The 524,815-nt window shown below is 38.1% G+C and overlaps 2 protein-coding genes, 2 long non-coding RNA genes, 1 other non-coding gene and 1 pseudogene across 11 annotated transcripts; 4 read left to right on the top strand and 2 right to left on the bottom strand.

The window, feature by feature from the left end:
- Positions 1-58,104: 58,104 nt before the first annotated feature.
- Positions 58,105-186,601, top strand: PHIP (pleckstrin homology domain interacting protein). 5 transcript variants are annotated; one of them, XM_070795765.1, is made up of 40 exons: positions 58,105-58,431; positions 58,566-58,624; positions 58,762-58,791; positions 58,987-59,046; positions 74,228-74,378; positions 74,477-74,575; positions 95,480-95,640; positions 111,340-111,561; positions 111,835-111,935; positions 113,946-114,016; positions 115,422-115,522; positions 115,620-115,660; positions 116,419-116,517; positions 117,303-117,456; positions 117,842-117,976; positions 130,500-130,628; positions 131,664-131,889; positions 133,038-133,175; positions 133,924-134,107; positions 137,198-137,312; positions 142,946-143,086; positions 145,665-145,741; positions 148,572-148,803; positions 152,399-152,518; positions 153,736-153,843; positions 154,352-154,476; positions 154,605-154,687; positions 159,708-159,819; positions 160,000-160,061; positions 162,166-162,321; positions 164,685-164,805; positions 167,504-167,629; positions 170,576-170,645; positions 170,981-171,034; positions 171,292-171,441; positions 174,595-174,747; positions 175,330-175,493; positions 175,951-176,210; positions 176,781-176,978; positions 181,107-186,601. In XM_070795765.1, the coding sequence occupies exons 1-40, from the start codon at positions 58,392-58,394 to the stop codon at positions 181,742-181,744; spliced, it is 5,466 nt and encodes a 1,821-aa protein (XP_070651866.1). In that variant the 5' UTR covers positions 58,105-58,391; the 3' UTR covers positions 181,745-186,601. The 5 variants fall into 5 exon arrangements, with proteins under 5 accessions (XP_070651866.1, XP_070651865.1, XP_070651864.1 ...); XM_070795764.1 differs by having other exon boundaries at positions 58,106-58,431; positions 137,195-137,312; positions 181,110-186,601; XM_070795763.1 differs by having other exon boundaries at positions 58,106-58,431; positions 137,195-137,312.
- On the top strand, positions 92,993-93,099 carry LOC139185039 (U6 spliceosomal RNA). The gene has a single exon (XR_011568624.1). It is a non-coding gene; the product is annotated as a U6 spliceosomal RNA (small nuclear RNA).
- A 35,520-nt stretch (positions 186,602-222,121) lies between the features above and the next one.
- On the bottom strand, positions 222,122-236,981 carry IRAK1BP1 (interleukin 1 receptor associated kinase 1 binding protein 1). Its single transcript, XM_019967060.2, has 4 exons — positions 236,591-236,981; positions 229,993-230,058; positions 224,536-224,666; positions 222,122-224,429 (listed from the first exon to the last, which is right to left on the bottom strand). The coding sequence occupies exons 1-4, from the start codon at positions 236,903-236,905 to the stop codon at positions 224,159-224,161; spliced, it is 783 nt and encodes a 260-aa protein (XP_019822619.2). The 5' UTR covers positions 236,906-236,981; the 3' UTR covers positions 222,122-224,158.
- A 28-nt stretch (positions 236,982-237,009) lies between these two features.
- LOC109563719 (uncharacterized) lies at positions 237,010-510,808 on the top strand. Of its 3 annotated transcripts, XR_011568371.1 has the most exons (10): positions 237,010-237,226; positions 242,728-242,973; positions 260,849-261,084; positions 362,874-362,903; positions 363,005-365,494; positions 386,942-387,097; positions 426,431-426,510; positions 432,275-432,360; positions 465,120-465,213; positions 509,665-510,808. It is a non-coding gene; the product is annotated as an uncharacterized lncRNA (long non-coding RNA). The 3 variants fall into 3 exon arrangements; XR_011568372.1 differs by lacking the exon at positions 509,665-510,808 and adding an exon at positions 501,930-503,123 and having other exon boundaries at positions 362,874-365,494; XR_011568370.1 differs by lacking the exons at positions 426,431-426,510; positions 432,275-432,360 and having other exon boundaries at positions 362,874-365,494.
- Positions 365,506-375,242, top strand: LOC139184881 (uncharacterized). Its single transcript, XR_011568373.1, has 3 exons — positions 365,506-370,997; positions 373,719-373,812; positions 375,088-375,242. It is a non-coding gene; the product is annotated as an uncharacterized lncRNA (long non-coding RNA).
- On the bottom strand, positions 451,760-453,355 carry LOC109563718 (cytochrome b-c1 complex subunit 2, mitochondrial pseudogene; annotated as a pseudogene).
- Positions 510,809-524,815: the final 14,007 nt, after the last annotated feature.

The following is a 524,815-nucleotide window of genomic DNA, read 5'->3' as shown; positions in this document are numbered from 1 at the left end:
ATTTAGCCAATGTGGACCTTGCTTCTGTTAGAAAAAACTTTAAAAAATTCTTAATCTAATTGGAGGATAATTACTTTACAATGTTGTGTTGGCTTCTGAGGCACAACAATGTATATCAGCCGTAAGTATAAATATATGCCATCCTTCTAGAGCCTCTCTCCCACCCACCCACCCCAGAAAATGCTTTTTAAAATTAAGGTTTTTTCATAAACTGAGCTCATCACAGTCCCCCAAATGGAGACTATTGATTATTAAGCTTGCCATCCTCCTTTTTGTTGACATATCCTGGAACTGGTTGGAGTTAGCTGGGGAAGAGCCAGGAAGCCATCAGGACAGGTAGCTAGGTATGCAAATATTCATCAAAGGCTTGCCGTGAAATGGGAGTCAGGAACCAAAAAGAATCAAGAGGAGATGCCAAGGATCAAAATCAAGCCCTAGGAGACAGAAAAAATTGAAAAGCTAAAAGAAAAAAAGACCAAGCAAGGAGTCTAGCAAAAACACAGTACAAGAATCAAGAAGGGACAGAGCAGTTAGCTTGGAATGAAGTAGTGCCAGAAGGATAGCTCAAAGAGCAAGGGCCCTTGTTTAGAATTCTGCTGGACATCTCACTCTGCTTCTGCTTTTGTTTATTCTTAATCCTCCCATCCTGGGGCTTTTGATCTCAGGTCTTGAGGGCAAGAAGAACGGCTTCTGACATTTCAACTTTCACAAGCATTTTCTTTCTCTCTAAGAGAAAGTGTAAAGGTCTTAACATTTCAAACTCCAAAGGTAAAAGCATATAACTGAGACCTTTTTTTCTTTTTTTAACACTGAGAAATTGTTTAAAAATTCATACAAGTCTTTTTAGTCCTATATGTTGTTTCAAATTCCATCCTAAAAAAGGAATATATCTATATCTATACATACAAGATATATATCTACACATACATATATATCTATACAGACAAGAGGAATATATTTATATCTATACATCTATACATGCTTCCATGGTGGCTCAGCTGGTAAAGAATCCACTTGCAATGCAGGAGACCCGGGTTTGATCCCTGGGTTGGGAAGATGCCCTGGAGAAGGGAAAGGCTACCCACTCCAGTATTCTGGCCTGGAGAATTCCATGGACTGTATAGTCCATGGGATCGCAAAGAGTCAGACTTGACTGAGTGACTTTCACTTCACTTGATACATACAAGAGGAATATATCTATATGTACACACACACACACACACACACACACACACATATACATGCTTTTTCTCCCTAGAAGACAGTAATCAAATACTTGTCCATCATTCTATATGTTCTCTTCCTTCTCACTGATTCATTCATCTTCTACTAAGTAGGAATGAGTGGAAAGTATTCAAGTCAACACTTCACCATTTTGTTTATTTTATAAAAGATTTGATGGTGTGTTAAGAATGTGTAATCTACACAACTCATGGTCATATCTTTCAGTTACTATCCTGTGGCAAAATGAAATTTTGGATTCATTTCCAGGAGGAAACTTGGGCCAAGAATTCTTGCATGGTGGAGGCTTCATGGAATTGTCCTCCTTAGATAACAAAGAAAACCTATCCCAGATAGTGTCTGTGAATGCTTAGAGACAAGTGGGCATCCATTTTTCTCTTGTGTGAAGCTGGCAAATCAAAATCATAATGATTACTACGCTATAGCAGGCGCTGACATAGGTTCTTATTTAAATCTTCACAATAGGATCCTGACAATTAGGATCCTATTAAGTAGGTATTCTTATATGAATTTAATTCTGCAAAGTGAATCTGAAAGAGCTGGCTTAAAACTGGATATTAAAAAAACCTAAGATCATGGCATCTGGCCCCATTATTTCATATCAAATAGAAGGGAGAAAGGTGGAGGTGGTGACAGATTTCCTCTTCTTGGGCTCTAAAATCACTGTGGGTGGTGACTGCAGCCATGAAATCAGAAGACATTTGCTTCCTGGCAGGAAAGCTATGACAAACCCAGACAGTGTGTTGAAAAGCAGAGACATTAGTCTGCCAACAAATGTCCATATAGTCAAGGCTATGGTTTTCCCAGTGGTCACGTACAGTTGTAAGAACTGGACCATAAAGAAGGTGGAGCACCAAAGAACTGATGCCTTCAAACTGTGGTGCTGGGGAAGAGTCTTGAGAGCTCCTTGGACAACAAAGAGATCAAACCAGGCAATCCTACAGGAAATCAACCTTGAATATTCATTGCAAGGACTGATGCTGAAGCTGAAACTCTAGTTTTTTGGTCATCTGTTGCAAACACCTGACTCATTGGAAAAGTTTGTGATGCTGGGAAAGATTAAGGGCAGAAGAAGGAGAGGGCATCAGAGGATGAGATGGCTGGATGGCATCACCCATGTAATGGACATGAACTTGGGCAAACTTTGGGAGATGATCAGGGACAGTCAGAGACCTGGTGTGCTGCAGTCCATGGAGTTGCAGAGTTGGACAAGACTGGGTGGCTGAACAACAAATAGGCGTAACTATCAACATGATTTAAATGCAAGCAGAGGTTCAGAGAGGTTTAAAAGTTTAGTAAAGGTAACAAGGTTAGTGAATGGTGGAATCATAGCCAGTCATAGCCGAACATAGCTCTGGCTCCACTGTTAGGATTCTCACCATAGGCAAGATAGACCTTTACTCTCAGCTTCAGTTTTTTCAACTGTCAAATAGAAATACCCTGCTACTAATTTAAGACAGATCCTGGCACACAGTCCAAGGTTGTCTCAGATGAGATCTTTGAACTTGTGTGAACATGACAAAGATACTGGCCTGTCTCTTCCAAGAGTGGGGAGAGTAGTATATTCCAACCAATTTCCTCTCTAAGGAAGCACATACGTAAGAGGCTTTAAGAAGTCATGATTAAGAAAACAAAGCTTCCACTTCTTCGTCAGTAAAGTGGAGATGATAATATCTGGTTCATAGGGTCGTTGTGAGGAGTAAATAAGATGATATTTAAAAGTGTCCAGTTCAGAGTTTGCATGTAGTAATTGGTTAAAACATGTTAAAAAGTAGTAATCCTATGGTGATGATAATGACTGATGGTGATGAAAAAACTACATCTCAATCTTGGATTAGAATTATCAGAGGCAATAATGCTATTAACAGATTCTAAAAATATAAAAATGCTTAAGTACGTAGTAGCCCACCAGGCTCCTCTGTACATGGGATTCTCCAGGCAAGAATACTGAAGTGGGTTGCCATTTCCTTCTCCAAGGGATCTACTGGACCAAGGGATAGAACCTGGGTCTCCTGCACTGCAGGCAGATTCTTTACTGTCTGAGCCACCAGGGAATCCCTAGTAACTGTAAGTTATTTTCTAAATACAACAGTTTTCATTTACCTAACTTCCTGGAGAATTTTGCTTTGTAGGATCTTTTTAAGTAGAGACCACTCCAGATGGATGAAAATTCTTCCTGACTTGTACTCAAGGTGCTTGATTCTGAATGTATGATTAGCCAGCTTTTGGGCCATCTGTGCACATTTGTCTGAAGGAGTGGAGTCTGGAATTCAAGGATGTCAAGGAACTCAAGGATTCCCACTCTAAGCCATTATCAAATCGGACATATTCACAGAGAACCCCAAAACCCACATCTTTGACCTGGGCATAATTTTGGCCACAAGAGCCACTTAATCTTAATGAAGGCCTTTTAAAATTATTAAATCAAGTTTAATAGAAATAATAGGCAAGTGATTTGGTTGTAATGTATGAAGAACCAAACTAGGCTTTGTTTTTATCATTTAGACTAGGTGAGCATACCCACAGTGGACATGTGAAATACAGATGAAGTGTATTTTTGATCTTTCCAGGACTGTGGACCTCCATATGTAAACCAAATAATGTTGGATCAAATGGCCCATTATTTACAACTCGGTTATCACAGAATTAAAGTCTACCTCATATTGTATATCCACAGTTAATAGTGAAATTTCATGGCTTTAATGAATAAGCAAAAGTGAAATATCTTACTATTTCCATAAAAATTCAAATATTATACTCCTACTCAAATTATTTATTATTATAATGATGCTTTTTATAGAGATCAAGTATGAGTAACCTGAAAAAAAAAACTTAAGCTGTTTCTAAGGGCATAACATTTAGAAACAACATATGGTTCTTGTAGTCAAGAATAGGTTCCTTAAATTAGCCAAAGACATTCACAGAGAGATGAGTTGGAGGAAATAGGATCGTGGGCAAAAGGAAAAAAATCGTCATCACTCTTCTCTCTGCTCTTCATCATCTTTGCCTGGCTGAATGTGGTTTTCATTTTCTACCCCATTCGAAACGTAAAAATAAAACAAGAGTAAGTCTCATAGTGCAAGTTCTTTGAATGCACTTACCTTCTGTTTAGTTACTATTTTAAGTGTTATTAAAATAGAAGAGTACACCATATCAGAAAATGTAATATTCCATTCATTCATTCAGTCAGCAGGCATGGATGCCTTCTCTGTGCCCAGGGCTGCTCCCTAAAGAGCAGCACCTGTTATCTGTTGGCTGTTACAATCCAGATCAAGGGAGAAGGCAGACCTAAACTGGATCCTTTTACTCTCATGTTCTCGACTCTTTTCATATTACTTATCTGCTGAAAATGTTTCAGAGGCTTCCCATGTCAGTAGAATAAAACCCACACGGCTTGCTTTGTTTTATACAGTCCTGTGTGATCATGCCTCTGCTTCTCCAGTGTCAGCTCTTGCTGGAATCACCCACTGGCCTTCCTTCAGCCTCTCACCTTATTTGCCATGCTTTTTCCCATTGCAGGGCTTTACACATATCTCTCCTCTGGAGCATTCACACACACACACACACACACACACACACACACACCCCATAGCTAGCTCCTTTTCATTCTTCAGACTTCAACTTAAATATCACCCCCTGAAGAGACTTTCCTGAGGCCCACATGTAAAATAAGTTACTTCACACGCTTTTTCTTACTCCCTATTATTTCTATTACTACAATGTATAATCACACCGCTTACTTACACATTTTTATGTGTGCTTCACATAGAAATCACTCACATTACCACCTGAACCATCCTCCCCATCCATCCCCCGCCATGGAAAATTTGTCTTCCATGAAACTGATCCCTGCTGCCAAAAAAGGCTGAAGACACTGGGCTTACTATAACTGGCTTTGTCTGTTTCTCCTTTCAGCTCGATCACTTTTTGTTCTGTGCATTTTGAAACTGTTATTAGGTACATACACATTATGTTATGTCTCTTTAGTAAACTGGCTTTATTACTATTATGTAATGTCTATTTTTCTTATTACGAAGTCTTTGTCTGATAATGTAGTAAATTCAGCTTTCTCTTGACTATGAAAATGAAAGTGTTAGTTGCTCAGTCATGTCTGACTCTTTGTGACCCCATGGACTGTAGCCTGCCAGGTTCCTCTGTCCGTGGGATTCTCCAGACAAGGATACTGGAATGGGTTGCCATTTCCTTCTCCAAGGGATCTTCCTATTTTTCCATTCTTTTAGTTTTTGTCATTTTAACTTACCTATGTATTTGTATTTAAAGAGGGTTTCTTATAAATAGCATTTAGTTAGGGCTTGCTTTCTAATTTAATCAGAAAATCTCTTTCAACTTACGTGGTTAACTGGAACTACAGTGTCAGTAAGATAGCTCCCAGCCACATGAGGCTTTGCAGAACTTGATATATCACTGGTCTGAATCGAGATGTAAGTGTAAGATACACATGAAATTTTATAGAATAAAATTAAAAATATCTCATTAACAATTTTATATTGATTATATGTTGAAATAATACTATATTGCATAGATGCTGTTTATATGATTAAAATTAACCGCATATGTTTCTTTTACTTTTTTAACATGAGTACCAGAAAATTTTACATATTCTATTCACATTATAGTTCTAATGGACTACACAGGGTTTAGACCACTTTTATTTAATTGTTAGTATGATTTTATTAAAATCTACCATCTTGCTGTTTGGTTTTTATTTTGTACTCTTTCCCTTTTTCTTCTCTTTCTCTGCCAGCTTTTGAATTAATTTACTATTTCATTTTTATACATTACTGGCTTATTATTTATAATTTTTTAAAAGTTTTAGTGGCTTCCCTAGGGTTACATTGTAATATATTTAATGTACATTAGGTACATTGCAGTAAGTTATTTACCATGTGTGTGCTCAGTTGCTTCAGTCATGTTCGACTCTTTGTGACCCCATGGATCATAGCCCACCATGCTCCTCTGCCCATGGCATTTTCCCAGCAAGAATACTGGAGTGGGTTGCCAGGCCCTCCTCCTCCAAGGGATCTTTCTGACCCTGGGATCGAACCCGAGTCTCCTGCGTCTCCTACATTTTCAGGAGGATTCTTCACCACTGAGCCACTGGGGAAGCCTCTTATTTACCACAGGCTCCTTTAAATTATGTTACATTTCTATTATACAGTATAAAAACCCTATAAAAAGATACTTCCAATTCCTCCCTTCTTTTATGTTATTTTGGTCATATATTATACCTTTACATCTGCTATAAACTTGCAAGACATTGCTTCTATTTTTGCTTTAACAGTCAATAATTTCTTAAAGCAATAAAATAGGGAAATGTCTTTTATATTAACTTCATTTTAACTATTTCTGGAGCCCCCATTTCTTTGCACAGATTTAGGTTTTTGCATGGTATCATTTTCCTTCTACATGAAAATTTTCCCGTAACATGTCTTATAGCACAAGTCTGTTGACAATAATTTCATTCAGCTTTCATTTTTATGAAAAAAACCTTTATTTTCTTTATTTTGCTTTATTTTTGAAAAAAATTTTTTCTAAGTAAATATTCTGGGTTGACAGTTTTTTCCTTTATTACTTTAAAAATGTCAACCCATTGTCTTCTGGCTTGCATAATTTCTGATGCAATGTCTGCTTTAATTATCACCTCTATCCCCCTGTATGCCATGTGTGTTTTATCACTGGATACTCTCAAAGTTGTTTCTTTATTTTCAGTTTTACACATTTTGAATATGATGGGTATAGGGTTTTTTTTTTTTAAGTTGGGATTTTTTGGTATTTTCTGAGATTCTTAGCTCTGTGTTTGTCTTCTTTAACTAAGTGTGGCTGTTTTCTTTTCCAAGATGTATTTTATACCATTATCTCATTCTCTTCCTTCTGCAATTCCAGTTACACATATGTTAAACCTCTTGTATATTGCCCTGCAGCTCTTGGATACTATGATTTAATTTTTCCACTCTTTTTTTCTTCTCTTTGTGTTTTAGTCTGGATAATTTTTATTTAACCATTTTCAGATATTACATCAGAAATTATGCAAGCTAAGACAGTGGATTGATATCTTTAAAGTAATAAAGGAAAAAATTGTCAACCCAGAATATTTACAACCCAGATTATTTCCTGTGTTAAGTGAGGAGCACATTGAAGTCATTCTCTATCTCTGTTGCCTTTAAAAAAATCTTCCAGCATTTTATTAGACTGTTTTGTGATTTTAATCTCTGTGCTAAAATTCCCCTTTTGCTCATGTTTGTTGCCCACATTTCATAGTTCAGTTCAGTCGCTCAGTCCTGTCTGACTCTTGGCGATTCCATGGACTGCAGCACACTAGGCTTCCCTGTCCATCACCAACTCCTGGAGCTTGCTCAAACTCGTGTCCATTGAGTCAGTGATGTCATCTAACCATCTCATCCTCTGTTGTCCCATTCTCCTGCCTTCAATCTTTCCCAGCATCAGGTAGTTATTTCATATTTCATAGTAGTTATTTTAAATTCCTTGCATGACTTTCAACCTTTACATCCTATCTGAGTCTAATTCTGTTAATTGCTTTGGCTGTTGAAAATAAGTTGCATTCTCTTCATTTTTTGTGTCTGATAATTTTTACTGAATACTAGACAGTGTATGTGGGGCTTCCCTGGTAGCTTAGCTGGTAAAGAATCCGCTTGTGATGCAGGAGACCTCGGTTCTTCTATTCCTGGGTCAGGAAGATCCCTGGAGAAGAGATAGGCTACTCACTCCAATATTCATGGACTTCCCTGGTGGCTCAGATGGTAAAGAATCTACCTGCAATGTGGGAGACCTGGGTTCGATCCCTGATTTGGGAAGATCCCCTGGAGGAGGGCATGGCAGCCACTCCAGTATTCTTGTCTGGAGAATCCCCATGGACAGAGAAATGTGTTGGGCTAGAGTCCATGGGGTTGCAAAGAGTTGGACATGACTGAGCAACTAAGAACAGCACACAGACTGGGTGTGCAGAACAGTAGAAACTGAGGTAGATTATTATTTAAACAGTTGACCTGTGAAAAACAAGGGAATAATGGGTGTCAGTCCTCCATACAGTTGAAAATCTAGTTGGTCCTCCATATCTGCATTCATGATTTAACCAATTGCATGCAGATGGTGTAATACTGTAGGATTTGCTATTAAAAATATTCCACGTGTAAGTGGACCTGTACAGTTCAAACCCCTGTTGTCCAAGGGCCAACTGTACATGGAAATAGGCACAGAAGCCTTCTTCTAGAGGCTTCCCAGATGGCACAGAATCTAATGGTGGTAAAGAATCTGCCTGCTAATGCAGGAGATGTAGGAGATGCAGTTTTCAATCCCTGGATCAGAACATCCCCTGGAGGAGGAAATGGCAACTCACTTCAGTATTCTTGCCTGAGAATCCCATGGGCAGAGGAGCCTGGTGGGTTATAGTCCATAGGGCCACAAAGAGTCGGACATGACAGCACACACTCATGCACTTATTCTATAGGATCATGAATTTTGGATGTTGAGCCAATCTAGTCAGAAGTTGAATAGGGTTTTTGGTTTTGCTGTTTCTGTGATAACAATTTTCTTCCCACTGGTTTCAGTTTCCTCTAGCCTTACCTTGTGATTAGAGCTGGAGACTCTGGGCTGAATGGTTTGAATTTTTGTTCCAATGTCCCTGAAATATTCTCAGCTTTTGATCTTTCCTGTGCAACTATGCCACACTGGAGATCTTTCTCCACAATATTGCCTACTCCCCAGTGGTAATCAACCAGTCCATCCTAAAGGAAATCAGTCCTGAGTATTCATCGGAAAGACTGATGCTGAAACTCCAATACTTTGGCCACCTGATGTGAAGAACTGACTTATTGGAAAAGACCCTGATGCTGGGAAAGATTGAAGGTGAGAGGAGAAGGGGACGACAGAGGATGAGATGGTTGGATGGCATCACCGACTCAATGGACCTGAGTTTGAGTAAACTCTGGGAGATGGCGATGGACAGGCAGGTCTGGCATGCAGCAGTCCATGGGGTCGCAGAGTCAGACACGACTGAGCGACTAAACTGAACTGAATCTACTATTCAGTGTTTGCTATCTGCAGAGAGGGCAGGCATTGTCGCTGTTGTCCTGGTCAGCTCAGTCCTAGCTATGCTCCGTGAGCCTGGGTCTTTGTGGTGGGACCTTCTCATGTTCCTGTCCCTCTTCCTTATGACAGCCAAACTCTGCCTTGTATCCTTAGGGGTCTTTTCAGGAGTTTCCAGATTCTCCTGCCCACTCCTCTACCCTCCAGCAATATGATCCTCTAATGGTATCCACCGATCTAGTATCTGTGTCTAAGACTATTTCCTGCCTTTCTCTTGGAAGTAGAGAATATTTTTCGTTTACCCATTCACCAGCCACCATGGCACTTCACATGTGTCTTGGAAGTATCTGAGTTTGCTGCTTCTACCTCCATGACTTAGGCTCTTATTTCCAGGGGTAAAAGTCTCAGGAGGTGCTTTATACCTCTTTCACAGCAGCTCCAAAACCCCTTCAGTGATCCTGTACCCCTGAAGGAAGCCCTTTCTGGTCTGCTGTCCTGCCCACAATCTTTCTTGTGAGCACCCAGTGCAAACCCATGGAAAAAGGTTTGTGAGTTGGTACAGACTCCTCTTGTGTCTGTGGCTCCCAGGTATCTGTACTGTCATACTAGCCCACAGTCAGCCTTTTTATCAATTTCTTACATTTTTAGCTGCATTCGTCTTACATGGTTCTATGATCCACATCATCTCTTTTTCCTATGCTATGACATTGATAAACCAGTTCTCACGTTCTCTCTCTCCTTGCACAGCATATCTGGTTTTGGATTTCAGACCTCATGGTTGTCCTGTAATCTTAGCTGTCTGATGGATTCAAGAAAACAAATGAATTTGTAACTCATTGTTAAAATGTTTTCTCATTATAATGATAGAAACAGCACTCTTTCCAACTTTTCACAAATGTACCAAGAGAAAGCAGAAGTTTTCTTCATTATTAAAAGTTTTGTTTTTTTTTTCTGGGTATAGAAATACAGGTTAAAATTTTTTATTTATTTTGGTTTCATTTATTTAATGAAGTTCCTCCATTATCTTCTGAACCATATGGTTTCTGATTAGAAGTCTTTTGTCATTTTTAACTTTGTTCCTTTTTTCTAAATTTGAAAAGCAACCATTTATTAAAACCAATACAAAAGAATAAAAAGAGGGAAAAGAGGAGGGTGGAAGAGGTGGAGAGAATGAAGTCTACATCAGATGTCAATTGTGGAAACACATAAATTACCTACTTTTAAACATCTGCAGTTAAAAGGCAAATACACACACAAATATATGTGTGTATCACTTATCAAAATAAATCAAAAGCAGACATGTTTGCCGAAATAAAACAAAGAAACACAACAGAAACACTCTCGCAAACCAAAAAGTTTATAATGTGTCCTGTATCTCCACATGCTTTTGGTATTTGTCTTATCAGTGATTCCTAGTAATTTGATTGTAACATGTCTTGATGTGCTTTTCTTCATGTTTATACTTGAGGCTCATTGAGATTCCTGGATCTCTGGATGTACAATTTTCATCAGAGCTGAAGAAATTTTGGCCATTGTTTTCTAAAATATTTTCTGTTTTGCCCTTTCTTCCTGGCATTCCAGTTATACATATCTTATTAGATTGTTTGATATTGTCACACAGCTCATTAATCTTATGATTATTTAATTTTTTCTATTACATTTTGGGTAGTTTCTCTTGCTGAGTCATCAAGTTCACTAATTTTTTTCTGCAGTGTGTAAATACTATTAATCTCATTCAGTTACTTTTCATTTCAGATCATGTGTTTTTTTACACCTGGAAGTTCAACTTGTTTTTCTCGAATGCCTTCTATTTCTCTTGTCTTCATGTTCTTGTTTTTTACCTTCTTGAACATGTAGCATATATTCATGACTATGTTAATATCCTTGTTAGCTAATTCTACTATCTTCTCATCTCTGGGTCTGTATCTATTGACTGATTTTTCTCCTGGTTATGGGTTTCACTTTCTGCTCCTTTGCATATCTGGAAATATTTGATCAGATGCTGACAATATTAATGTCTACATTGCTAGATGCTGAATTTTGTAGTACTCAAATATTGCAGGGCTTAGTTGCTGGAAATCAGTTTTAAAGATTTGCTTTTAAGCTTTGTGAAGCAGTCTGAGCTAATGTGTTCCCATTACTGAGCCAACATCCTTCTGCAGACTCTATTTAATATCCATAAATTAGGAGGTTGTTTCATTCTGGTTAGTTGGAATACAAACTATTGCTTGCCTGTGTGATCTTAAGGATTGTTTAGCCTAGTCCTTCCTAAAGTACTCTTCTTCAGTCTCAGACAGCTCCTTTCATTTATTCACACATCAGTATTCAGCCTCAAGACTCGTGGGGAACCCTTGAAAGACCTCTGTAGCTACCACCACCACCACCAAAAAAATTCTCCAGTATCTTCAGCATTTTGCTTCACAAATTCTAGCCACCTACATCTCTCTGAACTCTAAACTTTGTCTCTTCAACTGAGCAAGGCTGCCAGCCTGCCTCTCACTCTTCCCAGTCACTTACCTGGGGCAATCAAAGGACTCACATTATTAGTCTGCCTTCTCTTAGGGATCAACAGCCTGCACTGCCTACTGTCTAAATGTCTAAAAATTGTTTGTCAGTTTCTAATTGTTTAGTGGAAATTAAGATACTTTCTTGCTCTATCATGGCTAGCAGTGGATGTAACCAATTTAAAGCTTTGAAGGTGTAGAGAACATGGGAAAATGTATAGTTAAGTCACTCTAGTGGGCACATAAGGTATTAATAAGAAGAAAATAAGACTAGGGACCAAATCACGTTAAGATGCTAGTAGTCCAAACAGGACAGCAAGAGTGTGAATTCTTGGCAGAAGATGTTGATAGGGAGTAAGAAGTGATGGATATAGTAATAATAAATATTTAGAGCAATGGAGTGTAGTGACAGGATAAATTTGAGAAAATCAAATGAGATAATGAATACAAAATCATTTTCAGATACCCATATAAACATTTATTGAAAAATTAGTTTGCCCAGCACTATGGGTAGGTTAAAGACCACATATATAAACCCGGTCTAAGACAGGTAACAGAATTGTAACTATGAAAACAGCATGTGCATGCTTCATGTCATGTCCCACACTTTGTGACCTTAAGGACCGTAGCCCACCAGGTTCCTCTGTCCTTGGGATTCTCCAGGTAAGAATATTATAGTGGGTTGCTGTGCCCTTTTCCAGGGGATCTTTCTGACCCAGGGATCAAACTCAAGGCTCCTGCATTGGCAGACTGGTTCTTGACCACAAGAACCAACACAGGAACTGCCATACTGAAAGCACAGACAAGGTGCTCTAGTACATAAATAACAGAGCAAAACCAGCTGAGGGAGACAAGGACACCCTTAAAGAAGATGTCATGTTTGAGATAGTTCTTACAAGGTAGGTAGAAGTTTTCCAGGCAGGTAAGGAAGGAATGGACATTGTAGGAAAAGAATGATAAAAGCAAAGTGATTTCTGGGAACAACAACAGTTTCACTGTGAATGAAGTGCAGAATATGTTAGATAATCAAGGTATGTAAATATCAAAATGTATCATTATTATATCCCTAAAGGATTGATTCCCTAGATATAGACACCATGTGAAATGTATAAATAAGTTTTGGTGATGCTTTGGTACTCAAAGTAGGCTCTGTGTCATTATTTACATACAACAGAAGAAGTCAATATTTATGCCAACTTGCAATCCAGGATACAACAAATGCAATTACTTAAAATGTCTGCATTCATGTACCAAATAATATTCAGATGGTCCATGCACTGTAAAAGAAATAGAAGTTAATATGTGAAATGGCTCTAAGAAGTAAAGAAAATTTTATGTAGCATTCATTTCTTAAAGTTCCCTTTATGTGGGCGAATGTCGCTGGCAATCACACATCAAAATAATTTTCTTTTTGTTATTTGCCTCCGTATCCCTAAGCAACATATAGAGCACCTTCTTGATAATTCAGTTTCAAGCATTTTAATGTTCATTTTGACTGAATCTACCTGTTTTGTAGTGGCGGTTCTCATCTTCTTGTGTGCCTCTTGTTCTTCAGTCAAGACCCTCTCTTTAATCCTTTCCAGAAAATAAACCTCCAGTTTGTTGCTGTGTAGGAGAAGGTTAATCACTTGCAATGCAGAACAGAAAAGGTGCTGTGGGTGTAACTGCTTCTCAAACAGACTTTCATCCAAGTCTGTTGTTGCCCAGCACTTATCTCCTCTATCAGAGGTGAAAGTGAAGTAAAAGTCGCTCAGTTGTGTCCGACTCTTTGTGACCCCATGGACTATACAGTCCATGGAATTCTCCAGGCTAGAATACTGGAGTAGGCAGCCTTTACCTTCTCCAGGGGATCTTCCTGACCCAGGGATTGAACCCTGGTCTCCCTCATTGTGGGAGGATTCTTTACCAGCTGAGCCACAAGGGAAATCCTTATCATACACCAAATCCTGTGCCTTGGGGTTGGCGGAGGAGATGAGGGACAGGATTTCCTGAGTAAATCAGGCTGCCTCTTGGCTTCTCCCCATGGGAGCCTGGGCTCTCCTGCAACTGATAAGTTAGTTGCCATTCATCTGTCTTCTTCTAGCTTTCCATATTCTGATCCTATTGTTTTACTCTTGTTTTCTTTGTCCTTGTGGGTTTATACCTTCTTTTTAAAAATCCATTTACTATTACTGTAGTGGTCTCCAGGAAGGAGCTAAAAAATGTATGTATTCAATACTTCCTCTTTAACTGGAAGTCCTTCGGTTCGTGTTTTATTTTAAAAAATGTTATGTCTTGTGTTTTTTATAATACATGTAATATATTTGTATAATAATATGTATATCATTTATAAATAAAAATCTACTATGCCCCTGCACAATTTCAATTATTATTTTTTCTTCTTAAAGATAATGATATGAGATGATAAAGATTTGAAGACCACTACTTTGCTTGACCTCTAAATGGTGGAGTCTTCCAGGGCTCAGAGCTTGGCATTTTTCTCTTTCTGTGTTCCTACTTCCCCCGATGACCATACCTAATCCAAATGTCAGTGAAGCCAACATTTATATGTTTAGCCTTGTTCTCTGGGACTTCCCTGGTGGCTCAGACGGTAAAGCATCTGCCTACAATGCAGGAGACCTGCGTTCAATCTCTGGGTCAGGAAGATCTCCTGGAGAAGGAAATGGGAACCCACTCCAGTATTCTTGCCTGGAAAATCCCATCGACAGAGGAGCCTGGTAGGCTACAGTCCATGGGGTCACAAAGAGTCAGACACAACTGAGCTACTTCACTTTCTTTTTTTCTTGTTCTTTGCATTCAGCTCCAGAAATACAGATTCCCATTTTATATCCTCACCTGTATGTTTAATAGGCACCTCAAATTTAACATCCAAATCAAAGATCTTGATTGTCATAACCTCACACCCTCCACAGACTGCACCTTTCCCAGGACACCAGTTATTCAGTAAAAAATATGTATTAAATATCTATAGATTCCAAAGCCTGAGAATACAACATTAAACCAAACTGAAAAGAATGCTGTCACACAGCTTACATCCTCCACATTGTAGGGGTGAAGGAAGGAGGAGGAGACAAAGAAACTTTTAAATAGGTACCTTATTTGATGGTTGGATGGCATTACCGACTCGACGGACGTGATTTGAGTAAGCTCCGGGAGTTGGTGATATACAGGGAAGCCTGGCATGCTGCAGTCCATGGGGTCGCAAAGAGTCGAACACAACCGAGCGACTGAACTGAACTGATGTACCTTATGTTTGTATTTATCCACTTTTATCCAGGTTAAGTGCTATTGAGAAAAATAAAGCTAAGCAAGTGGAGTGGATAGTCTTGAGTGTGTGTTTTCTGTTATCTCTTTTTTCCAGCTTCCAAAATGCGGTCATTAGTGTCTCCTCTTTTGCTCTCTTTATCTTTTTGAGTCCATGGGCTTAAAATACAGTCATTAACTGCTGTTTAGTGGAGTTTTGAAGTGAGTGCTAAGGAACATGCATGTGTTCAATCCCCCATCTTCACTTAGAAGATGAAGTGTAAAGGGAATGTCTTTAGGAGAAAATGATATTCAGGCAGAAACCTGCAAGCAGTGAGGAAGTAGTGAGGAAGTAAGCCATGCAGATATCTAAAAAAAGAGCATCCCAGATGGAGGCAGTTGCAAGTGAGAAAGGTCCTAATGTGGGTGTATGCTTAATGTGCTCAAGGAACAGCAAGGAGCCTAGGGATGCCAGAGTGAAGCTGATGATGGAGAGGGAAGGCGATTTAGCAAGGAGTGGTAGAGAGGTGGCAATAGGCCGGGTCATTTATTGGAGGCCATGGTAAGGATTTTGAATTTTATTCAGAATGAAACGAGAAGGCTTTTGATGATTTTAAGCAGACACCATTAAATTATGTTTTAAAGATATCACTCTGACTGCTGTACAAATCTTGTAAGGAGATAAAGGCAGAAACTGAGACATCAGTTAGGAGTGTATTGGCAAGAGATGACGATGACTTGAGCTAGAATGGTGGCCACAGATGTGGCGATGTTGCTGGTTAATTTGAGGTTCTTGCTTCATCATGAAAGAATCTGGAGACAAAGTGATAGGTAAGCAGGCAGAGTGTGGGCCATCACATAAGGCGAGAGAGAGAGAGAGAGCGAGCTTTGAAATATGGCATGGTTAGTTTTTATGGACTGGGTAATTTCATAGACTAATGAGTGGGGGGATTATTCCAATTATTTTGGGGAAGGGGTAGAGATTTCCAGAGATTGAACCAATGCCCATTTTTGGCCTTTTATGGTTAGCGTCAGAACTGTCATGGAAATGATGGGTGTGTCATTTAGCATGCTTATGTATTACAATGAGCATATAATGAAGTCAAATCTTCCACCATCTTGGACCTATTTGGTTGTAACCAGTCTCTGTCATGTCCTGTGGCTATATCATTCTTTTAATGATTGTGCCCTGCCCCTTCCCTCCGGTTTCAGTGAGAAATGGTATGACTCTGGATATAATTTGAAGTTAGAGCAAACAGAATTTTACTTCTGGATGCAGCAACAGAAGAGTCAAGCATATTTCCAAGTTTTTGACTTGAACAAATGGAATTGATAGTTACTGAAATGATAATGGCTATAAGTGGAGCAAGTATTTGGGGGTGGAGATCAGGGGGATAGGAGCTCAGCTAGACATGCTAAATTTGAGATAACTGTAAGACAACCAAATGGTGATGCCAAGTGGTAGTCTGGGGTTTGAGGGACTGTGTAGGTGGAAGATACTAATTAAGGCTCATCAGTGTATGAACAGGAGTTAAAGCCACAGGGCTGAATTAGATAAACAAGAGAAGGAGACTGGATAGAAGAAGTATAGAGCTCCAACCACTGAGATCTGAGAGGTTCACATTTACTGATGTCAAGATGATGAACTCACTGGGGAGAAGAAATAGAGTGGCCAGCGAGATAGAAAGGGAAGAGACCATGGTGCCTGGAGGGAAAATGAGGGTGTTTCAAGAAGAGAGTGATGGCCTGTGTTAAATCTGCTAAGAAGTTAAATTCTGCTAAGAAGTATGAAGTCTGGAAAAATGATCATTAGATTAATAGTTTGGAGGTCACTGATGACCTTCACAAGGAAAACTTCAGTGGAACAAAGGGAGTGCAAGCTTAACTGGAGTGCTACAGATGCTAACCGATGACACAGGAAAGACAGGCATTACTTGTTGAGGCAATGTTCACAATTAGGCAAGAAAGATGGGATCCAGAGTTCAAATGGAGATAGTGGGTTTAGCTGGAAAACCAGACATACTGGAGAAAGGGCAGAAGGGGCTATTTTAAGTAGGTTGGCAGATATAGCCGGAGACACAGAAGCTCACTTTTCCCTGAAATAGAAAGCAAGGTCATGATCAGCTGAGGAGAATGGAGAGGTAATGGAGGTTAAGGGAAAGAGAAGAACATACAAAATAGTTACTGAGAAGAGCGGGATGATGAATTACCTAGATAGTAGAGAAGGATTGCATGGCAGGACAAAGGCCCATTTGAAGTCTGAGGTCCTGAAGTGAGATCAGTCAGCTTGCACACGTGCTTTTTCTCCATTCATGTTGCGTTGTTCGGGTGCAGGTGAAGAGTCAGTGGAGATATATTCAACCAGGTTTGTGGTTTTTCCAGGTAAGTTTGATGGAGAGGTGCAAGGGACTGGCATCTCAGCAAATGCCCTCTTAATCACTTGGTTGCTCCTCTGTAAGTATGAATCAACTTTCATTCTTTCCTTTTTTCATTTACCACAACCATTTCATCAGTAGATCCTACTGTTACATCCACTATATGTCTGTCTTTATCACTTTTTCTCAAACCCCATGGCTACCACCTTGGCTTAGTCACTCATCTCCTTTTGGTGCCAGGGTCTTGGCTGTCTAACTGGTCTGCCTGCTTCAATTCTTGCTATCCAGCTATCTACCTTTCACACAGCAGCCAGAGTCACCTTCTAACATCTTCATTAAATTATATAGTCCCTTATTTCAGCCTTTACTGACTTCCCACTGAACTTCTGTTTTAATCTAAATGATGGCCACCAGGGTCTTTGCTCCTCTGCCCGGCTCACCAACCTCCTCTAGCACTGCTTTCTCTGATGACCACTGTACTCCAGCCACACTGGCCTCATCTCTGATTTTCAGACATGCATGCTCTTTTGGTCTCAGATTGATGAAATTATTTCTCCTTTTACCTGAAATGCTCTTCCTCTGGCTCTTTTAATTGGTCACTTTTACTCGTTCTTCAAGTCTCAGATCAAATGGTAACTTTCTCAGAGATTTCCCTGAGCTCAGTATTGAAAGCATTTTTACCAATAATCACACCACCCCATTTGTTTTAGAGCCTTACACATCTGAAATCATGTTTATACATTTGTTTACCTGTATATCCCCATTGCGACAAGCTCCAAGACTCCACTCTCTTTCATTTTCCTGTTTAGTCTTAGAGCGTCTGTTCTCAAACTTATTCGTCTCAGAGACTTTACACTCTTTTTTTATTTTGTCCCCACACGAAGCATGTGAGATCTTAGTGCTCTGACCAGAGACTGAACCTGTGCCCTCAGCAGTGAAAGCACAGAGTCCTAATCACTGGACTGCCAGGGAATTCCTAGGGTCTCTTCACTCTTAAAAACCACTTAGGAACCCGAGGAGCTTTAGTATAAGTGAGTTATATCTACTATTATCTACTATACATCAGAAATTTAAACTGATAAATTTAGAAAATTATTTACGTGTTCCTTTATTTAAAAACAACAATAACAAATCTACTGCATGTTAACACATAATATTTTTATGAAAAATAATTCTATCTTCTAAAACAGAAAAAAATCATGAGGCGAATAGTATTCTTCATTTCTGCAGATACCTTTAGTGTCTGGTTTAATAGAAGACATGTGGATTTTCATATCTGCTTCTGTATTCAATATGTTGTCATATGTTTTCTTGGTTGAAATATATGAAGAAAATCTGTCTTTATACTGACATATAGTTGGAAAGAGAAGAATATTTTATAGGCTTTTCAGATACTTGTGTACAGATTTCATCAACTTACAAAATGCAAAAAATTCATTATATTGAATTTATATCATTGAAAATATCATAAATAGAAAATGCATTTACTACATCTAACCTCTTGAATATCATAGCTTAGCATAGCCCACCTTAGATATGTGCAGAACACTTACAGTAGCCTACAGTTGAGTAGAATCATCTAAAACAAACCCTGTTTTATAATAAAGTTTATAATGAAGTTAAATGAATATCTCATTTAATTCATTGAATACTGTATGAAAGTACAAATGGAATGGTTGTCTGGTTAGAGAATGGTTTTAAGTGTATCAGTTGTTTGCTCTCGTGATTGTGTGGCTAACTCAGAGCTGCAGCTCCCTGATTCTGCCCAGCATCTCTAGAGAGTATCATAGGTCAGGTATATCACTGGCTCAGGAAAAGAGAAAAACTCAAAATTCAAAGTATAGTTTCTACTGAATGTGTATAACTCCCCATTATCATAATGTCTAGAGATTGTAAGTTGAACCATCAAAAGACAGGGACCAACTATATATGTTTAAAGTAGTTCCTTAAAGGATAGTTGCAACATGCAATTTGAAATCATATCAATTAAACTTTTCATTGTGCATTAAAATTCATTGGTCTGTTTTGAAATTTGAATGGATCAGTTGCCACTGAATGATTTTGTAACTTCATGCATTGGTTATTTACTAACTAATTTGTGAAGATTTTTCAAATGTGACACATCTTATTAGGCAATATCAAAATATCACATTTCTTCTAATCTCATCAGAAAGTCTTTAAATATCGGGAAGTCATCAAGCTCATGGTGATGGATAAAAATTCTCAAAAATTCTAATTTTCACTTGGAAGTTTAGCTTTTATTGGCATCATCTAATGGCAACCCACTCCAGTACTCTTGCCTGGAAAATCCCATGGATGGAGGAGCCTGGAAGGCTACAGTCCATGGGGTCGCTGAGGGTTGGACACGACTGAGCGACTTCACTTTCACTTTTCACTTTCATGCATTGGAGAAGGAAATGGCAACCCACTCCAGTGTTCTTGCCTGGAGAATCCCAGGGACGGGGGAGCCTGGTGGGCTGTCATCTATGGGGTCGCACAGAGTTGGACACGACTGAAATGACCTAGCAGCAGCAGCAGCAGCAATGCTTCTTTTGAAATGAAATAGTCACTTTTCTCATTTTTTGAGAAAATATTTGCCAAATGTCAAGTCTGATAATCATAGTTTGTCAACCAGTCATTTTTTCAATTATTAAAAAAAACCTTTATTATAGTATAGTTGCTTTATAATTTTGTATTAGTTTCTACTTACAACAAAGTGAATCAGCTAAACATATACATATGTGCTGTGCTGTGCTTAGTCGCTCAGTCCTGTCCAACTCTGTGACCCCGTGGACTGTAGCCTGCCAGTCTCCTCTGTCCATGGGATTCTCCAGGCAAGAATACTGGAGTCAGTAGCCGTTCCCTTCTCCAGGGGATCTTCCCAAAACCAGGGATCGAATCCAGGTCTCCTGCATTGCAGGCGGATTCTTTACCGTGTGAGCCAAACATATACATACATATCTTCCTTTTTAAATTTCAATCCCATTTAGGTCACCATAGAGCAATGAGTAAAGTTCCCTCACTGTACAGTATGTTCTCATTAGATATCTATTTTATACAGAGTATCAGTGGGATGAATTAGGAGTTTGGGATTGACATATACACATTATTTTTTCAATTTTTAATGACGTTCTATGAAAAAACTAATTCATCTTTTAAATGATAGCAAAAGTCCTTTTCCTCAAGATGACCATTGTACTTCAATAGGTATACTTTATATTTTGTCACAAAATATGAAAAAAATACTCAAGGGTCAGATTTGATAAAATTAATAATCTTATTGTCTTAGGTGCTATGGTCTAGATTCAGGCTAAGACTCTAGTAGTTTTACTCACTGTTGCTTTTGTACCATCCATGTAAATATAAACAGTGGGAAAAGCAAATAAATCTTAGAATTGTTATGAATACAATTTTATTTCACAGACCTCTTGAAAGGGTCTCAGGGATCCACAGACCATACCAGAACACATAATAGCCTGCCAAATTTCAAAAGTAGAAAGTTTTCATAAAAATTTTGTAACATAATATTCCAGTTCAAGATGGTGGAATAGAGGGATGTGCACTCATCTCCTCTTGTGAGAGCACCAAAATTTCAACTAGCTGTTGAACAGCCATCAACAGAAGGATGCTGAAACAAACTAAAAAAAAGATACTCCATGTCCAAAGACAAAGAAGAAGCTACAGCGAGATGGCAGGAGGGGGGTGCAAGCACGATAAAATCAAATCCCATACCCACCAAGTGGGGGACCCAAAGACTGGAAAGCAATAATACAAAACAAGTTCTCTCACAATTCTGAAGGTTCTGAACCCCATGTGAGGCTTCCTAGCCTGGAGATCTGACAAAGGAACTGGGAATCCCCAGGGAATCTGGTCTTGAGGGCCGGAGGGATTTGATTATAGGACTTCCAGAGGACTGGGGGAAATTGAGACTCCAGTCTTGGAGGGCACAAACAAAATTTTGTGTCCCCAGAGGAGGGGAGCAGTGACCCCACAGGAGATTGAACCAAAATAAACTGCTAGTGTTGAAGGGCCTTCTGTGAAGGTGTGGGTCGGCAGGGGCTCACCAGAGGGATGGGGCACTGGAAGGTCCCCTTGGCATGAACCCTCTTGGAATTCACCATTAACCCTACCATAGAGCCTGTAGATTCTAGGGCCAAACAACTACAAGGGAGGGAGTGCAGCCCCACCCATCAAACAGATAATTAGATTAAATCTTTACTGAGCAAGGCCCTACCCATCAGAGCACGACCCAGTTTTTCACATCTCCAGTCCCTTGCATCAAGAAGTTTGCATAAACCTTTTAGCCTCATCCATCAGAGGGCAGACAGAAGAAGCAAGAACCACAGTCTCACAGCAGCTAAAACAAAAATCATATTACAGAAAGTTAATCATGATGAAAAAGCAGAAAGTTATGTCCCAGATGAAGGGACAAGATAAAACCCCAGAAAAACAACCAAATGAATTGGAGATAGGCAATCTTCCAGAGAAAAGAATCTCAGCATAATGATAGTGAAGATGATCCAGGATCTTGGGAAAAGAATGGAGGCAAAGATTGAGAAGAGGCAAGAAATGTTTACCAAATACCTACAAGAAATAAGAAAAAACAAACAAATGAAATGAATAATACACTAGAAGGAAGCAATAGCAGAATAACTAAGGCAGAAGAATGGATAAATGACCTGGAGGACAGAATGGTGGAAATCACTGCCATAGAACAGAATATAGAAAAAATGATGAAAAGAAATAAAGACAGCCTAAGAGATCTCTGGAGCAACATTAAATACACCAATATTCACATTATAGGGGTCCCAGAAGGAGAAGAGACTAGAGAAAAGTCCTGAGAAAATATTTGAAGAGATGATAGTTGAAAACTTCCCTAACATGGGAAAAGAAATAGTCAACCAAGTCCAGGAAGCACAAAGAGTCCCAGGTAGGATAAACCCGAGGAGGAACACACTGAGACACATAGTAATCAAACTGACAAGACAAAGATAAAATAAATATTGAAAGAAACAAGGGAAAAATGAAAATAACATACAAGGGAAATCCCATCAGGCTATCAGCTGATATCCCAACAGAAACTCTACAAGCCAGAAGGGAGTGGCATGAAGCGGTGAAAGGGAAGAACCTGCAACCAAGAATACTCTACCCAGCAAGACTTTCATTCGGATTTGATGGAGAAATCAAAAGCTTTCCAGACCAGCAAAAGTTAAGAGAATTCAGTACCACCAAACCAGCTTTACAACAAATGCTAAAGGAACTTCTCTAGGCAGGAAACACAAGAGAAGGAAAAGGCCTACAGAAAATAAACTAAAAAAATTTTAAAAATGGTAATAGGATCATACATATCAATAATTACCTTAAGTGTAAATGGATTCAATGCACCAACCAAAAGACATAGACTGGCTGGGTGAATGAAAACATGTACAGGTGCACAGTTCCACTTACCACATCACTCTGCTTGACCCCCTCCTCAAATTGTATGTAATTATTTTATATTGTATTTTATATTATATAATATACACTATATTTATATTTAAATTATTTTATATAAGTTAGTCATGTTCCCATTATGGCTTGCAATTGTAATTACCTTTTATTTTTTGTCTGGCTATTGACTGTGAAAACTGATAAACATCTTTTACTATTGTGATTATGTAACTATTACTCACTTAATACCATTGTATCATGATTGGTAAACAGAAAAATAACAGAACTCTATATTACCAAAATTAGGATCCAATAAAAAAACCTGTAATCACTTTTTAAATCCAGATGCATATCAGAATTATCTTGAAATTTTTTGAAAATTACAAATGCTCAGATACTGCTTTTTTTTCACCAGACCTTCAGATACGTTTCTAATGAGCAGTCATGTTTAAAACCAACTGGCTATATGATGATCTTTTACTTTTATCTAGTCTGTTTCACTTTTTCTATTTCATATTCAGTGCTCCCATTTCACTTAGTTTATATTCTCCAATTTCTCCATCTCTTCATTTTTTTGGATGTTCTTTCTCAAGCCTTTATCAAATGTAGTAGTAAAACTTTCGTATACATATATACGTATGTATAATATATATATATTTTAGACAACTTATGAATTTTTGCCTAACTAAAAAAATTATGACATGTTGATTCCACTTGTTTGACTTAGTATGAATAGAATGCTAGATTTCTAATTAAAAAATAGATATGCAACAAGCAACAAAGCTTTACTGTATAGCACAGGGAACTATAGTCAATATCTTATAATAACCTGTGATGGAAAATAATTTCAAAAATGTTATATGTATATTCGTATAACTGAATCACCTTGCTATGCACCTGAAACACTGTAAGTCAACTATACTTCAATAAACTATACCTATATTTTTACATTTTGTAATATAAAGGTGGGACTCGATAATTCAAATACTTGAGTGCATTATTATTGGTTCAGCAACTCTTTATTCTAAAAATACTTAGGCCTTAGAATTTATCACTTTTGAAGCATTTTATGAGAAAAAATAAATCATTTAATCAAAAGTACATATCAATATCTATCTTTACTTGGATCTGTGTAGACACTGCACAGATAAACAGATCTTGTCTTGAGTTTACAAACACTCCAGACATAAAGGGCATGGACAGGACTAGTATTGAATATGTACATTAAATTAGCTTAATAATGCCAAATTGTAAAGAGATAACTACATGTTAGGGGTGTGTGTGTGTGTGTGTGTGTGTATACTCAGTCACTCAGTCGTGTCTGACTCTTTGCAACCCCATGGACTGAAGTCTGCCAGGCTCCTCTGTCCATGAAATTTTCCAGGCAAGATTACTGGGATTGAACCCAGATCTCTTATGTCTCCTGCACTTGCAGGTGGATTCTTTACCTCTAGCGCCACCTGGGAAGCCCTCATATTAGACGAGATATCATTAATGACTTAGCCCTCTAATACCAAATAGCGTCAAAAGAGATCTGACTAAATGGAGATCTAGCTCATGCATATAGATGTAGTGACTTGACAGAGTAAAGATGTCAACTATTTCTGAATTACTCTGCAACCCCAAACCAAATGTCAGTTGAAACAGACAAAAGATGAATAGAATAGATGTAAGAATAGATAAAGGAATAACAGCTATAGCAATACCATAAAGAGAACTCCTGTAATCAATAAGACTGAAAGCCCTAGAGAGATGGAAATATATATGAATAAATAACAAGTATATTGTATCAGTTAGTAAAGAAGAAAATCAAGAATGAGATACTATTTTACATCCACAAGATAGGGGAAGATCACCCACTTCTGTAATGCTAAGTGTTGATGGGGAAACAAGAACTGTTTCACACTTGAACACTGCCATCCTGGAGGACAATCTGGCACAGTAACTGCACTTGTACCAATTATCTATGATGATCCAACCACACCCCTAAAGGAAAAAGGAAAGAGAGAAACGGAGAAACACATAAGGGACTATATTTTTCACAACATTGTGGAACCAGGAAATTGGAAACGACCTTGTTGTCTACCACTAGAGGAAAAAAGCTGTGGATGCACCCTCCTGAACAGGACACAGCAGAGAGAAACACCACAGCTCTTAAGAGAATAATGTTTGGTGAAAATGGAAGGAAAAGAATGAAATCTATGTATGTAAATTTAAAATATACAGAAAAAACTATAATTGAAAAAGACACATGTACCCCAATGTTCATTGCAGCACTATTTATAATAGCTAGGACATAAAAGCAACCTAGATGTCCATCGACAGATGAATGAATAAAGAAGCTGTGGTACACATATACAATGGAATATTACTTGGCCATAAAAGGAACATATTTGAGTCCGTGCTAATGAGAGGAATGAACCTACAGCCTATTATACAGATGAAGTAAGTCAGAAAGAGATATACTCACACATATATATGGAATCAAGAAGGAAGGTACTGATGAACCTATTTGCAGGGCAGCAATGGAGATGAAGACATAGAGGACAGACTTATGGACATGGGGGTGGGGGAGGGAGAGGGTGGGATGAATGGAGAGAGTGTATGGAAACACGTACACTACCATATGTAAAATAGACAGTGGGAATTTGCTATGACAACCTAGAGGGGTACGATGGGTGGGGGATGGGAGAGAGGTTCAAGAGGGAGGGGATATATGTATAATTATGGCTGATTTATGTAGATGTATGGCAGAAACCAATGCAATATTGTAAAGCAATTATCCTTCAGTTAAAAATAAATAAAATATATATATACATACACACAAACAAAATGACACCACATATTTTCAAAGATGTATTTAAACTTAGGAATATGCATTAAACACATTAGAGCCGTTACCTGTTGGGGAGCGGAATATGTGAGTAAGCAATTTGATAAAGGGAGGAAATCCATTTAAAATTGCTTTTTTGCCTTTCCCAGATCAATGATGATACTGTGCCATGAAAAAAAGTTAGATTAACTCAACCTCTGCATCTACCCCACCCTCCTCTAAAAAAGATAAGAAAAGACAAAAAAAGAAAAGAGAACTCTGTACATTATAGGATGGTTAACAAATTCACATGGTATGCATAAATAAGAATAACTACAAAAACTTGCTACCTACCAACTTTATGATCAATCAGGAAAATTAGCCAGAGAACTGTAGAATTCTTGAGAACTAAAACATCTCAGTAAAAGCTTTTCTAGTTTCCTGATTGCAAGTATATCTGTTCCCTGACCATACCAAAGTGATTTGTGTCTATTCATCTTTGGAAAAGTCATCAACAAAATAGCCTCCACATCTTTTAACAGCCTGTTTTAATATTTAACAAATAACCTTATCAGTAAATTCTTTCTTATTCCGTACTGTATTCCCAGTTTCTTTCTAGTCATTTCTTAGAGAATATGGGTAAAAATGGTCTACATTTTTGTTATGATAATGTCTCATGTATTAGGAGGCTATTATTCTCCCCAGACTAATTAATTCCAACTCCTTCCACCTGTTCTCTTGGGTCTTATTTATTCACCATTTTAATCATATTATTAAAATACTCTGAACTTCTCCACTTCGCAGCATCCTCAAGGTGAGGTGACATAAACTGAATGAAATACTAACTCCACAATGGCCGAATGTGTGACTAATTGAGAGAGAAATGATTTCCAATCATTGCTATTACCATGAGTCCTTAAAGAAAATAACTAGTGGCTGGGAAATCTCATCAACCTTTTCTTTATGCATTTCAATTATAACAACCCCTTTACACGTATAAATGTTACTGTTCAAGGCACTGTCTTATTTGATCTTCCAACAACTCAATAATGACTAGAAAGGTGTCCTGATTTCTCATTGCATAGATGAATAATGCAAAGTGTGAAGAGGTTAAAGTAACTTGCCTGAGGTCACTGAGCTCTTAGGCATTGGAGGTAGGACTTCTGATTCTAAGCATGTAGGAAGCAAGCTTGATTTCAAGCCTGTGAAGAGCTTGAATGGGAGGCAGTGTAGAGCAAGAGAAAGAACACTAACTTGCTGCCCGAGGCCTTGGATTGACACTCGAGCTCTGCCACTGGTAGCTGTGTGACCAAACAGGGATAATAATAGGGTTGATGTGAACATTGTGGTTAAGGTGTAATGAACTCTATAAAATTTTGATTTTCACATTTTCTTTGTTCTGATGATTTGAATCCCTCTGACTTTAAGAAGTTACTTCAAAAGAATCTTCCTTTTCTTCTCTGTTCCCACATCACCAGTTTAATAAATATTTCTTTTAATTTATTTTTAATTGGAGGGTAACTGCTTTACAATATAGTGTAGGTCTCTGCGTGGGTTTGATCACTGGGTCAGGAAGATCCATTGGAGAAGGGCATTGCTACCCACTCCGTATTCTTGCCTTGAGAACTCCATGGACAGAGGAGCCTGGCAGGCTGCAGTCCATGGGGTCACAAAGAGTGGGACATGACTGAGCGACTGACACTTTCACTTTCTGCCATATATCAACATGAACCAGCCATCGGCATACATATGTCCCCTGCTTCTTAAAACTCCTTCCCATCTCCCACCCCATCCCATCTCTCTAGGTTGTCCAAGAGCACTGAGTTGAGCTCCCTACATCATACAGCCTCACTAGTTATTTTACATATGGTAATGTACATGTTTCCATGCTACTTTCTCAATTGGTTCCACCCTCTCCATAAGGAAGAAAGCACTTAAGTCAATCCTAATGAGGTGGCTGAACCGAGAGCCTAATATAGAGTGAAGTAAGTCAGAAAGAGAAAAATTAATATTGTTTCTTAACGCATATATAGAGAATCCAGAAAGATGCACTGATAAACCTATTTGCAGGGCAGCAATGGAGACAAAGGCATAGAGAACTCACTGCCTGGAAAATCCCATGGGCGGAGGAGCCTGGTGGGCTGCAGTCCATGGGGTCGCTATGAGTCGGACACGACTGAGCGACTTCACTTTCACTTTTCACTTTCAGGCATTGGAGAAGGAAATGGCAAGCCACTCCAGTGTTCTTGCCTGGAGAATCCCAGGGATGGGGGAGCCTGGTGAGCTGCCGTCTATGGGGTCATACAGAGTCAGACAGGACTGAAGCAACTTAGTGGCAGCAGCAATGGAGACAAAGGCATAGAGAACTCACTGTGGATACAGTGGGGGAAGAAAATATGTTTCTTTTGATGTTATCAGTTGTTTAGTTTTTCTTCCCCTTCCACCTGGAACAACATTCTCTTGCTCCTCTTGTGTTTTAGCTATTCATTAACAAAATTGGGATGCTAGGAAACACATTTGCTTTGACATTTTTGTCGTTCCTTAGATTATGTAATCAGTCTCAAAATACTAATCAACTATGGACAGAAAATGAAAATCATTCGATATTTGTGCTCCCTGATATTCGTGGGTTTTGAAGCAGTAAAAGAGAGGATTAAATGGCCACAGGCATTGAGAGAAAAATAACTAGTATCACTGTAAGTTATGCAGGACAGGGAAGCCTGGCATGTTGCAATCCCTGGGGTTGCAAAGAGTCAGACATGATTTACCAACTAAAAAACAATGACTTTTTAAAACTTTAAAAGTTAGTCGTTGGAGAGCAGAATTTCAGAATGTGTCAGTGATCAACTACTACAATGCTTTCTTTATTTCATTGAACATAACTGCAATACTTCACAGAATATAACTGTAGTGGAGGTGATAGACTTCCAGCTAAGCTAGTTCAAATCCTAAAAGATGATGCTGTTTAAGTGCTGCACTCAATATCCCAGCAGATTTGGAAAACTCAGAGTGGCCACAGGACTGGAAAAGGTCAGTTTTCATTCCAATCCCAAAGAAAGGCAATGCCAAAGAATGTTCAAACTACTGCACAATTGCACTCATCTCACAGGCTAGCAAAGTAATGCTCAAAATTCTCCAAGCCAGGCTTCAACAGTATGTGAACTGAGAACTTCCAGAACTTCAAGCTGGATTTAGAAAAGGCAGTGGACAAGAGATCAAATTGCCAACATCTGATGGATCATAGAAACAGCAAGAGAATCCCAGAAAAACATCTACTTCTGCTTCATAGACTACACTAAAGCCTTTGACAATGTGGATCGTAACAAACTGTGGAAAACTCATTAAGAGATGGGAATATCAGACCACCTTAGCTGCCTCCTGAGAAATCTGTAAGCAAGTCAAGAAGCAACAGTTAGAACCGGACATGGAACAACAGACTGGTTCTAAGTCAGGAAAAGAGTATAGCAAGGCTGCATAATGTCACCTTGGTTATTTAATATCCATGCAGAATACATCATGAGAAATGCTGGACTGGATGAAGTACAAGCTGGAATCAAGATTGCCAGGAGAAATATCAATAACCTCAGATATGCAGATGACACCACCCTTATGGCAGAAAGTGAAGAACTAAAGGGCCTCTTGATGAAAGTGAAAGAGGAGAGTGAAAAAGCTGGTATAAAACTCAGCATTCAAGAAACCAAGATCATGGCATCTGGTCACATCACTTCATGGCATACAGATGAGGAAACAATGGAAACAGTGACAGACTTTATTTTCTTGGGCTCCAAAATCACTGCAGATGATGACTGCAGCCATGAAATTAAAAGATGCTTACTCCTTGGAAGAAAAGCTATGACAAACCTAGACAGCATATTAAAAAGCAGAGATATTACTTTACTGACAAAGGTCCGTTTAGTCAAACCTATGGTTTTTCCAGTAGTCAAGTATGGATGTGAGAGTTGGACCATAAAGAAGGCTGAGCACCAAAGCACTGATGCTTTTGAACTGTGGCGTTGGAGAAGACTCTTGAGAGTCCCTTGGACAGCAAGGAGATCCAACCAGTTAATCCTAAAGGAAATCAGTCCTGACTATTCATTGGAAGGACTGATGTTGAAACTGAAGCTCCAATACTTTGGCCACCTGATGGGAAGAACTGACTCACTGGAAAAGACCCTGATGCTGGAAAAGATTGAAGGCAGCAGGAGAAGGGGACGACAGAAGATGAGATGGTTGGACGGCATCACCAACTCAATGGACATGAGTTTGAGCAAGCTCCAGGAGTTGGTGATGGTCAGGGAGGCCTGGTGTGCTACAGTTCATGGGGTTGCAAAGAGTCAGACATGAGTGAGTGACTGAACTGGGCTTCCCAGGTGGCACTACTGGTAAAGAACACACTGGCCGATTCAGGAGATGTATGAGACTTAGATTTGATCCCTGAGTCAGGATGATGTTACCCACTCCAGTATTCTTGCCTGGATAATCCCATGGACAGAGGAGCCTGGCAGGCTACAGTCCATAGGGTTGGCTTTCCGACTCTAATCGAACACGACTGAAGCAACTTAACACGCACGCACATAGTACTTATACACCAGATTTTTCACCTAGAGTGTCACAAAGCCTTCACAAATTATAAACCATGTGTAAACGTTATCTTTTGCTACGTAGGGAATGTCTGGAAGTGTCTAACACTCCTCTTCTTGAATCTATGATAATATATGTTTCCATGCTGCTCTCTCAGTTCATCCCACCTCCCCTTCCCCAATGTCCATAAGTTTGTACTGTATCATTCCCTTCTTCCAGAAAATCGTCTTTTTATTCCCATAATTAACGTTAGCCCAGGGCCTCTGTCTATGTTTCCAGAGTGTTCTGAGGCTCAGTGATTCCTGACTTATGGATGATTTGGTTGTTTAATACTTCCTTGGATTACATGAGCCAGTTTATTTTTTCTTTTGCCTTAATGTGGTAAAAAGTGAGACCTCTCTCACCATCCAACTAATATCTGCTACAACTAAGGTTCACATGGTTGAGGTGATATCTCTCAGATGGGATGCGGAGCTGAGTTGGTCATGTGGAAAAGTGCAGAATAGAAAGCATCATTAGGTTAGCAACAAAGATAAAAATCATGGAGCATGGGAAGATGCAAAAACTTTATCTAGTGAGTATTAAAGAGTAAATAGTCAGGGCACCAGCAATCTAGTATTGAAAGAACCATTAAGCAAACTGTCTGAAAACTGTCTCTGCTTTTATAGACACTACAAGGTATTATTATAAAGTTGCCATTGATTGTGTTGTAATTATTCCTCATATTAACTTTGCTTCAAGTCTTTAACTGTTTCGATGTGCTGCCATAGCTAATATGCAAAAGTGTGACAGGAACATGAAGCCTTGGGGACTCAGACTGACACACAAAATAGAAAAGAAAGAAGCAGAAACGTTACCTTATTTTCTCAATTCTAGCCTTCTCTCTTCCCATTTAATGTGTCTAGAGTTGGAATGTATTTTATAGAGATGTTTTCTTAAAACCCTGCCAGTATTAGGAGGCAAAAAAAAAAGGTATGTTGTCACTGTCTGTGTTAGTTGCTCAGTCACATCTGACTCTTTGCAACCCCATGGACTGTAGCCCGCCAGTCTCCCCTCTCCATAGAATTTTCCAGGCAAGAATACCGGAGTGGGGTGCCATTCCCTTCTCCAGGAGATCTTCCCTACCTCAGGATCAAAACCAGGTCTCCCGCATTGCAGGCAGACACTCTGCCATCTGAACCACCAGGGAAGCCCTGGTGTCATTGTCTGCGCATGTGCAAACTTGTGTTTCAAGAGAATCTGTTCAACTTGTTATTTACTGTTGAATTTTAAGTTAAATGAGGACCTTGTTTATGTGAAGTGAAAGTCTTTCACCGAAGCATTGGACATTTATCTGTCAAAAGCTCCAGCTGGCTTTTAAGAGAGGTAATTTTTAATTTACAAAACACACACACACACACACACAAAACCAAACCCTTATGATTTTACCCAAATAGAAAGCACAGGGAAAACACTGGTATTCCTTAATATGCCCAAAGAGTCTTCTGACAGGTTTTAAGATGTTAAAGAGATAAAGGTCTGAACAGGAACTATGAAATGTAGTGGGTCACTAAAGCCAACTTCTTAGATGTCAAACCTGATGCAAAGAGCAGAATCATTGGAAAAGACCCTGATGCTGGGAAAGACTGAAGGCAGGAGGAGAAGGGGACAACACAGGATGATATGGTTGGATGGCATCACTGACTCAGTGGCCATGAGTTTGAGTAGGCTCTGGGAGATGGTGCAGGACAGGGAAGCCTGGCAGGCTGTAGTCCATCGGGTTGCAAAGAGTCAGACATGACTGAGTGATTGAACAACAACAACAACAAATGCAGGAGATTTACTCTTAAATTTCTATTTGCTGCTGAAAGAAAGAAATATGTAAATATATGGATAAAAAATATTACTGGCAAGTTAAAAGAAATTATTTTAATATACTTTTTACCCTTGAAAGCCACTATAAAATGGATGAGGTGGCAACTTATAATTGAGGGATTCATGTATTTTTTTCCTGTGCTTCTAACATATTGCTAGTTGTGACTCTAGTACCTGTTTTTCAAATACATGGGTCTAAAAAACATTGTTGGAATAAATATATCCAGGTCCAGTTGAAGTCTCTATAAATAATTTTATTCTCTTCATCCTCTAAAACTTCCAGGATATGATTAGTTAGTAACACATCAAAGCTTAAAGGTTTTGTAAGTTTCTGCTACCATATTTAAAAAATTATCTTTTTTAGAAACAGTTGGAAAACTTTTTATGAGAGGTTTTCACCAGGAAGTCTTTGAAAACAATTGGTGATGACTAAATGAGTTTCATTGTCACTTTGGGAATCCTTTTTAAACTCTCATGAAGATTTGAATTAACTGTGGTTGAAACAAAAAGAAATCACCAACTTTAAAGCATTTGAATGACCTGGCTCTAAAAAAATAGAAACCTGTAGGCTTTGAGGTTAGTGGCTAGATCCCTAACTGAGACGAAGGGATCATTAGTAAGGCAAATAGTAGCTATAGCTGACCATGCAGTGGGTCTTGCATACCATTGGTTTTCTTCCATTATCAATTGAACTGACTGAGAACATTTAAGTGATCTTTAGCTCAGAGTTGTAACAGTGTCGAGACTTTTTATTTTAGAATTTCTCATTTAATTGAATTCTATAGCCTATCTAGAATTTGTGGCCCATGTCAAGAATGCATAGCTTTCTTAAAACCCAGAGATAAACCCATGTACCTATGGTCACCTAATCTATGACAAAAGAGGTAAGAATAAACAATGCAGAAAAGAAAGTCTCTTCAATAAGTGGTGCTGGGAAACCTGGACAGCTACATGTAAAAGAATGAGATTAGAACATTTCCTAACACCATATACAAAAATTAACTCAAAGTGGGTTAAAGACCTAAATGTAAGCCTGGACACTATAAGATTCTTAGAGGAAAACAGGCAGAACACTCTTTGACATAAATTGCAGCAAGATCTTTTTGACCCACCTCCTAGAGTAATGAAAATAAAAATAAACAAATGGGACCTAATTAAACATAATAGCTTTTGCAGAACAAAGAAAACCATAAACAAAATGAAAAGGCAACTCTTGGAATGACAGAAAATATTTGCAAATAAAGCAACCAACAAGGGATTAATCTCCAAATATGCAAACAGCTCATGAACTCAATATGAAAAAAACAAGAAACTCAATCAAAAAATGGCCAGAAGACTTAACTAGACATGTCTCCAAAGAAGACATACAGATGGTCAAGAGGCACATAAACGTATGCTCAACATTACTAATTATTAGAGAAATGCAAATCAGAACTACCATGATGTATCACCTCACAACAGTCAGAATGTCCACCATCAAAAAAAAAAAATCTACAAACAGTAAATGCTGGAGACGGTATCAAGAAAAGGAAACACTCTTACACTCTTGGTAGGAATGCAAATTGATACAGCCATGATGGAGAACACAGTATGGAGTTCCTTAAAAAACTAAAAATAGAGCTACCAAATTATCCAGCAATCCCACTTCTGGGCATATACCCAGAGAAAACTAAAATTCAAAAAGATATATGCACCCAAGTGTTCACTGCAGTACTATTTACAATAGCCAGGACATAGAAGCAACCTAAATTTCCATCAACAGATGAATGGATAAAGATGTGGTACATATATACAACGGAATATTACACAGCAATAAAAAGGAACAAAATTGTGCAATTTGTAGAGATGTGGATGGACCTATAGACTGTCATACAGAGTGAAGTAAGTCAGAAAGAGAAAAACAAATATATAATATTGCTTATTTGTGGAGTTTAGAAAAATGATATATATGAACTTATTTTCAAAGCAGAAATAGAAACACAGACACAGAGGATGGATGTATGGATACTTGGGGCAGGGGAGGGAGGTGGCAGGACTTTGGAGGCTGGCATGAATATATATATACTACTATGTATGGGGCCTCCCTTGTAGCTCAGTTGGTAAAGAATCTGCCTGCAATGCAGGAGGCTTGTGTTCAATTCCTGGATCAGGAAAATCCCCTGGAGAAGGAAATGACAACCCACTCCAGTATTCTAGCCTGGAGAATCCCATGGACAGAGGAACCTGGCAGGCTGCAGTCTGTTGGGTCACAAGAGTCGGAAATGACTTAGTGACTAAACCACTACCTCTACTGTGTATAAAATAGATAATTAATGAGAACCTACTCTATGGCACAAAGAACTCTACTCAATGGTCTGTGGTGACCTAAATGGGAAGGAAATCCAAAAGAGAGGGAATATATGTATACGTATAGCCGATTCAATTTGCTCCACAGAATAAACTAAGACAATATTGTTAAGTAACTAGACTCCAACAAAAAGAAATTTTTTTTAAAGAATATATAGGTTTCTTAGATCTTTCATATTTTTGTTTTCTGAGTAATTGTCATGATATGTTAATGTTAATATGCCCTTTGTAAAGCAAATTTCATTACGTAAATATTAAAAAAAAAAAACTAATTGAATACCTTTGTTTATCAGGATCCTAGTAAAAAGAAGTGTGGATTATTGTAGCTTGATGTAACAGATCAGATTCAATGCCTTTGATCTGCTTAAGTTTCCACAGGGATGGATCTTAAAATAGTCTCCATATCATGCTAAGATATTGTAGCTTGTCACTTTTGCCACCTGTGCCACCAACTGCCTACCATTGTTCAAGGGAAGCCACATAAAAGTATGGCCAGACTTTATTATCTTTATCACTGCTGCTGCTGCTGCTGCTGCTGCTAAGTCGCTTCAGTCGTGTCTGACTCTGTGCAACCCCATAGAGGGCAGCCACTAGGCTCCCCAGTCCCTGGGATTCTCCAGGCAAGAACACTGGAGTGGGTTGCCATTTCCTTCTCCAATGCATGAAAGTGAAAAGTGAAAGTGAAGTCGCTCAGTCGTGTCCGAATCTTGGCGACCCCATGGACTCCAGCCTACCAGGCCCCTCCATCCATGGGATTTTCCAGGCAAGAGTACTGGAGTGGGGTGCCATTGCCTTCTCCGTTATCACTGTTACTATAGTCCATAAGTTAAACGAACATATTGAAAGCATTTCCTACAATCATTTACTACTTTTGAGATTACAATTGCTGGTATTAGATTTACCTTTTTTTGAACCCTGGTTTTTATATCATTATTACATAGGTAAGTGATAATTTCCTTTTAAGGAGAAAAATACTTTACCCAATACAATGGTTACAGTGGGAATAATTAAATAATGATCTAAATTAGTAACTTTAGAAAGAACATATATGAGAGATGGATTTTCATTTTCAAAAAAGACTTGGTATTTTTTAACCAATATTTACTCATTATACTTATAAAGATTTTAAAAATGTAATTCTTACCAAAAGAGAGAGAGAAAGACTTAGTAGAAAAACTCAGAATATCTAGCTCTATTTATTATATTGGATATTTAGCAAGTAAGATATATCCTCAAATAATAATGCACTAAAACGCTTCAGTGATCAAAGAAAGCACTTCTCTCTTGAAATATATTTGATATTGGTATTTTACAGACTTTGTTGTTACAGTGTGAACTGCTTTTTTGATATACACTGCTTTAATTCATGAATTGAAGAAACCAAAATGAAAAACTGCCAAAGGGAGAGCTGAGTGTAACCTGAGTCTGAGACATGACATGGAAAGTAAAACTATGAATGGATGATGCAAAAAATTTTTTAAATATGACTTCATTATTACCATTCTTTTCACCAGAGAAATATTCCTATGTATCAAAAATTAAACTAAATGGAGTGTTAGGTCAAAATACGGTGCTTAATAAGCATAATTCAAAAATAAGGAAACAGACTTTCTCATGAACATAAGCTGTTTTGGAGGGTCCAGTTTGTTAGTGTTCTTGCCTGGAGAATCCCAAGGACAGGGGAGCCTGGTAGGCTGCTGTCTATGGGGTCGCACAGAGTCTGACACGACTGAAGTGACTTAGCAGCAGCAGCAGCAGTTTGTTAGAAGGCAATGGCACCCCACTCCAGTACTCTTGCCTGGGAAATCCCATGGATGGAGGAACCTGATGGGCTGCAGTCCATGGGGTCGCTGAGAGTCGGACACGACTGAGCGACTTCACTTTCACTTTTCACTTTCATGCATTGGAGAGGGAAATGGCAACCCACTCCAGTGTTCTTGCTTGGAGAATCCCAGGGACGGGGGAGCCTGGTGGGCTGCCGACTACGGGGTTGCACAGAGTCGGACACGACTGAAGTGACTTAGCAGCAGCAGCAGTTTGTTAGAAATGTCATAGAAATAACAGTGCTTCCCCTATATAAATAGTGAAGTCAAGATAAAGTGAATTATTCTAGGATGATTAAAATGACTAGTTTACAGCCTGAGACCTAGTATTGCCTGACTGGAAAAAGGACAGTAGGCAAGCAATGGCTTGCTGTGAGAAAGAATGATGTGATTTTAAAAATATTTCAAGTCTTGATAGATAATGTAATTAATCTTTTCAAACTGGCTTCATAATTTACTATGGCATGGATAAACTAACACTTCATTGCTTTCACCTGAAAAGTTGATTCAGCAGATGGACAACTTTTTCTTTTTTAATGTGAGGTTCCTAGAAATATTGTATAGTCTTAAACATAAGCTTTGCCTGATTATATATTTATTTATATTTTATATTATATATTTATTTTAACATGACAGAAAAAAAACCAAATACAAGACAGTCATATTTTTAAGGCACCAAAAGATCTGATTAATCTGCTATTAAATTGCCAGCTATAATTTGGTATATGGCAGGAGATCATCAGACCAAAATTGTCTACTCTGAGGCCAGGGTGATCTAGATTCCTAGTTTATCCTCAGAGGATAATTTGATGGGGGTGTCATCCTACAGTACTTTTACAACAGATTTCATTATTCTGTTGTTCTACTCTACATGGAGGACTCATTTAAAAACTCTCTGTGGGTGGATGAAACTGGAGCCTATTATACAGAGTGAAGTTAAGCCAGAAAGAAAAACACCAATACAGTATACTAACACATATATATGGAATTTAGAAAGATGGTAACAATAACCCTGTATGTGAGATGGCAAAAGAGACACAGATGTATAGAACAGTCTTTTGGACTCTGTGGGAGAGGGTGAGGGTGGGATGGTTTGGGAGAATGGCATTGAAACATGTATATTATCATATGTGAAATGAATTGTCAGTCCAGGTTCAATGTATGATACAGGATGCTCGGGGCTGGTGCACTGGGATGACTCAGAGGGATGGGATGGGGAGGGAGGTGGGAGGGGGGTTCAGGATGGGGAACACGCGTACATCCATGGTGGATGCATGTCAATGTATGGCAAAACCAATACAATGTTGTAAAGTAAAGTAAATAAATAAATAAATAAAACTGAAAAAATAAAAACTCTCTGTGTATCAAATAAAAGTTACAGATTCCATGTATGCACACAACTACAAACATCTGCATACACTCACAAGATGTTCACAGATCACAAAGCTCTGTGTACTTGATTCCAGGTTAAGAAATTATTTTGTAATGTCACATATGCTCTGAACTCAATGTGAGCACAGTCTTTCCTCTACCACTGAAGTCTATATAACTTCCATAATATGACAGTCTCGCTTGCTAGTAGGTATAATGCTTGCAGGAGGATAGAACAGCAAAGAAGAGGAGCTTTGTCTGGCAGTAGTAAACTTCAGAAGGGTGCACACCAGCACACACACACACAAAATGAACAAGCCTTTGACAGTCTGTCATCACTGACAGCCCCAAAGAAGTCAAACCTCAATTTTGTCTAATGCTCAAAGTTTAGTTCTTGATTTCATGGTCGATTTGATATACAAATGTATGCTATACATAAGTAACTATAGAATAATTTATATTTTTCTTCTTTTAAATGGTTAAAAAATGTCTTTATGACATTCCAACTAACTAACCCTAGTGGAAAAAAAAAAATACACAAAAAAGAGTATGGCTGGTTTCCAAGCTTTTCTGCAAAGAATAGTGCAGTGATGAAGAAGAATTAGGCACAGCAGTTAAATCTCTTGCTTAGACTTTTTTTTCCCCCACAATTAGAGAACGCATTCATCATACAAAGTCTTACTGTCAAATTGATCCCAATAGCTTATACTGAAGACCTTTTATGAAGCTGATGGGTGAAAATTATATGAGTCAAGTATTGAGATGAATACAAAAGTGAAAAGCTTTTATCCTCCTTGGGGAAAAGTCACATTTTTTACAGTGTCAAAGTTTTAAAATATTACTAAAAAGATAAGCATAAAGTAAGAGACATAAGTTAGTCAAATTTGGGTGAGATAAATATTTTAAAAGTTGAAGAATGGACTTTTGCTTTTAGTTAAGATGGAATAATAGAGGCTAGATTTACTTTCCTGCTGAAACAAATTGAAGACTTAATAAAATGTATGATTCATTGATTTTTAAGAAATTGGACATTAAGAAATGAGTTGATTGTGATTCTAAAAAGCAGGAAACAAATCACATGAGCACCAAGACATTCTCAGTTTATTGCCTAGAAACAGTTTCTAGATTGTGGCACAGGTTGGAGGAATTCAGGTGGAGACAGGGCAGTCTCTTTCAGTTCAGAGAGCATAGTTGGAGTCCAGAGAGGCCAAGGATGCTACAGCTTTCAAGGCACAAGTGGGAGAACTTTATAAACAGAGATATCCTACAGATACTAACAAAGCTCACTTTAGAAGAAATAGATCATTTTAATGGTCATTTATCTGCTCAAGAAATTGAATTTTTACAGAAAAAACTCTAAGTCCAGATGACTCTATTGGTGAATTCTACCCAAAGATTTCAAAAAGATAAAAATCTTGCAAATGCTTTATCAGAAAAGTAAAAAGAAAAAAAAATACTTCCCAATTCATTCTATGAGGCCAGCTTTAGTCAGATATGAAAACCAGACAAATACTTTACAGGAAGAAAACTACAGACATTTTTCGTAAACATAGATGTAAAAATTCTTAACAAAATTTTAGTAATTGAAATTTAAAAAGTGGGTTCCAAATGGGTTTTTCTCAGGAATGCAAGGTTGGTTTAACATGTGAAACTCTATCAATGCAATTCATCATATTAACAACTAAAAAGATAAATCACATACTTAGCTGGTGCAGAAAAGCACTGAACAAAATCCACATCCATTCTTAATTAAAAAAATAAATCTGTCCACAAACTAGGAAAAAGAGGAAACTTAATCTGACATTTGATAAAGGACATTTTTGAAAACCCCACAGCTAACATCAGACTTCTTGGTGGAAGACTGACTGCTTGTACCCTGATGTCAGCAACAATGCAAGTATGTCTGCTCTCACCATCTCTAGTCAACATTTCACTGGAGGATAGAGCAAGGAAAAGAAATAAAATGTATAGAGATTAGAAAGTAAAATTGACTTTATTCATAGGCAACATGATTTTCCTATCAGAAATATTTTGTGCAATCACGTAAAATGTTTAGAACTACTGGAGCTTAGTGAGTTTGAAGCATACAAGTTCATTATATAAAATTCAACTGTTTTTCTATATACTAGCAATGAAAAATTAAAACCTGAAAGAAACTGACAAAGAAACAGAGGCAATTGACTGGAGAAAGGATTATCTTTTCAACAAATGATACTAGAAAATTTGGATATGCATGTACAAAAAAAATTTGATCAACATCTCACATCATACACAAAAATTAATTCAAAATGGATCATAGTACTTAATAAAATCTAAAATTATAAAACTTCTAGAAGAAACATTCAAGAAAATCTTGGCTTAGGCAAAGATTTTACACGTATGATTCCAAAAGCAGACTGCATGAAAGAAAAAATTGACAAACTGGGCTTCATCAAAATTACCCTTCAGATGACACTGTTAAGAGAATGAAGAGACCAAGCCATGGGTTGGGAGAAGATAAATGCAAGTAATCATTACATATATCTCATAAAAATTTATATCCAGATATGAAAAAAAAACACCTCTCAGGCCTCATTAATAAGAAAACAAATAACACAATTTTTTAAAATGATTTAAAATCTTTAAAAAGATTTCAATAGACACTCCACCAAGAAAGATATAAGGATAGAAAATAAGTACTACATGAAATGATGCTCAACATCATTAATCTTTATAGAAATGCAAGTTAAAACTATAAGACACCATCCCATCTCTATTCAAAAGGCTATGGCTGATTCTTGTTTCTGTATGACAGAAAACCACAAATTCTGTAAAGCAATTATCCTTCAATTAAAAATAAATAAAGTGGCAAAAAAATTCTAAGTAAAAAAAAATAATAATGATTATACCAAGTGTCGGTGAGCATGTGGAGGAACTGAAACAAAAAACTCCATAGCTAGGCATATTATTTAGAAACTATAGAAAATCAAAGATAAAGAAAAGATGCTGCAAGAAGTCAGAGGGGAAAAAATACCTTACCTATAGAAGAGAAAGAATTGTAATTACATCTGACTTCTCAGAAACCAAGCAAGTGAGAGGAGAGTACAGTGAAATATTTAAAGCGCTAAGATTAAAAAAAACCCATTAACGTAGAATTCTGTATTCTGTGAAATATCCTTCAAAAGTGAAAAAGAAATAAAGACTTTTTCAGACAAACTGATACTGAGGATATTTGTTGCCAGTTTTTTATGCTAATATATAAGTGAAATGAATGACAGTAATGATACGAGGAACTAAAGCAAGGAATTAGGATTATTTTGTTATTATAAAGTATTCAGCTGACTTATGAAGTGGTATAGTGTTATGTATATTGCAAACTCTAGGGCAACCACTAAAAAAGTTTAAAAGATGTATGATTATATCTTATAATTACATAAGGAGGGGGAAATGGAATCATATAAATGTTCATATAGAACCACAAAAGGAAGAAAAAGAGCAGAAGATAAAAACAGGAACAAAGAACAAGGACAACAAAAAGAAGATAGCAACAAATATAGCAGATATTAATCCAACTATATCAATAATCACTTCGAATATCAATGGCCTAAATGCACCAATTCAAAGTCAGATAAAGTAAATTCAACTATACGTTTTACACAAGACATCCACTTTCAATATAAAGATACACATAGACTAAGAGTAACTGGATGGAGAAAAACATACCATGCACTAATTAGAACAAAACAGAAGTAGCTGCATTAATTTAAGACAGAGTAGACTTCAAAGCACAGAAGGTTATCAGAGATAAAGATGGGTATCACATAATGATAAACCCATAATCCTTAATGTGTATTTACCTAACAATATCATGTCAAAGTACATGAGGCAAAATTGACAGAAATTCAAGGAGAAATAGATAAATCTGCTATCATAGTTGAAGATTTCAATATCCCTCAACCAGAAATGGACATATCAGCAAGCAGAAAACCAAAAGGATATAGTTGAACTCAACACCAACAATCAGCTGGGTATAACTGACATCTATAGACTACTTTATCCAACAACAGCAGAATACTCATTCTTCTCGAGCTCACATGGAACATTCAACAAAACAGTTTACATTCTGAGCCATAAAACATACCCTGATTTAAAACAATGGAAATCAGACAATATCTGCTCTCAGGTGATAATGGGATTAACCTAGAAATCAATAACTGAAATATAACTGAAAATTCCCAAAGTATGTGAAACTAGACAATATACTTCCAAATAATATATGAATCAAAGAATTCTCAAGAGAAATCTAAAAATATTTTCAACTAAGGGAAATGAAAACACATAGCTTAAAACTTGTGAGATACAGTAAAAGTAGTGCTTAGGAAGAAATTAAAAACATTGAATGCATGTACTAGAAAATAAAAAAGAGCAAATTAAATCCAAAGTAAGCAGAAGAAATAAGAAGAATTAGAGCAGAAATGAGAGAAACAGAAAATAGGAATTCAATAGAGAAAAATCAACAAAATCAGAAGCTGGTCCTTGAAAACATCAGTAAAACTGATAAACTTTTAATCAGACTAACAAAGAAAAAAAAAAGATAGGACATAAAACACTAATAATAGAAATGAAAGAGGAGACATCACTATAGATCCTATAGACATTAAGAGAATAATAGAGGAATTCTATAAGCAACTCTATGCCCACAAATTTGACAAACTAGATGAAATGGACCATTCCTTGAAAGACAGTTTGCAAAATTCATACAAGAAATAGACCAAACCCACGTATCCTGTGTCTCCTGCATTGGCAGGCAGGTTCTTTATCACTGGCGCCACCTGGGAAGCCCAATATTAGTACACAAATGGAATTGACAATAACTTTCTGAAATAGAAAACACCAGGCTCAGATGGCTTCACTGGTGAAGACTACCAAACATCTAAGAAAGAAATTATACCAACGCTCTACAATCCCTTTCCAAGAATAGAAGCAGAGAGAATACTTCTTTTAAAATATGAGACCGACATTACCCTAATAGGAAAACCAAAGACATTGAAAGAAATGACAGACCAATATCTTTAGTGAATAGATGAAGAGGTTTTTAACAAAATATTATTTCTTATATACCAATAATTAAGAAGTGGAATTTGAGACTGAAAACACAATGCCATTTCTACAACACCCAAAATCACACAATATGTAGGTATAAATTAACAAAATATGTGCATGGTGGAATGAGGAAAACTACAAAACTCCAATGGAAAAAAATCAAAGATGAATGAAGAACATAGATATTCCATGTTTATGGATAGAAAGACTCAGTATTGTCAAGTTATCATTCCTTTCAAATTTGATCTATAGATGCAATGCAATCACGATGGAAATTCCAGCAGTTTTTTGTGAATACTGACCAACTGATTCTAAAGTTTATACAAGGAAGCAAAAGACCCAGAATGTTGTTCAGTCATTAAGTCTAGACTGACTCTTTGCAACCCCATGAACTACAGCACGTCAGGCTTCCCTGTCCTTCACTATCTCCCAGAGTTTGCTCAAACTAATGCCCGGTGAGTCAATGACGCCATACAACCATCTCATCCTCTGTCATCACCTTCTCTTCCTGCCCTCAATCTTTCCCAACATCAGGGTTTTTCCAAAGAGTCTGCTCTTCACATCAGGTGGTCAAAGTATTGGAGCTTCAGCTTCAGTCCTTCCAGTGAATATTCAGGGTTGATTTCCTTTAGGATTGATTGGTTTGATCTTCTTGCTGTCCAAGAGACTCTCAAGAGCCTTCTCAAGCACCACAATTCAAAAGCATCAATTCTTCGGCTGTCAACCTTCTTTATGGTCCAACACTCACATCTGTACCTAACTACTGGAAAAACCATAGCTGTGACTTTACGGACCTTTCCATACAGTCAAAGTGATGTCTCAGCTTTTTAATATGCTGTCTAGGTTGATCACAGTTTTTCTTCCGAGGAGAGAGTGTTTTTTAATTTCATGGCTGCTGTCACTCTCTACAGTCATTTTGGAGTCCAAGAAAATAAAATCTGTCACTATTTCCACTTATTTCCTGTGTCTTTAACTTATATGCAGAGTAGATAATGAGAAACGCTGGGATAGATGAATCAAACTGGAATCAAGATTTCCAGGAGTAATATCAATAACCTCAGATATGCAGTTGACACCACCCTTATGGCAGAAAGTGAAGAAGAACTAAAGACCTCTTGATGAAAGTGAAAGAGGAGAGTGAAAAAGTTGGCTTAAAGCTCAACATTCAGAAAACGAAGATCATGGCATCTGGTCTCATAACTTCATGGCAAATAGATGGGGAAACAGTGACAGACTTTATTTTTGGGGGCTCCAAAATCACTGCAGATGGTGACTGCAGCCATGAAATTAAAAGACACTTACTCCTTGGAAGGAAAGTTATGACCAACCTAGACAGCAAATTGAAAAGCAGAGACATTACTTTATCAACAAAGGTCCATCTAGTCAAGGCTATGGTTTTTCCTGTGGTCATGTATGGATGTGAGAGTTGGGCTGTGAAGAAGGCTGAGTGCTGAAGAATTGATGCTTTTGAACTGTGGTGTTGGAGAAGACTCTTGAGAGTCCCTTGGACTGCAAGGAGATCCAACCAGTCCATCCTAAAGGAAATCAGTCCTGAATATTCATTGGAAGGACTGATGCTGAAGCTGAAACTCCAATACTTTGGCCACCTGATGCGAAGACCTGACTCATTTGAAAAGACCCAGATGCTGGGAAAGATTGAAGGCGGGAGGAGAAGGGGACGAGAGAGGATGAGCTGGTTGGATGACATCACTGACTCAAAGGACATGAGTTTGAGTAAACTCTGGGAGTTGGTGATGGACAGGGAGGCCTGGCATACTGCAGTTCATGGGGTCGCAAAGAGTCAGACATGACTGAGCGAATGAACTGAACTGATTTCCACTTTACCCCCATCTCTTTGCTGTGAAGTGATGCAACCAGATGCCATGGTCTTCATTTTTGAATGTTAAGTTTTAAGCTGGCTATTTCACTCTCCTCCTTCACCCTCATCAAGAGGCTCTTTAGTTTTTCTGTCATTAGAGTGGTATCATCTGCATATCTAAATTTGTTGATATTTTCCCAGAAATCTTGATTCTAGCTTGTGAGTCATCCAGCCCGGCATTTTGCAGGATGTACTCTGCACAGAAGTTAAACAAGCAGGGTGACAATATATAGCTTTGACGTACTCCTTTCCCAATTTGGAATCAGTCTGTTGTTCCTTGTCCAGTTCTAACTGTTGCTTTTGGTCTTGTATACAGGTTTTGCATGAGAGAAGTGAGGTGGTCTGGTGTTCCCTTCTCTTTAAGAATTTTCCAAAGTTTTCTGAGATCCACACAGTCAAAGGCTTTCAAATAGTCAACGAAGCAGTAGTAGACATTTTTCTGGAATTCCTTTATTTTTCTGTGATCCAATGGATGTTGGCAATTTGATCTCTGCTGAGTTTTCCAAATTTGCTCGAATAAAGTCCAACTCTTTAACAGCATCATCTTTTGTGGTTTGAAACAGCTTAGCTGGAATTCCATTGAATCCACTAGCTTTGTTCATAGCAATGCTTCATAAGGCCCATTTGACTTCACCTTCCAGGATGTTTGGCTCTAGGTGAGTGATCACACCATCATCATTATCTGAGTAATTAAGACCTTTTTTGTATGGTTCTTCTGTGTATTCTTGCCACCTCTTCTTAATCTCTTCTGCTTCTTTTAGGTCCTTGCCATTTTTATCCTTTTTTGTGCCCATCTTTGCATGAAATGTTCCCCTGGTATCTCTAATTTTCTTTAAGAGATCTCTGATTTCTCCCATCTTATTGGTTTCCTTTATTTCTTTGCATTGTTCACTTAAGAAGGCTTTCTTATCTCTCCTTGCTATTCTCTGGAACTCTGCATTCAGATGGGTATATCTTCTTTTCTCCTTTGCCTCTCTTCTTTTCTCAGCTATTTTTAAGTCCTCCTCAGACAACCACTTTGCCCTCTTGCTTTTCTTTTTCTTGGGGATGGTTTTGGTGATCACCTCCTGCTCAATGTTATGAACCTGCATCCATAGTTCTTCCGGCATTCTAACAGATCTAAACCCTTGAATCTATTTGTCATGATGAATAGGTTCAAGGGATTTGATTTAGGTCATACCTGAATGGTCTAGTGGTTTTCCCTACTTTCTTCATATTAAGCCTCAATTTTGCAATATGGAGCTCATGATCTGAGTCACAGTCAGGTTCAGGTGTTGTTTTTACTCACTGTATAGAGCTCCATTTTTGGCTGCAAAGAATATAATTAATCTGATTTTGGTACTGACCATCTGGTGATGTCCATGTGGTGATGTCTGACAAAATGTGGTCCACTGGAGAAGGGCATGGCAAACCATTTCTGTATTATTGCCTTGAGAATCCCATGAACAGTATGAAAAGGCAAAAAGATATTTTACAGGAAAATGAGCCCCCTAGGTCGGTAGGTGTCTGATATGCTACTGGGGAAGAGTGGAGCGGTAGCTCCAGAAATAATGAAGAGGCTGAGCCAAAACAAAAATAATGCTCAATTGTGGATGTTTCTGGTGGTGAAAGTCAAGTCTGTTGCTGAAAAGAACAATATTGCATAGGAAGCTGGAATCAATCAAGGTAAACTGATGTGGTCAGGCAGAAGATGGCAAGAGTGAACATTGATATCTTAGGATGTGAACTAAAATGGACAGGAATGGGCATATTTAATTCAGACAACCATCACATCTAGTACTTTGGGCAAGAATCCCTTAGAAAAAATGGAGTAGCTGTCATAGTCAAGAAAAGAGTTCAAAATGCAGTACTTGGGTTAAATCTCAAAAAGGACAGTATGATCTTGGTTCATTTGCAAGGCAAATCATTCAGTATCGCAATAATCCAAGTCTATGCCCTAACCACTAATGCTAAAAAAGCTGAATTGAATGGTTCTATGAAGACCTACAAGACCTTCTAGAACTAACACCAAAAAAAAAATGTCTTTTCATCATAGAGGATTGGAATGCAAATGTAGGAAGTCAAGAGATCCCTAGAGTAACAGGCAAGTTTGGCCTTGGAGTACAAAATGAAGCAGGGCAAAAGCTAACAGAGTTTTGACAAGAGAAGGCATTGGTCATAGCAAACATCCTCTTCTGACAACACAAGAGACAACTCTACACATGGACATCATGAGATGGTCAATAATGAAATCAGATTGATTATATGTTATATTATAGTACTAGTGTTGAATTTCCTAGTGGGATTAATACATGTGATCCTTGTAAAGTAGATACCCTTTCTCTTGGGAGATATATTCTGAAGAATTCAGGTATTAAGAAAAGCAACAAAGTATTTGCTGGTTCTGGAATTCTAGATTTTGTTGAGTAAGTTTGCAGTCACCCTACTCATTTTCATCCTGACTTTATTATATTTTATTGTATCACCTTTTGGGCTTACCTGGTGACTCAGATGGTAATGCGTCTGCCTGCAATGCTGGAGACCCAGGTTCAATCTCTGGGTCAGGAAGAGCCCCTGGAGAAGGAAATGGCAACCCACTCCAGTACTCTTGCCTGGGAATTCCCATGGACAGAGGAGCCTGGTAGGCTACAGTCCATGGGGTTGCAAAGAGTCAGACACGACTGAGTGATTACTTTACTTTACTTTATTGTATCACCTTCTGGTTTTCAAAGGTATTAATAGTTTTAGTCAATTTCTGGCAGTCAACTTTCTATATCTTTGTCATTTTAATTATCTTTCTCTAGATACTTTCTAACTTTATGGCCTTGTCTTCCTTGAGGTGTAGTGACTGGAACCACAAAATATTTCTAATCCTGATGTACAGTATAATGGGATAATGCTTTCTATTTCTGATATTCTTCCTTGTGGCCCTTTGCATTAGTTTTTGGTACAAAAGCTTTTTTGGACAATGTTTTATAGGGAATAACCTAAAATGACAATAGATCCCTTGTCTAGCAGTTCATTGGAGGAGGAAATGGCAGCCCACTGCAGCCCACTGGAGAATCTCACGGACAGAGGAGCCTGGTGGGCTACAGTCCATGGTGTCACAAGACTCAGATATGACTTAACGACTAAACCACCACCACCACCACCTAGCAGTTCATCTTAGGATTCCACCATTTGATATCATTGGCTTGGCCCTTTTCTCCATATAAGAGCTTACTATCAACTGGAAATTGATCAATTTTTATGTATTAGTATTTCTGCATGCCATCACTCTCTAAATAGGAAACTTGACTGGCTCCAGTGTTGACTCTGGGGACAGCAACCATCGGGTTCTGCTCTTCAGAAACTTACTAAATTCTTTCTTTTCTATTATTTGCTCTCTGCTAAAATATGCTTACCTATAGGCCAAATAAAACATTGCTTTTATGTATATCTATGCCTCACATCTTAGGTACATACCTATTCATATGCTCAAGTATATTTATGGTACAAGAGGAATAACAAAAGAGAACAGACTGGAACATAATAAAAAGAAGATAGGCTTTGGAACAAGACCAATGTCCCCCTGAATTCTAGGTCTGACTGGGTTGAACCAAGGAATCTCTATAGGCATCTATGGCCTTCCAGGCTGGTTGTAAAGAGAATGCATTATGCTTAAAGTAGGTCTTCAGTCAATATTAGGCCTTCTTTTATTTTTTCCTTCTGAAAAAGTATGAACATATTAATAACTAAACTTATTAAGCCCTTATTACATACCTGATCTATGCATGAAAAGGGGTTTGTGCATATTAATAACACAGAAGTAAGGTGACTGGCTAAGAGGAATTCTGGAACCAGCCTTCCTGGGTTCAGTTCCTGACTTTACCAGTAATTAGCTTCAGGACTCCCAACAAGTTCCTTATCCATCTTTACAGTGGTAAGTAATAACAGTATTTTCTTTGGAAGGGCTAAGTGAGATAATATTTGTTATTACTTAACAAGCTGTTAGCTTTTATTATGAACAGTATTATTATCTCACTCAATCCTCATAGTATCTCAGTGAGTTAAGCAAAATTACTTTTCTCATATATTATTTCTGGTAAAATGATAAGTGAGGCAAAATAATTTTTTCAACAACACTCAGTAAAAACCAGAAATAGGACCTTATTCTTCATCTACAATATGAACTACTCGAATTTCTCCTTATTTCTCTCCAAGCCAATTTCTTGTGAGGATTTTTTAAATAGTCTGATATAGGAACTTGTCAAAAGGCTTTTTGAAAGTGTAAATATAAATGTTTTCTTTAAATACCCTCAGTCATACTTATTTATCCCCTCAAACAACTCTAGTGAAACCAACAAATATCATTTCTTGTACAGAAATCTTGTTGATTTCTCCAAGCTATGTTATTTTCTCTTGGTTATTCAGCTATATCCTACCCTATAACCAATAACCTCAGAAAGGTTGCAAGGCTGAGACTTTTGAAAAGGAGACTGTAAGGTTGGCTACATCATTTGCTCTCTTTGAAAGGGAATTTGGACTAGATAATCTCTACGGTTCTTTCAGCTCTAAAATTCTGTGATCCTTCGTGTAGCATCCCCATAATTATGGATATAGTAACACAGACCCTCTCATTTATTTGCTATAGGAGCCTTGCTGATGCACTATTCCACTAATTTGATATCATATTTACTTGTATATGTGTTTTCCCCTTGGTTATTTAGGGCACAAGATATAAGGTGGAGATAAAAGATATGTAAGAAAAGTGTACTAAAAAAAGACAAGTTAAAGTTAAGTGGCAAGGGGGAGAATGACCTGAAGTCATTCACTTTAGGTTAGGCTTCCTTTTTTTGTCATTATTTTGGTATTCTGTGACCTTCTTCTAGTGACCAGTTCATCCCTTCATTTTGTATTCAAATAATACTGGAATAAACACTCCGAAAGGGCAGAGCTGATATCCAAATGTCACATGATATTTGGGTGTTTCTTTAAGTATTACATTTACTTTGTTGCTTCCTTTCAATGGGAAAACTATCACTGGTTCATGAGCCTCGGCTAGCCCTGTGAAATCATGGAAACGGGTCAAATTTTGTTTATCTGATAAACATATTCCAAGAAAAAAAAAAGCACTGAAAGTATTAATTGCCTGTTGTTTATTCTGATTGTTGCATATAACGGGGATACAGAAATCCAAAATTCAGAGATTATCCTAAAAAAAATCTTGGTTAATGAGTCAAGACAACAAAAAACTATGATATATCTGAAAGCTGTGCTATAGTAGAGACACACAAGAGGTGTTCTGGGGATACAGAGGATGAACACCAAGCCATTTGTTTTCTTGGAGGAAAGAAGTGATGATCGGTGGTGTCTTGAAAACTGCATAAGAATTGGTTGGATTTTGAGATCAACATTCTGGAGAGGGACCACCATGTTCAAAACCAGAAAGGACACTATTTGGGGAGCTATTTTCATACAGGAATTGAGAGTGCTCCTGGTCCTGTGCGTAAAGGTGAGTGTGGACAGATTGAGAAGGTTAGGTTATGAGGGATCTCACACATTATACTCAACAACTGTCCAGGAGTTCATGAAGCATCATTGGATGGGGTTTAAGCAGTTCAGTGGTATGATATTATTTCTTAACAGTTTACATTTTCAATCCGAACTTCTTAGAAAGAGTTCCAAATGACCATATCCAGCCAATCAACTTTCAGGGCTTAATACAGCATCTAGAATAAGGTAGATGCTCGGCTGCTGCTGCGGTAGATGCTCTACAAATGCTTAATTTATGAGGTGGTAAATAAATTAAAGAACCAATCAATGAAGGAATTAAACTCATTAGAATTTGTTTCTGGATTACATACCAAATTATTTAGATGGGCAATAATGACATTTACTTTAAACAAGAAAGGGGGTGGTTGGAGTATATATACTATTCAGTTCAGTTCAGTTCAGTCGCTCAGTCCTGTCTGACTCTTTGCAACCCCATGAGCTGCAGCACGCCAGGCCTCCCTGTCCATCACCAACTCTTGGAGTTCACCCAGACTCACGTCCATCGAGTCGGTGATGCCATCCAGCCATCTCATCCTCTGTAGTCCCCTTCTCCTCCTGCCCCCAATCCCTCCCAGCATCAGAATCTTTTCCAATGAGTCAACTCTTCACATGAGGTGGCCAAAGTATTGGAGTTTCAGCTTTAACATCAGGCCTTCCAAAGAACACCCAGGATAGGGTTGTCCAAATGTGGACAATTATGAATGCTGGGAATCTGGTATCAGGGGATCATCCTGCTATTTTCTTGACTTTTGGGGGATGTTTGATATTCTTACACAATAAAAAGGTTTTAAAAACTTCTGAGTTAAAGAGATGATGTCTAGACTTCAAATATTAATGTTTTGAAACATAAGTAACTTAGTTAAAAAGAACTAAATTTTAAAAGAATGATACATATATGTGTAACTTTAAGAAACTAAAAAGAAAAGAAAAACCTTGAACATTATAAAAATTTTCGGAGTCAATGCAATTCTTGACTCTAGGTTTGTAAATTTTCAACCTGGCTAGAAATCTTCTTGACTCAAACCTCTTAATAGTTTATACTGTAGAACTAAAACTAATCTGTTAGAAGGTAGTTATTACATTTTTTAAAAATATGGAAATCATATACTCATTTGAAAACATGTTTCCAAAAAATGCTTTCACATTAATCTATATCACACTCAATTGATTATTTCACACCACTTTATGTTATTTTGTAGTTAATAAAAATAACAGTGGAATTTAATCATGCTAGTATTAATATTTATCAAATATGAACATTTTATACTAAAAGCAATTAGGTTAAAACACAAAAACAGTCTATAAGTAGTTTGTTTCTGTTTCAGGAACATGAATTCTTTGTAGTTAAAATTTGATTGGTATGTACAGCCATTGATTCATATCTCTTGTAGTCCATTCAATAAATTGTTACTGCTGCTAAATAAAGTCAGGTTTTAATAAATGATCATTATCTGGAGATTGGCCAAACTACCACCGAAACCTTTGCTTTTCAGGTGTAGCTATCAAAGCAAGTCTCAGTGACTTCAGGTTAACTCTCATCTCTATTATCAGCCTCTAGTGAACAAGGCATCTCCCTGCACTGGACTACAGTACACAGTGAAGGTCAAAGAGCAAACCACCGTTTAAATGATGGTTCTTCAGCTGATGTACAGAATGCTGCGATGAGGATGCTACGGCAGGAGGAACGGCACATCAAGACCATGGAGAGACTCTAAAGGTGAACTTTGGATCCTTAGATCGACTCAAACAATTCTGCCTGGGAGAAAGAAAGATGGCTTCACAGAAGTAGTACAGGTTGCTGGAACTTGTGACAGTTTTTATTCCCTTTTCTTTTTCATACTGAAAACCAAATGTATATTAAAATATTCTTAACAATAAAAAGGAAAAAGAAGAGGCCACAGGAGAAACTGGTTGATTGAAAGGGGAAATGACCTTTGTAATTATTATCCTAATTAAAAAAAAACAAAAAAAACGTGATGTAAACAGACATTAGGAAAAAATATCTTACTGTTTTGCCATGGAAATTTGCCATTGTGTGTTCATAACGGATTTCTTTTTCAAACATTTGTTAGGCATGATGAGATCTGGCCTGAAATGAAGTGAATTTCCATCCTAAATATTTTAAGGAGGTGAAGTTAAGCAGTATTGACCAGAGAGTGGTTTGAGTCAATGTAAATCCTCTTCAGCCACTATTAGATTGGAAACTTTACAAACTAGCGTCTGAAAGATGCATAAATTACTCCAAAAATAATTTTTTAAAAAATCAGTAATTCCTCTCAGAAAATCTAATGTCTTGAGGCCACATTTACCTCAAGTTTGGCAAAAACTTTAAATACGAAAAATTTAGTAACACAAAATTGTATATGTATACTTCATACACAAACAATGTTTACCGCTTGGCACTTCATTTCTTTACTTATGGAGAAGAAAGGAAAGAAGACTTTTTTTACACCAGTTATGTAAATTGTTTCTCTAGTCTTTTGTAAAACACCTGGGGGGATAAACAGTAGTAGGGGTGTGGAACATTTTAATGTGTGAGTTTCAATTATAAGAAATAAATAATAAACTCATCTTCATACTCTTAGAGCTCTTAGGACATATTCAAATTAATTACGTATCTTAATTCCCTTACTTGGTTTACCATTAAAGTTTCAGCGATGAAAGAGAAGGGAAATTTTATAGAGACACCAAAAAAAAACTGAAAAGCTGGGGACTGGGGAAATGTAGAACTCTTACACACACACTTACCAAAAACTCCAAAACACTGAATGACAAAACAATCTAAAGTATAACATGTGCAAACCAGAGAGGTGAGGATGGCAAGACAAAAAGGCAACATATTTCCTCCTCATATGATACCACTTACTCAGTATTCTTAAGAAAGATGTTCCTTAATGATATTCAGTTACACCACTTCTGATAACTGTTGAGAGGAAATAACACATATGTTCTTACCAGGAGATTCCAATTAGAGGCTATATTAGTCTTTCTATAAATCGCTGTCGGTTGGTAAGTTTGGATAAGCACTAAAAATTCCACTATAACCACTTAATGTGCCCCTTTGTGTGTGTTCATATGTAAGCAGGAAAACTCTGAATGCAATAGGATTTGTAGCTATCATCTCAAAATCAAAGTCTAAGGTTTTCTTCTTTTCTTAAATTTTGAACACACACACCAAATCTGAAAGATCTACTTGGTACTGATATTATTTTAAATTTCGTAATTGTATCACAGAACTCATTCTTTGGGCTAGTTAGCTAATCACCATTTCAACAAATAGGTATGATTATACCCATTGAAGAAATTAAGCAACAGAGGCATAAGTCAAGGCGATCTTTGCCAAATATATACATAGTATATATATATATATATATATATGAAGAAAAATAAGGATAATTTACAAACAAGGTGGTATAATGAGACGTGACTTTACAAATTCAGAAACTGGGAATACCATTTTTGATTACAAAGTCAGTTTACATCTAAATTGGCTTCATTCTCAGTTTTTAGTTGGATCTCACTTTTATGTCTTATTCTTATACTTGAGTCTCAAGGCAGTCTTATGGGCACTCTGGTGGTCAGATCTTACTCTTTTAAACAGCCATTCTTCTTTATCAACAGTGTCTACTTTGGTGTCCTTGATTCTGATTATCTAGGAGTCCCTCACTCACTTGTCAGGCAAACCTGTCCCTTTCCATGAATAAAATAATTTTTCTTCTTGAGAGTTCTCAAAGTTTATGAATTCAGGTACATATGAAGGCAAGTGACCGCATTAACTTTTGTTCTCAAATTCCATCTTAAAATCACGTTGATAACATCATGCTTTGTTTAATACACTACCACTAGTAACTTCTCAAGTCTTGCATCCGTTCTCCTGCATCTTCCTTCTCTTCTTTCACGTTTGCCTGTTCAGTCCAGCCCACTCTCAATCCATCACACACCATCATATAATAGAACATGCCTACAGACTTCTTTAAGTTTCCTGCCATCTGGAACAGCTTTTTCTACTTCATCCACTGTGTTGCTCCAAATCTTAGGGGAATATGTTCTAAAATTGCTTTTCTCCTTTAATCTTTGTAGTTGTACTGTTAACTCATGAGATACATATATATATATATATATATATATAGACACATGTTTTTTTCAATTAAGATACGTATTTCTCCTTTTCATGCAAACTAAGACTTATATTTAAAACAATCTAAGCTACTAGAATAATTTAATTTGGAGGAAAAGAATTTAGTGGTAAAATACTAATAACATTTAAATAAGTAAGGGATTATATAGTTATTGACAACCAGCTAATCTTTGTTACAGATGAAAAGGAATTGTGTTCTAATTTAAGTAAAAGTGTTTCTCAGTGAGATATGAGAGACAATGCAAAGTGTTAAAATAATGAATTAGCTTATTAAAGTTGGTTATCTCTGTTCTTCCTGTAGCAGCCATAGTATACATGCTTATATGGTTCAAATCTGATATGTATTCAACGTTCGTGATGGAAAAAGAGCATGTATGTTGAGAGGGATAAAGTCAGACTGACATGGACAGAAACTCTACTGGGGAGCAATCCAAAAGCAGGAGTGTGGTGTGTAAAACTACACTCCTTTGACAATTGTTATTTTGTTGTTAGGGAAGATGTGGATTAAAAAAGAAGGTGGTTTTTGAAGAGGAGTGTTTTCAACTTTTCCATTTCTATACTTTATAGGAAAATTTTTTGCTATTAAAAAAAGCATAATATCACACACACAAAAGATTTAATAAATAATCTTAAAAGTTGTAATTGTGTTTTTGAGCTACATATTAATTCACCATACTAGTGAAGGCAAACTAAATTTCATGAATGTGGTTGAATCTTTTTATTTATAAATTATCCAATCTTGTTTCAGAAAGAACTTGAATGGCAGCGTTTATTTCATTAGAATAGTCTTCTAGAGACTATATCATATAAAAACAGCAGTTGTTGGCTTTCCAAACTTTTACTGTTTTTGTTAGCCTGCTTACATAAAAAAAAAAAAGGTCATGAAAATCTTTTTAAATTGGCATTTTATTTCTGAAGTTCATGAAAAAGTTAAAATAAACAAATAGAAAGGGATATAGATGGAATTTGAACTTATAGAAGTGCAAAAAAGTTAGCTGAGAATGCCGCTGCCCTGGGAACTAAAATACAGGACTTCAAAGTAAGATTTTCTTCCTATTTGATATGTGCAGACTTTTTTGTGTACACATGCACAACAAATGACATAATAAACTCTATAGTTAACTGATGATGTCAGATTCCAGAAATGTTTTATGTTTAAAGAAATATTAAAATGTTATAAAGGAGTATTTGTTACATTTTAATAACTTAGTAAGATTCAATTTAACATCTATTGTTAAAAACAAATAGTTTTATTTGGCTGAAAAGTTTTCATTTTTAGCAATTTAACCTACATTTTCTCATAACAGATTGATAGTTATAAATTAGTTCAAAGGCAGGCTAAAACTATTCTTTAAATTAGGTCTTCGAAAAAAAACTATAAACATTGTCAAAGGTTAGTCAAAATGATAGGAACATCATATTCAGAAAATTTACAAGGAAGATTTTCCTTAAAATTGTTTTAGGAGCTAAGTACTAGTAGCATACTTAAGAAAAGCTTATAAATGAAAAGCATACATGAGATAGTCATACTAGCTCTCCATGTTTACATAATACTAACGATATATATAGAAAACTTTACCCAGAGTAATTTTATATTCCATGTCATAATTTGGTTTATTTTCCTTAGCAAGGATAAAACATCTATTAGTAAGAATCAGGGTAATACATGCATTTTAAAACTTCAAAATTCTAACTGTAATTTTTAGTTTCTAAAAATCTGTTTATTTGAAGATCATAATGCAAAAAAAACCACCCCACAGTTACTGAAGAAAGATACTTCTAAAAAGTTAAGATAAAATAGGGAGCATTTGTCATAGAAATAAACAGAATTTCAAAAAGGCATATTAAATGTCCATCTTTTCAAACCTAACCAGCTAGAAGCAAGCTACTTTACCTATAATACATAAAATGGATTAATGTCTTTAAAAATGCAAATATTTTCAGGACTTGAAGGATAGCCATTTCAAGAAATAACAGTGACTCTGATAACTCGGCTGCCATAGCACAAGTCATGGTAACTTCTCTTTTTAAAAACATTTGGTTAAGATTGTTATAAAAGGCAATTTTTTACATCCCATTATTCCAAAGAGGTTTAGGTGTTTTTTCCCCCTCTCACATGTATGGTGATTTCTGGCTGTTTCAGTACAAGGCATCACACCGGTGCAGTCTTGCAATGCAGCCCACGGCAGTTGCAGCAAGTATTTCCCATTAGGAATGTAAGGAGCTTGGAGGGTACAAGGGTTGAGGAAGCAATCTAGAAAAGCACAATGCAGCTTGTGGGTCATTTCCCCACAAATAACCTTTTTAGACCGGGTCCATAAAATGCAGTTTATTATCTAAATTTTTTTAGGGAGCCTCTTTTGTTAAATGTTAACAAAAGAACCACTATGCTAATTCCCTTTAAAATGCAATCCTTAAAAACAAAAATCAACTCTCAAGTCTTTTTGAAAAGTGCTTAAATCATCTGGAGATAAATATCACTTGGTGTCCTTGTTGCCTAACAAATGGCTTTTTCCATTGTTTCCATTAATTTCACCCATATTCGTTTTTTAAAAAACAAGGCCCTTATCCTCATCAGCAAAGGACAGACGTATGATTTAGCATATAAACCCGGTAATTACACACTAATTTACGAAAGATTAATTTTCTTTCTCTTTTCATCAGTTTTCAAGAAGTCTTCCCCTTGAAACTGTAAACAGGAATGGTTTACACCTCAAATTAGAAGCCATTAATTAGCGTGACGAAGTCAACTGCAAGATACACAGATAATTTAAATTATTTAATCACCAATCACCTCGACTAAAGTGTTCTATACTCTTTCATTATCCTTCGGTTAGATTATTGATTTGTCACCACATTACCTCCAGATAAGTTAAGAGATAAATATTAGCGTTCTTGCCTTTCTCTCAGGTTTACATTACTCCTTCTTGTAAACACTTAAAAAAGCTTTAAGGTTCTTCAATCCCAAATCCCTAATTAGCCATTACTAGCCTTTTTGTAAGAGGAAAAAGAGTCTCTGAAGTACAGATCAGGAGTTCGCTGTGCCCAGATAACAATAAAAAAAAAATTTTTTTTTAATGTACGCTTAAGGCAATGGCAGTAATAAAAGATATGCAGAGGTGGCTACAGCAAATAACGGGCTCGCAAACGCAAGCGCTTCTAACAAAAAGCGCCTGAAACCTCTATGGCAATATACAGCACTCCAATAAATTACACAACACTTTGCATAGGCTGCAGAAATAACGCAGGACAAGACTTACACAGATGCCCATCCGCAGCATTTATACACATGCACATGGCAAAGAGACAGAAACCAAACACTATCATTCAACTCGGGCAGGGTAGCGCGATCCCGAGTTTGCCCAGCGTGAGAGTGCTCTCTGCGTGTAGTGTCTGTGCGCGCGCGTGAGAGCGAGACCCGTCCTCGGGGCATTTCCCCTCTTTGGGCAGTTTTGCTTCATTTGTTTCCTATTTCTGCTACAGAGAAACTAACTTCCATCTCAGCCCCAGCCAGCGGCCGCTGAATAGAGCCTGTGCTGCGGCTCCGTGTGCGTCAGATTCCTCCGCGGAGCCGTGCCCGGCCCCCCTCGCTCGCTCGCTCGCTCGCTCCCTCCCTCCCGCGATCGGCCTCCACAGAGAAAGCGCCTTCCAGCCAACCGGCGGCTCCGGCTCCGACATCTTCGACTGGAAATAAATAAATAAATCGCACCTTCGGCCCGGGGAGCCGCGGGCTGGGGGTCTCGCCGCGCCGGGTTGCTGGGGGCGCCGGGGCCGCGGGCGGGCGGGGGCGGGGGGTCGGAGGCACTCCCTTTTTTTTGCCTCTGTGCCGGTGGGTGGTGGGGGCGCGGGCCGCGGGCCGGCCGATCCCGGGGCCGCGAAGGGCTGCGGACTCCTTTCTGCGGCGGAGGGATCCGCGGCGGAGGAGGCGGGCGGGAGGGCGGCTGGAGCCGCTTGCCTGAGAGTTGTTGTTTCCTCCTCCTCCTCCTCCGCCTCCGCCGCCGTCGCTTGAATGGTGGAGCCGAGGTTCGGGCTCGTGAACACACACTGACAGCTATAGGGCAGGCGGCGGCCCCGTCCCCGCTTCCCCTCGGCGGCGGGGCGTCCCGCCGGCGGCCCCGAAGTGACCCATAAACATGTCTCGTGAGAGGAAAGGCCTCTCGGAGCTGCGATCGGGTAAGTCGGGGGGCTAGCCGGGGCCGCCGGCGGCGGGGGGCGATCCCGCCCGCGGCCCCCCGCCCCCCGCCGCCGCCGCCCGGCCGCTCAGCCTGTGTGTGTCTCCCCCCCGTGTCCCTCTCTCTCCCGCGCAGAGCTCTACTTCCTCATCGCCCGGTTCCTGGAAGATGGACCCTGTCAGCAGGCGGCTCAGGTAGACGGCGGCGCGCGGCGCGGGCCGGGCCGGCGCTCGGCGCCCGCGGCGTGGGGGAGGGCGGCGGCGGCGGCGGGAGCGGCGGGGCCGCGGCCCGGGGCGCGGGGGGCTCAGCTCTCCCCGCTTTGTTGTTGCAGGTGCTGATCCGTGAGGTGGCCGAGAAGGAGGTAAGGGCGGCGGCGGCGTGGCGCCGCGCGACCGCCCTTGGGCCGCCGCCGCCGCCGGGGCGCCCGGGGCGCGCGGGGCTCGGGGGTGGGGGGGTCCCCGGCGGGGGCGCGGGGAGGGCGGGGGAGGGGCGCGGGCGGGCCGGGGCGCGGGGGGCCGGGCTCACGGGGCGTCCTCTCCCCCCCTGCACCCCACAGCTGCTGCCCCGGCGCACCGACTGGACCGGCAAGGAGCATCCCAGGACCTACCAGAATCTGGTGAGACATTCACGTCGCGGAGCAAAGAAACTTTTCCCCGAGTCGAATAAAAATTGAATTTCCCGCAATTTTTTTTTTTTTTAACCGAGACAAAAACTTGGCCGCAGAACCCGAAAGCTCCCGAGGCCCCCGGGGAGGGTTGGGGAGGGACGGCGCGGGGGGCTTGCAGGGGGCTAGTGGTGCGGGGGGGGACCCGCACCCCGGGGCCGCAGGGGCTGCCGGCGATTTATTTGCGATATTTTGTTAACGTGCTAGAAATAAAGATACGTCATGAGTGTTGTGCAGTGCAAGGCCGGAGGAGGAGGGGCCGGCGCGCGCGTCCGTGCGGCCGCGGGGGCGCGCGCGAGGCGGCGGCGGCGGGAGCGGGAGCGGCGCGAGGGAGGCGGGCGCGCTCGCTCTGCACGCGCGCTCGGCACGGCTTTCTCCTGCCGCACACAATAGCTGGTGACTAACTGCTCCGAAGTGGCATTAGCATTTCACAAGCGGGCTATTCAGCCGCGGCGGAACCGCTGCAAGACGTGTGTGCCTCTTTTTTTCTTTTAATTTTCTCTTTTTTGGGGGAGGGGGATCTCTCTTTACCTTCAGACTTAGGGTTTTTTTTTGATCGGAAGGGTTCGGATGTGCGATGATCGTGGGCCATCGGCACCTCTTGCATCTATCTGCCCAAGGTTTTTTTTTTTTTTTTCCACGGAAGTGGAAAGCCTGTAAACCCTAAAGCCAGGCGTTGAACCATGCTTTTTTTCTCCTTTTGCTAATTCTCGCGTTAGGCCCCTCGTTCAATTAAAAGCTAGTGTTGGAGGCCACTGAAGAGTTCCGATTTTTTTTTTTTTTTTAAATTTTATCCGTATACTTACTGTGGAGTGGAGATGGGCAAGTAAAACTTTTCCAGTTTCTAGCGACACGTCTTTTGTATTTAAGGTTCAGAAATAGCTCTGTCTTAATTTTGTAGGTTTTCGAAGTGAGTGTTTTAGTCATTTCTAAAAAAATTGAAAATGGACCTATCACTTTTAAGTATTGTGAAGGGCGTGGTAGGATATTTTTATTGGCGAGTTTTGTATTCCGTGCTAATTTCTCCTTTTGGACTCAAGGAGGTGGTCTGTCTCTGTGTGTGATGGGCAGTTCATGCAGTCACGGGGGCAGAGCAAAGAGCAAGCCTTTGAAATCTCTGCAGTGCCTTGGTTTTTCTGAGATGTTTGCAGCTGATGTTTTGAGACAGTTACAAGGTTACCTCAAGAGGGCTTCTGAAAGGATTAGGAAGTTGAACTAGCTTTGAATGTCTTCCGCGAGATTGAAGGCATGACAAGATTTTTGATGGCTCTTTCATTTGCGTATAGACGAACATCTAACTTTCATATGTAAATGTGTTAGGATTTAATATAGGTTGTTGGTAAGTGTTCCCAGGTATTGGAATGAACGTACTCAGGTTTAGTTAATTTAATGAAGACTTAATAGCGCATTCATTTCCATACAACAGTTTTCAAGTATGTAGTGATTTCATCTAGTGTTACTCAATACTAGGCTAAAGTGAAAGGAATTTGAAGCAAACTTCAAGGTTCAGTAACAGCAATATTTAATTTTTAGGTTTGTAAATACTTGACAAAACCTTACGTGGGTGTCCATGTTTTACTTATTACTTAAAAGAATTACTAAGATTGTAATACTCCATTTTTAAGAATTGGACAGACAACTCATCTTGGCCTGTTTTAACCAAACTCATCTTTGCATTTCATAAAACCCCACAAACCCCGAGTCACTGAAGGTGGCCGTGTTTTTTTTAATGTGGAGATTATTGGTTAATGTTATGTTTATATTTTCTAAATGAAGCGGCCAATGATATCTGGCCAGATTGTGAGACTGTCTAATCCTTGTAGGAATATCATTTAATTTTCCAATAAAAACAAGGTTACCAATGTTTTTCAACTTTTTTTGAGCGAATTTGTCATCTCTCAAATATTGATGAGTTTATATTCTTCATCTCTTCATCAGATTTGGGATACCATAAATTGTGTTTATCTTATCAAAATTCACCTATTTTGGATGGAATTGGTGTTTCTTGATTAGTGTTGCCAAATGTTTATACCAGAGCAGTCATGTTGGCATGCTCATGAAATAGTTAAGGATTCCCATTAGACTTTAGAGTTCTCTGGCACATTTTTTCCTTTCATTTGCTCAGTCTGTATAATTCGAGGCACCATTTGAGGTGCTTTCCTACCTGTCAAACTGTGTATCTAGGTATGTGGTATTTGGTTTAATTTTGTTTGACTTTTGATTGAGATTTAGTTAGCTCTAAAAACATTTTGGAACCCTAGGTATTTGAGCACGTTTTTGTTTAACAGTAGGATTTTGAAATTATGTGGTGAGCTAGGTGAGCACATGCAATGTCTCTTGTACAGCATTCTCTATTTCTTAATTTATTTTTAAGACTGAAAGTTTTATTTCCTATCAAATTGAATTTATTTAACATTGATTTGAAAATTATTCTGGTGTTTGAAGCCAAAATAACAACTATCGTTTGTGGTTTCAGTAGCATTTGCCTCTACTTGGGAGTTCTTTGCTTGTGTTAATTGATAAATTGGGTAATATTTTAAATGTAAGGATTTGTATGTCAAATTGAAATTTCTGGAGAACCTCAAATTACAGCTATTTAGGATGAGGTATAATATTTGTACTTGGGAACTTAAAAGACATAGATCAGCATCTGAAGTCAGGTTACAGATAAAATTCACAGTAGTTGAGTTTTGACTAAGCAGAAAGTGGAGTTTTAAGAGAAGTTTAAAAGTTTCCAGGGTGAAAAAAGAAAATTTAATACTTTTATTTCAAGTGTCATTGATAAAGGTATTGTAAAGGAAGATTGTGATTATTATCCTCTACTCAAGACAAAACATTTTTAATAGTGGATGGAATTTGATAGGAAGTTAAAGCATTTTTATTTTATTTTTAGCCCAGTAGTATATATATTAAATCAGATTTTCTTTTTTTTTTTTTAAAGGATGGGGTTGCTTTTAAATCAAACAGGCATTTTTTAAAACTTTAATTGGAATCCTTATTTTTCGAATAGAGTCATGCAGGAGGCAAACTTTACAGAATAAGAAAACAACTAATTTTTGGGCTAAGAGACATCTTTGTCATTTATTTTTGTTTGGACAGTGAAATTGGTTTATTAAATTTCACTCTCCAGTCACCTTTAAGTAGTGATGACATATTTAAGTTGCATACTTACGAGATCTTAAGGCAGAATTTTTAAGTGCCCTTGGCAGGTTTGGGACTCTGATTACATTTCTTGCTTGCAAGGTATTTCCCAAACTGTTGTTGTTTTGCTAATCTGTTAGATACAATTATTATAATTTTTTTTGTAGTAGTATTTGCTTTTAAAAAATGATTCCACTCTATTAGAAATCTAAATCTTTGTGTTCAAGGGAAAGCATTGCAAATAGATTGTGTATTGTGATGTTAGCCCTGCCAGCAGTTAGCGTGCAGGTTAACCTCTGGCAAGTCAAAAATTTCTCTGGGCCCGTCTTTTCTCATTCTTATAAATGGATTGAAATCTGATTTTTAACTAGAAGTAGCAGTGCATTGTTTTGAAGAGCTCAACTTTTTAAATTTTGAAATTATTTTGTAAAACACAGAAAAGTAGACCTCGACAAATCATTCATATTAGGAAATTGTATAAACACTTTTTGTAGCACCATTCTTAAGTTGTTGTATCATTTTTCCTTGAAAAGATGAAGATTTTTGAGACATGACCACTTTGTAGACTACTTTTTTTTAATAATTGGTATGATTTCACCATGGTTTAAGTACTAGTTTCACAAATCATTGGTGGTAAATTCAGAGATCAATAGAAGTCTTGAATAGGATTTACTTAGGTACTTAGAGTATGCTGATTAATGTGAAAGTGTAGGTATAAAACCTAGGAGACCAGTTTTAAGTTAAAAAAAATAGATAACATGTTAAAAATGATTTTGAATTAGGGATTCATATTATCCATTTTTATATTCATATTATCTGGAATGGGAATTCCTAATTTGGAATCATTTTTAACATGTTATGTAGTACTGTCAAAATTTAACCAGTTTCAGTTTTGGAGGGTGGTGGCATATAATGAAGTAAATGTCTTGTAGACTTATTTTTCTGTTTTTAATAGAGTGTTAGTGAAATTGTAAGTTTTGCTTGGTAGTCTTCGTAACATGGTTTTAGTGTCTCAATCATTATAATGAAGAAATAATGTTAGATGTAAAGGGAATAGTACATTTCCTTGAAGGACTGAAGTGTAAATCGTCATCTTTTTTTGTACATGCAGTTATTGATATTTGTGCCATTATTTTAAAGAGTTGGAGGCATTTACAAAAATTTTAAAATAAGTACTTGTTAAATTCTTAGCACTCTTGAATAATTGTAAAGTGGCATGAATATGAAGGAGGAGTTGGGTCATCCCGTTCCCAACTGCATAGTGGTGTTTTATGATTGCTGTGAAGCAGAAAAACACTGTTGGAGTATGTTTCCCAGTCTGTACATGGGGTTAATAACAGCTCCTACTTTGTAAGATTATTACGTGAGTGATAACTGACTGGTACAAATCAAGTATTATGTAAGGGCCTGGAAAATCCCATGGACAGAGGAGCCTGGTAGGCTTCAGTCCATGGGGTCGCAAAGAGTCGGACATGACTGACTGACTTCACGTTCACGTTTGTGTTCGCTATGATCAGAACTTTAGTAGTAGAAGTTGTCCCAACTATAGCTTTATAATGTACAGAATTTTAAGAAAAAGTGTTATTTCAGAAACAATATGCATAACGTTCTGAATATAGTATTTACCATGTAAGATTGGCTGCTTAAAACTTTAAAAGACACTATTAGCATAGTTACTTTGTAGATTCAAGGATGAAATAATTAAACCTAAGATAAAAAGAAAAAAGTATAGTAAATGTAAAAAATCATTTTTAAAGCATTGTGGATAGATTTCTAGAAACTGTGAACTGTATTTGTGGAACAGTTAACATTAAGAAATGTTTGGGTGGTTGGTATATGCAGAATTGATTAGAGGATATATGAAGCTCTTTCTTTTGGTAATGATCAGATAGCACTTAGAAATATGTGAAGGGAGCTTGGCTATTGCAGATGGTTCCCTCTGTACAGAGATTTTCATAATTGAAAATCATCACAACAGTTTGTATTCTTTTAGAAATTTTCAGGAGGAGTTGTTTTGTAATCTGGCTAAAAGATTCTGTTTTAAGCCAAGTTTTAAAAAGAGTTTGTTGAATTTATTCTTGAGTATTAGGTTAAATAAATCCTATGAATGTCAATTTTTTAGTCTATAAAGAATTTCTTTGTCAGACCACAAGTTTCTGTTTCTTTTACCTAGAAACTTTTCTCACCTTCTGCATTCTTCTTTCTTAAATTTTGTGGTTATCTATCTTGTCACTACAGAATTAATAGCAAATAAATTTGTACTCTGCACAGTTTATTTTGGATAAGTGATACCAGGTAGGTGAATTTCATTGTGACTAGTAGTTTTCACATACAAATTTTAGAATTCATAGAAAAATATCCATAATACTAAGCAAAGTGGCCATTAGTTAGGAGGGCTAAGCATAAACGTTTAGAATAATTTCCTATTTTTAATGTACTTTTCATTCACTTTAGGAAAGTAAAAAATTAAAAATGAGTGTATTAGAGAAAAAGGATATTTAAGTTGCTTTTGTAATTATATCTAAAAGTGATAAAGGCTGATATATAATAGGAACCAAATTGAAAATTCAGGAAGTTTTAAATGTGTAAAGTTTCTGTTTTGCTTGTGAGAAGCTATGTTGGTGACATGTGAGTGATTTGTGAAAATAAATTATTTTGGAATTAATATGTTATTAAGCATATTGAATATAGAGGACTGTAAGTATTTTCTAACAGGCTATGGAAAATAATCATTTTTTTCATTATGGCATTTGAGAATTCGGGGTATTAAAAAATTGTGTGACATTGAGTGGTGAAATACAAAATTGTGAGAACCTTTGGTCACTACAGAGAATGCAGTCATCAGATGTTAAGATGGTCTACCTTTAGTTACTTGTCTTACACACACATATGTGCACACACAAAAGCAGCATTATTTGAGCTCAGGGATCACAGATAAGGATGGCTGGATGAGAAGTTTTTGGTATTAAGAAAGTTGGGATCGCAACGTGGTTTCTGATGAAGCTTCTGCCTTAGTTAAAACAAATTTAAATAGTAAGAGGAGTAAGATTTGTAGTGTAAGACGTAAGTTGTTCATTGCACCGTGGATGATGGCAGCCTGCTGCAAAGGAAGCACATAAAGAATCCATGTGCTCTGGCCTCCAGATGGCCATGGTCACGGTAGCATGACCCAGTTGGTCTCCATCCGGATAAAGAACAGACATGTAGCCTGTCTTGGCAGAGCTTATAATATAAAACCCCAAAATACTCACCTTTACTTGTGTCACTGGATTCTGGTTTAGTTTTGGGGTGTGGAAGGACTAAGTCCAGGCAACTTGGAGAAACACGCATTTCCTGAAACAGCTTTACACTGCCATTGTATGTGTGATGCTAGTTACTTTGAGTGTAGTGTTTAAAACTGAAACATTACTAAAAATGAAACTGATTTTTCTCTGAAGATTATTTACATGGGTACTTTAAGAATACGTGTTTTAAGTATTCTTAATCTTTAAGTTAGTGGACAGTAACTTTTTTAGCAGAATCATAGATTTTAAATTATGCTTCACTAAGTAACTTATGTTTTAAAGAAGATTTCTTATTTCACAGATTTGTTTTAGCAAGTGACTTGATTTAAAAACAAAACTTCAAAATGTTATTTTAAAAAGTTAAACTTTGTCATTTTGTTGTGTTTTAAATTATTTTTATAGCGCATCCTTTGTGGTTTGTGGAAACCTTAAATCTGGATAGAGTTTTTTTTTAAACAAATACAGTCAGATTGTATAATAATAAAATTTTGAAAATCAGTATTGCATTTTATTTAAATGACAAATATGTATTGATAATACTAACTGAATTATCTAAATGATTTCTTAGGTGATTGATTAAACTGTGAATGTAAGACACAGTCTTTCAAACATGTTTATTCATAGTTATTTAAGAGTAAATAGACCCCCACGATTAATTTTGACTTGTAAGATTATGTATTATTTTTACTATACCCTGAGTACAAGTAAATCATAAGCTTGTGAGAGTCCTTCTGAGACTAGTTACCCAGCTTAGAGCATTTAACTTGAAAAGTGGTTATATAGGTTCTATTAAGTTTGTAATCATAAAGCCTGTTTGGCGATGAGGGAGAAACTCAAGTTTTGAAAAGGAAACTATAACGTAATAGAAATAACACTAAACCTGAAATCAGGAGACCTGGGGTTGAATACTGTTTCTCCCACTTTCTACTGTTTCTCCTATTCATTCTGTGAAATGAGGACAATACTTAACCTTATTTGCTTGTGAAGATAAATAAATGCTGAGAATATAAGTATTCTATATTTTTGTTCTTGGGCTTCCCTGGTGGCTTAGTGGTAAAGAACCTTCCTGCCAGTGCAGGAGATGCAGGTTTGATTCCTCGTGGGGGATATCCCCTGAAGAAGGAAATGGCAATCGATTCCAGTATTCTTGCCTGTGAAATCCCATGGACAGAGGAGCCTGGTGGGCTATAGTCCATGGGGTCACAAAAGATTCCAACACAATTTAGCAGCTAAAAAGAATTTTTTTCTATGTGGAAAAGCTATTAGAGTTTTTATTTATTTATTTTTTATTAGAGTTTTTAAAAGCTCAAAAAATGTAAACTTGTTTTAGAGAGTATAAATATAATTTAATCTGTGCTTTGTAATAATGATGTAACATTTATCAATTAAAAGTTTAGATAGTTTTGAGATTTTTAGGGACTGGGTTTTAGTAATAGGCCTTAGTAAACAATAAAAATTTTTTTAATTTCTGGTTTTGTTTATATGCTAGAATAGGACTAAAAATAAGAACTGTATTATGTTAAGCTGACCTTTTTATAACTTAGAACTATAGTAGAAAGCATAAGAAACTATCCTTTCAAGTCTGAAAAAATTGTGAGGAAAAAATACATGAGAAAATCTGAAAAACTGTTTTAGAACCAATCAGGTGTTCAGTACATTGGAATAAAGTGAAGAGCCTGGTCAGATCATATTGGTGCCAAAGATTAGGTGGATCTTGTTTCCATTAGGACTTCTTAATTACGTCCTGAGGAAGGGCTGACATTTCTAGGTCTCACAGGTATATCAAGTAGTTGGAATGAATATATTGACCTAACCTCATTTTTAAAAGGTCATTAAAAAGATTCAAGTTTTTTTCCTCTGTTTGGGTCTAGAAGGATTTAGTGTTTTAATAGCCCACTCTAGTATCAGGCACTGTGACCAACTCCCGAGTGGTGGCTGTTGCAATCGCAGTCCTAGGGATTAGGACCCCCACTAGATGTTTTCCTCCCACTCAGCAAATTTAAACTGAGGCTCTGGATTTCAGAGTTCTTAATTCAAACTGCTGACCTTTTCTTTACAAACTGAGAAAAGAAATTTTTAATGACAGTATGGCAGGTGGCTTCCAGGTTCTTTACATTTTCTTCCTACCAATAACACCATTTACTATACTTCCCACTGATAACGGCAAAATTTTCTTGGCTGAAAAGGGTGGGCATATATAAAGCAGCATATCAAGCAGAAGCAGATCGGCTTAGCCAGAAATACAGGAAAATAAACACACTCAAAGAGCTCAGTTTCTTCCTTGTACCTTTCTTGCTACAAGTCACAATTTCAGAAGGTTTTGTTGTAATTGATAATCCTAGAAAACGCATGTGCGATCTGAGAAACGAGTGACCCGAGTTTATGATTTGGGCCAAGATGGGCAAGGGAAGAGCAGACTTGCCTTTGTGTCACAAAATTCTGTTCCCCTTCTGTGGCGGATGCCAGGGATCGTTCTTTAGGAATGGGTAAATTCGGGCTGGTGGAGGTCAGTTGTACAGAAGACCTGTTTTTGCAAGGCCCCTGAGCTGGAGTAATTAAATTTTTAAAGAGTTGTTTATGTGTATATATATATGAGATAGTAGACTTCAAAGCCTAAAATACTTGCTGTCTGACCCTTCACAGGAAATGTTTGCTCACCTGTGCTCTAGATAATGCAACATGTTTACAGAAAGGATGCATTTATTTAATGCATGTTTTAACTATTAATTATGGACAATTAACCAAAGATTGTTGATTTTTCTAATTGGGATTGGAGGTGGCGGGATGAAGATAGGAGAAATTTGAAAAAGCTCTGTTTTGCCCCCTGAATTTCAGTGGGTGGCATAAGGGTTTACATCCATAGAGCGGGCTCATACATTTTCGTGGGGAAAGAGAAATGTCTGTTGAAGGGAGGAGCATAGATTTTAAAAAGAGAAGCAGTGCTGATAAGTGTTCACTTTAAAAATTTTAAAATAGTGGTCATAAATTTTATGGTAACCTTTTTAATTGTTTAATCTGTTTATACCTTATTTCTAACTTTAAGATTTAAAAATTTTAATCTTAAAAGTATTGAGAAAGGTAGGGTTGGTCACTTTGATTTCCTTAAACCATTTTAGGAGAGAGTAGGGTTGTCATTATATCATTTATCTTGTATCCTTCAAGTTTTAAGTGTTCCCCTTAATCTATAGGAATTTATGCCTTTGTGCAAGTTTGCTTAGAGTGAAAGTCAACTTCTAAAACATTTATTTCCGGCTCACTTTAATGTGTGTGTTGAAAACTATTCAGGATGTCTAGTTTATAGTTTGCACATATATTTGAGGAAATAAGTACTTTGTGGGGTGTAGGTGGTGGGCAGTATGATTGTGGCTCTGGACTCAGACTGCCTTGGTTTGTCTCATCTCCACCGTGCACTAAGTGTGTATGACCTTGGGAGGGTTGTTCTTATCTTTTGTACCATCATTTCTTTATTAATGGGAATAATAATAGAACATACATCTTATGGTTATCAAAATCATTGACTTGGCTTTTTCATGGAAAACAGCAATTACCATAAGGGCCTAGCACTTAGTGTGCAGCCGATATGTGTCCAGTAGCTTCCCAGGTGGCTCAGTGGGTCAAGAGTCTGCCTGCATTGCCGGAGACCCAGGTTTGATCCCTGGGTTGGGAAGATGCTCTGGAGGAGGGCATGGCAGCCCACTCCAGTGTTCTTGCCTGGAGAGTTCCATGGACAGAGGAGCCCGGTGGGTTACAGTCCGTGGGGTCGCAAAGAGTTGGAGATGACTGAGCAACTAAACCTACCTATGTTAGTATTTTTAATATTTGTCACACTTTACCATTTGGTCATACTTTTTATGTGTTGAATATCTTTGGGAGCTTGAAAGCAGTTTTGGTTGTGAAAAGTATGGGCATATTAAAATTGAGAACGTCAAGTTCTGTTTTTCCTGAATAACAGTATTAGAACAATTACCGAGAATCCAGTAATTGGATGTCTAAATCCAGATATAGACATTTTAGATTAGGGATTTTATTACAGTATCATTTCAGCTTAACCTTTTAATTATTTACTAGTAAATGAAAGTTCATTCAGATGAAAAAGCTTAAGAATATTAAAGATACAGGTTAATATTTAAGTTAAAATTAAAGATACAGGGGTTTTAATAATTTGAAAATTAAAAGTCATGTATATGGAGCCATAAATGAGCTATTTTAATTATTTTTACATTTTAAATATTGACCATAATTACATGAATTAATGTTCTTAAAGAATAATGAGAAAAAGACAGTAGCAAAAATAAGTTTTATTCATTTTTAAAAAAATATGTTTTAGGGGTGTGTGTGTATATATGATGCATTTGGGAATGCGAGGAGATGGTCCCTGTTCTCATATAGTTTATGGTGAAGTTAAGAATAGAAACATTAAACCCATGACATTGTTGAAGGTACAGTCGTGAACTGGTACATGAGTTAAGAACAAGTCACCAAGAGTGTTCAATCAAGATGATAATACCTAGACTAAATAAAGTGAAGGAAAACAAAGTTACAAAGGGAAGATCTGAAGCAAATAGAGTTGTCTGGGCAAGGGGAGGTGGAGAAATGCAAAGCACACCACATGGGAAAAGCCTGACAGGAGACAGTGCGGGTAAAGAACCTGAAAGAAAGCCCGTGTGTCTAAACGTGGAAAGGGGGGGCTGGAGAGTGTAGGACTAGGAGTGTGCCAGAGAAGGCAGAGAAACAGTAATGGACTCCACATGTAATTCAGGGCTAGTAGACCACGTGAAGGATTTGGATCTCCAAAGAGCATGACAAGCCTCTGAAGTGCTTTAGGTAGAGGTGACTACCAGATCTGTGTTTTGGAAAGAGCATTCTAATTGCAATATGGAGAATAGATTTGAATGAGGTGAAAAGGGTTCATAGATAGGGTCCCAAAGAGTTGCACACGACTGAAGCAACTGAGCAGGCAGGTGGGTGGAAGGCACAAGTGGATGTGGGAAAGATGGATGATTTGAAATTGGATTGTTATGGAGATAGAGACAGGTATATGGGTTTGAGGCTAGGAAGGAAACATTCGTTTGGATGTGGTGGGATATTTGGGATGAGGCGAGAGAGAGAAATGGGCAGTGTGAAAAAGGTGACTTCTTGATTTTAGATTGGAGAGACGGTGATAATGTTGCCAGTCACCAAGGTAGAGAACTTGAAGGGGGCTGTTGGCATGAGCATCATGAGTGTAGTTTTGGATGTGTTGAGTTGAGGAGGCCTTGGGACTCTAAGGAGAGGACTCTTAAGAAAGTTCAGTGAGCAAGGCTAGGCTGTAGATACAAATTTGGAAAGCTTTGGCATAAAGATTGTCCAGGGAGTATAGAGAAAGGGTATGAGAGTGTCTGGAACTGAGCTGTGGGATATCAGACCTTAAGGAACCTCTCCATTTAATGGCCAGCGAAGTCAGTTTTTTTCCCCTGTGTATTTTCATGTATTTGTTTATCTTAATAGTTAAACACTTAGCTTAAGTACTCTGTTAGGTTCTGGGCAGACAAGTGAACAAGATCTAATCCCGTCTGTTCTTAGGTAGGACATGGACCAAGTAAATTGGCAGTTTTAGTATAATGTAGAGTCTTATGAACCTCTGAAAAGGGCAAGATAGTGGTAGGGACTATATATGTATTTTTGGGGGGAAGAGGATCATAGCTGTCACTAGATTCCTACATCTTAAGAACAATTAGTATGGTGTGGTAAGTACTGCAGAGTTCTGAAGAGTGGGGTAAAGGACTGGGAAGGAGTTTAATAAGTGTGCTGTGGAAACACAGAATGTCCACAAAAGAAGGGGCAGAGGCAGGTCATGGAAGGCAGTGAAGCCCAGACTGACACGGAGGAGGATTCAGGTGTGGAGGTGCATGGGTAAAGATTTCTTTCAGAGGGGTCAGCTTGCATAAGATCTCGAAGCCAGAAAGCATGAGGAGTTGAAGAATTGGAAGTATCTCTTCTAACTTAAAAATGAAATTTGGCTTTGAAAAATTGAAATATATTAAATAATCAAGGAGCGATGTCATTGGTAAAAGTGGATTCATATTTTATTAAAAAGATACAGTTCTTCAGTCAAGATTTTCAAGTTTACTACTTGAAATGTATTTTGTAAAAAGACCCTAAAACAGGATCATCACAAAACTAAAGTTAACAAGCAATTAACTTCCTTGTCAAACTAAGAATTGTAAAAAGAATTTTGATCAATTTTAAAAAGTCACATTAGAATAATTATCATGTACAAGTTTTAAACTAGAAGGGACTCTATAAATATTGTAGACTTTGCTTTCAATTTTTAAGTAAATTATTTTAGGAAGGATTAGAGTATAAATACCACTTAAAATTTTTGTATTTTGGTGTACTTTCTTCTGAATGCTTTTTCTGTTTATATCGTACTAGTGCTTGGAAAAGTATGTTTTGAGTCAAGATAATATTAGGGGAAAAAAGGATTCTGTAACTAGGGTTTGTGTATTTGTGCATTAAATAAAATAAATAGATTTATCAGGATTTTTCAGAGGCTTTAACATCATCGTGCTTTTGTGAATCTCGAAAGCTGAGAGGTAGTATGTATTATTTGATTTAGAACTTCTTTTCTAGAAGTGTTCGTTCTACCAGTAATGATAAACTAGACTCTGTATTCTTTTAAATTGTCTAATCAAAGTGAGACAATATGGCTCCATATTGTCTCTATGACAGTATATTAAGATAAAAAGTAAGATAGGTTCCCCTTAATTGGCTTCAATCTAGAGAATGAATATCAGCTAATTTAAAAAAATAGCATTTACGTTCTTTTGCAGTTAGAGTATAACGGATACTACAAGATAGATTGAGATCACTTAATCCCTCACTTCCTCAAAATCTATTTTATAAGAATTCATACTAAAATTGCCATTAATAAGTGGACCTTTTAAAAAATGTGGTCTTGTCTTTTTAGGCTCTTTGACATTTTCTCAGACTTTACTTTTCCTGTTTTTTTTTTTTTTAAATTGAGGTGAAATTAACATATAGCATTATTTTAGTTTCAGGTGCAAACATAATGATTCAAAATTTGTATATATTGTGAAAGATCAAAAGAAGTCCTGTCACTATACATACTTAAAGCATTTTTTTTTTTCTTGTCATGAGAAAGTTTAAGATCTGTTAAAGCTTTCAGTTGTACAGTACAGTATTATTAACTATAGTCACCATGCTCTTCATCATACCCTTATGGCTTGTATATTTTATAACTGTAAATCTTAAACCTTTTGACTCTTCCTACTTGGGTGCGAAATGGGTAAAGAGTCAGAGGGTGCAAGCTTCCAGTTACTATTTTTTTTTTTAGTCTAAATGAACTTGAGTGGCAGTTCTCAAACTTTACATCGGCACCTCTTTACATTAATGAAAATTATTGCAGTTCCTTTGTGTGTATTATCTATTCATATTTACCACTTAAAAATTAAAACAAGTTTTAAAATATTTTTATTCATTTAAATATAATAAACTCATTTCATGTTAATATAAGTAAAAAAATTTTTATAACATCATTATTTCCCAAAACAAATTTATGAAGTGAGTGGTATTGTTTTATCCTTTTGAGGATGTTTAATCTCTGGCTTAATAGAAGGCAGATTTCTTATATCCCCTTAGACATGCAGTCTGTTGGGACATTGCTGGAAAACTTAGGCAAATAACATCTTCATATTATTCATTTTTAAAAAAAATTTTTGGCTGTGCTGTGCAGCATGCAGGATCTTAGTTCCCCTGACAAGGGATTGAACCTGTGTCCCCTGCAGTGGAAGCATGAAGACTCACAATTTTTACTTGAGAAATCCCTAGGAGTCCCCAGAACACACTTTGAAAACAGCTAAACTAGAATATTTAGGTACTGCCGTGAGAATTTTTTTGTAACTTGGTAATCTAAACATAAAGTGAAAACATAGTGTACTTTTTCCCCCTAATTTAATATCTTTACATTATTATGCAAATATTATCTATTTAATAAAAGACTTTTCAGGATGGATAATAAACATAAAGCATTTTACATCTTGGTTTTGAATGCTAATCTAAATTAAGCAATATTTTGAAGTTGTTCCAAAAACAGCCCAAACTTTGTAGTTGGTAGATTTATTTTATAGTCAAACTTGTTTCATTTAACAGTTGGAATTCGGCCTTTCTCTCTGTGAAGTTTTTGGTAAATTATAAATTTCAGCATAGAAATTATATAGATGTCTTTAGATTTTGTAATGAGAACATAAACTGTGTAGTTTTCTTTAATCCTGAACTATTCTGGAGATTTTTAAAAATATCATTGGTGATAAAAAGTGTTTATAGTTAGATGATTTTTTGTTTATTTTGAAAATTAAAATATTAGACTGGAACATACCATTTTAGGTTATAATATATATTTTTTCATTGTTCAGCATTTGCATTGACTAGCATCTGTTAGTTTATAACTTGCTGTATTTAGGTTCCATCAATTCTTTTAGCATTTTTCCTCTTCAGTGGATTAAATCATGGTTGGGTAGTTGTTTTATACTGTGAATCAAGGGATTTCACTGAATGAATGTGAATTTTTCCCCCCAAGTAAAATGAAATGTGACTAGCAAGAACAAATTACTATGTTTTTAAAAGTACATTTTATTTACTGTAAATAATTGTATCCTGTATCCCCACTGTATTTAGCAAACATTTTATCTGTGTCTTTCACATAATAGGTGAAGTATTACAGACATTTAGCACCTGATCACTTGCTGCAGATCTGTCATCGACTGGGACCTCTTCTTGAGCAAGAGATTCCACAAAGTGTTCCTGGAGTACAAACTTTGTTAGGAGCTGGAAGACAGTCCTTGCTACGCACAAACAAAAGTATGAAAAATTTCTAACAGCATTTAGATGGTCTTTTTCTCACTTTTTGTCTTTGTGTCCTATCTTTATATCCAATAAAAAATGTTTGTGTTTAATAGGCTGCAAGCATGTTGTGTGGAAAGGATCTGCTCTGGCTGCATTGCATTGTGGAAGACCACCAGAGTCACCAATTAACTATGGTAGCCCACCCAGCATTGGTGAGTTGTTTGAGTTCATTACCAAGTTGATAGCCTCTTAGTAAAGAGCTTTTGAAAATAAAAATGTTTTTTACTTGCTGTGAAGTCAGAGAATTTTCATTTTTTGTGTATTAGCCTTCAAAGAGGAAAAAGCCCTCAAATTTTTTTCTTATGTTAGTAATCTATAATGAAAAAGTCATAAGAATGTGTAATTATGGATTATAAATATTGTACCTATCTAATGAGCTCATTGGTATTTTTATAGAATATTGTTTTTTAAAGATATATGTCATTCTGTTGATTCAGTAGGCAATTGTATCATAATACAGATTAGTTGTAATAGTGTGGTTATTTTTATGAATAATTGTGTACTTTTTGGCCTTTAAAATTTCAAGAAGGAAAACTGATGTAGATAGATCTTCTTGAAATGCCCTCTAAATTCATCCTTTTTAACTCCACTACTACAGGGTGCTTATCTTACCTGAATTACTATAGCCTCCTTCACATCTTGCTTCCGGGATCTTCTCCCTCTCTCCCTTTCAGGTTATACTATATGTAACCCTGTAATATTACTCTTATTTAATTCTACTTCTGCTATGTCTCTCTTCTGCTCAAGGTAGTATGAGAGGTAGCTTATGGTATTTTAATGGAGTTGCAGTTCCTCTACCACCAAGTCTTACTTCTGACTTTCATAGAGCTTCGTATTTTAATCATAGCCTCTTCTGTCCCTACCCTCCTGCTTAGTTAGAAGTGTCTTCTCCCTCTTTCTTCTACCTGTCCAGATTATACTTATTTCTCTTCCTTTTCTGGGTAATTACAGTCAGTATTACCATATTATAATTTGTCAGTATTATGGTTTTGTATAACTTGTTTAATGTTTATATAAAATATGCTTTTCTATTGTTTTACTTACAGAAGTACTTTCTAAGGTTTTGTGTTTTATCTGGGGCATTTTGTATTTCATAGACAATTTTGATGTATTTGGGTATAAATCTAACTGTTAGTACTGGAAAGATGATCTCTTTTACTTTAGATTTTTCTCATTGGTTTCATGAAGTTTGACTGTGATATTCCTTGGTGTCATTTTTTTCTGTTTATCAAGCTTGAGATTTATTAGGCTTCTTGAATCTGTAATGTCTTTTATTGGCATTGGAAAATTGTCAGCCATTATCTTTTAAAATATCATGTCTGCTCCATTCTCTCTCCTCTCCTGGAACTCCAGTTAAACAGATGCTAGGCTTTCTCACTGTCTTCTCTCTTCCCCTCTCTTGTATGATTTACATCTTTTTTAGTTTTCTCTGAGCTGTTTTCCAAAGTTATCTTGTGGTTTACCCATGGTGGGTAATCATGGGTGATCTTTTTTTTTTTTAATATGATTGTCCTGGTTAAATAATGATTCCTATGTGTTCTCAGTATAATGAACAACTATAAAACAACAAAGGATTTGAGACACGAGTATATTTTCACCTAGAAAATTATACTAGGAAGTAGAACAGTTTTCTTAAAAGAAGGGGAAGGTAAATTTATTAGAAGTGTCCCCTCTAGGGAAAAGTCTATCCTTTTTTTGAAAAAATGCAGATCCATTTAATAAGGGGAATATGTTGTTCTTTCAACGCATTGTCAGGCAACACTGTGGAAGGCAGTGAAAGTGCAAAAATGATTGATAGTAACTTTCCTCTTAACATTTGCTATGTGAGTAATTACTCTGTTCAGGCACTATTCTAACCATTTTCCATTTATTTTTATCTTTTAAAACCTTAAGTGATCTTTAGGTAGGAAATACTTTTACTTTACAGAGAAGGAAATTGAGGCATGAAAAGGTTTGGTGACTTGACCAGGGTTACATGTTTAGTGAGTCGTGAAAGTACAGTGACTCCCATTATGCTGTTCCTTATTCTTAATAAACTAATAGTTAACAGTTGGTTAACACTTGGCTACTCAAGAAAGTTGGTATTAGTCATATTTTGGAAAAGGATACCAGATTATATTTATAAAGTCAGATAAAGTATTTTAGGCCATGTCATTAATCATCAGATCAGTAAATATTGCTGACGTGGTTATAGGGGATTTAAATATGGCAAAAATAACTTGAGCTTTGTGTCACATCAAGAGAAATGCCGCTGGTATATTCAGGTAATAGAATTAATTACCATGCAGGTAATTGTTGTACCTTTCTGAAAGAGTTTTATTTCATTTTTAAGGTTTATGATAACATTTTTCCATTCAGATTTTCAGGAAGTTGCTCTTCATATTTAAAAAACAAAAAAACGCCTGTACTGGAACGCTGATTTTACCTGATGTTTTTGTATTCGCATATAATTTTTGACATCTCTAAAGAGAAGCTGGACTAATCAAAATGACTCTACTTACTAATAGTCGTAGTTTAGTGCCGTGTCTCTTCAGTTCACCTTGGTGACAGTCTTAAATGTCTTGTCATTATTATGAAAGTGTGATTGGGTGGTAATGGGAAGAAAAAGTCATTAGGTTTTTTGGCAGAATAATTTGCCTGCATAGTGATACAATATTCATTTCAGGTTATCACAGACTATGAGTCAGAAGATTTTTATTTTTAAATATGAGTGTTAGTATCTTATTTTGTTGATTCCTCTGCCATTTCTGTCTGGCTGCCTCTAAAAATTTTCCTTGTTCTTTTCCTGGATCAATGTAGTATTACCAAAGACCCATGTAATAAAAAGATCTTAGCATTATAGCTTTTCTTAAAATACAAATGGGAATGTTTAGTGTAGATTCAAATATTTAAGGTTTGATACATTTGGGAAATAGGCTTTTTAAAAAAATTTTTGAAATAAATTACTTACTGGAAAGTTGCTCAAAAAGCTATTATAACCCGTTGCGCAGTTTTTCCTCATGTTACAGTCCTATATTATCTAGAATTCCTTAAAACTGCTCCGCCAATGTTATTATTAACTAAACACCAGACCATATTCATATCTCACCACATTTTCCAACTTAATTACTTTTTCTTGTTTCAAGATCTGGTACAGAATACAATACTGCATTTAAGGCTTGCACAGTTTTTTTAATTAAACTTTTTACTATAACTCAGAAAATCATTTAAGATTGGGGTGATGGTAAATTGGATTTTCCTTTCTTAGATTTTTTTTTCAGTAAGGCCTGTATATTCTGTTCAGTCCTTTGCATCTGTTTTCCATTGCCACAGCCACATGTGGGCCTTGTGCTCTTTGCCTGGAGCTCTGCATCATTCATTCACTTCCCAGGTAAATATTAGTGTTAGTCACTCAGTCGTGTCTGACTCTTTGAAACCCCTTGGACTGTGGCCCGCCAGGCTCCTCTGTCCATGGAGTTCTCTGGGTCGGAATGCTGGAGTGGGTGGTCATTCGTGGGTGGTCATTCCCTTCTCCAGGGGATCTTCCCGACCCAGGAATTGAACCCAGGTCTCCTGCATTTCAGGCAGATTCTTCACCATCTGAGCCACCAGGGAAGCGTGAGTAAAGACTGCATCCCTGCATCATGTCCCACACTGGCTTAGAGCTGGAGAGTAGGATAATGAGGAGCATGGCCTCTGCTCTCCTAGAATTACAGATTAAATGATCTCCTGCCTCCAGTCTTATTCCTCTACCCTAGAACTTAGCTCTAAACCAGGGTTTCTTAACTTCAGCACTGTTCTCATTTTGAGCCACATAATTCCTTTTCATAATTGACTGTCCTATGCATTGTAGGGTGTTTATCAGCATCCTTGTCTGTAGCAACTCCAGTGGTAACTACGGAAATGTCTCCAGAACATTCCCAGATACCCCTGGGGTAAAATTGCCTCCTGTTGAGAACTGCGGCTCTGAACTTTCTAAAATGCAGATGTGATCACGTCATGCCTCCTTTTCCCCAGTGACTTTGAATAGTCTCAGCCCTGTAATGTGGCTCACAAAATGGACCTTCTCCCGCCTTTTCCTCACTTGTACCTTGTGCTGCAGCTTTGTACAACTATTTGGCAGTTCTTAAAATCAGCCAAAGTCTTTTCATCCCTTTCTCTCTGCAGTGTCCCTCATTCTATGAACATTTATCTATTCATGCTTTAAAACCTAAATGTAACCAAGCAGAATTAAGTACTTATACTTACTCTGCTATAGCTTTTGTCACATAATCATGGCTATTTATTTACCTTTGTTTTTTCTGCTGTACTGTTAGGTTCTGGAAGTTGGAAAGTATGTGTTTGTGCTCTGTATACACCCAACTCCTCAGCATTAGTATATATTTAATAAAGAGGCAGTAGGTAATTGATATAATTGGTGACCTCCAGTAGAACAGGAAAAGTTCAGAAATGGGTTGGGGGTAAAAAACAGAGTAGATGGTTGGAAGAAGAGAGAGACTCAGTCTTCAAGGATAGCTGTGAGGTAAACAAAAACCCCAAAACTGACTTTTAGGAAATAAAGTTTATTAGTGAACTGGGTTATTGGTTCATTGTACCTGGAATATTAAAACTCATACCTGTATAATTTCGAAACCAACTCTGGAGTTTATCTCAGTGCTTTCTTACCCTATTTTATTGTATTATCTGCTTTTAAATCTTGACTACTTTGTACCTCCTATTATTTGATACAAATTGTGAAAACTGCTTGAATTTCAGTCTCAGGGCAGAATAACCAATGTGAGTTGGCTCCTTTCCAGCCCTTTACAACCTCCTGTAATAAATGTTTTTGAGAGGCAGAAAAATAAAAAAATACCATTAATCTGTTATCACTAACTTCTGACAATTTTCTGTGGAAGAGTTGTGAATGTGTACTTGTCATGGCAACGTTTACTTTCAGAGGTGCTAACAAATCTCTGATATTTGTCCTTTCTCACCTCCTTACCCATGTTATGCCTCTTTTTGAATACAGTTTATTCTGTATTTACCTATGATAAACAACCCTACTTCAATAGTAAGTGACATGGTTGGGGAAGAAAGTAGGAGAGGAGATAAATACATTAAGGCTGTTTTTAAAGTTAAATTTGGAGACTGTGAAGCATGTTTATCTTGTGAAAAAGATTGTATTAAATTAAAGCAGTCATTTGCTAATTGCCTTGTTTGCCTTTTTCTTAGATTTAACATGTCAGCAAAGTAAACTCCTAATCTCTAGGTTTCCCAAGTTTTCATCTCTTTTGTTTGCCAGATGCTACCATCTCTTTGTTATTTTACTTGTTGCTTCTGCAGCAAAGTTGCAGTCTTGGTGAGTGGAAATAAGGAGTATTGGAGAACCTGATTCTTCAAAATGTTTGTGTGTAAGGAGTCAGCTTTGCCTTTAAAAGCAGCTTTACTCCACAAATATCCAGTTAAGGTTAAAAAGCCTATACAGTAGTTCCTCTCTTTTGATGGTGGATATGTTCTAAGCTCTCCTGTGGATATTTGAAACGGCAGATTGTACCAAACCCTATATATATTGCTTTTAAAGAAGTATCTGATAAAGTTTAATTTATAAATTAGGCACAGTAAGAGATTAACAATAACTAATAAATAGAACAGTTATAACTATATACAGTTGACTGTTGAACAGTCCAGGGATTAGGGGCACTGATTTCTCTGTCCCTTGCAATTATGTAGTACTGTAGTATTTATTGAAAAAATCCTAATATAAGTGAATCCATGTTGTTCAGTGGTCAGCTATACTGTAATGAAAGTTTTGTGAATGTGATCTCTCATTTTCTCTCTCAAAATACCCCATTGTACAAATTTAATGCCTTTTTTTTTAGCCTCAACTACGCACTTATCAGAGTGTTGCTGTAGTTTTTGTGATTTGAAGTGCAACAGCAAAACTAGCACACATTCTTTTTCCTTCATCACAGTTTCACAGATAAAATATTCATTCTTTTATTTATTTATTTTTTGGCCTCACCTTGCGGTTTGTAGAATCTTAGTTCCCTGACCAGCGATTGAACTTCAGGCCCTGGTAGTGAGAGCACCAAGTCCTAATCATTGGGCTGCCAGGGAATTCCTAGGAATTTTTTTTTCCCTTTGTTTACTTAGCTGAAAACTTTCACCTTTTCACTGAAAGGATACATTTTACAGCTTCTCTTTGGCTTATTTGAATTGCCCACATCACTACTCTTACACTTTAAGCCATTATTAAGTAAATAAAGGTTACTTGAACACAAGCACTGCAATACCAGGGACAGTCAATCTGATGACCGACATGGTCTGATAACTCAAATGACTGCTAAATGATTGAACCAGATATGCTGGACTATGGAGAAGGCAATGGCAACCCAATCCAGTATTCTTGGCTGGAGAATCCCATGAACAGAGGAGCCCAGCTGGATACAGTCCATGGGGTTGCACAGAGTCAGACACAACTGAGTGACTAACACAACATGCTGGACTAAAGGATCCTGGGTAGCATGGATCATCGATCACACTACTCAGAATGGTGTGCAGTTTAAAACTCAGAGGAGTTGTTCATTGCAGGAATTTTCCATTTAATATTTTCAGACTGATTGACCACAGGTAACTACAACTGCGGAAAGAGAAACCGTGAATTAGGGAGGGACTACTGTATGTTAAAAGGAGTCTTAAATCTTGTCCACATTTCTAGTTTTCTCAGAGGAAATAGTTTGAACAAAGGCACCAAATATTCACTTAAAATTAGTTATGAATCTTGACTGCTCAAGATGTGTGGCCTTAGGCAAGTTGTTTATTTTTTCAACCTCTCAATTTCCTCATCTGTAAAGTGGAGATAATATCTACCATATCTAGTTATTTGGAGGCACCATGAAATTAAAAGACGCTTACTCCTTGGAAGGAAAGTTATGACCAACCTAGATAGCATATTGAAAAGCAGAGACATTACTTTGCCAACAAAGGTCTGTCTAGTCAAGGCTATGGTTTTTCCAGTGGTCATGTATGGATGTGAGAGTTGGACTGTGAAGAAGGCTGAGCACCGAAGAATTGATGCTTTTGAACTGTGGTGTTGGAGAAGACTCTTGAGAGTCCCTTGGACTGCAAGGAAATCCAACCAGTCCATTCTGAAGGAGATCAGCCCTGGGATTTCTTTGGAAGGAATGATGCTAAAGCTGAAACTCCAGTACTTTGGCCACCTCATGCGAAGAGTTGACTCATTGGAAAAGACTCTGATGCTGGGAGGGATTGGGGGCAGGAGGAGAAGGGGACAACAGAGGATGAGATGGCTGGGCATCACTGGCTCGATGGACGTGAGTCTGAGTGAACTCCGGGAGTTGGTGATGGACAAGGGGGCCTGGCATACTGCGATTCATGGGGTCGCAAAGAGTCGGACACAACTGAGCGACTGAACTGAACTGAAATGAGTAGTAAAGTGAGGCACAAAGTAGGTGACAGAAGATGTTATATTCTAACTTTGTAACATTCAGTTAATTATTTTGCAAAAACATCTAGGGTACATTTTTAAAGAGGAGATTCTAGGAGATTCTTTTCCCTTCTCATTTTCACTGTTATATTTTGCCATATTTTCAATACTGTATTTGACTTATTCTGAAATGGCTCTTAGCATATCTGGCACTGGGCTAGGGTCTGCAATTGTAGGGTTAAATTTTTTTCTTTTATGACTATATTTCTTTAATAGTTCTTAGAAAAAGCTTTTATATTATTATAAATCTTGGAGCTTTAGCATATAATGTCTAATTTAACAATTGGCGTATAATTCAGTAAATTTTAAGATTCTATTCATTCTTTCCCTAATACTCTACTCAGTCTTGTACCTTTTCCTGCCTTTTATACAATCCATATTTTAATCCTTAGTTAGGTGTCTACTCATCACTTATTTGCATACATTTATTTTGATCTGCTGTTTTCTCAGTAACCATTTTTCCTTCCAGAATTTATTTTCTTTTGCCATTTTAATCTTCTAGCTAGGAAATAGTTATATGGTTTTATAATTTGTGTTGTTCTTTAACCATTTACATATTTGGGGGGCAGTCCTTGGTTTTGTTTTTTAATCTGTCCCCTGGATGATATTTACTGCTTTTAGGGCTTGAGGATAGAGGTTATTATTGTATTATTCCTTATAGATCCAGCCCCTCAGCATCAGTAAGTATTAAATGAAGAGATAATATATAATTGCTGTAATTGATGAACTGGGGTAGAATAGGAAAAGTTCAGAATAATATTCATATTTTCACTTGTCACAGATTTTTGTTTTTTTATCTCCCTTCTCCTTCACCCCTCCCCTGCTCACCTCTTCCTTCTTTCCTTCCTAAAAACAGGTAGTTAATGAGAGACTACTAAAATGTATTGCATTTTTGTTTTTTAAGGGAAATAAAACTAATGTTCAGTATGCCAAAGTACCACATATATAAAATAGACATTCATATTTTTCTTTTGTTTAAATTTCTTTTCAAATTGTGATTGACCAAAAAAGGGGAGGCACTTTGAAGAATGACAGTTTCCTTGGGTGAGTTTAAATGGTTGCTCTTGTGGCTGTGTTTATTTTCTTTTGTAAATCGTACAGTAAAATTTGTTTTTAGGTTATGGATGTGATAAGAGGTGCCCCCCTGCCCACCATATGATGTGTCTGACATATAATTTCAGAACTAATTAGGAAGCACTAGCCATTTCCTTTTTTAGTTTGCATCATATCTTTTTCCAGATTGATTATTGGGTTTGATGTTAAATCTCATAGCTCTCTAAGTGAAGCAAATTATCATATTTTCTTCGTAAAGTCTCTGACTTTTTATTTCAAATTTCTTCAGGGAAACTTTGAAGTTCAGGATTGAACATCTAACTAGACATCTTAAAAACTGGGAAGTCCATGATTAAGCTGAGTAGATATTTACATAAACAGCAGCAATTTGTTCAAGCATCTTTAGGGAGATGCAAGGGGAAAATGATCTCACATAAAAGTCTCTTAAAAAAAAGTAAAGGAAAAAAGTAAGATCCACTTTTATAATATGAAGATTTGACTGTTTAAGGACTGTCAGTATAGATGTTAGTACATAATGCTGTCAAGTTTATAAAAGGTTTTTATTTGCTTTTTATAATAACTGCAAACTACCCCACCTTTATTAATGAGAAAACTGAAACTTAAGAGAGGTGGTGAGTAACTCAGTTATATCTTTGGATATTTTATTTCTCATCTTATGCATTTAGCTTTGATCATATTTATATAGCACCTTTTTACCTTTCCTGTGAAATTCTATATTCATTAGTCTTGTACTACCCGTGTCCATTTTATTGATTTGGGTATAGGAACTTTTTGAATCATGCCCCAGTATATGAATTCTAGAAACAGTAAAACATGGTGTGTTCTCTCAAGTTTGTATCTTGACTGATAAATACTTAAATTTGAGAGAAAATATTCAGTTCCTTGAGAAGGCCTTCATAATCTTGTTGGCCCACTGATTAAGTTTTTCTAAAATGAAATTTTGTGTTTTGAACCCTCTGATTTCTTTTGTAAAATCACCTTTTGCTTTTAGTTACATACCTTCAGATCTGTTCTCATTGTTCTCAAGAGATAAAACTGCAGTTATCCCAAAGCAAATCTTTTACCATATTATTCCCACTTTTTTCTCCCTAGAAAGCTTCAATTTATTGTCTTTGGAAAATAGCCCAAAATGCCTGGCATAGCCTAGAAAGCACTCTGCAGTCAGCCTCTTCCTCCTTAGTCGTTTTCTCTGATGCTGCCTCGTTTGTGCTCCAAGGGCTGGTCACACCTGACTTCCTTCTGTTGCTTAAATGTTGCGCTCCTTCCAGCCTCCGACCATTGCACACGCCCTTCCCTCCACCTAGATAGATTATCACCTCCCTGCCTTCCCTGGCTGTTCATTTTCCAGGTATTTAAATATCAGTTTTTAGGGAAGTGTACTCTGACTCCCTGATATCCTCCTGCCCTATATGTTTAGGATCCTTTGGTGTATATTTCAAGATTTCTCTGTACCTTCTATTTGATGGAACTTAACATTGTTGTAAGTCCTTGTTCATGTCTTTCTTCCCTGCTAAACTGCAGTCTCCATGATGGTAAGTTCTGTCTTTTGTTTTTCTTTGTTATATCCTTTAGTTCATACTTGGCCGATATAGGTGCTCTATAAATGTTTGTTGACTCAAAATTGAATGGTTAAAATGTTTGGGGGGAAAAAAAAACCCTAACTTTTTAAAAAATGAATTTTTATTGAAATAGCTATTAAAATATTTAAAACTGAAAATATTATACCATTGTATTTTCTGTATCATCACATGAGTTTCCAGGAAAGAAATGAGAAGGAAGAATCATACAAATCAGGGATTGTACAGCTCTAATAAATTACAACTTGTAATGTCTGGTTTTTTGTTTGGTTTGGTTTTTTAGTGCTTATTTTTGTATTTGGTTGGTGAATTTTTTTTTTTTTGCTTAACTCTTGAAATCATTTTTTTCATCTTCTGTGTTTTATTTCCGTTAGTATTTGAGTTCTTTTCAGGCATTATTCATATTTGTGACATCTGCTAAATCTTAAAAACATGGTGTCTTTCAAATGGGAATTACAACTAAACTTGAAATTAAATAGGTAGAGATTTGGAGGGCAGCTGCTGTTCATACTAATTATTTTAGATACGTTATAAAAGAGGGAGGGAGGATCTCTTGGGTTTTGTGTCACCCATGTAATTATTTCGCTTTGCTTTTCTGTTTTCTCTTGCCTCACTCCCCATCCTTTTTTTTTTGTGGACAGATAAGCTAATTACAGGATTATTCTTCAAATGTTGCAACCCTTTGCACTTTAAAGTTGGCATTTTTGTTCATTATGATTATTGTTATAGAATTTTATTTGTCTTGTTCTTATGTCGAGTCGTTACTAGTTACTTGTGTATTGTGATAGAGACCAGATGATGCTGTGGAAATAAACCAACCTGTGTTGAATTATTTCCTAGATTATCTCTGGCCCTCAGATTACGAATATTTGGTTGTAATTTTCTACTAATAGCTATTTGTATCTAATATCTGTTAGAATTACTGTGGTGAGCTTTTCACTCCTGGCTCTATAGAGAATTAAATGTTACAGGTTCCTTCGTATATACGTCCTTAACAAATAAAATTGAATCTAAACTATCTTTACCATCTTTTACTTTAAAAATTTAATGGGAAAGATTTAGAAACAAACATAAACAAAGTTGATGACCCATTGTATTTTATGGCTTCTGAATCAAACTAGACGTGAATACTTTGTAGTATATCCATTGTCAAATAGGCAATGGTTATTCTCTGTAGTGTATACATTCATGTACTTTAATATGCTTAGTCTTTAGGGTTTCTTTTTTTTTTAATGATTAAATAAATTTAAATTCCTTGAATCTTTATCCCTGGATCTGTTTTTATCAGTCTTTGAATTTAAGCTTAATCTCTTTAGACAGTTCATATCTTTCATATTACTCTTGAGCTCCTCAAGGTAGGCTGAGCTATACTTTATTTAATAAAATATTAATCAGGATGTACATATGCTCAATGCAGAAAACTTGGAAAACAGAGCAGCTGAAAAATTAACCAGTCTCACTGGTTATCTGTTACTAATACGTCAGCATGTTTCCTCTCAGTCTTTTTTCCTAATGTTTGTCTACTTAAGCAGTATGGTAAGAGTGCACTCTTTGGAATAAGCTTGAATTCAAACCTGGGCTTCATCTCTGGGATTGAATGGGAAAATTACATTCTGCCTTTCAGTTCTGTTATTGGTAAGGAGTGTCCGCAGTACGCGGATAATTGTCATACCCATTTTAAAGATCCATGAGGATTAAATCAGAATGTATATGAAGTTCCTTGAACAGTGTCAGGTACATAGTAAAAGCACTCAGTAAATATTAGCTATTATTTTCCAAATCTGCTACACATCATAATAGTTTTCTGTTGCTTTTTTCCCCTCCACAAGAATAGCAGATAAGACTTTTTTGTAGTAGATTCTTGAAGCCGCCCCCATAAGAACCTCTCTCTAGCTTCAATCACTGTTGACTTTCATCTTCCTTAATAGGTACTTTCTCAAGATACTTGATTCTTGGTTTTAGCGTAAGTTTTCTTTTAGGGAATTAGATAGCTGTTTTTTGTGACCTGCACAATTGCATCATCTTTCCATTCAAACATTTTTGTGATCCTTTAAAAAAATTTTTTTATGTAATTTTATGCATTAGCAAATACTTTATTACCACACAATACTTTATTTAGTGGAAATCACCAATGCCGTGTAGAGAAAACTTTTTGGACTTGTTGTGAATTTGGAAGATTATTGCTATAGAAATTGGCCTCTGATCGTGGATGTAGCATTATTTTGTTGGGCAAGCTAATTATTGTCTAAAGAGGTAGATCATTTTACAGTTGATTTTCATGTAGTTTTGCTTACATGATTATCATTATTTTTGTACAGGCAGACTTCAGAGGTATGATGGGGTTCTAGACCACTGCAATGAAGTTGATATCATAGTAAAGCGAGTCACACCAATTTTTTGGTTTCCCAGTGCATGTAAAGGTTATTCACACTGTACTGTAGTTTATTAATTGTGCAATAGCATTATGTCTAAAAGGAACTGTAGATGCCTTCGAAAATAATACCGTTGGAAAACCGTGCCAGTAGACTTGCTCAATGCAGAGTTGTTACAAACCTTCAGTTTGTAAAAGCAAATAAAGCACTCCAGTATCTGCAAAGTGCACTAAAGCAAAGCATAGTAAAATGAGGTATGTTTGTAATTTACTCAAGTTTAATTCTGTAGGTTTCCAAACTCTGACAGAGCCTTTATTTAACAGAGATTGTGGAGATTAAAATGAAATCTAGATACTGATTCTGCAGAATCTACTCTTTTGTACTTTAATTTAGGAACTGTTTATATGGTTATTAATTACAAGTTATAACTAATTCTGCATTTTATGTATAGAAACTCTGGAAGCTTTCTAAGTGTTTTTTTAAAACCAGAATCACAGAATAAAGTTGGTCAAAATATAGTACAAAAATAAAGCTGATAAAAAATTAAAGTCTTTTGGTAAAATATTCTGATGTTTCTTATCTGAGTACCCTTTTTTTGTTACCAGAAAAGGGTCTAGTTGCACCTTCTGAAGTACATGTTCTTTCTTCTTTTTGCATCCTCCTTTAATTCTTCTACTGGCACAAACCTTAATTCTCCAGGTTTTGGAATCTACTGCCACCTGCCTCTCTTTTGCATTCATTATGCTGCCAGCATGGCTGTGCTTTCACATGTTGGCAAAAGTGGTAGACACTAGTCCTGGCCCTCTAGTTGCAGTAGCTAACCCACATTGGACTAGATACTGTATTGTTTTATGTTTTTCATAAGAGTTGAAACTTCAACAGCAGCAAAAGCCCAGCTTCTTTCTGCATTTTTGTTAATTGATAGTAAGTTTAATTTTTTTCTTCAATTCATCTTTCTTAACATGACTTATTTTGACCTTGGGTAATTCATTGCAGTTACACCGTGTGCCCTTGTCCATTTTTTTTTTTATTGGCTACACTGTGTGGCTTGTGAGCTTTTAATTCCTCCACTAGGGACTGAACCTGGGCCCTCAGCAATGAGTGCGCAGAGTCCTAACTAGTAGACTGCCAGGGAATTCCTCCATTTTTTAAAGTACTTAGCCAGTTGATCTTGTAGGGTATTTTGCTAAGTGAAATAAGTCAGACAGAAAGACAGATACTGGATTATGTCACTTACATGTAGAATTAAAAAATTCAACAAACTGGTGAATATAACAAAAAGAAGCAGACTCATAGATATGGAGAACAAACTAGTGATTACCAAGGGAGAGCAAAGGAGGGGGCCCAATGTTGGAGTAGGGAATTAAGAGGAATAGGGTTATAAAGTAAGCTATAGGGTATATTAGACAACACAAGGACTATAGCCAATATTTTATAATAAGTGTAATTGGCGTATAGACTTTAAAAATTGTGAATCACTGTTTTGTAAACCTGTAACTTACATAATACTGTATAACAAATACGCTTCACCTTCAAAAAATTGGGACAAAAAGTACCTATTAGAAGGGGGGGCCTTTTGGAGGGAGGTGATGATATTTCTGCCTTAGTTCTTTATTATCTGCAGAGATTTTATCATATGTTTTTCTAATATTCTCAAAAATATAGTCACTAAGGTTATTGCAGATGCTCTTTTTTGGCAGCTATCCATTTTTTCCTCATAAACTTGGTTCATGTGATAGAGATTTGTCTACAGATTTCCCATGAACTTGATTCACATGGTACAGATTTGTATAGTGAGGAAAACTGAGGTAAATCTGCTTATGTCTATCTTTTTCTAAAATATCTGCATTGGAAACTTGGCCCATTTGTGGGATGAAAGTACCATGTTCCTGGATAGACAGATGGCAACTGTTTATAGGTAAATGAAATTAAGCTTATATTTCCAACAGGTGAATTTTTAAAAAACTTCTCAGTAGTCTTCAAACTATATAATTATAAATCAGGAGTAAGATATTTTTTAAAGGACATGAAGAATAGCCACATTCATACTAAAGTGTCACTAGTAAATTTAAAGTTTTGCTGCTGCTGCTGGTGATTTAGTCGCTACCTTATGTGCAACTCTTGCGACTGCGTGGACTGTAGCCCACCGGGCACCTCTGTCCATGGAACTCTCCAGGCAAGAGTACTGGAGTGGGGTGCCATTTCCTTCTCCAGGGGATCTTCCCAACTCAGGAATCTAACCCTGGTCTCCTGCACTAACCTGCAGGCAGATTCTTTACCAACAGAGCTATGAAGGAAGCCCAAAGTTTTGCTGCTAAGTCACTTCAGTCGTGTCCGACTCTGTGCAGCCCCATAGATGGCAGCCCACCAGGCTCTCCGGTCCCTGGGATTCTCCAGGCAGGAACACTGGAGTGGGTTGCCATGTCCTTCTCCAATGCATGAAAGTGAAAAGTGAAAGTGAAGTAGCCCAGTCGTGTCCGACTCTTCACGACCCCATGGACTGCAGCCTACCAGGCTCCTCCGTCCATGGGATTTTCCAGGCAAGAGCACTGGAGTGGGTTGTCATTGCTAGTATATAAATAAACATGCCTTCAGTAGGTTAGTACAGAAATATATATACGATAATTAAATCACAGTTTATTAGAATAGAGAAGGGTTAGTTAGTGGAAAGATTGGAACAAATAGTTGATTATTTAGGGGAGAAACAATATCTTTAGAGACTCACCTAGTAACATCTACCAAAACTCTGAATATGTTAAGGAGTTAAGTGAGAAATTTAAACCACAAAAACATAGAAGAAAATTTAAGTAGATATTTATTATACTGTTGGCTGGTAGAAGAACCATTCTAAAGCACTATACCAAGTTACAAAAGAAAAGAAAAATATTGATAAAATTGGCTGTGTAAATGTGTGAAATTATGAGATGTCAAAGAATAGCCAGGTATGAAAAGCAAGTATATTGTGGAAAATGTTTCTGGATGAATGACTTGAGAAGTTGAAGTTGAGAGTACCTTGCTTAAAATCTCCACAGTATCATGTTTAAATACAAGTCCATCAAACTTAAAGCCTAGTTTTTATTTCATTAAGGAATATGGATGGCATAGCTATTAAAATTCTGTTTATGAGGGAAATCTCTGCAAAATTTTGTGTAATTGCTTTAGGTGGTAGAATTATGTAAAGACAGTATTCTTATTTTCTACGTTAAGTATGCATTCGTATTATGATTAAAGAAATAAATTAATTCTTAAAAGATACCTTGGTGTGAACTACAAAGAAATGACTTGTGGGGAAATTTTATTTACCAAGGATGTATGCACAGAAGTAATAGTTAAGACCCTACTGGCTAGATATATACAGAGTTATACCTGTTAATAACTTTAAGAAATTGTGGGTCTTTTGTTTATTTTGTTTAGTAACTAGTTCTAAATTGTGCACAAAGACTTTGTTTCAAAGGCTGTTATGAATGATTTGCTGCTACAAATGACACTTACAACTTTTTGCTCCTTTTCTTTCTCCATAGATCATACAAATGAATAGCAGTGATTTCTGGAAATTTTATTTCACTTTACTTGTCCATTCACTCAGAATGGTTGAATAAATATGTTTACCTATCCCTTTGCTTCCAAATTAAGTAAATTTAGCAGGGCAGTTGAAAGGAAGAATGGTATGGAATCTTTGAATCTGTAATCTGTCCAATAAGGAAATGCATTTTTGTTTTATTCCTAAACCTAATTGTTTTTTGTTGTGTAGTTAATTTATTAAGTCCACCAAATGCATAGCTTCTACTAAGTGCCAGCCACCACGGTCAGCGTTTAGACTAATCAAAGAACAAAACAGACAAAAAAAATTGTGCCTGTGTGGAGTTTATTATATTGTAGTAGGGGGAGATAGAAAATAAACAGTAAACATAAATAGCAAATAAAAGGTGATGATGGAAAAAGAGCAGATACTAAGCTCCATAGGGGCATCAGGAGTTAGCAGTGGTGGTAGGGGATGGGTTGTAATTTTCACTAGGCTGATCAAGTTAGGCTTCATTGAGAAGGTGACAGACTTTTGAGGAAAGATATGAAGAAGGAAGCCTGGGAATTAGCCACGTGGGGCGAGAGTGTTCTGGCCAGAGGGAATAGCGGGTGTAAAGACCCCAAGTTAGGAGCTTTACCTGATGTGTTGGAAGAATGGGGGTGATTAGAATGGTTGGAATAGACCAGTCAAGGGCTCAGATAATGGACACAAGATTGTGCAGTCTTGGTAGGCTGATGTATGATGAACTTGGTGTTTATTGTGAATCAAATGAACACTGCAGTTTTGAACACAGGAGTGGTACTATAGGGCAACTGGTTAGGTTGCTTTTAAAATTAAAAAATTTTACTTTAAAAGTAAAATTCACTTTTTACTAGAGGAGGTGGCATTTAAACTGGCCCTGAAGGATAAGAAAGAATTTGCCAAGTGAAGAAGATAGAAATTTGCTTTGGCAGGCTTAATTTAAGAACATTTCCCATCACCATACTTGGGAACATAAATGTACTTTTAAACAAAAGTCATATATGTTACTTGATATAAGGTTAAAACTATAATAATGTCATATAAAGAACTTATTCCTTTGTGACCTCTTATATCTGCTTAACCATGCTCATTTTAAAAATTGATGTTCTGGTTTAATAAAATTTAAGGAGTTCCTATAATCCAAGAGACATTTCCTTTTTCCTCAAAAATCCAATTACTGTTAACAATTTCTTGAGAAAGTGAATGATTGCCATTTGCTTTTCTGCCATAAAACTGTAAATTTAATTGAACCATCTTGTGTTTCTTCTTATTAACTAAGATTCACTTATATACTTTTTTATTTAAAAGGCACTACACTCAGTTGCAGGAAATATGAATAAGGCAAAATTTCTGTCCTTAAGATACTTAAGATCTGGTAGGAGAGACAAGATGTTACGCAAATTGTGTAGTAAAAGAATATGTGAGTTCATTCAACGGGAATCCTACCACATCTTCTCTGCCTAATTGACCTAATTGACCTGGTCAGACCTTCTTCAAATCCAACCTCCTCAGTTGAACTTCAACTACTGAAGCATACCTGTATTTTTTCTCTAACCCCCCGTGTCAAGTTTGAACCACCAGCTTATTACCTAGGAACTCTACATCCTGTTTTCCCTGTATGTCATATCTTTTAGTTCTGTTGTACAAGTGTGTAAATTGGTTGACAGCAAGGACTCTGTTTGGTACCCTTTCCCTTAGGATGCTGATGTAGTATCATTAAAAATACTCAGTAGTTAATTGGCAGCCAAGCATAACATAGGGTGGTATGGAGTACAGTATTTGACTTAATGTTTCTAAAAAGGTTTTCTTGAAATGTTGACTGTAAGGTAGCTTTTTGAAAGGGATGTTCTTTTTCTCAGTTGACGCTTAAAGTGAAAATAAAGGTTTAATCCCAGTTTAGGTAGAGATTCAGTAAAAACTGTTTAAGAGAGTAGTAACATTTTCTCTTAAGGGAATTAGTTTTTGCTTTATCAACTCTGAAGTATAGTCTTCATTAAAAATCCATCTTAAAACATTCTGACCTATATAAAAGTGCCTTATCATAATTAAAATACTAGTTTTGGTATCGTAGTTACCTCCAAAGACCATATTTTTGTACCTGAACAGTGATAGAGATTTTAAGAAAATTTGACATTTTGAGTTTGTAAATTTGGGGTGGAGAGAATTAAACTGTATTGGTAACACAGTACGGTCAACATCTGTGCTCTATGTCATCACTTAATTTTCTATAAAACAGACAATAAGTGAGATGTTATTGATCCTTAGTGTTTGGATAAGATCATTTGAGTTCTCATTTGGCAGGATAGATGATGCCTGTGGTTTTGTGTGATCTTGACTCCAAATCAGTTGGAGCTAAAGTGCAGGTGGTCGTCTTTCACCAGGCCATTTCTGTGCATAAGGCAAAGTATATCAGGGTTTATTAGAAACTTACCAAATCCCTGTTACTGTATAACTAGTTTCAGCCTAAATATACTAATTAACAACTTTCAACAGTTTGTCTTAGGTAGCAGAGATGTTGAAATAGATTGTATCCTAGAGTGCTTGCTTCGGCAGCACATATACTAAAATTGGAACGATACAGAGAAGATTAGCATGGCCCCTGCGCAAGGATGACACGCAAATTCGTGAAGCATTCCATATTTTTACCTAGATGCCCATCAGCAAATGAATGGATAAGAAAGCTGTGGTACATATACACAATGGAGTATTACTCAGCCATTAAGAAGAATACATTTGAATCAGTTCTAATGAGGTGGATGAAACTGGAACCTATTATACAGAGTGAAGTAAGCCAAAAAGAAAAACACCAGTACAGTATACTAATGCATATATATGGAATTTAGAAAGATGGTAACAATAACCCTGTGTACGAGACAGCAAAAGAGACACTGATGTGTAGATCAGTCTTATGGACTCTGTGGGAGAGGGAGAGGGTGGGGAGATTTGGGAGAATGGCATTGAAACATGTATAATATCATGTGTGAAACGAGTCACCAGTCCAAGTTCGATGCAGGATACTGGATGCTTGGGGCTGGTGCACTGGGACGACCCAGAGGGAGGATATGGGGAGGGAGGAGGGGGGAGGGTTCAGGATGGGGAACACATGTATACCTGTGGTGGATTCATTTCGATATTTGGCAAAACTAATACAATATTGTAAAGTTTAAAAATAAAATTTAAAAAAAAAGATAGAAAAAAAATAAAAATAACTCATAAAAAATTGTCAAAGGAACAACAACAACAAAAAGATTGTATCCTAGAACTTGTCCTCTAACAGCAGGAGATGCACTCTTATCAGAATATAAAATAATTGATGTAGGAAAAGATCATGTAAGCACAATGGAATTATTCCTTAAATTATATTTTATTGCTTTAGAAACTGCAAAGTATTCTACCTTGTCGCCAGTCCCCAATGTTTTCTTTTTTTGCTTGTAAATGTAGTGTAAGCCAAACATTTATTGTATGTGAATAAGATAATATTCTGAGATTCTTTATGATGCACCTGAGAGATTTATATTTCATAAACTTTAGGGCATAATCGTAGGCTCTAAACCGGAGTTAAATATTGTTAATATCAATACTTTGTATATATTTAAATTGGGGGTTGGCGGCGGGGGCGGGGGACTAAATTTAAATGTGAGAAACTGCAGTGCTTATTATCCAAAGTAGATGGCAGTCACAGTCAGAAAAAAGAAAGCCTTGTATTAAAAGATAATCTACAGGTGAAAATGTGCCTGCAGACCAGTCAGCATGTATTTATTGAGCACCTTCTTTGTTTATAATTCTAATTCCATCGTAATTATTGGTATAGAAAACAAAGAACAGTAGTAAGTAAGATGGAAAGGAACATCTTCGGCCAAATTCAGCATATCAGGCTTTGGAGCAGGAGGTAAATTTCGTTCATATCTTGAAATGGGCGTTAAATGGGGGTTAAAATGGGCGAGGTGAAGAAAGAGGGCTAATAGGTTCTAGAAAAGGAATCATTGTACAGGTCTTCGGCAGGATTCCCAGCTTTTTTTTTAAATTTATTTATTTTTGGCTGTGCCGGGTCTTCATTACTACCCTCGGGCTTTCTCCAATTGCAGAGAACGGGGGGTTTCTCTGTTGGTGGTGCGTGGGCTTTTCATTGCTGTGGCTTCTCTGGCTGGGCTCTAGGCTCTGACTTCAGTAGTTGTGGCGCGAGGGCTTAGTTGCCTTGCTGCATGTGGAATCGTCCCAGGCCAGGGATCAAATCTGTGTCCCCTGCATTGGCAGGCGGATTCTTAACCACCAGACAACCAGGGAAGCCCTTAATTGTTATTATTATTAATGCAACAAGTTATTCCTCTGTCTTCATTTGTTGCAAAGTTTTTAGAAGTGTCATTCAGCGTGTCATATTTAGAGTGTTTAAGAATTGCTGTTTGTGGAAAAGAAAAAAGCACCGGATCCAGTTTCAACTGCTTTTATGAGAAAATCTATCTCATAGGAGACTTTTAAAGAAATAATGTCATACAGTCATTCTGGGTTTTAAAGAGCCTCTTTAGGTGGCTCAGAGGTTAAAGCGTCCGCCTGCAATGCGGGAGACCTGGGTTCGATCTCTGGGTGGGAAGATCCTCTGGAGAAGGAAATGGCAACCCACTCCAGTGTTCTTGCCCGGAGAATCCCATGGAGGAGCCTGGTGGGCTACAGTCCACGGGGTCGCAAAGAGTCAGACACGACTGAGCGACTTCACTTCACTTCACTTCACTTCAGACAGAGTAGAGAGTAAAGAAGCCTGAGTTTTAATTCTAGCATCATGCCTTACTTTGTGACTTTAGGCAGGTTATTTAACTAGATTTTCTTGTTTGTAAAGTGAAGATAATAGTGCTTTTGACTTATTTCAGGTAAAATAACGGGCTTTACTATTTTGAAGACTTTTAACTAGGAGTCATATGCATTAGAAAGCATCTTTATTTTTACCAATATATGAGAAATTGAAATACATGAATTCTTAAAAGAGGAAAATTAATTTCTGAATTATACTTATTTCCCCCTTTTCTTGGTAGCGGATACTTTGTTTTCAAGGAAGCTGAATGGAAAATACAGACTTGAGCGACTGGTTCCAACTGCAGTGTATCAGCACATGAAAATGCATAAAAGAATTCTTGGACACCTGTCGTCTGTGTACTGTGTAACTTTTGATCGAACTGGCAGACGGATATTTACTGTAAGTTTTTAAAGCATTATGTTAATTCATATATGAGATTACAAAAATGTTGCTTATAGTTGAACTTTGAAACAAAACCTTTGTTTTTCCTTTTAATTTGAAGAACTAGAAATTCACATAATACACCTGTCTGTAACAAAAGGTTGCTTAAAATTGGACTTCAAGTTTGAAATGTTTTTGAAAGACATGTTGTAACACAGTTACATTATTGTCCTCATGGATGAGTGTAATTCCCAGCATTATATCAGATAATGCAGTTGACATTTTGTAAAATGTCATACAATAGTTTTAATTCTAAACTTAAAGACATTTTATCCAAAGTGTATTAAGCACATTAGAGTCTGAGAAATGGCCCTTAAAGTGGTGATAGGGAAAAGTCTGAGCATATGTAAGCTTATTACCTTTTATCTTTAGAACCTCATCCTTCAGTATATCTGGCGTTCAAAGAATCTCTTTGGGTTTGTTACTGTTTTCTTTTAACTTGTTGAATGGAGAAAAGCAGAGCTTTTCAGGTTTTAAGTGAGAAAATTGCTTTTGGAAGTATTTCAATTTCTTTTTAGGTGCCTTAACTATTATATCCACTAAGGGTAATACTACACTACAGTGGTTGTACTTATAATTAAATATTACTTACGTGAAATACTGGGCTGAAGGTATGCACTTATTCACGGGGTTCCTATGGGAAATTGAAGTTAACATGGAAATTCCTATGTCTGTCTTTGAAGAGAGCAGCTGCGAATTTTATACAGTCACAACAATTATAGATTCCTCTTTTAAGTAGATATGCTTGTAAACTGAGATTTATTTATATCTACTTTCTCTCCTTTACCCATACACTCAGTCATCTGTAAAACAGCTAAATGGCAGGATGTGGGAAAGGATTTCCATACTTATTTTTTTCCTGGTTCTAGAATCCTCTTCAGGCATTTGCAGATCATTTCGTATATGTTAGTATTCTCCCTTTCATTTCCTCTTTTATGTCTGCTATTCTTTATGAAGCAGAATAAAAGTGAAATTTTCAAAATTTTCTGACAGGTTATTATCTTCAGAGTGAGGAACAGTTATCCCTATATTTGCTGAAGTCCTTGATATACTTGCAACAGTAACTTGCTCTCAAATGGTAATGGAAAATTATCTTTAGAGTTAGTTCAACATATTATTATTTAAATTTAGCTCTCAAAACATATAGTAAATTAGGCATTTCTAATGTTAGAAGGATTCTTTCAAAAATAATAATAAATAGAATGAATGAGAAAGAAGCATTACATTGTGTTTATATTTCATTTTGGCATTAAGTTATGCCATATACTGAAATTATAAAAAATATCTATAACTTCTTAATTTTTTGATGTCTTTGAAAGGAATTCTTTGAAAATGAGAGAGATGGTAGGCATTAATTTGTCATACTTTATGAAGCATTGTGTGTATATTGATTTGAATTAGACACATAATTTCTTATACTTTTTTGAGGGAAAAATCCAGTGAGTAATAATGCTGTTGCTATCTTACAGTAGTAGATTAGTAGGCATAGAGCTGGGAGAGTGTTCTGAACCTGGCTTTAGTGAACTACTACCCATGAGTCAAATCTAGCCCACTGCCTGGTTTTGTATATAAAGTTTTATTCAAACACAGATGCACTCAGTTTTTCACATTGTCTGGGTTGCTTTTGTACCACAACGTGGAGTTGGGTAGTTATGACAGACTGTATTGCCTACAAAGCCTAAGATAATTGTTATCTGGCCCTGTACAGGGGGGGGTGGAGAAAAACTGCAGCCCTTATTCTAAAAACTTAATTCCTAGTTTTAAGAGCATTTGATTTTGGGGGAACAAGAATGATACGTTAAGAAGAAACTGTTTTCTGATTGTTTTCCTTTAATTGAAGATACATAAATAAAGGGAAGAAAATTATCACTGTACTGTTTTATGTGGTCTTATCAAGAATCTAAAAATGCTGATGTTTTGTGTATGTGATATAATTTTCAAATTGTGCCAAACTTACAGTCTCGTTTGTAATTTTTTACTGGTGATTTGCAGTGACAAATTCCAAAATGTTACCTTGTGATAAATGCCAAAATATGAGATCATTGTTATTTAAAATTTCTTTGTATTTTTATCTTGTTATCACTTCAGGTGGAGTTAGAGAATATATGTGTTCACATTCTTTTATTCCCCTGGAAACACACTAGCCACTAACTAATGCTTTGAAATCCAGTCTTAAAAGCAAATAGGATAAGACTTCAGGATCGTAGGTTTTGACTGAACGATGAAAGATGCCTGTGAGGGGCCGCACACTCTTGTTACTTCCTAGAAGAACAATTCAGTAGTGGATGACTCAGTATTTTCTTCTTATGTATTTGGTATCTTAGACTTTGTACACTTGTCATTAACTTCTAGTGTTAGATGTATTTGAAAACTTTTTCCAAGGGACTAATTCCAATGGACTTTTGAGTGCTTTTGGGCAAGCACAACTAGAGGTGGTATAGTCCTGTGGTTCAGAGCATCAGCTTCAGCATCAGGGGACTCTCAGTTCAGCTCGCAGTGTTGCCATGCACTAGCAGTGCAGTTTACAAAGGCTGCCTCACCCTTTCACCTACAATGTTCTCAGCTCTTTAAAAAAGGCAGGGAAATAGATAATACTAGTAAAGTAGATAATAGTAGTATCAGTCCCACAGGGTTTTTTTGTGGGATTACATGAAATGGTGTATGTAATTAGTATAGAACAGGATACAAAGGGAGAAGCTGCTTTTAATTCTATAGATAGATTTAAATAAATTGTATCCATTTTATTTTCTTACCTAAAATCTTTCTTTTTAATAAATGCTATACAAGATTGAAACTGAAATCATTGTGATTGATAAGTGAAATTCTGTGTTAGGAAAATTATCCAGTATTTTGTACTAGAATATTTTAATAATGGACGTTTCCCAGTAGAATAATGAGAAGAGCCCAGGGAGGGAGACCGTGTAATCGCCAAGTCTGACTGTTCCCTAATTCTCTTAGTTTTCTAAATCTGTTTACTTGGTTTCAGAATCATTGTGTCAAATAATATTTACTAAAGAAAAACAGAGTTAATTCTCTCAAGAGTAAGCCATTCACTCCTAAATGTATGTTGAGGACCACGTAAAAAGATTTCGTTTCTCAAAAACATAAAGTATATCTCTCCAAATTAAGGCAAAAGAGCATAAAATAATTTCCATACTCAATAATTTGTAATAAATACTATGAGTTTATTCACTCCCTTAATGAACTTTGGTCTTTTAGGTGGTGTACACTTTTCTAAACACTTAGAATATTGAAATGGCAGCTACAGTTACTGATGAGAGTTCATAGATGATCAACAACACAGTGTTGATGTGATGTGATGAGAGGCTTGATAGAGGCAGCACAAAATGCTGAGGTATCCTAGGAGAGAGGTACCTAATTCAGGGGGTGGTAGGAGATGGTAAGGGGAACTTCCTTGAGAAGTGACACTTTGAACTGAGCCAAGCTGGATATTCCACAGTTTAAGGAAAGGCATTTACAATCATTGGAAGAATATAACATACAATTGTGTATTACTTGACATGGCGAAAAATACATATAGACCACTGTTAAGCAAGAGTTAGAGATATTATTGGAGGACAAAGTCAAGATTCTTTTGTGACATTTGAAGGGGGTTCTTCCCTGAAGGCATGGAACAAAAATGATGGCTTTAGAGGAGTGAGTAGAATTTCTCTTTTTAATGTTCTGTTGAGCATTTTGTAGCTGCTACTGCTGCTGCTAAGTCGCTTCAGTCGTGTCCGACTCTGTGCGACCCCATAGACAGCAGCCCACCAGGCTCCGCCATCCCTGGGATTTTCCAGGCAAGAACACTGGAGTGGGTTGCCATTTCCTTCTCCAATGCATGAAAGTGGAAAGTGAAAGTGAAGTTGCTCAGTCGTGTCTGACTCTTAGTGACCCCATGGACTGAAGCCTACCAGGCTCCTCTGTCCATGGGATTTTCCAGGCAAGAGTAGTGTGGGGTGCCATTGCCTTCTCTGGCATTTTGTAGAGGATGAATTAAAGCTAAGTCGATATCCAGAGGTATTGGTAAAAAGGTTTTAGGAGTGATCCATGAGAGTCACAGTGGGAGTAGGGATGGAATTAATAGGTTAAAAATAGAACTAGGGTTTAAGAGGTTTATTTGCATGTGGGGAGGAATTGAGAGGCAATATGAAGTGACATGTGTTTTAACTTGTGCAGCTGGTTAGAAAGCCATGTTATTTACTGTGGTAGGGATTTAAGTGGAGAAGTTCGTGAAGATTGGGACGTGTTGAATTTGAGATCCACACATAGATTGCCAAGTAGAAATGCTCAGCAGGCAGTGGGAGTGCAGGAGAGATCTAGGCTAGAAGATTCAAGTTGGGAATCATTGAATATGGAAGTTGATCATTTTACCTCATGTATGTAATGTAAGAAGTCTGAGTCTTCAACTTTAAAGCAAACTAAACAAGAAGAGGAGTCAGTAATTAAAACTGAGAAAGAGTTGCCTTAGAGGCCACAGGAGAAAAAAAGATGTGGTGTCTTAAAAGCCAGAGGATTTGTATTTTACTAAAGATAGAAACCTAAAGTAAAATTAGAACTGAAAGGCATCTTTTGGATTTGGCAAGGCTATTAGTGACCTTAAGGAAAAAATCTTTATTTTAAGTTTTAGGGAAAGGAGTGAGATTGTAGTGCATTAAGGAAAGATTGGGAATTGAAAATTTAAAGAGACAGTATAGAGTAGTCTTTCAAAAAGCTTGACAGTAACAGGCTGTTTTCTGAATGTGGGGTACTCCCCTGGACATACTGTATGGTCCTCTGTTGCAGTGAATTTGTTTAGGGGTCGGTCTCTATTAAGCTGTGAACTTCCTGACAACAAATCCTTTTTCTCAAACCTTTTTAGATCTGTAGTGCATTGTATCTGGTGTATACAGTAGGCATATGACAAAAAAGAAAGATGAATGAATGAGCCAGGCAGTTAGAGATCCAGAAGTGAATAATGTCCTTTCTTGTAAGAAACTTTTGTTAAGGAAGATACATGTATAAAAATGTCCATAAGATGAATTCTGTCCTCCTACGGTGCTTCATTTACAATAGTCTTTCCTGTGTTTCAAACTTGCAAAGCCCATTTATGGCTTAAAGACTTTGTACTATCTATTCCCTTTGCCTGGAATCATCTTCTCCGAAATATTGTTGTGGCTTATTCCTTTTTTTAGCAGCTCTGGTCAAACACTGCATAGACTTCGCTGTCTGCCTTCCCTCCCCATACTGTATCATTGTCTGTCACGTTACCTTACTGTGTTTTTCTTATAATATCTATCACTGTCTGAAATTCTTAATTTTTAAAATTAGCTTTAATTGTATTTTCTTATTAAAGAAGTTCCATGAGGACGGGTAGGACCTTGACTGAATTATTTATGACCACTGACTAAAGTAGGCATCCTTGAGTCTATACTGATGTAAATTTGTAAATAAGTGAGAAAAAGGGAAACTGCTTATTTACGGTAGAATGCCAACTGATAGTTACAGAAAGCATGCTGGTTTGGCAGCTATCATAGTGGTCATCGATGGAGGGTAGATTGGTTGATACTGGTTTGAAGATCTTGGCGTAATCTAGCGTATGTTCCCACAAGATACTAATTTAATAGAAAGGGGGAAATTGGAACTTTCTAGGGGGGAAATACGGGAAACATTTCACATGACAAAGTTACTAACTTCAGTAGTGGTGGGATGGGGGTTGACATTGCATATCCTCTGAAGTGGTACATGGAGGAAAACACAGCATCTTGTCTGTGGGGTTCCTACCAAGACAGTATGATCTGACAGAATATAAAGTCTGTGTTTTTAATAAACTTCTGAGGACATGAAACATAGAGAAAGCCTCAGGAAATACTCCAGATTGAAGAGATTGAAGTGACGATATAACACGTATTGCTATATGGGCTGCTGCTGCTGCTGCTAAGTCACGTCAGTTGTGTCCGACTCTATGCGACCCCATAGACGGCAGCCCACCAGGCTCCCCCATCCCTGGGATTCTCCAGGCAAGAACACTAGAGTGGGTTGCCATTTCCTTCTTCGATGCATGATAGTGAAAAGTCAAAGTGAAGTCGCTCAGTCGTGTCTGACTCTTAGCAACCTCATGGACTGCAGCCCACCAGGCTCCCTGGGTTTTTCCAGGCAAGAGTACTGGAGTGGGGTGCCATTGCCTTCTCTGCTATATGGGACCCTAGGCCAAAAAAGAAAAGGGAACAATGTCAGGATAGTTGACAAAATTTGAATGGGGCCTGTGGATTGGATGGCATTTTTATCAGTATTAATTTCCCCAGTGTATGGAGATGTATGTCCTTGTTTTAGAGGAATGCACACTGGGATATTTAGAAGTGATTGGGCATCAAGTCTGTAGGTGTATTATATGGAGAGAAAGAAAAGAAAGGCAGTGATGGAGCAAATGCAGTGAATTGTTAATAGTTGATGTGTCTGGGTGATAGAAGACATTGGTACTGATCTTGAAACTCCCATAAGTTTGAAATGCAAAATTGCTTTTTCAAAGTACATGGGAGGTAGTGTAAGGATGATACTATATATTTAGTAAGTTTGGTAATAATGGAAAGGAGAGCTAGAATATGGTAATTTATAAGAAGATAAATTTTTGAAAACTGGGTCGGGGTAAGGAACTAGAAGAGCAGATACAAGAGGAGATAACTGATGTGCAGTGGTCTTTCTGGAGGATAGATAAGTGAATAAATAGATTAAGAGCAGTTTATGTGGACGGTTTAGAAAGATAATTAGGTTTACAATGAACAGATTCTGTTTTTCAAAGTGAAGTATTTTACATGGTGAAGAGTGTTGGTTGGGGAATGGGACTGAGTTCCCTGGAGATGAATGATAAAACCTGGTAATAGGGAAAGTGTGATGAATAGGGGCCAAAAAGGGTTGCTGATTAGCCTTAGCCATCCAAATAAACAGGAGCTGTGAATTTGCAGTGCTGCAGAATTAGTGTGCTTGTCTTCTTTTCCATAATGGTACTTGGCATCTGGGAGCAGGATGAGAGCAAATGATGATTATGTTGATAAAAGGTTAGTCAGTGGTGGTTTAGATAGACAAGGATAGACAAGGAGTAAGACAATTCAGCCTGTGTTGAGATGATTGACTCCAACGTTTAGGGTAATTTGTAAGGGAAATGAAATATAGGTCTGATAGATTGGTAAGAAAATCAGTGGCCTCTTCTAGAAAATACATTGAACTAAATTTAAAGTATAAGCAGTTTTTAGCTGCCCAAATAAATGAATTGTTATTCAGATAAATAAAGACTACTAAGGGCTTCCCTGGTGGTTCAGATGGTAAAGAATCCACCTGCAATGTGGGCGATCTGGGTTTGATCCCTGGGTTGGGAAGATATCCTGAAGGAGGGCATGGCAACCCATTCCAGTGTCTTTGCCTGGAGAATCCCTATGAACGGAGGAACCTCGTGGGCTACAGTGTGTGGGGTTGCAAAGAGTTGGATACAACTGAGCGACTAAGCAGACAAATAAGGCTACTTTTTCTCTTGAAAACAAAATGACATTATAGTATGCATAACCATATACATGATGTTTTTAACATTTAATTCTGTTTGTTCTGATGACATCAGGAGGTGAAATCTGACTCATAAGCCATGTAGCAGTAGCAAGAGAAATTAGAATTCTCTTTGTTGATTCTGCCAAGGACTCCCAGATTCTCCAAGATACTCTAAGTTTAATAATCACCTGATTTCTTTTATCTTCATGCCAGAGCAGTAATCGTTGGTTGGTATGTTCAATTGATGCTTCTCTTTTAGCAGGGAAAAATTTACAGGTCTGCTTTTTAACTCTAAGGTGGTATGACCACAATTAACCTTTTTCTGTACTGTTGCCCAAGTGTGTGTGGTTTTCTCCTTGCAGAAGTCAACAATTCTTTGTCATTTACTGTTCCATGTTGTAAAGTACTTTTCTTCATCATTAAATAGTTCATATAGTAGTTAACAGCTAATCTTACAGGTTTCAGTTTAAATAAATGTTTACATATATACTTAAATAGTTTAATTAAGCCCTTTAAAACTTGTCTTCCAGAAACTTGAAAGTTGACTTCAGATTCTGCTTTAGTTTTTACATAGAATATAGATGATTGAAGACCCTGTATCTGAGTTGTTTCGTAAAGCTTTCATGTCAGTAGGTGGGACATTTTTTTGTAGATTTTAAGATGAATTTTAATACCCAAGTGCTCAACAAAGTAGAAAGCCATGTCACAGATCTGTGGAATTTTTCTTGATGAGAATACAAAAGCAAATGTATATACATATTGCTTTTGTATATACATATTTAATTCCTGGGCTTTAAATATGGAGAATGTCAGCGTTCATTTTTATTTGCGGAGAATGTCAGTGTTCATTTTTACTTATCTGAAATTTGCCTCTCACACTTTTTATTTTGATGAAACTTTGTAGTTTCTAAAAGGGATTCACAAAATAGGGACTTCTTTGGGATAGACTAAGAAGGAAAGGGCGGGTAGGTGATTACCTGCTGTGTAAGAGATCCAGTTAAATTCTAGAAGGAAAGGTCATTGGTGCCATTTCCATAGTCCGCTTAAAAATATTAAAGAAATAACAGTGATTCCAGAGTAAATGTCTGATTCAGTTTCCTTCCTTTGCCCTAAGCTACAGAGCATGTTGATCGTTTTTAAAGGCACTTGGCTTTATTACTGTGGCTATGGAAAAAGAAAATTTATAGGGTACTTTAAATTCATAAGTTTAAGTTCCACCCTTTATCAAGTCTTTTTACAAGTGATAATCTGCACTGTTGTTTTTTCAGGATAGAGAAAAGTTACTTTTTCAGCTTTCTTGGCATTATCTTTTCATTGACAGGATATCTTGACATGTAAGAGAAAACTGTAAATTTGATATAGCTCATTTGGGGATTTATGTAAGCTAAAGCTACATGTTCTTTTTGATATCTTTATACTCAGTACACAGATAATTGATAAACATGTCATTTATCTATATATCTATATATCATGGTAATTATGACAATTTTACATTATTGAAAAGTGAAACTAATGATCCAGTGCTACCTTTTATATTTGTTTGGCATTAACCACTAGCATAATAATTTGATTTAAAAATGAATTCCAAAAAAAGCATCTTCAGTTTTCACCCGCTTATATATTTCTTAACACTTGCGGTTAAAATATTAGAGTAACCATGTCTTGGCAAAACTCTATTAGCCATTGCCCTGCTTCATTCTGTACTCCAAGGCCAAATTTGCCTGTTACTCCAGGTATTTCCTGACTTCGTACTTTTCCATTCCAGTCCTCGATAAAGAAAAGGACATCTTTTTTGGATGTTAGTTCTAGAAGGTCTTGTAGGTCTTCATAGAACCATTCAACTTCAGTTTCTTCAGCATTACTGGTAGGGTCATAGACTTGGATTACTGCAATATTGAATGGTTTGCCTTGGAAATGAACAGAGATCATTCTGTCGTTTTTGAATGTTGGTACTTTTGATATTGTCCCAGAGGTCTCTGAGACTATCCTCAGTTCTTTTCATTCTTTTTTATTCTGCTCTTCAGAAGTTTATATTTCCACCATTTTATCTTCCAGCTCACTGGTGTGTTCTTCTGCTTCAGATATTCTGCTATTGATTCCTTCTAGAGTATTTCTAATTTTAGTAATTGTGTTGTTTGTGTGTGTATGTTTATTCTTTAATTCTCCTAGGTCTTTGTTAATTGATTCTTGCATTTTCTTCATTATGTTTTCAAGGTTTTTGATCATTTTTACTATCATTCTGAATTCTTTTTTATTTATTTATTTATTTATTTTTTTCTGAATTCTTTTTTAGGTAGTTCCTATATCCTCTTCATTTATTTGGACTTCTGTGTTTCTAATTTGTTCCTTCATTTGTGTAGTCTTTCTCTGCCTTTTCATTATTAATTTTTTTTAACTTATTGTGTTTGAGATTTCCTTTTCCCAGGCTTTAAATTGTTTCTTCCTTTTGGTTTCTGCCCTCCTAAGGTTGGTCCTGTGGTTTGTGTAAGCTTGTAGAGGGTGAGATTTGTGCTGAGTTTGTTTTTTGTTTGTTTGCTTGTGTGTTTGTTTTTCCTGTAATGGGCAAGGCTGAGAGAGGTGGTTATCCTGTCTGCTGATGATTAGGTTTGTATTTTTGTTTTGTTTGTTGTTTAGGCGAGTCGTCAGGCACAGGGTGCTACTGGCGATTGAGTGATTCCAGGTGTTGTAACCAGGTGGTTTCCTTTGTGTGAGTTCTAACTAGTTGATAGTCCCTATGGTTAGTTCTCTGGTAGTCTAGGGTCTTGGAATTCAGTGCTCCCACTCCAAAAGCTCAGGGCTTGATCTCAAACCAGATTTTTAGTCCCAACACCGGCAACTTCCCATAAATCTGCTCTGAAATTATATCCTATTCGCTGAGCCTCTGCTGGCTGAAGGCCAGTGCAACATTCCTGTTTTTTTAGGAGTACAGATAACCTTTGCTGTGGCAGAGCACCTAGGAATGGCATGGGAAGGAGTGTCACGTGGACCAAGACCTGACCTTTGCCGGGGCTTTCACAGCAGGCCCTGGGGCCTGGACTCTGCTGGTTCAGAAGTGGCTCATTTTAATACGCTCTGACCTAAAGTTACATCTGGTTTCTGGAAAGGGAACAAAAATACTGCATTTGAAAATAGCAGCTAAGCCCTCCCTTAATCTCGGCCCAATCCTAACTTTTTTAAAAAGAATATAGTTAACTTAGTTTTATTTGTGTTTGGCCTTTCCATTTCTTCACTGGGTACATTTTGCATCAGGTTCCTATTTTCCATCTTTGTTCTCACATATCAGTTCTTTAAAAAAATATTTTCATTTATTTGGCTCTGCCAGGTCTTAATTGTAGCATGCAGGATCTTATAGTTGTGTCATGTGAACTCTTAGTTGTGGTCTGTGGGATCTAGTTCCCTGCTGCTGCTAAGTCACTTCAGTCGTGTTCGACTCTGTGCGACCCCATAGACGGCAGCCCACCAGGCTCTCCCATCCCTGGGATTCTCCAGGCAAGAACACTGGAGTGGGTTGCCATTTCCTTCTCCAATGCATGAAAGGAAAAGTGAAAGTGAAGTCACTCAGTTGTGTCCGACTCTTCACGACCCCATGGACTGCAGCCCACCAGGCTCCTCCATCCATGTTATTTTTCAGGAGAGGGTACTGGAGTGGGGTGCAATTGCCTTCTTCTCCTGCAATGGGAGTGCAGAGTCTTAGCCACTGGCTACCAGGAAAGTCCCTCTCATATACCAATTCTTAAAGGAGCATTTCCTATGCTATAATACTTAGTACGGTGGTCACCCTTATATGGTATTAGTTTAAAATTAAATATGAGAAATTTCCCATTTGCTAAAGAAGAAAGATAAAATGTGTCTATGTACCAATTTAGACGTGTTTAAAGTTTTTTTTAGTCTTGAAATAATTATAGACTCACACGAAGTTGCAAACATAGTACAGAATCCCATGTAGCCTTTCATGTACCTTCCTTCAGCTGTCCCCACTGGTGACATATTACATAGCTGGAGTACAGTATCAAACTAGGAAATAGACATTGTTGCAGCATTGTTAACAAGGCTACAGATCATCCGTTCTCAACATTTGTACACGTGTGTGTGTGTGCATGCATAGTTCTATTCAAATTTATTCCATGTGTAGGTTCATGTAACTGCCATCACAACCAAGATGCAGAACCGTTCCATCCCCACCAAGTAACTCCCTTGTGCTACTTTTTATATTTGCATGCCCGGCAACTGCCAATCTGCTCTGCATCTCTCTAGTTTTATCATGTTGAGAATATTATGTAAATGAAAGCACATAGTATGTAACTTTTTAAGAGTGGCTTTTTTCATTAAGCATAATACCCTTTAAATACATTTAAGGTATTGCATTTCTAGTTGGTACCTTTTTTATTGTGGAGGAGTATTCCATTGTATGGATGGACCAGAGTTTATTTAATCATTATTATTCCATTCTCTCCATTTTGAACTTACATTTGTTAGGTTTTGAAGTGCTGATTTTCTATTGTATCTTCTACACCTAAAGAAACTGATACAATTCAGTGCATTGAAATGAAATTCCAACAGATCAGATTTTACATGTGAGAATTTACATTTCAGAATATTCTCAGCTGTGGATAGTAATCTTTGTAGTATGATTTGGGTTTGCTTTACGTATCTTTGAATCACAGAATGGATGGTATTTTCAATTATGACCCATTATTCTAAAATCTCTACTTGCCATCATAGATTCATCACTTTCCATCTGCTTTTTTCCTATGTACTCATAAACCTATCCTGTATTTGTGGGATGATAGCAATTTTTTAACATCAGGTTCTTTGTCCAACCATCATTATTATAATAATATTTTAAATAACTTAAATTTCCATTATTACTATATGGAAATCATACTCCTTATAGAAGTTTTCAGTGGACAAAGAGAAGAAAATTGAAAAACCACCTGAAACCCTGCCACACAGGAATATTTAATATTTTAATATTAAATATTGGGATTCCCTGGTGGCTCAGATGGTAAAGCGTCTGCCTGCAATGCAGGAGACCCGGGTTTGATCCCTAGGTCAGGAAGATCCCCTGGAGAAGGAAATGGCAATCCACTCCAGTACTCTTGCCTGGAAAATTCCATGGACGGAGCCTGGTGGGCTACAGTCCATAGGATCGCAAAGAGTCAGACACTACTCAGTGACTTTACTCACTTTTATGTCTTGTCTGCTTAAAATTCTTCATTAACTTCCCTTGCCAGGTTAAATTCATACTCCTTAACAGGCATTTAAAATTCTACCCTCTATGACCTTCCTCAGATAAAACCTTTGCAGCTTAATTTTTGTTTTTAATTTCCCACTTATACTTCATAGTCCCAGCTTTTCCCACTACCTTGCCAATCCTCAGTCCTAGCAGCAGTATCTATGTATTACTGAAAATAAGTGAATACTTCTCTTTCCCCTGGGCATTAGAACTTTGTTTAAAAACCTTGTCAGTTCAGGTTTTTTTATGAAATCATGTTGTCTAATTTTAGCTGAAAGTTCACTGTTGCTTCCAGGATTTTTCCCTTATTGCTTATAAGATTCTACCACATTTTAAAACTTTTCTCACTTTTTTTGGTTCCTTCTTTTGTTTCCCTCTTCTCCACTTTTGGGAAATAACCCTCAGATGTTTGGCTTGGTGCTGAGGTTAGAATCATCAAATTTCTTTGCTGCTTGCTTTACAGTTGCCACGTCCGCCATAACTCTTCCTCCTCCATGAGGCCTCAGAGCCCATGTGTCCTTCCTGCCGAGGCCGACGCCTGCGCCTGTGTTTTCCAACTCTTTCTTTTCTTTCTCCATTTAAGTGACGTTACTTTTGCTTTCATGTCTGTAACTCTTTTAACGTTTTGATTGAAAGACTGTAATGTTCTATTCTTTGGTTTATTATAGACTTTACTAACATTTGACATATGCTTCTGTAAAGAATGATCATCTGTTCAAGTTCTTCTTTACAGTTTGGTCTTTTTGGTCTTTTATAAGGAATAGTTTTATCAGTCCTCACGTGCAACTTAAACACATTTATGGTGCTTTTAAGAATATTTTCCTGGTAAATTTGATTTTTCTCCTTGTCTACACTGCTTTTCAAGCAATTATGTGTACTTGTGTTTCTGATGGTCTTCCCTTGTGGCTCAGCTGGTAAAGAATCCACCTGCAACGTGGGAGACCTGGGTTCAATCCCTGTGTTTCTGATAGTCATTTTAAAAGAACTTAGTTGAATTTGTCAGATCATATTTAGTTTCATATTCACATAAAAATAGATGATCACAAATAATGATTCATGAGATAGAAATTGCCTGAGGATGCTTTCAGATTTTGTTTGAAATTCTGCCAGGAGTTCTGGGGATCGGGGATGAGGGTTGGGGACAGTGTACTGCTTTATACCATAGAAGAGGACGGTGAAGAGAGATTTCCCTGAAAGTAAGATGAAAACTTTCTCTCCTGTAATTTAATGGAAGAAAAGAAAGGTTAATTGGGATAGTACACACTAAAGCAAATTGTGTACAGTGTTTTTTTGAGGGGGGGCAATATTGTGGGGGATTTTTTTTTTTTGTATGTGTCAAAATAAAGCAGAATTATAAAATAAGGTTCAGTTCAGTCACTCAGTCGTGTCCGACTCTTTGCGACCTCGTGAATCACAGCACGCCAGGCCTCCCTGTCCATCACCAACTCCCGGAGTTCACTCAGACTCATGTCCATCGAGTCAGTGATGCCATCCAGCCATCTCATCCTCTGTCGTTCCCTTCTCCTCCTGCCCCCAGTCCCTCCCAGCATCAGAGTCTTTTCCAATAGTGAACTTAATACATTCATAATATAGTGGGACTTTCTGTTCAGTTTTATTTGGTGAAAAGTCACTGGAAACTGACTTTCAGATAACAGGTTGCCCCCTGTCTTTTTCATAAAAGCTCGCATTTTGGTCAAAAAGATGTGTGCATTTTTTTGTTTGTTTTCTGTTTGTTAACATGGAAGATAGAATATAAAGCAGACTTATTCAGATACATAAGAAATAAGGGGATGACATGATTTTATTCTTCGTGTGCATTCTACCTGTGTTGGTATACCTAAAATTTTTTTTTTTGTTGGGAATGTAGGTCAGAGCCAAATGGTGCCTTAGTTTTTAGAAGCAGATACTTCTCTGTGCCCTTGCTGTTTTAGATTCTCTAAGTACTTTCTAATGTCAGATAAAATTATGTGTGTGTGGATTTTGTAACAAATTAGATTGGAATATTTGTAGAGTTCTAACCTACAGCCTTTGAAATGTTCTAATAAATTTCGAATCTGGGGACTGGATATATGAGGTTAATGGTAATATATTGTACTCTTTGTATATTTAAAACTTTGTAATAGTAAAAACTATGGGGGAAGTAGGGGGAGGTTGGTAAAAGAGTGAACTTTGACCTATAAGATGAATAAGAAAAATTAGAGAAGGAAAAAAGTCTAGAAGTTCTTACTGCTGCTTTGGCTAAGTAAAAGTGAAATGTTTATTTGTAAATATAGATATTCATAGGAAACTGTATTCTTTACATTTCTCTTTGAGCTTATGCTTCTGCAAAGGGTAAACAGGTAGTATATGTATTTTTAATGACATCATGCAGCTAAAATTAACTTTTTTCTTATAACTGATGTTGAGTGACTTTGTAATGTATTTAGCTGAAGATAAATGGTGGGAAACTCATGTGTTACAGATTTTGGCTTTGTAGGAGGAAAAAGCATCAATAAGCTTCCTTTCATTTTTATAGTAATGTAGATAGGATTAGTCACTATTGCATGTTATGTTTGTTTTGCAGTTATAATTTTGTTATTTTAGAAGTTCAGCTTCTTTGACAAGATTCCATATAGAGGCTACCTTGGGTAGTGGATAGGGGCCATAGGTAAATGTTAGTTATTGCTAACATCCTACTTTTCCTGTTAAATGGTGGGCATATACAAGTATTCTTTATAAGTGAATAATTTATAAAATAAAGCACCTTGTGTAGAGGAAAGTTTCTAACACAAGTATATAAAACATTTTAGTACTTAAAGTTATGAATATTGGGAAGTGGCTATAACAGATAGGATTTTTTAAAAATCTGTTAAGTATTTGAACTAAAATTTATAGTTAATTCAATAAATATCCATTTTTATTTTAAGGGTTCTGATGACTGTCTTGTGAAAATCTGGGCAACAGATGATGGGAGATTATTAGCTACTTTGAGAGGGCATGCTGCTGAAATATCAGACATGGCTGTCAACTATGAGAATACCATGATAGCAGCTGGCAGTTGTGATAAAATGATCCGAGTCTGGTGTCTTCGAACCTGTGCGCCTTTGGCTGTTCTTCAGGGCCACAGTGCATCTATAACATCACTACAGGTAATCATTTTAATCCTTGAAAAATCCTCTGTGGTTACAGTTTAAAGTAAATTTTAAGAAGTCACCTTAATAATCCATTGTATAAAGCCATCTAAAATAAAGAAAGGAATATTTCTCTTTTCTCTATAAATACATGGACTTTAAATATGAAGGAGAAAAATGTCAAATTGGAGCATTTACCATTATTGTTACTTGCTATTTGTATGTAAAAATAGGTTTATTATTTGGACTATGTTACTCTTCTTATAAAATTGCTTCTTCTTTCTTTTTCAGTTCTCACCATTGTGCAGTGGCTCAAAGAGATATCTGTCTTCTACTGGGGCAGATGGCACTATTTGTTTTTGGCTCTGGGATGCTGGAACCCTTAAAATAAAGTCAGTTGCTCTTTTATTTCTTAGAATAAATATGTTTAACTTAATGGTTGAAATTGCAAAAGTGTAAAGTAATCAACAATAGGAATAATTTTATTTTTCTCCTTGAGTAACATTAATCTTGGCTCTTCAGTGACACCTCACTCTTATCCTTTCCTTTTTGTTTTCATGCTTTAAAGAAAGTTATATGTTAACATGTTTATTTCTTTTTTCTCTTATTGTTTTCCCTAGCTCTTGCTTTTTCAGAATATGCCTGTTTTATTACTACTTCTTTTTGTATGCTGCAGTAACTCCTTTTGGTACTTAGAATGTAATCTTCAGAGTTCCTAGTTCTTTAAAAGAATTGCAGTTATTTTTGTTATCGTATCTACAGAATAGATTTTATTGTGGATCTAGGGAAATTTAGGAAAATGGAATCATTAAATTTTCACTAAACTATACCAAGGTAGATAGGTGCACCCTTCCTTCTGCCCCATAATAGCATTTTGCACTTATGCTTTTACCTATAATGATATTTTGGTTTATCAAAATAAGTTGTCTGGACAATACTATGTTTGGGTTCAGGACACTGAGGCAAAGAAAGGTTAAATGACTTTCCCACAGTTAAAACAGTATTTAAAAATGGCAAGGCCAGGACTGTAACATTTCCTTGCCCTCTGGTTTTGTGCTATTTCATGCTGCCTCTCAAGTGGATCTAGTGGGATAAGTGCTATATTTACCCCATGGACAAATCTGTGAATGGAGAGGTGATGTTCACCTCCATTTTACAGATGAGGAGACTCAGGTACAGAAATGTTAACTTGCCTGATAATGTCACACTGATAAGTGGCAGAACTGGGAACTGAGCTCAGAGGGTCTGAATCCTAGGCATTATCTTAAAATATTTCCTCAGATGTACATTTAAAAATAAATTATGTGTACCTGCTTATCTGTTTTTTTCCCTTTAAAAATACTAGCATTTGTTTAAAATGACAGTCTATATAATTGCTTACATATTCTGGTTATGGGTTCTAACTAACATGTGCCAAAAATTAATAAAAATGTACCACAGTCTATAAGATATTAATGAAAGCAGTTCTTTTTATTGCCTATGTGATTTCAGATAAATTTACTTAGAGTTAAATTTTTTCTCTAAATAGGTTTCAAGAATGTTTTAGTAACTTTCTCTAAGCTGTATCAGTTACGCTTAGCTATATCAGAGCTAATGAATATTAATAAAACTTGTTAAAATGTCGGTTAACAAAATATTCTGTACATTTTTCCCCTAAATGATCACAAGACTGAAACCATTCTGTGTTCAGTAGCTGTGGATAGTGAGAGTTATGCAGTGCACTCTGATTGAAGGCTCTAATTATTTTTTATATTTTTCTCTCCTAATATTCTGAGAAAAACTAGGTTGAAATATATGTTAAGGGCTTTAAATGTAATCACTGTATTGGAATATTACATATATATTGTATATGTATTGGAACTGGTATGGGTAAAATCCATAATTTAATTTTTCTTCAATCTGGTTGATTGTAACCATAAGCATATAATGTCAGTACTATTAATATAAACATATAGTCTGTAATATAATTATGTAATTAATGTGAACATAGTTAAGTGTGGCCTGTTGTCTATAGATCACTATTTTAAATGAGTGATATAGTTGCTTGTATATTTGTGACTTTTATTTCATTATATATTTGTGCATTGCTGTTCTACTGTATGAAACTGAGAACCTGTTACATTTGATTAGAAGTGAGTGTAACAACTATGTGTCAGGTAGGACAGTGACTTTGTTTCATGTATAGATTGTTATATAATCAGGAACTCCTATAAAAATCTATATGTAAAGTTTCCACATGATCCTGCTGATCATGACACACAATGATTTTGAACTTGTTTTTAGAAAGGGTGCCATCTGTTGCTTCTTATTTTGTCCTTCTGTAGTTATTTTTTGAGGCAGCTGAGTTCTGGTGGTGGTGATCTCTTTGGGATATTTTTAATTAGTTATTTTTTGTATTACAGTCCGAGACCTGCAAAATTTACAGAGCGCCCTCGACCTGGAGTTCAAATGATCTGTTCATCTTTTAGTGCTGGTAAGATTTTTTTCCTTCCTGACTCTCCACTTAAAAGTTGTATATTTGAAGGCTTCTAGTGGAACACATAAAATTTTGGAATATACCTACTGTTGTAATGGAAATCATATTCTCTTGCACGTACCAGGGGGTGCTCATAAATTAGTTTATAAATATTTGAACTATGCTAGAGTTTAGCTTACATACTCATTTGGTTGAGTGTTTTACTAATTAAGTTTTTCTTTAAGAAGACAATAAATCTTTTGTAGGAGGAAATAGTTTCAAATTTTACTGTTAAAGAATAATAAGTCTTTGAATAATTATCTCATTGAAAGAAAAGTATTTTAAATCTTTTGTATTTTCAATGATTTTGGGGGTACTTATAGCCATAAGTAAATAATAGATTGATAAAAAAAGTAAAATAGATTGATAGACATTCGTACATCATTATTACTTATTTTGCTCAGATTGTTCTTATTTGCTCTTAAAAAAACAGCTGTATAGCAGTGATGAAATTCCAGTTACATTTTGAGTTTATGTAGCAGCATTTTGAATGGATATTAGAATCTTGATAAACAAATTTGATCTGGAGATTTTAAGTGAATTGATGAGAAAATGAAACATGAATTAATGTTCCTGATACTAGTTCTTTCCACAGTTTACCTTTTCTTTTCCTTCATAATTGTGGTTAGCAGTAGTACCAGAGACAAGTGATTGCAAACTGATGACATGAGTCTTATTTTTGCTGTACCAATATCTAAACATCTTTAATTTCTAGCTTCTTGATTTCCACTGCTACTGCCATGTAGACGGTTTTACTTCTAGTATTAATATAAATATAGGCTCTGCATATGCTTCAGGGTACTCTAGATGCAATTTTATATAGCATTGTTTTCAACACTGTGGGAGGGTATTGAGTCTGAGAGAGTAAAACTGCATGTACAAATAGCTGTAATGCCTAGTAAAATGTATGTGCCCCACAACAAAGTCATAATGAGAGTTCAGAGGAGAGGAGGCTTATTGGATTGCAAACCTGGAAGGCCTGTAGTGAAGGAGTTGGGCTTTAAATACTTGGTAGGATTTTAGCAGATGGGAAATAGGGCAGGAGAGGGATTTTAGCAGAATTAAGACATGTTTTCTGATAATATTAACATGATTATGTAATTATTAGTAAAATCATTTGTAGAAGATAGCTTCTATAAATACTGAAAAATTCCAGTCAAAGCTTATGTTAGCAGACTCTTAATTTCAGGTTAGATGTATTATGTTCATTAGGATAAATATGAATAGTTGTAGAATGAAATATTAGTCATTCAGTATATATTATGATAATGTTTATTATGATAATGTTGCTTACATTTCTTATTTAATTTTCAGAGATTTTGAGCTTGTATTTTACTCATAAATGTTTGCTGTTATTCCTCAGGTGGAATGTTTCTGGCCACAGGAAGCACAGATCACATTATTAGGGTTTATTTTTTTGGATCAGGTCAGCCAGAGAAAATATCAGAATTGGAGTTTCATACTGTAAGTATTGTTGAAATGACTTAGATGAGTATGATGTAAATGAGTCTTAACAGTTTATATTCAGGATCCTCTTTTCTGTTCATTTATTTGTATATAGGACAAAGTTGACAGTATCCAGTTTTCCAACACTAGTAACAGGTAAAATAATTTTTTTTGTCAAATTGAATCTAGTTTTCAAATATGAAATAAAGACAGTTCCTATGGTCAGGTTATAATTAGCTTTGTATATTAATTAGCCACCTAGAATAAAGATCTTGACCAGTTATGATGAAAGGTCAATTTTCATCACATTCCTGTTAATGTGTATTTATGGTTTATCTGTAATAATTTATTTGGCCACTTTTTTTTTTTTTTTTTTTAAATAATAGGGACTTTCATCCACCCTCATATTTTCTACATATCAAGGTGTAAGGAAACTTTAGTAAAGACTGGAAATACATTATAATGTAATATTTGAAGGAGAAGTGTTTATTGATAATAAATGTAGATGATATTGTGTGTGTTTTCTCATATTCTTGTTTTAAATTTAAAATTATATTTACATCTTGAGTAAAACGTTGAGAGGAAAATCAGCATTTTTCTCTTGGAAAGTATCAATTCTCTTTCTAAGGTAGTAAATAGTGGCCTTGAATCACTTTTGAACGTTAGGAGACCTAGCTACATACATTAGAATGTGTGTATGTATATAACATTTTAAAAGCCTCTGGCGTTTCAGAAATTCTTAGATTTGCAGAAAATATCAGGTAGAATAATCTATTATATTAGAAGGCTGTGTAAGGAAAAGTGAAAGGTTTTTTTTAGCGTTTTTAAAAATATAACTATTGGAAAGTGCATTTTGGTGAAGCACATGTGATTTTTTTTTTTTTTCTTTCTTTGTGGGGTGGGTTCCTTTGCAGGTTTGTAAGTGGCAGTCGGGATGGGACAGCACGTATTTGGCAGTTTAAACGAAGAGAATGGAAGAGTATTTTGCTGGATATGGCTACTCGGCCAGCAGGGTAAGAGATCACATTTGAAATATTACATAGATATATCTAGATCTTTTAAAGTTTTAAAGCTGTTTTACAGGTTAGTGTGAGACTCTATAAAAGCATGTATCATAATCCTATGTTAAACTGATTATTTTTCTGTGATAATTGAAGGCACTTTTGGAGATGAAAATGTTGACTTTTATAAAATGAGTTTTTGCCCTGTATGAATTAATGATACTCTGCAGTTCAGTTTTGTTGACAGTATGATAGTACTATAAGAATAGCTGTACCTTTTACTACTTTTTAAAGAAAACTAGAACATACAGTGTTCCATCTGACGCAGGGGTGATGTAGTATATCCACTGGTCATCTCTAGCCAAGAGAAATTATACTACATGTTGAAATTATCATTTTAGTTTTAATATTTTAACCTTTTTTTTCTATTTGTATTTATGAATAGTAGTCTTGGATGGGGAGCAAAGTATCAGGGCATGACGGCAACAATAAAAGATGGAGAGTGAGCAGCATGGCACAGAGGTCTTAGACCCAGAAAGATATTAAAGTCAGTCATACTTACTCAAGCTCATCTGTTACTAAGTATCATAGCAACACTGCAATCCTGATTTTGCTGACTCCATACAGTGATTTTTTGCCATTGTTTTTTGTTGGTTCAAATTATTCTTAAATACTGTGTTAGGTAATAGTTATCCATATTAACGAATGTAAACTAAGAAAATACATTAAGGTTTTGTCATGCTGATATTTTAATAAATAATATCATTGTAAACAAATACTGCTTCCATCACTTTCAGCCAAAACCTTCAAGGAATAGAAGATAAAATCACAAAAATGAAAGTAACTATGGTAGCATGGGATCGACATGACAATACAGTTATAACTGCAGTTAATAACATGACTTTGAAAGTTTGGAATTCTTACACCGGTCAACTAATTCATGTCCTGATGGTGAGAAAAAAGACTTAATTTTTATTTGGTATAAACTGAAGCTGGTTGTAAAATAGAATACTTTTGTTAAATCTCTTACTTGCTGGCTAACAGGTCTTTTTGGGAGAATGGAAATAATTTTAAAATGCAGGTAAACACGTTTAGCTTGGAAATGTAGATCTAGCTATTTTTTTTTAATATTCAGGGCTGGATCAGTAAATAGTATTCTCAGGTTTCACTCGATGATAGCAAATCCCTGGACAGTGATTTTAGCTCAGCTTTTTTATTATACATTTGATAAATTTGAAGATTTTTACCATTTACAGAAATGTCATATTGGTGTTTGTTTGAATTTTTTTTTATCTTTTAATATTTATAATTCTTTGACATTTATAAAATATTTCAGGGTCATGAAGATGAGGTATTTGTTCTTGAGCCACACCCATTTGATCCAAGAGTTCTGTTTTCTGCTGGTCATGATGGAAATGTGATAGTGTGGGATCTGGCAAGAGGAGTCAAAATTCGATCTTATTTTAATATGGTAATTATCAGTCTCTTCATTTGATAGCTGTTAAAGATTTTGGGAGTTGTTAATACAGGTCCCCTGCATATCACAAAGGAAATCCATTTAAGAATTGGGGCAGACATTTTCACCTTAAGTTTCAAAAAAGTTATTTATTCCATACTTTTATTAAATGCTAAATTTAAAATAAAATTGCTTATATTACAATACCTGTTTATTGTGATATAACTAGTTTAGTTTTTGAAATAGTTTTAATAGTGAAACTTGGAAAAACTAACAAGTATGAAATGACAATATAGATAAGAAAAATGTTTCAAAAACCATGTGAAGAAATTATAAATAAATACTGTGTCATTGTATTTTATCAGCAGTCCTCCAGTACAACAGAATTTGATTCAGATATATCAATTTTAAATTAAAGCCAAAGAAACAGGTCTTCTTGCCTTTTATCAATATGGTATGAAGGCAATGGCACCCCACTCCAGTACTCTTGCCTGGAAAATCCCATGGACGGAGGAGCCTGGTAGGCTGCAATCCATGATGTCGCTAAGGGTCGGATACGACTGAGCGACTTCACTTTCACTTTTCACTTTCATGCATTGGAGAAGGAAATGGCAGCCCACTCCAGTGTTCTTGCCTAGAGAATCCCAGGGACGGGGGAGCCTGGTGGGCTGCCATCTATGGGGTCGCACAGAGTAGGACACGACTGAAGCGACTTAGCAGCAGCAGCAGCAGCAACAGCAGATATTTCTTTGGGTTAAGCCCTTTTACCCTCTACATTTTGTTTCTTTCTTTTTTTTTTTAAATTGTTTCTTGTTTTATTTTATAAAATAGCTTTAACTTTTTTTTTCCTGTTATTCTTTTTATTTTATTTTATTTTATTTTTAAACTTTACATAATTGTATTAGTTTTGCCAAATATCATTAAAAAGAATACATTTGAATCAGTTCTAATGAGGTGGATGAAACTGGAGCCTATTATACAGAGTGAAGTAAGCCAGAAGGAAAAACACCAATACAGTATACTAATACATTTTGTTTCTTAAATGGATATTTGACGTTTTCTGCTGAGTATTTAAGTTGCAGTGGTTTAAAAATATAAAACGTAATGTGCAGTATTTCACACCTCTAACTACTCTCTAAAGGCAGAAATGCCCCTCAGATGCTGACTTTGTGTACCTAGACATTTTTTTTTTGTCCCTTACCATATATTAGGGATGCCTTTGAGCAAAGCAAACAAAAAGGCAGGCATATGCCTACTATTTTAATATGATTAAATTAAAAAATCAATCATAAAACCCTCTAGTAATAAATCATAAAGCAATAGCATTAATATGTGTATAACCAGAATTATTTTGCAAAAAAACTATTTGACAAAACCAGTCATTTGTAAAATATAATGGCTTGTGAAATTTTTCATAAAAGTGACACTCTACTTGATTGATAATCATTGTAAAGTTACTTCTGTGTAATAAGCAGAATAGGAAAGAAATTTTTATCAGTGAAGAAATTAATTGTAGCTGTTGTCAATATGCCTTAGTCTTCATAAGGTAAGATATAAGATTGGTCAGATTCTTTCCTAAAAGTGTTAATTATTTAGATTACAAATGTTAGTGATAGATGGATTTCCTTTGTGATTATGTATATAGAGGAGAATTTTTTAAAAAGTAAATCCTTAATTATGCGCGTGAAGAATTTTTTCTTCTCTCCTTCTCTGTCCTTCTGTTTCTGATTTGCTCCTTTTTGGAACATCTCTGTCAAATAAGGAAGTCCTGTCTCAGTTTGCCTTTATATCTTCAAATGAACACAAATTGTGGGCTACACATGTTAGTTTCATATTTTCAAAGATCTCTGATGTATTAGTAGAGTGTGGAGGGAAAGGTTTCTCTCATACTTGAATATTACTCTCACCTTTCAGTTATGAAGGTGAATTTTTCCTCATCAGGTAAGTTGATCACAATAATACTCCACCTTGTCCATAGATCAAGAATTACAGCTTCTTAAGTTTGAAGTGACTTGCTCTTAGACCATTAGAAGTTAGTGATATAACCAGGAGTAGAAGTCAGCCATATTATGTTATATACTCTGAAATTAGGCAAGGGGTTAGTTTCATTACTGCCTTAAAACGTATTATTTATTTAATAAGAGTTTTAGATAAAGCTATTTTCCTTTTCTTTCTATGAATAAGATAGAAAAAAGCCTATAAAGGATGGAAGAAACAGATTTTTATAATAGAATTGGATGATATCTATAGAATCTTCAAACTATGAGAAAAGAAATAGGCTTTTTAAAAAGGGTTAAAATACCTTGCATTTAAAAAACTGGAACTTGAGCTACCCTTCATTTTGTTAAAATACAGATATTCCTTTTAACTTTTTGCATGATGTTTACAGCTTCTAAAGTATTTCTACTTCCAAAATGCGTAATACCTCATTTGGGTCTCATGAAACCTCTCAATATAATTGGGGTAGGTTTTATTGTTATTGGTTTTATGAATGGAGAAACTGTACAGAGATGAAGTGATTTGCCCACGTTTACCCAGATCACTAAGCTATCATATGGGCACTTGGAGTTTAAACCCATGTTTTTTGTCCCCTGCTAATGTGTTCTTAATGCTATGCTGTCTCTAGTTACGGTTGGTTGTTTATATATAGCTAACTTCCAGCTATGTCCAGTTAGTAATATTTCCAGAAGGAAAATATTTTCATAATGATAGGTTTGAGGTAGATCTTTTGAGATCTTATTATTTAGCTTGATGGTTTTTTCTTGTCTCTTAATTTATAAGGTATCTAAGTGCCCTACTTTTTGCTCTTCACTCCTTTGTTTATTTCATTTTTTTTTTTAATCTATAGGCAGATAGAAGATAAAGCATCCAGCATTGCTATTAAGAAAATAAAAACCATTTGAGGGAGAAGTAGAAGCTTGTGTTCACTATCTGCTATCATGAATGTTGAGTTTTGGCTATAGTTATAATCTTTGGCTGTGTGTAGCTAATCAGTAAGTTTTTGAGTTACTAAAATAACATAAAAGTTGACAAGTACAAATTCAATCCATGGTATTAAATTGTATGTATTTAATTGTATTAGCTCATAAGTTCAATTTACTAAACACTTTTTGAACACCATGTAGAGGGACTCATTATAGGGCCTTGGATGATTTAAAGGATGAATAATTCTAGTGGAGTATACCCCATTTTTAGACTAGAAATGGTAAAAGTTAACACAAAGTGTTGACATTAAGTACTGTTTCATGTGAGTTTCAAAATTGAAGCTTAGAATTTTCCATCAAGCCAGAAAATAAGGGATGTAAGTTGTACCTTTAAAAGAACAAAATTTCTGTATACAAATTCTTAAAAATATCAAGTATATTTTGAGACTACTGCTTTGAATTTTGTACTTGAAATTTATACCTTTACAAAATGTAATGAAATCATGTGACAAATAATTATTTTGTATTAATCAGCATTTTACTGCCCTTTTCTCGCCTGTTAAGAAAAATTTAAAAAAATTTTTTTAAGTAAAAAATCTTATATCTTCAAACTATCTTTAAAAATCCACATTTCACATAATTATAATTTAACAAATTTATTAATAAAGGTAATAGATTTTAAAATAAGAAAACATTTTAGTATGGCACATGCTATCCTTCAGATAAATATTCTAATTCTTTTTTTTTTTCTGTATCAAGCAGTTTTTAAAATCTTTTTAAGACCACCTAAATCTGTAAACAGATTAAAAGATTTAAGATTGAGAATTGAGATAAAAATGTTTTAATTCCTTGTCTGCTTACATAATTCCCTAACTTATTTCAAAATCTTATAAATAGATTCTCAACTTGCTGGTGGTATTGTCTAGAAAAACTGATGGGGTTATTTTCCTTACTTTTATTGCTAGCTTTCCTCTTAATAGAGGATCTGCATGATAAAAGCACTTGAAGGGGTGTGTGTTGGGTTTGTTTTTGTTACTTCTAAGAAGCGTATGATGAGTGAGATGGTTTAACTCAGGACAAAATGGAATAGACAATACATGCTCCGCTCTCTCCTGCCCCTCTGTTTCCTCTTTTAACTAAAAATAAAATAATCTTAACATAAACTTTTAAAAGTATTTGTTGAAAAAGCATACTGTGTAAGGCGGAAAGTTTGAGCCCTTTTGTGTTTTTAAAGAACCAGAGAAAGAAGCTGAAGAGAAGATTAACATGAGATAACTTTATTTTTCAAAGAAAAACAACAAAAAAATACTAATTCTAGGCCTTAAGCTTTACTTATTTATGTTCATCTAAAAACTTAGTCAGTTATTCATATTTCAGCTGAACAGATCCTATGTAACTTAAGTATTCTGGGCAAAGCTTGAGTATTGTGGGATATTTTATTGAAGGTTGATAGTAAGACTATTTCAAACTAATTGCACAGAGTTGAGCAAGCCCACATTTTGTCTTTGGCAGTGGCAGGAGATAAACTTTATCTTGTTTTGATAAGGGTTGTTCTGAATTCTAGTTAAGAGGCTCTAAAGTTCTATTAAATGTGAAGAGGCAGATAAATTAATCCTCCAAATAACTTGAAAATGTGTACAAACTCTTAACTAAAGTTGAGGGCTTTTGTAATATTCCCCATTCTCTGAAAGAGATAGGCAAGTTTAGAAGTTTTAATATGACCATAAATGTTCCTAAAAACAGTTGTTTTTATACCCCTTTTTCCCTTTAAGTTATTGCAGTACAGCTAAGTTTTAAGTACAACTTTAACTAAATGAATATTACGTTGATATGTAAAGATAGGAAAAGAGACTTTGAAATTTCTTAGTACTAGGACATTTGGAATTTGTAGATCCCATTTTAGTAGCTTACGTTGTATGTCTGGCACTTCTGCTGTATCTTTTCTGCACTCTTCTCTCTATTTCTGTTGTTCTAGCTTTGTCTGTCTGTCTTTTCATATCTTTCTATTTCTATAATGTTTTTCAAAGCTCTAATTTTTGCTCTTTGTCTGGTTTTGATATTGAAGAGTACAATGTCTCTGGCTAGAAAGCAATTTTACTGAATTTGAGTTTTGCTTTGCTTTTGTTGTTTACTGGGTAAATTCCAAATAACAGTTTTCATTTATGTAATCAAATTTTCCTTATTTATATAATTGTTAACCTTTCTTTTACTTAAGAGATTTTTTAAAAAAATGTTCCAGTGTCCACTAATCCAGAACAATATATTTCTCCTTGCAACGTTCCAAACAAGCAGAGGCTGCCAATCCACCACTCAGAATTTTTGCACATGCATACTTCTGACATTAACATGTTCTCAGTGTGACTTCTGTTTTAGTTTTGGATAATTGTAGCTACATGTATCTAGGAAAGGGAGAAATAAGCTTGAAATAGGTGTATCTCATATTGTGTTCTCTTGTGAATCAAGATTTTAAGACCTTTCTCTTCCTCTCTCTTCCTTCATCTTTTTCCTTTTTTTCTCCGTCCTTTGCTCTTACCTCACTACCTGTCATCTAACAAGATATCATATACTTGTACTCTGTTTGTTAAAAGAACTTTTTATGCTTCCAGTCTTTGTTTCAGCCTCTCTGCATAAGAAATTACCTTCAATCTTCTGATTATAAACTTTAGTTATTGTCATTTTCTTTCAGATTTCTGGGATTTTTTTGATTCTGTCTTTCTCTTTCTCATCTATATCTTGGTATGAAAAACATATCTTAAAATTTGTCGCCATGAATGTGAACTTGTCTCTAGCTTGTCATACTCTATTTGGTGAATTACTTCTACATAGTAATTTTTTGATGTGTTTCATGATTTGCTATCACAGGGATATTTGAGATTTGATAGTTATAAGGGAAAGTATATGAAATCATAGAATGTGAATATGCAGGTATAACCACTTTGATTAGCAGATATTTGAGTGCTTATTTTGTACATAAGCACAAAATGTAGACTTCGTCCCTCTTTTTGTCTTTTTACTCCACCTTGCTGCAGTTTTTGGAGAGAGAAAATATACCTGAAAAGGTAAAGGTAGCTAAATAGTTAGAAATGATAGATAGCTTATGAGGAAAGATAATTGGTACATCTAAGGATACGAGGATCACTTCAGGGTGAATGGTCAGAGGAGGAAGAAGTAAGAGAAATACATCAGTAACCAAATAAAAAATGTTAAAGACATGTTCATAGAGTAATTTAGAAAGTTTTTCTGGAATAGATTTTGAAAAATGGGTAATAAAACGAAAAACATAAAGTGAAGTGGCTTGTTGGTACCCTCATATTACTTGTAAACATAATATTTAACCTAGTGGGAGTTAATTGGTAAATTAATTTATAAATTACTTTATATTCCAAAAACTTAAGAGAAAAATAGGTTGGTTGCCAGTGGTAGTATTTCAGGTATGAAATTGGATAGGTGGAAATCTGCTTTCATCAGTGAAATCATAATGAAATATTGTAGGAATGGGTAGTAAATTTGTGAAAGAAAATTATGTAAGACTTGGTGTTTTGTGATGATAAAAAGGTTAGAGCTAGAGAGTAACAAAACTTAATGTGTGGAGAGTGTTGAGCTTATGTAATCTTGACAACAATAATACTATTAATGGAAATAGGAAAGATGTAGAAGAAAACTGATATTTTCATATGTTGTGACATAGTGTTGGGCTATCTTTGTGTTAATGGACAGCCAGCACTGGAGATAGACTACTTGGAAAGGCTAGTTATAGAGAGAAAGAACTATGCTCTTCCATGTAGAACACTGTCTAACTCATAGAGACAGAGAGGACAGTGTAGCAGGTTTAAACGTTTAGAAGTACAGTTGATGCTTGAACAACATTGGCTTGAGCTGTGCAGGTCCACTTATGTGCAGATTTTTTCATTCATAAATACTACGGTGTACTACCCTAGAATCTGTGGTTAGTTGAATCCATACAGTGCAGACTGTTGGGATAGAGAAACTGCATATATGCAGGGCTGCTATAAGTTATATGTGGATTTTTTGTGCAGAGGTTTGGCAGCCCTCATCTCCTTCATTGTTTAAGGGTCAACCCTTGAACATGTTTAGCAGAATGGGGAAGACATTAGTCTCTAGAAAGTGTGTTGTAAAGACAGTATGCTATTATTGTGTCAGAGAGGCCAGAGGAAGAGAATAAATTTCAAGAAGGACTTGATTAAGAATTTTACTTCCTCAGAGAAATCAGAATATGGGTAAACAAAATAGTGTTAAATTTGAAAATGAGTTATTTATTTTGGTAATATATTTTTCTTTTGGTGAATGTTAGAATTCCTCAAAATCTCTTTTATATATTTTCTGGTTTTATCAAGCCAGTTACAACAGTTTTCTTTTTTATATTAACTTATTTATCTTGGAGCCATTTATTCTAAATAGCTATTTTTAATTCATATGTAATAATGTTGCCATTAATTAAAGAATTTTCAGTGTTAAAGTAAATATTTAGAAGTAATCTTTTAAAGTAATTTGATACCTGGATCATTGGAGTGTGATAGTTTCCCTTAAGATATATTATTTATTTACACTTAACTATAGTTGTAGTTAGAAGGTGACCAAAGCATATTTTAATCATAGGTATGACAGCGTCTGTCTCCAGTATCTCATGCACATTCTTAATTAAGTTTATTCTTTTCTGGGTTGATAAGCTTTAAAGGTTCTTTAAACATAAGGAAGGGCTTTCTACAGGTGAAAGTGAAAGTGAAATTGCTCAGTCATGTCTGACTCTTTGTGACCCCATAGACTATAGCCTACCATAGATTATAGCCTACAGGCTTCTCCATCCATGGGATTTTCCAGGCAAGAGTACCGGAGTGGGTTGCCATTTCCTTCTCCATTTCTACAGGTAATTCTTAGCATAAATTTAGTTTCTCAGCTGTTTGATTCTTGGGCTATGAGTCTATCTCATAAAAGTATTAGGGTATTTTTAAAAATTCATAATTTTAAATTGTGGAGTATTTTCTAAGTGAGATACTTGTTCTCTTCTAATCAATAGTATATTTTTTAAAAATGATATATTTTAAAGTGAAAATGTTAGTTGCTCAGTTGTGTCTGACTCTTTGGGACCCCGTGGACTGGAGCCTGCCAGGCTCCTCTGTCCATGGGATTTTCCGGGCAGGAATACAGGAGTGGATTGCCATTTCCTTCTCCAGGGGATCTTCCCGACCCAGGAATCGAACCCAGGTCTCTTGCATTGCAAGCATATTCTTTTCCAACTGAGCTATGAGGGAAATACTAGAGTGAGTAGCCAGTCACTTCTCCAGGGGATCTTCCCAACCTGGGGATCGAACCTGGGTCTCGAACCTGGGTCTCCTGCGTTGCAGGTGGATTCTTTACCATCTGAGCCACCCAAAAATAGACCCTGGTCATAGACTTGGGGTAATTCCATTAAGATGATTCTGCCTAAGAAAGCCCATATTTTAACCATCCTGATTGAGTTCCTTTAGGAATTCATACTTCTTGTACATCTCTGTATGTGTTCCTCACAGTTGATGTAACCTAGACCCTGTAATTTTAGTCTGCATCCTGGTGCTTTTAGGGTACCTCATTTCCAGATTATCCAATTCTTCCACTTCTTGAAAATTAGGTGTAAAGGATTTTAGAATTGGGTAGGACTCTAGTGATCATTTAAATGATCCCTGTCATTTCCCAGAGATACTAAGTGATGAATCCATTACTAGAGGAGAGGTCTTCTCATTCTTGGGCCTCACTCTTCTGTGTCCTTTAAATTTCATCTTTCTACTTCACAAGAATTATGTTAGAAGTTCTGGATTGTATTCTGCCTTGAAAAGGGTATTAGTATTCTTCATTAAGGGCTTCCTGTTAACTCAGTGGTAAGAATCCACCTTTCCATGCAGGAGACTTGGGTTTGATCCCTGGGACAGGATGATCCTCTGGAGAAGGAAATGGCAACCCACCCATTCCAGTATTCTTGCCTGGGAAATCCCATGGACAGAGGAGCATGGACGGCTACCGTCCAGGGGTTGCAAAAGAGTCGGACACAACTTAGCAACTAAAACAACAACATTCTTCATCAAATATGACAGTTCTGTCATCATCAAAGCTCTTAATTTATAAGTTTTTATATCGATTTAATTTTTTCCAAGTTTAATATAAGCCTCTAACAAGATTGTGCTGCTCCTTTCTTGAAAATATTTCCAGAATCCTTCAGTCAGTATGAGAATTTTCCTACAAAGGAGTCATTTTAACTTCTGATCTTTTCATCTTTTACTTTAAAAAAAAAACAGAACAAAATATCCTTCGCATAGTTCAACTCCTGTTCTTTAAGTTTTTGCTTTAATAAGTAAACATTGTCGCATTGATTTTCTCAGCTAGTATGAGTTTTATTGTGTGGTCTTTGTTTACGTATGTCCCATAGTGTGTAGCAAGCATGCTTGATATTATTAGGGGAATAGTTCATCTAAACTTTACTTATTTTGAAAATTTGGTGGTTTTCTTTTTCTTTTCTGTTTTTAAACTTATTAGAGCATGATTATAAGTACTAAAATAAGTATATGTAATATTAAATTTTATGTTGACTTACTCTGTTGAGCATTAATATTTCTTAAATATATTTTTTAATTGAAGTATAGTTGATGCATAATATAGCTTCATTTAACTTTATAGCTTTAATATGAATAGAAAGGAAACTTATTTTCTCCCATTTGATTTTTGAATGTAGGTCTCATTGATTTCTAGTTAAACATGCATATTCCAACACTGCCTTTATTATTAAATTTTTTAAGTATTCTTAATCATACATATTCTGACCCTAGTTTAAGAAGAATCTGAAAAAGATTTCTTTTCAGAGAGAAGTATTGAACTCTTTTTTGTGGTTGGCATAGTTAATCATAGCATAAATCATAAAAATAGCTAGAGTATATTTAGTTATATATGTGTGTGTGTGCACTCCATCATGTCCAACTCTTTTGCGAGCCCATGGACTGTAGCCTGCCAGGCCCCTTTATCAGTGGAATTTCCCAGGCAAGAATACTGGAGTGGTTCGCCATTTCCTCCTCAGAGATTCTTCCAGACCCAGGGATCAAACCCACATCTCTTTTGTCTCCTGCGTTGTTAGGTGGATTTCTTAACCACTGCACCACCTGGGAAAGCCCTATTTAATTATTTAGGAAAATATTTTCCTACTTTGTTTCAACTAGAAAGCCTAGACGGCATTTTGTAGTTAGAATTGTTTATTATCTGAGGACCTTTTCCTAAAGATAAATTTGGCATTTTAAATAAGATGGTGATGGGCACCTTTTCTAATTGGTTTGTAAATAGAGCAGATCTATTTTCTTTAATGAATAGTTAATCCAAATAATGTACTTTTGAAATACAATTTCATATTCTCCATAACTCTGGAGTTATACAGATGGCTTATCCCAAGAAAATCAGTACCATTGTGCCATATTCATAATGGCATGTGTTACTGTATAAGAAAACAGTGATCTTCAATAGGACTGCTATTTTTTTCTTTCCTTTTTTGAAAGTTCACCTCTCCCAAGTATTCTTTTAGAGATCTTCTCCTAACTGTAAACATTGGTAGATAGCACGGATATAGGGTTGATTAATCCTTGTGACAACTTCCCTCCAAGCACCCCAAAAGAAAAATGTAGAGCAGGATTGCCTAAATGTTATATGAAGGATGCTATACGTAGGAGTGTCTGTCAGATATCCTTTAGCATTGCTGAGTCAGACTTGCAGATCTTTTTCTTCCTCTGTTCTACTGCATACTTAGAATTGGAAGCATTTATTATGTAAGATTTATAGAGTAGTTGGGGTTTTTGGTTTGTTTTCTTTTTGTCGTCTATGAAATTTTGAAGGAATTGAGGCAAATAAAATATCACAACACATGATGAAGACATTTTTAATTCTTTGGTCTTGATCCTCTTAGTAAAATTCTATTTGGAGGTAAACTTTGTTCGTGTGATTAGTTATGCATTTATAACAGTTCCTGTAACATTTTATTTCCCTAGACAGCACTGAAAAATAGAGATGTGAATCCAGTCATTTCTACTTGTAGCCTTTCATGTTGTAGAAAATACAAAGCTGTCTGGCTACTAACACACTTAGGCTGATTTGGAGAAGTAGTTCTTCTCTTTCTCAGTTTTGAATAGTTTTAAAGGAGAGTTAGAATCAGTTCTTTCCCTCTGTTATCTTATCCTCCAGGATTCTTCACAACCAGGAAATGATCCTGTTTCACTCATTCATTTTCTTGCTTTCATGTATATCTTTTCGTGTATTAGACATAGATTGTTTCACCAAGTTTCTTTCATGTGATTAAATTTTAAGGAAAGTTATTGCTTTTCCATTATTATCACCATTTAAAACAGCATTAGTAAGCACCAGTGTCCTCATTCCTTCTTTTCAACAAGCCAGAGGAAAAACCAGTTTTCTTTATGAAGTAAATAAACCTGTTTGTTGTACTGTGGAAACTTCTTAGGCAGAGCCCTTCCTTTTAGAACATTTTCTCTTTTGACCAGAATGCAAACTTGCCTCGAGAAGTCAACTGTTCTTCTGTGAGAAGTCAACTATTCTTCTGAGATTTAATTTCATTCTGTACTTGGTGAACTATACATTCATCCCTATGCCATATTTTTAACACTACAGAAAATTACCACTTCTCTCTTTTCCAAGCATTTACTGGGATTTGGGGATATTACTAATGAAACTCAATTTGTTCTAGATCAGTGGATACCGGAACAGAGAGGAGGTATTTCTTACCTGATAATGTGTGTGTGTTCCGATTCTGCTAATCCAGAAATCCAGTCACATTTGTTGAAAATCATCCTTAGTTGTTATTTGTTAGGGAGTCAACTCCCTATTTTAGTTGTTTTCTGAAATTCAGTCCCTAGATGTGCTTTAGATAGGGTAGAATTTTTACTCTTTCAGAACACTGCTAAAGAAGTTTTCAACTGGAACATAGTCTGAAGAAGCACTGAGAGCAAAAAATTCAGAGTGGTGATTGGCCACCTCTGTTTGATTGACAGGTTGCAGGGAGAAACCCATTCGTTCTGGATTAATGGAACTGGAAAACAGAAAACAATTATCAGGTAAAAAAAACCTTTTCTTTAACCTTTGAAATTCACCATTTAAAAAATGAGTCAGACCATCAAGGGAATTTATTACCAAAAATAAAAATTTAGTGTCTTGTGAGCAGTGATCTCTGGCTATTACTTCAAGAGTTACAAAAATCACTACAGTTACTCCACATTGTCAGCCTTTGCTGAAACGGCTTGATTAAATACAGATAAGATGGACTGTAAGGTGCAATTACGTTTTAAATCTGGGTTAAAGACATGAAGCAGAATTCTATGGGTGGGGGAGAATGGTGGTGTTCTGTTTCCTGACTTGTGTCTGGTCTATGGATAAAGCTAATACATTGGTTTTCGAGGCTTTTAATCTGGCACTTTTCATGAATATTCACAAATTTTGTACTATACTGTGTTTTATCTTTACTTCAATAGGATATATACTTAAATATCTTTTACCATAGAATTTTAGTAATAATAGTCACCAATCACTTCTTTATATTTTAATGGCAGTTTTCTGATTGTTGGTTAAATACATTTCAGATTGAAGGCCAAGGACATGGTGCAGTATTTGACTGCAAATGCTCTCCTGATGGTCAGCATTTTGCATGCACAGACTCTCATGGACATCTTTTAATTTTTGGCTTTGGCTCCAGTAGCAAATATGACAAGGTAGAGTATGATGATGCCTCTATATATCTATTCCTTATAATTGTTTGTTTGCTTGCTTTTAAATCCATAGATGTATAGGGATTATATTTCATGGAGGGAAGTTATAATTTTTATATTTCAGAAAAAATAACTTTTACTTAGCCAGCTAGAACAATCTAGATAGCAGTTCTTAGGTTGGGGTATATAAGATATATCATATATATATATATGGGAGATGTTCATAGAGGGATTTGTTGAAATTATGTAAAATGTTTTACTTACGTGGATAATATACATTTATCTGGGTACAATTTTGTGGCTTTTATGTGGTTCTCAAAAAATGTATGGCCTACTTTGATGGTAGCTAATTTTTAAAAAATAAAGATCCTATCTGAGATTAGTGACTAAAAGATTTAAATTGTTTATTTGTGGTAGAGTGGTTTAAAATGTTATAATAAAAATGGAAGTTCAGGTTTAAGAAGTTCTAAATTAAATGATAAAATTTTGAAGTTAGATGTGTTAGGTATGAATTTTTATTTCAGAAATTTTAGAGATGTTAGTTTTTAATATTATTATATAAACCATGCTTACTATATACTTATGGATTTTCTTAAATTGTATTAGTTTGGTTTCATTGAAGAGTTTAATTCAAAGAATAAATTGATTTTTCATTGTAAAATACTAAATCAAATGACCATGCATAGTCATTTTAAAAAAAAAGATAAATCATGGTAGCTCTGGGAAAGTAAAGGTACTGTTGAAAGATTTATGCCTGCATTTAATTTTACTATCTAATTTCAAATTACGTTACTTTTAATGTTTTTTATGAATATAATCTCTTCCTGCTCAAGGGAAAATTCATAGTATCTACTTTTCTAATCATAAAATTTAATGCAGAAAGTACAGATAAAGATTTATTTAAAATTAACTCTAGAAAATATTATTCTTTTATATTGTTTAATACCATGATTTATATTTAAATGTTTGCCTTCCATTAAAAATCTATAATGATAAATTTTTCTTTGTCCAATCTTTTATGGGTCTTTCTTTTTATAGATTGCAGATCAGATGTTCTTTCATAGTGATTATCGGCCCCTTATCCGTGATGCCAACAATTTTGTGTTAGATGAACAGACTCAGCAAGCACCTCATCTCATGCCACCCCCTTTTTTGGTTGATGTTGATGGTAATCCTCATCCATCAAGATACCAGAGATTAGTTCCTGGTCGTGAAAATTGCAGGGAGGAGCAGCTCATCCCTCAAATGGGGGTAACTTCCTCAGGTAAATGATCATTTGAATAGACATGCAAATTTTCCTTTTGAAATCTTTTAAAATGGATAATTGGGTAGAACTTTGTTTTTAATTGTTTTGAACAAATGAGTAAAATGATTTTTTATATTCTTTTAAAAGTTCTTTGAATAATACTTAAGTATTGTAAGACAGTTAAGCAACACTGGAGGTTTAATTAATTTGGGGCTGTATCTATTTATAACCTTCTGGGGACTAATAGGGTACTAATAGGGTAAATCTGTATTTGGTATGGGATGAGTCAATTCATTTATTCATTTCGCAACATACATTGTAAATCTCTGTCCCTGACACTTGCTAAGCTGTGGTATTCAGTAGTGAATTAAATGCATTCTTTGTTCTTATGGAGTGAGATAGGTTTGTAAACAGTTAATAAACAAATATATAGTTAATCATGATGAATGTTATTAAGGTGGATAATATAGTGTGGTGTGAGAGAGCAAATAAGACTAGATAGCCTATTCACATTGAAGATTGTTTTAAGAAGTGATCAACTTTTCAAAGTTTAAAAGCAAGGTAGGAATGAAAAGTGTTGCTGTTTTGGAGAGTGAAAGTTAACATTAGTTCAAGATTCGAATGGGAGTTGATTTTCTCATCACTTTCCTCATGTTGACAATAAGAAATTTGTTGAATGAAGCAGTAAAGGTTTTTGAGAAAGTGAGTAATCAGGTTTGCCTTTTTTTAAAAGAAGATCTAAGATTAAATCCTTGTTTAAATCCTTAACTGGATATATGACTTTGAACAGTTATTTTGGTTTTCACTTACAATACCACTAATTCTACTTTATAGATTACCACTTTATAGGTATTATTAGTTCTACTTTATAGACAAAGTGGAATTAATAATACCTATGGACCTGTGATATTGTAAGGATTTTGAGTACCTGAATCATGGTAAACACTTAGTTAAAGTTACGTTGTCATTGTTATTTTTAATAAATTAAATTTGAAGGGGGTATGTTTCTTTTTTTTTTTCTTTTTTTCCTCTCTCTCCCCTATCATTTACAGTTGCTCGTTTTAGGTCTTTTATTCAAGCAAAATTTGTGTTTAATTCTGGACTCAAAGTGAGGTTGATGAATGACATGGTTTGAAGTATCCTTAGCATTTTTGTGATTTACATAGGACTGAATCAAGTTTTAAGTCAGCAAGCAAACCAGGATATCAGCCCACTGGACAGTATGATTCAAAGACTACAGCAGGAGCAAGACCTGAGACGTTCTGGTGAAGCAGCTATCAGTAATACCAGCCGTTTAAGTAGAGGTAAGCAGGGACTATTTTAAGTGCAATATTTAAAAAATTAAAACAGTCTAAACCTACAACACTAGAGAAACAGTTTAACAAATATAGTAAATCCATGATATGAACTATTTGACTGCCAAAATAAGCATAATCATGATTTTGAAGAATATTTAATGACCTAAGAAAGTGTTTATAATACAAGGTTTCAAACTATGGACAATGAGTTTTTTAGTAGGTATATCCTTACAAATTTCTTGTAATGAACATGTTTAACTTAGAAAAATGTTTAAGTTAAATAAAGTTCTTGAATACATTTCTTTGATAGTGGAATACATTCAAAACCACATTCTTGAACATCTCACCACTCTTATTGTTGTATATTACTAAATTTTAGAGAAATTTTAAAGCAGACTTATGAACTATGAATGTCCTTGGGTTTGTCTGTTTTTGCTTCTTACATGGTTTTCCCCAAAACATACAGTGGGCATTTTTTAAAAACAGTGATTTTACATCTTTGGAGATAGTCAGTAGTTATGATTCATTAACTTACCTGATCAACTAAATAACCTTATTTTGTTTTCATTAAGCTTTGCTTGTGGTTTAGTTCCTGATTTGGTAATTTGATTATTTGCCATAGTATGAAGTTTCATGTGAAAGATAGTATGGATTTTTTTTCTCCTGGTATTTTTTTTGGTTTGTTTGTTTCCTGTTACAAGCTAATGGAGAAATATCTCTAAATAGAGCTTTCTATATTAATTTTTGCTCTTAGGCTCTACAAGTTCTACCTCAGAGGTTCATTCACCACCTAATGTAGGACTAAGGCGTAGTGGTCAAATCGAAGGTGTACGGCAGATGCACAGTAATGCACCAAGAAGTGAAATAGCCACAGAGCGGGATCTTGTAGCTTGGAGTCGAAGGGTGGTAGTACCTGAGCTATCATCTGGTGTAGCCAGGTAAGGGGAGTTACGAATTTGTTTGTATTCATTTTGAGTTGGTCTTCAGAGTACCTTTCCAGCTCTAATTTGTCTTAAATTTATCTGAAAAGAGCTAATGTTTTAAACTATTCATGACTCTGGAGAAAAGTTAAATTTCAGTAAATGTCCCTTCCTAGGATGATTCAAGTAAATGACACTTATGGGGGTAGGAGTTTTTAAGGTGAGTGGGAGGAATTACAAATTTGGCTTGAACAAATACATGAGATTTTACCGAGTAGCATATTTGAACTTTAGTTTGTCTTGCTTAATTGTATCTTAAAACACATTTCATAAAGTTTGTTACAACTGAATTTTTTATGGATTTTACTAATCATTCACACCAAGTCATTCACAGGCATAGTGAAAATACATTATTTATTGATAGGTTATTACTGATTTTTTTTTTACTATTGAAAAATATATGTGTGTGTGCTCAGTGGCTTCAGTGATATCTGACTCTTGCAACGCCATGGGCCGTAGCCCACCAGGCTCCTCTTGTCTATATTTTCAAGGCAACAATACTGGAGTGAGTTGCCATGCCCTCCTCCAGGAGATCTTCTCAACCCAGGAATCAAACCCATGTCTACAGCATCTCCTGCATTGGCAAGCGAGTTCTTTACCAGCTGAACCACTGGGGAAGCCCATTTAAAAGTATACCTGTAAAATTAAAAAGTCTTGATTTAATGTAATCCTATTCTCAAGGTCATTGCTGTGAGAGAAGTTTATATCCAATTCCTTTTGATTCTTTAGTAATGAAATACTCATGAAGTAGGTCCATTTGAACCCCAACTAATACTTACTGTATATTTTAATACTGTACTATAATAAAAAAGATTAAATTTGATTTTAGGATTATCTAGTTCTTAAGAGAGTAATTATATAGTTAAAATATTTTAAATCTGATTATGCTTTTTTGATTGGATGATACTTCAAATTTGTTTTAAGTTTTAGGATTATACACCTGAAGTTTAAATTTGAACCATAATTTTATCTGATGACAAATACACTCAGATGTTCTTATTAAAAATTAACTCAGTGTATTTTTAGTTATATTGATGTCTACTTGTTAATTACAATGTTAAGGTTTGAAGAGGGTACAGTAAGTAACACCCATCATTTTAAAAACAGATCTGACTACTTGAAAAATGACTCAGAAGAATAAAATAGGAAATCAGAATATTACTTCTGTTATTGATATAGCTGTGAAGAACATAACTATCTGCATGAACGTTTGCTTCCTTATACTGAACTTCAGTACAGGTAGCACTGGGCCACGGTATTTCTCTCCATGTGAGGCAGTGGTTTCCCTTTTTAAAATGCAGAGCAGAATGTATACATTACAGGCAGGCGTAGAACTGGGCCATTCTAAAATGGATTTTCCTTCTGGAGCATCCTAGTGAAATTGGTTCACTCTTCCTACCACCAGCAACGCATGCAAAACGGTGCAGCCCCTCTGGAACAGTTTGGCGTTTTCATAGAAACCTAGACTATCACAAGATCCATTGATTGCACTCTTGGGAACTTAACCCAAAGAAATTAAACTTATTTTAACCCAAAAACCTCTACACAAATGTATAGCAGCTTTATTCATAATAGCCAAAACCTAGGAATACCCTAGATGTCCTTCACTGAGTGTATAATCAAACAAACTACAGTATATCCACACCATAGAATACGACGTCATTAAACAGAAACGGCCTGTTGGTACACATCTTGATTGAGTCGTGAGGGCTTTATGCTGAGAATCCCCGTTTAGGGACTACTCTTGACATGTCAAAAGTATAGAGATAGAGAACAGACTAGTGGTTGCTAGACACTGTGGGGAGCAGGGGCTGAGGAGAGGAGAAAGGTGGATATGATCATTAGCAGGGCACTCAAGGGAGCTTTGTGGTAATGAAAATGTTCTGTATCTTGACTGGGGCAATGGATACAGAAACCTGCACGTGTGATAAACTTGGATAGAACTAAACACACACACACACATATGAGTAGCATAAAACTGGGTGATTCTGAATATCAGTGGGTTGTATTCAATATCCAGATCCAAGTTATGATGTTGTACCATAATTTTAGAAGATACCACCTTTGGAGGGCACTGGGTAGAGGATACAAGGAACCTCTCTGTATTATTTCTTAGAACTGTGTGTAAATCTACAATTATCTCAATAAAAAGTTTAATTAAAAAAAAAGAAACAAAATTAAATCCAAGGCTGTTCTTTTCACAAGATTTAAGTTCATTCATTTCCACTCAGAATTCCAGCTAGCTGCATTAGAGGTTCTGCAGTTAAGTATAAAATGACAGCATTAATTCACCCCAGTAATAAAATATCAACATTATAGGGCACTTCCAAATTTGAATATTAACTTCTTTCCAACTGTGTTAACTCCAGGGAAAAATTAAAGTTCAGAGAATAAATACCCTTACAGTTCAGAAACTTTGAAGTTTTAAGGAATTAAAATTCTAAAAAAATTCTCTTGTCCTTGTGAGTTCAGGTTCTATGAAATTAAACTTCACAGTTAATGTTCCTAAAAACTTCTGTACCTCAAATTCAGCTTGATACCTGGATAGAGTTGAAGTTTTTTCAGTGACTGAGGCCTGACCTTCCTTTCATCAGAGAGAATGCAGTTCTTTCAGGGCTTCAGGAGTTAATCGTAGATCTCCCTCAAAGATCTGTTGTGCCTCTGTTTGTTTGTTTGTTTGTTTGAAGATTCCAACTGTCTCTGTGACACATTAAGATTATCACAGCATAAGCCCAACACTGTCATAATTAAATTCTGTTTTTAATGTTTGACAGTGTTCTGAGATCCTAAAACTTTATTTGCCAAAGACCATAGCAGAAAATGGTAGTATCAAGTTCAGGTGGACAGATTCTTTCTTTCCTACTGGAAAGACATCCAGTCATTTAATACTAAATGTCCAGAACTCACAGTCTCTGAATTGAAGCTCAGAAATCTTTATCACATGCCTAATCTGAAAAGAAAACATTGATGCCTGACGTTTCCTTTGGGGAGAAATCGGTTACAGAAATTATAGATTAGGATATGTGGCTTTGAATTCTCTTTCAGTAGGCAAGAAGAATGGAGAACTGCAAAGGGAGAAGAAGAAATAAAGACTTACAGATCAGAAGAGAAAAGAAAACACTTGACAGTTCCGAAAGAGAATAAAATGCCCACTGTCTCAAAGGTAAATAGTGATTACTTGGATGTTTAATATTTGCCTCATTAATATAATGACCATTTAAAGGTGGTTTTGTAATTAAAGATGTGAACATTATAGACAGGCTATTTACCTAATGAAATAAAGTTAACATAGTTAATTCTCAGTTACCTTTAGATTATCTTTGAATCTTTATACATGTCATACTTTCTAGTGTACATTTGTCTCAAATTCCAATTGTAATATGCCTGTTAAATCCAATACATTTATACCTTAATCCTAAGCAAGATCCTTTTTTAGTTTTGCCTTTGGTGGCACACTCTAAAACAGTGTTTTGGTTTAATTTTTTGCCTTTTTTTTTTTTTTTTTTTTTTACTGTTTTGCACCAATGTGTTATTGCAGATAATCAAGTCAGCTATGCTGCTATAAATAATAGTTCTAATTTTCTCCATTAAGAGAGGTAAATTGTCCCTCTTAGTTTGCCCTATTAGTTTTTCTGTCATCCTACCGTGGAAAAAATTTTCAGTCCAGTGGATTTCAGTCGGTTATGCCCTAATCTGGAGGAGAGACGGACTTAACTGCTGGAGTATCAAAGGATGACTGGTCTCTTGACCCAGCTTTGTACTTGGTCCTCTTATTTGAGCTCCTCAGATGTTCTGAAGTAGTCTCCTTTATTATAACTCTCTCTTCTGTTTTGTAACCCTTCACAGAACTCAAGTAGTCCTTTGCCACTTTATGTTTTCCTGTAGGTAAGAGTATCCTATAAGAGTATCCTACCTTGGCAACAGTAGGACCCCGCCCTGCTAGAATTTCTGTTAGTATAGTTTGAAATAATTTTTTCTTTTTTAAGTTTTTTGTTGGTTGCGGTGGTGGTTGTTTTCATGGTGGCCTGAAATCATACCTATTTTTAGTTTCCTTTCTTCTGACTCCAAAGATGTGGGGACATGAATTCGTATAATGATTGTGAGCTAGTGCTACCACTTTTATGGATAGGATATGGTAATATCTATAAAATTAAAAGGATGTGCTTATCTTTTAATAGTGCTTCTTCAGAGACTTTTTTAGAAAGGAAAGGATTGATGTGAATGTATGTATGTTTGTGTGCATGCAGATATTTATTGTCTCTGGTGGCAAACACTGAAACAACTTTAGTGTCTCTTGGTAGAAGAAAGGTAGGATGTCATGACATATATACATGGAATATTATACAGTTTTTTTTTTTTTTTAAGAAGTTAGAGTTCACTCCATTGCTGTGGAAAAATACTCATGATGTATTTGTTTAGTGAAAAAAAGCAAGTGTAACAGTAATATTTATAACATGACCTCATTTTTGTTTTTCACATTTTATGAGAATGGAGAAAGGTTTGAAAGCACTTACCATGTGACTAATAACATTGATAATCACAGATGTACAAATTGTGAGATGCTACCTTACACCTCAGAGTTGCATTAATTTTTTCCCTCTAATAATAGAGGGTACTGACTGTGTAGGGGAGTTGTATAAGTTAATGCAGAAAAACTGTTTAGAAAGCAGTTAGAAAGTTGATTTTGACAATAAGTATGGATGTGAGAGTTGGACTATAAAAAATTGATTCTTTTGAACTATGGTGTTGGAGAAGACTTGAGAGTCCCTTGGACTGCAAGGAGATCCAACTAGTCCATCCTAAATGATATCAGTCCTGGGTGTTCATCAGTCCTGGACTGATGCTGAAGCTGAAACTCCAATACTTTGGCCACCTGATGCGAAGAGCTGACTGATTTGAAAAGACCCTGATTCTGCGAAAGATTGAGGGCAGGTGGAGAAGGGGATGACAGAGGATGAGATGGTTGGATAGCATCACTGACTCAATGGACATGAGTTTGGGTGGACTCTGGAAGTTGGTGATGGACAGGGAGGCCTGGCGTGCTGCGGTTCATGGGGTTGCAAAGAGTCAGACAAGACTGAGCGACTGAACTGAACGTGGTCCCCAAATGAGTGTCTTAAAAATATTTTTCTTAAATATTTATTTCCCTTTAGGGAAATGTATTTCTCTGATATAAAAGCCTTGGTAGGTGGTCAAGGTCTGGTTTGATGGCCTCTGTGTTAGGAACTGAAGCTCTTCAAATTTTTCTGATTTTCTTGTGTGTGAATTTGACCTCTGGCCTCAAGATAGCAGCATTTTCATATAAGGCTGCAGGAGGGAAGGCAATTTCATTAAGGAAGGTGCAGAAGGTACACGTGCTCTCCTGATGAAAGTTTTTTGAACTTTTTCTGCAGCACTGTACCAGATAGCCTGTTGCCCAGAATTTAGTCACTTGAAAGTCTGACAGTGAAAATTTCATTTTCTGTGCAAGAGGAGGGGAACAGATGTTGGTTGACAGCCGGCTTTTTCTTCTGCATTAGATATAAGTCATGTTCTTTGACTTGGAATTTATCCTAAAGAAATAAGAACTGTGGATAAAGCTTTACAAAATGAAACAAAAAGCATTTTTAATGAAATAGTTTTGAGTAGGTAAATAATATTTATGTTAAATGAAAGAAGCAAGATCTATTACATTTTTAACATACTCAAAGCATATGAGATACAGTTGAGCATCATTTCCTTTTTTATAGCTTTTACATATTTTCGCAGAACTACAGAACCCTTCAGTAATTCTTTTAGAGAATATACGTGGAGTAAATTTTGAATGTTAGCATGAGAAGATTCACTTGGCTTTTACAAGTAATAGCCCCAACACAAGTAGAGCTACAGTGCTGGAAAGACATGACAAGACTGGTTGTGGGGAGAGCTGCAAAGTGGAAGGGATGGAGGGGCAGGGATGCTTGGACTTGGGTTTGCAGTATCACAAGTCTTGAGGTACACACCCATCCCCCCATGCATATATACAGATGCTTTGTTTAGAAGACAGAGCAAGACGTAGATTATTTTTTCTTTTTCCTTCCCTTCGAAAGTGCCATCCAGCACACTTGTGAAACCAGAGTCAATCATATTCAGATACTCAAAATAGCATATTATTCTGAGAGAGAGAAGAGACGATATTGGAAGCATGATATAGCAACAAGCTGTTTTGGGGAGTGTTCTGTTGGAGAAATTAGGATGAAACCTGTTGTCCTTGAAATGGAGAATTCAGTGGAAGAGTTGAATAGAAGAGTATCAAACACTGAAAAATGAGTTAGTAAGCTGGAATATGAAGTTGAAGAACTCTTCCAGAATGTATCAACAAGGGATAAAATAATGGAGAGAATGAGGGAAATGTGAGAACCATATACATATATGTGTTTTTGTAAATGTGTGTGTTGTATACACACATACATACACACTAGAGGTATGTAGTAAAAAAGCTTTATTTAGTAAGAATCTTCGAAGAAGAGAAAGACATACAGAGGGAGCAAAGAGTTGAAAAAAATAATGAACCAAAATTTTCTAGAAATAATCTCCAAGCAAATGCATAGTATGCCAACTAAAATAAAGAAAAAATAATGTAAAATATAAAAATATAAAACCTCAGGTGAGCATATTATAGTGAGATTTGAAAACATCTAAAAGGAAATATCCTGGAAATTTCTGGAGAGAATAAGAGAATTACCTTAAAATAACCCTGAACTTGACTGATTTAGTTTTTGTTTGGTGTTAACAGAGTGGGTTACACTGAGCACCCTACAGCAAGAAGAGTTAAGAAGGCCTTAAGGAATTGATTCACATTAAGAAAACTATCTGCAGCCCCAACACAGTAGTGTTTGTGCCAGTTTCTTATTGGAATGGTGACAATATGCTGGAGCCACGTGCTAATAACATGTCTTGGTTCGAGGGTTGGAAAGTCACCTGTAATGATGGTAATAGCAGTGGAACAGTGAAGCTTAAAGCTCTGAATGGCATCCTGCCACCAACTTGTCTGACTGACAAGCCCTTGGTGCCTGCCCCTCCAGGTAGAACCAGACCTGTCCCTGTGGGCCAGTCTCAGACTGGGGTTCTCAAATCTGGCATGTGGTCACCTTTGCTCCAGTTGTCATTACAACTAAAGTGAAAAAAAAAGGTCTGTTGTGCAGTTAAAGCCTTGAGTGAAGCTTTTCGGAGGACAGTGTAGACATCAGTGTCAAGAACATGTCTGTCAGAGATGCTTGCCATGGCATTGTTGCTCCTGAGAGCAAAAATAACCCATCGATGGAAGCAACTAACTTCACAGCTGAAGTGATTATCCTGAGCCAGCCAAACCAAGTCAGCTGTTCACCTGTTCTGGATTGTCCACAACTAACATAGCTTGCAGGATTGTTGAACTGAAGATGACGATGGTCACTGTTCTGGGAAGAATCTTGTGAAAGATAGCCCCAAATTCTTGAAAGGTGTTGATGCTGCCTGCCACTGTTGATAGGGTTCCGGGCAAGCCACCTGTGTGTTGAAAACTCCTCTGACTATCCTCTGGGTCGTTTTGGTATTTGTGAATGAGACAGAGATTTACTATGGTGTCGTCAAAGCAGTAGACAAGAAGGCAGCTAGAGCTGGCAAGGTCACGGTGTGTGCCCAGAAAGCTCAGAAGGCTAACTGAGATCATCGCCAATACCTGGCACTCCAGCCTTCATCAGTGGTGGAAGAACTGTCTCAGGGCTGTTTTGTCTTGATCAGTCATTTAGCAAAGAACAATTAATGATAGCAATGATAACAAAACCTTGAAGGAAAGGAGAATGTTTTGTGGACCATCTGTTTTTCTCTGTGTGGTAATTTTAAATTAACTGCTTTTTAAAGCAGTACTTTTTAATGGAAACAACTTGACCAGAAATCTGTCACAGAATTTTGAGATCCTTGTAAAACAATGAGGGGGGTGGGGGGGAGGGGGGAAAGTGAAGATATAATTATAGGTTCAAAGGAGTTAGGATATAAATAAGAGGTTCAAAACTATTTTCTGTTAGCACTTTGAAGATAATGTTCCTTTTTTATTGTATGATTTATTGCATGGTGTATGTATAAGTCTGACGTCAATCTTTTTTTGGAGGTAATTTTTAGTATTTTCCATTTATTTTTTATGTTCTTTAGTTGGATTTCTTTTTCAGGTGTAAATTCTTGAGTTTGTTGAGTTTTTTGATGTCTGTAACTGTGTTGGACTTTCATTTATTTTGATTATTCTTAGTTGTTTTCTCTGCTGCAGAAGACTTTCCCCACATTTGCTTCCCACATTTGCCTGCAGCAGGAGAGAGAGAGCCAGTTACCTTGGTATCCAAGCCTCGTAGCGACCAGTTAGCTTTGTGATCACTGTTTTGTTTCCTAGTTTGCTTCTGCCTGTCACTTATGCCTCACATTCTGAGGTCCTCTTTCCTTTATCTGTTTTACAGCTTTGATGTGGATATAAGAGATTTCAATGTTAGACTTAGTCTGTTTTTATGAATCCTCAATCAAAAAAGGTTTTTATAACCTATCAATCAGCAAGTGAATTTCAACCTATCACTAACCTGTGTTTTAGCTTAATGTTAAAATACTTGAGCTGGTATTACAGTCTGTTGCTGCTGCTGCTAAGTCGCTTCAGTCGTGTCCGACTGGGCGACCCCATGGACAGCAGCCCACCAGGTTCCTCTGTCCATGGGATTCTACTTATGTGATAATCTTAAACATGAAAGAGAAAAAAATGTAACTTTTAAAAAGCATTTTCTTTAAGCATACTGTAAATAAATTGAATTTACTTTTTTCCAGAATCATGCTCATGAACATTTCGTGGATCTTGGAGAATCCAAAAAGCAGCAGGCAAATCAACACAATTACCGCACAAGATCTGCATTAGAAGAGACTCCTAGACCTTCAGAAGAGATAGAAAATGGCACAAGTTCTTCAGATGTGAGAGCTCAGCACATTCATAAATTTCTGTTTTCATTTTGATTTGTTTTTTAAAATATAACCTGTATTCTTTGCATCCATTGATATATTTGTAGATGTAGCTCAAACATGGTATGTCTAGGTCTTAAAATGACAGTGATAGCTGAAGACCATAGTGTGTGTTCAAGGCATGGCATAGTTATTCATAACCTCAGGTCCACAAAACAAGTGCATCTGAATTAATTACTCCCATTATGAGGACTCTGAAGTGCAAAGATGTTTAGCTTACACATTTACCTAACTATTAAATGGTAGAGTAAGGAATTAAACCCGGGTTCCTTTTACTCCAAAACCAAGCTTTTTAATACCATAAAGCTCTAGTCTGTATAATACAACTGATGAATAGACAGTCAGCAGTTTTAGTTACTTTATAATCTCTGTACCAATTTATAGCTTTCTCAATGTAGATTTTAAAATACTCCTTATGTATAAGTATTTTCATAAATACCATTGTCCCCACACAATTGTATATTCTTTCAGCAAAGACAGTCCATTTGCCTTTATAAATCAAGCTTGCTTAGATGTACAACTGTCTTTCTTCTGCCCCACTCTCCTTATTACCCTTCACTCACAGTTAAGTCAAAGACTGATCTGAAGTGTTGACAGCTATATGCTTTCGAAGTCATGTTTTGCAGTGGCAGGCATGCGTGGGGATTCTCCACATATATTCTCTATGGACAGGGTTATATTAGCTCAAACTGAGAGTTTCTAACCATAATTTAAAAGTCTCCGCTGGCTTTAGGTCCTAGTATAGCCAGAACAAAATGATATTTTTAATCTGGCAAAAAGAGAAAACATACTCTTTATATAAACTTGACATTTAACAACTTAGATATACCACAAAACATAAAATATGTGTGTGCTAGTTGTTTGCATTATAAAGTGTTTTATTTTTGAAAGATTTATAGTATCCTCTTAAATAAAAGTTTCTATAAAATTTTAAAAATACGAATCAAGTAAAACTGGATTTCCAGGTACAACTGTTACATAAGAAAATTACAAATTCTTTCATTTGTCTTCAAAACTAATTTGTTTTTACCTTAAGTTTGTAGAGGAGAACAGTGAGAACAGAATATCACCTTTGGCACAATATATCATTTAAAAATGAAACCGTCTTGGATTTCTTGGTTCAAATATTTTGTAATTCTATATAGTACCTTTTTGTATTTAGAATATAGAAGTATGTTTCTGTTCTTCCTCTTTAAAGAAGTAATATACTAAAGGTGGGAAAAATTAGATAATTTGTTTAGTTTCTTTTCAGTCCGTGAGCAGAGATTGTTTGCTAAATATAATTTGCTTTTAGATTTTGATCTTTACATATTTGCTTGATTTTCAAAGCTCTGTGAAAGTTGAGGAATTACATTCTTCATTTTTAAGACATGATAATGGGAAAATTTTTCTCCCCAAAATGTTATATTTGATTAGTAGAAGAATATGTTTCATTATCCTCATGAAATCTGAATACGCCCAGTAATTTAAACATGAACCATTCTTGTTAGAGTGGGTTTAATTAAGCTTTGAAGTAAAATGACCTGAGTTCAAAATAGGCTTTGTTGCTTATTAATTGTGCTGCCTTGGATAAATTTCTTAGCCTGTTGAAGTTTTAGTTTCTTTTATTTAAAAACCTATTTCCCTAGAATTAGTATTACGCTGCTAAGTTGCTTCAGTCATATCCGACTCTGTGCGACCTCATAGACAGCAGCCCACCAGGCTCCCCGTCCCTGGGATTCTCCAGGCAAGAACACTGGAGTGGGTTGCCACTTCCTTCTCCAATGCATGAAAGTGAAAAGAATTAGTATTATACTTGCTGGTTAATAGAGAACCAAAGATTTCAATATGTTAAAATAATGAGATAATTTTTTAAATGGTAGGATAGTGTAAATAGAATAAAACAATGAAACATATTTCAGAAATCACTTATAACTGGGGAAAAAAGATCTGTTTCCTCTCACCAGTCACTGTTTTGTCTAGATCAAATGGGATGATATATACAGAGTGCTTAGAACAGTTTCTGACCTATTAGTAAAATCTTAATTAATATAAATTGCTATTTTTATTGAAGCAAGATTTTGTGACCACAAAACAATTTTTATAAAGAAAATGGCTTCACAGGTAGTAGCGTGTGTTGACCAATGAATATTTGCTAAAGAGAAACAGAGTGTTTGGGTAGTTTTTATCTTCCTTATGTGTATAAAATAATACCTGAATTGGAATATTCTTTTTTACATGATAAAGCTATTTTAATAATAATTATAATAAAACCTAAAAGTTCCTAAATTTAAGTTCGGTATCACCCAATCTAGAAGTTGTGTTTGGAGGCTTTAAAAAGTTAATCCATCCAAGAGATTGCTCTGAATCCATTATTAATAAGTATTTATCTTTGAGACTTGTATTTTACAACTAATTTAAATCAGATTTTCATAAGATATCCTAATATGATTCATACTACTGGATATCACTGATATTTTCTATTAATATAATCATATAGAATGTTATTCTGTAAAACTACACAGTAAAATATGTATTCACTATCTCTTAGGAAGGTGAAGTTGTTGCTGTCAGTGGTGGAACGTCTGAAGAAGAAGAGAGAGCTTGGCACAGTGATGGCAGTTCTAGGTAATTTAATGAATTTTTTTTTTCCCCACAAGTACTATAAATTCTTTAGAAAGGTAAAGATTCTTTTCTACCAGAAACATAGTTCAGAGTCCCTTTGGGTTTAAAATTGTAACTAGATCTACAAAATGATGCTTTCAACTTTTTTCCTCAGTTGATATTTTATCTTCTGAATGCTGTTATTATTTGTAATACTGAACCACAAACTAGTTTCATTACTGGTTTTGAGAAATACTTATGCATTAAGTTATGAAAGTAACGAGATTTTGTAGAATTAACTATCTTTTATAGTGAAATTTGTTAAATGCTAGTAGTATTTTCTTCTGGCAATGAGAATAAGCTTTCCCTTTTTCCTGTTTTTCCCACCCCATTTGATCGTTTAAGCAAGGATTCCTTCAGCCCATTAACTGGTGATTCATATTGTTACAGAGCTTAATGGCTTTGCCTGACATTGTGAGGTCTTAGTAACAAGGAGGAGTAGAGCCTTTGGGAATGCTAATTATGTTTAGCCCTTGATACTTATTCCTTGACAGCATTAGTTCTTAAAATTCCAAAGAAACCAGGAGGCTATGTGTAAAAATTCTTCACCTCTTATTATCACGGACATTGTCACAGGACATACTATCCTGTTTCCACAGTAGTTGCTCCTAGTAATGATATGCAAGTGTTCATCATTATGTCTGGTAGTTTCCTATATTTAAAACAAGACAGCAGAAGAAAAACCTGCTTTCTTTTGGTTTAGCAGTGGAAATAGAGTATATTTATATTTTGGAACACCTCAGGTTTTACTCCAGACCACCAAAATGTATATTGCAGTAAAGCAAGTCACATGAATTTTTATTTTCCTAGTGCATATAAAAATTGCATTTTCACTGTACAGTGAGGTGTGCAGTAGTGTTATCTCTAAAAAAAATTCAACATTTAAAAACATCGTTAATTTAAAAATAATGCTATAGGGAAAGTGGCACTGATAGACTTGCTTGATGCCAGCTTGCCACAAACCTTGAATTTGTAAAGAAGAAACGAAAGAAGAAAAACCACAGTATCTGCAAAGCACAATAAAACAAGTTATGCTTGTATCTCAGACCATGCAACAGCATAAAAGTTCTTGTTTTGAAAAAACAGTGTTCACTTCAGCTGTTGGAGAAACTATTGTAAAGAACATAGGCCTCTGGCATTTGTAGTTCTGTGCTGGCAGCAGCAGATTTTCTGTAAGAGCTGAGTGTTCCATAGCATAGCAACAGTGAGCAGTTTGGCAAGTGCCATTTACAGTGATCATGGCTGAAGTGAAGTGACTCAGTCGTGTCCGACTCTTTGCCACCCCATGGACTGTAACCTACCGGGCTCCTCTGTCCATGGGATTTTCCAGGCAAGAGTACTGGAGTGGGTTGCCATTGCCATCATGGCTGAGGTCAGTGTAAATAAATGCTGGTAAGTTCAGTATAGCCAATTGGATGGCTGTTTGCCCTGCAGATATATTCCCAAATATCCAGAATAGTTTCTGCACATGTTTTTTATGTAACTTTAAAATTTTAAGTTTTAAGATGAAGTCATGAAAATCATACTAGAAAACACCTTAATTATTTGACTTTTATCTGCAATGATTATTCTTAGGGAGATAACAGGTAAATTGCCCATAAAAAAAGACACTTGGGCCAGAAGGATGAGGTAGTAGAATAAAACTCCAGAAAAATATGACTTAAGCCTTGTCAGTGATATTTTTAGAGAAGTGAGGATATACATTAGTAAGTCTAGGCAACCTGATAATTGATTTTAACATAGTACAATTTAGATTCCATTAAGGCAATTATATTTATAAAACTAAAAAGTCAAGTACTAAATATTCTCATGTTCTAAAATTAAAACAGAAGACAACTTAATTGGATTCTTTATTTTGCAGCATCAGTTTAGTAAAGCTTAGATCTGTTAGAGTTTCCAGTGAGATACAACCAATGGCAAACATGATTGATAGTGATACATAAGATACTAAGGCCTGCATTTTTCTGAATCTTACTATGCTTTGAAGCATAATCTATACCTCGAGTGTGTGTAGATGCTTAGTAAGTTTGCAGGCAGGGTCTTCCCACTGGATAGAATACTTCTGACCCTTGCAGGTCGATATCTAGCTACGGTGATGTCACCAGTGCTCTACCATGGGAGATCAAGAGTGTCCACCTACCCTCAACAAGGGAATTCTTAGGCTTCTTCCTCAACGTTGATGCCTCCTATGCTATCTAGAGCTCTCTTTCTGTTACTAGAATTGAGGAAACTGACCGTCTCTCTGCTCCTTACCTTTGTGACCCCACAATATTTTGAACACATGTGACACTCAAATCTATATTTTTGTTAAAATTAAAAATGGTATTTAAATTCATTGTTTAATTAGAACTACTTTAATTAGGCCTCATTTATCCTAAAAAATTTTGGAGATATTTAAGGAAGTTAAGCCTGCAGACTTGTAAGAACCTAGAAGATGAGTTGAAAGTTAGGAAGTATTTTTAGTTCATTTAGTATGTACTATTCTGTCATTGTCTGTTAGTCACTCAGTCGTGTCCCACTCTTTGTGACCCCATGGACTGTAGCTCGCCAGGCTCCTCTGTCCAGGAATTCTCCAGGCAAGAATACTGGAGTGGGTTGCCATTTCCACCTCCAGGGGATCTTCCCAACCCAGGGATTGAACCCGGGTCCTCCTGCATTGCAGGCAGATTCTTTACCGTCTGAGCCACCAGGGATGCCCATTACTTTTTATTATGATCTTTCTTTACATGTGCATACAGCAAGTCTTAATGCGTATCTTGTTCTGTATATTTTTTAAATCCCTCTTTCCTTTTAGTGACTACTCCAGTGATTATTCTGACTGGACAGCAGATGCTGGAATTAATCTGCAACCACCAAAGAAAATTCCTAAGCATAAAACCAAGAAAGCAGAAAGCAGTTCAGATGAAGAAGAAGAATCTGAAAAACAGAAGCAAAAACAGATTAAAAAGGATAGGAAAAAAATAAATGAAGAAAAGGATGGACCAGTATCACCAAAGAAAAAGAAGCCCAAAGAAAGAAAACAAAAGGTTGAGCTATATACTTATATATATATATTATCTATATTTTTCTATATATATAATTACATAAATAGATATTATACATATTATATATATATATGTTTTTTGTGAAAACAGACTACACATTTTAAAAGTGCAGCAGATAAACATAAACATTGTTCAGGTATACCAGCTAAGTATTAATAGAAAAAACATGGAGTTACACAGTAGTAAAATAAAGCATATAGAGATCTATTTAGTTTTCCTCAATTTTTAAAATGTTTAATGTGTGAGAGTATTTACTTGTAGAATTATCATATTGTTATATATTGAGCATTTGATCTTATGAGCAGAGTTTTCTTGAGACTCCAGTAGAATTTGTTTATTTATGTAAAAAAATAATGCTACAAAACATATTTTATTAGCCTTTAATTGCCTTTGTCTTTCAACCATCCTTACAAACTATCACTGCTGAAAATACTACTGTGGTAACAAGCCTTCATTAATTTACAGAGCTTGTGAGCCATCACTAGTCCTTAGGGCAGTAGTATTGGTTTGATAACTACATCTTTAGTCTGTGGATAATTTGAGACGGATCAAAGACAAGGGATAAATGTTATGGGAATAAGATCTGTTAGTTCTTACGGAGTCGGAATATTTTTTTTTTAAAAAACAGGAACTGTTTAACTTTTGCTCTAAAGGAAATGAAATACAAGGGACATATTGTCTATTCCCCAAAAGACTGTAAGTTCGAAGCACATTTGGTGAAACAAACGCAAGGTTTTTTTAAAAACGATGCCATTTTTAGAATTAAATGGAAGATGTTATCTGTAGAATTAAATACTAGGGAGACTATAGGATGTTTATCTTTAGAGAGCTTTGAAAAATTTCAAGACTGCATCTGTCTTAAGTGTTTATTTTATCTGCGTCAATTGAGCTTTTGTTTTGTTTCAGCTATATAATTATGGATTACTTTAATTTGGATTCTGCAGCCTCCTTTGTCACCTCCTTTGCCTTTGTCTGGAGAATATTTACCAAAGAGAATGCCACACATTAGCCACAGTATTCCTCCTCTTCCTTGCCTGTGATGGTAAATGTAGGCTGACCCCATTATTTTACATGATAGACATATAAAGCTGATTAAGCCATGTATCTGGCAAATGAGGTAAACATTTTTTTTTTTTCCATCTCAAGACGGTTTTGGAAACTTTGGAGGTTTGCAGTGTTAAGTCCCATAATTCTTTTGTCCTAAGAATGCAGTTTACTTCACCTGGTCCCCTTTTATTTGATAATTATCCATAAACTAATACCTCAGGCTTCTTCTTACATGCCACATTTGGATCCATTGTTACTATTTGGCATGTTTTAATTTCACTTTTTTGCTTAAAGTATTATCCCAGGGTCTGTTTGCCACTAATTTGTTTGGTACATGTTTCAAATAGTTCAAGGTTCGGATATTATAGGTTACTCCCTGTAATTTGGATTTTGTTTACATGGTTTTTTTTCAGCCTATCAGTGTATCTGACAGTAGATAGAATTGCTCTTATTCTTTAGTCATCTTATCTCAGGTAAACACAGTAACATTTCCTTTCTTCTGCATAGAGTTGTAAAGCTGAAAAATAACTGAGACATCATTAGTTGATGTTTATTGCATCTGTGAAAAAGTAAAATATCTTCCATATGGTTAATTGTTTGAATCAATAGAAGAAAAAAAAACCTTGTTCGGCACATGCTTATTAGAATTCTCCTGAGATGCAGTACAGTTATCCCAGATAGTATCTGACATGTATCCCTTATGTTGTTTAGGAGCTCTGGAAATCAGAGCAATGAATTTTCATCTAGTGCCTGCAATACAGTCAATAAAAAGAAGTGTAAGACAAAGTACTTACTCCAAAAACAATGTGTGACCAACAAGTTGTTTGAATCCCCTCTCCCCAAAACAGGAGAAATACCACATGATACATTTAATTGGCAAACCAAAGGGAGACATCGTAGAGTTTCAGATAAGCCTTCCAGAAGAGGTCAGATTTTAGGTGGGCCTAGAAGAATTGCCATGGATAGAAAGAAAATAGATTAATTACCTTTATCTCCAAAATTAAGTCTCAGTGCATGAGGCTGGAAATTTAGAGAACTATCGATATGTTTTAATTATTTATTATTATTTAATTATTGTTTAAATAACCATAAATGATTATTAGTACTGACAGAAATCTAACCAAAACTTCAAGGATCCCCAGGATCTGAGTAAGGTTTATTATCATAATGATTCTTGGTTATGCCATAGTCCTACAGTTATAAATATGATTACTTCTATTTAATATCCAATTTACCTGACTTCATGTAAGAGCTGTTAGCTGTCCCACTCTGGGAAGAAATACTTGAGTAGTGTAACTAGTAGTTTATATTGAGGCTGGAGTTAGTAATTTTTAGCCTTTTCCTGCCTTTTTTCGTTTTACCTAGGTCAAAGGAAGCCTTTTTCAAATACTTTAACTGAGCACCTCATTATATGTAAGACTGATACAATCTGTGGATCTCAGTACATGGGATGGATTCATCTCATGTATAGTAAATGCCAGAGTCCTTTATCCCTCCGTTCTTCTCCACAGAGTTCTTCTAATGTATTTTAACAGAAATATAAAGGTGGTTAATAGGAAGAAGAGTTCGTAGGAAGATGAATACCGAGTAACAGCTAAAGGAACCTGCTGCAAGTAGTATTCTCTCATATCCCATTATGACTGTGTTTCTTTTTATGAACTTTCATTAACTCACGGTGATAGCTGCCTTATAACTTCCCTTTTCTTAAGCAAACACAAGAGAATAAAATTTAGAAGTCTTAGTTTACAAACACTGAACCAAAACATTTCTAATCAGCAACATGGTGTTTCTCTACTTATATATGTTAGGTTTCAGCTTTTAGAAAATTGGTTTTTCCAAAGTCTAAGGTAAGAGTTTCCAGCCTATCATGGCCACTTGTAGGTGACCAGAAATTTTAAACTTTTCTTAAAGGCCTATTCAGAAAGTTACAACGTAAGAGACCTGGCTTGAGAGCATTCTGATTGAAAAAAAAAATTTTTTTAGAAGCTTACATATGAAATGGCTACTTTAACAGGACTAGGGAATATTCTTGGGCTATATGCAAGTATAATGTCCAGCCCATAAAAGTTAGCCTTCTGTATCCTGGCACTGCTCAGCCCATATAAGAATGTCTTTCTTACTTCTTAGCAACATGCTATGCCTAGGGTTTTTTAAAGAAAAACCTCAAATATGTATTGGTTTGTTACATGGACAAACCAATGTTTGTGAAACTGAGAGAATGTTTAGAGGAAAGGCAACTACACAGAGCTTCTGTTTTGTTGTTTATGGGAATATCTCATCACCTACTTTTGTTTTGAATATTGTCTTTGGAGCTTTGGTTGATGTAGTACTTTTTTATGGAGTGAGTTGGTGAGATTGAACGTAACTATTTTGCCACTACTACCATCTTCCCAGAATAAGGTTTTTTAATACTTAAAGAACATACATTTTTATACAAAGATCCCTTTCCCCTTTTGTGTTATTAACTACCTGGGCAGACTGATAGATGAGTGCTTTCATGATAATATTTGATATTGTTTTACACTCTTAGAGATTGGCTGTGGGAGAACTAACGGAAAACGGTTTGACGTTGGAAGAATGGTTACCTTCAACATGGATTACAGACACTTTACCCCGAAGATGCCCATTTGTGCCACAGATGGGTGATGAGGTATTTTTTAACTTCTAAAAAATATCCTTTGTTTCATTCAAATAACTTTAAACACTTTTTACAGCTCTTGAAACAGAATTCTAGAGAATTGTAGCAGTTTTATGAAGTATCTCATATCTCAGTTTACGTTTTGTAGCTCTGTATGGAAAAAAGGAAAATTAAGAGGAAAGCTTTAATAATGTTTTTTTTATGGCTGCTATAAAAATTGCGATAGAAAATTAAATATTGTAAGAGAATAGAGGTTTATTAGCGTTTAAAAAACCAGTATGTATTTTTTAGTAAGAGGATGTTGTGGCCAATTTTCTTTTTCCTAAAATATATGGTAAAGGAAAAGCAAAATTTAACATTTGTTTATTTTTAATTGAAGGGTAATTATGTGGGTTTTTTTTATTTCATAAAAGTATTTTATCAATGTTTAAATAACTATAATGTTCATAATGTTTCTTAGATCTTAAAAAAAAATGTTATCTTCCAATTACCATTTAATTTTTTAAGAAAATGTGATTAGTCCTGATCAGTCATCATTTTGGACTATGTTTTTGTGAATTTAAAATGAAAATATACTAGACCAAAGTTTTCCACTCAGGAGTACATGTCTCCTTGTTTTTTGTGTAAATGTTAAGAGACAGGGTTATCTGGTATTCAGTAGGTTTACAGTGAAAAGTTAGGATAAATTTGGATAGCATTTTTCAACAAGCTCAGCTGTTTTAGTTGTGGGAAGAACACTTTGTATCAGAGTGCTGTATTCACGTACCAGTTCTAGCGGTAGTCAGGAGTCACTTAAATTTGACCTCCATAAATGAGAATAAATACATGTCTTGCTCTCTTCATAAGGATAAAATATATTTGAAAATAGATTATTCATTTTAAAGTTCCCTGCCTTTGTATAAACTCCTTGCTACAAAATAGGTAAACAGTAAACTAAACATGACCCCAAGTTACAACATACTTTATTATACAACCTAAAATAAAGTGGTGAGACCAAAAAGCCAAAAAGTTACTGCTTATCCTTAACCTTTTAATGTTATTTAGAACACTGGGTATTATTAAGTGATAGTAGGACAGCTGAAGGAAAAGGAGGAAGGATAAAATCAAAATATTAGAATTTCTTTTCATTTACAGGACATTAAATCTCCTACAGTTTTAGCTGATACTGTGCATTTTGGTTAAAGGAAACACATGCAAGTTTTAAAATTGTGACACTATTTACTTTTTAGGTTTATTATTTCCGACAAGGACATGAAGCATATGTTGAGATGGCCCGGAAAAATAAAATTTATAGTATAAATCCCAAAAAACAACCATGGCATAAAATGGAACTGCGGGTATGGTGTTTATGATTTAAAGCCCCAAAAGATGTGATTATAGAGAAAGTTGTATTTAATGTTATTATTTTCACTGTAAGAAACTGTTTCATGAAGATAGCTTTTTCTTTTAATTGAAATAATTCATAGGCATAGATTTTTAAAGAAACTTAAGATTGAGTTATATATATTCTAATAGTTTATAAGTTGGGACTAAAATGTAATTATGTTGAGAATTGGACAACATTAACATATTAAGGCAAACTTCATCTTTGTAAATTTGAAAGTATTTCTAGATTTATCAGTAATAGTTCAAAATTATTTCTCAGTCTCTGGAACTGTATTAGAAAATTCTTATTTCAATAAGGTTTTCTTTTTTTTTAATTGATATATAGTTTGCATACCATCAAAGTGCACCAATCTTAAGTACACAGCTCAGTGGGTTTTTATACATACATACAAAATAGTCACCTAGTGTTTAACAGATTATTTTGTGAATATGGTTTCTTATTTTCTATATCTTCTTCAGGAACAAGAACTGATGAAAATAGTTGGCATAAAGTATGAAGTGGGATTGCCTACCCTTTGCTGCCTTAAACTTGCTTTTCTAGATCCTGATACTGGTAAACTGACCGGTGGATCATTTACAATGAAGTAAGGACTGTTGAAAGAGGCAGTAGTTTCTTAGTATTGTAGATTGTTTTTCAAGATTTGGGTACATTTGAATGTATTTTAGATATCTGTAGTTATGTGACCTGATCAATTTGTTTCTGTTTTAATAGGTACCATGATATGCCTGATGTTATAGATTTCCTTGTCTTGAGACAACAATTTGAAGATGCAAAATATAGGCGGTGGAATATAGGTGCGTTATTTATTTGGAAGTTGTAATGATCGTTTTATCTAATAAATGATTTATGTTTTTCATTATTTAGATAATCAGATAAATATTGCCATTTGTGGCAATGTCAATAGGAAAGTAAGATATTGTATCAGGAATTTGGGGTATTTTTTTGTTTGCTTGTCTGTTTTAAAGAATAATAATACTTTTAAAGTAGATGATGTTGAAATCTGAATGTTTTTTCTCATATTTCGTAACTGTGTATAAGATTGTTTATAACTATTCCTTTTGTTAGTATATGTACTGAAATAAATTTTTATCCAAAAGAAGTAATGACAGAATTCAAACTTGAAACAAAAGATGTGTTCCATTGAAAATGTTTAATTGTACTGGGACCTAAACTAAACTGACTTTTTTCTTTTATTGGGTACCTCTGTTAAAACTAATATTGTAACCAAGACTCAAAAAAACTTTAGAAAACCTTAAAAGTCTCCAGGCATTTAAGGTACTTTATATACAGATGGTTATGCTATTTACTAGAGTATTTAAGAATTTCTAAAAGGACCACTCTGAAGTAGAGTATCATGCCTATATGCTATATTTTGCTTTGAGAAAGCACCTCACTTGATACAGCATTTCATTCCTCCTCTAGTACCATTGGAAGGGATTAGTGTGGTGATTTGTTTGTTGTTTGGTCTTGGTAAATACAGAGATTTACATGTGTGCTATAGTGAAAGTCACTCAGTTGTGTCTGACTCTGTACGACCCTATGGACTGTACAGTCCTTGGAATTCTCCAGTCCAGAATACTGGAGTGGGTAACCTTGCCCTTCTCCAGAGGATCTTCCCAACCCAGTGATCGACCCAGGTTTCCTGCATTGCAGTCGGATTCTTCAGCAGCTGAGCCACAAGGGAAGCCCAAGAATATTGGAGTGGGTATACCTGTGTGCTATAAAAAGAAAAATTATGGAAGTGTAGTCATTAAAAATAGGGACATGCAAGCTGTAGAAAAAAATTTGCATCCCATGTCCCATTTCTCTGAAAGCTTTGAAAGATGTGTTCCATCAAATTTTGTTATTCAGTCGCTCAGTTGTGTCTGACTCTTTATGACCCCATGGACTGCAGCATGCCAGGTTTCTCTGTCCTCCACCATCTCCTGAAGCTTGCTTAAAGTCATGTCCATTGAGTCGGTGATGCCTTATCCAACCATCTCATCCTCTGTCATCCCCTTCTCCTTCTGCCCTCAGTCTTTCCCAGCATCAGGGTCAACTCTTTGCATCAGGTGGCCAAAGTATTGGAGTTTCAGCTTCAACATCAGTCCTTCCAGTGAACACCCAGGACTGATTTCCTTTAGGATGGACTGGTTGGACCTCCTTGCAGTCCAAGGGACTCTCAAGAGTCTTCTCCAACGTCACAGTTCAAAAGCATACATATTTTGGCACTCAGCCTTCTTTATGGTCCAGCTCTCACATCCATACATGACTACTCGAAGAACCATATCTTTGACTAGACAAACCTTTGTTGGTAAAGTAATGTCTCTGCTTTTTAATACACTATCTAGGTTTGTCATAGCTTTTCTTCCAAGGAGCAGGCATCTTTTAAATTTCATTGCTGTAGTCACTATCTGCAGAGATTTTGTTTGGATCCCAAGAAAATAAAGTCTCACCGTTTCCATTGTTTCTGTGTCTATTTGCCACGAAGTGATAGCACCTGTTGACATGACCTTACTTTTTGAATGTTGAGTTTTAAGCCAGCTTTTTCACTTTCCTCTTTTCACCTTCATCAAGAGGCTCTTTAGTTCCTCTTTGCTTTCGGTCTTAAGAGTGGTGTCATCTGCATATCTGAGGTTATCGATGTTTCTCCAGGCAGTCTTGATTACAGCTTTGTGCTTCATCTAGCCTGGCATTTCACATGATGTACTCTGCTTATAAGTTAAATAAGCAGGGTGACAATATACATCCTTGACCTACTCCTTTTCCAATTTTGAACCAGTCCATTGCCGTGTTCGTTTTTTCTATCAAATAAGGAAATAATAAAGACTAGGAATCTCAGTAAGAGACAGGAAATTCGGGACAGGAAATCGCCAAAAGAAATTCCCAAGTAATAGTCAGCAGAAGTCTCAGAATACTATCTGTCTGGCAAGTCTGTAAAACAGTCCAGAAGACACTGTCCTCTTAGAGAGAAATCTTCAGGAGAAAAAGTAAAACTGATAAATTGTCTAACATGTTTGACTTTGACTTTATTGTCATTATTGTGGGAAATTATCTATTGAAGACTGTTTTATAGTTTGAGTTGTTAGAGAATGTGGGGAAATTATTCATAAAATTCAGAGAAAATGAAGTGATTATACAGATTTTTGCAAGAAAGGAATTGTGTGCTATTGGACTCATTAGTGAACAATATTTATACAGTATAGCCTGACAGAGGACAACTGAAAATGGATTAAACAAAATGCACATACCCTTTATATACAGTTATATGGAGACAGGCCAATACTTAATGTCTGAACTTGATGAGTAAAGGAATAGCTATATACTCACGTAGAAAACTGTAAGTAAATTCAAGAAGAAAGAGTTAAAAGTTCTTGGTTTTGGATATAAGCCTTTGGTACATGTGATTTTTAAAATTATTTCCATGTGTTGATAATATTAATTTAATCTCTTTTAAAAATTTTATTTATTTTTGGCTGTGGTGCATCTTTGTTGCTACATGGGCTTTTCTCCAGCTGTGGAGAGCCGGCTTACTCTCTGGTTGCGATACACAGGTTTCTTGTTGCAGCAGCTTCTCTCACTGCAGAGCACAGGCTCTGTGTCACGTGGGCTCAGTAGTTGCCGCTCCCGGGCTCAGGAGCACATGCTGAATAGCTGTGGCTCTCAGGCAGGCTTAGTTGCTTTGCGCCATATGGATTAGGAATCAAACCCCTGTCTCCTGCATTGGCAGGTGGATTCTTTACCACTGATCCACCAGGGAAGTTTTCTCATCTCTGATTTTTAAGGACATGCATCTGCCAATAAGTTGGCAGAACAAATATTACCAGTTAGAACCCAGGAATATTCCAGAAATGCACTGACAACGTAAGTAAGGAAATAATGGCAAGCATTGTTCATATTGAAGAGATAGTCCAAATGGATGTACATCAGAATGTTCTCATTTGGATCTTATAATTTTAAATGTATAAATTACTGTTAATGTTTCTTCTAAAGTTGGTAACTAGTTAATCTTCTATTTCTGAAGATGTTTTTACCAACTGCCATTTAAAATTACATCAGTAATAATTACTTCGGCCAGTCCTTAAGGCTTACTCTGGTAGACTCTGCTGCTGCTAAGTCACTTCAGTTGTGTCCGACTCTGTGTGACCCCATAGACAGCAGCCCACCAGGCTCCCCCGTCCCTGGGATTCTCCAGGCAAGAACGTTGGAGTGGGTTGTCATTTCCTTCTCCAGTGGATGAAAGTGAAAAGTGAAAGGGAAGTCGCTCAGTCATGCCTGACTCTTAGCGACCCCATGGACTGCAGCCAACCAGGCTCCTCTGCTGGTAGACCTTATTCTAATTTTATTGTCATTATCGTACAGTATCATTCATTGTGGTACGGCACATGTTATCCAGTTCTTCTTCTTTAGCATAATGTCATCAGTCTAAGTAGGATCACAAGAAATAGCTTTATGAAACTCAGTACTGTGTTTACTCTTCAGGTGTTGGTGATGTCAGTAATGCTGCTTCTTAAATTATGTAATGTCTTCTCACTAAGTATAGTGTCACTAATATGTATCTCAGGAGCAGTTAGAGACTCTCTAGTAATAGCTCATATTTCCCTGTTAATATTTGCTGTTTGAATGCTTGAATTTGAACCTAAATTTGATCTCAGTGCATGCTCACCCAGAATATGTATATACATACATATATATAACTCAGCAACATGCAGTTGTGTTCTATTAACAGCCTGGTTCCAACTTTGCTTTTTTGTCATTATATTTATTTTTTTCAAAGCATTTTATGCTCCTACAGTTGGCCCTCCATAGCTACAGATTCAGCCAACCTTGCAGCAAAAATATTCTGGAGAAAAAAAATTTCCAGAAAGTTCCAGAAAGCGAATTTGAATTTGCCTTATGCTGGCCAACTATTTACATAGTATTTACAGCTATTTTGATAGCACTTACATTGTATTAACTATATTATAAATAATCTAGAGATGATTTAAAGTATGTGGGAAGGTATACGTAGGTTACATGCACGTACACGTGATTTTATATATGGAAGTTGAGTATCCACAGATTTTGGTATCTGAAGTGTCCTGCAGCCAGTCAATCTGCCACAGATATTGAAGGACGACTACATGTCTTTGTACATTGTTAAATCCTTTTTGGTAAAAAAATGTGAATATAAACACTTTTTAAAGTGGGTTTGAAAATGAAACTGATTCAGATAAGATTAATTTGTTTAAAGTGACATGGATAAGTTATTTGAACTCAAATCTTTCAGAATTAACCAGGAGAAAAATCACTTAAGTACTGTGAGAGCTTAGAAAGGGGAAAGCATGGTAAAAAGGCAGGGAGTAGTTAACAGTTTTCATATGACATGGAGGGAAGGTGAGGAGATAGCTTATCAGAGTCTTTGAGGAAAGCAGTTTTCAGTAATATGACAGCTGAATGCAGTTGGTTAAGGAAAAGATTATAGAGTGCTGTCTGTTTTACAAAGGTTAGTTTTTGTTTTGTTTTTTCTTTCTGTAGGAAGGAAAAGTGAGTGTAAAGTGGTAGATTGGTAAAAATGTTTAAAATAAGAGTGAATTTCTCCTTACCATAATAAATGGTAAAAAATGGTCTGAAAGGTGATAAGTCACACTTCAGGTGTGCTTGTTATATAACTTTTCCTCTCAGTATTGCTGATTTTATTTATTTACTAATTTATTTTGGAGTGTGTAGGTCATTTTTTATAGGTCTTTTAATAATAATACAGGCTTTTTAGCATCTTAAAGGGATACTTTGGGAAAGAGGAGCAGCAGCAGCGTTTCATTTAAGAGTAATGAAATGGCTTTTATTCTTGGCCAGGTGACCGTTTCAGATCAGTCATAGATGATGCCTGGTGGTTTGGAACAATTGAGAGCCAGGAACCACTTCAGCCTGAGTACCCTGATAGTTTGTTCCAGTGCTACAATGTTTGGTAAGGAAGTATTGTGTTTTGGTTCAGCCTGACTTGCTTTGAATGTTTTCCCCATCTGTTAAAATGCTAAAGATACTCCTTTTAAACACTGAAGTAGTTACTTTATTTTTCAGTGTGATTTTATTGAAATTGCAATGCAGTGTTTAGATTTTTTAATATAAAGGTTTTCCTTTCTTTAAGCTGGGACAATGGAGATACAGAAAAGATGAGTCCTTGGGATATGGAGCTTATACCTAACAATGGTAAGTGTAAAGTTTTTTGTGTCTGTTACGGAATTCATTTCTTAAATAAAAATCTGATTTGATAACTTGTAGGTACAAAGAGTTCTTGATGAAGAGCAAGTAGAAAATATTCATTCCACATGCATTTTTATTGACCCTGGAGGTAGGGGAGGCATAATAGTGACTAGACTAAACATAATCCTTGTCCACTTGGAATTTGTAGTTTAAGAGGGAAGGTTGAAGATAATTACAGCAAAATATACTGATTTGCTTGTTGTTATTCACTGTAGAAGATGAGCACTTGGGAGCAAAGATATTTTTACAACTCCAGCAAAATACATAGAATACAGCATAATACTGAGAGGTCAGGCTTTTTTGAATGAAGTATAGATTCATATCCTAGCTCTGCCATCTTTTCTCTGTGTCATCTTGACAAGTTCCTTTACGCCTTGAAACTCGAGATGCTTAGTATTCAGTCTTTGGAACTATAAACTAATACTTTTCTTACAGGACTGCTATGAGAATTAAATGATATCATATGTGTAAAGTGCTTATTATAGAGCCTGACACATGTAAGGTCTCAATGAGTAGGTAATTATAATAACTGTCATTTTGCATATGGCCTGACACATTGCCTTAGAATTTGGGAGTTAGCCGTTGGCAGTAAGAATGACATCTTCCTGGAACTGAGAAAAGACCAGTGTGTCTAAGCCTGGATATTGCATTTTCTATGTCATTGCCCATATTTGTTTCAGTTTAAGAAAATAAAACACATACAACTGTATATGTCTAAAAAGTTTTAAAGGATGGGGATATGAGGACTTCCACAAATTATCTTTTACATTACTGTTTGTTTTTTTTAATAGTATGTTACTTTTACTATCAGATAAGAATTTTTTAAAAAAGAAAAACAACCTGACTTGTAACATAGTAGAACTGATCATTTACAAATGGAATTCCTCACTAATTATTATATTAAAAAAATTCAGAAAAAAGATAATGTGAAAAAAGTAAACCCAATCTGGTAAATCTTAGAAATGAGAAAATGGTCATGCGGATTTTGATTAAGACTAGTTCTTTCTAGAAATTGTCACTTTGAGAGACCAGTACCAATAATGTCTTTTTCATCTCATTGCTAAATTAGAGTTGTTTAATACTGTACAATGTGTTAATCGGCTTGTAAATGTGTTACATGACTTACCTTCCAGTTTTATTTCTCTCCTTTGTTAAGGTTTGAATTTGAACTCATATCAGACTATTGTGAATGTGAGAGAAATGAAGCTAATAGATATAATCCCTGGGGTACTTCTTGAAATGAATGAGTAACAGTAATACACTGTTGTTTCTGACCTCAGTATATTGCTGTGTGGAGGGGGTGATTTTTGTTGTTTCTGTTCTATTCCGTTATACGTATATAGGCACTCAAGAGTTTAATTACATTTCTAGAGGAGGAGGAGTTTCGTGACCAGATAGTAGCATATTTCCAAATGTTTCTCTCCTGAAGTCTTGTTCAAAGAAAAATTGCCTTGGCAGATTTGTAGTTTTTATGTCACCACCACCCCCTAATTATTTTATTAAAGATTCAGACGTGCAGAAAGCATACCTTCATCATTTAAGAGCAAAAAGCCTAAGCATCATCTGTCATTATTCATAATTCTGACTGTCCCTACACTTTTAGAAAAACAGTGAGGCTTTGATTAAAACATTTCTGAAAAAAAAAAAAAATACCACTTTTGTTCAAATTCACATGGCATGTTTTATCAGAGTAAATTAGAGATTATATATTACGAAATTACTCAGAAATTTTTTTAATTTTCATGATTTTATACGAATACTTTATCCTTCACATGTAACTGATAATAAAGCAAGTTGTGAGGTATAATTTTGGAGAAGTAATTACATGCTCATCTAGAAAATTAATCATGAAATTAATGTTGTAAAGAATAAATTTTATTGACTCTTGAAACATAACTTTCCTTTAATGAAAATAAAGACTAATACTTACCAAATCTTTACAAAGGTATAGTTTAATTTTATAAAAATATCAACTCTGATTCTAAAGGTAACTTAAATATTACTGATATTACCACATATTTTCATTAAATCTCATTTCTTTCTATTTCAGCTGTATTTCCTGAAGAACTAGGTACCAGTGTTCCTTTAACCGATGTTGAAACCAGATCATTGATCTATAAGCCTCTTGATGGTGAATGGGGTTCCAATCCCAGGGATGAAGAATGTGAAAGAATTGTTACAGGAATAAACCAGTTGATGACACTAGGTAAATAATAACAACATATGAAAAAATATATATGTATATACTCTCTCTATGTGTGTGTGTGTGTGTGTGTGTGTGTGTATCTATCTATTTACATATATATGCATGAAGATAGCTAGAAAATGTTGCCAGTAAGCAAAGGGAAAAAAAAAATTTATTCAAGCAAAATTATTTTTTGTTATAAGTCAGTGTTTTCAAATATTTTTAAGTGATTTTTTTAAATGCAGTTTTACACAAGACTCAAATATCTGAAACAATTATAAATGCTTTAGTTGAATTTCAGTGCCTGCCCAAGACTGTTTAGACTACTGCACAGTTACACTCATTTCACATGCTAGCAAGGTATATGCTCAAATCCTTCAAGCGAGGCATCAGCCAGTATGTGAATCAAGAACTTCCAGATGTGTAAGCTAGATTTAGAAAAGGCAGAGGAACCAGAGATCAAATTGCCAGCATCCATTGGATCATAGAGAAAGCAAGGGAGTACCAAAAAAAGTCTGCTTCTGCTTCATTGACTATGCTAAAGCCTTTGACTGTGTGGATCACAGCAAACTGTGGAAAATTTCTTAAGAGATGAGAATACTAGACCACCTTACCTGCCTCCTGTGAAATCTGTATGCAGGTCAAAAAGCAACAGTTAGAACCAGACATGGAACAGACTGGTTCCAAATTGGGAAGAGAGTATGTCAAGGATGTATATTGTCACCCTGCTTATTTAACTTCTATGCAGAGTACATTATGAAAAATGCTGGGCTGGATGAATCACAAGCTGGAATCAAGATTCCTGGAAGAAATATCAACAACCTCAGATATACAGATGATTCCACTGTTGTGGCAGAAAGCAAAGAAAGAGGAGCTAAAGAGCCTCTTGATGAGGGTGAAGGAGGAGAGTGAAAAAGCTGGCTTAAAACTCAACATTCAAAAAACTTGAGATCATAGACTACAGTCCCATCACTTCATGGCGAAGAGATGGAGAAAAAGTGAAAATAGTGACAGACTTTATTTTCTTAGGCTCCAAAATCACTACAGATGGTGACTGCAGCAATGAAATTAAAAGATTCTTGGTTCTTGGAAGAAAAGCTATGACAAACCTAGACAGCATATTAAAAAGCAGAGGCATCACTTTGCTGACAAAGGTCCCTGTAGTCAAAGCTATGGTTTTTCCAGTAGTCATGTTATGGATGTGAGAGTTGCACCTTAAAGAAGGCTGGATGCCAAAGAATTGACTCTTTCAAATATGGTACTGGAGAATGCTCTTGAGAGCCCCTTGTACTGCAAGGAGATCAAGCCAGTCAGTCCTAAAAGAAATCAACCCTGAACGTTCATTGGAAGGACTGATGCTGAAGCTCCAATACTTTGGCTTTGGGGATCAGCTGACTCATTGGAAAAGACCCTGATGTTGGGAAAGATTGAGGGCAAGAGGAGAAGGGGGTGACAGAGGATGGGATATATTTATAGTATCAATAGTGAGGGACAGGGAAGCCTGGTGTGCTGCAGTCCTTCGGACACAAAGAGTCACACACAAATTATCAGTTGAACAACAGCAAACTGAATTTCAGAGTGAGAGCTCTAGAAATGCCAAGGGTACCAGTGAAAAATGTAAATCCTCCAGAACCTAACTTTAAAACCCTTGACATACTTAGGCTGGAATGATGTAAATTAGAGGAGGAGGGTTGAAAGCTGAGTTAGATGGGTAGGTATACCATTTTCCCTCTTAACTTGATATACATATACACAATAGAATATTGTAAAGGGAGAGATGAGGGTATATGAACTGCTTTGCTTTGTTTGAAGAAAGAACAGTGACCATAGAACATAATTATCTGAACTCTGGGTAGACTAAATACATACTGAGTAGGTATACATTTGAGTAGGGAATCTGCTTCAAAGAATCTAAGGCAGAAATTACTGTGAATAAGAGCTGAAGACATTGGAGACACATATTGGATGATATTTTCATCTGATGTCTTTTATAAAATGGCAGCTCTTAATGAATTACTGTCTCACATACTATCTTAAGTAATTTTAGTAATTATGTCAAAACAATTACTACCAAACACATAGATTCAGGAATGACCTGGTTTTAATTATGGAAATACATGTGGATGTTCTTTAATAGGTCAGATTTATATATTGTCTATCATCTTTTCTAAAGAATCTTTGAATAACATTCCTAGAATTTTGCAGTACAAATGCAGACATAATAAAAAGTGAGTCTGTGTTAGCTAAACTGTATGTTTTTTCTGTCAAAAGATAGTGGTAGACTTTATGTGGATTTGAACTTAAGGCTTATATCAAGAAGAATTGTGAAGTACTTTAAGCAATAAAAAGATGAATTTATAAACTTACTTGTTCATTTATTTTAGATATTGCTTCAGCATTTGTGGCCCCTGTGGATCTGCAAGCGTATCCTATGTATTGCACTGTAGTGGCATATCCAACGGATTTAAGTACGATTAAACAGAGACTGGAAAACAGGTTTTACAGGTTAGAATCATTTGCTTGCTGTAGCTACTGCCAAAGGAAAGCTAAATGATTCTTTCAGCCATTTACTGATCCTCCTAGCAGTGTTTCTCAAATTTTAACACACATCCCATTTAACAGTGGGATCTTGTTAAAAATGCAGAATCTGGTAGTAGGTTTAGAGTAAACCTGAGATACTGCCTTTCTAACAAGTTCCCAGTGATGCTGGTGCTGCTGGTTTGTGGACCACACTTAGAAATAAATATGAACAATGGTCACTCTCTTCATACTGTATTTTATGAATTTATCCAACATGTTTTATTTTCTCTTAGATACCACATTGAGATATTTGTTCACGGATTTTTTATAGAATAATATTAAATATTGTTCTCTTATTAATTTAGCTTATGAATACTTCTTAAAAGTGAAATTAGGAAAATTTGGGCTACTTTATTATAGTTGTAGCTTAGTTTGAAATATAACTAGAGTTTTTAAAAGATGTAATTTCATTTAATTTGCATCTGCTGGTTAGCAGTTTTGATAAACATTGAGTTCTAATCTTGGGCAGACTTTGTAGGTTTATTGGCTAACATGTCTTAAATTTTTTTTGACATAAATGAAATCATTCTTTTAGCTTTTCATCTTTCTTAATGACTTTTGCTTAGCAGGCCAATAGCATTTTAACTTAACTAATACTGCATTAAAACTTAATTTTGGTGACCTGTTTTATGTTACTGCAATTATTTATACTGCTATTTACTTAAGTTACTATTTAACTTAAGGAAATTTTTCATCATATTTTGTATTCATATTTTTTATGTAAATTGTTTTCTACACTCTAATAGTTGGACTATATCTAGAAAGATAAATTTCTGCCATCTCCAACCATTGTTAAAAATGTACTTTCTCATAGAAATTCTGCTCAGCATAAGAACTGCTAAGGTGTACTCTTTACATTGCAACTTAATTAGGCTTTTTGGCTTTAACCTAGCTTAGTAATCAATTGAGGAAAAGAACTTTTGAAACAGAGTCCTTACTTAAATTAGAAATGACCTGATTTTTAACCAGATAATGTAGTTATAGACCTGCTGCTGCTGCTAAGTCACTTCAGTCGTGTCCGACTCTGTGCGACCCCATAGACGGCAGCCCAGTAGGCTCCCCCGTCCCTGGGATTCTCCAGGCAAGAACACTGGAGTGGGTTGCCATTTCCTTCTCCAATGCATGAAAGTGAAAAGTGAAAGTGAAGTTGCTCAGTCGTGTCCGACTCTTAGCAACCCCAAGGACTGCAGCCTATCAGGCTCCTCCGTCCATGGGATTTTCCAGGCGAGAGTACTGGAGTGGGGTGCCATTGCCTTCTCCGGTTATAGACCTGAGTTATGTTCTTATTTCATAATAATGAAGCCATCATGAGCTATTTCACTGTTTCAGGCTCTTTTGCTTCTTCTCTGTTCATTGGCTTCAGACTTCCTACAGTTTATAGTGCCTCTTTGGCACTTCTGGTTCAGTCTTAAACCACTATCAGTTTGCTCTACTGATATTAAATCCTCATGCCTTACTTTACACACAGTTTCTATAGGGTACTTTGAAAATAGCCTGTGATTCTTTCATTAGAATGAGCCATGGAGATGCTATTGGAAACTTACAGAAGCTTTTCTGTATGCTTCTATATGCACAATTACATTTTATATATATGTAGTTTTTAAAATTCCATATAATTGTTTTCTGTTTACACATCAGTAAAGTTTTTTGAGTATTTTCTTCCATGTCATTTTAAGCTGGTTGATATTCTAAAAGTAACTTTTGGATTTTTCTTTAGTTAAAACTGAAATAAAATAAAACTTCAAAATTTTAGTACAGTTGACTCACGAACAGCATGGGTTTGAATTGCATAGGTCCATTTACACATGGATTTTTTCCCAATAATATGTGTACTGTGCTAAGCTTAGTCACTCAGTTGTGTCTTGACTCTTTGTGACCACATAGACTGTAGCCTGCCAGGCTCTTCTGTCCATGAAATTCTCTAGGCAAGAATACTGGAGTGGGTTGCCACACCCTTCTCAATAATACCTGTAGTACTACATAATGCATGTATGCAGAACCTTGGATAGGGATAGCCAATTCTAACATTGTACTCAGATTTTAGACTTGGAGGAGGGTCAGTGCTGCATTGTTCAAGGATCAACTGTATCATTAATTTTGTGTAAAAAAAATTTTTTTTTAGATAGATTTCTTAGTATACTTTTTGTCCCTTAAGCAGGCTATTAGTTAGCTTTTCACTTTTAAATGTTACTTGATTACTAGCAATAAAATTAGATTGAAATTGGTTGTTTCCCTTTTTATGAAAAAGTTAGATATGTTTATTATTAAAATTGACACCATACATGAAAAGGATATATAAAGGAAAAACTAAAACTCCACTGTTTCTCTCCTCCTCATGCTCTCCTTTCAGTCTCTCTCCCTAAATGAAGGCCCTGTTGATAGTCTAATGTGTCTAATCCGGATATTTTCTATGCCAATATATAATATTGCTACTCTTTTTTTACCCTGTGACACAACTGAGATTCAGTTTTTTTTTTTGAACAGTTTTTTAAGGTGTGAGTTTTATAATTGATTTAAGACTGCAATTAAAAAGTCAGAATGTCTTGGTTTTAAAATGTGTTTATGTATTTCTAAGTTTATTCTAAAGAGGCTAATAAGACTTCTGCATTTTGTTTGTTTAAAGGCGAGTTTCTTCCCTAATGTGGGAAGTTCGATATATAGAGCATAATACACGAACATTTAATGAGCCTGGAAGCCCTATTGTGAAATCTGCTAAATTTGTGACTGATCTTCTTCTACATTTTATAAAGTGAGTTATTTTTCCACACTTAATTATATTACTGTAATAATTAATGGTGGTATTTTAAAATGTAAAATGTCAAAACATAGAATGCAATCATTTTTTATTAGACGCCTTGTCATACTACACAAATATGTGCTGTGATACAACCACAGGTCCTCTCCAAATAGGAAGCATATGTAAGTTCATTGGCTAATAATAATTATGAAATCATAGAGATTGTATTACAGTTGTGTTCTGATTTACATAAGAAAACATGGATGTTTCTCTAAATCTAATGTTGGATAATAATAGCAAGCTTTTATTGAACATGCAATGTTTTAGCTAAATAAGCTCTTCTAAGTCAAATAAAAATCTAACAGGTGGGAGAGGTCATTATCTGTAATTTACAGTTAAGAAAATTAAATCTTTTAGAGGTTAACTTGTTTGATTTTCACAGTACATGATTGTCTGCCATTTTATTTGAGAACCTTTCACCTTAATATTGTATTATCCCTGTCAGGTTGATGAAAAAGTATTCAAATAGGTCAGCAGGAAACTGAACTTGAACATTCAAGGCTTTTTTCTTCAAAGTGAAGTTTATTTCCCCATTAATTAATCCCGTACCAAGAGTGATAGCTATATTTCAGACAGTAGGGTTTTTATTTCCTTGTCTTATGGATTTTATGTATTCATAGAATGAGTTGAGTCTTCTAAACTGAAGCTAGAGGAGTGGATCATATGTTTTGTATAAAATACAGCTCTGAATTTGTATTAAGGTTATTTATATTTGATAATTTTTTTCTCATTAATCGAATAGGATATTTTATAATTTAAGTTTCAATACTCTCCTGCTATCAGCTTTCATTTTTATATAAAGGGATTATTGAGGCTTTTTATTTAAACATATTCAGCTTCATTCTCATGACTCAGCATAATCATAGGGTCCCTTTTCTTGGTGTTAGGTGGGTTTGTTTTTGTTTGTTTTGCTAAGGAATGTAGGTAATTCCTATATGAAAAACCACCAAAGAAAATTAGTACAGTAAGCTTAATGCCCTTCCTCTACTTTATTCTCTAAGGAAATGCTTTGCATTTCAAGTAGTGAGTAGTTCCAGGGCTGCTGTTGCTAGGCTTTTGCTGATTTTCAATAAAATTGATAATCAAGATAATAAAAATTTAGTTATCCTCAGGAAACTGTTTATATAACTTGGTTATAAAATTTATAATATCTTAACTAAAATTTTTAATTTTGTGTTTTATCATGTATGTTATGAACATCTACTTTTCCAAAGAAATAGGGATCAGTAGAATCACATGATCCATTGATATTTTAGCAAATTAATTTAGATGAAGTCACTATTTTTATGTTTGGAATAGGCTTTGAAATTGTATTTCTTTCAAATAGTTATTTTGAAATGCCTTATGAAAATAGATTAAAATAATAGTGCATTATGTTGTATATATCTAAAAGTGGTTTTAGATATATACAGTTTTTTAATGGTATATAATTTGTTGAAAACCACTTTCGGCTGGTAGTACTTTTCAGGATGTTTTGTATGTCTTGAAATTTTGGTAACTACTTTTTAATTGAGTTATTTGGCCAAATTTCAAGTAATAGATACATACAAAATGTTGTAATAGATACTTGGAGATAGAAATGCATAATTACCCTGTTAATACAGCTTTATAGGGTAGATAAATCTGTGACTGATTGTAATACAGGGAAAAGGTAAAAAGAGTTTGTGTGAATGTTTAGATGAAGGATAGGGTCACTTCTGGCTATGAGAGTGGGATTTCAGGCACAGGGAGATACGTGTTAAGATGTATGGACAAGGTAGATAGTGATTCAAAAGTTAGATGGGAACAAAGAACTTCCAGGGATGGGGAATGGCATGAGGGAGAGAAGTAAAGATTTGTTAAGGGAATTGAGTACATTGAAATCAGGTGAAGTAGAGAGTACATGAGCAGAAGTAATAGTGGTAGAAGTGCTAAACTTGAGTTTGGACCATATCACAGAGGACCTCAAATGCTGATCTAACAAATTATACTTAAAATAGGAGCATAGGAAGCAAGAGGCTATTGAAAATATTTGTGCATGAGAATAGCATGAGGCATGCTGTGCCTGAAAAATACTAATTTGAATGCAGTGTCTAGTGTTAACTGATGGGGAAGAGACAGAAAGCGAAGGACTATTGAAATTATTTTAACATGAGAATAACATGATGCAAATTGCTTTAAAAAATACTAATTTGACTGCAGATTGACTTCGATAGCTGACCAAGTAAGAAGTGAGGGAAACTTAATTTATGAAAGTGAGAAGCAGGCAGATGTCAAGAGATTTTGAAGGTGGAATCACAGAACTTGACCGGTGATTGGGTATATGAGGAGGAGGCAAAGGAAGAGATACAAAAAACCATTCCTTACTGTGTGAATGAAAAAAAGTTGAAAAGGGAGAGTGGGAAATGACAATTGGATGTAGACATGGGAATTTTAGATGATGGTAGCAATCACCTGAAGAGTCAAACCAAGTTATAGGAATTTGGAGTTCATTAACACAGAAAAACTGCAGATATATAAGATGACCTGGGCAAAAGGTATGGACGATAGCTAAGGACAAAATTTTAGGGAATGCCTATGCTTAAGAATAAAAGGAAGAAGGAACAGAAGACAGGAGGTAAACTAGCTATCTCTTGTAGACCGAAGAAGGAGGGAAAGTATTCTAGGCACAGCAGTGACCTGAGCAAATCCTGAGATGGGAATTGGGCTTGGTGTGATGAAATGGGCCAGGGTAGAGGCTTCATGTGGAGGGGAGGGGAGGGGCAGGGGCAGATGTGTGTGCATAGGGTTTTGGAGTTAACTGATGAAGAAAGTCTTCAGCTCAAAAGTTTTATCTTAAAATCTGGTTTTAGTAACAGGTTTAAAGGACAAAAATCTCGTGACTCCAGTCTTGTATACTAACATTTCCTTGTTATTTAGGGATCAGACTTGTTATAACATAATTCCACTCTACAATTCAATGAAGAAGAAAGTTTTGTCTGACTCTGAGGTATTTAATATTTCATTACGATTACTACATTGGTTGTGTCCTATATATAAAAAGAAATTTACACATAGTAGTTTTCAGACAACTGCTATTATGAAATTTTTTTTTGCCTAATGCTCTCAGTTAACTTAAAAAAAAAAAGAGTCAGAATTGTTTCAGTTAAAATTGTTTTAAACAGTGGGTGGAGGGAGACTTTTTAAAATGAGTCAGTTAAGTGTTACAGTATCATATATACTATGGGTTTTCCAGAATATAAAGGAGATAATTGCTATTAAAAGACTGTAGAATATAGTGGAACCTTGAATATTTTATTAATCTGATAAATTCTTGCTTCAAAGGAAGAAGAGAAAGAAGATGCTGATGTGCCAGGAACTTCTACCCGGAAAAGGAAGGTAATAAATTTTTGTTTTAGCAAAGTACTTTATATGAATTAAAATGTATTGAGCAGTTTTTTACTTTTAGTAGTTTCAAAGATAGATTAAGTATTACTTCCAAATCAACTTCCATCACAAAAATGCATGGTTTTCAGAACTAGATGAGTGATGCTTTCTTTTATCTGAATTACTCTATTATTACCTAGTTATCCAAGATTAAAAATGAAAATTGTATTATATGTTATTTTATTGATATATTTGAACATTTAATTTAGGACCATCAGCCTAGAAGAAGATTACGTAACAGAGCACAGTCTTACGATATTCAAGCATGGAAGAAACAGTGTCAAGAATTGTTAAATCTCATATTTCAATGTGAAGATTCTGAGCCTTTCCGCCAGCCAGTAGATCTTCTTGAATATCCAGTAAGTATTTCTGAGAATACTTGCCACTTTGATTTTTGTGTATATATATATGTATCTTATACATGACAGTTTACTATTTATTTTTATGATTATAGTTTATTTACTTTTTATTTGAAACATGTTCCCATTATCCATCTGATTATGTAGAGCATCTAAATTGAACAATGTGGTAAAAAAGAAGTAGCCCTGGACTAAGACTCCAAAGAATTGAGTTATTGTCCCAGCTCTGCCTCTTACCAGTTCTACAGTTTTGAGCAAGTCACTTAGTTTTTATATCTGGTATATTTTTACCATATCCTTTTCCATTCTCTTTTTATGGATTTATTATGGAAATTATCTAAGAAACAATAATACTTATTAATAATAATTATAATCTCTAAGATTAATAAAAATCTCTAAATCATTATTACAGAGTTATAGAAATGGAATGAGACTATTACTACTTATTATTAAACATTAAAATAGATTTTAAATTGAAACTATGTAAATGTAAAGTGGTGTTATTGTATATGTAGGTTATGCCAATTTATGATTTTTATGGAATTCATGGTAGAAAGTTTGAGTAAACATGTTATAAGTATTTATTTTTTGATTGCAATCTTAGCAATCTAAATTTAATTTTGAATAATTTTTGTATTCTTTGTTTTAGTTATTAAAGATTGCATGGTTTCAAATGATAATTAAATTTTTTATAAGAGATCATGACCTGGTTGTGGTATCTGTTGTGGCTTTTATAATAAGTTTTGTTATGTATGTATTCTAATTTGCAGTGGTGAAATAGAGAAATTTCATTGATAGATACCATAAAATGACTCTTTTCTTATCATTTAAAAATCAAGAAACATGTAATCTTAAATGTAGAAGATAAATCTTTAATTCTGACAGTGTGATAAATTAGACTAATTCAAACCCTACCATCTGAAAACCTCTAAGAAGAAATAAGCTAATGCTGTAGTGCTCTGATTTTCATTTCTCTTTGTTTTTGGAACCTGTGGATTTCCCTTTGTTTCTTGAAAGCCCAAGTATGTATTTCATAATTTCTAAGCCCAGGTGTCCTCACTGAAAAATTCTGCCAGATGTTTAAAGAATTAACACAAATTCTGCACTCTTCCTCAAGATAAGGAATGCTTCTGTACTCATTCTATGAAACCAGTTATTATCCTGGTGTCAAAAACAGTACTAAAGAAGAAAATGCAAAAATTCCTAATAAAATATCAGCAAATAGAATTCACCAGTATATAAAAATGGTTTTGTACCCTAAGTGGGTTTTTTTTTTCTCAGGGATATAAGGCTGGTTCAGTATTTAAAAATCAATCATTGTAATTAATTACTAAGGGAAAAATGACATCATATCAATGCAGAAAAGGGATTTGACAAAATTCAGAGCACATTTGTTTTAAGAATGTACACATTGGGTATGGTACACTGTAATCGTTGTGGCCATGGGAGGAAATGAGAATGAGTCTTGGAAGGAAGAAATTTATTATACTTGCATGTCCCAGAGAGGGGTTCACCAGATGCCACTTAAGGCTCAGGGCGAGCATAAGGTTTTAGTCAGGTTGCAGAAAATAGGAGGAAAGGAAAACCTTAGGCCAGAGATTTCCGTGAGAGGCAAGGCTGGGCCTAGTCACCAGCTTAAGATGGGCTAGTTTGAATTACTCCAGTGGACTTCAGGGAAGGAGGGTGGTCTCTAGTTGTCTTAATACTAATTCCTGACCCAGGATGATTCAGGGCAGAGGAAATACTGGTTGGTGTGTGAGGATTGCTTAAGGACATGGTCAGTTTGCATATGAAAGATATATTCCTAGCACAACCCTTTGCTATTTCTAAGAATTGCCTAGCCCTCGGAAAGAGGCAGTCTCTCCTTAGGCCTGTATGGCCCCCCAAGTGTCAAAAGAGTATCAAGAATACAGAAAGATAATTAGTATAGCTGGCCCTATGATGAATGAATATCAACTAGATCTACATAATGTAAGAAAACAACAACATTAATGATAAAAACAAACTCTTAAAAAAACTAGGAATAAAAGGGAACTTCCATAACTTGATAAAGAACATCTGTTAAAAAACCTACAGCAAACCTCATGCTTAAACATGAAAAACTGAATGCTTTCCCCCTAAGATTGTGAGTGATGCAAAAATATCCGCTGTTATTCTCACCACCGCTATTTAACATAGTACAGCAAATGGTAGCCAGTGCAGTTAAGACAAGAAATGAAAATAAAAGGCATTGCAGATTGTAAAAAAAGAAAGAAAACTGTCCCTGTTGGTAAAAGGCAGTTTTACTGTTTGCTTTATGGTCAAACATACTTGATCATAATTTAAACTTAATGGGGTAGAGTCAAGTTACTATATTTTAAAAAATACAATTATATATTCTGGGGCTGTGGAGAAGGTGTAGTATTATTTATTCCTCTTAAAAGATAACCATATTCAGATCATTTTATACTAGTTTGTTGCTTTTTACTCATTTCGTTTGTCTGTTTCTATTACTTCTAATTTGTTGCTTTATTTTATACACAGTTGAGTACGGGAGATTGAGTGATTGTACTTTCCTCCATAAAATGAAGTGTAAAGACTTTGTGACAGATGTTTACATTCATAATTCTTGATTTGTGCAAAGTTCCCAAATGTACTAATTGTATTACTGAAGTTGAAATTAGCAGAACTAAGCCCTTCACGTTAATGTGATGTTATATTTCCGTTGTTTTTATTGTTTGTATGTCAGTTTTAAAGATACAATTATGTTTCAGTGAATAAGCAGCCTTAAGAGTTTATGTGTAGCATAAACTTTTGGGTTTTTTTTTACATCAAACTTGTAGTTTTAGAACTGAGTTTTTCAATATTGTTTTAATCTCCTTTTCCCAACACAACTCGATGCTTTACCTCTTTCTGAAGGCCAAAAAAAAAGCAGAATTTATAAGTTCTTGAATGAGAGAAATCTTGTGTTGATTGCAATAGAAAGTTAGGGACATGAAAAAATAAAAATAAAAAATGACTTGGGAAAAAAGATACCTTGAAGAGGGAAATAAGAAATGATTATTAATAGTTCTAGTAGTTGCAGTCATCACAGAAATTGTATATGAATCTCTTTTATGAGAAATAATGCATCATCATTACTATTAATAATATGACCTGTTTTCCTTCTCTTAGGACTACAGAGACATCATTGACACTCCAATGGATTTTGCTACCGTTAGAGAGACTTTAGAGGCTGGGAATTATGAGTCACCAATGGAGTTATGTAAAGATGTCAGACTTATTTTTAGTAATTCCAAAGCATATACACCAAGCAAAAGATCAAGGGTATATAATTTAATTGCTTTTTTTCTGTCTGAATTAAATGAAATTAATAGAAATGTATGTTAAGTAACTAAATCCTATGTTTAATTAAAATTTAGAGCTAAGTTGACAAACTTTCTATTAGGTTCTTAACCTAGGGGAAAGAAGAATTCACATCTTTCTGTTTTATTTCTTCTGTGAAAATTCCTGATGTCATTTAATGTTTAGGAATGTTACTTTTCTTGAAGATCGTGTAGTTGAATAGATACTGTCCTGATACATGTTAGAGGTACATGTGCTTAACTTTTTCAGCGATGTTCTACTTTCTGGAAAGGAGCATTTTTTTCCGTATAATGCTCATATAATTTAAAAAAAAATGAGTAAAACTTTCTTTGGCCAAATACAGAAATAATTTGTCATAATGCTAAATAAAAAAATAATTTTAATAATGCTTCAGTTTTAGTGTTTGTCAAAAGAGATTGAGAAAAAGCAACATTTTAAATTCTAAAAAAGTTTTGCTAGAAAAATATTTAAATTTATATGTTAGTATTTTCTGAACAGCCATTTTCTTTGCAAAATGTTTGAACGGTTTTTTTTTCTTTACAGATTTACAGCATGAGTTTGCGCCTATCTGCTTTTTTTGAAGAACACATTAGTTCAGTTTTATCAGATTATAAATCTGCCCTTCGTTTTCATAAAAGAAATACAATAACAAAAAGGAGGAGGAAAAGAAATAGAAGCAGCTCTGTTTCCAGTAGTGCCGCATCAAGGTATTTGATTTCTTTTAAATATCATCAACTGATCTATATAACTTTGTCATCTAAGTGGTAGAACTTGGTGTTTTTTAATACTTCCTTTACTATTCCCTATATTGCAGAATGATATATTTGACATGCAAGTTCCTATGATGTGGAGGATTTTTAATCTTTTAACTAAAGCTATACTAGTGTAAGTGCTTAAATTCAAACTGCTAAATCTGTACAGTTAAATAGCATTTTTAGGATAGTGATGGCATCATGCTTTCTGTCATATAACTATAGCATTTACAGCAATCCTTCACTAAATATTCACTTTTCAAAGGCTCACAACCATATGAAATCCACTACAAATCTCATATTTTAACATATTTCATAACAGTACAAATATTGAATCCAGCAGTATTATAAAACTATTTTATTCATTCCCATAGAATTATAAGAATGACTAATGATACTATTTTATTTACAGCCCTGAAAGGAAAAAGAGGATCTTAAAACCCCAGCTGAAGTCAGATATTACTACCTCTCCATTCTCTGCACCTACACGGTCAATACCACCAAGGCACAACACTGCTCAGATAAATGGTAAAACGGAATCCAGTTCTGTGGTTCGAACCAGAAGCAATCGAGTGGTGGTAGATCCAGTTACCACTGAGCAACCATCTACTTCTTCAGCAGCAAAGACTTTTATTTCAAAAGCTAACACATCTGCAATGCCGGGGAAAACAGGTAAGAATCAGCTACAGTTTCTAAACGGATGTGTGTGTGTGTGTGTGTGTGTGTGTATATATAATGCATTTTTTAAGTAACTTACTTTGCCAAATGGGATATATTAGATTAAGTAAATTCCAGCAGACACCAGAATTTTACTCTTCTTTATTGTTAGTTTTCCTTTTCTTTATCATTTTTGCATTTCTTAAAAAATTTTGTTTTATTGACAAAAGATACTGAGGTTTAGGAGTGTCAGTATAAGATAATGCTTAAAATGGTGGGAAAAATGGCAAATCTGATCCAGACTGCCTGAGTTTAAATCCTGGAAGCCAGACTTGATAGCAGTTTGCTAGCACTTGCCTTGATAATCTTTTGGTGACTGGATAGCTTCTGAAAGGACTGAAATTATTATGTAAGCCTTTTCCCTTTTTGAAAGTAGATTTCTTACAGAAGGTTTAAGCATCCTCCAGGTTTTGTCTTATTGGCTAATTCACACAATTCACATTAAAAGTAATCGTAACCTTCTTGCTTGTTTGAAGGTTAAATAATTTAACTCTTAGCTTGTAATCTCCTGTATGTGTGTTTTAGTTCTAGAGAATTCTGTGAAACATTCCAAAACCTTGAATACTCTTTCAAGTCCTGGTCAGTCCAATTTTAGTCATGGCACTAGGAATAATTCTACAAAAGAAAATATGGAAAAGGAAAAGCCAGCCAAACGTAAAATGAAATCATCTGTGCTCTCAAAGACACCCCCTCTCTCAAAGTCATCACCTGTCATTGAGCAAGGTACCGTAGACTTACAAATGATGATTCTATTGGAGATAACACATTCATTTTTTTAGGTTGCTCATTTAAAAGTCACATATTCTGTATCAGTTGATAAATTTACTGAGACATCTTTTGATTCATACCAAAAGCAAACGGTATTATTATTAAATTTTAAAAGCCAAGAAAAACTTGCTGTATGAAAAATAAAATCATATTCTAAAATCAAAGGCTTTTTAATGATAACAGATTTAATAGTTTTAAACTTAATTATTACAGAACCCAAAAAAGTATCTCCAATAAGTTTAAATAAGTTGAATTTAGCTAACCCAGTATAGCATTAAAAAAAAATTTTTTTTTCAAGTTTTTTACATCACAAAATTCAACATATTGATCTTTAAATAATCCATATTCTTAAATATTAAATTATTCCAGATTCTTTTGTCTACACATTTTCATTGTAAAGCCTTTATGTTTGAAGGATGGAGAAAGTAACTGATAAAATACAACATATGACATGTTAAAACAATTAGGTCTTCTTGGTAGCAGACAGCTCAAGGATATGCATTTTTTGTCATGACTTCCAGAGTATGTCTAGACCATTTCCTTTTCAGTATTCCCCCAAGAAACCTCTCACAATTTAATTTTTGTACTGAAACGACCCCATTTTGATTAATGATTTTGGGATCTACCCACCTAAATAAGCTTAAAATCAGTGAGTCATCCTAGCCTTCTCTTCAGCAACCAAATCTGCTTGTTTCTTTCTGCCTCCTTAACATCTCCTGAATCCATTTCCTCTGTTCCATTTTCATTTCCACAAACTGTCATGCTCTTGTAACTGCTATCCCTGCCTCAGTTCTCAACTCTTCCTTACTCAGTCCATCTTCCACCGTTCAGTGACCTTTCTCATCATGTGCACAAGACACACACACACGCAGAATTAAGATCCTTCCCTTCCTTCAAATCATACGTGGAATCAGAATGTAATGTTGTTTATGTCAAGCAGTGAAGAGTCTTGTATAACAACGTTGCCTAACATTGCAGCTGTCCTTAATTTTCTTTCTCCCTTTTCTGTCCCCGCCATCCTAAAACACTTGAAAGTCCCTAAATATTCTTGTCATTTCTTCCTTTTTTTGAATTTTTTTTTCCCTTACTGGTTGTTTCCTATTCATTGCCTTTGTGGCCCTTATAATGTTGATAGAGTTATTCTTTTTTACATTGTCTATCTCCAGTAGAATCCAAACTCGTGTTTGCTCATATTTTAATTACCTGTACTTAGTATATAGTAGACAATGTTTAAATAAATCAGCAAGTGACTTTATATGTGAGTGTTTTACATTTTTATACTAGCTTCCTTTCTGAACTGAATTCAGAGTTTTGAATGTTTTATATTGGCCTTGCTTCTGTTAGTCCTGAATTCTGGAGAAATCAAACGTATGTAGAGAATTGGTTCTAGCATTATGATAGGGGAGGTTCAGTAGCCAGTTTGATTGATAGGTTTTGGGTATTACATATGCCAGTACAGTAAAGAAATATGATAAGCTATTACATAACTCATTAATGATGACTTTGTTGGTACTTGAACACTATTAGAAACAAGAGCTGCTGCTGCTGCTGCTGCTTAGTCGCTTCAGTCGTGTCCAACTCTGTGCGACCCCAGAGACGGCAGCCCACCAGGCTCCCCCTTCTCTAGGATTCTCCAGGCAAGAACACTGGAGTGGGCCACCATTTCCTTCTCCAGTGCGTGAAAGTGAAAGGTGAAAGTGAAGTCGCTCAGTCATGTCCAACTCTTAGCGATCCCATGGACTGCAGCCTTCCAGGCTCCTCCGCCCATGGGATTTTACAATTGAAATACAATACAAGCCACATGTGTTCTTGTAACCACATATAGCAACAGCAAACAGGTGAAATTACCAGTTTTAACAGTGTATTTTATTTACTCCATTATATCCAAAATATCATTTCAGTGTGTAATCAGTATTTCAAAATGTATACTGCCTCAATATTCAAATTTAATTAAAAATTCAGTTGCTCAATTGCAGTTACATTTCAAGTGCTCAGTTGCCACATGGTTAGTGGTAATACTATCACAGGATAATACAGGTCCAAATGAATGATTTCAAAAGCTATTTAGCTCTTGAATTCCTTTTTTAAAGAACTGCATTGATTCTTAACCTTTTTAGGTAATGTATTTTGTCAAGTTTGAAGACCTTGTAGTTTTTTTCCCCCAAAAATGCACATAGGCATATCCACACAAAATTTGGGCCAATTCAAGGGCTTCCCTGATAGCTCAGATGGTAAAGAATCTACCTGCAAGGCAGGAGACCTGGGTTCGATTTGTGGGTCGGGAAGATCCCCTGAAGAAGGGAATGGCAACCCACTCCAATATTCTTGCCTGGAGAATCTTACAGACAGAGGAGCCTGGTGGGCTACAGTCTGTAGAGTTACAAAGAGTCAGACACGAATGAGCGACTAACATACACACACACCTACCTACTACACCCCATCCCACCCCCTTACCTCCTAGAGTCCTTGAAGCTAGTCTGTAGAACCTTTGTAGGATATATTCACTGGATATTTATTTACCAGTAGTCTTATGTAAAACAAATGGAAAGATAGCACAGAATCTTAAAGAGTCCTCAGGCCAACTAAGGGTTGTTGTTGGAAAATACCTGATTACTTCATGCACACACACATTCACCACTCCCCTGTTATGCAAAACCACTAATATGAAGAAAAGTTATTAGTACTTTGGGGTCAGGGTTTGAGGGCTTTGCCTTCTTCCCCTGCTCTTGGCTCAGATACTCCACCTCTGAGACAGTTACTTCTTGAAATTTACAAAGCACTCTATGATTGAAGCTCAGGACAAAAAATGAAGAAGCATTCTCTTTAATGGCACAAAGTATAGAATTTTGGAAGAAAAAAGTAGTAGTGCATGTTTGTCATCTTTTTCTTCATCTGAAAGGGTAATAAGCATTTTCTTTTTTTTTTTTTTTTTTACCATAGAAAGGCAGTTCATGATTTGCAGTTCCTACAAATCTAGAATTTGATCTTCAGATTTTTTTTAATAAAGCATAATAGCCTTTATTACAGAGTTTGTTATAATGGGATTTTAACACACATAGTGGATTTGATTGATACATGCAGCTAGTATTGCTTATGATGATAAATCAATCATTTGCCGTTCAGTAACATAGGAGATAGGACTGTTCCCAAAAAAAGAGCTTGTGAAGAAAACTGCCATTTAGCTATTTTTCTTAACCCTCTTTTAAAAATTCTGTGAGCAAGAGTAATTTATTTCTACTTTTGTAAAAAGGATAGATGTATCAGAGCCATAGTAGTGTCTATGGAGAACAACGGGTATAAATTATTCCAGTAGATGTATTCTCAAACCTTTTGCATAGGAGTTAGTAGAAGAGGAAATCCTTTTTTACTTCTGAGGAATGTAACGAAATATTTAGAGTATAAATTCTTCCCTGACATCAGAGAGTCATGGTCATCACATCCAGTAGAGGGTTAAATAAGCATTAGACTCATTCCAGTTTTGATAGTCCCTTTTTCCACTTCCATCTGTAGTAACAAAAATGATTAGAGGAAAGTAGAGGGGATGATAACGCTTATTTATTCAGATTACAAAGCTTAAAGGCCATAGGTTTTATGCTAAGATTATTTTCCATAATTGAACTACTTGATAGTAGGAATATAGGAAAATCCTGTTAATGGAGTAAACCCTAAAATGTTTTGTTATGGTGAAGTTCCATATGAGTAAACAGGGTTACTTTGTATAATGAAAACAATGCTTATACATTAGAATGTGTAGTAAAGGTAGTAGGAGTAAGAAACTTGGCTAATTTCTAGCTTTATCATAATTTGCACTATTAGGTCATTTATTTGCTGATTTTGATTTCTCTCTTGTCAAGTCGTCAGTGACTTCATTAAGGATGTTTCTCCTCTGTGAGTTTTAAATAGAAGATCAATAATATCTTTAAGCTATTAACTTTTTGTCAGTTCTTTTTCTCAAAGTAGTAAAAAAAAAAAAATTAGGATTATATCATGATGTGTAAGTATAGCAGTGAGGCTTACTGACTAGTTCAAGGGTCAGATAAGAGAGCAATTTCATATATTAAGTGTACTGTTGTTGCCTTTCAGCAGACTGTAGAAACAATGCTCTTGTACCTGGAAGCATTCAAGTAAACGGCCATGGAGGGCAGCCGTCTAAGCTTGTGAAGAGGGGACCTGGGAGGAAGCCTAAGGTGGAAGTTAATAACAGCAGTGGTGAAGTTACACACAAGAAGAGGGGTCGGAAGCCCAAAAAGCTCCAGTACACAAAGCCTGAAGTTTCGGAGCAAAATAGCGTGCATCCCATCAGGGATGAAGTAGTTCCTTCCTCAACCTGCAGTTTTCTTTCTGAAACTAATATCATAAAGGAGGATTTGTTACAGAAAAAGAGTCGTGGAGGCAGAAAACCCAAAAGGAAGATGAAGACACAAAAACTAGACTCAGATCTCATAGTTCCTACAAGTGTTAAAATGCTAAGGAGAAGTAACCGAAAAAAGACAGATGATCCCATGGATGAGGAGGAGGAGTTTGAGGAACTTAAAGGCTCTGAACCTCACATGAGAACTAGAAATCAAGGTCGAAGGACAGCCTTCTATAATGAGGATGACTCTGAAGAGGAGCAAAGGCAGCTGTTGTTTGAAGACACTTCTTTGACTTTTGGAACCTCTAGTAGAGGACGAGTCCGAAAGTTGACTGAAAAAGCAAAAGCTAATTTAATTGGGTGGTAACTTGCACCAAAATATTTTACTTCAAAATCTATAAAGCAGGTACAGTTAAGGAGTATGTAGAACTAAGGCTTCTGCTTCCTTGCTGCTATGACGGATATGGGAATGTTATGATTTGATTTGCAAAAAAACAAACTTACAAGACGCTTCACTTCTTTAAATGAATATATATATATAAATATATACATATATATTTTAAATGTTTGCTATTTATTGCCCTTAGATAGGTTATGCATTTCAACATTCATTTCATTTACTGTTCAAAGCAAAAGAAATTGAGGCTCTATAATGAACTCCCAATTTATTTCTGGAAAAGACAGTTCTGCTACACTCTTAAGGAGCGTATAATATTCCTTAGTGATAGAGCATTTTATGTTAAAATGAATTATTTTTGACCAAGCCAGGTACATTTCTGTTTATACAGAAGTCTTGCCCCTAGGAGGACAGGTGTTAACCAGAGTAGCAGTGAATTAAGAATTGTGTTTCCTCTAAAGATAAATTTAAAATTCCCACCATTTGATACCCTGAAAAGTTTAATTTTAATTATAGAATGTTCATCTACAGAGAATCTAGAGGAGGCTTTTGCTGTATTCCATTTCTGCCAAACTTAAGAGAAAAATGTACTGATAAAAAGGAAACATATCCACATTGGAAAACATTTGACTGTCTAATTTTTCAGACCTTGATTCTTATGTCAATCACTCAATCTCTGTTTATTGTGCCAAAGACTGAGAATCAGTGCAGTGGAAAGCCTGTTTTTGACTGTCAGGACAGCATACACTTTTTCAATATTGGAAAGGCTATATATTATTCTAAAGAGCAAGTTATTAAAGAGTTATGCTGAGATGTATCTTTTTTTGGTACTAATAGTAGAAAATAATGCACTGGTGGGTCCTTTGACAGAGATGTTTTAGAGAAAATGTTTAAGTGGTTAAAGGATTCAAGGAAAATAACAGGAAAAAGGTATGGGATTTGATGTTTACTTGTTAATCTGGATTAATGTCATTTCTAAACTTTAGACATATCTAATAGGCTAAAATGACTTACAAAGAAATGTGTCTGTGTGTGTATGTGTATATATTGACAAATGGGTATAATTGAATATATATACAAACACATACTTATATGCTATTACCCAGGTATAAATTCTTTTATCAGGATTTTTTAGATAGTGGTAGAATAAAAATAATTTTAAAAGGTCATACTTTATAGTTTAATTTTAAGGGGAAGATTGGTTATTTTCAATTATTAAAGGTTTAAAAATAGGCCAAATCACTTTTTATGCAATCATGTTTTATACAGTGGTCTCATTGCACATTGTGTTTTTTCTGCACTTTTTATGGTATCCTTCACGCTGGTATGTCAGTATACACCCAAGAAAAATTCCATTTAATGATTGTGCCTTGTATTCTATTATTTTTTGCATCATTAGTAAAATTAAGTTGTCTATTGTAAATGATAACTATATGACTTAGGAGAATGTATTGCTATATGTACTGCTATGGAAAAGGAAAGCAGTTATTTATTTGTTTATGGTACAGTTAGTTATTTTATACCTTAAAAACCGACATAAATACCATTTCTATTGTTTAAAGATTATTGTCCATTTTTTTAAAAGTTTAAAGAATGTAGTATTTTCTGAGGACTGGTATGGTACAAAAATGTAACCAAAATTTTCAGATACTACATTTTTAAAAAGCGAGGATGGGGAAAATATGTATCAGCATGGCCCTGGTGTAGAAGAATAATGTCTTTAATTGAACCTTGGCAAAATACATTACATAATTACTTGTGTAATATTTCTGGTAGGGATAAATGTTAGCTGTCAGTTGATTATGTCTTGAAAAAGAATGGAAAGTCACACATTTGGGCTTTTTAGATTGTTTGTAACTAAATTTGTACAGAAATTCTCCTGTGAAATTAAGTAAACCATTTTCCAGATCTTAACTGGATTGCTGTGATTTTGCAGTTGAAAATAATTTCAAATTTTTCAGGTTTTTTGTATATTTATTTTTTTCTAACAAATATATTTAACTATATAATTAAAGTTCAGTAGTTAAACTCTTCATAATGCAGAAATGGATGGCTTGGTTGTATAGTGAAACGAGTCTCTCAGTTACACCATTACTGGATATAATAGTGTGTATGTTTGAAATTTAAGTCATTAATTTGTTGCTTTTGAAGGCAATCTATTTGAAACATGTAATTTCCTGATGGTATCTGCATTGTATTAGAAAATAAGGCTATAAAATCCATTTTTGTAAAAAATATGTGTATAGTTTTAAGGTGTGTACAGAGAAGGGAAGAGCGTACACAGTCTTAGGAGTGAAATTCACTGCTAGTAGGGTGTATTAGTTCTAACACTTGAGCAAAAGAAACGAGTATTTACCATCTTACCTGCAAGAAGTAAATATTATTCCAGTGCATTCTAAAGGCACCATATACTTATGACCTTATTTGCATATTATTAGACACTGGTTTCCTAGGCAAAAATGACTTGGATCAGCTTCTTTGTAATTGAAACACTTAAAATGTATTAGTAATAACCAGATATATCTAGATTTTATATTTTTATAATTTAACTTCTATACACTGCAAAGTTGAATTGAGAAATTTAAGTTATCACCATAGTCTTGTTCTGTGTTGACCATTAGAAAAATCTCTTCTTGGAGTCATTTAACACCAGGTATATACTGTTTATAGGTCAAAGGAAATGTTGGCGGTTGTCTTAGGTGAGCAATAAAAGAATACTAAGTTTATTCAAAGTTTCAGAATACAACTTTTGGTTACATTCTTAGAAAAATTGTATTTTTAAGTACCTAACCCTAATACTATTCTCTCCTTTGACCCCAACATTCTCAAGTTCCAGTGAAATGTTATAAAATTAGAGAATGTTGTAGATGAGCAGATAAACAGTCTGATTACAGTCCGATAACTCTGGGCAGTAGAAATATACTTTTAAAAAAAAGTGTATTCTTTTCAGTCTACTATTATGGCATTGGACCATTTTATGCATATATTCATGAACTAAAGATTTGGCCTTGTTTTCATTGTTTTTATTATTGCACATCACAAATTTGAAGACTGATAGTATTGTCACAAAATGATCTTCCTCTTTAAATTTATTTAGAATAAATGTGCAGAGTATTTGTGAGCTTGCTTAGGTCACATCTGAGACATGAAGTTTGGCTGAATCTAGTATCACTTGGACATGAATATGTAATACACACTGATCAACAAAAGATCCTTGTAGCATGTATGTTAACATTTTAAACTCTTCCTTATCTGCAATGCAGTAGGTTAATCAGACATTTTAACAAAAGTATTCAAGTAACATTTTTAGTTTATAATGCTAGTAGCATTATTTACATGTTTTGATATATGATTTGTAATATAAATTAGCTTCTCCAGTTTATAGTGTTTAATTCTAGCATTCCATTTTATACATGCATATATACCTCTCTCTCAGATGTCAACTGGAAGCAATTTTGACTGTTTTCTACCTAATGAAGTCAAACTGTTATTCTGAATGTTTTTGTTCACCTGAAACTTATTTTTGAGTAGGTTGAAAGGACCAAGATACTTGAGTGTTAAAAGGGCTACAAGTGTCCTCTTTATATGCGGGAAATACATGATTGTAAAAGTCACAAAAGGGGAAGTACTTTTATGCTCTGTGGATTATCCAATATTTAGTTTTTTTAGATTGTTTTAAAACAGGTTGAGAAGTGGTTTAGTTAAATTTAGGTGACAATTTATTTTCCAACTAAAATTGAAAAATACACCTTTTCCTCACTTCCCTCCTTGCAGTTCCTCTCAGGTCCCAAGTTTCCAAGTGATTTGAACTAAATATTACATTTATTGAGAAGCTGTTTTTGTTCTTAATTATACTGAGCTAAGCACTCCAGATGGAAAGTCATTTTGTACTATGTACAATACCCAAGAAGAGGTCACATTGAGTCAGAAGACTGTAAGTACCACTTTTGACGCTCCAGATATTAACCTTGTACACACTGTAATAAAACAATTAGAAAATATTATGAGCTATAAATATATATATATTATTTTTAGTTTTGATAGCTCTGTGTTTAAATACTTTTTTAATGCAGATAAAATCATCAGGAAATTAACCTTATATGGCACAAACCAAATACATAATAGTGGGTGGCTCTGAGTTTCTACGTTTAAGGAGCTAAGAAAATAGGTTTGAGATGATAAATAGTACACACACCTATGATGCAGATGTACACATGCTCGTTACTTTTAAGATTGTGCTGTGTTGATTGATCACAATGAAATGTTATAAATTGAGACAAAATACAAAGTTACATTTTTGGACCATATTAAAACTGCAAGAAGATGGGGTCTTACTTAAAGATCTTTTAGACAACTGTTAAATCCTGTCACATGATATTTAGACGTGTAGAATGTAGCTCAATTTTTGAAAAGTAACTGACCTAGAGGGTTAATGTTGAAACTGACACATTTTCAAATTAAAATGCTTATTTTGTACAGAAAACAACGTTAAACACAAGCAAATCTGTTGTATGTAATAAGTAACAGAGTTTTAAAAAGAAATTAATTATTTAGCTTTATTGAGGTTTTTGGTTTTTCTTTCTGGAAACCTGAAGTATCATGTTATAAACGGCAGTCTCACACCAGAATAGCAGTGCCCTTTCTTTTTGTACATATTGATTGGACCTTTCTTTACTGTTAGGTGGACACTTTCTATGTTAGTTTTGAAGCATAATTCTTTGAATCCTTTTATACAAACTAGAATGTATGTGTAAGAATTCCTGTCCCTGCAATGTAGTAACTACAAACTTATTTTTAAATAAATAGAAAACTTGTTTTTCTAAGCTATTTTGTAGAGCCTGCTTTCTTTATTTTTATTTTGTAACACGAAAAACACTCAGTACATAGTTTCAAGAGGTATTACATAAATGCTGTTACATTAGTGTTCCCAATGCCTTGTCTCCTTAGCAAAATGTTAAAATACATTAGCTAATTAAAGGATTGTGGGTCCCCTACTGCTGCTGCTAAGTCACTTCAGTCGTGTCCGACTCTGTGTGACCCCATAGACGGCAGCCCACCAGGCTCCCCCGTCCCTGGGATTCTCCAGGCAAGAACACTGGAGTGGGTTGCCATTTCCTTCTCCAATGCATGAAAGTGAAAAGTGAAAGTGAAGTCGCTCGGTCGTGTCTGAATCTTCGCGACCTTGCCATTTCCTTCTCCAATGGGTCCCCTAATGTAATTAATTCCCCAAAAACCCAAAGGTTAGAAATGTATTTGCTTTTCATTGTGACAACTACATTGATTTGCTACTATGAATAAGTTACCATACAAGGTATAAATCTTTAAAACTTTCCTGTGAGAGATATTTCAAAGGAATAGTTCACTTAAGTATTTTCTCAAAAATATGAAGTGAAATTTCTGGGAAAATTAAATGGAGGCATGATGAAAACATTTCATTTGTTAAGCAGTTATACAAAATGAGATTTGTAAAGCTTTGGCTGTTTTTCTAGACAGATCAGTATACATTTTTATTGACATCCTGAGAATCCCAATTTTAGTACAAAGAGTACAAGACTATAATAAATGCAACTCCAGTTAAGCACGAGATAGTTTGTTTTTAGTGATCATTTCTCCTTAAGTAATTTTGTTTAAATGACTTGGTATAAAACAAATTTTTAAGTTGAGGAAAGCAGATAAATGTTTCCAGGTACCTTTTCCTGAAGCATGCTGATACTAATACTTAGTTTATACTTAGGAGAACCAGCCAAGAAAAAGTTTATTTTTAGCAATCACATTTTACTAGTTTCTCTTTTGTAGTAGTACCAACTGTATGTTCCAGGCTAAGCTTGTCCATTATTTCAGAACAAGAAGATGAAAAGCCAAAGCTCAAAATTTCTGTTCTTTGCAATAGAAAACCTTGTATTTGTAATCTCTTTGCTTTTAACATATTTACCATATATTGATTGCTCTTTTGGGGTTTTGTTGGGTGGGAAAAATAGTGGAAAGGTTTCAATTCCGTACCTTTTTGCCTAATATATTAGGCATGTTGATAATAGAGTATTGTTGGTAACACAATTGTCATGGGAAGAACTGGGTTTGGAGTTGAATCATTTTACCTCTTGAATTTCACTCTTCTCATCTGTAAAGTTAAGAAAAACACTGATTAGACTATGTGCAAGGTACAATTCAAGTCAAAGAGTTCACGGTTCTTCCTCACGTGTATGTTGTCTGGTGTGCTCTCAGCTCAATCGTGGCTTTTCTATTTGGTCCCTGAATATGCGATTTAATGTGTAACTTGCAGGCAAATGTCTTGTGGCCATGACACGATTGTAGTAAGTATGAGATCTTTTTACCCTTAGTTTCAATGATACTGTTGTAACACACCATAAATTGTGAATTGAGTTCAAATATTTGTGTACTAGTAATAAGTACAAAAGTTTATGATTTTCCAAAGGGCTCTGAGGAATCTCAAAGACAGTGTAGAATGCATCCTGAAATGTCTATTTAAGATCCAATCTTTGGAAAGCAAAAACAAAAGATTTTGAGGAAATTTAATTGCTTGTGTCTGAGAATAGTTGGTTTCCCATTTAATTAAAAATGAAATAAAATATTTAAATACAGAAGGCAGAACTATTTTAAGGAAACTTACATCTTTGACAAATGGAAACGTTTGTTTTATTTTTGGTCTTCCTTTTAGTAAAAAGGACATTGTAAAGTCAAAGCAAAGCAAATTACTCTGATGAGATATGGAAAATCCAAGCAGATTATGTAGAAGTTAAAGAGCAACTCAGTCTCTTTTCAAGCTCTTTAAGAACATGATTATTGTAACAGAAAACCAAATTCTAGTTTGGTTTTGAGAAGTTTTACAAGCTCTTCCTTCCCTTCTTGTGAGTAAGTACATCAAAGCTAGGGAAATTGTCAAATTTTTAACACACTGTAGTTTATTTTCTGGTTCTTGTTCTCTCTTCTTAAATGTACTTCTTTTTCACATTTTGGAGCATATAGACGCTTCAGGACAAAACTCTTTGTCCTAGAAAAACTCATTCCATTATCCTGATTCTCAGTTTTATTTTTCTGTCACTATTTTTTCTTGGTCAGCTACCAATATTAATTATAACTTTTAACCAAAATAACTTTGATTTCAGAGAAGATTGAAAGTAACTTGAAAACTATCATATGTAAGCATTTTTTTTAGAGTGCAAAGCTCACGAATACACATAATTTTGAAATCTTAAAATTGGAAAAATAAACATGTCCGTTACATGTATGACCCAAAGATAGCCCCTCCGTAGTACATAAATACAAGCAGATATATATGAACTTAAAATTATGCATGGCAATATTTCAGTATTGAATCTTACAATTAGGTGCTCAGTGATTACAAATCATTGCAAATAGGTACTCAATGATTATCCATTGATTTAGTTTAATATTAGTCCAAAGTTTTAGGTTACCTGAAGATCTTGAAGATTATGTTCAAGCTGACATACTGCAGGACACAACTGATGTTATAAAAACATCTGTCGGAATTATGATTCCGCTTGCCGCAAAGTCACTTCAGTCGTGTCCGACTCTGTGCGATCCCATAGACGGCAGCCCACCAGGCTCTTCTGTCCCTGGGATTCTCCAAGCAAGAACACTGGAGTGGGTTGCCAGTTCCTTCTTCAATGCATGAAAGTGAAAAGTGAAAGTGAAGTCACTCAGTCGTGTCCGACCCTCAAGCGACCACATGGACTGCAGCCTACCAGGCTCCTCCATCCATGGGATTTTCCAGGCAAGAGTACTGGAGTGGGGTGCCATTGCCTTCTGATTCAGTTTACTTGAACACATATTTTATGTTTCTAGCTCTTCCAAATATTATGTAAGAGTGATGTTAACTTACCTAGTCAGACCAGCATAAGAAATTTAGGGGCTTCAGATTAACATGTCTCTTCATGAGACAGCAGACTGAGTTCTCACTTAGAAAAAATACCCTTGCATTATACTCCATATAAGTTTAATTGGTCCAAGATTTGCCTTGTTTTTAACTCTTACTTATTTATTCATGGCTGTCCTGGGTCTTCATTGCTGTGTGTGCTTTTCTTTCGTGCCGAGCAGGGGCTGCTCTTTAGGTGCGGTGTGCAGGCTTCTCACTGTGGTGCTTCTCTCCTGGCAGAGCATGGGCTCTCGGACGCCCAGACTTCCGTAGCTGGGGCTCCCACGCTTCAGAGCACAGGCTCACTACTCATCGCGGCACATGGGCTTAGTAGCTCCACGACATGTGGGATCTTCCTGGATCAGGGATCGAACCTGTGTCTCCTGCATTGGCAGGTGGATTCTTTACCACTGAGCCACCAGTGAAGCCCAAGATTTGTCTTAATTATATGAATTGAAATTCTTAAAATACTTGTGTTTGTTGCTTCTGTAAGATTGTTTTTAATGTCTTACTTAAAAGTAATAGAAATTTAGTTTCTCTTATTTTCTGTTAATTTGGGAAATAGTTTATAAATGAGTGAAATTGTATGGTAGTTTGAGCATTCTTTGGCATTGCCTTTCTTTGGGATTGGAATGAAAACTAACCTTTTCCAGTCCTGTGGCCACTGCTGAGTTTTCCAAATTTGCTGGCATATTGAGTGCAGCACTTCCACACCATCATCTTTTGGGATTTTAACAGCATCATCTTTTAGGATTTAAATAACTCAGCTGGAATTCCATCATCACTAGCTAGGAATGCTTCCTAAGGCCCACTTGACTTCACACTCCAGGATGTCTGGCTCTAGGTGAGTGACTACACCTTCATGGTTATCCCAGTCATCAAGACCTTTTTTTGTGCCTGTGTATTCTTCTGTGTATTCTTGCCACCTTTTTTCAATCTCTTCTTTTCTATTAGGTCCTTGCCACCTTTTTTCAATCTCTTCTACTTCTATTAGGTCCTTGCCACTTCTGTCCTTTATTGTGCCCGTCTTTGCATAAAATGTTCCCTTGGTATCTCCAATTTGTTTTGAAGAGATTCTAGTTTTTCCCATTCTATTGTTTTCTTCTGTTTCTTTGCATGGTTCACTTAAGGCTTTCTTATCTCTCCTTGCTATTCTCTGGAACTCTGCATTCAGATGGGTAAATCTTGCCTTTTTCCTTTGCCTTTGGCTTCTCTTGTTTTCTCACTATTCGTAAGGCCTTCTCAGACAACCACTTTGCCTTCTTGAATTTCTTTTCTTCGGGATGGTTTTGGTTACCACCTCCTGTACAGTGCTACAAACCTCCATCCACAGTTGTTCAGGCACTCGGTCTACCGATCTAATCCCTTGAATCTATTGTCAACTGCACTGTATAATTATAAGGGATTTGATTTAGGTCATACCTGAATGGTCCACTAGTTTTCCCTACTTTCTTCAATTTAAGCCTGAGTTTTGCAATAAGGAGCTCGTACTGAGCCACAGTCAGCTCCGGGTCTTGTTTTTGCAGACTGTATAGAACTTCATCTTCAGCTGCAAAGAAAAGAACCAGTCTGATTTCGGTGTTGACCGTCTGGTGATGTCCACGTGAAGATTCATCTCTTGCACTGTTGGAAGAAGGTGCTTGCTATGACCAGCGTGTTCTCTTGGCAAAACTTTGTTAACCTCTGCCCTGCAAAGCCAAACTTGCCTGTTATTCCAGGTATCTCTTGACTTCCGACTTTTGCATTCCAGTTCCCTGTGATGAAAAGGCCATCTTTTTTGGTGTTAATTCTAGAAGTTCTTGTAGGTCTTCATAGAACTGTTCAACTTCAGCTTCTTCAGTATTAGTGGCTGGGACATAGACTGAAAAGGGCAGGAGGAGAAGGGGGCGACAGAGAATGAGATGGCTGTATGGCAGCATCACTGACTCAATGGACATGAGTTTGAGCAAATCCGGGAGATAGTTGTGGGGAAAAAGTCTAGACAACGTGACATCAGTCAGGCTCTCCCTACTCCCTCACCCCCTCTTACCTTGTGTTCAGTAAACAACAATATTGCTGACCTTGCATGGTTATGCAACAGCTATAGCACTGCGCCTGTGTGCCCGCTTGGCCATGGGCTACTTTTGCTCTGTCTTAGTGTATCTGTAATACCTGAGGACTCCCAGCAGCTGCTGCCTGGAGAGAATAAACACGTCTGCAGTCCCCAGGGCTCTTCGAGTCTTCTTCCAGCTTCCCTGGTCGTGCCTTATCTACCCCAGGTTCAGTGAACCATGCGAGCAACAAGACAATAGTGAAGGACAAGGAAGCAGAAGCAGCCAGGTGGGGTCTTCATCCCTTTTCCACAGGACTGTGGATGGATCACTGACAGTGGGGAATTGTAATACGGAAGAACCTGTGTATTCTATCACTTAGCATTTACTATACAAAAGAGGTCTTGGCCAGAAAGAGTAGTTGGACATTTTGGCATGTATGAGAAACTATATTTCAGAGTGAGGTCTATCAGCTCATTCCCGACTGTCAGTTGTACCCAGGGCTCCTATGGGGAAATTAGAATTGGGTACCTCAAATCCAAGGGGGCCCCTGGGCCTGTTCATTCATCAGTCTTCCTCTCGTTCTTCCCTGTGAGAGGCTCTTGGCTTTCTCCTTTTGTTTCTTCTTAAGTTTTAGCCTAGAGCAATCTTTTTTCTGATGACTTTCCTCCCCTCCCCAATGGTGACTAACTTGTCTTTTGGGTTACTTGCTTCTGAGAAGTCAATGATGCTTCCAGAAAAGTGTCTTTTGGTTTAGCATCTTTATTCTGTTGCTGTTCCCTCTTGAAAGCAACATCTTAAAAGCAACATCTACCAACTGATAAAGTGTTCATTCCAAATGCACCATCTAATTGTTGCAACTTTCTACTGATAATCTGAGATTATCAAATTTACCATTCTAGTATGTTCAGGAGCCTTGGGATCTGCACTCATATGTCTGTAGGCCTGATAAATCCAGAGGGGACTTCATTTTTTTTTTTTTTTTTAATTTTCTGTGTTGCTTGGATTTTTTTCAAACACTTTCTTTGGTTCCCCTTTTCAAAGCTCTGCCAAGATGTTCTAACAAGTAGAACTCTAATAAGGGACTTCTTCCCTCCTTGGGGCCCCAGTTTGGTTCAGCTATGGGTACTTCCAAGTGGGCTTCAGATGTAGAACATCCTCTCTATAAGGAGGTTGCAACTTTTCCAATTTAAAAAGCCTAAGAAACCCAGCCCACTGGCTGTTTACATTTAGGACCCCTACAAGGTAACAGTGTAACGGAAACTGTCCACCTTGGGAGTGGCTCTGACCCAAATTGGGCGCCCTGTCGGGTTGGGTCTCAGATGGCAATGCCAGATCAGGTCCCTGTGCCCCAGAAACTAACAGGCTTTTCTTCTTGCTTCCTAGAAGAAGGTGGAGTTCCGAGCCCCAGTGTCAGGAATAGGGCTTGGATAGGAAGGGGAAGTGGTGGAAGGGGTGTATATAGTGGCATGGTGGCCAGGGAAGCTGAGGCATCCAGATCTCTGGAGGAGTTAAGGTCTGAAACAACGTATCCTCACTGTCTTATTTCTCTTGAAGTAATAGCACAAATGCTTGTATGTAAAGGATTTCATCATTCTTTCCCGCCTCTTTGCAGAATAGCTACAGAGCCATTCAAAAGCCACCATAAAACTGTAAGTAGCCATTGACAATCTCAAGCAGAGTACATCATGAGAAACGCTGGGCTGGAAGAAACACAAGCTGGAATCAAGATTGCCGGGAGAAATACCAATAACCTCAGATATGCAGATGACACCACCTTTATGGCAGAAAGTGAAAAACTAAAAAGCCTCTTGATGAAAGTGAAAGTGGAGAGTGAAAAAGTTGGCTTAAAGCTCAACATTCAGAAAACGAAGATCATGGCATCTGGTCCCATCACTTGATGGGAAGTAGATGGGGAAACAGTGGAAACGGTGTCAGACTTTATTTTTTTGGGCTCCAAAATCACTGCAGATGGTGATTGCAGCCATGAAATCAAAAGATGCTTACTCCTTGGAAGGAAAGTTATGACCAACCTAGATAGCCTATTGAAAAGCAGAGACATTACTTTGCCAACAAAGGTCTGTCTAGTCAAGGCTATGGTTTTTCCGGTGGTCATGTATGGATATGAGAGTTGGACTGTGAAGAAAACTGAGCGCCGAAGAATTGATGCTTTTGAACTGTGGTGTTGGAGAATGCCGGGGCCAGCCGGCAAAGTCGATCAGGTCCCAAGAACGTGCACGGCAGGGCTAAGAAAGAAACTAAAGCAAGAGACTACAACAAAGATGGGGTCGAGAGGTTCAGACACGTCTCCGCGAAGGGACGCAGTCTGACACCAACTTTATTCAGCATCTCATATTTACACAGAAGAGCGTGAGAAAGACAAGACAGTTGACTTTTTTCTTGGTTGGCCTATACATCTTACAAACAGTCATAAGAAATCTTGAGAGCATGGGAATGGCTCCCTGTTATTATTTCTTAAACCAGATAACTTTTCCCTGTGCGTGAGAAGTTTGCACAAAACTCCAGGTGCCTGCAGTAAATAAGCGCCTAATCTCTGGGGTGGCGGGACAGAGAGCTATGTTTGCAAGCAAACCCTCAAGGACTGAGGCAGCTCCCAGAGCTGTGTCCTTCGGACAAAGGACCCCATTCTCACGGGCAGCTCCCCACAGGAGAATACTCTTGAGAGTCCCTTGGACTGCAAGGAGATCCAACCAGTCCATCCTAAAGGAGATCAGCCCTGGGATTTCTTTGGAAGGACTGATGCTGAGGCTGAAACTCCAATACTTCGGCCACCTCATGCGAAGTGTTGACTTATTGGAAAAAACCCTGATGCTGGGAGGGATTAGGGGCAGGAGGAGAATGGGGATGACAGAGGGTGAGACGGCTGGATGGCATCACTGAATCAATGCGCATGAGTTTGAGTGAACTCCGGGAGTTGGCGATGGACAGGGAGGCCTGGCGTGCTGTGATTCATGGGGTCACAGAGAGTCGGACACGAATGAGCAACTGAACTGAACTGAACTGCACTGAACCATTAAAAGCGTGCCTCTTTGCCCTGGAATCAACCCACCAGGCTGAATTCTGGGATGGGGCTTTTGGTAATTTTAGGAGTCAAGGGGGATCTTTCCTTTCTCCCTTGGGAAAAGAAACAGACAAGGACAGTTGTTTTTTTTTTTTTTTCCATGTTTCTTTCCTCCATTTGACGTCAGTAGAAGTTTTTAACATCATCAAATTGACTTGGCTGTAAATGGAGAAAGGGCACAAAACAAAATGAAACAAAATCCCCAAAGGAGAAACTGAAAACCCTAAATAAACCCTCAAGTTGTTTCTTGGGAGTTTTATATATGCCAATGACGCAGGAGACCACAAACAACATAATTCACACAGCAAGACTGACAGTATATGGTGCAGGGGCTCCCAAGATAACCCAACCTAAACCCTTATCACTCATGAGTTCATAGCTGTAATCAGATCACTTATCCAAAATGGGCCTAGAGGACTTTCTTCAGGGATTGTGAAACATTCTGCATTTTTTAAAGACAGAAATATAAGATGAACAAAACAAAAATGGCACACACAAATGCTAGCATCCAAAGAAATAAACAAACTGGTATATAAATTGGGTAAAAGTCCAGCAACTGTTTCCTCTCTGTAACAGTTTACCTTGCTGAAATCAGGGGGAAATAAGTGGCTTATTCTGGACAGAAAAACCCCAAACAGAGAGGAAACAAAATTTTGGCCTTATTCATGGGAGCAACTTACCCTACTGTGTGGAACTCATCAGCTCCCAGACTGCCAAGTGCTGGAACAGGGGAATTTTGAAGGGAAGATCCATAGGACAAGTGGTCCTGGCAGTTGCTGGGGCCTTACTCAAAAATTCCCCAACCGGGGCCAGCTGGCCCTGAACACCAAGGCTTCTGGCTGGCTTCACCAACATTTGTTACCAAGTTCAGGCCAGTACTGCTTGCTGCAGGACAGGCCCATATCAAGAGATGAATTGTCGGGGCAAGGAATGGCAACTTTATTCTGAAAGCCAGCAGACTCAAGATGGTGGACTCATGTCCCTAAGAATCTTCTTGTGTAAATTAAAATTCATGCTTCTTTTACACTAAAAGGGGAGGGCATAAATTCAAACATTTCCTGTTTCTAGTCAGCCTCTGGATATGATGTATTTACTTCTTCTTTCCTGTAGTCATTCACAGATAGGCCTGGTCAGGATGTTTCCTGTGAGCTAAACAAAGCTTAATGCTGATTAGTGTTAGTTCTAGAAGGTCTTGTAGATCTTCATAGAATTGTTCAACCTCAGCTTCTTTGTCATTAGTAGTTGGGGCATAGACTTGGATTACTGTGATGTTGAATGGTTTGTCTTGGAAACAAACCGAGATCATTCTGTTGTTTTTGAGGCTGTACCCAAGTACTGCATTTCAAACTCTTTTGTTGACTATGAAGGCTGCTCCATTTCTTCTAAGGGATTCTTGCCCACAGTAGTAGATATAATGGTTGTTTGAATTAAATTCTCCTATTCTGGTCTATTTTAGTTCACTGATTCCTAAAATGTCAATGTTTACTCTTGTCTGACCCCGTCAATTTACCTTGATTCATAGACCTAACATTCCAGGTTCCTATACAATATTGTTCTGTACAGCATCAGACTTTCACCACCAGACACATCCACAACTGAGTGAATTTTCTGCTTTAGCCCCACCTCATCATTCTTTATGGAGCTGTTTCTCTGCTCTTCCTCAGTAACATATTGGAACACCTACTGACCTGGGGGCTCATCTTCCAGTGTCACATCTTTTTGCCTTTTCATTTTGTTTGTGGGGTTCTCAAGGCAAGAATACTGAACTGGTTTGCCATTTCCTTCTCCAGTGGACCGCGTTTTTCAGGCCCTAATCAGCAGGGACATACCCTATCTTCCACATAGATAGGAGACATGCCCAGTGCCTTGGTTGTTCCACTGCTGGTCCTCACTGAGCCTGTAAACCTTCACCTGTCAAAGTGCCACCCAGGCCCTGAGCAAAGGCCCTGCTGGAGTCCCCAGGAAAGGGGTCTGGGGAAGACTGGAGCCAAGGTTGGAAGACCCCCTGGAGCGGAGGGCTCCCTGGCCTCACTGCTGCTACTGGCCACCCTGGGGCTGATCTGCCACCCCCATGGCCCACCTTTCCTCTCCTTTGGCTCCTAGGCATTATTGTCCAGGCCCAGCAAGCCCTGCCACCCTGAGGTGGACATGCAGTGCTTCTCGGCCTCCTGCCCCATGGCACTAGCAACTTGGGGTGCCGGTCATTATCCTGCTCCCACCTCTGCCTCTACCATGATACTAGCAAAGCCTCTTTTCTTGCCACTGCTGCCTCTGTGTGGATCACAACAAACTATGGAAAATTCTTAAAGAAATGGGAAAACCACATTATCTTACCTGTCTCCTGAGAAACCTGTATGCAGGTCAGGAAGCAACAGTTAGAACAGAACATGGAACAACAGACTGGTTCCAGATTGGGAGTACATCAAGGCTGTATAGTGTCACCCTGTTTCTTTAACTTCAATGCAGAATACATCATGCCAAATGCCAGGCTGGATGAATCACAAACTGGAATCAAGATTGCCGGGAGAAGTATCGACAACCTCAGATATGCAGATGACACCACCCTTATGGTAGAGAGCGAAGAGGACCTAAAGAGACTCTTGATGAAAGTGAAAAAGGAGAGCGAAAAAGTTGGCTTAAAACTCAACATTCAAAAAATGGAAGATCGTGGCATTTGGTCCCATCACTTCATGGCAAATAGATGGGGAAAAAGTAGAAACAGTGTCAGATTTTATTTTCTTGGTCTCCAAAATCACTGAGAATAGTGACTGCAGCCACAAAACTAAAAGACACTTGCTCCTTGGAAGAAAAGCTATGATAAACATACACAGCACATTAAGAAGCTGAGATATAACTTCGCTGACAAAGGTCCATCTAGTCAAAGCTATGGTTTTTCCAGTAGTCATGTATGGATGTGAGAGTTGGACAATAAAGAAAGCTGAGCAACAAAGAATTGATGCTTTTGAACTGTGGTGCTGGAGAAGACTATTGAGAGTCCTTTGGAGAGCAAGGAGATCAAACCTGTCAATCCTAAAGGAGATCAGCCCTGGGATTTCTTTGGAAGGAGTGATATTGAAGCTGAAGGTCCAATACTTTGACCACCTGATGTAAAGAGCCTGATGAAAAACCCCTGATGATGGGGAAGATTGAGGGCAGGAGAAGAAGAGGGCAACAGAAGATGAGTTGGTTGGATGGCATCGCCGACTCAATGGACATGAGTTTGAGCAAACTCAGGGAGATAGTTAAGGACAGGGAAGCCTGGCGTGCTGCAGTTCACGGTGTCACAAAGAGTCAGACATGACTGAGCGACTGAACGACAACATCAAATGCTGACCTGGGAGCAGGGTTCCCAGAGATGGGCCATTATGTGTAATTTTAGCATACAGGCAACATACCTTTAGTGATTAACTTGTAATAGAATACAAAGGTTCTTCTTTATAACACTTTTTATTGAATACCCAACAGATATTTCTAGACATATGTATTAATCCAGATCATCCAAGAAGTAGGTGAGAATATGGGATTAAACATAAAATGATTTGAATAAAGGAAGTGCTATTAAAGAGTCAACTCATTGCCAAAGACCCACTGGGAACGATTAAAGGCAAAAGCAATAGGGGGCAGTGGAGGATGAGATGGTTAGATACCATCACTGACTCAATGGACATGAATTTGAGCAAACTCTGTGAGATAGTGGAGGACAGAGGAGCCTAGAGTGTTGTAGTCTGTGAGGTCACACGAGTCAGATGCAACTTAGCAACTGAACAATGAAAGAAATTGGGAAGGAGTCAGGAAAGGCTGGGAGATTCATCAGACTGCAGTGTAAGTCTGACCCCAGTGAAGGAGAAAGTGAAGTAAAGTTGGGTGATAGCATCCCAATTGCCATGTAGTCTAAAAAAGGTCAGCAGGACAAGTGGGGAGTCCTTGAGTCAAAGCTGACTAGAGAGGTGTGAATTCATAGCACAGATGCAGTGATGGAATTCCGAGTGCAGTTACTGGGGCCCCTAGTCTAGGCTCCCTGTAGATGCAATTCTTCCAGCCCCATTCTCTATGGCCGCTATGACATGCTTAAGAGTTTGGGGCTTTATTTTAGACTTGAGGTCAGTGTAACATTTCTGCTTATATGATTGCCATTGCTTCAAACTTCTTGATGGATTACATTGTTAGGAATGCTGACTCACAGTCCTTGAATAATTTTCTCTACCTAATCTCAGTTATTTATAATTTAGTGCGTGATATGAAATCTGGTCCACCAGGATCCATAAGATGTGGTCAGAAGCATACACGTGAATCATAATAACAATTCTGCCAGTAATACCTAAGCTATAAAAGCTTTAACTAAATTGTTAATGTTAATTGGTACCAATAAAATATATTCATCTTATTAAACCAACTAGCATAATTACCTGACAAGGGAGTCTTCCATGGTCACATAGGTTATGAATGATTCATTGAAAATCTTGAAAGCAGTTCTATATATGTCAGAAAATATATATATATATTATATATAATATATATATTATATATATTACTCTTTACATCAGGCTCTTTACATACATACATACTCTTTACATCTTTACATACATACATACTCTTTACATCAGGCTCTTTACATACATACATATATATATATATATATATATATATATATATATAATTTTAAATATTTATATATAATATATATATTTTACAGAAAACTTTGAAATTGTGTAGAAGTGTTGCTTTGAATTAATTTTTTACATGAAAGAAGGTCAGAAGACTACAAAGAGGCAATTTAGGCAAAATGGCTCCATGAACATAATACAGAAATGTCAGATTCCAACTTCATAAATAGAACTTTTTAGCCTGAGAAACATTTTTTTTTTTCCCTCACAATTTGGATACCTGTCCACCAATAGTCCTGGTGTGCAAAAGCCAGATGTTTTATTTTGGAAACACAAAGTGTTAAATGACTTTAATGCACTGAATATTGTGATACCAGTTCTCAGATGACAGCTTATCTATAAAATGAACATTCATTTCAGGCAAGACTTTAAAAGAAGCTACCCTCTGGGTTACCATATTCATAATTCTTGGTACTTGAGAGGAAAGTTAAGAAAGATACAATTTTCCTTGAATTTTGAGAAGAAAATGTTATTTTCTTATTCCATGTTATTCAAATTACCTAGGAGTTAGTCAACAAATATATTCATTAGTTGAAAGTGAAAGTGAAGTCACTCAGTTGTGTCCAACTCTTTGTGACCCCGTGGACTGTAGCCCACCAGGCTTCTCCATCCATGGGATTCTCTAGGCAAGAATACTGGAGTGGGTTACCATTTCCTTCTCCAACAAATATATTCATTAGAGACCTCTAATTAAGTAAAGTTTCTTTTCATTTAGAAGAAAGGTTAAGATGGCTTATATTACAAATGAAATTTTATTTGGGAACATTTAGTATGACTCAGGCTTTTGGCATAGTAAAGTAATGCTCAAAATTCTCCAAGCCAGGCTTCAGCAATATGTGAACCGTGAACTTCCAGATGTTCAAGCTGGTTTTAGAAAAGGCAGAGGAGCCAGAGACCAAATTGCCAACATCTGCTAGATCATTGAAAAAGCAAGAGAGTTCCAGAAAAACATCTATTTCAGCTTTATTGACTATGCCAAAGCCTTTGAATGTGTGGATCACAATAAACTGTGGAAAATTCTGAAAGAGATGGGAATACCAGACCACCTGACCTGCCCCTTGAGAAATTCGTATGCAGTTCAGGAAGCAACAGTTAGAACAGGACATGGAACAACAGACTGGTTCCAAATAGGAAAAGGAGTACGTCAAGGCTGTATATTGTCACCCTGCTTATTTAACTTATATGCAGAGTACATCATGAGAAACGCTGGGCTAGAAGAAACACAAGCTGGAATCAAGATTGCCGGGAGAAATATCAGTCACCTCAGATATGCAGATGACACCACCCTTATGGCAGAAAGTCATGAGGAACTAAAAAGCCTCTTGATGAAGGTGAAAGAGGAGAGTGAAAAAGTTGGCTTAAAGCTCAATATTCAGAAAATGAAGATCATGGCATCTGGTCCCATCACTTCATGGGAAATAGATGGGGAAACAGTGGAAACAGTGTCAGACTTTATTTTGGGGGGCTCCAAAATCACTGCAGATGGTGATTGCAGCCATGAAATTAAAAGACACTTACTCCCTGGAAAGAAAGTTATGACCAACTTAGATAGCATATTGAAAAGCAGAGACATTACTTTGCCAACAAAGGTCCGTCTAGCCAAGGCTATGGTTTTTCCAGTGGTCATGTATGGATGTGAGAGTTGGACTGTGAAGAAAGCTGAGCGCCGAAGAATTGATGCTTTTGAACTGTGGTATTGGAGAAGACTCTTTAGAGTCCCTTGGACTGCAAGGAGATCCAACCAGTCCATTTTGAAGGAGATCAGCCCTGGGATTTCTTTGGAAGGAATGATGCTAAAGCTGAAACTCCAGTACTTTGGCCACCTCATGCAAAGAGATGACTCATTGGAAAAGAGTCTGATGCTGGGAGGGATTGGGGGCAGGAGGAGAAGGGGACGACAGAGGATGAGATGGCTGGATGGCATCACTGACTCGATGGACATGAGTCTGAGTGAACTCCGGGAGCTGGTGATGGACAGGGAGGCCTGGCGTGCTGCGATTCATGGGGTAGCAAAGAGTCGGACTTGACTGAGCGACTGAACTGAACTGAATACTATTGTAATTACAAATATAGATTTAAAATTTTGTCACTGCATGGTTACTAAGGAGCATCTGCTGCTGCTGCTAACTAAGTTGCTTCAGTCGTGTCCGACTCTGTGCAACCCCATAGACAGCAGCCCAGCAGGCTCCCCGGTCCCTGGGATTCTCCAGGGAAGAACACTGGAGTGGGTTGCCATTTCCTTCTCCAATGCGTGAAAGTGAAAAGTGAAAGTGAAGTCGCTGAGTCTTGTCCGACTCTTATCGACCTCATGGACTGCGGCCCACCCAGCTCCTCTGTCCATGGGATTTTCCAGGCAAGAGTGCTGGAGTGGGGTGCCATTGCCTTCTAGACGATGTCAAAAGATATAAGGTTATTTCATCTGCTCATTTCCTATTTATTTCTCCCTTTTTGTCTTACTGTTTTACCTAATGTCTGTATTTCTTTCAAAAATCTAAGAAATGCCATTTTTTTACTCATTTGATAGAAATTGTTGAAATATTGCTTAAAGAAGTAGAAATCTCATTTTAAATGTATGTTAGTCATTCTCCTCACTTTTTGATCTTTATAAAATAAAGATCAAAATTTTTATCTTTAAACTCTATTTATTTTTAACTCTATTTTACGTTTTCTGAGACTTATTGGAGCTTCCCTGGTAGCTCAGCAGTCAAGAATCTGCCTGCCAATACAGGAGACACAGGAGATACAAATTTGATCCCTGGGTTGGTAAGATCCCTTGGAGAAGGAAATGGCTACCCTCTCTGGTATTCTTGCCTGAGAAATTCCATGGACAGAGGAGCCTGGTGGGCTATAGTTCATGGAGTCACAAAAGAGTCAGACACAATAGAGTAACTAACACACACACATAATGAGGGAGATCATACAGTATTTTTTTTTTTTTCTGGTTTATTTCATTTAGCATAATGTCCTCCAGGTTCATCCATGTTGTCAAAAATAGCAGGACTTCCTTCTTTTGGGTGGCTGATTAATACCCTCTTGCATATATGTACCATATTAACTTTATCCATTCATTTGTTGATGGGCAGTTAGGTGGCTTCCATGTCTTGGCTATTGTGAATAATACTTCAGTTTTAAGCCCCTGGAGTAGGAAGTGTCAACCCACTCCACTATTCTTGCCTGGGAAATCCCATGGACAGAGGAACCTGGTGGGCTATATAGTCCATGGGGTCACAAAGAGTTGGACACAACTGAGCAACTGAGCACTGCAATTAACATGGAGGTGCAGATGTCTCTTTGGGGTAATAATTTAATTTCCTTTGTATATATACCCCAAAGAGGGATTTCTGGATCATATCGTGGTTCTGTCTTTAATTTTTTGAGGAAGCTCCATACTGCTAAATTCTATTTTAAAGATGCAGTCATCTCCTCAATAATAACATTTGTGCCATCAACATGCTTTCACAGTCCATTGTATACCAGTTGTATAATGTGTTTATATAACATGCATATATATGTGTGAGTAGAGGCCTTGTGAGTTATAAACATCCAAATGTTTGTGAAATAAACTCCATATATTGTATACAAGTGTATACATGGATATCACATTTTTCTTTAACAAATAAGGAGCCTGAGTGCTGTCTAGTATCTTTTTTTCCTACAGTACTACATGTTTTCCCTACATAAAATGATAATTTTGTAATATTTCTAAAATTTATTCATGTTTTATACAAGGTATAATTCATTCATTTTCACTGCTATATAGTATTTCTTGTGTGAACATCACAACTGAACCATTCTGTTTATCAGTAGACGTAGTGGATATTTCCAGCCTTTTGCTATTATTCAGTTCAGTTCAGTTCAGTCGCTCAGTCAAGTCCAACTCTTTGCAACCCCATGAATCGCAGCATGCCAGGCCTCCCTGTCCATCACCAACTCCCAGAGTTCACTCAAACTCATGTGCATTGAGTCGGTGATGCCATCCAGCCATCTCATCCTTTGTCGACCCCTTCTCCTCCTGCCCCCAGTCCCTCCCAGCATCAGGGTCTTTTCCAATGAGTCAACTCTTCGCATGAGGTGGCCAAAGTATTGGAGTTTCAGCTTTAGCATCAGTTCTTCCAATGAACACCCAGGACTGATCTCCTTCAGAATGGACTGGTTGGATCTCCTTGCAGTCCAAGGGACTCAAGAGTCTTCTCCCAACACCACAGTTCAAAAGTATCAGTTCTTTGGTGCTCAGCTTTCTTCACAGTCCAACTCTCACATCCATACATGACCACTGGAAAAACCATAGCCTTGGCTAGACGGACCTTTGTTGGCAAAGTAATGTCTCTGCTTTTCAATATGCTGTCTAGGTTGGTCATAACTTTCCTTCCAAGGAGTAAGCATCTTTTGATTTCATGGCTGCAATCACCATCTGCAGTGATTTTGGAGCCCCAAAAAATAAAGTCTGACACTGTTTCCACTGTTTCCCCATCTATTTCCCATGAAGTGATGGGACTAGATGCCATGATCTTCATTTTCTGAATGTTGAGCTTTAAGCCAACTTTTTCACTCTCCACTTTCACTTTCATCAAGAGGCTTTTTAGTTCCTCTTCACTTTCTGCCATAAGGGTGGTGTCATCTGCATATCTGAGGTGATTGATATTTCTCCCAGCAATCTTGATTCCAGCTTGTGCTTCTTCCAGCCCAGCGTTTCTCATGATGTACTCTGCATACAAGTCAAATAAGCAGGGTGACAATATACAGCCTTGATGTACTCCTTTTCCTATTTGGAGCCAGTCTGTTGTGCCATGTCCTGTTCTAACTGTTGCTTCCTGACTAGCATATAGGTTTCTCAAGAGGCAGGTCAGGTGGTCTGGTATTCCCATCTCTTTCAGAATTTTCCAGTTTATTGTGATCCACACAGTCAAAGGCTTTGCTATTATTAACAACCTGCTATAATGGACATCGTTTCCTGCGTTTGCTTTTGTCCCTTGACAATCCATCCCCCTCACTATTGCCGGTGATGAGCGTGTGAATCTATATGTTCAATAAACTCAATTCTGATGATGTCACTCTTGCTTGAAAACATTTCAACTAGGTAGCTTAGCAGAACCTCCTAGGATAACATTCCATATGACCTGGAATGATCTTGAGATAACCCCAGTAACTGAAGCAATTCATTTTAAGGATACATACCCAAAGGGCAGTGTTGCTCAGGAGGATGGATACTCCTGTTTCATTTTGATATCAGAACCTGCCCTGCCTTTTCCTTCTCTATATCTGCACTAGGGCTTCCCACATGGTGCTAGTGGTAAAGAATTCACCTGAAAATGCAGGAGACATAAAAGACATGGTTTCGATTTCTGGGTTGGGAAGATCTCCTGGCGGAGGGCATGGCAACCCACTCCAGTGTTCTTGCCTGGATAATCCCATGAAGAGAGGAGCCAGGTGGGCTACAGTCCATGGGGTCTCAAAGGGTCTGCTGCAACTGAAGCAACTTAGCATGGAAGCATGCACTCTGGCATTACAGATGCCCTCAGTCTGATCAGAGGTGAAAATGAATCTCTCAACAAACTTTTCCAGGAAGAATCAGAAGGAAATCTTTTTGGAGGCTGTGCCAGAAAAAAAGCTACGATGGTGAAAAGAGCCCAGGGGAGTCAGCTGTTCCTGGTTTTCAGCATGCACTGCCATTTCTGAACCACAAAGTCACTCAACTTTCTGGATCCCTTTGCACATCTGAAAACAAGGTAGCTGTGATGTCTGAATGGCCTGCCTTCCAGACTGATGTAGAGGATCAAATAAAACCTCCACAAACACTCACTGTGTCTCGGTTACTGGGTCAGCTCCAGAAGCACAGGTGGCCCCTTGTCCTAAGAGATCTCACAGGTTAAACAGAGGTTCTCAACCAAAGCTGCACAGGGACTCACCCAGAGTGCAAGTTCAAAAAGTATGGATGTCTGAGTGCCCTGCATTCTTGCCATGCCAGACTAGACACGTTTCTTAAACTCTTAGTCTATGCCGCATGTGTAAGATGGCCATAACAGAAGCTACTTCGCAGGGCGGTTGTTAAGTATTAAGTAATTCACAACACTTGCTTAGCCCTGTGCGGGGTACAAAGGTCCCGGTGATAAACTGTTGGGAGTGAAGTGGAGAAAATCCATTAACTGCGTAGCTGGAGTTAGTGACGTTTGCTACAACCCAGAGAAGCACGCAGGGGCCCTGGGGGTCACCCCACTCCAGGGATGGCCGTCCTGGAGGGTGTGATGTCAGAGGCGACTTTTTAACTCACGGATGAGTAAATAAGCCAGACAAGCCCTGGCAGGCCGTGGGAGGGAGTCCGTGGAATTCTCTTGGAGCCTGCGAGGAGAGGGGGGAATGAGATTAGGGGAAGCACCGGGGTCAGAATTTGAGGGGCTTTGAAACCACGCAAGGGGGTGGCCCCTCTGCCGGCCATCAGGAGCCACCCAAAGATTCTACCCTGGGAAGAAGGCGATCAGAGTCGCGTGGACCTAGGGTCGCTGCATCCCGGCGTGGATTTGCGGTGCTCCGATTCTGAGACCGGGAGGATCGGGGACCACGGCCTGGTCTCAGTTCAGTTCAGTTCAGTCGTTCAATCGTGTCCGACTCTTTGCGACCCCATGAATCTCAGCACCCCAGGCCTCCCTGTCCATCACCAGCTCCTGGAGTTCACTCAGACTCACGTCCATCGAGTCAGTGATGCCGTCTAGCCATCTCATCCTATGTCGTCCCCTTCTCCTCCTGCCCCCAATCCCTCCCAGCATCAGAGTCTTTTCCAATGAGTCAACTCTTCGCATGAAGTGGCCAAAGTACTGGAGTTTCAGCTTAAGCCAGGCAGATGCAAAAAGGAACGGAGTAAAAGGCCTGAGAAAAATGTCGAAAAAGAGATTAAAATCTTCAGCCTTTGTCAGCATGAGGAGGGTGAAGGATGCGGACGGGGGACACGAAGGCCATCCTGACCTTTGCACCCACAAAGCAGGGCCTAGGGATGGGGGTCGCAGCTCGCGAGAAGCCCGCCCGGTGCGCCAGCCTGGACCCCGGCGTCCCCGGGAGAAGCCCGCCCAGTGCGCCGGCCTGGACCCCGGCGTCCCCGGGAGAAAAGCCCGCCCGGTGCGCCAGCCCGGGTCCCGGCATTCCCGGGGGATCGCCCGCGCCGCCGCGCGTGGATGGAGAGCCCGGGACGCGGCCTCCGCTCCTGGACGGCTCGCGGGTAACACGATTGATGGGGAATCCGGGCGAGGGCGGCTGCCTTCGCCTTCGCCTTCGCCTTGCGTCAGTTTAGTTATTCTGGGGCAAGGCAGGGGCTTTGCGTCTATTAGCCTGGGAGAGGGCAAGTGTTTGTTAAGATTGGTTTTGGTTTGTTTTGTCGTCTGCACTTTTCTCTCTTTTGGTTGCTGTCGTTTCCTCCTTTGCTCTATTTTTCACTTTATTTAGGGATCTGAGAGCTGTTGCACAACCCCAGTTTATATTTGTGTATTTATGATTCTTCACACGGTAACTATTGACCAGAAGTGGGTTTTGTTTTTTTTTTTTTCCCGGACAAGTGTTATTACCACGCTCACTCCGTGAATAGCTGACTCAGGCGATTATATTCTGATGCTGATTCCTGAGCTAAATTCCGGGGGTTGTGTTTTTTTCTAGAATATCCCATAATCCCCGGGAAGTGTGGTAGGTGCGTGGCGGACTTTCAGTGTATTCCTGATAATCGGTCACGTTTTTATGCAGAGAGAAAGCGGTCTTCTCCTCTCACTTCTCCTCTTGTGACCTGGCCTGAGCAGACAAAACCTGCCTCGCCCCGCGTCCTCCCCACACACTCCCCACCCGCTCCGCCCGCCCCCCAGCATGCCCTCATCCCTTCTTACAGACCCTGCCCTGCCTCCTAACTAGCAGCTCTGTCTCATGACTCTCTAGCAACCCCTTCTTTGGAAAAACTCCTCAGGCTCGTCCTTAGTATCTATGGATAACTGTCAAAGTTTGGGCACCTGGCTTTTCAGCCTGCATTTCAGACTCTGCATGTCCATCCTTTGTGACTCACCCAAGTCTTTCCATTCTTTTCCTTCCCTTTTCTTGTGTTCTTATTGGAAACAGCATGCAGTAATGGGAAGATGTCATTTTAAATAACCCTATTAAGAAAAAGAGCAAACAGAAATAACATCAAGCATCTGGTCAGTATTTAAATTTCCAAATGTCTCCTGCTATATTTTTGTATAGTTCATTTGAATCAGGATCCAAATAAGCTCCAAATAGTTGATTACTGTATCTTAATTAAGTAATGGTAAGTTCCCCCCTTCCATCTGGACTTCATCTCAGCCCCTGGACCACTTTCTGTTGTTACTGGAGTAAATTGTTAATTTTTAAGGACCTTTTCCTAGATAGCGAAATAGACTCACTATTAATGTTCAGATTTAGAGTTGTGGAATTTCTTTCCTTTTTTTTTTTAATGCCTTTAAAGCCCAGCATTTTAGTTTGGAATTAGAAAGTGAAAAAGAGGTAAGTCTCATTCAAGGGCATCCTTGATGTACTTTATAAACATATACATGTACACACAGTGGATTTGCTGAGAGAAGCTAGTTTAAACTCTACATTGCTGGCTGACATGTGCAGCTCTTCAGGCCAGTGTGTTATTTGACTAATTTCACTTTTTCAGTCAGTAATTTTCCTTCTCTTCAATGTACACTTTTCCCTCTTATCATTTCATATTTTCTTTCTCATCCCCAAACTGGCCTTCATTCTATCATTCTTTGTAATTTTCCTCCAATGCTCTAATGCCAAAGACTGGCTGACCACTCATCAAAGATACTGTAGAAGGAGTTTGGGTGTAGGTAGAAAGCAGGCTCCGGAGAAGGCAATGGCACCCCACTCCAGTGTCTTGCCTGGAAAATCCCATGGATGGAGGAGCCTGGTAGGCTGCAGTCCATGGGGTCGCTAAGAGTCGGACATGACTGAGAGACTTCACTTTCACTTTTCACTTTCTTGCATTGGAGAAGGAGATGGCAACCCACTCCAGTGTTCTTGCCTGGAGAATCCCAGGGATGGGGGAGCCTGGTGGGCTGCCGTCTATGGGGTTGCACAGAGTTGGATACGACTGAAGTGACTTAGCAGCAGCAGCAGCAGAAAGCAGGCTCAGTGTTGACTTCTATGGTCCTTGGGCTCTACAGTGCATGTAAATCAAGAAACAAAACTGATACTGCAAAAGAAGTTGAAAGGAAGAGGAGAGACCAGTCAGACCACTGTTGATGTAGAGTCAGCAGATGATGGCTTAAAAAATTAGTGCACGTGGATTCTGTCCCACTCCGTGTCTAAATCCAGAGTTCTTTTGGTAGATGTACACACTGCAGCTGGGGGCTTCCCTGGTGGTTGCTAATGGTAAAGAATCTGCCTGACATTGAAGGAAATGCAAGAGGCACAGGTTTGATCCCTGGTTGGGAAGATCCCTTGGAAGAGGAAGTGGCAACCTCATCTGGAAAATTCCAGTCAGACACAGATGAGCACACACACACACACACACACTGCAGTGGTTACGTAGGCACCTACGTTACACTAACCAACGACAAGTGCTGTGCCAGACTGTTTAGCCCAGTTCAATCGCTCAGTCGTGTCTGACTCTTTGCGACCCCATGAATCGCAGCACGCCAGGCTTCCCTATCCATCACCAACTCCCGGAGCTCACTCAAACTCATGCCCATTGAGTCAGTGATGCCATCCAACCATCTCATCCTCTGTCGTCCCCTTCTCCTTCCGCCTACAATCTTTCCCAGCATCAGTGTCTTTTCAAATGAGTCCGCTCTTCGCATCAGGTGGCTGAAGTATTGGTTTCAGCTTCAGTATCAGTCCTTCCAATGAATATTCACGACTGATCTCCTTTAGGATGGACTGGTTGGCTCTCCTTGCAGTCCAAGGAACTCTCAAGAGTCTTCTCCAACACCACAGTTCAAAAGCATCAATTCTTCGGCGCTCAGCTTTCTTTATACCCGAAAGATCCCCTTTATACCAGCCCGAGAATATCCCAATTCAGCAATTTAATTAGGTCCAATTTAAGATCCAATTTAATTAGGCTGTCTCAGTATTTTATTAATATGTGTGTTGGACACCCACACAAAATAAACATTCTCAGTGCCAACTTCGAACCTGTTATCGTTTTATCCCAGAAGAGAAAGTGAAAGTCTCTCAGTCCTGTTGGACTCTTTGAGACCCCATGGACTGTAGCTCGCCTAGCTCCTCTGTCCATGAGATTCTCCAGGCAAGAATACGGAATGGGTTGCCTGCCCTCCTCCAAGGAATCGTCCCAACCCAGGGATCGAACCCAGGTCTCCAGCACTGCAGGCAGATTCTTTACTATTCGAACTACCCAGGAAGTCCCACAGAAACACAGAAACTCTGGATTAAATGGGCCTTAGGAATTTCAATTAACCTTTAAGAAAGGCTTTTCTCTTCCTCTTGAAGGAAGCTTTTCTTGCATTCTAAGATTTCTCTTTAAGCTATTTTTATCATCAAGTGAGATTTTATCAGGGCTTGCAAAATGTAAGAAATTTGTTAAGTGAACTTGAGTTTTGTGGAAGGTTGGGTTCTTGAATTAGAGGAAATTAATTATGTTATTTATCATTTCTTTTAAGAACAATAGTTGTAGCTGGAAAGAAATTTAATGACCTGGTAGTGCTTCTAGTTAGCTTTCAATCCAATCCAATACCAAAAAATAACAAGTAGTAAGTTATTGAGTTCTGTCACAGTAATTAGAAAACATCTGCTGTTTCATATATGTATGTGAGTGCTAAGTATCTTCAGTTGTGTCCAACTCTTTGTGACCCTATATACTGTAGCCTGCCAGGCTTTTTTGTCCATGAGATTCTCTAGGCAAGAATACTGAAGTGGGTTACCATGCCCTCCTCCAGGAAATCTTCTTCATCCAGGGATCAAACCCGGGTCTCCTGCATTGCAGGCGGATTCTTTACCCACTGAGCCACCTGGGAGTCCCTGTTCCGTATATAAATCTTGCTAAAGGAGTTTGCACATTGAAGATGAATGAACATATCACCTGATATACTGCATAGAGAAGCAGCTTGGAAGACTTCTCACTTTGCAGATTCCTGAAGATGGTGTACTGTAGGCTGACCTCTTCTACAAACTACTGACTCAGGTATGGCAGTGGTTCTGCTTAGAATCTTCAAGGAATCAAAGGGTTGTACTGTATTGTAATTCTTTTATTTTTTTTCATCCCTAAAAAAAATAGTTACCATCCTTTAGAGGAGAACTTTACACGTTATTTAAAATAATTATTTTGGGATTGTGGGGGCAGAAGATGGTTAGCCCAATCAATTTAGAAGCTTTTGACAAATAAAAGCTATTAAACAGCATGTGTGCATTTTACCATTTATATTAAAAAGTGAACTCCAGGAATAGAAATCCCCTAATACAGTGATATAGGCTTCGTTGGTGGCTCAGTGGTAAAGAATCCACCTGCCAATGCAGGAGACACAGGTTTGATCCCTGGGTCCAAAAGATACCCTGGAGAAGGAAATGGCAGCCCACTCTAGTATTCTTGCCTGGGAAATCCCATGAACAGAGGAGCTTGGTAGGCTACAGCCCATGGGGTTGCAAAAGAGTAGGACACAACTTAATGACTAAACAACAGCACAATGAGATAGTCATCCTTCTATAAGTATTTGAAAAAAACTAATACAAGATCAGTATTCACCTCCTTTTGTAGTGGAAGTTCTGAAATAAAATCTCCCCTTATCTTTTTCTTGGGGGGACAAAGGAGGGTGGCTTAATAAATTACAATACTATATCTACTTAATGAGATTAGTACAATATTTTTCAATAATATTTTGTAGATTCAGATACTTTAAAATTGTAATTAACTTTAAGATTAAGCGAGCACTCCTCTTAAAATCTTTTTTAAAACTAGCTAGAGCAATGATGGGCAAATGGGGGCTCAAAACAATTTTAGAAAAAAATAAAGTCACTTGAAAGTAAAAGTGTTAGTCACTTAGTTGTGTCCGACTCTGCGATCCCATGGACTGTAGCCCCCTAGGCTCTTCTGTCCATGGAATTCCTCAGGTAAGAGAACTGGAGTGGGTAGCCATTCTCTTTTCCAGGGGATCTTCCTGACTCAGGGATCGAACCAAGACACCCTGAATTACAGGCAGTCTTTACTGTCTGAGCTACCAGGGAAGCCCAAGACAGAAACTGATTAGGATCAGACTGAAGAAGCAAATGTGTATGCTCAGGCGCTTCAGTTCAGTTCAGTCACTCAGTCATGTCTGACTCTTTGTGACCCCATGAATCGCAGCACGCCAGGCCTCCCTGTCCATCACCAACTCCCAGAGTTCACTCAGACTCACGTCCATTGAGTCGGTGATGCCATCCAGCCATCTCATCCTCTGTCGTCCCCTTCTCCTCCTGCCCCCAATCCCTTCCAGCATCAGGGTCTTTTCCAATGAGTCAACTTTTCACATGAGGTGGCCAAAGTATTGGAGTTTAAGCTTCAGCATCAGTCCTTCCAATGAAGCCTCAGTTGCTTCAGTCATGTCCAACTCTTTGCAACCCCATGGACTGTGGTCTGCCAGGTTCCTCTGTCCATGGAATTCTCCAGGCAAAAATACTGGAGTGGGTTGCGATTTTCTCCTCCAGGGGATCTTCCCAACCCAGGGAATGAACTGGCATCACCTGCATCTCCTGTATTGGAGGCAGATTCTTTACCTGATGAGCCATCAGAGGAATCTTAGATGACAAAATGTAATTTCTGAAAAATACTTACTTTTCAGTTTTATCTCAAGGAAAATGAAGCAAGACAATGAGGGTAGTGGAAACATGATCTTAGTCTGTTTTTTGTTCACTTTCTTTCATGTATCATTTCCATATATATATGGAAAAGAAACCAGGTTATTCAGGAAAAAAAAGAATATTCAGCATTCCATATACTCCAGGGTTAAACTACCCTGGTTTAACTCTTTTTAAAACCCTGGTTTAACTACCCTGGGTTAAACTTTCACCTTTTTATTGGTGTATACTCTCCTTATCCTTTGGGGAAAGGACATTACTGAGTTACTCTTTTAGACAGACCCGGTATATCAGTTTTTTGGTCTTGCTCAATCTGGATTTTTATCCTGAAGCTTTTTTTTTTTTGCAGTTTTGTGAACTCTTGGGACATCAGAGAACTATAGTAAAATATTATTATAAAATCACATATCGATGCTGAATATTGGTATATGAGACTTCAGAATTCTTTTTTACTATTAGGTCAATTTTGAACCTACAGGGTGAAAAACTCCATAGTATTCTACCAGTGATTAATTGCCTCATAAGGTATATGTCACTTTTTAAAAATAGTGTGCTCATAAAAGTTTTTCTTAACCGATATATTTTACCTGACGTGTATTCCTTTTAAACATGTAAAAAAGTGAGAAAAAGATCCTTTGTGGAAAAGAGAAATTGGCTCTAATGAATAATAAAACTGTAATAAAAATGCAGAAAAATAGTATGTAGCTAGATTATACTTTTCTGATTAAAAAATTACATTCTTAAGATAAAATAATGTGAAGTTCTGACCCTTCTCATACAACAGAAAATTTACTGGTCATCATTTGGAGTGTGTGTGTGTGTGTGAGTGTTTATGTATTTTAATACTCTTGTTTCATGGAAGAGGTCTATTTTCTCTAACTTTTATACTGATAAACTCAACATGGTTGGATAAAAGTCAAATTCCTCTCTCAGAGATGATAGCTAGACACAGGTAACAAGCAGCAGCATCTGCTGCATATTAATGTGCATAATGCCATTTGTTGTTTTAAAACCATTTTATTTCTTTTTAAGGCTTTCTGACTGTCAGAATAGTTTTGTTTTTATTTCATTTTATGTTTTGGTTGCGCAGGGTCTTCATTGCTGCATGTAGGCTTCACTAGTTGCGGCGAGCGGGGCTTCTCTTGTTTAGGAGCACGGGCTTTAGGCACACAGGCTTCGGAAGTTACAGCACGCAGACGCAGTAGTTGTGGCTTAGCTGCTCTGTGGCATGTGGGGTCTTCCAGGACCAGGGATTAAACCTGTTTCCCCTGCAATGTCAGGTTGATTCCTATCTACTTTGCCCCCGGGGAAGTCCTGGAATGGTCTTTTAGATGGTAATCCCAGAGAGTGAAAAATGGATGGCTCACATGAAGCACTGCCTATTGAAGACAAGGTAGGGGCATTTATAAATCTGCTTTCAATTTTGCTTAATCTGATTCTTGGTTTGTACACACATTTTCTGAAATATATTTTGAACTAAGATACTGTGTAGAAAATAAAGGAAGATAGGAATGGTCTTTTCTGACCATCTAGAAGATTCTCCCGGAGAAGGAAATGGCACCCCACTCCAGTACCCTTGCCTGGAAAATCCCATGGACGGAGGAGCCTGGTAGGCTGCAGTCCATGGGGTCGCTAAGAGTCGGACCCGGCTGAGCGACTTCACTTTCACTTTTCACTTTCATGCATTGGAGAAGGAAAAGGCAACCCACTAGTGTTCTTGCCTGGAGAATCCCAGGGACCGGGGAGCCTGGTGGGCTGCCGTCTATGGGGTCGCACAGAGTCGTACACGACTGAAGCGACTTAGCAACAGCAGCTGCAGAAGATTCTCCAGCTTCTAGTAATCAGCTAATTCACTTCAGTCGTGTCCGACTCTGTGTGACCCCACAGACGGCAGCCCACCAGGCTCCCCCGTCCCTGGGATTCTCCAGGCAAGAACACTGGAGTGGGTTGCCATTTCCTTCCCCAATGCATGAAAGTGAAAAGTGAAAGTCGCTCAGTCATATCCGACTCTTAGCGACCCCATGGACTGCAGCCTACCAGGCTCCTCCGTCCATGGGATATTCCAGGCAAGAGTACTGGGGTGGGGTGCCATTGCCTTCTCTGTCTAGTAATCTACTTAAAACTTATTAATTTCACGTCAAAAAAGTAAAGTGAAAGTGTTAGTTGCTTAGTCTTGTCGGACTCTTTGTGACCCTACAGACTGTAGCCTACCAGGCTCCTCTGTCCATGGAATTCTCCAGGCAAAAATTCTGGAGTGAGTAGCCATTTCCTTCTCGAGAGGATCTTCCTTACCCAGGGATTGAACCTGGGTCTCCTGCATCGCAGGCAGATTGTTTACCGTCTGCTATTGTTCCTGCATAAATATTTTCAAGGCCAGGGAGCTAAGAATAGGGATAATTACTTCCTGTTTAAAAAGAAGAGGCAGATTCATTTTCTTTAAACTATAGTGTTAGTCATAGTGGGAAAGTGGCAAAGGAGTCATCCCTTTTATTTTGATAATTTATGTGTCTATGTATCTAGATCTATATATACAAATGTTTATATGGCTTCCCCAGTGGCTCAGTCAGTAAATAATCTGCCTGCAATGCAGGGGACCTGAGTTTAATCCCTGGGTCAGGAAGATCCCCTGTAGAAAGAAATGGCAACACACTCCAGTATTCTTGCCTGAAGAATCCAATGGACAGAGGAGCCTGGTGGGCTACAGTCCATGGGGTCACAAGAGTTGAACATGACTTAGTGACTAAACCTCTATATGGTTTTTCAGATAATAGTGTACTTCCAGAAGTTTAAAAGCATCAAGACCTCTTAAGGATCAAAAGTGTTCTAAAAATAATTATTGGCTTAGGGATATAACTGACAATAGACATCTAGTAAACAGATGGCTTAAGGGATTCTACAAATGTAAGAAGATTATCCAATATTCATTTAAAACCTTGAAAATAAAAATAGTTTATTTTTGACATTTTCATGCTGACTTTTTTTTTTTAATGAAAAAGAATTTTAAAAATCTGTAAAAGATAATTAAGCAACTTGACATTTATTTCAACATTTGCCCCAGGTTAGTTTAGGCCTGGTTGAAAAGGAGGATATATTTAGGACAGAGTATGAAAAAAGAATTACGATGCAAGTAGCAAAAAAATACCCTAATATAACTGTTATTAAGACTTGATAACAAACAGTTTTTATAACAATTATCCACTTTTTTCCCAAAACAACCATGATAATTCATCTTCTCAGTGGCAGAAATTAAAAGATGCCTTGGCGTTATTTGCAATATCGTGAACTTAGTCAAAGGCACTTATGTGCACAATTTTGGGCTGTTTGTTTTGATCATATATGACTAGAGAGAGAGAGCATTCATGGGAAATAGCAATTTGTATGTGAGACAAGGTAGGAAGTGGAGTATTCAGAATTCTTTTTTTTTTTAAAGAAAAAAATCTAAGCAAAATTTTGATGATGAGACTGCCCCTTGGTGGCTCAGATGGTAAAGGATCTGCCTGCAGTGCAGGAGACCTGGGTTTAATCCCTGTGTATTGAAGATCTCCTGGAGAAGGAAATAGCAACCCTCTCCAGTATTCTTGCCTGGAGAATTCCATGGACAGAGGGGCCTGACGGGATACAGTTCATGGGGTTGCAAAGAGTTGGATGCAACTTACACTTCCACTTTCACCTGGGAAGCCCCAAATATTGCCTGAACTTGATTTCTTATATGTTGTATTAATGCCAAGCCTTTTAATTTTAGCTTTTATCCCTTCTTCTTAAATGATATTGCTTGCAAGTGTAGCATTACAACTACGTACTTTCCTGATCATGACCTGAAAAAATTCCTTATATTCAGACTTTACCTTTTTCTTTTGAAGCTCGGGCAGGTAGCCAACAGCAAACTGCAAAGTAAGCACTGAAAGAACTGCTTCCACACATACTTCTGGGAGTGATGTCACAGCCCTGGCCATGCCTGTTGCTTTCCAAGAATAACAAAGGAACAAGGGAACTCCCATGTTCCCTTAACGAACACGTGAAGCAGTAGTTGGGGGGCCTACGGATGCTGCTATGACTTCTCCTTTTCCTGCCATCAGGGCTGTTGTAGGAGGCCTAAGAGCTAGACTCTCTCTTAAATCTCAGAGCTGTAGGTATTCTCATAGTTATTCAGTCGTGTGGTTATTGCAGGGTTATTTTTCCAGGATTGTCACCAAATAATATGAAAAATCATTAGTTCATATTGGACAATTAAATTTTAATCCTTTACATGAAACATTTCTAAAGTGTGGGGTTTAATGTTAGTGATATCATCAATTTTCTATTTCTTACTCTAACGAAGTACTAAACAATTGAACATTTTAAATGAATTAATGTTTAACAGTAGTAATATTTGGGGATACTATGAATTCTCAACATTCCTACAGAATGAAACAAATATAGTTCTTTCTCAAATATATGTTGACCTCTGTGGTTTGCAAATAAAAATTTCAAAGGTTTCAGCTATATATTCATAATTATATTCTCTGTAGAACACATCAATCTGTATTACTGCATTTTTATCATTTTAGGAACAGATACAATGAAGAAAAAAATCTGTGCTTTCCTTGCAGGTATTGAGCTAGGGAAATATTTGCTGTATTAAAATAATTTTATATTTTATTGACTTTCAACTTTAAGTTAATTATACCTCATCTCCTACTCTAACACAAAATGTAATACTTTAGACCTTTTATAATTAGTGTAGCATAAACTAAGAAAAATCTTCTTTTGATGCTGTTTTCTTACTTGGGGCTAAACTTGATTTATCTGGATCATTACCATAATGTTAAGTGGAATTGTAATAAATATGACTGATTCAGTAAAAGAAAAAAGCATAAAATTGTTTTTGTATGAGGTACAAATTCATTATTGCTATCAAGTACAAATACAATCTTCTGGAAGAAGTTTTGAAAGTAAAATTAATGATAAGGAAACATTCAAGATAAATCTGTTTATCAGAAGTTGTAAATTAATTGAATTTCTTAGATGCAGTTTTAGATTGGGTGCCGTCAGAATTTCAAAGCAACTTTCCCTGAGAGTTTGTCATGGCTGGTGTGTGAGCAATGTGTGGCCAAGTATTGCTATCGTTACTCTCAGTGGTGACAGGCAGGGAGGGCCAAGGTCCCCACTCAGAGCTGACCCAGTAAGCTTATGATGAATATAGTTTCCGAAACAATTTAGGAGACCAGTTTAATGACAAAATGTATGTTGTGACAGAGCCACAGACCTCTTTCCCGAGAAAGCTAAACTTTGGAGAAATAAAAGCATGACTATTAGAAAATGTGCAAACACAAAATGAACTCCATCTGTTAACTGGTCACTGAGAAGACCCTCCGCAGAAGAAAATTGAACAGGATGGTCACCATCAGGCATCTTTGCTTTATGCTCTGCTAGGGGGTGGTTATGTAAATAAAAAGTGAACTAAAGCCAAAAAAAAAAAAAAGCCCACAAAAAACAACAGAAACCTCCGCCCACCGCCCCCCCCCCCCCCCACCACAAAACAGGCCATAAGACAATGCCAGGTGAAGGGGAAGTTGCTTTTGAAATTCTGACTGCAGCCACTGTAAAACTTACAACTTTTAATAAACATGTTTAAATCGAATTTGTTCCCATTACTGTTAATTTAACTTTCAAAGCCTATTACAGAAGATCATATTTGTATTTGATTCTGGAATCAGTGCCCTGCATTTCCCGTCCCCACTTCCACATGTACCAACATTCAGGTACTCTGCTATAAACACTATCTTTCTCATTTGGGGATAAAACAGAATAACTGACACAGCTTTTCCTCCTCTCAGCCTTTTATTAGCCAGGTACTAGGAAAAGAGATGTTTAAGACATAACCCTACTTCTGAGGAGTTCATAGTCTTGAGTAGAGATAGATGCAAAATTAGGATGTAATTAATTGGGCTTCCCTGGTGGCTCAGATGGTGAAGTGCCTGTCTGCAATGCAGGAGACCTGGGTTCGATCCCTGGGTTGGGAAGATACCCTGGAGAAGGAAATGGCAACTCTCTCCAGTACTCTTAGCTGGAAAATCCCATGGACAGAGAGGCTTGGTAGGCTACAGTCCATGGGGTCGCAAAGAGTCGGACATGACTGAGAGACTTCACTTTCACTTTCAATGTGATCAGTGTAAATTTTTATGTTGTGAAGTATTGGAACTATTTACTTGTTTTTGACTATTTGGTTCAAAATCATTTGTAGAAGGGAAGGAGCAGAGAATCTCTATAGTTAAAAAAATGGGGACACACATATATGCATACCCCTGCCCCACCACCAGATCATAATATGATATTTGGAGGATTTATTTTTAATTCGGGGATCACTTCCTTGTTTCAGGTAGATTTGTACTTTCTTCTGCCACCTAGGCTTTTAATATTTTAGTGTGGAAACTAATGTTAGCTTTTGGTTCACTAATTTGTCTTATTAATTGTACCAAGCATTATGAAGCCCCGATGATAGGTCTTAAACTCTGTGTAGCAAATATGTTTTTGATTCGTCTTTTCTGCATTTTCACTGTTATAACAGAACCACCTTACATCTGAAGTCCAGAACCAGCATTTGTTCATGTTGAGGTGGGACTGGTGATCATCCACAAATAACATAGCTATCTGGGACTACTTGTTGGTTGGGACGTTGAAGCCAGAGCTCCAGAGAGTGACTCAAACATAATGCCCCCCTGCCTAGTAGGTTATGTGCTCTGCTGTGCTCAGTCCTGTCTGACTCTTCCTGACTTCATGGACTGCAGTCTACCAGGCTCCTCTGTCCATGGGAAATCTCCAGGGCAGAATACTGGAGTGGGTCGCCATGCCCTCCTCCAGGGGATCTTCCCAACTCAGGGATCGAACCCAGGTCTCCCAGGTGGATTCTTTACTGTCTGAGCCACCAGAGAAGCCAGAATATACTGGAGTGGGTAGCCTATTCCTTCTCCAGGGATCTTCCTGACACAGGAATCGAACCGGCGTCTTCCTGCATTGCAGGCAGATTCTTTACCAGCTGAGCTACCAGGGAATTCCCAGTTCAGTTCAGTTCAGTCGCTCAGTCGTGTCCGACTCTTTGCAATCCCATGAATTGGGAGTTCACTCAGACTCACGTCCATTGAGTCGGTGATGCCATCCAGCCATCTCATCCTCTGTCGTCCCCTTCTCCTCTTGCCCCCAATCTCTCCCAGCATCAGAGTCTTTTCCAATGAGTCAGCTCTTCCCATGAGGTGGCCAAAGTACTGGAGTTTCAGCTTTAGCATCTTTACTTCCAAAGAACACCCAGGGCTGATCTCCTTTAGAATAGACTAGTTGGATCTCCTTGTAGTCCAAGGGACTCTCAAGAGTCTTCTCCAACACCACAGTTCAAAAGCATCAATTCTTCGGCGCTCAGCTTTCTTCACAGTCCAACTCTCACATCCATACATGACCACTGGAAAAACCATAGCCTTGACTAGACGGACCTTTGTTGGCAAAGTAATGTCTCTGCTTTTCAATGTGCTATCTAGGTTGGTCATGATTTTCCTTCCAAGGAGTAAGCATCTTTTAATTGCATGGTTGCAATCACCATCTGCAGTGATTTTGGACCCTTAAAAAATAAAGTAAGCTACTGTTTCCCCATCTGTTTCCCATGAAGTGATGGGACCAGATGCCATAATCTTCGTTTTCTGAATGTTGAGCTTTAAGCCTACTTTTTCACTCATCTCTTTCACTTTTATCAAGAGGCTTTTTAGTTCCTCTTCACTTTCTGCCATAAGGGTGGTGTCATCTGTATATCTGAGGTTATTGATATTTCTCCCAGCAATCTTGATTCCAGCTTGTGCTTCTTCCAGCCCAGCATTTCTCATGATGTACTCTGCATATGTTAAATAAGCAGGGTGACAGTATACAGTCTTGACGTACTCCTTTTCCTGTTTGGAACCAGTCTGTTGTTCCATGTCCAGTTCTAACTGTTACTTCCTGACCTGCATACAGGTTTCTCAAGAGGCAGGTCGGGTGGTCTGTTATTCCCATCTCTTTCAGAATTTTCCACAGTTTATTGTGATCCACATAGTCAAAGGCTTTGGCATAGTCAATAAAGCAGAAACTCCTTAACAGGTTATAAAAGAATATTCTTCTTATAATAAAATACTACAAATAATCCCTCTTGAAAAGTGTCTATTATCTCACCCTGAGAAAAATGTTTGACTTGCATTAGCCACTGTGAATTCTAGTCTTTTAACATAACCAAATATGATTAAGAGATTTAGGCCACAACAGATTACAGCTATCAGAAACTATTTGGCTGCAAATATAATATTAATAAAATAATAAATGCTTGTTATTTTAATTAAACTAATTTATGTAGTTTTTTATGGAATGAATAATGAAGCATTTGTCTCCCAAATAATTCTGTACTGTAGATAATGTGTTAACTCCCACTTTTGACCTAATAATTCATTTTTTTTTTTCTTTAGGCTAGTGAGAAAAATTCCTCACTATCAAATTCTTATCAAGTCTGACAGAATTGGGATATCCTAAACCTACATTTCCAAAGAGGACATAATATTACTTATGGAATATGAGGTACAGAATCTTGGGTTAAAAAATATTTTTGTAGGTCTTATTTATTTTCATTGAACTCAAGTTAACTGTCAAATAAGAATACTGATAAAAGTAAGGTAAATTGCTACCACCAAAAAATGTAATCTTAGTCACTGGGAATTTGCTGTATGACTCGGGGAGCTACAACCGGGGCTCTGTAACAACTTTGAGGGGTAGGGTGGGGAGGGAGGTAGGAGGGAGAGTCAGGAGAGAGGGGACATATGTATACCTATGGCTGGTTCATGTTGATGTGTGGCAGAAACCAACACAATACTGTAAAGCAATTATCCTTCAATTAAATTTTTAAAAATGTAAGTTTTAGTATGTAGCTGAATGGAATCCTATTTTATCAGTAATATTCAGAAACCTTATTTTAATAGTATTTCCTTCTAAAAAGGAGCTTGGAACATAGTGGGTGGGTCTGTTTCAGTTCAGTTCAGTCGCTCAGTCATGTCCGACTCTTTGCAACCCCATGAATCGCAGCACGCCAGGCCTCCCTGTCCATCACCAACTTCCGGGGTTTACTCAGACTTATGTGCATCGAGTCAGTGATGCCATCCAGCCATCTCATCCTCTGTCGTCCCCTTCTGCTCCTGCCCTCAATCTTCCCCAGCATCAGGGTCTTTTCAAATGAGTCAGTTCTTCGCATGAGGTGGCCAAAGTATTGGAGTTTCAGCTTCAGCATCAGGTCTGTTTCAAATATTCTAATTAGAAAGAAATTTTCTTTCAGAAAGTAGCAATTATAATTTTTTGATTTCTCGAAAGATTTTCTTTAAAAGGAAGTAAAGAATTAAGTTCAGTATAGGTTATTCTAGCAGACTTTGTGGCATAGATCCCCTAAGTAATTCATTGTGAGACTCCGGTATCTGCCATATTAATAAAATTGCTATTAACTGACAACTAAACTTGATACTCTTAAAGTGTACAGGTCATACATAAACCAGTCCAATCATTGAAGGATTTCTGTTCTTACATACTCTATACAGTTGTAGGACTGCCCATTTTGTAGGATTGTTTTTTGAAGCAATGTCTGTAAAAATGCCTGTGAATCCTAAAAAGTGCATGCTAACTTAAAATTTGTTTTTAGGTATTGATATTTCTTGCTAAGTTGAAAACCTTCTTTACCAAATATGATGGAATCAAAAATATAATGCAGCCATGGCTAAGAAAAATCACTCCCTGTGACTAAATTTTATTGAGTATGAACAAATTTTTTCTTGATATAGACTCAATTGTACTTTTTTACTCAAGTGGATAAATGAATGCTACGATATAATCTAACTTTTTTTGGAAATAAAAATTCAACATACGTTTAACTGATTTTCTGATATGTTTATTTTTAATATGACTATTTAAAAATTCATCTTAATGGAAGACTTGGAAAAGGCAGATTTTACTTGGGTTGACAATAATCAAAGAATGCAGTTGACAGAGTGGTTCCTGCTGCTGCTGCTGCTAAGTCGCTTCAGTCATGTCCGACTCTGTGCGACCCAGGCAAGAACACTGGAGTGGGTTGCCTACCATTTACCAAATGACTGTTATGTACTAGGCATTATTTTTTATTGTCTTACATTTATCAACTTTAATCCTTATAGTAACACTGCAAGATAGATATTAGCCTCATTTCACTGGTGAAGAAAGAGAAGCTTAATTAAAGTGACTTGCCAAGTTTTTATAACCGGTTTATATGCTCAGCAGATATTTGAGAACCTACTCTGTGCTGGCCCTGTCACTATGCAGAGACCGAGAATGCAGTTGTGAATGAGAAAGACAAGATCTCCATTCTAAGAAGCTTACACTCAAGTGGTATAATCAGGATTTTAAAATAGCGGCATCAGATTCTAAAGTTCTTCTTCTCAGCTTCCATATTCCCTCCCACTAAGGATAGTACAGAAGAGATGGAGAAGTGGTTTTTAGTGCCACTTAAGAAAGTGGGTGGGGATGGAAACTGCATACTGGATTATGTTATAGGAGAGAAATATTGGCATATGAGTGTCAAGAATTATCAGGAAAAAAAAAAACCCAAGGGCCTAGCTGTGTGGTGGGGAATGGTAAGCCTGTGCAACACGACAGACTTGTTTTCTGTAGATACACTTTAGACAGTGTATATTGCAATAGCAGTGACGTACTTGCTGATGGCCTTAAGGATCATCTCAGTGTATGGCTCTGCGCTGTCCAACATGGTAGCCACTACCTACTTATGGCTTTCAAGTCCCTGAAATGTGGCTAGTGAAACTAAGGAACTGAAGGTTAAAAAAAGTTTTTTTTTTTTTTAATTTTAAAAACTGACACTTGATTCAGTTACTAGATCTTTAAGTGTGTCTGGAACAACACAGGTATGTGAACCTATTTTTTTCTGCCTATATTTTAAGAAAATTATATACAGATCAAGTATTTGTGATGAAAATTTAGCATATGAATTGAGATGTGCTGTAATATAAAATACACACTGGATTTTGAAAACACGATAAAAAAGAATATAAAATACCCATTATTTAGAAAATAGTTACATGCTAAAATGATATTTTGGATATGCTAGGTTATTTAAAGTATTAAAATTAGTTTCAACTGTTTTTTACTTTTTAAAAAATATGCCTACTAAGAAATTTTAAATTACATACATGGATTGCATTATATTTGTACTGCAGAAAGCTGGTATAATCAAAGGAGTCCTGGTGAAGACAGTCTGGTCCATATATTACCTTTTATTTCTGGCATCAGAATATTTTCTTAGTATACATCATTATCCTTTTATCAAAAGTTATATATTGCTCATTGTTCTAAGAATGAATGTTGTGCAAGTGTGAAAGTGAAAGTGTTAGTCACTCAGTTGTGTCTGACTCTGCAACCCCATGGACTGTAGCCCAGCAGGCTCCTCTGTCCATGGGATTCTCCAGGCAAGAATACTGGAGCAGGTTGCCATACCCTTCTCCAGGGGAACTTCCCAACCCAGAAATCGAACCCAGGTCTCCTGCATTGTAGGTGGATTCTTTACTGAGCTACCAGAGAAGCCCATTGTTCTAAGAATGAATGTTAAGAATCATGTTAATAACTGTGTCAACATTTCTTTCCAGAGTAGAAATATAAAATTATTTACACATGCACTTATATGACTGTCCGTATACAAGTGTATCTAACACATTTGTTTCCAGAATATTTCCCGTAATAAGTTTTTGAAAACAGAAAGTAAATGTTAAGTATTCTGTGGAACTATATTCAAGGATTGACAGGCTTGGGGGTAAAACACTTTATTATATACTATACAATATATATATTTAGGACAAAAGCAAACATTATAAAAAGTATAAAAATAGACAAAAAAAGATACAAACACAATATATTTTGGTCAGAATTTCAGATGTGTTTTTTTTTCTTCTCTCTCCCCTTTACTTCAAAAGTTATAAATACTTTGGCAGCAGCGTGTGTTGTTGCACTTTTGATTTTTTGTTGTACGGTTAATGAACTTGAAAGTCTAGATGATTGGGGATCATCTATTTGGCCTTCCCATTCTTTTGTTTCTTCTTCTTTGATTATTAAAGGTTTTCCTAGAGTTTGGCCAACAAGGTTACAGACTTCTTGAGCTTTGCGCCGTGCGTTTTCTACAGCAGCAAGACAGGCTTGTCGTCTTAGGAATTAAATGCAGAGATGATTAGTAAGACATTCAAAAACTGTAGGATGGAACAGTTTTGTTTAATTAGTTGATAAGTCATTGAAAGATGTGCTTAACTTACCGAAGGTTATCAATAGAACCTGGCATATGATAGAACTGGGGTTGGCTGATGACAACAGAGCTATCTAGCTTTTCAACAAGAAAGTTACAGATATTTTGCATTTTTCCAAATTCAGTAAATGTAATGCAGACCTGTAAATGAAATAACAGTTGAAATTATTTTCATTTCTGATTTCAGTTTTTTTTTCTACATGTGAGTTAAAAAAAAATAAAGACATTACAGTGAGGTCATTTTATAGTATGTAACAGATAAGAAAGGCCTACTTGGTACTTATAACCAAATTTTGTTATTGAATTTATTTTTGCTTATGAATTTTTTAATTTGTTTAATGTTGACTTGAACATTTTAAAATTCATTTTAAATCAGTCAGGGACTTTTTTATGAAACAGAGTTGGGGGGCTTCCCCTTCAATTTTATTATTTGGCTAAATTCTCTTAGCCTGATAAATGTTTCATGACTCTTTAGACATTAGCTAGCTTCCTGATTAGCGGTAATTACTTCATGCTCCACTGCTGTCAGTGAGGTATGCTTCTTCATCCAATAGTTATTTTCAGATCTATATGCAGAAGCTCATCTATTTCATTATGCCATCTGCCTTTAACTATGTAGAAGCAGTTCTTATATATTCAGCAATACTTGAAAACTGTAGTCTTTAAACATTCTATGGAAGAAAACTAAACCTTTTCCTAAGGAAACTTTATACAAGCTCAGTATGTAAAACAATAAAGTACAGGTACTGAAGTACTTTATGTAAAATATATAATACTTTATGTAAAATATGTAAAACAATAATGTACAGATACTTAAGTACAGGCTGGAGTAGCAAAGAGTCATCTTATACAATACAGAACAGTTGCCTTTCATCATAAATGTTAACCATGGAAGACTGATGTTCTGACTGGTTTCAATACTTACTTTGGATTAATTTGCTCTTTTTTCTAGTTTCTTAAGGCAGAAGCTTAGATTATTTATTTCAGATTTTTCTTCTTTTTACTATATGCATTCAATGCTAAAATTTCTAAGCCCTGCTTTCGCTGCATCTCATAGTTTTTGATAGATTTTATTTTCATTTTAATTTAGTTCTAAACATTTAAAAATTTCTCTTGGGATTTCTTCATTGATCCACATGTCATTTAGAAGTATGTTGTTTAATCTCCACATACTTGGGGATTTTCCAATTATGTTTCTGTTACTGATTTCTAGTTTAATTCCATTGTGATCAGAGAGCAGACATTATGTTATCTATCCTTTTAAATTTGTTAAGGTATAAGTTTTGGCCTAGAATGTATTTTAGGGGTGAGGGGAGCAGAGAAAGGTTTACTGCAGAGCCAAGTATTGAGAACGGGTGGCTTATTCTTGAAAGACCCAAATTCCAAATGTGTGCTATCTTGGTGAATGTTCCATGAGAGCTTGAGAAGAATTCTGTTTTGGGGGAAGTAATTTATAGATTTCCATTTTGTTGTTGTTTTTTAGTCATTAAGTTGTGTCTGACTCTTTGTGAACCCATGGCTCCTCTGTCCATGGGATTTTCTAGACAAGAACACTGGAGTGGGTTGCCATTTTCTTCTCCAGGAGATCTTCTTGATCCCGGGGGCCGATGGAACCCATGTTTCCTGCTTGGCAGGTGGATCTTTACCACTGAACCACCTGAGAAGCCCCGTAGATGTCCATTATATCCAGTCAATTGATGGTATTGTTAAATTTAACTAGGTCCTTACTGATTTTATGCCTGCGGAATCTGCCCCTTCTTTTTAAAGTGACTTTCCTTTTTTAAAAAATTATTTATTTGGCTGCATCAGGTCTTAGTTGCTGTACACAGGTCTTCACTGCATCATGTGGAATTTTTTGTGTGGTGTATAGTCTGTCTAGTTGAGGCCCACAGGCTTAGTTGCTCCATGGCATATGGGATCTTAGTTCCCTGACCAGGGACTGAACCCATGTCCCCTGCACTGCCAGGTAGACTCTTAACCACTGGACCACCAGGGAAGTCCCTGAATCTGTCCCTTTTTGATAAAGGAAGTTGGAGACTCCAACTATGATGGTGGGCTCATCTATTTCTCCTAGAGGTTCTATTAGTTTTTGCCTGATGTAGTCTGACACTCAGGAGAATGCATATTAAAGACTGTTATTATTTTTTGGCTGTGCCACTGTGTGGCATGTGGGATCTTAGTTCCCTGACCAGGGATTGAACCCTGCACTGGAAGCACAGAGTCTTAACCACTGGACCACCAGGGAAGTCCCCATGGATTATTATGTTTCTTGGAAAACTGCCCTGTATCATTACATAATACCCTTCTGTATCCTTGATAACTCCCTATTATGAAGCCTGCTCTGTCTAAAATTACAATAGTGACTCTTGCTTTCTTTTGCTTAGTGTTAGCATGATTAATTTTTTTCCATGGCTATCTATATATGTCTTTATATTTAAAACAGATTTCTCATAGATAACATATAGTTTGGTGGTGTTTTTTGATCCACTGTGACAATCTGTCTTTTAATTGCTGCATTTAGACCACTGATGTTCAAAGCATTACTGATACAGCTGGATTAATATCTACCATATTCTTTACTGTTTTCTATTTGTTTCCTTTGTTCTTTTTTCTAAGTTCTGTCTTCTGCCTTTTGTGATTTTAATTGAGCATTTCATGGTTTCTTTTTTTTTCTCCTTTCTTAGCATATCAGCTATATTTTTTAAGCTTTTATTAGTGATTTCTCTAAAGTACATAATACATATTTACAACAAATCCAAGTCTACTTTAAATAACACTTGGACACAACTGAAGTGACTTAGCAGCAGCAGCAGCAGCAGAATACCACTTTATGGGTTGTATAACTATGACAACAAAATAATCCTAAGTATTCCACCCCATCTCTTATATCATTACTGTCATTCATCTCACTTATACATCAGCATGCGTGCGTGCTAAGTTGCTTCAGTTGCGTCCGACTCTTTGCGACGCTATGGACTGTAGCCTGCCAGACTCCTCTGTCCATACTCCAGGCAAGAATACTGCAGTGGCCTGCATGCTCTCCTCCAGGGGATCTTCTTGACCCAGGGCTCGAACCTGTGTCTCTTATGTCTCCTGCATTGGCAGGCAGGTTCTTTACTGAGCCATGGGGAAAGCCCCTTAAATTATTTAATGTGATTATTGATATGGTTATATTTAAACTTCTGATCTTGCTATTGATTTTCTATTTGTCTCATATTTTCTTTGTTCCCCTCTCCCCATTTTCTGCCTTTCTGGGAAGAGATAGAGTATATTTTTTATTCTATTTGATATCCTTCATTGGTTTCTTTACTGTAACCTGTAGTTACTTTAGTGTCTGCCTTAGAGTTTACAGTATATACATGTTTAATTTATCTCAATCTACCTTCAGGAGATACACCATTTCACACATAAGAAACTTTAAATATTATACTTCTCTTTCTCCCTTCATGCTATTGCTGTTGTATGTTTTACATATGTTATAATCCCTAAAGTTCACCATTATCATTTTTATTTAAACAATTATTTTTATATAGGTGTAGAGTTATAGAGATATAAGAAAAATATCAAATCTACCTATGTAGTTACCATTTTCAGTGTTCTTCATTTCTCTCTGTAGAGTCCTATTCCTTTCTGGTACCATTTTCTTCCACCTACCCAAATCTGTTTAACATTCCTTGGATTGAAGGTCTATGGTAATGAATTTTTTCAGCTTTCTGAAAAAGTCTATAATTGGCCTTTGATTTTGAACAATATTTTTGCTGAATATAGGGGAAATATAAGATAGGAAAAATATGATTTAAATGCACAAATCAAATATAAGTATGATTTATACATTGGACAAGGAAATGGCAACCCACTCCAGTATTCTTGCCTGGAAAATCCCATGGACAGGAGCCTAGCAGGCCACAGTCCATGGGGTCACAAGAGTTGGACACGACTTAGCAACTAAAACCACTAAAACCACAAACCACGTATAAAGTATTTCACAACAAAAATGAAGAGTTGAGAAAAGATTAGATGAGAAATATTATGGAAAATACCTGAAACATGGAAACGTGCAAGGAAAAGGAGAGGGAAAACTGTTTATACTACTTTTCCTATAGACTTTTTAATAGACTTTTATTGAATGCTTATCGTGTCCCAGGTTTTTAAAATCTCTCCAACACTGAAACTGTAACAAGAAAACAACATAAGAAGTGGAAAGACAGATAAAGGAATTGCAAAGCCAAGGTTTTACTTCAACATTTCCCAGGTGGATCCCTAAAATCATCATCACTGTTGTTGTTTAGTCACTAAGTCATGTGCGGACTCTCTGTGACCCCGTGGACTGCAGCCATTGGATTTCCCAGGCAAGAATGCTGGAGTGGGTCACCATTTCCTTCTCCAGGGCATCTTCCAGAGCCAGGAATTGAACCTGAGGTGGCTACGACGTCTCCTGCATTGCAGGTGGATTCTTTATTGCTGAGCCAACAGGGAAGCCCAAAATCATTATAAGTATTTTTAAAATTCCTTCAGATAGTTAATATTTAAGTGAAAAAATTACAAATTTATTCAAGTAAATATAGGGACAACAGTGTATTATGATAATTACTAACTTAAGAGGTAAGAAGCCAGGATTCTAATTTCCATTCTAATTCTTGTAATATGATCTTTAAAAAGTCTGAGCCTAAGGTATCTTAGCCTAAAGCCACACCCTTAAATTTAGGAAAAATAATATATTATCTGCCTGAAGGTAGGACCAGGTGATTTCTTGAGGTATTTTCCACCTCTAAAGGCAAAGGTTCTCTGATTGGACTAACAACAGTCCATTTTAATCTACTCTTGTTTGTTTCCTGTGGCAAGGAGGCGGTATGACTAAGCACACACTCTAAGAAGTTTGGAATCAAAGAGACAGCGGTATTTTAAGCTGGTTGTAACTACTTATAACATACTCTGATTTCATAAAGTCCTGATCATAAAATCTTTGAAGATAAGTAAAAAGCTCAACAGTTGTAGGAACTCAATGTTTTCATTAATTGTGTGTAAAAAAATACACAATTTTTTCAATTTGTGCAAAGGTTGAGTAGTTTTTATTTTTAAATAAATCTTAACACAAAATAGTCTTGTGAAATAAAAGAATGTTGAAGTCTTTCAATCCTTTATGCTATGACTATTAATTTGCTATTTATCTGAGGAGAAGAAATTTTTCCTCTGTAGTGTTTCTTCCTGTTGACTACATGATAACATTATGAAAATTTTGTTCAGATTAAATGCTACTTCCCTCTTGCTATTTTTATTCCATTTCAAAACAATTTCCCTTAAATCTCACCCAGATATGTTAACACCAAAAATGATTTTGAGAAAAACGATCTTTTATCAACACCATGAGAAGTATTTCTCCTGTACTTGACTTTCAAGAATAAAATTAAATGCAAATTGTCCCCACAAAGTCATGCTGTTTCCAAGTATTTGTGAAGATAACACATACCTCTGCTTCCATGTGATAAGCATTTTCTAGCCTTTTAAAATCCTTTGTCACAGTTACATTTTCTGACTGAAACAGAAAGTACAAGAATATGATTACTAAATGTTTGGCTACTAAATGCAATTACTCTAAAACATAAAGTATAAACCTGTACTTATTAAAATCAGAATAACAAAATATGTGAAAAGAACTGGCTTGCCTAATGCTTTAAAACTTTCCTAAAAAAAAAACAAATTCAGAAACCTAAAAATATTTGCTGATATTTCATAATTGTCATTCCACTTGTAATTTTTACATTAGCTAGTTCAAAAAGTATGAACTTAGGGTAATATATATCTGAAGCATTATTTGTACATAAAACATTCTGAATGTTGTAGGGATGTTAGAGTTTATAAAATGTTTAACTTACAAACAATACTAATTTACTGAACACATATAGTATATAACTTTGGGCAAGTTACTCAACTTTTTGAGACACAGTTTCCACACTTATAAAATTGTGTTACACTGTGAGGTAGCAGGTAGAGGGGCCACAGGCTGAGCCACTGGAGTTTGTCGGGCTGAGCAATTGGAGCTTGTCTCTCCCTCCCCCAACATTTCCGGGAAAAAGATAGTGGCAAGAGCAGAGAGGAACTAAGCCCTGCTGGAGGAAAAAGATGACCACGTCTTTCATCTTCAGGAAAAGGAGACCTCCCTGACTGTACATGTGCAGAAAAGTTCCTAGGAGGTCAACAAAGAAGGGGGTACTTCTTTGTTTTGCCAACCCCTCAGAGACCCTTGTGCTGGAATCCATGTTGGCCAAAAGATTCATGCCCACATTGGACAGGGCCGAGTCAGATCAGATATGGGAAATAAGCAAGATAATTGGCTAGAGGAAAACAAAGACCTGGAAGAAGGCCCCTATTTAAGCAATTCAAACCACACCTTTAGCGCGCCTCCTTAGCAAAGATGCCCTGACTCTTCTCTGAGTGTGTAGCTCTCTTTACTTCTGTCCTAAATAAACTGCTTTTCTTTGTGCTCTTTCACACGTATGGTGCTTCTAATAATCTCTGCTTGTTTTACAACCTTGGTCTCTTAGTAACATTCTTTTTTCAAAGAGGTCAAGGGCCAGGGCTCTGCTTCTCGTCAGTAGCCCCTAGTGGTCTAGCGGTCAGGATTCCTGATTTTCACCCAGCCAGCACAGGTTTGATTCCCAGGCAGGAAACTAAGATCTTGCTTCAAGCTGCCACTGACTGCTGCTCGCTCTGAGATCACATTGAACTGATCTGAGGATTTAATGAAAAGTTGTGAATAAAATGCTTGACACAGAAGGCACTCAGCAAACAGAGATGCAATACCATTATGATATAAACATTTCCTGAAATATTGGACCTAAGCCAGCCTATTCTTAGAAAAGTAACATTAATGCTTTTTGATTCTCTGGGTAAGTACAGGGTATATAATTCTGATAAAAAATTGAACTTATTTATGTTTCAAAAGGGTTTTAAAATTTAGTGAAATGAATTCTTGACTTACTCCCACTCTTGGGGACAGGCAGAACCTATATTTTATAAATGTTTGTATCTTTAAAATATATGCTAAATAAAGATGATGATTCTCAATCATTTAATTATGTTATTTGGTAAAGGATTTAGATGCACATTAATTTTAAGATATACACTAATTTCAAGCCATTTATAGACCTAGAAAATTCTAAAAAGCTTTAACCTGAAAATCTGAACTTAAGTTCCAATTATAGCTCTGATGTCAGTTTCAATGAAAATATTAATTCATTTTTGTGATAATATTTATCATGGTAATAATTATTCACTGTAGAAAATTACAGTATTGATACATATAAACTAAACCAATGCTGTATACATTGCTTAAAGTTGAAAACATGAAACTTGATACATGAAACGTGTCAGTTAGTATTCTTTTATGACATGTAAACATATCTTCTATTTTCTTAGATGTCTTTTTTCAGTTTTTCCTCACTTCACTTGATAAATGTACATAAGACTTCTGACAGAAAAATTATTAGAGAAATAATTTTAGGAAAGGTAGCAGAAAAGAAAGTATCTTTTATTGTTTCACTTAACATTATAGTTTTTATAAAAATAATATACACTAATTAATGAATATCTAATACTAGAGAAAGAATAGTCTCCAAGCCCCTTATGTTAATATTTCAGTAAACATTTAATTAAGTCATCTATCCATGCACATAAAAATTTGTAATCTATGTATAGAATTTTTTATAAATGAAATTATACTCTACATGCTGTTCTGTAAACTGTTAATAACTTCTACTTTAGAAAAATTTAAAGTCTACAGAAAAGTTGCCAAGATAGTATAGAGTTCCATATACCTCAGTTTCAGGTTTTTCTGATGTAATCATTTTTTTATTACTATGGTACATATCACTGCAGTTCAGTCGCTCAGTCTTGTCCAACTCTTTGTGACATATACACATATATCCACAACTGTTTCTGCATCTATCCATCTGATATATACTAAGCTAAACATGAGTTCATACTGATGTTTCTAACTCTAATTAAGAACCAGAGAGTTCATTCTAACCTTCCTTTCTTATCTGTAATTTCCTCTCCAGTAGTTAGAAACCTCATTTCCCTCAGCCACCAACCACCTGTTTTTCAAGCCTACTATACATATAAAGCAGTTTCAGAACTGTAAACCTTGGAAAAAACATTTACTAACTAGAGTACAGAGTTTATATATCTTTCATCTTTATCATTAGTTTCTAATAAAATATAATTTTCCAAACTGACTTAGGATACTCTGCTCACCTTCTGTCCCCACATTCAGTGCAATTATGTCATTCATTTGTAACAGAGTTAGGTTCATTTGTCACAGTCTGGGTTCTGTCCTGGAATTGATCTGTTTTTTTTTTTTAATTTGCATAATTAGCGTTCCCTTTTTGTGATTTAGTTTTATGGGTTTTGACAAATGTATTCACCACTCCAGTACCACACAGAGTAATTTTTTCCCCTTGAGAAGTTCCTCTGTGGACCTCCTTTATAGTTAACCACTTTGCCATCAAACAACCTGTCCACCGATTTATGTCCCTATAGTTTTCCCTTTTCCAGAATGTCACATGAATGGATCATAGAATGTAAACCTTTTGAATCTGTTTTTTTCACTTATAATATTTAAGATTTGCCCATGTTGTTCTGTGAATAGCACCTCTTATTGCTGAGTAATTTTCCAATGCATGGATGTAACAGTTATCCATTCTGCTGTTGAAAACATCTTGGCTGTTCCAAGTTCTAAAGTTTTAGTGAGTTATGAATAAACCTGCTATAAATATTCTCGTGCAAATTTATATGTGAACGTAAGTCTTTGATTCTCATGTGGGTTAATGGTTCCTATAGTAAGGCTAACTTTGTAAGAAGCTGTAAGACTGTCTTTCAAAGTGGCCATACCACTTTCTTTGCAGTCTCACCAGCAATGAATGAAAATTTCTGTTGTTCCACATCTTTGCCAGCATATGCTATCATCAATGATACTGGATTTTAGTAAATCCAATACATGCATAATGGTATCAAATTGTGGTTTAATTTGCATTTCTTTAATCACAAATAATGTGGAGGATCTTTTCATGTGTTTCCTTGCCATTTGTATATATTCTTTGGTGAAGTATATGTTCAGGTATTTTGTGCTTTTTAATTGAGCTATTTGTTTTCTTATTGTTGAATCAACCATAAGATCAAATAAAGCAGTACTTTTTATTTTTAAGGGGACTTTTATTTTTAAGGGCTTTAAGTACAGTAACGTACCCATTTAGGAGAAAACAAAACCCTTTTCCTTATACCAAAATAAATTCCAAATGTAGTAAATATTTAATGTACTATAAAGGGTCCCTAAAAAGTCCAGGAAATATTAGTTAATAGTTATGTAGCTTCAGGCTTGCGAAGGACCCAATAAGCATTACACCAAAGTCAGAAAACTTTTTTTTTGCAGGAGAAATGTTTATTTGAAATGAAAAACAATAAAAACAGTAGTACTTTAACCAACATATGAAGCAGAACAAGAAAACAATAAAAACAGATTATATTAGTTCTTATAAATTTGGGGATTTAAAAAACTCTTATCATTTAGCTTTAATTTCATGAGAAGCTTTTCTTATGAAGAAAATAAAACTTCGAAGAGTTTAAGTGATTTACTAGAAGACTCAAAAATATCGTGAAAAATTGTACTAGTAAGAGAATTTAAATAAATCTTTAAAATTTTTAATGTTTAATACTGCAAACAAGGTTACATGGCAAATACTAAATTGGGAAAATTTTTGCAATATATGAGAGACAGTTACTGATAATTTTTAAAGTTCTCATAAATTTCAAAAGGGAAGATAACAGAAAAACAGGAAATTATTTAAAATGCAGTGATCAGGAATGTTTAATAAGTATTTTATGGTTGAATGAGTAAATATTGCTTGGAACTTTAAAACATTTTTCCATAAAAACACTCAAAATGAGGTCATGCCTTCACAGGTGAAACTATATATAACCATAAAATTATATATGATCTATATGATAGCTGAATAGTTTATTAAAAACCATTTTCTAAGTAGACATTATGTGAAGAGTATGAAACATAACCCATCAATACAAAGCAAGCAAGAGACAAAATGATCTCCACTCTGGAGAGGTTTAGAATATGGAGGAGAGACAAGGAGAGCAGTAATTATAAAGTGATACATTTTATTAAGGGTGGTGAATGGGGTATGGTACACAGGGAGTAGTGTAGGAAAAAAGTGCTCAAGAAGTGAACTTGGGCTGGTTTTTAAAGGAAAAAAGAGGGAAGTCAGTCTATGAGGCCAGGAGATGACAGGAAATGACAAGAGTTAAGCTCCATCTATTAAGCGAAAAAGTTTGGAATATGAGGGGCCTTTTAATCAGGGGAGTGATGTTTATAAACACAGATTTTAAAGTTTAAAATGAATAAAGATTTTGTGAAGACTCATTAAATTCACCCTGAAATGTAATATAAATGATTTTATTTGCATTTTCTACTGAACAAATTATTTACCACTGCTTTCCTCCATCAGCAGAGATAATCTGGAGATTACTGACCTCTGCATGTCTTGAACACTAAGTCTTTAATGTAATTACTTTAAGTTGGATGTAGTGATTGATCCTGTTTTACATATTTGAAGTTGCAGCCATGTGAGCTCCATATACATTTTAAGCAAAAAACTTAAGAATTAGTTATATTATTCAAATACGTCTGCAGCACTGGCAGCAGTTTTGGGGAGAAAATATATTTCTATATATTAAATTCATTTTATTCACATAATTTATAATTAGCAGCAGATCCTTCTAAATTGTAAAATCATTTAGAGACATCTTTTCAATATGACTTTTAAAATAAATCTATGTTTATAAATGCAATCTATGTTTATAAGTACAAATAAAACTTCTTAAAATAAAGACTTGCTTTTTCAGGGTGTGTCATTTCTAACAAGAGCACTTTTAAGAACTCAGTGTTTCGGGGACCACAAATCACAGCTCTGGCCTTCAGGCTACTCTGTAATAGGAGGGATCTGAGATAGCCTATGAAGTCTGTGCTTTCTAATTCTCTTTCATTCTAATTACCTGGAGCCTAGGCTAGTTGAAAGAAATCTAGATTTCGGTTTTCAGAATACAGGAGTTCAAATATAACCCGGGGTGTTCAAAGCATTATTTAACCTCCTTAAATCTGGAAAGTGGGGATGCTAAAACCTGCTTAACAGGGGTGTTGTACGAATTAAATAAGACTCATTCTTTTTTTTTTTTAAAAAGTGGGCTTAGGGCAAGATTTATTTAAGGATTTGTTTCAGGAACATCTCTGGTAAGAAGAGGTATTTCATATATGTGGCATGTACAATATACTGGCTTAATTTTCTTTTTTAAGCTAAAACTAAACAATTCGGAGAAAATTTTGAGTCTTTATAAAACGAAAATGGGTACAATATTCCCCCTATCCCGCCCCAGCCCCATATTACTTTTTGCGAAAAATACCAAAGAATCACTTCATGTAAAGCTTTCCCAGGCTGGGAGGAGGGGTGCAGAATAAAAACAAAAAAGTGATTCAGTATCTAGCACACTACTTATGCAAGCATTTACATCTTACTGTTTGAAGCTTAACAGTTCGTCATTTCAAGGTTAAAACAAATTACTGCAACAAGTGATACCAAATAAAACCCCACTCAATTTTAATTATTTTGTTTTGCAAGTCACTGCGGCTGATAATTACTTTCCCCTAGAAGGACGGGCTGGGAAAGATTGAAGGCGAGGGGAGAAGGGGACGACAGAGGATGAGATGGTTGGATGGCATCACCGACTCGATGGATACGAGTTTGAGTAAACTCCGGGAGTTGGTGATGGACAGGGAGGCCTGGCGTGCCGCAGTCCATGGGGTCGCAAAGACTCGGACACGACTGAACGACTGAACTGAACTGAGGAGGATGGGCCAGAGATACACTCTGGCAGGTCCTCGCGGCCCCTCACACCGCCGAAGACACAAAGGTGTCTAGACGCTCAAAACCTTCCCCGCCCCTACCCTCCGCCGCCGGCTTTTCGCGGTCGGGCTGGAAGCTCCTGGCCGGTGGAGCTCTCACCTGCACGCCCTGCTGCCGGAGGCTCTGCGTGATGTAGTCCAGGCGGCGGCAAACGCTCTTCTTGGCCTCGGCCGCCGCCTCCTTGGTGCTGCTCACCCGCACGACCACCTGCGCCCGGTCGGGGCTCGCAGACACCTCCGCGGTGCCGCTGACATGCACCTCGCGGGTGGGAGTTTGGGCTGGCGCTGAGGAGAGAGGGCGGCGGAGGCCGGGCAGCGTCTCTCCACCCGAGAGCAGATAGTTCTCCCGGCCCCTGTCAGCCCAGGGAAGCAATTCCACGAACACCCGCGACTGGGGGGTCTGTTGCAACGACATAGCGATGGCTGCTTGGTTGCCCGTCGCAACTCAGAGCCGACGGCGGCCGAAGGGGTCCAAGAGCCTCAAGGCTGGTGCGGCGCGGCGCAAAGGATGTCGGGATGGGCTTGGTGGTCCAGGAGCCGCTGTGGAGGAGGAGAGAGACGCTTTGCGGAGGATTTTGCCGCGTTTCCTTTACTAGTTGTTGACTGAGCGCGGCGCTGTGGTTTTTAACTTGCTTACCTTGTGGCCTTGGAAAACCTGAGGGAGGTTTCTATGCGGCCACCCTCTCAGTGAGCTCCCCTTTCCACGCCGTCCGTCTGCCTCGGCCGGCGACGCGCCGTGAGTACCTCGGAAGTCTCCTCAGAGGCCGGGATGGCTCTTTTTATTCTTAATCTGCTGCGGGTCTCCGATTGTCCCAACTTTGTTTTTACTTTTGTCTGACTTTACTATTCCACTTGCGCAGTGGACCCCACGGCACCATAGAGCGCCAGAAATTTGTGTTGGATTGAACTTTACCAGTTTGATCTTTGAAGTTTATGATTCCTAGAATCTCAGTTTCATTGCCTCTAAAGCCGTGTTGATAATACATTCCACATTTGCAGTGGGATCATAAAGTAATTGCCATATGGAAAGCAGAAAATAATGGATAATGATAATAGCTAAAGCTTTGGCATGCTTTTCAAATCTCTCGAATTTTGTCTAAAATTCCTGGAATGGTTCTGGCCTTGAATAAGGACAAGAGAAACTCAAGTGGTATCAAAGCACATTCAACATCGACATGGCAAAGCCTTACACTACTTAGTTCTTATCTTTACCCTTTGCTTGAAAAATATCACAATCTTTAACCCAGTGACCCACATTAAGTAGATTTTCTTCCTACCAATAAGTAATGATGTATAAAAGTAGCCCTCCTGTCCCAGAGGAAAAAGATTTTTTTTTTGTAACTTTTTTTTAAAAGACAACTATTCTCTTGAAAGGAGCCTGAAAAAGCCAACCGACAATCCTTAGGTAGTTTCTTCTCTATCATTATTCTTTTATTTTTGATGAGTAAGATGATTCAACTAAATCAGACAGTACCCGCAGCCCCTTTATTGGTTCATGGATAGTTTTGTATATATTTATTTTGATGTTTATTGTTAGATAAAAGCAATTATATATTAATATTTTAATTTTAAAAAACTTTCCACTATGTTTTTTAAATAATTTGTCACCAAAAATAATGTTTCTGAATCTTGTGGAGAATTCTTTTTGTTTAATGATAAATGTGGGAAAATATAATCTTCAAGGTGAACCATTGAATGAATGAACATCATAGGTAAAAAGCAATAGGAGTTTTAAGTGCATATAAATATTTAGGGCATGATAAAAGTAAGTTTCAAATAACTGGGAAAATGGTACAGGGATAATTGGTTGGCTATGTGAAAAAAGTATTGATCTGTATCTTCAGTTCAGTTCAGTTCAGTCGCTCAGTCATGTCCGACTCTTTGCGATCCCATGAATCGCAGCACGCCAGGCCTCCCTGTCCATCACCAACTCCCGGAGTTCACTCAGACTCACATCCATCAAGTCACTGATGCCATCCAGCCATCTCATCCTCTGTCGTCCCCTTCTCCTCCTGCCCCGAATCCCTCCCAGCATCAGGGTTTTTTCCAATGAGTCAACTCTTCGCGTGAGGTGGCCAAAGTACTGGAGTTTCAGCTTTAGCATCATTCCCTCCAAAGAAATCCCAGGGCTGATCTCCTTCAGAATGGACTGGTTGGATGTCCTTGCAGTCCAAGGGACTCTCAAGAGTCTTCTCCAACACCACAGTTCAAAAGCATCAATTCTTTGGCACTCAGCCTTCTTCACAGTCCAACTCTCACATCCATACATGACCACAGGAAAAACCATAGCCTTGACTAGACGGACCTTTGTTGGCAAAGTAATGTCTCTGCTTTTTAATATGCTATCTAGGTTGGTCATAACTTTTCTTCCAAGGAGTAAGCGTCTTTTAATTTCCTGACTGCAGTCACCATCTGTATCTTAACATGCACTAAAAATAAAATTCAGATGAGACAAAAAATAAAAAGAGAAGAGAGAGTGGGTAAATATAAATATAGGAATGAGAAGGACTTTCTAGGCATGATTTCAAATGCAGCAACCATAAGGAAAGGTCTGAAAAATTTGATTACACTAAAAGAATGTCAGTATATGAAACAAAACAAAAAGGTGAGGGGCAAATAAATTGGGAAAAAATATTCGTATAAAAAGCTAATAGTCTTAATGTTTAGTGAGCTCTTACCAGAAAAAAATGAAAGAAAGATGAATAAGTTCACAGAGGTAAACCTTGGATCATTCATAGCTGCCATAATAAAATACCATGGAGTGGGTGGCTTAGAAATTTGTTTTCTCTGGAGGCTAAGAAATCCAAGATGAAGGCTTGGTATCTCCTTGGTTTGCAGACAATCTTCTCACTGTGACCTCACGTAACCTTTCTTATGTACACAAGGATCCGTGGTATTTCTTTTCTTATAAGAAGGCCAGTTCTGAAATCCCCTGGAGAAGGGAATGCAACCCACTTCAGTATTCTTGCCTGGAGAATTCCATGGACAGAGGAGCCAAACAGGCTACAGTCTGTGGGGTCACAAAGAGTCGGACAGGACTTAGCTGCTATTTGTGATCCCATGTATAGTAGTCCATGGAATTTTCCAGGCCAGAATACTGGACTGAGTAGCCTTTCCCTCCTCCAGGGGATCTTCCCAACCTAGGGATCGAACCCAGGCCTCCCACATTGCAGGCAGATTCTTTACCAGCTGAGCCACCAGGAAAGCCCAAGAATACTGGAGTGGGTAACCTATCCCTTCTCCAGGAGATCTTCCCTACCCAAGAATTGAACCGGGGTCTCCTGCATTGCAGGCGGATTCTTTACCAACTGAGCTATCAGGGAAGCCCAAATTTTACAATAAATATCCTTTTTTTGAACTGTCATTTTGGAAAATGATAAAGTCAGTAGGAATGGATTTGGGATAGATAAAGGAGTAATTTTGAAAGACAAATGAAATAGTTCATGGCAAAATAATTATATAGTAAATAAAAGAGAAGGATGAACCAAAGCTAATAAAGATTTTCATTCAGAACTGGGGAAATGAATGAGGATGATAGAGTATGTATATTAGTTCAGCTCACAATGACGTAGTTCTCCTTTAGAGTCAATGCTGAGCCTCTAGCAACCATCTTGAATAACACATCTCTTGAGTTTGTACTTTATACAACTTGATTAGACCCAGAATAGGCAAGTTCAGCTCACAGTGACCTAGTTCTCTAGAGTCAATGCTGAGCCTCTAGCAATGATCTTGAATAGCACACCTCTTGACTTTGTATTTGATTAGACCCAGAATAGGAACTTGTTTCACACTGGGCCGATTAGAGTTTTTTTTTTTTTTTTTTTTTAATTCATAGAAATCTATATGTACATACAATTTAAAAAATTCAGCCACTCAGATGGTGAACCACGAAATATATGTACTCGAGAGAGAGAGATTTGCCATTTTTCATATGCAGTTTCTAGTAGAGAAGCAGACAATGTCAATGTGTCAGTGGATAGAGAAAAGGAAAGAAAAGAGAGAGGAAATAAAAGCGAGAGGAACAGAGATGAGATTAAGACTACAAATGAAGTTCCAATTTATGTTTATATAATTTTTCTTAGACCTGGCTTCATTCACACCCTGGAGCTCTATAAAATATTCCTGTGTCCTTATCATAAGGTCTCCCTTGCCTTTTTTTAATGCATAAGTAGGTTGGCTGAGTTTTATATTATCCTAAAACTAAGACTTTTGACTGATAATAGTGAATAATAGAGGAGAATTCAGAGAAGACTTGTACAGCTTTGGAATTTCTCGTGGGAGCCTTTCTCAAAGAGAGGATAAGGTTCCAGTTGACAGATCAGATGACTGGATTCACAGGATGACTATGGGGATATCCAAAAGTGTGCTGCACGCTGCTTGACACATAGTATTAAACACACACCTTCCAATGGCCTTGTACAGTCCTGCATCACTTTTCAAGCTGAGACAGCTTTGGCTTTGAGGATAACCTCTGAATAAGGTAGTAGGAAATAGAATAAAACTCTGATGCAATAAAACTTACATGGTACTAAGCAAAGCACAGGGGAAAATTGCTCATCTGAAAATGCCATTCACCCAGAATGAGAAAAAGGTTTAACTCAAGTCATGTCCATATAAGTACAGAGTTAAGACATGTAATCTTTTTTTTTTTTGCTCCAGACTTGTAGAAATATGGTAAAATCACATTAATCTTAGAATATATTGTATGTTGTGAGAACAGTGAAAGATTGTCCCAAGGAGGGTGAAGGTTAGATAAGTTACCTTCTGAGAATGACAAATGAACTGAAAAAGAAAACAAATTATATTTTCTCAGAAACATGTCCATAAGATTTAGTGGAATCGGGAATACTGACTAACATGGTACGGAAGTAATCCTAAGGTGTGATGAATACAGAAATAGAGAAACAAAAGAGCCAATGACTAACATCATTGGCTCCTTTTTTCCACTATCCTAACACTTTTTGTCTGTAATCTTTTGATATGTTTTGATTTCTATCTCATTTATAGCCAAATGATTGTACTGCTATCTGTATATACCTTGCAATTTTATCTGCACTTCATAGCCAGCTCACTAGTCATCTGCCTATGAAAAAAATAATCCCCTTTCCTCTTAATCACTTCATGTTCTGTCTTTTCCCTAAATGCAGTCAGTTTTTGTTCGTTCAGAAATAGGAAGGAATGGAACGTTTCTGAATATTTGAACAATGTGGATGATTTACTACAAGTAGTCTACATGAATTATCAACCTCAAATGAATTATTTTATAATAATGATAAGATTAATATAATAAAGGGCTTCCCTGGTGGCTCAGCAGTAAAGAATCCGCCTATAATGCAGGAGACACAGGAGACGTGGATTCTATCCCTGGGCTGGGAAAATCCCCTGGAGGAGGGCACGGCAACCTACTCCAGTATTCTTGCCTGGAGAATCCCATGGACAGGAGCCTGACAGGCTACAGTTCATAGAGTATCAAAGAGTTGGACACAACTGAAGCAACTTAGCATGCATGCAATATAATAAAATCTCTCTTTGATAATTCAGAAGAAACTTCAAAATCTTGGGGTGGCTTAGGCTCACAAATCCAAGCAAGAATCATTATTCAATAGCACTGCAAAATAAATCTGATTATTCAGGTGTTCTGAGTGGTTTTGGATTCTGGATAAATAGATTTTTCTAGCCTTCAAAATACAAATATTCTTTGGTCTTCTCATACTCATCCTGTCAGACTATAATCATTATGGGATATCACAGGTATTTATGTATTTGGCTATGGTATTTTGTCAATAAATAATCCACTTTACTGGTTCTATGTTTTTTGTTTGTTGAGGATTCTTGTCATATAGATGTATTCTTTAATGATGCAAAGTGAAGTCTTGACTGTCTAAACGGATTTTCTCGACCTTGCCCTCTTGTAATGGTAAGAGAGGATAGACAGTTCAGTCCTCTGTCAGCTCCTGACCATTTGCTTAATGCTCCCACTGAAGTAAGTATACTGAGATGATGACAGTTCCCGATGAGTTCTGCAGTGTTACCTAGAAAGAGCATGGGCTTTGTGGTCCTACCGACCTGTGGCTGAATTTTTCCTAGTTCTGTGACTTTAGGGAATTTATTTGAATGTTTCTGAGACTGAGTTACCTCATCTGTAAAACAGAGATAATAATACGTACCTGCTGCAGAGACTGCTAATGTTTTACTTTTATTCTTGGGCACAATGAACACTTTTGGCCTCTCTTGCAGACTGGTATGTCCAGGTCTGAATTCTTGCAGTGGAATGCTGGTTGGAAATAAAATGCGCCACTTCCTGCTTGACCTATAAAAATCCCCCAAATGTGCTCTTCTTACATTTTCTTCATCCGCTGATTTGAAAGGACCCTAGAGACCAAAGAGAAACAAGAACTTTAAGACAGAAGAAGCTTGAAACAGAGCCTGCTGCCACTCCTTTGCCACCTCATGAGATGTAAGCAAGAAATAACATTTATTTTGGTAAGTCGCTGACACTTGGAGGATGTTTGTTTCAGCAGTTAGTTTACCCCCTAATATACCTTTAAGATTAGGATAAAGATTACATGAGAAATATTTATTTACGAGACTGACGTAAATCATGTGTTCAGTAAGTGATAGTTATGTCATCATCATCCTTTACATGTACTAATATAAGCATGTGAGCATTCAGGCACTGCAGGTACCAGGATTCTCCCAAATGATCAGACCAATAGGATCTGAGTCGGCAGGACTAGACTTCTTGCTGCTTTTCTTAAAGTTAGACCGATTGGTACTTCTCAGATTCCTTAGAAGTATAAATGATTAATTCTTTTAGTTATAGATTTTTAAATTAAGTTGTAGTTGGCATATAACATTATATTAGTTTCAGGTATATAATGTTGTGATTTGATATTTGTATATATTGGGAAACAATCACCATAGTATGTCTAGTCAACAGCCTGTTATAGATTTTGACATCACATATCTAGTCCTTTTGTTGGCCTGTTCATTTTATTTTCTGTCATTGTAATATGTGATACCCCTAACTTAAGTCACACTCTTTATACCTATAATTATGTACCATTTAGGATCCAGGGGAGAGAGACCAGACCAGTACTGTTCAATAGAAATACAGTGTAAGCCACAAACATAATTTAAAATTTTCTAGTAGTCACATTAAAAAAAGTTTAAAGAGAACCCAAGTGAAATTAATTTTAATAATTATCTAACCTAATATATCCAACATTAACATTTTAACATGTAATCAGTATCCTTTGAATCTGTTTTTCATGCTGATTCTTTGAAATCAGTGTATATTTAACCCTAACAGCATATTTTGACTTAGACTAGCCTGATTGCAAGTGTTCAGTAGCCACAGTTGTATAATGGCTACCACATTAGACAGCTCAGGAACGGGCAAATGAAAAGGCCTATCACCAGTTAGGAAAAACTATGTAAATTATGTGCTACATTTTCTTTGTAGATGGAGAATAGCATTATTCTTATTGTTCTGGGAGAAAAGACATGGAAGGGCAAACATTCACATCACCAGGTTCAGGAGATGGACATTTTACTTATGGGGTGTCATTTCTCTGGAGATACAAGTCAGGAAACTTCTTTGCAGCTCAACTTTCTGTGGTACTTTGTATGTATTAGAAGGCTCTTCAACATGATGCTCAATATTCATACAATTATATTTTCAACATTCATAAATTTGTAATAAAAATATTTATAACTTTTATAGGAAAACTAACATTTTGAGCTTGTGTGCTAAGGGAAACCATACAAGAGCCTGATACACAGTGATCTTCAAAGTCTGTTAGTAATAAAATATTAATTTTTCTTAGGAAAAGTTAACTACTCCTAGTCTCAGTTTTCAAAGGAAATTTAACTTTTTTTGTATAAAACATAGACTTTAGAAATCCACTACTGTATATTGAAATGCCCATCTATCCTTGTTTAGTGAAAGCACAGGAATCACTTTCTGGTGTATAAAACAAAAAACAGAGTTTAATTTAAAGACATTGAATTTACCAAAGTAAACGATATTTGAATAATATGGTTGCTTTAAAGATGATGGGCATTCATTCCCAGGAAGGAAATAATATGTTGCAAGTTTGAAAGAAAATGATTTTGTTAAGGTGTCATTTCATGAAAAGGAATTAATGTCTTTGATATTCAAAGCATGAAAAACTAATTTAATATACTGTTCTAGAGAAACCAGAGATAACATTTGATGGTTAGAAAAGATAGGATTTTAAGAAAAAAAAAGTTACCTTGTTTTTCTCTTCCATCATAGAAAGGAGATTAGATATAAGGCAAATTAGGGGGGAATTCAGGGGGAAAGTAATGTATATGAATCAGATGATATAAGGAAAAAATAAAGTTAAATACAGATTGTTAAATGATAATGGGAAAAGGTCATATTTAATATAACTATATGTTTTTAAAAGCTATAGTCATGTTGTATAGTACATCCTCAGAACTCATTTATCTTCTTTTTTTTTTACTTTTATTTTATTTTTTAACTTTACAATATTGTATTGGTTTTGCCATATATCAAAATGAATCCGCCACAGGTTCACATGTGTTCCCCATCCTGAACCCTCCTCCCTCCTCCCTCCCCATACCATCCCTCTGGGTCATCCCAGTGCACCAGCCCCAAGCATCCAGTATCCTGCATCAAACCTGGACTGGCGACTCATTTCATATATGATATTATACATATTTCAATGCCATTCTCCCAAATCATCCCACCCTCTCCCTCTCCCACAGAGTCCAAAAGACTGTTCTATACATCAGTGTCTCTTTTGCTGTCTCGTACACAGGGTTATTGTTACCATCTTTCTAAATTCCATATATATGCATTAATATACTGTATTGGTGTTTTTCTTTCTAGCTTACTTCACTCTGTATAATAGGCTCCAGTTTCATCCACCTCATTAGAACTGATTCAAATGTATTCTTTTTAAATGGGCCAAAGAACTAAATAGACATTTCAAAAGACTGCTCAACATCAGTCATTATCAGAGAAATGCAAATCAAAACCACTATGAGGTACCATTTCACACCAGTCAGAATGGCTACGATCCAAAAGTCTACAAGCAATAAATGCTGGAGAGGGTGTGGAGAAAAGGGAACCCTCTTACACTGTTGGTGGGAATGCAAACTAGTACAGCCACCTTGGAGAACAGTGTGGAGACTCCTTAAAAAACTGGAAATAGAACTGCCTTATTTTCCAGCAATCCCACTGCTGGGCATACACACTGAGGAAACCAGAAGGGAAAGAGACACGTGTACCCCAATGTTCATCGCAGCACTGTTTATAATAGCCAGGACATGGAAGCAACCTAGATGTCCATCAGCAGATGAATGGATAAGAAAGCTGTGGTACATATACACAATGGAGTATTACTCAGCCATTAAAAAGAATACTAATGACATTTTTAAGGCTACAGTATGTATTAGATGATTCTGACCTTAAGAAAAAATCCCTGATTATAATTATTACACTTTTGCTTTAGATAATTGGACTTTTTGTTTTCAAAACTGGTTGTGTGTGTGTGTGTGTGTGTGTGTGTGTGTGTGTGTGTGTGTGTGTTTGAAGGCACTGAGAAAAGAAAGTTTGGGGAAAGTTTAAAAAAAAAGTTTTTTGTTAAGTAAACTTAGGCCTGGGGCTTCCCCAATGGCTCAGGGGTAAAATAATCTGCTTGCAATGTAAGAGACTCAGGAGATGCAGGATCAACCCCTGGGTTGGAAAGATCCCCTGGAGGAGGATCTGGCAGCCCACTCCAGCATTCTTGCCTGGAGAATGCAATGGACAAAGGAGCCTGGTGAGCTACAGTGCATGGGGTCACAAAGAGTCGGATGCGACTGAGCACAAACACACTCACACGAACTTAGGCTTAAGCACTGTAGTTATAGTGCCTGATAGATAAAATTGCCTTGCCTTTAAGGAAGATCCATAATACTCAAAAAAGTTAATGCTTGTAATAAAACTTTAGCATAAAATAATCTTTTCATATCTTACATCATTGGCTTTAACTTAAAGATATGTGGAAAATAAAGCAATATGACTTCTCAGAGAGATAGTTTCTTTTACTTTCATTATCAAATAAATACTTGACTGAAGTAGGATAAAAATACTGATTTGTCTCTGTAAGACTTCAATCACTGCTTTGCGTGACTCCTACCCTGGATTTGCTGTAGGTTTCTTGGAAGCTAGAGCCATAATGGCCCCTTGACCCAAGGAGCAGCTGACTGTACAAGTCAGAGACAGAGTAGGGAGAATAATGAAAAACTTTGATTTCTGTAGAGAAGACAGTGATTGAACTCTTGAAAGTTTAAATTTAGAGTCAGCATGTTTATTCATATAGCATGAAATTTGCAATCATGCCTTTTGCTGCTAATTGTGGATACCTGAATTGTGCGTTTTTGGCTTACTGTATTATGGTCAATTTGGAAAAGAATAGTTTCATTATACAGTATCATCTACAGTATCCTTGGACTGTTCTGGAAGTATATGACATATGATTACTAAATTTTTATGACACCTAAGTATTGATGCTCCCCATAGTATTTAAAACTAATTTAACGATAATAATCTCCTAAATTCACATTTTAATGAAGCCAAAAATCCTAATAAGCTTCAAGTGCTTAAAGTTAATGCTGCAGGAAATAGTTCATGAGATTTCTTCATTTATTAAAAAAATTAAAAATGGCTCTCTTGAGGTATGTATGCATCAAGTATGGAAAGGTATGTACAGTCTATTAAAATTCAGCATCACACATATGTTTATAGCTTTGTTGTCTCTCAAACACTTTGATATTAACTGGTTTATGTGTGAAAAACATGAAATTCTATCTCATCATGCTGACTAGAAACTTCTTCAGATTGTCCAGTGGCTTGAGAGAACTCAGTGTAACATTTTAAAGTGTCAGTTCCCCAAAATGTATGTTACTTAGTAAGTTTTGTACTTAAGTATTACTGTTTTCACAGATAATATTTTAAAAGACTTGATCCTCCATATTGCTAGGTTGTATTATTTTCCTCAGCTATTCACGGCTTTTCCTGTAGGAGGATTAGCTTTCTCAGCCCTGGCTTGCCCCTGTGCTCTTCTTCAGCTAATGTGAACATGAATGGTAGATATATATTATCTAAGGAAAACTGTTACTTGTTGTCAATCGTTCTTTTTTTCACAAGAAGTGTTCATCACGGATGGGGATGTTCCTTCTGCTTGGCTCCTAGAAATATGTGTGGGACAGAACCACAGTCAGTCTCCAGCCAGTTTATGATGTGATGTTAGCCAGAGATAAACCATCATTCTTATAAACAACAAGATTTGAGGGTTTCTTCCTAACCACAGCAAAAACTAGTGAAAACTGACTTCTCAGACTATAATTATAGCTGTGTTGAAAGAAAAAAAGGAAGAGGCTTAGGAGGTCTGTAACTGTAATTCAACTCTGCTCCACCAACCTCCACTTCAGCCTACAATTGCTTGGGTCCAATCCATTCTTTTTTTTTTCCCCTTGAGAATTTGAACTAAAAGACATAGAATGTTGTGTTCAGTTATGGTGGACTTGAGTTGAAAGGTGTTGAAGAGGAAGGTTAGAGGTGGCTTTATGAGTCAAAGTTATAAGGCTGCAGGCGGTATGAGTGAAAGCTAGTATGCAAATTATGATAACAGCATTTACTGAGAGCTCACTCTGGGCACACATTGCTTCAAGCACATTCTGTCTCTTTTGACCCTCATATCCATGCTTATGAACACAGCCCATATTGAGACTTAAAATTGCAATCAGATCAGATCAGATCAGTCGCTCAGTCATGTCCGACTCTTTGCGACCCCATGAATCGCAGCACGCCAGGCCTCCCTGTCCATCACCAACTCCCGGAGTTCACTGAGACTCACGTCCATCGAGTCAGTGATGCCATCCAGCCATCTCATCCTCTGTCGTCCCCTTCTCCTCCTGCCCTCCATCCCTCCCAGCATCAGAGTCTTTTCCAATGAGTCAACTCTTCGCGTGAGGTGGCCAAAGTACTGGAGTTTCAGCTTTAGCATCATTCCTTCCAAAGAAATCCCAGGGCTGATCTCCTTCAGAATGGACTGGTTGGATCTCCTTGCAGTTCAAGGGACTCTCAAGAGTCTTCTCCAACACCACAGTTCAAAAGCATCAATTCTTTGACACTCAGCCTTCTTCACAGTCCAACTCTCACATCCATACATGACCACAGGAAAAACCATAGCCTTGACTAGAAGAACCTTTGTTGGCAAAGTAATGTCTCTGCTTTTGAATATGCTATCTAGGTTGGTCATAACTTTCCTTCCAAGGAGTAAGCGCCTTTTAATTTCATGGCTGCAGTCACCATCTGCAGTGATTTTGGAGTCCAGAAAAATAAAGTCTGACACTGTTTCCACTGTTTCCCCATCTATTTCCCATGAAGTGATGGGACCAGATGCCATGATCTTCATTTTCTGAATGTTGAGCTTTAAGCCAACTTTTTCACTCTCCACTTTCACTTTCATCAAGAGGCTTTTTAGTTCCTCTTCACTTTCTGCCATAAGGGTGGTGTCATCTGCATATCTGAGATTATTGATATTTCTCCCAGCAATCTTGATTCCAGCTTGTATTTCTTCCAGTCCAGCGTTTCTCATGATGTACTCTGCATATAAGTTAAATAAGCAGGGTGACAATATACAGCCTTGACAAACTCCTTTTCCTCTTTGGAACCAGTCTGTTGTTCCATGTCCAGTTCTAACTGCTGCTTCCTGAAAAGATCATGGTGCTTTGTCATCACTTCTCTAGTGCGAGCACATACCAAGTATAATTTCAAATAATAACAATTAGTTGCAAGAATTACTTCTTTAATGACTATTTTGATGCTTTTTCATACCCATTAAAATGTTTTATCATTTCATCTTGACAACCCTGCTTTGCTGGTACAATGAGTACATCCTTATTCTGTCTACAGGGTAACATATCATTACATTTGAAATAGGTACTAATTATTATTACATTTTATAAATAACGGAAGCCTGAAGAGGTTAAACTGTTTATCTATGGTCTTTTAGATAGTAAGGGTTAGAATTGAGGTTCAAGCTCAATTTTATAATAGTTATCAAAATCAGTGTACTCAGCCATGGCAGGAAAAAAAAAAAAGATTAGTGGCTAGGCAGCTCCTGAGAGACAGCAAGAAGGATCTATGCTCTTTTATTATTATTTTTCTGCTGCTCTGTGCTACATGTGGGATCCTAGTTCGCCAACCAGGGATCAAACCTGCACTCCCTGCAGTGAAAGCACAGAGTCTCAACCACTGGACTTCCAGGGAAGTCACAGGATCTATGCTCTGGATTTCCCAGTTTCTAGTGCCCAAGAAGCCTGGCTATACTTAATATACTGCTTTTACATGTAGGACGGGGTTGGAGGAAGGGAAGGGAAAGGGAAGCCAAGAAAAATGCCCTCATCCATTTGCTTTTAGTGTTACTCTCCATTAGCGGTATCCTTAGCAGTAGTAAATTTTACTAGGTTTTATAAAATGACTGTTCAGCTTTCACCAAAGTCTTCTTTCTCAAAGGCCACAGACATGATTGCAGATAGCTAGGCTGGGGCAGATTGAATGACACCTATGCAGAATGTATAAAAATTTGGCAAACTAAGACTTTGTTACTTGATCAAACTTATTGTGCCTGGTTCTTCTGCCTCTTAGAATACATCCTGTCTTCTGTTGTTCCTTAGTACCTCATGTAAAAATTTCTCTAGTGTAGCGACTCAGTTTCTCAGATATAGCTTGTCCATTTCTGAGCCCAAATGGTAGTGTTAAGAGTATTTATTCTCTAATCAGACTGCTTTCAGTAGCATTACCTGCTAGGCATGTGACCTTGGATAAATTACTTTCTAAGTCTCCGTTAAAGTACCCACCACATTGGGCTGTTGGGAAGCTTGAGTGAGTGAATACATGTCAGTTCCTGGCACAGACTGAGTGATGAATGGATATTGACTGCTTTGTTATTTATCATTTACTTACAGTGCCTACTGTGCTTGTTGTTGGCGTTGAGTCGCTAAGTTGTGTCCAACTCTTCTGCGACCCCATGGACTTTAGCCCACTTGGCTCCTCTCTCCATGGGATTTCCCAGGCAGGAATACTGGAATGGGTTGCCATTTCCTTCTCCAGGGGCTCTTTCCAACTCAGGGATCAAGCCCAAGTTTCCTGCATTGCAAGTGGATTCTTTACCACTGAGCCACCAGGGAAGCACTAGTGTGCTTACAGACTGATAATCCTTTGAAATAACTTTGAGGCCTACAGTTTCCAATCTGATAGTTTAGAAGCCCAGAATTTAAATTCATCAAAATGCTGTAAGCCTTTAAGGTATTTTGATTTTTCTCTTAAAAGGGAATTGAAATATTGAAAGGATCTTTCAAGTCAAGTCTCCCCTGAAGGCCTCTGTGTTGCTGCTCTCACTGGCCAACATTATTCAGTTTCACTGCAGGGCATGGTGCAAAGGAATTCCTTACTCTAATTGTAGCTGGATTGACCCTGGTTAGGGCTACCTGGCATGCCTGCTTAGTTGCTCAGTCATGTCTGACTCTTTGTGACCCCATGGACTATAGCCCACCACGCTCCTCTGTTTGTGGGATTTTCCAGGAAAGAATACTGGAGTGGGTTGCCATTTCCTATTCTGGGAGATCTTTCTGATCCAGGGATTGAACTCATGTCTTTTGTGTCTCCTGCATTGGTAGGCAGATTCTTTACCACTGTGCCACCTGGGAAGATGCTTCTAAGGATACCCTATAGGGACTAAAATTCAAGACCTTCTGCTGTCTAATTTTGATCTGAGATTTTAAGACTTAAAGTTTTGCCATATCTTTCCCTTTTATACTTCATGGGCTTTTGTTAATTGGTGGTGGAGTAAGGAGCTTCCCCTTGTGAATCACAAGGCATGGGGCAAGAATTCTAGGTTCTCTAGAGGAGTGGGATGGGGGCAGTGGGAGGGAGATTTAAGAAGGAGGGGATATATAGCTGATTCACTTTGTGGTACAGCAGAAACTAACACAGCATTGTAAAGCAATTATACTCCAGTGGAAAAAAAAAAAAAGAATTCTATGTTCTCTATCATCTGCAAGTGCAGCCTCTGAGCTGTTAGGAATCTTCAACTTGGGGTATCTAAAGCATGCAGCCATATTGACTATAGAGTTTAGACTAGTGATTTTCAAATTTCAGCATGCATCAGAATCACTTGGGGGGCTTATTAAAACATAACTGTTGGTCTTTGTGTTCTCAATTTCTGATTCATTAGCTTTAGGTGGGGTCTGAAATGTACATTTCTAACTAGTTCCCCAAGATATGATGTTGCTGGTCCAGATATCTAGAAATATCCTATAATTGTTATGCTAAAAAGTGTTTAAAATGTAAATTGTCTTCTCTTCATAGAGATTTTGCCACTCAAGAATCTTTTTATTAACCAATATCACATCAAATATGGGTACATTTGACCAGCAGACACAACTCTAAAAAAGTTATTGATAGGGACTTAACACTGAATTTGCTCTCAAACCAAGGTATTTAATTAAAGCATTCATTTGTATGCTTTTTATTTTGTAATCATAAAAGTTAAACTGAAGTATATCTGGGTGAAGTACAAAGATAAGAAAAATCAAGTTTAACAATATAAAACAGATTTTTTTTTTTTTTAGTGATTGAAACTTTTAATCTAAAGGTATTTTTTTCAACTTTACTGAAGTATGGTTGACAAATAAAAATTGTGTTTATTTAGATTGTACCATGGGCTTCCCAGGTGGCGCTAGTGGTAAATAACCTGCCTGGCAATGCAGGAGATGAAAGAGACATGGGTTCGATCTCTGGGCCAGGAATATCCCCTGGAGGAGGGCATGGCAACCCACTCCAGTATTCTTGCCTAGAGAATCCTACGGACAGAGGAGCTTGGCAGGCTACAGTCTGTAGGGTTGCAAAGAGTCAGACATGACTGAACTGACTTAGCACACACACATGCAGGTTGTACAATATATGAGTTTTCTAAAGGTATGTAATGTAGTATAGTGAAATGATGACCACAGTCCAAGTAATTAACACATCCATTACATCACGTGGTTCATGGTGGTGGTTTAGTCAATAAGTCGTGTCTGACTCTTGTAATCCTGTGGACTGTGGCCTGCCAGGCTCCTCTGTCCATGGGATTCTCCAGGCAAGAATACTGGAGTGGTTTGCCATTTCCTTCTCCAGGGATACTGAAGCAAATTTTTAAGAAGAATAAGGCAGCTTTATTTTTTATGTGTTAGTTGCTCGGCCGTGTCCTACTCTTTGCGACCGCTACTGGAATGGCTTGCCATTTCCTTCTCTAGGGGATCTTCCCAATCCAGGGATTTAACCCATGTCTCTTGTGTCTTCTGCATTGGCAGGTGGATTCTTTACCATCTGAGCCATCAGGGAAGTCCAGGTTTACTTTGAGGGACTATATTTTTTATTGGCATCAAAATATACTGTGATCTAATTTGAAAGGGCTACAATACCACTGCTGAAACAATAGTCTTTGCTGAACACTAATGAATGAGACTTGAACATATTTACTCCTAACAAGTCAATGTGCTCAAGAGGTATGTGAATTGATATTAATGACAAACATGTATTAATTGTTTATTATATGCCAGGCATTGTGCCAGATTCTTTCCATGTACCAACTCTTTTCATCCCCATCAGTTCAGTTCAGTCGCTCAGTTGTGTCTGACTCTTTGCGACCCCATGAATCGCAGCACGCCAGGCCTCCCTGTCCATCACCAACTCCCGGAGTTCACTGAGACTCACATCCATCGAGTCAGTGATGCCATCCAGCCATCTCATCCTCTGTCGTCCCCTTCTCCTCCTGCCCCCCATCCCTCCCAGCATCAGAGTCTTTTCCAATGAGTCAACTCTTCACATGAGGTGGCCAAAGTACTGGAGTTTCAGCTTCAGCATCATTCCTTCCAAAGAAATCCCAGGGCTGATCTCCTTCAGAATGGACTGGTTGGATCTCCTTGCAGTCCAAGGGACTCTCAAGAGTCTTCTCCAACACCACAGTTCAAAAGCATCAATTCTTCGGTGCTCAGCCTTCTTCACAGTCCAACTCTCACATCCATACATGACCACAGGAAAAACCATAGCCTTGACTAGACGAACCTTTGTTGGCAAAGTAATGTCTCTGCTTTTGAATATGCTATCTAGGTTGGTCATAACTTTCCTTCCAAGGAGTAAGCGCCTTTTAATTTCATGGCTGCAGTCACCATCTACGGTGATATCAGAGCCCCCCAAAATAAAGTCTGACACTGTTTCTACTGTTTCCCCATCTATTTCCCATGAAGTGATGGGACCAGATGCCATGATCTTCGTTTTCTGAATGTTGAGCTTTAAGCCAACTTTTTCACTCTCCACTTTCACTTTCATCAAGAGGCTTTTTAGTTCCTCTTCACTTTCTGCCATAAGGGTGATGTCATGTGCATATCTGAGGTTATTGATATTTCTCCCAGCAATCTTGATTCCAGCTTGTATTTCTTCCAGTCCAGCGTTTCTCCTGATGTACTCTGCATATAAGTTAAATAAGCAGGGTGACAATATACAGCCTTGACAAACTCCTTTTCCTCTTTGGAACCAGTCTGTTGTTCCATGTCCAGTTCTAACTGTTGCTTCCTGACCTGCATACAGATTTCTCAAGAGGCAGGTCGGGTGGTCTGGTATTCCCATCTCTTTCAGAATTTTCCACAGTTTATTGTGATCCACACAGTCAAAGGCTTTGGCATAGTCAATAAAGCAGAAATAGATGTTTTTCTGGAACTCTCTTGCTTTTTCCATGATCCAGCGGATGTTGGCAATTTGATCTCTGGTTCCTCTGCCTTTTCTAAAACCAGCTTGAACATCAGGAAGTTCACAGTTTACGTATTGCTGAAGCCTGGCTTGGAGAATTTTGAGCATTACTTTACTAGCATGTGAGATGAGCGCAATTGTGCAGTAGTTTGAGCATTCTTTGGCATTGCCTTTCTTTGGGATTGGAATGAAAACCGACCTTTTCCAGTCCTGTTGCCACTGCTGAGTTTTCCAAATTTGCTGGCATATTGAGTGCAACACTTTCACAGCATCATCTTTCAGGATTTGGAATAGCTCAACTGGAATTCCATCATCTCCACTAGCTTTGTTCGTAGTGATGTTTTCTAAGGCCCACTGGACTTCACATTCCAGGATTCCTGGCTCTAGGTCAGTGATCACACCATTGTGATTATCTGGGTCATGAAGATCTTTTTTGTACAGTTCTTCTGTGTATTCTTGCCACCTCTTCTTAATATCTTCTGCTTCTGTTAGGTCCATACCATTTCTGTCCTTTATCGAGCCCATCTTTGCATGAAATGTCCCCTTGGTATCTCTAATTTTCTTGAAGAGATCTCTAATCTTTCCCATTCTGTTGTTTTCCTCTGTTTCTTTGCATTGATCACTGAGGAAGGCTTTCTTATCTCTTCTTGCTATTCTTTGGAACTCTGCATTCAGTTGCTTATATCTTTCCTTTTCTCCTTTGCTTTTTGCTTCTCTTCTTCTCACAGCTATTTGTAAGGCCTCCCCAGACAGCCATTTTGCTTTTTTGTATTTCTTTTCCATGGGGATGGTCTTGATCCCTGTCTCCTGTACAATGTCACGAACCTCAGTCCATAGTTCATCAGGCACTCTATCTATCAGATCTAGGCCCTTAAGTCTATTTCTCACTTCCACTGTATAATCATAAGGGATTTGATTTAGGTCATACCTGAATGGTCTACTGGTTTTCCCTACTTTCTTCAATTTCAGTCTGAATTTGGTAATAAGGAGTTCATGATCTGAGCCACAGTCAGCTCCTGGTCTTGTTTTTGTTGATCGTATAGAGCTTCTCCATCTTTGGCATACAACCATTTAAAATAGATATTGATGTCCTTATTTTAACAATGAGAAGATTGAGGCTCAGAAATGATTGGCCTTGGTCATATGTCTAGGTATTATTTGTGTGAAATTCTCACTCTCAAGTTTATGCTTCTAATCAGTATTCTATACAGATTTTAGTGCAGGGAGAAACTGAGAAGTCACTGCATTGTCACCTTTTAACAACCTTTCCTCCTTCAGAGAACTCAGTCTTACCCTTCATGTACACCACTTCTAGTACATTTCTAGTCATTTATCTCTATTAAGAGATTTCATTTTTCATTTGCATGTGAGAACATTTACATGAATGTGTTTGTTCTGGCCTTTTAATCTTTTCTTTTTTGTTAATTAAAGGCTCTGTTTCTTATTCAAGAAATTTTAGGCAGTATTATGCAGGAGACTTTTTTTTTTTTTTAACAAAGTAAAATCTTTTTTTTTTTTTTTTAACTCTTTGGCCACACTGTGAAGCATGTGGAATCTTACTTCCCCAAGCAGGTGTTGAACCTGTGCCCCCTGCAGTGGAAGAGTGGAGTCTTAACTGTTGGACTGCCAGTTAAGTCCCAAACTAAAATTCTTGTTTCTAAAATCACGAGATTCCTGAGGTTAAGTCTAAAAGCTGACCTGCTAGTGTTACACTATTTGGATTATTTGGATTGTAGGAAAGAAAAAGTAGAATTCTTGGTCCTGTTGCATTCTTTCCTCTGGCCCTGCTCCTGATTAGCTCTGTGAAATTGGCCAAGACACCTGCCCTACTTACATCTCAGATTCCTCATTTACCTTTTATTCTATGCCTTCGTATTTTGGTACTTCTGTAGCATGATCTTCTCTCTGAACACAATGTTTAAAAATCAAAGGGTGAGTGCTTTCAATAATCAAGCTTATCTTATTAGTGAAAAGCAAAGAGACAGTGTTGAGGACTAAAATTGCATTGCATGCATCTTATGTATACCTCTAACTTACTTTATAGTCCAATTTATTGTGTTTATTTCTTGTTGTAGGGAGATAGTTTTTGTAAGAACTATTCTGTTCTGTTGTTTCCTTTTTTTTTTTTTTTTCTCACCAAACATTCTATGAACATTACTCTTGAAATGCTTGATCCGAGCTAAGTTGACAAGTGCTTATTTTCCTTCCTGAAGCAAAAGTCCATTAACTCTTCAAAAGGTTTCACACCATAAGATTTCCATTACTCCAAATATTCTCTCTAATTCAGATTGACAGGCTTCCTACTCCATCAAACACTTGATAAAATAGTGTGTTATTTGTGTCTTCAGAAAAGCATGACAAAAAAAGTGTAAAGCAATACATGTATAAATTTCACTTCTAGACTAACGAAAACCAAAAAAACAAGAGAAATGAAATTATATGTTCTTTCAGCAATTACTTTATTCATTAATTAAATATTTATTAGAAAAAATTTCTTGACATGTACACACTGCTAAAGCTGGCTTAAAACTCAGCATTCAAAGAACTAAGATCATGGCATCTGGTCCCATCACTTCATGGCAAATAGATGGGGAAAAAGTAGAAACAGTGATAGATTTATTTTCTTGGGCTTCAAAATCACTCTAGTCAGTGACTGTAGCCATGAAATTAAAAGATGGTTGCTCCTTGGAAGAAAAACTATGACAAACCTAGACAGCATATTAAACAGAAATATCACTTTCCTGACAAAAGTCTGTATAGTTTTTTTGAAAACTGAAAAAGCTATGGTTTTTCCAGTAGTCATGTATGGATGTGAGAATTGGACCATAAAGCAGGCTGAGGACTGAAGAATTGATGCTTTTGAACTGTCGTGCTGGAGAAGACTCTTGAGAGTCCCTTGGACTGCAAGGAGATCAAACTAGTCAATCCTAAAGGAAATCAACTCTGAATATTCTTTGGAAGGACTGATGCTGAAGCTGAAGCTCCAATACTTTGACCACCTGATGTGAAGGGCTGACTCTTTGAAAAAGACCCTGATGCTGGGAAAGATTGAGGGCAGGAGGAAAACGGGGCAGCAGAGGATGAGATGGTTAGATAGCAACTCAATGGGCATGAGTTTGCGCAAACTCTGGGAGATAGTGAAGGACAGGGAAACCTGGTGTGCTGCAGTTCATGGGATCACAAACAGTCAGACACAACTTAGCGACTGAACAACAACAATAACAACAATACACTGCCATATTTATATTTATTTATTATTTTTGGGACTTCCCTGCTGAGTTAGATGGTAAAGAATCTGCCTACAGTGCAGGAGACCTGAGTATTTTTGGCTCTGCTGGGTCTCCATTATTGCACGTGGGCTTTCTCTAGTTGCGGAGAGCAGGAGCTACTCTGTAGTTGTGGTGCGTGGGCTTCTCATTGCTGTGGCTTCTCTTGTTTGGAGCGTAGGGTCTAGGTTGTGGGCTTCAGTAGTTGTGGCACAGGCGCTCATTAGTTGTTGCTCGAGGGCCCTAGAGCACGCGGGCTTCAGTAGTTGTGGTGCACAGGCTTTGTTGCTCTGCTGCATGTGGAATCTTCCCAGACCAGGAATTGAACCATGTTCCCTGCATTAGCAGGTGGATTCTTACCCCTGTGCCACCAGGGAAATCCGAATTCAGCATTTATTCAGCACCTACTGTGAGTGGGATACTAATGCTGAAAGACTCAGATCATCTTTTATAACTTGAATGTACATGATTTTTACCATGGCTTTCCTGGTAGTTATATAGATATTTTCATCAGGATAAAAAAAAAGTTTATTAAAGTAATTGGAGATAATATTCTCTCCTTGTACTGTAGTCTCATTGAACACCTCACTCTCAAGGCCTCACCTTCCACATGCATGGCAGTTTATCAAAGCATTTTCCTAAATGAAGACAGTTTCCTAAATGGAACTCCAGTACCAGTGGCTAATAATACTTTCCGAAATATTACATTTATTTCATTTCATATGTATACACGTGTTTCATTTAAAAAATAAAGCAACTTCTAAAATCCTCTTGTTCTGTCTGTTCTTCCCTCCCCTGCCTCAATTACTGACCTTTTCCCTGTCTCCATACATTTGCCTTTTCCAGAATATCATATAAGTCGAGATCATACAAAACCTATTCAGATTGGCTTCTTTCACTTAGTAATACCCATTTAGATGTCTTTCTTTTTTTTTGGCTTGATAGCTCATTTTATTTTAGTGCTTAATTATATTCCTCTGTCTGAATAGACCACAGTTTATCTTTCCATTCACCAATTGAAGTACATCTTGGTTGCTTTCAAGTTTGGACAATTATAGAAAAGTTACTGTAAATGTCTGCACAGGTTTTAGTGTGGATTTAAGTTTTCAACTCCTTGGGTAAATATCAAGTAGTGCATTACTGGATTGTATAGTAAGAGTATGCAGAGTACAACTAAGTTGTCACATCTGATTCCGTTTTATCAATAAATTATCAATAAAAGAGTGAAGGAAGATATTGGACATTTATCAGTAAATTGTATTCACCTTTTACTAAGTGATTTCCTGGAAGCTTAGCTTTGGAGAAGGCAGTGGCACCCCACTCCAGTACTCTTGCCTGGAAAATCCCATGGACGGAGGAGCCTGGTGGGCTGCAGTCCATGGGGTCGCTAAGAGTTGGGAACGCCTGAGCGACCTCACTTTCACTTTTCACTTTCCTGTATTGGAGAAGGAAATGGCAACCCAATCCAGTGTTCTTGCCCGGAGAATCCCAGGGACGGGGGAACCTGGTGGGCTGCCATCTATGGGGTCGCACAGAGTTGGACACGACTGAAGCAACTTAGCAGTAGCAGCAATAGCAGTAGCTTAGGAATATTAAGTACTTTAATTTAGATTTTACTTGGGGGATAGAAGAAGCGTTGGCTCTTCAAAATCGAAGTTATTACATCAAGTTTTTTTCTTACATTAAGTTGTTTGCTATATAAAAAGGGAGTTGTAATATATTCTTATTAAAACTGCCTCTTCTGTCACAGTGTTGTATTGTTTAATATGTAATCGTTAAAATATGCGTTACGCATTGTGTAAGAAAGGTGAATTTATAGTAAAATAAAATTTTCCTAATTTTTTCCTGATTTCCTTTTTTCAGGTGAATCTACTGTCTTATGTCTTAGTGATAATCACTGTTGTGGTTCTTATGAATGTAAGAGATGTGCTTGCTTAGCTACCTAAGTGTAAGAGTGAGATAGGCACTCAGGAGTCAGTGGTGAATCATTTGAGTCATTTACAGTTTGGTGTGAATGTGCTTATTACATCCTTCTCTCAAAGAAGATTTTTATAATGCATGAAACAGGGCGTTGGGACAACCCTGAGGGATGGGATGGAGAGGGAGGTGGGAGGGGTTCAGGATGGGGGGCACATGTATACCCATGGCTGATTCATGTCAGTGTATGGCAAAACCACTACAATATTGTAAAGTAATTAGCCTCCAATTAAATTAATTAATTAAAAAAAAGAGATGAAGAAGATCCTGGATATCTTTAAAGGGTAAATGGAAGGCAGTTGAAGTGGTAGGTAGAACTGAAGACAAACTTCATCTTCTTTGTAATTTTATTTTATTTACAGTTTGTAAACAAACTGTACTAGAATGTTTAGAGAAGGCAGTGGCACCCCACTCTGGTACTCTTGCCTGGAAAATCCCATGGACGGAGGAGCCTGGTGGGTTGCAGTCCACGGGGTTGCTGGGAGTCGGACATGACTGAGCGATTTCACTTTCACTTTTCACTTTCATGCGTTGGAGAAGGAAATGACAACCCACTCCAGTGTTCTTCCCTGGAGAATCCCAGGGATGGGGGAGCCTGGTGGGCTACCGTCTATGGGGTCGCACAGAGTCGGCCACGACTGAAGCGACTTAGCAGCAGCAGCAGCAGACTAGAATGTTAGTTTTGTTGGAGTCTGCCATTAAACCATTAGGTAACAAAGTGATTTACAAATTCTGAATTTTCAAAAAGAATATTTTAAAATATAGTTTTGATTATTTTGAATTCTGCTCAGTGTCTCTGCATAGTTCAGTCTGCATCTGCCTATTTTGATGTTTTGAATAACCTTGCCTTTCTGATTATTTAAATATTTAACTCTGGTTTATGTCTTATAGCATCGTAACCAGAATTCTTGTCATTCATGCTATTTTTTTTTCTGCTTTCAAGCATTCTTTACTGTAGATTTTTCTTCAGAAATTTTGAAAGTACTTTTAAGGTAAAAATGGAATTCTTTTGTTTTAACTTTTTATTTTGGAAAATTTAAGACATATATCAAAGTAGATAGACTATCATAGTGTATATCCATGTACCATCACTCAGTTTCAACAGTTACCAACTCATGCCAATGTTATTTGTTTTTACCTTCACCAGCTTCCTTTGTCATATTCTTTTGAGGCAAAAGCCAGGTATCATATAGTTTCATCCACACTTATTTCTCTAGTAGTGACCAAGTATTTTTAAAAATCATGATGAAGTCATGATTTAAATATATTTGATGTCTTTTAGGGCTTCCCTGGTAGCTCAGATGGTAAAGAATATGCCTGCAATGCAGGAGGCCTGGGTTTGATCCCTGGATTGGAAAGATCCCCTGGAGAAGGAAATGGCTTACGCACTCCAGTATTCCTGCCTGGAGAATCCCATGGACAGAGAAGCCTGGAGTGCTATACAGTCCGTGGGGTCACAAAGACTCAGACACGATTGAGTGACTAAGCACAATGCATGATGTCTCCTAGTCTACTATGGTAAGTATCTTTACTGATGCTTACATTGTTCTATATTTGACTGGTTGGTGCCTCTCTTTGGGTTTCCGAGCTCTTTTGATTAGTAGTCCCCCTTTTCAGAGTTTTTGATCATTTCCTTTTTATCTGTTATAACAAAATGTCCAGACTCATCTTATACATTCCCTACTCTATCTATACTTTTGGTCAGTTTTTCCTTCACTGAATTCTTTATAGTGAGGAATGGAATTTCAAAACAAGAATTTGGGTGGGAAGGCTGCTCTTTGTTCAAAAAGACTTTCATTTTAATACTTACAAGCTTTACTTTTTATATATTCTGTATTATAATATTTATTTTACATATTTGTGTGTAAATGAATTACTGTATTCTATTATGTGAAGCCACGATGTATACTGTGAACTACCTAGTTAATGATAGTTATTTTGAAAAAAATCACCTAAAATATTAAATGTCTGTCAGATAAAATATCCATTTCAAATATGCTATGTTCTTCAGTATCCCAAGGAAAATTGGAGTCTTCAAAGAAAATTAATGGAATCTTCATGTTTAGACTCTAAAGATGGGTTTCTGTGCTGGCTCACTTGGTAAAGAATCTGCTTGCAGTGCAGAAGACCCAGTTTCAATGCCAGTGCTGGAAATATCCCCCGGAGAAGGGAATGGCTACCTTCTCCAGTATTGTTGCCTGGAAAATTTCATGTACAGAGAAGCCTGGTGGACCACAGTCCATGGGGTCTCAAAGAGTTGGATGTAACTGAGTGACTTACACTTTGTATTCCTCTTAATTAATTTTTCCTGTTGGCAGTTATGCATAGTTTTGTGGTATCACACTGTTCTTCATAACTTCTGTTATGATCTGGACATCATTATTATCTTGCTGCCTTACCAGCACCCAGAATTCTGAAGAACTGGTTTGAGGCTCAGAGCGAGGCAAGTTTGTTTGAATAGTAGGGAGGAGATACGAGGAGTAGTGGCAAAGATGGTGATACAGTCTTAAGTTGCTTCTCTGTGGGTCTGGTGTCTGAGCCACACTGGGGAGTTCTCTGCACCTTCTCCTCTTTCCCTTATCCTGTCCAGTGCTAAATGAGATGTAGAAGCAAGTAAACACTAAAATATAAAGAGATGATGAAGTAGTTGGCATGGAATGGAAGTCAAAACAGTGCTGCTCCCTGGCCTTGTGTCTAGGGTAGGTTAGTCTCTCCAAGTTTGAGATTGCACTCTTCATCCCATTACTCTGTAATATTTTTTTAGACCATTTATACTATATGTGTATACAGTACCACATACTTTTTGAAAAATTATTTGTGGTGTATCTTCTTTTTTCTAAAGTTCCATGAGAGCAGGAACCTTTTCCACTACTGACTCCTCAGTGCTTTGAATAGTGTTTGGAACAGAGTGAGTGCTCAATAAACATTTAATGAAGTATTGCTGAGTTTTTGAGAAGACAAAATAAGATAGTGAATGTAGAAAGTTTAGCATTATGCCTACTATTCAGTGAGTGCTTGATAAATATTTTTAAAAGATTCTGGAGAACATACTTTCCATTTTGATTTGTCATAGCTTTATAAATCTAGCTTATGACTTACAATAGTTAATAAATATTTTTAGTAAATGAATGGAAGGGTGAAATAAATGAATACTAGTGTTGCTATTGGAGCTGATTTTATAGAAGCAGTTCAGTTCAGTTCAGTCACTCAGTCATGTCTGACTCTTTGCAACCCCATGGCCTGAAGCACGCTAGGCTTCCCTGTCCATCACCACCTCCTGGAGCTTGCTCAAACTCATGTCCATTGCGTCGGTGATGCCATCCAACCATCTCATCCTCTGTTGTCCCCTTCTCCTCCTGCCTTCAGTCTTTCCAGCATCAGGGTCTTTTCCAATGAGTCAGTTCTTTGCATCATATAGCCAGAGTATTGGAGTTTCAGCTTCAGCATCAGTGCTTCCAATAAATATTCAGGTCTGATTTCTTTTAGGATGGACTGGTTTGATCTCCTTGCAATCCAAGGGACTCTCCAGAGTCTTTTCCAACACCACAGTTCAAAAGCATTAATTCTCTGGGGCTCAGCTTTCTTTATAGTCCAACTCTCATATCCATACATGACTACTGCAAAAACCATAGCTTTGGCTAGATGGACCTTTATTGGCAAAGTAATGTCTCTGCTTTTTAGTACGCTGTCTAGGTTGGTCATAGCTTTTCTTCCAAGGAGCAAGCTTCTTTTAATTTCATGTGTGCAGTCACCATCTGCAGTGATTTTGGAGCCCCAAAAATAAAGTCTCTCACTGTTTCCATTGTTTCTCCATCTATTTGCATGAAGTGATGGAACTGGATGCCATAATCTTGGTTTTCTGAATGTTGAGTTTTAAGCCACCTTTTTCACTTTTATATAATAATTTTATATATTTTATTTATATATAAATAAAATATTTATATATTTTGTAGAATAAGCAAATGATATTTAGAAATATAGAAAGATGTCCCATTGTTGATCCAGACGTCTGATATTTTTCTAAGTTTAATCAGTAGGTCATTATAAATAATAGGAGGAATCCCTTTATAGTGAACATATTTTCCCCTTTATAACAGTAACTTTTCCATATACACGTTTCAGAATTAAAAAAATTATATCTGAATTGTGTTGCTTCTTCTTGTTTACTATTTATACTTATTGGTTTTTTCCCTAATGGATTGCATTATTTAATGAATAGAGGACAGCAAACTCATTTTAAAAAAATTATTTCTTTATTTAAAAAATTATTTTTGGCTGTCCTGGATCTTCATTGTTCTGTGTGGACTTTCTCTAGTTTTTAGAGAGTGGGGCCTACTCTCTAGTTGTGATGTGAGAGCTTCTCATTGGTGGCTTCTCTCGTTGCAGAGTACGGGCTCTAGGTGCATGGGCTTCAGTAGTCGCGTCTTGAGGGCTCTAGAGTGAGGGCTCAGTAGTTGTGGCACAGGGGCTTAGTTGCTCTGAAGCATGTGGAATCTTCCCGGACCAGGGATTGAACTGGTGTCCTCTGCATTGCAAAGTGGATTCTCAACCACTGGACCACCAGGGAAGCCCCAATTCCTTTTGCCTTAGCACATTTTCCCATTTTGGCTTATCCAGGGGAAAAAAAGACAATATAAAACAAACATTTGTGCATTTGTGGATCAAATTAGCTATAATAAATGAGGTCCTTCTCATTCTCCTTATAGAAAAGCTCCAGTAGATCTAGAATCTCTGTTTCAAAGTACGGCCAATACTTACGGATGTGAATGGAAGAGGGGTCGGGTGATTCCCTCAGTATTTTTCAGTTGTCAGACTACTTGGTTGCTTATAGAAGCCTCAAGCTTGCTTATAAAGGTAAGATTTCATTGGTGGAAGATAGGATCATTAGAATCCTTACTCCTAGTTGAGTTAAGATGAAGGGAGAAATAATTTACATTGAAAGAGAATACTTCAAACTAGTTGTCCTGTGGTCCTGAAGATTGTCCTGCCACTGTAACCTGAATGGAGACTGATGATACTGATCAAATTAAAAACTTAGGTATATCATATGACAGCGTAAGCAAAGTGAAAGAGAAGCCACAGACTGGAAGAAGATAAATACAGTGTATATAATAAACAAATGAGTAGTATTTAGACTAAGTAAAGAATTGTTTTTTAAAAAACTAATTAAAAAAAAAGTTTTTTTTGGCTGTGCTGGGCCTTTGTTGCTGCGTGGGTGTTTCTCTAGTTGTGGTGAGTGGGGGCTGCTCTCTAGTTGCGGTGCACGGGCTTCTCATCCTGGTCGTATCTCGTTGCGGTGCACGGGCTCTAAGGTGTGAAGGCTTCAGTAGTTGCGGCATGTCGGCTCAGTAGTTGTGCCTGCTGGGTGAAGTTGTAGACATGCATGCCCTTCAACCCCTCAATTCCACTTTTAGGTCTAAAACACCCTAAAACAGTGCTTCTGCAACTTCAAGAAGGAAACAAATCAATTAGGAATGTTGCTAAAGTGCAGGTTGGGATTCATCAGAGGGAGCCTGAGATTCTGTTTCTAAAGAGCTGCCTCCTGGTCCTTAGACAACACTTTGAGTAATCAGACAAGATTCCAGAGCAGTGCTATTCAATATTCCAGATTTCTGAGATAATGGTAATGTCCTCTGCGCTGTCCAGTAACTACTGAGTACTTGAAATATGGTAAGTGCAGGTGAAGAACTACTTTTATTTATATGATTGAAGAAGCACAAGCTGGAATCAAGATTGCCGGGAGAAATATCAATAACCTCAGATATGCAGATGACACCACCCTTATGACAGAAAGTGAAGGGGACTAAAAAGCCTCTTGATGAAAGTGAAAGAGGAGAGTGAAAAAGTTGGCTTAAAGCTCAACATTCAGAAAATGAAGATCATGGCATCTGGTCCCATCACTTCATGGGAAATAGATGGAGAAACAGTGGAAACAGTGTCAGACTTTATTTTTTGGGCTCCAAAATCACTGCATATGGTGATTACAGCCATGAAATTAAAAGACACTCCTTGGAAGAAAAGTTATGACCAACCTAGATAGCATATTCAAAAGCAGAGACATTACTTTGCCAACAAAGGTCCATCTAGTCAAGGCTGTGATTTTTCCAGTGGTCATGTATGGATGTGAGAGTTGGACTGTGAAGAAAGCTGAGCGCCAAAGAATTGATGCTTTTGAACTGTGGTGTTGGAGAAGACTCTTGAGAGTCCCTTGGACTGCAAGGAGATCCAACCAGTCCATTCTGAAGGAGATCAGCCCTGGGATTTCTTTGGAAGGAATGATGCTGAAGCTGAAACTCCAGTACTTTGGCCACCTCATGCGAAGAGTTGACTCATTGGAAAAGACTCTGATGCTGGGAGGGATGGGGGGCAGGAGGAGAAGGGGACGACAGAGGATGAGATGGCTGGATGGCATCACCGACTCGATGGACATGGGTTTGAGTGAACTCTGGGAGTTGGTGATGGACAGGGAGGCCTGGCAACCCACTCCAGTGTTCTTGCCTGGAGAATCCCAGGGACGGGAGAGCCTGGTGGGCTGCCATCTATGGGGTCACACAGAGTCGGACACAACTGAAGCGACTTAGCAGCAGCATCAGGGAGGCCTGGCGTGCTGCAGTTCATGGGGTTGCAAAGTGTTGAACACGACTGAGCGACTGGACTGAGCTGAACTGAATTAAATTTAAATAACCACATATAGCTAGTGACTGTCATGCTGAACAGTGCAGCCTATAGCATATCCAGGGAACTTGTTAACAATATAAACTATCAGACCCAGTCTCAGACCTGCTAAATCAGAACCTGCATTTTAACTAGATGCTCAAATGATTTATATGCACATTAAAGTCTGAGAAGCACTGTCTGGAGAAATTTCTGCTATTCAAGAGTCATACATTAGAATATGTTTCAGCATGTTAGTAGTGTGACAATGGACAAACTGTGGTGCTGTTTAATATACAGCAGTTAAAATGAATTATTTGCATGAACATGGATAAACCTTGCAATAATATAGTATCAAATAAAAAAACTATCTTTATCTGAGAAAGATACATATATTATGATACTATTTTTATAAAATTTAAACATAAAAGAACCCATATATGTATATTGTTTGGAGATTTATACATATATGGTTAAATTATAAAATCTTTTATGGAAATGATGAGCAACGATTTTTGGACAGCTCCATTCATTTTGAGAGGGTTGGTAAGAATGGGAGAGTTAATGGAAGAGGAAGAATGCTGAAGACTTTAATTGTATTTTTGATGTTTTAGTTAAGCTAGGTAATGGATATGCAAGTGTTTATTACTCTCTGTACCTTGTTGTTTATCTGAAAAATATTTTGTATATCTCCACCCTTAGTAGTTAAAATTTAATTTTGTATTGTTGATCCATTCTGAGTTTGGTGATTCTGTGGGTCATCATAAAGTTGAAGAACCTTTCTGTGAAATTTCAAAGTCACTGAAGTTCTCTAATTTTTCAAGCTGAAAAATGTCGTATTTGCAAACGGATTTAGATGAAAATGATCCAAATTTGGATGAATGCCTTAAAAACTGCTCATATAGTTGATTTCAAGCCTTTTTACTTTGAGGTTGGTAACAACCCCCAAATACAACAGATGTATTAGTCCTGGAAGCACTTTTTTAAAAACTGCTGATTCTCACTAGCACAGAAATACCAAGAGCTTAATATGTCCACTGCTTGATTTTATTAGATGTTTATACCCGCAGACCTTGAAGAATAGGGCATCAGGGAGGATTTCTGCTTTATTTTCTTTCAGTGTTTCAGCGATCAGTCCCTCAGATAATTTCTTGGTGCCGTGGCTATTATAAATTATCACCTTTGTATTCTGGAGTTACAGAAAATATCACTTATATTCTAATTCCCTTTGAAATTGACTCTTGGTTTGGAATACAAATCTCTGTTTTGAACTCATTCAATCTGACTATATTGTTTGCTTGATTTCATCTATTGCTATGCTTTGAAATTCTTTGTCTGTATTAGAATCGTCTGGTGATTTTTTTTTTTTTTTAAATCATGGACTCAAATTTTAAAGATTCTGCTTTAATTGATCTGGTACTTAAAAAAAGAGTCCTTAGGAGATGCAAATTTGTAGCCATGTTGAGAGGCCCTGATTTCCTAAGATGTGTTTTCTTTGTTGCTCAGTATTTATTAACATTCCATCTCTGAATTCCTACATCTGCGTCCCTTAACTCTGTGAGCGTCAAATATTCTATAAGGAAAAAGTCCTTTAGAAAAAGGATGGCATCAAAATAGAGTTTTCTCAATCTAGTCCTCTGGAATGAGTACTCAATTTAGAAAGTTCAGGCTATCCCTGCAAAACAGAATTTGAGGAATGATTCAGTTTATTTAGTAAAAATATTGCTAGCTCTAGGAAACTAAGAGAGCCTTGTTTGGCTTTAGGCCTATTTGGTTTAAATTGACTAAGTAATTAAAGGTGATTTAACAGTGATTTGTATAGGTACTTTTTTCTTAGGAAACCAGGCTTAAAACTGATGTTATGTATATGTGTTCCTGTATGTGTCACTGTCTTAGCAAGAAGTATCACTATTTAATTATATCACTATAATTAAACTTTGTTCAGTTTTTATGTGATTTATTACTGTTTGTGAAAGAGTTATTTATGTTCCCTTGTAAATTTGTTGGTCAGTTTTTATAGTTTTACTGTATAATGAAGCAAACTGTTCAGAATATATTCCTGTATGTTCATTGTCATACTTATTTCTTTATATGAAAGAAATTACTTAAAACTCGGAAGGCGAGTCTGTGGGACAATTAGTTTTCTTTTTTTCTGAAACAGCTAGTACAATGTGATCTTTTCTGTATTACACTTATTCTTTTGAATATTTTTATTTTGAAGGGAAAATCTGTGACTCCCACCTTCTCTACCACCATCCATAACTGTTGCTAAAGTTAAGTAAACATCAAGTGGTCGAACAGTTAAGATCTTAATAATTATCACTTGAATGTTGAAGAACTGATTGAATATATTAATATTCCTAGATTTTGCATTAGGATAATTAACAGTCTAACAAACGTTATTGATACAGAACCTAATTTGTGGAAGAAGTTTTTCCTTATAGGATAAAAGACCTGGAGGGATTGTACATCTTCACCCTCTTTTTCTGGCAACTGAGGATCTGAACTATGTTAGTTAGCATTCAATTTTTATTTTTTGATATTGTTTTATTTTAAAAGGTAATGCCCACTTTGACAATCCAGCAAGATACAGAGAAGAAAATGAAAATCACCCATCATTCCATTAGGGTTGACTCTTAATAGATGTCTAGAAATGGAAGTTAGTTCCTGGCTTGATTTCAGGGGTTATTCTGTTGAAAGTGATAGATTCTTCTTGTTAGTATCATTTTTGTTCCAATTTTGAGTTTTTCCTCACTGAGAACAGTAGCCTAATTTCCTCTTGAAACACCTTAAATAATTTCAAAGAATTTAAACATAACACTCATGTATGTTCTGTGTGAAATGAGGCAAATCCATTCAGTCTTTGCTCCTAATACTGGTATTTCCCATCTACTGGGCAAATTTGTTCATCTTTTGGATCTTTCCAGTTTCTCTAAAAATCATTTAAATTTGTAGTATAAATTATGACAGGAAACAAGCCTGTGAATAGAAAAAGATGAGTCAGCAGTATTCCGGTAATTTGTGTCTCTTCAACAGTCCTACAGATTTTTCAGAATTCAGCTGAAAATCTACCTTGCTTTCCTTCGCTGAAGTCCTCATGGGGTCTAGTACATTCATCTTTGTGCGTAAGTTTTGGAGATCTTCAGGACCCAGGGAGTTTATCTTTGTAATATTCAGTTGTATGACCTCTGCTCTGTATCCCTTAGCGCTCTAAAATTCAGCTGGTTTTATATTGATTTGTTCTTGTAAATGACTCTGTGTCCTTTGGGTCTTTCATTTGTTTTTTTCTGAAGGACAAGTAAGCTTATTTTAGGGTCATGGGAGGAAAGGGGCAAGTCAAGTTTTCTGTTTCTTTAATATTTTTCTTGTTCCCCTTTCTTAACTCCCATGAGCTAGTATGGATTGTGCTTCTGGTTCTTATTTATTAAAGCTGAAAGAGTCTGACAAAAACCGGTTTTGGAAAAGACCTTTTGAGATTGCTGTATTGTCAGTGGCTCTCTGGGCATGACTTATCCCATTTGTTGTGCCACTCAGGGCATTTCTTTGTGTGTTTCCTTTTATTTTCCAGCCACTTCATCTTTTGCAGCAATAATCTTCTTTGTGCTCTGGGTTATGGAAGTGTTCCTTTGAGGAGGTTTTACGGTTGCCTGTTATAGTGCAGTACAAGGTTTACCTGATCTAGACCATTTCCACTAGTTTTCCCCTTGGGATTTTTAGAGTTGTGTGAGAATTTAGGCTGTACATCTGCATGCAATACAGGCCAGGTGCTCTGCTTTCTTACAGAAGATTCTGGTTTGGCCTGGGTCTGGGTTCGCTGCCCATATCTATATGGATCTTAACCTTGGTGGGAGATGTTCTCCTGGCCAGGCCTTTTCCCAGGTCAGTGGTGGCTCTTGCCTGTGCATTGAGTCTTGCATCTTCATATCTGTCTCCTGGGTATATTCATCCCAGTTACCTCTGTGAAATGCTCAAAAGCATTATTATTGGTTCTCTTTATCTATGGCATTTGACAATTTCCCTTACGTGCTTCATTTATTTTTCCTCCTCCTCCTCCTCCTAAGTCTCTTCAGTCATGTCCGACTCTGTGTGACCCCATAGACGGTAGCCCACCAGGCTCCCCCATCCCTGAGATTCTCCAGGCAAGAACACTGGAGTGGGTTGCCATTTCCTTCTCCAATGCATGAAAGTGAAAAGTGAAAGTGAAGTCATTCAGTCGTGTCCGACCCTCAGCGACCCCATGGACTGCAGCCCACCAGGCTCCTCCGTCCTTGGGATTTTCCAGGCAAGAGTACTGGAGTGGGGTGCCATTGCCTTCTCCGTTATTTTTCCTATAACCTAGTATTATTATGTATTTAATAATACATGTAAAGAAAGAGAAGCTTTCACCTTCAGCTTAACCCACCACCTGGACTCAAAGTCTTAATTGTAGGCCAATGTTAATCTCATTCCTTGTGGTAGATATTGTTTGTTTCTTTCCACTACAAATACCTTCCTTGTATCTTGCTAACTTTGTTCACAGTGACTGTGCTGAACTAAAAACTACCCCACCTTCTCTTGCATCTAGAAATGGCCAGGTGACATACTTCTGGCCAAAAGACTAATAATGAGAATATGGAGAACAGATGTATTTAGCACTCTCTTTTTTCACTTTTTTCCAATCTTGATGCTACTTTATTGTTTGGAGCTACAGCAATGATTTTGTAAGCATGAGAATGAAGGTCAATGTTCTAAAAATGGTGAAATGGAAATCTAGAAAGAACTTTAGAAAGTGATAACATTGTTCAGAAATAGAATGAAAGGCAAGACAAACTTTTAGTTGCTTAAACCATAATTAATTGGTATTTTTATTGTTACTTGTGGATAAACACATTTTTAATTGATATATTTCTGTAATAGTTGGGATATTGGCGTTAGATAGTCAAACATGAGTGGGGAGACTCTTACTGACAGATTTCTAAATTTCATTAGGTTATATGGTCTTCTGAATAGTAATTGACTAGCAATGTATTAAAATTTGTCAGATTAGAATTGTCAGAACTTATAGAAAAACAATACCACTTTGCCTACTTGCATTGCTATTTTTAGGTTGAAGTTTGGCATATGTTTATAATTACACAGTAAATTAAAATTCTTCTGTATCAACTTGGTGGCTTTTGACCTGGCTGGTTTCAGGATAAACTTGTTAAAGAAAATCTGTTGACTTCTGTTGCTTTAAAGAGTGGAACTGTTCATTGTTTCTGCTTCATTTATACCTTTTAATTTTCAGCTTTTGCATTTCTCATGCATTTGAATAATATATAATGCTACATAGCATTTTACATCACAATAGCTGTATATGAGATAACAAATATGACCAGAAGTGAAAGTTTAAGAAACTAATAGAAAATAAATGATAAATAATTTACTAAATGACTGAACTTAAAAAGAATCCTGTTGTAAATAGATGAGGACTGGAAAAAGATATTTTATTTTTATGGGGAAAATTTGGGTTAACATAACAACTTCCAGAAAGTGCTTTTGTTTTTGCTTAATGTATATTCCTCCTTTTGTGCAGTGACAAGACATTACATAAGATGGCAGTAGGAGATTATAAATGTTACCTCTCACAGTGGCACATTGCAATGAATTGGCTGGTGAAGTATAATAAACATGATTATATAATAGCTATTTTGCCAGATTTCTTACAATTATTATTTTCCTTGACTTTTTATCCCCCTTTTTAATGGAAAGAATAAAGCTTCTAATTTTGAGTTCACATACATTTTTAAAGGAATTATATACTATCACTTTTCTCTACCTAACTCTCTAAAAACAAACCTTTGCTTGATTTTGTGGGGCTCTGACTTCCTATTGTAAATCAAGATTTTTTAGGACATTTTAGCATCTTAAAATGTAAGTATTTTAGGACTTCCCTGGTGTCCAGTGGTTAAGAATCTCCTTGCTAATGCAGGGGACTTGGGTTCAGTCCCTGGTCCAGGAAGATCCCACATGCATGTGGCCCATGCGCCACAACTATTGAAGCCTGCGTGCCCTAGAGTCTGTGCTATGCAGCAGGAGAAGCCACAGAAATGAAAAGTTCTTGCAATCCAGCTACAAAGCAGCCCTGCTCACCGCAGCTAGAAAACCAGCAATGAGAACACAGCACAGTCAAAAATTAAAAGAAATATATGAATATTTTATTGGCCACTATAAACCCCACTAAGAGGATATATTTCCAGAGATTAACCGTTTTCTTTTTGTGTTTCCTAAAAATGTTGCTGGATTAAAATGCTTTTTTAGAGTATACAATTATTTTAAATGTTAAAAATCAATCTGAGGTGCTGGGGTCCAGCCCCGGTGGATCCAGGGAATTCGAAGCAGGGACGGTGTTGGCGAGGATCAAGAAACAACTGCTTAATTAAACGTTAATTAAGTATATAAAGAGTAATAGAATAAGGATAGCTCAGTGAGGAAATTCAGTGGAGAAAAGAGGCTGAAATAAGGATAGCTCAGTGAGGAAATTCAGTGGAGAAAAGAGGCTGAATAACTCAGCCAGAAGGTGAGAGAAAGAACGACATGGGGAGACCAAGTTTCGATGAACAAGGCCCACACTTTATTTTCCAAAGTAGTTTTTATACCTTAAGTTATGCATAGAGGATAATGGGGGAAGGGGTAGAGTCATGCAGTAAGCCAGGCTTTCTTCCTGCAAACTTACCATTTGCAAAAGTTTAGGTGATTTGCATCATCTTCTGGCCCGGAGGCCTGTTAACATTTTAAGAACCTTTCTTCAGAAAATTTATTTTCTCTAAAGGTGATTAGTCAAGCGTCACCCTCCAAAAGCATTAAAGTTGCATTCCTATAGGGCAAAGGTGTGGTGGGCTATAACAAGAAAAAGAATTAACTCAAGGGTCCAAGGTTACAAACATTAAAACTACTACTTACACCAATCATATTAATCAATACACTGCCAGGGACACAGCAGGTAAGGGATATGGAAACTTGGCAGCAAACATTGGCCCAACAAGTGAAAAATCCTTCACCAATACAATTTCTAATCAATCTTTTAACTGCTCAAAGGAATCTGTATTTAGATAGTTTAGAACATCTCCTGCCTCTCATAGTTGGGAGGCTCTGAACAATCAATCACATGTGGCCGGAAAAACCTATTCAGGCAGGCTAGAGGACTTCCAAAGGAGTTTGTAGGTTGAAACACTATCACACCCAGGAACTTTATTAACTGGAGCTGTAAGTTAACTCTTTTTTTCAGAGAGAGGTAGTGGGGGACAGCCCCCCGTAAAGTCAGAGGTGTAGGTGAAAGCACAAAGCAGAAAGTAGGCAGACTCTGGTTTTGGGGGTAGATGCTCGAGAATTTCCAGGGGGACTCCTGAGGCTCGATCCCGCCTTTGCGTAAGCCAAGCCTCTTTCCTCATGACCTTTGCCACGGGCAGAGTTCCTCACGCTGGCTCCTGGCAGTGATAGAATTCCAGTTGAGCTATTCCAGATCCTGAAAGATGATGCTGTGGAAAGTGCTGCACTTAATATGCAATATGCAATATGCACTCAATATGCAATATGCTGGCTCCCGGCACTGAGGTGAGCTAGGTTTTCCAGGATGTAGTTGGATATAAGAGACTGACAATGAACTTGATGTCCGTTGCTGCTTCCCAAAAAGATAAATTGCTCTGTGTCTCTGCATTTGAGAAGCTTACATGTGAAGATGACCCATGATGATTATATATTGATAAATAGTAAAGAAAAACTGGAGGGAAATTTTCTAATATTAAATTTGCACTTATCTTTTCTGAAATAACTTCAGTATCCCTATGATACTGAAGCATCAGGGGATCCATAAGCACCAGAGGATAGTCCATAAGCACCAGGGGATCATCTGAGCATGGACAACACTCACATTTGTCAGCCAAGTTGGGATTGGAAACATTGAATCTATCTATATAGAATCTTTATGTGGATTGGTTGTCATCTGTGGAGAACTGAGGTCCACAATCCAATGAACAAGTTACCATGGGAGAAACACTTCACAGATGACAAATGCAGTCTTGTTCAGCTATTACTTTTTAGATTAAGAAAACTGCCTTTCAGTTTTCCATATGAACTCTCTAGAATACTATGAGGTATGGTATTTCTTTCAAAATAATAAACTCTGAGGATTTGGGATTTTGGGACTTCATCTCTTGAGATAAAGTAAGGTGCATAGCTTTGTTTTACCACATCATGTATCCTAAACCCAATAAAATGTGCAATTAAACATATATGAAATTATAGGCATATTGCAGACCTGTTAGATGGCTGGAATTTTAAAAATAGACTTTATTTTTCTTAGTGCAGTCTTAGGTTCACAGCCAACCTGAGTAGAAAGTACAGAGAATTCCCACTACCTTCTGACCTCACACACACAACCACCCCTTCTGTCAACATCCTGCACCATGGTGGCATATTTAATAGGATTGATAAACCTTTGATTGACTTGTCAGAATAACCCAAAGTTCATAGTTTACTTTAGGATTCATTCACTCTTGCTGTTTTATGGGGTTTTTTCCTGTATGAGTTTTGACAAAAGAATATGGTAACGTCATTGCAGTAATATACAAAGTAGCTTCCCTGCCCTAACAATCCTCTCTGCTCCACATAGTCATCCCTCCCACCTTCCCTTGCTGTGTGCTTAGTCGCATCCGACTCTTGTGACCCTGTGGTTTCTTGCTCCTCTGTCCATGGCATTTTTCAAGCAAGAATACTTGAATGAGTTGCCATTTTCCTCCTCTGGGGGATCTTCCTAACCCGGAGATCGAACCCTCATCTCTTGTGTCTCCTGCATTGGCAGGCAGATTCTTTACCCATTGAGCCATCAGGGAAGCATTTCCCAGTCCCTGGCAATCAATGATATTTTTAATGTCTACATAGTTTTGCTTTTCCCAGAATGTCATAGAGTTGGAGTCCTGTAGTATGTAGGCTTTACAGATTGACTTTTCTCACCCTAGTAAAATGTATTTAAATTTCCTCCATGTCTTTTGATGGCTTGATGGGTCTTTTTTTTTTTTTTTTTTTTTAGCAATGAATAATATTCCACTGGGCTTCCCTGGTGGCTCAGTAGTAATGAATCCTCCTGCCAATGCAGGAGACACAGGAGATGTAGGTATGATCCCTGGGTTGGGAAGATCCCCTGGAGTAGGAAATGGCAACCCATTCCAATATTCTTGCCTGGGAGATCCCATGGACAGAGGAACCTAGTGGGCTATCTAGTCCACAGTATCTCAAAGAGCTGGATGTAGAGACTAAACAACAACAACAACAACAACAACATTCCATTGTCTGTTTATTTACCACAATTTATTTTTCCACTTACCTGCTGAAGGATATCTTTGTTGCTTTCAGGTTTTGGCAATTATGAATAAAGCTGCTACAGACGTCTGTGTGCAGGTTTTTGTATAGACTTAAGATTTTAACTCCTTTGAGTAAATGCCAAGGAGTGCTATTGCTGGGTCATTTGTTGAGAGTATGTTTAATTTTGGAAGAAATCACCAAACTCTCTTCCAAAATGACTGTATAGTTTTGCATTTCCACCAGAAATGAATAAGAGTCCTGGTTGCTCCACATTCTCGTCAGCATTTGGTATCAGTGTTCTGTTTTGTCATTTTATTAATAACAGTGGTCAAACTGAATTTTGAGACCTGTGAATTGGTAGTTATTAGAGTATGTCAATATGCAGCTATTATAAGCCATAATTTAAGATGAAATTATAAGGTATCATTGCTGTTATTATTTTAAATTTTAATTGTATAATTTTATGTTTATTGCTTTCTGAATAAAACTTATTTTTAATTTTAAAATATAATACAGTTTACTTCTGTTCATTACATGTTATTATTTATTATTAAATAATAACATGTTTATTAATATTATAAAATTATATGTTAAATTATATATTTATATTATATAATATATGCATGTATAGTTATTATAAATAAATGATGTATTTATTATAAATACCTTTCAAGTGTATGTATTAACATTTTTTGATCTTTTATTTCCCCAGTTACTTAATATTTCTTTAAGTATTTCATAGTGTTACACCAAAATTTTATTTTTGATTTAATAGTATTATATTAACATTTGACCAGGTTTTGTTAAAGAATCAGCAATAAAATATTTTTGAATAGGAGGTTTTAAAATTTTTATTTTTTAAAAGAAACTGTATTATTATTCTGCTTGTGGTCCTAGTTCCTCAGTCAGACCCCTGTCTTTTTCTATTTGACATACCCACAGTGTATGAATTCTTAGCCATACAGCCCCAGTGAGCATCATGGTTCCACTCACAGTTCCCCAGCAAGCTTCCCAGTGAGTATCCTTCAGTATCATTTATAGTTCTTTTCTGGGCAGCTTTTCATAGTGGAGGAATCTATCAAAATTGCCCTTTACTTCAGAGTCTTAAACTATTTCCATAAATTCTGGAGGAAATCACTGATATTGGACAGTTTAAGCAAACTAATTATGTTTTCATCTTTCTAGCCTTAAAAAAGGCAATTTTTCATATAACTGTGGAAAAATCTAAAAATCCATTTTTTGAAGTCTGAAGCTCAAACTCAGCCAGTGGTATCAACCTTGAAAATATGTGACATGATTAGTGTGGTATTTCCACAGAGTTTGCCTGGGAAGTAAGTAATACTAAGATGCTCCATCTGAAAAGGGCAATGATAAGTTGGTGGGTTTGGGGAAATGGCCCAGTGGGTATTAAATGCCAGGTTCTTGATGTGGATCCTGAGGTGCAGAAAATTCCTCAGGCTGTCGGAACTATGAAGAATTGGGGATACTGCTTCCTCAGTCTTCTACTAAGGAAATTTCACTTTCCTTGTGAGAGGGACCCATGTGGCACTAGTGGTAAAGAAACCACCTGCTAATGCAGGAGATGTAAGAGACTTGGGTTTGATCCTTGGGTGTGAAGATTACTTGGAGTAGGAAATGGCAACCTGCTCCAGTATTCTTGCCTGGAAAATTCCATGGACAGAGGAGCCTGGTGGTCTACAGTCCAAAGGGCCACAAAAAGTCGAACATGACTGAGCACTCACACGTAAGGGGACCCACCGTGGCAGTAACTTTGGGAGCCATTTTATTGTGATCACAGGAGTCCTTTCTTAGGATATTGATCCTTTGTAGACAGACAGTTTTCTCTTTAGCTTCTCTTTACTTTGCTATACTAAACTCAGTGGGGACACTAATTTGACTTTTACTAAAGGAAAAACCAGTGTAATCAGAAGACTGTGATTAAATTTAACTATCATATTTGGGTACTTGGCCTTGAAGGAGAAGGAGGTGTCTTCAGGCACAGAAAACAGCCTAAGGAAAAATGTGGAGGCTTGAAAGGACATTCTGTGTTTGGGTAATGGAAAATAGTCTGGTTTATCAATAATACTGAGGCTAGGGCCTTGAAGAAAGGCCAGTAAAAGAAGAAAGATGGACTTCTAAATCTCTAGAGTAAAAGTTCTATTCAAGTAAAAGACACTTCCAACTCAAAGACGTTCTCAGCTATGTACACTCTTGCCCTTCTTTTTCTTAACAGTTTTTTCCTGTCAGTTCTTTGCAGTTGTTAACTGAATTACTGTGGTAACTCTGGCCTTGAGTGATAGCCTTGACATCGGCCAGAGTCCTATAAATCATGCCCAGTATTTATTGGTTTGGGCAGTAAGGAAAATGTAGAAAGTCAGATGAGGTGATGTTTTTGACTGTGAATGCCATTTATTGAGATATAGAAGATAGGAGAGGGGAATATAGGTTTTGGGGATACAACAAATTTAGTGTTAGACATTTTCAGTTGTTCATTCCTGGAAAGAATCTAGGTTCCAACTGTGTAGTTATGAATATGTATTTATAGCTCAGGAAAAAAATCCTACCAGAAATGTAGAAGTAGAATCAGTTACATGTATTTTTATTTCTAAGAATATTTGGAATCCTTCATTTTTTAAGTGTCCTTCATTAAAAATTGGTTAGTTATAGATTTAAGCAATGACATGTTGAAAACAGCATTATTATTATTTTCGCAAAACTCTTATTGATGTATAGCATATACTCAGAAAATTTTTAGTGGATTTTCACGAAGTTGTACATTCATGTAACCAGCACTCAGATCAAGAGACAGAACATTGTCACCCCCCTTCCCCCTAGAATAGCTCAGCTACCCCTTTCCAGATATGATATCTTCCTCAGGAGTAACCAATGTTTAGGATTAGTTTGGTCTATTTTCAATTTTTAATAAATACTGGGTTGGCCAAAAAGTTCATTTGGCTTTTTCCACAAAATGTAACAACAAATGTTTTGGCCTACCCAGTAGAATCATAATAATATGTGCCTCTCATGTCTGGTTTCTTTCGTACAACCTAATGTTTTTGAGAGTCATCCACATTATTGCATGTAGCTGCAGTTGTTCATTCTCATGGTTATAAAACATTCCAAATAAAGTTGTGACTATACCAGTTTATTTATCCATTCTACAGCCGATAGACAATTGGATGAATCAGCATTATTATTAGGGATATTAGCATTATTTTTAACTATACTGTGGCTATTTTAAATAATGCTGCGATAAACATGGCTGCAAATGTTTTTTCAAATCAGTGTTTTCATTTTCTTTGGGTATGTACCTAGGAATGGAATTGCTGGATCATATGATAGTTCTGTATTAATTTTTTGAGACCCCCTCCCTTCCATACTGTTTTCCATAGTGGGCAATCCAGTTTACAGTTTCACCAACAGTACATGAGGGTTTAGTGGTGCCAAATTCTTTTAGCTTTTGTTTCTCTGGAAAATTCTTTATGTCCGCTTCAATTCTGGATTATAACCTTGCCAGGTAGAGTATTGTTGGTTGAAACTTTTTTCCTTTCAACTCTTTGATATATAGTACCACTCTGTACTGGCCTGCTAATTTTCTGCTGAAAAGGCAGCTGTTAGTATTCTGGTAGTTACCTTACACATAACTAGTTGCTTTTCTCTTGCTGTATTTAAGATTCTCCCTTTTAAAATTTTAACATTTTAATTATCATGTGTTTGTTATGGATTTCTTTGAGTTCATATTGTTTGATGCTTACTGTGCTTCTTGCTTATGGATATTCACTTCCTTTCCTAGGTTAGGGAAGTTTTCAGTTATTACTTCAAATATTTCTCTGCTTTTCTCTCTCTCTCTTCTCCTTTTTGAACCCCTATAATCAGATGTTAGTATGTTTGATTTTGTCCTAGAGATTTCTTAAACTCTTATTATTTAAAAAGATTCTTCTTTATTCTGTTCACCTTGGGTTATTTCCTGTACTCTGTCATCTAGATTGCTAATCCATTCTTCTATATCATCTAATATATTGTTGATACTCCCTAGTTTATTTTTTCATCTCAGTTATTGTATTCTTCAGCTTTGATTGACTTTATTTAATGTTTTCTAACTCTTTATTGAAATTCTCACTGTGTTCATCCATTCTTCTGAGTTTGGTGAGCATCTTTATGATCATTACCTTGAACTCTTTATCTGGTAGATTTCCTGTCTTCATTTTACATGGCTCTTCTTCTGAGGTTTTTGTTTTGTCCTTTTATTTGGAATATATTCCTCTGTCTCCTCATTTTTCTGAATTCTCTTGTTTATTTCTGTGTATTGTGTAGGTCCTTTCTCTCCTGATCTTGGCAGAAGTAGCCCAATGTAGGAGATGTTCTCTGGGGCTCATCAGTGTGCTTCCTTCTGACTGTCAGAGAAAGAAGCTCCAGGGGTCCTCTATGTGGGCTGCGTGTGCCCTTCTGTTGTATTTGGGGCAAGCACCGAGTGCATGCTGGTAGGTGGGACTGGCCCTTGGCCCAGCTGACTGTTGCACTGCCTTGTGTGGTTGCTGGGAGTGTCAAGGTGGGAGGGGTGGGACCCCTGGGCTGTGAGTCCAGCTGTGTGTGACTCCCGTGGGGCTGCTGGTGGGCAGGTCATCTCCTCAGCACAGCTAGTTGTAAGGCCTGGCAGCTTGGTGGTGTTGCGGGTGCTCTGTTGGGTGAGGCAGGCTCCCCATGCAGCTGTTTGCGAGGCCTGGTGGGGTGTGACTGATGTAGGTGTGTGGCTTGGTGGAGCAGGTCCTTGGCACTAGTAAGCTAAAGAGAGGATTCCAAAATGGTGCCTTCCAGAGCTGGTGTTAGCATGGTAGAACAAGATCACAAAAACGGCTGCCACCAGCTTCTTAATCACCAGGAGAGTCCCAGCTGCCTCCTGCCCTTCCAGGAGGCTCTTCAAGATCAGCAAGTAGGGCTGACCCAGGCACTTTTCAAACTGCTCCTTCTATGCTGAGACTCAGAGTGTGTGAGATTTTGTGTGCTGCCTGTAAGAGCAGAGTCTTAGTTTCCTACAGTTTTCTGGGTCTCCCTAATGTCAGCTGTGCTGGTTTTCAAAGTCAGATGTTTTGAGGCTTGTCTTTGTGGTGCAGGACCTTTGGGCTGGGAAACCCAATGTGGGGCTCAGACCCCTCACTCCTCAGAGGAGGGGGAATCTGCTGTCTGGGGACTCTGAGGATATGATGAATTTGGACATACAAAGCTAAGGGCAGCAGATATTTCTGTGGAGAAAAGACACAACTATAAGAAAACTTAGGGTGTACTCAGAAGTGGCAAGAAGCTTGGACTGGTTGGAGAGATGGGCTTGGAAAAGGAGATAAAGCTCTGGAGGTGAAATGACACAGTTATTGAGTTTGAATGGCTTTAGCTCTTAGAATTTCCACATGTACAATTTTGAAGGCTGGCATTCAGACTTCCTAATAGGGCAAGTCTTAGTCTGTTTCAAGTGAAGTGAAGTGAAAGTCTCTCAGTTGTGTCTGACTCTTTGTGACCCAAGTACTATACAGTCCATGGAATTCTCTAGGCCAGAATGCTGGAATGGGTAGCCTTTCCCTTTTCCAGGGGATCTTCCCAGGGATCGAACCCAGGTCTCCCACATTGCAAGTGTATTCTTTACCAGCTGAGCCACAAGGGAAACCCAAGAATACCGGAGTGGGTAGCTTGTCCCTTCTGCTATAATAAAGTACCCTAGACTGGGTGACTTATAAACAACAAAAATTTATTTCTCATGGTTCTGGAGGCTAGGAGTTCTGATAAGAACTCTCTTCTGGTTTGCAGACTGCTGACTTCTCGTTGCATCCTCACATGGAGGAAAAAAATGTGTGAGCTACTTCTCTGGATTCTTCTTTTAAGGGCACTAATCCCTTAAAAGAATCCCCCTTATGAGGGCTTCACCCTAATGACCTAATTATGTACCAAAGGCCCCCACCCCCAAATACACTGGGGATTAGATTTCAACATATGAATTTGGGGGAGAACACAAACATTCAATCCATAATCCAGTTCCAGTTCAGTCACTCAGTCGTGTCCGACTCTTTGTAACTCCATGAACTGCAGCATGCCAGGCCTCCCTGACCATCACCAACTCTGGGAGTCTACCCAAAGCCATGTCCATTGAGTTGGTGATGGCATCCAACCATTTCATCCTCTGTCCTCCCCTTCTCCTCCTGCCCTCAATCTTTCCCAGCATCAAGGTCTTTTCAAATGAGTCCGCTCTTTGCATCAGGTGGCCAAAGTATTGGAGTTTCAGCTTCAGTATCAGTCCTTCCAATGAACACCCAGGACTGATCTCCTTTAGGATGGACTGGTTGGATCTCCTTGCCGTCCAAGGGACTCTCAAGAGTCTTCTCCAACACCACAGTTCAAAAGCATCAATTCTTCTGTGGTCAGCTTTCTTTATAGTCCAACTCTCACATCCATACATGACTACTAGAAAAACCATAGCCTTGACTAGATGGACCTTTGTTGACAAAGTAATGTCTCCACTTTTTAATATGCTATCTAGGTTGGTCATAACTTTCCTTCCAAGGAGTAAGCGTCTTTTAATTTCATGGCTGCAATCACCATCTGCAGCGATTTTGGAGCCCAGAAAAAATAAAGTCAGCCACTGTTTCCACTGTTTCCCCATCTACTTGCCATGAAGTGATGGGACCGGATGCCATGATCTTAGTTTTCTGAATGTTGGTGTTTAAGCCAACTTTTTCACTCTCCTCTTTCACTTTCATCAAGAGGCTCTTTAGTTCTTCTTCACTTTCTGCCATAAGGATGGTGTCATCTGCATATCTGAGGTTATTGATATTTCTCCCGACAATCTTGATTCTAGTTTGTGCTTCTTCCAGCCCAGCATTTCTCATGATGTACTCTGCATAAAAGTTAAATAAAGGGGTGACAATATACAGCCTTGATGTACTCCTTTTCTCCTTTGGAACCAGTCTGTTGTTCCATGTCCGGTTCCAACTGTTGCTTCCTGACCTGCATACAGGTTTCTCAAGAGGCAGGTCAGGTGGTCTGGTATTCCCATCTCTTTTAGAATTTTCCACAGTTTATTGTGATCCACACAGTCAAAGGCTTTGGCATAGTCAATAAAGCAGAAATAGATGTTTTTCTGGAACTCCCTTGCTTTTTTGATGATCCCTTCATTTTTTCAGATTTTGAGATTAAATAGCACAGCTACCAACAAGACAGGGCTTCCCTGTTAGCTCAGCTGGTAAAGAATCCACCTGCAGTACAGGAGACCCCAGTTTGATTCCTGGGTCAGGAAGATCCTTTGGAGAAGCGATAGGCTACCTACTACAGTGTTCTTACCTGGAGAATTCCCTGGTGGCTCAAATGGTAAAGAATCTGCCTCCAGTGAAGGAGACCTGGGTTTAATTTCTGGGTTGGGAAGATCCCCTGGAGAAGGGCATGACAACCCACTCCAGTATTCTTGCCTGGAGAATCCCCATAGACAGAGGAGCCTTTCAGGCTACAGTCCATGGAGTTCCAAAGAGTTGGACATGACTGAAAGACTAAGCACAGCACAGCATCAATAAGACAGGCCTTATTCCTTGGGTGAAAAGGTATGACAAACCTAGACAGTGTATTAAAAAGCAAAGACATGACTTTTCTGACAAAGGTCTGTATAGTCAAAGCTGTGGTTTTTGCAGTAGTCATGTATGGATGTGAGAGTAGACCATAAAGAAGGCTGAGTGCCAAATAATTGATGTTTTCGAACTGTGGTGCTGGAGAAGACTTTTAAGAGTCCCTTGGACAGCAAGGAGATGAAACCAGTAAGTCCTAAAGGAAATCAACCTTGAATATTCACTGGAAGGACTGATACTGAGGCTGAAGCTCCAATACTTTGGCCATCTGATGCGAAGACTTGACTCACTGGAAAAGACCCTGATGCTGGGAAAGATTGAGGGAAGGAGGAGAAGGGGATGACAAAGGATGAGATGTTTGGATGGCGTCACCGACTCAATGGATATGAGTTTGAGCCAACTCTGGGAGATAGTGAAGGACAGCGGAGACTGGCGTGCTGCAGTCTATGGGGTTGCAAAGAATTGGACACGACTTAGTGACTGAACAACAACCAAAAAGACAAATGGTACATACAAATGAGTGTTATAAAGATCAATTAAATCATGTTATATTAATGTCTCAATGGTTCAAATAGCTATTAGAAGTAAAAGTGTAAGTAGTACTAAACAAGATGATAGAATCTGAACTAGTCCAAGTCCTTTGGGATCTCTGGTAGTCCCTAGCTGATATGGAGGTCAGAGAAGTGGATATACAGTATTATACATCCCCATAATGTCTCAGCATAAAAACAAGGATTCCTTATTATATTCTTTGTTTTTACTTTGATTCCATTAGCCATACAGATATATCTTTAATACTGGCTAATAAGTTCTAGGGACTGTAAACCTCTAATTAGCAAGCTTAGTGAAAAAGCTTTTTTCTGATATAATGCTTATTTGCTCAAATAGTTCATTTTTAAGCAGTACAGCAATTAGAATCTCCTGTGATAAAACTGAAGTCTGAGCATACTCTTTAAAGCATTCAATTGAAAATAAATCCAGATTCAGTTTTAGGAAAAGAAACTGGTTATTAGATTTATATCTGTGCTGTATCTTGTAACTCTCCTGCTGTTTTTCCTATAACCATTAAAAAAATGCCTTTCTACATTATTCCCTGAAATTTCTTGTAACTCTCAGACTCCAAAAATATAAGACTATCATCTGGGTAAGGCTTTTTATCAATATTTAAGTTCTACTAATTAATTTATGTAAAACAGTGTTCAAACTTGGGTTGGTATCCCAGCTATATGCTTAAAAATCTTATTAGTTGAAAGAAGCATTGTCAGACATTGCTGGCTTCTCAAGCCCTTGGTTAAGAATTAATAAAATCACCAATTCTAGCAAGATTTTTTTGGTCTTAAATTTAGTGTTATCTTTTTATTTCTGTGAAGGCTCTTGATATTCCACATGCCAACACTCTTTAAGAAGAAAACAGAGGAGTGAAAGTAAGCTGGTAGACAGGGCAGCTGGCAGTTTGGGTCTGCCCCCAGCCCCAGGCAGAAGCCCATGAGAGCTTTCTCCCTGGGTTATGAGTTCCTCAGTGTGAGTCAACTCTCTGAGTGGCCTTAGGGGCAAATTAGGTGCCTGAAAGGGGAATTCACACAGAGATGACCTTGTAGGCCAGTAATACAGAGAAATTTAGCAATGATGGTAAAGAATCAATCTGCAATGCTGGAGACCTGGGTTTGATCCCTGGATTGGGATGATCCCCTGGAGAAGGGAATAGCTACCCACTCCAGTATTCCTGCCTGGCGAATCCCATGGACAGAGGAGCCTGGTGGGCTACAGTCCATGGGGTCGCAAAGAGTGGGACATGACTGAGTGACTAACACCTTCACTGTTAGCAATGAAAGCATTATTTTCATTTCCCATCTAGCTGTTCAGAAGACAGTTTCACAGTTAGGAAGGTAATTTTCTTATCATTTTAAACAAAGACATCCTTTTGTATTCTATCCTCTTAGACATTCTTCATGTCCTACTACCTTTGAAGAAAGAAAACACCACAGAATACATGAAGTAATTTTTTTTATATTGATAATTTCATTCCAAATACCAAAAAGAAAAATTGGATGTGCAAACAGTGCTGCCCATCCTAAAGTACCTAGAAGTCTCCATTGGCAGGCTGCCAGGCCCTTGGATGGGGAGCAGGAGAGCTGTGAATATTTTTTAGGCAGATGGTGTGATGTTGAACTTTTGTCTGTAGGGGATGCTGGAGGGGCACCGGAGGAGAAAGTGTGTCTCTTTTGCCATGCTTCTGTGGGGCAAATGAGTTCTCCAGCACCTTGCTCCTGCAGTGTGGTGGCTTCTCCTGGCCTGGTTCTTAAAGTATGGGCAGTGCCTCCAGCATGCAGTGTCTCCAGCCTGCCGCTCAGCACCAGCAGCTTCTCCAGGGTCTACTGCCCGGCTCCTATAACATGTGGCTTCTCTGGTGCCTGGCTCTGACCGTGTACCTCTTCCTTGGTGCTTGGCTCTTGTAATGTGTGTTGATCAGCAGAACCTAGTGGCCAGCAACTTCCCTTGATACAGTTTGGGTGACTTCTCAGTGTAATGCCACCAACAAGACACCTCCCTATTGAATGGCTTCTCCTGGCACTCTCTTCAGAAGCTTTGCAGTGAGTTCCAGGGCATAGCCTCTTGCTGTGGATAGTCTTCCAGAGGGTGGATTTTCAGCAGGCTCTGCTAGTGTTACTTCTCAGTGACTTCAACAGTCATGAACCATCCTCATGTCTTTTCCAACAAGGTCTGGATTTTAGTTCTGGTGCAGGGTAGGGAGGATGCCTCTTCGTATGTCAGCCCTAAGGTGGTGCCTGCTCTTTGTAACAGCTATTCCTGGCTTCTTTAGAGTTATCTTTATTTCTTGTCAATTTCTTATTACCTCAATCCCCTATAATAGTTCATAATTCCTTATATTAAACTTTTATGTGGTCAAGTTATTGCATAGATTCTGTCTCTTGATAGACGCCAGATACGTTTACAAAGATACACCTTGGAGGTGATCATTTTGTGTTAGTTTTCCCAGAGACATGATTTAGTTATTTGGTTTGTAGATTCAAGTCTTATTTTATTTCTGCAGAACTTTTTTGAATGATACTTTAATATTTTTCCATTCCTTTTATTTCCATTCTCCTGGGAATATGTATGTTGAATTTCCTTCGCTTCTCATAGCTATCATTTTCCCTCTGATCTTTAATCATTTTCCTTCTGATCTTTAATCATTTTCACTCAAGATTTTTTTTTAAAATGTGTTCTTTCAGTCCTCCTCTCCATAAGCCTGAACTTCTTTCGTGACCCCTGTGTTTTTAACTTTTGAAATTGCTTGATTTTTTCCTTCTAATTTCTTTTCTGTTTTTGGAAGCTTTAACTAATTTTGTTGTTTTGCTCTGTCTTCTTTGATCATGTATAATTCTATTTTGAAGCCCTATGTTATACATGTGTTTGTTTTACTAAGTGTTTTATATCAATGCCTTATATTTGGTTACATTTTCATCTACTTAATGGCAGCATTAGTATGAATATTTTCCATCTGTCATTTGTTTTTCATGCCCCTTTTCTCTATTTTTCTATTATATACTCATATAAATCTCATGCTGAGTCTCATATAATTTTTACACACCTTTAGATGAATTGAATTTTCTCCAGGTCAGGAATTTCTACTTAATTTCCTTATAAAACAGGTTTGACTGTATATGCGTTTTATGAATTTTTATTTTACTTCAGCCAACAGAGCCAAGTAACTTCAAATATGTGCATGATTTAGAGTGTATGTCTTCCCCCTGCCTTGTCTTGAGGCTCCTTTGTATGTGATTTTTCAGTCATCACTCTCTGTTGCTCTTCTCTGGGTGTGCCATAACTTTAAACTACTAAAGTTTTTTAACTGTCAGAAATTTGCACACATAAAAGCACTTTCTTGAAAGCTTCTACATTCTAATCTACCTTGTGCTGAATTTAGCAGCCATTTCTCATATTGGAGATGAAGATGAAGTTTGCATTTGAAATGCAAAGGCAATTTGCATTCTTGTGATGACTTCCATTGGTAAGGTCTATCTTTATGCTGATGTTTTAATACTAAAGATATATTGGGATTTATAAACTAAAAACTTTATGAAGACAACCAAAGTTTGTTGTCTTACAGTTAGTCTTCCGAATGAGTGAAAAATATTAATTTGAGCTAATTTTAACATGTATTATTTTTTTAATTAATTCATGTTAATAAAAAACACAAATATTATTCAGTCATGATATCATCTTTCAGTTCATCCTAGATAGAAGTGACCCAAGTGCTGACTTGAAAAATAGCCACAACCTAAAAGTTGAGAGTTACGTTTTATTTGGCAGAAATTTTTAGTACTTAAGCCCAGGAGGCATCATCTCAAGTAACCCTGAGAGAAGTGCTCCAAGGAGGCAACGTGAGGAGCCTGGTTATATAGACTTTTTACAACAAAGGGCAGGTAGCCTGAACATCAAGAGATTATTGTTAACTGAAAACAGACATCCCAAGTTAAGGAATTTAGCACTTTCCTATGTATTGGAAGATGCGATGGTTTGGCTCACTGAAATCAGCCCCTTCACATACATCTCAGCTATCTGGGGCCAATATCCTGTGTTGTCACATCCTGGGTTCCTCAAGACTCCTGTAGGGAGTGGCTGCAGCCTGATGGCTGCCAGATCACGCAGGTCGTCTTCTTCTTGAGTGCCCTGGAGGGCTGGAATTGCTGACGATTGTGACATCCTTGTTTGCTGATATGGCGGAAAATATTCCATTTCTCACAGTGAATGGTCTGTGTTCTGATCTGCTGTCCACATGTTACAGAACCAAACCTGGGTCCAATTACCCTCAGGCAGTAAAGCCAATTTACTGATACTGGGTTGTGGTGAAGGAAAGTGCAGTATTTATTGTAAGGCACCAGCTAAAGAGTCTGTAATAATTAGTGAACTCTCCAGTGAGTTTCAGCAAAGCATTTTTTAAGGCCAGGTGAGGTGGGGGAGTCATGGTATGTGGTCAGCTCATGCACAATTCTCTGATTAATTGATGGTGAAGTAATAGGGCAGTGTCACATTATCAGTCCTTAGGCTCCAGTAGGCCTGGGGTGAGGCCATTTGGTGAGTGTTTCAGCATCTGTACAAAAAACTCAGGAAATGTGCATCAGAGAGTATTATCTAAGTCCTTCAGAGAGGAGCTAAAGTAGAGGATGTGGGGAAGGGGTTTGTCCTTGGAAGGCCCCATAGGGTCCTGCTTGGTGACACATATCTTGTGTTATCTGTTATTTTGATATCCTCTGTGTGCCTCATAGTAGTTGCTGTGTGATGTTTGCACTGGGTTTTTGTTTTGTCATTTTGTATCCCTTACTATTTGCAGTCATCTCTCAGACTGTAATTTTGTCAGTGATCAAAGTTCATGCTTAAAAAAAAGATTTTACATCTTTTTTTTAAAAATAAAATCTGAGATGTGCAGGCTGTATATTCCCTATTCATGTAGAAATAGATTTTGTGACTTGCTTGGCTATTCAGTTTTCTCTGTAGCCCAAGTTGTAATAGGGAACCAATGTGACTCCATATTGGATCTATTCCTTTAGCTCTAGCCCTTGTGCTTTGCTGCCTGTGCTTAGTCATGCTTACTTTGCATCTTTTGTAAAAGAATGGTGGCTATAGCCTAAAATATACGTGATAGCCCATTCTCAAGGCTCTGCCTCCCAGGCTTGACCTTTAAAGGTATAACACTTGTAACAGAGAATAATGTTTGTCTTGTTGGAGGTTTATAGTTATGCCTAAGATAGCAAACTTAATTGATAAATGTTTGTGTTCTGACTGCTCCATTGATCAGCTATTCTCCCATATTTCTCCCTCTCCTTGGGCCTCTCTGTTCCCTGAGACACATGATGCAAAAGTTAGGCCAATTTATAAAGCTACAATGGCCTCTCAGTGTTCAAGTGAAGAGAGGAATTGCACTTTAAATCAAAAGTTAGAAATGATTAAGCCTAGTGATGAGGACATTTGAAAACCAGAATGGGCTGAAATCTAGGTCTCTTGTCACATAGTTAGCCAAGTTGTGAATGCAAAGGAAAAGTTAAGGGAAATAAAAAGTACTACTCCATTGAGTGATAGGAAAGTGAAATAGCCTTATTGCTGATAATGGAGAAAGTTTTAGTGGTCTGGATAGAAGATCAGCCACAACATTCACTTAAACCAAAACCTATGGCAACCCACTCTAGTATTCTTGCCTGGAGAATCCCAGGGATGGCGGAGCCTGGTGGGCTGCCGTCTATGGGGTCACACAGAGTCGGACACGACTGAAGTGACTTAGCATAGCATAGCATAACCTAGAGCAAAGCTATCACTTCAGTTCAGTAGCTCAGTCGTGTCCAACTCTTTGTGACCCCATGGACTGCCACATGCCAGGCTTCCTTGTCCATCACCAACTCCCAGAGGTTGCTCAAACTCATGTCCATCAAGTCAGTGATGCCATCCAACCATCTCATCCTCTGTCACCCGTTTCTCCTCCTGCCTTCAATATTTCCCAGCATCAGGGCCTTTTCTTGATGAGTTCTTTACATCAGGTGGCCAAAGTATTGGAGCTTCAGCTTCACCATCAGTCCTTCCAATGAATATTCAGGACTGATTTCCTTTAGGATGGACTTATTTGATCTCCTGCTATCCAAGGGACTCTCAAGAGTCTTCTCCAACACCACAGTTCAAAAGCATCAATTCTTTGGTGCTCAGCTTTCTTTATAGTCCAATTCTCACATCCTTACATGACTACTGGCAAAACCATAGCTTTGACTAGATGAACCTTTGTTGGCAAAGTAGTGCCTCTGCTTTTTAATATGCTGTCTAGGTTGGTCATAGCTTTTCTTCCAAGGAGCAAACGTCTTTTAATTTCATGGCTGATCTAATTTCATGCTTCACAGATGTGAAGCAGCAGCCTTTTATTCAAGCAAGATTGGAGGAAGACAGGTAGCTCTATTGCAGCTCACACATATTGCTGTTTATTTTCTGGTCACTCTCTTGGCATGAGGTAACAGCTGAGTTGTAGTTCCTTTTGTTTAACCAGACTTCTTTTTTATACTGCACTGAATCCAGGGCTAGGTACATGTTTGTTTCCTGTTATTGGTTGAATCATGACCTCACAAAAAAGATATATTAGAGTCCTAACTATTAGGACTCCAGAGTATGGCCTTACTTGGAGATAAGGTGTTTACATGAGTAATCAAGTTAAAATGAGGTCATTGGGGTGGGCCTGACACCAACACAAGTAGTGTCCTTCTAAAAAGAGGAAACTTGGATACAAAGACAGACACATAGGCAGGGAGAATGGCTGATGAACAGGAAGGAAGAGATTAGTTTAGCAGATGCCAAGGGGGCTTCCCCTGTGGCTCAGAGTAAAGAATCTGGCTGCAATGCAGGAGCTGCAGGAGACCTGGGTTTGATTCTTGGGTTGGGAAGATCCCCTGGAGGTGGGCATGGCAACCCACTCCAGTATTCTTGCCTGGAGAATCCCATGGACAGACTGGCAGGCTACATACAGTCCATTGGGTTACATAGAGTGCAGACACGACTGAAGCGACTTCGCACACATGCATGCACAGCAGAAGCTGAGAAACACTGAAGTTTGCCAGCACACCAGCAGAAGCTGGGAAGCTAAAGTTGTGTGATATTTTCTCTCTTGGTCTCTGACTTTCTAGTCTCTAAAACTAAGACAATTTCTAAGTCATCCAGTTTTTATTCCTTTGTTCCAGCAACTCTAACAAACTGCTATATCTCTCCAATCACTGAAGTTGGAGGTTTGAAGGTGGTGAGAGACTGACAAGAGTTCCAATCTGTCCTTGGTATTCTAAGCCAAGCTTAAAGGTTCATTTGTCCTTGCTTCTCTTATTTCACATCTAACTTTCCTTCTCAACTGCTTTATTTACTGACCTCAGGTTCTAAAATCATGTGCAGAGGCAACTGCTTCACGGAGACAGTCTCCCATAATTTCATGAGGTCAAATTCATATGATAAAACCTCTTTATCTTTCTCTCTCTCTCTTCACACACACACACACACACACACACACACACACACATGCACATACATGTACATATCTCCTAGGAGTTCTGTTTCTTACATCAAACACTGAGTGATATAGAATCCTTTATATATTCTTAATACTAGTCCTTAGTCAGATATATGTTTTTTTTTCCCCTCCAGTCTCATTGTCTTTCCATTTTCATAATGGTATTTTAGATAACTTTTTTTTTTTAAATTTTGGTAAAGTAAAATTTATTGGTCAGTGATTTCTTTAAAATCTGGTCTAAGAAATCTTTGTTTCAAAGTCATAAAGATATTATCCTACCTTTTTTTGAGCATGGTATAAGCTAGTGGTCAAAGTTTTTTCTTTAATGGAGATTTAGTTGTTCCGATTCAGTTCAGTTCAGTCTCTCAGTTGTGTCCGACTCTTTGCGACCCTATGGACTGCAGCATGCCAGGCCTCCCTGTTCATCACCAACTCCCAGAGTTTACTCAAACTCATGTTCGTTGAGTTGGTGATGCCATCCAACCATCTCATTCTCTGTCGTCCCCTTCTCCTCCTGCCTTCAATCTTTCCCAGCATCAGGGTCTTTTCAAATGAATCAGTTCTTCGCATCAGGTGGCCAAAGTATTGGAGTTTCAGCTTCAGCATCAGTCCTTCCAATGAATATTCAGGACTAATTTTCTCCAGGATGGACTGGTTGGATCTCCTTGCAGTCCAAGGAACTCTCAAGAGTCTTCTCCAACACCAAAGTTCAAAAACATCAATTCTGCACTCAGCTTTCTTTATAGTCCAACTCTCACATCCATACATGACTACTGGAAAAACCATCGCCTTGACTAGATAGACCTTTGTTGGCAAAGTAATGTCTCTGATTTTTAATATGCTGCCTAGGTTGGTTATAACTTTTCTTCCAAGGAGTAAGTATCTTTTAATTTCATGGCTGCAATCACCATCTGCAGTGATTTCCAATACCATTTATTAAAACGACCTTTCTTTCTTCATTGAATTAGTTTAGGATCTTTGTTGAAATTAATTGACTGTATCCACATGGGTTTATGGCTGAACTCCATTCTGTTCCACTGATTTACTTGTCTACACTTAGGCCAAGATCACACTGTAATGACTACTATAACTCTATAGTAAACCTTGAAATCTGTGAATGTAAATCTCATAGCTTTGTTCTTTTTAAAAACTGTTTCGGCTATTCCAGACTCTTTGAATTTATGTACAAATTTCAGAACAAGTTTTTTAATTTCTTTTAAAAATCCTCTTGGGATTTGATTGGGAATGAATGTGATATGTAGATTAAGTTAGGAAAGTGTTCATACCTTACTAATGTTGCTATGCTATAAACATGACATAAATCTCTGTTTATTTGGATTTTCCTTAAATCCTCTCAGCAAATGGTTTTTAGTTTCCCATGTAGAAGTTTCACACATCTTTTATTTAATTTATTCTTAAGTATTTTTAATCTATTGTCAATAGTACTTAAAGATACTTTCTAATTATTTGTTGCTAATACATGTAAAGGCAACTTATTGTTGTATGTTGTTGTTGTTCAGTTGGCAAGTTGTGTCCGACTCTCTGAAACTCCGTGGGTTACAGCATGCCAGGCCTCCCTGTCCCTCACCATCTCCTGGAGTGTGCCCAAGTTCATGTCTGTTGAATCGGTGATGCCATCCCACCATCTCATCTTCTGTCCCACTCTCCTACTGCCTTCAGTCTTTCCCAGCATCAGGATCTTTTCCAGTGAGTCAATTCTTTGCTTCAGGTGGCCAAAGTATTGGAGTTTCAGTCTCAGAATCAGTCCTTCCAGTGAGTAGTCAGGGTTGATTTCCTTTAGGATTGACTGGTTTGATCTCCTTGCTGTCCAAGGGACTCTCAAGATTCTTTCTCAGCACCACAGTTTGAAAGCATCAATTTTTTGTTTTTCTTGTTGTATACTGACCTTGAATCCAACGGTCTTGTTGAATTCATTTGTTCACTTTTAAAGATAGATTCCTGGATAAAATTCAAAACGCGGAAACCATCAAATACTGGCAAGGAGATGGAGCAACAGAAAAACTCACTCATTGCTTGTGGAAATGCAAAATACACAGCCTCTTTGGAAGGCAGTTTGGCAGTTGTTTATAAAGCTAAATATGGCTTACCATGTGATCCAGCAATTGTGCTTCTAGGTGTTTACTCTCAAACCTGCACATGCATGTTTACAGCAGCTTTCTTCAGCTTTGCCCAAACCTGAAAGCAGGCAAAATGGACTCCGAAAGATTTATGGATTACCAAACTGTGGTACATCCATACAATGGAATATTATTTAGTGATACAAAACTATGAAAAGGCGTGGAGCAAATGTAAATGCATATTGCTAAGTCAAAGAAGTCAATCTGAATAGGCTGTGTATTCTATGATTGCAACTATGTGACATTCTGGAAAAAGTCAAGCTATGGAGACAGTAAAAACATCAGTGATTGCTAGGGGTCTGTGAGAGAAAAGGGTCACATTCAGTGCAGATCTCTGCAAGACCATGGAAGGAGGTGGCAAGGGGGTGGAATGAGGGTGGGGTGGTGGCAGTAAGGTGAAGGGAGGTGACTTGTTAAATTCTGACTACACCAAAATAAGAGTCTAGGGCCTAATGGTGTGTAGCTATTACAGCTTAAGTTTGGACTATACAGACTCTGGTTTTAGCAGGGTATTTGGGCCAAGTACAGCCTCATCCGATGATAACTGGCCCCAGAAGGCTTAGGAAGCAGGAGAAGGATTTTCCCATTTTAATGTAAAAGACTTTTAGGTATTGAAGCCTAGAAAAATTATGTGATACTTATTCTATTAAAGCCTGTAAGTCAGGACTTACCGCTACAACCAAGTTTCATGAGTGGCTTAGAACACTGATATGAATATTTCTACCAGTCTGAGGTAGGTGGAAAAGACAGGTGACTTCAGATCTGTTGCTCTTTATGCTGTTTTCAAGTCATTCTGGGCCAAGGGAGGATTGTGTTGTATGTGTCTTGTTGACAGTTTTGTAGGGGATATTTTTCCCATCACATGGCCTCAGCTGACTCTGGGTTTATTAGTTATATAAGTCCTGATCGTTACTTTAGAATTTAACACCAATTGTAGCTTCGTCCATCAGTGTGAGATTAGTAATAAACAAGTAAGTTTTCTGGTTTTTAAGAAGATGAATGAGCCAAGGTGTTTGGCTTCTTCCCCCAGATCAACCTTGGAGAAACTGTAGAATCAAGAGGTAAAAATGAATTAAAAAATCTGACAACAATGAAACCCCATGAAGAAATGCCTGTGAGACTGAAGTCTGTGTTCACTTGCCATGTATACAGAAGGTAGACGGCTGCAGCCCAGGGTGGAATGGGTTAATCAGAGGATTTTTGGAGGAACACAGTGGATAAGATAAACAGTAGAAATCTGTGGAGGGTGATTATGCAGCCTTAACAAATGTGGGGAGATAGATTCTGCAGGCCTAGGCAGTTTCATATCCTGAGGCAGAGGCCTCCGCACCAGATTCCACGTTCCTGGTTGTGAGAGTGTAGTCATGGGGACCAGAAAAACAGGGCTCAAAAGGGACATGGAAATGAAGAGGCTCTGAATGTGCAAGAAAGTCACTTCAAATAAGACCCAGTGACACCACTCCATTGTAAATTTCTAAATTTTGCCAGAAATTTATGTCTGGCATGTCTCAAATGCCAGTTTTCTGAGAAACAAGTAGATTTTCTCTCCAGATATAGTACACACAGTCATTATTATCAGAATTAAATGAGCAAATGGAGCTAAATTGCTTAGCCCAAGACCGGGGAACAGGGCTCAACAAATATTACTTGTCACTTAAAAGTATTTTAAAGTTTAATCTGAGGGGTAAGTTACTCCTTGAGTGGCCAGCTGAACTCGGTAAAGCCTCTAGTTTGCCAGTCTTTTTTTTTCAATGTGACTACCAAAAGAAAATATCTTATTATAAGGCAAGAATAAATTTGATTCCCATGAATATGATATATTCTTGTAGAAAAATCTATGAACCTACAAGCAGAAATACCCAGGAAATCTTTTGGAAACTGGACATAGATGATATTGTCAAATAGTATCAGAGACTGCTTGGGCAAATGAGCATGTATAATGTATTCTTGAAATAGATCAACAGAAGTTCAACAGGGAAAAGAGATAATGAAGGCAGGGCTTTTCCTTATCTGGACATCTATTGGCTTATTCAGTTAAAATCAGATGCTACTGTGACAATTCATTTTTAAAAGGCATAAAGTGATAAACTGAATTGCTGTGCTGTTCCTAATTTGGCCAACAAGGAGCTATTAGTTGGTAAAATTGAAGTGTCTGAACTCTTGAGATAAAGCAGTTTTTTTATTATGACAGTTTAAAAAACTACACAAAAGTGAGTGATTAATCAAACATCTATGTAGATATCACATGGATTTAATAATTATTCACATAAGTTTTTTCTCTGGGTCTCTAATACTGCCAAATGCCAATGTGGAAAATATTAAGTTTGCAATAATAGTTTGATAAGTCAAAAATAAAAGAATGGAGCTATTTATCAGGATAGTAATTCTTCTTGATATTATGCTACACCTACTGTTCATTTTGCAATTCATTTGCCCATTATAAGTGGATTCCTTTCTGAGTTTTTCATGAGTAATCTTCATGCCTGTAATTTCTCCCTTTGAAAAAAATGGGTGGTCCTTCATTTTCAGTGGGATGCACTATTTTTCAATATGGAGGAAAGATCATTTCAGTGAAACACTTTGGATCTGAGAATCCCGTATAGAGAAAAGTGAAGCAATCAATGCTTTTATTTTTATTGATATGGAAAGTAAAGATTCTGAGAAATATCTGTCTATATGTAGGATAATGGTAGGGTGACTTCTACTTCATAATAAATCTTGAATTTGTAAATAACATAATATTTCACCTTTATATGATACTATTCCTTCCAAGAGCTCAAATTTTTTTCAAATTTATTTCTCATTTATTTTCACCATGACTCTGTGATGTAGATAAGAAGGGAAAGATATAACTTAATGATTAACATTCTAAAGGGAAAATGTATTTTGGGAATGCTTTATTTGAAAGTCAAGAGAATATAGCTCATTGTTTCTTACCAAGAATTGTGAAGACCATAAAATACATTGAAGCATATAAATATAAGTTTATAGTGTAGGTATCTCTTTTTTCTTGAAAATTTATATATTGATGCTTTCAAACTGTAGAGCAGAAAAATGAAACACATAAAATACTATATGATTTGTTTTATGATTGTAGGTGATATGTCATTATACCTCTGAAAGCCAAGCATTTGTCTGTCGTAAACCCTGGAAACATAAAATCATCTTAAATATAAGCCTTGGTAAGAGTAGTATAGCAGGAAGAATGTTTGCAGGCTTCATGAAGTCCTGTTAGATACTAACAAGAAAGATCATTAAAGCTGTTTGGACAATTCTATTAATAGTTTTCTAACAATTTGAACACTGTATATGTAATTCTCATTGAAATGTGTTTGAAATCATATCTTTCATTGAAGAGTATATACTAAAGTATTTTTAGGTATAATCTATTCTTAAAGGAATTATAGATACTTTTACTTTCATGTTTATATTTTCTAATATTTATTGCTAATTTTTATAATATTTTATATTAAGAAGAGTAGAAATACATGTTTTTAAAAAGAAGTAATGTCTTCAAACTGAAATTGAAGAAAGTGGAGAAAACCACTAGACCATTCAGGTATGACCTAAATCAAATCAAATATGACCTAAATCAAATATGACTATACAGTGGAAGTGAGAAGTAGATTTAAGGGACTAGATCTGATAGACAGAGTGCCTGATGAACTATGGATGGAGGTTTGTGACATTGTACAGGAGACAGGGATCAAGACAGTCTTCGAGAAAAAGAAATGCAAAAAAGCAAAATGGCTGTCTGAGGAGGCCTTACAAATAGCTGTGAAAAGAAGGGAAGCAAAGGAGAAAAGGAAAGATATACCCATTTGATTTAGTGGGTAGAGTTCCAAAGAATAGCAAGGAGAGATAAAAAAGCCTTCCTCAGCAATCAGTGCAAGGAAATAGAGGAAAACAATAGAATGGAGATCTCTTCAAGAAACTTAGAGATACCAAGGGAACATTTTATGCAAAGAGGAGCTCGATAAAGGACAGAAATGGTATGGACCTAACAGAAGCAGAAGATATTAAGAAGAGGTGGCAAGAATACACAGAAGAACTGTACAAAAAACATCTTCACGACCCAGATAATCACAATGGTGTGATCACTCACCTAGAGCCAGACATCCTGGAATGTGAAGTCAAGTGGGCCTTAGGAAGCATTACTACAAACAAAGCTAGTGGAGGTGACGGAATTCCAGTTGAGCTATTTCAAATCCTGAAAGATGATGCTGTGAAAGTGCTGCACTCCATATGCCAGCAAATTTAGAAAACTCAGCAGTGGCCACAGGACTGGAAGAGGTCATTTTTCATTCCAATCCCAAAGAAAGGCAATGCCAAGAATGCTCAATCTACTGTACAATTGCACTCATCTCACACACTAGTAAAGTGATGCCCAAAATTCTCCAAGCCAGGCTTCAGCAATACGTGAACCATGAACTTCCAGATGTTCAAGAAAAGGCAGAGGAACCAGAGACCAAATTGCCAACATCTGTTGGATCATCAAAAAAGCAAGAGAGTTCCAGAAAAACATCTATTTCTGCTTTATTGACTATGCCAAAGCCTTTGACTGTGTGGATCACAATAAACTGTGGAGAATTCTGAAAGAGATGGGAATACCAGACCACCTGACCTGCCTCCTGAGAAATCTGTATGCAGGTCAGGAAGCAACAGTTAGAACTGGACATGGAACAACAGACTGGTTCCAAAGAGGAAAAGGAGTACGTCAAGGCTATATATTGTCATCTTGCTTATTCAGCTTCTATGCAGAGTACATCATGAGAAATGTTGGGCTGGAGGAAGCACAAGCTGGAATCAAGATTGCCAGGAGAAATATCAATAACCTCAGATATGCAGATGACACCACCCTTATGGCAGAAAGTGAAGAAGAACTGAAGAGCCTCTTGATGAAAGTGAAAGAGGAGAGTGAAAAAGTTGGCTTAAAGCCCAACATTCAGAAAACTAAATTGTGACATCCAGTCCCATCACTTCATGGCAAATAGATGGGGAAACAGTGGCTTTCTTTATTTTTCTGGGCTCCCAAATCACTGCAGATGATGATTGCAGCCATGAAATTAAAAAATGATTACTCTTTGGAAGGAAAGTTATGACCAACCTAGACAGCATATTAAAAAGCAGAGACTTTGCCAACAAATGTCTATCTAGTCAAGGCAATGGTTTTTCCAGTAGTCATGTATGGATGTGAGAGTTGGACTATAAAGAAAGCTGAGTGCAGAATTGATGCTTTTGAACTGTGGTTTTGGAGAAGACTCTTCATAGTCCCTTGGACTGCAAGGAGATCTAACAAGTCGATCCTAAAGGAATCAGTCCTTCCAAGTCCTGTTCATTGGAAGGACTGATGCTGAAGCTGAAACTCCAGTACTTTGGCCACCTGATGTGAAGAGCTGACTCATGGGAAAAGACCCTGATGCTGGGAAAGATTGAGGTCAGGAGGAGAAGGGGATGACAGAGGATAATATGGTTGGATGGCATCAGCAACTCAATGGACATTGGTTTGGGTAGACTCCGGGAGTTGGTGATGGACAGGGAGGCCTGGTGTGCTGCGGTTCATGGAGTCTCAAAGAGTTGGACATGACTGAGCAACTGAACTGAACTGAATGTCTTTGTGAACTCTAAGAAATTTACTTGTATGAGGAACCCAACCCTAAACAGTACATTTACCGAACCATGGCATCAGAGAAAATAAAGATTCTTCCTTATATTTTTCAGTTACTGCCCCTATGATTCCTGTGTGTTTGACAGGATTCTGATCCATGAAATTAAAAGGCTCCTGGAAGAAAAGCTACAACAAACCTAAGCAGAGTATTAAAAAGCACAGATACTTTGCCCACAAAGGTCCATTAGTCAAACTATGGTTTTTCAGGTGGTCATGTATGGATGTGAGAGTTAGACCATAAAGAAAGCTGAATGCCAGAAGAATTGATGCTTTTGAACTATGGATTTGGAGAAAACTCTTGAGAGTCCCTTGGACTGCAAGGAGATCAAACCAATCAATCCTAAAGGAAATCAGTCCTGAATATTCATTGGAAGGACTGATGCTGAAGCTGAAACTCCAATACTTTGGCTACCTGATGTGAAGAGCCGACTCATGGGAAAAGACCCTGATGCTGGGAAAGATTGAAGGCAGAAGGAGGAGGGGACAACAGAGGATGAGATGGTTGGATGGCATCAATGACTCAGTGGACATGAATTTGAGTAAGCTCCGGGAGTTGGTGATGGACAGGGAAGTTTGGTGTGCTGCAGTCCATGGGGTCACAAAGAGTCAGACACAACTGAGTGACCGAATAAGAAGAAGACTATTAATACCTTAATATATATTAGATGGGGCAAAAAAAATTATGATAAATCAGTGAACTTTCTTGTAATGAGTGTAAGATCATTCTTTTTAGAGAAAACAGACATATTAAAAAGTAGGGGAAAATCAAATGGTAAACTGCATCATTGAGAGTGCAGAGAATGGAGAGTTCAGGTTGGAACAACCTGAGATTTTATGAAAGAGATGGGATTTGAGGTTGATTTTGAAGAAAGTGTGATTAAGGAGCCTTGAAAGTCAGGACATTGAGGTACTGATTTTTTATGTTCAGTAAGGATTCATCGTCAGTCTTGATGAAGTGAATTATAGGGAAAATTCTGTCTTTGGAGAATTAGTTTGGACATCCTCCATTAAACAGGGGGACTTGGGAAAGAGTAGTAGAGGAGATTAGTTGTCCCTGATTTTTCTTTTCTCTCTCTCTGTAGCAGAAGAACCCGTTGTTGTTTTTTTAAAGCAGGGCATACAGCCATTCATTTCCCAGCTTTACTGTCACTGAATGATGGCCATACGATTATGTACTAGCCTGGAAATTGTGAGGGAAAATGATAGGTGATACTTCCAAAGACATGTCCTTAAAGGAAGGGGCTGTATTGTTTATCCCTCCCTCTTCTATCTTGCTGCTATGTGGAAGAAAGAAATTATCTTCTGTCTTTTTAAAGGTATGTTAATTCAGCTTTCTATTTCATGCAGCTGAATCTATACCCTAACAAAATTTGGTTTGTGAAAGTAGAATACTACATGCAACAGAAACTTAAATAGGCACATTTATTTGACAGTTTTAACCATATGGACACTGCAGAATATAAACAGGTCACATTTTTTATGATGTGGCAAAACAAATCTCTGATACTTGGATGGGCAGATTATGGCCCAGGTGAGCCAAAAACTCCAGGGAAATGGTGGGAAAAAAATAAATGTCTGTTGGCTGCTTCTGACCTCTTTGAAAAGGCCCTGCAACGAAAAGGAGAGCTGAGGTTAGAACTAGCTAGTTTGCGAGTAGAGATGGGAAATGCAATTTTGATGAGGGACTCTGTGCCTGAGGCAATCTCAGATGACTGGGGTTCTGGTAATTTGAGGCCTCACAGGACTGAAGAAGTAAACTGATTCTGGAATACAAATTCAGGCAATTATAGAACTGTCAGTTTTAGCAGGTGATAAGAATAGGGCCGCAAACCTTTTCAAGCAGCCCTGTTAGACTGTGGGAACCAGTCTGGCTGTGAAGATGAGATTAAGGGTTGCCTTGTCCCCAGGTCTCAGCTGACTTCCCGTAGCTGCCAGTGCTCGAGGCAGAGTTACAGACGCTGTGAGATAAACGTCAGTCCTCAAGTCTTGAAGCAATTTTTGATGAAATCTTTGGCTGAGTTCATCCCTTAAAAACTGTAAGACTAGAATCCTACTAAATTTTTCAGGAAATACTATTACAAATGATCTACATGTTAGGCTTAGAAAAGCCTGTGATATTTTTTTTTTAACCTCTAAGAAAGAAAGTGAAAGTGAGTCGCTCAGTCGTGTCTGACTCTTTTCGACCCCATGGACTGTAGCCTACCAGGATTCTCCATGGGATTTTCCAGGTAAGAGTACTGGAGTGGGTTGCCATTTCCTTTTCCAGGGGATCTTCCCAACCCAGGGATCGAACCCAAGTCTCCTGCATTGTAGGCAGACGCTTTACTGTCTGAGCCAGCAGGGAAGTCCATCTCATGAAATATGCCCCATATTAAATCATTTTAAAGATACATCATCACTTATATTTGATGCTTTCTATCTGGTTTATCCTTTATCATGGTCCGTGAACCTGCATTTGTTTTCTCTACTAAAGCTCGATGCAGAATATAATTGCCCTCATGAGGAAGAGTGAGAAGTCTAGGACACTAGGAAAACCAGTCTCAGTTACCGTTGATGATGCCAAGAGGTACTCAGCACCACAACCATGTTATTTAAACATAAATTAGAAGATAAGCTATGTGAGTGCACTTCATGAAGTTTTCCATGTAAAGTGTATTTTATATTACTAAAGATATTTGATAATCATGTAGCTTTTATTGTGATTACCCTGTACCTCCACTGCTGCTGCTGCTAAGTCGCTTCAGTCGTGTCTGACTCTGTGCGACCCCATAGACGGCAGCCCACCAGGCTCCCCCGTCCCTGGGAGTCTCCAGGCAAGAACACTGGAGTGGGTTGCCATTTCACTCTCCAATGCATGAGAGTGAAAAGTGAAAGTGACGTCGCTCAGTCGTGTCCGACTCTTAGCGACCCCATGGACTGTAGCCCACCAGGTTCCTCCATCCATGGGATTTTCCAGGCAAGAGTCCTGCTGAGTTTATTGGGTAAGACAACTGCTTTTTTGGTTTGTATTTGGTAAATGACTAGACTACATCTGGACATGGGCATATTACTGAAAAAGAAAAAAAAAACAGTACAAAATGAAACAACAAAACCTGGATTTTGAGCTGATGCAGTAATTGGATCGGAGAAGGCAATGGCACCCCACTCCAGTACTCCTGCCTGGAAAATCCCATGGACAGAGGAGCCTGGAAGGCTGCACTCCATGGGGTTGCAAAGAGTCGGACATGACTGAGCGAATTCACTTTCATGAATTGGAGAAGGAAATGGCAACCCACTCCAGTATTCTTGCCTGAAGAATCCCAGGGATGGGGGAGCCTGGTGGGCTGCCGTCTATGGGGTCACACAGAGTTGGACACTACTGAAGTGACTTAGCAGCAGCAGCAGCAGCCAGTGTCAATGTTAGTCAATCAATTGTGTCTGATTCTTTGCGATCCCATGGACTGTAACCCACCAGTTACAGGGTTAGCCTTCTTTTTTCATTTTGATTGGATACTTTTCTGTTTTTTTAAACTTACTTGTTTTATTTGGAGGATAATTACTTTACAATGTTGTGATGGTTTCAACCGTACATCAGTATGAATCAGCCATAGACAAACACGTGACCTCTCCATCCTGAGCCCCTCTCACACCTCCCTCCCCACCCTATTCCTCCAGGTTGTCACAGGGCACTGGCTTTGGGTGCCCTGCATCATACATCAAACTGCTACTGGCTGTCTATTTTATAAATGGTAATGTGTGTGTTTCAGTGCTGTTCTCTCAAATCATCCCACCCTCTCCTTCTCCTACTGAGTCCAAATCTGTTCTTTATGTCTGTGTCTCCTTTGCTGCCCTGCATTTAGGATCATCAGTGCCATCTTTCTAGATTGCACTAGATATGCATTAATATTCAATATTTGTCTTTCTGACTTACCTCACTCTGTATATTAGGCTCTAGGTTCATCCACCTCATTAGAACTTACTCAAATTTGTTCCTTTTTATAGAAGAATAATATTCCATTGTGTACATGTACCACAACTTCCTTATCTATTCATCTGCCGATGGACATCTAGGTTGCTTCCATGTCCTAGCTATTGTAAATAGTGCTGCAGTGAGCACTGGGGTACATGTATCATTTTTAGTTCTGATTTCCTTGGGGTACAGCCCAGTAGTGGGATTGCTGGACTGTATGGTAGTTTTATTCCTAGTTTTTTAAGGAATCTCCACACTGTTCTCCGTAGTGGCCGTAACAGTTTGCATTCCCACCAACAGTCTAAGCGGGTTCCCTTTTTCCCACACCTTTTCCAGTATTTATTGTTTGTAGACTTGTTTGATGGCCATTCTGACTGATGTGAGATGATACCTCACTGTGGTTTTGATTTGCATTTCTCTAATTAATGAATGATGTTGAGCATCTTTTCGTGTTTGTTAGCCATCTGTATGTCTTCTCTGGAAAAATGTCTGCTTAGGTCTTCTGCCAATGTTTTGATTGGGTTATTTTTCTGACATTGAGGTACATGAAGGGCTTGTATATTTTGGATATTAATTCTTTCACTTCTAAGAAAGTGTGCATTTAAGGTCAACTTCCAAGTCCTTGCATGTTCGAAAATGTTTTTACTGTGACCTCATGAATGATTATTATGTTGGCTACAGAAACCTGATAGGGGGCAGGAGAAGGAGGCAACAAAGGATGAGATGGTTGGATGGCACTACTGACTCAATAGACATGAGTTTGAGCAAATTCCAAGAGGCAGTGAAGGACGGAAAAGTCTGGTGTGCTGCAGTCCGTAGGGTCACAAAGAGTCAGACATGACTTAGTGACTGTACAGCAACAGAAATCTTCAGTAAAAGTCATTTTTCCTGGGAATTTTGAAAGGCTTGCTCTATGCCTTTCCGCATCCTGGGTTCTGATGAGACGGCTAATGTTCTTGATTTTCATTCCCTTGTCTTTTCTCCTGGGTAGCTTTTTGTCTATCCTCAGACATATGACTCTTTGCCAGGATGTATCTAAGTCCTCGGTGCAGAATGAGTCTTTTTGGTCTAAAGACTGACTTTATCTGTGAGGACATTATCAATGAGCACTCCTGTGATAATTTTTCCCTCATTCCTTTTTTTTCTGCTCCTGGAATTCTTGGGTATAAAATGTCTTGAAATAATCCTTTGAATCTCTCTTTTCTCCCTTGTTTCAGTCTCCTTGTATTGGAATCTGGGAGATTTCTTTAGATTTATTGTCTAACTGTTCTCCTGAATTTTTATGTGGCAATCAAATTTTAATCTCCAAAAGTTTTCTTGTTATCTAATACTATCTTGTACATACTTTCTTGTAGTTATTTCATAAGTGCAGAATCTTTTTATAAAGATAACATTTTGGAAGAAATACATTATACATTCAAGAGTATTATTATGTATTTTAAATGTATAATGAAATGAATACCTGTTCCTGTCACTCCAGGTAAGAAAGGAAACAGCAGCACCATAGAAGCCCCTGTGTTCTCTTCTTTATTATTCTTGTCCCTCCAGAGGTAGTTCCTACACTGAGGGCTGTGCTAATCATTTCTTTTCTTTTGAAAATAGTTTTTTATATATAGGTATTCCTAAGCACTGATTATTTAGCTTTGCCTGTTTTTTAACTTTATAAATGGATTATACTGCAAGTTTCTCTTTATCAATTGTTTTTCTTTATTTGGTGATTGCTTTTTCACCAACAGCTTCCATTCTCTGTTCTTTGAAGTCAACAGTTTATATCTTTTAAAGAAAGCATTATTATCATGTTAATGAAACTTCACTGGGAGAAGGAGGTAAATGTATGTGTATGCTTACTCTGTCATATAAAGCTGGAAGCCTAAATGAGATTTTTTAATAGCATGTGAATCATGCTTTAATTCATACTTGTTCTTATTGGCATGTTAGCATATATGTGTTTATTGTATGTGATATATATGTAAGTGGGGCTTCTCAGGTGGCACTAGTGGTAAAGAATCCACCTGCAACACAGGAGACACAAGAGACTTTGGTTCGATCCCTGGGTTGGGGAGCTCCCCTGGAGAAGGGCTATATATAAGTAACAATTTAAAAAAATAATTAAAATAAATTTATAACTAAAAACAAATGCTCTTAAGGAGATGGTGGGATATAACAGGCTTTGGTAATCAATCAAACCAGGGTTTAAATCCTTATTCCAGCACCTTTTAGTTGAGAGGTATTGGGCAAGTCACCTAAGCTTCTAAAACCTCCAATTAACCCCAATTCCCCCTTTTATAAATGAGGGTAAAAGTACCTACCCCAAAGTATTGTTTGGTGATTAAATGAGGTTATGTATGTGAAAGATTTAACCTAGTGCTCAACATAAAGTGAATACTGAATAAACAAAGTTCCTGTTCTTCCCTCTCTTTAAAGGCAAATGAAACTTTTCTGTCCTAAGAAGTCTATAAGCAGGGCTAATTTTATATCCTGTGCAGTCACACCGGGCCCTGTGCCTAGGAGGGCCCATTTGGTTTAATGCTCTACTGTCCCTTTCTTAAAATTATTAATACTTTTATCTTTGAGCTTGTGTGAGTGAAGTCTGGTGGGGCAATGGAGCGTGTGCGTGAACAGAGGAGGTAAATTTAATATGTGCATCCACCTTTTCTTGCCACTCCACTTCCATGAAGTGCTCACAGTGTCCTCTGAGCACAGAACTCCAGCAAATTCATGATACATAGGAGTTTAGCAAGACACAAACACAGGATGCATTTTATGTCTGTGTCTAAGGTGGGGTGACAGTAGCCCCGAGAACACATTTTTTTGAGCTAAAATTTGTTTAGAATGCAGAAAGCAGGCAATGGTTGTGACTTGCCTAGCAATCCAGTGGTTAAGTTTCTGCACTTCCACTGCAGGGGGCATGGGTTTGATCCCTGATTGGGGAACCTAGATGCCACAAGCCATGCAGTGTTCCCAAAGGGGGAAAAAAAGGCTATGGCATTCTAAGAAATACAAAATAGACTGCAGAAATACAAAAGACAATGGCATTCTAAGAAATACAAAATGACTATGGAAACCTCAGTTGACTCCCTGCCTTCTGTTAGGTAAGTCCTTATGCAAGAAATGATAATATAGAAAGGGATAGTTCATTTTTCTTTCTGTCTTCCTTAACTACCTAGTGGGCTTCCCTGGTAGCTCAGCTAGTAAAGAATCTGCCTGCAATGCAGGAGACCCCGGTTCAATTCCTGGGTCAGGAAGATCCCCTGGAGAATGGATCGGCTACCCACTCCAGTATTCATGGGCTTCCCTGGTGGCTCAGATGGTAAAGAATCCACCTGCAATGAGGGAGACCTGGGTTTGATCCCCGGGTTAGGAAGATCTCCTGGAGAAGGGAACGGCTACCCACTCCAGTAGAATTGCCTGGAGAATTCCATGGACAGAGTAGCCTGGCAGGCTATAGTCCATGGGGTCACAAAGAGTCAGACATGACTGAATGACTTTCACTTTCACTTAACTAAACTTTCACTTAACTAACTAGTAAGCCAAAGGTAGAGAGTGTTGGTAGAATATGCTGGTACCAAGAAATGAAATAAAAACAGTTGAGTTAGTTTTATTCAGTGTTTCTAGTTTTTGCTAAGAATGAAATACATATGCATGTACGAGCTATGAAACATGGATTATGTAATTTTGATGAATCTCTGATCAGTTAAGGGGATTCCCAGGTGGCTTAGTGGTAAAGAATCTGTCTGCCAGTGCAGGAGAGGCAGGAGATATGGGTTCTATCCCAGGGTCAGAAAGATCCCCTGGAAGAGGAAATAGCAACCCATGCCAGTGTTCTTGTCTAGGAAATCCTGTGGACGGAGGAGCCTGGCTGGCTACAGCCAGTGGGATTGCAAAGAGTTGGACATGAATGAGTATGCATGCATGCAGTTAAATCCTCTTATATTTAAAAACTATTATTGCATAATATAAATACGAGGAGTAAAACTTAATAATTTAAAAATATAATTTAATTTTAATTCAATTTATTAATTTATAATAATAATTTTAGATTTTAATTTTTTTTAGCTTACAATGACCTTAAGTTACAAATAAAAACACTGTAACTAGTCAAAAGACAGACCATGGAAGAAAGGAGAAAGCTTTATATTCGAGTAACTTCAACAGCAATTTTATCCCCAGTGTTTTGAACAAGGGACTTGTGCTTTCATTTTACACTAGACCTCACAAATTATGCAGCCAGCTCTGCTCACAAGAATATTTACTGACTTTCAAAGCCTACTCTTTATCAGCTCAATCAAAAATGATAGCTAGTAAGTTTGGTTTGCAATTTTCTTTTATGACAGATGGAGACAATATCATAGAACACAGTCTAATCTTGCTTTAAGTTTATTAATTGTTTTTGCTGAATTGGTGAGTCCAGAGCCAAATAATCCTTAAATGGGGAAAGTGGAAAGGGAAGAGACATTAAATCTTTCACTGGGCTTCAGTGGTTTTAGGAGAAGAAATTAAGAAACAAGATTATGTGGAGGAGATGCCAAATATGAATGCCTTTGGGGCTGTTTTACTTTTTTATGAAAAGGGTGTGTGAGTATGATTAGAAGGTTCTAGAATCCAGTGTCACCCCAGGCTTCTGCCATCATTCTGTTAGGATGGTAGTTGGTGGCTAGAAATGAGAAGGGATAAACAAAATTGAATTGAATGGCTTTTTTTTTTTTCTCTTCAAATTCATGAGAAAGAATTCATATGAAGTTCATCATCTAATTAAAGACCAAGAAGTAAGTGATGACGTTAGTGTGTCAGCTTAAATCCATTTTTATATTTTTAAACATAGAGTTTTTTAATATTTAAAATAATTCTTACGGAAAGAAGCTGTAAAAGCAAATAGCAGCCAAGATGAATGCCACTGACAGGAGAAAGACAGGAATAGTTTAGGATCCTGTAAGCAAGGCTAAAGAGAAGTTCCAGGAGGAATTTCAGGGAATGTTTTTCTTGTGATTACATATTTTTTAAGAGAGCATAATGGTGATGGATGGTTTTAGAACCTGAGCCATGATGCCTGAATGTATAATATTGATTTCACTTTAGAAAGGTATTTGAATGCCACAGTTGTCTGACTGCCTTAAAATGGGTAGCTGCCATTAGATGACAATGCTTGCATGTTTCTGCAGACCAGAGTTGTTCTAAACAGTGTTATTGAGGATCTAAGGAAAAGGATTAAGGAGTCAAAGAAAATAAGTTTTGTTTAAAATGCATACATACATAAGCACCTTCACGCACTTTTTTATCCAGACAACAGTGGATATGTACAGTTGGCATATGGATAAATCCAGAGTCTACAGAAAACATTAAAAGACGAGATCTAACATGTAAAGCAAGCAAGGCAGTAAAATATTGCCTCTTTTAGATACTACCACTTCCTTCTATTTTTTTTTTTCTTTTTGTTGACCACTGCCATTTATTGCAGTGTAATATTGCTGGCCTGTTCTTAGCCTTCACTTAGAGCCTTGAGCCCTTGGTGGATCTATGCTCTGTGAAATGCTGAAGGTGTTTTCTTGCTGGTCTGACTGCTTTAATAACTTGTATGATATGTCATAAGTCAGCAAAAAGCAAGGTGCTTTACAGTTAAAGGCTTCAGGCTGTTTAATTGTTGAATTAATACCTTATCTTCCTACATCCCTTCAAAAAACTCTTTAATTTTGGAAGTAGTCTTTTTGCTTATTTTACACTAGTAAAAACTGAAACTTCAAAAAAGAAAGTTGGGCAAAATTTGTACATCTTTTGAATTAGTTGTATGAGATAAAAGAAAAGTAATTCATTATGAATACATTTTGACTTCTAATGCTTATCACTTTTTTAGCCCTAAGTGCTCATGGATAGTCTCTTTTATTATTTGACAATAGTAGTAATTACAGAAATAACAAATGCAATTTATAGTGCTTACTATGGGGCTTCCCCTGGTGGCTCAGTGGTAAGGAATCCACCTGCAATGGAGGAGCTACAGGAGACAAGAGTTCAGTCCCTGGGTAGGGAAGATCCCCTGGAGGAGGGCATGGCAACCCACTCCAGTGTTCTTGCCTGGAGAATCCCACTGACAGAGGAGCCAGGCGGGCTACAGTCCACAGGGTCACAAAGAGTGAGACGTGACTGAAGCGACTTAGCGTGCATGCACATGTGTCAGCTACTATGTATGAAGCCATATCATCCTTGTACTTACTATTATTCACATTTTCTGCACAAATAAAATGAAGCTCAGAGACATTAAGAAATATGCAGAAGCCACACATCCAGTAAGTGATGGATGCAAGATTTGAACCCCAGGTGTCTGGTACCACTATGCTGTGGTAGTTGCTTTCTCAACTTTTATCTGTAATTTTTTAGTTTAGAATAAATTTTTAAATAAAATGAAGTGTTATTGTCATATGACCTTGCAACATTTGGATTTAAGTCTATGTTATTCCAGTTATGATGCCTTTTTGAAAATTAGAATGAGTAAAATATTTTGTTTAAAAATTTGTGAAGATATGTAGAATTGATTACATGCTACATAGGTTCTGAGAGAAACTTAAGATATATTTATTGGTTGTTACACTAGAAATGGAATTGGTAGCTACTGTTATCCTGGTGATGAATTTGCACTGAAGTGCCAGGCAAGAAGATTTTGACTGCTGCAACTCTATAGAGTAGGAGTTTACACAGTGAAAGTCTCAGTCGCCAAGTGTTGTCTGACTCTTTGCAAACCCATGGACTGTAGCCCTTCAGGCTCCTCTGTCCATGGAATTTTCCAGACAAGAATACTGGAGTGGGTTGCCATTTCCTTCTCCAGAAGATCACCCAGGGACTGAACCCACATCTCCTGCACTGACAGGTGGATTCTTTACTCCTGAGCCACTAGGGAAACAATATATAGATTCATTTTAATCTCTATCAGAATTCCAATGACTTATTCCAGGAACTAGAACAAATACTTCTAAAATTTATGTGTAACCACAGAAGACCCTGAATAGCCAAAACAATCTTGAGAAAGAGCAAAGCTGGAAGTTACATACTCCCTTATTTTAATAGTAATCAAATGCATGGTTTTGGCATAAACACTGACACACAGATTAATGGAACAGAATAGAAAGCCCAGAAGTGAACTCGCATGTACATGGTTGATTCATTTAAAAGAAATGAGCCAAGAATGTGCAACAGCAAAAGAATAGTTTCTTTAATAAATCATGTATATTTCTTGAATAAACACTCTCTTGGTTGTTGCAGCTTTGGTTAAGTTCTAGAGTTTTGAAAATGATACTGAAAGTTTTTTTAATCACTTTTATGAAGGGTCAGTATTTTGGAGTTCCTTACTCCTCCGTTCTCACTGATATCCTGCATATAACTTATAGCCAAATAATATATTGCCATATGGACATGGACCAACAGACTGGTTCAAAATTGGAAAGGAGTAAGTACCTCAAGGCTGTATATTGTTACCCTGCTTATTTAACTTATATGCGTAGTACATCACGTGAAATACCAGGCTGGATGAAGAACAAGCTGGAATCAAGATTGCTGGGAGAAATATCAATAACCTCAGATATGCAGATGACACCACCCTTATGGCAGAAAGTGAAGAAGAACTAAAGAGCTTCTTGATGAAAGTGAAAGAGGAGAGTGAAAAAGTTGGTTTAAACCTCAACATTTAGAAAACTAAGATGATGGCATCCAGTCCCATCACTTCATGGCAAATAGATGATGAAACAGTGGAAACAGTGACAGACTTGATTTTGGGGGGTTCCAAAATCACTGCAGATGGTGACTGCAGCCATGAAATTAAAAGACACTTGTTCCTTGGAAGAAAAGCTATGATCAACTTAGACAGCATATTAAAAAGCAGAGACATTATTTTACCAGCAAAGGTCTGTCTAGTCAAAGCTATGGTTTTACCAGTAGTCATTTTGGTTGTGAAAGTTGGACTATAAAGAAAGCTGAGCACTGAAGAATTGATGCTTTTGAACTGTGGTGTTGGAGAAGACTTTTGAGAATCCCTTGGACTGCAAGAAGATCCAGCCCATTAATCCTAAAGGAAATCAATCCTGAATATTCGTTGGAAGGACTAATGCTGAAGCTGAAGCTCCAATAATTTGGCCACCTGATGTGAAGAACTGATTCATTGGAAAAGATCCTGATGCTGGGGAATGAAGGGGATGACATAGGATGATAGTTGGATGGCATCATTGGCTCAATGGACAGGAATTTGAGCAAATGCTGGGAGACAGTGAAGGACCGGAAAACCTGGCTTGCTGCTGTTCCTTGGGGTCACAAAGAGTTGAACACGACTTCATGACTGAACAACAACAATAAATTTTTTTTTATTGTCACCCTGCTTATTTAATTTTATTTTATTTTTAAACTTTACAATATTGTATTGGTTTTGCCAAATATCGAAATGAATCCGCCACAGGTATACACGTGTTCCCCATCCTGAACCCTCCTCCCTCCTCCCTCCCCATACCCTCCCTCTGGGTCGTCCCAGTGCACCAGCCCCAAGCATCCAGTGTCGTGCATCGAACTTGGACTGGCGACTCGTTTCATATATGATATTATACGTATTTCAATGCCATTCTCCCATATCATCCCACCCTCTCCCTCTCCCACAGAGTCCAAAATTTATATGTCAGTGCTGCCTCAGTTCAGTTCAGTTCAGTTGCTCAGTTGTATCTGACTCTTTGCGACCCCATGAATCTCAGCACGCCAGGCCTCCCTGTCCATCACCAACTCCTGGAGTTCACTCAGACTCACGTCCATATGTCATTTAATGTTAGTCAAATACTTTGTTTAGACTTACAGAATTCCTGTCTACAGCTTCATGTACTTACTTCTTCTATACAAGCACATTCTTTGAAAACTGAGAATTTAATAGAGGAGACAGAATTAATTTACATTTTGTAGATCTATTGGGAAAAGTCTTTTATGTTATGGATCATTGGTAAATGCCAAATACTTGCTATAGCTAGACTTAGGTGCATTATACTACTCAGAAGAAAATAAGGAGACTGTTAATAACATTTATTACATGTAAATTATAGTACTTGTGTGTGTGAGAGAGATTAGTTTATTTAATCCTCCTAGACAGCCTACAAAGTAGATATTGCTACTTCAGATTCACAGATAAAAAAATCTTGAGGCTCAGATGATCTAAGTAACTTCATATGATTACATAGCTAGTAAATAGGAGATTTAATTCCTGTATGCTTGGCTTCAAGCTCATGTTTTAACTGTGATGCCACATAGTTTTTTTCTGAAATTACATGGCACTTAATTTTTCATTTTATTATAGCTAAGCTGGTAAAGGATCCACCTGCAATGCAGAAGACCCTAGTTCAATTTCTGGGTCGGCAAGTTCCCCTGAAGAAGGGATAGGCTACATACTCAAGTATTCTTGGATTTCCCTGGTGGCTCAGACAGTAAAGAATCTGCCTGCAATGTGGGAGACCTGGGTTTGATCCTTGGCTTGGGAAGATCCCTGGAGGAAGGCATGGCAACCCACTCCAGTACTCCTGCCTGGAAAATCGCATGGACAGAGGAGCCTTGAAGGCTGCAGCCCATGGGGTCACTGAGGGTCGGACATGACTGAGTGACTTCACTTTCAGTTTTCACTTTCATGCATTGGAGAAGGAAATGGCAACCCACTCCAGTGTTCTTGCCTGGAGAATCCCAGGGACAGGGGAGCCTGGTGGGCTGCCGAATATGGGGTCACACACAGTTGGACACGACTGAAGTGACTTAGCAGTAGCAGAGGACTTAAATTTTTTAAAAAATTAAAAAAAAAATAAAGAATGATAGTGAAAATAGTAAAAATATATCTAGGACTTTCTCTGGTGTTGTTGTGGGCAGTGTGGGGTCAGTTCATTTTTGGATAGTTCCTTGGTCTGGCTTATATTTCTGAAAATCTATATGCCCCTTCCTATGTAGTCGGTACTAACTATAGGGTTTTAATCTATTGCACCTGTCACTTCCAAGGAGGTTCCCTCTGTTTTAGCTTCTGTTTGCTGGTCTCTTCAATGTCTAATTTCCACCCTGACACAAGGGGGCGGTGGTGGACACTTTTTTAGGCTCACTTGTTCAGTCACCCCACTGCAGTACTTTTGCCTAGAAAATCCCATGGACGGAGGAGCCTGGTGGGCTGCAGTCCATGGGGTCGCTAGAGTCAGACACGACTGAGCGACTTCCCTTTCACTTTTCACTTTCATGCATTGGAGAAGGAAATGGCAACCCACTCCAGTGTTCTTGCCTGGAGAATCCCAGGGACGGGAAGCCTGGTGGGCTGCTGTCTTGGGGTCGCACAGAGTCGGACATGACTGAAGCGACTTAGCAGCAGCAGCAGCAGGTCAGTCGTGCTGTGGGAGGGAGGGATGCTGCAAACAAATAACACTGGCATGTGCTCGCAGTGTCTTGGCCACACCAGGTTTGCCCCCGCTCACGGTGTGTGTACTTTCCCTGTCTACACTGCTTAGGCTCTAGGTTGCTGTGCTGGGAACTGTCTGAGGCCAGCCCTGGGTTGTATGCACTTCCCAGGTCTAAGCCGCTCAGGTTCAGGCACTCAGGTAGTCCTCAGAGACGCAGACTCAGTTGGGCCTGCATTTTGTGCCCTTCCCAGGTCCGAGCAGCTCAGGTGACCAGGTGTTTGGCGAGCGTGGTCTCTGTGGCTTATTGCCTCCCCTGTCCCTGCTGCTCAGTTTTCTGGGTGTACAACCGGCACACCTTCTCAGGCAGATGTTGACCGTCCAGAATCCCAAGAAGTCTTGGTTAGCAACGAGGCCTGCTTGCTGTTTGGTAGATGATGCCTCTCTGAGGCCACTATTGGCCCCTTCGGCTCTGGCTGCCCTCGCCTGCCTGTCTCCGGCTGGGGATGGGCCCATCCGCAGCCAGCTAGCTCTAGTCAGTCCTTTTTTCTTTGAGCGGGCCTGGCAGTGTCTTAGGTTAGGGCTTTTCACCTGGTAGCTATCCCACAGTCTGGTTTGCTAGCCCAAGTTAGTTCCCTCAGATTGCCCTCGGGGCATTCAGGCCCGTTCCTTACTCTAAGGAATGCAGCCCGCACCTTCCTGCCCAGCCCCGGCTTGCTAGTGGCGGATGCAGGTGTCTGCGCTGCTTCTCCGCTGATGAGTTACTGTTGGGCATGTACTCTGTGGGTTTTAATTATTTATTAATTTTTCCTCCTGGTTATGTTGCCCTCTGTGGTTCCAAGGCTCACCACAGACTCAGCAGTGAGAGTGTTTCCTGGTGTTTGGAAACTTCTTTCTTTTTTAAGACTGACTCCCTTCCCCGGACTGATCTCCGTCCATACCTCTTTTGTCTCTCTTTTTATCTTTTATATTTTTCCCTATCTCCTTTCGAAGACAATGGGCTGTTTTTCTGGGTTCCTGATGTCCTCTGCAGGCATTCAGAAGTTGTTCTGTGGAATTCACTCAGCATTCAAATGTTCTTTTGATGAATTTGTGGGGGAGAAAGTGGTCTCCCTGTCCTATTCCTCTGCCATCTTAGGACCGCCTCCTCCAAACATATGATATTCTTTACAGGAGGTTCAGCAGCCCAGTCTTGAGATCTGTTACACGTCCAGTACTTGAGACAGCAAATGAATAGTAGGTTTTTAAAATTTTATTTTTATTATTATTATTTTTTAATAGTATAAGAATATTTTGTACTGGGGTGAGATCCCCTGGAGGAGGAATGGCAGCCCACTCCGGTATTCTTGCCTGGAGAATTCCATGGACAGAGGAGCCTTGTGGCCTACAGTCCGTGGGGTTGCAAAGAGTCAGACATGACTGAACAACTAAAACTTTCCCTTTATAGCCGATTAACAATGTTGAGATAGTTTCAGGTGCACAGTGAAGGGACTCAGCCATACACATATATGTATCTATTCTCTCCCCTAAACTCCCCTCTCATCCAGGCTGGCACATAACATTGAGCAGAGTTCCATGTGCTATACAATAGGTTTTTGTTGATTATACATTTTAAATATAGCAGTGTATACATGACCTTCTCAAAGTCAAAAGGTAGTTCTTTGTTCTCCTAAACTTAGCTCCACTCATAGCATCTAAGTATAATAAAACCTTCATTTTTTTTCTCTCCAGAATGAAGAAATTCAATCTTTCAAAACCTATCCCCTTTTATATGCCTATATTAGTGAAATATATAATTTCATTTACCATTTACCTCTGTATCTGATTTTTGAGGATTCTATTTTAACATTAATTTCTCCCCTTCATCATTTGCCTTTAAAATATTGGCTTTTAGCTCTTTTACAACATCACCATGTATTGGTAATGTACAAAAGAGAAAGCTCTGGAAAGATATTAATATATATACACATGTGTATATCTCACTTCTAGAAATTATATCACTGAAAGTATTACTTCAAAAAGTAGAAAATAGGCAAAAGTTATCTAAGATATAAATGAGTCATTATTGATTCCTGTCTCTCTTTTCTAATTAGGAATGATATAATAATTTTGTGATTTCTAAATGCTGACATTTTAACCCCTCAACCTCACCTCACAGATCTCTCATTTATTTATTTTAATCTATATGACATTTATATGTTTACTTTGTCCAATTTTCACTTATGTAGCCCATTTCTTATTTACATTGACTTAATTTTCACCTGCCAATTACACTTCGGATTTTTCTAGCTTGGAACCTGAACTTTATGAGAAATTGCTGACAAACCCCCAGTTAGGCACATGGACACTTCTTACTCAATGCCTTCTTACTTCAGGCTCACAGTCTCCAGTGATCTAGCACAGATAATTACTTCAATAGCATTTATTAATAAGAAAGTTTGATGGAAAGCTGCAGAACAGCCTTGTTATCGAACTGCCAAATTTTCTGGAACATCCTCTCTCATTTGTCCTCAATGACTTTACACAAGATTGATCATAGACTAAATCACTCAATTTATTTTCTCCAACTGCTAATTTAGTCAGTTTCATAGGCCCATTTGAATGGCTGTGACTTTGTACTGAAAAGTCCCTATGTTCTGGCATTTATTTTCTGAGGTGCATGAAAGATACTTTACTACTAGTGAGGGTGGGCAGTGGGGCACAGAGATAGTGAGGGATCAGTGGTTAGTAATTATTAGTTTGTGACCTTGAGAAGGGTATGTAATTTTATTATGATAAATTCTGATGTTTATTTCAGAACATGGGCATAATAATACCCACTCTCCAGGATTGTTGTTAGAGTTAAATGATATCACGTCTGTATTTAATCAGTGCCAAGCTCCTCCTCTCTCTTTTCTCCCTCTCAGTAGACTTCTTCTTTGTACATGTTCTGTACATGTGAATTTGCAGCATGATACAATCCATTCAGTGCTCACACGGCTCCTACTCTGACTGAGTGATATCTTCTAATGTGTTTCACTTTGCTTGTATTCCCTTCTGTACTTCACACCAACAACCGCCCCTCTCTCCACTTACCACCCACCTAGAACTGACCAGGATGTATGCTGATTTGTGAATTTCTTAAACTCACTGCTTCCACAATTCATTTGCCTCTCATCCTTCCAACTCCATGTTCACTTGCCTGTCACGGGAAGAAACTAGAGATGGATTTACTGTTAATCTAATACAGCCTTAGTTTCACAAGCCCTCCCTGGCAAGGCTACCTCTGAAGGCTCTGGGAGGGAATCTAGTGGCTATATATGGCTATATATTTTTATATAATTTATATGGCTATATATTTTTATATAATTTATATGGCTATATATTTTTATATAATTTATATGGCTATATATTTTTATAAAATTTGCAATGTAAGATACTCTAATTACAGTCATTTAAACTGTTCTGTTTTTTCCATCACAATTTACCCTCCATCCCATTTCTTCTCGTGTCAGGTGGATTTGGGATTACTGTGGATATTTTTGGATCTGGCTAAGGGGAAATTGAGATGGGTCATCATTTAGCCTGGAACCCACTCCAGTATTCTTGCCTGGAGAATCCCAGGGACGGAGGAGCCTGGTGGGCTGCCATCTATGGGGTCGCACAGAGTTGGACACAACTGAAGCGACTTAGCAGCAGCAGCAGCAGCAGCAGCAGCAGCAGACGATTCTCAGTTACTTCCATACATAGTTAAGCTACTGTTAGGCCATCTGGTATAGGAATGGTTTCCAGGGAAAGTCCTACTTCATCCAGATTCATGACCAAAGTGGATGTGAATGTGTTCTATGGTGCTTATTGTTGTGAAGCTAGAAAAAAATTTGTAAATCTACTAACAAAATACATTTCCAGTAACTTTTGTAAGATTAAGAATGAACTATCATTTTATCCTTTCTAGAAAATAGTAGTACACAATTAGAATCCCAAGCTGGAATCAAGGCTGCTGGGAGAAATATCAACAACCACAGATAGGCAGATGATACCACTCTAATGGCAGAAAGTGAAGAGGAACTAAAGAGCCTCTTGGTGAGGGTGAAAGAAGAGAGTTAAGAATCTGACTTAACATTAAAAAAGCTAAGATCATGGCATCCAGTCCCATCACTTCACAGCAAACAGATGGGGAAAAAGTGGAAACAGTGACACATTTTATTTTCTTGGGCTCCAAAATCACTGAAGATGATGACTGCAGCCATGAAATTAAAAGACACGTGCTCCTTGGAAGAAAAGCTGTGAAAAACCTAGACAGTATATCAAAAAGCAGAGACATCACTTTGCTGACAAAGGTTCATATATTCAAAGCTATGGTTTTTCCAGTAGTCTTGTATGGATGTGACAGTTGGACCATAAAGAAGGCTGAGTGCCAAAGAACTGATGCGTTCGAACTGTGGTGTTGGAGAAGATTCTTGAGAGTCCCTGGAACTGCAAGGAGATCAAACCAGTCAACCCTAAAGGAGATCAGTCTTGTACACTCATTGGAAGGACTGATGCTGAAGCTGAAGCTCTAATACTTTGGCCACCTGATGTGAAGAACTGATTCATTGGAAAATACCCTGATGCTGTGAAAGACAGAGGAGAGAAGAGGAGGGAGGTCGACAGAGGATGAAATGGTTGAATGGCAACATTGACTCAATGGAAATGAGTTTGAGCAAACTCTGGGAGATAGTGGAGAAAAGGGAAGACCTAGCCTGCTGTAGTCCATGGGGTCACAAAGAGTCAGACACAACTTAGCGACTGAACAACAATTATCATTAAATACACAATTATCATTAAAAAATGATCAAAGATTAGGAAGCAAAAATGTAGAAAACATGTAGTATTGTATAGATATGTGTGCTAAGTTGCTTCAGTCATTTCTGACTCTTTGTGACCCCATGGACTGTAGCCCACCAGGTTCCTCTGCCCATGGGATTCTCCAGGCAAGAATACTAGAGTGGGTTGCCATGGCTTCCTCCAGGGAATCTTCCCCACCCAGGGATCAAACCCACTTCTCTTATATTTCTTGCATTGGCAGATGGATTGTTTACCTCTAGTGCACCTGGGAAGCCCATAGTATTGTATAGTTAGTTAATTAAATACTATTATTTTTCTTTTTTCATTAATTTTTATATTGTATATAAATTTTAAAAATTTTGAAGTTGTGATTTCTCATTTTCAATAAAGATTAACTTGTGTATCTAATTTTATATCTTTAATATGATGTTACTTTTCATGAAATTTTATATATAAATTTATAAATAAATATATATGTCCAGTGAGGCCCACAGACCTGAATCTGCCCCTGCAGTAACAAGTAGCAAGGCAAGAAGTGACTGCCTGAGAATATGGGGTGAGGATTGATGTTACTGCTTGAATCTTGTACTTGTACTGAGACATTTTCTAGAATGTTTCCAACGATAACATCTCCTACAAAGAGTCAATGTTAATTAACTGGGTTGGGAATGTGGACTGTAGACTACAGCTTATTATTATAGTAGATAAATGTTTTTGCCTCACAGATATTTGGCATTTTATATAATCTAACCTAGTAGTTTTTCTCTTTATGACTTATTAGCTTGGGGTTTTGACTAGTCCATCAGAAGACTATAAAAAATTTTCTGTATTTTCTACCCCTATATTTTGCTCTTTAGTTTATCAGGAATTTATTTTGTATTTCGTGTGAGATATAGGGGTTAGATTAAAAATATTCCACAAAGTATAGTCAACTGAAGATTTGTTAACAGAATTTGTTTCCCCTCAAATACGGCAGGACTCTGTTGAATGGCTTGTCTTTTTCCCAATAGTGAGGAACCTTCAAATGGCTTCCCAGGTGGCGCTAGTGGTAAAGAACCTGTCTGCCACTGCAGAAGATGTAAGACACATGGGTTTGATCCCTGGGTCAGGAAGATCCCCTGGGAGAGGAAATGACAACCCACTCCAGTATTCTTCCCTGGAGAATCCCATGAACAGAGGAGGCTGGTGGGCTATGGTCCATAAGGTTGCAGAGAGTTGAACACGACTGTAGCAATTTAGCACACATGCACAAATATTTGATAAAATGGCCTATAACAAATTCTATTAACAGATGCTGAGTGACTATACTTTCTATAATGTTTTGAATTGAAAAAAATCTGTTGGAAATTTGGAATAGGTGGTGATTTAAGAGATGTTGAGATATGAATATGAATTTAATGAGAAGAAAATGCTCCAGTTTTCTATAAACACCTCAAATATTGAAAGAATATCAAGAAGGCATTGAGTTGCTTTTGGTTAAACTTTGCTCCCCTTTCAGTTTTTTTGTAGATCATGGTAAATAGACAAATGGGAATTTTTGTCTTTCTTTTTAGATTTTTTTTTTTCTTTTGACAAATTTCTGTTTCTTTTTGGTCTTCTTTTTAGTCCACTTTTCTTTTCTTTTTTTTTTAAATTAACAGTATAATACTGTATTCTTTGATAAAATACCTAAGAAGCTTTTTTTCTTTAAATATAAGACATCATTGACTGAATTTGAGATCTTGTTAACTCATTTATACATTTCTCATGTTTATTTTGACTCTATTGACCAATAAAAAATTCTGACTTTTTTTTTTTGGTCTTGGACACAAATTTTGTTTTCAGTATTTAAAAAAATAGTTTCATTTGGTTATTAGGAATTGGAGTCCATTCTGTTTCTAAGAAATATTAACTTCCTTGAAGTTATTCAGAAAAAGGAAGTTTGGGTCATGTAGAGGTTTAGTGAGTTTCTTTTATTACAACATTGTTTGCTACACTTAGTGTATTAGTCAAGATTCTCTGGAGAAACAGAACCAATAGGATATATCTATATCTATACCTGCTGCTAAGTCGCTTCAGTCATGTCCGACTCTGTGCGACCCTATAGATGGCAGCCTACCAGGTTCCCCTGTCCCTGGGATTCTCCAGGCAAGAACACTGGAGTGGGTTGCCATTTCCTTCTCCAATGCATGAAAGTGAAAATTGAAAGTGAAGTTGCTCAGTTGTGTCCAACTCCTAGCGACCCCATGGACTACAGCCCACCAGGCTCCTCTGTCCATGAGATTTTCCAGGCAAGAGTACTGGAGTGGGCTGCCATTGCCGTCTCCATATCTGTACCTATATCCTATAAAATATATAGTAAGGAACCTATATCCTATAAAATATATAGTAAGGAAGTGGCTCAGGTGATTATGGAGGCTGAGAAGTCCCCAAATCTGTGATCAGCAGGCTAGAGACCCAGGAAGGCCAATGTGTATAAGTCTAGAAGCCAGTCTAGAAGCCAGCATACTTGAAACTCAAGAAAAACTGATGTTTTAGTCTGAGACCAAAGGAAAGAGAAGACCAATGTCTGAAACATCTGGCAGACAGGAGAAAATTCCCTCTGATTTGAGGGAGGATCAGTCTTTCTTTTTCTGTTCAGGCTTTTCACAAGGGCCACCAACATTACAGAGGGTCATCTACTTTACTCAGTCCTCCAATTCAAATGTTAAGCTCATCTGAAATGCCTCACAGACACAGCCAGAATAATGTTTGCATCAAGCATCTGGATACTGAGAGGCCCGGTTAAGTTGACACAGAAAAGTACACTTGTTACTACTGGAAATGATGATGACAACTATAACTTAGTGGGTCCCTGATTATTGTCCTAGATATTGGCTCAAGGTACAATGTAAAATTTCTCACCCTTTGAGGTTGTTTAAAAATTTCTATTACTTAAAAGTGAATATTTAAAACAAATATGCTAGGTTGAGTTCTCTTTTGGTATTCATTTATCTTGTAATATTTCCTGTTTCATTCTGCTGGGCTTTTTAAAGATACCTAATTTTTCAATGAACATGTTTATGGAGTTACATTGTTATGACATAAATTTCATATTTATAAGCTTCTATTTTTCTTAAAAAATTAGCTTTCCAAGGGGAGATCAGATGCAATATTTTACATATAATGATACAGTATTATAGACTTTACTTTTAGCATTTTTAAAAAAAGAGTCCTTGATATATGAATTTTTATTTGGTCTTAGTAATTAAAACTTTAATTTTACATATTTTACAAAAATATATAATTACATTAGACTAGAACTTTCCCAAATTTTACATGGCGATAAAGAGATGTACATAATGAGAAATGCTGGGATGGAAGAAGCACAAGCTGGAATCAAGATTGCCAGGAGAAATATCAATAACCTCAGATATGCAGATGACACCACCCTTATGGCAGAAAGTAAAGAAAAACTAAAGAACCTCTTGATGAAAGTGAAAGAGGAGAGTAAAAAAGTTGGCTTAAACCCCAACATTCAGAAAACTAAGATCATGGGATCCACTTCATGGCAAATAGATGGGGAAACAGTGGAAACAATGGCTGACTTTATTTTTCTGGGCTCCAAAATCACTGCAGATGGTGATTGCAGCCATGAAATTAAAAGACGCTTACTCCTTGGAAGGAAAGTTATGACCAACCTAGACAGCATATTGAAAAGCAGAGACATTACTTTGCCAACAAAGGTCCGTCTGGTCAAGGCTATGGTTTTTCCTGTGGTCATGTATGGATGTGAGAGTTGGACTTTGAAGAAATTGATGCTGAAGAATTGATGCTTTTGAACTGTGGTGTTGGATAAGACTCTTGAGAGTCCCTTGGACTGCAAGGAGATCCAACCAGTCCATCCTAAAGGAGATCAGTCCTGGTTGTTCATTGGAAGGACTGATGTTGAAGCTGAAACTCCAATACTTTGGCCACCTCATGTGAAGAGTTGACTCATTGGAAAAGACCCTGATGCTGGGAGGGATTGGGGGCAGGAGGAGAAGGGGTTGACAGAGGATGAGATGGTTGGATGGCATCACCGACTTGATGCACATGAGTTTGGATGAACTCCGGGAGCTGGTGATGGACAGGGAGGCCTGGTGTGCTGCGATTTATGGGATTGTAAAGAGTCAGACATGACTGAGTGACTGAACTGAACTGAAAGAGATGTTATTAACCTCACTTATTTTTCAGTGAAGCTCAAAATCTTTTACAAATGTTGGTTCTTACAGTACATTTGTGACAAAAATTTAATCGCAAATTTCCATTTTGCAACTATTAATTAGCACCTGAAGGAATTCAGGGTATAAATCCAGTGTACTGATCATAGCTAGTGTTAGGCTTAGTACGTACAGTCAGCAGCACAGTTTATTCTGAAGAACGCTGACAAAAAGTCCCCCTAGTCTGAAGTGAAGTGAAGTGAAGTGAAGTGAAAGCCTCTCAGACAAGTCTGACTCTTTGCGACCCCATGGACTGTACAGTCCATGGAATTCTCCAGGCCAGAATACTGTAGTGGGTAGCCTTTCCCTTCTCCAGGGGATCTTCCCAACCCAGGGATTGAACCCAAGTCTCCCTCATTGCAGACAGATTCTTTACCAGCTGAGCCACAAGGGAAGCCCAAGAATAATGCCTGCCATTTGGAGAGTGAAGGAAGAGTTGTCTATCAACTGGTGATTGATCTTGGTTAACAAGAGTGTTTATGGGGTAAAAATTTCCTTTGAGATGTTTAAGTATTTTACTTGTTTAGTACCAAGCTAATCAAAATAATGTTACCTTAGTGTCTCGGAGTTTAGTTTAATAATTAGGAGGGAGAAGAAAAAGCAGGAGAATAAGCAGAATTTTAAATTCCTTTTCTTAAGAACAAGCTGTCACTGACCAAGGAACACTGGGACATCCTACCTAAATCCTGGTTGTCCACTCTTTTATGTAACATATCCTCTCATGTAACTGTGTAAGTTTCAATTAAGCTTTGATGAATCTCCTGTTAGAAAAGATATACAAAAGAACAGATACCGAGCTACTGTTGAACATTTCCTTTGTACATACAGTACTGATTTCTCCTGATGTTCACACATCTTACTTACAATTCCCTTTGAAGCTACTTTGGAGATTCAGCCTTGTAAACATCCTATCAGTTATGTTCTCAGACCCCTCTCTAATGGGTATGCAGGGAAGATGTTTGATCTCTGATGTTTAACATAATTAGCTGAGGGTGATCACACACAGAGCCAAAGAAGCAAAGTCCCCTTTCAGTTGACATTTTCATGCAACTTTTAAAAAATCTTTTTTTAAAAAAATCTTTCTTCCCCCAAGAGCCCTTGCTGTGTTCCCAGCCTTGTTGCATGGGCAGCTCATCTCCCTTTCTTTAGTACTGGGCATCTCTGGTAGTATAGTACAGTCATGTACACACTCGCCTTCAGACTTCAAGGATCAAACAGCTTCTGCCTTTACAGGTCAAGGAACAGCAGGCTTCAAGCTGTGTTGTCTCTAAGTCTAGAAGACTTAGAAGCCCTGTATTGGCTCAGTTTGAGGCTTGCAGCTCACTCCCTGGAATGCCTCCTCTCCTGACTTGCCAATCTTCAGTTATGTCCTCCTCTTGTCCCAACATGACTCCAAGAGATATGCTGCCTTTTTGAGGCGTCCTTTTGTTCTTAAACTAAAAAATGAAAAACAAAAAAGTTGCAAAGCAATGAGGCTCAAACAAGTGATCAAATAGACTTAGTTAAAAAAAAAAAAAAAAGAGTCTGACTTATTTTTCTCAAACACCATGGTTATTGCCTAGTTTTTCACTTCCAGAACTATGGATTTCACATCCACAGCTGTGTCACTTCTATCTTGGAAATGTCAAGAGAAATCTGGTGTCTCAGATGAGCATCCAGTGTTTATGTGTAGTCAAGTCACTCCTCAGATCATTCAGATTTGCTTATGATTAAAATGAGACTAAGAATATTCTCATATGTTTTATGGTTTCCTGTTTCTAGTGTGAATAGGACCACTTTGGATAGTTTTTTGCTTCGGTATCTCTGGTTCTTTTGTTTTCTGTTTATTGTATATCTGGGAATGAGACAAGCACAAAATTAAGAAACTGACAAAGTGATGTTTTGAAACCCCATCCCTACCCCATGCATCTAACTTGGAACCTACACTTTATACTGTAGGTGTAGATTGTGTTCAGCTTAATCTCTGGTACAAAGTATTCCTTAAAAAAAATCAGTTGATATCTATTGAGTGCTCACCATATTTTGCAATAGGCTTTCTATTTTGCCACTGGGACAATGACAACCACTTCTGTATCCTTAGTGCTGAAGCCATGTTTAATGACTTTGATAGAGTTGGTAAGCAATAACAAAGAGAATTACAGCTCTTCAGAGTAAAAGGCCTCTCATAGATAAATGCTGTTTTCCCTTGTTTGGTGCTGTCTAGATATTCAGCTAACCACCAGAAGTGCCCAAAATCAGACATTGATGTCTGTAATCTATAATTATAATGACCCCTATGAGATTTATTGACTATATAATTTACAGCCTGTCATTCTAAAGTGGATGATAACAGTTAGGGCATCAGGATCAACCAAAATAATGACTTCATTCCTTATGCTTCATTATAAAATATGTCACTAGCATGAATTCATCTTGAAGAACGACCTGTTAAAGGATAGAATTCCATTCAGAGTTAGCAGTGTGGGATATTTTTATTATTCTTATTGAAAGAGATAAAAGAGAGAATTTCTTTAGAAACCATAGTCTAAATTGTACTTGTCATTTGTAGGTAATATTAAAAAAATAAGACCTATTGCTATGATTTGAAAGTAGAAGAAAATATAGTAGTACTATGTGAAACCCTGGCTGGTTTGCTTCTGAGCTCTGTGACCTTGGGGAGTTATTCTTATCTCTAAAATACATTTTTATTAATGATGATGATAATGATGATGGTGATGATCCAGTCTGGGTTCTATTACTTCTACTAGCCCTTGAACTTCAGAAATTGATATAATCACTCTGCTTTAGTTTTTGTATTTTTCTGGTTCATAGTAAGTACTCACAAAAGTTAACTTATTAGGTTGTGCTCTTTAATGTGGCCTTTCCTGGTGGCTCAGATGGTAAAGAATCTGCCTGCAATGCAGGAAACCAGGGTTTGATTCCCTGGGTCAGGAGGATCCCCTGGAGAAGGGAATGGCCATTCTAGTATTCTTGCCTGGAGAATTCCATGGGCAGAGGTGCCTGGTGGTCTACAGTCCATGGGGTTGCAAGGAGTCGGATGTGACTTTAATACATTGAACTCTACACAGAAGGGTGATAGGCATCTTTGGGGTGTGTATTTCCTCAATAAACTGACTCAAGGCTCCTTCAGTAAATGACATAGGATTTTACCTAAGAGCATCCATTGATTTGGTCACTGTTGTTTAACTGCCTCAATATTTCAAAAAATTTTTTACTTAAAGGATTAGTGAATCTATTATTATTATTATTGATTTATTGCTGTGTTTTGGAGGAAGTTCACAATATTTCAAAGGGCACCAGTAATAGAACAGAAAGCTGCAGTTCCAGACCATGTCCAACCATTAATTATGGTATGACCATGGATGAAAACTTGCCCTCCAGAGGCCTCAAATTCCTTATCTATAAAAGTATAAATGATAGTTTATTTTCTGTTTCACAGGGATTGTATTAAAAAAAATAACATCTTGCATAATTAAGTGCTTTTAAAATGCCAAACTGCTCTGCAAATCAAAATTAATATGAAACCTGAATGTCAAATATCTATGAGTGGCATTTAGAAAAGAGGAAATATTCTCTCTCTCTTTGCTTAATTATTTATTTTAAGAAAAAAATTAAATTAATTTATTTTAATTGGAGGCTAATTACTTTAAATATTGTAGTGGTTTTTGTCATACATTGACATGAATTGGCCATGAGTGTACATGTGTCCCCAATCCTGAACCCCACTCCCACCTCCCTCCCATCCCATCCCTCAGGGTTGTCCCAGTATACCAGCTTTGAGTGCCTTGTTTCAAAAAAAAAAAAAGGAAATATTCTCTTGTTTAAATGTTTCTTTTCATCCAATTTCTAACTTGCTGCTGCTATTGTAACCCAAAGGTAACTAAATCCAGGGTATTGTGATCCAAAATACATGGACCAAATGTTTTACTTTATTGTTCATTTAAAGAAAAACTGTGCCCCAACCAGAAAAGGACTATTTTTGATAATTTCTCCTTTTATTAGTTTTTTTGTTGTTGAGGGAAGCCAAATTTGACTTTTAACATTTCCTTCAAGGGCAAGTCTAAATTGGGACTGAGTGTAAAGGCTAACTTCTTAAAGGAAGGTGCCAAAAATAAATTACTAAAATAATGGAAGAAAAGTATTTTCCTATTAATAATAAGTAAACAACAGTTTAAAAACTTTACTATGTGCTAGGTATTCCCTTAAGACCTTATCTAATTTTTATAATATTCTTTTATGGAAGGTATTATCCATATTTCAGATGAATAAACTGAGGCTAGTAAATGTTAAATAGTTTGCCCAAAGCCACAAAGTAAGTGGTAGAGATGTGATACAAACTCAGGCAGCCTGAATCTAGAGCTTGCTCTTTCAACCAGCTGCTTGCTTTCAGTCAATATGTAATCACCATCTGCCAAGCTAAGAAAAGATGGTTATACAATGTCTTGCCAAAAGCTTAAGGTTCTGCATGGCAGTTTTGGTGGCTGTTGCTAGTTATTCCTGGATATCCTTTTTGCAGATCTGTATCAGAGTTTTGGTACCAAATAAGACATAATAAAATGATATAGACAGCAGTAGGCTTTTTGGATATCCAGAGAAACATGCTCATAGAAGAGACAGCCTTCGTGTATTTGTCTTTGACAATGCAGTTTTATTTTAGCGATTGCTTATTGAGCATTTGCTATACTAGGGGTTGCAAACAATGTATTTTTTCCAGTAACATTTAGTGACTGGGCTGTGTTTTATAAGAAAGAAATGCAGTGTCATTATCTGCATGATTGTCTGTAGTTTCTCCATACTTTTGAAGACCAAGGAAAAAGGGTAGTCCAGAAAGCTGGGAAACAAAGAGGAATTTGACTTGGACGTGCTACTTAAGACTTAGGTACCTGGCAAATAACCCATGCAGCCCTGGTTCTCCGAACCTACTGACTGAGATGAAGATGAGCTTACAGCAGGTGAAATACTATAGGCCCCTGCGTAGCTTCAGAGACTTTGGCTTTAAACATTGGTAAGAACCACTGAATCATTTGATGGACAGCAGGCAGATCATTATTTTGGAAAACAAGACAAAACAAAGCCTCTACAATGGTGGAGAAGTACTGCAATAAATGAGAAGCCCTTCAGTTCAGTTCAGTTGCTCAATCATGTCTGACTCTTTGTGACCCCATGGACTGCAGCACGCCAGGCTTTCCTGTCCATCACCAACTCCCGAAGCTTACTCAAATTCATGTCCATTGAGTTGCTGATGCCATCCAACCATCTCATCCTTTGTTGTCCCCTTCTCCTCCAGCCTTCAATCTTTCCCAGCATCAGGGTCTTTTCCAGTGAGTCAGTTCTTTGCATCAGGTAGCCAGAGTATTGGAGTTTCAGCTTCAGCATCAGTCCTTCCAATGAATATTCAGGACAAGAGAAGCCCTTATGCTGTAATAATTCATTTAATGTTCTCATGGGATAGAGCACTGCAGCTCAGAGGAAAGAAAAGCCACACTAATACAGTTTTCTTGTTCACCTCTTAAGTCAGCATCACTCCTGATATAGTCATCTGACTTTTGAACCATTAATTTCCTCTAGGGAATCTCTATATGTTTACTTTACTTCTGCTTCACATACATGTTTTTTTTTTTCTTTGAGAAACTAAAAAGGGATATTTCATGTTATTTCCTGTAAGCAATTAAATGAAGATCATTTATGTCATGTTCAACTGTCTACAAAGTATTTTACCAGATGACGGTTACTAAGAATGAATGTCTGATGTAATTTGTATATTTAAAATACTTAGAAGAGAACCAAACACCTGGCTGAGTTCTCTGTGATTGGAGCCCAGGAAAATCTTCATTTCATATTCTTCTTCTTGCCAGTGATACCCACTCTATTTTCTCTGGTCTTGACCAGAAGAGTTAGAAAAAGTAGCCTCCACAAGTTCTCTCCTTCATTCTTAGGTCCTTGTGTCAGCCTCTACTACTATATAGAAATTTCCCTCTAAAAAGTTGAACTGTTAAATAGCTTTTTCTTTGGCATCACTTTTTTTCACAGCACCCTGTAATATTTCACAGTGTTGACAAACTTCTGCCTTGAGTCCCCTCTTGCCTCTGTTGCTCAACATTCTCATTTCTCCTACCCTTTCACTTCTTCTCCTTCTTTTTGGATGAGTGCCTCCAGACTGTGGGAGATGGGTTAGTTTCTTTTAAACCAGTGACTCTTCAAGGAAGCATGGAAGCCTAAAGTTGTCCTGGCGCTTCCTTGGACCCTTCAAGTCTTACTTATTTAACTTATATGCAGAGTACATCATGAGAAATGCTGGACTGGAAGAAACACAAGCTGGAATCAAGATTGCTGGGAGAAATATCAATAACCTCAGATATGCAGATGACACCACCCTTATGGCAGAAAGTGAAGAGGAACTAAAAAGCCTCTTGATGAAAGTGAAAGTGGAGAGTGAAAAAGTTGGCTTAAAGCTCAACATTCAGAAAACAAAGATCATGGCATCTGGTCCCATCACTTCATGGGAAATAGATGGGGAAACAGTGGAAACAGTGTCAGACTTTATTTTTTTGGGCTCCAAAATCACTACAGATGGTGACTGCAGCCATGAAATTAAAAGACGCTTATTCCTTGGAAGGAAAGTTATGTCCAACCTAGACAGCATATTGAAAAGCAGAGACATTACTTTGAAACAAAGGTCCATCTAGTCAAGGCTATGGTTTTTCTAGTGGTCATGTATGGATGTGAGAGTTGGACTGTGAATAAAGCTGAGTGCCAAAGAATTGATGCTTTTGAACTGTGGTGTTGGAGAAGACTCTTGAGAGTCCCTTGGACTGCAAGGAGATCCAACCAGTCCATTCTGAAGGAGATCAGCCCTGGGTGTTCTTTGGAAGGAATGATACTAAAGCTGAAACTCCAGTACTTTGGTTACCTCATGTGAAGAGTTGACTCATTGGAAAAGACTCTGATGCTGGGAGGGATTGGGGGCAGGAGGAGAAGGGGACGACAGAGGATGAGATGGCTGGATGGCATCAGTGACTCGATGGATGTGAGTCTGAGTGAACTCCGGGAGTTGGTGATGGACAGGGAGGCTTGGTGTGCTGCGATTCATGGGGTCGCAAAGAGTCAGACACGACTGCGCGACTGATAGAGTTGAAGGAGGCAGCCCCCAAATTGCTATTCTGTTGAGCTTTGGGGGCTACTGCCCAGATTAGCTTCTATCCCCTTGAATGCTGCTAGGATTGCTAAGAACTTTCTGTAGCTCTGGAGGTAGCAGGAACAACTCATCTTTAGTTCTGGAAAGTCTTAGGACCATCTTAGCCTCTGATACTACCATTGTTGCTATCTGCATGACACACAGGTATGGTCTAATTTCTATCTCTATTTCTATTTCTAATCTCTATCTTATATGAAAGGACATATAAAGTCATGGAACATACTGTTAGTAAAAGCCACCTTTCTTTCTTTGCTAAGACCTGAAAGGGAATTTTAGTTACTTGTTCACCTGAATGTTTCTGAGGGAATTACCAATATCAGGAAAACTGAAATGATTTAATCAGGCAGAGTGCAGGAAATAATATACATATCCCAGGCTATATTTGCAACATAGCCTTTAAAGGATTGATTGAATGGATGGACAAAAGTGTGGAAAACTATGTTGTTAGCAGTTAGGAAATTTTGTGGAAACATCACATTCAGCTTTCTGTTACTTCAGTGAAGGACTGGCTGTATAATTATATATGCATGGCAGACAGTATGTAACAACAGTTTCTTCTCTTATGTAATTCTGAATTTGTTGTGGAGCAGCATGCCATTGTCTAAGCCAATCATGACAGTAATGTTCTTTGCCACAAACTCAATTTCCCAGACTCTTTTTTCATTAGGAGGGTTATCTGACCCAGTTCTACTCAGAGATATACAAAGGGAATTCACTGTGTGTCAGAGAAAGCTAAAAAAGGAGAGAGTAGCCTGGCTGTGAATTTCTTCCTGCCTTTGAATGTGGTCATGATGCCTAGAATCATGTAAAAATATTAATATGCTGATAATAAGATGGATGGAACATGTAAGGGTCTTAGTGATATTGTTGAACTTCCAGGCCAATACTTGTCTCTCTGTATCTGTTCAGTTCACTTCAGTCACTCAGTCATGTCTGACTCTTTGTGACCCCATGGACTGCAGCACTCCAGGCTTCCCTGTCTATCACCAACTCCCAGAGCTTGCTTAAACTCTCTATATCTGTACTTCTTATTAAATAAGGGAGACGGGAATGGCAAACCACTTCAGTATTCTTGCCTTGAGAACTGCATGAAAGGTATGAAAAGGAAAAAATATATGACACTGAAAGATGAACTCCCCAGGTCAGTAAGTGCCCAATATGCTACTGGAAGGAGTGGAGAAATAGCTCCAGAGAGAATGAAGAGGCTGAACCAAAGTGAAAACAATGCCCAGTTGTGGATGTGACTGGTGGTGGAAGCAAAGTCTGATGCTGTAAAGAACAATATTGCATAGGAACCTGGAGTGTTAGGTCCATGAATCAAGGTAAATTGGAAGTGGTAAAACAGGAGATGGTAAGAGTGAACATCAACATTTTAAGAAACAGAGAACTAAAAAGGACTGGAATGGGAGAATTTAATTAAGATGACCATTATATCTACTACTGTGGGCAAGAATTCCCTTAGAAGAGATGGAGTAGCTCTCATAGTCAACAAAAGAGTCCAAAATGCAGTACCTGGGTACAATCTCAAAAATGACAGAATGATCTCTGTTTGTTTCCAGAACAAACCATTCAATATCATGGTAATCCAAGTCTATGCCCCAATCAGTAATGCCAAAGAAGCTGAAGTTGAATGGTTCTATGATGATCTACAAGACAGTCTAGAAATAACACCAAAAAAAAAAGATATCCTTTTCATCACTGGGGACTGGAATGCAAACATAGGAAGTCAAGACATACCTGGAGTAACAGGCAAGTTTGGCCTTGGGGTACAAAATGAAGCAAGGCAAAGGCTCCCAGAGTTTTGTCAAGAGAATGCATTGGTCATAGCAAACACCCTCTTCCAACAACACAAGAGGTGACTCTACACATAGACATTACCAGATAGTCAATACCAATTTCAGATTGATTATATTCTTTGCAGTTGAAGATGGAGAAACTCTATACAGTCAGCAAAAACAGGACCAGGAGCTGACTGTGGCTCAGATCATAAACTCCTTATTGCCAAAGTCAGACTTAAATTGAAAAAAATAGGAAAAACAATTAGGCCATTCAGGTATGACCTAAATCAAATCCCTTACAATTATACAGTGGAAGTGACAAATAGATTCAAGGGATTAGATCTGATAGACAGAGTGCCTGAAGAACTATGGATGTAGGTTTGTAACATTGTACAGGAGGCACTGATCAAAACTATCCCCCAAAAAAAGAAATGCCAAAGGCAAACTGCTTGTCTGAGGAGACCTTACAAATAGCTGAGAAAAGAAGAGAAGGCAAAGGAGAAAAGGAAATATATATCCATCTGAATGCAGAGTTCCAAAGAAGAGCAAGAAGAGATGAGAAAGCCTAAGTGATCATTCCAAGAAAACAGAGGAAAACGGTAGAATGGGAAAGACTAGAGGTCTCTTCAAGAAAGTTAGAGATACCAAGGGAACATTTCATGTAAAGATGGGCTCAATAAAGGACAGAAATGGTATGAACCTAACAGAAGCAGAAGATATTAAGAAGAGGTGGTAAGAATACATAGAAGAACTGTACCAAAAAGATCTTCATGACCAGATACCCACGATGGTGTTATCACTCACCTAGAGACAGACATCCTGATGTGCGAAGTCAAGTGGGCTTTAGAAGCATTACTACAAACAAAGCTAGTGGAGGTGATGGAATTCCAGCTGAGTTATTTCAAATCCTGAAAGATGATGCTGTGAAAGTGCTACACCTAATATACCAGCAAATTTGGAAAAGTCAGCATTGGCCGCAGGAATGGAAAAGGTCAGTTTTCATTCCAATCCCAAAGAAGGGCAATGCCTAAGAATGTTCAAACTACCACACAGTTGCACTAATCTCATACACTAGCAAAGTAATGCTCAAAATTCTCCAAGCCAGGCTTCAACAGTACATGAACTGAGAACTTCAGGCTGGATTTAGAAAAGGCAGAGGAACCAGGAGGAATCAAATTGCCGACATCCATTGGATCATTGAAAAAGCAAGAGAATTCCAGAAAAACATCTACTTCTGTTTAATTGACTGTGCTAAAGCCTTGACTATGTGGATCACAAGAAACTGTGGAAAATTCTTAAAGAGATGGGAATAACAGACCACCTTACCTGCCTCCTGAGAAACCTGTATGCAGTCAAGAAGCAACAGTTAGAACCAGACATGGAACAACAGACTGGTTCCAAATTGGGAAAGGAGTACTTCAAGGCTGTATATTGCCACCCTGCTTATTTAACTTATATGCAGAGTACATCATGCAAAATGCCAGGCTGGATGAAGCAGAAGCTGGAATCAAGATTGCCAGGAGAAATATCAATAACCTCAGATATGCAGCTGACACCACCCTTATGGCAGAAAGTGAAGAGAAACTAAAATTCAACACCCATTTATGATAAAAACTCTCCAGAAAGCAGGAATAGAAGGAACATACCTCAACATAATAAAAGCTATATATGACAAACCCACAGCAAACATTATCCTCAATGGTGAAAAATTGAAAGCATTTCCTCTAAAGTCAGGAACAAGACAAGGGTGCCCACTTTCACCATTACTATTCAACATAGTTTTGGAAGTTTTGGCCACAGCAATCAGAGCAGAAAAAGAAATAAAAGGAATCCAAATTGGAAAAGAAGAAGTAAAACTCTCACTATTTGCAGATGACATGATCCTCTACATAGAAAACCCTAAAGACTCCACTAGAAAATTACTAGAACTAATCAATGACTATAGTAAAGTTGCAGGATATAAAATCAACACACAGAAATCCCTTGCATTCCTATACACTAATAGTGAGAAAACAGAAAGAAAAATTAAGGAAACAATTCCATTCACCATTGCAATGGAAAGAATAAAATACTTAGGAATATATCTACCTAAAGAAACTAAAGACCTATATATAGAAAACTATAAAACACTGGTGAAAGAAATCAAAGAGGACATTAATAGATGGAGAAATATACCATGTTCATGGATTGGAAGAATCAATATAGTGAAAATGAGTATACTACCCAAAGCAATTTATAGATTCAATGCAATCCCTATCAAGCTACCAACAGTATTCTTCACAGAGCTAGAACAAATAATTTCACAATTTGTATGGAAATACAAAAAACCTCGAATAGCCAAAGTGATCTTGAGAAAGAAGAATGGAACTGGAGGAATCAACCTACCTGACTTCAGGCTCTACTACAAAGCCACAGTTATCAAGACAGTATGGTACTGGCACAAAGACAGAAATATAGATCACTGGAACAAAATAGAAAGCCCAGAGATAAATCCACGCACATATGGACACCTTATCTTTGACAAAGGAGGCAAGAATATACAATGGATTAAAGACAATCTCTTTAACAAGTGGTGCTGGGAAATCTGGTCAACCACTTGCAAAAGAATGAAACTAGAACACTTTCTAACACCATACACAAAAATAAACTCAAAATGGATTAAAGATCTAAACGTAAGACCAGAAACTATAAAACTCCTAGAGGAGAACATAGGTAAACACTCTCTGACATACATCACAGCAGGATCCTCTATGACCCACCTCCCAGAATATTGGAAATAAGAGCAAAAATAAACAAATGGGACCTAATTAACCTTAAAAGCTTCTGCACATCAAAGGAAACTATTAGCAAGGTGAAAAGGCAGCCTTCAGAATGGGAGAAAATAATAGCAAATGAAGCAACGGACAAACAACTAATCTCAAAAATATACAAGCAATTCCTACAGCTCAACTCCAGAAAAATAAATGACCCAATCAAAAAATGGGCCAAAGAACTAAACAGACATTTCTCCAAAGAAGACATACAGATGGCTAACAAACACATGAAAAGATGCTCAACATCACTCATTATCAGAGAAATGCAAATCAAAATCACTATGAGGTACCATTTCACACCAGTCAGAATGGCTGCGATCCAAAAGTCTACAAATAATAAATGCTGGAGAGGGTGTGGAGAAAAGGGAACCCTCTTACACTGTTGGTGGGAATGCAAACTAGTACAGCCACTATGGAGAACAGTGTGGAGATTCCTTAAAAAACTGGAACTAGAACTGCCTTATGATCCAGCAACCCCACTGCTGGGCATACACACTGAGGAAACCAGAAGGGAAAGAGACATGTGTACCCCAATGTTCATCGCAGCACTGTTTATAATAGCCAGGACATGGAAGCAACCTAGATGCCCATCAGCAGATGAATGGATAAGAAAGCTGTGGTACATATACACAATGGAGTATTACTCAGCCATTAAAAAGAAAACATTTGCATCAGTTCTAATGAGGTGGATGAAACTGGAGCCTATTATACAGAGTGAAGTAAGCCAGAAAGAAAAACACCAATACAGTATAATAACGCATATATATGGAATTTAGAAGGAGGGTAACAATAACCCTGTGTACGAGACAGCAAAAGAGACACTGATGTATAGAACAGTCTTATGGACTCTATGGGAGAGGGAGAGGGTGGGAAGATTTGGGAGAATGGCATTGAAACTTGTAAAATATGATGTGTGAAACGAGATGCCAGTCCAGGTTCGATGCACGATACTGGATGCTTGGGGCTAGTGCACTGGGACGACCCAGAGGGATGGTATGGGGAGGGAGGAAGGAGGAGGGTTCAGGATGGGGAACACATGTATACCTGTGGCAGATTCATTTTGATATTTGGCAAAACTAATACAATTATGTAAAGTTTAAAAATAAAATAAAATTAAAAAAAATAAATAAAAGTAAAGACACTCTGAGGTATTTAAAAATGAAAAAAAAAATAAAGAGCCTCTTGATGAAAGTGAAAGAGGAGAGTGAAAACGCTGGCTTAAAATTCAACATTCAAAAAACTAAGATCATGGCATCTCCCATCACTTCGTGGCAAATAGATGCAGAAACAGTGGAAACAGTGGCTGACTTTATTTTTTTGGGCTTCAAAATCATTGCAGATGGTGACTGCAGCCATGAAATTAAGAGACGCTTGCACCTTGGAAGAAACGCTATGACAAACCTAGACAATATATTAAAAAGCAGAGACATTACTTTGCTGACAAAGGTCTGTCTAGTCGAAGCTATGATTTTTCCAGTAGTCATTTTGGATGTGAGAGTTGGACCACAAAGAAGGCTGAGCACCGAAGAATTGATGCTTTTGAACTGTGATGTTGGAAAAGACTCTTGAGAGTCCCTTGGACTGCAAGAAGATTCAACCAGTCCATCCTAAAGGAAATCAGTCCTGAATATTCATTGGAAGGATTGATACTGAAGCTGAAGTTTCAATATTTTGGCCATCTGATGCGAAGTACTGACTCAGAAAGGAATGAGATGCTGAGAAAGATTGAGTGCCACTGGAGAAGGGGATAACAGAGGATGAGATGGTTGGATGGCATCACCGATTTGATGGACCTGAGCTTAATCAAGCTCCCAGAGTAGTGATGGACAGGGAAGCCTGGTGTGCTGCAGTCCTTAGGGTTGCAATGAGTTGGACACAACTGAGCGACTGAACTGTACTGAACTGAATGTTCTACTTGTTTTTCCTACTGTTAGTTGTTTAATCATTTATTGTAAGATACATTTCTAAATAATATAAGAGATGGTCATGTCTTGATGAAGAGGATCAATAATACCTTCTTATAAAAATATTCACTTGTATTTCTTTGAATACACTGTGTTCTGTGATCCTGTTTTAATATGCTTTTCTAAAAATGCATAGTAAATTTTTTTAATGCTTTGCATCACTGTAGTTGTTCATAAATTTATATGAGAACAATAATTTTCTCATAGGTATGTAGTAACTGTTGGGGTTATATCTTGTGGAGGATATATCTACATACTAATACAGTATTGTGCTAGTGCTAAGTCACTTTCAGTCGTGTCCAATTCTTTGCAGCTCATGGACTGTAGCCCACCAGTCTCTTCTGTCCATGGGATTCTCCAGGCAAGAATACTGGAGTGGGTTGGCATTTCCTTCTCCAGGGGATCTTCCTGACTCAGGGGTTGAAGCCATGACTCTTATGTGCATTGGCAGGCAGGTCTTTACCACTAGCGCCACCTGGAAAGCCCCATGCAGTATTAGTATTATAGTTCGTATGATTTGTTCCAAATTACTCTCGTATAGTAGTAGTATATTAATTTTTTTGTCTAGCTGTTAATAAAGTTTTCCTTTTTGGAATAATAAAATGTGGAATATTTCAAATGGCTTAATAAAAAAATAATAAAAAATACTTAATAAAAAAATCAATGTATTTTAATGTCTTTCTGTGTTACTCCATTTCATCCTAGTTGCCTTTTAAAACTGTGTATTTGTTGTCATAGATCCTTCAGAACTTAATTGTGAGAGAATATTCTATTTCAATAATTTTTTATTGAAGTATCATTGATTTACAATGGTGTGTTAGTTTCAGATGTACAGCAAAGGAAATCAGTTGTATATATATATACATAGACTCTTTTTTGGGCTTCCCTGAAAGCTCAGTTGGTAAAGAATCCACCTGCAATGCAGGAGACCCCAGTTTGATTCCTGAGTCTGGAAGATCCACTGGAGAAGGCATAGGCTACCCACTCCAGAATTCTTGGGCTTTCCTTGTGGCTCAGCTGGTAAATAATCTGCCTTCAATACGGAAGACTTTGGTTCGATCCCTGGCTTGGGAAGATCTCCTGGAGAAGGGAAAGGCTACCCACTGCAGTGTTCTGGCCTGGAGAATTCCATGGACTGTGTATAGTCCATGGGGTCGCAAAGAGTTGGACAGGACTGAGCAACTTTCACTTTCACTTCCTTTCACACTCTTTTTAATATATTTTCCCATATAGAACATTACAGAGTATTGAGTAGAGTTCCCTGTGCTGTACAGTAGATCCTTATTCATTGTCTTTTAAAAAATTAATTTATTTATTCTAATTGGAGGATAATTACTTTACAACATTTTGATGATTTTTGCCTTACATCAACATGAATCAGCCACGGGTATATATGTTCCCCCCATCCTGAACCCCCACCCACCTCCCTAGTTATAGTGTGTATATGTCAATCCCAATTTTCTAATTTATCCCTCCCCTATGTTTCCTCATTTCACATGCTAGCAAGATTATGCTCAAAATCCTTCAAGCTAGGCTTCAGCAATACATGAGCCAAGAACTTCCAGATGTACAAGCTGGATTTAGAAAAGGAGGAACCAGAGATCAAATTGCCAACATCTGTTGCATCATAGAAAAAGCAAGGGAATTCCAGAAAGCATCTACTTCTGCTTCAGAAGGCTTTGACTACTCTAACACCTTTGACTGTGTGGATCACAACAAACTGTGGAAAATTCTTAGAGAGATGAGAGTGACAGACCACCTTACCTGCCTCCTGAGAAACCTGAATGTAGGACAAGAAGCAACAGTTAGAACCGGACCTGGGACAATGGACTGACTCCAAATTGGGAAAGGAGTACCTCAAGGCTGTATATTGTCATCTTGCTTATTTAACTTATATGCAGAGTACATCATGAGAAATGCCAGGCTGGATGAAGCACAAGCTGGAGTGAAGATTGCTAGGAAAAATATCAACAGCCTCATATATACAGATGATAGCACTTTAATGTCAGGAAGCAAAGAGGAACTAAAGAGGCAAATAGGTGGGGGAAAAGTGGAAATAGAGACAGATTTTATTTTCTTGGGCTCCAAAATCACTGCAGACGGTGACTACAGCCATGAAATTAAAAGACTCTTGGAAGCTCCTTGGAAGAAAAGCTATGACCAACCTAGACAGCATATTAAAGAGCAGAGGCATCACTTTCCCAACAAAAGTCCATATAGTCAAGGTTATGTTCTTTCCAGTAGTCATGTACAGATGTTAGAGTTGGACCATAAAGAAGGCTGAGCACCAAAGAATTGATGCTTTCAAATTGTGGTGCTGGATAAGACCCTTGAGAGTTCTGTGGATACCAAGGAGATCAAACCAGTCAATCCTAAAGGAAATCAACTGTGAATATTCATCAGAAGGACAGATGATGAAGCTTCAGTGCTTTGACCAACTGATGCAAGAGCTGGCTCATTGGAAAATAACCTGATGATGGGAAAGATTTCAAGCAAGAAAAGGGGCAACAGAGGATGAGATGGCTGGATGGTATCACCAACTCAATATAGGTGAGTTTGAGCAAACTCCTGTAGATGGTGGAGGACAGGGAAGCCTGGCATGCTGCAGTTGACATGGTTGCAAACAGTCAGACCTGACTTAGAGACTGAGAAACAACAATAACAATCTTACCTCCCAGTAACCATAAGTTTATTTTCTACATCTGTAACTCTATTTCTGTTTTGTAGAAAATTCATTTGTATCCTTTTTAGACATATAAGCAATATATTATATTTGTCTTTATCTGACTTACTCCACTCAGTATGACAGTTTCTAGGTCCATCCATGTTGCTACACATGGCATTATTTTGTTCTTTTTTATGGCTGAGAGTCCCTTGGACTGCAAGGAGATCCAACCAGTCCATTCTGAAGGTGATCAGCCCTGGGATTTCTTTGGAAGGAATGATGCTAAAGCTGAAACTCCAGTACTTTGGCCACCTCATGCGAAGAGTTGACTCATTGGAAAAGACTCTGATGCTGGGAGGGATTGGGGGCAGGAGGAGAAGGGGACGACCGAGGATGAGATGCCTGGATGGAATCACTGACTCGATGGACGTGAGTCTGAGTGAACTCCTGTAGTTGGTGATGGACAGGGAGGCCTGGCGTGCTGCGATTCAGGGGGTTGCAAAGAGTCGGACACAACTGAGCGACTGAACTGAACTGAACTGAACTGAACTGAATATTCCATTGTGTATATGTACCTCTTCTTCTTTACCCATTCCTCTGCTGATGGACATTTAGGTTTCTTCCATGTCCTGGCTATTGTGAATAGTGCTGCAGTGAATATTGGACTGCATGCATTTTTTTGAATCATGGTTTTCTCCAGATATGTACGCAGGAATGGGATTGCTGGATCATATGGTAGCTCTATATTTAGTTTTCTAAGGAACCTCCATACTGTTCTCCATGTGGCTATACCACATGTGGCTATACCAATTTACATCCCCCCTAAAAGTGTAAGAGCATTTCCTTGTCTCCACACCCTCTCTAGCATTTATTGTTTGTTGACTTTTTGATGGCTATTCTGACTGGTGTGAGGTGATACCTCATTTTAGTTTTGATTTGCATTTCTCTAATAATTAGTGATGTTGAGCATCTTTTCATGTGATTGTTAGTCATCTTTATGTCTTATTCTTCTCCAGTAGACTGGAGAAATATCTATTTACACCTTCTACCCATTTTTTGATTGGGTTGTTTGTTTCTTTGAAATTGAGCTGCATGAATGTTTGTGAATTTTGGAGATTAATCCCTTGTTACTTCATTTGCAAATATTTTCTCCCACTCTGATCAATGTCTTCTCATTTTGTTTATGGTTTCCTTTTCTGTGCAAAAGGTTTGAAGTTTAATTGGGTCCCATTTATTTACTTTGTTTTTATTTTCACTAATTTCAGAGGTGGATCAAAAAAGATCTTGCTTGGATTTATGTCAGAGAGTGTTCTGCCTGTGTTTGCCTCTAAGAATTTTATGGTATCCAGCCTTATATTTATAACTTTCATCCATTTTGAGTTTATTTTTGTGTATGGTGTTAGGTGTGTTCTAATTTCGTTCTTTTACATGTAGCTTTCCAGTTTTCCCAGCTCTGCTTATTGAGGAGACCATCTTATCTGCATTGTATATTCTTGTCTCCTTTGTCATAGATTAGGTGACCATACGTGCATGGGTTTATTTCTGGGATTTCTATCCTGTTTCTTTGACTGAATTTCTGTTTTTGTGCTGGTACCATACTGTTTTGATGGCTATAGTTTTAGAGTATAGTCTGAAGTCAGGGAGCCTGATTCATTCAGCTCCATTTTTTCTTTCTCAAGATTGCTTTGGCTATTTGTAATCTTTTGTGTTTTCAAATTGTATAATGATTTGTATACAAATTATATAATGATTTTCTCTAATTCTGTGAAAAATGCCATTGATAATTTGATAGGAATTACATTGAATCTGTAGATTGCTTTGGGTAGTATAGTCATTTTCACAATATTGATTATTCCAATCCAAGAACATGGTATATCTTTCCATCTGTTTGTGTCATCTTTTATTTCTTTCATCAGTATCTTATAGTCTTATAGTTTATTCCTAGGTATTTTTTTTCTTTTTTATGCAATGCTAAATGGGATTTCCCCCTTGATTTCTTTTTCTGATCTTTTATTGTTTGTATATAAGAGTGCAAGAGATTCTGTGATTTAATTTTGTCTTCTGCAACTTTACCAAATTCATTGGTGAGCTCTAGTGGTTTCCTGGTAGCATCTTCATGGTTTTATATGTATAGTATTAAGTCATCCGCAAACAGTGACAATTTTAGTTCTTCTTTAGCAATTTAGATTCTTTGTATTGCCTTTTCTTCTCTGATTGCTGTGGCTAGGACTTTCAAAACTATTTTTGAATAATGGTGAGAGTGGACATCCTTGTCTTGTTCCTGGTCTTAGGGGAAATGTTTTCAGTTTTTTACCATCAAGAGTGATGTTTGCTGTGGGTTTGTCATGTATGGCCTTTTTTAATGTTAAGGTAGGTTCCCTCAATGCCCACTTTCTGAAAGGTTTTTTTAAAATCACAGATGGATGTTGAATTTTGTCAAATGGTTTTTCTGCATCTTTTGAGATGATTATATGGTTTTTATTTTTCAGTGTATCACACTGATTGATTTGTGGATATTGAAAAATTCTTACATCCCTGAGATAAAGCTCACTTGATTATGGTATACGATCCTTTTAATGTGTTGTTGTATTTGGTTTGCTAGTCTTTTGTTGAGGATTTTTGCATCTATGTTTATCAGTGATATTGGCCTGTAATTTTCTTTTTTTGGTGTGCTGTCTTTGTCTGGTTTTGGTATCAGGGTGATTGGTAGTTTTGTAGAATGAGCTTGGGAGTGTTCCTTTCTCTGTAATTCTTTGGAAGAGTTTCAGAAGGGTAGGTGGTACCTCTTCACTACATTTTGAGAGAATTTGCCTGTGAAGCCATCTGGTCCTAGACTCTTTCTTTGTTGGAAGATTTTAAAATAACATTTAAATACTTGTGATTGGTTTGTTCATATTTTCAGTTTTTTCCTGGTTCAGTCTTGGAAGCTTGCATCTTAGAATTTATCCATTTTTTTCTAGATTGTCCATTTTATTGGTGTAGTTGCATGTAGTACTGCATCTTAGAATTTATCCATTTTTTTCTAGATTGTCCATTTTATTGGTGTAGTTGCATGTAGTACTCTATTATGATCCTTTGTATTTCTGTGGTGTCCAGTGTAACTTCTTTGTCATTTTAATTTTATTGATTTAAATCCTCTTCCCTTTTTTCTTGAGAAGTCTAGCTAAATGTTTACCAATTTTGTTTATCTTCTCAAATAACTAGTTTTTAGTTTCATTTATCTTTGCTATTGTTTTCATCATCTCTATTTCATTCATTACCACTCTTAATTTTTATGACTTGTTTCCTCTACTAACTTTGGGTTTTGTTTGTTCTTCTTTCTCTAGTTATTTTAGGTGTAAGAAAGAGTAGGATGTTCAGGATTTTTTTTTCTTGAGTTAAGATTGTATTGCTATAAACTTCCCTCTTAGAACTGCTTTTGCTGCATCTCATAGGTTTTAGATCATTTTCTTTTCATTGTCATATGTCTCTAGACATTTTATGATTTCCTATTTGAGTTCTTCAATGATCCACTAATTATTTAGCAACATGCGATTTAGCCTCCATTTGTTTGTGTTTTTTACAGTTGTCTTTTTTTTTTTTTTTCTTTTATAATTGGGACAATATACAGCCTTGACATACTCCTTTCCAGATTTGGAACCAGTCGTTGTTCCATGGCACGTTCTAGCTGTTGCTTCTTGACCTGCATACAGATTTCTCAGGAGGGGCAGGTAAGGTGGTCTGGTATTCCCATCTCTTTAAGAATATTCCACAGTTTGTTGTGACAGTCAGAGGCTTTGGCATAGTCAATAAAGCAGAAATAGATGTTTTTTCTGGAATTCTCTTGGTTTTTTGATGATACAATGGATGTTGGCAATTTGATCTCTGGTTCCTCTGCCTTTTCTAAATTCAACTTGAACATCTGAAAGTTCTCGGTTCATGTACTGTTGAAGCCTGGCTTAGAGAATTTTGAGCATTACTTTGCTAGCACGTGAGATGAGTGCAATTGTGCAGTAGTTGAACCTTCTTTAGCATTGCCTTTCTTTGGAATTGGAATGAAAACTGACCTTTGCCATTCCTGCGGCCACTGCTGAGTTTTCCAAATTTGCTGGCATATTGAGTGCAGCACTTTCACAGCATCATCTTTTAGGATTTGAAATAATTCAGCTGGAATTCCATCACCTCCACTAACTTTGTAGTGATGCTTCCTAAGGCCCACTTGACTTTGCACTCCAGGATGTCTAGTTCTAGATGAGTGATTACACCATTGTGATTATCAGGGTCATTAAGATCCTCTTGTATGGTTGCCTTGTATATTGAGGTGCTCTTATTTTGGGTACATATATATTTAAAATTGTTATACCTTTTTCTTGGATTGATCCCTTGATCATATGTAGTGTCCTTCCTTGTCTCTTATAACTGTCTTTATTTTAAAGGTCTATTTTGTCTGATATGAGTAGTGGTACTCCAGTTTTGTTTGATTTCTATTTGTGTGGAATATATTTTTCCATCCCCTCACTTCCTGTGTGTATTTGTCCCTAGGTCTGAATTGGGTCTTTTGAAGACAGCACATATACAGGTCTTGGTTTTGTATCCATTCAGCTAGTGTCTTTTGGTTGAAGCTTTTAATCCACTTACATTAAGGCAGTTATCAATATGTAAGTTCCTATTACCATTTTCTTAATTATTTGGGTTTGTTTTTGTAAGTCTTTTATTTCTTTTATTTCTCTTGTGTTTTCCACCTAGAGAAGTTTGTTTAGCATTTGTTATAAAGCTGTTTTGACAGTGCTGAAATCTCTTAGCTTTTGCTATATTTCTTATTTAAACATGTCTACTATTTAGTAAAAGCCATGGTTATCTTTGAGTTTGTATTCTTATTATACTTAAGGGATGAGAAGATGTGGGTATTTCTTAAGCAGTTCATCATGGGAGAGTTTGAATTAATGGGTGTGTTCTTGTTAGAGAAATTTGTATTGGAGGTAAGTAAGATTACTCTAGCTAAACAGTGTATTGTAAATGTTTTTGAACATAAATATGGAAGAAATGCATTTAACCCTGTGATATAAGAATCTGGTGTATATAAGAATCACACACACACACACACACACAGACATGTACACACTTGAAACAAAGATTTTATGAAATAATACTATTATATGTAATACTCCCCAATATTGTCATTGTATTACTTTCTATATTGGAAAAGACCCTGATGCTGGAGAATACTCTTGAGGAGGTCAACTTAGTCCTAAAGGAAATCAAATTATCCAAAAGGAAATCAACCCTGAATATTCATTGGAAGGACAGAGGCTGAAGCTGAAGATCCTATACTTTGGCCACTTGATGCAGAGGTGACTCACTGGAAAAGACCCTGATCTTGGAAAAAGATTGAGGGCAGGAGGAGAAGGGGATGACAGAGGATGAGATGGTTGGATGACATCACTGACTCAATGGACATGAGTCTGAGCAAACTCCAGGAGACTGTGAAGGACAGAGAAGCCTGGTGTGCTACAGTCCATGGGGTCACAAAGAGTTGGACATGACTGAGTGACTGAATAACAAATAAACATAGATAGGATATGTATTTCTTTAAAATAAGGTAGTCAAACTGATTAGGTTGCTTTTACCCACAGTGAGTTGTACAGTTTGGAAAATGTTGGTTTAGACTTTCGTAGTTCATATCCTAGAGTTCTTAGAGCCATAAAATGTCATGTGTGGATTTGTTTTTCTGGGGAGAGAGTCCTTAGGTTTTATCAGATTCTCAAAAGGTCTAGGGTCTCTGATGTAAAGATACATAAAAGATACATTTATCAGATCTGTCTTCTCAGCTTAATTTCTTTCTTAGCTTTTACTGTGTCACCTCTCCTCTTATTTTGCTTCTTGTTATCCCCAGCTTCACTAAAATCAGATTCACTCAAGAGTTCCTTATGGATAAAGAAATCACGTGTACTATTTTTCCATCAGAATGATAATAGCAATAATAAAAGTAATATCCATGAATTTAAAATTTATTCTTTGTTAAGGACTGTACTGGAAGCTTTAAGTATTTTTACCTTGAATTCCCATGATAAATGCTGCAGGGTAGCTTTTCTTATTCCAATTTTTTTGTACATAAAAGCTGAGACTGAGGTAGGGTGAGCGGTATGTCTGAATTCTCTCAAGATAGAGAAGGATCCTAAAACAGAGTCATGAAACTCTAAGAAAATATACTGTCTACCACCACATGCCTGGCTTAATGGGAAACATCTTTATAGGTTGTATTTTTCAGTTGAATTAGGGATTGAGGTTGTGGATGAGAGAACTTAGTCATGCCAGTGTTAGTATACTGGAAGGGAGTGTGAGGCTTAGTCAAGGGAATGGACCCTTCATTGCTGAAGGGCCCTGAAGGAATTGCTCACTTTAATAGCTCAGGCTCTGGGCTTCTGACTCTGGGAAATTTCTGAAACTGACCCTTTGGATCAAGAGCTCACAAATCCATAGCCTCACAGGGCTGGTTTCGCACTTCTCTGAAAAGAGCCATCATCAGGTGAAGGGAAACAAGAACCTTCCAGAATGTCCCTGGAACCTCCTCTTACTCCATAACTGATTTTTCTACCAAAAAATTATATTAATATCAGAAGGAGATTCATAAAAATGAAGTTTTTGGGACCGTGGCAAGACAGCTTAATTCATTGCCCTCCGAATATGTGATTTCAGAGCAATCACTGATGCTTTTGAGTGCTTCCTTTGTGCCAAGGACTCTCATAAGGTGAGTTATTAGGTGCTTTCATCAGAATCATTTCCACATACAAATGGGGACACGAAGGCAAAGGGACATTAAGAAATCTGTTCAAGGATGCACAGCTGATACGGGGCAGAGCTAGGATCCTAGGCCTGTACTCTAGTCTCTAGGCACACAGACTCTTAGTAGTGTCTCCTGGGAGAGAAGCTTATGAGGTCTTCAGCTGGAATATAGATTTGGTACCAACATGGGTCAAACTCATGCTGATTATTTAGTCATGCAAGATACAGCAGCTTATATGCGGTCCCCTGGGGCACCTAGTTCTTCTTGAAATAGGCTGGGAATCAACATCATAGCAGAAATATCTCCAGCAAAGAAGGTAGATTTGCTGTTGCCTTTTTGAGGCCTCTCACACTGAGAAATGCCTGCTGACAGATTTTTTTGTGTTTGTTCAGTGAAAAAAAAGAAACTAGTTCAGTGTAAGTGAGCCTCCGCAAGCAAAAGCACCTAGTAAAAAAGGCTTCATTTTTATTAACTGATAGAGAGAAGGCTACACAGGTTTTCACTTTTCAAAGCTTCCACATTTCATAGAATTTCCAACTCTGCTTTCAAATCAGAAGAGAAAACACACACACACACACACACACACAAGCCAGGAGGGAAAAGTAATTCAAAATAAAAAAGGAGGACAGAGCAGCATGTTTTTAGAACTTCAGATAAAATTTTTGTTTGAGGGAAAACTTTCAGAGAGAAATAGGAGGAAAAAAAAATCTTTTGAGAACAAAGCAAGAAGTAGTTTAAAAATGCAATTTCAAAGAACTATCAAAATTTTCAAAGTAATGCAGAAATGAATTTTCAGTTGCATTTTGAAATTAGCCAGGTATCCATTTTCGCATGAGGTTGTATTTTTTCAGAGACTAAAAAGGTCCTCAGTGCTGTTTTATCTCATCTTTTATTATTTTAAAATAATTGTTCATCTCCAAAGAGACTACTGATGTGTTGATGCATTATCACAACCAGAGAGGCTCCTCTCTAACTAAAAGACAAGAAGCTATGAGAGTAATGGGTTTGAATATTGTGAAAATTGGTGTTTTCTTCCTCAAGCAGAACTCATATTCCTACCTCAGGGTGGAAAACCCATTTTATTGCTCAGTATCTCTCTTAATCCCAAGCAGTGATGTTGGCGTTCTGATTGTTCTATAGAAAGATCATATATGCTGATTATCCAGTATCGCCAGCATGCATTTTTCTTTTTTCCTGTAGGGTTACTAGGTTGTGTCAGTTTTTTTCTCTTCTTCTTTTACTTTTGTCACCTGTGACCGATTGCAGTAAAAATAGCAATCTGATGTCTGGAAGAGATCATGACCACCTGGCACCTGGAGATCAAATGAGTAACAATCTTATGACCTTCCTCTAGCCATTTCTCTGTGGTGCCATGAGAAGTGCTCTGGAATCGGAGTGCACAGGGCAGTCATTCAAAAAGGTGTGGACTGGCTGCTTACCCCAAGATAGGGGGAAGCAGGACTGAAGAGGCTCTGTGCTTCAAACTAAAGTTTGGGTTGATTCTAATACTGTTAATTGCTAGTGATTAAAAAACGTTTTTTGGAGGCAGGGAATGGAGTAGCAGTGTTGTTGTTGTTTAGTCACTAGGTCATGTCAGACTCTTTTGAGACCCCATGGACAATAGCCCACCAGGCTCCTCTGTTCATGGGATTTCCCAGGCAAGAATACTGGAGTGGGTTGCTGTTTCCTTCTCCAGGGGATCTTCCAGACCCAGGCATGGAACCCACATCTCCTGAATTGTCCAGTAGATTCTTTACCAATGAGCCACCAATTCAAATAGTTTTACATCTTTAGTAGTCTGTCACGTTAAAATCAGGGTAACCTTTCCATAATAAAATATACTTTATAAAATCACTGGCTATTATGAAAACCATGTCACATAACCCTGAAGCACGCCTTTTAGGCTTGGTGGGTGATGTTTATTGGTGGGAAACTCAGGGAGGCAAGAAAAATGACTGTGTTCTAAGTCAGTGCACAGAGATGTGGCAAGGCTAAATGTCAGATTCCAGGATTGGGATTCTAACACTTGAACTGGAGAGCCTGTAAGTAGTATGATTATGGAAGCACTGGTTGTCTTCTGATTTGATCAAGATCAATAGTCTCATTGTAGCAAAATCTTGGCTCCCACCCTAATCCTCCAGATTAGCATTCATGGTTAGGGGAGCCCCCAGTGATGTACCCCTGATGTAATACGGGATTTTGGGTTAAGCCCTGCAGTTGTATGTGTGACGCAATGAGGTAGTTACCACAGCTTTCACTCTGGTGTGATCAGGGCACTGGGCCCCTAGCCTTGAAATTGACCAGGACTTATTTTCATAGCACTGCTCATGGCTGAATTCCAAGGAGTTTGTAGGAGGGCAGCACTTTTTTGGGAGGCCATTCTACAGGTGGTCAGTCTTCCATATATTTACTCTTACTTCCCATAGAACTTCAGAGATAGAGGAAGAAACATAGGATGTTTTGAGCAAAAAGATTATTACCTTAAAAGGATAAAATGTTGGGGGTGGTTTCAGATTTCTACTGGAGACATTCACAGTTGGGATCAGTGAAGCCTTTCCCTCTCCCCAACTCCCACTGTTTGCACAAATTCCAACATGAGTTTTAAATGTTCACAGGCCATAGGATTGGGGGAGAAAGGGTACAAACCAAGATTTATGTTACACCACATTGTCTTCTGCTCAGTGCATACTTCTTTCTTCCTGTCTCCCTGTCTGTCTTCCTCTCCTAGTTTTTCATTCTCTCTAGCTATGTCTTTTGAGAAGGTGATGCCACCCCACTCCAGTACTCTTGACTGGAAAATCCCATGGACGGAGGAGCCTGGTGGTCTGCAGTCCATGTGTTCTCTACGAGTCGGGCACGACTGAGCGACTTCACTTTCACTTTTCACTTTCCTGCATTGGAGAAGGAAACGGCAATCCACTCGAGTCTTCTTGCCTGGAGAATCCCAGGGACAGAGGAGCCTGGTAGGCTTCCGTCTACGGGGTCGCACAGAGTCGGACACGACTGAAGCGACTTAGCAACAGCAGCAGCAACAGCTATGTCTTATTCTCACCTCTGTTTTTTTTTTGTTGTTGTTGTTGTTTTCTCTCTGTTTCTTCCAGTTTTTTTATGCTTATTTTCATGTTAGTCACAGAGAGTGCACGCTAAATTGCTTCAGTTGACTCTTTGTGACCCTGTGGACTGTAGCCCGCAGGGCTCCCTCTGTCCATCGGATTCTCCAGGCAAGAATACTGGAGTGGGTTGCCATGCCCTCCTCCAGGGGATCTTCCTGACCCAGGGATCGAACCTGTGTGCCTTATGTCTCCTGCATTGGCAGGCGGGTTCTTTACCACCAGCACCACCCAGGAAGCCCCACATAGAATAATGGAATGAATTGCTTTTCTCTGTAAAGCTGAGGGGCTCTTCTGCTTGCAGAGTGTGCTATCATTGACATTGTTTTGGTAGCTTATCAGTATTGAATTTTTGGAGACCCTGAGGTATACCTTTTCTCCACTTCTTTATTAGTAACTATTTTTATATTCTGTTAGGTAATGCTCATGTTAGTGCTTCCCTGGTGGCTCAGTGATAAAGAATCTGCCTGCCAATGCACGATTTGACCCCTGGGTCAGGAAGATCCCCTGGAGAAGGAAATGGCAATCCACTCCAGTATTCTTGACTGCAGAATCCCATGGACAGAGGCACCTGGTGGGCTACAGTGAGGTCACAAAAGAGTCAAAACTTTGCAACTAAACAGTAACAACAATGCTAATTTTAAAGAGGTTATCTTCTTACCTTGCCTTCCACTTTTCTCTCTAACAGCTAGAAAGGACTACCTATTAGGTTAAGTTAGTTTAGAGAGAAAACAAATGACTTGGATTTGTTGTTGTTAATTCATATGACAACCAGTGGACATAAGCAATGGTTCTAGTTTCCATTTGTAAAAGGTGAATAATAGTGAACTGTTCAAGTCCTGTCGTGGTCACAGGTGCTTATACTGGCTATACTTAGAGCGCTGGGATGCACTGTCACTGTCAGACCGAGTCTGTCCAATCAGGAGGTGTCTTTGAAGCCATTGAATCCTATTAGAAGATATTGCTGATTGCATCTGAGCTGTTCCACATTGATGTTTACTGAGATGTGATGGTGAAACAGTGATGGATTTTTTTCCTTTTCTATTACTTATCCATCACAATTCCTTGTGTCTTGAACCCAAGGAAAATGTAATACTATTGACTGTATGAGGACTTGGCCTAAGCTTGCTCTGAGAAAGTACATTTCCCTCCCTCCCTCTGATGCCCTTGAGGCAGATAACAGTGGGAATATCTCATGCATGTTAAAAGTTGATATCTGCCAGAAGAATTAGTCAGCAAATCCTAGATTTATTTCCAGTCTCCTACGAATGTAAAGTGAGATAAGTCTCTGCACAATCAAATCACTTTAGGACTGAGGTGACTGAGGTCTTTATTCTGCCCAATCAACGAATGGCCTGAATGAACTAGAAGGCCCATGTCACTGAGAGCAATCCTTCAAGACACTGATTTAGCTAAATTACCTTCCACCTAATAGTCAACTTCAAGTAAGACATCATTAGAACTCATTTAATGAAAATGTGTTCCCTGAAATTTCCCTCTGCACTAAAAATTCTTCATCAGAAAATGAATATGACAGATGGTGGACATGAAAACTAGCCAGAGTTGCCTCTGAACTCTACCTAATGCTTGATAGTTAACAGAATTATAGGCACAAAGAATGTTAAAATGTTTTCTTTGATTTAAAAACATAATAAAATCCTTTAGCTCCTTTTGGAGAAGGAAATGGCAACGCACTCCAGTATTCTTGCCTAGAGAATTCCACGGACAGAGGAGCCTGGTGGGCTATGGTCCATGGGGTCACAAAGAGTCGGAGATGACTGAGCGACTATCACTTAGCTCCTTTATTTATAAAAAATGTTTCATTGCGTGCCTTCTATATACCAGACTTATGCTAAACACTGGACAACTGGTGGTTGGTCATTCTTGTGATAGACCATCTGTACTATAATTCGTATTCCAAAGAGCACCCTGGAACACAAAATGAGTCAGTGATATTTTATAATAGAAGATGTCAGATTTTGCCTCTTCAGAGTAAGCAGTTTTTAGCAGTGGCACACACTGTCACAAGAGGTGAAGCTGAAGGTGTGAAATGATTTTTACCTGAAGAGTGTGATGGAAGGTAATGGAACCAGTTTGAGACAAGAAGTCTGTGCTATCTAAGAGTTAGCCTGACTCGATAAGCAGCTGGACATGTATTTCCCAGTCACCAAAGGACAAACACAAGAGTGAAGGTGAGGAAAACAGAGGGGCCTGATATTGATTGAGCACCTTTCTTAGTGCAGAATCTTGTTCAATCTGCCTAAGAAACCCGTGAGATATGGGATATCTTCAATTTCTTCCTCTGTCAAGTAGTATAATCATACTATTACCTAATTCTTGAAAACGATCATCTCTGAGGGTTCGTATGAACATTAAGTAAGATACAACATGAAAAACAGAGCAATTCCTGGCACAAAGCAAGAACCCAGTGCAGGAAATAGATTATTATGTTCAATATAAAACAGCATGTTTGGTGTAGGGGGGATAGTGACAGGAAAGTGAAGAGAGAAAACAGTGGGGCTGGAGAGAAAGTTAGGGAGAGAACACTGACTCTCACTACCTAGGACTATCCCTAGGGAAAAAGGAGGTGCATAGGGCAAAAATTGTCCACGACTTCCTTCTCATTTGTCTGCCCCTCTTCAACCCTCATCTCAAGGTCTGGCTTTCCACGTGTCCTATCTGTCCTCTTGTTCGCAGTCCATGTTTTTAAGGCTATGGTCCCTAACCCCCGAAAGACTCTTGTTCCTATTTTTCATTAGTCAACTCATGTCTTTGTTAATTTGAGACAAGGATTTACAAGTTAGTCTGCCAGTGGGTGGTGTCGTGTATTCTCTTTCAGGGAATGCATTTATATTTCATTAGGTGGCTTACAGAGACCAAACCTCAAATCATAGAAATGACCCTATGAATGAGTGTTTTAGCTTCTGTCAGGATGATTTTAGAGGCAAAATAGGTGAAGTTATTCTTTCCCACTGTCAGTCACATAAAAATCCATTATGTCTTCTGCTTTCTGGGACCCCTCTCCCTCCAGCACCTTTAAATATGTTAAAATGTCAAGTTCATCTTAAAGGCCGTCTGGCTAATTTCTGAGGTGGCTCAGCTTTGGTGTTTAGGAGGAGAAAATCAGAGAAACCCCAGTCCTTAGCATTCATTCCTTCATTTCTTCACATTTTGAAGGCTCTTTCATGTTTTATAGATTGTGCTATGTCTCCAATAGTTTAATAGCCTTCTTATGGAAGGAACAGAATTAGACCACTGTCACTGCTTCAGGGGGAGAGAATTTATAATATATTGTATTTTGATGAAGCTTTATAACCGGATGAATTATTTTTCATTCCCAAGAGGCTCTCTTTATTCAATGGCTACTAGACATCCATCATGCTAATACCTTTTCGAATTAGTCTTTTTGGATGAGTGTTTTTCATGTGGCTCAGGGCTTTGCATCTGTACCCCAGTGCTCAGCTAAAGGAGAAACTCTGGGTTAAGTTTTTGCAATGCTTTAGTTTTACATGAGAGTATTCAAGTCACATTTCTAGCTAGGTTTTAGGGAATTACATTAAAGAAATTAAAAATTTGCACACCATTAAACACTTTCTGATTCATGTGGCCTCATGCTTTGAAGCTTCCCAACATTTTTATCAACTTACTTTGTGAAGAAATATATTGGTCTGGTCTGAAATACACTTTTTTTGTATCACTTGGAAAAACAGAAAGAAATTTCACTCCTTTACACGTCTTTTGTTTCTGCCCACTGTATAGCTAAGCTATTTAAAAGTTACCTCCTCTACTCTTTCCAGAATTAAAACTGAGAATATCACTTCTGTTTTTATCTGCAAACTGTGTGACTAACTAAAATTATATCCTTGCAATCATTAAGAGATTTTTGACTAACCCATTAGGAATTTATAAATAAGGTGTCAATTTTTTTTTCAAATGTACTTTCTATGGAAGCAAAAGCTGCTTCTTGTACCAATAAGAATACTTTTTAAGACAGAATTTAGGCTTTCTAGAAGGTCTCTTTTAAAACCTCATGGAGGAGCAAACACTCCAGGAAATGTTGCTGGAAAATACTTTTGGTTTATTCTGAGATTTTCTAAGCAACTGTATACAAATCTGGCGCTGGAAAACTGTTTTTCCAAGATCTGGAATAGTTGCTATCAGCTTCTAGGAAGAAAATCATTTTAATAACAGTGGACAACAGTGGAATCTTCCTGAGGGCTGAAATGATATATATGAAATAAGGAACAGTACTTGTGAAGTTTTGGTACTATTTTGTGTAGTTAGGTGAATTTTCTTGTGCTTACATTGGCTGAGAAGGCTTTTCTTAGGCAATTTTCAAATTAAGATTTTATGATGGCTCTCTTAAAAGAGACCTAGTTCAACTTTTCCATTCTCCTTCCAGCACCTCCGTAATTGGGGAAAATTGCACTTCTAACCCCACAAGCACAGTATGAATAGGGTTTGAGGATGAAAGACATAGAAGGAATGATGAAAGCTATCTCCCAACTTTCTTAGGCAGCTAATGCTGACCAGAGCTTAAAGAACTATTTTTAGAATCTGTTAAAGGAAACTGTTCAGAATTCTATTTTTTTTAAATTAAGATCATAAAAAGGGAAAGAATTGAATCTCCACAGTACAAGCAATGATTAGTACACATACATATTTTATTTAGATGACAAACATAGTCTTCAAGCTTTAATGAGAGTGTTGTACTTACCAGAATGCAATTTAAACTACATTTTTACCTTTTACACCTCTTCCGTTAACTCCTGGTGGATGGAACTTGGGTCCTCACAAGTACTGCTGGCAAGGATTTTTAAGGTAGCCATCAACAAGAGCGTTTATGGGCACCCTGCTTTGGTAGACGTTCAGGGTGTTAAGTAATATCCAGTAAAGAGATAGTTACATCGTGTCCCTGCCAGGAATAGCGGCTGTAGGAGCATAGCTGACACGTACACTGCCCTTCACATCTACATGGCGTGGAAATCATTTTTCTCTGGAGATTGTTAGCCAAGAAATCTTTATTTTCTGTTCACAGCACTCTAGGTTATCTCTTAGTGCAGTTTCCAGATCTCACTTAGAATTTTACGTGGTAAAAAGGCAACAAATGCATGACAGGGCTAGAATAGTCTTACATTTTCTTATAACTTATTACAGTTGTAAATGTTTCTAAGACTTTCAATTAGCCAATTATCTCACCATAAGTATGTATATGAGTCTGCAACTCTGCTAAGACTTCTGCATGTTTAACTGCACAATACTTATGGCCCTAGACAAGTATTCTTATTTCCTGCATGGAATTGCAACGTTCAGAGATGGTAACTTGCCCAACTGAGATCACACAGCAGACAAACTAGTAAAGCTACATTTTCTTGATTATAAAGTCTGTGCTCTAACTCAGCATATTTCAGCATCCTTCACATTGGGCTCCAGCTGTCCCAGCAACAACCCATACCCTCAACAGCTTGCCTTGAGGATGAGACCTGAGGGCTTTAGTACTGGCAGCACATTGATTGGGAAGCTTGGCTGTAGCCCAATATGTATATCTTCTCCCCTAGGCAGTGCCATTGTACTTGCTTCTTACACCCAATATATTCCGGCCTTAGCACTCTTGCAAGGCTGATGCCATTGTCAAGGTTAGAGAAAGAACCACGGTTTTCTGAATTTCTCATTGCCCTCTGGCTGCTTCCCCCTTAACACTTCTTTCTGTTTCACCCTTATTTCCAAAATTTTTATCCATTCTTCTCCATTTATTAGAACTACCACATTTATAGTATATTTATCCCAACAAGGAATTAGGAGGGAGCTGCTTGAACAAATTGGTTCAAAGTTGTAAATGCCTGATAATCTCCTACCTACCAGGGACACTTGCTTATTAAACAAAAGTAATTTTTGCATGTTGTGATTTCAGCCAATATGGGGGTGATAATTTGGGACTGAGTACTAAATATTCTTCATGTATAGGCTCTGGGGAACAGGCAGCTGAAAGAAACCTGAACAGCCTTGGAGGTCTCCTTCTAGCTGTTAGCCTGGCAGGAAGTGACTCTTATAGATGGCCATTCATGAGCTTTGATGCCTCAATTCAGGCAGGTCTTTAGAAGAGGGTCAGAGCAGCTTTATGCCTGTTTCATTTTCCTTTTTCCTTCTGACAACTAACTCCTGAAATATTTGGTGAGAGTACGTGAAGGATTTGGAGAGGGAAATGGCAACCCACTCCAGTATTCTTGCCTGAAAAATCCCATGGACAGAGGAGCCTGGCAGGCTATGGTCCATGGGGTCGCAGAGAGTCAGACATGACTGAAGCAACTAAGCATGCATGCGAGAGTGTTAATAATTTTCAGTCATTAAAGTCACTTACTTACAAACCATTCCCAATTATGTTACAGCACAAAGCTAGAAATACTCATTTTAAAGAACTGGCTTAATTTACCAACCTGGAATACCTCCTCGATGGCCCCACACCCTCTCCAGATGCTCAGTTCTTGCTTCCTGTAGTGTAATCAAATCTCTATCTGCTTAGAATCTTGAGTCATAGAGGAAATACTGTTCCAAGGTTCAGCACTGAATCATGCTTAGCGACTGGGAACTCATAGAAGCATCATAGTAGAGTATTAGAAGAGCATGTTCTTTGACGATAGTCAGAACTGAGTTTAATCCCAATTTTTCCACTTATTATGTAATGTGTGATCCTGAATGCATTTCTTAATCTTGGTTTCCTCTTCTATAAACTAGAGTAAATAATATATTACTTTCAGGAATGTGTGTGACAGTTTAAATAGCAAAATAAATGTTAATCTCTTTATAGTCTATTAATACCAAGGCTGTGGGGTTACTCAGAACTGACTTTTGCCCACACAGGAACAGCTTATACATTTATTCATTCATTCATTAAAAATCTGTTGTGAGCACTGAGTGCCAGGTAGAGGCTTACTTAAGAGCCTTAATGGAATCTAGGGTCAGTTGTTTCTTAGCATTACTTCTGATGCACTGTGCTCATTTTCTCTGTGCTCATTCTTATCAGGCATATAGTTAGCTGGCATTGAACTTGAATGTTCTCTGTAAGAGAAAGTTTCTCTTCCCTGTGCATAACAAATCCCATCTCCAGGCTTATTGATGAGATAATAAACAAGAGAGGCTTTTCCTTAACTGAATAAGAAATGTCTTGCATGTATTCTCTTCCAGACCAGAAACTTTAGAGCTGGATTTTCGTATCTTACAAGCACTTGATAACTATTTTTCTAATTTAGGTTTATGGATGTATCTCGAGGTTAGGCAGGAGACTCTGGCAGTGAAGAGTCCAAGTCCTGATTCTCTGCTCTCTTCTTCCACAGTCCTGGGTTGATTTTCTAGTTGTAGAGAGCCATTTCCTTAAAAAAAATTTATTTTTAAATGGATATAATTGATTCATAATATTCAAATTTTTATTGGGGTATAATTGATTTACAATGTTTCAGGTGTACATAAAAGTGAATCAGTTATACAAATACATATATCTACTCTTTTTTAGATTCTTTTCCCATATAGGCCATTACAGAGTATTAAGTAGACTTCCTGTGCTATACAGTAGGTCCTTAATAGTTATCTATTTTATATATAATAATGTGTATGTGTCAATCCCACTCTTCCAATTTATCTGTCTCCCATCCCTCCTTACCCCCTGGTAACCATATTTTCTACATCTGTAATTCTATTTTGGTTTTATAGATAAATTCATCTTTACCCTAAAGATTAGGTTCCACTAATAAGGGATATCATATGATATTTGTCTTTCTTGGTCTGACTTACTTCTCTTCGTATGACAATCTCTAGGTCTACCCATGTTGCTGCAAATGGTGTTATTTTGTTATTTTTATGGCTGAGTAATATTCCATTATGTATGTGTATCACATCTTCTTTATCCATTTCTCTGCTGATGGACATTTAGTTTGCTTCCATGTCCTGTCTACTGTGAATAGTAATGCAATGAATATTGGTGTGCATGTACTTTTTTGAATCATGGTTTTCTCCAGATATATGCCCAGAAGTGGGATTGCTGGATCAAAACCTGGATTTTCAGTTTTTTCAGGAACCTCTGTACTGTTCTCGTGGCTGTACCAGTTTGCATTCCTACAAACAGGAAGGAAAGTAGGAGGGTTTCCCTTTCCTCCACACCCCCTCTAGCATTTATTGTATGTAGACTTTTTAATGATGGCCATTCTGACCAGTGTAAGGTGATACTTCATTGTAGTTTTGATTTGCATTTTCTTTAATAGTTAGTGATGTTCTTGTGCTTTTTAGCCATCTGTATGTCTTCTTTGGAGAAATGTCTATTTAGATCTCCCACCCATTTTTTTTTTTTATTGCATTGCTTGCTTTTTTGATATTGAGCTGCATGAGCTGTTTGTATATTTTGGAGATTAATCCCTTGTTGGTTATTTCACTTGCAAATATTTTCTCCTGTTCTTAGGGTTGTGTTTTATTAGTTTCCTTTGATGTGCAAAAGCTTTTAATTAGGTCCCATTTGTTTATTTTTATTTTCATTTTCAATACTCTAGGAGGTGAATGGAAAAAGATCTTGCTGTGATTTCTGTTAGAGAGTGTTCTCCCTGTGTTTCCCTCTAATAAAAGTTTTATAGTATCTGGCCTTACTTTTAGGTTTTTAATCCATTTGAGTTTATTTTTATGTATATGGTATTAAGATGTTTTCTAATTTCATTTTCTCACGTGTAGCTGTCCATTTTTCTCATCACCACTAGGGAGTCATTTTGTTAATGGAATAAACTGAGACTCAAAGAAGTTAGCTGGTTTTAAATGTGAAATGTCATGGCAGAATCAGATTAGCAGTATGTATTAGACTCAAATTTGGGAAATGCTCCTTGTGTTCAAGCATAATTTGGTCAGAACTATTTTGATAATTAGGACTTCCTGGAGGCTCAATGGTAAAGAATCTGCTTTCAGGAGACACAGGTTTGCTCTCTGGGTTGGGAAGATCCCCTGGAGAAGGAAATAGTAACCCACTCCAGTATTCTTGCCTGGGAAATCCTAGGGACAGAAGAGGAACTTGGTGGGCTATAGTCCAAGGGGTTGCAAAAGAGTTGGACATGACTTAGAGACTAAACAACAACAACAACAAAATTTGTGGTAATTACTTCCAGGATGCATGCATATTTGTGTGGAAAATCAGAAATGAATATCTATGAAACTCTAAAATATGCTTCACTACAAAACTCTCTTCATTCCTTATCCTGCACTACCCCTTGAAAAACATATAGCCCAGACCTGTGGATAAAGAAATCATTTACATTAAAAAAGTAACTGCTGACAGTTTTTCATTCAGGCTGATTGCACAGCTGGATAACACAATCAGTAGTTGAAAGGGCTAGGGATTTAAGTAAAAAAAAAAAAAAAAAAGGCATCCGTAATCACTGAGGGAAAAAGGTAGCTCTCTGCAGTATGGGCTGCCTGCAGCTGGTGGAAGGTGTCCACATGCCTGTGGCTACAGATATTGCAATTAATCAAAGTTTGTCTTTGAAAGAAGAGGCTATAACAAACTGAGAAATGATTGCCTTGTAGAGATTAGAGGTTCTCGAGTTCATTCACCTTCAAAGTTATTTGTTGGGCACATAATTTTCTGCAGTCAGTACCTAGTCCTGGTGGTGCAAAAATAATTGGATACAAATCCTATTCTAGAAAGATTCACAATGCTAGGCTAGAAAGGAGGTCAACACAGACAAGTGCTAGATTAGGACAAGAACTCTGAGGTATGAGGAAGGTGTTGGAGAAACAGAGCAGATTCTTTGCTAAATTTTTCTCAGTTGTCAGAGAAGATCTCATAGTGAAGAGATTTATTGAGTTAAATAAAAAAGCTGAGTTGGGGCTCTCCAAGGGTAAATGTGAGGAAGAAAATTCCAGTCAGAGGGCAGAGCACATGCAGAGAGTGGTGGGAGATCATGTGTAATAAACAGCAAGTAGCTGAGCCTGGTGGAGAAGGAAATGGCAGCCCACGCCAGTATTCTTGCCTGGAAAATCCCATGGACGGGAAAGCCTGGTGGGCTGCCGTCTATGGGGTCCCACAGGGTCGAACACGACTGAAGCAATGCAGCAGCAGCAGCAGCTGAACCTGGTGGAGCTCACGGGTACTTGGGGGTGTGTATCTGACCAGGACACTATGGGTTCTTCCCAGGGCAAACCCCTCCCCCATGTCCTCTGCCTGCCTCTTGTTTGTATAAATAAGACCTTCCCTGAGTCACAAAAGCCTGGCTCAAGAATTAATGATTGAAAGAAATGTGAAAACGTAGTGACGAAAGTAGTAGTTGGACCAGGAGAACTGGTAACAATCGATAGCTTACGGTGAACAATGTCGCATTCGTGATCTCCATACAAGATTTAGCTTCAGAACCAGGGACCAGGCTTGATCACTCAAGATCTTTCATGTAGCAGAGTTTTATTTAAGTGAAAAAGGGACAGAGAAAGTTGACACAGACATCAGGAGGGGGACAGAGCGTGTCCCCCTCACTAGTCTTATCGAGGCCTTATATACTTTGACCAGACCCACTCTCACAACATGCATCTTAAATTAACAAGATTAGAACTAGCAATAGAAAGGTCTTACCAGACCCACTCTCACAATATAGTCTTAAGATTAGTCAGAAGGTTCTTGTTAAAAAGAAATATGTGCCTGAGCAAGATACGTTATTATATTGACTAAGACAAAGCAATGTAGAAAAAAAAAACCTTTGGATGCCAGGAGCAGGAGCTCCACCCATGACAAAGGTCATGAGGAAGGAGGCTCGGCATATGCAAAGGTGGGATCGAGCCTCAGGAGTCCCCCTGGAAATTCTCGAGCATCTACACCCAAAACCAGAGTCTGCCTACTTTTTGCTTTGTGTTCCCACCTACACCTCTGACTTTACGGGGGGCTGTCCCCCACTACCTCTCTCTGAAAAAAGAGTTAACTTACAGCTCCAGTTAATAATTCCTGGGTGTGACAGTGTTTCAACCTACAAACTCCTTTGGAAGTCTTCTAGCCTGCCTGAATAGGTTTTTCTGGCCACATGTGATTGCTCAGAGCCTCCCAACTGTGAGAGGCATGAGATGTTCTAAACTGCCTAAATACAGATTCCTTTGAGGAGTTAAAAGATTGATTAGAAATTGTATTGGTGAAGGGTTTTTCACTTGTTGGGCCAATGTTTGCTGCAAGGTCTCCATATCCCTTACCTGCTGTGTCCCTGGCAGTGTATTGATTAATATAATTGGTGTAAGTAGTAGCTTTAATGTTTGTAATGTTGGACCCTTGAGTTAATTCTTTTTCTTGTTATAGCCCACCATACCTTTGCCCTATAGGAATGCAACTTCATCTAATGCTTTTGTAGGGTGGCGCCTTACTAGTCACCTTTAGAGAAAAATAAATTTTCTGAAGAAAGGGTCTTAAAATGTTAACAGGCCTCCCGGCCAGAAGATGATGCAAATCACCTAAACTTTTGCGTATGATAAGTTTGCAGGAAGAAAGCCTGGCTTACTGCATGACTCTACCCCTTCCCCCATTATCCTCTATGCATAACTTAAGGTATAAAAACTACTTTGGAAAATAAAGTGCGGGCCTTGTTCACTGAAACTTGGTCTCCGCATGTCGTTCTTTCTTTCTCCTTCTGGCTGAATTTTTTCCTCTGAGGCAGGGAAGCTCGTCAAGCCTACTAATTTTGCCTGGGCTTCTAAGATCTGACCGGGGAGGCCTTAGTGTCTCTTCTCCTTTGGGAGAACGGGAGGACGCCTGCGGCCTTTGTAGGTGACGTAAATTCCCTGCTTTGGAATTTTATTCAGCCTCTTTTCTTCACTGAATTTCTTCGCTGAGCTATCCTTATTTCACCACTTTTTATATCCTTATTTAACGTTTAATTAAGCAGTTGTTTCCTGATCCTCGCCGACGCTGTCCCTGCTTCAAATTCTCTGGATCCACTGGGGCTGGACCCCGGCAGTCCTTTTCTCCTCTTTGAGAACCCCAGGCCTCTTTTTCCTCCTCAAAGGCCTAGACTCCTTATCACCTACCTAAGAACCAGCTCTCTCAGCCACATGGCAGTCACAGAATCTTTAGTTCCTCTCTGAAGTTCCTAGATAACAGTATCTGATGCACATTTCCTAAATTGTCTTACATAAGCTAAAACCACCACCAAAGGGAAGAACTATTAATACTTGATGACACCACATAATCCCTCCAGCTACTCCTCTTAGATGGAGCCATCCACATTTTTTCCCCTGATGACCCTGGTCAGCTTTCTTCTCTATGGAAATATCCATGCAGATGCACCTTGCGACAGTCTGCTCTGTCAGTCCCTTGGCTTCCTCACAGCACAGTGCATCTAGTCCTTCAGAGTAAAACCCTGGACTGATCTTTCACTTCTTTATTTCATCTACTACATCCAAATTTTCAGCAAATTCTTAACCTTCATATTAAAATATCCTGAATTCAGTGTTTTCATTTCCTCTGGCTCTACCATCTTAATCTTTTGCCTAGATCACTCAACCTGGGCCCCCGCTTAATTGATCTCTTCCAGCTTTTTCTCACTTTCACAGTCAAAGGGATTCTTATAAAATATTAAGTCAAACAATCTCACTCCATGCTAAGGACCCCCTGAAGAGTTCTAATCACTCGTAGAACAAGATACAAAGTCGTTAGCAAGGCTGACTCAATGGACATGAATTTGAGCAAACTCCAGGAGATAGTGAAGGACCGGGAAACACGGCGTGCTGCAGTCCATGGGGTCGCAAAGAGTTGGACAAGACTTAGTGACTGAACAACAACAACAAAAGGCCTTTCTGCACTAGAAGACATCCTCAGGTCAGAACTACATTCCCACCTGCTCTGGGAGTCTTCTTTGAACCCTGCGTGCTGGATCCAGGTCCTTCTCATGCTCTCACCAGCCTGTTCTCATGCTGTGTCTGTGTCATCTCTCTCATATTGTGTTGAAATGAGCAATGATCTTCCTTCATTTGTTCACAGCATCTCTCCAGCCCAGTGCCGTGTCTCATTTGTCTTACTAGCTTGACCATATATATAGCTGGCACAGGAGTAAGTGCTCATTAAATACGTATTGAACAGAAACTGTACCAAGATGAATAAGACATGGTCTTTGCCATCAGGTTGCCCACAGGCTATTTGATTTTGAGACAGGGGTATAATACAGTGTGATAAGAGTTATAACCATTATATTAAAAAGTGCAGTTGGAGTCCTGTGTCCAGCATAGCCAATGCTAAAGAAGCAATGCAACAGTCACTGTGACTTTTCCCTGGCGAATCTGAGTAGAATTTATGTTCATTTAGGAAAAGAATGACTTTAGAGTTGTTTCATTGTTTACTGTGTACTTGCTGTGCTTAGTCGCACAGTGGCGTCTGATTCTTTGCGACCCCATAGACTGTAGTCCACCAGGTTCCTCTGTCCATGGGATTCTCCACGCAAGAATACTGGCATGGGTTGCCGTGCCCTCCTCCAGGGGATCTTGCCAGGCCAGGGATCAAACCCTGGTCTCCCACATTGCAGGCAGATTCTTTACTATCTGAGCCACAAGGGAAGCCCATTAGATTGTTTATAAAGTTATAAAGCTCTTAGAAACCCTCATAAGGCAAAAGTTACTATATAAAAGTGAAATACTAACCTCTGAACAGCAGCTGGCAAGCCTGGTTTTCACATGCGTTAAGGCACATCACTGAATCTATTGACACCTATAAAATTTCCTCCTTGTGAAAAAAAAAAAAGTTTTACAAAGGTTAACTTCTTTAATGTTCCTTTTACACTATCCTGCAAAGGGTATTCTTCTAAGTAGTAAAGGTCAGAATGATGTGTCTAATAACAGTTTTAGATTTTACTCTTTACTCGCTGGTGTTTAGGTATGTTAAGTGTTGTGTATTCTCTTTGTTGAAACTGCTGCAGCTGTTAAAATGTTTCATAAGCTTATTTGTTTTTACAGTGGGTATATTGATTCATTAGAACTGACACAATTAGCAGTGGAAAGTGATCACTGAATGTATTTTGAAGGCATCTTGGTTTGATGAAAACACATGAGTTTGGAGGGTGGATCTACTTATTTTAGAAACTCTCCTTTGCTTCAAATAAGCTGGGTAGTTTTGTGAAATTGCACAAGTCTCTTAAATTTGTTTTCATTTGTGTGGAGTCACAATACTTGCAACCAATGCAAGACAGATTTGAGAATAAAATGAGATAATATATGAGGAACTAACAATGTCTGGAGAATAATATGTGTTTAATGAATGTATGTTTTTCTTTTCTTATAGGTAAGACTTTTCTACTTAGAGTCCTCCTTGGTAAGTATTTCAAGCTTCTTTTAGATTTTACCATTTGAGAATCTAGTGTTTTTAAGCTCAACACTCGATGTTTCTATAATGCTGCTGCTGCTGCTGCTAAGTCGCTTCAGCCCACCAGGCTCCCCCATCCCTGGGATTCTCCAGGCAAGAACACTGGAGTGGGTTGCCATTTCCTTCTCCAATGCATGAAAGTGAAAAGTGAAAGTGAAGCCGCTCAGTCGTGTCCGACTCTTCGAGACCCCGTGGACTGCAGCCCACCAGGCTCCTCTGTCTGTGGGATTTTCCAGGCAAGAGTACTGGAGTGGGGTGCCATTGCCTTCTCCATCTATAATGATAATACTGTATCAACTAATACTTAATGGCTATGTAATGATTATATCATTCTCAATACATGATTACCGTCAACAGTTTCATTTCTTTCTTACTTATTTAGGTCCATTTTACAGATGAAGAAAATGAGATATAGAGAGGCTAAGTAATTTGTCCAAGGTAAAACTAGCAGACTTCAGGGTCAACCCTCAGAGTCTGACTCCAAAGTGGTGTTCTAAGAACTGCGTCTTGGTATACTATTCACTTTCTGTCCTTTCTCCCACCACATTAAATGCTACTGTGTCAGCTAAAGAGGATTAGACAGAGACAAGAAGAATCCCTTTCCCATCATCTTTATAGCTTGAAGCTAGAGCCAAAGAGCAAGAGCAGGAAGGAAAGAACATACTGCTGAGAGGGCAATGAGGGGGAGAGGTCATGGGAAATCTCAGCTACAGGAGGGGTTGTGATGGTCACTTTAACCTCAGACGCTCACTCATGGTAAAGCAGCTGGGCTGATGGTTGCCTCTAGGTCCTGGGTAGTAAGTCTCTGGAAGCTCACTGAGCACCAAGGATCATTGTTTTCTTGTCAGTCGACTTAAATCACTAAGTCTGGGTATAGTAATACCCATTTTGGGTCATCTGCTTCTAAGAGGGGTTCTGGGGCCCAGAGTAAAGGGCTAGTCTCTGTCTGCCTTATCACTTGGCTGAGTCTTTGAGCCCAGGGACTGCTCTGTTCAAATTAAGTTGTATATGCTTAAATGTTTTATTCAAATGCTGTTTTTTTTTTTTTTTTTTTTTATCAATTGAAAAAAGAATCAGAGTTTGAAGGGTAGAAGCTGTTATCCAGGACTGTTTACACCAGCAAGTCATCAGAAATCTACTGGGCACTAGATAGGGTTGTGGTCCCTGTCATTTGCCCACCCATGTAATGTGGTCAGGTTAGATGATCATCCTCAGGAAGTGGGTTCTTGAGGATCCTGACACTCAGGACTCAGGTCTGCAGGCACGCAGAACAAAGGGCATCAAGCACAATAATAACCTTTCAGGTTCAACTCCAATCTCAGGAACCTGATCCCTTCATTGACATGTGATTAGATGTTACTCATCTCTTCTGGCTGTGGCTTGAATTTTGAATCTCTAAAGAATGAATAAATGCATTATATACATTTGAACTTGAGGATATTTCAGTTATCTGCGTGGAAATTTATGCAAAAGTGGCAAACTAACAAACCACTGATTTTCACTGCATTTCACTTTTACCACCCTAAACTCTGTTTCCTAATCTCTCCTCTGAGCAGCTAGGCTTGCTTGTGAATAGCTTTTGTATTCCCTGGTGTGTAGCTTTTGGACATACTGTTAGAAGGATTTTGAATTGGATGAAATTGAAATTGGGATCTGTGTTTTAAATAGGGATCATATGCTAGTTTATTTTATGTTTTTATTTTTAAATTTTGGCTGTGCTGGGTCTTCATTGCACTGCACAGGCTTTCTCTAGTTGTGGAGCATGGGGTTCAGAACTCACCAGCTCAGTAGTTGCGGCGCTCACACTTCTCTAGTGGTAACACAGGGGCTCTCTACTTGCCCTGGGGCAGATGGGATCTTAGCTCCTCGACCAGGGATTGAACCCACGTCCCCTGCATTAAAAGGCACATCCTTAACCACTGAACCATCAAAGAAGTCCCATGGGATCTAATTTTTTTTACATGATTCCGTTACTGCTATACTAACTTTCTTCCCTCTGTTACCATGGATTACCTTTGACAAAGGACAACTGTGTACTTGTTTAGCACTATTCTAAGAGAAAAGAGTAAAATTTCCATTTATAGTTTTAGAATTTTAGAATATTAGAATTATTCATTTTAGAAATATTAGAAGTTTAGAAATATTAAAGGACTCACGTAGGTAGTAAGGGTTGAAGTCAGAAGTCTCTAAGCTTTGTGGACGCAAAAACTCATAACAAATGAGTGTACTTTTATCAACTCAATTTTCTTCAGTTTTGCCAGCACAGAAGGGTGGTTCGAAAAACCAAATGAGTCTTGGAAAATAATGTTTTATTTATCTTACAAGGGAATTAATTCTCAAAATCAATGAATAAATCTTTCTCAGATTGATGAGGAAAACAGTACAATTAAATTTTTATGATGTTTACTGAGCAAGTCATCCACTTTCAGGAATAAACACACTTTTTTTTTCCTCTTTAGTTCCATCTCAAAAGCTAACAGAATTTTGGAAAGCAGTCAAGTCTGTGAAGTTAGAGTTCGGTGGGCGTTTTGATGTGCCAGGTGAGATAAATTTGCCAAGGATCAGCTTCTGTCTCTGGCTACACTCCCCCCTCCTCAGTGAAACAGCATTTAAAAGGAAACATCCCTGAATCATTTTTTACTAATGATTGAACAACAGCATGGTCACTTCCTCCTCCTGGCTGTAGTCTTCCTTCTTCCCAGAACAGGTTAGGAATAAAAGACACAATGATATGGAAACATTTCCCAGAAACTACATTTCCAACTTTGTTATTAATCTCTCAAATCTAAATAGAAGTGCTAAAGTGGAACGCACAGAAAAATAAGGTAGGCATATGGAGTGAAATGAGATGAATTTGTTTAACCTAACTAGCATTTCTGTAAGCTGGATTTCATGTTAGCTTTTTGTTAGCAATAATTCACAATAAAATATCCTATGTGAAGTCTTAGATAAAATATAAGAAAATATGTATCCAGAGTATAGTACATCTTAAAATTAAATTGAAAAAAAAATTTAAATTGATTTGATTGAATCTATGGGATTTTCTACAATAGGTTTTTGCTTATGTTGAGTCAGGGCTTTTATTATTATTATTATTTTTTAATCATATGTAATCTGAGCCATAATAATAAAAGATATCATAGTTGTGGATATGAATAACAAACCTATATTAGCAATTAAATCACATTATAAGGAAGCCAGTGGGATCAATTGGTATATGTTCTCTATGTTACCTAACTCTGAGGGTAGAGATGGAGGCTAAAATATTGAAAGGATCTCAAACTCTCCACTCAGAATGATTTTTTTTTTTTTTTAATTGGAGTACAAGGATGTCTTTGATGTCAATCTGTGATAACAAAGGTCTGGTTTAATTGCCTGTACTTATGATCACTTGCACTCAATCATATTAGATCTAGGAAAAATGTGTCTCATTTTTTCTACAGTAGAAAGTGTTTAAAAGTAGAAGTGTTCTTTAAGCATAATAATTTGATGTTTGTTTATGTTTCTAAGATCAAAGTTTGGCTCCCGATCTTAGAACAATTGTGATTTCAGTCTGTGAAATGGAGTATTTCCTGCCATATTGGTAAACAAGGGGGATGTGAGCAGACAGGATGCTGGCCCGAGACAGCTGAGATGCATAGGAAAGGAATGATTTCAGTGAGCCTAGACGCTTGCATCTTCTCATACATTGAAAGGCACTAAATTCCTCGAGATATCTAGTTTTCCTTAATGAACAATAATATTTTGATGTTCCGACTCTCTGCCCTTTGCTGCAGACTTGTATATAACCTGACTCCTCCCCTGGCCTCTTTGGAGCAGTTTCTCAGGGCTACTTGAGATGCTGCCTTCTGGGCTTGAAGTCCTAACACTTTTCACTGAATAAACGTAACTCTCAACTTTTAGGTTGCATGTATTTTTTTCAGTCGACAAATTTTATTCTTACCCCCAGAAATACTGAGAAATACAAAGAAAAACTATGGATGTGGCTGGCCCACATAGAGCAGGTTAAAGAGAGCATTAAATACTAAACTAAGAAGAGGAGAAACAAATTTATATTTGAAAGGTCTTTGAAGTTTATAAAACACTGTACAATTATATGTTTATTACAGAAGGCCTGAATTTAAGGTAGAATTTCTCAGAGAATCTTTATAGCAATTTTCTTTGTTTGTTTTTTTTTTTTGGTAGCAGTCATTTTGTTTCTCATAGCAATTTTTAAGACATTTTTGTAGTTCTAAATGTTTCCAGTTCTATGATTTTTTTTTTCTTTTGCATTTCTAAGTATTTGGACTGAGCACAATGACTAATTACTAATTTTTGAGTAAGGCATGCAGATGGTAACTCACAGGTGGGAAGCCATTTTCTTTGACTCTCCTACCAGCTCTTATCAATTGAATGCTATAATGAGACTGAATCCTGCCTCAGGCAGGAGAGCACTGTGATTGATCAATAATGTCTGTAAAAGGGTTTGGGGCGGAGGGTGGGGTGGTGTGCATGTAGATTGGCATACAGATCTTGTAACTATTCTCCCTAGATTAATGAATAGAAAAGAAGTCTTGCATCCAGTGAAAGTGTCTTGTCCAGGATTGCCGACAAGAGCGCAACCTGCATTGCAACTCAGCAGGTTATACTCTGTTCATTACTGCAGGGTTAAACCCTGTTGCTAAGAAATTTATCTCAACTCAGGTGTCTGATCTGCAGATATTTAGTGTCATAGAATGTAGCCATTGTTGGCCTATTCTACAACACATGAGTACACCTGTAGCTCTCTGTTTACACTGTTGGCTGAACTCAGGGTAGGCAAGGCACCAGCCGGGAAACTGGAAGAAAACTGGAGGAGCTGTAGGAGCTGCAGACCAGACATGTTTATTCTCCAGTGTCAGATGCTGGGGCAAAGGGGTTTCTCAGTGCGGCTAGTTCTGTCCCTAGAACAAAAGCGGTCCGTGGCCGAGCGGGCACAACATGATGCGCATGCGCAGTGCTGTAAGTGAACTCAGCTGGTACATAATCATGCAGGGTCATTGTTAACAGGGTGTGGGGAGAGGGTGTGACAGTGTGAGAGTGTTGGGCGAGAGAGCCTGACTGACGCCACCTTGATTACATGCTATTTCCCCACAATCGGAAAAAGAGTTCCAGGCACTTTTCAGCAGCCTGCCAGGCTCCTCCATCCATGGGATTGTCCAGAAAAGAATACTTCAGTGGGTTGCCATTTCCTTCTTCAGGGGATCTTCCCAACCCAGGGATCGAACCCGGGTCTCCCGCATGGCAGGAAGACGCTTTACCCTCTGAGCCACCAGGGAAGCCCGGAATTATCCTAATATAAATTTAATTTGAAATTAGAAGTCAAATATTAAACCAGAAGTTGCCTAAGGAAAATGTAGCTCCTTAGATCAGCAAAACCCGAATCTGTAGTTGCCCCTTCCTTCAACACTGAGCCTGAAGGATAGCGCACATTCACAAGCAGGAGTCCTTAGCTGAACTCGAGTCACGCAGGACCTGCAGTCTGTTTAGTAGTGTAGGAAGCCCACTGAGGGCGTGGCCGTCGCTGCTTGCTCATTTGTCTGAACTCTTCAAGCGTCCTCTGCTCACCTTCCTCTGAAATGGGAGGAGCTCCTGTTGCTTTCACCCCATGTTATCTTTACTGTTCTGTTTGTCCCACGTCTTGTCACCTTCCTCTGTCCTCCCTCCTTCTCCCTCTCTTTCCCCTCCCCCAGGGTTGATGGCGAGCCTTCTGCCCAGTCAATCTTTCCTGAAAACTCTTCCCATTCAGGCCTCTCAACCCCTCTCTATGGCATCGTCCCCCTCCACCTCCAGCTTCTGCAAAATTACTGAGTGCAAAGGTAAAGATCAAACTAGAATTAATCAAAAAATTTTAAAGGAACTCAATGAATGAAGGTTTTAAAGAAAAAAAAAAAAAAGGTCTTTAATTTAATCAGTATTACTCTTTTATGAGGGCTTCCCAGGTGGCTCAGTGGTAAAGAATCTGCCTGCCTCTGTAGGAGACGTGGATTTGATCCCTGGGTTGGAAAGATCCCCTGGAGGAGGAAATGACAATCCACTCCAATATTCTTGCCTGGAAAACCCCATGGACAGAAGAGCCTGGTGGGCTACAGTCCATGGTGTCACAAAGAATCAGACAGAACTGAGCACACACTCATGCACTCTTTCATGGGGGAAGATTTTAGTCAACTGCTGTTTCACATTGGTTTGTTTCAAACTGCAGATTACTTGTTAATTTTTCATGGAATGCAAATAAAGTGATGGTCCTTTCCTACCAGATGTGCTGGATAGGCATGAGGGCACCTTCATTTTCCTAACCAATATTTTCATCAAGAACCTATTCAGAGTCTTCGAATTACTTCCTACTTCCATCCTGTTTGAACTGCGAAACACTGCCCGAGGCAGGTTTGCATCCTGAAGTGCTCTTAGAGGCCTGGGGACTAGGATGTTAGGAGTATTACAGAGAACCTTAAATTGTGGCTTGATCTTATATCAGAAAGCAAAAATTGTATTTACATTCTATTACAGAGGGCTTTGAATAAGAATCAGGACTGATGTGCTAATGTCCCAAGAGGACGGTACTTTGCCAAGAGTATTTCTGTGTTAAGTGCCTGAGTGCTTAGGGTTCAGCAGCAGCCTTAGAAGTTGAGCCAGGTGGAGTTCGGAGGATGCTTCCTTTTCCCCTTTCCTTGTTCCTCCCACCCCACTGAAATGTAGGTTTGCTCAAGACATATGAAAAATTAAAATATCATAAGGAAATTGAAAAGTAGTGGAAAATTATGAAGCCTTACTTTGTGTCTTGTGTTGGAATAAACAAGAGATGATGCTGTGTGATGGAGTAATAACTGCACTGTTAATCTGGAGTCTAGACGTGTGAGTTTCCTTGTCTAGGACACATTATTCGTCATGTGTAAAATGAAGAGGAATCAGAAAATCATCTCTGCAATCTTCCCTAGTCCTGAAATGACAGGAGTCAACAAGTGGGGGAGCACACAGAAAGTTTGTCTAGTTAAGATAGAAGCAATGCAGAGTCGCAAACCTGGGGAGAAAGGGTGTGGGTGTCCTCCCCAGTGAGGAGGAGTGCAGTCAAGAGGCGGTTAAGTCATCTATATAGGACAGTTCTTCAGGGTCTTTGTTTACCTTTGGCCAATTATGTGGTTTCCTTTAGGTCCTGACCTGCCCTAGGACCCTCCCCGACATGTGTGTGTGACTTTTTCCCAAGATGGATTCCTGCCTTAGCATCACATATTATGGGACAGTGCCTTTTCCTTTTTGACCCCCAAGGAGGCTTTCTGGGCATGTGAAATGTCTCCTTTGCCTCAAGGATGGGACATATATAACCTCCTGATCCTTTACTCAAACAAGGTTTAGCCCATCTCTGTTCCTGCCATGACTGTTATCTTACAATGTCCACAAGAGACAAAGCCTGGCTTTAGTTATGCTTCCATTTTGGAGAGCAAACAGGAAGATGGTTATAAGTGTCTAACCTGGAGCCCCCTTAGCCCCTGTCTCAGGAAATGCAAAAGGAAGCCAATTGTGAATGCCTAGCCTGGGGCCCGTCTGTCTCCCACCTCAATCCCTCAGAGTTTATTGTTGTAATTAAAAACAATACAGTTTTATCTATGTTCCATTTATTGTTTTGTTTATGTATTACCATGCGTTCCTGTTCAAAGGAAAACTAAAGTAAGCTGACGTGCCAGAAGTGTGTCTGCTTTATGTTTCAAATAAAATTTAGTTTGTCAAATCTATTTTTTCCCTTTTTTTTACTCATGGTTTTTTTGTTTTTGGTTTTTTTTTTTTCTATTTAGGACTATATTTCTCCCCTATTGTTTTCCTTATATTTATAATTCATAGGTTTTTCTTTTCCTATGAGTTGAGTATTTAGTTGGCTGATTTTTGTGCTTGTTTTTTTTGTTAAACAGTGAAGGCTTAAAGCTCAATACATATTTGAGCTCAGCTTAACTGTAAGTCACTCAGTCGTGGCCAACTCTTTGCAACCCCAGGGACTGTAGTCCACTGGGCTCCTCTCTCCATGGGATAATCCAGGTAAGAATACTGGAGTGGGTAGCCATTTCCTTCTCCAGGGGATCTTCCTGACCCGGGGATCAAACCTAGTCTCCTACATTGCAGGCAGATTCTTTACCATCTGAGCCACCAGGGAAGTTCTTCTAATTTGCTTCATGAGCCTGTTGATTTCCAAATGTAATAAAAGTAGCAACTTAGGTATCATTTATCCTTCAGAACTTGGGCATAAGCATTTAACATTTTCAAATAAAAAAACTTACTTTTATAATTTTGAATTAAAAAATCCTTCAAAATAATAAACACATTATTTTAAATATTTTTTACTAATGTGCAATTACCTACATTTCTTAATTTATGAACTTTAGTGAATATCTATCAAATACTTCGAAAAATGAGTATAGCTCATCACATCACCTTCTCCTTATGCTTCCAACAACCTGTCTAAACTGTCACTGCCTCAATCTGTCACATACTTATTTTTAGTTATTTTATTGTTTGCCTTTAAACCATTACACAATATACATAGAATTCTATTTTACCAGTTAACCTCAGGCGGTATCTGTTGACTCTGCAGTGTCCACGATAAAAGAACCAACATTTCTGTGCTTCTCACCACTTCTGACTTTTTCACCTCCATAACCTCTGATCTCCATGTATATATACATTTATATGTATATATATACATGTATCTTGACTTTCAACTATCTGTATTTATAGCATTTACATTTTATCCTTGATTATAGTTAAATCTTTCATGCTCTGTCTACAGATTTATTCCAAACACTTTACCATAAGGAGCTCAAACTGTAGAGTACATAAATATTATTTACTAAGGAACCAGGAAGGGTTTTGAAGCCACAGTGAAACTGTTAAGTGTCATTTCCAGGGCTCCAAAGAACTCCAGCACCACATTCCTTTATGTCTCAACTCAGAAAGGAATTCACAGTGGGAGGCACAGTGAAAGATAGGAAGGATTTATTAGAGTAAGATGCTTGCAGGGTTCACAAGTGGACAGGCAAGCATTGAGCTGCCCTGAGTATTCAGTGGGTTACATTTTATAATCAGAAGAAGAGAGGGGAGAGCAAGAAGATTGTTGTCTTTCCCGAGGAGACACCACATTTCCATCATCAGTTCCTCTCCCAGGTTGGCAAGGAGGTTTACTTGTCCCTCCCTATGTGGTCAGACCAGGACTGTAATAGCACCTGAAAAATATTTTTGGATCTCAGTACAGAGAGACTCTTCCATTTTTAAAAGTCACCTTTCCATAAATGATTGTTTTTTGTGTGCACAGGGCCTGTTTTGGGGGTCTTTAACTTGATGATGACACTACTGGGCAGGTTGTAGGCCTGTATGTTTGAGTAATAGTTTAGCTAGGCTCACATTTGGAGAAGGCAATGGCACCCCACTCCGGTACTCTTGCCTGAAAACTCCCATGGACGGAGGAGCCTGGTAGGCTGCAGTCCATGGGGTCGCTAAGGGTCAGACACGACTGAGCGATTTCACTTTCACTTTTCACTTTCATGCATTGGAGAAGGAAATGGCAACCCACTCCAGTGTTCTTGCCTGGAGAATCCCAGGGACGGGGGAGCCTGGTGGGCTGCCATCTATGGGGTCGCACAGAATCGGACACGACTGAAGTGACTTAGCAGCAGCAGCAGCAGCAGGCTCACCTTTATTTATCTAGTCTCAAAATTATTTTTTCTCAAAACTCTGAAAGCATTGTCTCAGATTTTTTATAGCATCCAATATTGTTCACAAGTAGTCTTATGCTATCCTGAGTCTCATCACTTTGAAAATCATCCATGTTTTCTGTTTTGAAAACTTGTTAAAATTTTCTCTTTCTTTCTGAGGTTCTGAAATTTCTAAAGGCTCTTCATGAAAAATGGTCTTTAAAATTTTTTATTTGTAAACTTTAGTTTTTAGAACAGTTTCAGATTTATAGAAAAAATTGAGCAGATAGTATAGAGTACCCATATGTCCCAAGCTGTATTACATTTCCCAATTAGTAACATTCTTATATTAGTGTGTTATGTTTGCTGTGTTTAATAACTCATTGTGATACATTATTATTAACAAAAGTCAATATTATTAACAAAAGTCAATAAACTATTTTTCTTATTAAACGACTTTTTTTTTTTCTGTCTTAAGATCCCATCCATGTTACCAGACTACATTTGTTATGTCTTCTTAGGTGCCTCTTGGCTGTGACATCTCAGACTTTCTTTGTTTTTGATGACGTTGATAGTGTTTAGGAGTCCTGACCAGGTATATTGTAGGATGCCCCTTTGTTGGAATTTTTCTGAAGTTTTCCTCATAACTAGCCTGAGATTGTGGGTCTTGGGGAGGAAGACACCAGAGAGGTGGTGTCATTTCATTACATCATATCAAGGGTGCATACTGTCAACATGATTTACAATTGTTGATGTAGACTTTGATCCCTTGGTTGAAATAGTATTTTTCGGGTTTCTCCACTTTTAAGTTACTCTTTTCTCCTCCTTTCCCTACTGTAGTCTTTGTAAGAAAGTTCACTATGGGCAGCTTACACTTAAGGAGCAAGAGTTATGCACTCCTACCTTTAGGGTAAAATATCTATATAAATGTATTTAAGATTCTTCTGCAAGGGTATTTGTCTCTTCTCCCTAGTTTATTAATTCATTTAAGCATTTATATTAGTATGGACTCATGACATTTATTTCATATTCTGGGTTATAATTCAATGCTACTTCACTTATTTTTGTTCAGATTGTTCCTGCTTTGGCCATGGGGAGCTCTTTCAGTTGGCTCCTGTATCTGTTTGATATACCCCTATCATTGTGCTTTGCTTTTTTTCTTCCAGGTAAGTCTTGAAGTAGTTACGTTCTGTCACTAGAAGAGCTGACTTTGTATATGTCCTGCTCCAGTCCAAGAATCAGCCATTTCTGCAAGGAGTCCCAGTTCTTTTTACTGTAAAATGTTATTAGACACCAAGATCTGGGCCTTAGGTGCTCTTATTGCTTCTGGGATGTCATTGCTTCTCAGCTTTCTCAATATTAACCTGGGACGTGCATGTGCGTGCACACACACACACACATCTGTATGTAACCAGTAAAGTATGGTGTCTCCAACTTTAATACATTACCACATGAATCGTTACAACCCTCTCCCTTGCTTATCTGTGAGTTTCTGCTCCAGTAGTGAGAAATCTGGCTTCCCATTTAGCTAATTGTCTAGTTCCAGTGTACAGGTATAGCAGTATCAGAATTGTTAACTTGGAGATCACAGAAGCGGCTTTATCAACTACAGTACAGTGCTCATGTGTGGTTCCTTTTACCTTTAGTTTTACGGATTCCATTTATTTCCGAAGTTAGTTAGGGCAGCACCTTTTCCCTCGCCTCTTTCAGCAAGGTTGCTTGATGCATTTGATATGTGGTTAGATTTTTTTTTTTATCAAATTCTGCAGTCCATCCTGAGTTATTTCTCTAAATTGAAAGTTGAAATTTCCACATGTAATATTGGACTTGTTTATTTCTTTTTGTAGGCCTCGATTTTTATTTTTGTTTTATTTAAAGCATTTTCACCAAGCACGAGATAAAAGTGAATTTTATTGACTCCCAAGTGACCAATACATTGTATGAGATTTATCTTCTGTAACTTTGTTAGTTGAAGAATTTTAATTTCACAACTGATGGGAATGGTTCATGTACAAACTTGCAAATTTGTCAGGAGGGAGAATATTGTTGCTTAATACTGAAGTGGGAAAGTAAGGCACATAGAAGTTAGAGTTATTTAAGAATCTATTCATGTATAGATGCAACTCTGATTGTCTTGTTTCCATTATGTTATGCTGAATAACAGGAGACACTTCTGTTTCTGAACAAATTGATCTGCATTTAACCTGTTAGAAATTTTAATTAGTATTAGCATAATGGAGTTTATGGGCTATTTGATTTTTTAAAATTAATGTTCTGTCATTTACCACAAGAAAATTTTAAGCATTTTGGCATGATGGGGAAATGAATATTTTTATTTTAATTCAGAATCATCTTTCTTAGTTTTAAAGAAAACTTGTGAAGTCAAAGCATTACTGAATTGAAGTGGAACTAAATAAATGTTATTTGATTTATTTTTATAGTGCCCACTGGTCTGCCATGAAGAATAAGAACAACATTTACGACTAACAGCAAATTTAGTGCTTGTGTCACACCAACATTGGATAAAAGTGCTAACACTCAATAATTACCTTGTTGCTAACTTGGCCTTGATAAGAAAGCATTCTTTTTAAAAGTACATGACTAGTCATGTAATTTTGTATACGAGTAGTTGATTAAGAAACAAAAAAGCAATTTTAGTGAATCTGAGTTAAAGACAATGACTTAGTAAAAGCTCTGATGAGCTATGAAAGATAACGTTGGGTGGCACAGACTTCCTTCCCTCCCCTCTCCCATCCCTGATATCTGAGAGTCATTAAAGTGCATATAATAGGGTTATTGTGTTGATTAGTTGCTCAGTTGTGTCTGACTCTTTGCGGCCCCTTGGACTGTAGGCTCCTCTCTCCACGGGATTTCCCAGACAAGAATACTGCAGTAGGTTGCCATTTCTTCCTCCAAGGGATCTTTCTGACTCAGGATTGAACTTATGTCTCCTACGTCTCCTGTATTGTAGGCGAATTCTTCACCACTGTGCCACCTGGGAAGCCTTGTAATATGCTTATATGCCTTCCTTAAAAATGATGTCTATTAAGCATGCTTACCCTTTGCATAGAAAGAGATAGTTCAAGGTTATGCTAAATAAAATATTATATGTGCCATTTATATGAAAAGTTGCCTAAGGCAAAAAATGTGGAATATGTTTATCTATCCTTCTGCTTTGTGTCCCAGATTTAGCACCAATATGTGCCCTGAACTGGATTAAGCCTTCAGAATATTTTCAAAAGGACCCTCAAAAGATGGACTGTAGCATCAAAGGTCTTTTTCTTTTTTAAAAAAAAATTTTTGTTGCAGCACACGGCATGTGGGAATCTTAGTTGCCCAACCAGGGATGGAACCCATGCCCTCTGCATTAGAAGCATGGACTCTTAACCACTGGACCTCTAGGGAAGTCCCAAAGGTCTTTTTAATAAAAGTTCTTTGCCAAAAAACCAAATACATGTATCTCTTACCCATCATTTGTGGCAAAAAAAAGGTAATAAAAAGATGTATGTACGTTCCATACACAAAGGTTATGTTAAAAGTGAAAGAAACATGGTTGGGAATAGAGAGGAGAGGGATAACACCAACAATTATCGAGTGTCTGCTGTTTCCAGGTGCTTAAAAAAGTCATAGTAGTTTATAAGAGTTAAGCCATCTTCATACAAAATGATTTTTATGGAGTATTTAAATTCTTTCCTGATAACATCAGATCAGTCACTCAGTCGTGTCCGACTCTTGGCGACCCCATGAATCGTAGCAAGCCAGGCCTCCCTGTCCATCACCAACTCCCGGAGTTCACTCAGACTCACGTCCATCGAGTCAGTGATGCCATCCAGCCATCTCATCCTCTGTTGTCCCCTTCTCCTCTTGCCTCCAATCCCTCCCAGCATCAGAGTCTTTTCCAATGAGTCAACTCTTCGCATGAGGTGCCCAAAGTACTGGAGTTTCAGCTTTAGCATCATTCCTTCCAAAGAAATCCCAGGGCTGATCTCCTTCAGAATGGACTGGTTGGATCTCCCTGCAGTCCAAGGGACTCTCAAGAGTCTTCTCCAACACCACAGTTCAAAAGCATCAATTCTTTGGTGCTCAGCTTTCTTCACAGTCCAACTCTCACATCCATACATGACCACAGGAAAAACCATAGCCTTGACTAGACGAACCTTTGTTGGCAAAGTAATGTCTCTGCTTTTCAGTATGCTATCTAAGTTGGTCATAACTTTCCTTCCAAGGAGTAAGCGTCTTTTAATTTCATGGCTGCAGTCACCATCTGTAGTGATTTTGGAGCCCAGAAAAATAAAGTCTGACACTGTTTCCACTGTTTCCCCGTCTATTTCCCATGAAGTGGTGGGACCGGATGCCATGATCTTCGTCCTGACAACATAGCTATAAAGAAAATATTGTTATTATCTGCAGTCCATGTATGGGAAAAATGATACCTTGCAAGGTTAAGTAAGTTTTCTGGATTTCAAATGCATAGACATCTGCTTAAGTGCTCTTAACCACTGAGTCAGTTTACATGTGAAAACTTATTCTCAAAATACACTTTTGGGGTAGATGTTGTTATTATTTCTATTTTTAAGATAAGAAAATAGACCCAGACATTAGATACTTGCCAAGGATCACATGGCTAGTAAGTATGTCATTAGATTTTAAACCTATATCTGTAAATTTAAGGAAAGTTATTTAATACAAAAAGAAAATACATGCATTTAGAAGAGAAGTTGGAAGACATATTTTAGAGAGGAGAAATTAAAATAATCAAATGAGAATTTTTTTTTGTTTTTTAATATATATTTTCATATTTGAAGACAATCACGAGTAGAAAATGTTTTCAGATTTCTTCCTTACCTAAGTGTTTTCTTTTAAGGATAAAAGAAGCTCCAATTAGATCACTCAACTTTCTGGACACCATTTCACCATGATTACTAGTTTGTGGGATTACTGTTTCTTTAAAAAAATCTTGTATCCATACGTAGTTATTTCTCTTCTGTAAATTTGGATGGATGACTTATTTCTTGACTCGCTGCTCATAATTGGGCATGTAGGTTTTGCATCTAGTTCCTATTCTTTTTAACAGTTAGAAGGTAGTAGACGCTAAGTGTTGGATTCATACTTGAGGGAAGGTAAGTGTGTGTGTGTGCTCAGTCACTCAGTCATGTCCAACTCTGCTACTCCATCGACTGTAGCCCCCAGGCTCCTCTGTCTGTGGAATATTTCAGTCAAGAATACTAAAGTGAGTTGCCATTTCTTCCTCCAGGAAATCTTCCTGACCCAGGGATCAAACAGCATTTCCTGCATTGGCAGGTGGAGTCTTTACCACTAAATCCTCTGGGAAGCCCCTGAGGGGCTTAATTACCTTAATTAAGCTTTACCTAAAGCCACAGTTCAGTTCAGTGTCCAATTCTTTGTGACCCTATGGACTGCAGCACGCCAGGCCTCCCTATCTAACACCAGTAACTCCCGAAACTTACTCAAACTCATGTCCATCGAGTTGGTGATGCTACCCAACCATCTCATCCTCTGTTGTCCCCTTCTCCTCCCACCTTCAGTCTTTCCCAGCATCAGGGTCTTTTCAAATGAGTTAGCTCTTCACATCAGGCCACCAAAGAATTGGATTTTCACCTTTAGCATCAGTCCTTCCAAAGAATATTCGGGACTGATATCCTTTAGGATTGACTGGTTGGATATCCTTGTAGCCCAAGGGACTCTCAAGAGCCTTCTCCAAAACCACAGTTCAAAAGCATCAATTCTTTGCTGCTCAGCTTTCTTTATAGTCCAACTCGCATCCATACATGACTACTGGAAAAACGATAGCTTTGACTAGAAGGACCTTTGTCAGTAAAGTAATGTCTCTGTTTTTTAATTTGCTGTCTAGGTTGGTCATAGCTTTTCTTCCAAGGAGCATTAAAACATCTTTTAATTTCATGGCTGCAGTCACCATCTGCAGTGATTTTGGAATCCCCCAAAATAAAGTCTCTCACTGTTTCCATTGTTTCCCCATCTATTTGCCATGAAGTGATGGGACCACATGCCATGATCTTCGTTTTCTGAATGTTGAGTTTTCAGCCAACTTTTTCACTCTCCTCTTTCACTTTCATCAAGAGGCTCTTTAGTTCTTCACTTTCTGCCATAAGGGTGGTGTTATCTGCATATCTGAAGTTATTGGTATTTCTCCTGGCAGTCTTGATTCCAGCTTGTGCTTCATCCAGCCTGGCATTTTGCATGATGTACTCTGCATATCAGTTAAGTAACAAGTGACAATATACAGCCTTGACCTATTCCTTTCCTGATTTGAATCCAGTCTGTTTGCCATGTCCAGTTCTAACTGTTGTCTTTTGACCTGCATACAGACTTCAAGGAGGCAGGTCAGTTGGTCTGGTATTCCCCTCTCTTTAGGAATTTTCCACAGTTTGTTGTGATCCACATAGTCAAAGGCTTTGGTGTAGTCAATAATGCAGAATTAGATGTTTTTTCTGGAACTCTCTTTGTTTTTCGATGATCCAACAAATGTTGGCAATTTGATCTCTGGTTCTTCTGCCTTTTCTAAATCCAGCTTGAACATCTTGAACAACTGGAAGTTCTCAGTTTACATACTGTTGAAACCCTTGCTTGGAGAATTTTGAGCATTACTTTGCTAGTGTGTGAGATGAGTGCAATTGTGTGGTAGTTTGAACATTCTTTGGCATACCTTCCTTTAGGATTGGGATGCAAACTGATATTTTCCAGTCCTGTGGACACTGCTGAGTTTTCCAAATTTGCTGGCATATTGAGTGTAGCACTTTAACAGCATCATCTCTTAGGATTTGAAATAGCTGGAATTCCATCACTTCCACTAGCTTTGTTCATAGTGATGCTTCCTAAGGCCCACTTGACTTTTCATTCCAGATGTCTGGCTCTAGGTGAGAGATACAAACTTCTCCCAGTTTTTTTTTTTTTTTTATTAGAGCTGTATATTAAGAGTTATCAGACATTGGCTTAGACAATGTTAAACTTTTCCCCTTATTTGGTGGCTGCTGTTGCATTAATCTCCATCAGAAACCTCCAGACAGAGACAGGGTGAGGTTGAGTTAAGAATTAGACAGTGCAAGATATTACTCTTCCTATGTCCTGGGTTTAAACACCAATCAATAGCAAAGCCCCCCAATATTGACTCTATTAAAATGAATATTGTGGCATCTATCTGGAAAAGAAGGATCCAAATGATGAAATAGGTCTTTCAATAGTATAAATATATTAGAAATACTTTAGAAAATGCTGATTAATTTTTCAACAACTTCTAGTGAATTTCTATTTAGCTGATTAACTTATGTGTATAATTGACATATAACATTTCATTTCTTTCAGGTATACAGGTATAATGATTCAGTATTTGTATATACTATGAAATGATCACCACAATGTCTAGTTGACATCTGTCACCATACATAGATGTAAAACATTGTTTTCTTCTGATGAAAAACCTTAAGTTTTATTCTCTTAGCAACTTCCATATATGCAAGTAGATGCCATGCTGTGCATTACATCCCCATGATTTATTTATTTTATAACTAGAAGTTTGTACCTTTTGACCTCCTTCACCCATTTTGCCTACCTACTCTCCACCCCTACCCCTGGCAACCACCAATCTGTTCTTTATATCTTTGGACTTGTTTTTTTCTTTTAGATTCCACATATAGGGAAGAGCACATGGTATCTGTCTCTCTTTGTGTGATTTATTTCACTCAGTGTAACACCTTTAAGGTCTACTCATGTTGCAAATTGCAAGGTTTCATTCTTTTTTATGACCTAATAATATTCCACTATAGTGACTTTCTATTTTAATACTTAAAGAGGAAGAATTGAAATTTATATTTTGACATAAATATTGATCTTGTTATTGTCATAGAATTGATTATTTCCTGCATGTTTTAAGAAATCCCAACAAATTTAAAGAAAATTTCAAACAACAGCAGAATATACAATTCCTGTTTGTGTTGTTTCTGAGAACAGAAGAAGGATTACTAAGTGAAAATGCAGAAGGTGTATTTTTATGGACCCAACAGGAGAAAAAGCAAACAATGGATGGGGCTGCACAGAAAGGCAGTTTTGCAGGTCAAGTTCCCTGGAAGCAGCCTCTGAGATACTGTATAATGTGCAGGGAATTTTTTTTGAAAAGTGCCCTTTGGAAAGCAGGGAAATGAAGTAGGACTTTACAGTGGAAGTTGAGTTTCAATGGAAGCCCAGTGGTCCTTCAGAAATGTCTTCAGGTAGGCCACAATAGCTAGCCTTTCTTACCCCTCCATCCCTTAATGGACTCTGGACATCTGAAACAGGCATGGTGCTGGGCATGGCAGCTCTGTGCAGTTGAGGCAATCCCTGGAGAATGCTGTTTACTGTTAGCACTTCACTGAAGGGCACCTGGTGGCACATCATCATGTCCACTGTAGAGAGTAAGTTCCCCATGACTGCTCATGTTCAAATAGAGCCATGGTGATCATTCACTAGAAAAGCTGAAGAGAATTCCCCGCATTGGGACCAGTTGTTGGTGTTCTTTAAGACTCCTTCCTTCCAAATCGAAATGACTTGACTTAGTGGTATTTAATTTAGCCTCATTAACTTCTGAATGGAGATGAAATTCATTGAGATTTGTAGAAATTTGACACTCAAAATGGAAAAAAAAAAAAAACCCTCTGTTGAACTTATCTCTTACTTTAGTACCTCTTTAACATCAGGAAGTAAGGAGGATAAAGTCAATGACCATACCTTTTAAAGAAATTGCTAAACATTAAGAGGTCATCAAAAAAAAAAAATAAAAGACTGACATTTTGGCAGAACCTCTCATAATATACCGTATTTAATTTTTCACCATGCACTGTGGTGTGTCCTGCATGCTTTACTTAAAAAAATATTCTAAAGTGAATAGGCAAATTTACTTTTTAAAGTACAGCAGTTAATACTAATCCTTGCAATGAAAACTGGACACATTTGCAAACTGAGATGGATATTGATGTACAGTCACTAAAAGACCCACCTCCTTGTACTTTGTAAGAAGATAGATGGCAGGCAAAGTTTGCCAGTATATATAGAGGTAAATTCCTACATTGCATACTTATTTATTCTCCTAACATATGAGAGAAATATAGTTAATTAACTGAATATAGTTAAATGACTATAGTAAAAATGCTTAATAGGAATATTTGTAAAAAAAAAAAATCCTTTTTAAAAGGAATTTTTAAATTGATGATAAATTTCTTATGAATTGTTTTGGGGACACCATCAAGTATCTTGCTTGAAGATTTAAAGCCAACTTTGAATCAGAGAGCTTCACACTCTGAGGTACTTATTTACTTTTGACTGAATCTGCCAGCACTTCATGGCAAATAGATGGGGGAAACAATGGAAACAGTGAGAGACTTTATTTTCTTGGACTCCAAAATCACTGCAGATGGTGACTGCAGCCATGAAATTAAAAGATGCTTGCTTCTTGGAAGAAAAGCTATGACCAACCTAGACAGCATATTAAAAAGCAGAAACATTACTTTGCCAGCAAAGGTCCATCTAGTCAAAGCTATGGTTTTTCCAGTGGTCATGTATGGATGTGAGAGTTGGACTGTAAAGAAAGCTGAGCACTGAAGAATTGATGCATTTGAACCGTGGTGTTGGAGAAGACTGTTGAGAGTCCCTTGGACTGCAAGGAGATCCAATCAGTCAATCCTAAAGGTATCAGTCCTGAATATTCATTGGAAGGACTGATGCTGAAGCTGAACTCCAATACCTTTGCCACCTGATGCAAAAAACTGAAAAGACCCTGATGCTGGGAAAGATTGAAGGCAGGAGGAGACAGGGACAACAGAGGATGAGACGGTTGGATGGCATTACCTACTCAATGGACATGAGTTTAAGCAAGCTCTGGGAGTTGGTAATGACAGGAAAGCCTGGCCTGCTGCAGTCCATGGGGTTGCAAAGAGTCAGATATGACTGAGCAACTGAACTGAAATGAATCTATCAACCATGAATAACCTCCATCATTCTTAATCAGGGTCACAGGAGACTCTTTTCACTTCTACCTCTTTCTTTCCACAGCCAGTGTCATCTGTAAAATTCTAGGCTAAAAAAGCAGGCTTTTCAAGTGTTCCACAGGATATTATCTAATTTGAAGTGATTTAGTAATGGAGAGGATGATATTTTCTGAAAATTTCACACACACTCATATTGCCTCATTTTAGTGATGTCTTCTCCCAGGAGTAGACTGTCCTGGCACGTGAAAGGATTTGCAGTTTGCAAAACTGCCTCTTTGAGTTCAATACATGTATCTTGAAAGTGAAAGTGTTAATTGCACAATTGTGTCTGACTCTTTGTGACCCCATGGACTGTAGCCCTCCGGGTTCCTCTATCCATGGGATTTCCCAGGCAAGAATAGTAGAGTAGGTAACCGTTCCCTTCTTCAGGGGATCTTCCTGACCCAGTGATCAAACCCAGGTATCCTGCATTGCAGGTTGGTTCTTTGCTATCTGAATACATGTATTTTGGTTTGTCCTATATTTGTTTGCCAACTGAAGACACCAAAGTCATGATTAAGTTGTGTCTATCCAAAATACAAGAAATGGAGGCTGTTTATTCATTTTTACCCCTTCTCCCTTTTATCTCATTGCCCCTAAGATGTGGAAGCACTTTCTCACCCATCACACTTTGTGTTCAGCCATGGTCATTCTCTCAGTAGTCTCTGAAGTACCTCTGTTCATGTATTTTCACAAATAATTACAGCATAATTGCAATATAATTTGCATTTGAATTTGAGAGCTGTGTGGAGCTACTTACTGGGGAATCGTAGGGAAGAACAGCTTTTGGTCCATATTCCGAAGGAAGACTACGGGAGAAATATTTTCCTAAATGCTCATGAATTTTGAGGCTAGAAGTAGTTTTTTTCCAGTATGATCCAGTAGAAGCCTTGGCTGAATCACTCATAAGACTAAGTTCATTTTTAGCCAGAGGGATACTTTCCTTAGGCTTTTTTATGGGGAGAAGGAAGACAGACATTGCATCCTTTTAATTATGCCTGGTTCCTTTAAATCTCAAGGAGAGTTGTAATTTGGAGAACTCCATCTGCGTGGAGCAAGCCCTGACCATGTTTGCCATCTATCTCTACTGACCACACCACTTACCATATAGCAAACATCCGCCTTGCACTGATGGCTATGTATTTTCTTGGGTTGTGTGTTTTTCTTGTTTTATGACTGGGTTGTTAACTCTAAGATCAAGTGTTTCCAAAATTGGATCCCAATACTGCCTGGATCAGAACCACTTGAGGTGCTTGGATGTTTAACAAGCTTCTCATGTAATCCTTTTGCAATATCTGAAGTACCAGAGAGGCTGAGCATGCACTTGCAGTTCTATGGGGGATAAAATCAGTAATACTAAAGTTTTTGATACTTTTGCCAGAAGCCCGAGTGGAGGAGAGTCAGTCTTAGAGTCTTATTTCCCCCAAGTGTGTGTGTCTATTTTTATGTATTTTAATCTAGAAACACCCATGGGTTACACTTTTGAAGTTAATGTATGAATTTAAAATGTATAAAAAAATGTATAAAAATGTATGTGTATAAAAAATGAACTTTATTTTTTAATTTTTCACTTTTTGGAGCTTATTTTATAATAGTATATACAAGGAGTAGGTGAAATTCTAGTGGGTCGCTGGATATTGTATTAATTTTAATTATTTGCAGTCAGAGAGAAGAAAGACCTGGTAAACTGGGTCTTCAGGTCTGAGATCATAACTTGTTTTGAGTTACTGCTCTAAATTGGACAAGTCCCACAAAATCTGCTTAATTTTCCATTCCACAAAATAGATGTAACATCTGTTGTCACTTGAGAAGGTATAACAAATGAAATTTATTATGCAGTGATATACTTAGACATCCTGAGAAGAAAGTTTTAAATTAATAGAGATATTATTTGGAATAATAGAGATAATATTTCACAGATACTATCTGTGAAAACTGTGGGAATTTTTAGAAATTATTCAGTTCTATACACACTGTCTATATATAGGATATTTTATTCTATAAAATTTCTGAGAAACCACAGAGATGTTTAGGTGTTGCTGAAAGTTTTTGTGTCTAAAATGCACATTTTACTTTACCTTTAAGATATCTGAATTGCTGTTTATCTAGATCTCTTTTTCTTTCAAATATAAATGTTAAAAAATGATTTATTTTCATAACTTATTGGGTATTCATGTGAATTTTTTATTAAATAAGTTTGATGTATGACATTGTATAAGTTTAAGGTATGCAACTGGTGATAAATTTATGTATTATGATTGTTATTGTGATATTTTTCACCTTTGTCATATTACATAATTATCCTTTCATTTCAGTGGTTGGAATAATTAAGTTCTAGTCTGTTAGTAAGTTTGATGATTATAGTATAATATTGTTGTCTAAATTCATTATACTGTGCATTAGATTTCTATGGCTTATTTACTACTTTTAAGTTTATACTCTTAAACAACATCTAACTTACTCTCCAACTCCCTGGTAACTACAATTTTACTCAGTTTTTACAGGTTTGGCTTTTTTAGATTCCACATGTAAGTGATTCATATAAGTACTTGTTTTTCTCTGTCTGACTTAGCTCATTATCATAATGTGCTCTAGGTGCATCTATATTGTTGCAAATGGCAGGATATCCTTCTTTCTCATAGATGAATAATACTCCTCAGTAGGTAAAGAGTCCTCCTACAATGCAGGAGACCTAGGTTCGATTCCTGGGTTTGGAAGATCCCCTGGAGAAGGAAATGGCGACCCACTCCAGTATTCTTGCCTGGAAAATCCCATGGACTGTAGCCTGCCAGGCTCCTCTGTCTATGGGATCGCAAGAGTCGGACACGCCTTAGCAACTAAACCACTGCCACCAATCAATCTATCTATCTATGCCTCCCAGATAGATCAATGGTTAAGAATCCGCCTGCCAATGCAGGAGACACAAGAGACTTGGGGTTGATCCCCAAGTGGGGATCTGTGGGGAAGATCCCCTACAGATGGAGATGGCAACCCACTCCAGTATTCTTGCCTGGAAAATCCCATGGACAGAGGAACCTGGTGGGCTGCAGTCCATGGAGTTGCAAAGAGCTGGACATGACTGAGCACAAATGCACATCTATCTGTCTGTCTGTCTATCTATCTGTCTGTCTACCCATCCATCCATCTCACATCTTCCTTATCCATTTGTTCATTCATGGACATTTAGGTTGTTTGCATGTATTGGCTATTGTGAATAATACTGTAATAACCATGAGAGTATATATATCTCTTAAATCTTTTTTTCTAACTGTAACTTTTAGAGCATAGTTTGCTAACTCCTTAAAATCAAAGATTTAGTTTTAAAACTGAAGCATGTTCTTTTCTATTGTATTACGAAGGAATAAGTAGGATGTTTTGAGTACTTGATTGTAGATGCAAACTCCCCAAACTTCTTTCCCTCTCGTTTGCCTTCTGCAATATCTGCTTTTCCCTGAGCTCTTCTTCTTTTCTGTAGTTGAAATTGCATTTTACCCCAACATGTCCAATCTAGTCACTTGATTCTACTTCTGTCTGACACAGTCTCTCTTTATTATTTTTCTTCTTTCTGTGTTGTGACAATCTCTTCTTTGCTCTAATCAAGTCTAGAAATATTTTCAACCCCACTGCCATTTTCAACTTTCCCGCCCATCCAAGAACATTTCCACTGCTTCACATTATATTAAAAGCACATGAGAGATCCCCTGCAATGAAATAACTTGTGGTTTTTTTTTTTTCTAGATAGTTATTTCTATGGATTAGCTGTTTAGGGTCACTAATTAATTAATGATCCAAGCTATTGTGCAATCATTTATGAGGCTTTGGATAACAAATCTTCAATCTTCTTTCTTTGTAATATTGTCTCTTATATTTCTATCAAAATCAATTCAATTCAACAAATATTTGACCACCTACCATTTGTTCAGCTGCATGTTAACGTGTGTGTGTGTTTCTGTGTTAAGGGGAATATTGTGCCTATCTGTGGGAAATTTACCTGTGGAGTTCAGTAGAGAGCACTGAGAAAGGAATGAAGATTTGTTATCCACTATTCTATTATTTCTGCAGTTTTTACAAATGAAACTCAAATGTCTCCATCGATTTAAACTTTTCTTCCTAAGATCTCAAAGAATATAATTGCGTGATAAAATCCATTTGAATGCTACCCGCTATTATAGTGTTTATTCATTGAGTTGGTAAATTTCTTTCAATAGCAAAAGCAATACCCTCAAGTTATTTATATTCTCTCTTATCTGTTAATTTACAGATGGGGGCACAGAGAAGACAGAGGGAAGTGGAGGGCCTCAAGGTATATTTAGAGGAAGACAAACAGGACCCCATGATGAATTGGACATAAGGGAGATAAAAAATGAGAAATCAAGGATCACATCAGTTGTTTTAATCCTCAGAACGACCTTAGAAGGTGAGTGTTACTATTGTTCACAACTTACAGACAACCAAGACATTGAGAAGAGTAAAGCCTTGCCAAAGGCTGTGTACTTACTTAGTAAGTGAAGATGTGAGGACTGAACCCAGCCTAGCACATTTTTTCAAGGGTGATATTTGATTTTAAGTTTTTCATTTTAGCATATTCTCATTTATCTTGAATTCAAGACCTAGAATAGATCCAAATCGTACTTTTTTCTTTTAAATAAATTAGAATCAACTATTAAATAAGTTAGCTGGTCTCAGGGATTTATTTAAAAATCTAACTTCCAGAATGTTTTATAAAGTCCACATCAACTTAGTTTGATATGTACTTAATATAACTACTCTAGTATGCAGAGAAAAAAAGAATACTTATAACAACGACTCTTAAGAATAATGAGATACTGAATTTCTTGCCAAATCACCAGTGAGAGACTGTGTTTGTTTAGAAGTATTTTATTCTTTTATTTTATTGTGTTCTAGGACGTTGATAATCTATATCAATTGATATCATCTTTATGAACACAGTTTAATTTCATCTTAACAGTCCCTCAGGTATCCTTACCTCCTTAGAGGCAGGAATAAGTTAAATTTCATGTTTTCAAGAATGCAATAAAATTTCTTTAACGAAAGCAAATACGATAGACTATCTTCCCAGAAAAACTTAGTGTCAGGTGGGATGAAGGGAAAGACGTCCCCAAACAACACCTGTCCCCCACCCCCGCCAATACGCATTTGCCTTTGTAAGAAGATTGTTTCATCAGGACTTGGTTGATGAGACAATAATGAATTCCTCTGAGTTAGGGTAATGTCTGTGGGGGGAGGAAATCTGCTTATGAGTCAATGGGTTTTGATTATACATATGTAACTTCCTCTATTTCTTTGTAATTTGAAGTATGTATCATAATCTGAGGCCAGCTGTTTATAGCACTATAGGATCTGATTAAGATATATGAATTTTGTTGGATGAAAGCATTGAGGGTTTGGGAGGAGAGGATGGTTCTCAAAGGAGGCCAGATGGGTTTTGTTTTCAAAAGTGGAGACGGTATTTAAGGACAGAAATTTTGTATACTTTTGTCTCTAGCAGAGACAATATCAAGCAGACATCATGATTTCAAAGGCATTGTACATGGAAATGTATTATAATTTCATTTTTCATACACCAGGTATGTCCCATTGTTCCATGTCCTTTTACATTTTATTTTTCAAGAAACTCTGGAAATCCTTCCATGATCAATTTAAAATGAGAAGCAAATTATTTCAGGAAGATAAAATATGCACTTTTTCTATAAAATATGTTACATTTGTTGGGAAATTTATGCTGCAATTTCATATTTTAAAGTTTTTCAATTCAAGAAACTGTACAGCTTTTCCTTTATTCCATTTGATTGTTTAGAAATACAGCCTCTAATAGTGAACACTTGAATGTACAAAATTAGAGAAATGTATTCACAAATATTTTTTAATCTAAGTACAAATATGGATCCTCATACATAAATCTCTATTTAATTTAGTAATATAGTAGTCTTACCAAACCATTTATTGCTTGCTTCACTCACTGAATGGATAAAACAATACATAAGTGCTTCACCCACATAACTGTAAGATTTAGTGTGTACTTCAAACATTTAGTATTATTGATTTTACTACATAGGGTTTTATTCCTAATTTTTTCTCATAGCCAAAATTTATTTAGCTGATAGGGGAAAGATCTACCTATGTGTCTGATATTTGTTTTTCAGGATTAGAACCTTCAATCTGTAATGTTTCTTATATTTATTTTCTAGATTTAGATTATAAAATTATATATGAATCTATTTTTGGCTCTTACACCATTAATGCTACCCACAATAGAACATAATTAAACCTTTAAAATTAATAGGACTGCTCAGTCCCACTATGTGAGCGTACATTAGCTGATAGTTATTCACAGGGCTAATTAATCTGTGATACTGTTATTGACACCTTAGCAGAACACATGTTGAAGTTATTTTTCTTCAGGTGCTAGTGTGGTCAGTCATGATGCAGGGTTGCTAATGCATATGGAATTGTACCTGAGAATGGAACAGTCCTTTCAAGAGATTAGATCTATGACTTTGGTCTTTACTTGTGTGTATGCTCAGTCACTTCAGTCATGTCCGATTCTTTGCAGCCCTGTGGACTGTAGCCCACTGGGTTCCCCTGTCCAGGGATTCTCCAGACAAGAATACTGGAGTGGATTGCCATGCCCTCCTCTAGGGTTTCTTGCCAAACCAGGGATCAAACCCACGTCTTCTGTGGCTCCTGCATTGTAGGTAGATTCTTTACCACTGAGCCACCAGGGAAGCCCGTTCTTTATATCGTACAACAATATCATATGAGCTATTACTTCATATTTTTAAAAACATTTTTGGAAAAGCATGGGGAACTAGATAAATTTTGGTCCTGTAGATGGCGATAACATACAACATTGCAAGAAGTCTACAGAATATAAATAAAATCTTGATCCAGAGCTTGTGATTTATGTATGTACAAGATATACCACCCAAGTTTCACTTTTGGGAATACTAAACAGTATCACTTTAGAGCTGGAAACTCATTGAATATTTGTAACCATTCCCAGGTGGCACTAGTGGTAAAGAACTCTCCCGCCAATGCAGGAGACTCAAGAGATGTGGGTTCAATCCCTGGGTCTGGAAGATCCCCTGGAGGAGAGCATGGCAACCCAATCCAGTATTCTTGCCTGGAGAATCCCATGAATGGTGGAGCCTGGAGGGCTACAGTCCATAGGGTTGCAAAGAATTGGACACGACTGAAGCAACTTAGCACAAAAGATGATAATGATACACCGACAGAAAATAAAGTAGAATGGTTAATACAGACTTTGTGAAGCTGGTAGTAGGTAAAGGTTCATAAAGAGTACAGGTACTCAGCCCATTAGGATGGACATTTTGTTTCGTAGCAAAGGAGTAAGGGGCAATTTAATGTGTACAAGTTGCTGTTTATTGTTCCAAAAACAACAAATGGGCTTGCAATTGAAATCACAAGATAAACTCGGCACGAAGTAAAACAAATTCAATCTTTCATATGCATGTGAATATTTTCAATACTTCTCCTTTCCCCAAAATAGAGACCTAGACATGAATTGAGACCTTCTCTATTCTTCAGATGTAGACTGTGATACATGAAAGACCGTGCCTGCACAGGTGTGCACTCAGAGAGGTCAGGCAGCAGTAGCCCTTCCATCTCAGCTTTTCTGAAGTGATGCTTATCATTCTCTGGGAAAGTGCTGATCACAGCCTTGAGTCTGTGGGCTCAGACCCTCATTGGCAATGATGTCTGTGACAGGGAGGCTAGATTTAGCCCAGCCAGTCGCCAGGACAATCTAGAATGGTTAAGCCTCTGCTTAGCAGGAAGTTGAGACAAACAGCTTTCAGTGTTTGTGATGGATCGATCTTGAAAGTGATTCTTTGTCAGAATGAGAAAATATAAGAATTTCTGGGTGGGAGGTAGTACATCCTAGATGATTCTGAAATGTCTTCCTTTTCCTACTTGTGGGAGAGTTCACTTCAATTGAGAATCACTATTCTGAAGATAGAAATAAAACTAAGAATTTTAATTCCTAGAAGGGAAGCACAGGCAACTTCCATATTTCTGAAACATTTTTTGACAGATCCATACTAAGAAATATTGGGTTGACCAAAAGTTTGTTTGGGTTTTTCCATAAGACGTAATGGAAAAACCTGAATGAACTTTTTGATCAACCCAGTATATTTTATACCACAACTCACTACACTCAAAGCTGCTGTCTCTCACATACAAACACAAATACACACACTACTGAATAACATTTTAAATTCAAAACAACACCATGGCGTTCTCTGTTATCTTCTCATTTTTTTCTACCGTATTTTTAAAAGTTGTGGTATTGATCAATGAAATCAATCATTTTGTCTATTAATGAGTAGTAACCCACAATTTCAGAGAAGGCAATGGCACCTCACTCCAGTACTTTTGCCTAGAAAATCCCATGGACGGAGGAGCCTGGTAGGCTGCAGTCCATGGGGTCTCTAGAGTCGGACATGACTGAGCGACTTCACTTTCACTTTTCACTTTCATGTATTGGGGAAGGAAATGGCAACCCACTCCAGTGTTCTTGCCTGGAGAATCCCAGGGACGGGGAAGCCTGGTGGGTTGCTGTCTATGGGGTCGCGCAGAGTCGGACACGACTGAAGTGACTTAGCAGCAGCAGCAGCAGCAGCAACCCACAATTTGAAGAATAATGATCTATCTTATATCTGTCAATACCTATATCTAGAATGCAAGTTTGTCTTAACCAAATGGAGGAAGAAAATTTTCCCTCTAACACATCCTCATCCAGGGTCTTAGTGGTTGTTACTTCTTCTTGAAATGCTTACTGGGTTACTCAACTCACTTCAGGTCTTTGTTCAAAAGTATCTTCCCTAAGAAGGCTTACATTAGATTTTCCTTAATATCCTATTTAACTTTTCAACCTCCCCAGTGCTTCCTGCTTTATTTTCCTCTGTAATACTTTCCTGGTAGCTTAGCTGGTAAGGAATCTGCCTATAATAGAGGAGACCCTGCTTTGATTCCTGAGTCAGGAAGATCCCCTGGAGAAGGGATAGGCTACCCACTCCGGTATTCTTGGGTTTCCCTGGTGGCTCAGATGGTAAAGAATCTGCCTACAATGCAGGAGACTTGGGTTAGACCCCTGGGTTGGCAAGATCCCCTGGAGGAGGGCATGGGAACCCACTCCAGTATTCTTTCCTGGAGAATCCCCATGGACAGAGGAGCCTGGCAGGCTGCAGTCCATGGGGTCATAAAGAGTCAGACATGACTGAGGGACTAAGCACAGTGCAGCACGCAGTACCCTATACTATACCATAAAGCATGTTGTGTTTTTAGTCGCTACGTTATGTCCAACTCTGCAACCCCAAGGACTGTCGCACCAGGCTCCTCTGTCCATGGGATTTTCCAGGCAAGAATACTGGAGTAAGTTGCCATTTTCTTCTATCTTCCCAACCCAGGAATCGAACCTGTGGCTCCTGTGTGTCTCCTGCATTGCAGGTGGATTCTTTACCACTGACCACTGGGGAAGCTCCACTATAAAGTATAGTACTTCTCTATAGTATTATAGTATAATCACCATCTGACATACTAAATGATGTTAGTGATTTGTGTGTTTGTCTCTCTCCACTAAGATGTTAGCTCCACAGGCAAGGAGAGTTTTGTTTGTTTTATTCATCATTGTATCTTCAGTGCCAAGAACAGACCTGGAACCTGATAGTTGATCCATATACATTTATTGAGTAAATGACAAGTTGACTGAATGCATGAAAAAAATCTTGTCTCAAAAGAAAGACAGTTCAGCAGAGGAAGAATTAAATGTAATTCCAAACTTCATTTCTGTTCCTCTAAGAATTTTAAAGAGGATTTAATATTTTCCTTATAGCTTCATATATTCAAATCTTTTTTCTTCAGCCAGCTTTCCCACACTTCAGTAGCTGTGCTGAAACTTCTCCTCTTAACTCTCATTCTCAGTTGTGCCCACACAGCTTTCCTGCAGTGCCTACCTGCATGGATTTTATTTTCTTCTCCTTCCTGTGCTTCCATATCTCTATTCCAATGATGGAGAGAGGTTTTATGTTCTTACCCCGCAGCTGTGCTGGGTGGGCATGTCCCTTAAAGGCATCTGGACCCTCTGTGCCCCAATACCTCTTTCTTCCTGTGGGGCCACCCATTAGGAATGCTTAAGACATGTTTAGGGTGTCAATAAATGAGGGACAAAAAGTATGTCATTTTTGAATAAGTTTCCTATTTAAAAATATTGTATATAAAAAAGATTGAATGAGAAGTTTCAGATTTTCTTCATTAATAACACAACTATTGGTGAAAACTAAAAGCTTTACAGGAGCGTAATGAGACTCATGTCAACTGCTTGAAAGGAAAACGGAAAGCAGATTTCATACTCAATTATTAAATTGAATCAGTCACATCAGTATCTCAATTTTCAGGTTTATATCTTCCAGTATAACACAACAACATGCTCACAAATTTGATTTGAGTTCAGTTCAGTTCAGTCGCTCAGTCGTGCCCGACTCTTTGTGACCCCATGAATCGCAGCACGCCAGGCCTCCCTGTCCATCACCAACTCCCGGAGTTCACTGAGACTCACGCCCATCGAGTCAGTGATGCCATCCAGCCATCTCATCCTCTGTCATCCCCTTCTTTTCCTGCCCCCAATCCCTCCCAGCATCAGAGACTTTTCCAATGAGTCAACTCTTCACATGAGGTGGCCAAAGTACTGCAATTTCAGCTTTAGCATCATTCCTTCCAAAGAAATCCCAGGGCTGATCTCCTTCAGAATGGACTGGTTGGATCTCCTTGCAGTCCAAGGGACTCTCAAGAGTCTTCTCCAACACCACAGTTCAAAAGCATCAATTCTTCGGCGCTCAGCTTTCTTCACAGTCCAACTCTCACATCCATACATGACCACTGGAAAAACCATAGCCTTGACAGGATGGACCTTTGTTGGCAAAGTAATGTCTCTGCTTTTCAATATGCTGTCTAGGTTGGTCATAACTTTCCTTCCAAGGAGTAAGTGTCTTTTAATTTCATGGCTGCAGTCACCATCTGCAGTGATTTTGGAGCCCAAAAAAATAAAGTCTGACACTGTTTCCACTGTTTCCCCATCTATTTCCCATGAAGTGGTGGGACCGGATGCCATGATCTTCGTTTTCTGAATGTTGAGCTTTAAGCCAACTTTTTCACTCTCCACTTTTACTTTCATCAAGAGGCTTTTTAGTTCCTCTTCACTTTCTGCCATAAGGGTGGTGTCATATGCATATTTGAGGTTATTGATATTTCTCCCGGCAATCTTGATTTCAGCTTGTGTTTCCTCCAGTCCAGCATTTCTCATGATGTACTCTGCATATAAGTTAAATAAGCAGGGTGACAATATACAGCCTTGACATACTCCTTTCCCTATCTGAAATCAGTCTGTTGTTCCATGGCCAGTTCTAACTGTTGCTTCCTGACCTGCTTACAGATTTCTCAAGAGGCAGGTCAGGTGGTCTGGTATTCCCATCTCTTTCAGAATTTTCCACAGTTTATTGTGATCCACACAGTCAAAGGCTTTGGCATAGTCAATAAAGCAGAAATAGATGTTTTTCTGGAACTCTCTTGCTTTCTCCATGATCCAGCTGATGTTGGCAATTTGATCTCTGGTTCCTCTGTCTTTTCTAAAACCAGCTTGAACATCAGGAAGTTCACGGTTCACATATTGCTGAAGCCTGGCTTGGAGAATTTTGAGCATTACTTTACTAGCGTGTGAGATGAGTGCAATTGTGCGGTAGTTTGAGCATTCTTTGGCATTGCCTTTCTTTGGGATTGGAATGAAAACCGACCTTTTCCAGTCCTGTGGCCACTGCTGAGTTTTCCAAATTTCCTGGCATATTGAGTGCAGCACTTTCACAGCATCATCTTTCAGAATTTGAAATAGCTCAACTGGAATTCCATCACCTCCACTAGCTTTGTTTGTAGTGATGCTTTCTAATGCCCACTTGACTTCACATTCCAGGATGTCTGGCTCTAGGTGAGTGATCACACCATCGTGATTATCTGGGTCATGAAGATCTTTTTTGTACAATTCTTCTGTGTATTCTTGCCATCGCTTCTTAATATCTTCTGCTTCTGTTAGGTCCATACCATTTCTGTCCTTTATCGAGCCCATCTTTGCATGAAATGTTCCCTTGGTATCTCTAATTTTCTTGAAGAGATCCCTAGTCTTTCCCATTCTGTTGTTTTCCTCCATTTCTTTGCATCGATTGCTAAGGAAGGCTTTCTTATCTCTTCTTGCTATTCTTTGGAACTCTGCATTCAGATGCTTATATCTTTCCTTTTCTCCTTTGCTTTTTGCTTCTCTTCTTCTCACAGCTATTTGTAAGGCCTCCCCAGACAGCCATTTTGCTTTTTTGCATTTCTTTTCCATGGGGATGGTCTTGATCCCTGTCTCCTGTACAATGTCATGAACCTCAGTCCATAGTTCATCAGGCACTCTATCTATCAGATCTAGTCCCTTAAATCTATTTCTCACTTCTACTGTATAATCATAAGGGATTTGATTTAGGTCATACCTGAATGGTCTAGTGGTTTTCCCTACTTTCTTCAATTTCAGTCTGAATTTGGCAATAAGGAGTTCATGGTCTGAGCCACAGTCAGCTCCTGGTCTTATTTTTGCTGACTATATAGAGCTTCTCCATCTTTGGCTGCAAAGAATATAATCAGTCTGATTTTGGTGTTGACCATTTGGTGATGTCCATGTGTAGTATCTTCTCTTGTGTTGTTGGAAGAGGGTGTTTTCTATGACCAGTGCATTTTCTTGGCAAAACTCTATTAGACTTTGCCCTGCTTCATTCTGTATTCCAAGGCCAAATTTGCCTGTTACTCCAGGTATTTCTTGACTTCCTACTTTTGCATTATAAGTCCCCTATCATGAAAAGGACATCTTTGGGTGTTAGTTCTAAAAGGTCTTGCAGGTCTTCATAGAACCGTTCAACTTCAGCTTCTTCAGCGTTACTGGTTGGGGCATAGACTTGGATTACTGTGATATTGAATGGTTTGCCTTGGAAACAAACAGAGATTATGTAGCACCAGTTAAATATTTTGCAACAGGGATCATCTGTACCAATTAAAGCCAGCAACCCTCCTATTTTCTTGTTCCACCTTGTTTTAACACCTTTTAGAGAGACATAATCGGAAAAGGCAATGGCAACCCACTCCAGTGTTCTTGCCTGGAGAATCCCAGGGATGGGGGAGCCTGGTGGGCTGCCATCTATGGGGTCGCACAGAGTCGGACACGACTGAAGTGACTTAGCAGCAGCAGCAGAGAGATGAAATAGAGAAGATGGTTATGTTATTTTCTCAGCTTCCTTCCCCACTCCAAACTAGTATGCCTTGTAGAAATATTATGTACTTTTATTGTGAAGATACTATTTAATATTTCTTTGCCTTTTTTTTTTAAGGATGGACTGTGGTCTTTAACCTGGTCTTGGATAGATTGCATGCAAACTGTGTAAAATATAACTCTGGTGGCACTTATTCCTTAGCAATATCAAAAGACATCTTAAATTATATTAGTGACTTCTTAAAATGACCTTATTTCTAAAAAGTTGAACAGAATCAGTGATTAGCTGGTTCTCATTTTTCTCTGATGTTAGTATTCTAGGCGTGGAATTTCTTCTGTGATAAACATGGATTGGGGTCTGGCTGGGTGTGAGTACAGGTATACACTGCATATGAGCAAAAGACAGCACTGCCACGGGGTTTGTGGCAGGTTTTGTGCCTGACTTAGATCTCATTACCAGAGAGGTGGACTCATCTTTGAGCTGCTATGTGTGTTTTCCAGCCTAGAGCCCAGCCCCCTTTCTTCCAGTGGAAAACTCTGTGGAGCCATCCACACTTCTCAGGGGATCAGCTTGAAGCTAGACTTCAGTTAAAACCACTGTCCAGTGCTTATTTCCCTCTTCAGAAAGAATCTCTCAGACTTGGGTGGCACAGTGGATAGGAGTCTGCCTGCTAATGCAGGGGTTGTGGGTTTGATCTCTGGTCCAGGAAGATTCCACATGCTGCGAGGCACCCAAGCCCGTGTACCACAACTTCTGAAGCCATGCTCTAGAGTCTGTGTGCCACAACGACTGTAGCCTGCAGGCCCTCGAGCTGCCCACCGCAACTACTGAGCCTGAGCGCCGGGAGCCTGTGCTCCACAATAAGAGAAGCCACACAATGAGAAACCCATACACTGCAACCAAGAGTGGCCCCCACGCTTTGCAACTACAGAAAGCCTGTGCACAGCAACAAAGACAAGATAATAAGATAATAAACCAGTGCAACCAAAAATAAATAAATAATTTTTTTTTTTAAAGAATCTCTCATACAAGTATTGCTGTTTGGCGCTCTGCTTCTAGGAAACCTAACCCAAGGTAAGATTTGAAGGATGAGCAATTCTCTGACTTCGATCTTATCCCTTGTCACCTCAGTGCTCCAGGGAACAGTTATCCCTGAGGATAACTGAGAATATTTCCTGTATTTTTTGTGCAATTCTGCCTTTTTAGAAACTGTAAGATGGAGAAAATAATCCTGGAAACTGTATTTTATGTTTTTGTCTGGCTGGGCAATTCATTCTTTTTTTTTTTTTTCCTAAGAACTGTTGATCTCTTTGACTTGAGTCAGTTAATTGGGAAATTGTTTTCCTATTCTAACTTTATCCTTTCAGATTTTTTAATCAGTAGTTTCTAGATGTTTAAACTGAAAGTATGAAACAACCATCAGTATCCTTTAGCTCTTAATCAGTCCAACTTGACTCCAAGGCCACTGAATGGTAGGGAACCAAACACTGCTGTGAATGCCTATATCAGAAAAATCCATGTGTCTGCCTCATGTTGGAGAAGGGAAATAAACCCAGAGTGATTCCCTTCCTCTTTCAAAATCTTAAGTAAATGCCTCCTTTTGACAGAACAATAATTGCATATAGAATACTAGGGAGAGGAGAGGAGTTGGGGAAATGCATTTCCTAGGCTTCTATCCTCTGTGGTACAGAGTAGAGTCTAGGAGAGAATGGGGAGGAGGAATTGAGAAGCAGGGGAGACTACATTCCAAAAGAATGTAATATTCACTGCATTTCAGTGCACTGCAATATTCAGTGCAATATTCAGTGCAAAAGAATGTAAATTCCCTCTCCACTCTGGTAAGTGAAAAAAAAAAAAAAAAATGGAAGTTTTAGTTGCTAAGTTGTGTCCAGTTCTTTGGGACCCCATGGCCTATAGCCCACCAGGCTCCCCTTGTCCATTGCATTCTCCAGGCAAGAATACTGGAGTGGGTTGCCATTCTCTTCTCCAGCGAATCTTCCCAACCCAGGGATCAAACCCAGGTCTCCTGCATTGCAGGCAGATTCTTTACCATCTGACCCAAAGATGAATCCATCTGCTCTAGGAACTAGAGATCAAGAATAGTTTGGCATATTGAATATGTCTGACTTAAGTTCACATTAATATTGGATACTGGCTCTCCAGTTTAAGCAATGAAGATATTGAGATGTAAATAAAAACAAATCCAGAGCTAGATTAAGGCAAAAGACTGATTTTTTTCATAAAGTAAAGGGAAATTATATAGTTTTATAAGATATTATATTATTAGGTTTATGTAGATTAAAAAAGGTGTGTACTTTAAAAACAGTTGAAGACATAGATGTCTTTGAGACTAATTTTGAATTTGATCCATAGGGAGAAGTTCATGATAAGGGAAAGAAAATTTAATTGTCAGAGCCATATGGTTAGATGTGAATGGAGTTCAGATAGGACTCCTAGAAAATGTCAATTCTGAAAACAAACTGTAAAACTGAGATAGAAGCATAAAATAGGATAACTTTTTTCTTACCAGAGAAATATAAGCATACTTTTGACACAAGATTTAGTAAAAAATGAAAATTAAAATTTTCTTCTTCCATTTTACCAAATGTGCAGTATGGAATAATAATTATTATTATCTGTATATTCTTTTAATGATATCAATAAAAGTATAGGCCTATTCCTTGGCATCCTTTTATTATAATTTCTAAAAGCATTTGATCTCTTTAAGCCTTTCATGTTCCATTATGTAGGTGAATATTTCGAAGTCCAGAGCATTGAATATGTTTTTAATGTGAGCCTGAAGTTGCCTGTTTTAATCCACACAATCTCCCTTAGTGGGGCATGCTTCTCTACTGTATTGATCTTGTCTCTTCTGCTCCTCAGTAGCTATTCCCCCAAGGGTCTTTCTTCTTATTTCTAAGGGTCAAGCATCTCTGGATCTCTTTGGGAGCCTCTCCTCTCTGTAAGGACTCTTTTTTCCTTAGCACCTATTCCACTGCCTCTTTGGTTCTTAAATCCCTCTCCTCTGTACCGTCTTTTGGGTTTCACCAGTTCCTCTTCTTGGCCTTTGTCATGCTTTGTTGGCCATATTATTAATTTTTAAAAATTCTGCTCTTTATGACTGGACAGGGTTTAACATACAAGGGAATGGAAGTGAGGATGAAGAGAAATGAATGACCATCATTGATCCTCCTCAGGCTCAAGCATCAGTAAGATAATTAATTAGAACTTTTACATCAATAAGAGCAAAGAAAGGTCTTTTGGAGGTTAAAAATCCTATCTACAAGAACTCAGAAGTAAGAATTCCTGCTGAATCAGACTTAATTTGGCAATCCTAGAGAAATGAGAGGAAGGACTGAGTCAACAGAGGTTGGTAGAGTCTTGCAAAGAATGAGATTTCTGGTACCTCACCCTTAGCCATGTTCTATTTGTGTGTGTGTATATGTGTGTGTTGAGGCATGATTGAGACTGCATAAAGGTTTGGGATATTGAGAGCAGTCAAGACCTGTGGATCTGAAAGCACTCCAGAGTAAGTGTGGCATGATAGTGTGTGCAGAGATACTACATCTCACAGCTGCTGAAGGGGCTGTTTACACTGTCTTTCATGTGAATAGCACCTCTAAGGATGTGCTGTGTTGTTCAGGCAGGTGACCTGGGGTAGGTTCACAGAATTCTGTTACTCCAGAATGACTGCAGGACAGCAGAAAGCAGGATGAACTGTTGGGCTTGGGAGGAGAATGGGCAAGTGGCCTAGCCTAGCCAGTCATGGAGGGAGCCGAATAATTCATGGCAAAGTCATATGAGAGAGTCTCTGCACTTAAGGGCCTTTAGGATGGGAACAAGAGACACACTGAACTGTATTATTACTAGACTGGAAAATGCTTGATACCAGAATGATAGCATGGACTAATAAGGGCAAGATTCCACCGCCTCCCTACTCCCAAGCCCATTGTATATGCTTCAATTACACACAAATATAACTTAAAAGCATACTTTGAGAAAGGGGGTAGGTGGGCAAAGAATTGATTGAGACTACTGCTATCTGATGCATTGGAAGCCCTAAATAGAGATTAAATTTTCTTATTTAAAATTAAAGAAAGTTATAACTTTTGCATTTTGGAGACCAGTTATAGTTCTCTTTGTCTGCCCTGGCTAGATACAAGTAATTGCTAGGCCTTGAAAAGTGAGGTAATAGGGGAAAAAAATTTGGCCATGGAAACTCTCTCTTCAGTCTAAAGTGATTATTTTAATCCTTTTAACTAAGGCATACTTAGGGCTAAAATATAGCAGCAAAACAAAGTTAGAAATAAAAGAGTTTTAGTCATTCCTTAATACTAACATGAAATTGGCAGTCATCTTCAAGACTGCTTTGTGAGGGGGAAAGGACCAATAATGAAATTAAAAATTAATATGCAGTCCATCATGGAGCTAAAAGTCTCGGTCTTCTTGCCTTAGATAACACAAATATCTATATCTATATTGTGTCTATATTAACATTTTTAGAGATGCTAAGAGAGAAAGTAGTATAATTGTTGTGGGATATAAAAAAATTAATAAGTTGATTTGTAGTACTCTAGTAAGAAATTTAATAACAAATAAATATGGCTCTATTTTATACTATAAACCAAAGTTACTTTTAAGAAATTAAAGATTTAATATGAGTAAAATCAAGAGAAATAGAAGAAGATATGAATATATATGTGTCTGATTTGGGGATGAGAAAAGCAGTTCTAAGCATAAAATGATGGAAAACAGAAAGAAAAAAACAGTAGATGGAAATAAAAGTTCTCCTCAGTGTAACATATATAATCTATATATTTGACATTAAGTCTATATTTACCATAAATAATATAGAGAGGGAATAAAAATCATTAATATATAATCTCCTTCTATGACTAAGTTAAAAATTCCATTAGAAAAATGAGTGAATGAAAAGGGAAATAGATACAAGGAGAATTTTAACATTAGTAGTAATAATAGATAAGCAAATAAATAAAATAATATGCTTTATTTGGTAAATAAAATCATAAAGATTTAAAACAGTGGTACTCAGTGATGGCAAAGGCACAGTGCCAGGGTCACTCTCATTGGCTATCATTGAGAGAATGGTTTGGGACAAATATTTTGTTCATAGTAACCTTATCCCTAGTAACCAGAACAGTGCCTGGCATAATCTGTGTTCAGTGTGAATTTGTTTAATAAATAAACTTTTATACAATTTATTTAGCAAAAAAGTATTAAAAAAACTTTGAAATTTCATAGGATTTTTTTTATTAATTCTAATTTTTAAGAGTGAATCTTGATGAAGAAAAAATTTTGTATGTTAAAGTTCTTGGAATTACTAATTAATTTTTCTCATTAGAGATGTAAGAGAAATCAAAGGCCAAAGATTGTAATTCTCAGTGAATTCAGGCCATTTGGTAAAGTTCCAGAATAAAATTAGTGATGGCCTCTAATACCAAAACCAGACAAAGATGCCACAAAAAAAGAAAACTACAGGCCAATATCACTGATGAACATAGATGCAAAAATCCTCAACAAAATTCTAACAAACAGAATCTAACAACATATTAAAAAGATCATACATAGTGACCCAGGGATACAAGGATTCTTCAATATTTGCAAATCAATCAATGTGATATACTACAGTAACAAATTGAAAGATAAAAGCCATATGATTATTTCAGTAGATGCAGGGAAAGCCTTTGACAAAATTCAACATCCATTTATGATAAAAACTCTCCAAAAGCAGGCATAGAAGGAACATATCACAACATAATAAAAGCCACTTATGATAAACCCACAGCAAACATTATCTTCAATGGTGAAAAATTGAAAGCATTTCCCCTAAAGTCAGGAACAAGACAAAGGTGCTCACTCTCACCACTACTATTCAACATAGTTTTGGAAGTTTTAGCCACAGCAATCAGAGAAGAAAAAGAAATAAAAAGAATCCAGATTGGAAAAGAAGTAAAATTCTCACTGTTTGCAGATGACATGATCCTCTACATAGAAAACCCTGAAGACAACACCAGAAAATTACTAGAGCTAATCAATGAGTATAGTAAAGTTTCAGGATATAAATTTAATTCACAGAAATCCCTTGCATTCCTATACACTAACAATGAGAAAACAAAAAGAGAAACTAAGGAAACAACCCCATTCACCATTGCAACAAAAAGAATAAAATACTTCGGAATAAATTTACCTAAAGAAACAAAAGACCTATATATAGGTCTGAGGAACCTGTAAATAAACTGATAAACACTGATGGACAAAATCATCTGATAAAACACTGATGAACAAAATCAAAAATGACATAAATAGATGGAGAAATATACCATGTTCATGGATCGGAAGAATCAATATAGTGAAAATGAGTATACCACCCAAAGCAATCTATAGATTCAGTGCAATCCCTGTCAAGCTACCAATGGTATTTTTCACAGAACTAGAACAAATAGTTGCACAATTTGTATGGAAACACAAAAAAACCTTGAATAGCCAAAGGTATATTGAAAAAAAGAATGGAACTGGAGGAATCATCCTGCTTGACTTCAGACTATACTACAAAACTACAGTCATCAAGACAGTATGGCACTGGCATCAAGACAAAAATACAGATCACTGGAACAAAATAGAAAGCCTAAAGATAAATCCATGCACCTACAGACACCTTATCTTTGACAAAGGATGCAAAAATATACAATGGAGAAAAGGCAGCCTTTTTAACAATTGATGCTGGGAAAAGTGGTCAACCACCTATAAGAGAATGAAACTAGAACACTTTCTAATACCATACACAAAAATAAACTCAAAATGGGTTAAAGATCTAAATATAAGGCTAGAAACTATAAAACTCCTAGAGGAAAACATAGGCAGAACACTCTCTGATATAAATCACAGCAAGATCCTCTATGACCCACCTCCCAGATTAATGGAAATAAAAGCAAAAATAAACAAATGGGACCTAATTAAACTTAAAAGCTTTTGCACAACAAAGGAATATTTTCTCCCTTCAGAAGGGGAGAAAATATTAGCAAATGAAGCAACTGGCAAAGAATTAATCTCCAAAATATACAAGTGGCTTATGCAGCTTAATACCAGAAAAATAAAAATTAAAAATGGGCAAAAGAAATAAACAGAAATTTCTCCAAAGAAGACGTACAGATGGCTAACAAACACATGAAACGATGCTCAACATCACTCATTATCAGAGAAATGCAAATCAAACCCACAATGATGTACCATCTCATGCCAGTCAGAATGGCTGCGATCCAAAAGTCTACAAGCAATAAATGCTGGAGAGGATGTGGAGAAAAGGGAACCCTCTTACACTGTTGGTAGGAATGCAAACTAGTACAGCCACTATGGAGAACAGTGTGGAGATTCTTTAAAAATCTGGAAATAGAACTGCCATATGACCCAGCAACTCCACTGGTGGGCATACACACTGAGGAAACCAGAATTGAAAGAGACACATGTACCCCAATGTTCATTGCAGTACTATTTACAATAGCTAGGATATGGAAGCAACCTAGATGTCCATCGGCAGACAGATGGATAAGAAAGTTGTGGTACATATACACAACAGGATATTACTCAGCTACTAAAAAGCACACATTTGAATCAGTTCTAAAGAGGTGGATAAAACTGGAGTCTATTACACAGGGTGAAGTAAGTCAGAAAGAAAAATACCAATACAGTATATTAACACATATATATGGCATTTAGAAAGATAGTAGTGATGACCATATATGTGAGACAGCAAAAGAGACACAGATGTAAAGAACAGACTTTTAGACTCTGTAGGAGACGGTGAGGGTGGGATGATTTGAGAGAATAGCATTGAAATGTGTATATTACCATATGTGAAATAGATGACCAGTCCAAGTTTGATGCATGAAACAGGGCACTCAAAGCCAGTGCACTGGGACAACCCTGAGGGGTGGGATGGGGAGGGAGATGGGAGGGTGGTTCAGGATAGGGGACACATGTACACCTGTGGCTGATTCATGTCAATGTATGGCAAAAACCACCACAACATTGTAAAGCAATTAGCCTCCAATTTAAATAAATAAAAAAAAAATTAGTGATGGCATAGATAGTGAGTTAGTCAGTCGTAACTGTGCTATTGTGTGTGTTACAACTTAGGGAAGTAAATTTAATTTCCTACAGCAAATATATTCTAATAAATACAATTCACTATAACAAACATATAATGAGTAAATTCAGTTTCTTGCAACAAATATGTAAAACCAGATTTGTAGTATTTGTAGCCTCAAGGACTATGAGTTGGCATATTCCATAAGTGATGACAAAGAATCTTTGTATCTAAAAGCAGACTATTTAGTTTGTTTAGTTTTTCTCAACAAACCGTCTAGATACATTGAATTTCATGATGACAAAGTACAGAACACATGTACATCTAATGTAAATAGGACTTTCAACCCAAGTTGCTCATGCTTTCCTCCTGGCACCTTCATGGTATCTGTTTTATAAAATTCTTCAACCATCTTTCAACTGGTAGCAAACTAAATTGCCTAGCTGAATGTTTTATGTTCTCAAATGCTTTTACTATTAAGATTTCTCATTAAATACTCTAGTAAATTAGGGCCAATAATTTCAAGTGAAGCTGTAGACAAGAATCAAAGAATCAATTTATGATTTTGTAATTCTTTAATCTGAAGCATAAATTAAGTTTATGTACAAAGATACTCATCACAGCATTATTTGAATTAGTAATAGTGGAAAGTAATTTAAGATACCAAACCAGAAAAATGATTAAATAAATATATGATATATCTATGATGCAATGCTCTGAGAGTATTAAAAATGGTGTTTATAAAATATTTAAAGACATGAGGATATGCTATGCTATAATGTTGTGATAACATTTATATCAGCAAACATACTTTTATATGCATAAAGTGTGCAAATAGCAGTGTTTTAGGTTAGGAAGAGGGAGAAGAGAATTTAAAATGTATAGTCTGTTGCAAAAAAAGAAGAGTTTATTGGGGAAGACATAGTCACAAGCAGAATGAGCACACATCACAGCAGTACTGTTACAGAAGCAATATGTTTTACACATGGATTCAGAAAGCGAAGAAGGAAAGAGAGGAAAGGCATGGGCAAGGATAGAAAGTTATGAAACCCACAGCAAATTGTGTGTGTGTGTGTGTGTGTATTAGTTCCTCAGTTGTGTCTGACTCTTTGTGACCCCATAAACTTTAGCCCACCAGGCTCCTCTGCCCATGAAATTCTCCAGGCAAGAATACTGGAGTAGGTTGCCATTCCCTTTTCCAGGGGATCTTCCCGACTCAGGGATCGAACCCAGGTCTCCTGCATTGCAGGCAGATTCTTTACCATCTGAGCCAACAGGGAAGCTTGAGACAGATAATAATAAAAAAATTAATAAACTTTTTGCAGTGCTTATCTTCTGTGAAGTACTCTTAGTACTTTACATATACGGGATATGTACAGTGGAAGAGGAGGCTGAAAGGTAGGCAACTTACACAACAAACCCTAGACTCTAGGTTAAGGGGATTGGTAGGAGGGACGTGGCATGGAGGCAACTGGGTAATACTGGAGAATCAAAGATCGCAGGTTCAAATGTCACCCAAGCTCTTTATAAATTATGTGATCTTGAGCAAATCTTTTACCCTGTCAGGGTCCTAATATACAATTCTGTAAGTAAAGATAGTCATATTGATTGTACATATTATCCATCCAGTGATTATAAAAGTTCTTTGAAAACTACAGGATGCTATATAGAAGTTAAATATTATTATTGCTCTGATGACCTGACCTTTGTTTTGGTAAAATAATCCTGCTGCTAAGTTGCTTCAGTTGTGTCCGACTCTGTGCGACCCCAGGGATGGCAGCCCACCAGGCTTCCCCGTCCCTGGGATTCTCCAGGCAAGAACACTGGAGTGGGTTGCCATTTCCTTCTCCAGGACTGGTTTAAAGGATGAATTGGAGAGACGTGAGAACGAAGTCCAGCAAAGTCCAATTTGGCTATTTCTGCGGTGGTCCAATGTGAGAGAATAAAAGCACAGTATAGAGAAGAGAAATGAGGAAAGATGAACACTTTAAGGAACATGTGATGTACTTGTTAGGAAAGGAGTAAGAAGGAATAGGAGAAAGGTTGGAGGTCACTAGAGCGAGAGGAGGTGAGAGCCTCACTAAGGAGCCTCAGTTTAGTATTGTCAGGTGCTTTAAAAAAGATTATTATTTGGCTGAGATGGGTCTTCATTTGTCTTCAATTTAAATGGCTCTTCATTGAGCCTTCTCTGGTTACAGTGTATGAGCTCATTAGTTGCGGCACGGGCTCTTTAGTTGGGACGTGCAAGCTTAGTTGCCCCATGGAGTGTGGGATCTTAGTTCACCCATCAAGGGATCAAAGTCATGTCCCTGGCATTGGAAGACAGATTCTTAACCCCTGGGCCACCAAGCAAGTCACTGTCCAGTGCTTTTGATAAAAGCAGGATTGGGAAAAGGCAAGGATTTTGGATTTAGCAGTGATACTTCTCAGGACTTTTAAGTAGGGTGAGTTACTCCTATTGGTATTCACAGGCATGCAAAAAAGGAGACAGGTAGAGTTGAGGAACACCTGATATGGAATAAGAGAACCTTTATCATATTTGTAGATGAAGAAAGAAGCTAATAGGGAAGACAAGAGTGAAGGTGATGAAAAAAGACAATATGAGGTGAGTTCTAGGAGTCAAATGGGATCAAAAGTAACACACTAAAAAGGCCAGCATTGGAAATGGACAAGAACATTTCATCTCTTAAGACAGAAGAGAAAGAAGAAAAAGTTGATAGAGGTGTAAAGATGTCTTAAGGTATAAAAAAGAGGAAGGTTGAGAGATTTCATAGCTGAGATACTCTGCCGTCTCCGTGCAGTTACTGTTACAGAGTCATTGACTGAGAAAAGCAAATGAACTTGGGAAAGTCAAGGAGTGGATACTTTAGAGCAGGGGTCCCCAACGCCAGGACCACAGATACTTGTCTGCCGTCTGTTAGGAACAAGGCTGCACAGCAGAGGATGAGCAAAGCTTCATCTGTATTTACAGCTGTATTATATCCCCATTGCTTGCATTACCACCTGAGCTCCGCCTCCTGTCAGATCAGTGGTGGTGTAATAAATGTAATGCTCTTGAATCATCCTGAAACCATTCCCCTCCCCGTGTCTGGGTCTGTGGAAAAATTGTCTTTTATGAAGCCTATCCCAGAAAGGTTAGGGACCAGTGCTTTAGAGGTTAGAGATAGGTAGGAAGGTTACCAGGAGAAATCTTATTTGAATAGGAGAGAAAAAGAAATTTTAAAGTTATAGCAGAATTAGAAAATTATGAACAGAAAGTATATTTTTAATGTTTCTAGATCTTTCCCATAGCAGCCTTTACCAGAGTCCCTGTCATCATCATGAAATATAAAGTGCTTAGTACACTAATAACCAACTGTTTATCAGGAGTCAGCTGGACTTTAGCCTATCTCTGGTTTCCAAAGCAACTTTTTAATGCTATTTTTTGTCTTTCTCTAGCTGTGTACCATGCCAGTCTCTGTGCCAGGCATTTTGTTGATTGAGCTTCCAAATGTATTCAGGCTAACACTGTGAAAATTTATAGCTTATCAGGCAGATTGGGACTACCTCTTTTCCATGAAATCTGTTCTTTTTCTAAAGTCAAAATTCTCTCTTCTACTGGTAAGCACCCATATTTTCAACTCACTTCTCCATTCTTAATCCAAAAGAGAATTTGAAAATTGGCCCCCGAAGGACGATAATGTAAATTATCACTTAAAACTTTCACAGTTCTCTTTGACTGTCATTACATTTATTTTGCACACTCTACATCTTGGGGGAAATGGAATCAATGCTGTTTTGCTTCATCATTTTATATGGTGCTAACACAAATGATATATAATCTCAAACTTGACCAGTAATGCTATTTCTCATAAGTTTTTCAAACATGACTCAAGGTTAGGGATATGAATTTGCCTACTTCTTCAACCGAATATCTCCTTGACCTCAAAGACAAATTCCTTGCATTTTCTAAAAACAAAATTCTGTTTTATAGAGATGTTGATCTGTGTCAGATGATACTCTGTACACTTTCTGCCTGGAAAACTTCTATACATTTTTCAAACCATGGTTCTAGTTATCGCCTCCCCTGCTCCTTAGGTTACTTCCATATCTTGAAAAAAGTGAAAGTATTAGTTGCTCAGTTGTCTCTGACTTTTTGTGACCCCATGGAGTGTAGCCCACTAGGTTCCTCTGTCTGTGGAATTCTCCAGGCAAAAATGCTGGCGTGGGTAGCCATTCCCTTTTCCAGGGGATCTTCCCCACCTAGGGATTGAACCCACGTTTCCTACATTGCACGCAGATTCTTTACCATCTGAGCCACCAGGGAAGCCCCATATCTTCAATTCAGTTCAGTCACTCAGTTGTGTCCGACTCTTTGCGACCCCATGAATCGAAGCACACCAGGCTTCCCTGTCCATCACCAACTCCCAGAGTTCACTCAGACTCATGTCCATCGAGTCAGTGATGCCATCCAGCCATCTCATCCTCTGTTGTCCCCTTCTCCTCCTGCTCCCAATCCCTCCCAGCATCAGAGTCTTTTCCAATGAGTCAACTCTTTGCATGAGGTGGCCAAAGTACTGGACTTTCAGCTTCAACATCAGTCCTTCCAAAGAAATCCCAGGGCTGATCTCCTTTAGAATGGACTGGTTGGATCTCCTTGCAGTCCAAGGGACTCTCAAGAGTCTTCTCCAATACCACAGCTCAAAAGCATCAATTCTTTGGTGCTCAGCTTTCATCACAGTCCAACTCTCACATCCATACATGACCACTGGAAAAACCATAGCCTTGACTAGATGGACCTTGGTTGGCAAAGTAATGTCTCTGCTTTTGAATATGCTATCTAGGTTGGTCATAACTTTCCTTCCAAGGAGTAAGCGTCTTTTAATTTCATGGCTGCAGTCACCATCTGCAGTGATTTTGGAGCCCCCCAAAATAAAGTCTGACACTGTTTCCCCATATCTTAACTGCTGTAAATAATGCTGTAATGAAAATTGTGTATATATTTCAAATCAGTGATTATTCCTTTGGATAAATGCCCTGAGGCAAAATTATTGGATCATATGGTAGTTGTCAGAAAAGACAATGGCACCGCACTCCAGTACTCTTGTCTGGAAAATCCCATGGGTGGAGGAGCCTGGTAGGCTGCAGTCCATGGGGTCGAGAAGTGTCGGACAGGACTGAACGACTTTATTTTCACTTTTCACTTTCATGCATTGGAGAAGGAAATGGCAACCCATTCCAGTGTTCTTGCCTGGAGACTCCCAGGGACAGGGGAGCCTGGTAGGCTGCTGTCTATGGGGTTGCACAGAGTCGGACACGACTGAAGCAACTTAGCAGCAGCAGCAGCAGCATGGTACTTGTACTTTTAATTTTTCAGAAACTCTGTACTGTTTTCCATAGTAGCTGCACCAACTTAGTTTCAATAACAGTGTGTGAAGTTTCACTTTTCTTTCCATTCTCACCAACTCTTGTTATTTACTATTGTTTTGATGATAGACATTTTGACAGATGTGAAGTGGTAGCTCATTGTGATTTTGATTTGCATTTTGGTGATGTTAAGCATATGTCTATGCATCTGTTTTCCATCTGTATGTCTTCTTTGGAAAAATTTCTATTCAGTTTATCTCACCATATTTATTATTATTATTTATTTTATTTTATTTTTTTACTTTACAATATTGTATTGGTTTTGCCATACATCAACATGCATCTGCCATGGGTGTACACGTGTTCCCCATCCTGAACCTCACTCCCACCTCCCTCCCCATACCATCCCTCTGGGTCATCCCAGTGCACCAGCCCCAAGCTTCCTGTATCCTGCATCAAACCTGGACTGGCGATTCGTTTCTTATATGATATCTGACCATTTTTTAACTGGATTGTTTGTTCTTTTGATGTTGAGTTGCATGAGTTCTTTCTATGTTTTGGGTATAAACCTTTTATCCGATATATTGTTTGCAAATATATTCTCCTGTTCAGTAGGCCACCTTTTTGTTTTGTTGATAATTTCCTTCACTGTGTAAAAGCTTTTTAGTTTAAGGTAGTGCTGTTTGTTTAGTTGGTGCTTTTATTGCCCTAGCCTGAGGAAACAGTTAAAAAAAAATATTTTTAAGGCAGATGGCAAAGAACATAGTGCCTATATTTTCTTTTAGGAATTTTGTGGTTTCAGATTGTACATTTAAGTCTTTAGTACATTTTATTTTTGCATATGATGTAAGGAAGAAAAAATTATTTTGCATGTATCTAACCAGTTTTCTCAGTGCTTTTTATTGAAGAGGCTGACACACTGGTCATAGCAAACACCTTCTTCCAACAGCACATTCTTTGGTATTGCCTTTCTTTGGAATTGGGATGAAAAAGGACTCGACTAGACATTTTTCCAAGAAGATATACAAATGACCCATAGGTACATGAAAAAGTACTCAACATCATTAGTTATCAGGGAAATATGAGTCAATACACAATGAGATATCATTTCATACCTGTTAGAATGGTAAAGACAAATGGTAACAAGGATGTGAAGAAAATGGAAACTTTGTACCCAGTTGCTGTTGTAAATTGGTGCGGTCACTATGGAAAACACTATGAGATTCCTACAAAAAAAAAAAATAAATAAAACTACCATATCATCCAGAAATCCTATGTCTGGGTGTATATCTGAAGGAAATGGAATCACTATCTCAAAGAACTATCTCACCTCCAGGTTTATTGCAGCATTATTTCTAGTAGTCAAGACATGGAAACATCCTAAATGTCCATTGATGGATGATTGGATAAAGAAAATGTAAAAGAAATATGTTTATAAAATATTACTTAGCCATACAAAAACCATTTGTGACAACATGGATGAAACTTGAGGAAAATTATGCTAAGTGAAATAAGTCAGACAGAGAATGACAAATACTGTATGATGTTACTTATTTGTGGAATCTGAAAAGCTAAACTAGTAGAAACAGAGTAGATTGGTGATTACCAGGGGCAGGAACATGGGGAAAATGTGTGGTCAAAGGGTGCAAATTTCCAGTTGTAAGATAAGTAAGTCCTGAGGGATCTAATGTACCACATGGTGACTATAGTTAATAATAGTGTAGTGTGTACTTGAAAGTTGTTCGAATAGGTATTAAAATTTCTGTTGACATAAAAAAGGTAACTATGAGCAATGGATGTGCTAAGTAACCTTATTGTGGTACTCATTTCTCAGTATTTATACATATATCAACTCATTACATTGTGCATCTTAAAGTTACACTGTATGTCAATCTCAGTAAATCCGGAAAAAAACCCAGTTCTTTCTGTGTCACTCCCACAGGAGAATTCATAGGGGGCCCATTTCTTGGGTTCCCGTTCTTTTTTAAAATTAATTAATTAATTAATTGTAATTGGAGGATAATTACTTTACGATACTGTGGTGGTTTTTGCCATACATTTTGGCATCTGGTCCTATCACTTCATGGCAGATAGATGAGGAAACAGTGGAAACAGTGGCAGACTATTTTTTTGGGCTCCAAAATCACTGCAGATGGTGACTGCAGCCATGAAATTAAAAGATGCTTACTCCTTGGAAGGAAAGTTATGACCAACCTAGAGAGAATATTAAAAAGCAGAGACATTACTTTGCCAACAAAGATCCATCTAATCAAGGCTATGGTTTTTCCAGTGGTCATGTATGGATGTGAGAGTTGGACCATAAAGAAAGCTGAGCGCTGAAGAATTGATGCTTTTGAACTGTGGTGTTGGAGGAGACTCTTGAGAGTCCCTTGGACTGCAAGAAGATCCAACCAGTCCATCCTAAAGGAGACTAGTCCTGAGTGTTCATTGGAAGGACTGATGTTGAAGCTGAAACTCCATTACTTTGGCCACCTGATGTGAAGAGCTGACTCATTAGAAAAGACTGATGCTGGGAAAGATTGAGGGCAGGAGGAGAAGGGGATGACAGAGGATAAGGTGGTTGGATGGTATCACTGACTCCATGGATATGAGTTTGGGTCAACTCTGGGAGTTGGTGATGTACAGGGAAGACTGGCATGTTGCAGTCCATGGGGTCACAAAGAGTCAGACACAACTGAGTGACTGAACTGAACTGAACTTGCCATACATCGACCTGAGTCAGCCATGGGTGTACATGTGTCCCCCATCCTGAACCTCCCTCCCAACTGCCTCCTCATCCCATCCCACTGGGTTGTCCCAGTTCACTGGCTTTGAGTGCCCTGTTTCATGCATTGAACTTGGACTGGTCATCTATTTCACATATGGTGATATATGTTTCAATGCTATTCTCTGAAATCATCCCACCCTCACCTTCTCCCACAGGGTCCAAAAGGCTGTTCTTTATATCTGTGTCTCTTTTGCTGTCTCAAGTATAGAGTCATTGTTACCATCTTTCTAAATTCCATGTATATATATGTTAATGTATTGGTGTTTTTCTTCTGACTTACTTCACTCTGTATGATAGGCTCCAGTTTCATCCACCTCATTAGAACTGACTCAAATGCATACTTTTTAATAGCTGAGTTATGTTCCACTGTGTATTTGTACCACAACTTTCTTATCCATTTGTTTGCCAATGGACATCTAGGTTGCTTCCATGTCCTAGCTATTGTAAATAGTGCTGCGATGAACATTGGGATACATGTGTCTCTATCAGTTCTGGTTTCCTTGATGTGTATGCCCAGCAGTGGGTTTGCTGGGTCGTATAGCAGTTCTATTTCCATTTTTTAAAGGAATCTCCGCCCTGTTCCCCATAGTAGCTGTACTAGTTTGCATTCCCACCAAGAGTGTAAGAGGATTCCCTTTTCTCAACACCTTCTCCAGCATTTATTGAGACTTTCCTAGTCATGAAAATAGTGAACTTCAAAATTGCCATTAAGAAAGAAAGTGAAACAGAAAAGCAAAGAACCAGACAACATTAAACACAAGCCAAAATATGAAATACCAAAAAATTTTCTGTCTTCAAAGTCCCACACCAGAGATGTTTTGGAAACTTGGATTGGAAATTGAAAGAAGCCAGGATATAGTGTAGTATTACATTTTAATCAAATAGTCAAGGAGAAAATGTCTGAAGGTTTGGAAAAATATAATTTTATACTGTGATAAATTTAGCATACAGAAACAGAACAAAATATGGACACCTAGTTCCAAAGTGGGAAGCACAGTTTTGGTGTCAAGTAGCAATTCCAATCCCAAAGAAAGGCAATGCCAAAGAATGCTCAAACTACTGCACAATTGCAATCATCTCACACGCTAGTAAAGTAATGCTCAAAATTCTCCAAGCCAGGCTCCAGCAATATGTGAACCGTGAACTTCCAGATGTTCAAGCTGGTTTTAGAAAAGGCAGAGGAACCAGAGATCAAATTGCCAACATCGACTGGATCATGGAAAAAGGAAGAAAGTTTCAGAAAAACATCTATTTCTGTTTTATTGACTATGCCAAAGCCTTTGACTGTGTGGATCACAATAAACTGTGGAAAATTCTGAAAGAGATGGGTATGCCAGACCACCTGACCTGCCTCTTGAGAAACCTATATGCAGATCAGGAAGCAACAGTTAGAACTGGACATGGAACAACAGACAGGTTCCAAATAGGAAAAGGAGTATGTCAAGGCTGTATATTACCACCCTGCTTATTTAACTTGTATGTAGAGTACATCATGAGAAATGCTGGGCTGGAAGAAGCACAAGTTGGAATCAAGATTGCCAGGAGAAATATCAATAACCTCAGATATGCATATGACACCACCCTTATGGCAGAAAGTGAAGAGGAACTAAAAAACCTCTTGATGAAAGTGAAAGAGGAGAGTGAAAAAGTTGGCTTAAAGCTCAACATTCAGAAAACGAAGATCATGGCATCCAGTCCCAACACTTCATGGGAAATAGATGGGGAAACAGTGGAAACGGTGTCAGACTTTATTTTTTTGGGCTCCAAAATCACTGCAGATGGTGACTGCAGCCATGAAATTAAAAGACGCTTACTCCTTGGAGGGAAAGTTATGACCAACCTAGATAGCATATTCAAAAGCAGAGACATTACTTTGCCAACCAAGGTCCATCTAGTCAAGGCTATGGTTTTCCCAGTGGTCATGTATGGATGTGAGAGTTGGACTGTGAAGAAAGCTGAGTACCAAAGAATTGATGCTTTTGAACTGTGGTGTTGGAGAAGACTCTTGAGCGTCCCTTGGACTGCAAGAAGATCCAACATTCTAAAGGAGATCAGTCCTGGGTGTTCACTGGAAGGGCTGATGCTAAAGCTGAAACTCCAGTACTTTGGCCACCTCATGTGAAGAGTTGACTCATTGGAAAAGACTCTGATGCTGGCAGGGATTGGGGGCAGGAGGAGAAGGGGACAACAGAGGATGAGATGGCTGGATGGCATCACTGACTTGATGGACATGAGTCTGAGTAAACTCCGGGAGTTGGTGATGGACAGGGAGGCCTGGCGTGCTGTGATTCATGGGGTCACAAAGAGTCGGACATGACTGAGCGACTGAACTGAACTGAACTGAACTGAGAAATATCTTGAAGTAAAGTTAGGGTACAATTAAGGAAGAAAATGAAAGTGGATATTGGAAAAGATCTAGCAGATTCTACCATGCCTACAAAAGTAGCTTGATTTACTGCAAATTTTTAGATGTAGGATGAGAATGTTAATATAATGATGATTCTCAACTAAGAATACTGGCTATAGTAATCAGTTATTGAGTGTTCAAATACACTTTATGGGAGTAATGAAATGCATAGTGTATTTTCACTAATTATAATGAAGTTTATTTTGATTGTCCTTTTCATGTTTTCAGTATGTGATGAAGAAAAGCTCTGAGACAAACTCTTAAATTGGTCTCTTGCCGAGAAGGCAACAGAATTTTCCCCTATCACTTTTGTTTAATAGAGAAAAGAATACAATCATCTTAGCTCATAAAGACTTATTTATTGTTTTCCTCACTGTGACTTGTATTTGTTCCCCAAAATTGGACTTTGTAAGTACTTTGTTTTAACACTTTTGAATGATTATTTAATATGGAAACATCTACCAGAAGAACATTACCCCTCTGTGGAACCAAGACATATCTCACCCCAAAGCAAAACTCTTTGGAAATATACTGTTTTCTGCCTTATTCTTACAGAGACTAAAAACATAGACTTCAAAGCATAGGGAACAAAAATTTACCTCAATGTAAATATCTTATATGCATTTACTTACCAAAACGTAAATTTCTCACCTATTTAATTAAAACAGAGCAAGTCTTTGGAAAGCAAAGCCCCTGGCTTTCCATTTTCCTTTAGATGTATTCAGGTTTTAACAGAGATCAGCTATAGGGACTATTTCTCATGTAACAGTAATAACACATTCTGTGATAAAATTTGGGGAAGATTATTAGCATAATGGCTTATTTGTATTCTCTACATGTCATTTACATACAGAAAACTTATTTATTTGTGAACAGCCTTTTAAACATGTAAAGAGAAGCAGATGAAAAAGGAATTTGGTGTTGTATCATTAATGCTTTAGATTTTTATTTCATTCCTGCTATACGGGAAGCACTGTGCTAAGGGCGATTGGAGAAATAACTGACAATGGTCCAGTTGGAAATTACCACAGGTAGAGTGGGTTTGGGAGAGCAAAATTCAGTTTTTTAGCCTACATTGTAAATGCATACAGCCCTATTAGACAAACTGGTGAGTGTGCTGGAAGTCTGTTTTAATAGTGACTGTGGAGCTTTTTGGAAGTGATCTCATTTTACATGGAAGGTCACCTAGTAATGAAGCCTCAGTTATCCAGCAGGAGGAGCGATTTCACTGTGCCATAGATTAGTTTCTGGCTCAGCCCATCATGTACTCATGTCCACAGATAAGCCATATGAGGATGCTGCATGTAGTGCTCTTTAGGTAAGATTTTGGGGTCTCAGAACCAATATGGTGGCTCTGCATTTGAGTGTAATATGAAAGGGGCTTGAAGAATTCTCTCTTAGTTGGAGATGAACAAGTATTGGGCAACAGGTACTTTGAGGGTCCCAAAGTGGATTCAGGAGATGATAAGTGGAAGGCAGAATAGAAGCACTAATACAAAGGAGGAATACTGTATATTAGGGCCAGCAAGGAGAGGCGATGTGGCTGGTGGCTGGATTTTTATCTCAGGGTACATGGAAACAACCAGTGCTGGTGGTGGCGGTCATGTACAAAACTCTTTTGGGGGTAAGTGTATGTTTGCAGGAAACTGTAAATATTCTAAAAGAGGCATGTGTAGAGTGCTATGGAAATTCCAATGAAGGGAGAAAGTACTGCCTAGGAGGAGCAACGAAAACCTCATGAAGAGGTGATGTTAGAATAGGTTCTAGGTGACAGGTAGACTTTGGATATTCAGAGATGGACATGCTTCAGGTACACAGGGGAAATGTCAGGCCATTGGTTTTGGTGTGAAGGGAGAGTGGCGAGAGGAAACACGGCAGAGTTTATTGGGGAAGAGGTTACATAAAGGAAGAATTGTTAACATGATCAAATGCTCCAGAAAGAAGACCAAGTAGACTAAACAGAGAGTATTAGATTTATTATCAATTAGAGAAAGGACTGGCAAGAGCATTGAAGATTAAAGATTGATTGGTGAAAAAGTATAGACAATGGATTTTTGAATAAAAGTCTAATGGATTTTACTTATTGTCAATCCAAATAGTTATTTCTTGAATTTCATGGCAGGACGTACACAGTATAGCTCAGTGACAACTATAGATCAAGCCAAGGACTTGGGCCTCCACACAAATGTTCTTCCCTCCACATAACGCTATTTCTTGAAATACAGTAGTGTATTGGATTCTTGTTGTTCAATAATTCCTGTCCCACTGTATCGAAATAGACTTTTTGGTGTTCATAGTTTGGAGTCAAGATGACTTTGTAAAATTAATTTAAGGCAGTTATAAACGCAGCCACTAGAGGGCATCGTTTTATTTAAATAAAGGGAGTTATGACTTGAAAATACTGTCCCATTAACTTGAAATAATACTTTCCAAAGAGGACATAATCTAGTATAAAGGAACTTGGTTACACTTAAAAGAGTCAAATTCTAATTTTTCTAATCTCGTTTCTTTCACTGTATCACCTGCCTTTGAATTTAGTTTTCAGTCACGGATCCCTTTTTTATGAAATATATGCTATTTCCCACCTATAAATATAAATTCCATAGAAGGGTATATATTTTAATTTTTATGAATTATCTATTTTGTTCCCAAATCCCCAAATTATCTTCACTCCTCTTCTAACATGCACATGGATGAGTGTGTGTGTGTGTGTGTGTGTGTGTGTGTGTGTACACTTTGGGAGGAAAAGAGGTGCATATAAATGGAATGCAAGGTAATGTTTTATAAACATGGAACTTTCATCTTGTACATAAACGATCAATTTAACTAACTGTCTTTAAAAGTTACATTACTTCATGCCTTAATTCTACTAATTTCAATATTCCATTTCTCCCAACACATATGCAGCCAACCCTGATATACAGTTGATCAACAACAAATAAATATGAGGAGTGTGAATCTAAAATCTAAAGGCAACTTTTTCATACTTCTCCTAGAGATAAAAGTTTCTGTATTAATTTTTGACTCTGAAGGTGAGATATTACCTTACTAATTTAGGAGAAGCCCAGAGAGAATAGAAAGCTTGGTCATATATTTCTAGGTATTCCTAGTTCTGCTGCTGACTTTTGCTTCCCATTGAACTTTTCCAGCGAAGGCAAATAGACCCAGTGTCAGCAGGACTGGCCACAACAGAGCCCTCTGATGGGGGCAGGGTAGGAAAACATTCTACTGCAGCCGAGGTCCTGCGGCCGCCTTTTCTGGTTAACGTGCTCTTCTTTGGGCTGCTGAACTACCCGTCAGGCCATGGTTAGGAGCTCTCAGGCCTCCTACACACACAGAATTTGTCATGTGTTTGCACGTGGGGGCTCAGTCGCTTCAGTCGTGTCCAAACCTTTGTAATCCTATGAACTGTAGCTCTCCAGGCTCCTCTGTTCATGGGATTCTCCAGGCAAGAATACTGGAGTGGGTTGTCATGCCCTCCTCCAGGGGATCTTCCCAATCCAGTGATCGAACCCATGTCTCTTAATGTTTCCTGCACTGGCAGGTGAGTTCTTTGACACTCGTGCCACCTGGGAAGCCCCCAGTTTTTTTATACACTTAGTAAAATGAATGTTCTTACCTGGCATGTAATTACGCCATATAGCTGTCAAATAGTACAACATTTTAGTGGCTGTTTAATAACACAATAGTAGTATATGGGTATGTGCTTCTTGCTTATAGAGAATGATTATTCATGTTTAAGGTGAAGAGCAGCACTGACTTTCAGACATAAGCAGCTCTATAATGGATAATAAAAGAATTATTCCACTGTCACAGTCCTAATCAGTGTGTGGTGCCTTTTAAAATGAAAACCCATTCACAGATCAATATGCCACTTAGACTTCAAAGAAAATGAGGAGTTGGTCTAATTTCTCAGCTTCCTGATGTTTTAACTAACTTTTAGAGATCCATCAATATTAGCAGACTCTAGAAGTATTTGCAATTATCTCTTTTTTTCTTTCTGCCTCCTTATGGCTTTATAATCTATCTAATTTTTATGCTAGCATTATGTATTCAACTTTAACAAAAGCACACATACCTGGAAGAGAAAGTATTAATAAATGATTTTCAGTAGGGACAGTTAGAATGTAATAACCAAATAAATAAGAAATTCTAATGGAACACCAGTTATTCCCTGAATCAACCAAACTCCCCCAGATATTCTGTCTAAAGTCAAGACAAGACAGTAATAGTTCACAGACTTCTCTTCCCTTTTACTATCCTGTAATTTGTCTTGAATTGAATGTTGACTACATACATTGTAGTCAACTCTTGATTGTTTGTGAATGGACACAGAGAAGAATGGAGATTTTGAAATGCATCCCCCAAGCCCTTTTTCTAACTCTGGCCACCACTGGTCATCCACTCAGATAGGTCCTGGGGTTATTGACAAAAGGGAAATATAAGCAGGAAAAGGGACAAGGAAATTACAAGTGTTTTGATGTCTGTGGGTATGTGTCCCTGCCTGCCTTGAGCTGGCTGGAACTATAAGTAGTGACTTATTTACCATCCTGATACTCAGACATGATCTGAATGATTATCCTCCAGAGCTACTTTAGAAATGATTCTTTACTGGATATGACATTGATTTTCCCTTTTGAGTTCATAACAATGTGAGGGAGGTCTGTATAGTGGGGATTATAATTTTTTTCTATCTCTGAGGATCAGGCATGTTACATGACATGGTCAAGGTTAGTATCACGTGAGGGAAATGACACAGATCCTGGTCACTGGCAACTGTTGCTACTGCTTCTTTCAGCTGTCATGTATCCTGTGTTTTCCTTGTGTCAGGATATGTGCTTTAGAAATGTAATCTCACTGAGTCCTCTCAACAGCCCTTTTAGGGAGGTGATCCTGAAAGTGAAGTCGCTCAGTCGTGTCTGACTCTTTACAACCCCATGGACTGTAGCCCACCGGGCTCCTCCATCCATGGGATTTTCCAGGCAAGAGTACTGAAGTGGGTTGCCATTTCCTTCTCCAGGGGATCTTCCTGACCCAGGGATTGAACCCAGGTCTCCTGCATTGCAGGTATTCTCTTTACCATCTGAGCCACAAGGGAAGCCCTTTAGGGAGATGGGGCTTCATTTTATAGAATCTTGTGCCCTCTCCAATCATTTCCTCCCAAAGCTAAAAGTTGACAGAACACAAGTTACAAATGTCTGAGATTATCATTGCTTTTGCATTGCTTTTAAGCTTGATGGATTGATAAATCTAACTTCCTACCTACTTTGTAATCACTTCAGTTTCTTATTTAAAAAAAAATTATAGGCTTTATGTTCATTTCTATTCCCTTTGTAAAAACAGGTGCTGAAATTCACATCGTATATGCCCTTTATTTCGCTCAGTTGGAGGAAAGATCGGTAGACAAATCTCTGCACCACAAAATGTCAGAGATAAATTGTAGACCCCAGAAGTCATAGGTAACATGCTGTCCTCTCAACAAAGACAGGAGTTACTGGAGTTAGAGACAGAAAAAAAATATATTGGTTATGTGCCGAAGGATGTATTTACAATATAATGGTTTGTAGCTCTCAGTGAAATATTTAAAAGGAAAAAAAAAGACATGAAAAATTTACTTTCTTGTTTACTTCTATTGTAGGTTGTTAAATGACAAAATATCTCCCAATGGCACAGTGGCTGGCTGGTTTTCTCTGCGCTGGGGCAAGTCCTGTACAGTCCACTGCCATTCTATAAGAGCCTGACTCATGCAATTTTGAGCCAAATTGCAGGCCCCCTGCCCCACCACCAAAAAAAAAAAAAAAAAAAAAACCCCAGAAAATGAACTCCAGAATATGAGGCCCACATTTGACACGATAGCACAAACAGATCCTGAGTTATAGTCACAGATAAAGTTGAATTTTCTCCCTGTTCTCAAGCAAGGAACCTAGGTTCTCAAAATTCTGAAACTGTTTTAAGGTTGAGTGTGCTACGATGATTCATTGTATGGTAATGATGCTTAAAGTTTTCCCTGCTCTTCTTGACACTGTATGATTTTCATTTTGAAATGAATAAAATTGTTCTTATTAATCACAGTCAAGAAACATATGCTTTGAATAAAGACCAAATTCTCTAAAATTAGTAAATTATTTAAGTTAGTAAAAGTAGTAAATTATTATCTGTCTGTTTCTAGCTTTCTGATTCTAGAAAATTGTATTTTTAGTTCCATCAAATATGCTTTATGCTTTGATCTGAAGGAGGTTAAACAGAAATAATTTTATTGAACTTGGCTTTTTGACTGTGAATTGAAGAATGAGCAATATGTAAACATACTGGATGAAGTCAAATCTATCAAGAACCGTTAATAACTAAAGACACATGATTTTAAGAAACTGAAGAAAGTAGAAGAAGTGTAAGAAGAATTCATGCGTTTGTCTGGATTTTTTTCTTTTTTTTTGGTGGTGGGGGAGTAGAAGAAGTGTAAGAAGAATTCATGAGTTTCTCAGCGTCAGATTTTAGACCCATTCTGTCCTTAATTGTGACATGCTCTTCACTGGCAACGTTGTCAAAGTTGCAGAAGTGGTCAGGAGACTGGTGCAAACTAAATCAGACATATTATTCCCACCTTACATGGAAAGAAAGAATAGCTGGACTCATATGTTAGTGAAAAGAATATTTTTCCCCATGAAGAGCCAAGTAATTAGGCTCGTCTCTCTTTTAAAACATTTTGTTCCCCCTAGGTATTTCTACAGTTGCATTCATCTTACCTCTTCTCCTCGTTGTACTCCAATCTGCATTTTATAAGTCAATTAGTCAAAATATCAACAAATTAAAATAATGTTCTTCTCTCATCTTCCTTATTTGGAAAATATCAGTGTCTGATCGGAGAAGGCAATGGCACCCCACTCTAGTACTCTTGCCTGGAGAATCCCATGGACGGAGGAGCCTGGTCGGCTGCAGTCCATGGAGTCTCGAAGAGTCGGACACGACTGAGCGACTTCACTTTCACTTTTCACTTTCATGCATTGGAGAAGGAAATGGCAACCCACTCCACTGTTCTTGCCTGGAGAATCCCAGGGACGGGGGAGCCTGGTGGGCTGCCGTCTATGGGGTCGCACACAGTCGGACACAACTGAAGCGACTTAGCAGCAGCAGCAGTGTCTGATAACTATACTGAAATAGAAATTAACAGATAAGTACTAACTTTCCTAACTTTCCATGATAAAGATTACTATGGCATAGTCCCTAACTTTTAAGAAACCAAAAAAAAAAAATGTATAAAATAATATGAATGCACCCATATGTATTATAGAAAAAACTGTGCTCATTATCGAAGTAAAAGTGCAAGTAAAGTACAGTAAAAATTCAGAGAAAATATTTATTTGAAATAATAGATGTGAGGAAAAGTAGCATTTGAACTGGACATTGAGGAATGGAGAGAAAGGTTAGGAGGAAGAAGAACTTTCTAGCTGAAATAATAGCTTAATAAAAGCCACACAGAGTTAGTGAAGTGCCAGATGAAAGGCTGAAGAGGAGTGTGATTTGTGTATGTGTGTGCACAGTGTGTCTAGTGGCAAATAGTTGTTAAGCCTGAGTCCATATCCTAGAAGGCTTTGAACTCAAGGTTCGAAACTTTGAAGAGGAAGTTGTATTTCATTTGCATTTAATGGAAAACTGTATAAGCATTTTGAACAGGGAATCTACAAGTCATTGTGTAAAGGACATGATGGCAGCAAAGCCCAGGATGAATCAGAAAGGGAGAGATTAGAAACATAAAGACTAACTGCAGGGATTTCCCTGGTGGTCCAGTGGTTAAGACTGTATGCTTCCAATGCAAGTGGAACGGGTTCAATCCCTGGTTAGGGAACTATAATCCCACATGCCGTGTGGGCAAAAGAAAAAGACTAACTGCAAAGTTGAACTGTAGTTCAGATGAGGGAGATGTTGGAGCATGGTCTTCAGCAGACAGAGATTGAGAGAGAAAGGACTCAGGAACTCCTTTGGTGAGTCTGGAGTCTGTCTTCAGGAGGTTGGTGATGGCACTGGCCAATATAAGGGGTTGCAGACAGGATGATGGGGGACAGTGCATGTGATGGAGAAGGTCCATTGAGAGCAGAAACTGAGAAGTGGTAGATAACTTCTGCAAACCTCTGGGTGCAAAGTTCTATTTTCAGATATATGTTAACCCTTAGAGGAGAAGCTATTTCTACTCTATGATCTTTGGCATTAAGAGAAACAGATCTGATTGTGATTCAAAAGACTGTGGTGGTTTTATTTTTATTTTGCCATTCATGTTTGAGCTGTTGAGTTTAGATGAAAATCTGGGCATGTGAACTTTAAATGATAGCATATAAATGTAAGGAGATAGTGAAGCCACAAGGGAAGAACAGATTTGACCCAATCCTAGCAATCATAATCTTAAGTGTTTTGTTCACTGTTCCGTACTTGCTGACTGCATGGTCTGTTTCTAATGGTTGTTTTTATTCCCATGGTATCCAGTGTGTAAAACATAGCAGGAGAGTAAGCTAGAGATTGCGTGAGAAGGAAAAAAGAAAGCTTATATCATTTTAGACTGATTGTAGTCATCTCTGGGATTTGATTTCTCTCTGTGCTGGCATACTTAGAGGGCAGTTGATTAAATGGAAGTGGTGAAAAGGAAATTATAAATTATTTACTTATAAGCATATAAGTAAATATTAAATTTATAAATGTATAGAGGAATTTTACATGTATATAAATTTACTTGGTATCTTTTGAATAGTATCAGACCAGACTCTTGGGTTCTCTTTTGGACATCTACACTCGGGAAGCCCTCCAGGTGTGATGTTTATGTTAGATTTCAGGTGGAAGAGCCATATTCTAACCATTTCCCCGACATGATTGTTTATAAACACACAAATAAATACAGTAAGCAATCTATTTGCCCTTTGCATGTTTTATTAGAAAAAGGCATTATAACATAATCAAAGTTCCTAATGATTTACTCCGAGAGCTTCATTAATTAATGCTAAGGACACTTTGTAATTCCAATTCCAGTGAATTTGGAAATTTCTCTCTACTCTCTTTTTCTTTTGGGAGCATTGCTTTGTCACTGGACTAAGTAGGAGTGTATACTTGATTTTTTATTTTTGTTTTTAAGTCCAAAGAAGAAAGCTCAATAATTTTTGATACAGCTAAACAGAGCCAGAAGCAGGTACAGGAGTGAGAGTCAGGGTGCCAGTTGTCCTGTCAGAATCTATTAGCAAGAAGTGACTATGCTGTGAAAGGACAGATTTTACAGGTGACATCAAAGGGTGACATCAGGTTGAAATCTGCAATAACTTTGCTGGATAATGAAATCAGATTAGCTTTTGCAATGCAAAGAACTCTAGATGAGGGTTTCTTCTGGGAATGATGGAATTTTTGACATGGAAGACTGTGGTATTTTATAATCAGTGAAGAGTGAATTTGTACTTGTCCCATATCTGGAACTGGAAAAGGTCAGTTTTCATTCCAATCCCAAACAAAGGTAAGGCCAAAGAATGCTCAAACTACCACACAATTGCACTCATCTCACATGCTAGTGAAGTAATGCTCAAAATTCTCCAAGCCAGCTTCAGCAACACGTGAACCGTGAACTTCCAGATGTTCAAGCTGGTTTTAGAAAAGGCAGAGGAGCCAGAGATCAAATTGCCAACACCTGCTGGATCATCAAAAAAGCAAGAGAGTTCCAGAAAAACATCTATTTCTGCTTTATTGACTATGCCAAAGCCTTTGACTGTGTGGATCACAATAAACTGTGGAAAATTCTTCAAGAGATGGGAATACCAGACCACCTGACCTGCCTCTTGAGAAACCTATATGCAGGTCAGGAAGCAACAGTTAGAATTGGACATGGAACAACAGACTGCTTCCAAATAGGAAAAGGAGTACATCAAGGCTGTATATTGTCACCCTGCCTATTTAACTTATATGAAGAGTACATCATGAGAAATACTGGGCTGGAGGAAACACAAGCTGGAATCAAGATTGCTGGGAAAAATATCAATAACCTCAGATATGCAGATGACACCACCCTTATGGCAGAAAGTGAAGAACTAAAGAGCTTCTTGATGAAAGTGAAAGAGGAGAGTGAAAAAGTTGGCTTAAAGCTCAACATTCAAAAAACTAAGATCATGGCATCCGGTCCCATCACTTCATGGCAAATAGATGGGGAAAGAGTGGAAACAGTGGCTGACTTTATTTTTCTGGGCTCCAAAATCACTGCAGATGTTGACTGCAGCCATGGAGTTAAAAGGCACTTACTCCTTGGAAGGAAAGTTATGACCAACCTAGACAGCATATTAAAAAGCAGAGACATTACTCTGTCAACAAAGGTCCGTCTAGTCAACGCTATGGTTTTTCCTGTGGTCATGTATGGATATTAGACTTGGACTGTGAAGAAAGTTGAGCACTGAAGAATTGATGGTTTTGAACTGTGGTGTTAGAGAAGACTCTTGAGAGTCCCCTGGACTCCAAGGAAATCCAACCAGTCCATCCTAAAGGAGATCAGTCCTGAATGTTCATTGGAAGGACTGATGTTGAAGCTAAAACCCAATACTTTGGCCACCTGATGTGAAAAGCTGACTCATTTGAAAAGACCCTGATCCTGGGAAAGATTGAGGGCAGGAGGAGAATGGGACGACAGAGGATGAGGTGGCTGGATGGCATCACTGACTCAATGGAGATGAGTTTGAGTAAATTCTGGGAGTTGATGATGGACAGGGAGGCCTGGTGTGCTGTGGTCCATAGGGTCTCGAAGAGTTGGACACGACTGAGTGACTGAACTGAACTGAACTGACACAATCCTGAAGGAAGGGTCATGAGAAGAATCTCTCAAATGCAGCCTGAACACAAACAAGTAAGAAATTTAACATCTTCAAAACCTTACCTCTCACACTGAGAACAGCTCTAACCTGGACACTAAGTGATGGAGGAAGAGGGGGACTTGAACTCCCTCTTTAGAGAGGAGGTTGCCACTGGTTTTAGGGTTGTTCCAAAACTACTCAGTTCTAAGTAATAATGGATCATTTGTGCAGAAGTCCACCTGAATGCCTGATGGATGACTTGAAATTATGCCAGTTTCCAGGGCTTCTATTGGCAGGGCTCATATATCTGAAACAGCGTGGGCAGGCAGCCCATCTGGAATTCTGAAGGATATAAGCCTGGGTGAAGGCTGTGATTCATTATCTTGAATTCTGTGTGATTATTAGTGCTCCCATTTTACTCCGGATACCTTGCTTATCTGGGACAACTCTGAGGCATAACTTAGGGACTACCCAGGTGGTGCTAATGGTAAAGAATCTGCCTGCCAATGCAGGAGACGCAAGAGACACAGGTTCGATCCCTGGGTTGGGAAGATCCCCTGGAGTAGGAAATGGCATGCCACTCCAGTATTCTTGCCTGGAAAATTTCTTGAGCAGAGTAGCCTAGCAGGCTACAGTCCATGGGCTGCAGAGTCAGACAAGACTGAGCGACTAAGCACACATACACACTGGGGCAGAACTGGTCCTTAGAGTTCTCCTTGCAAACAGGCTGAAGATAGGTTCAAATCCTGCAAGAGTGGGACCTCAAATAAGAGAAGTTTATGCATTATTTTTGGAATTATTAAAAAGCAAAACAAAATAGGAATTTGCCATTTTGGAAAAAAAATTGATCCTTCCAGATTTCTATACTTGTCTTTACCTTGAAATCTAGAAAGGGATGTTTGTAATGAGCTTCATGATTTATAAAACTAGAAGCACTGACAAACGAAAAGAAGAAAAATTTTAAATGTATTGTAGGAGCTGCTTCTACGTGGCAGATGAACTAGCAAGGCCCCTGGGAAGTCATATGATAATCTCTGAAATCCAGCTTGCTCATGGTAAGAATTTTATTAATAGCACCTCTTTAAATGAGTCATACCAAATCTTTCTTATGTCTATAGCTCTTACTCAAGTTTGTGCCTATCACATAGTCAGTGGTTATTCTGTAATGCATCCAGTGGATTGTCATAACATTTATTATAAAGAGTGATAAAAATTTCAGTGAGCTGTCAAATCTTTTTGAAACCTGAAGAAGTTTGTAACTAAAACCATTGACATTTGATGAGTTGGTAATCAGGACATAGGCATTCACTCAAATCCATGGAATCAGTAGTTTTCACTAAATATTTTTTCAATAGAAAAGAATTAGTTGTGTCATAAACATATATATTTTTTTAAATGAGGCCTTTGGAAATAGAGGTACATCAAAGCCACTCTAGATAATTGCCAATTAAGCTAAAAATATACCATCACCAAAGCTGTAGTGTTATATACACACTGGACTAACTTGATAAACTTATTTTTGAACAACTCTTCTACTTTCTAACCTGCAAGTCCCATCATTCTTTAGTAAAAGCAGAAGTCATTACCTTGACTGAATGAATTCACTTGCCTCACTGCTGTATTGAAATATGCCTCTGTTTTCAGTATTGATTAGCAGCTATTACTATGCAGTAAATTGCTTAAACTACATAAACTTAACTATAGAGATAAGCAAGTGTCTTTTTTAAAAAAAGTATTGTATTTATTTATTTATTTAATTGTGTCTGTTCTTAGCTGCAACAAATGAGATCTTACTGCATCACGCAGGATCTTCTGTTGTATTGCAAGGATCCTTTAGTTGTGACCCGTGGGCTCAGTAGTCCCAGAGCACAGGTGTTGTTGCTCCAAGCCCTGTGGGATGTTCGTTCCCCCACCAGGGATTGAACCCATGTCCCCTGCATTGCAAGGTGGAATCTTAATCACTGGGCAACCAGGGGAGGGACCAAGAAAGTATCTTGAATTGAGTGTGACTCTATGATTAGCATCATACTCACTCTGTCACTGACTGAGTCTGTGGTTTTGGACAATTCCTTGTATGAAGTGAACTTACATTACTTAACTGTAAAAGTTCATTTTTCATGAACTTACATTTGCTGTCATTCTTGTCTAGTCGCTAAGTTGTGTCCAACTCTTGTTGCGACCCCATGGACTGTAGCCCCTCAGACTCCTCCATCTATGAGATTCTCCAGGCAAGAATACTGTAGTGGGTTGTCATGCCCTCCTCCAGGGAATCTTCCTGACCCAGGGATGGATCCCATGTTGTTTAAGTCTTTTGTACTGGCAGGTGCGTTCTTTACCACTAGGGCCACCTGGAAAGTTCCAAAAAGTTATCTGCAAAATACAGAAGTTAGTCTCTAAGATGCCTTCTCCGTTGAGTATCAAAACAATTGTTAAGTAGAATGTGTTTTTGTTATCAATGTGCAGAAAGGGAATGGGGAACAGAGACACATGAAAGTTAAAATGCCTCTTTTGATATCATTAGGAGCTCACTGTGTCTCTCCAGTTGCTCCTTCCCAAAGCATGGAGGCTACAGAGAACGGCTTCAGTACAATTTCAAGTGTCAACAATGATTTAAGAGAAAAAATTTCAGGCATTATTTTCTTTCCTCACTGAGCAAAAGTTCTTCAAATGCTTATGAGACGACCTAAGAATCAGGAGAGAAGACAATGAATCACTTATGAAGAAGAAATGGATCTTAAAGAGAATCCTAATAAAGCAACATTTATCATTCTTTTTTCTTGATTTATCTTCTCAGTCTGAATGAACATTAGCTTTTCCTCAGTGTAACTGATGCAGCTTTGAAATGGCGTTCTTCTCTCATTGAGTGTAGGGAATGAAATCCTGATCCATATGGTAAAGCAGGATTATCAACATTTACAGCTTCCAGGCCCCTCTACTATACTTATCTCAATATGTAAGCAGACCTGACACTTAAATCAGTATTTTAGTATGGGCTTCCATGGTAGATCAATAAAGCAGAAGTAGATGTTTTTTCTGGAACTCACTTGCTTTTTTGATGATCCAACGGCTGTTTTTCATTCTGAACTCTGGTTCCTCTGCTTTTTAAATCCAGCTTGAACATCTGGAAGTTCATGGTTCATGTAGTGTTGAAGCCTGGCTTGGAGAATTTTGAGCATTACTTTACTAGCATGTGAAATGAGTGCAATTGTGCAGTAGTTTGAGCATTCTTTGGCATTGCCTTTCTTCGGGATTGGAATGAAAACTGACCTTTTCCAGTCCTATGACCACTGCTGAGTTTTCCAAATTTGCTGGCATATTGAGTGCAGCACTTTCACAGCATCATCTTTCAGGATTTGGAATAGCTCAACTGGAATCCCATCACCTCCACTAGCTTTGTTTGTAGTGATGCTTTCTAAGGCCCACTTGACTTCACATTCCAGGATGTCTGGCTCTAGGTGAGTGATCACACCATTGTGATTATCTGGGTCGTGAAGATCTTTTTTGTATAGTTCTTCTGTGTATTCTTCCCACCTCTTCTTAATATCTTCTGCTTCTGTTAGGTCCATACCATTTCTGTCCTTTATTGAGCCCATCTTTGCATGAAATGTTCCCTTGGTATCTCTAATTTTCTTGAAGAGATCTCTAGTCTTTCCCATTCTATTGTTTTCCTCTATTTCTTTGCATTGATCATTGAGGAAGGCTTTCTTATCTCTCCTTGCTATTCTTTAGAACTCTGCATTCAGATGCTTATATCTTTTCTTTTCTCCCTTGCTTTTTGCTTCTCTTCTTTTCATAGCTATTTGTAAGGCCCCCTCATACAGCCATTTTGCTCTTTTGCATTTCTTTTCCATGGGGATGGTCTTGATCCCTGTCTCCTGTACAATGTCACGAACCTCTGTCCATAGTTCATCAGGTACTCTGTCTATCAGATCTAGTCCCTTAAATCTGTTTCTCACTTCCACTGTATAACCATAAGGGATGTGATTTAGTTTGTACCTGAATGGTCTAGTGGTTTTCCCTACTTTCTTCAATTTAAGTCTGAAATTGGCATTAAGGAGTTCATGATCTGAGCCATAGTCAGCTCCCAGTCTTGTTTTTGCTGACATTGTATAGAGCTTGTATAGAGCTTCTCTATCTTTGGCTGCAAAGAATATAATCAATCTGATTTCGGTGTTGACCATGTGGTGATGTCCATGTGCAGTCTTCTCTTGTGTTGTTGGAAGAGGGTGTTTGCTATGACCAGCATGTTCTCTTGGCAAAACTCTGTTAGCCTTTGCCCCCCCTTCATTTTGTACTCCAAGGCCAAATTTGCCTGTTACTCTAGGTATCTATTGTCTTCCTACTTTTGCATTCCAGTCCCCTAAGATGAAAAGGACATCTTTTTCGGGTGTTAGTTCTAGAAGGTCTTGTAGGTCTTCATAAAACTGTTTAACTTCAGCTTCTTTAGCATTACTCTTTGAGGCATAGACTATGATTACTGTGATATTGAACGGTTTGTCTTGGAAATGAACAGAGATCGTTCTGTCATTTTTGAGATTGCACACAAGTACAGCATTTCAGACTCTCTTGTTGACTATGAGGACTACTCCTTATGGCAGAATGTGAAGAATAACTAAAGAGCCTCTTGATGAAAGTGAAAGAGGAGAGTGAAAAAGCTGGCTTAAAACTTAACATTCAAAAAACTAAGATCATGGCATCTGGTCCCATCACTTTATGAAACAATGAAAACAGTGAGAGACTATTTTCTCGGGCTCCAAAATCACTACAGATGGTGACTACAGCCAAGAAATTAAAAGATGCTTGCTCCTTGGAAGAAAAGCTATGACCACCCTAGACAGCATGTTAAAAAGCAGAGACATTACTTTGCTGACAAAGGTCCATCTAGTCAAAGCTATTGTTTTTCCAGTAGTCATGTACAGATGTGAGAGTTGGACTATAAAGAAAGCTGAGTGCCGAAGAATTGATGCTTTTGAACTGTGGTGTTGAGGAAGACTCTTGACAGTCCCATGGGCTGCAAAGAGATCAAACTTGTCAATCCTCAAAGAAGTCAGTCATGAATATTCATAGAAAGGACTGATGCTGAAACTGAAAAACTCCAATACTTTGGCCACCTGATGCAAAGAACGGACTCATTTGAAAAGACCTTGATGCTGGGTAAGATTGAAGGCATGAGGAGATGGGGACAACAGAGAATGAGATGGTTGGATGGCATCACCGACATAATGGTCATAATGAGCAAGCTCCGGGAGTTAGTGATTGACAGGGAAGTCTGGCATGCTGCAGTCCATGGGGTGGCAAAGAGTCAGACACAACTGAGTGACTCAACTGAAATGAACTTTCTGGTAGATCAGATGGTAAAGAATCTGCCTGCAATGCAGGAGACCTGGGTTCGATCCCTGGGTCAGGAAGACCCTCTGGAGAGGGAAGTGGCAACCCACTCAGTATTCTTGCCTGAAGAATTCCATGGACAGACCATGGGGTCGTCAAGAGCCAGACACAACTGAGTGACTGACACTTTCACGTCACTTTGGTACGGTTAAAAGGACTAAATCAGGAACCTCCACTGATTTGGTCAGTCTGGTCTCTTTTGTTGTTGTTGTTCAGTTGCTCAGTCATGGCCAACTTTGTGACCCCATGGACTGTAGCACGCCAGACTTCCCTGTCCTTCACCATCTCCCAGAGTTTGCCCAAGCTCATTTCCATTGAGTTGGTGATGCCATCCAACCATCTAATCCTCTGTCCTCCCCTTCTCCTGCCTTTAATCTTTTCAAGCATCAGGGTCTTTTCCAGAGTTGGCTCTTTGCATCAGGTGGCCAATATATTGGAGCTTTGGATTCAGCATCAGTCCTTCCAATGAATATTCAGGGTTGATTTCCTTTAGGATTGACTGATTTGATCTCCTTGCTGTCCAAGGGACTCTCAAGAGTCTTCACCAGCACCAGAGTTTGAAACATCAATTCTTTGGCGTTCAGGGCTTCCCTGATAGCTCAGTTGGTAAAGAATCCACCTGCCATGCAGGAGACCTGAGTTCAGTCCCTGGGTTGGGAGGATCCCCTGGAGAACGGAAACGCTACCCATCCAGTATTCTGTCCTAGAGAATTCCATGGACTGTATAGTCAATGGAGTTGCAAAGTGTTGGATATGACTGAACGACTTTCACTTTCACTTTCAGCCTTCTTTATGGTCCAACTTTCACATCTGTACATGACTACTGGATAAATCATAGCTTTGACTATATGGAGCTTTGTCAGCAAAGTTATGCCTCTGCTTTTTAACTCTGTCTTGCTTTGTCATAGCTTTTCTTCCAAGGAGCAAATGTTGTTTACTTTCATGGCTGCAGTCACTGTCCATAGTGATTTTGGAGCCCAAGAAAATAAAATCTGTCAGTTTCCATTTTCTCCCCATCTATTTGCCATGAAGTGATGGGACTGGATACCATGATCTTAGTTTTTTGAATGTTAAGTTTTAAGCCTGTTTTTTCAGACGATCATTATTCACTTTAAATATTATAGAGAAAAAATCGAGGGCCATCCTGGTCTTTCATAAATCGTTTTCTTGTCTGCATGTGTTTGTAGTTTCCTTTTACCTTTTCTATAGTTTTTCTTTGTAGCTCTTTTGTCACCTTGCAAGTTCTCCAGAGCTCTTTAGCATAAAATGATCTACTGAAGTAATTCATATGTATTTTTAAAACTATAAATATATGCAACTCTTATTTGTCAAAACTAAATAAAAAGTAAAAGCAAAGAAAGCAAGAATGATTGATCAGGAAGCTGAGAGTGATCAGCTCAATAAAATTACATGATCTTACTACATTTCCAGACAAGAAGCAATATTTAGACCCAGGACCCATTGACTGTAGGTGTGGTCCAGTCGACAGGAGGTAGAACCCTACAATATCATGGCAGGTATGTACTATCATGATTCTCCCAGGTCTTCCCAAGAGGTTCACAGTTTTTCATTTGGCTGATTATGCAGTGAGGAAAGGATAATACTCAGAGATCTCTAGGGCTTTTGAAGTCAGGAAACCTGAAATGTCATCATGGATCCTCCAATAGAGAGATGACAAATGGAGGGCTAGGTCCATAGAGTCCCCAGCAACATCTAGTTTGCGGTGGGTCCGCTGGGTCTGTGGCCTCACTCTGTGGTTAATCTCCCACATCTGGATGCACAACTGGGATTGACATATTGGCAGTTGAAGAAAAGTTTACACTGAGTCCACTTGGGGGTCAAAGCCAAAGCCATCATATTAACTAAGACCATGTGAAAGCCTGATACTGTCTCCTTCCACCTTACTGAAGTAGATTATTAAAAAAAAAATCACAACTTCTGTACTTAGCTAGCCAAGATGAAGAAACAAGAATCATTTTAAAGAAATAAAAGTACTGAAAAGAACTAAAAATCTAGGTAAAAAATATATATACATTTAAAATATTATAAATATTATATATTTATATATTTTATATTATATTATTTTATATTATATAAAATATTATATATCAAAATAAATATTAATATAATATATAAAGTATGCATTTATGTAAATATATATTTATATATAATATAAATATAAATTTATATACAATATTTATATAAATTTATGTCTATAAATATATTTAAAATTATGATCTATAAATTTATAATTTATTTTATATATATTAATATTATACATGTATTTATATGAAATATAAATATATTATAAATTTCAACTATAATATATATTACATATAATTTATAAAAATTTATATATTTATATACATATGATATGTAAAATATTATGAAATATTATATAGATATACAACAATTTCCAAAACACTGGTTTTCAGGCAAGGAAGGGCAGTGGTCCCTGAAAGAAGGGAAACAGTACCCCATACAATTCAGGTATGACCTAAATCAAATCCCTTATGATTATGCAGTGGAAGTGAGAAATAGATTTAAGGGCCTAGATCTGATAGATAGAGTGCCTGATGAACTATGGAATAAGGTTCATGACATTGTACAGGAGACAGGGATCAAGACCATCCCCATGGAAAAGAAATGCAAAAAATCAAAATGGCTGTCTGGGGAGGCCTTACAAATAGCTGTGAGAAGAAGGAAGCAAAAAGCAAAGGAGAAGAGGAAAGATATAAGGATCTGAATGCAGAGTTCCAAAGAATAGCAAGAAGAGATAAGAAAGCCTTCTTCAGCAATCAATGCAAAGAAATAGAGGAAAACAACAGAATGGGAAAGACTAGAGATCTCTTCAAGAAAATTAGAGATACCAAGGGAACATTTCATGCAAAGATGGGCTCAATAAAGGACAGAAATGGTATGGACCTAACAGAAGCAGAAGATATTAAGAAGAGGTGGCAGGAATACACAGAAGAACTATAAAAAAAAGATCTTCACAACCCAGATAATCACGATGGTGTGATCACTGACCTAGGGCCAGACATCCTGGAATGTGAAGTCAAGTGGGCGTTAGAAAGCATCACTATGAACAAAGCTAGTGGAGGTGATGGAATTCCAGGTGATGAAATTTGAAATATGAGCTATTTCAAATCCTGAAAGATGATGCTGTGAAAGTGCTGCACTCAATATGCCAGCAAATTTGAAAAACTCAGTAGTGGCCACAGGACTGGAAAAGGTCAGTTTTCATTCCAATCCCAAAGAAAGGCAATGCCAAAGAATGCTCAAACTACTCCACAATTGCACTCATTTCACATGCTAGGAAAGTAATGCTCAAAATTCTCCAAGCCAGGCTTCAGCAATATGTGAACCGTGAACTTCCTGATGTTCAAGCTGGTTTTAGAAAAGGCAGAGGAACCAGAGACAAATTGCCAACATCCGCTGGATCATGGAAAAAGCAAGAGAGTTCCAGAAAAACATCTATTTCTGCTTTATTGACTATGCCAAAGCCTTTGACTGTGTGGATCACAAGAAACTGTGGAAAATTCTGAAAGAGATGGGAATACCAGACCACCTGATCTGCCTCTTGAGAAATCTGTATGCAGGTCAAGAAGCAACAGTTAGAACTGGACATGGAACAACAGACTGGCTCCAAATAGGAAAAGGAGTATGTCAAAGCTGTATATTGTCACCCTGTTTATTTAACTTATATGCAGAGTACATAATGAGAAACGCTGGACTGGAAGAAACACAAGCTGGAATCAAGATTGCCGGGAGAAATATCAATAACCTCAGATATGCAGATGACACCACCCTTATGGCAGAAAGTGAAGAGGAACTGAAAAGCCTCTTGATGAAAGTGAAAGAGGAGAGTGAAAAAGTTGGCTTAAAGCTCAACATTCAGAAAAGGAAGATCATGGCATCTGGTCCTATCACTTGATGGGAAATAGATGGGGAAACAGTGGAAACTGTGTCAGACTTTATTTTTTTGGACTCCAAAATCACTGCAGATGGTAACTGCAGCCATGAAATTAAAAGACGCTTACTCCTTGGAAGAAAAGTTATGACCAACCTAGATAGCATATTCAAAAGCAGAGACATTACTTTGCCAACAAAGGTCCGTCTAGTCAAGGCTATGGTTTTTCCTGTGGTCATGTATGGATGTGAGAGTTGGACTGTGAAGAAAGCTGAGCACCGAAGAATTGATGCTTTTGAACTGTGGTGTTGGAGAAGACTCTTGAGAGTCCCTTGGACTGCAAGGAGATCCAACCAGTCCATTCTGAAGGAGATCAGCCCTGGGATTTCTTTGCAAGGAATGATGCTGAAGCTGAAACTCCAGTACTTTGGCCACCTCATGCGAAGAGTTGACTCATTGGAAAAGAGTCTGATGCTGGGAGTGATTGGGGGCAGGAGGAGAAGGGGACTACAGAGGATGAGATGGCTGGATGGCATCACGGACTCGATGGACATGAGTTTGAGTGAACTTCGGGAGTTGGTGATGGACAGGGAGGCCTGGATTGCTGCGATTCGTGGGGTCACAAAGAGTTGGACCCGACTAAGCGACTGAACTGAACTGATCAATCTCTCCAGCCTCCTGCTTTCATAGTGTTCCTGGCTGCTGTGCAGAGAGAAACCAGTGGAGCCCAGCCATCTTCTTGAGTTGAGGACACAAAGCTGGAAGTCAAGGGAGGCCCACGGTAATTAGATTCTCTCATCCACACCCTAGCGAGTAGAGAGCATTGTGGATAGAGTGCTCGCCTGGTCCTCTGGTGCTTCCAGCAAGTCTTCTGCATGTGAGGAAACTCTCTGAGACTGTGGATAGAACCACCCAAAAGGAGCAGTACAGAGAGATCACAAAAACCCGGGAAGAGTTTGTGTTCCCATCTGACAGAGTGGAAAAGCCCATAATTCATGGGGCGGAGAGTGGAATATTCAGAAAAACATTACCTAAGTAGTGGGGGTAAAGAGTAACCATGTGCTGCACCCACCTCAAAACACTTAAAGGCAAGTCTCTAGAGCATCACACTCTTTCTGAGTAGCTTAACTGCTTTACACAACAAAACTCTAGATGTTTTGCTTGGCAGGTGGATTCTTTACCACTGAGCCACCTGGGAAGCCTGATTCCAAGTTGATTACTCTACAAATAATAGCCAGATTCTTAGATGAAGAATTGGAGATGGAAATGGCAACCCACTCCAGTACTCTTGCCTAGAAAATTCCATGGATGGAGGAGCCCGGTGGGCTACAGTCCATGGGGTCACAAAGAGTCAGACACAACTGAGCGACTTCACAACTAGATGAAGAATGAATTCCAAATATTGAGTCAATATGCAAAGATTTTTGGTTCAACAAAGTTTGGCAGATTTTGTATGAGCTGGCCATGATTTTCAAATATGTAAATAAGTACCCTTTAAACTAAGGGCTTCATAGAATGTTCCACATTATATAACTGTTGTTGTTCAGTTGCTCATTCATGTCCAACTATTTGGACTGTAACACACAGGCTTCCCTGTTCTTCCCAGAGCTTGCTCAGGGAAATGGTGCCATCCAGACATCTCATCCTCTGTCATCCCCTTCTCCTCCTGCCTTCAATCTTTCCCAGCATCAGAGTCTTTTCCAGTGAGTTGACTCTTCACATCAGGTTGCCAAAGTACTGGAGCTTCAGCTTCAGCAGCAGTCGTTCCAATGAATATTCAGAGTTGATTTCCTTTAGGATTGTCTGGTTTGATCTCCTTTGTGTCCAAGGGACTCTCAAGAGTCTTCTCCAACACCACAGTTTGGAAACATCAGTTCTTTGCCACTCGGCCTTCTTTATGGTCCAACTCTCACAGCTGTACTTGACTACTGGAAAAACCATAGCTTTGACTATATGGCACTTTGTCAGCAAAATAACATCTCTGCTTTTTAATAAGCTGTTCAGGTTTGTCATAGCTTTTCTTCCAAGGAGCTAGCATCTTTTAATTTTATGGCTGCAGTCCCTGTCCACAGTGATGTTGGAGCCCAAGAAAATAAAGACTGTCACTGTTTCCATTGTTTACCTGTCTATTTGCCATAAAGTGATGGGACTGGATGCCATGATCTTAGTTTTTGAATTTTGAGCTTTAAGACAGCATTTTCACTCTTTTTTCACCTTCATCAAGATGCTTTGTAGTTCCTCTTTGCTTTGTGCCATAAGGGTGGTATCATCTGCATATATAGGAGACCCCAGTTCGATTCCTGGGTCAAGAAGATCCACTGCAGAAGGGATAGGCTACTCACTCCGGTGTTCTTGGGCTTCTCTTGTGGCTCAGCTGATAAAGAATCTGCCTGCAATGTGGGAGACCTGGGTTCAATCCCTGGGTTGGAAAGATCCCCTGGAGAAGGGAAAGGATACTCACTCCAGTATTCTGGCCTAAAAAATTCCATGGACTATAGTCCATGGGGTCACAAAGAGTCAGACATGACTGAGCACTTTCATGTTTCACACATCTGCATATCTGAGGTTGTTGATATTTCTCCTGGCAATCTTTATTCCAGCTTGTGCTTCCTCCAGCCTGGCATTTTGCATGATGTACTCTATATTTAATTTAAATAGGCAGGATGACAATATACAGCCTTGACATACTCCTTTCCCAGTTTTGAACCAGTCTAAGGCAAATGGGGCTTTCCAGGTGGTGCTAGTGGTAAGGAACCCACCTGCCAATGCAGGTAGACGTAAGAGAGGTTTCAATCCCTGGGTTGAGAATATCTCTTGGAGGAGGGCATGGTAACCCGCTCCAGTATTCTTGCCTGGAGAATTCCATGGACAGAAGAGCCTGGCAGGCTATGGTCCATAGGGATGCAAAGAGTTGGGTATGACTGAAGAGATTTAGCATGCATGAACAAGGCAAGCAGCCAAATCACCTGGAGAATTAGAGTTCAGCTTTTGCAGATTCATCTTTGCCTAGCCAGAACAGTCTTCTGATTTTAACATGGTCTGTGAGCACTCAGACCAGATTAGAATATATTTATTGTTTTGCTAAAAAACAAAACAAAACCCCAATTCATGTTAATTTTCAATGGAGATTACTTTGTTTTGTAATTTGAGGAAAATTACATCTTTTTAAAAAGATGTAAGGGATTTTGATAGGGTACTTTTGGTGGTAGCTCTTTTCCAGACAGGACAAATAGATGGTAGAAATGAAGACTGAAGATAAAACTGACTTGAAATTGACATAATCAAAATGTCCACATAATACCCAATCCTTTTCAGGTTCAATCTCTAATTTTTAAAGCTTTCATTATGTGTGTGTGTGTGTGTGTATATATATTTCATTTTCATTTCATTTTATTGTTCATGGACACTTGAGAAAAGTTAACTCAGTCAGAACCAAAGAGGGAAATCATTATGCAGTATGACCATCTGTTTTACTATAAAACCCAGAGTTAAGCAAGTAGAGTTTTTCTTATGAATATGTTGTATGAAGTACTATGGAAAAGCAGAAAAAGAATGCCTTGCTTTCAACCATACCAAGAATGCCCCTTCAACTGTAAATACAGAATTAAAAAGTTGCATTCAAAAGTCAAAGATAAAGGAGGTATCATTTAATTGATAACTGTTCTTATTTATCAAAGTGGTTGTTTTTAACTGGTTGTTCTTTTTTCTTAAATTATCTTTAATGATCTTTGCTTCCATTGCATGGTTTTTCAAATATCATATTAAATGTCTTCAGAGGTTTTCCCTAACCTTCTGCTAAGAGAAAAAAGAAAAGAAAAAGAAATCAAGACCCAGAGAAACATGCAGATTCATAAATATAGAATTGACTGATTTTATTGTGGTGTACAACAAATACCTTGAATACATACATATATAGTAAGCGACTACAAAGCTGTAGTGGATTTTCAACTTTTTAAATAGAGTAAAGTTGCAGTTGTTATATACTATCCTACTTTTAGTAAGGGCTTCCCTAGTGGCTCAGTGGTACAGAATCTGCCTCAAAGCAGGAGACCTGAGTTCAGTCCCTGGGGCAGAAACATCCACTGGAGAAGGAAATGGCAGCCCATTCCTGTATTTTTGCCTGGGAAATCCCATGAACAGTGGAGCCTGATGGGTTATAGTCCATGGGGTCACAAAAGAGTCAGATACTTCTTATCGACTAAACAGCAGTAACAACAAGCTCTTTCCTCAAAGAAAGAGTCCTCCATGACAAGAGTGATAAAGTTTTGTGAACTGTTGACTGACTAGTCCTATATTCCAGAGTAAAAAAAAAAAAAAAAATGGGGTGATTTAATTGTGCCAGCCTTCTTTAATTCCAGTCTTTAAAATCATGCTAGAGGGCGCTGGTCTTGGTTTATGTGGTTCTTTACAGGGTTTCCACCATTGCCTCTGACATCTGTCTTGGCATTTGATCAGTCACTTCCTCAACATTCCTCAGTGACATCTGATGGTGTTCTGTTTTCCACACAGCTAAAAGAGCCACCCAGATATTCTCACATCACTTCATGTGAATTTTCTTCATAGTCCTTTTTTTTTTTTTTTGGCTGCAGCAGTTCTTAGTTCCAGCACATGGGACCTTCGATCTTCATTGCAGCATGTAGGATCTAGTTCCCCGACCAGGGTGGAACCTGGGCCTCCTGCATTGGGAGCACAGAGTCTTCGCCACTGGACCACTGGGGAAGTCCCCTTCACAGCACTTTTTGTTTTCTGGTGTATTTTTTATTTCTTTGATGTAGTTGTCTCTCTATATTAAGCTATAGCCTCCAATGACAATCAGTGGATCTATGAATATTTTTGTGAGTCTGTGTTGGAGTCATAAATTCTAAATAAAATATAGAGACAACTATGCATTTAGGTATTTGCTGCTAAGTTGCTTCAGTCGTGTCCGACTCTGTGCAACCCCATTGACGGCCTCCTACCAGGCTCCTCTGTCCCTGGGATTCTCCAGGCAAGAACACTGGAGTGGATTGCCATTTCCTTCTCCAATGCATGAAAGTGAAAAGTCAAAGTGAAGTCGCTCAGTCGTGTCCGACTCTTAGCGACCCCATGGACTGCAGCTTACCAGGCTCCTTCATCCATGGGATTTTCCAGGCAAGAGTACTGGATTGGGGTGCCATTGCCTTCTCTGATTTAGATATTTAGGTACCTTAAAATTTTTCTTGTATATGTAATGACTAAATAAAAATATTTGTTAGTAGCAAGCAAATACAAATAAATTTTAAAGTGCTAATTATTAATAATAAATGGATAATTTGATATTACTCCCTGAAATTTAAGACTTGTGAAGCTCCTAACATTTGTGAAATGTAAATATATTTTCACTTACTAAGAGCTATAATCAAGATAATAGGCTTTTCTGTAGCTATTAGAAACAGAGCAATTACTTGGAGGTGAAACTTCAGCTAGAACACAGTTCCAATCTTTTGCTGATTGCTTTCCCTTCCTTTGAATAAGAGTCAGTCTCGGATGGATAACTGATGTTAATTTAAATTCACCTAGCTTCAAAAATGGTAGTTTAAGAGGAAACCAAAGTATAATGTTAAGTTTATTTAGGCTTTGATAGAGCAGATCTGGGAAAATGAGAGAAAGAATAAATGGGGAATGTCTTAAGATTTCTTACTTTTCAGGAATGAGGCTATTTTTGACCACATTGCCTCTTTTTTTACTTTCACCTCCCTAGGCTGATTGAGGATTTTTCTGTCTTTGAGTTCTGTGCCATCTGTTGAGGAGGATTTTCCTGGCTCAGGTGCAGCCCTCGTTTTGCTCCAGCTCTGCTTCTCCATGTCCATTCCCTGACGTTGAGACCAAATGACTAGTAAATTGGGCCCTTGGGAAGAAATTAAGTGCGTGCATAGAAAATATGCAAGTTGGCAAATTCGCTGCTTTCTTATGTGAAATATGTGTGGAGAATTCAGGCTTTATGTGGGCTTTTCAAAAACAGCAGTGTGATTTCTGGCAAGACAATTCAAGTTCATATGTATTTCCCACACTGTTAACACAACATAAACTTATAAGAGATTCCAATATGATAGTAGTACTTAATTCAATTTCCCCTTTAAATGCACTTGTTTTTTTTTAGTTTTATTATGGAGAACCAACTACAACCCTATTCTGTTATATATAGACCATAGGTACATATATATATATGCATATATATGTAATATACATGTCTATGTACATACCTTAATACTCATAAAATATTATGTATACATATGTACACATGCAATATTGTTTATGTGCATCCATGAATATATGCAACACTGTGCAAACATTTTCAGGTAAATATTTTTTCAGGTTTTCTGTTTAAGTGGGGCAGGCAGAAGTATAGATAAATATACAGTTCAGTGAATATCACTCTTAGGTCTTGAAAAAATATTGATTTTTGTGTTTACCCACACTTTTGTCTTCCCTACTTAAACAAATCAAACCATTACCTGAAAAAGAACACCCTGAACATGTGTGCAGAATATTGCATATATATATGTACCTGAGAATTTTTCAGAAATGAAAGTCTGAGTGGCAACATGTTCTTTTTTTTTTTTTTTGTCTCTGAAAAGTTAACTAAATTAGAGGAAGAAGAGAGGGACGCTGAATGAATTTTGTTTGTTTAGGTTGTAGATACCTATCTTAGGACTGGCAATAAAAGACAACTCAACTTTCTCATAGATTTTGGGGGTTATCTGTTGCAAGATGATCCAAAAAAATTGTCTCAAGCTCTGACATACAAATGCAACATGCGTTTCAAAGGAAGGAGGATCTAAACTTAAAAAAGGAAAAACTGCCAAATGCAAAAATCTGTTACATTTTCAGAGTTTTGAGGTAAAGAAAGTAGCTTTCACAAATGTTTGTATTATTACTACTAAGTAATTACTTGATTATACAAATAATTACCTTTATGTCTAGTCATTTAAGATTTTCTTTTTTAAAATTTAAGCCATCTCAGATGACAAACCAAGGAACAGCTCAAAACGGTGACACATTTCAGGTTTTCTAGTAGAGAAAGAGTGGGAGAGACAGAAAATAAGAAACAGGGAAGACAAAGGGAGAGAACAGGAGAGAAAAAAGGAAAGGCAGTAGGAGAGGGAGAGTAACTTTCAGGAAGAAGAGGATGGTGAGCATCCAGGTATCCTTTCTTTCCAGGATACCTGAGTAGCAGCATCAGTGAGTATCTCCTAGGATTGCACGTGGAGCATCAGAAGAGAGCTGTTCACTCTCAGAGTTTGCTATTTGTTGGAGCAGACAGAAGGAGTTTAGGGATTGGCCTCTTGTATAAGAAGGCCCAGTTATCCCATTAAGACAAGAAGTAACCTTTAAATGACACTGTGGTCATTTAGGAGCTGACATTTGATTTCCTCGTGCACCCAGTCTCCACTATAATTTCCTGCCTCTAAATGATGCAATGAACAATGTTCAATTTAAGATCAGGGAGCAGAAAAAGTGTATGCTCCATTAAAATAAAAACTGTATTTCAGAAGTTGACAGGCAGTGGAGTTAGTTGCAGGGAAAATTATTGGAAAAAGATTGAAATGGCTTTTATGAATAGAACATTGAGAACAGCAATGGCAACAGAAATAAAATTTACTGCCATGGTCATAATATTTTTTAACTGACACATTAAATTAGACTGAATGCCCATGGGACTGTGGTTCCAGCCAGAATGTTGGCTAGTCATGTCAAGGGCCACTTTCTCCACTGATGTTTTTGTCAAATACCACTTTTGGATTACCAATACTTCAGTGTGTCACGGTTGACTGTCTTCATCAGAAATGGATTCAGGCACTGTCTCCCTTCCCCTTGGCTCTCAAGACCTTCTGCACTGCCACTTACACCAGGTGTCCCTGTGCCTGTAACTGAAGAGACCCCTGCCTGCGCTCTGGGTCCCTTCCCTTCTGGACACAGTTGGGAACCTCCCCCGTTGTCATCACTTTCCCGTTTCCCTTCACCTTCTTTTTCTTCTGTAAGCTTTTTTTTAATTTTTTTTTTTGCATAGAAGCCTTTAAGTTTACTCTCATCTTTCTTGGATTAAAACAACAATAGCAACAAAACAAATTCAAAAATAATTCTTTGACCCTACTTCTATCTACTGCTCTACCTGGCTTCTCCTTCCCAGCAAAGTTGTTTCAACCAGGTGGGTGGTTTGAGGACTGCTTTGCTCTGCAGCCGCCTCTCCACTGCACCCCGGGCAGGCTTCAGGGGTGGGAGTGGGGCAGGTCACACAGGGCTCCTCGCACTGGGGCTTTGGTGATCACAGTGGCTGTCTTCAGGTTCTTTGGAACTTTGTGTTTGAAGGCTTGCCTTGTCGGAAGTCTAATGAGATAGTAGTGATGCTTGAGTTATTGGATGATGGTTTTGGCAGGCTTGAAACCAACTTGGGTGGGGTCGCCTCCTGAAGTCCCACCTCCTGAGGAGGGGTTGGAAGCAGGGGCTCCAGGTCCCTGCCCAGGAATTGCTGTCACTCTCAGCTCCAGGCAGCACCAGGTTGCTTGGTGAGAGAAGTGGGGATGTGTTTGCTGTTGCCCTCCACCCCTAGTGGTCACCTGGGCAAGAGCACAGGGAGAGCCCTGGGGGGTGGGGCACCTGGTGTCTTGGAGGGTGTGGTGGTAAGGCAGCAGCAGCTGACCACCCCCCCCCCCCACCCCGCACTGGCACTGGTGGCATCATGGGGAGTTGGGTGGGGGAATCTGCGGGGGTACCTCTTAGTGACCGTCAATGGAGATCCCTAGGGCGTCCCCCACAGAGACTGCACTTCCTCAGAGGAGCTGGTCCACTGTGGTTGTGGCCTGGAAAGGGGACATGGACTTCCCTGACCCTTGCCAGCTCGCATATTCATTTTGCACTGAGCCCTGAAAATGTTGTATCCTGTCCTGACTGGACGCTGACTAAGGTCAGCTGATCACCTTAAGGTCACTGAGACCTACTTGCTGCAAAACTCAGGTTGCTCCCCAGGGCTTGTCCTCCCTAAATTCACCACCCCATTAGCCACCATCAAGCTCTCCTTCCTCCTTCTCCCCTTTCTTGTCTCCCCTGCAGCTGTGACCATGTGTCCCTTTTCCCCTCCTGTCTCCCTGTCAGTCTGCCTTGCAGGATCCTTCTCCTTAGCCCTGGTTTACTGTTAGTGCTCTTGAGGCTTTCAGGGTTTCTGCCCTGCCATTCACACACTTCCTTTTTCATGACTTTCATCCCATTGTGTGCTGACTGTCCTGCCCAATCCATATCTTATGCTCTATCATCCTGGCAGTTCACTCTGTCCAGTGACCTGATCTTACTTTCCAGAGCCCACACTTCTTTTTTTTTTTTTCCACACTTCTTCTAAGATTGCAGAGAAATTCATCTTTGCTAAAAATAGCTGCTGCTTACTCAGCATTTCCTAAAAGCTAGGCTTGTTGGTTGTATGTTTATTTCTAGGACTCTCGCTTTTGCTTCAAGCTAACAATTGTCAAAGTACATTTCATGGGTGAAGAAACAGAGGCTCAGAGAGCTAAAGAAGCCAGCCTGAGATCACACAACTACTAGATTACTCAAAAGTTGGTTAAATTCCAAAACATATTTCTATCTACTCTAGCAATGAAGTACCACAATGATACTTGTATTAGATACTAATGAGCTATTCTATTACCTCTTCTAGGTAAAACTAAGAATAAGCACTAGTTATGTGCCAAACACTGTGTTCTAATTGCTTTACATATGTTAACTCATGTAATAAACAGCTTATGAGATATGTACTATTATTGTTCAGTTCAGTTCAGTCACTCAGTCATGTCCGACTCTTTGCGACCCCATGAATCGCAGCACGCCAGGCCTCCCTGTCCATCACCATTGTAGAGTTGGAGAAACTAAGACCAGAGAGTTTAGTAACTGAGGTCATGCACATAGTAGGAGGAATTGAGTCAGGAGTTCAGCCTAAGCAGGCAGCCCCCTCTGCTCTGGGTGTATCCACAGTGCCACATACCTTGCTCCAGGCAACTACAAGTTGGCACTTGCCATGGGCAGTTGCCATCTACCACCATAAGGCTTAAATCATGTGCTACTGCAGCTGCTGGTTTTCAACACTCCCTGAAAGATCAGGGTGGAGAGCAGAAAGGAAGCACTCCATGCTCTGGGAAAAACCAGCAGGACAGGTCTTCAGATAGATTTTTTTCAGGAGCCTATTTTACGAGCCCAATTCTTATATCTCCTCATATCTAGAAAAGCACTAAAATCTTTCATGGTGATAACTGCTCCTCATGACTAGCAGAAACCTTCTGCAAAAAAATAATGTGATTGACTGCATACTGCTCCTTCATCAAAACCACATACATACTGTCCTCCCTGCCTTGCCTTTTTGGAGCAGTTTCTCAGAGCTATCTGAGGTACTGTCTCCCAGGCTATAGTCCTCATTTTGCCCCAAATAAAACTTAACTCACAACCCTCACGTTATTCATTTTTTTAGAAGTCAGCATTGCTCTGTTTGGTCCATAACCAACTCTGAGGAGTTAAGAAAGTGGCTCCTCTGTCTCTCACATTGTCTACCTTTTGAACAGTCGTGATATTATATGGTCACACTATCCCTACTGAGAAACTAACTGGAAGAAAGCTAAAGGCATGAAAATTCTCTAAATGCAACATGGAAGATAATATCTTACGTGTGATTTTTAAGTCTTGTTTAACTCCCTGTACTGCATTTTCCCTTCTTGGAGAGAGAAATCGAGTTTCACAGAGTCCTAAGTAATTCTTTTGAAGTTTGTATTAACCATAGTTATATAACATGGAGGAGTAATAAATTGCTTAAATGGTGAGATAAGTAAGGAGTAACAATATATAAAAGTTTATTCATTCATCAGATATTTACTGAATGTCTATTATGAGCCAGATATAGTCCTAGGCTTAGGAGAGACCATGGTGAACAAGATGTAATTTCTAGCCACAAAGACTTCATTCTTTTAGGGGAGACAGAGAAACTCCATGGGGCACATGGGGAGCAGCACCTAGAGAAATCCCCAGGCAGAAGGAAAGCTGTTTGCTGGAGGCAGGAAAACTAAAGATCCCCAGACAAGGTCCACCTTGTCTGGGTGGTAGACAGTAGACCAGTAGACCAGTCTAGCAGTAGACCAGACCTTACATCCTTGCTGTGTACTAAGTCACCTCTCAGTGCCTCACTTTTCTCATCTGCGAAATGAGTTGCTGCCTCATTGCATTGTAAGGCTTAACTGAGCTAATCTCTGAAGTGTTTAGAGCATAATATGCAGCCACTAAATGTTAACCAGTACTGTTACTATTATAATTACTGTCATTAGAGCTGAGGCTGAACTCAAGGAAAGGCAAGACTTTCTTTCAAAGAGGAATATATTTATGTTTCTCCCAAATTCCTAACTTATCCCTTCCCCTACCTTTCTCCTTTGGTAATCATAAATTTTTTTTTTCTATACTGTATGGCACAGGGAACTATATCCAGTATTTTGCAATAACCTATATGGGAAAAGAACCTGAGAAAGAATATATAACTGAATTTTATATATGCCCGCATGCCAAGTTGCTCCAGTTGTGTCTGACTCTTTGCAACCCCATGGACTGTAGCCTACTAGGCTCATCTGTTCTTGGAATTCTCCAGGCAAGAATACTGGAGTGGCTTGCCCTGCCCTCCTCCAAGGGATCTTCCTGACCCAGGGACTGAACCCACATCCTTTATGTCTCCTGCACTGGCAGGTAGGTTCTTTACCATTAGCACCACCTGGGAAGCCCAAATATTATATATATATATATATATAAAACTGAACTGGGCGAATGGACAGAAGATCCTGATGAGCTACAGTCCATGGGGTCACAAAAGAGTCAGACATAGCAACAAAATAACAACAGCAAAAATATAACTGAATCACTTTGCTGTAAACCTGAAACTAACACATTGTAAATCAACTATACTCAGTAAAAAATAAGTTTATTAAAAAAGAGGAGCATGTTATCTTAAACTGCTCCCATTACCCAAATGATTCAAGCAAATGAACATGGATTCACTGAGAGAGTCCCCATTTGGGCATAAAAGAGTATTATGGCTTTTTATACAGCTCCTGACTCTGGTTACCCCTGTACTACACAGGGGATTGTCTGTCTTTGTGGCTAGAGATGGAGGGGATGGTGGCAACTCCTGCTGAACCTTGGGATGTCTGTTTCCGAGTTGCTATCTTTTTCTATGGGGAGGCGAGGGATAGATTTGGTATTCAGAGCTTCCTCTGAGTATACCAACATCCCTGGCTCCAAGTTCTACTTTCCTGGAGCCCTGCCTCTGGGACCTGGGAATCTCTCTCACTGGTTCATGTTTCCCAAGTTGGATGACTTAGAAACAAACTTGATTTTCCTTGGATTATGGCTTTTAAATTCATCTAAAGAAATACAAAATAAGGCAACAGTAGAAATAAACTCACATTTTAGTATTTAGAAAATCCCTCTTATTTTAAAATCAATTCACTATTCTGTTCTCTCGTTTTTCCAAGATGAGATCATCACCACCAAACATTTAAAGGCAGGGTGAAGGACACTCCATCACTTCTATGATTGGCAGGATTCTCCACTTGTATCCTGTGTCAGTCAGGGAAACAAAACTCATGGTTGGGATTTTGACAGGGGAAAATTAAGGTAGGAATTTAAGTGTTGGATAGCTGGAAAAGCAAAGAGAGGGAACAGAGATAATAACTGAAGCCAGCAGCTCCACCCCTGGGGCTGGGGAATCAAAGGGAAGGAGTTGGGTTGTCAGAATTGAGATGCTAACAAGTGGGCCCCCATGTCCTGGGACTGAGACCTCTGAGGAAGGGTTACTTCTGATACCTTGCAGGGCACAGTGAGGCTGTTTGGGAAGATGGGGAAAAAAGCTGGAGATGGGAATTAACAGTCCCTAACAAGGTGAAGGACTTCCAATATTCATTGTAAGGATTGATGCTGAAGCTCCAATACTTCAGCATCAGTTATGAAGAACTGACTCATTGGGAAAGACCCTGCTGCTGGGAAAGATTGAAGGCAGGAGGAGAAGGGAACAACAGAGGATGAGATGGTTGGATGGCATCACTGACTCAATGGACATGAGTTTGAGCAAGCTCTGGGAGTTGGTGATGGACATGGAAGCCTGGTGTGCTGCAGTCCATGGGGTTGCAAAGAGTTGGACATGACTGAGTGACTGAACAGGGTGAAGGGTCATTGCTGAAGCAATTTGAAAGGATTGAGAAGCAAAGCAAGAGGGGAGCAGAGCTGTTCTTTCTCCTTCAGTCCTTCTCTAGCACTCTTATCACAGAGCCTAGCAGGAGCCTAGGGTGCAGGAGTAGGTCTGTTACTGAGAGAAAATTATTTTGTAACCAGAACAAGTCATTTGCCTGCTTCAGGGATAGGCCTCTAGGTGTACCCAAATCTCTGCAACTGCAGGCCTGCTCCATATGGGGGCTGACTGCCTGTGTCATTGCTGAGCCAGGCATGCTTGTGTTTTGCTGTTGAGGTTATTGGGGGACAACATAGTGAAATCAGCTCCCTGGAGATCCTGTGTACACTTAACATAATTTTCACCACATTCAAATGGGACAGCTTCTTCAGGCTGCACATGAGCATTCCATGACTTTTAGAACAGAGAAACATTTTGTTTTCAGTAAGTTGACATAAACTCCTGATCATCATCTTAGCGCCTTCTCTTTTTTCTTAAATCCTCACCTCTAATTCAATTACACTAATCTTAATTCTATCAATTTATCTATCTACTATTGTTAAGGACAAATCCAACTTAAAAAATACGGGGTTTAATTCTCTCTTTGAGAATAAAGGAAGAGACTGGCCTCCCTTCTCTCTTATCCTGCAGCATTTACTTTAGAAAACTTGTAATTTCTCTCTTTGAAATATATATAAATCTTTTAAAAGCTAAATATTCTCTTCATAGCTTTATGACAAGTCACGCTTTTCTCTGAGACTTGGGAGCCATCTCTTTGAAACATAAACATCTAGGGACATAGCACCCCTGTCTCCCAGTCTCTGTGTGAGAGTAGGCATCTGACTTGGAGGTGTGTGTGTGTGTGTGCATGCTCAGTCATGTCTGACTCTTTGCGACCCCATGGACTGTCGCCCACCAGGCTCCTCTGTCCATGTTATTCTCCAGGCAAGAATACTTTAGTACGAGGCCATTTCCTTCTCCGAGGGATATTCCCGACCCAGGGATCGAAACTTTGTCTCTTGGCAGGTGGATTCTTTACCTCTGTGCCACCTGGGAAGCCCCCAACCTCATGGCAGCTTGCAAATCTATCCCCTTAAAGATATGAGAAGTTTATTCTTTTTTGAGGGGGTGGGGTGGGATAACGCCAATTAGCAAACACAAATGGCCACCCCAGTTACTGGGTGAATCTAGGATTAGCTGTATGTGATAAATGGAGTTGTCACGTCTTCTTACCTGAGACTAGTCACTGTTTCTCTTGTGTGGAATAGGGCGTATCTGCTCAGCCGTGTAATGTGTGCAGATGGCCTGTGCTGCACATAGCATTCTGGTTTGATGCTCATTCAGTAATGGAAGTTTTCTTTCTCCACTGCCTTTGTGGAGAGGATTTCTGGCTTGGGAGCTTTTGATTTTAATTACATTAATTTATAAATATCTACCTCTCTCTCTCTGTCCATTTCTGACCTACCACATCATTTGCCATAGTTACCTGCCTTCAGTATTTGTCTCCTTGCTTCTTTTCTTGCTTCCTCTGCACAGTCAGGCTGTGGCCTTTTAAAAATGCAGTTCAGCTTATATGATTCCTCTTCCTAAAATCCTGCAGTGCCTCCCATTGTGGCTCAAATGAAACCCAAAGTCCTACAAGCCCTGGGCAGTCTGGCCCTTTTCCATCCTCCCAAAGAGCCCCTGCCTCTCTCCTGCCCGCTCATTATGTTCCAGCTCTGCTGGTCTGGTTTCAATTCCCTGAATGTATCAAGCTTGTTCCCTCCCAGGACTTTTCTACTGCCAGTCATTTGGCCTGGAATGCTCCTTACCTCGCTTCCTATGGTTTATTACTCAACCAATTTTAACCTAATTAAAGGTCCATCTAGTCAAGGCTATGGTTTTTCCTGTGGTCATGTATGGATGTGAGAGTTGGACTGTGAAGAAGGCTGAGCACCAAAGAATTGATGCTTTTGAACTGTGGTGTTGGAGAAGACTCTTGAGAGTCCCTTGGACTGCAAGGAAATCCAACCAGTCCATTCTGAAGGAGATCAGCCCTGGGATTTCTTTGGAAGGAATGATGCTAAAGCTGAAACTCCAGTACTTTGGCCACTCATGCAAAGAGTTGACTCATTGGAAAAGACTCTGATGCTGGGAGGGATTGGGGGTAGGAGGAGAAGGGGACGACAGAGGATGAGATGGCTGGATGGCATCACTGACCTGATGGACGTGAGTTTGAGTGAACTCCAGGAGTTGGTGATGGACAGGGAGGCCTGGCGTGCTGTGATTCATGGGGTCACAAAGAGTCAGACACGACTGAGTGACTGAACTGAACTGAACTGATACCTTCCGTGGAGAGCTACCCTTCTCCCAGGTGAAGTTAGTTTGGTCTTAGGACTTACAGCATTATACCCTTTTCTATGAGCAGAGAGTTTATCAGCATCCATAACTATGTATTTATTTATTTATTGCATGTTTGTTGCACAAAGACAGGGACCATGCATATCCAACCCCCACATCACTGTAAAGCCGTTGCCACTCTGGCGTCTGAAACATGGTACATCCTCAGCAGCTGTTCGCTCATTACGTAGGACTCCAGTGAAGTTCGTCTTAAAGGGAAACATCTCTAAATATTTGTCCCCCTTTTCCTGTTTGTGCTTTCTCCTGTGGGAGGGCTGGACTGAAGGGATGCATGTAGAACACTGCACTTTCCGGGGAATAGAACAATTTCAGTGCTTCAAAACCTATGAAGCCCAGTTGACAACTTGCTGGCTTTCTTGACTAACTCTGTTAAATTACAGTCTATGGGGCAAAGCCAGCAGCCCAGCCCCAGCTGGTGGCATGCTGGGGAGCCTAGGTACCCCTCAGAAGTGAGATGAGCTCTCCTCCATCTGTCAACCTATCAGAATGTTTTCCAACTTGCATCAGAAATCAGCATTTTACTGGTCATACTGGAGGTGTGGCAGGGCTCCCACCTCAGTTAGATGGACAGTGGTCTGGGTTTGCTGTGGGTCTGGTTGAAGGAAGTGCTGGGCCATGACAGGTCCCTGGGGGAGAGGCTGGCCACTGACATGCATTTCACTGAAGAAGTTCAAGAAAGAGTGATTTTAATGAAACAGGTTTAGCTCATGAAGCATGTAACCGGACAAACAAGATTGCTTCTAGGTAAATGGTTTGCAAACTCTTTTTGGTGTTTTCCACTTGGCTTTATTTATTTATTCTTTACACTGGTAGCTTCACAACAGTGGTCATAAGAAATGGAATATTTCCTGCCATATTAGTAAACAAAAAGAATGTCACAGTCATCAGCAATTATAGCCACTGAGAATGGCTAATGGTGAGCTGGTGAGCCCTGAGGGAACTCAGAAAGGAAAGAATACGTGCAGTCTAGAAGCCGTCAGATGCAGCCACTCCCTATGGTGAGCCCAGAGGAAACTCAGGATGTGAAAACTTAGGATACTGGCCCCAGACAGCTTAGGTGCATATCAAAGAAATGATTTCCCTGAGCCCAGACTCTTGTATCTTCCCATATATAGAAAAGAGCTAACTTCCTTAACGGGGGATATCTGCTTTTCTTTAATTAACAATAGTATTTTGATGTCAGACTACTTGCCCTTTGTTGCAAAAATTCTTTGTAACCTGACTCCTCCTTGCAGCAGTTCCCTCAGGGTTACCTGAGATGCTGCCTCTATGTCTTAAGTCCTAAAAATTCCCACTGAGTCCTAAAAATTCCCACTGAATAAAATAATAACTCTCAACTTTTAAGTTGTGAATACTTTTTTAAGTCTGCAGTTACTAGTTTTATTTTATTTTATTTTTTTTTAAAAATAGAATGCTTTATTGACTTTAGGTCAGTTGGGAACAATTACCTATATTTATGCTTTATATTTCCTCTCACTGGAAGAAAAGATAAATGTTACATTAGAGACTTTTCACTTTCATGTATTTGCTGCTCTGGGTTCACAAAACGTTCAGTTCTTTCCTGCAGTATGGGATTCAGTATTACAACTCATCAATGAAAGGTGTATGCCCCAAATTTCCACTTGCTGCCATTGACTTCCGGCCAGAAACAAACTTCTTTGCAGCATTTATGACATCAGCGTCAGCTACTGCATCAATCTGCTGAAGGACTGTGGATGGCGGCGTGTATGAACCAGCAGCTAGAGCCTGGGACCCAACTTCATCCAGGAAACCCTCAGAAGACTCCACTGACATCAGGTACCCAGCTTTCAGCTTGTTCTTGGCAGCTTGGACATCTGGATTAGAAAGGTTTCCTTGAGCAATTGTTTTTACTTGGTTATAAGCAGCCTTGATAACATCTCCAGCAGATGCAGCTTGTGAGATAGTGTAGAACCCAAAGAGTCCAGAGTCTGAGTAACTGGCATTAAAAGCAGAAACATCAAATGGCTGGTGAACTCCCTTGGCAACAGCCTGGTACAGAGAGCTGGTGGCATTGCTGCCCCTCTTAACATGTGGTCCAGCACCGAGGACGTGCTGGAGAACACTGAACACGTTTGCTTCTGCACTTCCTATGGCTGCACTCTGTGCTACAAGAGCGGCATGGACGAGACTGTCTCCATTCTGTTCTCGAATTTCACCTCCATGGTACTTGGCTTTTGCACCAGATAAACCAAGGCCACCCCTTATGTTCAGAAACTGTTCAGCAACTTTCTTTAGGACAGGATGACTCACACCAAGTCCAATCAAAGCCATTCTTGCACTTGTAAAATGATTCTGTACATAGTCATGTAACTCAACTGGTGTCACTTTTCCAATCCTGTAATCAGGACAATATAAGGAATTAGCCAAGGCATTTCTGTAAGCGGCAGCATGCAAATTTTCAATGACGTAAGCCTGTGGATTCTGAAGAGCCACAGCTTTGTCAATCCTTAGCTGAGGCTGAAGGGCAGCTACCTCCCAGCGTTGAAATTCTGGTGCTGTGGTGACATTGAGCAGGAACTCCATTAGAATATCAACATCATCCCGCAGGAATTCCACAGTATAGGCCATGTTTTCCCTTGTTGACAGTCACGCTTAATTTACCACCAACTGCTTCAATTCCACGGGTTATCTTGAAAGATGAAGCTCCTTTTGTAGTCAAACTGGATGCAAGATGAAGCAAATGAGAAGTTCCTAAATTGTTGGAGTTCTCATATCTGCTGCCTGCTTTAATGAACAAACCAATTCTTGATGCAGGAGCATGGTTTTCGAGAGAAGCGATCACTAAACCATTTGGTAACCTGGTAAACTCAAGGTCCTGAGGATGTGGAGGCACTCCTGCAGGGGCTGCTGTGGCTTTAACTTTAGGAGCAACTTTGAGGGAATAAAATCTCGAGAGGGACCCGGCTCTGGTTAACAGTTTCATTGCTCAAGATTGTTCTGAGCCTCGGTCACTGCCGCCTTAGAGGAAAGCAAGATGGTGGCGGCAGTTTTATTTTTTAAATGCCCTTAACAAACATGTCTATAAGCCTGAGTAGCATTAGTGATGACAGTGGAGAGCTCACTGCACAGTGTTATTAACGAGGCACAGAATGCCATAAATAATATGATTTAAATAGAGAGATTGTCCACCTCCTCCCTGTTCCCCCAGGGACTGAGCAAGAGGAATTCTGGGAACAAATAAGTCTGTCCTCACACACAGACCACAAAGTTGGTTCCCATTTGTGATCTGATATTTAGTTTTGATTAGTTTTGACTCAACTACAGGCAGTTGGTTTTTGCTTGCTCCACATTGGCCATGGGCATCACTCACCTTGGGTTGTGGCCGGATTGCTGTTGCCCTCCTTCTGCAAAAGGTGCCAGGCCCGCCACCATTTTTAACCTGGAGGCCCTAGTCAGTAACGCAAGGTGAGCTGACCAACCATGCTGCCTATGGAATTGCTTCCCCACTCGCTTTTCCTGTCTCTGAAAGTGCTGCAGCAGCTGTGGTCAGTGACCCACACAATGAAAACTGTCTATGCTTTTGGGCTGCCTGTCTCCCTGCTCAGCTCAGCTCCTTGGACTAAAGGGGATTCAGGCCAAGTTCAACGGAGAAGCCTGTGATTTCCCCAGGGCTTCTTCAGAAAACTGAATCTCTTCCCAAGCCAAGAGAGACTTGGCTGTCTTCAAAGGAGCCAAGATTTAAACAATTAACTCTCTTAATACAGTTACTATCAATCTTTTATTTGGCCTCTGCCTCAGATTGGAAGCACCCTTCTGCTTACAAAACCCCTTCACGCCACTCTTAAGTCATAGTTGTCAAGGTTTCTATAACTGTGCTGCAAAGAATGATCTTGAGTCTTTTGGCAGCTTTCTGGCATTTCTACCTAGTCAGATTCCCAGGGGGAGGGCCTAGAAATCTTCACTTTTATCAAGCGCTCACAAATATTCTTATACTTATGAGTGAACATTTGAAATTCACTGAGGTGCATGCCACAGAGTTGTTGTTCAGTCTCTCAGTTGTGTCCGACTCTTTGCGGTCCCATGGACTGCAGCACGCCAGGCTTCCCTGTCTTTCACCATCTCCTGGAGTTTGTTCAAACTCACGTCCATTGAGTCAATGATGCCATCCAACCATCTTATCCTCTGTCACACCCTTCTCTTGCCCTCAATATTGCCCAGCATCAGGATCTTTTCTAATGAGTCAGTTCTTTGCATCAGGTGGCCAAAGTATTGGAGTTTCAGCTTCAGCATCAGTCCTTCCAATGAATATTCAGGGTTGATTTCCCTTAGGATTGACTGGTTTGATCTCCTTGCTGTCCAAGGTACTCTCAAGAGTCTTCTACAGCACTATAATTCAAAAGCATTAATTTTTTGGTGTTCAGCCTTCCTTATGGTCCAACTCTCACATCCATACATGACTACTGGAAAAACCATAGCTTTGACTATATGGACCTTTGTCAGCAAAGTGATGTCTGTTTTTTAATATGCTGTCTAGGTTTGTCATAGCTTTTCTTCCAAGGAGCAAGTGTTTTTTAATTTTATGGCTGCAGTCACCATCCACAGTGGTTTTGGAGTCCAAGAAAATAAAATCTGTCACTGTTTCCATTTTTTCCCCATCTATTTGCCTGAAGGGATGGGACCCAATGCCATAGTAACTGTTAATATGTTAACTCATTGTTATAAAAAATCATAGGAAATGACAGCTAAACAAAAAACCCATCGTCTTTTGTAATGCATCTTACAGAGTATTTCTACTTGAGAGTGAGCCCTCTTTAAACTATGCAGCTAACTCACTGTCCCTAAATGAATTATTTGGTGATAAGTGCAAACCACACACATTCATCATTAGAGCTCTGTTGATTTTTTTAGATACTGAAGATATACATAAGTTTGTGGTTAATGTTATTACAGAAATGATATGATATAAAGTAGAGTAGAAATTATGTGGTGGCAGAATTTATTTTAGAATTTTTATATATAAGAGTAATTTTCATTTTTTAGAATTGTTAAGGATTTGAGTTACTTACATTGTTCAGTTATAATTTACTATCTTCAAAGGGGAAATTATTCATTGTAAAAGCTATTTAAACTTAGATTTGGGAACCATACGATGTCTTGGAAGATATTTATTGTAGTACACGTGTGTGTGCTAAGTTGCTTCAGTTGTGTCTGACTCTGCGACTCTATGGACTGTAGCCTGCCAGTCTCCTCTGTCCATGGTATCCTCCAGGCAAGAATATTGGAGTAGGTTGCTGTGCCCTCCTCCATGGGAATCTTCCCAGCCCAATATCAAACCCGTGTCTCTTGTGTCTCCTGCACTGGCAGGCAGGTTCTTTACCACTCCATCTCCTGGGAAGCCCATTATAGTATACATGGAGGGTTTTAACAGCTTCTCTTGAGTCACTTTCAATAAGGAGGGATCAGCCTATTTGAATAAAGTAGAAACATATAAGAAATGAATTTTTTTTTACCCTTGCGGTAAGTAATAATAAACACTGTGATGCTTATACTGGTGGAAGGAAGACTGTTGTGATGTTGTGGAATGTAATCTTGGGGTTCCTGAGTTTTAACAGCAACTTCAATAGTTTCTGAGGGGAAATTCCATCATTTGTTGTCTACTGTAATGGCTGAGATCTTCAAACTGGCTCTTCATGGGACCAGATTTGTTACCTGGTTTGTTTTTGGAGCTATTAGCATGCTCCAAAACGTCTTACCTTGTGAACCATCTCTTATTGGATCCTAGAGAATAAATCCAAAAGGATCATAAGCGGTTTGTGAATCAGTCAAGGTAGCTGGGCTAAGAGACTTCTTACATGAAGACTTTTCTTATTCTAGTTAGAATCAGAAGCTCTGTGCCCAGTGCTTGGTACAGTGTTATGTTGTGCTCTAGGGCTCGTGGAGACCAGCTAGTCCAGGCGTGCACCCTCTGTCCCATAGATAGCAGTGCCCTCTTTCCTAGTCACTCCCATATTCTTATACATTGTTACAGTTCCACAGGACAGACTTCATGAAGGCAGATCTTCATTATGGAACTGTAAGTTAAAGAAAAATTATGTGATACAGGAAACGACAAGAGTAGAACTTTGTTTTCATGGGGGTTTAGGATTGTGCTTTTTCCTTTGTCAATATGCAAACCTGAAAGTGGGCAGATGGGTCTTCTTAGAAAAAAAGAGGGGGAAAGGAGAGAAAAAAATCCAGAAATTTTAGAGTCACTCTTTGTTTCTCCCCAAATACAACAGATAGAAGAGACCCTTGCCTTATGTGTAAGGAAGGCTTAGTATTTCTTTGTGAAAGTAACACAACGTTAAACCTTTCTTTCCTGGATTAGCCTCCCCATCCTCCCCTCCCATGTGTCTCTTTTAGTCATTGGAATTAGTTGTTTGAGGATTGATAAATAGTGGATGAAAAGCAGAAAGCATCTGGCTCAGGAAAAGGAGAGAATTTATAGCAGAATAACTGAGTTTGTATGTAAAGAGAAAAAAAGAGTGGAGAATGGTTGTATTTTGCTTTAATCCAGTGTGCCTGAGGTGCATTGTAGAAACTTCCTTTATAGATAGTTCTCTTTTTTAACTCATTGCTTTAAATCCTACTGTAAGAGGTCAAAATGGCCACAGTTCATTTTATGGTGGAAGATGTTTTGCGGAATTTAAATTTTAGTGAGTTACTCATCCCAAAGGAATGAATGAAGTAGAAACAATTGTGCTTATGTCACCTGAGCTGTTAGATCAGTTGAGAATTGTGCCATGTACTCAAATATCATTTGGATTCAATTTGCCTGACACTTGCCTTTTCTTGTTCTGCACAACCTCCCTAGGATCTCATATACTCACACAATACCAGCTCCCAATAGTGAACTAATGGGCCCCAAGGCTAGATTTTATTTAGACCATTCCTGTGGAAGTACTTAATATTGTCCACTAGAAGCAAAAGGATAATACTTTATTTTGTAAGATCCATTGGCACTTGGTGATTTAAAGGAAGAAATATCTGTTTGGTTTATGATGATGTTATCTAACCAAAACTCTGATGATTTCCTTAATTATTCAAGGTTATGATTCTTATTACAAAAGCCATTATTGTTAGTTTTATATTTAAGCAACAACACAGATATATTAGATGCTGTGCAAAATGTACCCAAGTAGATTCCAGTAATTATGAAGAGATACGATGGAAAAGATTGAATTCATTCCTTCAGGTGATCAAAAATCATGTTTTGTCTTTACTATCTTTACCTTTGAAGAATGCAAGTCTGATACATGTATTTTTCTTCTTTTTTCTTTCTTTTTTTCTACGAATGTACTCATCTTACACATATGGATTCATTCAAAGCATTTTTGCTCATGTTAAGTGGGTTCATTAGATCAATACAAAGCAAAATGGTGTCACCTATAACTGTCTATCTATGTATCTATGTATCTATCTATTTCTCTAACTGGCAGGGACTGGTCAATTAGTAATAAGGCATTGGTAATTGGTGAGAATATGCAATCAATGGCTGATTAATTGACCACCATCCATGAGAAAATGAGCCCATCTTATAACTTGCTGTTGGTAAAGAATCACCTGCAATGCAGAAGACCCTGGTTTGATTCCTGGGTAGGGAAGATCCGCTCAAGAAGGGATAGGCTACCCATTCTAGTATTCTTGGGCTTCCCTTGTGGCTCAGCTGGTAAAGAATCTGCCTGCAGTGTGGGAGACCTGGGTTTGATCCCTAGGTTGGGAAGATCCCCTGAAGAAGGGAATGGCTACCCACTCCAGTATTCTGGCCTAGAGAATTCCATGGACTATACAGTCCATGGGGTTGCAAAGAGTTGAATACTACTGAGTGACTTTCACTTTCACTTTTATAACTTGCTGTGCATGAACCATTATATATTATAGAGTTGACTATAGCTTTATTTTAATAATGAATTTGAGCTCTTGGCTACTGCTTATTACTAGATTTCTTTAGCTTAGTTATTTTGTTTGCCCAGTCTCTCAATAGGATGTCATTCTGCAGATATTTAATAAATATTTTTTATTTATTGAATAAAAATAATATAATGAATAACTTATACCAGATGGTCTAGACTTTGTTCCAGTGAAAGATGGGGTGTCTGAAAGAATGTTAACTAATACTGAATCCCTTCTCTTCTAAATTAAAAAGTGTTTTGTTTTTTTTTTCTAGAAGGGCAAGAAAACCTCCAAGATCCTCTTTCAGGGAAAGTAGCTTTTTGCTTCTTTTTGGATTAGGTACACATCTCCTTGTCATGTTCATCAATGATCATTAGGCTTTTCTTTATTGTTTATTGACTGGGCAAGACTGTGTAAAGACTCTTTCATTGGAAGATAGTAATAAACACAATTGAAAGAGGACTGATGAAACTTGGTTTTTGGAACAGACACTCCAAAAGTTTATAGTAATAGTTGCTTTTGGGAGCAATGCCTTGCATGAAATAGTATTTATATTAGCATGCTGCTGCTACTGCTGCCAAGTCGCTTCAGTCGTGTCCTACTCTGTGCGACCCCATAGACAGCAGCCCACCAGGCTCCCCCGTCCCTGGGATTCTCCAGGCAAGAACACTGGAGTGGGTTGCCATTTCCTTCTCCAATGCATGAAAGTGAAAAGTGAAAGTGAAGTCGCTCAGTCGTGTCCGACTCTTAGCGACCCCATGGACTGCAGCCCACCAGGCTCCTCCGTCCATGGGATTTTCCAGGCAAGAGTACTGGAGTGGGGTGCCATCGCCTTCTCCGTTATGTTAGCATAAACCATCTTAATTGCTGAGTTCTTTACTACCCTGAAGGGTATAATCTCAATCAATCACATCTGTATAAAATCACCAGTACTGTTGGGAGGAGGAAGTTAACTATCTCTCTGAAAACCTTCCCTTAGGCAGAGAGGAGAAAGTGATCTGAGAGGAGCTGGAGTGGGCTGGGCAGAATTAGTGTAGTTACATGGTATAAACTCTATAGGTTTCCCTGGTGGCTCAGATGGTAAAGCATCTGCCTACAATGCAGGAGACCTGGGTTCAATCCCTGGGTTGGGAAGATCTCCTGGAGAAGGCAATGGCAACCCACTCCAGTACTCTTGCCTGGAAAATCCCATAGACGGAGGGGCCTGGTAGGCTACAGTCCATGGGGTGGGAAAGAGTCAGACACGACTGAGTGACTTCACTTTCACTCACTTTCACTATGGATTTAGCCAATAGAATTGAAAGGGACACTAAGGGACACTCCAACTTTATGGAAAATTCAAAAAAAAAGTTGCCACTAAGGTATTTTTAATTTTGTGCTATCCCCCTCCTCTTAGACAACAGGGTTTTCACTCTGCTCTTTGACTTCCCACTGATCAATTTTTCTTCTCTCTTCTCAAACAACTGTAACTTTGAACTCTACCGAGATCTGCTCTTTTGGAAAAAGCTCAAATTAGTTCTTACTTGTTTTATCTCTTCCTTTTGGCCTTTCTTTTCTCTGCTCCTGCCTTTCTCCACCTCCTAAATAAAACGTTCAGCAAGATATAGAGAGAAAATATTGCAAACTTGGAATTCATACAGACACGAAGTGCAAATCTTGACTTGTTCCCTTTTATTAGCTGTTTTGTGCAAGTAACGACCTGACCCGTAGAGTTATGTGGGTGAAATCGTTCAGACTATATATATATATTGGCAATAGCTGGAAAAAGTTATTGCCTCAATTCATCCCCCAGAGAGACCTGATCTCTAGCGCAGCTACTTAGAAATATATGTAGAGTCCAGAACAGTACAAACAATTTGTACATGTCCCCTCAGGGTCATTTCTTAGAGCCAGTGTCACTTCCTGTGGGTACTGGAAGCCCTCCTATCTCTCTCTCACCTTTGTTTCCCCTTTCTTTGCCTCTCTCTACCTAAATTCTGTCCCCCTGTAGCCAAAGCTCGTTTATTTCTAAATTACCCCGGATCTTTACACTTCATCACAGTGGGACATCTGTAACAAGAACCAACTGTTCTTTTACTGATACTGATCTCTCTGTCAGCATAGTTTTGATGCATCCTTATACATGATGACCTTCTATCTTCCAGAGGCAAGGATGGGGGAGACTGAAAGGATGGAGGGGACAGAGAAAATTAGACTGAGCACTCCCCTGGGCTGGGGAGGATGGGGCAGAAAATCCTGTAAAGGGCTCAGAACCTGGTGTATAAAGCACTGACACTCAAGAGATTGTCTAAAACAAGCAACAAAACCTCACCTCATACCCATCGTTTTCATTAATATCGTGTTTTATCAAAGTAATCTAACTAAACTGAATATCTACTAAAGGATTGAAATACATATAGTGGGGAATGCAGTGTTGTCTCTGGTTCAGTGCAGTCACATGAGAACCAGTGCCGGGCATGCTGGTGACCAAGACAGAGGGTTCCCTACTTTTTTTGGAGGCTGCAATCAAGAAGAATCAAAGTAGTTTTTAATCTGTATAGTTTGAGGGGTTTGGGGGAGACATTTAGGTAATTCAAGTCCTACAACAGCTGGATATTTTTGACATTCATAAAGGAAATCTCAGGGCTTCCTAAGTGGTGGTAAAGAATCCACCTGCCCATGCAGGAGACATAAGAGACATGGGTTCAATTGCTGGGTCAGGAAGATCCCCTGAAGAAGGAAATGGCAACCCACTCCAGTATTCTTGCTTGAGAAATCCCATGGACAGAGGAGCCTGGTGGGCTACAGTCCATGGGTTCACAAAAGAGTTGGACATGACTTAGTGACTAAACAACACAATAGGAAATCTCCTATCTTTTATTATTAATTCTCAATTACCAGAAGAAATATGTATCATTAACTTTATTCTGTTTTACTTAATTAGAATATTTAGCTTTATATATTTTTAGCCTTTATAGTTTATAGCTAATTTAGTTTATTTTCCTTTACAGGACTCAGAGGAACAATTTTCCTGGGTAATATTTCTTAAGTATAATAATGCTAAATTTTATTATAGAAGGTCCCTTATATAAATTACTTATTTCTAGTCTCTACCTTTTTTTTTTTTTTTTGATAAAATGTTTTTATTTACTCTTAAAATTTCTTCTTTTATCCTTTAAAAACTATGTAAAGTAACACATCTTCTTTCAATTAAGGAAATTATTCTTTGTATAGTTAGGGGAAGGATCAAAAGATATAGACTTTACTATGGGGTCAGAATTGCCCAAGGAACATCAGAAAAGATAAGAAAAGCTGACACGTGTTCCATCCACAACCCATCACCATAGTTCCCCAAAACTGCTGGGAGTCCTTTGTCTCTCTCCTCTTCATCTTCATTCTTCTTTTACCATTTTTAATTGAGATAGAATTGACATACTATAAAATTGGATTAGTTTAAGGTGTGCAATATAGTGATATTTATGTATGTATATATTGTGAATTAGTTACCACAATATGTTCAGCTTAACATCCTTCACTTCACATAGTTACAATTTTTTTCTTGTGATGAGAACTTTGAAGATTGAATCTCAGCAACTTTCAAATTTGCAATGCAGTATTGTTAATTAGAGTCACCATGCTGTATGTTAGGATCAGATCAGTCGCTCAGTCGTGTCCGACTCTTTGCGACCCCATGAATCGCAGCACACCAGGCCTCCCTGTCCATCACCAACTCCTGGAGTTCACTCAGACTCACATCCATCGAGTCACTGATGCCATCCAGCCATCTCATCCTCTGTTGTCCCCTTCTCCTCCTGCCCCCAATCCCTCCCAGCATCAGAATCTTTTCCAATGAGTCAACTCTTCCCATGAGTGGCCAAAGTACTGGAGTTTCAGCTTTAGCATCATTCCTTCCAAAGAAATCCCAGGGCTGATCTCCTTCAGAATGGACTGGTTGGATCTCTTTGCAGTCCAAGGGACTCTCAAGAGTCTTCTCCAACACCACACTTCAAAAGCATCAATTCTTCGGTACTCAGTCTTCTTCACAGTCCAACTCTCACATCCATACGTGACCACAGGAAAAACCAAAGCCTTGACTAGACGGACCTTGGTTGGCAAAGTAATGTCTCTGCTTTTGAATATGCTATCTAGGTTGGTCATAACTTTCCTTCCAAGGAGTAAGCGTCTTTTAATTTCATGGCTGCAGTCACCACTTGCAGTGATTTTGGAGCCCAGAAAAATAAAGTCTGACACTGTTTCCACTGTTTCCCTATCTATTTCCCAAGAAGTGGTGGGACCGGATGCCATGATCTTCATTTTCTGAATGTTGAGCTTTAAGCCAACTTTTTTACTCTCCACTTTCACTTTCATCAAGAGGCTTTTGAGTTCCTCTTCACTTTCTGCCACAAGGGTGGTGTCATCTGGATATCTGAGGTTATTGATGTTTCTCCCAGCAATCTTGATTCCAGTTTGTGTTTCTTCCAGTCCAGCATTTCTCATGATGTACTCTGCATATAAGTTAAATAAACAGGGTGACAATATACAGCCTTGACGAACTCCTTTTCATATTTGGAACTAGTCTGTTGTTCCATGTCCAGTTCTAACTGTTGCTTCCTGACCTGCATACAAATTTCTCAAGAGGCAGATCAGGTGGTCTGATATTCCCATCACTTTCAGAATTTTCCACAGTTTCTTGTGATCCACACAGTCAAAGGCTTTGGCATAGTCAATAAAGCAGAAATAGATGTTTTTCTGGAACTCTCTTGCTTTTTCTATGATCCAGCGTATGTTGGCAATTTGATCTCTGGTTCCTCTTCCTTTTCTAAAACCAGCTTGAACATCAGGAAGTTCACGGTTCACATATTGTTGAAGCCTGGCTTGGAGAATTTTGAGCATTACTTTACTAGCGTGTGAGATGAGTGCAATTGTGCGGTAGTTTGAGCATTCTTTGGCATTGCCTTTCTTTGGGATTGGAATGAAAACTGACCTTTTCCAGTCCTGTGGCCACTGCTGAGTTTTTCAAATTTGCTGGCATATTGAGTGCAACACTTTCACAGCATCATCTTTCAGGATTTGGAATAGCTCAACTGGAATTCCATCCCCTCCACTAGCTTTGTTCGTAGTGATGCTTTCTAAGGCCCACTTGACTTCACATTCCAGGATGTCTGGCTCTAGGTCAGTGATCACATCATCATGATTATCTGGGTCATGAAGATCTTTTTTGTACAGTTCTGTGTATTCTTGCCATCTCTTCTTAATATCTTCTGCTTCTGTTAGGTCCATACCATTTCTGTCCTTTATCAAGCTCATCTTTGCATGAAATGTTCCTTTGGTATTTCTGATTTTCTTGAAGAGATCCCTAGTCTTTCCCATTCTGTTGTTTTCCTCTGTTTCTTTGCATTGATCGCTGAGGAAGGCTTTCTTATCTCTTCTTGCTATTCTTTGGAACTCTGCATTCAGATGTTTATATCTTTCCTTTTCTCCTTTGCTTTTCGCTTCTCTTCTTTTCACAGCTATTTGTAAGGCCTCCGCAGATAGCCATTTTGCTTTTTTGCATTTCTTTTCTATGGGAATGGTCTTGATCCCTGTCTCCTGTACAATGTCACAAACCTACATCTCCAGAAATTACTTATCATATAACTAGAAATCAGTGCCTCTCTTCTTGACTACATATACCCTGCTTGCCCCAACCCACCCTTACCTCATCACATCAAGACTAAGAGTTCCAAAAGAGGCTTTCTTGATTAAGCATTATGTTTTATGAACATTGACACTTTACACATATATAGGGAATTTGTGTATATTCCTTTGCCTGGTAAAGGAAATGTGGCTTAAACTCCAAACAATTTCTGTAATAGCTGCTTGAGAATTCTGAATATTTCTATAATGAGATGGGGAAAACAAAATTCTAGGTGAGAGATTATAAAACTGACAGGATCATAAAAGTATAGATAATTATCACTCTCTGGGGTTCTTAATAAAGAATAATAAAAGCATAACTATTATAAACTGTGATAGTAGTGTTGATTTAGGTACTTAATGAGCATCAGCTATGTGCCAAATACCATGCTGCTGCTGCTGCTGCTGCTGCTAAGTCACTTTCAGTCGTGTCTGACTGAAGATGGCAGCCCACCATGCTAGCTGCTACATATAAAAAGATGAGAAAGTTGTTCCAATCTTTGAGAGTTCACAATCAAGCTAAAAAGGTGGGTAATAAAAAGAAACAAACAAACAATTAGATACAAATGTGGTACCTATTTTAAGAGTGATGTGAATAAAATAATGAAATAATAGATTCTAGAAGTGCTAATTTATAGTCAGGTGGTAGCTTAGACAATGAAGATGTCGAGATCAATTCGTATCTGCTTTAAAAGAGGGCACATCAAACAGTATGCGAGGCACTTAAAAGGAATTCTGCATAAAAAATGTCAGAGGAAGGTCAAAGATGTTAGTATGCTGGCTTGTACAGGATCATTTATCATACCATCCAATTATAAATGTGTTGGGCAGTGTGTGAAATGTTAATAAATGATACTAACTCCAACCTAAAGAGATTTCCAGTGAGGCAGAATATGACAAATGAATTGGAGTTCACTAACATACATCCTTTAAGGAAATATTGGAATGGAGAATGCCACTAACATTTCTTGCAACAACAGTGGAAACATCCTTCAGATTGCAGGCACTCACAGCTGGGTGTGGGTCCCAACTCTGCTACTTATTTTCTGTGCAACTTGTTCAACTTTTTGAACCTTAGTTTTCTGCCTTCTCTACACTACCCTCTTAGAGTTTTGAGGGGGATTCATTCATTTACACATCTACTGGGCACCATGTTCAATGCTTATTTTATCTAATGCAATCTTCAGTAACCTCAATATATTATCTTCATTTGACAGGAAAGGGAATGAAAGTAATTAGCCCAAGAACACATGACTAGTAAGCTGTTGAGCCTGGAATGGAATCCTAATCTATCTCACTACAAAATCCAAGGTACGTCTTTATTTGACAAAATGAATACCTGAAGTCACACAAAAATGTTAGTTCTGTTTTGTTAATTAATCAGTAACTATTTAGAATCTACCATATCCTAGGCATTCCATACAAAGCCAAAGAAAAGCATATCAATAGAGATTTCAGTGAGGTTAAAAAAAAACAATGTAATCTATTTCTCAAGATAGGGAGTGATAAACTCAAAGATCAGATCTCATCTCCCATGGAAGTAATTTTTTTCCCCCAAAACAAATAACATTTTGTTGAAGTATAGCTGATTTACCAGTGTTGTATTAGTTTTAGGTGTATAGCAAAGTGACACAGGTGGTTCCATGGTCTTCTATTTAGGAAAAGAGGATCAATCAAATAGTCCTGCCTTTAGACTTTTAACACTCCAAAATAATAAGGACATGGGGTTTTGGGAAAAATCCTTTTTATTTAGCATGAATTCCCTAGCTCTAACCTTCACATAAATTACACTGAATTTTCTCAGGTATATAATTATGTGGAGTCTGTTGTAACTTAGTTGGGTGAGACTGAAAAAAGGATTTATGTACTCAAATCCTAGACTAAATAAATCTAGGGAAAAGATGAAGGCATTTTTCACTTCTACTAATAATTAACAACATAGCTAACATGAATCAATTTTAATTGGAGAATTGAAATAACAAACCAGTTGGCAAAGTCTGCTGTTTAGGAGTCAGACATATTAGGTTTTTCTGCCTCTAACTCATTGCTTTCTGAAGTATTGAAAGTTTCTATGCCTGTGTTTAAAATTGTCTTGTTTTAACAGGACAGATATTCAGTTAAAATAGTCTAAAAATACATGGCATACGATTTATTTAAACAGAAAATTGATAATTTAATGTTTTAGATTTTTTATCATAATGTTAAAAATACTGTTGTATATACTGAAAATATTTATTAGTTTGAAAATCAAAGTAAAGCCATTTCAGAAGAAAACAGTGTCACATAATTTGATTAGAAAAAATATTCTCTCATACAGGTTATATTTTTCTTCTTCACAGAAGAAAACATTAACACACTTCATCCCAAAGTATGAGACAATTTGATTTTTATATTATTGTGATAAAAAGCACGTACATGAAATCCAACTCATGTATGTGAGTAGGTATGAAGTCCTCTCAACCAACTTTTAAGTTTAGAGTACCTTATGACAGTTAAAGTGAAAGCGAAGTTGCTCAGTCCTGTCTGACTCTTTGGGACCCTATGGACTGTAGCCCACCAGGGTTCTCCATCCATGGGATTTTCCAGGCAAGGGTGCTGGAGTGGGTTGCCATTTCCTTCTGCAGGGGATCTTTCCAACCCAGGGATAGAACCCAGGTCTCCCGCGTTGCGGGCAGACGCGTTACCGTTTGAGCCACCAGGGAAGCCATGACAGTGAAGGTAGAATGCTGCTGCTGCTGCTAAGTCGCTTCAGTCGTGTCCGACTCTGTGCGACCCCAGAGACGGCAGCCCACCAGGCTCCCCCGTCCCTGGGATTCTCCAGGCAAGAACACTGGAGTGGGTTGCCATTTCCTTCTCCAATGCATGAAAGTGAAAAGTGAAAGTGAAATCGCTCAGTCGTGTCCGACTCCTAGCGACCCCGTGGACTGCAGCCTACCAGGCTCCTCCATCCATGGGATTTTCCAGGCAAGAGTACTGGAGTGGGGTGCCATTGCCTTCTCTGGAAGGTAGAATACAATACATCTATTCTGAAGCCTTGCTACAGAATTACATTACTTAACATGTTAGGCTTCCTTGTGATGATCCCTAACTGACCTATCCTTCGAAAAATATTCTGTTTCAGAAAATATGCAGATGAGTTTTATTCCCAGATACTTCGAAAGCAATCACATTTTCATTAGTGATTATTTTCTCCATATATAGCTTTTTCTTGATTTTAACCAAAACAATAGTATTTTAATTGAAATTTCTCCATAACAATTTAGCAGTTTGTCAAGCTACTTTTAGGTATTTTAGAACTTTTAATTAAGTCCAGAAAAAGATGGCCATCATCACAATGGCATATGTCACGGGAAGAAAAGTGAATTCATCTTGCTCAACCAGCCTGTGTGTACCAATTGCAGGTGGTATTTTTTTTAACCTATAATTAATTTCCAGATTCATCATGCTAAAAACCTAGTTCTCTGTGCCATGTCTGCACTCCAAATTTTTCAAAGACTCTCCCTTGATTATCAGACGTTTCCCAGTTCCTTTCATGTGGCATTCAAGACTCTCTGAAACCTAATTCCAATTTAGCATTCCTGCCAAGCCTCACTGCCTAGGGACAAAACAAAAACATTTGCTTGTAGTCACACATCACAGAAGTCCGGGATTGAAGAGTGTTGAGGCATGAATCCAGATTCACACAGCAGGCACAGCAGAAGGTGGGAGACAGAGCCTTTATTAAGGGGCTGCTCTGCAGGTAGAGTAGCCAGTCATGCACAAAGGGAGCATGGGGTAAGGCAGGAGGACTCACTGGTTCACACTAGTAGTTTGTGAACACATCAGGTTCTAGTCTACAGAAGACAGAGTGGTGTAGCTGATCACAAGTAAGAAGAGGCAAGAGATGCTCCCAAAGGGAGTAAAGGGCAGACCAGATACTGGGTTCCGCCTAGAGGGCAGGTCTAGAATCTGGTACAGACAAAGCAGCAGTAGTACATTCTAGTTGCTAATAAAGTCACTGGGTTTTGGGTCTGTTTAAGGGAATGGCAACCCACTCCAGTATTCTTGCCTGGAGAATCCCCATGGACAGAGGAGTCCAGCGGGCTACAATCTATGGGATCGCAAAGAGCTGGACACAAGTGTCACTGAGTGACGCTCTGACTTTCTATGAGGATGACTTAACTTTAAGTTCCATCAGGTAGAAGGGCTAGGATTGTTGATGTGCTTCTTATCATAGTTGGGACTGGCACAGGACTGCCTCCGTAGACTAAACACTCAAGAAAGAAACATTAGAAAACTTAGGTGTGGGCAGCCGAGAACATTTAAAGGAGGAAGAAATGATCAAAAGTTGACCTCTTCAACCTTGCCTCTCCAAACTGCCACCTGTCTCTGAGTTAGAATTCTTTGCACATGATTCTTCTTCCTTCATTCTTCCAGTTGTGCATGGTGTACTTTGATTCAGTGAAATGTCTTTTCATATGATGAGCAACTGAATTTAGTTTCACAAACATTTATTGAGCAAATGCTGCTTGACAGGCACTCTGCTACAGAGATAAAAAGATCTATCTTTCTGGAGATGCTGTCTGAATCCTTGTTATTGTTGTTCAGTCGCTCAGCTGTGTTCGACTCTGTGAGACCCTGTGGACTGCAGCATGCCAGGCTTCCCTGTTCTTCCCTATCGCCCAGAGTTTGCTCAGATTCACGTCCGTTGAGTCAGTGATGCTATCTAACCATCTCATCGTCTACCATCCCCTTTTCCTTTTGCCTTCAATCTTTCTCAGCATCAGGGTCTTTTCCAATGAGTTGGCTCTTCACATCAGGTGGGCCAAAGTATTGGAGCTTCAACTTCAGCATTAATCCTTCCAATGAATATTCAGAGTTGATTTCCTTTAGGATTGACTAGTTTAATCTCCTTGCAGTCCAAGAGACTGAAGAATCTTCTACAGGAGCACAATTTGAAGGTATCAATTCTTCGTGCCCAGCCTTCTTTATGGTTCAACTCTCACATCCATATATGACTATTGGAAAAACCATAGCTTTGACTATGTGGCCTTTCATCTGCAAAGCGATATTTTGCCTTTTAATATGTTTTCTGTGTTTGTCTTAGCTTTCCTTCCAAGGAGCAGGTGTCTTTTAATTTCATGGCTGCAGTCATCATCTGCAGTGATTTTGGAGCCCAAGAAAATAAAATCCGTCACTGCTTCCACTTTTTCCGTATCTATTTGCTATGAAGTGATGGGACCAGATGCTGTGATCTTAGTTTTTTGAATGTTGAGATTTAAGCCTCTCCTCTTTCACCCTCATCAAGAGGCTCTTTAGTTCCTCTTTACTTTCTGTCAATAGAGTGGTATCATCTGCATATCTGAGGTTTTCTGAAAAATTCTACATTTTGTCAATTTTCCTCCTGAACTTTCATTGTTTCCTCCTTCTCTGCTAATTTCTTAAACCATATGACTCCAGATACTTTACATTTTTAGGTATATGTTAATATTAAATTCAAAATTATATCATCAACCGTCACTATTAAATTTTGAATGAATGTAGTTATTATGTATTATGATATCTTTCCACCTAGCATTGTAGGCAGGGTAAGATCTTAGTAAGAGCCAGTTGATTTATTGGCTTTTTGGGTATTAAAGTTTGGTGGTTATACATTTTGCTTGTCATTAGAGCTTTTGTATTTGTTTATGTTAATATCTATGCAATTTTACTAGATATTTTAAAATCTATTAAATACTTTTAAATTTTAGAGAAAAGGTTTGAACTGTGAAACAGAAGCTCTGTGACAAATGATGCAGCCTTCAAGATATATTTATATATATCATTAGAATTTATGTAGGGAATGTCAATTTTATGGTCTAATTGGGACGAGTTTGCTTTCAGGGCTCTGCCCATGGCCCTGCAAAGCTAAGGAGAATTATCTAAAATATTTGGATATATAATTGAATAGCTCAAATGTCCCTGGTGGCTCAGATGGTAAAGAGTCTGCCTGCAGTATGGGAGACCTGGGTTTGATCCCTGGGTTGTGAAGATCCCCTGGAGGAGGGCATGACAACCCATTCCAGTATTCTTGCCTGGAGAAACCCCATGGATAGAGGAGCCTGGTGAGCTATAGTCCATAGGGTTGCAAAGAGTCAGACACGATTGAGAGATTAAGCACATAGCACAACACAGTGTTAACTTGATCTTTTTTGTTGTCTTATCTTAGTGCCTGTAACATTATTTGTTGCCTGTAGTGTTAAACTCATTCTTATGAGTTAGATTATATTAAGATTTTAAATGATTATCTTAATTAGATATTATGCAGTCACTAATGAATCATAACAAAATTTAAGAAAGAGAGACTCAGATAAACACCTTGGTCAGTTAGGAAGAAAATTATAATTGGAGAAATGTAATCCAAATATAAGCTGGCTGTAAAAGACTTAATGCATAATGCAAGAAGCAATTATACTGGCCTTCTTAAAAATTATAACACTCTAGTTTTTTCCTTCAAATTTAGATTTTTTCCTTAATTATTAATCAACCTGATATTTGAGCCTAGACATTTTCCCATACTATTAAATTTGGGTAGGTTAGTCTCCTTGATAACCAAATATGACTCGATTCTTAGGTAGAATATAATTCTTGACTATATTTTTCATTGTGTGAAAGCATTCTGGAAAAACATAGTTTGTTTTATACAAGTTATTCTTATTTGTTGTTTTGTCTATAGAATATTGGGTAAACTGTAACATCTTTATTGAAATGATGTGTTTTTTAATCCCTTTTACAACATTGTACTTACTACACTTTTCTGCAAACCCTACTAAGGGTCTAGGCATAAACTCTGAAGGTAATTCATTGCATCTGATTTTCAAAAGGGCTTAGTAAGAATATCTCCATTTTTTGGTGACAAATCCTAGACCAATACATATATAGCCATATTTCCTTTTTCAGATAAGCTCTCATTTAAAAGGAAAAATATTCCTGTATTTCTCCTCTACTACTCACACAGAACACTCCTGTGACCAGATGTGTCACACCAAGATATTTTCTGACACCATGTGGGTGTCTGACAATTTATTTCAATTCTAGCACTAACCAGAGTTAGCATAGACTGACAGTTTGGGGACTCAGTCCTGCAAGACTGTCCCTCACTTCAGTGATTCAGATGCCAATGACAAGTTCAGGTTGTCACCTCTGCTTCTGACCAATAAGTTATAAATCAGGATTCCCCTTCCTGGGCTCCATAATTTGCTAGGATGACTCATGGAACTCAGGAAAACACCTAAGTTGACTGGTTTATTGTAAAGGATATAGGAAAAGATAGAGATAAACAGCCAGATGAAGAGGTACATAAGGCAAAGTCTGGAAGGTTGCCAGGCACACAGGAGCTTCTATCCCAGTGGAGTGGGTGTGCACCACTCTCTGGGCCTGTGGGTGTGTTCACCAACCCAGAAGCTCTCCAAACCCATTACAGATTTTCATGGAGGCATCATCATGTAGGGACATGATTGCCTATTATCAGTAAATCGTGACTGTCTAGTCCTTCTCCCTACCTGAAAAGTGAAAGTGTTAGACACTCAGTCATGTCCGACTTTTTTGTGACCTGATGGATTGTAGCCCCACCAGGCTCCTCTGTCCATGGAATTCTCCAGGCAAGAATACTAGAGTGGGTTGCACTTCCATTCTCCAGGGGGTCTTCCTGACCCAGGGACTGAACCCAGGTCTCCTGCATTATAGGCAGATTCTTTACCATCTGAGCCACCAGGAGCTGGCTCCTAATCATGGCTTGCTCTTGTGACCAGCCCCATCCTGAAGCCATCCAGGAGCCCACTAAGAGGGGCCTCATTAGAACAAAGACACTCCGATCTCCCATGAAATTCTAAGGGATTTAGAAACTGTGTCAGAGACTGAGGTCCAAGACCAAACACTTGACCAAAAAATGCTCCTAATGCTCTTATCACTTAGGAAACTGCAAGGGTTTTAGGAGCTTTGTGCCAGGAACCAGAGGCAGAAACCAGTATCTAGATTTTCTATGATTTCATAGATTTTCTTCCGCAAAGAACCTGCCTCAGTTTGCATTATTTTCTTATATAGATTTGTACAGCTATATATATATTTTATATATATATAATATATATATGTAAAACATGCAGTGTATAAGTTATAATCATTAGTCTCTTTTTAAAATAATTTATTTTTCAGATTCCGCTTCTGTTTCTTTCCCCATTTCTTCTGTTTACCTGGTATGTGAGTGGAAGGGACATACCCTCGCTCCTTCATTTGGGAGAGGGTTTTGCACTTACTGAGCGCCTAACATACTCTGATCACATAGGTGAGTGACCTTCTGGTAGAAACAACAAGACCAACACCGGAAGCACTTCAAGAGGAGGAACTAGTGTGTCACCGTGACTGTAAGTCCCTTGAGTGACACCCTCCTCTGAAGTGACTGGTCAGAGACACAGTACTCATTATTGAAGAGTTAGGGCTGAAGAAACAGGACCCAGTGAAGCTCTAGTAATAATAGTGGTAATATGACAGGGAGGAAATTTTAAGTGCCTATTACTTGCCAGTGTGCCTGCATGCTCAGTCATTCAGTCGTGTCCAGCTCTTTGTGACCCTATGGATTGTAGCTCTCCAGGATCCTCTGTCCATGGGATTCTCCAGATAAGAAAACTGGAGTGGGTTGCCATTCCCTCCTCTGGGAGATCTTCCCAACCCAAAGATTGAACCTGCATCTCCTGCATTGGCAGGCAGGTGGATTCTTTACCACTGAGCCATCTGCAAAGCCCATTAGGTGCCAGACCCTATCCTAAGCAGTTTCCACATATTATTTCATTCAGGCTTTTGAACAATCAGTTGTTAAGTCATCTTAGTATACCCATGCACTTCCTCATTAGAAAAACCAACTCTGTTATTAGATATAGGTCCTTTTCTGATTTTAGTGGTGGAAAAAAGCCACCCATAAAAGAACATTTTGGGAAACCATTGGAGGATTTCAGAAACGACCATAGATGCAGAACTGAATCTATAGCTATAAAAGCAAGATCCTGTGGAAAATATTGACAAGATTACATAAAGCACTTCTATAGAGTGCTTTTCCAGATCCAAAAGGGAGGTGCGACTTCAGTGAGAAGTTTTGATGATGATGATTTGTTTTATACAAACTTTTTCTTACAACTGAGATTGGCTCAAGTCCTCCGTTTTTCACTGAATTGTCAAAGAACATTTCCAGTAATTTTTCTGAGACTTCTGCCTCTGTTACTTTGTTTTCAGCTTATTTTTTTTCACAGAACCAACTGAGAAATTATTCCAAACCCTATCCTGAATGTGATCCTGCTCTTTCAGAGAGTTGCACTGCTTACAGGGTGAGAATGAAGAGCCTCAGAATGACGTTCAAGGCCTCCATCTACCTGTTTAGTGTTTTCACCCTTTATTTCCTTCTGCAGTTTACCAATCCCTGTCTATCTTTCAATTCTTAGGAAATATCTTCACTGCCGAGAGGAGTAAAGAGTGTAGGCTTTTAAGCCAGATACCCAGGATTTGTATCTTGCTTCTACTTATTGCTAGCTATGTGACTTTAGGCCAGTAACTTAACCTCTCTGTGCCTCAGTTTCTCGTTTATAGTGAGGATAGCTATAGTAGGTGTCTCCTAGGTTTATGCTGAAAACTAAATGAATGAGCTGGTGGATATAAAGCAGTTAGGACAGTGATTGGCATCAGGAAACTGTTATGTACAAGTCATTTATAATTTTTTTACTCTGTTCATTCATACTGTCAGACCTAGAATACCTCTCATTTCTGTCTCCCACAATTTGTCCTTTAAGAGTCTATTCAGATGCTCTTTTCACTGTGTCTTTCTAGATTTACCTCCTCCACCTCAGGAGTGTGTTATTCTACTCCTCTCCATCTATGAAGTGAAGTTGCTCAGTCGTGTTTGACTCTTTGCGATCCCATGGACTGTAATTTTTCCATCCATGGAATTTTCCAGGCAACAGTACTTGAGTGGGTTGCCATTTCCTTCTCCAGGGGATCTTCCCAACCCAGGGATCGAACCCAGATCTTCCACATTGCAGGCAGACGCTTTACCGTCTGAGCTACCGGAGAGGCCCCAAAGAATACTGGAGTGGGTTGCCATCCCCTTCTCCAGGAGCTCTTCCCAACCCAGGGATTGAACCTGGGTCTCCTGCATTGTAGGCAGACACTGTACCGTCTGAGCCACCAGGGATTTATTGTCATGCCACTTGTCCCGTTGTGTTTGTACGTGGTATTTTCTTTCCCCTAGGGTTTACTCTTGTTCCTTGAGGGCAAAGACAGTATGCTCAGTGTGTGGCATAACAGACAGAAAAATATTTAGATTTCCAGAAACCTAGGTTCAAATTAATTGAAGTATGTTGAAGGCCCTGTTACCTAATGCCTGTAAAGCCTTAGTTTACTCATCTCTAAAGTGGGTAAATAATAGTAACTTCATATGGTTATGTCATTATTAATCATCACTGTGATATTAGCTCTAGCCCCTTGGTATTTTGATAAATTTTATAACAATTTCTTCACTGTCCTTCTTGTATGTTAATATCTATGTAAGCATAGATGTTTAAGGAGATTGTATAAAAAATGGCAAGGATTTCATCAATAACTAGAAATATTAACATCATGATGTATGGCCTACCCCCTATCCTCTGACCTCCAAACTCTTGAAATCATACAATTTTCTGGAGAACATTTTATGCCTTTCTTTGTATATATGATATGGCCTTGCTGTTTCCTCAGTAACAACATGAACTATAATATGAGCATCTTTTTTCGCACATGTCCTCTCAAAGCACAGCTCTTCATGAACCAACATTTCAGATGAACAATCATGGATTATGTTAAATCCTAAAAGTTTTGAAGTTTTATGGCTTAACAGTTTTGGAGGACTTCTTTCTAGAGTTACCCAATCATAGTAGTATCTAGTTCCTCTACATCCCTGTTGTATAATTTTGTAATTTGGGGAAGTTGATCAGAGAGAGGATTTATGATTAATGATAGGAAGGGTGTTTGAGGCATTTTTATCAATATAATATAGAGTTACTGGAGATCTAACATACCAGGACAGAAAACATCCTTGCTAAAGTAGCATTCTCAAAGTTGAGTCTGGTTTTTTGATTTTCTTATTTAAAATTTATTGGCATATAGTTGCTTTATAATGTTCTGTTAGTTTCTCCTGTACAGAAAAGTGAATCAGCTGTATGTATACATACATCCCCTCTTTTTTTGCATTTTCTTCTCATTTAGGTCACAATAGAGCACTGAGTAGAGTTCACTGAGTTATACAGTAAGTTCTCATTAGTTATCTATTATCCATCTGTGCTAAGTCATTGCAGTTGTGTCTGACTCTTTGCAACCCTATGGACCATAGCCCGCCAGGCTCCTCTGTACATGGAATTTTCCAGCAAGAATACTGAAGTGGGTTGCCATGCCCTTCTCCAAGGGATCTCCCTGACCCAGGGATCAACCCACATCTCTTATGTCTCCTGCATTGGCAAGTGAGTTCTTTACCACTAGCACCACCTGGGAAGCCCTACCTATTTTATACATAGTATCAATAGTGTGTTTATTTATCCAACTGGGCTGGAAGAAGCACAAGCTGGAATCAAGATTGCCGGGAGAAATATCAATAACCTCAGATATGCAGATAACACCACCCTTATGGCAGAAAGTGAAGAGGAACTAAAAAGCCTCTTGATGAAAGAGAAAGAGGAGAGTGAAAAAGTTGGCTTAAACGATGCCATGATCTTCAGAAAACGAAGATCATGGCATCCGGTCCCATCACTTCATGGCAAATAGATGGGGAAACAGTGTCAGACTTTATTTTTTGGGGCTCCAAAATCACTGTAGATGGTGATTGCAGCCATGAAATTAAAAGACACTTACTCCTTGGAAGAAAAGTTATGACCAACCTAGATAGCATATTGAAAAGCAGAGACATTGCTTTGCCAACAAGGTCCGTCTGGTCAAGGCTATGGTTTTTCCTGCGATCATGTATGGATGTGAGAGTTGGACTGTGAAGAAAGCTGAGCACCGAAGAATCGATGCTTTTGTACTGTGGTGTTGGAGAAGACTCTGAGAGTCCCTTGGACTGCAAGGAGATCCAACCAGTCCATTCTGAAGGAGATCAGTCCTGGGTGTTCTTTGGAAGGACTGATGCTAAAGCTGAAACTCCAGTACTTTGGCCACCTCATGTGAAGAGTTGACTCAATGGAAAAGACTCTGATGCTGGGAGGGATTGGGGGCAGGAGGAGAAGGGGACAACAGAGGATGAGATGGCTGGATGGCATCACTGACTCGATGGACATGAGTCTGAGTGAACTCCGGGAGTTGGTGATGGACAGGGAGGCCTGGCGTGCTGCGATTCATGGGGTCGCAAAGAGTCGGACATGACTGAGTGACTGAACTGAACTGGATATTCCATTGTATATATGTACCACATCTTCTTTATCCATTCCTCTGTTGATGGATGTTTAGTTTGATTCTTATTGAGTATTACTTTGCTCCAAGTATTCATTCAATATGTCTGTGCTTTTGAAAGTTTTAAAACTTTGAATAAAATCTGTTAAATATAACGCACATACATACACATAGAGGGGTACACACACATATGCACACACCTAGCAATACTCAGGATTGAGAGTTAACTAACAGGTTATTTTACTTGACTCAAATCTTACTGTAAACATCACAAAAAGTTTTCTCTGTAAACACTTAACTTTTGTGGGGATGGCAAAATTAATTTAGGCTAATTAAAAATAAGCTATGACATATATCTAATTTATGGTAACATAAAACATAGTTTTAAACACGTACTCCAAATGATATATGGTTAAGTTTTGCTATTAATTTCCAATTCATCTAAATTGAAATTATTGAAGACTTTTAGTCAGATGTTTTGTTTTTGTTTTTCTTTTAGAATTATGTCTTTAACCCCATGATGTTTTATAATTCAATTTAAAAACATTTATTATTAATTATGAGGCTTTCTTGGTGACTCAGTGGTAAAGAATCCTCCTGCCAATGCAGGAGACGAGTTTGATCCCTGTGGGGAAGATCCCCTGGAGGGGAAAATGGAAACTTACTCCAATATTCTTGCCTGGGAAATACCATGGACAGAGGAGTCTTGTGGGCTATAGTCCCAGGGGTCACAAAGAGTTAGATGTGACTGAGCACACACACAGTTATCATATATATTATATAGTTTAAGTTGGCTGCACCTCAGCGAGTAAGAGAATACCCCCAAATAATAGCTTAAACAAGATAGAAGTCTTCCTCATGTAAAAAGAAGTCTGGAGGCAGGCAGTTCACCATTATCTGATGCATCCTCATTTTCATCAGAAATACAAGCTCCTCGTCAATGCTCTTCATCCTCAGCTCTGGCTTTCATGCTTCAGGTTACTGTGTGGTCTGAGATGGCTTTGGGGGCTAGAATCCTCACATCTGCATCTCAAGCAGCAGGCAATTAAAAAAGAGAACATTGCCTCTGAGTTAAACCAGGGTTTTATAATTAAGGGGGACTGGAATAATGGATAGTGAATGGGAACTCTGTATCCCTCCACATAATCTGCAAAATGCAGGCTGCTAATCAGTTATTATAACCGAAAGCTTATTTCTTTATTTGTGTCAGGCTGTGGCTTTGAGCAGTGTCTGTGTGTTTTTCACTTAGCTGCCTTTGTGTTTTGCCTCTGACATGTAGGGATTTTTAACTGATTTGCTTTTCAGTGGAAAAGTAACATCCTAATTAAATTGATGTTGGAAAGAATACTTCATTATGCAGAAATGTGAATATTGTGGTACTTCCTACTTAAAACAGTTGAATATCTCCCTTGACAGACATATTATTGTAGATCATCTCATATGTGATCATTTTAAAGACATACAGTAGTGATATTCAGAAAACAAACACAGGATCACTATGAAATATTCTTATTTATTTGAAATCAAATATCACTATTTGTCAGGTACTCATTTTAAGTCTTTTGCAAATATTAGTTCATCTACCTTTTTCACTTGCATTCTCTCAAGAACAGATAGTAGAGCTTCCCAGAGGCCACATGGCTTATGATGACACCAGCTCTCCAATGGCTAATGCATGTGTGCTTGTGATGCTTGTGTTTGAAATGTTCTCAGTTTTAATTTCTTCTACCGTAGTATCTATAGATATAATACACATAAGCAATAGCTGTTTAGGATCCTCAATAATATTTGAACGTGAAAAAGAGTCCTGAAACAAACAAAAAATCACCACTAGAACATTTGACTAGATTAAACATTTGATTCTCTATAATTCATCTATTAATCAACAGTTAGAAAACCTGATAGCTATATTCTGAGTATAGATTGCAATGGTGGAAACTAAGAAGTGTGAAATTATAGTTCTGTTGAGGTAGCCAAGTAAATGTGTGTGTGTGTGAATCAATGAGCTACGGGAATGATGATCCTAAGTAACAAACCATACCACAGCTAGTAGTGTGAAGCAACATGCACTGCTTATTACACCCAGATCTGTAATCTGTAGATTGACTGGCAGGTTGGGCTGATCTTGGCTGGACTCACTCATGTATCTGCAGGAAGCCATGGATTGACTGGGGACTAGAATTGAGAATGCTTCAGATAGGATGCAGGAAGATGCAGCTCTTCCTCCCATGTCTCATTCTCTAAAAGGATAGACCAATTATGTTCTCTCATAGCTATGAGAATACAGATGCAAGAAAGGAGATGCTTGCTAGGGCAAGCAAGGGGAAATGCTGAAGGGTTTTCCAGGCCTGTGACTGGTATTATGTCTGCTCATAGTCCACTGACCAAAGCAAGTCACATGGTGATGCTTATAGTTGACACTTAACCCACCCCGAGAGAGAAAAAACCGGCCCAGCAGGCAGTGCAATCAGTGTACCACAGAGTGTATATATGAGAAAATAGAATTTAAAATTACATTTGAGATGTATTTATCTGTAAAGAATAATGTGACACTGTGACAATAGAAAATACATGATACTTGACGTCATTTTCTTGATTTCTTTGTTCCACAAATTCACAAATCAATCAGCTCTAAGATGAGAAATGGGCATGTCTTGTGTAAGAAATTTATGATAACATTTTATTTATTTAACTTTTATTTTCTTCATGTTTAAAATTACCTTCTCTTTAAAAAGGTTTATTTTTTTAAAACGGAATTGCAATACTGATTTTCATTGTGGGTGAGATTTGAAGAAGAATTATTAATGTGGTAGCATTACCAAAGGTAATTTACAGAATTTCATGGCAATATTGAGGCAAGTTTGCTGTATAAGAGGTGTAAACAAGTACTAGATGGGAAATCCAACAGGTATCCCTGTTTTATTGAAGGTTGGCCTCTTCATTAAACTCTACCCTCTTTCTAGTCTTGAGTCCTTTTCTTCTTTGCTCTATAGTGTCTAGACCTAGGCTTTATCTAGGAACTTTCACCGGAACTCACCTTCAATATTTCTGCTCACCAGTGAGAACCCTTAAAGCCACATCAGATTTTCATTTAAAACTCACATCTTCTGCATCTTTGTTGCTTCTTGCTAAATTTATAATCCTATTACTTTGTTCCTCCTAATTTTAAAATCATCTTTAAAAAATCATGTCTCTTACACACAATGATTTTATTAAGATTTCTTTTTTCTGACATTTGATGTTGGGGGAGACCCTACCAAATTCTAAAATGGCATTTTTCTTCATTTCTCTCATAGTCTTTCTTTAGTATTCCATATAGTATTTTCAAACCATGCTACCCTGAATTCCTCCTGCTGCTTGGAAGATGGGATTGGTTTAAGGACCCCACACTACAGTGTTAGTGACTGGACTAGTTTACCCTTCCCAGGATGAACTTTCATTTAATAAAAGACAAATGGAAAGGGTGATGCTTTGATACTTAATGGAGAAATATTAAACTATTTGGAAACCATTATGAGTTCTCTTTTTGTTCATAATAAAAACTGACACTTATTTAATGCTTTCTATTCTCCTGGAGGAGGGCATGGCAACTCAGTCCAGTATTCTTGCCTGGAGAATCCCATGGATGGAGGAGTCTGGTGGGCTGCAGTCCATAGGATCACAAAGAGTTGGACAGGACTGAAGTGACTTAGCACAGCACGGCACATACTATACTGTATTATTGCACACTAGGCAAACTGACTATTGGACTTTGAGAAAGAGATGTTCTCCTTGGTTTTCCCTGGTGAGTCAGATGGTTAAGCATCTGCCTACAGTGCAGGAGGCCTGGGTTCGATCACTGGGTCAAGAAGATCCCCTGGAGAAGGGAAGGACTACCCATTCCAGTATTCTTGCCTGGAGAATTCCATGGACATAGGAACCTGGTGGGCTACAGTCCATGGGTCCCAAAGAGTCGGACATGACTGAGCGACTAACACTTTTCACTTTCACTTTCATGGTATATACTACATTATTGGACACTAGGCAAACTTAAGTATTGGACTTTAAGAAAGAGATGATCCCCTTGGTCTTTCACATCAGGGTGTTTCTTTTATTCTTATGTCTGATTCTCTGCCCTTCTACAAAGTATAGAGGCTTCATCCTCTTGCTCATTCTGTGCTGGCTGGTTTTGTCCTTAGATTCATGTTCATTTGTGACTTTCTCTGCCTTTCTGCTCACTTTTGCTTTCTCCTTCCCTTCTGTTCCTCTCTTGATATCCTTACTTTACAGAATTTTAGTTTGTATTCACATGATCCTGTCACAAAGTAATGCCTTTTTATTTATCTCTAGACCTTAAGATTTAAAAATTAATCATGGTTTTGATCCATTGAGCAAGGTCATGATGTGAAAGAATCTAGTGGAACCGCTTTATTAATAGAATAAAGAATTTATTACAGAGTAAAGAATCCTTTTGTATTGTGAGAAATCACCATCTAGTTTTTGGATCTCAAAACTAGAGATTTCCTTTAGTCATCTACTTGACGGGAATTAAAAATGTCCTTAAATGTAAGCTTAGTTTTTTGTTTTGCATAAATGATTATTTGTTACTCTTTACTCGGCATGCCTCAAACCAAATTCATTACCATTGTTTTTCCAACATCCTTCCCTCATCCTGTATGGATGGCACAACTAGCTTCATATTTGCCTAGATTAAAAGCATCAGTCATTGTCACTTTCTCCTTAGTCCTCTTGCTCACATTTAAGGCTCTCTTTCCCAAACTTTTCTCTGCTTTTCTTTCTCCTTCTCATTACTGCTGCCCTACCTTGGTTCAACATTTAATTTTTTTCTTTAGCTAATATGCATTGGGCAAAGTCAGGATGTGAAAGAATCTAGTGGAACCATTTTATACAGAGCACAGTCTCCTAACTGGCCTCCCTGTCTCAAATGATTTTTTTTTTTTCCCAAAATATCTTCCATAATTATGCTTTTAAAAATTCCTGGATGAAACATACATGACTGAGCAACTGAACATGCATGCATACATGTACAGATGAAACATATTACTCCCTCGAAATACTTGCAGTAGCTCACCATTGCCTACAGAACAATTCAAGTCTGTACTTGGTGACTCACCAGGCCTTTTAACCATGCCCGCCATCTACCTTCCCAGCTTCAGCTTCCTTTTTGCCCCTCACACACCACATGCTGTGACCCACATCTACATTTTCTGCAATCCCAGGGAGCACCAGCACATGTATCTCTTCCATGCCCCATTCATCACCCAGCCCCCTATAATGCCCCAGGGTACCCATAAACACAGAGAAGGGTAGAAAACTCAGAGCAGAGAAGCTCCATAGGAGGACCCTGAACTGGAGAGTGGTCAGCAAGTACCCTCATCACATAATGTTGTGAGTTAAATAGGCAACTTCCAGTAGTGAACTTGGCTTAAGATTCCTTATTCTACATAACATCCCTCATGTTTGAGCCTGAGAAATTTGCCAGCCCTGACCAACTGTTTCTCTCCATGGGTTGAGTTCCATTTTTGTACCCACAGCCAGTACCCAATTAGTTGCTTTCACGGTGGCTATCATCTGAAGTCCTGCTTTACCCCAGAGATCAGCTCCCCTCTCACCACTCCCCTTTCTGCCCACCTTGCTGCTGGGCCTCGCCCTCCGATCAGAACTCATGGATGACTCTCCTCACCAAGATGGAGCTCAAATTCTCTAAGCTTGCAAAGGACATTTGGTTTAAAAGGATACATAAATAGATCGCCTGTAGCTTGAAAGTTTTCTTTGTTGTTAAAATTTATCCTTCACTTATACCTTTAATGCTAACTCTTATCTCTCCTTCCACCACCCCCGCTTGAAACCAGGGCCCTGTCTATTGCAAAGTAATTGCAGGAACAGAATAGAGCACTTAAATATCTCTCTTACTTCCCTCCCCAGCAGCTTTTCTGTCTAGATAATTGCAGGAGAACTTGCTGAATGATACAGATGAAATTGTGTATAAGACCCTACTGCAACAACAGCATTTCAGATGCTTGTCAAACCTGGGTGGGTCCTTGTTATTCCTTTTCACTGACTTCTGTTTTTCTATATATATTTGGTAATTTGAATGGAATTTTGTTTAGGGATGCTTACAGTTCTTGAATGTCAGATTTTTCCTTATTCATGGACACGACACAACTTAAAATGCTGTTGCTACTTTCTATACACCTTTAAAAGAAACCAATTTTCTCATCTTAATTTTTATTTTATTTTTTTTTTAAGTGAGAGCATGCAATTTTCAGTCACAGGGAGGAATACAAAAGTCTATGATAGTTAATATTCTAGTTCAAACCTTGCTTTCAATCTCTGGTTTTGTTCACTGTCAAGGTAATTATTCCTTTCTTACTTTATACCTCTGAAGTGATTTTCACATTATGCTTTACTGATGCGTTTATATTTTATTATAATTGTATACTCTTCTATGGAGCTTTAAGTGCAGGGGTCATGGTCATCCTTTGCCCTACAGTCTAGTACATAGCAAGCAAAGGTTGACTCTATCTTTATATCCATGGAGCTGAGCACAGACAGATGGTGGGCTTTAGGAATTGTGGATGGAATTGGTATATCAAAGACATTTAAATTAAAGTTCTTTTGGGGCCTAGGAAATAAAGAATGGAATGAAACTACACTAACAATCACTACTATCTTTTGAGACCTAGGCAACATACTTTATATACAATCTGATTTTAATTCAAATCTCAACCTAACACTGTTTATCAAGTATGATGGTCTTTCTTTTACAGTGGAAAACTGAGACTTAGGAGAGTTAACTTACCCCAAGTCATCAACTATCAGAAAAGAGACTAGGCCCTCATCCCAGTTCTCTATAGACTTCAAAGTTCAAGGGTTACATTGCTTCTCAATATATTTTATGAATGAAAAAAAAAATCCCGACTTAAGTTAAAAAAATAGCCTAATACATTGATCTAGTATGGATATTTAAATGACAGCTTTAACTCAGGAATGCTGTTTCTTGATACTGAGATATATTTTCTTAAATCTCTATTCCTATATTCGTAATCTAGGCTTAAGTAAATAGTGTTTTCTTACCAAAGTTATAACAAGACTGTGTCATATTAATATCTATTTAAGATTCTATGTCTCCTGAGCTATGTCTGAGTATTACACCTTGTATTGTCATGGATAAGGAAAGCAATGCTTGTTTCTCAAAGATTCAAAAACATACATTAGTTGGTTTTCTGATAGTCCACCATATAGTTAATCATAGCCTACACACCATTTTTATATTCACTCTATTGTCTGTGATATTTGGATAATTTCAGTGTTGTAAATCAGTGTTGAAAATAACATCCTTACATACAATTTTTGCATTGAGTATTTTCTTAGAAGTAAAATTACTTAGAGAATGCAAACTTTTTGACAGCTTTCCATAGATATTTCCAAATTGATGTCAGCAAGGGATATACATATATTCACATCAGCAGTTGGTGAGAGCATGGGTTTCAGTGATGGTCATTTTTTTGAGCATCATTTTCAGAAATTTGCTTCTTTGATGGGCAACAAATAGTACTTAGACTACTTAATTCCTGTAAAGGCAAAACAATTATTCATATATTTAATGCCTGCATATATTTCTTTTCCTTTAAGCTGTCCTTTCATGTCTTCATCACATTTTCCATATAAATTTCATGGGTTTTATGTTTATCTCTGAAAGTTCTTTGTATTTTAAAATGTTCTCCCTTTGTTGTATCTGGTATATCCTCCTTTTCTCTTTCTTCAAGTCTCCAGGTTATGGGGGGAGCATTTCTACTACTATATAGAATTCATCTTCCCTCCAGTTTTCCTCTTTACTGTACTCTAGATTTTGCTTCCACTGATTTGATTTCCTGCCCTCCCAAAGTCTGTGTCATTAGCATATTTATTTAATCTGTTTATAGGACACACTTCTGTCACTTTCATGTAAACTTTCTTCTTGTCACTTCTCTTGGTCAATTTTCATCAATAACATTTTACACAAGATAGTGCTTCATTAATTCAGATTTTACTTCTTTTGGATTTATGTTTTTGCAATGATTGGTCAGAACAGTGGAAGAACTCATGTATATGTTCTACTAAACACCAAGAGTTATGCTTTCTTTATGAATATGAATTAGTTAACCTTAATTCATTTAGATTTCACAAAAATTTCACAAAAATATAATGAATTAGGCATCACTGTTCCCCTTTTTTCAGATGTTAACTCTCAGAATGTTAACTTCCTCACAGGGACCAACGGACCTCCTAAGAAAGGTTATCTATTGTTTTAATATGTTGCTTCTTTGTTCTATGTATGTATAAAATGCCAACTTTCTGAATTAATAGTGTAGAAAAGATTGTTCAAGGTATATTTAAATTAGGCATATAATTTTTAGTTTTTCATAGAATTGTTAATATAAGGGTCTTCCCAGGTGGCACAGAGGAGCCTGGTGAGCTACAGTCCATGGGGTATCTAGCAGTCAGATACAGCTGAGCGTGCGTGCACGCACACACACACACGTTAATACAAATATTTTATTGGTTAAATCATGTTACCCAGTGAAGTGAAATCACTAAGTCGTGTCCCACTCTTTGCAACCCCAGGGACTGTAGCCTACCAGGCTCCTTCATCCATGGAGAAAAAGCTTAGTTTCAGGCCTTTGCTATATTAGAAAATATTAAGATTAGCTTGCTTGAAAGTACTGTGATTTTTACCTACTACAACTGAGAATAGCAGACCTCTGCTTATCTTCATTAAGAGCTCACCCTCTGCCCCATGATTGAGTAGGAACTTCTGTCAAAGCCATGGTTGAACTATAGGGAAGCCAACTGTGTTTTGGGACAAGGATTAAATTCAGATCCCATCTCCCAAGCTAATATAAAATAATTGTAAAGTCTGGGGAAAAACACTTAATGGAATATGTCCCATGATCTTTGAGGTGTATTCAATTTTTCTTCAACTAGAAGGCCTAGAGTCTATACTCTCTGGTAAAGAGGTAGATGATTCCTCAGGCTTTTCTCAACTTCTATTTTTTGATTCACTGAGAGTACAGCCTACAAGGATTTAATTTTTCTCTATCTCTAAACCCATCCTCTGTGAAAAGGACATTGAAAATAATCTATGGTATTTCCTTGAACTCATTTGAGCCATTTGAAACTATGTTGAATCTGCTTAAGGCAGGGAACAATTGTATAAACTTAAAGAACATTGCCATATCAATAAAAATATACCATTATAGTCCTATTTAGAAATAATTCTCTTTACTAAAATTTAATTCAGCATCCCTAAGGGTAAAATAGAATTTAAAATAAGGTAAATTTAGTTTTAGTTATTTGGAGTTTTAATACTCTTAGTCCTAGGCACACAGGCACATAAGAATTTTCCAGTTTTCTTTAAGGAAGCTTGTTTATATGTAGCTGTTTTTTCCTAATATTCTTGAGGGCTGTTATGCCTCCTTGGAAAACTAATAAAAAGGAATTAATTAAATCCTAGTTTGAGAAATACAGGTGATTTTTATTGGGTTATTCTGTAACACGTGTGCATGTATGCTCGGTTGCTTTAGTTGTGTCTAACTCTTTGTGACCTTATGGACTATAGCCTGCCATACTCCTCAGTCCATGGGATTTCCAGGTAAGAGTACTGCAGTGAGTTGCCATACCTTCCTCCAGGGGATCTTCCCAGCCCAGGGATCGAACCTGTGGCTCCTGCATTGCAGGCAGATTCTTTACCTGCTGAACCACATGAGAAGCCCATTCTATAACATATGTTTGCCTATTCCATATATCTTAATACTTATTTTTTCCTTTAATACTGAAATGCACTTGTTATATAAAAATATTTAAATGGTTCATAATATTTCACTTTTCTCTTTAATACATGTAAATAATGCTGTATCTTAGCAGCCATGTAAATGATGCTTATAACTTAAAAAATATTTTACAATTGAAGTCTCTCTAAGGACAAAATAAAACACCCTATTATACTTTATGGAAACATAAACTGGATCTAATAAAGCCCTCAGATTGGGTCTGGATAAATGCTTATAAAGTCATGGCAGTTAATTATGGGTTCAAATGCTTGTGATCCTGGTAACAAGCTTACCTCACTCTGACCTTAGCTTCTTTTCATAATCAGCTTCTTTTCACTATCACACATCAGGCACAGTTTGACTCTCAGCATAATGAGGACCTATGAGAATTTAAAGCTTTGGGTTATACCTGATAAGTTCTATCAAATTGCTCAGTTGGCAACTTCCTCCATCCATTTTTGTTCTCAGAGTCTATTTCCAACACAGCAGATAGAATGAACTTGGAAAGTGTAAGTCAGAACCAATCTCCACCCTGCTCAAAATTTCTCTAAGTGATTGTAATTAGAATAAAATGAAAGCTCTCTGCCATGGCCTATGGGGCCACACACCATCCATTTCCTTCCTGTAGCCCACATTATTTTCCCCAACCACTCCTGATTCTTTCTTCTCCAGTCACTCTGACCTTCTGGCTCTTCTGTCAAATAGACTGAACTTCAGTCAATTCCTGGTCCTTTACATTGGTGGACCTGCTTTCTGACTTATAGACAACTCGCTCTTTTTCTCTAAGTCTGTGCCCCAATATTACCTGCTTTGTGAGGCTTATCTTGACCATCTCGTTAAAACAGCCCTTGCTTCTCCATCATGCCCTCCTTATTCTGATTTATTTTCCTTCCTAACATTAGTTATTGCCTGAATCTGGTGGCACAGTGGTGAAGAATCCATTTACCAATGCAGGAGACCTGAGTTCAGTTTCTGGATTGGGAAGATCCCCTGGAGTAGGAAATAGCAGCCCACTCCAGTATTCTTCGGAGAAGGCAATGGCACCCCACTCCAGTACTCTTACCTGGAAAATCCCATGGACGGAGGAGCCTGGAAGGCTGCAGTCCATGGGGTCGCTGAGGGTCGGACATGACTGAGTGACTTCACTTTCACTTTTCACTTTCATTCATTGGAGAAGGAAATGGCAACCCACTCCAGTGTTCTTGCCTGGAGAATCCCAGGGACTGGGGAGCCTGGTGGGCTGCCGTCTAATGGGTTGCACAGAGTTGGACACAACTGAAGTGACTTAGCAGCTTAGCAGCCAGTATTCTTGCCTGGAAAATACCCTGGCAGAGGAATGGCGGGATACAATCCATGGGGCTGCAAAGAGTCAGACACGACTGAGCATAAATCTGTAATATTTGTATTCTCGCTTATTGTTAGCTTTTCTCACTGGCATATAAGCACCTTGAGTTCAGGATCCACTGTATGTCCAGAGTCTAGAACAGTGTATGGTGCAGAGTGGACACTCAGAAGTTATCTGGTGAATCACTTAATTTGAAATAAAATGAGCAATGTTTCACTGGCCTGAATAGGAAGCTAGTATTCTGAACCCCATTTCTTATCACTTTAGAGTATTCTCTCTCCCAAATTAGGTCTTCTGTGTGCTCTTTTTCAGTATCTACCTCCTTATGATAAACTTTAATGTCAGATAGCCTCAATTAGAATCCTATTTCCAGAGTTTAATTTTTTAAGTGGTATCTTTCTAAAACTTGTTTTCTCAACATTATAGTAATACTAATTACCTCAGGGCTATTGTGAAAATTTATTGTGGCTATTTCTTTATTCATACATTACTCAACTGCTAAACCGCATTTGGAATATTATATCCCTCTTATAACACTTCCCTTAACTTTGACTATAAGCCACTCTCCTGATTTTCTTTCCATTTATCCAGCCCCGTCTCTCTATCTGTGCCCTTGTGAGGGTAACAGGCAGGAAGGCCAGGGGTCTCCAAATGGAGGAAATAGCCTGCAAGTGTCAGACATTTTCATCTCTCTTAAGAGGCAGGAGGAAAACAAACTAATGATGTTTTTCCTTCTCTATACAAATTTAAAAAGAGATTTCTCTTAAAATACTGTGTTGCCATAATGACACCTGGTTTCGCCTGAAGTTAACTATTCTCAAACCTAGAGATAACCAATGCCTTTTTCTTATGGAAATGTTTGTCTTAAGCTATGCTAATGTGCTACGCATTTACTCCAAACTCTGTCTTCAAGTCCTTCAGCCTGTTGGCTCAAAACCTACTTGACAAACCAGTATGTTATACTCAGATATTGTTCCCCTAATCTATGTAAATGAAACTATTTGTATGGTGATCTGCCCTTCTTCAAGATTCAAGTTAATCATTTCATGGCCCAGGATGAACCATTTGGTGCCAAGATTATCCCAAAATGCATCTTATGGGTGAGGGGCCTGGTGCCATTCTGAGTTTTAAGACATTCCTTTCTTTTATTAACAGACTGCTAGTGACTATATAACATCCAGCTGAAGACTAGCAAGGGGGTGCTCTTTCTGCCCACTTCTGATGCCTATGTCAGAAGCTTTCTCTATCTCCTTTATACTTTAATAAAACTTTATTACACAAAAGCTCTGAGCGATCAAGCCTCGTCTCTGGCCCCGGGTTGAATTCTTCTCCTCCGGGGGCCAAGAATCGCGGCGTCTTTGAGTGATTCAACAACAACCTTTCACCCTGAAGCTAAAATGGGCCTTCTTCAGTTTTCGTTTCATCCTCTTCCCTCTTTTTATCTCCCCCTTCCTTTCCCTTCTCTCCCCTTCCTCCTCTTCTCCCTAATGTGTGAACCTTTGGTAATCTAAACCATTTTCTTTCTTTATATAACTTCAGTTTCCCAATATGCTTCAAACATTTATCTCTTGCTTTGACTACAGGTTAATAAGTTCAGCTGCTGACTTGATATATACCTATAGGTGTATATGTCACTTTATTTGCTCAAAGTTAGATATATTTTATAAACTTATTTTTTAAATAGTATATCCTCATAGCTATTTCATTTCAATATATTTTGGCTGTACTGCATGGATGTAGGATCTTAGTTCCCCAACCGGAGATAGAACCCGTGATCCCTGCAGTGGAAGCCTGGAGTCCTAACCACTGGACTGCCAGGAAAGTCCCTAGATATATATCTTGCTTTACTTGCTCAAATCAGTTGTCTTGATTCCTCCTCTCTACCTCCCCCAGCTCCCCAGTTATTTTCTTCTATTTTCTGTTCGTAAGTGGCAACATCATGTTTCAGTTGCTCAAACCAAAACCTAGATTTTTATGCTTGCTGTTTGCTTTTCATTACCCCACCCAACTGACTGGCAAGATTTGCATGTTCTACCTCCAAAGAATGAGTTCAATCATGTATCTGCTTTTCTTTATCTGTTTCCACATCACTGGGGAGAGAGCCTTCCAACTGGTCCAACTATGTCTATTCTTGAAACACCCTTCAAATCTATTTTCTAACTTGCAGCCAGAGAATGGTCTTGCAGTCATGTTACTCTTACTTAAATACATTTCAGTGGTTTCCCATTGCAAGTTCAGTAATACCAGCTTCTGTACCACGGTCTACCAGGCCCTCCAAGGCCTGGCCTTCCTTACCTTTCCCATTCCACTTCCCACGCATCTTTTTATGACTACTCATGCTTGAGTCTCTTTCATCTTCTTTCTCTTCTCAGACAAACCAAAGTATTTCTTGCCTCAGGATATTTTTACTTGTTCTTTCCTTTGCCTGAGGCAGTTTTGGTCAGATTTTTATAGGGTTATGTCCTTTTCCTCCAGATTTTAGCCTAAATGTTATCTTCTCAAAGAGGCCTTTCAACCTACCCTGTGCCCCCTGCCTCCAAGTTCTTCTGTTATATCTCCCAACTTATGTCCTTCACTACAGTCGCACAATCTGAATTTTGCTTATTTATTACTGGTTACCTGTTCATCTACAACTCTCATATCTATGAGGGCAGAGAATATATCTGTTTTGTTCACTGTTGTGACTCTGATGCTAAGAACATTACATGGACCATTCATTCAACTAATGTTTGTTGAATGAATGAAATGAGATAATGGATATAATGTATTTAGTCTTGTGCTGGCAAATGGAAAGTACTCAATACATGCTAACTTACTATTAAAAGTACTGTTTCTCTTTTATGCTGTGACTTCAGTGTTGCCTCCTGTTATGGTAGTTGAGGGAGCACTGATTATCATTTCACTTCTTGGTTGAAATCGTTTTCAGTCATTTCAGTGCTTGGTTGGTTGATTTAGTCGCTAAGTCGTTTCTGACTCTTGTGACCCCATGGACTGTAGCCTGCCAGGCTCCTCTGCCCATGGGATTTTCCAGACAAGAATACTGGAATGGGTTGTCATTTCCTTCTCCAAGGGATCTTCCCGACCCAGGAATTGAACTGGGTCTCCTGCATTGCAGGCAGGTTCTTTACCAACTGAGCTATAAGAGAAGCCCAACAGTTGATTAGATTACCTTCTCCCTTTGAATTAAACAGCTCTCTCAGCAGGGGGACTGCTGAGTAAACCTGGTTTGAGGGACAAGTAGTCATGCATCGATTCATTCATTCACTTATTCAGTTTTTGCTGAGTACCTTATTATGTATGGTCTCATGCCTAGTTTGCTGCTGCTGCTAAGTCGCTTCAGTCGTGTCAGACTCTGTGTGACCCCATAGACGGCAGCCCACCAGGCTCCCCCGTCCCTGGGATTCTCCAGGCAAGAACACTGGAGTGGGTTGCCATTTCCTTCTCCAATACATAAAAGTGAAAAGTGAAAGTCAAGTCGCTCAGTCGTGTCCGACCCTTCTCGACCCCACGGACTGAAGCCTACCAGGCTCCTTCGCCCATGGGATTTTCCAGGCAAGAGTACTGGAGTAGGGTGACATTGCCTTCTCCGCATGCCTACTTTAGCTTTGTGTAAAGAGAAACTGATTCAATGCATCCCAAACTTCTAAGGTCATATTAAAGGGACTAAATAAAATCATACATTTTGGAACAACAATAGATGAATAACACAGAGAATAATTACAAGAAGGGAAAATTTGTTTCTCAAGAATAGTGTATGGCATGAGCCTTGAAGAATAGATGATGGGAAGGTTCCTGTGAAGTTATTTGAGATACTTCAGTGGGTCTTTTATGGGAAACTTCTTTCCAAATATGTTTGTTTTCTATGCTCCTCTTTCTGGGATAATCATGGAACTCATCATTTAACTGAGAATTCATATATTTACCTCCAGACTATGACCAGACTGGGTTGACCATGTTTCCATGCCTTAATGCCTGTTCTTTATATTCTTGTTTTTACTGCCTTTTCCACCCCCAGCCCTTGCTCCTCTGGTCCACCTTCCATTTTGTTGTTGTTGTTCAGTTACTAAGTCACGTCTGACTCTTTGTGACCCCATGGACTGCAGCATACCAGGGTTCCTTGTCCTTCACTATCTCCCAGAGTTTGCTTAGATTCATGCCCTTTGAGTCAGCAGTTTTACTGTCATGGTAAAATTTAAGAAGTAGAGATCTAATATGTCACTGTGCTCCTTAAAATCCTTCAACAACCACTGATTTCCTTGTGGTTTGTTCGTGTGTTTCAGGCTTGGTTAGATACCAGTTTTGTGTTTTTGTTTTTGTGACACTGTTTCCTATGACAGTCAGTCTCTTTGACAGTCTTTCCCGTGCCTGTCTTTCTGTGGAATCTTGGTCTTTCATGCCTGTGTTTTTAATCCCCAGCACAATGCATGGTGTGCCCCAGGCCTCCTACTAAGAGAAACCTTCATTCTAATAAATGTTCCTTCCTAGCCCAACCTCTCCTTCACAGCTTGCTGTTTCCTGATCTTCATAGAGCCTAGCATCTTGGGAACTATCTTTTATTAATGTTTAATTAAATGAGCTGGACTTGGTGAGGTGCAATTATGAAATAGTATTTATTTAATCCCTCTAAAATCCTAAACTCTGTAGGCTCTTCCTGCCCTGTCTCAGAAGATTCCTCAGACAAATCTCATAGATTTCCCATCTCACTTAGGTATTAGAACTGTCTCATATGTTGTTGTCAAAAAGTCTACTCAAATCTTAAATTTTGATTCCTTGTCCAATTAAAAAAAATTCTCCCCATTTCCTCAGATCAGACCTGCACTTGGCTTGGAAACGTGCTCTTTGATGGGTTAGGATTAGGGTGAGGATGAGGGTCTGCTCTTTTTCTTTGCTCTTTAGATCTATCTTCCGTTCTCAGTACAGTGGCACTGGATCTGTTAGGGCTGAAGCTGGGACCACAGTTGTTCCCTCTTGCCTGTCTTGGTAGATGTCCTCAACCTGGCTCTTTCCCTGAGGTGTGTGTTCTAGGCTAGTTCCCAGAGTTATCCTACAGAACGAAGCATCAGCTGCCTGTAGTCGTAGGTGGCTGACTCACACTTTGGTGACTGTCTTCTCTTCCGTGTCATCTTCCCTGACGACCCTGTCAATGTTTTCTGTACTTTGCAAATAAACTACTTATTAAAATATTTGTCTTAGGATCTTCCTCTAGGGCAAAAAGGAACCTTTAACCTTTTCTGTAAAACACAAAATAGTAAATATTTTAGACTTTGTGTATCATGTCAGCTCTGTCTCAGCCACTCAGCTCTGCCCCTATAAGCCCCAGAGCCACAGACAATCTGCGAATGAGGAAGTGGGCCTGTGTTAAAAATTGTCAGAGAAGAGATACAACGACTCACTGTAATGGTAAATTTGCCCTTTTCTTTCCAAATGTCTGTCCATTTTTGCTTTATGTAGTCTATTGGGCCAGGAGAAACTTAGAGCTATAATAACTCCCTGTTGAACTGGATCTCTCTCCATAATATAGTATCCCTATCAATTTCTAATGATGCTTTCACAGAAATATGAGCGAATATAGCTCATATTTAAGTAGAGATCACAGCTTTATTGTGTCTAGTATCAGCCTGATATATGTATATATATAAATATATAAAATATATATATATATAAAATCTTCAATCCTTTTATATTCAGCTTTTCCATATTCTTACGGGCTTCCCAGGTGGTGATAGTGGTAAAGAACCTGCCTGCTCATGAAGGAGTCATAAGAGACATGGGTTCCTTCCCTGGGTTGGGAAGATACCCTGGAGGAGGACATGACAACTCACTCCAGTGTTCTTACCTGGAAAATCCCATGGACTGAGGAGCCCAGTGGGCTATAGTCCACAGAGTGGCAAAGAATCAGGCATGACTGAAGCGACCCAGCACACACACACAAGGTCACGAAGGTGGGACCTCTGAAATGGGATTAGTGTTCTCATAAGAAGGGAGACTAAAGCTCTCTCTCTCTGCCATGTGAGGATAATGAGAAGGTGGTCATCTGCAAGCCAGGAAGAGAACCTTCACCAGGAACTGATTCTGCCAGTGCCTTTATCTTAGATTTAGCTCCCAGAACTGTGTAAATGGCTGTTGTTTAAACTACCTGGTCTATGGTATTCTGTTATAGCACCCTGAGCTGACTGAGACAGTGTGCCTCTTATACCCTGCATATAACTGAATGAAAAAAATGTTTGAAATTCTCTGTATTTTACTTGGCAAGGTTTTTTAAAAATTTATTTTGATTGCTGACATTTGTCTCTATCATATTACTTTGTGATATTCCATTTTAGTCTGTTTCTTTTTTTTCTTTTCTTGCTTTTTTAACCTTTTGATAGACTATCTTTGCTTTCATATTTTATTTTCCTTCATCTATCTTGTAAGAGTACATGTTTATCTTGCTAGTTATTCTTGAAATATTATGTCTAAATATTATATTGAAATTCTCCTCCCAAAGAAACATAAACCATAGCATATATAAACTCTAATCACTTTCTCCTGAAGTATGTGTAACTGCTGTCCATTATTTATTATTTTATTAATCCCACGAATTAGATATTATTTTCTTTTTATTTCTTAATGCAGACAGCATTTATCAAGAATTACCTACATGTTAGCCATGTATTTTGCTCATCATTTCCTCTTACATCTCATAATTCTTTTTGCTGTCCTTTTCCTTCTACTTGGAGTACAACTTGGTAGGACTTTTATGTAGATCTGTTGACAGCAAATGCTTTGTTTTTGACCATCTTAATCCAAAAAAGTAGTTTTGCAGTTTCAAAATTCTGGGTCAGCTGTTTCTCTTGGCATTCCTATAACATCATTTAACAGTTTCCTGATCCTGAATAAGTACTTTAATCTCTCTAATACTTTATTTTTGTGGTTTAATGAACAAAATAATCCAAGCATAACTAAGGGCTGTTCACACCAGTCACCTGGGCAAAGAACTTGTTGAGACTCAGGTCTTCCTTCCGTCAGTGGGGACAATTTGTTTCTTTGGTAGAAGAGGCTGGGATATCTCATGGGCTTCATGGTTCCTAGGATCTGGGAGCTGGCTTTCCAAACAACTTTTGTAAACTGCTGGCAACCCAAACCAGACTGCACCCAAAACACAGTCTTGATTATTTCTCTCTGACACAACTGCTGTGTCTGACCTACCATGTTAAAGGCAAAGAATGTGGGGTCCCAGTGAGAGTTAAGCCTAGTATCCTGCCCAGCCTGCATCACTATGAGGTAGCGAGCAGATGGGAATCATACTTTCTAGGTGCTTACTCTGGCTTTTGACATTTTCCCCTTTCCCCAATAAAGCCTGTTGCTTAGCCAGTGCTGTGTGATTTTTTGGAACTCATCTTGTACCTGGGATGAGATTCCCCATGTATATCATGGTGGTAGCAACACCATTTAGTTGGTGTAGAGGTTAAATGGCATCAGGCATGTTAAGTACCCAGTACATAGGACGAACTCAGTAGTTGTTGGGTACTATTTATGTTGCTAAAAATATGAAGGACCCTTACATTTATTGACTCCTCTTTAAAATGTTCTACCTACAATAGTATATGGGCGTTCTATCCAAGATGGATTTCTACCCCCATATATTCATGTGTTGCCTAGTAACAGTCACTGACTTCTCAGAGTGAAAAATAAAATCAGCAACAGTTTCCAGCCAACAGAGTCTTTGCTAACACTTGGATGAAAACACTTGCTTAAAAATTAATCCCATCTTGGCTATTAATTATGAAGTGCTTTAACAAACACAAAACGAATAATGATGGTTTATTGTTTTTCATTTGAGAGAGTGCATCCACATCACGGAAGCAGAAATAATCTGAAATTAATTAGCAATTGATCATGACAGCATGTCATCCTATACAACTTATACAACACCTGCCCTGATTATTTTTGAATCCGTGGAGGAGAACAAGCACAGCAAACTGGCATTTGACAAACAAGCAGCCTAATTAAAGGGCTATCAGGGACAGCAAATGGAACAGCAATGAATCAGAAAAAATACTGTTTGCTAAAGTCGACAGATTATTACCACAAAGTAAAAACACTGGTGCATAAAATAACTTTATCTTTCAAACATATATTCTAGGTACAGCTTTTGGTGGAGCGCTCAGTTCAACAAATTTTACCTATTCCTTTTAGTTTCATGGGAGTACCTTTGGAAAATCAAACAGCATTGCTGTCTCCAATAGATTACAGGGTATTGGGAAGGCCAGACAGGACACTAAATAATTAACTTTAAGAAAGACATTATATAAATAACAGCGTTGTTCAAGAAAACTTTAACAGTATCTGTGGGCCTTAAGTTGCCTTTTAAAAGTATAGGGCAGAAATGAATAGAAAGTAGATAGTGACTGCATATCAGAGTCACTGTGCATTTTGTGATAGACATTGTCTGATATTTGTGTGTGTGTGTGTGTGTGTGTATGAAGTTGCAGAGGAAAACATAATATTATTAAGAATTTCAAAGCTTTCAGGATTTAACATTTTTTTTCTGTTAATAAAACTCTTAATTCTGATTCTTTGCTGGAGGACTTCTAAAGAATTTTGGGTAAAGTAGTACAAAACTTTAAATTTATATTTTATAGTAAGTGAAGACAAAGCCAGTTATTCAGTGTATCTGTGCAATCCTGGACGTTTGTATCTGTTTAGTTTCTTAGACACCTTTCTTATTTTGAACAACGCTTCAAGCTCAGAGTTTAGCCATGCTTACATCTCCTAAAAAATCTTGGGTCAAACATGGCCTTGACTGGAGTTCAAAAACTGAGGCTCAGAAAAACTGGGAAGAATATCAATAGAGACTCAAGTTTCTTATGTTGACAATAGAACAAACAGAGAAAGAATAGATTGGACTACTTGATGCTAAAATTTTGATTAATAATAAAGAGACTAGATATTTTGCTTCTGTCTTTTCTATCAAAATGAATTATTTTCTGAAAAAGAATGATCAAAAACTGATATTTAGTCTATGTTTGAAAAAATCCATTGATGGCAAGATCTCCCTCTCTTGAAGTGGCTCACTCATATTAGTAAAAAAATTTATAGAAAATGCTATAAATGAGACTGAATATATATGAAGATGTAAACAACGTAGGAAGTGCTACAAGAGAGGAGCATTTTTCTAAAAGCATGAAAATGTCGAGTTTGTAACTCTAAACTTGGAGTTCAATGTTAATCTTATAAATCTAGAAAATATTATTACAGAGATTTACTGGTATGAAATTGAAATTAAATGTAAGATTCTAAATTTGGATCCAAATACAAGCTTCACAAATAAGTAGAGGAGAGGATTTTGCAGCATCACATGTGAAGGGGAATTTTTCTAGTTGAAATTGAAAAAATTCAATACGAGTTAACAATATGGTTTGTCCAACAGAAGAGATGAAGTTAGTTTCTCTTTTGAAGTTTTCTTTTGGAGATAATTTTCCTTGTTAGAGAAGACGGAAGCGTAACAGGATCTATTTCCTTTTATTATTCACCAGAATTATAGCATCAAGAAATCCTTTTGTCCCTTCTTTGTTTGCTTCATTGCTAAATGCAGCCACCTTAGGCTACATTAAAAGAAATGTAGTGTCTAGAAGGGGGACATGATATTCCCTCTGGTTCTGTTCTCACAGTATGATGTTCAGACCACACTTGGAGCACGGCATTCAATTTTGAAAACCAGATTATAAAAGCTGCAGGAACAAACTGTAAATATTCCAGAGACTGGCCAGGGTGATGGAAGGACTTAAAATCCTGCCCTACAAAAGATGGTATTTATAGTTCTTTAGTAAGAAGAAGGTAGATAATTGAGAAATATGATATTGAATACAAATATGTTATATTTTTTCATTTGGGAAGGGATTTCAATTTGTTTGAATGATCCAATGGATCAGTGGTTGGGAGCTAAGAGAAGATAGTATTTCCTCAATTTAAGGAAGAGAATTGTAAAATTCCAAATTATCTGGAAATCAATGGACCTCTTTAAGAGGAGTGAACACAAAGATGTTCAAGAATTGGACAGACCACCACCCAGTGAAGAATCTTGTGAAGAATATTAAAACATTCAAAGTGTAGTCAGAGACTGTGAGCAGTTAGATTCCATCTAACTTTGAAATTTTGTACATGGTGAACAACTTCACGTATCAGTGTTTTGTTTCCTAGTTGGACTAATACTGTGCAATTAATTGGACTGCTCTATCTAGTAAATCACATACTTTATTCCACAATTTGTTGTAGGAGAGCTATCATTCTAAACAGGATAATCCCTTAAAGTATTGTTTTGGGATAAGGTGGCTTTAACTTAATGACTCAAATTAATATTGAGGTAGCATTGCTAAAGCGAAAGGAGAGCAGTTGCTCTAAGGTCACTTAAGAGGTTATATTTGAAACCTGTTATAAATTTGAGGAGATAGTTGGTGATATTCTGTCTGTATATTTCAGTGGTTCTCAACCAGGGGCAATTTTTCACTGCAGGAAATATTTGGCAGCATCTTGAGATATTTCTGGTTGTCTTGACTGAAAAGGAGCTACTCACATCTAGTGGGTAGAGGCTGGGGGTTGCTACTAAGCATTTCACAGTGTACAGAACATTCCCCACAAGAAAGAGTTGACTGATACAAAATGCCGGTAACACTAAGACTGAGAAATTCTCGTCTACATTACAGAGTTTTCCATCTGCCTTCAATTTAATTCTTTTCGTTTATCCACAGATGCTCTTTTTCATCTGTTGATTCTTATATCTGTATTTATTTATTTGTCCTGACAGGGAACACCATATTATGGACCAGAAAATAGACAAATTACTTCTCACAGAGCCTGTTAGTGCCAAAGCCCCAGCCCTGATGTCTCCCCATGGAAGGGCACAAGGAAGGAGGCCTAATTACCCTGCCTGTGCATGATGGGGGAAGAGCCCCAAAATTACGAACCTCAGAGCTCGTGCAGAGTGGCTGCATGTCTGCTTAATCTCCCCACAGCAGATGCAGAGAGACCTTTGCTTTGGAATACAACCAACTTCTCTCTGAAGAGAGGAGGGGAAGATCTCATTTCAAAGCCCAGAAGGGAAATGAAGGGCTTCACAGATAGTTAGGACTTATATCTATCTGTACATCTCCATAGGGTTGCTGTTCAATTATCTTTTAACCCAGGTTGCTAGCAGTCTTTACTAGAATGCGCAGCCTGTGCAGAAACATGGGGGTGTTCATGGAGCACTGAATCCTGATATTACTTGGAATTCTTTCCTTGCTTTCCCTCATTTCATTCTCCCTTTTCCCGCCATATGTCTCCTTAGGGGATCAGCATTCCTATGACCACCCTTCTTAGGTTATTTAGAGCATCTTGTGATGCTTAAATGCAGCAATGAACCCTTGAATTTCCTTGAAAAGCAAACAAAACTGCTTCAAGCTAAGTTTGTGTGTGTGTTTAATAGAAATCTGTGTGGCTTACTTTATTCAATCTGTCATGAAGTGTAGTGATTTTCACAGATTACCGTTTATTGCAATTTGGACAATAGATACATGCCTGAAAATTGTGAAAATTCAATTTTATTAAATGAATATAGTAACTACATAAAGAAGTGCTATATTTTAAGAAACCCTATGATGAATCCTTTTGTAAAGTGGTCTCCAATGTGAATAGTAAATCGTCATTTTGATTCTTTTACATTTTCATATAAACTGGAATGAATTTTAAAAGTATTGTGCATGAATAGATCTTAATTGTGCTAAGAGCAGGTTTTTTGGTGAGACTATCATCTAGTTTTGGAACCAACAGGAGCAAATTACAATTTTAGAAAGGGAAAAGGATAAGAGAGAGCATTATTTTTAATTAGGTTCATTGATTTTTTTCTTTCCAGTTTCATTATTTATCTAATATTAAGTTCAGATCCAAAATCAATGAGTGAAAACTATCAAGGTACCACTGAAAGCTTAGAAAATTTTATGAGAAAGTTTAAACTGAGAGATGTCTTGAGAATCATAATATACATAATGGAGAAGTAGGCATAATATTTTATACATGTGTGCGTGCTAAGTTGCTTCAGTCATGTCCAATTCTTTGAGACCCTATTGACTGTCCCTGGGGACTGTCCAGGCGAGAATACTGGAGTGGGTTGCCATGTCATCCTCCAGGTGATTTTTCCAACCCAGGGATCAAACTCTGGTCTCTCATGTCTCCTGCATTGGCAGCTGGGTTCTTTACAACTAGCACCACTTGGGAAGCCCAATATCTTATATAGCATCTTTCCAGGTGGTGCAGTGGTAAAGAATCTGCATCCCTAGGTCAAAAATATGCCCTGGAGTAGGGAATGGCTACCCACTCCAGTATTCTTGTCTGGAAAGTTCCATGGACAGAGGAGCCTGGTGGGCTACAGTCCAGAGAGTCACAAAGAGTTCTTTACCACTGAGCCACCAGGGAAGCCCAATGTTTTATATAGTGAAAGTGAAGTCGCTCAGTCATGTCCAACTCTTTTCGACCCAGTGGACTGTAGCCCACCAGGCTCCTCCGTCCATGGGATTCTCCAGGCAAGAATACTGGAGTGGGTTGCCATTTCCTTCTCCAGGGAATGTTTTATATAGAAGAGGCTAAATAAGCATTAACTTAATTGAATTAAGAACAAGTATTTGGATAATTTTTTGGAGGTATCACTTGAATGTCCTTTTATTTCTGGTTTTTGTTGATTGTCTAATCTCTGTGTTGACCTATATTAACTTCTATCTGAGAGCACATGGAAATAAAGTAAGAGAGGCTTATTTCTGAATTATTTTCTACTTGTCTGCTTCTTGGATGTCGTTAATTTTGTATGCTGGGAAAAGCCCTACAGCCTGTGATAATTTTAATTGATTCTGAAAAAAAAAATCTTTGTAACTTTGAGCAGCTCTGCTGCTCTGTTGGAGAGAATCTCGCTGTCCATACATAACCCCAGTCTTGCCCTCTTTACTACCCTATTTGCCTTTAAGGCTTATGCAGTTTATCTGTAGTCACTAGTATGTTCTGAAGGGTTCCTGGTATGTGGGGATTTAAGACAGTCTCTTTGTAAGTCATCTAAATTGTTTTGGAAAAAAAATCTAAAACATATACCTGTAAAAAATACAAAACATATTCTGTTTTGTTCCTTATAGCAATAACTTATTATTATCCAACAGGATTTCTCTCTTAGAAGCAAATAGCTCCAAGGTTAATTATTTATTATAGCACTCTAGGCAGGGAAAATTTATGTCTACCAGAGAACTCTGCTTTTTTGCAACTTTAAGAAATTTCTGATATTTTTCTCTTTCTTGACATTATTCTCTTCTCAAGCACATACAAAATGAGGTACAATTTTTAGTGTCCACAGGCACCTTACATTCATTACCTCATTTAATTCTCATTCTAATAAACAGAATAGATATTATCTCAAGAGGAAACATTATACCAATGTTACCAAATTGTCATGAACTCTCTTCACCTAGAGCTGGAAAGTTCAGGAACAGTACAAAAAGACTGGGGTGGTCTCCTGGTCTCTGTGAGTGTGGGGTGTCATCCCTGTGCAGGCCTCAAGGGGGCAGAATGGCCACCTGGCAATGTCCATGGTGGGTTTGTTGTTCAGTTGCTAAGTCATATCCGACTCTGCCGCCCTATGGATGGCTGCACGCCAGGCCTCCCTATTCCTCACTGTCTCCCAGGGTTTGCCCAAGTTCACATCCACTGAGTTGGTGATGCCATCCAACCATCTCATCAGCTGAAGATTAAAAAGTACCTTTGTGTAAACCAAGACTAGAGAAGATGTAAGAGAAATCAATGTATTGCAACTAATTGAGTCACAAGAGAGGAGAAAGTGGTGGCTGTGTTTATGTTGAGGTGGTACTTTGCATTTGACAGCCTAAGAGGTGAGCTAGTTAACTATGTTTTAGCAAATAAAGGATGTTGGATGCATGAGTTGCATTGTTTGTTCTCTGTGTCTATAGACAAGTAAACCAGAGGAAATGACTAAATTTAAATTTTGCCTAGACACAAGGAAAGCCTCTACATATCAAAGTGATACGGTCACTTGTTCATTTATTCCTTTGTTCAGTCAACAGTATTTATGAGCATCCAATAGGTGCCAGATTTCCCTGGGAGCTCAGGTGGTAAAATAATCCGCCTGCAATGCAGGAGACTCTGGTTCACTTCCTGGGTCAGGAAGATCCCCTGGAGAAGGGACAGGCTACCCACTCCAGTATTCTTGGGCTTCTCTGGTGGCTCAGCTAGTAAAGAATTCACCTGCAATGGGACAGACCTGGGTTTGGTCCCTGGATTGGGAAGATCCCTTGGAGAAGGGAAAGGCTACCCACTACAGTATTCTGGCCTGGAGAATTCGATGGACGGTATAGTCCATGGGGTCGAAAAGAGTCAGACACGACTGAGCAACTTTCAACTTTCACTATCACTTTCAGTGAACAGTATTTATCCACATCCAACAGGTGCCAGGAAGTGTTCTAAGAACAGGAGACACAGACACGGACACACCTGTCAACGTTCCTGAGGGTCCCAGGGCTGATGTGTGCACTTATGTGTGTGTGTAGACAACAAATGAATACATATCTAAACCAGAGTGATAATCAGAGAGTAATAAGAACTGTGCAGAAAAATCACATCAGGTAATGTCACAGAGAATGACCCAGTGGCTACTATTGATTGGCTGAAAAAAGCCTCTCTGGAAATGGCATTTACTTTGAGAACTGACAGTGAGCTAGCCCTGCAAAAATGGGAATTGGGACAGGGGTAAGGAGACCTCAGTGCAGGGACTCTACCCAGAGGAAATAAGCTAGTTGAGTTTGGGAAACCTGGGGTGTGGGTACTGATGAAGCATGAGGATGGTGAGAGGTGAGTCACAGAGGGAGGAAAGGACCAGATCTTGTTGGACTTGGTGAATCTGAGTTTTAGGATTGGATTCCAAGTGCAATGGGGAACCTCTGGAGGCTTCAAGACAGGACTCTGAAAGACTGTGATTTATTGTCTTCTTAGCTCTAGGATACTAGACTTATGGTGGCTCAGGTGGTAAAGAATCCACCTGCAGTGCACAAGATCTAGGTTTGATTCCTGGGTTGGGAAGATCCCCTGGAGAAGGGAATGGCAACCCACTCTGGTATTCTTGCATGGAGAATCCCATGGACAGACGAGCCAGGTGGGCTATAGTCCATGGGGTCACAACGAGTTGGGCACGACTGAGTGATTAACACTATTAACACTGCTACTAACTCTACGATGGGGTTTCCCAGGTGGTGCTGGTGGTAAAGAACCCCACTCCCAATGCAGGAGATAAAAGAGATGCCGGTTCAGTCCCTGGGTTGGGAAGATCCCCTGGAGTAGGAAATGGCAACCCACCCCACTGTTCTTTCTTGGGAAATCTCATGGACAGAGGATCCTGGTGGGCTACAGTCCTTGGGGCCACAAAGAGTCAGACACAACCACTGAGTGACTGAGCACACATTGCACGTATTTCTAAGATGGAGTAATTATATATCTTGTCTCAAAATATATTCTGTTTTTGTGAAAATAACAACTTACCACATATTTAATGCTCAATAAATGTTTATTAGTAATAATCACTTTTTTCTTAATAATAATATGCCATAGAAGCTGGTTAAGCTAATATCTTTGAGATTTCAGTTCAGTTCAGTCGCTCAGTTGTGTCTGACTCTTTGCGACCCCATGAATCACAGCACGCCAGGCCTCCCTGTCCATCACAAACTCCCAGAGTTCACTCAGACTCATGTCCATCGAGTCAGTGATGCCATCCAGCCATCTCATCCTCTGTCGTCCCCTTCTCCTCTTGCCCCCAATCCCTCCCAGCATCAGAGTCTTAGAGAAGAGTAAAAATGCCAACTACCTTTTATTGCTTGCCCACTGATTGTTTATATTATCTAATTTAATCTGCACTGCAACTTTTTGTAGAGAAAACTAACTTTTAAAGAAGTTAAGAAACTTGCTCAAGGTCACAAGGCTGGTAAGGATAGAGCCAGAATTTCAGTTTCACTTTTGGTCTTTATGATTCTGAAGTCAATGCTATTTCTTCCATGCCAGGCCGCTACACGGAGAATGTGCCCTGTATTCTCTTGGTGGACTGGGTTTATAGCAGATTATCCCTTCTCAAAGGCTTCTGGCTCTTATTGAGCCTGAATTTCATGAACAGTTTGGCACATAAGCGATAAATCACAACACAGTCTGCAGTAATGTATTCTGGGCATCGCCGTATTCAACTAAATGATCCTATAAAGTAATATTTATAATTCAAGGGTTCTGTTCTCTCCATCTCTCCATTTTTTATGTAAGTATCAAGAGGAAGACCATCAAAGAAATAGCAGCTGACTGATGAGACAGTAGTGCTAAAGGTGCTATATAAATTCAAGATGTTATTATAATAATTATTATTAAATGGATTACTGGGAGATGAATGTAGTGGTAAAAAGAGTGTTTCTTCAGCTAACTAAACTGATGAATTCTGCATGAAAGAGGATTGTTCCAAGGCACTAATGCATGGAGGACGATCGAATGAAGGGCTTTGTAGTGGGAATTGAAACAGTCCTGAGATGAGGAGACTGACACAGGTTTCATGGACTGGGGAAGCCAACAGAGGCGTGACGGTCCTGCTCAGTTCTCCTGGTGCAGGTGGCAGTCCTTTGTTCCTCCTGGAGCTTCTTCCGAGGCTCAGAGCTCACGTCCATTCTCCCCTGCCCCACTGTCTCTTTGTGGACTCTCAGGACACTGGACTTTGCCTTGTCAGTATTTGGGAGGCTATGGAAATCCTTTTGTCTTCAGAGATGGAGAAATCCTGCCAAACAATAAAGCAGATGTCTGTAGTTAATATGGGCTTCCCAGATGTCATTGGCAGTAAAGAACCCGCCTGCCAGTGCAGGAGACTCAAGACATGCAGGTTCAGCCCCTGAGTTGAGAAGATCCCCTGGAGGAGGGCATGGAAACCCACTCCAGTATTTTGCCTGGAGAATCCCTTGGACAGAGGAGCCTGGTGAGCTACAGTCTATGGGGTCTCAAAGAGTCAGACATGACTGAAGTGACTTAACATGCACACACTGTAGTTAATGCACACACACACAAGAGGTCTGCCCTCATCTGCCTTTGCTCCTCTATCAAGAAATCAGTTATAATAAACTGTTTGCTGCAAATATTGCCATTTCTTCTGCTTGGATTCTAAATATCTTGCCAGTGAAGCAATTGACATTAGTTAACATGACTGTTTCTTACTAAAGCTTATTCTAAAGCTCTGAAGAATTCTAATCATCCAGCAGATATCATGCAGAATGCAGAAATTTAATCTGTTTTCACAAATGCTTCATTTTCCTCTTCTTATTCATCTTTCTTTCTTTCTTCCCATGAGACTAGAATCAGGAGGTTTGGATTTAGAAGATTTTATATGGTTTAGGGTTTTTTTTTTCCTATATACCAAACACTATCTTGTTTTAGTTAACAAGAAAAAAAGATCCCCACCCCTGTGGGGTGGCAGTAAGGTGACGGGCAACAAAATATAAATGTAAAAAATCCCTAAATTACATAGTCTGTTAGAGGGATGTTAAAAGATGTTACTGGAAAAAGAGGAGAGTGAACACCTGGAGAAGATGAGCATGAGCTGTTTAGACATATCTTTTTTTGTTCAAAAGGATCCTACACCAGTATTCACGGTAAAAAGGAAAAGTTACTTATGTCTGTGCGATAGAAAATGGGTGAATTCATATGCCTACCTATGCAGAAATTTTAAAACAGATTTTTCAGGAGGTTGTTTTCCCCTGGGTTAACCACACGCTTTGTTTAAATTACTTAAAATCATCGACATCTCAGAAGGGGCACCATCTCCTCCACCGCTGGATGAGCAGGTTGTATTGACGTTTCCCCTTTGCTTCCGAGTAGTGTGCATTAAGAGGAGGGCATGGCAACCCACTCAGGTATTCTTGCCTGAAGAATCCCCATGGACAGAAGAGCCTGCTGGGTTATAGTCCATGGGGTTGCAAAGAGTTGGACACAACTGAGTGACTAAGCACAGCACAGCACAGTATTCATTAAATCTGATGAAAACAAACAGTAACTAAAACATAAGAGCCCCCATACTTTGACAAGAGAAACCAGAACCTGGAATCAGGTCACTATGGAGCAGAATGAGTCCTAAGAGATTATCCAGTCACACCCATTATGTGACAACTAAGTATTTTGGCTCGAACATGGTGGCTGATCAGACCACAGGGGCTGATCTGACATCTCTGACCTGTGAAAGATGGCACAGGGATCGAATATGCCTGGAAGAATGCCCTAAAGTGCTCTTAGGTCTTAAGTGGGCAGCCTACTCAGAAAAATCTTCAGGGAAGCCAAACATCTTATTTTCCAGCACACAGCTTCTTGAAAGAATGAGAATAATTTACCCACTCCCTAAAGACCAAACCTGGGCAAACCCTTTCAACGTTTAGAGATCTCCAAAGAGATACAGCAAAATAATAAATGAGAATCTCTCAGATCCTGGTCACCCACCATCAAAACCCTTTCTCTCTGAGGAGTAGACCTCTTTCCACAAAATGTGAACCTCTGAGCAGCAACAGCGGCATAACCTGAGAGCTCATTGAAATATATACTCTTGGGTTCCCCCTAGGAATCTTTATTCTAGCAAGGTCCCCAGGTAAGAGAGGTAGAGATTCACTGGAACAGAAAACTTCTGCTAGAAGCTCTCCTGACCAGGGCAGAGCAGCCCCCTGCTTTGTACCTGACTTTTGAATCCTGAATAAATGCCTGTCTTCAGCCAGCCCCATTGTTGTTCTGTAGAAACTTAACTAATTTTGTGCTCAGTTCAGTTCAGTTCTGTTGCTTACTCGTGTCCAACTCTGCAACACCATGGACTGCAGCACGCCAGGCTTCCCTGTCCATCACAAACTCCTGGAGCTTGCTTAAACTCATGTCCATCGAGTTGGTGATGCCATCCAACCATCTCATCCTCTGTCATCCCCTTCTCCTCCTGCCTTCAGTCTTTCCCAGCATCAGGGTCTTTTCCAATGAGTCAGTTCTTTGCATCAGCTGGCCAAAGAATTGGAGTTTCAGCTTCAGCATCAGTCCTTCCAATATATATTTAACTACATAAACAAAGAAATAAAAACTCTTCTAATTTTTGTTGTTTTTGTCATTAATGCAAACAGAAGAGTGTCAGTTCATCTTGACATCTTGCTCTCTAACTAAACCTCGCCTTCACCCTCTCCCCATGGGAAGCCCTAATGTCTCAATCTTTCTCCCTTCCCTAGAGAGCCTGGCTCTTATTCAGCCAGCATTCAACTATTCCTTCTGTCACACATTTCACATAATTGGAAAGATGAGGGGAAAGCATATGTTGGAGGGAGCTTGGTTTGGGGACCAAAAAAAAAAAAAAAGGAAAATTCTCCCTACTTGCTCTGTTGAATAATGATCAGTATTGAGACTAGAAGAAACAAAGAGCTTTGTTTGCTGTCTAAGGAATTGCAGTTCAGGAGACACAGACTCAGGTCAAACCAGAAAAAGAATTCCAGGGAAGAGAATTGAGCTCATAAAGGCAATGCAAGGTTGTTAAAGTTGTCTTGCAAGTGGTGCTAGTGGTAAAGAACCCACCTGCCAGTGCAAGAGACTTCAGAGATGCAGGTTCGATCCCTGGGTTGGGAAGATCCCCTGCAGGAGGGTAAGGCAAACCACTCCAGTATTCTTGCCTGGGAGAATCCCATGGACAGAGGATTCTGATGAGCTACAGTCCATAGGGTTGCAAAGAATGAGACATAACTGAAGTGACTTAGCACTTATACACTGATGTGGAAAAAGAAATACCTGCCTTTAAGAGACAGGCTGTTCCCAGTTATCTAGGGTAAGGGACTGATAAGTATCTTGAGTTTCTGGAACACTGTGCAGATATTCTGGATGCCTGTGTTAAGACAGTAAGTGGTTACAAGTTCTTATTCCATCCAGGCTGAGTCACACATAAGTTCCACTTCTACAGTTGCTTCCCTTCCAGCTCTGTTGTAGAGAGCTCTCTTAACAATACCAACACCTTTCTGATTTTCCTTTCCCAGCTGCAATATGTTAATTATTTTTACTCCTGTATTTGATTCCTCTCTGAGCTATGTTGACTTTGATTTCCCAGCCATTCCTGTGTCTGCCTTTTGGAGATCCCAGTCTGGACCCTGTGTACCTGATCATTCATACTGTGGCCTTGCCCAGAGCCACCGTGTCTGTTCCACGTCACCTGACTTCACTTATCAGGCATTATTCTTTTGGCCTCAGAATCTCACCACACAGGTCTGCCTCATTTGCTGGACAATAATCCTATGAGATAAACATCATGATTATTTCTATTCTACAGGCTAAAACACAAAAACTTAAGAAAGCATTAAAGTGTTTCTTCAAGGTGACAGACTCTGAGCTTATTGCTGAGGCAGACACATCTGATCGCAGATGACTTCAAAGAGAGAAAAGCCGAGGGCGGTCATCAGTTAGATTCCTTAAACCATAACTTGCTTAATAAATAATATCCTGGAACCTGCCCTCACCAATCAAGCTCGCCTTAATTGTGCTTGCAAATTTCATACCCTCCTGGCTTCATGTAGCTTAGACAATATATCACAAGACTCCTTTAACCATCCCCCAGAGATAATACTTTTGACATATAGATGCTAAGATTAATTTGTTTTTTTGAAACATGGAGCTGGTCTTGCCCAAACCGGTCAGACTGGTCAAACCGGTCAGACCACTGACCATTCAACTGGGCCCATGCAAGTGTCCAGTGGCTGACCTTTTGACTTCAGGGGGCCAAAAACTCCAGCCTCAGCTCATGTTAACACTGCTGTTTTCTGAACATGAAGATGCATGTAACTCAGCTACACCATTCAGAATGCTCATTACTTCACCCTTTTCTTGCTTTCAAGCATCTTTCTTCAGGCCTGCTTTTTTATTTCATAAATATTCTAATCCCTAAGCTTTTAGGGATGCTGAGACTTGGTCTGCCATCTCTTCACTTGGCTGACATCTGAACAAACTTTTTCTTTGCTACAGTCCTTGGCATCTTAGTATTTGGCTTGCTTCACTTTTGGCAAGTGTACCCGGTCAGTAACAAGAGTGAAAATTCAGAGTTTAACCTCATTAAAAATTTTTAAGGTGTATCATTTTAGACAGATTATTTCATGAAATTATAGCTGACAGTATAGAACCCAAACCTGCACCAATATATGAGTTTACATATATTAAACTCATTCTGCAAACAGTGTTATTAGAAAAAGCACTAATACTCAGTGAACTCCAGGAGTTGGTGATGGACAGGGAGGCCTGGCGTGCTGCAATTCATGGGGTCGCGAAGAGTCGGACACGACTGAGTGACTGATCTGATCTGATCTGATCTGACCATTTTACAGATAAGCAAACTGAGGCACAGAAAAGTTAAGACATCTAGAAATTACCAGCGCTGGCATATGAACCCAGGTAGTTCAATCCCTGGTTGGGAAGATTCCCTGGAGAAGGGAAAGGCTACCCACTCCAGTATTCTGGCCTAGAGAATTCCATGGACTATACATCCATGGGTAGGACACATTGAGCGACTTTCACTTTCACTTTCAATCTGTTTCCACTCCACTATAAAGTCTTATAATACTAAAGAGACATATAGGAAGTACTCAGGAAGACACAAATATGGGTGTTTTCAATGGTTTATAAAGCCCTAACACAGGTGAAAGTTTTGTAAAGGGCAGGAAGCTTAGTTTTAGAAGGGTCAGATGCAATAACGCCTTATGTTTGTACAGAGGTTTTTTCCAAAGAGATTAGTAATTCCCTTCTTACCGCTGCCTACTTTCTGACCTAAGGCCTTTTTTGTTAATAAGGAAAAGATTAAAGGCATCAAGAGGAAAAATACATTCCTCTATTTAAATGATCAAATGAAGTGGTGATTGCTTCTGAATACTCAGCTGAAAAACTTAGCAGTTAGATGTGAACCAGCCTGAGATGAGGGGAGGGGTTTAAAACTCTCGAGAAATCTGTGAGAGGTGGATCAGGGTCCATTCTGCTTCAGAGCTGGTGGTAGGTATATGTTTAATGAACAGATGATATGTCTCCCTGAAACAGATAAAAATGCCTTTGAAATGTAAATTGACATTTCTGTACCTCTCTGAGACTTAGCCTTTATATGTGGTTGTGTGCTTCAAACTTCTGTGACAGGAAAAGAGTCTGGCAGCCAGAAGAAGGTCGCGGGGCTGTGCGAGACAGGCCAATGCCTCCAGCGGCAGTGGAGTCGACACAAACCTGACAGCTCAACCTCACTCTCACTTCTGCACGTACAGGAAGAAGACCTTTGGGAAAGGCACTGTAATCTGGCACCCGGCTCAGGTCTGGTACTTACTGAACCACATTTAGGTGCTTAAAAGTAAGCCAAGAAAGAAAAGCTCCGGTGTGTTCCCCAGTCAGGATGGAAAGGCACCTCAGAGCCTCCCCGCTCCTGGGCAGCCGGTGACCGTGAAGGACCCCCTGGTCCTGCTGATGTTTGGCTGTAGCATTGGTGGACAGATGCATTGTGGGAATGGAGATCATCTCCCTCAAGGAAAGTCTCCCTTTGTTTGCACTGAGTGTCTTACAGATCTTCAGGGTTTGGGAGTGGAGAAAGAAATTGTGCTGGTCATCTGAGGATGATCCCAGAGCTGTGCCACTGAGGGACTTGTATTAGCTCTGGTACAAGTGCTCAGGGTTGTGTCCAGCGGAGCTCAGTGCAGCCCTGAGTTTCAGAGAGGAAGGAGGGAATTGGGATGGAGCATGGTGGATGGGCCAGCCTTCCTGGTAGCCTCTGGAGTCCTCTGGTTCTGCTCCTGCTGTCCGGATCAGACACTCCAGGATGCCTCTGGGACAGTGCTTGGTGCTGCCAAAGCTGTTTGAGGCAAAGCATTGGCAGCAAGAGGGCCTCAGCCTTCATTTATTGGAAACAAAGGACTACCTGGAATCCTGCTTCTTGTTCACACTGTGTCTCTGGTGTATGCATTTATAGAACACTTTTTCATATTAAGGAAATCTGGAGTGATAGCAGGGCTGTGGGCACTTTAGCTGTAGGAGGTATCAACTGAAACATTTCTAGTCATTCTCAATGTTCTTTTTACCAATTTTGGTCTAATTTTTTGTCTTCTGAATCTTTATGAATGGGGTAAAAAAATCAACAATTCTTTATATGAAAGTCTCGAATTCTTCATGTTAGCCATCATGTAAGGCAAGTACAGAGTTCTTGTTCTCAGCATCATGATGGGAATACAGGATGTATATATATATATATATGGCAAAAGGCACTGTGTTACCATTTTATATAAATATGTGAAATATATCAAGATGTGTGTGCATGTTCAGTCACGTTCGACTCTGCTGCCCTGTGGACTCTAGCGTGCCAGTCTCCTCTGTCCATGGAATTTTTTGGGCAAGAGCACTGGAATGGGTTGCAATTTCCTCCTCCATAGGATCTTTCCCACCCAGGGATCGAACCCACATCTTCCACATCTCCTTCATTGGCAGGTGGATTCTTTACCACTGAGCTGCCTGGGAAGCCCTTAACAAGATAGCATACATACAAAAATATCACCTTTCTAAAATTCATCCTCTTTTTTTCAATTAAAATAAAATTTCTGTTAAAATTTTAAGATAATATAAAACTGGATTATCCACATGGAAGCACATATCCAGTAAAATAAATAAAATCAACATGTTAAGCCACTGACTTAAAAACAAAGTTATTCAACAAAAGGTTCCTTGAAGACTGATAAAGGGATATCTACATAGTTATTTTTCTTTATTCCATAATAAATGCTCGTTAAAAGTGTGCTATCATTACCATTATCGTTGATATATGTGAAGAATCTGAAAAGTTGGAGACTTTTCAGTTAACCTTGTGCCATTTTGGTTCAGAACAATTAAGACTATGCATTTCAGGTAAGTATTAATTCTGACAGTTTAGTATCACCACAACTGGAATGGAATTTATTTTCTCCTATGAGCACTGCCCATAGAACAGGTATTGTGAAGAGCTGTCTTATTTGAGTCTTAGAGTAAGTCAGAAGATGTGATTTTTAAGTAATGTACATTCACTGTTTCTAGTCATAAATCATGTGATAGGTGTCAAAAAACTGCAGCTGCTTTTTATCAATTTATTAAAAAGAGACTGGAGTTTCAATAGGAGAAATGAACATATATACCTATAAATTAAGCCTCTACACAACATTCTCTTTTCCAGCTACATCATTGGAGAGTTTGAACTGAATGTATGGCATAGCTAAACAAAACATATGTTCTTTGCATCTGGTGCTTCATTAATTGTTGCTAGTTGCAGGTATTTATACAAGGAAGGGTTCTTGGGGCTATAAGGAAAAGGAAGTTCTAGCAACTGCTTAATAAATAAGTTGTTGTTGTTCAGTCACTCAGTCATGGTCCGACTCTTTGAGAGCCCATGGACTGCAGCATGCCAGGCTTCCCTGTCCTTCACTATCTCCCGGAGTTTGCTCAAACTCATGTCCATTGAGTCAGTGATGCCATCCAACCATCTCATCCTTTGTCGCCCCCTTCTCCTCCTGCCCTCGGTCTTTCCCAGCATCTGAGTCTTCCAGTGAGTCGGCACTTCACATCAGGTGGCCAAAGTATTGGAGCTTCAGTTTCAGCATCAGTCCTTCCAACGAATATTCAGGACTGATCTCCTTTAGGATTGACTGGTTTGATCTTCTTGTTGTCCAAGGGACTCTCAAGAGTCTTCTCCAACACCACAATTCAAAAGCATCAGTTCTTTGGCACTCAGCCTTCTTTATGGTCCAACTCTTACATCTGTACATGACTACTGGAAAAACTATAACTTTGACTATACGGACCTTTGTTGGAAAACAGATGTCTCTAATTTTTAATATATTGTCTATGTTTGTCATACGTTTTCTTCCAAGGAGCAAGCATCTTTTAGTTTCAAGGCTGCAGTCACCATCCCCAGTGATTTTGGAGCCCAGGAATAAAGTCTGTCACTGTTTCCACTTTTTTCCCCTCTATTTGCCATGAAGTGATAGGACTGGATGCCACAACCTTAATTTTTCGAATGTTGAGTGTTAAGCCAGCTTTTTCACTCTCCGCACTCTCCTCTTTCATCTTTATCAAGAGAGTCTTTAGTTCCTCTTCACTTTCTACCACTAGAGTGCCTTTCAAAAATTTACAAACTGAGACTATAATTTAACTTTCACCGTGTTTATTGATTAACTTTCACCAAGTTTTTTCATACCTTCCCTAGGCAGTAAAAAGCAATTTATCAAACCTCTTTTCAAGAGGAATTCAAACCTTCCTCCACAAACCATGCGTGGCTAATCTAGATGAAAATTATTTTAAAACAAATACATTTAAAAATGCACTAAGGGGATACTTGAGGGAAATTGCTATAATCAGGATTAGTTCAGAAAATTCAAGATGGGAGCCTACTTTTTATTAACTAATTATTTTCTTTAAAGATGCTATTCACTTTTGGGGGAGAAAGACTTCACCAATACTCTAACATTTCCATAAGTTTTACCAGATTTCTTTTCTCAGGTCATGTCAGATAACAATATTTAACAGGTTTTTTGTTTGTTTTAAAGATTTTTTTGCTGTGGATCCTTCTTAAAGTCTTTATTGAATTTGTTAAAATATTGCTTCTGTTTTATGCTTTGGTTTTTTGGCTACAAAGCATGTGGGGTCTTAGCTTCCTAACCAGAGATTGAGCTTGCACCCCCTGCATTGGAAGGCGAAGTCTCAACCACCGGACTTCCAGGGAAGTCCCCTTAATAGGTTTTATGACTATCACCTTCTAGATTCTCCCACAGTCTCTACAGTCACAAAACAACCTGAAAGGTTTCTTTCTTATTGCTAATACTTAAACGAGTGTAATGCTTTTTGTCATTGGAGGTATGTATACTTCCCACATGTCTGAGAACCAAAGGATCTTTGACGTAGGGTCACAACAAAGAGTGGTGGTCTTTTCACTGTAGTGGATGTAGCAAGTACTAATAGTTTGGTACGATATGTGTGAGAATTTAATCGGTGAGAAACAAAATCAAGTTATTGAAATACTGTGTAATTTTAGACAGTAAAGCACAAAACAATGTTTTCTTGACAGTTTCATGATGGGCATAGAGTTACATTCACGTGAATGGAGATGGATTGATTCTCTCTGACAACTATAATCATTATACTTGGAAAGGTCTTGTTGCTATTTAGGACAAGTGATTGTTCTAGGGATCTGTCTGGATATATTTCAGGAGAAATCTGTTCCCAAACCTGATTTGGCTATAAGTTTCACACTGCCTCCAGTTTGAGAGTTCACTTCAGGCAACCTCTAGGGAGATGTCTACTCTGAGAGACAGTTCTATGGGTTTGCATTGTGTTCAAAAAGTGGGAGCTATGTTTCTACACATCAACTGGCCCACGCACGGAAACAAGCACGCTGTGGTATTTTTTTTGACATATTGATCTGTACCATTATTCATTTATTGCCCTTCAGCTCCAAATTTACCCTTCCATATGTGCCATGTGATAAGGCATCTCTTCTTCACAGTGAGCATGATGGAAAGGGCTCTGGAGGGACACTGCAAAGGAGGGGCTTTCCTGCTGTTTCCTATTGTGACATACGGAGGGAGTGAGTGGACTCAGTAGTGTCAGAAGGCAAACATTTAGTGGCATTCTGCCCCAGCCATGGGCCCAGAATCCTCAGCCACCTTACAGCAGTTCCAGCTCAGCAGGAAGTAACCAGAGATACCTCGACACCCCTATTCCCAAATAACTGGGCCTCCCATCTCTTGAGGGGGGAATGTTAAATAGTTAGAATAGGATAAAGGAGTCCAAAATGGTGGTGAATAAAAGGCAGAGAAATGGAAGACTGAGGCCTCCAGGCACAGTGGAGATAATAAGGAATGTCCAATGCTTTAGAGACCCCTTGGGTGACCTTAGAAGTAAATGATGTCCCCTTGTCACTTTGGAATGACCTGGGCAGACCAAATCTCAGAATGATTTCATGGAGCAGCTTTTTTTAGCACCTCCTCAGCCTTCTCAGTCCAGGTGGGAAAGTCTTCAATCCATTCTGTGAATGTAACTATCATGACTAGTAGGTATTAATATCCTTGAGAAATTGGCATCTGGGTGAAGTCCATCTGCCAGTCCTCTCCTGGGTAGGTCCCACACATTGGCTGGGCTGGGCCAGCTGGGGTCTTCAAGCTCCTTGGGGGTTGTTTAATTGGCAAGTGGGACAAGAGGAGACCACTTGCCTTATAGTCGTTTGGAGGCCTGTTCCTCTGAAGGACCCTTCTAGTAATCTTTGGAGGGCCTTCTCCCCTAAATGAGCGGTACATGTAAGGAGTTAACCAACTTCAACTGGAGGGTCCCAGGCAGAAAAAGGAGTCCCTCCTCTTGGAACCACCCCACATGATCTTTTTAAAAGCCCTCACTCTTAGCTTCAAGAGTTTCACCTTCAGTATGTGAAGGAGTTTCTGGCAAATTAGTCTGTGGAACTAAGGTGGCAACCCCTATTAGATCATTGTTATGTAATGCAGCTCCCTTAGCTGCTTGGTCAGCTGATTGGTTCCCTCGTGCCACTTCCATGCTCCCTTTTTGGTGTCCTTTACAATGGGAGACTGATACCTCAGCGGGCAGATGAACTACCTCCAAGAGCCTAAGGATTTGATCACCATACTTGATTGGGGAACCTCAGGTGGTCAACTGGCCCTTTTCTTTCCAAATAGAAGCATGTGCATGTAGCACCAGAAAGGCATATTTGGAGTCAGTGTAAATGGCTACTCTTTTTCTGTTTCTCAGCTCTAAAGCTCAAGTCAGGGCTATGAGTCCAGCCAACTGGGCTGAAGTACCTGGTGGCAAAGATTCAGCCTCTATGGTCTTGCCCAAAAGTAAGATATTTTATTGCCCACCTGACACTTCAAGGTACATCTCACTTTGCACTGCTTGTTCTTATAATCAATAGAATAAATCACTTCACATAGTGATTATAGAGATGCTGGAAGTGTATATGTGCACATGTGAGTGAGTGGGTAGACAGTAGTTTACAGCCATGGGTTGTGTGCCACTTGCTATTTTGAAGACAAAAACTTAAATAAAATATCTTACTTTTGGGCAAACATTTCAAAGAGATATTACACTTTCAAATGAATAGAAACAGGGGAATAGAAAATTAAACCTAGGTGGTGGTGGAATTAGCTTTGAATCTCTCATTAATTAAGAGTACTCAGTGACTAGGCTGTTCTAAATGTATTGGTTGGGAAATTTTGTCATTAGTGAAATGAAACATGCCGCTAAACCACTGTCTTAAGTAACCCAGATGAGATTGGGCATGGTCCACGGAAGAATCAGTGTGGTGATTCCTTCTTGCCCACAGGAAGCTCAGTGAAGCAGGGTCTCACTTCTTGGATTCTTGTAGGATTTTCTTTCAAATGTATATATGATATCCATTTGTAGCTCTGCTTCATTAGTTCTGAGAGGTACTAAACCTGTTATCAGTGGTTTGGTGATAGGATATTTTAACCGGGTGCCTCAGGATGGCTAATTGTTGATTTTACTTCCAATCAAAAGTAACTTTGACATTTTGGAGGGGTTCACACAGTTCACTGAAGAGAACCAGTCGTTTCTTCTAAAGGAAAGAACTAATGGGAGAATATTTTAGATTATATTTTGTAGTTCAAATGGCCTAAGTCGGAGGGAAACTGATGTTTTAAAGTCTTCATTTCTGTATTTTCACATCTCCTCTGTATTCACATTTTCTGGGCAGGTGTAGACCCACAAGTACACTTTTGTAGTCTGTCTTTTTCTCTTCACTTTTCTTGAAGTAGAAAGGAAGAGGGTAGCCAGTGGAGATGGAAATCTTCTCTGGATATGTGATGTGAAAGGAAACAGAGATGCAGAGTTCTTTTTTTTTTTTTTTTCTTCATTCAACTTAAGTTTTTTCTATAGATGAAACTTAGCTTAAGATTTCTACCTCTTTCTGAAGTTTAATGCTACCTGATGCTTGAGGGAATTACTTGTACCTCTTTACATAAGGTAATAATATTTAAGATCATGTTCAAGTGTCATGTTGTACACATTACAAATAGCTATTTCCTTGAACTGATATTTTCGTGTTTAAATTCCATGATTAGAATTTAATCCAAAATCCCTATTTAAGTGACACTACAGAGCCAGCAAGTTAAAACGTGTGTAGCATTTAAATGAGTGACAGTATTTCAATAAAGTGGTTATCAAGGTCTTGAACTCTGGAATCATTTTATATTGAGAATTTGATGAATAAGCCTAATACATTTTAATTTACTATAAATACATTTTTTAGAAAAAATCTAAGAATATTTTTAAAAATAACTTTTTAAGCTTTTAATGCATGTTTATTAGAACCATAATTACCTTTACTAATGTTATCTTCCATTTTTATCTTCCTTTTTTTAGGCTCTGAGTGCACGCCTTGACATATTAGGTAGACTCAGCAAAGTGGAAGCTGATGTTATCACAATTTTCAAACAACAGTCTTGGTATGCAGAATCAGGGAGGGCACTAAGCATGCAATACAGTTACTCAGAGAACAGAATGGGATAGCTGTGCCTTTAGAATGGCAGGCTTAAAGGATCAGGGTTAGAAGAACTCTTATTAAGGCAAGATAGCATGGAGGAAAAAAAAAACTCATCCCAGAGATCTTGATTCTATCTTCAGTTTTGCTACTAACCTACTGTGTGAACCTAAGAAAGTCAATTAACCTCTCTGAGCCTTGATTTCACCATCTATAAAGTGAAAAGGTTAAAAGGTACCCTTTAAGATGCTTCCAGTCTTCAAATAGTATTACACCTTTTGGGGGGATTTGGTTTTCATGTCTGTGAGATTATTAATAGCCAAGTGCAAACCAAGGAAAGCTGTGTTTAAGTGATTTGCTAGCCTCAGATTTGGTATTCAAATTAGTAGTATTCCAGGCTCTGCAATTTTTATATATCTATCTATAATAGAAGACCTGACTTTACATGGTCTGACATTTAGATCAGGAGCAAAATAACATAATCTATTTCTCCAGGAACTGGGAAAGGAAATCTGGCGATTTGGGCGGTTCATCTTGGCTTCTGGTAAAAAGCAGTTGTATCTAGAGACTTTGAAAAAGCTAATATTAATAGTTTTAAACAAAAAAAATTAAACCACAATGAGAGGATGTTTTTCTGGAGTCCAGTTCAATAAACACATATTGAACTTCTATTAAAAGTCTACAACCTTTTATTTATAAATTTGCGACTCAAAAAACTCAAAAAAGGCTGAATTCATTTAGTGGCAAAACCTAACTGGAATGGATGTGAGGCTATATGAATTTGTTATTTATCTCATTTTGTGTGAATATGCATTTCTCTCATGGATGAAATGGCACTATATTCAGCTTGGGAGTGTTACCCCAGAACCTACCCAAAGTATTCTGTAAGATGTGGTACATGGTCAGTAATAATATTCAAACTTGGGAGGTTTTGAGTTCCAAAGCTCATCTGGTTCTAAGGATTTGGGGAAAGGGTTTTGGACATGTACATGATTAGGGTGACAGTGAAGAATGGCTGGAGAGGAACTGGGTGACATGCAAAGGTACTTAGGATCAGCTCACTGTTCTCATAATACAGTATGGCATATTTTATAAGAGATATAGATGAAAAATTTAAGGACACTCACAGAGCAGGTATTTCTGCTGGGATTTCAGGGTATATCACAGAAGACTGGATGTTTGAATTAGGTCCTGAAGCATGAGTGGTGTTTCTCATAGGGAAAGGTGTTCTATACATAAATGAGGGAGGCAGGCACATTCACGGTGCCTTGGCAGCCCCATGGCTCCTCTGGGGGCAGAATTAGAGAAACCATATTGAGGATGTAATAATGGGGCTGGGTATTTGAAAATGAAATTGGGATTATGATCCAGTACCTTGTATATCATTCTCATAAGCATTTATTGACCTCTATTAGATGGATTGCTCAGGGGCAAGCCCTGAGAAGATAGTTTCTGTGTGGATGATTTGTTAGAGGCATACCTGTGAGGCCTGTTAGGGAGTAGGGCAGCAAAACAGGGAAGAGTGAGATGTGAAGTAGGGGACTACTCTTCTTGGGCAAGTTCCAAAGGTGGCTTTAGCTTGATCCTGAAGGGGGCAAGAGAGTGAAATACTCCTGTACCCATCAGTTGGTCACAAGGTGAGGGCCATGGGAATGCAAGGAGTTGGTGGTGTACAATTTAGGCACTTCACCTGTTCTGGCCTGGGTTCTCCCCAAAGTAAGTGTAAAGGCTGATGAAGGGGAGGTAGTGGGTGACATGGACTGAACTGGTGAATGAACATCCTAGGGGAAGTGGCAGAGTACCAATATTTTCTACCATAATACTGTTCAGTGACCTTTTGTTGCAACTTACTGCACTGAGAGCATCAGTTAGCTTATCTAGTTCTCATAACAACTCAACAAGATAGGTAGCATTTTCCATTTTATAGGTGGAATTTTGAAGCTTGGAAGGTCTAGTTAGTGGAGTCGTGTGCTTAGAACCCAGCTCTTTCTGACCTCCAACTCTCTGTGGACAGCAGGATTCCCTAGATCACCGTGGCTTCCTACAACTTTCAATCCAAGCAACTCAATCTGTTTTACACACTGTTTCTCTGCAAATCCCTTTCTCTGAAGGATTTGTTCTGAACTTTAAAAAGTTTCCAAGCTGCCATAAATAATGGATAGTCAACAAGTAAATATATGTATGCACCCAACACAGGAGCACTGCAATATATAAAGCAAATGTTAACAGACAAAAGTAGAAACAGAAGCACAATAATAGTGAGGGACTTTAACACCCCCATTTACATCAATGGACAAATCATCCAGACAGAAAATCAATCAGGAAACACAGGCTTTAAAGGAAACATTAGATCAGATGGACTTAATTGATATTTATAGAGCATTCCATCCAAAAGCAGCAGAATACACATTCTTTTCAAGTGCACATGGAACATTCTCCAGGATAAAGCACATGCTAGGATACAAAGCAAGCCTTGGTAAATTTAATAAAATTGAAATCACATTAAGTGTCCTTTCTGATCATAATGTTATGAAGTTAGAAATCAACTGCAAGAAAAGTTTTTGAGAGAAACGTAATGAAACACTTCTAGAAAAACACTTTATTTTAATTGTTTGAATTTTAGTTTCACTTGGTATATTCAAGAGTTCTTGAATCAAGTTTTTATGCTAAAATAAAGCAGAATAATCTCCTTATTTAAGTTTGGCCCAAATAAGAATGTTATCAAATCAGAACTGATGCTTATCTTGCTGCTAATTTTCTTTTTAATTTGGAATTTCTTCAAAACATTTACAAACCAAGTTAAGTTTCAATGGTCAATAAATCTTAAAAAATTAAAATTAACTGACATTCAATTCCTGAAAATTTTGAATTGTGTGCGTCCATCTAGAATTAGATCGATTCTAATTCTGTTCATTCCTGGTAATTGGGTGATTCTAAGCAGGATAGTCAGAAGAGGGCTCTCAAATAAATTATGACAATTAGGGTTTTGGAGGTGATTCTCTGCATATGTTAATGTTATAATTTCTCTTTCACTTATACAAACACAGGTGTCACAAAAGTCAATTTTGTATATTCACTTAACAAATATTTGTTGAGAATATATTATATGCAAGGTAGAAAAACAACACAGTCAAGATTTCTGTTCTTATGGATTTTATAATCTAGTAGAGAGGAGATTATATCTCATTGTTGTTATTGTAAGCATAGCAAACAAAGCACATCCTAAACTGCAGCGTTTGAGAATCTGAAAAAAAGACATTTCTTTAGAAATTATTTTATATTACATTTTTAGCTGCAAAGCAAATAAATCTCCTAAGAATTGAACTCAACAAATATTTATAGAGCACCTAGTATACGCCAAGCACTATGAATGAACACTGTTCAATGAGTGACAGTGATGTCTTTGTTGGCTACAGTGAGAATGGCAAACTAAAACCCTGTGAAAAGTGTTTTCTTGTGTCTAATGATCTATTAAAAACTGTCACCGACTTCCAAAATGGAATTCATAGATGAGTCTTCAAAATAGAACAGACACACATCACCACCATAAGTAGCATCATTAAGAATTTTTTTTTACATTACTACAGAATGGACTTCTTTTCTTACTTAAGAACACTTGAGAAAGAGCATTGACTTTTAGTGATTTCTTTATTCATGTGCAGTTAATCATGTTAGAGTTATTGCATAAATATTATTTTATTGTCCATAGGAAATGATCAGTACTGCAAGAGTTTTCACTTTAAATGCTTTCAACCATTTACTCAGCTTCATTTCATTGGTTCTCTGCTAGCGTCTCTCTTTTCCAGGTGTATTTAATCAGTTGTATCGTTAATGAGCCAGGAGAAAATAAACGTTTCTGAAAAATGTCTGTTCCTGCATATTTCTCCCAGACTTGCCTATCAGATTCACTGCCAGCATCAGCACTTTGAATGGGAGAGTCATGTGACCCCATCCAAGCCAGCTGCAATGCTCCATGATGGCCCTGAGAAAGAACTGGGATTTCAAACTGGTGAATGGTTGGTACAAAGTTTTTTCACTACGCGTGTTTAATGGAAGGGAATACAGGCTTGAAATAGTCACAGAGAGTATGTCATCTTGTCCTCCCTTTATTTTTTTGGGCTCCCAAATCACTGCAGATGGTGACTGCAGCCATAAAATTAAAAGACGCCTGCTCCTTGAAAGAAAAACTTTGATCAACATAGACAGCATATTAAAAAGCAGAGACATTCCTTTGCCAGCAAAGGTCTGTCTAGTCAAGGCTATGGTTTTTCCGGTAGTCATGTATGGATGTGAGAGTTGGACTGTAAAGAAAGCTGAGCACCGAAGAATTGATGCTTTTGAACTGTGGTGATGGCGAAGACTCTTGAGAGTCCATTGGACAGCAAGGAGATCCAACCAGTCCATCCTAAACGAGATCAGTCCTGAATATTTGTTGGAAGGATTGATGCTGAAGGTGAAACTCCAATACTTTGGCCACCTAATATGAATAACTGACTGATTTGAAAAGACCCTGATGCTGGGAAAGATTGAGGGCAGGAGGAAAAGGGAACGACAGAGAATGAGATGGTTGGATGGCATCACTGACTCGATGGATGTGAGTTTGAGCAAGTTCTGGGAGTTGGTGATGGACAGGGAAGGTTGGCGTGCTGAAGTCCATGGGGTCACAAAGAATTGGACATGACTGAGTGACTGGACTGAACTGAACTGAGATTCCAGAAAAGTTTCATCTCTATCCCATTGCCAGTCTTTTCCTGTCCCATTCATCTCAGGCTACTCTGCCCTCTCCACCATGGTATGCTATACTAATTCTGGCTCCTCCTGCAATTTGGCAATGCCTACCAGGTATTTAATGTATACTCCCTTCACTTATTTGAAACTTACCCCTTCTCAAAGGGACAAATAAAATGTCAATCTCTTTTACTATACTTTTCCTGCCAATTCCAGGATACACAGCTCTCTAACCCTCCATGAATAGTTTTATGGGCAGAATCAGTGTTAACATTTTCTCCAAACTTTTTCACATGTGTTAGCTTAATTCTTCCAATTCTTCAAGGGCAGAAGCTATCTTTATTCCATACATTTTTGTCTCACAGTGAATAATACTCTCTGTTGCTTTCCATACTACTGTGTGAATTCATTCAACACTGATAAAAATTCCTTAACTACCTAGTTCACAGTTGGGGGCAAAAAATACTACAAAACGTAAGACAGCTCCTGCTCTCTGGGAGGAAAAAGCTCCTGCTCTCTGGAAGGAAAAAGATGTGCAAATATGTGTAGCAAGGCTGGTATTAGAGATGCATTATTCATTCATTTCTTCATTACTGAGCAGTTCTCAGTTGGTGAGTAACATATTCACTACCCCTGCAATCCTGGAGCTTCTTTCCAGTGGAGCTGGGGGAGGGGTGTCAGAAGGACTGCAGGGGACCAAGGAGACACAAAGGCAGGCTGTCTCTCTCTCTCTGAATAATAAAAAATATAAGAAAGAAGGAAAACAAAATGATACGATTATGAGTGATTATGAAAGAGATTGAGTTTTAATTTCTCCAGCAAAATCCGAGAGGCTTTGGCTGTGGAGAGGTCTTTTTTTTCCCTCTCTGTAGGCTGGTAAAACATGTTATGTGTTGCCTCCCAGGAGGTGGGATGTACAGAACTTGCAGTGCAGGTTATTGGGGATGTGAGGAGTAAAAGTGGAGACCAAGAGACCACAGCCACAGCTACAACCTGCACCACAACCACGTGTGTTTCCACTCAGCCTCTGCACTGGGGTCTTAGAGTACTGAGCGCTCAGCCTCTGCACTGGGGTCTTAGAGTACTGAGCGCTCAGCCTCTGCACTGGGGTCTTAGAGTACTGAGCGCTCAGCCTCTGCACTGGGGTCTTAGAGTACTGAGCGCTCAGCCTCTGCACTGGGGTCTTAGAGTACTGAGTGCTGGACTCGGAAGTAAGGAAGGCCCACTCACGTCCTCACGTTCTAGTAGGAGAAGATTGTCTTTGTTCCTTCACTGTCCTTGTACTCTATTCCTAATGCACATTGGCCTCTGCCTCCTCCATTTTAGAGAAATTGTTCTTTAAAAAGTCAGAAGTTATTCTTCAGAAAAGTCAGTGCTTGCCACGTGGGTGTTTTCCATACACACACTGTTGGGCTCCTCTGTTGACCTGGATTCTGCTGATCTCTATTCTCTTCAAAGTCTCACTTTCAAAACTTGAATTCTGTGATACTTTAGAGGAATTTCTTTCTCCTCTGGGTTCTCAGTCCTTTCTGTGTCTGTTCTCCAAGGCTCTGCTTCCTGTTATCAGCCAGTATTTCCCCCTCCATCTATTACTCTCCTAGGCTGATCTCACCAGACCTGAGGGTTTTAAGACTCATACTCATGCTACTGACACACCCTTCTTATGTCCACATTCTTCATCCTGCACCTGCAGCTGTGTGTCTTATTTGCCCTTCAAACTCAGCACAGCCTAAATAACTCTTTATTTCTCTGTAAAGTAGTTCCTTTTCTAGTTTTTATTCCAATGATAACACTTTCCATTTAGTTCTTCTAACCAAAAAGTGAGGATCAATTCCTGAGAGTTCTTTCTCCCTCACTAACCACATCCAGTCAATCCATAAGTACTTCAAAATTCTGTCCCCATCTGTATGTCTCTGTTACGCCTGATCTCATTTGCTTGAACTCTTGCAGGCTTCCTAGGTGGGCTTTGGGCATTCAATCTTCATTTCCTTTCAACTCCATTTTCTAAACAGCTAACAGACTACAACTCTTTTAACACAGATTGATGTTCATTATGCTTCTTAAAGACTTCAATATGATTTGTCTACAGCATCAGTTTTCTTACTGTGGGATAAAAGGCCCTCCATCAGCCCCCACCTATTTCCAGTCCCATCTCCTCTCTAGCTGACACTGCTGTGTGGTGTGTGGCTGGCCATATGGTTCCACACCTCCATCTTTGCTCTGTCTGAAATGCTCTCACCCCTTCACCTCCATGACTAGCTGATTCCTGTTTGTCATGGCTCCTAAGGACTATCTCTAAACATTTTGGTATGTGACCCTTAGTGGCTCTGCTCTGCCTGCATGCTCTTGTGACCCCATGGACTGTATGTAGCCCGCCAGGCTCCTCTGTCCGTGGGATTCTCCAGGCAAGAATACTGCATTGGGTTGCCATTTCCTACTCCAGGGGATATTTCTGATCCAGGGATTGAACCTGCCTCTCCTGTGTCTCCTGCATTGCAGACGGATTATTTACCACTGAGCCACCGGGACGACCAATTTAAAAGAATACAAAAGAAGTCAAATGACACTTTTAGGCAGATTTTGTGAGAAAATTATAATAGCCACATGCTATTCTACATGAAATGGCCCACATGTCAGCAAAGTCTGGATTTAAGCCTCATGGAGACAGAGAAAAATTCACATAAGTTTTATCAGAATGCTTCCTCAGTTTTATCCCAAAGGCTACCCTTCCCCACACTATCATGAAAATTCATTTAGCGAAAAATGGGTAGGAAAAGATTTTATTCCTATCTTTTCCAAGATATTGTTTGTCCCTTTCTATTCCAAATAGACTATGGCAAAATTTTCTGGTAGTCCTATGCCAGGCATTTGAGTGATAATTACTTATATTTTATAGACTAGAAATGCATACTCCTGCATGTTGGTCATGGTGGTAGTGGTGAAAGTCACTCGGTTGTGTCTGACTCTTTGTGACCTGATGGACTATACAGTCCATGGAATTCTCCAGGCCAGATATAGGAGTGGGTAGCCTTTTCCTTCTCTGGGGAATCT

Source organism: Bos indicus, chromosome 9 (genome assembly GCF_029378745.1).
Source record: "Bos indicus isolate NIAB-ARS_2022 breed Sahiwal x Tharparkar chromosome 9, NIAB-ARS_B.indTharparkar_mat_pri_1.0, whole genome shotgun sequence".
NCBI classification, from domain to species: domain Eukaryota; kingdom Metazoa; phylum Chordata; class Mammalia; order Artiodactyla; family Bovidae; genus Bos; species Bos indicus.
Note: the sequence above shows the minus strand (reverse complement) of the source record. Positions and strands in the feature narration are given on the sequence as shown.

Excerpts from the sequence above, each read along its gene's own strand:
- PHIP (XM_070795763.1), top strand. The coding sequence starts at position 58,392 with ATGTCTCGTGAGAGGAAAGGCCTCTCGGAGCTGCGATCGG. Across the intron at positions 137,313-142,945 it reads AAATGCCCACTGTCTCAAAG|AATCATGCTCATGAACATTT; the intron begins GTAAATAGTGAT and ends ACTTTTTTCCAG. Across the intron at positions 176,979-181,106 it reads ATCACCTGTCATTGAGCAAG|CAGACTGTAGAAACAATGCT; the intron begins GTACCGTAGACT and ends GTTGCCTTTCAG.
- IRAK1BP1 (XM_019967060.2), bottom strand. The coding sequence starts at position 236,905 with ATGTCGTTGCAACAGACCCCCCAGTCGCGGGTGTTCGTGGAATTGCTT. Across the intron at positions 224,667-229,992 it reads CTTATCACATGGAAGCAGAG|GTCTGCATTACATTTACTGA; the intron begins GTATGTGTTATC and ends TTTCATTTACAG. Across the intron at positions 224,430-224,535 it reads GGTTCTATTGATAACCTTCG|ACGACAAGCCTGTCTTGCTG; the intron begins GTAAGTTAAGCA and ends TTAATTCCTAAG.